A 558,161-nucleotide genomic window follows, 5' to 3' on the forward strand; every position below is an offset into this window, starting at 1 on the left:
CCTGGGGCTCATTTTCTAGCAGAGAGACAGCTATAAACACAACACAATTAACGTTTACTCATTCACGTATGTTAAAAAGTTCTGTGCATGCTGCGTGTGCCTCCCAGGGTCCCCACTGTGGCACCCCGGCTGCTGGGGGTGCGGGTGGCCCACAGCAGTCGCTTGGGTGCCTCTTCTCCAGAGTGCCCTCTGAGAAGAGAGCTGCCCCACCCAAGATCCTTCCCCTCCCTGGGGAGCCCACAACCAATGTCCAGTCCATAGAGGGTCCTAAAGGCCCCAAGGCTCCGTCCTCCACACAGAGCAACTTGGAGAAAGTCATCCCAGCCCTAACCCTTCCCTCTGCCTGGCTCTGTCTCCTGCATTCCCAACAGGTCTTGGTCTGAGAGCCTCCCCAGCAGACTTCCTGCAAGAAAGGCTATGGCGGCGGCTGTTTCCTGTGCACCCAACCCATGGAGGAAGGCCTCTGCTCTGTGGGAGGAAAGAAAAAAAAAAAAAAAAAACCAGAGCTAAGCAAGGGACATAGGGAGGGTGGGAGCTGAAAGTGCAGCATTTTGTTTAATTCCATACAACAGTTACGGTGCTGGCATGAAGAAGCAATAATGGGGCAAAGACTTGAAGAAGGAAAGGGAGCGAGGTCCTCAACTCTTTCCCTGAAAGGAGCAGATTGCTGACATGACTGACTTGAAACCTCCTCCAGCTCCGCGTAGAGAAGGGCAGAAGCAGCAGGCAGGCCGGTTTGGAGGTCCTTTCAGTAAAATAGGTAGAGGGCTTAGTGGACTTAGAGAGGGTGGTGGCCAGGAAGGTGGTGAGAAGTGGTCAGAGTAGGGACGCGCCTCTCAAATCCAGCCAGCTTAACCTGCCGATAGACTGCAGGTAGGAAGTGACACACAGGGAGGAGTCACAAACAATGCCAAGGGGTTTGTGATATTGTGATTTATAATAAGAAATATATGTATTAGGTCTTCGTACCCATTCCTGGCACAGAGCTCCTAAAACCCTTGGAATCTCCTAAGTGTTGACAGCCATTAAGCTGTCCTTTATTATGTCAATGAGGTGACTTTTGGAAAACCCCGGGGTTACCCCAGGTTTGGGGCTGGTTGCCAGGGGAACCAACCCCAGGATTAAGCCGTAGGAACTTTGAATCCCACCCCCAGGGCGGGAAGAGAGGCTAGGGCCTGAATTCAATCACCAATGGCCAATGATTTAATCAATCAATCCTGCCTACGTAATGAAGCCTCCATGGGGGGGGAGGGGAAAGATGAGGTTCAGAAAGCTTCTGTTGGTGAACCTGTGGGGCGTGAGCAGAGGGTGTGGGAGCCCCTCATCCTTTCCCCCTGCGTTGCCCTACGCATCTCTTCCATCTGGCTGTTGCTGAGTTATAACCTTTTATAATAAACTGGTGATCTGGTAAGTAAATTGGTTTCCTGAATTCTGTGAGCTGCTCTAGCAAATTAATCAAAGGGGGGCGAGTGGGAACCTCTGATTTGTAGCTGATTGCTCAGAAGCACGGGTGACACCCGGACGAGTGCTGGGCACCCGTCGTGGAGGCAGGACTGAGCCCTCAGCCCGTAGGGTCTGGCGCTATCTCCAGGGTGACAGTGTCAGCACCGCGCTGAGCCGCAGGACACCAGCTAGTGTCAGAGAATTGCTTGGTGGTGTGGGGAAAACACGAGTCGCAGTGGGCGTGAGAGTCACAGTGTTTCCATCCTGAGCAGTGGGAAGAAAGACTCGCCAAGAGCTGAAGGGGGAAAGAAGGCAGGTGAGGCCTCTCTGGGGAGAGCGGGAGGCCCACCCTGGACTCGCCCACTCCAAGAGCTGCAGAGAGCCAACCCCGGGCCAGCCGGGCTCAAGACACGGTCCAGGGAGGGAGTGGAAATGGGTGGCACATCCGCTCCAAGCTATGACTGCAGCCTGACCTGGGCACGTCAGACACAGCTCCTGACAGAGGAGTCTCCGCGTGACAACGAAGAGTCAAACTGCGTGCGCGTGTGGGGCTGAGATGAGAGTGTCCTTGGGGGTAAGAAAGGGGATCTGTGCAAATAGTGTGTCCCTGGGTATGGAGGTGTTTGTGAGTGTGTGCGAGCGCTTGTGTGTGCTTTTGTAAGTGTGCATGCATGCTCCCGTGTGTGTGTGCATGCGTGCATGCTTCTTGGAGTGTGTGCACGCACATACATGCTTCTACGAGTATGTGCATGTGCATGTATGTGTGTGCTCCTATGAGTGTGTGTACATGTGACAGTGCAGCCCAGGGGCCTGGGCACACCCTGGAGTGCGCACGTGTGTATGTGAATGTCACAGTGGCTGTGGCGGCTGGGCACAGGCTGATAAGGGCGAGCAGAAGATGCCAGCTCGGGGCCTGGCACACCAACGACACCTGTAGTTGTGGGACAGTCTCCATTGGCGTTCAGAACAGAGCCCGTGGGTCACCCAGGGGGCGGGGGTGGAGTGCCCCCTTGGCCGCCCTGCGCCCCACGGGTCCCCTCGAAGCCCTGCAGGTCCCCCCTGTTCTGGGCCCTCCTGCTCCCCGGGGCGGCAATCAGGCTGGGGCTGGGAAAACTGCCGAGGCAGCTCAGGGGAGGGAGGGTGGTTAACTCTCCATTTGCCATTAAACATAATCAGGAAAAAGTCTGTGTGGAGCCCACTGCTCTGGCCCAGAAGTGATTCCCCGGAACAACAGATAAAAGCCTGGCACTAAAGTGCAGCCAGAAACGATGTGTAATTGGGATGAAAGAACCCTTAAATCTGCATGCTGCTTTTAACTTAGGAGGTTTAAATTACAATGAATAGTTCCCTGGAAGTAGGCAGGAGGGGAAACAGAGAATTCCAAGGCTGTGAGCTCAGAGCCCTGGGCTCCATCCTCGCTCTTGAGTGTTTGGGGGGTTCTGGGAGGTAAGGAGGGAGGAGAAACAGGAGGTTTTTCAGTGTCTGGGGGGCCCCCGATGGGTTGCGTCCTTTATAAGCCCCACACTTGCCGATTCCCAAACAAGCTCATCCAGACCCCTGGACCTTTGTCTGCCCCCCCCCCCACACTGCCCTTGGATGTTGCCAATGGCAAATATTATCATCCCCATTCCACAGATGGGGCAACCCTGGAGACATGCCTGTCCTCGGGCTCTGGGGTACAGCTGGTTCACCTGCATCTCCACAACCAGGAGGGGTTGAGAGCTCATCCCTCCTTACGGTTCTCTGGGACACGGGGACCCGCAAATGGGAAGGTATTTGCCCCACATTACTCAGGGCAACCATATGGAACTAGCGCTTGAACCCAGGCCTCCTGACTCCAGTGGACATCCCCTCCTATGCACCCCTGCCCAGTGAGTCTAGGGTTTTCTGAGGAGACCATGGTTCTCTGCACCAGCCATGCGGCCCCTTCCTTACCCCACCTGCTCTGGAGACGTACAGATTGAGCCCCGACTGTACCAACCTGAGGGAGGTTAGCAGTCCCCCCTGCTCAGACCTGGGCCTGGCCCTCCACCTTCGCCAGCCCTGGTCTGGGCTCTCCCCTTTCACCCCAGCACACAAACTTGCCAGGTTTCCCTCTGCCCAAGACTTCCTGCTTTCTGCTCCCACGTCAGGCCCTGGGCTCTTCCTCTGGGGTCCTGCCCTAAGGGACAGTAGGGCTGTGGGCAGGCGTTCAGGTGGGTGCACACCTAGGCACAAATCAGAAGCATGAAGCTGGCTCGCCATCCTCCGGGAACAAGGGTTTGGGTCCCCAGACAACACCCCCAGTCAATCAGAGAGAGCCTTGAGAGCCGGCTGGGCCTTCCCAGTGCTGGCTGAGTGGCTGCCCCTGCCGCTCGGCCAGGAGCACAGACTCCTGTGTTGGTGGGAATTCGAAAGCTCCCTCACATGAGCTCATGAGTGGCTGGGCGCCCAACCCTGCAGTTCATGGCTTTGGAATGTGTTCTCTGGGCTGGCCTGCTTCGGTCCCCCATCTCGCCATAGCAAGTGCTCTTGCCTGCTCTTGGCCCTTCAAAGTCAGGCAAATTCCAAAAGAGCTCTTTTCTAAGCCTGCCAAATTGTGTAACCACATACATGTATGCGTGTGTGTGTGTGTGTGTGTGTGTGAGAGAGAGAGAGAGAGAGAGCGCACCATGCACAGAAGCATCTGCGTGCATGGGTGCACCTGTCTGTGCATGAGTGGGCATACGTGTACATATTTGTGTGCATGTGTGTATATTGTGTGCTTGCGTGCGCACTCACGTGTGTATGTGTGTGTGTGTTCCGTGCATGAGTCGTTTTAAAAGAACGCAGCGGGATCCGCTCGGGGCCCTGTGTAGCTGAGCCTTATTTATAGCTCTCCTCTGTCTGGTTCGTTTCCTCCAACTTCCCCGCAGAATGATATGAATGAAAATGACACTATTGACTATCTTGGTAACCATAAAAGACCTTATAGAAATAAGATTTTTATAGTTTGTGGACTGAGAGAATCAAAAAACTAAGAGTTATAGACCCGGAGGGTAGGGGAGAAGCAAGCCGAGGCGGCAGGAGAGGTCCCCACGGTGGGTCGTCTGTGGGTTTTTTAAAACAAACTCATATAAATAAAGTGATTGTCTTGAAAGAGTTACGAGAGCCCTGAAGCGGGTGGGCAATATCCCTGTGGCCTCTGCAAAGGCGGGAGGGCGGGTGGGCCTCTGCCTGCCCGAGAGGAGGGCCGAGCTCTCGGAGCACCGGCTCCTGGCCTCCCACTGGCCTCCCACTGGCCTCCACTGGCCTCCCCACGGGACCAGCGCCACCTGCTCTTCTCCAGCAGAGACGGCGTCCGTGAACCCTGCGGGGCCTGCATGCGAAGCCCCCTCTGAGCCTGAATGGAAAGACCACCCCCCTTCCGACCGAGGCAGGCTGCGCGTCTAAGTCTTGCTTGGCGGCCCCCGTCAGGGGAGACCCCTCATGAAAAGTCACAGCATCACCCCGTCCCCCCACCCTGCAGAGCGAGCCCCCGCAGCTCCCAGGCCTGGCCCGGCCTGCTCCTCTGCAGCAGAATTCAAAGCCACGTCCACAAGGTTGTGCCAGGGCTCATTCCTCGTTGGTCCTTCAGGGGGCGAACAAGACTTTGTCCTACCCTCAAGGAGGAACCTCTCTGGTTGGGGGGGCGGGGGTGAGTGGTGAAGGGGCGCGTAGGCGGGGGCACAGGCCCACAGACCACACACAGGTATGCGGGTACACCGGTGTGCAGGTACGGAGAGCAGGGCTGAAGCTTGGCTGTGCAACTTCTGCTTTTGCTCAGCCCAGCGAGCGGGGTGCTGGGCCCTGGACACCCAGCGCTGTGGCCCCGAGGGGAGCCCCACACCCAGTGGGCAGAGGGACACTGAGGGGGGCAGGTGCATCACAGATGCTAAGGGTTGAATTGCACAGACTGCCCAGGGGACGGGGACCACCTCTGGCTGGGGTGGGGGTGCAGGGGTGGGGGGTCTCCATGGAGCCTGGAAAGGCAAGGAAGTCACTAGGGGGAGAAGGAAGGGTGAGCCTGCCAGGGGAATGGCCGGGGTGGAGGTGAGAAAGTACAGACCAGTTCGGGAGCTGGATCCCGTGTCCAGAAGGATGGCCAGCTGGGGGCCCAGGGCAGGGGGCGGGGGGTGTTTGAAGGGACTGTTGAGGCTGGATCTAGATTGTTCACCATGGCTCATTTTCTGGGGGAAACAGAGCCACCTGGAAGCACTTTGTGGGGAGGAGGCAAATGTTCCGGTCAGATTCCTGTTTTGGAAAGGTCACGGTGGACGCAGGGAGGTCAGGGCGGAGGGGTGACCCGGCCCAGGCATTCAGCCAGTGGCAGTGACATTGGACAGAGTCGCGTCAGAGGTAGAAAGTCCAGGAAAGGTGGGAGAGGCTCCTCCCCAGCTTTGCATCCGAGGGAAGCTCCCAATCCGGCTAATGGATTTTCAGACAAAGAGCGGGATGCCGCACTTAGCAGCAAAGCAGTCAGCAGCCCAGCTTCCCTGGGGCTTCTCCTTCCCTCTCCTGTCTCCTTCTGGTCCCCCCTGCACCCCCACTTGTTCCCAGCCCTCTGGAGCAATAGCAGGTCCCCGCTCTCTTCCACGTAAAAAGGACAATCCTGAAAGCCAGACAGAAGCCTTTCCACCTGGCCAGGGAGCCCCTTGGAGATATCAGCTGGGCCTGAGAGGCCACCCGGCCGCCAGACCCCTCTTCCTAGGGACCTAGGGACAGGGGGTGAAGGCCAAGGAGCGCCCGTGGCCTTGCCCACAGCCTGACTCCCGGTCTGCAGGCACCACTCGCCCCCCTTCGTGACCTCTCAGGACAGGGGCCCCGTTCCCTGCCAGGGCGGAGCCTGGCCCCCTCGCCTTGGCCAGCGCCCCTCCGGGACGGGGTGCACGCGCCCTGGGGAGCAGCCTGGCCGCTGCTGGCCGGCCTGAGCGTGTCTGAATCGAGGCTGGAAGAGCTGGGCTCGATTCACACCGACTCGAGCCGTAGGCGAGTTTATGGTTCTTGATTACACCCAGCAGGGAGGCCTTCTTAGTGATGAGAGAGAAAATATTCCACAACCTGTCTTTGCAATGTGCTGATCTCTTGGAGAGAGGGAGAGCGGGAGAGCGGGAGGGGTGGGGGAGGGGTGCAGAGAGAGAGGGATTTATGCAATATGAGAGAGGGGTTTGGGGTTTTTTTTTAATCCAGGGTTCCCCAAAACTGCCTCAACATGCCCTCCCTCCCCATCATTTGTTTTTGCCTTCGTGTAACTTTGAAGAAAAAGGACCCCTCCGTGTTTCCAGAAGCAGGTGGAAACCTTAGAAGGACGGGGACCCGAGCGCTCCCGGAGCCCCCCTCTCCCCTACACAGCCTCCCTGCCACCGGCTTTGTACTCCTCGGTGCCCAAGCACAGTGCCCAGCTCACAGTGACCCTAAGACACAAACGAATGCGAAAAGGGCTCCGTGTCTGTCCTCCCTCCCCCGGCCGAGACCTCCCGTGCACCACCCCCCACAGCCCTGGCCAGGACCTTGCATGAAATCAGCCCAGATTATACGTTCTGGAGAAATGGGGAACCCTGCCGGCTTCCGCGTGCCGGCGAAGCTGCCCTTGGCCCTGCACGCTGTTCCTGAAGTTCATTCCGGTTTTAAGTGATACCTCGTATGCCCCCCAGAAAAACGGGGATACTGGGGCGAGATGGGGAGGGTCTTGGTGCTCTTGGGTCTCTTAAGAATCCACAGGAATGAGAATTTCAAATCATTTGATCCGAAAAGCACCTGCCAGGGGGTGGGGGGGCTCTAGTGGGGGAGCAGAGGTGGGGGGGGTTCTCTGTGTCCACAGGAGCACTGAGGTCTTCCTGGCCGAGCCATCAGAGGGAGTCTGGGGGCTGGTGGTGTTCCCTTTCCTCTCTTGTGTCCTCTCAACTCCCAGCAGGTGCCCCTGTGGCCTGGTGAGGACCCTGCCGCCTCCCATTCTGCCTCAGTCCACTTGCTTGAGGGATGGGATCAAGTGCGGGGGGGCACTCAGAAGGAAACCTAAGCAACAGGGTCCTAACCTCCAGTATGTGACCTGGGATCCTCTCTGGGCGGGGGGGGGGGGACAGAGCCCCCAGCGCCAAGGGTGGGGGGATGGCACACTCAACCAGAACAGGGGAAGCCCTCGCCGGCACCAACCCTCCCAGCAAACAAGCTCTTCAAAGCCTCTGGGGAAGTGAGGCACTGGCACCTGGTGGACCCCGAGGCGCCCCGGGTCAGCAATCTGGGCTCTGAGGGGGGGATGTGAGGGGGCCTGCCAGGTGCCCCCAGGTGGGGGGGGCCGTGCCCATCTGCCCTCCTTACCCAGGGTCGGATCCTGAGGCTGCCGAGGACCCGCGTGAGCCAGCCCCTCGCCTCTGGCTCTGCAAACCTTGGTCCCCCCACCCCACAAGGAGGAGGGGGGCGGCGCCACAGGGACGGTGCCCGAGCTCCGAAACTTTACACTGAAAGTTAATCCGCTGAAGCGTAGCCCAAAATAAGCGCGCTGCCTAATGTGCCGGGAACTGGCGGTCGCAAGGCCAGACTGCTAGCGGATGTCTGTGCATCTCCGCCCGGAGCCTGCATTTAGCGCCAGCGAGGGAGTCTGGGCTGGAGCGCTGCTTTCACACCGACTCGAGCCGTGAGTTTATGGATCTTGATTGCACCCAGCAGGGAATCCTTTTTAGTGATGAGAGAAAAAATATTCAACAACCTGTCTTTGCATTGGGTGTGTTGGACACACTTCCCTGCTTCGGAATCAGACATATGCCCGTGGTGGGAGTAAAACTGCTGTCAGCAGGCCAGAAACACTCCTCTCCTCTCCCGTCCCCGCGGTGGGGGCTGCGGCCGGCCCAGCTCCCGGGGAGGGGACGAGGGGAGAGGCGGCCCCCTCCCCAGCCGGCCCTCCCGCCCCCCGCCTGGGCCGCCGCCTCCCTGCCGGCCGCGGGGAGCGCGCCTGGGCAGTCCTCGGGGAGCCGGCTCCCGCGTGGGGCCCGCTGACAGCCAGCCCGGTGGAATATTGTATTAGTTGGTTGTGAGCTGTGTTCTCGTCAGGGTATCTGAGTTTCACAGAACAGACGGGGTGAGAGTTTTTGTGCTATATCCAGATTGGCTTAAAATAATGCCGTTTTTGTAGCTTATTAAACCACAGAAACTACACCAAAGTCATCTACGCTGCTGCCAGCAAACTCTGGGAGTTGGGGTTGGGGTAAGAGCTGAGCTCAGCCCGGGGCTCAGGCCCCCCGCAGCCCAGTTGGGCGAAGCAGGGGGTGCAGAAGCCAGGAGAAAGGGGGTCACCATTTCCTCCCGAGGCCTTCTTTGGGGGCCAGGCTGGGAGTTCTGTGGGCCTCCCCCAGAACCCCTCTGGGACATTGAGAGAGCATGAAGATGGGGGCCTGTTGGCACAGAGGGGGCCTCTGGGGGCTGAGACGCGGTGCTGGGGCAAGAGAAGGTGGACTGAGGAATGGCAGGCCCAGACCCTACGTGGGGAGGCTCCGTCTAGGCGGGGTGATGTGCCCCTGAGTTTCAGCCTCCGTCGGGTTCCAGGACTGCAGGAGAGAGGCAGGGCCTGGACACTGTGAAGGGGAAGAGGCTTGACCAGGGGAGGGTGCCAAGCAGGAAAGGCTCATCGGCAACCTTCCCTGGCCAGGAACGCCTCCCCTTTCTCATACCCCCTCCCAGACCCCAAAGAAGGCTGAGTCCCCTACCTGTGGGAACGGTTGAAATAAGGGGGAAACGGGTCCTACACGAAATGCCAAAACAGCCTTGCCGTATGTCATCCTGCCCGGATCTGGGCAATCACAGCTCGGGCTGCCCTGTAGCACCCAACCGATGCAATCTGCACAACGAGCCCCTAGGATATGTGCTGTAATGATCCCTAATGATCAGAAGAGGAAACAGAGGCTCAGAGAGGTAGAGTGGTTTGCCCAAGAACACACAGCTACAGAGCGGTGACGTTGGAACTTGAACCCCAAATGACCACCGAAGGAGAGCTCTAACCACACCGTACCCCAGTCCTCCAGCACTCGAGACTCCAGAGTGAGTCGTGCACAGCTCTATTTCTTGTATACTCCCATGGGGCGTGTTTAGAAATGGGGGCACCTAAAGAAAATGGAAAGGATGTGAGGTGAAGTCCGCATTCCCCATCTCCCAACGTGTCCACTGGCCGTGCTTCTGACCTCCTGCCCCCCCAGCCTGTAGTGTCCACCAGGAGAGAACACAGGGCCAGTCCGAAGCTCCCCAGGGCCAAGCGATGCCCTGGCCACTCCTCATGGGCTCCCCCCTCGTCTCCCTGCTCGCCCACCCCATCCCAGCCTGGGCCTCACCACCCTTTTACCTGGAGGGTTGCCCCACTCACCTCATCAGCCTCCCTGGCTCCAGTCTCTCTCTGCTCCACACGGTGGCCAGAGTGCGCCATGTAACCGTGCCACCCTCCCGCGGACAACCCTCTTGGGGGGCTCCCACCACCCGCGCTGGAGGCTGGAGGCTGGAGGCCTTCCACCTTCCCCTGGCCTGCAAAGACCCTTCACGAACCACCCTACCCACCTCTCTGCTTCACCTCGGTGCGTTCCCCACACCAACCATGCAGAATAACTGGCCCTCCCAAACCCAAGCTCCTTGGACACCTCCCTGCTTTGGCTCAGTCAGGACCACCTGCCTGATACTCAGGCTTTATAGGGTTAACTTCATATCCCCCCACCCCACCCCACAAAAAGTCCTGCTGAGAACAAAGAACATGACCCAGAGACAGAGAATCGAAATAGTAGTTCCGAGGCTTCCAGAGTGAATCAGAGACCAGTGCCACACCTTCCCAGTCCAGCAAGCAGGACCTCTCAGGGTGGAGCAGGGAGGGCGGTTGTTAAGATTTGGGCCTAATTCCCAGCTCTAGTATTTGGGCACACCATTTAAAAAAAAAAAAAAAAAAAAAACCCTGTGCCTCAGTTTCCCCATCTGTAAAATGGGATGATAATAATACCTAACTCCTAAACTGGTTGTGAGGATTAAAATAAGTGATAAATATTTATTTATTTATTTATTTATTTATTTATTTATTTATTTATTTTTATTTACTTATTTATAAATATAATATATGTTTATATTTAGGATTAAAATAAGTAATAAATATATATAAAAATATATTTATATATATGACTTGGAGCAGGCTTAGCATACAGTAAGCGTCATATAAATGTGAGCTGTCATTATTATTATTATTATTATTATTATCCCCATCCTTGCCATCATCCTCGTCATCTCACACGGCCCATCCAAGCCCCACTTCCTTTGACTTTGTTCTCTGATGATCTCCTAACAAATTCTCTCTCTCACCCCTCCTCTTCCCTGTCTCCCCCTCTTTTTCCGTCATATGCACATCCTCACACGCGTATGGACCCAGACCCATATATTCAGATGCACACAGGCACACGTACACGCACACGCACGCATGTGTGGAAGCAGCCACAAGCTCACACGCCAGCTCCCCCGCCCGCAGAACTCTTCTTGCACACTGAGGTCCCCTGCGGCCCCAGGGCCACCTCTCGATCTATGCCTTGGCCGCTTCGGAATCCTAAGTCAGGAGCTCCCGACAGCCCTGCCCAGGCTCCTGCTGGGGCCCAGGGAACTGGGCACAGCCTGTCCCCAGCCAGGACCTGGCCAGCGGCGCCGCTCCGTGCCCGGGGTGCTGGTGCCTGGTGGACGGGGGAGTGACGCTGGTACAGCGTGATCAGTGGGCACATGGGCAGGTAGGGATGGTCCCCAGAGCGATGGGGAGTGCCTTCCAGAATGATCCCAACTCTGCAGTATTGCCTCCTTTTCCAGCTCCTGCTCCGGTGGGTCCCGCCAGCCCTCTGCATCAGACCCGGGGCGGGCAGGTGCCCTCAGATTTAGAAACGTCTGTTCCCTGGGTGGTCCGTTGGGGTCTCCTCTACACAGTGTTGAGGGCACCGAGGCTCCTCATTCACCGACGCCCCTCGCGACCTCGCAGAAGCTTCCAGACAGGGCCCTTTCACATCAGGAACCTTGCCAGCCGAGGCTCACTTTTATTCACTCACACCTCTGTGTCAGGGTCGGAGGCAGGGGACAGAGAGGGAGGACTTGGAGGGGGACAGAAGTGAGTTCAGATCCATAGCCTGCCTGCTGTGTGACCTCCTGGACGTCACTCCATCTCTCTGAGCCTATTCCCTCCTGGAGACAAGAATCTGTACTTAGGTCTGTTGTGGGGAGTGACACGGAAAATAAATAAGAATGTGCTAGAGAGTTCTGAAGCACCAGACCGTGGAAGGTTGTTCACCATCACCTTGGGGGCTGCGCTCGCCATCCTCCCTTTGCTCCCGGCGCCCAGCCCCGTCTTCTGCCCTGCTCTGTCACCCTGGAGCCTCACCGGCATGACGGGTGTCACCCAGGAGCCCCACCCACTGGCTTCCAGTCCAGTCCAGCTAATGTTCAGCAGCAGTAGGAGATGGGAAGGCCGGAGAAGAGAGAGACTGGGGATGCGTCCCCGTTTCTTCCCAGGTGCTGCATCCGGGCACCTGCCAGGATGGTCCGTGGCCCCAGCTCTGTCTAGTGGCCCCACTCTCTGTCCCTCCTCCTCTTGCTCAGGCCTAAGGGTCACCACGGCTTACCCTCCCAATTACTAACGTGCAGAGGGTTCACTGTCCCTTGTCGTTTCCCTTCTACCTGCGTCTCCCTCTCAAATCAAACTACCCTCAGCCAAGCCACTGGGGTGTTGCCAGTGTCCCCATGCTGATCCCAGTGCCCATCATAACTGGACCTGCCAGCACCTTCCCTGCTCGCTCCAGCTGTTCTGTGTCTTAAAGACACCCTGGGCCCACAGCTCTCTCCCCGCTCCCCACTTGCTGGGCCTCCTGTGGCTTTGGGTCACCGAGGACTCGCAGGAAAAAGTCAGAGAAGGAAGGAAGGGCCTGGAATCATTCTAGGATGGCCGCCCCACCATCCCCTGCAGGGGGAAGGAGCCTCCTGCCCTCCCCATGCTGCCAGTGCTCCCTCCAGGCACAACGGGCAGCCTATCTGGGGGAAGACCTGCCCAGACCCTGCCCCTCAAGGACAGCCCCTGGGAGACCCGTCCACACCTGGAGCTCAGCGCCTGCTTGCCGGTGCGGTGGAAGCTCTGGCTTAATTAAGGATCTTAGGAGAGAATTCTCTCTTGTTATTTTCTGAATAAATTAAGGAAGTAACTTTGATGCAATATCATTTTCATCTAATCAGGAACATTCTGAAATTACCATATTGTTTTCCATTAGAAACCCCATCAGCCCCCAAATCAGATAACCAGCCTGGAGGTTGCCAAGGCCCCTCGGTCCTGGGGCGGTTGCGTGCTGCGGGGACAAAACGGGACTCGCAGCTCCTTGACACGATCCCTTGTTGGGTTCCTGCAACCGCTGGTGGCTCTTGACAAGGCTTCTCAGCCCAGGCCAGGGCTGCGGAGGGGTCCCCCAGGCCAAGGGCAAAGGGGAGGGGCCCAGGGGCCCTGCAGAGCAGGTTGGGTCGGATTAGAACCTGCGGAGGAGCTTCCTGGCAGTTGGGCTGGGAAGGAGGAGAGGTCAGGTTTGTAATCTCGGGGCCCCCACTCCCAGGCCAGGCTGCCTCACAGGGGCAAGAGGAAGGGGGCTGATGGGGTCCCAGCTAGCACCAAGGGCCAAAAGAAGGGGGACCTGGGGATCCAGCTTCTAAGAAAAGGCTGAAGACCGCCCACGCGAAGGGTGTCGAGACCACCACAGCAAGCCAGGGGCCCGTGGAGGGGAGACGGGAGGGTCCCGGGCCGGACTGCCCTACAGCCAACCTCATCACCGCTGTCCCCGGAGCTTCAGCCCTTCCCAGAGGCGTGGGAGCTGGGGCCGGCAGGTGTCCAGGGCTGACCCCAGCCACCTCTGAGCCCCGTTGCTGGGCTACCCCGTGTGTGCAACGTCCCAGCATACACCCAGAGAGACCCACGTCCACCCTGAAGAGGGTGATTTTGTTAGAAGGGCCTGGTGACCAGGTCAGAATGTATTTCAGTGTTGGTCTGTTTGTCCCTCTTTTGCATTTCCCAGTCTCTGTGACATTTTCCTGTTTGTCTCTCTGTCCTGTCTCCCTTCCCTCCTCTCCTCTCTCCCCTCTCCTCCTTCTCATTCTTCCCTGCGTCCATCCCAAGAGCCTTCCCCAGAACACAGTGGGGACACCCCACCATCACCCCCCACCACCACCCCTGCGACCCTCTCAGGTTCATGCCCAGCTCTGCATTGCCCAGAGCACTTTCCAGAGCTGGCAAGTGAGGGAGGGGAGATGCTAGGGAGGAATGGGAGCCTCTCCACCACTCTCCTCATGCTGCCCCACAACCGGAAGGGCACGAGCAAGTGATGTCATGCCAGTGTGAAGGAGGAAAGCAAGAGGGTGCAAGAGAGCAGAGGGAGGAAGAGGGTGGCTGTCAGGTGGCAGACAAAAGGAGGGGGGTGCAGATGGGAGCCAACAGGTTGGGGAGGGCCCAGGGAGGACATAACCCTGGGACGGACAGGGGTCTTGCTAAGCTCCAGATGTTCTTTGAAAGTGGGGAGTTGTTCTCCTTGTCTCTGGGCCCCAGAGCTTCACCAGAGGGCCAGGCCCATGGAAAGCCCGGGAAACATTTGCTGAGCTGAATCAGTAAGAGAACAACGTGCCCGATACAGCCGCGTCCCTTCTCAGCACGTGCAGCAGGGGCGCTCGGGACCGGACGGCAGCTCCCATCCTCAAGGCCGGAGGAGGGCAGCCACCAGGACGCACTGTGGGAAGCCCGGCGGGGGCCTTGGGCACCGGACGGACGCGGTGGGCCCTGCCCGGGTTGGGACTCTGGGCCCAGACACCCGGCCTGCCCGGAAAAGGCAGCAGCTCACAGGCGGGTGCATTGACTCGTTGTGCCCGGGTACCTCAGGGTGGCTGTTTGTGCGGTGCTCCTGGTGAGGTCCACTCGCCTCCCTGAGTGTGGGTGAGGGTGTGGGTGTGGGGTGTGCGTAGAGCTGGTGGACACACGTGCAGGTCGATGGGGAGCGGGTGCGGCCGTAGCCCGAGTGGGGCGATGCGCGTGTGTGGGAAGGACCTGGCCGGCTTGCAGGCCTAAGTGGGAACAGCCAAGGGCCTGGACAGAGGCGGGACCGGGGGAGGGGCCCCCAACGCGGAGCCTCAGGGCGGGCTCCACGGCTGCTCTGCGTTAGCCCAGAGGTGAGGGGGCATTTCCTCCTGGAGACCTTGACTGAGGATGTGGCAGGGCCCCGCGCCCGGGGGAGGAGGGGCCCTCCCTTGCAACCCCACCGGTAAGGACTTGACGTGAGCCGCCCGCTTCACACATGGGCCCAGTCCCAAGTCCCCGCGAGGTGCTGGATACATCTGGCTCCGTGAATACCTCCCACGGTCTCTTCCGGGCTTTCGCGGCTTTGAATTCAGTCAGCTCTCGCCAGCTGCCTGCCCCAGCAGTGGGCGCCCCCTCTGTCCTGCTGCAGGACGGGTCTCTCCCTGATTTTCACCTCCTGCCCAGACCTGAGGCAGGTCTCTAAGCTCCCTTGGCCACCAGGCAGTAACAGCTTCCCTTATTTCTTGACCACAGCTCAGCCCTGAACAGCGCTCCCCAGCCTCAGGCCTCCCTCCCTGCCTCTCCTCTGAAAATGTTGCATCCCCAGGGAGCCGGAGCAGGGTCCCCCACCCCCGCCACAATCCCCTTAGAGCCCACAGTGTAGGCCCCCTAATTCCCTTAGAGACCACAGTGTAGGCCCCCCAATCCCCTTAGAGACCACAGTGATGCCCCCCGTCCCCTTAGGGACCATAGTGTAGGCCCCCCAATCGTCTTAGAGACCACAGTGATGCCCCTCGTCCCCTTAGAAACCACAGTGTAGGACTCCCAAACCCCTTAGAGACCACAGTGTAAGGACCCTCAATCCCCTTAGAGCCCACAGTGTAGGCCCCCCAATCGTCTTAGAGACCACAGCGTCGGCCCCGCCAATCCCCTTAGAGACCACAGCGTACCCCCGCCCAGGCAGCCTACAGAAGGCTCCCAGAGAGGCAGGCGGCCTGAGCCCTGGCTGGGACCCAGCCCAGCGCGTAGGGACGCCCCTGCCGTGGCTGGCTGAAGCTTGTTGTCTAAGCCAGCCTGGGGGCGCTGGGGCGGAGGGCAGCCTGACAGGGCTCGGAGAGCGGGGCACACCCTGGGTGAGGTCATGCCTGCCTCACACCTCTGGTATTCCCGCCGATCGCTATCTCCTCCCCCAGCCCTCGGGTTACTCCGAGGCCTCGGCCCAGCTGCGGCCCAAAGAGGGGCGGAAAGTGCAGAGCCTGCCGCGGGCCAGAGGGAGGGGGGCCTGGCCTGCCGGCCTCACCGCCCCCCCCCCTTGCTCCTGCAGCCCGCAGACCGACGGACAGGGCCGGCTGCCCCGTAGGAGCGACGTCTGCTCCCCAGCACCCACCGGCACCAGGGTAAACCCTGTCCCCTGGCTGGCTGCCCACCCTCCCACTGCTCCCCCAGCCCAGGGAGCCAGGCCTGGCAGTGGCGGGAGCCTGGGGGGCAGGTTCCAGAGGGTTGCCCCTAGGGGACACACACAGTCACCTCCCGCCCGGCCCTCCAGGCCGGCTCACCTCGACCTCAACCAAACTTGAGTCATGCGAGCCGCCTCTACCCATGGGAAACCATAGGGCAAACTTTTGAGAACGAAAGGATGAGAATCCCACGGCTGAGATCAGGCTCGGGGCTCGTCCCAGGCAAACTGGATGCAACTGTTCTGGTGACGGTGCATCCCCGCGGCCTGCTGGAGCCCCAAGAAAGGGCATTTGATGAGCCTCGGCTCTGAGAAAACCTGGTTCTTTGGCCTGGGATTTTCGGGAACAAAGAAGTGTCCCACTCTGGATGCTTTTTTTTTTTTTTAAGTTTTTTAATTAATCTCTACACTCAATACGGGGCTCGAACTCACAACCCCGAGATCGAGTCACATGTGCTACTAATGAGCCAGCCAGGCACCCCTTTCTTTTAAAAGGCTTATTTTTTTAAAGATTTATTTATTTATTTATGATAGACATAGAGAGAGAGAGGCAGAGACACAGGAGGAGGGAGAAGCAGGCTCCATGCCGGGAGCCCGACGTGGGACTCGATCCTGGGACTCCAGGATCGCGCCCTGGGCCAAAGGCAGGCGCCAAACCGCTGAGCCACCCAGGGATCCCCAGGCACCCCTTTTTAAAAATTTTTACTTCAGCCCTGGACCCTTTTCCTTGACAGACTGGTGGGGTAGGGAGGGGGCTCCTTAGGAAACAGAAAGGACAAACGCCAGCAGCTCTCAGGAGACCAGGAGACTTGCTTATGTGCCCTGTTCTCCTCCTTACTGTCCTCATCCCCGGACTAGTCCCTGAGCCAGGGAAATCCAGGACCCAAGATGATGGCAGGCCTCACTTTTGGGGGGGCGGACATGGTCTTCCTGGATGACTGGAGACTTCCCCTTCCTTCCCATCCTCATACCCCCAACACACCTCCCACTCGCTCTCCTTCTGTCTGCCTCCCTCACACACGACAGCAAAGCCGATGGTTCGAGGGTGCTGCATTGGCATCACCTGGGAGCTCCCTAGAACAGCAGATTCTCAGGCCCCACCCCAGACCTACTAAATCAGGAACTCTTAGATCTTCATTAGTTGAGAAGCCCCGCTCTACCCTCCCCAACCTTTCATGTGCAGATCACCTGGGGATGCCATTAAACAGAGATAGTGGAGGGGAGGCAGGGTAGGACAGGACTCAGAAGGTCTGGGAGGGGCCTGACAGTCTGCATTTTTTAGAAGCTCTCAGGTGAGGCAGGTGCTAGTCCATGGACACCTCCCCCCTCCTTGGAATAGCAAGGCTCTCGACACCCCAATTCTCAACCTGGGTTGCACTTTAGAACCACCTGGGGAGCCTTTAAAAATACCACTACCCGAGCTTTGTCTCCAGAGATCCTGGCTTAATTGCTCTGAAGTGAGACTGGGGCATGGGTAGTTCTTTAAATCTCCCCAGGCGATTCTAGTACAATTGGAAGTTCTCAGCCAAGGGTGGTAAGAAGTGCTTGACACACACACACACACACACACACACACACCCTCACCCTCTGGGGTCCTCCTCTCTTCGGTCTCCCGGATCCCCTTCCGCATCTCCTTGCCCACATCCCGCAGACATCTGACACACATGAGCATGAGCACGTGGACACACGGAGAGGTGTAAGGACAGACAGAGACTCTGACGCAGAGGAAGCAGGCGGGAGTCGGCTGGCATCCCCAGGCAAACGCAGACGTGGATAATCCATTTGCACGGTATACGTGTTGTAAACACCCGCAGGTATGGAGAGAGGGACGGACACATGCAGCAGCCGCAGGAGGGTCCCAGACCTCCTCCATCCATCTGTCTCCTTCCGTGGTCCCATCACTGCTCCAGACGAGAGGGCCCCTGTCTGTCCCTAATGCTACCAGCGAATGGAAAGCCCAGGCTTAGGCCCCCTCCTCTCCCTCAGCATCTCCCGCTCAGCACCACTGCAGTACTGTGGCCTGGACAGAGGCTTCCCGGGGAGCCCATGGGTGACTCAGCCCCAGGCCAGGGGCGCAGGGGACGCGCCTGCCCCCAGGGGGCTGATGTATCCTAGGGGCCGTGGGTGCCTTCAGCCCCTCAGCTCAGCCCCGCGCGGCTGCGTGGGGGGCCCCTCTGAGTTTCAAACCCTGCACCCCCCCCCCACCGCCCCGTGTGCTGGGGCTCTCGGCAGACAGGCCTGATTGATGACTCAGGGGGGCTGTGGCTGCCGCAGGCCTATTTTATGATGTCATTAGGCAGCTCCGGCCGCAGGCAGGAATCCCTCCTGACATCATAAAGGACTTGATATTTCGCTAATGTTATCTTGGCGGCGTGTCGCCCTGACATTTTCTCTTTGCAGCGCTGCCCCCCAGGACCGGGAGTTGTCTAACTACAGCCTGGAAAAAAAAATGCAAAACAGACAAATGCACCCTCGGGGGACAGCGGGAGAAAGCTAATAGACCGGTCCCCGGCTCCCCTCCAGCCCCCCCACCCCCCGCCCCGCGGAGTGGTTCAGGTGGGAAGCATGATGTGGTTGTCAAGAGGGACCCAAGGCTGCCTCCCTGCTGCACCCCTCCTGCCCCGGCCTGGCCTGCTCAGCAGCAGGAGGCAGTCCGGCACCGAGGTTCCACAACCCACTCTGCTACCCGGAGGCTATGTGACTCGGGCCAAGGCCCACCCTCAGTTACTCCTTCCACACCACAGGGGGTTGGCCCAGGCAACTTCACACTGTCTGAGGCTCTGGGGAGGGCAAAAGTGTCACACAGGCAAGAAGGAGGGACCACACCCTAGGCTCTGACCTGAAACTCTAGGCAGCTGCAGGGAGGCTGTGGGGTATGGTTTCGGAGCCCCCCACTCCCACGAACGGCCCCGGGGTGCAGACTCAGAATAGCAAGAGGTTTCCTTAGCCCGAATCCCAGCGTCTTCAAAAGACCAGGGCCAGCTGCTGACCCTAAGGAGAGGCTGGGGCGGCCCGGGTACAGATTGCTTGCCTGGGCCCGGTGAGCAGAAGCCAGCAGGCCATGCCCATCCTGTCACCCCAGGGTGGCACGCGTGGTCAGGGCTCCGCAAAGGAGAAAGACCCACCAGCCCCCGGCACCCCTCCTAGGTCCACCTGCAAAAGGACCTCGGGCTAGATCAACCAAAAAATCCTCTCCCACCCGAGCAGCACCCACCCACCACACCCTGACCCCAGAGTCCCTGGCAGACAGGCCTCCAGCCGACCGCCCCAGAGGCCCAGAGGCGGGGAACTCATTCCTTCCCCCAGGCAGCCCCACGTCTCCTTCCCTGTGGCCTCCCTCCCCCACCCCCCAAGGGTCCAGACTCTGCCTTGTGGGCCTGGGGGGAAAGAGCTGCTCCCTCCGCCCCAGGACAGTGGGACAGCCCTGCTGAGTGCGATATGCACACACCCTCCCAGGGTGCAGGGGGAGAAGCCAGGGTTCGTGCTCTTCTCGAAGAACTGGAGAATCTCCAAAGAGACTGGCCATTTAACCTGGGGTCCGTGGTTAGAACTGCAGTTCAGGAGAATGAGTTTCCTCTGTAATCCTGTGTATCTCGTGCGTTTAAAACGCTGTTCGAAAAAATAAAAAAATAAAATAAAATAAAATAAAATAATAAAATAAAATACTGTTTGAGAAGGTTCCACAGGCTTCACCAGCTAAAGAAGTCCATGGCATTTGGGGGAGGAAAAAAAAAAGTTAAAAAAGTCTGTTGCAGACTCCAGACAATTAGCCGTGAACGTGCTGTTTGGAGCGATCTGCTGGCCTGGGTGTGTCTCCCACCCCTGGAGGAGCCCCCACCCCCATCGCCGGCCCTCTTTGAAGAAAGTGCTCTAAAGATGAGCTAGACCAAGACCCACACCCAGGTCTGACCTCCACCGTTGTGTTTTCTGTGCCCTGAGGTGACTACACAGCCAGACTCGTGACTCCGGGACTCCGGGACAAGCCGACCTTGATGGCATTGCCGAGGGCTGAACATAGCCTGGACTCAACCCCGGCTTCAGAAAGTTCCCAGCAGGGGAGCAGGCTCGCTCCAGCCACACCCCGGCACCGGCCTTCCTGAGCACCCCAAGAGCTTCCTGCCCACTGCCCCCTGAGCCTGACGGCCCACCCCGCGCCCTTCTAGTAGCCAACCCCCCCCCCAGCCTTCCAGTGCCCGGCTGGCCCCCCGCTTCAGGCTCGGCCGCAGCTGAGCATGAGCCTCCCAGAGGCGCTACCGTGGGCCTGGATGCACTCGGAGCAGTGGCGCAGGGAGACAAGACAGCGACTGGCCGGGAGCCCTGCCCCCTGGCTGGCCCAGGGGGACGCAGCCTTGGCCCTCAGGCTGCATCAGGAACCAGTGGGCGCTTCCCCCCAAAGCAGGAGGACCACGGGGTAGGGGGTGGCTGAGGAGCCCCCACTGCCTTGCTAAGGAGTCATTCTGAAGCCACGGCCCCTCCGGAGCCGCAGGACAATGATGACTCCTGGTTGCCCGCGCTGGTGGACAGCCACTCGGCACTGCCCAACGATGAGCAGTTCATTCATTCATTCAGCAAAAACGTGTTGAGTGCCCGTTATTTGCCAGGTGATGGAAACAAAGGCAAAAATCCCCGCTCTCAAAGAGCTGACATTCTCAGGGCGCCTGAGTGGCTGGTCACTTGGGCCACCAGCTCTTGATTTCGGCTCAGGACATGATCTCAGGGTCCTGGGATCAAGCCCTGCATCGGGCTCCATGCTCAGCAGGGAGTCTGCTTGGGGATTCTTTCTCTCTCTCTCTCTCCCTCTGCCCTTCCCCCCAACACACACTCATGAGTGTGCGCACACTCGATTGCTTGCTCTCAAATAAATAAATCTTTAAAAAAAAAAAAAAGAGCTTACATTCTCTCGGGAAGGCACGCAACAGAGGAAGCGAATAGGTAAAAAGTCTAGTATGGTGTTCCTGGGTGTCCTAAGAGCCGTAGATAAAACTAAAGAAAGAGAAGGGCGTTGCTCGCAGAGGAGGTAACATTTGAGTACAGACCTGAAGGGGATGGCGAAGGGAGCCGTGAGGAGGTCTGGGGTGAGAGCATTGCAGCAAAGACATAGCACACGCAAAGGTCCTGAGGCAGGAACGCGGCTGGCAGATTTGGGGAGCAAAGAGGGTGGTGTGGTTGGAGGAAAGTGAAAGGGAAGAAACAGACCCTCACAGGTGGGAGATGGAGCACTGGGGCCCTGAGGCTGCGGTGATGACCTCGGCTCTCCTCCCCAGGAGATGGGAAGCAGCAAAGGTCCTGAGCATGCGAGCGACAGGCTAGGACTTGAGTGTCTGTTAACAGGATCAGTGTGGCTGCCACGTGGGGACCAAGCCACCGGGGAGCGGGGAGGACGCCGGTGCGCCGCCCTGTGCTGTGACAGTGGGTGCTAAGTGCGTTCTGCGCGGGGAAAACTGCCCACCTGGCGCCGCTTCCGGCCCTGGCACGCTTTCCGCACAGCGCACCTGGGAAGCAGGTCCTTCGTCCCCCTGGGAGAAAAGGACAGAAAAGGAAGCTCGCGTCCCGAAAGGCCACGCAGCCGGGGAGGGCGTCAAGGCGGCCTTATCCCACCGACGCCCGGGCTCCTCCCTGTCTGCTTGCAGCCAGGAGGACGCAGCCCTCAAACGCCAGCTCACCCTGCTTTCGCTGTGCGGTCAAGCTCACGTGATACCTGTTGGTCTTACGTGCTTTTATTTTCACTCACACCGTTTGCAACTTTTAATCAATTTTTTTATTTTATTTGACATTCCATTCAAAACCATCAGGGAAGGGAAGAGATGGCAAGGGGAGGGGGAGGCATATGGTGATGGCAAGAGAAGAGCGGAGGCCCTGGAATGATCCACCCACCACAGTCCTGGTCCAGGGCCTGGGAGCCCGGGGCAGACAGGGAAGCCCCCCACCCCACCCCCGACCCCGAACCCCGTCCCTGCACAGCCGCCGGCCCGTGCGGGGATCCACATCCCAGTGAAGTGGCCCGGGACTGAGCCAGGGACCTGGGCAGGGCGGTCTCGCCAGGGCAAGAGCGGAGTAGCCCCCAGTCAAATCCCAGGAACGTTCCAGAGATGGCAGAGGGACCGTCGAGACACAGACCGCTGAGCAGGGGCACACGTGCCCTGAAGTCCAAGCCGGCAGCTGTCCCAGCAGGTGGAAAGGCTACCCGCCAGCAGGTAGGAGGGCTGGGAGGGGCGCCACGAGGGGAAGGAGGAGGCGACCCGGGTTCTCGCTGCCGCTGGGGTGAGGACTCACCTGCAGCGGGCGAGGCAACAGCTCGCGTTAAGAAAGCCGGGAGCCTCTGGGGCTCTGGGGCCGAGTCCATGTGGGAGAGGAACGTAGGGAGCCCCCCTCCAGAGGCTGAAGCGGGCTTCCGAGGCTCATCTGTCACCGCCACCGCAGCCTGGGCCGGCTCTGCAAGAGGGAGTTGCAAGAAGGGAAGGAAGGAGGAAAGGAAAGAAGGATGGAGACAGAAAAAGGGAGCTATGTCAGCCACATCTGAGAGTCCATCATGCTCACCTTGATGCAGCCACGCCTGCAGGCGGAGGTAGATCCCAACACCCTCGCAGGTAGAGGTGCACCCCCAGAAATGCACCAGGCGATGGGCACAGCCCCAGAAGCACTCGCTAATGCACGTACGGGGCAGACTTAACAGATACGACATCCAGGGACACCCAGACAGAGGCCCTGGAGAGGACAGACGTGCTGACAGTGATGCGCGCCTCAGTGCCAACAGAAGGGCGTGGAGCCACGTCCATGGATACCGACAGAGGTGGGCAGGCATGCACCCGTGTGGACGCACCAGGAGGCACACGCCGGGACAGAGATTGAAAGGACACCTGTGCATACAGGCAGAAATGCCTAGACACACGCGGGGCACCTGGGTGGCTCGGTAGGTGAGCATCTGGCTTTGGCTCAGGACATGATCTCGGGGTCCCAGGATCGAGTCCCACAAAAGCCTGCTTCTCCCTCTGCCTGTGTCTCTGCCTCTCTGTGTGTCTCTCATGAATAAATAAAATCTTAAAAAAAAAAAAAAAGAAATGCCTAGACACACGTACCTGGATACTGACAGATGTGTGCACCCGAGTTCACCCCCACGCAGATGTGCAGGCACACACCCAGCTATGCACACACGGACAGGTGTGCACGACTACACAGACATGCCTGTTCTTATACCGATATTGATGCACAGCCGCACATTTACCAGAACACACGTTCCCAGAGGAGGCGAATGCACACGCACAAGGGCACACTCGAGGACGTGCTCGGGCACGGCCAATGGCCAGGCACACGTACACAGCTGGGCGCTGTTCCGAGCTCAGGCCTGGGGCTCTCAGCACCCTCAGGCCGGCCAGCTTCAAGCCAGGTGCTCTCCTGACACACCCCTGCCAGCCGCCCAGCCCTGCTTGGCTCCCTGGCACTCGGGCCCTCCCTCCCACCACCTCTAGTCTGCCCTTTGGCCCCGGGCCAGGCCCCGGGCTCCAGGATGGCAATTGCCCCAATTCTCCCAGGTGCCGACTCAGCCAAATTTCACACCCAGCCGTGGAGCCAGGCCAGCGGGGCTTGTTGCAGCGTGCTTGGGGCATCGACGCGGGGGTGGCGGGAGGGAGCCAAGATGCTGCAGGGGCAGAGAGAAGAGCAACCCGTCCGCCGTGCAGGCCTGCCTGGCGAGGCCGATGCCTCTACTACAAGTCATCCACCCCTGCTCCCCACCCCCGAAACGGGGCAACGTACCTGTCCCACCAACTGTGTCACCTAAGTGTACCTATCACCCCCCGGACAAAGGGCAGGTTTCGCCTCACCTTCTCTCGCCTCTTCCCTATGATGACCCGGGTCAGATGGCACCTGTGTCATCCCGACCGGGTGGCAAGCTCAAAAGGGGAAGTCGATTCCTCCAGGGAGCAGCCAGGACGAGAACCCAGGGGCCCGGTCGGTAAGGCTGCACCTGGGGAGAGGCCAGGCTCCCATGGCTTGCCCACAGCAGACATCAGTAATCGATCACAGTCTCTTCTGGGGAATCCAGACTTGGCTTGGAAATCCCTCTCGATGCGCCGCTGCAGGCCGACGTTCAAAACTGGCCAGAGCTGGCAGCCGGGAGGAGACTCGCTGCCATGCCGTCACCACCTCTGATTCATCTAATTCGGGGGGCGGACGGGGCGACTGGATGCTTCGGGAGAACACAGGCGATGTGCCTATCAGAGGAATTTCCCTACTGTTTCCAAAGGCTCCTGACTTCTCAGCCACCCTCTCCCTGCCCCCGGGGTCTTACTACACTGGGCCGGAGGTTTAGGGACAGGTCACTGCCGTTGCTCTATTTCACAGAGGGGGGACGCTGAAGTTCCGGCAAGGGCATCCAGGGTCACACAGCGAAGAGCTGCCGTGGGCCTGGGGTTCGAGCATCGACTCCCATCTCGGCGCTCTTTGACCATCCTGGTCAGACAGGCCAGGCCAGAGTGTGCGGGCCTGGGGGGGGCGGGCAGGGATGGAGGGCGGCAAGAGGGGCCAGTCTCCTCCCAGCAGAAAGGAATCGACCCTACAACTAATTGGTTCAGAGTGCTTCTTTTGACCCTAATTAGCTATTTGTCATGTCTCCATTTGCATACCAGAAAAGATGCAAATTTGCATATTTGTAAATGAGGCTGAGCCTGGATGTGGGTTCTGGAAGCGCTTGGCGGTTGCTGGCAGGCAGGGAGGCAGCTGGCTCTTGCCACTGAAGCATGGGCCGTGGAACGAGGAGATTTGGAAGACAGCTCCTTGGCTTGGGGCTGCAAGGTGCTCTCAGAGGAGGTCAGACAGGATGGCCCGCCTCGCTCCCGCCCTGGGGCTACGCGGTGGGCAGAGGGAATGGGTGAGCCTAACGCTGCTATTTTGATTAGATGAAACAAGGAGGGGGGAATATAAAGTAATTTCAGGACGCTCTGTGCTGGGAAGCCTTCTGTTCCCGTCCTTGGATAGAATCTGTAACACTTGCAAGGGGCGGGGGGACGTCTCCCTCCACCTCGCTAGAGAGGATGAGGTTCGGGAGGGAACGGAGGTCAGGGGGAATGACACTCTCTCTCCAACACACACACACACACACACACACACACACACACACACACACGTGCATGCACACGCACGCTCTCCCAGATGCTCACATGCACACGTACACTTGTACACACATCGACAATTCACTTGCACGTACACACACACACACACCACGCACGCAAGTCTCTGCCCCCCAGGAGCACCCCTACACACAACGCCCCAGACCCACAGAGATACACGCACAACTCTAACGGGAGAGGCACATTCGCACATGCAGACATTCCCAGACTTCCCGCCACATACACATTCACGCCCTTACACATACAGACACACACTCAAACACTTGAACATAGATGTAGGCATACAGACTCACTTAAGCTGTGTGTAAATATTTACATACACACACACACACACACACACACACACACACACGACATACACGAGAACATCCTCGCTAAGGACCAAATTCCCTGGCAAATTCTGGAAATCCTGAGCCCTTTGCCAGAGTTTCTGGTGCCTCCGTGGGAGGAGACAAAAGGAGCTAGGTAGCCATCCTTCCTAGAAAGGGAGCAGGTGTGTCCGCAGGGAACTGGACCCCAAGCAGGGACTGGTTCTCCGAAAAGCAAGGACTAGTAAATGCCCGGTGCCTTCTGGGTTTTTGTCTGGGGCTGGGAGGGGGTCTGGGTGGAGCTGAGCAAGCAGGAGAGCATGGTAGGGGGGTCGGGGGACCCATGATACCTCGTTGGGGCCTGCCATGCATTGAGCGGGAAAGCAGCACGCTTCCTCCGACTTCCACGTCGACCTCAGCGGCCGGTGTGGACCGAGGTGCCACAAGCTGCTGCATCTTCAGGCATGTGGGCACCAAGATGCCAAGCTCAAAGGGAGCTTCCCAGGCCCATAAGGCTTCCCATGATCTGGGCCCCGGGGACCTAGAAGCCCGAGGTCAGGGACCCAGTGCTTCCACCACCTTTCTCCTCACCCCCCCACTAGCATCTCCTCCCCAGGGCTTGCACCCCAAAAGGCAAGCTAAATAGCTCCGTATTTGTAAATTAAATATAGCTGTACTCCAGCTTTCCAAAGAGCTGGGAAGGAGAGGAGAAAGAAAAAGAGAGAGAGGAAGAGAAGAAAAGCTGCCGCCCTCAGGAAAGTCTGGCTGGTACAGATTGCCTGAGTCATGAATATTCATCTGGCGAATGAGGAGAGCGGGAGTCTGCATAACAGCTCCACCCACCCAACTGAAAGAAATGTCACCGCCTTTGCCAATAAAGTGCCAAAGGAAGCCGGTGGAGGCTGCCAGCCAGACGGTGCCAAACTGCTGACTTCCACTCCCAGGCGTGGAGAAAGCACATTGTTTCCGGCCCGAGGAGCTGCCACTCGGGGCTGGGGGAACGGAGCTGGCTGCTCGGAGAGAAGAGAAGTCACACCCGCCACCCACGGGAAGCCTGGTGGGCAGCGCGCCGGGGCCCCAGCACCCCTCCGAAGAGGGGCTCACCCCGACCCCCACCCCGCCCTGCTCCCACGCTTCACACTGCCTTGGAGGAGTCTCGAGAGGGGCTTTGCGACTCCTGGGCGGTGACCAGAGACCAGAGGCTGGGGGAGGGCATACGGGGGGGGGGGTGATGCAGGGGCCAGAGGTCCACGGTCACCTTGGCCCCCATTTAGCAGAAGGAGACACCCCCACCCCACATGCAGGTGACTCCTCTCTCTGGGTCAATCCCACTGGCTCTCACTCCGGGAGGTCTGCTCTGACCTCTTTCTCTGCGACAGAGTCGGGCTCCCCGTGCCACCCACCCTCCCAGTCCTGACAGCCTGCCTTGATGCCAGCTTGTCCTGCCCATAGCTCTTTCCTCCGCACGGCTCTGAGCTCTGGGGGCAGGGGCCGCGGTTGGCTGATTGGCCAACGGACTCAGACAGGGCACCTTGAGCCGTTGGGCAAACAGAAGCATCTCCTTCCATCCACTCCCGTTGCCAGGCCTTCTCCACCACCTTGAACGTGCTTGTCAGGTCCCCAGGGGGTCAGGCGCCCTGTCCCAGCAGCTCAGTCTGGGCCTCCTGTCCCCAGGCCCTGCCCCCCACGAAGAGAGCAGAGGGGTTCAGAGCCCCCCGGCACCCCATCCTCATGGTGCACCCACGAGGGTGGGTGCCCACCTGCCCACCGGTCCCCCACAGCTGGCTCCCTCTGGTAATTACCTACGTGAATGGGATAAGCAGAGCCGGGGAGAAGACGTTCTCTTAGTACAGAAACCCAATTAGGGCTGTGGGCGTCTCCAGCTGCTGCTCTGGTTATGTAAAGTTTGGGATGTGTATTTGGGACTTAATGAGGATATTTATGTGTTCACATCTTACCTTCTCAGACTGCTCATTTCAAGCATCCCAAGTACTCTTGGGCCGAGGACGTAGCAATACAAGCTGGGGGACAGGCTCCGAGGGAGCAGCACCACCTCTGGGTAGCCGCACAGCCCCTCTCTCAGGATTCATGGACCCCCCTCTCCGCCCCAGAAATCAAGGATGACACCCACCTGGAGCCTGGGTCCCTTCTTGCAGCATCTTCAGCAAGTCCACCCTCTGCTCGAGGCCTCCTCCGGGGACGGAAACTCCTTTATTGCCTCCTTCGTGGTTAGAATATCAGCAATCAGTGCACAGTTCTTCCTCGAACGGAGCCAGACTCTGCCTCTTGGCGACATCCCTGAATCGGCCCAGGCGTCGTCCCTGGGACCGCGTGGACACGTCGCCCTGCCTGTCCCAGGTCAGCCACCAGTCCTGCAGAAGGGAAATGGGTGCTGAATTTAAAATGTTGCTGTGGTCAAATAAGTTTGGGAAGATTCTATATCAGTTTCTTTGCTGCAGGACTTCTCTGAGCCTTTCCTGTGCTCACACTTAAACTGAGCTGAGAAGGTGCTTCATTTCAGGCATCTATTTGCTCACAGAAGCCTTTTCTGTAGAGCGACCTCAAGAAACCAGGGTCCTAAAGAGCACATTTTAGGAAACACTGCTTCCAGCATGTTAAAAGCAAATATCTAATTCCTTGGCCTGAGCTCCTTCAACATTTCTCCTCCATTGGTCCTGATGCCTGGGCCTGTCCCCTCTCTGGTCCTCTGCTATAAGTGAAGCTCTGCCGTATGCCTCTGTTTCTCCATTGCTCCATACAAGGTCTGACCACCAATTGTCTGTCCAGAAGAGTCTTTACCTTCACAAATCCAAGACCCCATTTTCCCCAGTTTTGATGTGGTCAAAACACCATCAGGAGGATGGGCAGCTGAATCCCACTGAGCATCTCCTCTGAAAGTACCCCCAACAAGCCACGACTGAGCCTCAGCTCCTCATTCTGCTCTCAGACCCTGCTTTTGGAGCCCGCAGGTAGATGCCCAGAGGTGTTTTGGAGCCCACAGGTAGACGCCCAACCAGGTGTTCCAGACAATGGGTCCCTGCTATGCCTTCCCTGCACAACAAGATGGCAGGCCATGGCAAGCCCCCAAAGTATCAGAGCACCAACCAGGGATTCACACACAGTCGAGGCTGTTGCACAGCATCATGCAAAGCATACATTTGTTCTAGCATCCAGTCCCCGCAGAGTCACAGGGGGAGCACTCCAATCATCCTGAGCTCCAGATCTGGAAGTCTTTTGGGGCCAAGGCCATAGTCCATACCTGCATGAGGGAGCCCTGGCTCTACCTTTAATCACTCCCTCCATGCCTGCCTTCTCATCATCCTTCAAGTATGTGGTCAAGCCCAGGCATGGAAAAGAGGCTCATCTCCCTGGCCCAGTCCAGTAGATTCGAGGGGTTCCCTGGACTGGCTATTGAGAAAAAGGTATCGAAGCTTCCCTGGGTTCTATAGAATGGTTAGCGATGCCAACTAGTGTTGGAGAGTGGGCAGCGTGGCACCCAGGCCTGTTAATACCATCCCCCAACCAAGCTCAGTCCCTTTCCCTCCAAACTACTCCCCCAAGCTACAACACTCCTTTCTCCCAGAACAAACACCCCAACTCTCCCACACATGCCCATGCGTGGCCCCATTCCCCCACCCAAACTGCTCCCTCCAAGGTCACCAACAGACTCTCATTTGTCAAGTCCTGTACCCTCTCCCTGGTGTCAATGCCTTTGCAGCATTAGATATGGTTGACCTTTCTCTGGAAATTCACCCCCACCCCATGGAATTCCGAGACCATCTATGCCCCTGGTGGCTCTTCGCCTTCCTGACCATTCATGCAGTTCTTCTTCCATCTCATAAATGTGGCCACGTTCCAGGGCCCAATCTCCAGCCTTCTCCTGCTCCTCCTGCCCATGCATTCCCTCCCTGTGAGATCTCATCCACAGCTTGGTCTTTGGGAGAAGCCCCCTGTGCCCCTCACGTGCGCCCCTAGGATCAGCCTCCTAAGAGGCAGCACTGTGGCCTACAGGTGGCCGCCACAAGCCAAAGCTCTGAAAACCCAGCACCTCCTCTCTCCTCCAGAATCAGCTCTCATTCTGGGTTTTCCACAATGCATAATCCTCCCAGGCTCCAGGATCAAATTCTTTCTTGGCTTGGCGTCTTGACTCTTGATCCGCATCCATTAAACCACCACGTGCCGAGTCCTCTTATTTAATATTTACCTAATTTCCAAAATAAAAATAGCTGTATTATTTTTTTCTGACTGAAGCACCTCATATATCATCAGTAGATAAAAAAAAAATCAAACCAATACTTAAAAGTATGAAAAAGAAAGTGAAAATCACTCAAAATCCTACCACCCAGATATAACCACTCCAGCATTTTGGTGAACAGCCTTCCAGACATATCTCTATGCATATATACACACAGAGATCTATGTATATAATTTATAGACGAGGGATTGTATTATACATACTGTTCTCACTGACACCTGCTTTTCTCTCTCAACAATATGTCATAGACATCTTTCTATGTCAATAAATAGAGTTCTACAAAATTATTTTAATTACTTCATAGTATTCCATTGTATGTATGTATCATATTTTATTTAGCTGGGTCTCTATTGATCCTTTAGAATGTTGTCAAGATTTTACTCTCATAAACAATACTGTGGTAAATACCCATGTGCATATCTCTTTGCTTATTTTCTGCAATTATCTCCTTAGGATGAAAATCCTATAGACGAAATTGCTGCAATAAAAGGATGCTATTTCCAATTGTGCTGCTCTGCCCTTTTGCAAACGTACAACAATGCACTTCCCATCCACAGTGCCCTAGCACATCTGTCCACACCCTCTCCAGCCCCGGGTTTCAATGTTTGCTGTTTGTTGTCTCAAATCAACAGACAGCAAAAGACACATATTTTTACTGTCATTGTTTAAATTATTAGTGAAAGTAAATGAGTATCTTTTCATGGTTTCTTTCTGGTCATTTGTCATGATTTTCTTTGTGAATTGCCTGTTCATGTCTTTTGCCCATTTTTCTAATGCGCTATTTATCTTTTTCTCAATGAGTGGTAAGGGTTCTTTGCACATTTGAGACCACATTAAATAATTATCTTTCGTATATGCTTTCCCTTTCTTCCTTTTCTTTTAATGGTCTTTCAGGTACTTAAATTTTTAATCTCCATGTATTCAAATGTATCAATCTTTTCTTATGATTTCTGGATATCCCATCATGCTTAGAAGGAACATCCCCACCTTAAGACGACCAAAATAGTCATTCATATGTATTCATTCATATTCATAAAGACTCCATCGTCTTCATGGTTGGTCTTATTGGAGTAAAATAGAAAACCAGCTTGCGCTGTAATGGCTGGCCCATGCCAACACCATTGATAAAACAGCCATATTCTCCCAACATGATAGAAATGCCATTTTGTCATACACAAAATTCCCTTAAATATTTGGATCCTTTCCAGACTCTCTATTCTGTCCCAATGATCTATTCTTACATAAGAAGTTTTAATTATTGTCCCTTAGGATGCCTGGGTGGCTCAGCAGTTGGGCAGTTGCCTTTGGCTCAGGTCATGATCCCAGGATCTGGGATCGAGTCCCACGTCGGGCTCCCTGCATGGAGCCTGCTTCTCCCTTTGCCTGTGGCTCTACCTCTCTCTCTCTCTCTCTCTCTTTCTCTGCATCTCTCATGAATGAATAAATAAATCTTTGAGAAAAATTATTGTCCCTTTGTAAAACATTTTCATATCTGAGAGAATACATATTCATCATTTTTCTTTTTCAAGAATTTCCCTAACTACTCTACTTTTTTACTCTTCTGGGTTAGCTTTATAGTAATTTTTGTCAAATTAAAAAAAATCTTATTGAGGTATTGATTGGATTATCTTAATTTTGTACATTCCCTTAAGGAGCACAGACAGACTTACAGCATTAAATCTCTTCACCCAAGAACTAGGGATATTTATCCAAGTCTCTTTTCTATCCCTCAGGAGGGTTTTCTGGTTTTCTTCATGCAAATTCTACATGTTTCTCAAAAAGTTTATTTCCAGACATTTCGTGTTATTATTTTCTTCTTGATGGTGTGGATGAGGCCTTTTATTTTACCTTCTAGGTAGTCATTTTATAAATAGAAAAGCTATTCATTTTTGTATATTGTTTTGTTACTGGCCGTTTTACTAAAATTTATGGTTTCCGACTGTTTTCAAGAAATGGTCTTGGGTCTTCCAGATAAATAACCATCTCATCTGCAAACTATGATTATTTGCTCTCCTCTTCCAATATGTATCCTTTTTATTTCTTGTCTAATTATAATGCCTAGCACTTTAGGAAAAGTGTTTTTAAAAATACTGATAACAACAGCTGCCATGGTCTAGCTTCTAATTTTAATAAGAATATATCTAGGGTTTCATCAACCTAATGTCTCCTGAGTATCTTGTCTACTCCTGTGACCACTGTTCTGGTCCAGCCCCTATTAAATTGTCATCTGTGTCATCACAAACAGGATGAACCAGGGTACAGGCTTTGAAGTCAGATGACCTGTGTTCCGGTTCCGACTGTCATTTAGCAACCATACAATTTTGTCAAGTTATTCAAGATTATTGAAACTCAAAAAAGGTGGGGGGGGGGCGAGTCTTGTAAGCACTAGGTGAGGTAATCCACACACTATGGGCAGTATCGTAAATGATGATTTTTAGGTCTTAGCCCCCTCAACTCCTCCTTCCAGTCCCACCGATACCCACTCTTAGGTTGACTCTTAGGTTGACCGTCCCCAATACCACTGGGCTCACAGCACTCTACCAAGCCCTCCCCTGCTCACAAGTCTTCAATTATCCCCCACTGCCTACAGAATGAAGGCCCAAATTCTAAACCTGTGTCTGAGATCTTCCACTATTCAACTCCAAACTTTCTCCCAGCCTTACTTCCAGTAGCCCCCTGCCACCCCCGCCCAACACACACTCCCATCCCTTTGCTCCAGCCTAGAAGTCCTCCTCACTGGTAGCTGCCTGACACCAGGTAGGTCCTCACTTTCCACCCAGATCCCTAATACAGATTTTAGTCACAAGGAATGCAAAATTAAAATCTAAATGGGTTTAATAAAGTGGAGTTGGCAGCTCAACTTAATAGAATAGTCGAGATGCAACAGGCGTCAGGCACAGTTTGATCAGGGCTGGGACAACATTTTTCTGTGATGTTTCAGGCTCTTCCCACCTCCATATGTTTACAGTCGTCTCCGGTTGTGTTCCCAGTCACCAGATGCCTGCCAGAAATTAAATCCACAAGCTACCTCATCCAAACCCAGATAGAGAGATTGGATGTCTTTCTCTAGTCATCTAACAAAAATTCTGGCCTTCATCTCACTGGGCCAATCTAAACCAATCCCTGTGACTGGGGAAATGTGTGTGTTGATTGCTTTAGAACCAACCCATGTGCCAAAAATGGGTCTGGGGGAGAAAAGTTATCTTGAATGCCAATCAGGACTCCTCTCCGGAGCCGTACACACCACTGGAGACGGGTCAGGTGTTGACAACCTCAATTGCACTACAACCCCTTCTGAGTCACTCTCCTGGCACTCAGGCTTCCTTGAAGGCCTAAGTCAAGCCCCCAGAGTTCTGATAATGTGCCTGCTCCCTTTTAGCTCCCAGAGTCCTAACTCTCAGCTCAACACATGGTTAGCACTGCCGTGTAGAATTTATTTATATAATCATCTGTCTATTCTTCCTAATTAGTAATCACAGAATTGGTTAATAAACTCTACAGAACACTCTATACAAGGTAGGCCCTTTGATCTCCACAACAATCCTCTGAGCCTCAGAGAGGTTAAGTGACTTGCCCTATGTCACACAGCCAGAGATGATGTTGCCCCAAATGCCACTGCAGTAAGCTCATGAGCTCGCTCTCTCTCTCGTACACGTACACACACCCCACGCTCCCTCCTCCAACCGCCATCCCAGGCCCGACCCCAAGATGCAGAAACCCCCGTGGCATCACCTCCTTCTTCCCACTTCACTTCAATCTCTAGAGCTCTGAGACTTGCTCCAAAAAAGTACAGAGAAAGTTTTCTTGCCAGACAGCAGTTTCTAAGATTTGTGTGACAAGGCCGGGTACAATTCAAATGACTCTGGGTGATTTAATCTGCTTGGGGCTGGGGTGGTAAATCAGTGCGGCCCGGGCTGCCACAGCCGCCCCAGAAACCCACGAGCTGAGCTGCTGGTAGGCGTTTATCTGCAGATCTGCAGGTGAGGGCCCTGGAAGCTGAACCGTGGCCCGGGGAGTTCCCCTCCGCTGCACTCAGAATACATTTGGAGGGTCTACGGCCCACGGCCTCTCCCGCCTGCATGTTCCATGGGGAGAGAGCTCTCCCAAGGCTGCAACCCTGATTCCCCCTCCCACCCCCACCCCCAGTGTCGGAGCAGCACCCCCACCCCACCCCCAGTCCACACTGGACTTCTCAGGGAAGGAGACCGGCGTCCGTCGGGCTCCCACTGAAACTGCCGCCTCGCTGCCAGGTCCCTGCGCACCCACACACACCCATTACCTCATTTCATCTCCACAACAACTTAATGAAGGAGGCATGTCCGTCCTCAGTTTACAGGTGACTTAATTGAGGTTCAGAGCGATTAAATAACTCGCCCAGGGTTATTACACAGTGAGCAGCGGGGGGCAGAGCCAAGATTCAAATCCAGACTCAGAAGGCTCCAAAATCCCCATCCTGTTGAGCCCACCCCTCCGTGGGGGCCAGGGGCAGCTTCCGCCCAAGCCATGTCACTTGAGAAAAGAGAGGGAATGGTCCCTGGCTGAAGGGGAGGTATTGCTCGGAGGGAATGAAGCAATAGTTTTTCCCATACAGGAGGATGTCTACGGAGAAAGTCGCACTTATGAGGCTCCTACTGTACGCCGAGCAGGTGCCATGTGCCAGGTGCTTGACATCCAGCATCCTCGCCGTGAGTCCGTAAGCAGCGGGATGCTGGTAAATGTTTACAAGGAGCAGGCTGGAAGGAAGGAAGAGGCTGGATTTGTAGCATTGGCCCATCCCTGGGGTGTACAGGTCCCCACCGCGGTCACCCTCGAGCCGCCCGGGGGATGTTACAGGCCACAGGCTCAGGAAGCGAGGCCCTCGTGGGTTCCGGGGCCGACAGGAACCCACTCCCACTCCTGCTGCTATAAGACAGGGTTTATTAAACCCACTCAACAGGGTACCTGGGTGGCTCAGTGGTTGAGCATCTGTCTTTGGCTCAGGTCATGGTCCCGGGGTCCTGGGATCAAGTCCCACATTGGGCAACCTGCATGGAGCCTGCTTCTCCCTCTGCCTTTGTCTCTCTCTCTCTCTCTCTCTCTCTGTGTGTCTCTTATTAATAAATAAATAAAATCTTTAAAAAAAAAAACACTCAACAGATGAGACCCCATGAAAAGGCACTCGGGACCCATATCCACTGCCTTACAACTTTCTAAATCCATGTTCTGCCCACAGCCCCAAGTTCCCCAGGCAGAGACAACACGGGGAGCCAGGACTACCGGTCTCTACTCCCCGCAGGTGGACAGACCCCCATGAGGTCCCGAAGGGCAAAAGAAGACCAGGGCGCCCCAGTCCAGCAGGCCGAGGATCCGCACAAGGAAGAACTTTCTGGGCCGTGCACCTCGAAGGCAGCGTCCGCGCGGGGCACGCAGTGAACGCTCAGTAAAGAATGAATGAAGAAATGAGAGTGATCGAATGAATGACGGAGCCATTAGGCTGACTTCAAACTCGCCAAATCCAAGACAGAATTCACCTTCTTTCCCCCAAAAACCCATCCCACCCCAGGGTTTCTCATCTCGGTGAGACCCGCCAGCCCAGATGCCCAGGGCCCTGACCCTCCTTCCCTGCTCCTCACAGGCAAGCAATCAACAAACTGCATCCCCTTCCCGTCCTAGTGCCTCCTGACCAGAGGCACCAGCCACCTACCGTCACCCTCTCCCCCCCGCGCGGACCCGCCGCACCCTACTGCCCCTCTGCCTCGCCCCCAGGCTCGTACCCACTCCAACCTCTTCTGCCAAACGCGTCATCCACGCTGCCCACCTGACCTGTCAAAGCTGCCCCTCTGAGCTCACGTCCCTTGCCTCCCTTCCAGGGCTCCCCACTACCCAGAGGAGGACCAGCGCTTGGTCCTCCAAGGTCTGGCCTCACCTCCCTCTCCCGTTTGATCCCTCACCTCTTTGCTGCATGTTGGTGCTGATTCTGGAACCTCACCAGACTTCTCGGTGTCCTCTACACGGCGTCCAGGCCTTGCTCACCCCACACCCCCACCCGCTCCCACCTCCCCTCCCTTCACCCCGAAAACTTCTTTAAGACTGAACTAAGATGATCCACAAGGTGATTCCTGGGGGCCTTTGAGACTAGTATCTCGTGACGGTTCTAATGCCAAGTACTCACAGTCTACGCCTTCTGGATTTTACAGTCCCCCTCTCCCTTCATGGGACCCTAAAAGGGTCCTTAGGGGCTTTCCAGCTCAAGTGCATCATTTTATGGAAAGAAAATCGAAGGCCCAGAGAGGGAAAGGGATTTGCCCCAGATCACCCATGAGGCCAGCAGAGGCAGAGCCAGGACAAGAACCAGGCACCTGCATCGCAGCCCAGGGCTCCCTCTCGGCATCACACTCCCCACCCTGATCCCCTGATTCCAGCCCAACCACCCTGACTACCCCGACTCACCTCCTCACACCCAAGCTACGTTAGCACCATCCCTGTCTTTGCTCACGTGACAACGAGGCCATTCCATCACCTCCATTCAGCTCCCAGGGTGTCGCACCTCCAGGCAGCCCATCCTGGTTAGCACGTCAAACCCACCCACGCCCCACACCCTCCCCCAAACCCCCTGCATTGGCCAGAACCCAGCAGCGAGGGTTTGGTTCGCTCCCAGCGGTCAGTGTGCTCCTCGGTCTCGCCAGGTAGGACCCCCACTCCTCGGGGCTGGCCAGTGCCTCGTCTTTCTCCTCCTCCTCCTCCTCCTCCTCCTCCTCCTCCTCCTCCTCCAACCTCCAGCTCCCTGCCTAACTGCTCGGGGTAACAACATGGTATCTGGGGTCTCGGGTCTCGCGTGCAGGGTCAGATCCCAGTTCTGTACATGCCTGACCGCTTGCTCTTAATCCATCTGTCCCTCCACCTTCCTTATCTATAAAATGGGTCCTACCTCCCGGGGTCGCCCTGAAACTGAATGATGTCACCCATGGTGGAGGCCCCGAACTCAGTGGGCTCTCGATACATGACAGCACCCTTCCCCACCGCCTTTCTCGCGGACTCCCCAAGACACTCGGAGGAAAAAAGAAGAAAAAAAGCTCCCCTGGGCTGGGAGGTGGGCAGACTCGTGGACATTTTCTCTCGCTCCCGTTTGCAACAGGCTATGAGCAGCCTGTGTGCAGAAACGCGGGGCGTATCCAACCCCCTTCCCCACCCCCAACAATCTGCTTTAACCTTCCTATCTCAAATGCCTTGTTTATTTTAATATCACCCGTTTCACTTTTCTGTTCATGCAAAAAAAAAATTTTTTATAAAAACAGATTTAAAAGGGAAAAGAAGTATTTAATGAGTAAAACTGTCTGCAGCCCTGTTTCTTTCTCAGGAAAAAGTGGCTGTGATTCTGGCATGAGAGAGGGAAGCTCAACAGCTTCACTTCACTGCAGCTGCCAGAAGAAGTGCATTTCAGAGTGGAACAGAACCTCCAAATTAAACAGTATGTCTCCCAGCCAGGCGCTTCCTGTGCCGAATTCAGCTTGGCAGGTGACACCCCAGCTCGAGCAGAGATCCAGCCCCGACATGAGCAACTTGCAAGGCTCTCTGCTCCTGCCCACCTTCCAGCGTGGAAGGACCCGGCCCACCAGGCCTGGGCAAAGCACTGACCTGCAGGATAAGGCTCTGAGAGGGGAAGGAGAGAGCTGGAGAGGCGGTGACTACACCTGGCCGGTGGCCAAGAGAACCCGGACTCCCACCCACCCACCCAGCCACCCAGGGCCTGAACATCCAGGGACCAGCGCTTTCCTCTCCCCAGATGAGGCTAGTTGAGCAGAAAGATCAGATCCAGGACTGGCTGCTCAAATGAAAGTTCAGAAAATCTGCTGCTATCTTCCCATCTTCAGGGTTGTCATTTTGGAGGGCTGCTCCGGATGGAGTGCAAGGGTCCAACCCCAGAGGGTACTGCCCCTCCCCAACACTCCCCTAAAAGATGAAGAACCTGACCTTCAAGTATGTACAACAGAGACTGCCCAGGGGGCAAAAGCTGGCTGGGCCCAGATGGTGGTCCCCCTCCCTTGCCCCAAACCCATACCTTTATTAATGTAGCCTCGTGACTCATACTGAGCTTACTGTCCCTTGAACTCTTAAATAAATCCCTTTCTCATATTGTCTAGTAGTCAGGATGGGCCCCAGCATCCACCTTATCACTCCCACTGTTGAGATCTTTCAGGATCCTGATTTTGCGATCCAGCTTTGCTCTGTCCTTCTTCTCTGTTCCATCACCTCCGGGTGTTACAGGCCAACACCCTTTACATCTCCTTTTGGGTCCCTGGCATATACTGGTCAGAAAAGGGTAGAAAGCAGAGCCCCACAGCTGCCTCTAAAGACCCACAGGAACATTCGGAGGCTGCCATTCAGCCAGAGGGGAGCCCCCTCCAGGCCCCCCACGGCCATCCATCAGGTCCTTGAGAGCCGGAGAGACCCCAGCTGGTGTCTCAGGAGGCGGTGTGAAATGACAGGAATTTCCAGGCTTGAATCCCAGCCCCATCAGTCTTGGGAAAGTCATCTGACCTCCCGGGCCCTCCATGCCTTGTCTGTAACACAGGGATGGTCACCTCCAGGGCCCAACAGGTGAAGAGCAGGATCGTGTGTGACATAACCCGGCTCACGACGGCGCTCAAAGAATAACACCCGAGCCCATTTTCCTCACCCACCTCATGGGGCTGTCGAGAATCCGAAAGATTTGCCGGCTCCTGGTGAACCCATGCTGGCTCTAAGGACCGCTGCCTTCTCCTCTGTAGGTATCACCGGCGTCACCCTCCAAACCAGGCCCAAACCCGAACCCGAGGTCAGCCGAAGCCCTGGGTCTCTTTGATGTGAACTCCTGTCAAGGCAGTCTTCCCTTCCCGGATCTGTGCACTTGTTTGTGGAGTTTGTTGGGGTTTCTTTTTAAAGATTTATTTATTAATTTGAGAAAGAGAGAGAGACAGAGAAAAAAAAATCTCCAGCACACTCCCTGCTGAGCACGGAGCCCAGTGCGGGGCTCGATCCCACGACCCTGAGATCATGACCTGAGCCAAAATCAAGAGTCAGGAACTCACCTGACGGAGCCACCCAGGCGCCCCTGTGCAACTGTTTCCATAAAACAATAACAGTATTAATAACCGCTTAATCCTTCCAATCCCACTATGAAATAAAAAGTATCTCCGTCTTACCTCCAAGGAAACTAAGGTGCAGAGAGGCTAAGTGACCTTCCCAAGGTCACACAGCTGGAGAGTGTGAGCGAAGCACAGCTCGGACTCCGAACACCGCACTCTCAATACTACACAATAGTTCCTAAATGCCGGCCTAAAGGGGGGAGACTTTGTCCCCGGCCCTCTCCCACTTGTCTTTTCTGGCCTCGGCCCTGCGTTCACTCGGTTGGGCACCTTTGGGTCCTGATGGTGTCTGCACAGCGGTGGCCGCGCCTCACCCCCACCTCCCGGCAGCTCTGTGCCCACCAGCGTCACATAAAGAAAAGGACTGAGGCACCAAGCCCATTGCTCCCTGAAGACTGGGACCAGTGGGGTCCTCGTCTTGGCCCCCCGGGGCTAATCTCCACCTGTGCATCCTAAGCTCCGGACTCGCCCACAGCCTAAGCACGGGACCCCTCTGGCCCCCCTTCCCCAGCCTTTCACAGGACCCAGCCACCTGCTGCCCGGCCCTGACACCTCTGAACTGACCACTGCCTCCTGAACCCCCAATGGCCAGGATCCCCACCTGCCCAAGGGGCACCCGAAGGCCCCTCCTCGCAGCTGCGTGTCCAGATGCTGAGTCCAACCAGCCAGCACGGCTATCCTCCGGCCTTCACTACCTGCTCCCCCCTCTGCCGACCCTCAGCCCCAGGGGCAGACTGGCTGCAAGGTGAGGGCATTCCCTAAGTTTGAGGTCCTGTCTGCCCACGGGAAAAAGAGGAAACGGACCCAGGAAGCTGGCAGGGCTGGGGCTGAGGCCCACGGCCACCGAGGGGGCAGCCAGTCAGGAAAAGCCCCTGGAGGTTCCAGGGGAGCCATCGTGGAGCGTTGGCAGACCCCTGACGATGCCAGAACCCGAAGGCTCTATCAGAGAACTGCCCCTCAGGCCTCAGAGAATGGCGCTTTGGAGCAAACCCACAAACATAGTCACCCCACAATCAAAAACACTAGCCCCTCGACACATCCTGCAAACACTTCCATTCACAAAACACACTTGGTGAATCCCCTGGCACAGGAGCCCATCCAATCACTCAGGAAGCACCGACCGAGCACCTGCCACCTGCCAGGCACTCTCCCGGGCAGTGGGGATACCTCAGTAGCCAACCCAAAGGTCCCGCCCCCTGTGAGGTCCCTCGTTCTCACGGGGACACCAACAGTAATAAATAAATAAATAAATAAATAAATAAATAGATAAATAAATAAATAAATAAATAAACAAACAAACAAACAAGTAAATCACTTGGTGTATTCGGAGTGATGAGGACAAGAGAGAAATTAAAACCAGACAAGGGAATCGGGTGCCTAGGAGGAGGAGGAGGAGGAGCAGCAACTTTAAGCAGGGAGGTCAGGGCCTCCTTTGCAGAAGTGACACCTGGGTGGGTGCCCCACAGCCGCAGCAGCAAGGCCAGCGGCTCCCAGGTCAGACAGCACATTCCAGACATTTCCATTAACGTTCCCTCCGACGGTCAGGTAGGTCTTCCTTGCCGGGAATCCCAGAGGACCTAGTGAGGGTACCAAGCCCCACAAACTTGGGCCTTCCCAGCAGGAGGGTGGACAGACGCCACCAAGTTAGTGGGGATGACCCCAGGCCTTGCAGCCCCTTCCAGCCGCCCTCGTCTCCCTCCTCCCCCCTCACCTGCTCCTCACCCTCCTCCCCGATTACCTGAAGTCCGGCCCTCCATGCTCAGAGCTCCTCCGGAACGGCTCCCCGAACGGAAGCAACACCCGGTTCCCCCGAAGCACCGTCTCCCTCCGGCCGGGCCCTCCGCACTCTGTCTGCACCCCGCCAGCACCCGATCTGCACCCGGCCCACACCCTGCCCACACCCCACCCTCACCCCGCCCACACCAGTCCTCACCTGGTCCGCACTCTGCCCACCTCTGGTCCATACCCCGCCAGCACCCCGTCCGCACCCCACCGTTCACCCCACCCACACCCGGTCCGCACCTGGTCCGCACCCGGTCCACACCCTGCCCGCACCCCACCCGCACCCCGTCCGCACCCCACCGTTCACCCCACCCGCACCCCACCTGCACCCGGTCCTCACCTGGTCCACACCCGGTCCGCACCCCGCCCGCACACAGTCCACACCCTGCGCTCCTCCCCGACAGCAGCCGCTACCGGTCAGCGGGCGGTGCTTGAGGATTATTAACCGCGTTTCCAGGAAAAAGGAAAGAAAGGGAGACGCGTCAAGAGGACACTTGAAGCAGGTGACACAGTTGGTTCGTTGGTGTGCTCACTCGGGGAGTGCATGTGGAACGTTCACAAGGCCACGTGTCTGGCGGGAGACGGAGGACACGGCATCAATCGGTGAGCACAGCCGCGATCGGTGTCACAGAGGAGATCGAAGCGGAAGAGGGCTGGCACGGGGTGCAGCCTGCAGCAAGGATGTCGGCGCCCCCCCGGGCTCTGCGCTTGGGCACCTGCCTTGGGCCCAGGGCAGGACCCCGGGGTCCCGGGATCGCGTCCCGCCTCAGGCTCCCCGCGTGGAGCCTGCTCTCCCTCCGCCTGTGTCTCTGCCTCTCTCTCTCTCTCATGAATAAATAAAATCTTTTCTAAAAAGTTTAAAAACAACAAAACAAGGATGTCCCCACTCTCACAAACACTTCTACTAAGCAAAACACACCCACAGATCATTTCTCAAACTCACAGTCACACGCACACGTGCACGTTCCCACCACACATGTTCACACTAGCCTCACACAGACAGACCGAGGCCTGCAGGCGTCCCCTCCACTGTGAAAAACCCACTCACACAAACACACCCCCACACGCATGCACAGACACACAACGCACCCCCACAGGAACATGCATACAAACGCGCTGGGCGCACACACCCCCTCCCCAAGCCCACGCACACCCCAAGGTCACACGGGAAGGCTACAGAGTCAGACCCTGCGTGGCCAGAAGGGACGGAGGACCAGAGAGGGGCACCGGCGTGGCCTAGGCCGGCGGGCCAGGGGCAGCAGGCCGGGTGTGACCCCGGCTCCTCCCAGGACCCCACACTCCCCCTGGGTGCAGGCCACCAACCTCAGCGCACAATGGGCTGGGGGGGGGCATCACCTTTGTCGATATCCACAGAGAAGCCCACGGACTCGCGCACGGGGACACACGTGCAGACACGCACATTCCCACAGAAACGTGAACCTCATGCCCCTCTCCCGGGCAGCAAGGTGGGGTGCGATCTGGACAGCTTCTCGCAGGTGCAGCTCGTCGCCTTCATCCTCACCCTCCCCGCCCACCCTGCACCACCGCCACCGCATTTTCCTCCCGCCCTTACCTGTGGCCGTGGCTTCCCCGGGTGGCATGTGTGTCATACAAATGCATCATATGCGAATGCTGTACACGTGTGGTTTGCAAACGGGGGTGGGCGCCTTTGTAACTCTTCACGCAAGGTGGGGTTGGGGGGTGCCGTGTGCGAGCACCTTTATATGTATGTGCAGGTGCACGTCTATGCACATGCGTGTGCACGCTCCCAGGAAGACAGAGAAATCCATCATCCAAACCTCGCTCCTCCGGGGGATGAAAGCAAAGCAAAGTTCAGGTTTAAATCACACCAGCACGGGCAGGAGGGGTTCCCCTGCCTTACATGATTATCTGCGTGCAGCGTGCGGCGCAACGGGCTGGCAGGCAGGAGGTGGCGAGCAACCCGTCAGCAGGGAGTCATTTGTTGTCTCCAGGCCCTTGGGACCTGCTGTGGCTGCTCCAGGAGCGGGAGACCGGAGTGCAGCGGCCAGGAGCCCCTGCCTGTCCCAGGTGTTGGGGGTGGGGGGGTGGGGGGCTGGCATCCATCCAGCTCAGGCTTCTCCAGGCTACAGAAAAGCAGAGACCAGGCAGGAATCTCCAGGCCTGAGAGAAGCCCGGGCCCTTCTGGGCCTTGGGTGGACGGAGGGTCCAGGCGAAGGGTAGGACTGGCCCCAGGGCAGCCCCCACCCTGCCAACGTCTCCACTGGCCCGGAAAACACTGTCGGGGCTCCGGGAAGTCAGAGCCGGAGGCAGTTTGCCTCATTCTCTCCTCCCTGGGTCGGCACCCCTTCCCCGTCTCCATCTCGACCCCTCGCTCTTTGTTTTTTGCGTGATTGCTCTTTGTTTTTTGCGTGATTGTCTCCTCATCTCTTTGGGTCTGACCGCCCGGGCCTCCCCCTCCATCGGCCCGTCTTGCACCCCTCCAAGCCCTGTGTCGGCTCTGACGTCAAGGCTTCCCTCTGCTGAGCGCTGTCACCCGTGGCCGTGCTTGCGACACATCACACACCTCCCAGAGTGTGTCATCCCATTCGAGCCTCTTGTCCCTTGGGGGACGGGCCGAGCGAGCCGGGACTGGGAATCCCATTGTACAGAAGAGGACACTGAGCCCCCAGAAACTGGAGGCTGGCCCGACACCACACAGCAGGCCTGGAATGAAAACTCCAGGTGTGTTCCCATTGTGTGGCCGGCCTGCCCTAACTCCACACCACCTGGAAGCGTGAGCGGCTCTTCCCCAGTGCCCCAAACCCTAAAGCGAAAAGGATTCAAGAACTCGGTGCCGAAGACGGCTCATCCCCAGACCAAGCACTGAAACTGTCTTCAACTCATGAAGAGTGGTAGAGAACGTAAGAGCGGGGATGGGAGGCATGGGGCCGCTGCGTGTCGTCCCACGGACGCCCCATCACCACCCGCCTCTGCCCCCCACCCCATCTGAAGTGTCTGCAAGCCCCACGTTCCCTGGGCCCACCTGGAATGGATGGGCCTCCTGTTTCCCGAGTCCGTGCCTCGCAAGGTCTCGGTCTTCCCATCTGTGCAATGGGGACCCTGGGTCTTGCTCACACTGCTGAACCAGGCCCCTGCACCTAACACACAGCGGCTCCGCTTCCTCTCCGGGACCCTCTGACTTCAGCCACCAAGAGCCCTGGGTGGGCCGCCTCTGAAGGATCACCGTGCTCCCCCGGGATGGGGGGGGACCCCAAAGTGGCTCTGGCCACGTGGGCAGCCGGGCCGCCACCGTGACACCCCGGGGCAAGGTCCAACAGCCTCCCGAAGCCTCCGCCCCCTGCAGGCCCCCCCACCCCCCCGAGGGGCGTCAGCACCAACGACCCGCCAGGGCCTGCCCATTTTCCTTTCTTTTCATTGCTGGCTCCGCGCACAGTTATAGAACCAGGTCTCCACAGAGTAATTTACTGGCAAAATCTCTCCCAGAATCCAGCTTGAAACCAAGCTGTAAAAACAGCTTCGAGTGTAAATAATTCATGCAGACAATATGACTTTTTTATGTAAATTCGGTGCATTAACCCTCTATTATAATGATGGACGACAGATAGGGCCGACGTTGCCTTGGTAAGAGCTAATGGATGGCCGCCATAAATTCACTGCACATTTTATTGTGTTGCTGGAAATTGTGCCTTCAGGCAATGCTGTTTACTTTTATGTAAAACTCTAGGTTCCCTAAATATTACAAATATTTTACATCCAGCTCCTCAGCATTTGGGCTCTGCCCACAAATCAAGCTTTCTCCATGTGAGTTGTAATTAAAGGTTTGTTGTTTTTTTTTTTCCTGGGACAATTATCTCCAACTATAAAGAGAAATATTTTTCCCCTTTAGATGTTCCGTCATTGACTTATTAACAAACCCTTTGAAGAAGGAGGTGGTAAGCGACTCGCTGTGGTACTTGGCACGAGTGGGTCGGCGAAGAGAAGGGGCGCTGTGGGTACAAGAGCCCGGTGGCTGGCTTTGCATGTCTGGCCGCCACTCTGGTTTATTTACACATATGATATTTGCGGCCTTCCTCCCCCCTCTTCCTTTCTATAATTCATGACCACTTTAGCAGGGTAATTCCTCCAGCCACCTTTGCAGGAGACCGGCCCCTTGCAAGCCCCCTGCCCGCGCCCCTCTGGGGTTGTAGAGGGTGGCGGCCTGCCGCCTGCAAGGGTCAGAAGCAGAGTCTTCCCAGCTGGCCGGCCATACACAAGCTGATTCATCCGGTCTTGCCCCCCCACCCTTCACGTGGCTCAGAGAACCTGGGACGGATGCTCGGGTTTCCTGCGTTGGTTCTCGTCCAATCCAAAGTGTGTAGAGATGCCCTTTTGGCTCAGTCCCTGAAGCCACGGGCATGCCACTGAGTCTTGCACGAGGTCTGGGAAGAGGAAGGCCAAGAACCTCAGAAGCCTCCTAATGAAGGGAGGCAACAGCTGGAGCAGCGGCCCTCTTTAAAAATAATCCTCACTCTTGTTTATTATTGTCATCAATATTAATGGCTACTCCGTTAATATGCACATAGCTGCATCACCATCACCCAGAAGCTCCTGGGATCTCTAAGCACTTCTGATGGCATGTGGCTTCTCCTGCAGGGCCCCCACCTCTCTGCCTGGCCCTCCCCACGAGCCTACCACCCATCAGACACAGGCCCCGAACCACCCTCCTCTCCCCGATCGGCACCTGCTTCTGGAAACCCAGAGCCACGCGGGGTTTGGAGTCATCTCAGAGTCCCGGGGGCTCTGCTATGAGGATGGCACAGAGAGGGGCACAGGAAGGTGCTGACAAAGGCAGCTTTAAGAAGGAAAGATAGTTCATTTCCACCCCCACCCCCCCAAGGGCTCATTTCCTGCAGAGTCAAAAAAAAAAAAAAAAAGACACGAAGGTTAAAAACAAAGATGAGATATCATTTTTCACCCATTAGATTGGCAAAGATAATTACAATAATAATGGCAGCAGCAGCAATCGGCTTGCTTCCTGTGCACGGGCGCTGTGCTCAGCCCCCTGAGCCTGCTCTCACCCCAACACCTTCGGGGGCAGCAAGGTGCAACGGGAGACAGAGACCCTGCTTCCCCTCTGTCCCCGCGATCACATTTTTAATACCTGCACATTAATAGCTGGAACTGCTGCTCCCCGTCACTGAAATCCTCTTGCCGCCCCCCTAGCCCTCCCCCCTTCCCTCCCCTGACCCTGCCTCGTGCCCACTCATCTTTCAACCTCCCTGGCACCTCCTCAGAGAAGCCCTCCCTGACTCCCAAGTCTAGGTTACCCTCTCTTGGCTTAGTCTCTCACAACTGGAACTTTTCATTCATGCTTCGAGCACTTTTTTTTTTCCTTTGTACTCCGCATCACGTGCTGATCAGATCATTATTTGTGTAAGTGCTGAAGACAGAAGCGCATGGCAAAAAAAAAAAAAAATTAAAAAAAAATTAAAAACTGCTGTCTTCCCCGGCTGGCAGGGGCTGGATGTCCCATCTCCTGGCGCTAACTCGTAAAAACTGTGCAAAAGCAAGGACTGACCACGTTGTTTTGCTCGCCCTGTGAATCCCTAGCCCGGGTTGGCGTGGAGCATACCCTCGGTAACATCTGTGGCACGAATGAATGAATGAATGAATGATCACAGGCCCGTAGAAGCTCGTTGCGGGGATATTTATAAGAGCAAAACAGTTGGAAAAACACACATCACCGCCAGCTGGGGCCTGGGTCAGTCAAGGGGGGGTACCCCCACACCCATCACGCAGGCCCTAAAAGCGAGAGGTGGATCCACGCGTATCGATACGAGGATGTCCGTGACATATTGCTGAGTGGGGGGAAGAAACAGGTGACAGAACAGCATGTGTCGTCTGATCTCACCCAGGGTGGAACTGCATACGTGGAATCTATTTGTGTATATTTATGCACAGAGAGAAGTCTGGAAGGACGTTCACCAAAATGTTATGTGGTTATCTCTGGATGGTGAAATCTGAGGTGATTTTTACATTTTTCTTTGAACTTTTCCATATTGTCTGAATTTTTTTTTTTTTTTTTGCAACGAGCATATGCATCCTTTTCTGCAAAACTGATAAAGCTGCTTTTTCGAAAGAAAAAGAGAGTATAGGTACAGGGGGGCAAGGTTGGAGGGGTGGGGAGGCCTCGCGATGGGGGGCTCCATCCGAGGCTGGGTGGACGGGACCAAGGCCCCGGCGAGGGGCCACCTCCCCCCACGCCCCCCCCCCGTGGCGTGGGCTGGGCACACCCCACAGGCCCCCCTGCGGGGGGGACACCACGCCTGTCCAGAGCGGGGTTTCTAAATAGGGATCTCCACATTTGATTCTTCTGACATGCTTTACCGCCTCAGAGCTGTTTTGCAAAATTCATAGCGGTTTTCACAGGCTCCGAGCTTCCTGGGACCAATTCCATTTTGAACAATAGCAGAGTGTCTGCTTGCAGGCGGGGCGGGCCCACCCCTGAGCAGCCCCCCGGCCTCCGCGAGCTGGGACCGAGCTGGGACCGTGGGGCTGAGTGTCGAGGCCACGCCATGAAAATACATGAGCTCGCCCTTGTCTCCGTCCTCACCCTCCTGCCGGGGAGGAGCGGCAAGGAGGACGGAAGGTGGACCCCCCCTCACCTGCCCTCCGGTGCCTGCGGGGGCTCTCCCTCCAGGAGGTGAGCCAGACAAAGCCCTTGCCAACACCCCTCCCTTCCTACCTGGATCACCTCCTGCGGGTCCCCTGACCTGAGAACCACCTAAAGCCCTCAGAAGCTAATTGACTTGGCCAAGTCAAGGTCACAGGGCAAGATAATGGCAGGTGCAGGATGGAAACCAGGGCTCCTGCTGCTCACCCAGTGCCTGCCTTCATGTTTAAAAGGCTTGGTGCCCCGTTCCTAAGATAGCGAGGTCATTACCCCCAAACGAAGCCACGGAAGACCCATTACTGGCTCCCTGTCCTCAGCCCTGCCCTCCCTCAGTCAGTACCCCGGATGATTTCTACAAGATTTACTCACCAGCCATTCCTTTGCTTAATAAGGCCCCTATGGCTCCACGCTGCCTACTGGGGGGCGGGGAGGGGGGGATGGATCTAAGCTCCTTAGCCTGACGCCCAAGATCTTTTGTGATATGGCCTCAGTAGCACTCCAACCACAGCCACCGCCAGCCCTCCCCCTGCACACTGTGCTCCAGCCACACTGAATGACATCGGGTCCCCCCCCACCCCGCCCCTGCACCTGCTGTCCGACCTCCACACCTCCACACCTCACACCTCCATAAATCCTGCTCATCCTCCAGGACTTGGGCGTCACCCCACCTAGGAAGTCTTCTCTAATCCGCCCCTGCTCCCAGGCACAGCCCGTGGGTCCACACCTCCCTCCGCGCCCCAGACACCCCCACACCCCACCCCCGCTGCCGCAGTACTATTTCATCCAACTGACACTTAATTCAACAAATATTCATTACTGACTACCTCCTGCGTACTGGCCCCTCTCGTGGCATCCAGTACACATCGCAGCACATGTTTCTGGAAGTTCCTTACGGGCAGGAACATATTACCAGAGTCCGGCCTCAGCCTATTTTCCAACTGCATGCTAAAGGCACGGAGCATCAGCCCCGCTTCACAAATCCAAAGATGAGGGGGCCCTCAGCAGGCCATGGGTGGGGGCGGGAGGAGAAAAGAAAGTTTCCTAAAATGCAAACCCCCCAACTGTCAGTGCCTCCCCGCCTCCCCAGCCCCCCCCCTCCGCCGGCCCTAAACATCTCACCTGCCCACCCCGCTCACCCACCTACAGGCCCCTGCAAGGACAGGCCCGCTCTCTCCCCTCTGCTGCGTTCTCCTGCCTTCCTAAGCCTTTTATCATTCTTCCCAGACTCCACCTGTCCTCCCGCTGGGCCTGCTGGGCCTGCGTACCTGATTTTACCTCTGCCTACGACCCTCTTCTGTCCTGTTCATCTTGGTCTCTCAAACGCCTGATACCTAGTGAGCGTATGAACAAATGAATTAATGAATGCTGTCTCACAGGCGGTGCAGCCTCAAGACGTCCAAAACTCACCACCCTCCCTCCAGAGAGAACCCCATCCCTCCTCCTTCTGTGACCACCGTCCCGGGAGACACCCTCACCAACCATCCCATCACGGGGGCCACAGACCGGGTGGCACCTCAGCTCCTCCCCTCCGTCCCCTCATTCATCATCCGCTCAGTTTCCACCTACTATTGATTCTGACTCAGCAACTGCCTCTAACCCTTCCCCTCTCCGTCTTCCCCACTGCTTGGGCTCAGGGTCCTCCCTCGCAGCCAGGCACCCATGGCTCCCCTCCAGAACCGCCTCCCGCTCTAGCCCTTTCTCCCTGCAGAAGCCAGAGAGATGCTCTGCTCCCACCCTCTCCTGAAAGGCCCTCCTTGGCTCCCCGGTGCCCTGGCAGGTGCAGCCCTGGATGATCTACTCCAGGCCCCCAGCTCCTGCCAGCTCGCACCTGCTGGTCTCCAGGGTCTCCACTGGGTCAGAAGGGGCTCCGCGTCTGCACTCCCTCAGGCCAGCTAACCCTCTGGGCTTCTTCATCCGCGAACCCCTCCTCATCCTTCAAGATTCACTCAACAATCGCCTCCTCAGAGACCCTTTCCCCACCCCGACCTCCCGTCCCACCCCGGCTCCTGCTCAAGGCTACCTGCAGCGTCCTGTATCACCTATTCAGGGGCTCACCCCCCACCCCCCCACCCCTGGCACTGTGAGCTCCTGTCTGCGGGGAATATTTGTTATTGTTGTTTGGGGCAGGGTGGGTTTCCTTAGTCCCAGCCGGCAGACCAGGAAAGTGAGGGGCAAGCAGGTGGCGTGACTTTGCCAAGGCCTCAGAGCCAGCCAGTGGTGGGGCCTCAGCTTGACCCCAGCTGTTGGCAGCGGGCTGCTCTTCCCAGCAGGCATCTCACATGCACACGCACATGCACACACTTCTACATGGTTAGGAATGCACATGGGTAGATCCAAACACACTCAGAGGTGCACACAGCCCTACTGACACACAGATGCACATACCTGGACCCCCAGGCATGCCTATGACCCACGCACAGGCACCTACACACCAGCGCCCACTGGTGCATACGCACGAACACGAACACACAGACGTGTGCACACACAAGCCACTGTGTGCATAACCCACACGGGTGCACACAGACCCTCACTGACATGTACCCAGACACCGGACAGACAGACGTGCACAGATACATGCATTCACGCACCCATACCTGGTCACAAAAACACCCGCAGACACGGCGCCCAGAGAGGCGCACACATATAAGACCACGCACGTGCAACCAGCACGCAGGCACACTCAGACACGGAGATGCCCTCGGGGGCCACACATGTGCATTCACAGGAGCGCGGGCACGGGGATGTGCCCACACGAGGACGGACATGCACACCCGCAGGCCCTCGTAAGCGGCGCGCACACTGGCCGGTGATCACAGAGACGCGCTAGGGAACGTTCGGGAACCGGCACGGGTCAAATGGAGCTGTCTGCTAGGGGCGGGGGGCCTGTCGGAGGTACCTTGGGGCGCTCACATTTTTGCAGCTCAGGAAGGCAGCTGACATACCAGCCCGGCTGTGATGGTATTTTGCATAAATGCTAATGTATTAATTACCATGTACAGTACACAGAGCTGCCATTTAAAAGAAAAAGTTAAGACTTTTTAATTCAAAAGCCCCATGCGGGGTGGGGGCGGGGGGCCTGCCCCACATGGTGGGTGGAAACACGCGGGGCCCGCGCCCACTGTCCCTGTACTTGGGTCCCCGCCTGTGGGCTTCCAGCCCGGCCTGCCAGGGGCAGCCTGCCAGTCCCCGGCCTCCGGGGGCTTGGTGCTCCTGGGGAAGGGGGGGCCTCTGGAGTCCACAGTCGGGAAGAGGGAGGGGGTGTGGAGGGCAGGGAGCACCTAAGCTGACAGGGGTGCGGTCCTCTGGGGGCAAGAGTCGGAGCCCATCAGGATTCTTTCCTCCTTTCAGCTGGTTCTCTGCAAGACACCTGGAGTAACCTTTTAAACCAGCACATCAGACTATGTCCTGGCCTCGCTCTAATCCTTTCAAAGGCTTCCCGTGGCTCTTGGAGTCAAGGTCACGCTCCCCGGGAGGGCCTGCGGTGCCCACTTCTCTCTACCTCTTGAGGCCCTTGCCTTCCCCCCAGACGCCTCAGCTAGCCAGGCACCCCCTTCTTCTGCCGCCATCCTGGGGATCCCCCGGGACCACCCCACCCGGAGCAGTCCCCTCTCTCCCGTCACCCTCTTTACATCGGCCCCTCTTCGCTGATTTTCTTCGTTCCGTGCTGCCCGCCGCCCCCGCCGTCAAGGGAACCAGGGGAGCCAGGACTTGGCTGCTCCAGTCCCACGGGGCCGCCCCTCAGACACAGTTGGCCACTTAGTGGATGTGCCGTTGACCGTTGGCTAATGAAAGAATGAGCTGGAATGAGTGGGGATGCCCTTTGCAGCCAGCCCCGCTGCACAGGCGGACGCAGGAGCCGTCTCTGCACCTGCCCGGCGGGCCGGGCCTGGCCCTTCTTCCTCCCACCGCAGGCTTACGTGTCCCCGAGCAGCAGGCACATCCAGCGTCCATGACGTCTTGGAGCCCGGCGTCTAGGCCCCCCGAGCCCTCCCTGTCCCCCGTCACATGAAGGGAGCCTCAAGTGATGCCTTCAGCAGCTGCAACAAGTAGCTCCACAGCCTCTCCGTTTGCAGCTTTCACATCCCCTGTCTCACACGAGCCCTGCCCGGGAGGCACCATTCCCCCAATTTCGGAAGAAATTAAGGTTCCGAGACATGGGCGATGCGCCCAGAGAACCACAGCTCTGCCGAAGGAGGCCAGGATTGAAGTCCACATTTGACGCCCACCGCAGTGCTTCCTCCACGGGGCCACTGAGCTCTTCCCCTGCCCCCCCGGGGGTGCTCCCGGCAGCCAGAGCCTGCCAGCGACAGAAGGCCACGCACACCTCACAGACCACTCCTCCCCCCACCCAAGGAGGCAGGAGAGCCTATGGGGTCCCTCCAGGCAGGTGAAGAAGGTACCAGGCCCGAGCTGGCTCGCCTCCAAACACAGGTGGCATCCACATGCCCACACCCACACCCCAGGTGCCACCATTCCAGGTGCCCCCATCTCTTCCGAGCCCTCTTCTCCTCGCACCTAATCCAGGCCGCCGCCTCCACCGTCTCTCATTTATGCTCTTGTGACAGCCTCCAGGCCAGACCCTCAGATCTGCCCTCTGCCCAAAGCGATCTTCCCCAAACTCAGATCCTATATCCCTCTCCAGCGACTTCCCCGCTCCCCACCTGAACCCTCTATCACTGCCCTTAAAGTAGTCAGTAAACGGGTATCGCTGGTAAGAACCCGCACCGAGTCCAAACCCTGGCCCTGCCGCTTCCTAGCTGTGTGGCCTTGAGCGAGTCACCTAATCTCTCTGCGCCTCAACCCGCCTAATCTATGCAAGGGGCATAATCACCATGTCACACCCCCGCGGGTCGCTGTAAAGATGAAATGAGTGGAGATGCATAAGGCACCCCAAAACAGTGCCCAGAATCTGAAAGGCACAGATGTCAGAGCCGGTTCTCGTTAACGATGGGGTTTGGTGGTGATTTGATTTGTGTTGCTCCGCGAGGATGGGGTGGCTCTGCAGAGGCTTCACTGAAGCGACCCAAGGCCCTGTCTGCCTGCAGCCTCCGTGCTATTTTCCCCGTCCTGGCTGAGTGTGGGCCCCGGGGTGCGGGCCCCGGGGTGGGGAGAAGAGGATGCCCTCAGCAGGAGATGCTGTCAGCCTCGAGTTCCAGCCCCGATGGACATGGCAGGCGGCAGCCAGAGAGGACGGCTGCCCGTGGAGGGTGCGGACGGGCTGCACCCTCCAGAGCCCCAAGTTCTCTGGGAGCCCCCACGGGGCCACAGCTCCCTTTGTGCAGAGGTCAGGAGCAGCTGGCCAGCTGCGGGGGAGTTCCGCTGCCCTGCTCCGGCCGGCAGCCCAGATGTGCGTGTTTGCACAGCCGAGTCCAGGCTCAGAAGGAGCCTTGTTGGGCGTCATGAAAGGGGGCTTGTGTGAGGCAGACGGCCTCCGCACCCCGGCCTGCCTGCCTCCAGGACAGCGAGCAGGAATGCAGCCCGCAGGAAGCCCTTCCTACAGGGCCTGCCAAGTGCCCTTCTCCTGCCTGAGAGGTCAGGGCCACTGCCAGGAGCGCGTTTAGTTTGCCAAGTGCAGACTAGATGCCCGGGTCCTGGTCCTTCCTCAGTTTCCTCCTATGGAAGCCAGGGGAGGTCCCAATCTCTCCCTCCACTCGGGGCAGGGGTGGGGACGCGTGGCTAAGAGCTCCGGAGTCAGGAAGACCAGCAAAGAATTTTCACATCTGCGGACCTCAGTTTCTCATCTGCAAATGAGGGTCATACCTACTGCCTCCTGGGTTGTCCTGGGGATGAAATGACATAATAGGAAGGAAGGACGGAGCATGTGCTGATGCATAATAGGTCCTCACTGGCTCTGTGTTCTCCTTGTCTATTCACTGGGCTCCAAAATGAGGGATCTGAGGTTGCCTGTGCTGAGGGTGTGGGCTCCTTCCTCCCACGGTCCCAGAAGGAAAGCTGCTGCCAGAGGCCCCCACACCAGGCACGGTGCCATGCAGCTGGGCAGCCTGTATGCCAGGCATAGGAGTCTTTCCAGGTAGAAAGGTTTCTGCTCCCCATCATGGTCTCTGGGCACAGCGGGCCCTGGACCTCCAGATGCAGACCATCCTCGCGCCCAGTCCAGCCCTGGGCGGGGCCAGTCCCTGGGCTCCGCTGGTTTGCCCGGCAGTGTTGTCCTGAACACAGTCGGTCACAGGGCAATGTTAGTCTCTGGACATAGATGGTCCCTGGACACAGTCTTTGAGCACAGTGAGACCACACACAGTCAGTCCCTGGGCACAGAGATTCTCTGGCGTCATTGGTCCCTGTGCAAGAGTAGCCCATGGGGCCACTCAGCCCTCGGGCAGTCATGGTCGACCAAGTCCATCCCAGGGCAAAGATGAGCCCCAGACAGAGAAAGTCCTCCAACGGTCTGAGAGAGCAGTTGTTCCCCTGAGATCAGTTGTTTCTGGGCTCAGCTGGTCCTAGGGCACTGTGGGTCCCTGGGCATTGTCATTCCGTGGGCAGGGTCAGCCCCCGGATATGGCTGCTTCCAGGGCACAGTCGCCCCCACCGCCCTGCCCCACCCCCCGGGGCACAGCAACCCCGAGGCTTGGACAGCGGTCTGTCTCTGGACACAGTTGTTTCTGGGTTCAGTTGGTCCCTTGGAGACAGTCTTTGACCTTAGGACAAACTGGACCCCGACCAGTCCCTTGAGATCCCCCATTTGATTGACATGCATAGACCCATCCACCCTCTGCTTTGTGGCCCCATCCCTCCTCTTAGGGCTTGAAGATCTGGGACCACAGAGGGGTAGGAAGGATCCTCTGGGGCAGCCCGGGTGGCTCAGCAGTTTAGCACCACCTTCGGCCCAGGTTGTGATCCCAGAGACCCGGGATAAAGTCTCACGTCGGGCTCCCCGCATGGAGCCTGCTCCTCCCTCTGCCTGTGTCTCTGCCTCTCTCTGTCTCGCTCTGTGCCTCTCATGAATAAATAAATAAAGTCTTTTAAAGAGGAGGGCGGGGGAAGGATCCTCTGGGGGTCCGAGAGCCCCAGCATGGCCTGCTTCGTGGCATGTGGATGAGGCAGGATGGGAGGATGGTGAGGAGAGAAGTAGGCCTGGAAAAGCAGAGAACTAGCTCTCTCCAGTAGTTTGCCTCAGTGTGTGTGGGGGGGGTGGGGGTGGAGAACACATGGTAGAAAAGGCGCTGGCCTGGAGCCAGAGACCCTTCTCTCTCTCCCCTGCTCTCTCTGTATCCTCTAGATACACAGAATGGATGCCACGGGCCTGTGGAAGGAGCACGGGCTGGCCTGCTACTGAATGTCCATATGACCATGGGTGTCCCTTCGAGCTCTGAGGAAGCTGTTCCCAGCCGGGTGGCCGTCCCTGTTCACCAACCAGTATACTCACAGCCTTGGGCATGGGACTGACTGGGAAGGGGGAGGTGGCCAATCCAGGGTATTGCCAGCTCTGGGCAACCCGGGTGCTGGTTTTCTGACTCTCCCTGGGTCCCGCAGCTCCATCACTACCCAATCCAGCTGGGAACAGAGCAGCAAGCCCCAGGGTGGGGCTCCAGCCCCCATGGACGCCGTGACCCCAGGCCCGTTCAGGACTCATTCCCTCCAGCCCACGTTATTCTCTGAAGGGGGCATGGTTTCTGCAGGATGATAATGTGACCTGGCATCCCATTAGCCAGCACCTGCCCTTTCTGCCCACCTTCCTCCCCCAGCCCCCACGCACATCAATGTTTAATTGAATTGCCAGTGTAGTGGTGCAAGTCCCATCTGTTTCCGGGTCTGGGAATGAAGCGAGCAACACTCGAGGGTCACCCCTTACAGGGGGCACTACCCACACGCTGAGCCTCGCATTCCCAGACAAGCCCGTGTTCGGAGACCATTCTAGATCAGTGCACTCGGGTTCCCTGGGTTCGTACCCTCAGCAAGAAACTGAGGGCAGAGCCACCTTCCAGAATAGGAAAGGGTGAGGGAAGCGCGTGCAGCAAGAGGATTCGCCGGGGACAGAGAAGGGAGATGGATGACGAGGCGCTCTGATGGAGTTGGCCACGCCAGGGTGCACCGTCTGAGGTCTTCCAGCTGCAGACCCCCCCAGGGGTAAGGCTAAGAACAATCTACTTACACTTGCCCTCTCAGTGGCGTCCCAACCAAAGCCACTGGACCCGGGAGTCATGGAGAAGAACCTCCACAGGGAGCCAAAACCCTGAGGCTGCAGAGACACACAGACGTAAACTAGGTCAATCCAGTTCAGGCTGGTCCCAACTGGCTGCAACTAGATCTAACTGATCCAAGCTGGCTCGACTCAAACCAGACCTGTCGGGGCCAATTCAAAATGCAAAGGCTGGCCAAGACTCAACGAGGTTGAATCAAACCGGTTGTGACCTGCTCACAGCACCCAGAGCCATGGGAAGGCCAGCAATTCAACACCTACTTCTTTTGTGCGGCCCTTTGCGGAGTGGAGCTTTACGTGTCCCTTCCTCTGAACACTGCTCAGATCCTTTTGTGTTCCGGATGATTTGTTTTTATTTTAATTCCAGGATAGTTAACATACAGCGTTATAATGAATGTTTTAATCCAAGCATCACATCACAGTCGGAGGATGTAACACGTACATCTCCCCTGCTATTAAGGTGATTACTTGGGTAAGCGCAGGAGCTGTCAACAACTTGGGTTCAAGTCCCCACTGCAGTTTGCCGGTTGTAAGATCTTGAGCAAGTTATCGACTCCTGCTTCCCCTGTCTCTTGTGTAAAAAATTCAGCTCATTAGAGGACTTGCCTCAGAGAGGACAGTTCTGAAAATTAAGATAATATATAGGGCTGCTGTGCCTGGCATGTAATAACCACTCAATACACAGAACTTATTCGTATCTTATTATTATTCCTTGGCTCTGACCTCACACAGCGCAGCCTCAGATGACCAAGGTTCAGAGTTCCTACACTGCCACCGCCTCCGTACATGTGAACTTGGATAATTCACCCGAGTTCTCCGGAGCCTCAGTTTCCTTAGTTGAAAATGGGAACACTAACACCTGCCTCAAGGGTCATTTTGAGGATCAAATAAAATGAACCAAGCACTTAGCACCGTATCTGGGACACAGGAAACACAGGAAACATCTATATTGGCTATTACTATATTAACGACCAACACGTAAATAATGTTAATTCTGTGCTAAGTGTTCCACGTATGTTAACTCAAGTAATCCTTAAAACAACCCTAAGAAGCAGGTACTAGTATCATCCCCAATTTCAGCAGAGGAAGCTGAGGCTCTACACTTACCACCATGCCTCGTGATTCTGAAATATTGTAGGAAGGAAAGGAAATTGTGTGTTTGTCAAGGCAGAGGGCAGTGGGAGACTGAGCAGAGGACAGGTCTTGGGAGTCAGATGGCGATTAAAAAGCAGGCGGGGGGCAGCCCCGGTGGCTCAGTGGTTTAGCACCGCCTTCAGCTCAGGGCGTGATCCTGGAGACCCGGGATCGAGTCCCGCGTTGGGCTCCCTGCGTGGAGCCTGCTTCTCCCTCTGCCTGTGTCTCTGCCTCTCTCTCCTTCTGTGTCTCTCATGAATAAATAAATAATCTTTCAAAAAATAAATAAATCGCCTTTTTAAAAAATTAAATAAATAAATAAATAAATAAAAAGTAGGCGGGCTTTGAGGTCATGTCCCCAGCTCAAGAAGTTTCTGGGCCTCAGTGTCCTCATCTCTCAGATGGGAATAATAACCCTTATCTCAGAGACCTGCGAGAATCAAATTAGATGCCATCTACAGCTTGCGCATCGTAGGTGCTCAAAAATGGAAGCTCCCTCTCTTCTTTCCTCCCACAGCAACGTTAGCCATTCAACATGGTGCGCGTTTTCTCAGCGACATTTGTCTGGGGTGACCCCCATAGAGCGCACCATCTTCACATGGCATCTGCCCGCGTGTGGTGTCCCTCTCTAACGCGGCGTCTGATCCAAGCTGGCCTGCATCTTACAGCAACACCATCTGGAACACATGGCTTCCAGGTCACCAAGGCAAGGAGAAAGAGCTGGAATGTCACTCGCCGGCTCTCAAATGTCTCACCCCAGAATGTCACAGACAGCTCACAGACCACTGGCCAGATTGGGCACATGGTTCTGTCCGGCCACAAGGAAATTGGGAAACAGGAGGATCACACGAATTCAATAAGAATACATATCCGTGCCGTGAGATGAGGCTATCCATCCCAGTTGGGCCACGTCAACCCGAAGAAGCTGACGGCTCTGAGGACGCTACCTCGGTCAAGCCATATCTAGGGTGCTACTTCCTGTTCTGGGTTGTATGTTCAGAGACACCCCCCCAACTCCAGACACAGGGTGGGGCGGAGAGAGGGGGGAGGAAGGTTTACCAAATCAAAGTCAGGGGCTTGAAATCTAGTCTTGTGAGGAAGAGTTGAAAAGATGTTTGGCCTGGAAGAGAAGAGGCCTCAGCTATCTAGTTTCCCATTCTTTTTTTTTTTTTTTAAGATTCTATTTATTTATTCATTAGAGACAGAGAGAGAGACAGAGAGAGAGGCAGAGACATGGGCTACCCATGGGGAGTCCAATGCGGGACTCGATCCCAGGACCCCCGGGTCACATCCTGAGCCAAAGGCAGACCCTCAACCGCTGAGCCACCCAGACGTCCCTACAGATGGAGGTTAGATGGCAGGGGTAGGGAGCACAGCTCATTCAGACTCTAAGCGTAGTGTCACGAGAAACCAGGAAGGACGCCAGCCCTCCGAGTCCCTGTTCGGATAGGCGAGGCTTTGCTACAAGAACAGCACCAAAATCAAAGCCCAAAATTCCCAGGGTTTAATGAATACCAGCTCATTTCTCGGGGGCAGAGGACGGACTGTCCAGACCTGTTGTCCCCGGACTCCTCCCCACTGCTCTTCTGGTGAGAAGCCGGGCCGTCTGGGTGCCTCCTGCTCTCAGGGACACTTATGAAGGACACCCAACGTGAAAACAAATAAAAGTAAATCACCCCATCAGAGCTATAAGTAATAATCAATAATTCAAAGCCTTGATAAAGTCTTGCTGGAGAGCGCTTCAGAGGGAAGGCACGGGCTGAGTTTCATGGTTAATTCAATGTCAATTAGCTGATTGCTAACTTCCCTCCAGCGAAATCGCATGCAGTGCAGGGGAGAGAAATCAAACGTGCTCTCGCTTTAACAAGCCTGGTGTTTCAATCATTCATCTCTGGCCGCGGGCTCAGAACCAATGCCAACAGACGTTCCTTCACAGTTTTATCAACCATTTCTGCGTGTCACTGTTTTTTCAGCTGCCCTTAATTGTCCCGGGACCATCTCTGGGAACCGGGACTGCTTGAAATCCGAAGTCAGGAGAGCAGCTCTCTGCTTCCTGGAAGGTGTGAGGCCCCATGGCTCCTGAAACTCAGTTTCCCCGGGATAATCTCTTCCTCCGAAAGATACTGTGATCAGTCAGCGCAACAGCGCAGGTAAAGGAAAGAGTAGAGAGAGGCTGGTCCGTAGCAGGTGCTCAATTAGGGCAGTTCTCCTCTGCCCTCACCAATCCCAGGGTGGGTACGTGGCTCACCTGCACACCTCCGGGCCCCTGTAGACGCCATGGTCGCCTTCAGCACCATGGCCAGAGTCTCTGCCCAGAGGCTGGAGAAGGGAGGGGGGACGAGGAGGGGGACGAGGAGGAGGGGGGGCAGGAGGGGGAGGAGGGAGAGGGGGACGAGGAGGAGGAGGAGGAGGAGGAGGAGGAGGAGGAGATGTTGCAGGGCTCTGGGCTGGAGGACCATGGGGAAACCAGTGTGACGGGATCCTGGGCATCACTGAGGCACACTGCTTCCCTCTGCATAGGAGAAAACAGGCCAGAGAGGCTGAGGAACCCGCCCATGACCATAAAGATGCCGCGTCTCCTGGCTCAGCGTCTCTACCTCTCGTGCTGTAAAAGATCAGAATTCTGAGTCCCCTTCTCCTCCTTCCTGGGAATCCCTAGAGGGTAGGACACAGGAGGGGAGTTACTGATGTACAGGGAGACCCAGGAAAGGGTAGCCTGGAGGAACAGATGGCTGCAGAAGACCCGGGCTCTCCCTGGGGGGTTCAGGCCTGGTCTGGAATCCCCCCGAAAGTGTCTCTTTGCTTCTCTCTTCTCCCCACAGTTGTGAGCCGGGCCTTTAATGGGGCCATTGCCCTGCCTAGCGCTGTGCACCACACTGCAAAGGCGGGTAGGAAGGCTCCTGACACACATACAGCACCTCCTCTTGGAAGGCGGACATCAATCTCTCACGTGTGTGTAGCACGTTGGGATGGTCGGTCTTCTGTGTCAGCTTGACTGGGCTAAGGGATGCCCAGAGAGCCGGCGAAACAGTATTTCTAGATGTGTCTCTGAGGGCATTCCCAGAAGAGACCAGCATTTGAATTGGCAGAGAAAAGAAGATCACTATTGGGGGCAGTGGGGTTGAGGGGGCACCACCTAGCCCCAAGGAGGGTCTGAAAGGAACAAAAAGGCAGAGGAAGGGCAAATTTGCTCTGGTGAGCTGAGACACCCATCTTCTCCTGCCCTCAGACATCTGTGCTTCTGATGCTCGGGCCTTCAGACTTGGACTGGGACTTGCATCATCGGCTCTGCTGCTTCTCGGGCTCCTGGGTTTGGACTGGAACGACTCCACAGGTTTCCTGGGCTTCCAGTCTGCAGGTCTTCTCAGCCCCCCTAACTGCGTGAGCCCAGCCTCCTAATAAATCTTTTTTTTCTGTACACCTATGTATATATATCATCTTGTTCTCCTTCTCTGAAGAACCCTGGCGGGTACGCACGTCCATACCTTGTGGACTGTGCCCAGTTGTGTAATGACTACAGATATTTTGTCCTGGGCAAGGCTGCAAATGTTCCTTCTGTGACCCACAGGCCCTCCGGACCCCCTGTCCTTCCCCAGGGGTGCAAGGATGACCTTCTCCAATCTCTCTAACCCGGGCTATCCTTGCGTTTGGATCCTAGCTGTACCGTGTACTAGCTGTGGGATGCTGAAAAGCTGCTGAACCTCTCAGAGCCCCAGATTCTTCACGTAAAGAGTGAGGATAACAATAGTACCGAAATCATCCATTGTTGAGGGCATTAAATGAGATAACTCATGCAAAGTGCTTAGCATAACAGAATCTGTGTTTCATAAATAGTAGTGGTTTGTTTTTTTGTTTTGTTTTGTTTTGTAAAAGTTTCTCTTGGAAAAACTCCAAGCCTTGGAAAATCCCAGGAGTCCATCCATAGCAAAATTAGTATGAAAACAATCAAGGGTCTTCAAAAAAAAAAAAAAGAAAGAAAGAAAAAGAAAACAGTCAAGGGGACTCTGGGCCCCTGGGACCTTGGGACCTCCTGGGCCAGACAGAGTGAGGCTCAGTCAGAGGCTATGCTCAGGGGTGAGCGCTGGGCCAGGTTCAGGGCCAGTGTGAGGTCAGAGTCCAGGCTCAGTGGGGGCCTCATCAGTCGCCCACCGCTGACTCATAACACAGCTTTGCGAAAGCACCTTTCCTATTGGCCTCAGTTCCCTTGCCCATAAAAATGCAACAACAACCCCAGCCGAGCGTGCCTCACGGAGGTGTGAGGAGGGTGCGTGCCATCCAATCTTGCGTGTGAGAAGGGCTCGCGTAAACCCCACAAATTAGCTTCACCGCTCGGTGTTACTTGTATTTCTCTGGACCCCAGACCCACTGGGTAGGAGATTTCTCTCCTTGTTTTCGTGCGTCCGGGGTGGAAGCCATTCCCAGGATCAGAGCACCAGGGCAGGGCACCGGGGTGCGGGGGGGGGGCCCACCCGAGGCTCTGCTGCTCTTCCCAGGAGCTGGGAACAGAAGGCTTAGAATTCTCTGCACACATATTTGCTGACTTCTCTGCACTCTGCCAGCTTCAGGCATTCACTTCCCAGAAGTTTATTTGAGGAGACGCAGATGAGCCGGATTTGGGTTCAGCAGACCTGCCCAGACAAACAGGCTGAGCCCTTTCTCACTCCCTCTCTCACACACATTCCACCTCGCTCAGTTTCTCTTTGTCTGTCTGTCTCTCCTTGACGACCTGCTCCTTGGGCTCTCTCGCTCCTGGTGCTGTTTATTCTCCATTTGATCCCCTGCTCTGGATTCCATCCCTGCCCCTGCCGGCCCCGCTTCACGCCCTGGGAGGCTGACCCCGGCAGGCTGCGTGGCCTGGGCGCCCCTGGGTGGGGTTCAGCTGGCGGGAGGCACTGCCAGAGATCACAGGGAGCGGGAGAGGAGGGCAGGGATTCCTTCCCCGCTCCCTCTCTCCTGGGCAACATTTTTAGCAGCAGCTACGTTTCTCCATGACTACGGTCTGCACCAGGCATCTGTCCTCCCCAGCACCGGCCCTTGCCGGGCTGCGACAGGCCATCTCGCCCACCTTGCGCCATCGGCCCTAAAGGTGGTGAGGGCTTCCGACCACTGCCAGTTTCTGGGGCCTCGCCATCCCCTGTTGCTTCCTGAACTCCGCCCGCACCTTGGAAGTAACCCGCCCGTCACAGCCGCTACGCCTAAACCCTTTGCACTGAATTCCGCTCCCTGCCAGGACCCTAACCCAACACGCCTCAACCCCATCCACACCCTTGGGCATCCTCAACATTCTTCACCTTCTCTCCTTTCAAGTCTCCCCCTGAGCTCAGGGGGTGAAAGACTAAGATTGCTTTGCTTCCGTCATATCCCTGAGTGGAGGCCTCCCCAGGGTGCTCCTGGTCTTACACACACACAGACACGCGCGCGTGCACGCGCGCGCACCCCCCCTGCCCCCCAGAACCAAGAGCCCCTTCTCATCTTCCCAGCGGGTCAAGGAGAACTAGGGACAGCTTGGAACTCAGAGTCAGAAGAGCTGGGTTATAGCACCCCCTTTGCCACAAACCAGCTAAAGCATTTAATAACCTCCACCTCCTCCCATAGAACATAAAGAAACGCACACTTGTCAAGCTGCTAGGAGAGCGGGTGGGCTGACAAACGTGGATGAGGTTTGCAAACTCTAACCACGACACAGCAATGGGAAAATTATTACCGAGTCCCCACAAGGAGCCAACAGGACTGCAGCCTCTCTGAGGAGGGCAAAGGACGGCAGCCTCCAGGACGGCCACCATCTGGTGACCGTGGCTGCTCGCCCAAAGGCTGCTGATCTTGACATTGAGGTTGGAGCTGAACTAAGGTGAAATGCCAGGGTGAGGCCGTGGTTGAAATTCGGGCTGGGATCCGATTTAGGACGGGGCTGAGGTGTGGTGAGTGAGGCTGAGGTCGGGGTTAGATGTGCATTCTAACTGGAGCTGAGATCAGAGTCGGAGGTGGGTGAGGGGCTGTGGCTGGGGCTGGATGTTGAGCTGGGTCTGAGGCTCAAGGAGCTGCAACTGATATGAGTCGAGGCCTGGGCATGAGATTCTAGAACCTTCCCTGCCCATACAGACCTCTGCTGGGCTTTGGGGCTCTAACTGACCTGCATAGTGGACACGTTGGTAGGCTGACATCTCCTTCCCCACCCTGGGCTTTGCTCCTATAAAATTTAATTCATCCATTCAATGAAAAATTCATTACTGATCACCTGTTACCTGCTGAAGACTGAGCCCGATGCTGGAAATGCAGTGGTGAGCCGAGCAGGTGCGGCTCTACCCTCGTGGAGCTTATATTTTTAAAAGGGAAGGGATCCCTGGGTGGCTCAGGGGTTTCGCACCTGCCTTTGGCCCAGGGCGTGATCCTGGAGTCCGGGGATCAAGTCCCACATCAGGCTCCCTGCACAGAGTCTGCTTCTCCCTCTGCCTGTGTCTCTGCCTCTCTCTGTGTGTCTCTCATGAATAAATAAATAAAATCTTTTTAAAAAATAAAAGGGAAGAAAGACAATAACCTGACAAGCGCAGAACTGGACATATAATTATAGGTGAGCCAAGGGCTGTGAGCCAAAAGGCCAAGGAGCACATGAGGGCCATGGAAGGGCCACTGGATATCGATAAAAGCACCCAACGTCTTTCAAAGTTCATACAAAGGAACAGATGATAGAGGGATTTGACTCCAGCTGGCAACCCAGGGATGCTTCCCGGAAGAGGCTGCGCTGTGCTAGTTTCTGTGCGGTGCCCTCCACCCATGAAGCTGGAAGGCAGCGAAGGCCATAGACCCGAAGTCTGTAACCCCGGGCTCAGAGCCAGGCTATCCGGGTACAAACCAGTTGAGCTGCGGAGCCTTGGACAAGTAACTTCCCCTCTCCGAGCCTCCGTCCTATTCTCTAAGTCCACTCTGTGGACTCGTGTGAGGATTCAAGATGACGTGTGTCAAGTTCCCGGCACGCGGCAGGTGCTCAGTTAGTGCAATCTCCTTCCCCCGCACCCCCCCCCCACTTTCCAAGGCCAAGGAGGCGAGCAGGAACACCCCACCAGTGACCACTCGGGGGCCAGATGGTCAGGCTCGAGCTGTCACCCTGACAGGCCCAGGCGTGAGTCCTCCCTGGGGTGCACGCTCCCCAGAGCGCGGGCGTGATTACACAGCCGTCGGGACAACTCCAAGTTGGACTAAAACCTAATGACTGGAAATGAGACGGAGTAGTGAAAATTCCAGGCAGCAGATCTACAGGGGAGGTTGGTTGGGTAGGTCTTACCTACAGTGCGAGCGGAGGGCCCGGGTCACCCCACGGGCATCACCTCCGTCGGCCGCCCTGGACTCCTGGCAAGGCCACCTCGCCGCCTCCCCCGGACCCCCGGCTCCCCACCTCCCGCGGCCTGCCAGCCTCTCCGGACGCCCAGCCTCCCACTATTGCAGCTGTGCCCTCTGGGACAGGCCGTGCCCGGAGGCGGGACCTCAGGGGCCCGGGGGGCAGTGGCTGGGAGGCCCCTGATGAGCCTGATGCTGGACCAAGTGTCCGCTGAGGCCTGCGGCGGCAGGTGCAGTGGGCAGAGCACCCCCGGGAGAAGGACAGTGCCCCTGCAGGCCAGCGGTGGGGCCTTCCCGCGGGGGTCAGGGCACGGCGATCCTGTGCTGCATTTGGGTCTACACGGAGCCAAACCCCCACTCAAGACTGTTTCTGTGGATCCCTGGGTGGCTCAGAGGTTTAGCATCTTCCTTCAGCCCAGGGCGTGATCCTGGAGACCCGGGATCGAGTCCCACGTTGGGCTCACTGCATGGAGCTTGCTTCTCCCTCTGCCTGTGTCTCTGCCTCTCTCTCTCTCTGGGTCTCTCATGAATAAATAAATAAATTTAAAAAAAAAAGACTGTTTTTGAAAGACTCCTAACTCTGGGAAACGAACTAGGGGTGGTGGAAGGGGAGGAGGGCGGGGGGTGGGGGTGACTGGGTGACGGGCACTGAGGTGGGCACTTGACAGGATGAGCACTGGGTGTTATTCTATATGTTGACAAATTGAACACAATAAAAAATAATTTTATTTTTTTTAAAAAAGACTGTTTTTAGCTACAAGAAGCGGAGTCCTCTCCTGCTGTCCCTCCCCTCAGCAGAGGGCAAGGTTGCTGCCCCTCCCAACCCTCTCTGTGCCTCCTCCTCGAAAACTCCCACCAGCCTCTTTCTTTCCTCCACCTACCTCTCTTGGCTCCAGTACTCTGACCTATTTTCCCGTCCATTCACCTTACTCCACGCACAGGGGCCTCCTTGTTGCTTAGGCGTGCCCAGTCAGTTCCTGCCGCAGGACCTTTGCACCGCCTAGAACGCTCTTCCCTCTCCCCCAAGAAACAGCACAGCTCACTCCCTCGCTCCCTTAAACATCACCCTCTCCGAGAAGGCTGACAGGTTCCTGACTCATCAAAATTTTCAACCTCCTCCTAAACACTCCCCATCCCGCTGCCCTGCTTTATTTTGCTCTCCTTAACACGCATCACTAAATGCTCTATATTATACTTATCTTGTTCATTGTATGCTTCCCCCACAAGAACACAAGCTCCAAGAGGACAAAGGTTTTTGTCTGTGACTCTTGGCCCTGAAGCCCGCAGCCCCTAACACAGAGCGAGGCACAGGGAAGGCACCGGTACTAACTTTGCCGGGTGGTTGCGCGTCGCCCCTAACGACTGTAAGTGCCCCATAAGGGAGCGTCCACATGAGTATGTCCAGGGTGCCAAGCGGGATGCCAGAGGTCCCTGTGACCACCTCTGTGAGGGCACCAGATGAATCAGATCCAGGCTCTGGGCTCCCAGGGGATCCCGGTCTGGGGAGTGGGGGGCAGGAGAACCCCAGACTTGGGAAGAGCCGTTTCCATGTGTTCAAAGCCCAACTTCCTGGGTGATGACAGAGGAGGTTACCTGGGGCCGGGGGGGGGGGGGGGGCGGGGGGCGGTCAGGACAGCTGCAAAGACGCCTGCAGGAGGCACCAGGGGAGCTGGTGCATGGGGTTAGCCAGCTCCGGGGCCGCCCACGGCCGTGGGACCTCACGTGCCCTCCACCTTTCCGTAGCTCGGCTGTAAAACGAGGGTGATATCGAGCCTACCCGCTGGATGGCCCCGAAGATGAATCAAAGCAGTAAAGCTCCTTGAACAGACCCAGAACACAATTAATAAGCGCACAATAAATGCTAGCCATCATTGTCACTGCTTTTATTATTGTTAATGAAAACTGACAACATGCAAGAGAAAAGAAGTCTGGGGAGAAGCCGGGCAGAGGTTAAAGGCAGAGCTGCGGGCACGTTCAAGGTTAAAGAGCCTCCCATGGCTGCCTTGGTTTGGTAAAAGTCCACCAATGGGCTCTGGCGGGGGGCAGGAGGGCGGGCGGGGGGCCGGACTGGCAACATTTGTCCCTTTCTGTGGGGTGAAGCTCCCGCCAAGGCCGATTTCAAACTACCCAGTGACATTACTGAACACGAAGTTGGGAGGCGATGCAGGCCCGTGCGGTGACCTCAGCTTGCAGGCTGGAGGTCAGCCTCCACCTGCCCCATCCCACACCGACGGCCCCACCTGCTGTCCTGCCCTTGGCCCTCAAGTCAGGCTCTAGAAGGGGAAAGGATCGGTCTCCGGGGTGGGGGGCAGGGAGAGGGTTATTCAGCTGTGGCCTGAGGGCCATGTGTGGCTGGACCTGAGAGGTCCCTGCTCCAGGGAATCTTGAGAACCAGTGTGTGTGCGTCTGCGTGTCCTCTCTCTGTGTCACACACACACACACACCTCTGAATCCTCAGCCCTGAGCCCCACGCCACCTGGATACCAGCACAGCTGCCTCTGGGGAGGCCAAGGGGATTGGAACCCTTGGAATCCTAAGAGGAGTAAGGGAGGGGGTCTTCCCAGAGGCCCACCTCCCATACAAATTCCCTGCGGAGAGCCCTGGTCTCCCCCTGTGGGCTCAGGTGGGGGAAGCTCTGGAAACCAACTTCAGAGGCTTGGGGCTGGGCCAGCCCCCGCAGAGCAGCTCTACTGAGTGGGGAGGGGCCCTGGAGCTCCGGCTTTGCCACCTTGCTCCCTCCCTCCCACCCACCCTCCCCAGCAGGTTATCAGCGTGAAAACAGGAAGGCTGGCAGTGCTATTAATAATACATGAAGCCAGCTCTGCCCCCGATCAGGCGGGCAGGCAGAGGCGGAGAGGCAGCTCCAGCCCCCAGGGAGGGAGAGCGCCAGGCTGCTGGGTGCTGGGGGCCTGCCCGGCTGGGCCAGGGGGCAGGGGTAGGGGTAGGGGGAGCCTCCCTTCCTTCTCCCGTTTGCTTTGCTTTGTGGCGTCCAGCGCTCAAGGCCAGGTGCTGGCGCTCCCTCCATCGGGCTGTCAACTCCCTCCTCCTCAGAAACACAGCCTGGGTCTGAGTCTTGCAGAAGCTGCAGCCAGCGGAGGAAATTCTTCCTCCGGTCGGGGATACAGAAGACCCAGGTTCTGGGACCTGGGAGGCCGCAGGGGGGTCAGAGGAATAACGTGAGCTCTGGCCTCAAACCGACCTGGATCTGAATCTTGGCCCAAGCCCGCCCACTGTGTGACTTCAGACAAACCGCTTTACCTCTCTGAACCCCTGATTCTTCATCTACAAAATCAGAGACTGCTAAGGACATGGTGAGAATAAACAAAAGGACAGATGCAAACCCGCGGGCACATGGTAGTTGTTCAATACATGGCAGCGGGGCACTAGTGTTCCTAAGACTCTGAACTTGGGCAAGTTTCCTTCTTGCCTGAGCCTTGATCTTCACACCTATAAAATGAGGAGGCTGAAGCGGGTGCTCTCCGAGAGCCCTCCAAGTGCTGGCGGGATTTCAGTGACTACAGGGTGAGAGACCCCAGGCCACAGATGGGGTCTGAGAAGCTCCCCAACCACCCCTACCCCCGACACCACAGCCCTCTGGCAGCCCCCTCTCTGCAAATACCATCCGTGCCCCAGAATGCTCCTGCTCCAAGACCCAGGAGGTCTGCTGTCCGGTCCACCGTGGCCTCAGTCTCCCTGGTTATGATGCTGGGACAGCCACCCTGCCTTAGCCATCTAAGGAAGGGGTGAGAAGAGGGCAGGTCCAGGGGCGGGGGCGAGTGTCCCGGGGAGACAGAAGCAGCCTTGATCCTGAGTCATCATTAGAGAATCACAGAGAGCTCAGGGCTTGGGGCGCCACCGGTCCTTTCCACCTGCACTCACTCCCTCATCCGTTGCACAAATACCTGAGGTTTTGACAGCAGCCCTCTGTCCTGATTCTCCCTTGTTTGTCCCTCCGAGGCTCCTTCAGGAGCTCCTTTTCCTCAACTAGCCCTTTAAATGAAGGGGTCCCCAGGGTTCTGTCCTTGACCCCTTCCTCTCTCCCACTCACTCTCCTGGTACCTTTGCCTGCCTCACAGACACATCTGTCCCGATGCCAACAACCCCAGACCTCCTTCCCCAGATCTGTGGACACAAATGCCCACCGGGCATCTCCAAGTCCATGCCTCACGGGCACCTCAAACTCAGCAAGGCCTGGGCCCAACTCACCATCTGCCCCCAATCCCGTGTCTCTGACCATTTCACCCGCACCCCTCCTCTGAGCCCGACACACACCCTGTGCCACAGCCTCAGGAGCCACTGGGCTCCCTCCTCTGCCTCCCAGCTCCCCTCACAGCTGCCTGCAGACTCGCCCAAATCACGGCCCATAGAGAAGGAAAGGTCGTTTCAGCCCTTGGTCCCATAAAGCAAAGAAAACCCTGGCCTGGGAGTCAGAAGATGAAGGTTCAAGCCCCAGCTCTGCACTGAACCTCACAGGGCCTCCACTTCCTCAAATGGGGACAACAAAACACCTGCCTGGTGGGACGGGGTCGTCGTGAGGATTAAAGGATCTGCCGTGGCGGAAGCATGTAGCAGGTGCCAAGAACACATCAACACATGTCAAGTCTGACGACGGTGGTGCTGGTGGTGCTGGTGACTCGGTCACCCAAGAAACACAGAAACAAATAAAGGCAGACCTCGTCTTCAAGGAGCTTGCAGTCCAGCAGGAGAGGCTGTCATACAAAAATAAAATAACTATAAAGCAAGCGATGAATGCTTTTATGCTCATAGGAACAATGAGCCACTTGGGGGCCCCGGGGGCGGTGGTGGTGGCGGATCTCGCTGTGCCTGAGAGTCGGGGGCTCTGGACAGGAATGGGGCATTTGAGCTGGGACCGGGGGGACAGGGAGGAGTTCCCCAAGCAGAGAAAAGACAGACCAGCATCCCAGGCTCCGAAGTCCTGCTCCTTCTGAGCGAGGCGCCCTCTGCCTGAGGACCCAGAGAGCCCTCTTCCCCCACCGAGTAGAGCAGGAGGGTGGGCACATGGGTCAAAGGCAAACTCCCTACAGCCAGAGCTGCCCCAGGTGCCAGCGGAGACCCTCATGGGGCGGCTCTCGGGGCAGAGGGCTCTGCAACCCTCTCCAGGGTTCGGGGCTCCAGGGATCCCCTCTCCCTTATGCTGTCTCCCCAAATGCAAGGTCCATGAGGTTTGGTCTCCTCGCTCACGGCCACGACCAGCTCCCCGTGCCCCACACCCAGTGCCAGGCACAGTGCTGGTCTCCTTAACCTCCACCCCCACCCCAGGGTCTTCTCTGTGTCTGCAAGTCTGGATGCTCGGGGAGGGGGAATGACCAGCAGGGACGGCTGAGTCCCTGTGCACGCAAGTCTCCAGCACTCAGAAAATCAGAGATGCCAGAAAAACCCATCTGCTGCCTCTGCACCGCCCGCCAGGCCCCCTCTCCCCAGCGCGACAACCGACAACCGTACTTCCTGAGCGACAGGACCCAGGGGGGAGAAAGAGGCTGCAGAGAGTCCTCAGCTAGTCCCAGCTCTGTCCCTGCCTGGCTGCGTGACCTTGGGCACACTTTTATCTCCCTGTGTCCAGTTTTGTCCTTGGTAACTTTCAATCACTCGATCAAGATTCACTGACCGTCTATTTGATTCTGGGTCTAATACTAAGAACAGGGACTATGTTGGTTAAAAAGATACACTAAATCCTGGCTTCATAAGGCTTGCATTCTTTTTTTTCTTTCTTCCAAAGATTTTATTTATTTATTTGAGAGAGAGAAAGAGGGAGCAGAGCACAAACGGGCAGAGGGAGAGGTAGAAGCAGGCATCCCCCCCGCTGAGCAGAGAGCCCGAGGCAGGCCCGGATCCTAAGACCCCACAATCACAACCGGAGCTGAAGCAGTGGCCTAACTGGTTGAGCCACCCAGACACCCCATAAGGCTTAACATTCTAACTGGGAAAACAAACAATCAAAATGTAACAGACTGAATAGGTGACATGATGTTACAGGAGGGTAAATGCTCTACCCAAGGGATTAGAGAGGAACTGGGAGGCGTGTGTTTTAGCCAGGTGGACAGAAAAGGCCACCCTGGGAAGGAGAGGAGAAATCTGAATCAAATGGGGGGGAGTGAGCACGTGAAGAGGTGGGGAAATCACTCTTGGCAGAGGGAACTGTAAGTGCAAAGGCCCTGCGGTGCGAAATGAGCTTAGCAAGTTTAAGGAGTTCCAGGGTAGCCAGAGTGACTGGAGCAAGGGAACAAGGGAGAGGACAGCAGGAGAAAAGACCTGCCGGGAAGCAAGAGGATGGATGGTTCATCCAGGGCCCTGAAAGCCATGCTAAGCACTTAGTTTTCACCCTGTGTGAGATGGGAGCATTTAAAGGTTGCGAGCAGGGGCACCTGGGTGGTTCAGTCAGTTAAGCATCTGTCTTCAGCTCAGGGGATCCCTGGGTGGCGCAGTGGTTTAGCGCCTGCCTTTGGCCCAGGGCGCGATCCTGGAGACCCGGGATCAAATCCCACGTCGGGCTCCCGGGGCATGGAGCCTGCTTCTCCCTCTGCCTATGTCTCTGCCTCTCTCCGTCTCTCTCTATCATAAATAAATAAAAATTAAAAAGAAAAAACAATGTCTTCAGCTCAGGTCATGATCCCAGGATCCTGGGATTGAGCCCCACATCGGGCTCCCCATTCAGTGGAGAGTCTGCTTCTCCCTCTCCCTCTGTGGCTCCCCCTGCTTGTTCTCTTTCTCTCTTTCTTCCTCTCAAATAAATAAAAATCTTTTTAAAATAATAATGAAATACAATATAAAATAAAATAAAATAAAGGTTGCAAGCAGAGGAGGGACATGACCCATCCAAGATTTTAAAAGATCCTTCTGGCTGTTACGGCAACAACAGACCCTGGGGTAGCCCCGTCCGATGGAAATATCACACAAGCACACACGTAACTTAAAGTTTTCTAACTGCCATTTACCAAAAAAAAAAAAAAAAGTAAAGAAACAGGTGAAATTAATTTCAATAATATATTTTATTTCATCTAAAATATTATCTTAACATAGCATCTATATTGAAAAATCATTAGAGATATTTTCTTTTTTTTTTTTCATACCACATGTCTGACATCCAGTGCATACTCTACATTCGCTGCCTATCTCAATTTGGACAAGTCATGTTCCACATGCCCTCCGGGGACATGGGGACACCATGAGGGACAGCGGAGCTCTAGAGGGACGGGAGAGAAAGCAGGGCGGCCAGGTAAAAGGCAACTGCCAGGTACGGAAAGGCGGGGCTTAGAACTGAGCGCTAGCCGTGGAAGGAGCTAGATTACTGGGCAGCAGGCTCAGTGCCAGGGGCTGGTCCTTAGAACCTCAGTGACGGGGACGCCAGGATGGCTCAGCAGTTGAGCATCTCCCTTCGGCCCAGGACGTGATCCTGGGGTCCTGGGATCGAGTCCCGAATCGGGCTCCCTGCATGGGGCCTGCTTCTCCCTCTGCCTGTGTCTCTGCCTCTCTGTGTGTCTCTCATGAATAAATAAATAAAATCTTTTAAAAAAAATTTTAAAAGAACCTCAGTGACCTCTCATCTGATCACTCCCCAACCTGCAGGCTCAGGTGTTGGGTCTCCGAATGACAAACATAATACTGACCATGGAGAACATCCACAGGCCACCTTGCGTCCTAGGTACTTTCATCTCTCTGCTGGCTCCTGTCACCCTTATTACCCAAGGTCACACAGCTTCCCCCGCCGGGGCTGCCTTCTGGCTCCAGACCCTTAACCACCACGCTCTCCTGCCTCTGATCAGAGCACACGGGCACCCAAATCCTCCTCTTCAAAATGGCTCAGCACCTCCCGTGTGCCAGGGGGCACGCGTAGGGCCCTGGACCTTCCGAGCTTACCCACAGGAACCCAGACGCCTGTGATCTTTCTCCTGGGGAGGGGGAGAGAGCTTCTGCCCAGGAGGGAGGGGGCTGCGGGGACGTCCCCTCCAGCCTCTAGGCTCCTGCATCTCCCAGACCTCACGGAATCCAGCCCTGTCTGTTGAGGAAGAGGATTTAGAAAAAACAAGGATGTTGGGGGGGGTGGGGGGGGGTGCTAAGCTGAGCCCAGGCTGGGGGCCCATGGTTAGAATTAGCGCCACGGGTCAGATTCCCTGGAAATGCTCTGAGATTATGAGCTCTGCATGAAGGAGGTTTACTGTCACTGTCACTACACTCGGAACAACAACAGCAAGATGGGGAGGCAGCAGTGGGCAAAGGCGGACACTCACACCAAAGGAGCCAGGCTCCTGGGGAGCTCTGCAGCTGGGGTGGCCCTTCACCAGTGTCCCGAGTTGAAGCAAGGGGACCTGAGCTTTGCACACCCCTCACCAACTGACCAGCCACTGGTTGCAGGCTGCGTCCGGGGAGGGGGCATACTTTGGGCAATGAGCCCCCCACTTTCACCAAATCACCAAAGGCAAGTCCCAGAGCCAGATTCAGCCAGCAGCCGCCAAGGGCCCACAGGACTACAGTCAGGCGGCCAAGGGACAGGAGAAAGAGGAGGGGGATGGGGGGAGAAGGAGAGAGAGAGAGAGAGAGAGAGAGAGAGAGAGAGAGAGACCTCCTGACCTGGACAGCTTCTTCCTTCCTCCCAGACGAGGAGCAATCATGCCACGGGGGCAGGAGCACCAAGCACTAGGCAGCCAAGTCCATAAAGAGCCTGGGCTGAGCACAGCCGGGGGGAGGCTCAGGCACTGGAGGGACCCAGGCCCAGCTGGGGGCTGTGTCTCTAAGTCACTCACCACCCCCTGCCCCGTGGGGCCCCTCCTGGCTGGTCCTCAGGTCCCCAGACCCGTCCCAGCTTGGCAGCTCCCCTCCCCCACGGCGCCCCACAACAGAACACATCCCTGCCCCCATCCAAGTCCTTCTCAGCAGGCTATTGTGAGGTTTGAATGAGCTTAAGCAAGTGGAAAGTTTTGGTCACTGTGGGGGCTACCCACATGGGAGGGGGCTGTTATTAAGCTCCACGCTCCCTGCCCCGCCATTGGAAGAGCTGCCCCCCTGGGCCCGCTTTCTTCCCTTGCCCCGCCCTTCCCTCTCCTGGCCCTTCTCTTCCTAGCCTTCAAATCTCCCTTCTCCCACCTGAGAGTCTCTCTGAACCTCAATCTCTATAGCCCTTTCTGTGTCACCCTCTCCTCCTTTGGGTCTTTGACTATGGCCCTTCCTGCCAGTTTCACCTCCAACCAGGGCAGCTCCGAGCCACCCCGCAGATCTTCCAGATCTTCGCTGCCCACCTCTCCAAGCCAGGTCTGGGAGGGTCAGGCAGGAGGGGGATTGGCCTGAACTCTTGCTTCCATGGCAGCTCCTCAGCTCCAAGCTCACCCTGCCACCTCCCTGACTCCCTGTTCCCCCACCCGGCTCCTGCTCTCACCAACAGGGCAGCCAGGCCCTGACCCCGGTTCCCAGCCTGTTTGTTTACCTACAGTGGTGTGGAGAGGCTCCGCAGCAACACCACTTTACCGCTCCAAAAGCTCGGTGCTGGCAAGGGGCCAGCAGCTCCTGCAGCAGTGCAGGCAGGCCGCCAAGCAGCAAGGCCCCGCCCCGGGGAACAGCACAGCATGCTCTAGGCTGGGCTACGGTGAGGGTCACAAGCCTGGCCCTGCAGGGGTAGGAGCAGCATGCAACATCCCCATTCCCCGGGGCCCCAGGGTGCCCAAGCCTGGCAACTGCTGACAACCCCACAGCCAAGACAGAGCTTTTCCTATTGGCTCAATAAAAATGGGAGCCCCACTTCTCAAGGAGCTTCTCTAAGAACCAGGTGGGGAGAAGAAATAACATAAACAGAAGGGTCACAAATGTATAAACACTGAAAAGCTCTCCAACAACATGCACTCAATAAGTATAACTGAACCAATGACTGTGCATTGTTCAGTCTGCAATGTGTTTGATAGGTGGGTGGGTGGATAGGCGGGTAGATGGGTGGATGGGTGGGTGGGTGGATGGGTGGGTGGATGGATGGGTGAGTGGATGGATGGATGGATGGATAGACAGACAGATGGGTAAGTGGGGGAACAGGTGGATGGATGGATAGATGGGTAGGTGCATAAGTAGGTGGCTGGGTGGATGGGTGAGTAGATGAGTGGATGAATGGATGAGGGGTAGGTGGGTGGGTGGGTGGATGGATGGATGGATGGGTAGGTACATGGGTAGGTGGATGGGTGGTAGATGGGTGGGTAGATGAGTGGATGGGTAGATAGAATGGAGTCATGGTTTGCACGTTAGCAAGCCCATCAGTTATCTGATCTCCCTTTACCTTCATCCCACCCAGAAAACCCCCTTTGCCTTAGGGAGAAGACGTTCTGAGGCAAGCCTGGCTGGATGGGATTAACCCAGGCACCTCATCTTCTCTAGCTTCAATCTGCTGGGCCTCCTCCAGGAAGCCCAGGGCCTGACCCTGAGCTAGGCCCAGCCAGAACACGAGAAACTCTGGAGCAGAGAGGTCCTCAGGACCACCCTGCCTCACCCATGGCAGGGATCCTGGTCTTTCTGGGGTGGTAGACTCTAGGTACCCTAATATGGCTGGGAGATGCGAAGAGACTAGAGGAACCAAAGGGAGCCCAACTGTCTCCCCAGGCTTCCCCAACCCTCGTGTCATTGTAAAGATTTTTTAAAGTAATATATGGGGGGCACCTGGGTGGCTCGGCGGTTGAGCATCTGCCTTCGGCCCACGTCGTGATCCCGGGGTTCTGGGATCGAGTCCTACATCGGGCCCCCCGCAGGGAGCCTGCTTCTCCCTCTGCCTGTGCCTCTGCCTCTCTCTATGTCTATCACGAATAAATAAATAAAATCTTAAAAAAAAAAGAAAGCAGACCTTGAGGGCATTACGCTAAGTAAAACAAGACACACAGAAAACAACAAAAACTATATGGTTTCCCTCATATGTGGAACCTAAAAACACGAAGCAAATGAACACACCAAACTCAGAAATACGGAGAACAGGACAGCAGTTGCCAGGCTGTAGGGGTGTTGGGGGGGGGGGGTTGATGAAATAGGTAAAGGGCGTCAAGAGGTATGAGCTCCCAGCTATGAGATAAATGTCGCCGGGATGTAACGTACAGCACGGTGACCACAGCCAATAAAATCGTGGTGCGTGTTTGAACGTTGTCAAGAGGGTAAATTCTACAAGTTCTCACCACAAGAAAAAAAAATTGTAACTTTGTAGGGTGATGAATGGTAACTAGACTTATCGTGGTGGTCATGGCCCAGGATATGCAAATATTGAGTCATTATGCTCTTCAACACTAATATGTTAATACATCAATTACGTCTCAATATATGCACTATATAGATCTGTATATATATAGACACGCATACACTATACATACACACACATATACGTAAAGGGAATTTTCTAGACTCCATTGCCCCCCAAAAAGTATGAACAAGTGAGTGAATCTTGCTCCCGCTTAGCTACTCTACTTCAAACGCTGGAAGAACAAATCAGTATTATCTCTCTAGCTACCAAGGAAGATGTACGCAGTTAGCTCATTCCAACCCCAGGGCCTTTGCATTGTCCCGTCTGCCAGGAGTCTTTTTCCTCACCTCTTCACACGGTTCACGCCCTCACTTGATTCTAATCTCTGCTGTTGGAAATGAGAAAGGGCTCTGAGCGCTGGTTGCTCGGAGAGCTCCCCTGTCTTGCCAAAGTTGTCTCTCCTTCTCCAGTCAGGGACTCTCACCAAGTACACGCACACACACACGAAGACAATCCTAACTAGACAGTTCCATCACCCCCCACCACCCACCCAGAGCTAGAACTTGAGTCACAGGGTCTCTGACCTGACGGATGATCCCTCCCCCTTCACTGGTGACCATTCACATCCATGCATGACAAGATGACAAGGGCTCACCCAGGCCACAGAGGAGGTCACGCTCTGTCCCCAACCACACCGTCCGTCCCAATCAGCCATGGCCAAAAAAAAAAAAAAAAAAAACACGGTAGCATGCAAACAGGAGAGTCCAATAGCCCGGGATTTAAGAATTCTTGCTCTACCACTTAAGGAAAAAAAAATTATATATATATATATATATATATATATATATATATATATATATAATTAGTGTGCCAGCCTCAATGCTAACCTCCCTATGCACTTGAGCTCTTTTTTTTTTTTTTTAGATTTTATTCATTTATTCATGAGAGACACAGAGAGAGGCAGAGACACAGGCAGAGGGAGAAGCAGGCTCCCTGCGGGGAGCCCGATGCAGGACTCGATCCTGGAACCCCAGGGTCACACCCTGAGCCAAAGGGAGACGCTCCACCGCTGAGCCACCCAGGTGCCCCCACACTTGAGCTCATTTAAGCCCCATGACCGTGAAGCAAGGTAGGTGTTTATCTGTATTTTACTCGTGCCTGAGGCAGAAAACATTGGTGAAGTGCTAGGGCTCTGGACCGAGACAGAGCTGGGCTCGAATCTATGCTCCTCCGCTCAAGTGCTGTGTGGCCTTGGGCAAGTCACTGCAGCTCTCTGAGTCTCTGCTTCCTCCTCGGTAACGAGGAGATAAGACAGTCACTGCCTTTGATCCTGCTGAGGATCAAAGGAGGTTAACAGATGAAAGTGCCACAAGGTGCCAGGCATGCGGCGTTCAATCAAGGTCGGGGCCTGCCCTTCCCTCCTTATCTCGCCTGCTCCTCCGCCAAGGTTTGCAGGCTGAGACTGGTCTTCCCCCCGGTGCCAGGCACAGGGCTGGGCACAGCCAGCACACACAGAATATCCTTGCTGGTTGGCAGATTCGCCCAAGGCCTTGATTGCAGAGAGCACTCCCTCTCCCAGAGCACCCCAGCAGGGGACTCCTGCCTGCCCTGGCCAAGCGCCAAGGGAAGGTTCTGGAAGGGAGGCCCCTTCCTACCTCTGATCGTCTGCTCTGTTTGGAAGCCCTCCACCCACCAGGTGTCCTACCCTCAACCCCAGATCCCGCCCTGGTTCCTCGGGTCTGAGTTCCTGTCTAGAAAGTTTGGCGGGCACCCTGGCTTCTCCAAGACGGAGTCCCACCAAGAGCTCATCGGTCACTCACCCTGGTGCCTGGAGCTCTGACCCTGCCCCAGCCCCTCGGCTAAGCCCTGCCACGGGCTGACAGACACCCGTACTCCTACCAGCACCCCAAATCACCCACTCTGGAGCCCTGGGCCCCAGACTGCCCACAACTCAACCCTGAGGCTGCCATCCACCATCCCATCCACAGCTGTCACCTTCATGCCACCCCACAGCCCACATGCGCACACCCCAGGCCTACAGCCGGTCCCCACGAGCCCTGCCCTCCGTGGGACCCCGAAGCCCGGCAGAAGAATCACTGACGCACTTTGACATTAATCAAAGACACTCATAAATAAATATGTGTAAATCACATGCAAACCCAGGTGGGGATTTACATCTTTCGTTGCTGGGTCAGCATCTCCCAGCACCAGGGAGCTTTGGAACGAGAGCCCTCTCATGGAGGGGTCCACTGAGCAATCCCAGATTCACCAGCTGAGATTCTCGAACTTCCAAGCTGGGAGCATCGAGCAGCATTTACTGCGTGCCTACTGTATGCATTCTCCCAGACGCTAGCTCCCGCAGACGCTGACTGAGACAGTCCGTGAAAGGCTGAGAGCAGCCCCTGGCACCCAGGAAGCACCTGCTACGTTTGACTACGATTACTAACACCATCCTGAAGCCTCCGGTTCTTTTGAGCGCTTTGGTGAGGCTGCGATGTATAAACCCGGGTAGAAGGACTTAGCACAGTTCCTGTGCATAGTAAGCACTCAATAAATCTCAGCTATTTTTATTAAACAGCGTGTGTCTATGCAAACACATTCTGGAAAGACATAGTCGCTAGGAGCAGTTACGAGGGGCGAGGCAGAGAGATTAATGGAGGACTTCTGCTTTCTGTTCCGTGCATTCCTGAGCTAAAGGATTTTTACAAATGAGCCTGTGTTGCTTTTATCATCGGCAAAACCTATAAAGATATTCCTATTTGGTAGAAGAAAAGCTGCCAAGGTGGGAGCACCCACTTCTCAGCTACCTGCCCGCCGTTCTGCACCTCTCTCTACACTCCTGGGAATCCACGTCCCTCTGGACCTGGCAGGTGCCAGGTAGGTTCGGTTTGCTCTGGACACATTTATATTCATGACACCTTACGTGACATTCCCCCCTCCCCGCCCGCCCCGTCTGGCAGGGCCAGCGAACCTAGGAACCCTGGAACTTTTCTGAACATCAGCCAAGCCAGGCCTTGGTTCTTTCTCCCACCTGCCCTCAAGGATTGGGCTTTCGTCAGCTCACCAGGTACGAATGACAAGATAGGTCCTCTTCTCTGAAGCCCACGTCTTCTAAGACTGAAAGCCAGGGTCTACCTCCTTCTGATACTAAAAGCCAGTATTCACCCCTCCAAGCCCCTACACCCACCCACCCATTTAAAAAACAGAAGGAAACGGGGTCACAGTGGCCCGAGCAGGTGCTCATTCAACAGACACTCTTCACCGGATCCACCCCAGACCAGGAACCGGGCTGGGTGCTGGGGAGCCAGTTGCCCCCCACCCCCCCACCCCCAGGAGCTCAGGGCAGGAGAGGTGGATGCGTGAAGGGGAGGGACAGTGCAGGCCTGCAAATGCTAAGGGGGAGGTGGTCTGCACCACAGCAGGTGGAGGCGGGAGAGAGGTCACCATCCAGTCTAGAGCAGGAGCAAGGAGACCTCCCAGAGCACGTGAGCCTTGAACCAGGATGCGACAAACAGCAGGGGGGAGGCAGTCCAAGGAGAGGGAACTGCGTGGGCAAAGGGAGGAGCCGCCAGGGCCCCGTGTGTTCGTTGGAGCAGAAATTCCGTGCTGCTGGATTCAGAGGGTCGGCAGAGGCAGTACCCCGGGGGACTCGGGCCCTTGAACCCAGTGAGGAGCGGTGGAAGGCTTCTCGGGAGGCGAGTGACACGTCCCAATTGCATCTGGGGGGAGCACTCCGACTCGGCTCAGCTCGGGCACTGGGGGGGAAGGGAGACTCGTGACTCTCCTGGAGCCACTGAGGTGTAGGCTATGGCTCTCCCTGGAGGCTCCTAGAGCCAATGGCTCAATGGGCCTACAAACAGGGGTAAACTGAGGCACTCTACCTAAGGGTCCCTGCCTGGTAGAAAGGAGAGCAGGGACGTGAGTCTGACATGCACTCTGTTCTCAGCCGCAAACCAAAGTTGAGACTCGAGGGTGATTTTATCTGCGATGACAAGTCCACCCCCGGGCTCAGACAGGTATTGTTCCAGGCTCGGCAGACATCCCCAAGTCAGACAGATGTCCAGGACTCAAACAGACACTGCCCCCAGGCCAGGAAGATGTTGCACCAGGCCCGGGCAGATGCTGTGCCAGGTTCAGACACATGTCCTGGGCCCAGACGGAAGCTGTCCCGGGGCCAGATAATGTGCGGGGCTCAGCCAGGTGTCCCAGCCTCAAACAGATGTTGTCTCTAACCCAGGCAGATGCTACCCTAAGCTCACACAGATGTCTGCCACCAGACACACATAAAGATGCTAAGAGGTCCCCGGGAAAATATAATTCCTAAATCCTTCTTCGCCACTCCCACCCTCCACCTGCTTCCCTCAAGAAAGCTGAGGAAGGCCAGCCCTGAGCCCGGCCAACTCTCTCCAGGGCCCCCTACCCATCGGAGCCAAGGAGTTGGTCTGTCCCGATCGTTCTGTCCTTCCCTCGGACCCCAGGCTGGTCGGCTGCACAGAAGGAGGGAGGCACATACAGCAAGGCGAGGAATGGGACTCGTGCGTAGGACCCCAGGGCGTCTGGGCCATGGCAGATGGGAAGGCCCAGGCTCCCCAGAGCTGACTAGAGGCGGGGGGGGGGGGGGGGGGGGGAGGGGGGGTTAATGTCAAGGAAGGAGTGGGTTGAAGGAGGGGCCAGACCCACTAAGTCTTACTTCTAACCCACACTCTGAGCTGGGTGGAGGGAAAAGGTCCCGTGACCTCATCCCCATACTCATATCTCTGTCCAACATCCTAAAAACATCATTACCCGCTCATTGGAGGATAATTACCTACTTCTCCAGAGCTGAGCAGCTCTGGGCTAGGGAGCGAGGGGGGGGGGGGGGGTGATAGGAGGCCGGCCCAGGTGGATGTAAAGAGGGAGACTGGCCCATTCATCAGCTTGGCTGGAAGGACGATCCTCCTCCTCCTCCTCCTCCTCCTCCTCCTCCTCCTCCTCCTCCTGCAGCCTTCACAGGGATGCCCCAGATCAGGAAGGAAAGAGACCTTTCCCCTCACAACCTGTGCATCATTCTCAGGGCAGAGCTAAGGACGCGAGGGTTCATGAATATGCAAATTACCTCGAGCCAAGCCCGCAGTTCTCTGCCCCTCAGGAAGGTGAGAAAGGTGTGGTGTGGTCTTGAAAACCACTCTCCAACAGACACACCTCCTGACACAATTATGAACCCTGATGCACACATAGACCAAGCACAAGCACCCTAACACAAGCACACAACACTTTAGGGAGATCTGCAAAGTACTAACACACGAATTCACACAAGCACACCACGCCCCCAACACGCGATTGTCAACACCGCACCACAGTCTAACACGTCCCCCCCCCCCCCGCCGCTGCACCCCCACCCAAGCTGCCCACTCCCCACCTTCAATCAGGGCACAAAGTCAACACCAGGCCCGGGGAGGACACCTCACCCTTCTGATGAAGGTGACAAGGACTTCAATTATCATTCACTGCTCCCACCCCAACCCCGTGGTGGTGAATTTTGCAGCCATCCAGATGAAAAGTGTGTTTAAAAAAAAAAAATTTTTTTTTTTTTAAAGAAAGAAAGAAAGAAACTCAGACCCAGCCCCAGCCTTTCAGAGTGATTAATCCCTGCTAATGATTTACCGATTTGCAGAGAGCGTGTTCTGCATAACCGGATTGTGGGCATTAACACCAGCTCAGAGGCTGCTTTTCTGCCAAAAATGAAAGTAAATTTTAAGAGCAATTGACCACCGCTAATTTCAATATTCTACTGATGCCCTGGGAGGACCCTCACCCCCACCCACAGGCTTAGGGGCTGAAGCAGGGGGGAAAATATGCAAGGGAAGGTTCATCCCTAAGACAGATTTCACCTTCCATCCCTCCTTCCCTTCACCCAGACTGAGCAACGGGGAACCTTAGATTAAACTGGAGAGGCTGCTGCTTCCTCCCCTGCCACAGGCAGCAGCGCCCCTCCCGCCCCTCCACTCCTCTACCCCAGGCTCTGGCCGGCACAGACAGGACAGAGGGGATTAGGACACCTGGAGGGGCCGAGTGTCGAGGGGAAGAGGTGGGGGCTTGACAGCCCGGGACAGGGATCACACAGCCCACGTGGGAGAGCTTCCTGGATGGTGGGGAGCACGGTGAATGTGCCTAGCTGCCACCAACCTGCCTGCAGGCAGCAGACGGACACAGGGACCCCCGCCCTGCCCCAGGTGGGAACCTGTGACAGCAGGACCATGCCAGACTCTTTTGGTCAAAAACAATCCAGCCCAGAAAGAGGGGTGGGGGGAGCACAGGCATGGTCGGTCGCTCCTGCCACCGCTGCTGAGCAAGAACTGGCTGGGGAGCAGGCCGTTCCACTCCTGCTCACACAGCCTTACTCACCCTGGGCAGCCGGGGAGAAAAACCAAGCCACGCTTTCCAAATTTCCGTGGGGGCAGTGATCTCATCTCGCCTTCGCAAGCAACCCACCGGGGACCGCCCTGCCCAGTTTACAGAGGAGGGTACTGGGGCTGAGACTGGTCCAATGTCATCCGGCAGGCCCGAGCCTGAGCCAACCTGGGACCCTTGGCACTCGGAAAATGCAGGATCCAGGGCGTGAGGAGATGACCTGTGAGTGCTGGCCGCGTCCTGTCCCCCCACTGCCAGTCGGGCCTGTCCCCTACCCCCAGAACCTCAAAGCCCACACACACAGACGGTATCCTAAGACACCTGCTCCCCGCTGTAGCCCTCCCCATGGGCCCGGACCTGCCTCTCCTTAGCTTTTCTTGGCACTCATAACTTACAGTAAGAAATCCCGGGGAAGGCCCTGGAGCCTGTCTTCCCCCAGCAGTGCAAGGCCTCGGGTCTGCAGGTGCATCTGCTCTCGGCGCTTCCTGGATTCCAAGTACCCAGTGACCGGATGGCAAGACACAGCGCAGGGACCCAGAGTCTAAAGGGGGAAGCGGCCAGACTCAGCTGCCCCGTCCCCTCCCTCCCCGATCTTACTCAGTGTGCCATTGTGCTGGTTCGCCTGTCTGGGACGTGCGTCTGGAATGTCCCAGGGCATTTGTGGCGGCAGAGGTGCTGGTGGTGAGCGTGGCCGTGTCTGAATCTCTCGGGCGGGAGTGTGAATGCAGATCACAGAGTTGGTGTCTGTGACTCGGGGCTTTGCGGAGAGAACAACACGTGGGGCTGGAGTTCACCCCTGCAGACCCTCCCCAGCTGCCCCGCCTCGGCTGCGCGCTGCGAGACCCCCGACAGTGAGGGCCCCATCTGCTGGAGGCTCGGTGACCTGTGTCAAATGAGCAAGCGCTCGGTCACACTCCAGAGCCTGGAGGAGGCCGCACCACTCTGGGAAAGCCTGGGCAGCTCCTGGCCCCGGGGGCAGGCTGAGCAGGGGCCCCGCTGGGGACGGAGGCCCACGAGCCTCTGAGACTGGCGGCGGCCTGGCTGGGAGCTGCCCTCCACAGACAAGGAAAGTGAAGAAAAAGAAGAAAGAATAGGAAAAGAAAGGGCTTCCCTGCTTCCTTGGGACCAGCACTGCTGCTGAACGGCCCGGGCCAAACTCGGAGCTGGGCGTGTAATCGTGCCACAGGGTGTGGGTGTATTCATCGCAGTCTGTGATGTGTGGGGTTGGCTCCTTGTGCATTCGTGGGGAGACTGTGCCTGTGTGTGCGGGTCCATGTGCATGGACAGCAGGGTGTGATTATTTGTGTGAACTGCCAGGTAAGAGCCTCCACGCTCGTGACCCCAAGGGTCTGCAGGTCTCCTGCATCCGTGTCACTGAAGGAATGCTGGCTTGAGCCTATTTCAGCCTGTGTGCGGGTCCTGCGTCCGTTTTCCTTTTGGACACGCGTCTGTATGTACAACTGTGCGTTGGTTTGTGTGACTGTGAGTTCCAGCCTAATGGGATCCCTCTGTGTGTCCCTACTCTGAATCCCTATGTTTGTCCCTAGGCCAAATTGCATGTTTGTGTCTGCGCGTTGTGTGTGTGAATGCACATCCATTCGCATGCCTGAACCATTCAGCGTCTGCACAGGGCAAGCGGGCATCGACTGCCAGGTCCCAATTCTCCACCCCCTACTCTGTGAGGATGGGGCCCCTGGAGACAGGGGCTGTTTACCTGCAGGCATCTCTGCCAACAGGCATGTCAGAGCCCCAGGCATGTCCCAGACCCTCCAGGAACGAAAGCAAGGAGGATGTCAAGACTTCTGGGGAAAATCTGACTCTCAAATGCAAGAAAATGTTGACTCCAGACTAGATCCACACATGGTAGAGGGTCTCAAACTTCCATAAACAGGGAAAGGAATGTTATCCTTCCCTGGTCTACACTGCCTGCCCCCGGGGGCGGTATCTAACACTAGAGCTTCGGAGCAGTCCTGAGAAGCAGGCATTGCTCTCTCCCTGTTTTAAGATGACAAAACTGAGGCTGCAACAGGCAAAGCAGCTAGCACAGAGAGTCACGGGGCTGCTACTGGGGGTGGGGGGGTGGGGGTTGGATCGTGATGGAGCCTTGCTGGTAACCTAGGAGCCTGGCTTTGCTGCAGACACCCCTCAATTCCGCACATACCTGGGAACTCGGCGTCAGAAGCCCCAGCTGGCCCCCGCCTGTCCGCGGAGAGCTACCAGAGATGGGGCAGTGGGCTCTCTCTGCTGCGACAGCCAAAGCCACTGCCCCCGCAGGCACCCGCCCCCATCCCACAGCAACGGGAACAAGCATGAGGAAGAGTGGGACCTTCGTCGGTTCTGCAGCCTCGGACAAGCTCCGCTTCTTCATCTCTGCCCTGGGGATAATAATCTCAGGGCCCTTCTACAGGGCTGAGAGGTGCAGGGGACATGGGAATGAACGTAAAACACTGCACCCGTGGGGCACTGTCCTTCAAGTCTCGGTGGCAATTCAAAGGCTGGACATCGTTACAACTGACCACTGTCCAGACACTTCCATTCCTCCAACAGGAACCAAGACACTCATTGAATCAGACCACCGCAGCTACAAGGGACTGAGCGGTCAGCTGGTCCAAACCTCCACAACCCCACTCGACGGATAAGGAAACAGATTTGCTTAGACAGAGGAACTAACGTGCCCGTTCGCTGGGCACTCACGATAGAAACCACCAGAGTAAAAGCCCTTCCTGAGAGCCTTCCCTCCCCGCTCCCCTCATTGTCTCAGCCCACCCTCTGCCTGCCCTCAGTGAGGCAGGTGGGCTGCCTACAGTCCTGTTAGTCCCAATTCACAGGGAAGAAAACCAAGAGCTACAGAGATTGACCCGAGTTATTCTTGCCCAGAAAGCTGGTGGCAGGTCCAGGTAGGAAGCCCATGCTTGAGTGTCATGCTGGCCTGGTGAGGGCTGGCGTGAGAAGCACCTTCACTACAGAATTCCCACCTTGGCCCCACCTCTTGGGTCTTGGGGACAGGCCAGCGAGGCAAGTGCTTTATGATCTCATGAAAGAACAGTGACTCAAGGTGATCACTTCTTGGGCCAGAGTCCAGGAAAGCCAAGCATCCCCAGCTGGGTTCCGACACAGAGCTCCGTCACGGCTCTTGCAGCAAGGGTGGCACCCAAGAAGACTGCTCAGGACAGTGGCCAACGGCCAGACAAGGACCCTGCCTTGTCTCACGCCATCCTTTGAGGGCTGGCCAGAGGCTGGTCTGGGGTGCTTAAGGGCCTGGATGAGCGGTCTGTATCCAGGCTGACCCCTGACTCTGCCTCAGGACCATTCCCACTGCAGCTGGCACCTGAGCCCCCATCACCCTTATTCTATTCACTGAGGCTCTGTCCTACGGTCCTAACTTGTCCAGCAGGGTCCAGCTGGGCCGCCAGCTCAGTTCTGTGATCTGAGACCCCAGGGCCCTGGAATCGACAGATCCACTGGAGGTTAAGACCAGACGGCGGGGGGGGGGGGGGGGGGGGGGGGCGGGGGGGGCGGGGGGGGGCGGGGGGGAATGTGAGCTGCCAGCTGGAAGACTCCCTGGGACCCAAGCCCTCTGTGCAGGACAGAGGTGGAGGCCGCAGGTCACTACGCTGGGCCTCCTCCCGTCCAGTGTGGGGCTTAGAGGCACAGACTAGCTGCGCTGACGTCCGAGACCACTCGGGATCTCTCCAGGCGGCCTCAAAGAGCTGGGGAGACAGGAAGATCCCCGAATTGCACGCCGCACCTTTCTAACAAGGCGTCCTCCGTCTCAGCTCCCTGCTCTGCAGGCCCCCAAGGCAAGCCCGCTGAACTCCAGCCCGGACAGCTCCCGGCTCGCGCGCAGGATTCCAGGGGCGCGGCCGCCCTCCCCCAGGTCCCCCCCAGGTCCCCCCAGGTCCCCCCAGGTCCCCGCCACTCCTCACCAGGAGCAAGTTTCGCGTCCGGGCGTGACCCCGTCGTGACCCCGGCCAATGAGCGGGTCACGCAGGGAGGAGGAGCGAGAAGGCGGCAAAGCGTGGGACGGCCCCCCTCCCCCGTGGGCCGGGGATGTCACCACCCCCGCCGGCGGCGCTGCCCCGGAGCCCCGCGCTGCACCTCGAGGTCCTCTGCCGCGGGAAGCCCGGAGCGCGGCCTGGCTCGGGAGGCTCCCGGGTCCCCGCCGCGCCCGCCCCGCGCCCGCCCCGCGCCCGCCCCGCGCCCGCCCCGCGCCGCCCGCGCCGCACTCACCTGGTCCGCGGAGCCCGGGGGGAGGCGAGCCCGCGCCCGCGCCCGCCCGGCGCGCTCTCGGGGCCGCGTGGGTCGGCGGAGCTGCGACGCCGGGTCTGGAAGGGGAGGAGGGAACACGGCTCGGCGCCGGCGGGCAGCCCGGGAGGCGAGGCGGCGGGGAGCAGGCGCGCCCGCACCGCGCCGGCCCGCGCCGCCCCCCGCTCGCAGCCGCCCGGCCCCGCGGGGAGCCCGGCCCGCCGGCAGCGGCGCTGCGCAGCGCGGCGCGCGGGGCTGAGCCGCTCCCCGGAGCCCGAGCGCCTCCCGGAGCCCGCAGTCCCCGCAGTCCCCGCAGTCCCCGCCGCCGCCGCCGCCCGGCCGCCCGGGCGGGAATCCAGTCCGCGCGGAGTGTGGGACCCGCGCGCGCGGAGCCTCCTGGCCGGGGGTACGCGGGGCCCACGCAGGCGGGACGAGAGGGGGCGCGGTCCCGGGGCCGCCCCCGCGCCGCGCCCCACGTGGCGGCCGCGCCCCCGGGGCGTGAGTCCGCGCGGACGGCAGGGGGGCCGGGAGCGGAGCCGCGGCGGCCAATCAGCGGCGGCGGCGCGCGGGACCCCGGGAGCGAGGCCCAATGGCGAGCTCCGGGCGGCCGGGCCGGGCGGCGGGCGGGCGCGGGGGGCGGGGGCCGCGGCCGGGGGGCGGGAGGCGGCTCCGCGGGCAGCCAATGGGCGGCGGGCGGGGTGGGGCTCCGGAGCGCCGAGCGGGTCGGGGCTTTAAGCCGGCGGAGCGCGGCGGCGGGGCCCGCAGACGGAGCGGAGCGGCGGCGGCGGCGGCGGCGGCGCGGCGCAGGGCGCGGGGCGCGGGGCGCGGGCGGCATGGCCACCACCGCGCAGTACCTGCCGCGGGGCCCCGGCGGCGGAGCGGGGGGCACGGGGCCGCTCATGCACCCGGACGCCGCGGCGGCGGCGGCGGCGGCGGCGGCGGCCGAGCGGCTGCACGCGGGGGCCGCGTACCGCGAAGTGCAGAAGCTGATGCACCACGAGTGGCTGGGCGCGGGCGCGGGCCACCCCGTGGGCCTGGCGCACCCCCAGTGGCTGCCCGCGGGCGGCGGCGGCGGCGGCGGCGACTGGGCCGGGGGCCCGCACCTGGAACACGGCAAGGCGGGCGGCGGCGGCACCGGCCGGGCCGACGACGGCGGCGGCGGCGGCGGCGGCGGCGGCGGCGGCTTCCACGCGCGCCTGGTGCACCAGGGGGCGGCCCACGCGGGCGCGGCTTGGGCGCAGGGCGGCACGGCGCACCACCTGGGCCCGGCCATGTCGCCGTCCCCGGGGGCCGGCGGGGGCCACCAGCCGCAGCCGCTCGGGCTGTACGCGCAGGCGGCCTACCCGGGGGGCGGCGGCGGCGGCCTGGCGGGGATGCTGGCCGCGGGGGGCGGCGGCGCGGGGCCCGGCCTGCACCACGCGCTGCACGAGGACGGCCACGAGGCGCAGCTGGAGCCGTCGCCCCCGCCGCACCTGGGCGCCCACGGACACGCACACGGACACGCACACGCGGGCGGCCTGCACGCGGCGGCGGCGCACCTGCACCCGGGCGCGGGCGGCGGCTCGTCGGTGGGCGAGCACTCGGACGAGGACGCGCCCAGCTCGGACGACCTGGAGCAGTTCGCCAAGCAGTTCAAGCAGCGGCGCATCAAGCTGGGCTTCACGCAGGCCGACGTGGGGCTGGCGCTGGGCACGCTGTACGGTAACGTGTTCTCGCAGACCACCATCTGCCGCTTCGAGGCCCTGCAGCTGAGCTTCAAGAACATGTGCAAGCTCAAGCCGCTGCTCAACAAGTGGCTGGAGGAGACCGACTCGTCCAGCGGCAGCCCCACCAACCTGGACAAGATCGCGGCGCAGGGCCGCAAGCGCAAGAAGCGCACGTCCATCGAGGTGGGGGTCAAAGGCGCGCTCGAGAGCCACTTTCTCAAGTGCCCCAAGCCCTCGGCGCACGAGATCACCGGCCTGGCCGACAGCCTGCAGCTGGAGAAGGAGGTGGTGCGCGTCTGGTTCTGCAACCGGCGGCAGAAGGAGAAGCGCATGACCCCGGCGGCCGGCGCCGGCCACCCGCCCATGGACGACGTTTACGCACCGGGCGAGCTGGGGCCGGGCGGGGGCGGCGCATCGCCACCCTCGGCGCCCCCGCCGCCCCCGCCGGCCGCGCTGCACCACCACCACCACCACACACTGCCCGGCTCGGTGCAGTGACCCCGCGGCCCGGGCCCCCGCGGGCGCGTGGCGAGGCGCCGCGCGGCCTGAACTCTTCTTCTTTTTGTTTCTTTTCTTTTTTTTTCTTTTTTTTTTTTTTCTCTCTCTCTCTTTTTGTTCGGTTGCTTTGGATTTTACAAAAAAAAAAAAAAAAAAAAAAAAGCCCAGAAACTTTCGAACCTAAACCAAACACCCGGACGACCCTCTCCGGCGAGCGGCGAAGACGGCCCGACAGGCTGCGTCGCCCGAGCCCCCGGGAGAGAGGAGCGAAGATCCGGGACGCGCCAACTCACCCCGCCGCCTGCTCCCCGCCCCCATCCCCTCGGAGACCCCCGCCTCCCCCTGCACCCCTCCCACCCCCGGGCTGTTCGGGGCCGGATCCCGGCAGCGGCCTCCCCGCAGCGACAGGTAACGCGGTACGGGGTTAGGGACCCCCCGGGAGAGAGGATGGAGACAGGAGGGCCCCCTCTCCCCAGCCTGCGGGTCGAGGGTGAGGGACTGTCGCTTAATCCGCTCCACGCCTCTTCTCTCCCGCAAGGATGCGCCCCATCCCCCTTTTTACCCTTCCTCCGGGCTTGGTTTTGTTGTTTTTGGTTGGTTTTTTGGTTTTTGCTTTTTGTTTTTTTTTACGGTTTTTATTTATTCATGGAGCCTCTCCCCGGCTCCTGGGGTCCTTCTAACTCCGCCCGCGCCCTTAATTTAAATCGCTGTATACTGTATTTATCGGGGCCCCGGAGGGGAGGCCGCGAGAGCCGCGTCTGTGTATAAAAGCAGGAAATAGCCAAAGCTTTAATCTAGCCTAATTTATTTTTCCCCCTTACCTCCCCCTGCCCTTACACCCCACCACCACCATCACCACCACCACCATCGCTCCACCCCCCCCCAAAAAAAGCAAAACAAAAACAAAAAAAAAAAACTAACAAAAAAAAATTCGAGTGTTCATTTTTCGTTTCGTTTTATCCGAGCTGCGATTCGGTTCCCGGCCACGCGGGAGGGGTCTGCGCTCCCCACGCACACCCCCCGGGAAGAGGCTTCTGCCCCACTGCAGACTGACCGCGGCCCAGCAGGGCCCCCCCATCCCACCCCTGCTCCCCGCGGGGCACTGCCCTCCTGGCCACCGACAAACGAAAACTTGAAAAAGTTGGAGGTATTTTTTAACCAGCTGTAGAAATAAGCCGTTCCCTGCGAACCTTCTGCCCTGATTCCCGGCAGCCTTCACCCGCTCCCTCTCCAGCCCGACCTGGGATGCGGGATGCAGGGGGGCGGCCAGGAGAGAAATTCCCCAAGTTTGGGGTGAGGTGGGAACCATGTAAATATGTGAGATATGTACACACTTGGCGGGGAGAAGAAACATTTTTGTGCTTGGTTTTTATTTTTGGTTTTTCCGGGTTGCCCTCCATCCCCATCCGAAAGGATTTTGTACACCGAATAATCCGAAGGGAAAAAAATATTTTAATATGATTTCCAGATTTCTGACCCATCTCTATTTATTTTCTGGATGTGTTTGGAGCTTCCCCCTTCTCCGTTTCTTCCGTTCTGTTTGTTACAGTTTGAATTTAAATTTTGTTATTTTATTTTTATTATTTTTTTGGAACAATGTTTTGGTGCATTCTTTGTATCTTTATTGCAAAAATAATAATAATAATGTAGACTGGGAAGTTCCCTTTATATTTATGTTATAGTAAATATTTTATTACTCACATAAACATGTACCCCAGGGCTGTGTCCTGTCCTTTTTACTACCAGGGTTGGGTCGGTTTGTGGGTAAAGTGTGTGGATACCCTGGCTAACCTCCCCTAAAGTTCTGGCCACACTATCTTGGAAGAAGGTGACCACGCAGACCTTCTTTCAGACCAGCCTGTTAACTTGGGCGACAGTTGAGCCCCTGTCTCAGTGAGTGAGCTTAGGGAAGATGCTGCCTCATGTCCCCTCCCGTACACAGACTATCCTGAGACCAGACCAGGGCCTCCAACACTGCAGACACCACACTGAAATGGGGACAGCCGTTCCTCAGGCACAACGCAACTGCTTCTCAGCCAAGGAAGAAGCCTGCCTCACCTGGGACCACAAGCCTGGCACCTTTGTATCCCCACCCAAGACGCCAGCCCCAGCTTCGGTTTCACTCTGCACTCCACGCGTGAGGGTCCAGGCCAGCTCTACCCTTCCAGGTCATGGGGCCGTTGGAAGCAGGGTCAGGCCACACCAGCCCAGCCCAGCTGGCTCTCCACTCACAAACAAATGGTGCCCAAACCTACCTGGATCCGCTGGGAGTCCCAACAGCTTCGACAGCAGCCCTGCAGGTATTAAGTGGGCCTGGGGAGGGAGTCCTGCCTGTTGGCTTAGGCAAAGCCAGTCCCACCCGTCTGCAAACAAGCCACCTGGCCCAACTTCCCTCGCGGAGGAATGAGCCACCAGAAAGCCCTCCCCTCTCTCCAGGGATGGGTGCCCAAGAACTACCCCCCCCCCAACTCAGGGAGTGATGCGTATGCCCATGGGAAGACTCGGCGGTTGTGCAACCATGACCAGGGTGGGGAAGACACAGTCTCAGACGTCTGCCTTCTCAAGCTTTCAGCAGCGGCGTCTCCCCCTCCCCAGTGTCATGATGGTGGGGGCAGATCGGGGCTCCAGGGCCCAAGCCCAAGGTTGCCCGTGACCCAGTCAAGATCCTCGTTGCCTTTAAAGCAACTTTTAAAGGTATTAACAAAATATAGCTCTTGCTGTTTCCTCCATAGATGCAGTTCTTTTCCCTTCTCAGGAGAAACCACCTGAGGTTTCTGTCACTTTTCATGGACACAAAGCCTGAAGCAGCACAACCACTTGATGGGGGAGAAAGCTGTGTCCCTAGTGAGGGGAGATGGGGGGGCTGCTGGCCAAGCCCAGGCTGGGAGAGGCCTAGGCTCCAGCCGATGGCATCTTGGGCACCCAGAGAGGTGTTCCCAGGCCGTCCGTTTGGTGGTCCCCGGCCAGGCTGAGGCTCTAGGACGATGGTACCATGCTGAGCGTTCCCGGTGACTTTCTGGGCTCTGACCCTCAATCTCGGGAGGAATTGTCTCTGCAAGTACAAAGGCCGCCAAGATTTCCCAAGGCTCAGCCTCTCACTCACCGCTGCTTTCTTTTTCCTCCCTCCTTCAGTCCAGCCCAGTAGGCAGTGAGCCCTGTGACTGGCACCCGTGTCCCGGCCGTTGCACATCCTGGCGGGCCAGGCCAGGCCCCAGGCTTAAGGACGGGGCCGGGGATGCAACGGCCAGGTGACAGCGTGGCCTCCATTTCCTGCTCCACTAAGTACAGAACTTCACATCAGTCCCACACTCCCCCACACTCTCCTTATTTCTCCATTCCTGGATTTGTCCCAGCCTCGGGGCCCTGAAATGGAAGCAAGCGAAGCTCAGAGCTCCCTGCTGCCCGCACCGCCCTGAGCCGCAGCGGGTTTGGAGGTTGGAGAGGCACCAGGGAAGAGGGGGCCTTTCCCTGGCCTCTGCCTGCAGCTGACACCAATTGATTGATTGATTTCCTAATTGTCTGCTTAATCCCATACAAGAGGGTGGATTTATTATTTAAGCAAGTCAACTCAAAAACAGCAAAACAATGTGGCCTCCCAAGAACCTGCGGCAGCTGAGGAGTAGAACAAAACAAACAAACAAACAAAAAATTAAGAAAAAAAAAGTGGAAACGAGGATGGAAGAAAAGCTTCCACTTTGTGAAGATTTTACTTAATGAGACAGCAGCCTGGGACAGGTACTCAGTGACCAAGTGCTTGGTCACAGAAGTCCCCGGGGCTCCTCTCCCCAGTCTCCAGCCCCAGGTGACAGTAGGAACCGCTGCTCATCCGACTGTGTGAGGAGAAACCACAGGGAGAGGGAGATTGTGCCCTGGAGTCTGAGTCCCTGGATAGAATACAGTTTAGGACAGGTGTCTCCGTCCCGTGTGGGTGTGCAGCTACCTGTTCACTTCCGAGAGCCTCACACACGTCCCTTCGCCCAAGAGAGGCAGATGGCCCTAGTATCAGCCTGCAAGGAAACCCAAGTGCCCAGTTGTCGTTGTCGGGTCCCGGACTCTCTCCCCTCCTCACTTGAAGAAAATCATTGTCTGCGATCGTGTGGCCACAGATTGTGCTCGTTAGGAGAGCATCAGTCTGCCCGTGGGAACCTCTGGGGGTTGGTTATGAAGTTGTGTGCGCGCCACTGTGCCTGCAAGTCCAGAGCCACTCCCAGAGGTAAGCAAAGGAAGGCCAAGCTACACCAGTAGCACAGTGGGGGGTGGCCATTGTGGTCACCTGTGGTCACCAAGGCAAGCGCAGCAGGTGCTTCACCCTAAACCTTGAGGACATCTATATTGTCCCCCAACTCCTGCCCCTTGAAGTTGTGCTAGGTTGTACGTTGTACGGCTCGGGTCCTGTGCCATCATCCCTTGACCCCAGGACCCGACTGGGTGCGCACAGGACGAGCTGACTCCCAACCCTAGCTGCCCACCTAGAGCTGTTTGGAATCAAGTCTCCTCCAGAGGGAGGCTCTGGAGCTGCGTGTGGGAGGGTCAAGCTCCCAGCGACGACCCGGGCCCTCAGGCTTTTCCCAGCAGGGCTTGGGCTCCAGAAAGCTCCAGAGGGAGCCCCACCTGAGCAGGAGTAGGAGTGAGAGTAGGTTGGTCATCTGGCCCAGCTGCTCCCCCTAAGCTCAGCGACCAGGAGTCACCCGGGACCTCCAGCTTAGTGACAGAAGCCAGAGGAGCCAGCGATCTGGGCCCTGCCTGGCCTATTAGAAGGCACGGTTTGGCTGGCCCTTCCGGGCTCCATGTGGGAGGACTGCCCTCTATTGGTCCCTGAGCTGGGACCTGGCCGCAGTCCCCAGGACTGACCTCGCAGCTGAGCATTCCCGCCACCGCCCCACACACTGTCCCAAAATCCAGCTTCCAGCTGGCTACTCTTGGGGGGGTGGGCGGTGGCACAAGGCCGAGCAGAGGCAACTGTCCCCTCCCAGAAGGCAATCCTGCTTCACACACACACAGGCTTGCCCACACCCTTCCCGCACCCACCACCCCACCCATTCGCCGTCACACTACCTCCTGTCCCTCTCCCACTCACACGCATCCCCGGGCCTCCTCCCCTCGGCCAGCCAAAACCCCAAGCTCGCCCTGCCAGCTTGCCCCCCACACACGTGCTCACACACTCGAGGTCACACCCGCACCACCGTAACGCGGCCCAGGACCAACCCTGTGGTCTCTGGCACCGAGCTCTCTGGAGCTACCTGGCGCTTGTAAACACCTGACTTAACACACACAACCGTGCCTTGCAGCACTGGATCAGGGCCCTGGGTCTCAGAATTTGCAAGCACTTACCCCACAAACTGCTTTCCAATCCCTGCCCATCATTGTTCCCGGCTCCTCCCAGATCTCTCCTGCTCCCTTCAGATAATTAAAGTTAGGCTGTGTGTTTGTATGTATGTGTGATCTTATTTTTTAAACACACACCCCCACACGTACATATGCGTGTATATATACAAACACACACAGCAATTAGATCTATCCGTTCCTGCCGTCGTCCCTCTTGCGCGGCGAAACCTCCGCTACGCACATGTCCCCACGTTGCCGCGCGATGAGCCATCGCCTGGCCACGGGCTCCGGATGTCACGCACGCACGCACGCACGCATGCACACCAGCACTTTCACACTTCCACCCACCCCGCAGCTCCCTGGTGCTTCTCCAGGGCCGCGACCCACCTCCCACCCACCTTCAGGGCGTCTGAGCGGGCTCCCTTCAGCCGAGCGAGGTACAGGAGGGCTCGGCTTCCATGCCCCCCCACGCACACCCCCAGGGGCCGTGTCTCGAGCGGAGCCTGACCGGGGTGGGCCTGGGTATTATTAGGCTGCAGAGACAGCATGGAGGCATATGGTCTCGTACACAAGAAATAATGTTCATGTTAAATCAGACCTCATGCATAATGCATGGTGCCTGGTCTCACATTATTTTGGGTGTTCGTCAAAATCAGTGTTCTTTCTTGTGAGGAGGGCTCCCGAAGAGAAGGGGGAGAGACGCCGGCTAATTGCACCTGCAGCCCGGACCCGGGGAGCCCGGAGCGCCCCAGGAGCGCCCCGCCTGCCCCGCTTCGCCCACAGGCGGGCCTCAGTCCCCGTCCCCTCCGTCTTTCCCCACGGAAGGAGGGGCTGGCTGGGGCTGGTAGCAGGCATGAGGCCCGTGTTATTTTTATTTCTTCTCTCTCGGCTCTCTGTCCCCGGAGGGTTCTGGGGAATAGCAGTGGCTCCGTCGTTCTCACACCCGATTCATTTGCCGTTTTATGAACTCCCCGTTGATTCATCGCCTCCCTAAGTCAATGATTCACTCCTGATGGCTTTTCAGAAATCCTTCTTCAAAGGCTCCAGATTATTCAGCTCTGAACAGGAGGAGACCTGGACCCAGTCGGCTACTGCTCTCCGTGCCTAGGTGGGCAGCTGTCACCGTCCTTGGCCGTCCCCTGGGGCCGGCCGCCCTGAGACGAGGGAGTGCTCCCTCCGTGCGGAAGCTGCTGGAGTTGACCCCTGCGGCTCATGGGCAGACCCGGCTCTCCAGGCAGGCCCCGTCCAGCCGCTGTGGGTCACCCGCCTTCTCCCATTGTCATCAAAGTCACTAGGGAAGCCCTCCGAGTCTTGCAGGAGGGAGGCAGCAAGCAGAAAGGTGAAGCACAGGATTTACGGGGCCAAACAGACCTGGATACAAATCCTGCCTTCACCTCTTAAGCCGTGTGACTTCAGGCCAGCTACTTACCCTTTCTGTGCCTCGGTTCCCTGATATGTTGACAAGGGCAATTCCTACATCATAGAGCTATTTTGAGAATCAAGTGGGATGATGTACATACAGCGCTTGGCATCAGTCGGTGATGAATGAATGAAAGCTGTTTTATTGTGGGGCCTCTGCAGGGCGTTGTACGAAAACAAGTGAACGGGAAAGAAGACCAAAATGTAATGAACTTTGACCCCCACTCTGTCCAAGGCGTTCTGACCTAATACTTACCCGGCGCTCACTTCGTACTTACTTTCACGGTCTCACATTAATCACTCCTGTTTTGCAGAGGAGCAAACTGGTACCTGGAGAGTTTTAGTGACCTGTCCAAGGCAGCATGACTAGCTGATGATAAAGGCTGGAATAAAACCTATTTCATCTGACACCTGGGTCCATGTTGTATGTTTACACTCCCTGCTGGGGCAAATAGCAGCATCCAGTGCTTGGAGCATGTGCCCAAAGCAGAAGAGGTTCCAGAACTCAAGACTGGGCCAGAGAGAGAGAAGCTTGGGGAAGAAGGGTTGTTGGAGCTTATGGACTAGGACCTCTCTGCCACCTTCTCATCGGGTAAATTCCATGAAGCTCAAGGAAGTTGGATGCCTCGCCTGGGATCACCCAAGAGGTCAGGAGGTCCTCCCCATGCATGCATTCAGGGAGCTGCATACTGACCAACCACACAGAGCGGCAAAGAAGGTGAGCCCTGGTGTCTGCCCAGGCTTTCATTCTGGCTGCACCACCTGCTACCCATGGGACTCTTCAGGCAAGTTACTTATGCTCTCCAAACCTCAGTTTCCTCATCTGTCGAAAGAAAATGATAGTACCCGTGCCTGGCAGGACTGCTGAGAAATTATATACGTAAACACTTAAAACAGTGCCTGACATGTTGTAAGTACACATTAAATGTCAGCTATAAAATTAATTTTATTTTTTTAATTAATTTTATATATACAATATATATTATGATTGCTGGGCTGAGTCAGTGTAGAGAAATCATGCCTAGTGCCTTCCCCTCACCCCCCAGAATTATTGCTCTTTGGTCTCAAACCACTCTGGAAAGACAGGTTCAAGTTCTCCATCCCCACTCCAAATGGAGACCCAAGGATGTCGGGACCTGCCCAAAAAGACCCAGAAAAATAGTAGAAGGTGCGGTCTCCCAATTTATCCCCTACTTCTGCTGCTTTGTGGCAACCCCACATCCCCAAGGATGTGCACTGAACCTCTTCTAAGGCTCTGTGTAGGATCTGGGGGGATAGCACCCACACGGCCAGAGGAAACCTCATAGATGGTGGTACTGTTAATCAAGCAAGGTCATGAAGAATGAATAGGGGTTCATACTGGGCCTCCCTGCTCAGGGCCTGATCCTGAGGAGACAAAAGCACTCAGCCCCAGTGCCCTCAAGACCCCACTCATTGCCCCCTTCCTAAACCTTCATGCTTCTTGCTGCCCTGCCCAGGACCCTTCTACCAATGGGCTTCCACATCCTCCTCTGATCCCAACACAGAAGACTTAACTCAGGATTAAGGCCCCTAGACCCTGTGGAGCACCGACCATGAGACTAAGTCTGACTATAGATTCCTTCAGACCCCAACTCCCGGCTCCAGTGCCTGGAACCTACCCAGAGGTTAACCACCAAACTATGCTACAGGGCATTCTAACATTAAAGGTGAGGCCTAGGTACCTGAGTCCAGGTACTCCAGTGTCCGTCTTTGGTATGACCCAAGTTAGGTCATCCCTGGAGTTCAATATAAGAAGTGGGCATTCCCTTAGGGACCTCTGGGTGGCTCAGTGGTTTGGTGCCTGCCTTCAGCCCAGGGCATGGTCCTGAAGTCCCAGGATCAAGTCCCTCATCAGGCTCCTTGCATGGAGCCTGCTTCTCCCTCTGCCTGTGTCTCTACCTGTGTGTGTGTGTGTGTGTGTGTGTGTGTGTGTGTGTCTCATGAATAAATAAATAAAATCTTAAAAAAAAAAGTGGGCATTCCCTCATTTATCCTTCCATCCATCCATCCATTCATCCATCTTACATCCATCCAGTAGCTCATTCATTCATCAACCCACCCATCCACTCATCCATTCATCCATGCAACCCTCAACCACTTCTTCAACCACCCACTATCCATCCAATCATCCAATTTAACAATCAGGCCCTATGTTGAGCACTGGAAACACAGAGATAAATCAGACCAGTACCCCCGTGCTAAAAACACTCCTGGATTAGGAGTTTCTTCCCCTCCCTACCTCTCAGTCATGTAGGGTGGGCTTGTGAGGGCCCAAGTGAGATCATTGTTTGGGAGGAAACAATGAAGTCTATTGTTACATCTATGCGTCTTGTGTGTCAGAGCACTGGGAGCCTCCATGCCCCATTCATTTCTTCAGGGCCCCACAGAAGATGCAGTCGGGAAGGCTTCTGCATGGCCCTGGGATTCCCCTTAGCTCTGATTTCTCAGTCCATGGGTGCCAAGTGTGGACCTGAACTAGAAGTAGAGGACAGGATGGCGCTTAGGAACATAACTCTGCCAAGGCCAAAGATCGCCACTGGGACTCAGTTTTTCTACCAGAAATGGCAGCAGCATCTCAGCACCAAGGCAACATGGAGAGATGTTCTGGTTCCAGGCCTGTCACCATCTAGCTGTGTGACCTTAAGTCAGTCCCTGCCATTCCCCAGACCTCAATTTCACCACCAGTGTAGTGTGAGTGGTGGTCCAAGGGTCCTCTCAGCTCGGAGGTGGCCCCTCTTAATTCTTGCTTCCCTTCTAGCCTGGGTGGGCCTGCCCCTCTGACAATGGGGCCTCTCTGACCGGCCCACACATGAGGAGGGGTAGGAGATGACGTGGTTGGTGTCCACGGCCTGAAGTCCTCTGACTATTCAACACCCGCCACCCCCCCCCCCAGGCACAAACAACCCTTAGTCGCCTCCCCCTCCACTCCCCAGAATCTGGGCACAGCTGGGGCTTGCTATGCCCTGGCCACCCCATGAATCACCCCTCTATGGTCCTGCGGGGGAGTGGTCCAGGGAGCATCCTACGCCCCCCATGGGGTGAGGGCCAGAATCACAGCCCTCAAGTAGGCAGTGTCCACAGGAACAATGGGGGCCTGTGGCTCACAGCAGGAATGCAGCCATTGTCCTGCCCTGGCCCCCAACCCCAAGGCCTCAGGTCCCCAGGCCGGGCAGGCTGGCGTGGGTCGGTGCGTCAGGCACTCGTGTGCCAGGGTCAGGACACATGGCCTGCCGGTTCCCCTCTCTGGGCAGGCGGGTGGGTGGGCCAAGGGGCCAGACCCCATCTCCACACCCAGCTTCACAAAGGACCCCGTGCACAGGGTGAAGAGAAGCAAGACAGGACCCCGAGAAGTCAAGCCGGCCTCCAGCCCACCCAACCCGGGGGCACTTGGAGCAGACTCAGAGAAGGGGCCTCGCGGCTCTGAGTCCCAAGCTATACATCACAGTGGGGAGGGGGACCACATTAGAATAATGCGGGATTCGAGTGGGGTTGCTATAGCGACGTATTAGGGCAATACATCTAGGGAGCCCCGGCCCCTTGGTGATGTATGACTCTGCTTAGCTGAGGGGAGCAGGGGGAGGGGATCTATCCCGCCCCTCCAAGGGGAGCGCAGACACCAAACATTGGTTTCACTGGGGGAGAACATCTGCCTTGGACTCCGAAAATAGGCTCCTCAGAATCCTGTCAAGTCTGAGAGAGATGCTCCGCCAACCCAATCTCCAACAACCCCACCTTCGTCCATGCTCTACTTGGCTTGGGCCTCAAATCTCGGCCCCACTGTGCCCCGTGCCAACCATAGCCCCAGCCTCCACCCCGGCCCCTCCAAGCTCTGTCCTTTCTGCTTCAGCGCCAAGGGCTACTCTCATACTATCTCCCCAGCACCCTATGGGGTTCACAGAACTGTATTGGGAGGGGGGACGTGGAGAAGGGGGGCATCAAAGGGAACAGAGGACAAGGAGGTGGAGATGTCCAGAAATGCTCCCCAGCCTGACCACTCAAAATTGTCAATTTGGGCCACCTGGTGGCTCAGCTGGTTAAGTGCCTTCGGCTCAGGTCATGATCCTGGGGTCCTGGGATGGAGCCCTGCGTCGGGCTCCCTGCTCAGTGGGGAGTCTGCGTCTTCCTCTGCCTCTGCCCAGCCTCTGGGCTTGTGCTGTCTGTCTGTCTCTCTCTCTTGTTCACTCTCTCAAATAAATAAATAGGGCAGCCCGGGTGGCTCAGCGGTTTAGTGATCACACACAGCCTGGGGTGTGATCCTGGAGACCAGGGATCAAGTCCCACATCGGGCTCCCTGCATGGAGCCTGCTTCTCCCTCTGCCTGTGTCTCTGCCTCTCTCTGTGTGTCTCTCATGAATAAATAAAATCTTTTTAAAAATTAAATAAATAAATAAAATCTTTTTAAAATGCTGTTAATTTAAGGGATGCCTAGAGAATGAGTCTGAGGGCACACATGCTGTCCCCTTCTCACCCACAGCCTCCCCGTGCCAGTATCTGGGCACCCACCCCCATCTAATCCCAGGTCTGGAAATCTCACTTCCCTCCACATAGCACCACGGCCACCGAGGGCGTGCAGCGGGAAACTAGCCCTAGAGAATACAGTCTATGGGGCTCCCCACAAAGGAGAGTGCGTTTAAAAAATCTTTGAGCAACGTGTGTGATGTTATTTTGCCAAAGTCGGGCCATGGACTCCCTTTCAAACTGTTCTATCAAGCATTTGTATTGGCTTCCCCCGGCTCAGAGGCCCGGGCCGCCAACCCCTTGGAGACCTCAGGGTAAGATTCTCCTGACATAGCCCCCTCTGCTGCATCCACCTGAGCATCTTGGTAGGGAAAAGGGCGACAGACAACCCCAGTAAAGAATCAGAGGTGTGGGATGCCCGGGCGGCTCAGCGGTTGAGCACCTACCTTTGGCTCGGGGTGTGGTCCCGATCAGGGGATAGAGTCGCATGTCAGGCTCCTTGCAGGAGAGGGAGCCTCTGCCTGTGTCTCTGCCTCTCTCTGTGTGTCTCTCATGAATAAAAAATAGTAATAAATAAGTAAAAATTTTTAAAAAATATACAACCCAAAAGAAGTCTTCCTTTTTCCTTTTGAAAGTGACACCCTGGCCCTGTGCCAGAGAGGAGGATGTGGCTCCAGCAGGAGGTGGAGGATGCTGACCTGAGAAGTCACCCCCTCTCCCAGCAGACGACATAAGTATTAGGATAAGCCAGGGTAGGAGGCATTGCCCTCTCCATGGGCACACCTGTCCACCTTGCCCATGAACACACGTGCATAGGCACACATGCTTGCACACTCTGGCCCTACTCTGATGTTGTCCCCACAATAGAAGAAACCAGGTCCATCCTTGATTGGAAAGATCCCACGAAGGGTGTTTCTTCTCTCACTGTCCTTCATCCTATGGGTGCCTCCTTGCTCACACTCACACAGATGGACATGCTCGCGTACAATACACACACACCCACTCACACACGAATGGAGCAAAGAGAACGGGAAGAGAGAGACTCAAAGAAGGTAAGTGAAGACAGAGTGTGTGTGCCCAGAGGGCAGTGCCTGGGGCGGGGGTGGCAGGGTGCCCAGGGCACTGAGTGGGCAGGAGAGCCTCATGGCTTCCTCTCTTCCCTAGCCAGCGACCAAAGGTCAGCCCAGGCAGCTCAGCCACGTGCAGTCCATCCACCCCCATCGAGTCATGTGAGACCAGGACCAAATCTTCATCAACATGCCATTGTCCTACAGAGCCCAGCCTTGGGCTGAACCGGACCAGCCCCCTCTGGCCCAAGACTAGTCAGTGCCCCTCCAGAACCTAAGGTCTCTACCTGAAGGGACCATCGGAGGAGGGTCTTTTAGCCCCCACCTTGAGGACAAGCTGGGTGATGCTCCCCAGGATCCTATCCCTCTTTGGGATTTTCCATCCCCTTCTGAGAAATAGGAAGAAGCTGGCTTTCCATTTGCACTGAGAGTGCCTGGGTGGGAGCCTCGAGTAGGGGAGCAAGGGCTTGCCGTCTCAAGTTCCCTCCGAGGGGCACATAACACCATCCCATGTCACCCCTCCCTGCCCGTTCCCCCAAATGCTCTGGAAGGGAAAGAGAGTGAAGCAGAGAGGCTTGAAGAGTTGCCCTGAAGGTCATCTTGCACGTCAGCACTAGGAGGGGCCCCAGAGCCCCTTGCGCCCTGGCTCCCAGCCTGGACCACAACACAGGCCCCATTGACTCCTGGGCACCCTTTTTCCCAAGATGCACGCAAAGCTGTGGGCTTGTGGTTCCTGCCCACGGGCCCCTGGGCCCACAAGGCTCCATGGAGCCTGGCCCCACAGGACCCACCCAGGGAAAGAGGCCAGAGCTGGCGGGCTGGCTGGCCGTGGGTGGACGCAGCTCCCAAAGGGCCAGCCTCCTTCCGGAGAAGGAAGGGACCGACACAAGAATCTCTTGGATCTGGGCTGAAGGCCCTCATGGCCAACGTCCAGACCCCATCCTACCCACCCTGGAGTGGAGCCAAAGATACTGGGGACCTGGCTAGGGCAGGTTCTTCACCAGTACCTGTACCCACCCCTTATTCCTTGCAAAACTGAGGAACCCCCGGCCCCACCATGGAGACTAAACCTGGGGCAAAGCTGCCCTGGCCCACCCTCTGTCTCCTAGAAGGGGGAGTACGGAGAGGAAAGACGGTGTGTCTGGGGGAGGGGGACTGGAGGAAAGCTGGGGCCAGGAAGGGGAGGGCTGTCCCAGCAGGATGACAGAGAGGTGATTAAACCCACAGAGAAGATTGATAAGGGAGCTGAACAGCTGCAGCTCTGCAAGGTGGGCTGGGGACAAATCTCATCTTGTCCTGGCAGCATTCAGAGCACGGGGGGGGGGGGGGGGGGGGGAGGCTGGGCCAGCCCGGATGAGCTCATGACCTCCAAGAGCTCCCAGGGCAGGGATGGGGAGTGGGGGGGCTGCTCCCACCTCTTCCCCTCAAAGCCTCTGAGGGTGGCTTCCAGAATCCAGCCCCCATTCCTGCCACCCCGGAGCTCCCTCCCCACCTGCCCCCCCCCCAAGCGCACCTGGGCAGCGTGCCCCTTCTCACCGGTGCCCCCTTCACCCATAGCATCTCTGCCACAGCTCTCACTCTCGTTATTATTAGATGTGATTTACAGCGGAAACGCTGAGTCAGACAAACCAAGGCTCCCCAGACAGAAGCAGTGGCAGAGGAGAGTCCAGGGCAGGCGGCCCCCTCTGGACACCGTCCTCAGGAGACGGGGAGCTCATCTCCCCCGTTTCTCCTGTCCACTCCAGGCCCAAGATCCTCACCCAGGTCTCTCGGACACCCAGACCCCCTTTTCGGACGCCCACCCAGCCTCCTGGCCGGATCCTGCCGGCCCAGATCTGCCTTGGCAAGTCTGAGAAAACAGCCCAGGGATCCCAAAGTCTCCAAGTCCCGGTGGCTCCCCTGAGCCGTTTCCTCAAACCAGGGCTCGTGGTTCGGAAGGCAGCCCTGATTCCCAGGGATGCAGACAGGCAGGAAAAGTGCACTGCTGGGGTCCCAGCCCCCCACTCTGCAAGCAGGGAACACTGGCACGGTGCGTTCACGTGGGCGTCCAAAGGCACCAGGATGCGTGGGGAGCACACGCTCCTGCTTCCACCTTGCTCAGAAGAGCTCAGTGGGCAGGTCCATCTTCACTCCCTGGGTCTCTGACTCCCTGGCAGGGAGGAACTGGGCATTGTTGCCAAAAATAAACGTTCCCTCTCCCGCTCCCTGGCTCTCAGCTCCCGCTCATTAGGATGCGTGGCGTTTGGCTGCGGTCCCACACCTTGCAGCTCATTATAAATATGCAGTCGCTGCTGGCGCTACCCCAATCATCTCTGCAATCAGAGCTTTTAATTAGGTTAATTAAATTGTATCAAATCTCGCAGGGACGCAGTTCACTGATGCTGATGAGGCAGCCAAAACAGACCCCAGCTCCTCCGCTAATGAAGGCCGCTGCCTGCCTGCGCAGTGAGGGAGCCCGAGCGCATAATAAACGGGCGCGTCCTCTGGGAGGAGCTGCTGCCCAGGCCCGGCTCTGGGGACCTGGCAGGGGGTCCACATCAAGCCCACCAGGCTCCAGCTGCAGCACAGACTCCCACCCCGGGGACCACCCCCTTCACTGGAGAACTAACCGGGGCAGCTTGGGAGCCCGGGCAGGTGGGCAGTGTCGGGGCCCTGAGCACCTGACACTTGCACGCGGGAAACCGGGTGTGGCCCCCAAGATCCACTGATTTCATCTGAGGTTCCCTCCCTACCTCTCTCCCAGAATGGCCCGACAAGGCCAGGGCTCCATCGCCTAAACACACACACACACACACACACACACACACACACACAGCCCTGTCACTGCCCCTCTCAATTGTCTTATTAGCCAGAGAGGCCAGGCTGGGACTGGAAAGCTCACCCAGCCATTGCTCGCCTGGTCTCCATCTGCCATGGAGGCCATCTGCCCCCGTCGGGGGGCAGGCGGGGAGCAGTTCATAATGCTACCAGCCAGTAACGGGGCGGGGGGGGGGTGCGGCCCCCTAGTCTCCATGTGCCAGATGGATCCTGCAGCTTCCCACCTACCACTCCACCTAAAGAGCCCTCTCTGAGCGAGGGACTTGCCCTCGACCTCCTGGGATCAAATTAGCTAGAGATGGGAGGCGGCGTCCCTCCCCAGCCCCTGCGGATCCCGAGCTGACGGGCCAGTCCCTTGGCGATACCGTTGGCTGCTGGAGACCACAGGCTCCAGAGCCAGAGGGCTCTGCAAAGGCTCTCCCCTGCCTTAGAGCAGGAAGGCAAATGCTGCTACCTCCAAAGGGGCTGTCCCCAACCCTCCACTTGCCCTAGCTCCGACCTCTCTTAACCCCTCCGTCACTGGTCTCTGTGGCCGAGCAGCTGAGGAGAGAGGATGGGGAAATTTCCAGTGCTCTCGGGACGTGTTGTTTCTGCTGTAAACGCTGGGGGTTTTTTTGGGTTTGGAAAGGTTTTTTTGTTTTTTGTTTTTTTTCCACTCAGTAATGTAAAAACATGAAACCTGAAACCAACCCCCCACATTTGTCACCTCAAAAGAGAAGCCTTTGGGGTAACTGAGAGAAAGCTGTAAATGAGTCAGGCTGATTCAGGGCGGGGGGCGGGGGAGGAGCCTGCCCAGCTGCCTCCGGGGCACCACAATTTCATTAACACTTATGATCTGAGCAAGGCCATCAGGTGACAGACAGCAGAAGGAAAGGAAAGGAAAGGGCTTCCTTCCCACCCTTAACCCCAAACACAGCAGCTCCCAGATAAACTACTCTTGCCTAGAAATAGCTAGGTCCCGGGCTCTCTTCCGGCCCAAGGTCTACCACCACCAAAAAAAGGGGGCTCAGGACTGTACCTCGGTCCCAGCACCAAGCACCCTGTTCCCCTGACACAAGAGGACACGGCTCTTGTCATTATCAGGGTTAACAAGTGAAGCAGACGAGACTGGACAGAGACAAGTAGGTGAACTTTGGTTACGAGAGATACAGAACCTTCCACATGGAATGATGATGGGTCCGGCGATGAGAACACGGAGATTCCATACAGGGAGTCTGCAGAGGCAGGAGAGATTTTTTTTTTTCTTTCCTCTCTCCGACTAGAGCAGTTTAGGAAAGAACAAGCAGAAGCATGACCCGGGCAGCCTCTTGAGCTTCCAAACTCTAAGGGGTGGACTTGGGAAAACCAGCTCTGCCTCCCGGAGTTTCATAGCTTCTCTCCAATCCTTCCCTGCACTTTCTGCTGAGACAGACCCACGGAGCTGGGTGAGGGCCCCTCCAGCAGGGAGGCCCGATGACCAGCCCCCCACAAGACAGCATGCACCCTCTGACCCCAGGAGGCAGCCGCCCGAACCAAAGAAACCTGCGGGCTCAGCCCTGACAGTATTCCGGGTCCACCCCCAATTCCTCCACTCACCTGGGGCTTTGGGCCAAGACTCCCACCCAAGCTACGGCCCACCCTTGCCCAACACCCTGTGCACGAGGCTGTGAACGGACGCGCTGGGAGAGCTTGAGGAAGGAGGCCAGCACCGCATACCCACTTGCCTCACTGGTTCAAGTCCCAACAGGCCCTGGCCTCACCGGCCTCCACAGGCAGGCAGAGCAAGTCTGCGTCTGCTGGCTGCCTTCCCTGCTGGAGGACGTGCAGCTCTAATTGTTCACCGCCCCACAGCCAGCAGCAGGGGAGAAATAGCGAGCTACACACAAACCCCCACAACCGCACGTGGGGAGACCCCTCCCATTTCCCCGGTGGAACCCCCCTCAATGTGGGACTCAACGACAAGCTTCCTCCATAGGCCTCACTAGAAATACGAGGGGAAAGCCCTTTCCTGCCCCATCTTTGTCTTGGGGACACAATCTCAAAGTAAGGGAGCAGGGGTAGAGAAAATCTTTTTCCCAAGAGCTCTCCCCTATGGCATTAAATCCAGTAAATAAATACGCACTAAGCACCTATGGAGTATAGGACGCTTCCAGCAGAAGCGAAGAGTGCGGAGAGTAGACACCTGCACCCAGAGAAACAACCCCAGTGAAGGGGCAGCAGCTCCACCTACTGGGCCTTTTCCTACCCTGTTGCCAGGCAGCAGTTCCCTCCGGAGTCAAAAAAAAGATTTAATCTGAGAATAAAGCTAGGGCTTGACACTCTCCTGCTTGAGTCAGAAGGGCTCTAAGAAGCGGCAATGGAATGGAACCAAGGCAGGATAGTGGGGTTCTCTTCTGGGGAGACCTGGGTGTTCCACATCAGCTACTGGAGCTGACGCCTTGGAGACCTCGTTTGCACAAGACCTGAACCACACAAGGTCTGACTCACAAAAATGCTTTCCACCTCCGTAGGCTGCCCACATGCCCCTCGGCACAGCCAGAGCAGGCTGCCACCAAGAGCCCAAACCACTGGTTGGGCCTGGAGGCGTGTATCCTAAGGAAACAACAGTCTCTCCCCTTCCCAAGCAAGGGGCCAGGAGTCAGCCATCCCACTGAGCACCAAAGCATAAAGTCCTGGCCTGTTCTCAGGACTCATGAGGCTGGAGCATGTGTCTTGGGTTAATCACAAGCTCTCGTTGGGCCTCAGAAAAGCCCTCGGTGTAACAGCAATTCAGGACACTTAGCTTTATCCCTGTATAATTCTCTCCCTCCAAACTGGCACTTACGGTACTCCAAGAGGATGGACTTTCCTGCTCCATTTGGCCCACGCACACACCTCTTCACACGTGGCTGTGTACCTATAGAACATGCGAGGACCTTGCGTGTAACCTCTGGGCGTGAAACCCTGGTGGCGTGTTCATGTACCCGGTCTACAGGTGTGCGTGCACCTGTGTTTATGAGACCTCAGCCATGCAGATCTTGCATTATCTATTAATTTGAGATCCAATCAAGTGCATGTACCTCTGTGTAAACGTTAAGCTTCAAGAGAACGCATTAGATATACTCCTCACCTCCCACCCAGTAAGGACAAGAGACGGAGTCAGAGGAGCAGTACCAAGTTGCTCTGTGCTAGGAACAGACAGCTGCTCAGTGTACCCACTCCTCTGTCCAATACCCATGGGATAAATCCCTTCCTTGGCTCAGGACTCAAGTCCCCAGACCCCCGTGTCATAAGACCATTAACATTCACTTAGCTCACCACCTCCCCAAGAGGAAGTTCACATACAGACTGGGAAGCACATCCCTTCTTAGGACAAAAGCTGCTAACTTCTATTCCTTGTCCCTTCTTCCTATTTTCTAGGGCTCCCAGATCTAAATCCCACTGGGTACACCCCAAGGAAACAGGCTTTCATTTTAGGCTTTGTACAGGAGCCTAGCAGTCATAGGAACTTATTAAGTTTTAATGATGTGTTTTTTTTTTTTCTCTTTAAAATCCAGGCACAGCTGTTCCCCCTCCAGGGGCTGAGGTGTAAGCAAGCCTCCCAGAACCCTGCTCCTCCCATATTTGCTCCAAGCATGCTCAGTCCTGTCTTGACTGCCTCAGCCTCCCACCCTTATAAGGGCAGGGAAGGGTAAGACTCTGGGAAGAAAGGTGCTGCACATGCCCTGGAGACTATCTCCAGGGCAAAGGCCTGTACCAAGCCATTTATAGCCTTGGAATCATGAGTTGGCCAGAAGAGCAGAGGGCAGGAACAGAGAGCCAGATCTGTCTGATTTCAGCTTCATCAATAAGGAGGTACCACCACTGTGGGTTCCTAGCTCCAAGAGTTTCTATCTGAGCTATAAAGAGTAAGAGAAAAAAATTCCTCCTTAGCTAATTTATGAAGCCATCTGAATATTCAATGAACACAGAAGGAAGGATGGTAAAATCAGTCTAGATAAAACATGCAAACAATAAAAATATTTTAATTTTTACTATGAACATACATTACTTTTTAAAAAATTAGTGACACAGCAAAATCCAAGGGCTAATTTAAGTAGAAAAGATATAAAATTGTTTGCTATAATTACAACTACAAAACAAAAACATAAGCAAAAACCAGTACATACCTTTAGAGAATGGAGGAAATAAACGACAACGTTCACAATACTGTTCACCTCCAACACCCTAGCTCCTAGCACTCATAAGTGCTTGGTATACTTCAGTAAGTATTGGGATTAGAGATGAATTCATTTTTTCCCCAAATTTGCCGTAATGAGATTATATAGCTTTCATTGTGGAAAAAAAAAACATACAAAAATAAGACTGATTTCACACCCCAAAAACAGTAACAGAGGAAGGGGCTTTAATGTTGTTCACAAAAAGGTATCAAATGTCAGACAGATCTATAATAAATTAAGTTTACAAATGGGAAAAACCATGTTGTTCAGAGTAATGGAATGTGAAGTGACGGGGGGGGGGGGGGGGGGGGGGGGGCGGAGAATTCTCTTCTGTGTGGAATGACAGAGCTTGTCTATACCACTTCAACGTTTTCGACGACTCTGAAATTTGTAAATAGCTGGGGAGTTCACTGTTTGTTTCTTCACCTTCACCTTCTGAGTTTTATCCTATAAAAGAGTAAAAAGGTTACCGGTAAATAGTAGGAGAGGGGTCATAAACTACTTATTAGCCCTAATTCAGCCCTTCTCAAAGAGGAGAGACACTACAGTATCCCCAGATGCAATGAATCATCTTCTCCCCTGGGAATCCATAAGGCTACCACCAGTGTGTAGAAGTTCTTGGAAAAACTGAGAGGTACTCAAATCATTTTTTTTTTTTTTTTTTTTTTGTGGGGCACATCCTCACACGGAAGCCTAGTTGAGAAAGGAAGAGCTGAGTGATCTGGAAAACTGAAAGATCTGACATTTAGAGGAACCATAAGAATATGAACGGGACATCGTATAATCCTTAGCTGTGCTATTTAACTACACAATGTTGTCTATTTTTAAACACCCATGAGTGACATGCGCCGTTTTGTTAACCTGTTTAAACGTTACACATAGCTGCTCCTAAGCTATAAAGTTCATATGCAACCCGATCCTACCCTCTGCTGTTCCAAAGCACTGACTAATAAGCCCCTTATTACCCTTCTTAATCAAGGAACATTTCAACACTGTCAGAGTAACAGACACTGGCTCAAACCACTGCCCCTGAGGAGCAGACATTTTCACTGGGGTTGATTTACACACAGCTGAAATCGTTTCAGCTAAGACCTTTACAAGGGGCGGGGGGGGGGAAGGGCCTAAGGTTCTCCTCACCAGAAGATCTTTGCGCGTTTGAATTTTCTGTGCAATAACAAACAATTTCTTCTCGCGTTCAATCCGCTGTGTCAGGCAGTTATACTGCTTTTGCCTTTCTTTAGCTATTCGCTGCGGAAGAAACACACACACATTTTCAATAAAATTAACAAGATAAAAATGAATAAAAAACTGCTTTTTAATCCACTTAAGACCAGATGCATAAATGGTTTCATCAACTCCCTTTTTACTCAGAATCAAGACAAGGGACTATTAAATTGTCCATTTTAGAACACCACATTCTAGGGCTAAACAGAACCCTGGAAACTTGCCCAGGGACACGTGTTTCACCTGGAACAGAGTCAGGACTGTCCTGCGAGTCTCACGGATCCCAGGAATCTTTCCACTACTACACTAAGCCGTTCAACCTCTGTGCGAGCGTCCCGGTTACCTAAGGCAATGCAAGAATGAGCCAGTCCTGGAAACCCTAAACGAAGTGAACAGAGGACAGAAAGGCCACTGGGCAGTGTACTGGTGCCTGAGAACCAGAGAGGACTTTTTTGGCAGAAGTTGACGTGAGAATTCTCACTGCTGAATACCCCTTATAGGCCAGAGGTCTTTAAATTTGGAGGAATCATATATAAACCCCTGAGAAACTGATGAAAGCTTTGGATTTTTTTTGGGGGGGGGGGGGATTTTCACGACATAAACATGTATGTGTTTGTACAAATCTGCACAAACGTATACATCTATTTACACAAAATGTGAGTGCGGAAAGAGTGTTCACAGGCTTCCTTTATAAAAGCCCAACCCCGGACTGCCCACCCCTCCAAGTTACAGATTTAAAATTCCCTTGCAATCCACCCACCAGCAGTTTTAATGAAAATATTTTTGCTCTCAACAAAACAACTAAAAGAAACGATACCACTCGACAAAAATGGCAAGCTCCAAACCTTCCCAATTTCTCAAGAGGCGTGCTGGTGAACTATTCTGTTTGGAGCACTAATCTCTTTAGGGACTACTACAACACTTGAGACGTGTTAGTGACACAGCTAATTGAAAATACAACTAATTGACAAACAGGGTTATCACGAGAACACTAGTCAGCCGGCTCCTCAGCTGGAAGTGTTATCTACAAGAGGGGACTATTACTGGGCTTCAGATTTAAACAATTCACCAATTCTAGCATAGTCTCACAGCAGTGGTTTCAGACAGCTTTTGTTTTCACTTTATTACACAGACTGTCAAATTTATGGGATTACCCAATATAGTCAAACTAATTAGGGGTATTTATATTACTACAGCAAGTTTAGCTGCCTCTGAGCTAGAGAAACTGCTGTGAAATTAAACATTGGAAGCAAAGCTGATGCGGTGTAAATGATTCAAATCAAAACAGAACAGCTGTCTGCTTGAAACACATTGACAGCATTTTTTTAAATGAATCAGTCAGAAGTGAGAGTTCAACTCCAGAAGGCTTTGAGAAAAAGCATGTCTTCTGCACAAACCCAGTTCCAGGAACGGAAAGCACCATAAGGAAAAATAATACAAAATTTTGGTTACAAATGCATAATATGTAAAGGCTTTCTGAAATGTATATTTGCCGCTAAAGGTTCAGTATCAGAGTGTATCAAATCCCTAAATCTTCAGTGTCCCATCCTCTCTCTGCATCAGTCACAAGCCTTAAAAGCTCAAAGCCTAGAGAGGTGGGATTCAAGTGCCAAACTAAAAGCCAGACCTAAGTTGCCAGCCACTTGGCTCCAAGTCCCCCAACGTTAAAAACCAAGGAACCTTCCTCCGCTCCCATCGCCATCATCAAATCTTCCTTCCACTCTTCTAATGGAACTTCATGAGTTTTCCTTAAATTATTGTAGTAAATATAGTGGGGGAAAAAAGAGAAGGGAGCACCTGGGTGGCTCAGGGGTTGGGTGTCTGCTTTTGGCTCAGGTCGGGATCCCAGGGTCCTGGGATCGAGTCCCACATCAGGCTCCCTGCATGGAGCCTGCTTCTCCCTCTGTCTGGGTCTCTGCCTCTCTCTGTCTCTCTCATGAATAAATAAATATTAAAACACACACACACACACACACCCCCCTAGATTCTCCTAAGCTCAGACCCAAAAAAACAACGGAAAAAATTACCTTCAGTCGAATCTGCTGGGTAACCCCCTTCACCTTCTCCTTCTGCAATGTCTCTATTGTGGGTCTGTTAAAGACTCTGTCAACTAGTTCCGGGGCTGTTCTCAGGTGAGTGGCAATATCAAACTGCTCAACTGAAAGTCAAGACAATTCTTAAGGTACCATCTGACACCAAACACAGGCCAACATGCTAAACTGTCTCAGAAACCCTCAAATGTTTCATACCTTCCTTTTTGGTGTCAAAAAAAAACGTATGCTTATTCTTTTGCTTCCCCTGGAAATCCAGCAGATGGAGCTCTGATTTTAGTCTTTCAATTTTCTAGAATACAGAACATGATCTCATCTTATATTAGGTTCTTCCAGGGTATCACACATGAATGTGCATAAGTTTAAACCATTTCACATCATAATCACAAGCCATCAAAAACTGTGCTTCCTTCTTTTAAAGGAAAAGACAACTACAATTTACCAGGCACCAACCACGTGTCAGGTACTGGGCTACACGTTCCAAATACTCATTTAACATTCCTATGAAATAGAAATGAGGAACCAATTTTTCAAGAAGATTAATGTGTCCATAATCATGGGGCTAATAAATGGCAGAGCCAGAATTCAAAACTAAGTCTGTCTCATTTCCATTCCACCATACTGTCCATACTTCTAAATCATCATCATCAACAAAGTGCTTTAAGGCTGTAAATGCCAGAAAAACGTAACTTCTAATTCAAGATCAATGAATTTACATTTCCTTCTTTAAACAACAAAACCACAACAGAACAAAGGGTTTCAGTTGTTACCTTAACTTCCGCAACCCTTTTCATTTCTATGTATTTGACATCCTGGGTTCTCATCAGTTTCAGCTGTTCTGGAGTTACTTCTTCCTTAGTCTCCTTAATAACGTGAACTCCATCCTAAAACCCAAATTTAAAACATACATTTCCTATTAGATTAAAATCATGACTAAACCATTCACATAGCTCATGACTGGAACAAAGACGACGGACTGCCATACAGCAGTCCAATGCACCTAAGCCCCTGAGATGCATGTTCAATTTGGCACCCAGTCATCCATTCTCATCCACTAAGGACAGCTCCAGGCATAAGACAACTCACATTCCGGAGCAGAAATGCATGCTATTCACGAAGGGGCAGTTTGCCTTGGATACTGACCAAGAGCACCTGGACCAACTAGAGAAGGGCTAAATAAAAGCCAAAGATCTTTCCTTTCCATCTCTTCCCCCCTACCCCCATCCTTCTTTTCTTTATTGAGTGGAGCTCAGAATACCAACTGATCCATCAGGCACCCACCTGGAGTTTAACTCGAGTCATTTTATAGTAGAATTCATCTGGATTTTTTTCAAGAGCCTTCTTCCGGAGAGCTCTGAGGTAGTCTTGCTTTTTCCGGTAGTCACTAAAAGGTAGGTTAAGTGAGGTTCACAGCAAAACAAAAAAACAAAAACCAACCACCCACAATGAGCAAACCTTAAAAGCATCTAAAGTTTACACAAAATGAAATCCCAAAAAGCCAAAACAATGATTACATGTGATTCAGACTCCACCGTCACTGATGTTGAGCTCCTGTCTAGGTAGGCTCCTCTCCTATCCCAAAATTCACCTGTAATTAACTGTCCCCATATCCCATGTGTTACTGCCATTTACCTCATTACAGAGAACCACCAAACAAAACACACGTTAAACTTCATTAGGCAAGGTTCTGAAGCAAGCTTGGGCACCAGATGACCAAGTAAGATTCGGAAACTATACAGCGCAGTATAGCCTACTGATTAGAACTGTGGACTCTGGAGCCAGACTATCTGCATGAACACCCCGACTCCACCACTTTGGGCTAAGTAATCCTGAATAAATTAGTTAACCAATCTGTATTACAATTTAATCTGTAAAACGGGTGTGATAATAACAGTGTCCCAGAACATTGTTGGGAGGAATACATAAGTGCAAAAACTGCAAGTCTCCTAGAACTCTGCCTGGGCCAATAATAGCACTCGGTTATCATTATTAATTATTAGCTTTAAAAACTCTGGGACCCAGAGCAATCCACCTAATCCATCACCATCTGTACCAGGAGCACAAAGGACTCCAGCTGACATGCATGGTTAACAAACAATTATATTCTCCAAATAAAGTGCTAAAGAAAAAGAATGGGGTAATTGTTTTATAAAATGTTTTCAGAGTTCATTATCACCCACGCTCAGTCTTATGAATCCATCTTTCACATCTCTTCATTCCACACCACACACGCAGTGATGTAAGAGACTCAACAACTGGAATTTTAGATTATATCTTGCATTTCAAGAAAAGAGAGAAGAAAAAAAAAAAAAAAAGAATCAGCTTTTGGCTCAAACACCAAGGCAGGGGCAAACCAAAGCCACTATGAGAAAACTATCTGGAGCAACATAAAAAAAAAAAAAAAAAAAAAAAAAAAAAAAAAAAAAGTTCACAGTGCAACTACAGATAGATAAATTACACTCTGTCCAAAGAGAAAAGTTTAGGGTCACAGACAAGTATGTGACAGGTTGCCAGAGTTTTGGCCATTTTATCAATGGCAAGAAGCTATTCCCTGTCGGACATTTGGGCAATGTTCAGCTGCAGTGCAGGGAAGCTGTCCACTTTCTTGGCAGCACCCCAACAGAAAACTGAACTTACTCTGCACGAAGCTTGTAATCTTTCTTTTTCTCCAACAGGCCCAGATGTTTTCGAAAGCCAGGCTAGAAGACAAAAGGGGGAAAAAAAAACTGCTTAGTTCCCTCAGCAAACACAACAGGACACCTGGCAGGAACAAGAGTCTCTGGAGTGCTCAGTAAATCCATGTCCTTGGATCCAACTTGCTACCCTGTCCCCTCCCCTCCCCCAAATGGGCTCTGCCCAAGGATGAGAGGTACCATACAGGCGCCAGAGAGGTCACAAGCACTGCCATAGTAGGTTTCCTGGCCTATTAAGGACAGAGAGAGGCAACAATGACTCGGCACTAAGCGAGCAGTTGCCAGCTGTACTAAAATTACTACAGACTTAATCCAAGGGTTTATAAAATACTATGAAGAGAAAACATAATAACAGGGAGGCAACTGTGGCAAGGGCACTAAATTTAGTCTGGAGAATTGGGTTCAAATCCAAGCTTCACTATTTACAACCTGTGACCTTGGGCAAGTCACTTACCTTCTCTGAGCTGCTGTTTCCTAACTACAAAACGAGAATACTACTACCTGCTTCTCAAGGTTATCATGAGGACTAAATGAGCCTCTGCACGTGCTAGTGCCAGCACATGGCCTGGCACACCGCAGGTACCCAGCATATGTTTCCTGTTATGATTATACCTTCGGTAAGAAGTATGAAAGAAAACCAAGTATAGGATCCCTGGGTGGCGCAGCGGTTTGGCGCCTGCCTTTGGCCCGGGGCGCGATCCTGGAGACCCAGGATCGAATCCCACGTCGGGCTCCCGGTGCATGGAGCCTGCTTCTCCCTCTGCCTGTGTCTCTGCCTCTCTCTCTCTCTCTCTCTCTGTGTGATTATCATAAATAAATAAAAATTTAAAAAAAAAAGAAAACCAAGTATGACACAAAATACTTTCTCTGACACGGTACTTGGATAGCATAGAAGGCACAAGGATTCTATCTTGGTATTCTCTCTCCACAAGCTATTTGTTGAGCGATTAATATGTGTCAGTGTCTGTGCTAGATGATTCTGCCTACATCAACTTAACAGGCCACGTTTATTAAGCACTTACTGTTGCAAAGCAATCTTGTTACATACAATCTTATTTAATCCACAAAACAAACACGGGAAGTAGATAAAACACAACTGTTATCCCAACTTTCCAAAAGGAGAGTAAGTTTAGAGAATAGCCTGCCCGAGAACACAAAATAACTGGCAAAGCTAAAACTAGAAACCCCTCTGTGTGGGGCCACCGTCTGTGCTCTGCTCCCACCAAATGAGACCGCATCCTCTTCTGCTCTGAATCATCTCGATTTTTGAAGAAGCACAGACACTTCTCTACGTTTAAACTTGTACAATAATTAAGATGAGATTTTTAAGGCACCTTTCTCGTCTCTTATCCTCGAAGTGATACGACAAATAAGTCAATAATTAAAATAACTAAAATAAAAAAACAACAAACCACGAAAAACAGGTGTTGGGGAGGATACAGAGAAAAAGGAACCTGGGATCCCTGGGTGGCGCAGCGGTTTGGCGCCTGCCTTTGGCCCAAGGCGCAATCCTGGAGACCCAGGATCGAATCCCACATTAGGCTCCAGGTGCATGGAGCCTGCTTCTCCCTCTGCCTGTGTCTCTGCCTCTCTTTCTCTCTATCATAAATAAATAAAAATTAAAAAAAAGAAAAAGGAACCCTCTTGAGCTGTTGCTGGGAGTGCAAACTGGGGCAGTCACTACGGAACACAGTATGGAGGTTCCTCAAAAAGTCAAAAATAGAGCTACCCTACGATCCAGGAATCGCACTACTCGGTATCTGCTCAAAAAATACAAAAACGGGGAACCCTGGGTGGCGCAGCGGTTTGGCGCCTGCCTTTGGCCCAGGGCGCGATCCTGGAGACCCGGGATCGAATCCCACGTCGGGCTCCCGGTGCATGGAGCCTGCTTCTCCCTCTGCCTATGTCTCTGCCTCTCTCTCTCTCTCTCTCTGTGTGACTATCATAAATTAAAAAAAAAAAAAAAAAATACAAAAACAGTAACTCAAAGGGATCTGCGTTATAGGAGACCTGGCATTGCAGATCTGAAATAGCTCACCTAATCACACCTACCCCCTCCATACAAAACATCTTCAGTAGCTGGCCCACCCCCTCGGTGAAAGACCTGAAGGATAAAGTGGATAAAGTCCAAACTTGACCCAAACATGGAGTGCTCTTGTCAACATGTTTACCCGGCACGGCCACCTTTGCACCTCTCCTGCAAAGACCCTTTATTCCTACAGGATGCTTATGGCCAGCCGCAGAAGCCCCCTGTCTTCTATTAATCCAAACCAACTATTTACAACTGTGACTTTGGACGCATCATTCAATTTTGAATATATATATATATATATGTGTATATATATATATATATATATATAAGATTTTATTTATTTATGCATAGGAGACACAGAGAGAGGCAGAGACATGGGCAGAGGGAGAAGCAAGCTCCATGCAGGGAGCCCGATGTGGGACTTGATCCCAGGTCTCCCGGGTCACTCCCGGGGCCGAAGGCAGGTGCTCAACCGCTGAGCCACCCAGGCGTCCCATCATTCAAGCTCTTTAAGCATCAGACTCCTCATTTGGAAAATGAAGACAACATCTACCTCACGGACATGCTGTAGATTTAAATGACATAACTTGCACAGCTGTTGGGCTATACCCTAGCCTACATACAGTCAGTGCTCAAAAAGCTATTATCATTGCCTTCCAAGTCCAGCAAGTTCCATCGTGATGCTTTCCCCCATCATCTCTGCTCTTCCGATCCAAATTCCTCATTTGGCATTTTTCGTGCGCCACCTCTTTATGAAAGTGCCTCTCTATGCATCTTTCAGCGGCCCCTGGGTTCAAAACCTGCGGCCTGATACCTGACTTTGCTGCTTGGCCAGCTACTGCTGTGTGTCTTTGGGCGGGCAATCTAACCTCTCTGAGCCTTAGTGTCCCCATCTGCAAGCATTGAGAAAATGGTCCTACGTCCTTCCACGCAGTGTTGCGAGTTCAATGAGATGATGACGGGAAAGCGTGTTTTGCACTTTGTGGCACACAAGAAACATTTCCATCATTACTTTCACACAGACCCATGAATTAGGTTCAAACCAGGCAGCAAATTACACTACTGCTCCCAGCGCACCGCTGAGCACACAGTAAGTGCACCATAAATATCTGATAAGAGGCCCTAACCCCATCCCACCCATCAGCAATACCAACATTTTGGCCACGTCCTTCTCCCTCTCCGCCCCAACCGCATAATGAAATCGGACCGCAGGTCCCCATTAAGGGCCTTCCTGGATCCGTTACGACGGGCTTTCCAGGCACAGCGGAGCGGATACACTGATTCTTCATACATGCAACTAATTTCTACTCCACCTCCCCAACAGAGACACATGCTCCGTGCGGGTGAGGTCCTATGAGTGTCTATCCACCTGAATCTGATGGTTGCGACTGGGCGAGTCACAGAAGCTGCCTGGACCTCCGTTTCCTCACCTGTACGATAGGGACGGAAAACCTCAACGTTACGGCGTGACACATAAAATGGGTACGCGGCAGGTCTCCGCGGATTCTGCGCCAAGCCCACGCCTGACGGTGCTAACGTTACCATCGCCCATCTCCTGGGTCACAGACCCCCTGTGCAGTGAGCTGGGCGAGCACTCGGGATGGCTCCAGCTCCAGCAAGTGTGCGCTTTGATCTCACCTGTCCCCGCCCCCCCAGAAGGTCAAGCACTTTGCACACAGTGTCTCGCCCAACTCCCTCACTGAAACCTCGCAAGACGTCTCCCCGTGGTGCCCAGGGAACGGGGAGCAGCCAGTGCTCCTCCCGGGGTGCTGGACGCCCCCAGCTCGCCCGCCGCAAGGCTCCGCCCCGGGCACCCGGCGCCCTCCGCAGACACTCGCGTTTATTTACACGCCCCCCCCCCCCCCATGCGCGGCAGGGACCCGGGCCCGTAGAGGGGGAGGGGGAGGGGAGGAGAGGAGGACGGAGGGGAGGGGACCGCAGAGGGAGGGGGGAGGGGAGGGAGAAGGAAGGGGAGGGGGAGGGGAGGGAGCCGCAGGTGGAGAGGAGGAGGAGGAAGGGGAGGAGGAGGGAGCACCCGCGGGCACGGGCCGGCGCTCCTGGGGCCCGTGCCGTCCCACCTGGCTTCGCTCTCGGTGTTCCCGCTGCCGGGACTTCGCCGCCTTCCGAAACGCCGCCGCCATGTCCGCTCGCGCTCCGGAGACAACGCCTGCCCCGCACCGCCTCGGCCGCCGCGTCCGCCGCGTCCGCCGATCCTCCCGGAAGTAGGCCGAGCGCCAGGGGCTTAGAACCGCCCACTTCCTCCGCGCAGCCTATCCGGCGCCTGCCTTTCCGGAACTTCGTCCTCCGGCAGAGGCGTCCAGCCCCGAAGCTGCCTCTGGGAAGTGTAGTTTCCTAGGTCTAATCCCGTGACTCTGCGAGAGTCCGTTCTCATTCGCCAGAGCTTGGGCACGTGTACCGAGATCTCGTTTTCGCGCTCGGCTCCGCGTTGGCACCTGGGAACACGTGGCTGGCACTGCCCTCGGGCTGAGCTGCGCGTGGAGTGTGCGCATGCGCGGGCCCCTGCCGCCCTACTCCCCTTGCTCTATTTGCGCGGTGCGGTTAAAGGTGGAGTCGTGTCAATGTTACCCTGCACCGGAAAGAGCACCCTAGAGTCAGGAGGCCTTAAAAGCCATGTTTGGCTCTGCCACTTACTGGCCGTGTGACTGTAGACAGGTCTCTTTAATGAGCATCATTTTTCTCGGCCATAAAACAAGGATAATGATAGTGTGCTCTGCTTGCATCACAGGGACGGTCAAGAGGCTCACAGTAGAATGGAGGAGTTCTATCCTAGCAGTAGTGATAAAATTGGAGCCCTTCACACCCTCAGGGAAATGGCTAGCTGGGAGGACGAGTGTCAGAGGCAGTACAATATATTAGGGCCAAAAACCATAGAGGTGTGTTCTGATCCTAAACTGCCACCCACCACGACAAAATTAGCTCCAATGCACCTCAGTCTCCCCATCTATAAAACGGTAGTAATAATGCTACACCCACAGAATTGTTGTAAGGGATTAAAGGAACTAATATGTTTAAAGTGCTTAATGCCGTGCTCAGCCCTTAAACAAGTTCACAATCAATGGGAGCAATGGTTGTGGTTGTCATTGCTAAACCTACTGGTAAGGATAGAGGGGCCCGTACAGCGGAGCATTCAGGGGCATCTGGTTTCTTTTCCATCACATGAAGCTAACCCTAAGCGGGTTCTGTGCACCCTGTCATGACAGGTCTCGGCCCTACAGCTGAAGCGCTCTGAGGAAATCCTCTCCTCAGTCCCAGGAGGTGCCATTCCAGTAGATGGGTGGGCATGACAAAGCTGAAAGTAGCTGAGATGTGTCATGTGCAAAGGGTCCCAGACATGAACAAGCGTCTACTTCATTCGTGACGTAACCACTGAAAGACAAGGCCCTTCCTGATTTGGCCCACCACTCCAGCCTCAGCCCGGTTAACGGGACCCAGGAATCAGCCTTGGATTTGAACCGCACATGCACCACTATCAGCTTGGATTTGGGGCCACATTGTCAAATTCCCTGAGTGCCACATCCTACTCTATCATATAGTGGTAATAATATAACCAACCCATATAGCTTCTGTGAGAACCCAAGGAGGCCAAGGCTAGCACTTGGCATAATGGCCCGCATGTAGTCAGCATTTAGCTCTTCCGCTCACCTCCCCTCCCACCCCCACCCCCACCCCCGACCCTGCATACTCTATGGAAGTCGCTTACTTCACCTTCTACACCCATGGAGCATTGCCAGGCTTGGGGTCACGAGAATAGTGTTCCTGGGCAATCTGAAAGAGGGTGTCTGCTAAGCCATGAGTCCTGGCAGGGGCTCCAGGCAGCCCAATGGGTAAGAGCAGGCAATACGCCCAGAGAAGGAAGGAAGTCTTCTCACTGGGGAAAGGAAGGCTTGTGATCACAAGCATCAGGGAGTGATTCAGCACCCAGAGGAAACCATAAGAGGCCTGTCAGTTGTCACCCAGGGCCTCCTTTTAAAAAACGCTTCCAGGTTGAAAGAATAGCCAGGAGACCCTGAGCAAGCTCCCTTCCACCACAAGATAAGGAAAGGTGTATAGGGGCCTCCTGGGTGGTGGAAGGGGAACCCAGAGCCCACTCACCCAAGGCTAGTCATCCAGCAATCAGGCTCTTCTTCCAGCCCCAGCTCGGACACACCTGTTCCCCAGAGGGCGGGGGAGGCCTGATGGGAAACAGGAACAGGGAGTCCATGTGGCTGATCCCTAGACCTCCCTAAGGCATGTAGTCATCCTGGGCCAATGGAAATGTGAACCCACTGGGGAGCTACAAATGGGAAGGGGAAAGGACATAGCCCCTGCCCTATACCAGTGTCCCTCCCCCAGGCTAGGCCAAGCCAGAAATCTAATTTTCTCTAACCTCCAATCCAAGCAGCAGAACCTTAACACTTGACCGTGAAAGGGAATGTATTGGGGCAAAGCAAATCCCACATATTCAATACCTGTTGTATACTCTCCTCCAATATTCGCGAGAATGCTGTGAGTCAGGGAGTCAACCACTCTTAACCGATGAGCAGCCGGAGGGGTAAAGAGGTTGAGTGACTAAAGAGGCTGCAGGTCTGGCCAGTTAAGCTCTTTTTGGCATAAGGAGCTTTGACATTTGACTGTCTGGATTTGAATCCAGGCTTTGCTGTTATTAGCTGTGTTGCCCTTGGCAGGTTACTTACTCTCTCTGTATTTCCTTTTTTTTTCATCTTTAAAATAAGGATAAGAATACACATTTCATACAGTTGTTGGATAGTCAAGTGCATTAGTGTATGCAACGTGCTTAGGCAGGGACTGGTGCAAAGAACTTGGGAAATGCTGGCTCCTATTAAGGCTGTTCAGCAGAGATACAAGCCATGAGGAAACACTAGAGACCCCAACTCTACCTTTGATCCAGCAGCTTCCTTAGTCATACCCCTCCCTCTCTGAAAGCTGCTCATCTTTGCTCTCCCCTCACCTCAGAGCCCTTCCCAAGGCAAGGAGCCTCCTACACCTAGATGACAAAGGCCAGAGAAAGGCTCACCCATGCGCTGGCTGGTCACTCCCTGGACTCCAGGTAGCAGGTACCTGAGGTCCAAACTGGGGTGGGGAGGAGTTGAAACTGAAGCAGCGTCTGTCATTCATTCATTCGTTCAATATTTATTATATGGCAGACATAGGAGTAGGTACTGGGAATGTGGTAGTGAACAAGAAGAACCCAGTCCTGCCCTCATGGCCTCATGGCAATCTAGGCATTAGGAACAATAACCAAGCAAATAGTTTAATTTGGGGAGGAAACCTGGCCTCGACGGTGACTTGGGATCCGGGAAGACAGGAATATGATTTAGAGATGGGAGAGGAAGGTATTCAGGAGGCCTGGCCTGGGAGCAAATGAGTCTCTGTTCTGAGAGCTTGGCTAGACCCAGCCTGGGGGATGGGAGAAGCCCTGTGGCACCTGAGTCTCTACTCTAGATGCTGAGGTTATTTCTAGAGTCAGTTTGTTGTCTCCTGTTTTGCAAACAGTACAGCACAGCCTCCTCCTCCCTTCCCCACCCTTCTAGATCGAGGCTATTTATGCCTAGTGACAAGCCTGAGGATCCCAGGGGGATTGGCCCAAGGACCTGGAGGGGCCTTGTGTCCCTGGCAGGCAGCAGTCCTCCCTCCTGGGGCGCAGGGAGAAAGCCAGAGGATTGGAAACTGTAGAGGTGGGGGAGGAAGGGTTCCCTCCACTTCCCTCCACCAACCCTGCGGTGCCCCATCCGCGCACACTCTTCACACCCCTCCCTGAGAAACCCAAAAACCATGGGGCCAAGGATTAGGGTCTCCCCTGGGCCTCAAAGGTCATAACTATTCCTGGGCACTGTGGAAACCCAAGGCCGAACTTCTCTGTCCCAGGGTGCCTCCGGAGGTGAGGAGGTGGGGGGTACTTCTGTTTTTGCCACTCAAAAGTTGTGAAATCATTGAAGGTCAAGGCCCAGTCTGGGGTCAGGCGGAGGCGGAGGCGGAGGTGGGAGGGTCCCTTCTTCACTCCCTGTTTCCAGAGAACACCTTGGTTCCCATTGATAGGGAGGGCCGTGACAGCAGAGTCAAGCCACCTCACACACACACACTCCCGGGCCTCCAGGCTTGATTAAGGCCCCTTTACAAGCTGGGTCTAGGTGTGACCCTGAGGGGATGAGCTGGAAGGTGGGAGTGGGGGCGCACGAAGAGGCCATGAGTGAGGACCCCAGGGGACTTGGGTGGGCTGGGTGCCGGCCCCCGTGCTGGAGATCGAGTGCAGCAGGCCGTCTCCAGCGGGCTGCTGGGGGGTACAGGGGGTGCAGCAGGGGAGGGGACGGCGGAGGCGAGCAGGGGACGGGGGCGGGGTCCCGGCGCCGGGGAAGGTCGGGCGAGCCAGGTTAGACCCGCGGGCCCGAGGGGGGGTGTGGGCGGGGTCTGGCCCCCGGCCTGGGGGTGCGGGGCGGGGGCGGCCGGGGGCGGGGTCCGGGCGGGGCGGGCCCGGCGCGCACTTCCTCGGGGAGGGGTTGGGGCCGCGCTCCACTCGCCCGCTGGGTCCGTGCGCTCCGGCAGCGCCGCCGGCCGCCCGCTCGCCCCGCTCGCCCCGCTCGCCCCGCTCGCCCCGCCCGCCCCGCCCGGCCCCGCTCGCCCGGCCCGCAGGTACGAGCCGCCGAGGGACGCGCGGCCCGGCCTCCCCGCTCCCGCCGCCCGCTCCGAGGTGAGCTCCCGCCCAGGCCGGCTCCTCGCCCGGGGCCCCCCGACGCCCCGGGGGGCGCGCTTGGAGCGGGGGGCGCCGAGCCCCGGAGGGCGCCCCCCCACCCCCGGGACCGCCCCGATCCCGGCCGCCCGGCGGGGTGGGGGGGGCTGCTCGACACCTGGGGATGGGGGGGGAAGGGGCCAAGTTTGAAACGGAGAAGCCAGAGTCGAGCGCGGGACCTGGAGGGTTGGGGAAACTGAGGCTCCCTGAAAGCCGGGCGGAGCCAGACCAAGACGCGGGCCCGCGCGGCAGGCTTGGACAGGGGGCTGCAGGGGGACCCGAGTCAGGGAGTCAGGGACAGGTTCTGGGGGCGTAGAGTCCCCGAGAGGGAGACCGGAGGCGTCTGGACGGACCTAGGTTTTGTGGGTTGGAGCACTCGAAGGAGAAGCGTCCCCTGACCCCGGTGAACACGGAGCAGCGCCCTTCCCAGGGCTTTGCAGGGTCCCGGGCGGTGAGGGGCCCCGAAGCCTAAGCTTCCTTAGCCCTGTGGCAGATCAGCCTCTGTGAGGCCTATGGAGCCGTCCAGAAACTGCAGACAGGGACGCTCAGGAACAGAGGTGCTCCGAGGAGGAAGCGAAGGGGTCGGGGTGGGAACCCCTTGGAGGCACTCAGTTACGGAGATTTGGGTGTACAGAGGTAGAAATGAGCAGAGGTCACTAGCCCGGGACACAGGTCCCCAAAACACGAAGACAGCTGAGGTATGCAGAGGCTCAGTCGCGCTGCGTGGGGCGCAGCTGGCTTTGCTCGAGGCGCCCTGACAGCTTCCCAGACAGACCCCGAGACACGGAGGCCTGAGAAAGACTGGGAAGCAGGGGTGCGGGGAAACAGAGACTCTGGGCCAGCCAGAGCCCCGTGAGGCAAGGACCTGAGACAGGCACGTCGGAAAGGAGCCCCAGGCACACACCAAGACAGCCCCAACTTATTTTTAAACTCAAATCATGGACATGCTGCTTCAGCCCTGGGGGACCCGGGGTGAATGAACTGTTCCTCTCCTGTCCCCAAGGCAGCTGCTGGATCCCGCTTCCCGCCCTCCTTCCCCTAAACTGCTCTGACTCCCAGGCCCCATGGCGGGGAGGGGTGGGGAGAGGGAGAGTTTGGGGTTGGTGCCTGATACCGGAGGTGGGGGCTGGGGGGGGTTAGGTTTCTCCCCTTAAATCTCCTGTCAGTTCCTGGGAGCTGGGGGGAGGGGTCTGATCTGATCCTGACTCACAGCTGTGAGGCCTGGCCAGGGTCCTCCCCGACAGTGCAGGGTGGATGGGGGCAAAGGAGTTGAACGGTTGGCATGGGCAGTTGGAAAGGCTTCTGGGTGCCTTCCAATGGCAGGGTTAGCAGCTGGGGGAGAAGAGTGAGACTCCTGTGCTAGTGATGTCACCGAGTATCTCCCACACCCCTGCTCTTAAAATGTTGACCACCCCGTTTTGCCACCGCTGCAGCATTTTTAGAGAGAAAAACAGGAAAGGGCTCCAGGCTGGGAAGCAGGGAACCTGGGCTCTCCGAGGCCTGAGTGACCTTGGGCCTGGCTTGTCCCTGTGCTCGACTGTAAGATGGGAATGACATGCTCTTCTGCCTGCCTTTTGGGAGATCTGGTGAAATAGTGGATGGGATTTCTCTTTATGGGAGGCCAAGCAGCATGCAGGTGTGTACACCTGTGTACCTGTGTGAGGGGTCTCAGGAGTTATGCTCATTGGCACCAGGCCGGCCCCACTGATCTCCTCAGGCAGCCCCACGGCCTGGGCTTCTTCACTTCCCCTAGTGGAACTGGGGAGTGGGGGTGGGGGTCCCTCTTTGGTCTATCCCTGAATCTACCCTGAGAATGTCCAGGTCAAAACCCAGGCCAGCTCCCTGAGCCAGGCCTGGCTCAGAAATTTGTCTGACCCCCGTATGAGTGAGGGGCTGATCATAAAAACGCCCACAGCTACCATTCACTGAGGAGTCCCTTTCTGCCAGGTGCTTTCCAAGCACCACCATTTCAGCCTGACGACAACCCCGGGAGAAGGGCGTAGGCGTAGAGGAAAACAGGCCCAGGAACCTTAAGTGACTTGCCCAAGATCACCCAGCTAGTAAGGGAAGAAGTCAGGATGCCCACCCCAAGCCACATTTGGGCCTACTATACACTGTGCCACAGCCATTTATCTAGCCATTCTAACCTCTGGGAGGCTCACTGGAAGGTGCCAGATGTGTGTGTCAGGTGTAGGGGTGGTGTGTGTGTGAGTGTGTGTTTGTGTGTGTGTTGAGGACAAGAGTTGAGAGCCATTTGGCAGACTGAGCAGTCTCCTCCGTAACCCCCCCTCCCCAGGCCATGAGGGAATATAAGACTGGTTCTCTTCAGTTCTCTTGCTGTGCCAGGGAAAGTGGGAGGGAGGGGAGGAAGGGGGATGGGCAGGGACAGGTGGGTCTCCATAGTGCCCTTCACTCTGTCCTCATTAGAGCCCAGCTGGACAAACTAGGGGACTGGGGGATTCTGGGAAAGAAACAGAAGCCATGCCCATACCCTATTTGGGGTGCCCCTGTTTCAGAGTGATGACTGCCTCCCAGAGGGTGGCCCCAGGGCTACCCTGGGCCCGGGAAGGTGATGGCTGCTGTGTGCCAAGCCAGAAAGGAAGGAAAAGATTTGGGGCACTCCCCAACGGACCACGGCCACACACTCCACCTGTGTGGCCCCCTGCTGCCCAGTGGCCCACAGCCCAGGCAACCCTCAGATGTTGGGCCAGAGGAAACCCAGGCCTGATTGGCGGGGAGCGGATGGAGAAAGAGGGCTGCCCTCTACCCCACAGCATAGCCCTGCCCCAGAATCACCTCTCTGAAGACCCCAGCCCCTGGAGGCCTCGTGGCCTGGCCCGGGATCGGAACTCTGTGTTCCCCCCACTCCGTGGTACAGAAGGGCAGCTTGGAGTTCACAAACCATCCCTTCAAGAGCCAGGCCCTCCAGGCTTGGGGCGTTTGCTGGCGCCTGGAGTCTGAACTCCAAGCCAGAGCAACGCTTCTTGGCCAGAATTTCCCACTGGGGGTGGCTGAGAAAAGGAGCACTTTTCCATCAACCCGAGCCTGGGCAGGCTCCGGGGACTGCCAGTTACTGGGGTGTGTGTGTGGGGGGAGGTAGTGAGCTGGTGGGTTCCTTTGTCCTCTCCAGGCTCCTCTGCAGCTGTGAGAACATCCCCTTCCTAGGAGTCTTGGTGGTTCCTCTCCACCCTCCCTGGGATCCCAGCCCTTAGAGAGCAGGCTTCATGACGAAGGAGGCTGGGGGTGGGAGCTCTGAATCTGGGGCCAGAAACTGGAGTCAGGGGCAGCAGAAGGGACTGGGAACCCCACTTCCCTGCCCCCCCCCCCAGTCCCCTTGCTCCTGTTCCAGAGGCAGCTGTGTGGATGACCTCATCCCGCAAACATGCTTTGTTCCTGAGAAAATGGAAAGTGTCTGAGGTTTGGTGGGGGCTGGGTGTCTGCAGCAGCAGCTCGCAGGGCTCCCCCCTGCCTGACTCCCCACTTGAGGGGGCCAGATTGGGGAGAAGATGTCTTCCATGGCTCCCACTCTCTCACCCTCCACTCCCCCCCCTACCCCAAACCCTCAGAAACCGGAAAAGCTGGGGAGAGGCTGTTTCTCCCAGAGGCAGGGGGAGGGAAATAATGACCTAGGGGGTTGCAAAGCTCTGCCAGGAGTGATGGCTGCCTGGAGATGGCAGGGGACACGCTGCATCATCTATGTTTTTAGTTCCCCTCTCCCTCCCCAGGCGTCTCAGGTTCCCTTTTTTTCCTCCCCTGTTGCTGGCCAGACCTGACATCTGGCCATCTGTGCTGCCACAGCTGCTGCAGATGTTGCAGGCCGAGGCTGCCCAGGCTGGTGTGACCAGAGACCCAGCAGGGGCTGGAGGGGGCTGAGGGCAGAGGGTCCAGCTGGGGAAGCTTGGCTGTGTCCAGCTTGCAGGATTTCCTTCCTGCTTAAACCCAGGCTGAGCCTCTGAAGTGCTTGCTCTGGCTGATTCTCCCGGAGGGAGGCCCGAGGTGACGTCCACCTCCACCATTCATGGCCCAGCAGCCCTCCAGCAGTCTGCTGGCTCCTGGACCAGGAGAGGGCGGGCACAGCCCATTCACATCCCTCGAGGTTCCTCTTTGCATATACCTAGGGGCCCCTTCCTGGGAGTCAGGAGAGGGTGGGAGTACTGTTCCTACGGGATACAGAGTGGGGTGGCTCCCTGCCCCTACTCTCGTCCCCATGGGGACAGTAGGGACACTGGAAGCTAAACTCAGACTGGGGCAGGAAATGAGTCACTGACCCAGGAAAAGCCCCCTCCCCCCAGATCTGCCAGGGCCCAGATAAGAAAACAACTTCTGCTTCCTGATTTTTTCCTGACCCCTTCTCCCCCCACCCCACCCCACCCCACCGTTAAATACAGAAATAAACATGCAGGACTCCTGGGTTTCCAGAAGCACCCTGTCCCCATCGCCCCCTGTCCTGACCTGGCATTTCTCAGACCTGGTCTCTTGCTCTTTCTTTCTTTTTTTTTTTTTTTAATCGCAAAGGACTTTTGCAGGGGGCCAAGCCACAGCCCTTCTGGGTGACCCGCACCCTACCTTTTGCCCCTGGCAGGGCTCACTCACAGCCACCATGAGCGAGGCCTTTGACTGTGCAAAATGCAGCGAGTCCCTGTATGGCCGCAAATACATCCAGACGGACGACGGCCCCTACTGTGTGCCCTGCTACGACAGCACCTTCGCCAACACCTGTGCCGAGTGCCAGCAGCTTATCGGGCACGACTCCAGGGTAAGGGCTGGAGCACACTGGGCAAGGAGTGGGTGGAGGCTGGCAGAGGGGCAAAGGTGCCATCGCCCCTGCCGTGCTCCCCGCAGGAGCTGTTCTACGAGGACCGCCACTTCCATGAGGGCTGCTTCCGCTGCTGCCGCTGCCAGCGCTCCCTGGCCGACGAGCCCTTCACGTGCCAGGACAGCGAGCTGCTGTGCAATGACTGCTACTGCAGTGCCTTCTCGTCGCAGTGCTCTGCCTGTGGGGAGACCGTCATGCCCGGTACGTCCCCGGGGCCCCACCATCCGCCTGCCACCCTGGCCTCCGCGCAGGCCTCGTGCACATAACGGGGGACTGGCACGTGCCCGCTACATCCAGGGAGGCTTAGTATTACAAAGGCCTGCACGCGTGGCATCTTTTTGGAAATCTGACATATGTGGGGATCGGTCACGCCTGTACGCTCCTGGGAGATTAGGGTGCGCACAGGCTGGCACACCCAGGTGTACACGTGAAAGCTTAGCACGTAGAGGAACGGACAAGCCCGGTATGTTCCAGAGGGTTTAGCGTGTGCCGGACCTGGTGTGCACCTGTGGGCTTACCGCGATGCGCAGACTGACAAGCTTGAGACCCCCCCTGGGGGTTCTGCATGTGTGAACACCTGCATGTTTGGTACACGGAGGAGTGAGGAGTACAATGAGACCGGCACGCTTGGTGCATCGGGGCTTGGTGTGTGTAGAGATGGAGAAGCAGGGCTTCGGGGTGTGGTAACCTGCATGCCTCCTAGATGGGTGAGGGCTTAGGACACGTGGAGAATGACAGGATTAGGATACACAAAGGCTTTGCTCATACTGAATCTATCACGTCCAGGGCATTAGGGCTTTGCGTGAGCAAAGACTTGCTTGCCTAGTGTATATGTGGGGTCTTTGTGGGTGTGCTAAAACCAGCGGGTCTCGCGTATAAGGGCTGAGCGCGTGCTGAGTCATCATGCTTGTGACCTGGAGGCCTGGTGTGTGCTGACACAGCCATATCTGGTACATGTGGGGACTTCACCTATGCCAAGCCCTCGTGTTATGGGGGCCTAGCATGTGCCCAGCTAGCGTGTGCAGTGTTTGGGGGAGGGTAGCATGTGCCATATTACGCGGCGAGGGTCCCTGCAGCATGTGCATGGATGCCACCCTGCTTAGGCTATGGGAACAGCAGGGACTGTCCTCAGAGGATGGCAGAGAGTGGCACTCAGGAGCTTGGGACACAGCTTCTGAGTGGGACCCCTGTTCCCCACAGGGTCCCGGAAGCTGGAATACGGAGGCCAGACGTGGCATGAGCACTGCTTCCTGTGCAGCGGCTGTGAACAGCCGCTGGGCTCCCGTTCCTTTGTGCCCGACAAGGGTGCCCACTACTGCGTGCCCTGCTATGAGAACAAGTTTGCTCCTCGCTGCGCCCGCTGCAGCAAGGTGGGGGCTGGGCCAGTGGGGTGGGGGTGAGTGAGGCTCTGTTGTGGGGTGGGAGTCGCCACGTCCCCCTGCTGACAGGTGCTGCCCCCCACAGACGCTGACACAGGGTGGCGTGACATACCGCGACCAGCCCTGGCATCGAGAATGCCTGGTCTGCACAGGGTGCCAGACGCCCCTGGCAGGGCAGCAGTTCACCTCCCGGGATGACGATCCCTACTGTGTGGCCTGTTTTGGAGAACTCTTTGCACCCAAGTGCAGCAGCTGCAAGCGCCCCATCACAGGTGGGACAAGGGTCAAAGAACATTGCGGGTAGGGTGCAAGCAAGGGGATGGGATCTGGTATTGGGTGAGGCTGGGCGACAGGACTGCGATCCAGATCCGCAGAGCTAACCTCCAGCCTCCCTCCAGGACTCGGTGGAGGCAAGTATGTGTCCTTTGAAGACCGCCACTGGCACCACAGCTGCTTCTCCTGCGCCCGCTGCTCCACCTCCCTGGTGGGCCAAGGCTTTGTGCCGGACGGAGATCAAGTGGTGTGTCAGGGTTGCAGCCAGGCAGGGCCCTGAGCCAGGACTCCTGGGCCCAGGACCTCCCAAACCAGGGCTCCAGGACTAAGGCTCCTTTTCCAAACCACCTTTGGGACCCAGCCCCTCCCCAAATTGGGGTTCCTCCTGGGCTCCAGGATTCAGCCTCCCTGCTTCAACATCCCCAAACTGGTACTCCCTTGCCCAGGGCCCCCACACCTGGGCCCTTATGGAGCCTCCATGATTCAAAGCCCTTTTGCAAGCCTGGACTCTAGACTTCAGCCCTCTCCCCACAGTCTGCTTCCCAGACCAAGCCCTCTCCCCAAACCAGGGCTCTAGGCCCAATTCTCCAAACCTGGACTTCCGGACCCAGGCCCCCTTCAATCTAGACTTTCCAGAGACTCTAGGTCTTCAATGGGTGCCTGAGAAGTCCTCAAAAGTGGACTCTACTCAGGCTTGACCCTCCCTAACCCCCATCCCACCCTGTCCCCAGGGCTGGGCTCTCTGGGTGGCAGCAAAACAGGAATTCACTGTCTAAGGGGATCCCAGAGCACAGGGTTGCGCCCAGTCCGGGTCTGCCGAGTGTTTCCTCATTTCATATGAGCTCCATTTTGCCCAGAGATGGGCAGAGGGGTGGGATTGGCTCACCCACCTTCCAGATTCTGCAATAAAGCAGTGTGAGGAAGTGAAGGCCTCTCCGTGTGTTTGTCTGGGGGGGGGGGGGGGCGTGAAGGAGGGTGCCCTCGCTGACCGGGAGCCTCAGGCCCTCGCAGCTCCTCTGTGCAGGGCAAAGGAGGAAGCCCCTGGGCCTCGGGGTGGGAAGTCTCTGGAGAACGGGGATCCCCACCGCCGCCAGCCTCCCCGCTGCAGGCCAAGGGTTGTTTCCTCCCGGGTGGGGGCGGGAGGGGTTTAGGGGAGATCCCGATCGGGAGTGGAGCTGGCAAGGGGTTCCCCTGGCCCGTGCAAACCGCGCCCCCCATAGCTCGTCCAAAACCCCGCCGAGCACCCGGGGCGGATCCCCAGTCTGGGCCCAGACCCTCGGCCCCCTTCCCCCTCTTCCCCAGGATTAGCGGAGGCGGCCGGGATCCGCTCGCGGCCGCACGTTTTTTGCCAAAAAAGGCAAGGATGCAGCTGCACGCGCCGCGGGAACATCTGGATCCGATTCCCGGCATGAATGGGTCACGGCCCCGCCCCCCTGCCCCCCCACCATGATTCAGGGGGTGGAGGCGGGAATGAGCGAGGGGGGTTGTCCCCCAAAGTGGGGAGATGGGGCGGAGCGCTGCTCCCCCGGCCCCTGCCCCGCCTTCGGCCCCGACGGCCGGAGGCGCTGTGCGCACTGGCGGGGGCGCTCCGGGGCGCGCCCTGGGGTGGGGCCCGCGCCCATCCCCTGCGGGAGGGGCCCTCGGGTCCAGCAGATTGGGGTCTCTTACTAAAGCCTCCCAGAAATCCTCTGGGCAGCGCATTTTTCCATTTCTCAGAGGTGGAGACTCCACTTGTCCATTCCCCAAAGTCCCCTAGGTAACCACAGGTGGATTCCTGCCCCGCCCCCATTCAATCCTAAACTTTCTGAGGCTGTGGTTGGTTGACATTTTCTTTTTTCTTTTATAGGATTAACTGATGGGATTTGTTTATTTTTATTTATTTTATTTTATTTTTATTTTTTTGATGTTGGAGTTCAATGGTTGACATTTTCTTTTCTTTTTTTTTTTTAAGATTTTATTTATTTATTCATGAGAGACACACACAGAGAGAGGCAGAGACACAGGCAGAGGGAGAAACAGGCTCCACGCAGGGAGCCTGATGTGGGATTCGATCCCGGGTTCCCAGGACCAGGCCCTGGACCGAAGGTGGCGCTAAACTGCTGAGCCACCCAGGCTGCCCCAACGGGTGATATTTTCAACAAAGCTTTACAGACACCCACCGTGTGTGCTTATCGTTCATAATCACACGTTTACACTTTTGTCTCTCTCTCCCACCAGCTTCTACGAGGATGGGGCTCGCGCCTGCCTTGCTCACCCCTGTATTCTCAGCTCCCGGCACTTACTACTTGTTCAATAAATACTTGTTGAGGAAGAGTAGTCCAAGCACAGCGAACAGCTGGTGCAAAGAACTGGAGGCCTGAAAAAAAAAAAAAAATATATATATATATATATGTGGTGCTTTGGGGAAGCAGCGAGTAATTTCATTTGGAGAAAATGCCAAGAGACCGAAATGGCAGGCAGAGGCCAGGTCACGAAAAAAATAAATGCCAAGTTAAACAGACCTCACCCTGCGGGTAAAGCAGCCAGTGGAAATGTGTAAGCAGGGGCATAAGATGATCACTCTGGGTACAGCATGAATAATGGATTGCAGGGGTAAGAGGAGCAGGCTCTGATGGAAGCTGGTGCACTGGTGGAGGAGAGAGAGAAAAGAGGCCAGGGGCGTCGGGGGTGGAAAAGACAGGATTTGGTGACTGGTTTGGGAGACTGGAGGAGGAGGAGAAGGTTTTAGAGGGAGGAAGGGAAATGGTTCTGCTTAAGTGGCCTACCCACCTAGGAGGAAGAGGCATACAGGTACCATGTCCTTGATTTCAAGGCAAACATTTTTCAAATTTAACATCTCACAAACTCAGATGCGACTGTAAAATCAAAGATGTGACATAGTTTGATAATTTTTTGTTTCCTTCTTAGTGGAATATAATATAATGGCGGGATTAACATTTGATGGCATCTCATATTTGATGAAATATGGTAGATTCCAAACTCTACTAAACACACACACACACACACACACACACACACAGAGTCTCTCTGATCTTTTTAAATTTTTTTTTTAACTATAACTTTTTTTTAAGATTTTATTTATTCGGGACGCCTGGGTGGCTCAGCAGTTGAGTGTCTGCCTTTGGCTCAGGGTGTGATCCTGGTCCCGGGATCGAGTCCCACATCAAGCTTCCTGCATGGAGCCCTGCTTCTCCCTCTGCCTGTGTATCACCATCTTTCTCTCTGTGTCTCTCATGAATAAATAAAATATATTTTTTTAAGATTTTATTTATTCATGAGAGGCACAGAGAGAGAAAGAGAGAGAGAGAGGCAGATACACAGGCAGAGGGAGAAGCAGGTTCCATGCAGGGAGCCTGATATGGGACTCGATCCTGGGACTCCAGGGTGAAGGCAGGTGCTAAACCGCTGAGCCACCCAGGGATCCCCAAGTCTCTCCAATCTTGAATGGAGATTTCCCTTCTTGTTTCTAGTGGTGCAGGAAAAGCCTCTAGTGAGGAGTTTTGCCAGGGGTACTCTTCCAAAGGTTGAGATCTTGCTTAAATTTGTAGACATAGGGATCCCTGGGTGGCGCAGCGGTTTGGCGCCTGCCTTTGGCCCAGGGCGCGATCCTGGAGATCCGGGATCGAATCCCACGTCAGGCTCCCGGTACATGGAGCCTGCTTCTCCCTCTGCCTGTGTCTCTGCCTCTCTCTCTCTCTCTCTCTCTCTCTGTGACTATCATAAATAAATAAAAACGTAAAAAAAAAAAATTTAAATTTGTAGACATAAAAATAACCCTCACAACACCCCCATGAGCAGGCACAACAAGAGTCATTATCCCTGTGTTATTTTTCAAACTTAAAAAAAAAAAAAGGCAATGCATTCTTACTGTAGAAAAAAATGGAGACTCACCAAAAAGTAAAAAGAATAGGTAAATCACTAATAATTTCTTGACATAGCCTCCTGGTTCTTTTTTGTTAAGCATGTATGTGCATATACATATTTTTGAGTTTTAGGTTTATTTATTTATTTTTTAAAGATGTTATTTACTTATTCATGACAGACACAGAGACAGAAACACAGGCAGAGGGAGAAGCAAGCTCCACGCAGGGAGCCCAACACGGGACTTGATCCCGGGTCTCCAGGATCACGCCCTGGGCTGAAGGCAGCGCTAAACCGCTAAGCCACCCGGGCTGCCCTTTATGTTTATTTTTTTAAATGAAAAGCTAATTTATGTGTATGTTAAGAAAAAAATCTTTCATGCCGGGTGTACACAAAGAAAAATTTCCCTCCTGTACCAGATCTTTGGAGTTCTCTCCTTTTAAACAACTGCTGTTTACTGTTACTTGGATATCCTAAGAGAAATAATCTCCTTGTGCATCTATTTTTACACACATTATTATGCATCGAGATCCTTTTCACTTTGTGTGACCATCTTTTCACTGAATTCACATAGATTTTTTTCAACAGCTTTATTGAGGAATAAGTTACATACCCCAAAATGCACCCACTTTGAGTGTACAACTCAATTACTTTGAGCAAATTTAATAGAGTTCGTGGAACAAGTATCGGCACAATCCAATTTTAGAACGTTTCTATCACCACCAAATTTGCTGTCACTTCCAATCTCACATGCAGCCACGGAAAACCACTCGTCTACTTTCTGCCTCCATAGATTTGCCTTTCTGGACATTTCATCTCAATATGCCGGATGTCGTTTTTTTTGCATACGGCTTCTTTTGCTTAGCAGGATGTTTTCATGGTTCATCCATATTGTAGCATTCCTTTATTGCTGAACAATATCCCACTGTATGGATACACCACAGTTTATTTAACTGTTCATCAGTTAATGGATGTTGGGCCTGGGACCTGTTTTTGTTGATTGCAAATAACACTATGACTGTTTAAATACATGCACATAGGGGCTCCTGGGTGGCTCAGTGGTTGAGCGTCTGCCTTCAGCCCAGGTCGTGATCCTGGGGTGCTGGGATCAAGTCCCACATCGGGCCCCCTGCATGGAGCCTGTTTCTGCTCCTGCCTACATCTCTGCCTCTCTCTCTGTGTCTCTCATGAACAAATAAATAAAATTTTTTAAAAATGAATACATGCACATGTTTTCATTTCTGCACCTAGAAACTTGCATTCTTTTTTTTTTTTTTTTTTTATTGACTGTGTAGCATTTTGCCGCTTGGATATGCCATTTTTTAATTCAACCAGTCCCCCCTGCTTACGGACAACTAGGCTTTCTCTGCATGCGAATTTCTTAAACAAACAGAAAGGATGGCTGACAAGGACACCGAGGTCTAGGGAAGGGGGAAAATAACGTTGTCGAAGTCACACTGAAAGTTGGGCAGCCCTGGTGGCTCAGCGGGTTAGCGCAGCTTGTGACCCTGGAGACCTAGGATCGAGTCCCGCATCGGGCTCCCTGCATGGAGCCTGCTTCTCCCTCTCTTTCTCTGTCTCATAAATAAATTAAAAAAAAAAAAAAAAAAGTCACGCTGAAAGCTAAGGACTCCCCCAACTCATGTTCTTCATCTACTCCTCGGTCTAGGATGTGCCTGCCCCGCCCCCCAAGCTCAGATTCCTGCATTTCTGCGCGCCCCCTAGGGGCACCTGCAAATCGCGTGGCGTCGCTCCGCCGTCCTCCGGCCGGCAGGGGGCGCGCTGCTGCCACCTCGCTAGCTCGGTCCGCGCGCTCCCAGCGAGGCTCCCCGCGCTTCGGGTCCCCGAGGCGCTTCCGGCGCCCGCGGAACCTTGGTGCCGCCGGACGCTCAGCGTGGGGGGCGAGGGCGCGCAACGCGGCAGGAGTCGCTTCCGGCCGCGTCGGGGGTCCGAACCCGCGGCGGAGGAAACATGGAGACGATCCTGGAGCAGCAGCGGCGGTACCATGAGGAGAAGGAGCGGCTCATGGACGTCATGGCCAAAGAGATGCTCACTAAGAAGTCCACGGTGAGCGGGGCCTGGGCGAAGGCTGCGCCGGGGCCGGGCCCCCTTCCCCTTCCCCCTCCCCCCCTCCCGCCCGAGACCTGGGCTGCAGCGGCTGAGACCCCGGCCCACGGCTCCGGCCTCGGGCGGCCCGTGCAACCTTCAGAACTGCGACTCACGGCGCCCGTGTCCCCGTTTGCTTTCCTCCAGCTCCGGGACCAGATCAATTCCGACCACCGCACACGGGCCATGCAGGATGTGAGTGTCCGGTTGGGTGGGGAGGAGCTGCGGGGGGGGCGGGGTGCCGCGGGGCGGGGCGGCGGGGCTGACCCGCCGCCGTGGACACCGCACTGGACACGGCCTGGCGGCTGCGGAGCCCCCCTACATCACCTCTGCAAACGGGGGACCTCGCATTCCTCCCATCCTGCGCCCCGCGACGTGCAGACCGCAGTTACCGGGACCCAGGCCCCCATCCCTTCGCCCCCCTCCACCTCTGACGCACCACCGGAGTGTTTTCTTCCTCCCCCAGAAGGCCCTTTTTTGAAGTATGTTTAACCCACCAAACTACATTTGCTTCGTAATAGTTCCACCTCTTACTTTTAGGAAATGAATCCGGCAACAGGTTGGTTCTTGCTGCTGACTGATGATCTCCGTTCCTGCTTATATATTTTGTTTTTAAGATTTTAAATTTTTTTTTTTTCATGAGGGACACAGAGAGAGAGAGGGAGGCAGAGACACAGGCAGAGGGAAAAGCAGGCTTCATGCAGGGAGAGCCTGATGCGGGACTAGATCCCAGGACCCCCGGGTCACGCCCTGAGCCCAAGGCAGCCGCTCAGATGCAGGACTGGATCCCAGGACGCCGGCGTCATACCCTGAGCCTAAGGCAGATGCTCAACTGCTGAGCCGCCGCTGAGCATCCCTCTTCCTGCATGTGTTTGAAATCTGTTTAGAAAGGATTGAAAGACCAAAGTTCCTGATTGGCAGGAGATAATTACTATTATTAGGCCCTAGTTCCTTATTTAAATTCCCAAATCCAAAATGCTGTGAAAACAAAGAGTTTCTTTGTGGGTTGAGGGGGCTGGTGGTGGGGTGGTGGTGTAATTACTTGGTGGCAAAATCTGACTTGAAAAAAAAAAATCTCACTTGATCTCATTTGGCAGCAAAACCTGATCTTAACAGATGAGCTGTTTATGGTTTTCATCCCACTTAATAAATAAGGCATAGTTTTTATTGCAGAATTATTAATCTGCGTTCCAGAGTTCAATACATAATGTTCAATACCTTCCCCAATCTAAAAATCCCGAATTCTGAAGCAAATCGGGTCCCGAAAGCTTGCAAAAAGGGACTAGTACCTGTACTACCTTGAGTTTGAATCCATGGTAAGCTGTGAGGTTTTATTTCGCTTGTGCACTCAGTCAAGCTTTTTCAAATAGTGAAAGTCATCTTGGGCTACTCTCCTCTTTGAGAGTCCTGGGTGGGAACTGCTATTTGGCAGGGTGGCTCTCTGAATCTTCTAGGGAAAGTAAGGATCAGTAGTAAATATAGGAACACTCTACCTATCAAAGCACGTCACTTAGGTAGTCTTCATCTTGACCTTTTTAAAAAAATATATTTTTATTGGGGATCCCTGGGTGGCGCAGCGGTTTGGTGCCTGCCTTTGGCCCAGGGCGCGATCCTGGAGACCCGGGATCGAATCCCACATCTGGCTCCCGGTGCATGGAGCCTGCTTCTCCCTCTGCCTATGTCTCTGCCTCTTTCTTTCTCTGTATGACTATCATAAATAAATAATAAAAAAAATTTTTTTAAATATTTTTATTTATTTATTTGAGAGAGAGAGAGAAAAGGAGCCGGGGGGGGGGGGGGAGCAGGCTCCTCGCTGAGTAGGAAGTTCAACATGGGGTTCAGTCTCACGACCCTGAAATTATGACCTGTGCTGGAATCAAGAGGTCAGACACTTAACTGACTGAGCCACCCAGGTGCTCTAGAAAGCACAGGACTTTTTTTTTCTTTAAGATTTTTATTTATTGGGCACCTGGGTGGCTCAGCGGTTGAGCCTCTGTCTTTGGCTCAGGGTGTGATCCTGGAGTCCCAGGATTGAATCGGAGTCCCACGTCAGGCTCCCTGCTTGGAGCCTGCTTCTCCCTCTGCCTGTGTCTCTGCCTCTCTCTCTCTCTCTCATGAATAAATAAATAAAATTTTAAAAAGATTTTATTTATTCACTCACGAGAGACACAGAGAGAGAGGCAGAAACACAGGCAGAGGGAGAAGCAGGCTCCATGCAGGGAGCCTGATGTGGGACTCAATCCCGGGTCTCCAGGATCAGGCCGAGCTGAAGGCAGTGCTAAACTCCTGAGCCACCCAGGCTGCCCAAAAGCACAGGACTTTTAACACCACATCTCTCTCAAGGTTTCCCTGGGCTTTGACTAGTGAAAGCTGTTGGTTGCTTAGCCTATAGTTGTAGAGATTGCTTTGTTCTGATGGGTTTTGTGTTTGCCTTTCAGAGATATATGGAAGTGAGTGGGAACCTGCGGGATTTGTATGATGATAAGGATGGGTAAGTGATAGTCACTTCGAGTCCAGGACTTAGTGCCCCTGAGGAGCCACGATTAGAGGACTGATTTTGTGCACTGTGTTCTTTGGATTTTTCCTGACACTGCAGGTTACGAAAGGAGGAACTCAATGCCATTTCAGGACCCAATGAATTTGCTGAATTTTATAATAGACTCAAGCAAATAAAAGAATTCCATCGGAAACACCCAAATGAGGTATGGTACTCAGAAAGTATTTTTTCCAAACCTGCCTGGAGAGCATACTAAAGGAAAGGTGTAAGGAGAATGGAGACGCACCATTCAGATGTCCCTTCAAAAGAACCTGCCATTTAGCTGACATCCTACAACTCAAGTGCTTTCAGTTTCTGCCTCGTCTTTAGGCCAAGGCCATACTCTTCCTGAGTAGCCCCAGCCAGTGACTGAGCACAAGTGAGGGTACTGTAGACTGACTTTTTCCATCCGGTGCAAGACTCTTGTAATGAGTAGTCTTTGCTCCACAGCTCCCTGTTGGGAGGATAAAGACTTTGTCTAAATCACAGTGTAGGCTCTCCCTGCCCAATCATGCTCTCCTGTTTTTATCTTTCACAAGCATTACCCCTATGAACCCCTTGCACTCCTAACTCTGCCTTGAAATCTACCTAGGAGATCCAACTAACACAAAGACACTTTACTCACTTGCAATGATCATTATACTGTCAGGGTTTAGCTAATAGGCCAACTCTTTCATGAAATATCTTTCCTAGTCTACCCTTCCAATTAATCTTTATGATTTGATTATATTTTTATGACAATGAATATGTGCCTCACTATATTGTAATGGTATAAGAAGCAGAGATTATATCTCAATTATCTAGAAGCCTTTGAACATCTTGAATAGCTGACCAGAGGAGTTCTAGGGGGAAAAGGGAGCAAGGCTATGGCTGTAGCAGATGTGGAGAGGGATGGGCCATAGATTATTCTGAACTTTCATGACTATGTAACTGGAAGGTTACTTGTTCCCTTGGGAGAAATAAAGACGTCATCCATTTGGAGTGGGAATGAATTTTTATTTTTATTCTTTTTAAGATTTTTTTTTTTTTATTTATTTGAAAGAGAGAGAGAGAGGAGAGAAAGTGAGAGGGAGAAGCAGATACCTTGCTAACGGAGAGCCCAACATGGGGCATGATCCCAGGACCCTGAGACCATGACCCAAGCTGAAGGCAGATGCATAACCTACTGAGCCTGGGAATGAGTTTTTATACATGTAGCTTTTCAGGTGCTGTTATATATAGGTGGTAGTATCCTGTGAGTAGTAGAAGTTAGGTGACTCAGGTCAGGCAAGAGATAAAAAAGCTTGAGATTTAGATTTAAGAATTATAGATTTGATGTTGAAGTTATGAATAGTGGAGTTCTGGAAAAGCGAATGCAGAGGTAGACTCGGAGCTTCTCCACATGCCACGCGGGTGTATTGATGACGATAAGGTACTTAAGTGCCAAGGAGCCTGGGAATACTTCTATCACAGAGGTCAAACGACAGCTCTAGGTAATGTCTTACTGAAGCTAAGCAAAACACTGGCATCAGCTGTGGTTGACTGATTAGTGCCAGGATTCCTGCCTCACCGCACTAGTGGGAATGGAAATGTGGTCACAGGGACAAAAGTGGGCCATGAGGAAGCAGAAACCTAGAAGAGGGAATAGGCATTTAAAACACTGGCAGGAAAAAAGGAGAAACAAGAGGATCATAAGGGAGCTAAGGAATATGTACATGTTTAAGGACACAGGTAGAGAAAGGAGACTAGGAATACCAGGAAGAAGACCTTGAAGTTAGGGGAAAGGAGATAAGAGTGCTTTCTCACACAAGCAGGAGTCTTCCCACTGCTTTGAAGCATCGAGTGTGAAGTCTTTTACCAACCGAGAGAGAAGACATGAGTACCATTCTGATGTGTTAACCTTATTCTGGCCTTGATAGGAAGGTGATGGAGGAATAGATGGTTTTAAAAAATGATTGGAAGGATGCCCAAGATAAACTAAGGGAAAAAAAGATGTCTAGTTATGTGAAAAACAAAATAAACACCTTGCATGTGCCTGTATGTGCTTGTACGTGCGTGTATTTACATAGAACAGTGGTTTGCAAATTTTGCTGATTATGTTTGAATCCTCTGGGGATCTTTTTATTTTTTTCCTTTTTTTAATTCTTAAAGATTTATTTCATAGAGACAGTGCTGTGTGCAGGTGGTAGGAACAGAGGGAAAGAGAAACTCAGCAGACTCTGAGGCAGATGGGCTCTATCCCACAACCCATGAGATCACCACCTGAGCCTAAACCAAGAGCTGGCCGTTCAACCAATCCTGCCACCCAGCGCCCCTCCTCTGGGGATGTTTAAAAAGTATTTGCTATCTTCCCCCCCCTTCTTATTTAATTAGTATCGTTGAGATTTTTTAAAACGCTCCCAGGATCCTAATGTTGAACAAAATTTAGAAGCTGGTATAAACAGGTCTCTTAACAGCACTTACCTATTTGCAGCAGAATTAATAAATGGGGACTTTGGTTTTTCATTTTGTGTTTTTGAGTTTTTGTGAGCATGTGTTACTTTAGGAGTTTTTAATCAAACAGTACAAAGAAAGGAAAAGGGAAAAAAAAGCAAGGTAATAATTAGATAATAGTAGTAGGCTCCTAATGAAAAATCAAGTCTAAAATGTCAGAAATCTAAGTATACGGTCCATTTTTGCAACATTGCAACTCTTGTTAAAAATCCACCTGAATTTTTCCTTTTTTCTCAGATCTGTGTGCCAATGTCAGTGGAATTTGAGGAGCTTCTGAAAGCTCGAGAGAATCCAAGTGAAGAGGCACAAAGTAAGTAGCATTCAGTATTTCTCTCTAGTACTAACAAAGTGCAGGTTAATGACAGAGCTCAGATTTTCCCACAGAGCCCCAGAGAAATTCATAGCCAGGTTCTCTTGCTGGTTTTCTCATTGCTGATTTCTGGGGCGGATTAGCATCCTAAATTGGCCTTGGACAAAATACTCGTTTTGTACTACCCTCGCTCAAATTCACTGGCCTGGAAAACTGAGGGCTGTTCATTTCACATCATAGGGAGGACATTTGGAGGAAGGACTGTGTCATGAAACAAAGAATTAGCGCATCCAAGAGAGTGGTCTTTAATGTCTGAATCACTGATATCTTTGATTCTTTCAGACTTGGTGGAGTTCACAGATGAAGAGGGATATGGTCGTTACCTCGACCTCCATGACTGTTACCTCAAATATATTAATCTCAAGGCCTCAGAGGTAGGGCTGGTTGGGGGAGGTGGCAGGGGAGTGGGGAGAGTGGTTCTGATTCTAAGGGTAGGTCAGGACATCAGGCTGGGGTTTCTGCACAGAAAGCAATTAGACTATCTTCCTTGTGTTTTGTAACTGTTATGTAAATATAAAAGACGTAATGGGCTTTCTTGGAATGAAACAGTATACAAAATGAAAGTTTAAAAAAAAAAAAAAAAAAGGACAGCCCGGGTGGCTCGACGGTTTAGTGCTGCCTTCAGCCCAGGGCGTGATCCTGGAGACCTGGGATCGACTCCCACATTGGGCTCCCTGCATGGAGTCGTGTCTTTGTCTCTCTCTGTCTCTCATTCTCATGAATAAATAAAATCTTTAAAAAAAAAAATAATAAGTTTTTTATAGTGAATACAACAGTCCTATTTTTAATTTTTGAGTATTTCTAAAGATTTATTTATTCAGAAAGAGAGCAGTGAGCTCATGTGTGCATGCATGGGGTAGAGGGAGAGGGAGACAATCTCAAGCAGACTCCCGGCTAAGTGCAGAGCCTGTTACAGGGCTCAGTCTTACGGCCCTGAGATCAAGACCTAAGCCAAAACCAAGAGTTGAACGCTCAACCTACTGACCTACCCAGGCGCCCCTATTTATTTTTATTTTTTTAAGTAAACTCTATACCCAACATGGGCCTTAGACTCACAACTCTGAGGGATGCCTGGGTGGCTCAGTGGTTGAGCGTCTGCCTTGGGCTCTGGGTGTGATCCCGGGTTCCTGGGATTGAGTCCCATGTCGGGCTCTCTGCAGGCAGCCTGCTTCTCCCTCTGCCTGTGTCTCTGCCTTTCTCTGTGTCTCTCATGAATAAATAAATAGAGTCTTAAAAAAAGAAAACAGAAAACACAACCCTGAGATCTACCAACTCAGCCAACCAGGTGCCCCAAGCATATGTTTTTAGCGAATTTTATTGATTATTAGTACAAGCATATTTTGCTTTTGTAAACAGGATATTTTTTTTAAAAACTCACAAATACATATTGAACCCCTTTGTTAGGCACACATAGTACTAGATATGTGAAAAATATGAAAAGAAAACAGTATCTGCCAGCAATGGGCTACTTAGTGTCTTTTTTTTTTTTTTTTTTTTTTTTTTTTTTTATTTTATTTATGATAGGCACACAGTGAGAGAGACAGGCAGAGACACAGGCAGAGGAAGAAGCAGGCTCCGTGCACCGGGAGCCTGACGTGGGATTTGATCCCGGGTCTCCAGGATCACGCCCTGGGCCAAAGGCAGGCGCTAAACCGCTGCGCCACCCAGGGATCCCTACTTAGTGTCTTTTATCAAAGGAGTTGCAATTGAATGTGACAATCCCAGAAAGGTCACAGGAGGTGTATGATTAAGTCCCTCACGGAGTTGTGAGGAAATCTCCCAGAAGTTCGGTGATTGTACTTTAAGCTCTATGAGGGCAGGTCCTGTATCTGTTCTCATCCGTATCCATGTACTTAGTCCAAAGATGCTCAGTAAGTGAGGACATGAGTGAACAAATGGCACTTTCAGGACCTTAGTGTAGGATATAGTGGGTGTCAGAGTCTTCAACTAAGTACCTCACATGTAGTTAGTGTTTGACAGGTGTTTCTGTAGTTTACTGTTTATTGATCTTTATTTTGCACAGTTTATTATTAGTCTAATAGTCTACTCAGTGCAGTGGAATTAACACTCCAGGTAGTGTAGGAATTAAATGACAGGCAAGAAAAAGACTAAGATGATCCAGGTCTTGTTACTTTGTTAAAAACAATACTCGATTTTTATCTCATTTATTGGATACTGTAGTTTAACTTGGTGCACACCCCTAACTGAATCTCTTTTCATTTCTCTTTTCAGAAACTGGATTATATTACCTATCTGTCTATCTTCGACCAGTTATTTGACATTCCTAAAGAGAGGAAAAATGCTGAATATAAGAGGTAGGCATTCCTAGCTTCTGGGCCTCTACTGGATTTGCTTAGAAGGTTAATGTAAAGATTTGATGTCAGAGTTCTGAATTTTATTGCCTAAAAGGACACAAATGACTTCCACGTTTTTTGGAGGATATGGATTTTGAATGCCATAGTTTTAAACATTTGTAATACTCTGGCTCTGGAAGAATGTGCGTCTGTTGGTGCATCTGTGATCTTATGCCCATGCTGTCCTTAAACTTGTCTCATCGTATAAGGAAGTCTCATTCAGGGATCTGTGTCTTTGGAGTTTAACAAGAAAAAGATTAGAATTTCTCATTTTGCTTGAAGTGAGTTATGTGTATGTACTCCTGACTTCCTCTCTTTTTCTCATTTTCTTTTTACCTGAAATCTTGTATGTGAGATAATTAAGATTTTAGTATTTGAAATTGTATCATGAGAATAAAATGAGATCAGAAAGTTCAGAAGCAAAATGACATATTAGGCAAAAAGTCAATCGCAAGCTTATTCTAAAAATTAGTATTTTTTTTTTTTTTTTTTTTTTTTAATTTTTTTTTTTTTTATTTATTTATGATAGTCACACAGAGAGAGAGAGAGAGAGAGAGAGAGAGAGAGGCAGAGACACAGGCAGAGGGAGAAGCAGGCTCCATGCACTGGGAGCCCGACGTGGGATTCGATCCTGGGTCTCCAGGATCGCGCCCTGGGCCAAAGGCAGGCGCCAAACCGCTGCGCCACCCAGGGATCCCTAAAAATTAGTATTATTTTAAAAACATATCACTGGGATTATGTTTTACAGGGCATAACAATATATAAAAAACACAAACTCTGTTTTCTCTATATTGCTTGTTCCTCTGTAGATACCTGGAGATGCTGCTTGAGTACCTTCAAGATTACACAGATCGAGTCAAGCCCCTCCAAGATCAGAACGAACTTTTTGGGAAGATTCAGAATGAATTTGAGAAGAAGTGGGAGAATGGTACCTTTCCTGGATGGCCGGTGAGCATCCGTGGAGTTGGGGAGAGGACACGCAGGGGAATTGAATTAAGTATCTTACCTTGATATTGAGCCTCCACCTTAAGGTTATTAGATGCTGATCCCTTGGGATCAATTGTGACAACGAGGTGTCCCCTGCCAAGTATGTCAGGTTTTCTTCCCATGCATACTTTGGAATGAGATTTTTCAGGGCCTCCTTGCCATTCGCTGACCCCGGATTTTCACCAACTGTGTCATTACTGCTGTGTGGTTTCTGTTGATCGAAACTGAAAAGATTATATGCTAGAAATCTCTACCATGTGTTTTCACTCCTGGTGATAAAATTTGAGTTTTCCTGAACTCTCGGGGAGAGAATGAACCATCTTGTCTTTGGCTCTGCTCATAACAGGAATTTGATTCATAGTCACATATGTGTATAAGAAAAAGGCTAGCCACCACCTGGTAATGTAGATAGATGGCTCTCTTGCCTTCATTCTAAACCTGGGTCTTACTGTTCTTGCCAGAAAGAGACAAGCAGTGCCCTGACCCATGCTGGAGCCCATCTTGACCTGTCTGCATTCTCTTCTTGGGAGGTATGTTTTCTTTAGCACCTGTACTGGTCTCACCTGTTCATTCCTCAGAGGAACTAGGCATCTACAAAGAATGTGGAAAGATTAAAAAACAAACAAAAAAAAAAAACAAAACAAAAAACCCCACTACTTTGAAAACTGTAAAGTAATTCAAACTATTTTAAAATATAGTGGAGATAATGACTACCAGTATGATTACATATGAGCTTGACCACAGCGTCAGTTCTTGGAGAGTTTAAGCTTATTGCTAGGTTTTGGCTTTGGAATGTATGGTTTTGCCACAGCTTCAAGAACACCCACACACCAGCCTGCAAAGACCTAAGCTTAAGGCATTTGTTGTTTCTCAAAATCTTAAATGGATGAAATTGTAACTTGGCTATTTTTTATATAGGAGTTGGCCTCCCTGGGTCTGGACAGATTGAAATCTGCACTCTTAGCTCTAGGCTTGAAGTGTGGTGGGTAAGAGACTGCTTTTTCTATCAGAATTGTCCCATTTTGTGATGCGTTCGCACAATAACCGACCCTGATTCCATTCTTTCCATTGCTTCGCAGTGCAGAAATACGCAGGCCTATATGGTAGAGTAACTGAAATCCTTTGCCACTCCTGTCTCCTTAGGACCCTAGAAGAGCGAGCCCAGAGGCTCTTCAGCACCAAAGGAAAGTCCCTGGAGTCACTTGACACCTCCCTGTTTGCCAAAAATCCCAAGTCAAAAGGCACCAAGCGGTGAGTAACTGGGGTGCCACCTTTGTGGACAGTTTTAAGATTTTATTCCCATGCAGAATTCTTACCACAGCAGCCTGTTTTATCGCTGTTACTGATTCAGAGCAATTCACTTTGTCCTTTTTCTCTGCAAATTTAGAGTGTGCCATCATTGTTAGAAACCAAGGACAGTCTGTGCTCCAGTGATTGAGAGCAGATGAAGTCTAATGTTTAAACTGCTCTGGGTACTTGTTCTTATTCAGTAGGTCATGGAGGCTAAATAGATTAAAAAAATATTTTTCTAAGTTTATTTTTACTAATGACAATTGAATCTTTTTTATGATAGTCACACACACACACAGAGAGAGAGAGGCAGAGACACAGGCAGAGGGAGAAGCAGGCTCCATGCACCGGGAGCCCGACGTGGGATTCGATCCCGGGTCTCCAGGATCGCGCCCTGGGCCAAAGGCAGGCGCCAAACCGCTGCGCCACCCAGGGATCCTGAATCTTTTTTTTTTTTTTAATTGAAGTATAGTTGCCACACAATGCTACATTAGTTTGAAGTGTACAATGTAGTGATTTGACAACTCTGTACATTATACTGTGCTCACCACAAGCAGACCTACTATAGATCACCATATAAACCTATTACAGTACCATTGACTATATTGCCTGTGCTGTACCTTTCATCCCTGCAGTTGAATCTGTTGTTGAGCCACATGCTTGTACAAGATATTTTTTTATGTGCTTTTGTAATTCTTTTTTTTTTTTTTTTTTTTTTAAGAATTTATTTATTCATTCATAGAGAGAGAGGCAGAGACACAGGCAAAGGGAGAAGCAGGCTCCACACAGGAGCCCAATGTGGGACTTGATCCCGGGACTCCAGGATCATGCCCCGGGCCGAAAGCAGGCACCAAACCACTGAGCCACCCAGGGACCCCTGAGTGCTTTTGTAATTCTTGCAACAACTCTGAAAAGTAGTTGTTCAAGACTCAGAGAAGTTATGAAATGTGCCCACTATCTCATAATTAACTAAGTAGCAGGGTCAGGATTTGGGCCCAAGTCTGCCTGTCCCAGAGCTTGTCTCCTGTACCACAATTCTTTTGTAGGTTATAATGCTAGAAATGTAAACATCTTGATATATTTTATATCTTCTAGAATGAGGTCAAAGAGGAATTTTCCATGCATTCCAAGAAATAGCCTTAATAATTCCGTCAGTGAGTCCTGAGCTGAATAGAGCATTTGCTTTCACAGCAAGACATTTGTCACATGCTTATAGTTTTTAATGGACTCTTGGAATAAGCATTCCCAGACACAGATAAGGTATTGGATAAAAGAATCCTTGAATGATACAGCTTGTTTCTTGTTTCCAGAGACACTGAGAGGAACAAAGACATTGCCTTCCTAGAAGCCCAAATCTATGAATATGTAGAGATTCTTGGGGTAAGTAATGGACTTTGCTGAGAGCTGTCAATGCTGCAAGGTACGGGAATCAGACGAATGTGAACTTGTGGGTTTGTTTTTTTGTTTTGTTTTTTTTTTCCAGGAATTAAAAGTGGAAGGGTAGGTGTTAAACTAGGTGAGAAGAAAATAAGATTGTCTCAGGGTACTTGACTGTTCAGTGAGGCTGCGTTCTATTCAAAGATGCCTGTTGTCCCAAGGTTGCCCAATTTCCATGAAGCCCAGCATAGAGAATAAACTCCCCTTTCAATGTAGTATCCAGAATGGTGCAGGTTCTGTGCCTGCATTCCAGAATATACCTAGAAGTTCCCAAATATACCTAGGAGATGACCTAGGAAGCAGATATTCAAGGCAAGTAGGAAAGAGTCTACTCACAGCAGGCTTTTCAGGTATAACTTATGAAAAGGCATTACTACTTGGGGATCCCTGGGTGGCTCTGTGGTTGAGCGTCTGCCTTTGGCCCAGGGCATGATCCTGGAGTCCCGGGATCGAGTCCCGCATCGGGCTCCCCGCATGGAGCCTGCTTCTCCCTCTGCCTGTGTCTCTGCCTCTCTCTCTCTCTCTCATGAATAAATAATAAAATAAAAATGTTTTTTTAAAAAAAGAAAGAAAAGCCATTACCTACATATTTAGAAGATAATGAGGAATTTGCTAGGACTAGAGTGTTAGTGGTACAGAGCTGGCTATGAGCTGCTGCGTGAGTATTCTTTCAAGAAAGAGCTGAAGGGTGGGTTGGGAGTGGAAAAAGACCTCACCAGGGGATCCCTGGGTGGCGCAGCGGTTTAGCGCCTGCCTTTGGCCCAGAGCGCGATCCTGGAGACCCGGGATCGAATCCCACATCAGGCTCCTGGTGCATGGAGCCTGCTTCTCCCTCTGCCTGTGTTTCTGCCCCTCTCTCTCTCTCTCTCTCTCTCATAAATAAATTAATTAATTAATTAAAAAATTAAAAAAAAAAAGACCTCACCAGAACAGGATGCTTATCTCAGAGAGAAAGGAGGAGGAGGACAAGGGAAATCACTCTTTCAGGGAAGAGAAGGTAGAAGAGAGGGCACCACCCAGAGAAGACGGTCTACAGAAGACCAGCCTTCAGAGAGTATCTGCTTTGTACCGTTTTCAACTGCTGAGAGCCTTTTCCTTTACAGATGCTCAGATGGCATTTTGAGCAGATGGCTCTGGCTCAGATAGCTTGTTTAAGTGTCTTTGTCAGTTGCCATGGATGTTTGCATTCTGCCCTTGTTTAAGAACCATGCATATAATAGCTATAAACTGCTATTAAACTAGTCACCTGTTGGTTCCCAACTGTTTTCAGTAAAGGGCTTGCTAGATGTTGGACCTTGGGAGCACTGATACTCTCCACAGTGAACCTCAGCTCTACTAGTATGGCAGCAATCTGATTTGCTAGTCCTCTGAGGATGATTGGGAGGTTAATTTGTACCCGTGACATAAGATGGGCCTGCTACTTTCTCCCTCCTTCGAGAGCACTTTGCTATCCCTGCCAGGAGGTGGCACCACTCTAGAATTCTGGCCAGAATGGTTTTCAGAAGTTGCTCTTATTTGTACTGATAGGATTTTTACTATTACCTCATCATTTATCAGTATCTGTTGGTTTCCAGACATTGTGCTAAGTCCTTGGATACAGTAGTGAATATGACCTGCCTCTTGACCTTGAAAAGGCCACTTTGTGGTTGGGGGAGATAAATGACCGCAGCACAATGTGATACGTGCTGCAACACATTGAGACTGAGTTTTCTAAGTAGAAAGAAGGAGAAGGAATGTCCTAGGAAGAGAGAAAACAAGAAGTGTGGAGGTAAAACATCATGGAGAGAAATTAGATATTAGGCAATAATGAGAAGAAAGTCAGTGTGTGTGGAGTGTGCCTTATAATGGAGGGAGTGGTTAGAGAATAATTTGGAGAATTACGTTGGAAATTTTCACTTTGTTCTTTTTTTTTTTAACATTTTATTTATTTATTCATGATAGACACAGAGAGGCAGAGACACAGGCAGAGGGAGAAGCAGGCTTCCACCAAGGAACCCGATGTGAGACTCGATCCCAGGACTCCAGGATCATGCCTTGAGCCAGAGGCAGACGCTCAACCTCTGAGCCACCCAGGCGTTTCTGCACTTTGTTCTTTAAACAGTAGAAAGACAAAGTTTTTTAAGCGTAGTGTACCATTTGATTGGGGTTTGGGGTTTTTTCTTAAGCACTTAAATCTGGGAACAAAAAGTTGGACTGGAATGAGGAGGGACTCAAGACAAGTTAGAAGGTTGTCATGTTGGTGAGGAAGGAGAAGAAAGGACTAGGTAAGGACATACTTAGAAAAGCATTTTGTTCACTGTTCTGCAATAGTCCACGGCCTCAGATGAGTATCTTAGGCAAGTGATATAAAACCTTTGAGTTTTTCCTTCATGATTAAGGAGAGCCTATTGATCAGGGAATTTTGACATGAAGACAGGATTTTCCCTTATTGTACAAGTAAGAGAACCGTGTTCTTGGAAGGGCTTGTAGGAAACTGCCCTTCTTGTTCTGCACTACTTTTCTCTGACTTCCCTTTTCATTTCTGGACCTGACCTAGGAACAGCGGCATCTCACACATGAAAATGTACAACGCAAGCAGGCGAGGACAGGGGAGGAACGAGAAGAAGAAGAGGAAGAGCAGATCAGTGAGAGTGAAAGTGAAGATGAGGAGAATGAGATCATTTACAACCCCAAAAACCTGCCCCTCGGCTGGGATGGCAAAGTACGTTCCAGCACTACCGCCTTCCTTCCCACCGCCCATATCGGAGGGCAGATGCAGACACTAATCTAATGCTGTTTCCTGTCTGATTTCTTTTAGCCTATTCCCTACTGGCTGTACAAGCTTCATGGTCTAAACATCAACTATAACTGTGAGATTTGTGGAAATTACACGTACCGAGGTCCCAAGGCCTTCCAGCGGCACTTTGCTGTAAGGAATTCAGACCCATTTCTCCTGGAAATTGAAGTATGAAACGTGCAACTTTCAGAGAGGATAGGGACAACCCAGGAGGAGCACTGGCATCCAGAGCTTAAGAGAAGCAGGAAGGAGCGGATCTAAAGTCAAGCATGTGGCCTTTGGCACCATGCTAGCAGCGAACGATGCCTGAGATGGTTTCTGGAGGCACTCTGCCCTCTGCTAGCTGAACCATATTTCTGTTTGCTCTTGCTTGTTCTTCTCCCATTTTACCTTTCCGCCAGCTCCTTAGACCATCCTCTGCCTCCTTGGTCGCTCTCTGCCCGCTGCTAGTACGCAGGACCTAACAAAGCCCTGACTGCCTCCTCCTTTGTGTCTTGAAGGGGCCTTTGCCTCTTCCTGTTTGAAAAATAGGAACTCAAAGGGTAACATTTCACAAGCAGTTCTTGAGACCAGGCATTATCTGGGCGCTACTCCAGTAAGTGCATTCACCCTTGTTTTGTTTCTGCCTTTAGTTCTTAGTACTTTTACAGATTGGGAATTTTACAAATGGAAAAGATTCGCTGGACCGAGGATAGAAATCGTATATGAAGTCCTTTCTCAGACATCCGTAGCACTAACTGATCCTGGGCCTCTTCTGTTGAGCCCCTGAGTAGTCTCTGAATTTTTCTCAGTATTCCTTCCAGTGCATTGGGATTGGCATCCACGCTAAAGCCCATGCCCTTTGCCATCCCCGAGCCCAAACTGTCAGTCTCCTTGCTCATATCTGGTATGCATTTGTCTCCTTTACTTCCAGAGGTGATGCTAACCTGCCATCAGTAACACTTAGACTGGTGGTGGGGGCTGCGTGGGAAGTCACCGGTTAATTAAAGTTGTGGTGTTTTTCTGTGGTCTGGACACAGGTTTTGTCTGGACTATTACTGGATCTGGACCTAGAATCTTGGTTTGAGAAACTAGCCCAGTGAGGAAAACTGTGCAGTGCTGCTTTGAAATAACTGCCTCTTATCTATCAGCCGTGGCCAGCTGTTTACGAACGTGAGCCACAGAAAGAATGCTGCTGCCATTAGGTGGAGTCTTTTGTGAAGGGTCAGGTTAAGGTTTATGAATGGAATGGAGTTTGTGCCCTGTATTCAGTTGCTCCCATTTCACCTGGTTTTTTTGCTTCTCTCTCCTCGCAGGAGTGGCGTCATGCCCACGGCATGAGGTGTTTGGGCATCCCAAACACTGCCCACTTCGCTAATGTGACACAGATCGAAGATGCTGTCTCCTGTAAGTATGTTTTATTTACCGTGCCCTAGGCACCAGATCAAGTGGCCACTCCTACAACTCACTGCTCCCAATGCCCTGCTGTACCCAGGTCTAGGGGCAGCAGCTTGTGGATATATAAAAGGGTCTAGTCACACAAGAACTACATTTTTCAGGGCATGGATTGGTCACCCTACTGATTGTTTCCCTATTGAGGAGAGCCCTGTGCTGTATAAAACAGGCCTTTGAGCTGGGCCTTTGAACTCCTCAGTGTGCAGGATTTTGAGTGAATGGATAGATATGTTTTTCTGAATTGCCGTTAACGGTTTAGAACAGCGGCTATTAAAGGGAAAAATAGAAATGATCCCAATAAGCTTACTTCTGAGGTGACAGGGCAGATACACAGAAATGGAGGTAGCAGGATACCTTTTGCTGGAAGAGCGGAGTGTGGAGCATATGTCAGGAAATGTGTTTATTGTTAAAGCACTTGGGGACCTCAGTCACGCTCCTGTCAGCCTGGCTCTCTGGTAGTTCTTCCGGCCATTTGCATCACCTTCGAAGGCTTTCTGTTCTCTCTAGTTTCTTTTCTCTGTCGTGTTTTCAATTCCAGCTGGCTAGACTGAAAAGAAAGGAGTCCTACCCCTCTGCTTTGTGAAATTTCAGGCAGCCCCCCTTGGGTTCATACCACACTACTCAGCTGCTTGGCCAGCTGACTCCATTCCTTAGGCCCCTTCTCCTGGGCTGTTCACGTCCATTGCAGAGCCAAATTAGAAAATTAGAAATGAGCTTCTAAACGGTGGTGACTGCGTTTACTCATGGTGAGCATTGAGTGACAGAATCGTCGAGTCTGTATATTTTATGCCTGAAACTAATAGAATGCTGTATGTCATTATACAGTTACACTGCAGTAGTACCAAAAAAGCCTCCCTGATCCTGATTTAGCCTTTGGATTCTGGGGACTTTTTTATTGAGTTTTTTGTGTGTAGTCAGCTTTGGGAACTTCCCACTTTCTTCTTTCCTTACTCATTTACAAGTCAGGATCGTCTAGTATCTCCAGTCAGAATTACAGTGTGTTTCTTTTTTTTTTTTTTTTTTTTACAGTGTGTTTCCTTATCGATTCATCCAGTTAGTTTCTAATTTACTTTTCATTTTTGCCCTTCACTTTGTTGGGAAAAGAAGATGGTAATGAAATGTCTATAACCATAACAGTGTATTTTGAATGTAGTCTTATTTTAAAATATTTTTTCCAGCTGTGTCCCACCAGTAAGTAGGTCATAGTCCATTTTTTGTGTGTATTATTTTACATCCCGCAATTTGCCTGAGTTAATTTATTACTTCTGATACCTTAGATTGATGTTGACATCATTTTAAGCTTACAGTCATGGCAACTGCTAAAAGAAAAGTGATACTTTTTTGTTCGATGTTTGTTTCATGGTTAGATTCCTAAGTATTGTCCCCAAGTCTTATGTTAAAGTAAATAGAAATAGGCGATAGGTCATCCTTACCTGGTTGCTGTTTTCAAAGGAAATGATGCTTGTGTATCTACATTGATTTTAAGATTGGCTCATGGTTTTACTCTCACATCCCACCAGAGAAAGATTGCGTTTTTACCACTTTTTTTTTTTTTTAATTGAGCATTGGATTAAGCAGCATTTCTGGATTCTTTCATACGGATGGTAGATAATGCTTTTAATGCAGTTATTTATCCTATTAGAATTCTATTCAGAAGTCTTAGGTTTATGTTCGTAAATAAAAGCTGCACTTCTTGTTTACCTTTGAATCACTTGTCAGGTTTAAGGATCAAAACCGTATTTATGACATAAAACAGATGGGATTACATGCTACATTCTTTTCTGTCATTTGAATCTGTTTATATTTAAATAGAGATTACTTCTTTATACAAAGGGACCAGGCTGAAAAGATTCTCCAGTTAATAACCCATACAGTTCCTTGATTTATTATGACAAAGTGGAAGCCAAGTGCTTCATTTCTCTTCTGTTTTATTAAACTTTTCCTGCTAATACTTTCTATAATCTTTTTTAGTCCTTTCTTAAGTGTTTAGATGAAAACATTCTTCTTTTTGTTTCTTTATTATTTTTAATACAGGCATTTAGAACTAGGTATCATTCTTTTAGAAATATATTAAGAATATCCATTATTGGGATGCCTGGGTGGCTCAGTGGTTGAGCATCTGCCTTTGGCTCAGGGCCTGATCCCGGATTCCCAGGATCGAGTCCCACATCGGGCTCCTTGCATGGAACCTGCTTCTCCTCCCTCTGCCTGTGTCTCTGCCTCTCTGTGTGTCTCATGAATAAATAAATAAAATCTTAAAAAAAAAAAAAAAAAAAAAAGAATATCCATTATCAGGGTGCCTGGGTGGCTCAGTCGGTTAAGTGGCTACCTTCGGCTTAGATCATGATCCTGGGATCAAGCCCCATGTCAGGCTCCCTGCTCAGCAGAGAGTCTCCTTCTCCATCTGCTCCTCCCACCTGCTTATGCTCTCTCCCCCTCTGTCTCTCAGATAAATGTTTTTTTGGAAAAAGGAATATCCATTATTGATACGTTATATCTAAAGCTTAATTAAAGATGTTATTTCTGGTTTTGAAGAGATTGAAGAGTACTTTTAATTATAGTTGGTTGAGCATATTTTTTTTAAGATTTTATTTATTCATGAAAGACGGAGTGAGGCAGAGACATAGGCAAAGGGAGAGGTGGGCTCCCTGCAAGGAGCCTGATGGTGGGACTTGATCCCAGAACCCTGAGCTGAAGGCAGACGCTTGACCACTGAGCCACCCAGGTGCCCCTGATTGAGCACCTTTTAACTCTATTTTGTTTATTCCTGGTTGGTTTTTTGGCCCATTAAATACAGACTTTCTACCTTTACAGTATATTGTATTTTTGTGTCCAAGTATATAGCCTAATTGATTAAAGATTTTCTAACACCTAAGGAAAAAAAAAAAAAAAAGTATATATATATATATATATATATAATCTTTTTACAGTGCTCAGGTCCTTAACTTGATACGTATATTGTTTCACATTGTGATAGGGATATGTTGACATTCTTGGTTATAATTAAATTCACCTATTGCATTTCTACCAGGTTTGTATTTATTTTGTGGTGTTTCAGTCATATAAACTCAATATTGTCTTATTGGCTACTCCCATTTTCTTTTTAAAATTCCCTTTATCTGATAGCTTTTCTGTTGTGATGGACTAAGACCATTTCCCCATTATCAAAATTTTGACAGCAACTGTGGGCCACTTTTTGCCCTAGTCATCAATATTCACCATTGTATAGGCCTCTTAAACCTTTTATACTTCATTGTATTTGATTTATTTGTATCTAACTCCTTTGCTGGAAAAGTTACCTTGTTTTTTGTTAGGTCTCTCATTTACATGGATTAAAGAGTAAACTTGTATCTGTTCCTTTTTGGTTGATGTTTTTTCTAAAATTTCTAACTTTGAGGGTTTAACTAATAGTTTATTTCTGTTACTAATTTTTATTAGTTATTAATATATATTATTTGGTCGAATTATGTATAGGAAGTGATCAGCATCTTTTCTCTACTGCCTTTCAAACACCCACACCACATAGATTTTTTTAGAGTTCTCATCGGGGCACCTGGCTGGCTCAGTTGAAAGAGTATGTGGACTCTTAATCTCGAGGTTGTGAGTTTGAGCCCCATGTTGGGTGTAGAGATTACTGAGACTTTAAAAAAAAAATTGCTTTTTTCCAGAACATTGTTGGCAGGTTCATCATTCTTTCATTACCAAATTATTTTCAGAATCTCTCTCTTTTTTCTTTTTCTTTTCTTTCTTTTTATTTATTTACTTACTTACTTACTTATGATAGTCACAGAGAGGGGGAGGGGGGCAGAGACATAGGCAGAGGGAGAAGCAGGCTCCATGCACCGGGAGCCCCACGTGGGATTCGATCCCAGGTCTCCAGGATCCCGCCCTGGGCCAAAGGCAGGCGCTAAACCGCTGCGCCACCCAGGGATCCCTCTTTTTTTTCTTTTCTTTTTCTCTGAGTACAAGCTGGGGGCTGGGAGAGGGGCAGAAGGAGAGAGAATCCTAATCAGACTATGGCCAGCCTGATGCAGGGTTTGATCTCCCAACCCTGAGATCATGACCTCAGCCAAGAAACTCTCTGGTTTCCTTTCAAACTTTCATAGCAGATCAGTGGTTGTATACAAACTGGCTCCCACTAGATTTTGACAGACTTTATCCCAGGTGTCTCACTAGTAGTAAGCAATTAATTACTGAATAGAGGTTAATTCTATTATGGTGTCAAGTTTTTGTAATTTTTCATTTCCTGTTGGTGGTATAATTTTTTTTATTAAACCTGGATTCTCAGGGCAGCCCAGGTGGCTCAGCGGTTTAGTGCTTGCCTTTGGCCCAGGGCATAATCCTGGAGGCCCGGGGATTGAGTCCCACATCGTGCTCCCTGCACGGAGCCTGCTTCTCCCTCTACCTGTGTCTCTGCCTCTCTCTGTGTGCCTCTCATGAACAAATACATAAAATCTTGAATAAAATAAAATAAACCTGGATTCTTCTCTCTCTCTTTTTTTTTTTTTTTTTTTTTAAGATTCTGAGGTAGGGGCACCTGGATGGCTCAGTAGTTGAGTGTCTGCCTTTGGCTCAGGTTGTGATCCTGGGGTCCTAGGATCGAGTCCCTGCAGGGAGCTTGCTTCTCCCTCTGCCTATGTCTCTGCCTCTCTCTGTGTGTCTCATGAATAAATAAATCTGGAAAAAAAAAAAAAAAAAGATTCAGGAGTAGACATCTTAGGAATTTTTGGTTACCAGGAAGAAAGCCTATTAAAATTAACTGTGCATGCTATCCACCCTCATTCCAAGAATATACTTATTCAGTTGTGCTTTTCTCCATACATACACCTTCTCTATTTTCTTGTATCTTTTCACCTGCATTCTCATGAGGGCAGCCCTAGCTCTGCTGTGATGCCCCTCCTCAGTTTTCAGAGCCGACTGTCATCCAGCTCCATCAGTGTCTTAGTGTCCCTGCATGTAGTACTAAGGAGAGGTGGTAGGTAGGTGCAGCTGGGTCCACTGCCATCTGTAGTCACCTGGGTCTCCAGTAGTGTCAGGATAAAGAGTTGCTTGTTAGATACAACTGTTCCTTCCAGAACACCTGGAGAAGATGTGTTCCCTAATAAGGGGGTGGATAGGGAAGTAACCATTGGCATAGCTTTTATGCTGGATTTACTTAGTGGTCTTTGTTTTAGATCTTTTTTTTTTTTTTTTTTTTTTTTTTAAGATTTTATTTATTCTTGAGAGAGAGAGAGAGGCAGAGACATAGGCAGAGCGAAAAGCAGGCTTCGTGCAGGGAGCCTGATGTGGGACTGGATCCCTGGACCCCCGGGATCATGCCCTGGGCCGAAGGCAGATGCTCAACCACTGAGCCACCCAGGCATCCCTGTTTTAGATCGTTCTGTTGAAGTTTTTCTTTTGGGGTTTTTAGCCAGGAGGGAGGGATTCAGTGCTGTCATTTAAACTATAGTTATTTTTTTAACCTAACTTTTAAATTTAATTAATTTATTTATTTTAGAGAGAGAGTGCGTGCAAGTGGGTGCAGTGGGGGCAGAGGAAGAGGGAGAAAGAATCTGAAGGAGGCTCCATATGTGGAGCCTGATGCAGGGCTTGCTCAAAATCCTGAGATCATGACCTGAGCTGAAATCAAGAGCCGGACACCCCTATTTTTGTTTTTCTTAAGTTGAAGAAAAAACAGCTAAGAAAGCCCTGTGAAGTTGCCACCTGAGAACTCCATGATTTAAGTGGGTGGTCACCATTAGCCAGTGTTCACCAGGTATAAATTTAGCTAACTGATAAGCTAATAGCATCAAGTTCAGTTACCACCATGTTGTCTAGAATAATAGCATAAGAAATTTAAACTTTTTTTTTTTTTTTTTAAGATTTTATTTATTTGGGATCCCTGGGTGGTGCAGCGGTTTGGCGCCTGCCTTTGGCCCAGGGCACGATCCTGGAGACCCGGTGCATGGAGCCTGCTTATCCCTCTGCTGTGTCTCTGCCTCTCTGTCTCTCTCTCTCTCTCTCTCTGTGTGACTATCATAAATAAATAAAACTTTTTTAAAAAATTATTTATTCATGAGAGACACAGAAAGAGAGAGAGGCAGAGACACAGGCCAAGGGAGAAGCAGGCTCCATGCAGGAAGCCCGATGTGGGACTTGATGCAGGGACTCCAGGATCACTCCCTGTGCGAAGGCAGGAGCTAAACCTCTGAGCCACCCAGGGATCCCCAAGAAATTTAAACATTGTAACGGACTCTGTGGACATTGCCTGTGAGAGCAGTGGCTTTGCTAAAATATGATATCCTGTGTCTCTGGCTTTTTATTGGATCAGCTAAGCTCATCAAAAACAGGAAATTCAATTCTTCACTTACTCTTAAGGAATCCACATTGGTGCCCAGAGGTGATCCCATTCTTTTCTAATTGTTTTCAGATCCTTCTGAAGAATAATATCCCCCTTACTGCTCCATAGTTGCCTATAACCATTTTTTTCCCTTAAAAAAAAAAGTCAAGACAGCCAAAAGAAAAAGAAAAAAAACAATCACTACAGTGTTTCTAATCTCCAATACTACTCTGGATTGGATTCCTGAGTGACTGGACATAGAACGTGGCAAGACCCTGCTCTGACTCCTTGTAGCACATGATAAATTTTCTATTCGTTGGTGATGTGCATATTGTCTGGGCCTGAAGGCATCAGCTAATTTGAAGCAATCAGCAAGGAAGGAAAAGCCGATGAGACCAGCATCTGTACACCAGGCACAGAGCTAAGCATTTTCTCATATTGTTGTCTCCCCTGTTTCGTCCCTGTTAGGATTCAACTTGCTCTCTATGGAATTTCTTCTGTTCCTGTCAAGGTTTTGTTTTTTTTTTTTTTGTTTTGTTTTTTTATATCAAGTTTTTATTTAAATTTTAGCTCACTAACACAGTGTAAAAGTAGTTTCAGGAGTAGAATTTAGTGGTTCATCTCTTATGTACAACACCTAGTGCTCATCATAATATAATCTTCTCAAGTTTAGAGTTGCTCTATTTAGTGGGAAATATAGATGCATATAGGAATTAGTATTCCCAATGTAGTATTTTATCCTCTGTCCCTCAGTGGACCTATCCTAGCTGTTCTGTGTGGATCTCTGTGCTAAGAGTGTACCTTCCAACGCCAGTGTTACAGAGTTGGGTCTCTTTTCTGGATTAGTGCCTGTCCTGCCTTGTGTTTGTATGCTTGCCCCCTCTGAAGCTGTGGTCATTTCTGGAGGCATCTGCTCCTTTTCATCTTTCCCAGGATACTTTTACTGAACTCTCAGAATTCTTGTTTTAATATCTCCAGTGTTTGCTCAACATCTTATCTTTCAGATTCTTTGGCCATGATATTTCACCTTTTTTTTTTTCCTCTGAAGCTTTTGAAATCTGCACACCAGGCTTTAAATAAACATACTTGACCATGCCTAATGTTCCCCTTCTCTTCTGTATTGAACTTTAAAATCCTAAGGTCACTTTTTTCCATAATTCCCGTAGGTCGAACCAAATTAACTTCTTTCTTTGAGGGTATATCAGTTCTGTAAGAAGTCTTTGGTTATATTTAGTCCAACTTTTCTTTTACAGCAAAGCAAAGATTATGGTAAGTTTTGCCGTGGAAAGCGTTTAGTCTGTAGAACTGAAATCCTAGTCTGGGGCAGGCAAAAGTCTCAAGGGCAGGGTCGTCCGGGGGATCTTAATGGGGACAGGGATGTTGTAACACTTGTTTGCCTGATGGATACGCAAGCCAATCTTGATTGCTGCTCATTTCTCGTCCTGCAGTGTGGGCCAAGCTGAAACTGCAGAAGGCATCAGAGCGATGGCAGCCTGACACCGAGGTGGGTGCTAACGTACTGTTGGGGAGAGTGTCAAGTGACTGCTCCCTCACGCTGTAGAAGGGAGGTGAGAGGTGGTCCCCGGTTCACTGTAGTAGCGAGTATTATGTGCCAACATCTATAAATTGGCTCTTGATGTGTAAGCCAGAATTATTTGTGATATTAAATGTGTCAGACTTTAAATGTGTCTTAACACAGGTTGTATTGAAATTTTGAAGTGGCAAGCAGGACTATCCAATGTCTTACCCTGCCGTGAGGATTCATAGGCTAAGAAGTTGTGAATCCATGTTATAGGTTAGGTCTCCGTTGAGGAAAGCATCTAATGAGGTGATCTTGTCTCTCTCAAGGCAGGGAGGCATCCTTGTTGATCTTGAGATAGATATCTCAAAGGGCAGACTCAGAGATGAGGAATGACATGTATATGAGGGGTGGTAGCTGTTCCTTTTTGTTTTTTTTTTTTTAAGCAGCAAAGCTGTTTACAAACTGTAATATAAAATTTCAGTATATTAAATAAAATAAAGGGGAATTACTACACTGGAAATGAGGAAGCTCAGCCTTCTTGACCTCCCTTTCAACCCCTGAGAGGCCTCTTGGGCAGGAACCTAGGGTTCTTGGGAATCATTTGAGAGCTATTGTCTTCGGTCACACTTTCTCAACCAGCGTTCATCATCTTAGACACAGAGAGTGATTTGAATAGATTCTTTTCTCAGGTATCCCAAGGAGAGGTCATAAATAGTATCATCCTAGATGCCTGGGATGTGTTCGTTCGTGACACACAGGGGTGCCTTAGAGCAGTCGGGTTTGATTCTCTTGCAGAACACCAGTTAAGAAAGGCTGTCTTTAAAAAAAAAGAAAGAAAGAAAGAAAGAAAGGCTGTCTTGTCTGAGATGAATACCATGAAATCAAGCCAGGGTGCGCTCAGGTACCCAGAGGCTGGTTCCAAACATTTTTCCCAGGAGGTATAGCTAATAATGTAACCCTCTCCTTTCAGGAAGAATATGAAGACTCCAGCGGGAACGTGGTGAATAAGAAGACCTATGAGGACCTGAAGAGACAAGGACTGCTCTAGTGTTCAGGGATGTAGCTCAGCTTCTGGGCTTGCCCAGGCTTACCTGAAGTCTCCTTTTTCTATTTCTCCCAACCAAATGCTCCTTAAAGACTTTCCTACTTAGTCTTAAGGTCTAGCGTGCGTCTTGTGAAAACCAAGGCATGCTGGCAGGTTGCAGGGCTGAGATGTGTTTTATCTTTGTTTTATATTAAAAGATTCTGTCAGAAAATAAACCCAGTCCTTCTTCTGAATGTGTCTTGTTCGAAAGCCCAGGATTATGGACTCAGTCCTTTAGTTCTTAACACTTACCCACCTCCTTCTTTTCTTTCTTTCTTTCTTTTTTTTTTTTTAAGATTTATTTATTCATGAGAGACACAGAGAGAGAGGCAGAGACACAGGCAGAGGGAGAAGCAGGCTCCCCCATCGATCCCGGGACCCCAGGGTCACATCCTGAGCCGAAGGCAGGTGCTCAACCACTCAGCCACCCAGGTGCCCCCCCATCTCTTTCTCATCAACTTAAATAGCAGTTAAGGTTTGATGAGCACTGGTTATGTTACATTTATTATGTTAGATCTGACCTGACACCTTTCCCCAGACCTGTTTGCAGCAGTGACCCCAAGTGTGCAGCACCCCAGGATAAGCCCTGCCCTTACTCAAGTCGGCCAGGTATACACGTAGGAGACAAAGATGGGGAGGGCGAGCCGGGGCCTCTGCTGCGGACACGACTATGGCACCAAGATTCGCCTTCATTTGCATAAAGGAAGGAGTTGGGCTGTTCTGCAGCCCAACTGCTCCTGCCCCACACCTCAGCAGCCTGACACACAGTGGCTCTGCAACCAGCTGTGACCTCACCTGCCTGCCCCTTCGGAACAAGTCCTTGGTAATCCTACCTGTCTGCTTCTTCTGCAGGATCCCTACTTGACTAAGAAGTGATTAATCAATATTCTTACGCACTTCAAACTCAGGTGGCCAAGATTTGGGTGGTGTTGAGTAGCCTAGGGGAGCCTAGTAGACCTAGGGGAGCCAAGGAGACAGTGATCTGCCCACAAGGACATCTGAAGGCCAGAGCCTGCTCCAGAATAGGATTTTCCCAGAGGCCTCCTCTGGCCCGCAGCACTCAGACCCTCAGTTTGTCTATAATACATCCTCTTGTCAAAATCTCAACTCCAGAACTGGCACTGTCCCTCACACTCCTCTCTTGCCCCAGTCGTGTCCATGGCAGTCAGGTCTCGCCACCCCTGCCTTTGTGGCACATCACTCTGGGTTGGTGTTTCCCTTCCTGGTTTAACCATCCCTTGGGCCAGCTCTTCACATGTGCTTTGACGACTCCTGCTGCTTAAAGTCCCCTCTCCAGGGACTGAGCTTGTGAAGAACAGTGAGCGAATAATTTTTTTTTTAATAAAAAATAATTGTTTTTATTCCTACTCCACACACACAAAAAAAAACACTAAAAACCACTAAATATATATGTTTATATATTTAGTTTATATAATTTCCTTCTAGAGATATACGCACATTACTGTTGATACTTATATTTTCACATATGTATGTGTATCGATGGACATTGTACATTTATTTAATTACCTCATTTGTTTACGAATTTATTTATGAACATTTAACATGAGATGTACTCCAGTGAGCGGATAATTCAATCTAACTGAGCAACTAGAAACATTGAGTACCAAAAACTGGCCCAGAGTGCAAGGAGACCCTGCCACTTGGGAGGAGAGTTGAACAAAGCCTTGGAAGTGGGAAACGTGGGGAGGGCGTGTCCCTCCAGCCTTCCTGTTGGAGCAGTAGCAGCATTGGGGCTCCGAAGGGATGTACCTGCTGCGTTCCAACTGTCCCATCCCCCAGCGTCCCCTCTTTAGTAGGAGCGGGTACCTGGATTCCAGGCTCAGCCCAACAATGTGTATTTTACTGAGTGGAGGGGAGGTGGGACCGGGTTCTCAGGTTTTGAGGAGTCGTGCACCACAGCAGCCTTGGAGGAACCCTGGGGCTTCCCTGTCATAGCGAAGGATTCTTTTCTTCTGTTATATTCATCCAAATAGGTATTTTTTGGTGCCCTCCATGTCCCAGCTAAGTTCATAAACCTTGAGGATTGGGTGTAGAGGAGATGGTGAGTGGGAGCAGAACCAGAGGTACGGAGGCTCAGTAACAACCCAGATGGGGAGAAACCCCTATGGCCAACCCCACCGGTGAGGGGCCATCGGCGGCGGTAGGGGCAGACTGGTGACCGGTTCCCCCAGAGGGGACTCCTTGAGATCTTGGCTTACAGCAGTAGTCCTCAGTCTTCCCAGGATCCTAAATTCCTTTGGAAATAAAAAGATAAAAATTGTGGACTTTGTCCTCAGGAAAATACCTGTGCATAGATGTATCTGCACCCCATTTTAAGGGTTCGTGAATGCCCAGAAGCCCATTCTTGGCTCATGAGTCTTCTAAGAATCTCTCCCTTAGACGTGGAGTCTGAACCTCCACCTCTTGGTGGAGCCCCGGGCACTTCCTGCTGAGAACAGGTGACTCGGCTGCCTCTCCGAGGAGGAAGGCTACTCATCAGAGAAGGCAGGCCCGGCAGGAAGCTGCCAGGGAGTCACTCCTGGGCTTGGCCTCCAGACTGGTCTTGGGGAACCCAGACGCTGATCCGGGGAGGAAGCTCCCAGAAATGGGGAGTCTCCTCAGTCCCACCTGTAAGAAGAGAGCCCATTGATTTGTGTCCAGCCCCAACTGGCCAACCCTTTCTAACTCTTTCCTTCTGTTCCCCTCCCTGGGGTCAACTTGAGCTAGAAGGCTTCGCGTAGAAGGTACCCTCGATGGAACCAGTGTGTTGGGGGAGTGAGGAGCAGATGGGGGATTTTTCTCCTCCCTCCGCATCATTTATCTTCTCCTTGGGACAGTGGCTACCCCTCATTGTTCAGGTCCTGCCAGCAGACTCACCTCCGAGTTCTCAAGGTGGGAATGCACCTGTAGCCTCTCCCCGTGCACCACCCTTTGTCCTGCCAGCCAGCCAGAGTTCTCCCAATCCAGGTGGGTTCTAGAAGGACCCAGGCCCCCTCCCTCCTGTCACTCCTGAGAGGCCCCTCTACCTGCCAGGTGTGTGACCTACACAAACAGGCACATCCCAGGGGGACCTTAGGATGGAGGTCCTTCAATCTGCCCACGCTGCCACTGGCTTTAATCTCTCCCTCTGGCTACAGTCCCAACGTCCTTTGGCCCTGCAGGAGCAATGTCAGCAGGAATTCCCCAAGCTGACCTACTGATTCCGGGGGCTGCCTCCCGACACATGCTCACATGCACACTCTCCATGGCTTCAGGTGTGCAGGTGGTCTACAGCTGGGAGAGGGGGGGCACGGGACTATTGGGATTATTCTCTCCAGCCATGGAGAGGCTCACACACTAAAGGAGATGGGCAAGGAGCCGGAAGTAATGCAGATTAGGAGGTAACCAGCCAAGTTTTCTGATTCTGCTGACCGTCTGGCCCCCCCACACTCCTGAGCTGCCCCTCCGGCCTCATCTACCCAAACCAGGGAGGAGGAAAAGAGGCTTAGGTGGGGAGGCCCTTCTTTTCTCTCGGCCACAGATGTCTGCAGAGCCTCTAGGCCCTTCTCTTGACCTACTTACCCTTGGAAACAGGTCCCCTTGGAGAGGTGCTGATGGGTGTTGGAGGGGAGGGAGCCACAGAAGGGCTGAAACACCTGGTGGTAAGGAGAGGTGGAGGTAGGGGCGCCTGGCTGGCTCAGTACCTAGAGCATGTGGCTCTCGATCTCAAGGTCCTGAGTTCAAGCCCCAAGTCGGGAGTAGAGATTATTTACAAAAGGAAAATGAAATTAGAAGGGGTGAAGGTAGAGACAGAAGTGGCCCCTACTGCCCTCCGCTGGGTCCTTCCCTCCCTAGCCCCTGCAGCACCTCGACAGAAGACCTCCGTGGCCTGGCCAGTGGTAGCCACTGGGCTGCTCTGCTCCGAGGTCCCTGTCCGCTCAGCCCAGGGACGCCAGCCCCTCCTGGACCCTGCCACCACCCCTAACTCCTGACACTTGCTGGACCCTGGGACCACCCCGTCTTTTCCCTGACCTCATGACCTCTTTCACCTGACCTTTCCTTGACCCTGGTTGCTCCCAGCAGGGGTCTCCTCCTCTCCTCCTCTCCTGCTGGGGTAGCCCAGAACTTGGTGAGGAGTCCACTGCCCCTGCTCCTGTCCAGGCAAAGAGCACAGGAACGGGGGAGGGGGGCCTCTTGACGCTCCCGCCCTAAGGGAATGGAGCCACCCCGTCCAAACCTGCCCCCCAGATACGCCCCAGCTTCTCCTGCTAAGGGGAGATGTGCTCCCGGGAGGCAGAGCACCGGGAGCCCCTCCGCCAGGTGAGGTGCAGGTGGGAGAGAGGCTGAGCCAGGGGGAGCCGAGCCAGTTGGGGGGACTGGGAGCCTGGGCTTGGCCCACCGTTAGGACAGCAGAAAGGCAAGCCCCCCCAGCCCTTGCCTGGGCCCGACAGCCAGCCCGGCCCCCTCCTGCCCACGCATGGGCCCCTCCTCCGGGGAGCTCCGACTCCCACCCCACCGCTCCAGGCCCTGAGCCTTGCTCACCCACTGACCACCAACTCTGAACCCTACTCTTGGTTTTTTGGTTCCTCACCACCCCCATCCCACCCCACTCCCCCTGCAGCACTCCCCTGGGCAGCCCTGTTGTGTTCCCAGGCCTAGGCCCCAACCATCCCAGAGGACAAGCTGCTTCCCACTACCCTCCTGGTGACCGCCACCCTGCCAGCCCTCAGGAGAAACACGTCTCCTTCATATGCGCGGGCTCTGGGAGGCAGACACGAACCGAGTGCACGCAGGGGCTAGGGTAGGGCCACCGGGACCCACACAGGAGGCCCCAGGCTCACTCCTGGCCAGCATTCACTCCCTGTTCAGTCGTTCAGTCTGAACACAGTCCCCCCCACCCTCAGCCTTCCCCCCACTTTCTCTTGCAGGGGAAAATCTGTGTCATCTTCTCCTGCCGACGTGGTGACTGCTTCGAAGGGCAGAAAGCTGTGACCATGCGCCCTGAGGGCTTGGGCTTGGGCGAGGTGAGCCCTTGGAGTGCTCTGAAGACTGAGATGCTGTCCTTCCTCGAAGTGCCCGCCGTTCTCCTCCTGCCTGCCTGCCCGTACAAAGCAGGTCAGCGGCCAAATCTGGCTGGAGCTAGGCCTGCTGGGAGCCAGGCTGCCTGGGGCCAGCATGCTTGACCCTCTCAGCTCTGCACTAGACCAAACCCAGGGCAACAGCTGGGATTTTCCAAGTCTCCATGACATGCTTCCTTGTTTCTGGTCCCCCTGTGTGTTCTCTGGGGACTGGCCAGCTGACCTCATGGGGAGGGAGCTGGGGGTCCAGGGAGGTTTAGCTCAGCCCATGGCCCACTTAACACTTTCTGCCTCGGTGAGTGAGGGGTAGAGACAAGCAGAGTATGAATGTTCCCATCTCTTCCTGCAGCTGAACTGGCCCAGCTCAGGCTATCCTGCGGGCTGCAGCCAGGCCTGCATGGGAGGGACCCCCAGGTGTCACCATCAGGGGCGCTGCCAAGCCTCAGCCTCAGGCAACTGCCTCCAGCTGGATGGGAATTTTCATTAGGAGCCCCCTGCGCTGGGCTATGGCCGGAGCCACTCTGCCCAGCTCCCTTCCCACTCTCCTAGCTGGGCCCAGTAGAACCCAGAGCTGGGGAACAGCAGCTAAGAAGACCCTGTAGGCCCTGCAAGCCCCCAGTCCCCACCCCAGCTCTGATTCCTGCAGCTGCATCTTTAGTGAAAGGCATTTACCAAGTCCACAGCCCAGCTTCCAGGATCCTCACTTCTCCCTCCTGGGCCTGAGCTTGGTGTGCTCCAAGGGGGCAGGGCCTCAGCCCCAATCCCAAGGAGAGGCTGGGGTTCGCCTGGAAAAACAGAACCTCCCTCCTGACCCCCATCAAATGGGAGGACTCCAAAGTCTGTCCCCGTCTACTTCTCCCACACCTTCCTCCCCAGGCTTTGTCATTAAAAGTGGGGCTGGAATTGGGGTTCCCCTGCTTTCCTAGGGACCCTACCATCCTTTATCTCTTCCCACATAACTCTGAAACCAAACTCAAATAAACTTGAGCTCCCTTTGAGCTGCAGATTTCTGGAAGATGGGGAAGAAGGTGCCACCTGTTTCTGGAAGGTGTTCACTCATGTAGAGCTGGACTGGCCCTTGGGGCAGCAACTCCCAGCTTAGTGTAACAGAAGGTGGCACGGGTTTGAGGTCACAGTGGCCACTCCTTCCCCAGCCCTGACACTTTAGTTTGGGTCAAAGCTTGAGAGAAGGTGTATTCATGAAGTCAATTCATTACTTCGCTAATTCAGTAAACACATCCTGAGGGTCGCCTGTGCCAGACGCTGTGCTGGGCCATGTGGAAGAGACACAGCGCTGTCCTCAGGGAGCTTACAGCTCACAGCGACGTAGCCCGTAGGGCAAGAGATGGGTCCTGGACTCCCAGATCCCAGTGGGCCCCTCTTGTCCATCTGGACCCAACTCCTTATCTTAGATGCAGAAATGGAGGCCCCAAAGGAGAAAGTGCACATGCCTGGGTAAATCAGAGGAGGGGGCTTGAAAGCCAAGGGCCCCGCCCCCCCGCCCTCCCAGAGGAGCGAGCAGGACAGGTGCCCCCATCAGGTGCATGTCCTGTGCACACACACGTCACACACACCCGGGGAAGGCAGGAAGGGCGGCGGGTGTGTGGCAAGGGGTCAGTGCTCGGAAGCTGGAGCAGCTGAGTCCCGTTTTGCCACCCGCTAGCTGCAGGGCCTCGGCCTGGTTTTAACCTCTCCGATCCTCAGTTTCTCCACCTGGGAAACCCAGGCGGTGGTTCTTCAAGGTGCTGTTCTCCCTTAAGGTAGTCCTGTGGGGGAGGAAGGGCTCCAGGGGAGGCCAGAGTGGGCCAGCGGGGACCGGAGGTGTTGAGGATGGGATGGAGGAGAAAACGAAAATGCATTCTTTTTCCCCTTAAGGCAGACGTGGCCGTCCACCTTGGGGCGCCGGGCGGGGCGTCCTGGCCCCAGGACTGGGGAGCCGGGGTGGAGGATGGAGCAGTCCTGAAACCCTTCCCGGAACTGAGAGCCCAGGGTCGCCCAGGACCTAAGGAGTTAATGGGGGTGGGGAAGGGCCCCCCCACCCTCCACCAGCGCCCCCTGATTGGTGTGATCGGTGCGGGCATGCTGGGACTTGCAGGCTAGCTGGCCAGCCTGTGGTGCAGGGGCTGCTGGGAAATGTAGTCCCCAGCCGGCCAGGGCGAGGGTGTCCCGTACCCTACCCAGCGGTGACAGCTCAGGAGGTCGGCGGCGGCGGCAGGGGCTGCAGCAGGTGCGCAGCCGGGAAGCCAGGGTGGGGCTGGGGGGAGGGGAGAGGGCGGGCGGAGGGCTGGGAGCCTTGTCCTGCTGCTGTCAAGAGCGGGCACCCCCGGCCCGTGGCTGATGCAACGAGGCCTGCTGGGCGGCGGGGGCCAAGGAGCAATGGGGTGTTGTCTCCTGTCTCCTAGGAAAGAGGAACAGAACTGGGGTCCTTGTGTGGGATGAGACACTTCCCTCCCTGAGAACAGGATGTCTCCCCCCAGACCTGTGCAGACAGAGCACTGACACCTCCCAGAGAGGAGCCAGCAGCACTGCTACTGCTCCCCACCAAGGGAGGCAGAGCCCTATCCCAGGGAAAGCGGGACCGTGTCTGCTTCTCCAGGAGGGGGGCCCCTACATGGACGGGACCCCACTCAGAAAGCGCCCGATGCTCTTCCAAAGGGTGGTACGGTACATCGTACATCCCTCAAGGGGCAAAGGGACGGCCCCCTCCCTCCCATCTAGGGAGGAGGAAGAGGGCCGGGAGGCCTCCGCAGCCTCTCGGGGTACTAGGGCCCTGCCCCCTGCCCTCCACCCTCTCAGGCAGCTCCTGGCTAACTCATTCACCGACGCGGCTCCTCCCTGCCGTCTCCCCAGGGCGCGTCAGCTTCACCCACATGGACCAGTCGGTGGCGATCCAGGAGACCCTCGCTGAGGGGGAGTACTGCGTCCTCATATCCTTCCAGCCCTGGTGGCTGCCCGGGCCCTGGGAAGGGGAATGGATGCGTCTATGCGTCTCTCTGCTCCCCTCCCTCTCTCGGGGCCCATGGCAGAGAAGGAAATCCGTGTTTACTGGCAGAGAAGGAAATCCGTGTTTACGGGCTCAGTATTGGCTTCTGCCCACTGCTCTAAACACTCCACCGTCCTCCGGATCCCCTGTGAAGCTGGACACTACCATCCCCACTTCGCAGACGAGAGGGAGTCAGAGGGGAGAAGTGACCCGCCCAAGGTCACACGGCGAATGCGGGCGAGCAGCCGACGGGCAGGGAGGTGGGCTGGGCTGGCCTGGCCCCAGGTTTTGTTTTGGTTTTCCTTGACCATACGCAGCAGGCGGTACAAGGTGTGCTGTGTGAGGGAGACAGCAGGCAGAGCCGCCTCCTGGGACTCGTGCGCCACCGCCCCCGACACGGTGGCCAGGAACACGCGTGAGTGAGGGCATTGGTCCTTGCCTGTCGGGCCATGGGGTTATTCTTCACTGCACCCTCCAGCTGGGCATCAGCCGCCCCTCTAGGGCAGAGTCTAAGTCTTCTAGATTCAGCATAATAATGATACTTAATATTTTTTGTAAAAGATTGTACTGAGCAGCCCCGGTGGCTCAGTGGTTTAGCACCGCCTTTGGCCCAAGGTGTGATCCTGGAGACCCGGGATCTAGTCCCATATCAGGCTCCCTGCATGGAGCCTGCTTCTCCCTCTGCCTGTGTCTCTCATGAATAAATAAATTTAGAAAAAGATTTTATTTATTCATGAGAGATGCACACAGAGAGAGGCAGAGACCCAAGCAGAGGGAGAAGCAGGCTCCATGCAGGGAGCCCGACGTGGGACTCGATCCCAGGACCCCGGGATCTCGCCCTGGGTCCAAGGCAGACACTCAACCACTGAGCCACCCAGGGATCCCAGATACTTAATATCTTTTGAACATTATATTCTAAGCCCTTCATGTGTATTAGCTCATATAATCCTCAAAATCTGACGAAGAAGCTCCTTACACACCAATGGTTTAATGTCTTTGTTTATTTATTTTTTTAAGATTTTATTTATTCATGAGAGACACACAGAGAGAGAGAGAGAGAGAGAGGCAGAGACACAGGCAGAGGGAGAAGCAGGCTCCACGCAGGGAGCCCAATGCAGGACTCGATCCCGGGACTCCAGGATCAGGCCCTGGGCTGAAGGTGGTGGTACACTGCTGAGCCACTCGGGCTGCCCAATGTCTTTGTCTAGATCTTGAATCAGGTGGCCTGTCTGCCTGGGTTCAAATCCAGGTTTTATTACTTCTGAGCCACATGTTTTTTTGTTTTGTTTTGTTTTGTTTTTAGGGAGAGAGCATGAGAGCGAGCAAGGGGAAGGGGCAGAGGGAGAGAGAGAATCTGAAGCAGGCTCCACGGCATGGAGATCATGACCTAAGACAAAATCAAGAGTCCAATGCTTCACTGACTGAGCCACCCAGGCACCCCCTTAACCACATGATCTTGAACGAGCTGTTTTACTCCTCTGTACTTCAATTTGTCCAGATTCAAGGTTAGAGGGTGTTATTACTTGTAAACGCTGTGAAGGACATAGAAAGTACCCAGTAGGGGTGCCTGCGTGGCCCAGTTGGTTAAGTGTCTCCCTTCGGCTCAGGTCATGATCCCGGGGGCCTGGGACTGAGCCCCACATCGGGCTCCCTCATCAGTGGGGAGTCTGCTTCCCCCTCTCCCTCTGCCGGCCTCTCCCCCTGCTTGTGCTCTCTCTCTATATATATATCAAATAAATGAATAAAATCTTAAAAAAAAAAGTACCCGATAAATGTTGTTAGTAATGCCTACGTATTACACCGAAGCAGAGTGAGGATGAAAACCACTTGTCCAAGTTCTCAGAGACAGAAATTGGGCCTCATGATCTCGGAGCTGGGAGGGAGGGTCATTAGACATTTTCTAATCTACCACCCTCACTTCACAGATAGCAAAACTGTGGTCAGAGAGGGAAGGGAGTGGCTGAGGTTGTGCTGCTGCTGTCACACACAAGGGATTGATCATGCACATGTTTCAGTAGCAAAGCAGGCGCACCCCAAAATGGGACAAGTTCAGCTTCCATGACCCATCTGTAGACTTGCAGTCTCTGATGGGCACCATGGACAGAGAGGGCATGACGATTGTGCATAGCCAGGTACCACCAGAAGGACCCTAGGGGCCAAGGATGGAACATGAGCACCCAAGGCCTCCACGACGGGCCAGGGGGCCCCGTCTTCACTGCTGCTTCCTGCCCTTAGTCTCTTCCTGTACACGCACCGGAGGATGGCCATTACGGGGGACGATGTCTCTTTGGACCAGATAGTGCCTGTCTCGCGGGATTTTACGCTGGAAGAAGGTGCCACGGGGCTGGGTGGTATGAGTCCCTCTCCTCTGGGTCCCCAGGGCATGTTGCCTTTGCAGGGGCTAGGGTGCTCAATGGCTAATGGCCTTTTCATTTCCCTCCCCACAGTGTCCCCAGACGGTGAACTGTACATTCTTGGTGAGTGGTCCTTTCAGCGCCAGTCCCAGTTGGGGCAGGGGGTTAGGGACCCGCAGACAGAAGAATGGTGTGAAGTAGGAGCGCTCTCCTACTTCACACCATTTGGTGTGGCAGGAACGATGATACTACGGGACCAGGCCCGCCAACCTCTCTGGCCCCGGTTCCATCATTCTCCTTGCTGTGCTTAGAATCCTCTGGATTGCTTCCCTCACCTCAAACATGACATGTTCCCACCACCAAACCCCTGCACGTGCTGTTCCCTCTTCCTGAAAGCCCCCACACCTCTTTTCCCTGAGCCAACCCATCCTTCAGAGCTTCGGTTCACACTTTACTTCTTCCAGGAAGCTTTTGTTCAACTCCCTGCAATTGTCTGAGCCTCTCACTGATCCACGTTCCTTTTTCTCATCCTCGCCAGGTCTCTGTCACTCACGTCGATTTAATGATTTGTGGTGATCTATTTAATGCTTGTCTTCTCTGCTAGACTGTAGTAGTAGTAGTAGTAGTAGTAGTAGTAGTAGTAACAACAGAAATGAATATTTAATCACTGTACGAAGAGCTTTACATACATCATTGGCTGCTTTGGGCCCAGCTCGGTGAGGTGATCACTGTTCTCATCCCTATTTTATGGTCGAGGCAACTGAGGCCCAGAGAAATTAAGTTAACTTAGGAAGCAGCAGAACCAGGCTTCGAACCCAGAATCCGGTCTCTGGAACTCAGGCTCTTGATCCCTGTGCCAGATTGCCCCTACTTCACCCACCAGCTCAGCACATCTGTGGGTGTTCACTGTGAGCCTGCAGGATGCTGAGGTTGTGCTACGTGAGCAGCACCATCCACCGTGTGGCTCCCCGGGGACAGGCTGTGCCCCTTGTCTTTGCCCCATGGTATTCCGGGGCCCCAGCTCGTGCCCGGCCCCATCGGGGAGATGGATGGACAGACATCTCCTCTTGTCTGCCTCCATGTGATTTCCTTCCACTCGGGGAGAGACACTGCAGGTCAGAGAACCCCTCTTCCAGCCCATCTGTCTAGCACTCCCGTGGCGAGCCTTCCTGACTAGTAGAGCCCTGGGCCGCCTCCTCCGTGGAGCCAGGACGATGGGAATTTGGAGCTCCCGGTGCAGAGATTTCCTTACAGCCCAGGAGCTGCCTTTGGTGAAACTGCGAAAAGGCCCAGGGAGCTTTGGGATCTTGGGCTGCTGACTGTCCATTCTGGGGTTCTGGAGGCCAGGGGCTCAATTCCCACCTCCTCTGTGCAGGCTCGGATGTGACCGTCCAACTGGACACAGCGGAGCTCAGCCTCGTATTGCAGCTTCCCTTCGGTTCACACACCAGGATGTTCCTCCATGAAGTTGCCAGGGCCTGTCCAGGTGGGTGAGACCCCAGGCTCTGTGGGGTGGGGTGGGGGCGTTGGCTGGGCACTGACCTACTGCTGACTTTCCACCCTTTGGCCTCACGCTCCCGGTTTCTGTGCCCTCTCTCAGCAGCTGGCTTGAGGCCACAGTGCCCTCAGGCCACGAGCCAATCATGTATTTGCATTTGTGGGTTCCCTTTTCCAGACTGGAGTTTTAAGTCCCCGCAGAGCCCTCTTTGTCCTCCTGGTTACTGGGCCGGGCTGCACAGGGCAGGACGCTGTGTTTCTGCTGCAGAATGTTTTACAAGTGAGCAGGGTCAGCAGCTTCTAGAGGCCCACCTTCCCTCTCTCTGGCAACCACAGCTGGAACCAGGAGAAGCCTGGCACATGGGCTCTCCTGCCCTTGAACCCTGCTCTGTCTCCCACTGCAGCCGAGGAAAGAGTCTAGCTTTGGCTTAGCCATGAGAGGTTCAGGGCTTCCAGGGCAGAATTTGTTTAGATCAGGATTTCAGCCAGGCAGGTAAGCGAGAGTTTGCATAGAACAGAGGATTAGCCACAGGACATGCAAATCCGAGCCACCAGGTGCGGGGCTTTTAGGTGTTTACCCAACACTATTAGTTAAATCTTTTCCAACCAATCTCTTGTCTCCATGGGAATGGGGTGGGATGTGAGGGCGCTCCCCTTCCATCATGGTCTCACCATAGAGACTGAACGTCCAGGGGCTCTAACTTAGTTTACCCAGTGTGCCAGGAAGGAGACTGGCTTTGGGTGCAACCTGGGGAAGGAAGTAGAAACAAGATTACAGAGACTTGAATGCCTGGTTAAGGTGCACAAAGTTTACTCTACATGCAGGGGGATATTTGTCTCCAAAGCTTCAATGAATAAGGATAACTCATTTTATGATTATTAGTAGTAGATGTAGGAAGGGTAGTAAGAGTAACCAGCAAAGAGCATGGACCTTGAAGCTACATAGCTCCTTGCCTTTGAACCCTATCTTGGCCCATCCCTAGCTCTGTGTGACTTGGGCCAAACCCCTTACCTCGCTGATTCTTGGTTTGTAGGCTTGTGTATGTAAAGAATATGTTCCTAGTGGAGTTGTGAGAATTAAATGGGATAACATGTGTGAGAACGCCCAGCACACAGTAGGAGCTCAGGAACGGTTTCCTCCTTCTGTACAAGAGGGTCCATAACTCAGCTAACATTCATCCGAGTGTTCGACCCCGTTCTAGGAACTTTTCACACCTTGTCTCATTTTCCTTACCACAGCCTTACAAGCTAAGGCATTTGTAACATCTCCATTTCCCAGAACATGAGGAACCTGAGGCTCAGAGAGGGTAAGGGTCTTGCCTGAGGTCCCAGCTGGTAAACCACGGAGCCAGGATTAGACAGGGCTGGAGAGTTTCCTCCAGAGCTTGAGCTCTTGTGGGTTTTGTTTGCTTCTCTGTTTTACATTATTTATTTATTTGAGAGAGAGAGAGATGCAGAGAGAATACAAGCCAGGGGTACAGGGAGGGGAGGGCCAGAGGGAGAGGGATGAGCCGACTCCCTGATGAGCACGGAGCCTGATGACGGGGCTCGAGCCCACGACCCTGAGGTTGGGACCTGAGCCCAAGTCAGAGGCTTAACCCGCTGAGCCGCCCAGGCCCCTGGAGCTCTTGTGTTTTAGAATATTCTACAAGGGCTTCCCAAGCTCATGCCACCCTATCCCATAGAGAGGGCTCAGCAAATTAAGACTTCATGGAGGAGGTGATATGTAAGCGGAGAGCTGAAAGATGAATGAGGTTTTTTCCGGGCAGGCAACAAGGGGGAAAAGGCTGTTGGAGGGAAGAGCAGGTTGTCGGGTGGGATTGAACATGGGGTAGGAGGGTATGGAGAGAGCTGAGCCAGAGAGGCCAGCAGACAGCTCAGGAAGGGTTTTAAACAACCAACCAAGACCTTGGACTTTGCCCTACAGCTTGTGGGGAGCTGTAGGAGTTTTAAACAGAGGAATGACAAGGTAGGATTTGCATGTAGGAAAAGTTCCTCTGGCAACTGGTGCCAAAGGGGAGAGGCTAGAGGGAGGAAGTCAACGGAAGTGTATTGCAAGGGTTCAGGCCTAAAAACAGGCTTGGATGGGCGCCTGTTGGCTCAGTCAGTTAAGCGTCTGACCCTAGGTTTTGGCTCAGGTCATGGTCTCAGGGTCATAGGATCGAGCCCCAGGTCAGGCTCCATGCTCAGTTCAGAGTCTGGGTGGCTCAGGAGGTTAATTGTCAGCCTTCAGCTCAGATCATGATCTTGGGCTCCTTGATCGAGCCTTGTGTCAGGCCCCCTGCTTGGTGGAGGGTTTGCTTCTCCCTCCTCTGCCCCTCCCCCTGTTCTTGCTCTCTCTCTCTCTGATAAATAAATAAAATCTTAAAAAGAAAAGATTCCCCCTCTTTCTCTGTCCCTCCTCTCCTCTCTAAAATAAATGAATCTTTTTTTAAAGATTTTTTTACTATTATTTATTTATTCATGAAAGACACAGAGAGAGGCAGAGTAAAATAAATGAATCTTTTTTTAAAGATTTTTTTTTACTATTATTTATTTATTCATGAAAGACACACACAGAGAAAGAGAGAGAGGCAGAGACACAGGCAGAGGGAGAAGCAGGCTCCATGCAGGGAGCCCGATGTGGGACTCGACCCCGGGACTCCAGGGTCACACCTTGAACTGAAGGCAGATTCTCAACCACTGAGCCACCCAGACATCCCTAAAATAAAATAAAATAAAATAAAATAAAATAAAAACCTGAGGCTCAGGCTAGGGCCTGGTGGTGGGGATGGGGAGGAGAGAGTATACTGGAGAGATCCAACTGAAGAGAATGAAGGTGCCACAGGGGCAGCGAGCCTGGGTTGTGTCGCAACTTAACCCCAGTGGTTAGAACAGTGCCTGGCACTTAGTAGGTACTTTATGGATATGTGTTGAACGGAAGAACAGAGCTTGGTGCCTGGCTATGAGGATGGAGACAGGGGAGTCAAGGTGAATTCCCTCTTTTAGGCTTAAGTATGTGTCTATTGGTCGTCTTCCCTGCTCTGCCTTCTGGGGCCCACACTTGGGATGACCTGCAGGGACCTGCAGTGAGCAGTTGTCATGATATGGACTTTCTCAGGGAGGGGCCCGGGTAAGAGGGGACTCTCACTGCTGAAGGCTCTTGGTGTCTGTCTACCAGCCCAACCCTTGCACTTTACAGATAAAGGGTCTGGAGTCCAGGATGAGGTGAAAGGTGAAAGGAAATAGGTTTTCTCCACCCAGTCCTTGGTGGATAATGTGCAGCACAAAAGTAATAGTAGAAGTACCTTGGTCAAGAGATCCCAGTTAGAGAAAAGAAGTAGCTAACCTGAAATGAGCACATACTATATCCCAGACATTTTTCTAGACATCTAGACAGTGCACACCAACCATGTTCTCCTGTTCTGTCTTTTGAGCAATACTAAAGAGTAGATACCCTGTTTTATAGATGAGCAAACTGACATAAGGTGAGTAACTTACCCAAGGTCATTCATCAATTGACGTAATATGGAGGTTTGGAACCCCAGGTTCTTTTTTTTTTTTTTTTTTTTTTTTTTAGGATTTATTTATTCATTCATGATAGACATAGAGAGAGAGAGAGAGACAGAGAGAGGCAGAGAGAGAAGCAGTCCCCATGCCGGGAGCCCAATGTGGGACTCGATCCCGGGTCTCCAGGATCAGGCCCTGGGCTGAAGGCAGGCTCCAAACCGCTGAGCCACCCAGGGATCCCCCTGAACCCCAGGTTCTAACTCCTGCCCATGGGGCCCAGAGGCTTCAGTTCAGATCCCAGCTCCGCCACTTCCTAGTTGTAAATGTGAACAATATATTTTATTTCTTTAGGCCTTGGCTTTATCATTTGTACCATGGGGATATGAACCTGCCTTCCTACTCCTTCAAGAGTTTTATGAGGATCAGATGAGGCCCAGAATGGGTTAACAGTATGTTAATGCTGGAAAGAACTTAAAAGCTGTGTTCAGTGAAGCCACACCAGGGCCTGGAACCCAAATTTCTTCATTTAGGATGCCCTTGTGAATCCAGTTCAGTTCGGTCAAGATGGCATAGGAGACCAAAATCATTTGGGGCTCAGACAGACCTGGATTTGAGGGAGAGGCACAACCAATCAAGAATTTCTAGGAAGGAGGGATGCTTGGGTGGCTTAGTGGTTGAGCGTCTGCGTTCAGCTCAGGGAGTGATCCTGGAGTTCCAGGATTGAGTCCCCACATCAGGCCCCTTGCAGGGACCCTGCTTCTCCCTCTGCCTGTGTTTCTGTCTCTCTCCTGAATAAGTCAATAAATCTTAAAAAAAGAAGAAAGAATTTCTAGGAAGGAGTGGCAATCTGGTTAAGAAGTAACCAGAGGACTTGTGTTGAAGGCATATCTCATAGCAAGCACAGTGCTTTTAGAGTGTGTGTTTATTCGGAGTGGTTTACAAGTTGCTGATGGAGATTATGGGCAATGAAAGCACCCAGCGCACTCCCTAGTACGGACAGCTATCTGAGCTTGCACCCTGCTTCTCACCCTGCTGCCATAGGATGATAGTTCCCTAGCTCTTAAAATTCGTTGTGGGGGATCCCTGGGTGGCTCAGCGGTTTGGTGCCTGCCTTTGGCCCAGGGTGCGATCCTGGAGACCCGGGATCGAGTCCCACATCGGGCTCCTGGCATGGAGCCTGCTTCTCTCTCTGTCTGTCTGTCTCTCTCTGTCTATCATAAATAAAAAAAAAAAAAAAAAAGGATTTAAAAAAAAAAGTTCGTTGTGAGCATTCAGGAGTCAGGCAAATATGAAGTACAGACCTTGGCACATAGTTACCACGGAGGAGTGGCGCGGGTCTGGCTCTTGTTTGCATTTTATTTTATTATTTTATTTTATATTTTATTTATTTTTATTTTATTTTATTTTATTTTATTTTATTTTATTTTATTTTATTTTATTATTTTTAAATATTTTATTATTTGCACATTTATTTTTGCATTTGAATGTCAAGCGCGCCCAGGGCGCAGGGCCACAGGCTTTGAGGCTCTCCCGGGAGGCTGAGCGATGTGCTCACCCGCCTGCAGACAGGCAGGGGTGGAACCGGCTCCTTACGGCGCGGCTCAGCATTCCCTCTCTGCTCGCACCGCAGGTTTCGACCCCGCGACCCCGGATCCCGAGTTCCTGTGGCTCTCTCGGTACAGGTGCACCGGGCCGGAGCCCGAGCAGCCGCAGCCACTCGGTTGGGACGCGGCCCCGGAGACCGGGCCGCGGCGCTCCGGCATTGGCGGAGGCAGGTATCCGTCTCGAAAAGGGCGGTGGCGATTGGAGGAGGCGCGGCCGCGGGGGCGGGCTCATGTCTGTTTAGGGGCGGGGCCACGGAGAGGCTCGGCCCCCGATTGGCGGAGGTGGCGCGCGGGGGCGGGGCGCCCTGGGGGCGGGGCGGGGCGATGCGGGGCGGCGCGGGCGGCGGGATGAAGAGCTCCGAGGAGCAGGCAGGGAAATGTCCGCCGCCGCCGGCTCTCGGGAGCGCGACTGTGCAGGTCTGCGGCGGGCTGTGGGCGGCTGGGCCGGGGCTCTAGGGCGGGGGCAGCGGCGGACCCAGGCCGCGGAGCGGGGGAGCGGGCGGGGGGCGCCGGCTGCGGTGTGGCCGGCGATGCCCGGGGCAAAGACCGAGGACCTGGCCCTCCGGAGGCGGGCACCTGGGGCTGAAGTTCCGTGGGGATGCTCTCGGTCGGAGGGGCCGCGCGGAGGGCCCGGCGGATCCGGCGCCCGGGCCTCGTGCGTCCCTGCCCGACCGCTGTGTGCCCCGGGGCCGGTCAGTGCGCCTCTCTGAGCCTCAGTTTCCCCATCCCGCCCCTCCGTGCTTGGCTTGTGTTGGGGGCGGTGCTCGCCACGACAGAGCCTTCCTTGGGCGGGGAGTGCTGCGTGTGTTGGCGCTGCCTCGCCCTCCTGTGGGTCCTCGGCCCGCGTGCTAGAGAGGCTGCGCACAGAGCTGGAGCCTGCAAGATCCCTGTCCGCTTTGGGGCCGGAGGCCGGGGTGAGGTCACAGGTGAAAAGGACATCCCTGTCCACTTTGTTACAGGTGAAAAGGACTACTCCCCGCCCCCCCCGCCCCCTACCCCCCCCCCCCCCCCCCCCCACACACACACCGCCGAGCCCTTAATGGGTAATGTGCAGCACAAAAGGCCAATTGTTGAGCCAGGAGGTTTGTCTTTTGGAAAGCGAGAGGCCCAGGGCTGAAGTTTGCGTCAGTCTGGTGCTCTGAGAGGACCTGCAGACCTGTATTTTCTGTCCAGCTCCTGGATTTTCTGCAAGGACTCTCTGGTATGCTTTCCCCTGGGTGTGCCCATGCGGCTCCAGTTACGTGCGAGCTTTGGCATGACCGCTGGTACCCACGCGCGCCCCCTTTTCTCAGCCATCTGCGAGAGATGAAGAGTCTCAAGTAGCTGCGTAAGTGTGTGGGCCAGCCCTCCACTTGCTCTTATAAGGCTTGGAAACTATGAGGGGCTGGGGCAAGGGAGGGGGATAGCGTGTTGCACGAAGTTTGTAAAATGAGAGGAAATTGGGTGAGCGAAGGACTTCCTCGGGGCTTATGCTTTTCCTTCGTTGCAGCTGCCACAAGATGCAATTGAAGCGCCTGGCGGTGCTGATAGTTTGCATCTTTCTTGGGCTTATCTCAGCTAACTTGAAGTACTGATCTTGAGACAGCTGTTGCTTCAGTCCCCATGACGTCCTGGGCTGTGGTGCTGGGACAGGTGAGAGCCCATGACTGAGAACAGGCCCAGTGGCAATGAAAGAGGTGGGTTGTGTTTCCTGGGCCAGCAGGCCAGAGCCGGCGTGCTGGAGTGCTTCATTCCTTAAGTGGAGCGAGGGCTTCCAGAGAAGTCAGGACAGCTCTGAAGCCACTTAGTTATCTGCCCCAGGGTGATACATGCGCAGGCATCTCCGAATCTTTCCTTTTCTTTCCAAAACCAAAACCTAGTCACATGTTAGTGAGGAATTGTTGTCAAGGTTTTGGTTTTATTTTTAGTTTAAACCCATTTGGCCCCATCATATTACCTACAGTAAGTGGGGTTACGGCATTAATTGCTAAGATGCTCTTGTTAAAATTGCCAAGAGATGGCACCGAGCCCCCAGTGCTGCCTCTCACCTCTGTTTCCAAAGTTACTGTGGCCTTCGAGGAGAATCACTCTTTGGGCCTCCTTTGGGTGTGTTGGATAGTCCAGGCCCCAAGGGAAACAGGTAGTGGATTTAGTTCTTCCTATATGCTTATGATCACAATACCCACTTCCTGATAGCCTGAGGAACCAACCCAGAGGCAGAAGGCTGCTTTAAAATGCCACTCAGGAGAAACAAGGCTCCTCCCTTAAGGAGCTGACAATCTAACAGAGGGGGGGTCTGACAGTCTGCAAGTAGAGGCCAGAGAGTGTAGGGTCAGCCCAGCAGGACGGTGGTCTCGGGGGTAAGAGCACCTCAAAGGCCTAGTATTTTGGGGGCAAGGCGAATCTGGCCTTCACTCCTTGCCTTTGTCTTGGTAGAGAAAGGAAAGATCTCACTTTGTTGAGATGTCCAACAAAGCATGCCCAAATGCTTTGATTTGCCTCTGCTGAATTCAGGGCTGTCAGGCCAAGTTTGGTAGGGACTGTAGATTGGAGTCCACATGTTTGGGTCCAGCTTGGTGTCTTGGAGTTACGTTGTGATGTTGAAAAGAGACAGGCTGCTGGCGGAGTGGCAGCCTGTTTGTCTGATTCTCTTGGGTTCTCCGGCTCAGACATTGCACTGGTCTCAGACAAGTAGCTATTGCAGGTGGGCGGCTTTTCTGCTTCTTATTTGTACTTCTCTATGAAGCTTTTTCTTTCTTTGAAAAGAAATAAGGACAAATGCCTCCTTATTCCTGTCCAGCAAGTGAAGGTGATCTTATCCAGAAAGCCCCTCGGGGGATCCTGCATAGGCCTCCTTACTCACCCCTGTCCTTGTGTATAACTCACCTGCATTTCATCCTGGGCGCAGGCAAAGGCCCAGAGCTGTGTTCTGGAAGATTCTGAGGTATGCACTAGAAAGGGAAAGAACTACTCAGAAGTCCCATTGGGGCTCTTCGGGGCTGATTTAACAAAGTGGTGATAACAAACAAATTTTTGGTCTTTTGAAGTGGCTTTCTTATTTCCACGGTTGATTCAAAGTGAGGCAGCTTTGTAGTAACTCAAATTTCAAATGAGATGTGCTGTGAGTATTTTTTTTCCCCCTGGACCCAGGAAACAAAGCATTAAAGTCTGTCAGGCCTGAGAAAGGAAATGAATGCTATTTATATCTCAGGGCAGCCTAAAGGGTAACCTAGATCACCAGGGTAGAAGCCAGAGAGAATGTAGGAAAAATAGCCCCTGGGATGGTCAGTCCTTCTCTCTCTCTTTCAAGAAGTAAGATATGTGTGACCAACATAGTCTTGTAGCATGGAGAAAAAGGAATTCTAGATGGTTATCCTGCAGGTAGGAATATGGCCCATCCTCTCCCTCTCTCTACCTTTATGGGAAGCTCTGGAGGCTCTTAAGCAAATGAGTTTGAATCACTTTGTTTCTTTAAACAAAAGAGAACTGTGCTCCCTTTTCTTCCTCCTTTTGTTGTTCCCTTCTCCATTTTCCCTCTTTGTCCCATTTAACTTGTGTTTGTTTCTAGAACAGGAGAGCACCCCCCCCCCCCCAAGACTAGTTTGTGTTGGAATTCTACAGTAGGAGTCCAGAGCAGGAGAGGTGACCTACAAACATTCATTTAGAAGTAGAGCTCTGCACAGAAAAATCCTTAGGGACGGAAGGTTCAGGAAGAGAGGCATCAATATTTATTAGAGGGAAGACAGTGTTGGAACATAGAAGCTCACGGACTTGCATGTTTGCTTTGCTGCTTAAAATATACTGTAAAAAAATTTTAAAAAATATACTGTAACAGATTTGTAGACTTTACCACTGATGATGCCTGGGCAAGTTGACACTGATGAGTGATGAGGGTTTGCATAGTGTGTAGCTAAGTGACCTCAATGTTTTTATTTTTATTTTCCTTATTGCAGCTTGGTACAATATGAGATGTGCCTTTTTCCTCTTCTCCATGTATACAACAGGAGTGAATGTTTGCCTCCTAACAGGTCACCTCTGAATTATTTATTTGTGTGTTTATTTAAAGTTTTTTTTTTTTTTAAAGATTATTTATTTATTTATTCACGAGAGACACACGCAGAGAGAGGCAGAGACACAGGCAGAGGGAGAAGCAGGCTCCATGCAGGGAGCCCGACGTGGGACTCGATCCAGGCTGAAGCCCCGGGGTGAAGCCTTGGGCTGAAGGCTGCGCTGAACCACTGAGCCACCCGGGCTGCCCTATTTAAAGATTTTTGAGGGAGAGGAAGAAGCAGACTTCCCACTGAGCTCCATCTCCAGGACCCCGAGATCGTGACTGAGCCAAAGTCAGATGCTTAACCAACTGAGCCGCTCAGGCGCCCCTTTATTTATTTGCTTTCAAAGATTCATTTCATTTGAGGGGAGGGGCAGGGGAGGAGGGGGAGAAAGAACCTCTGAATTATTTAGAGGTGCTTTCTTTTTTTTTTTTCTTTTTTGAAGATTTTATTTATTTACTCATGAGAGACACACAAAGAGAGGCAGAGACACAGGCAGAGGGAGAAGCAGGCTTCATGCCATTCAGGGAGCCCAACGTGGGATTCGATCCTGGGTCTCTAGGATCACGCCCTGGGCCGAAGGGCAGGCGCTAAACCCCTGAGCCACTTAGGGATCCCTAGAGGTGCTTTCTTGTGGGAAATGCATTCCGGAATTGTGTATGCCCCCTCCCCAGGGCTTAGAAACTGGTCCTCCTCTTCGGGGCCTATCCCTGACCAGTTTCTTCCAGGTAACTGTTCATCATCTTCCTTCCACCCTCCCTCCAGTTTCTGTTAATACAGTCACTGAAAACCTCGCTTATCCTGGACTCTTCCCTCTCCTCTCCTAATAACCACATTCTGTACATTTTCTGCAATTTAAAAAATTTTGGACAATGAAAAAAAATTTTTTAAAGTCCCAAAGTTCATATAAGTAGCCTCTTAGCTAAGAGTGAACCCAGTGGCTTCCTTATAAGCCTTCCTAACCTTAAAGCTCCCTCTCTCTAGGCATCTCCTTAGACTCTGACTTTTATCACACCCTGCTGTTTTGTATGTGAACTTGAATGTCTACCACTCCCCGGTGTCCACAGAATTAAGTTCCCGATTCTTTTGCATGGCAGTTCAAGTGCTGCACAGCCTGGCTTCAGCCCTCTTTTATCTTTTCTAGTCTTATCTGCCCCAACTCACCTTCATTTCCTCTTACTTCACACTTGACTGCTTGTAATTTTTGGATAAAGCCCTTTGCTTTTTCATCTTTGTCGACTGCTCATTCAGCTACATTTTTACAAGCTTGAACTTGCTGCTGTTAGCATTTTTGCATCCTCTCTCCCCCCAACCCCCAAATGCCAGCCTGAATGCCTTGCACATCAGTAGGTACTGAAAACATGTCTGTGGCTTTGAGCTGTAGAGGCTCATGCAGTTCATCCCCTGAAGACCTCAGCCATGTGAACAGCTCCTGCCCCCTTCCTCTTTGAGTATGCTGTGAATTCCTCTCCCCTCCCTTCCTGGTTTGCTCTTGCACACTTCTCTTTCAGCGTTATCACCAGACCACAGACAGTTCACAGAAGGTCTAGTGAAGGGAGAGCGCGGAGGGAAGAAACCAAGTCCTCAATCCAAGAGCCTGTCACCACTACAACCTGTTGCTGTGAAGTGGTTTTAAGAAAGGAACAGAGCTGTTTGGGTGGTGGCCAAGCTGAAATAGGAAAAATTGATTCTTTCCATTGTTCATAATGCTAGGTGCCCTGTGTTTTGGGCTTCTCTCCAGAGTTGCCTGCATTGTGCTCTATTTACTTAGCTCCCCCCGCCTTTTTTTTTTTTTTTTTTTAATAGACTCCATGCCCATCATGGGGTTCAAACTCATGACCCTAAGATCAAGAGTTGCCTGCTTTTCCAAGTGACCCAGCCAGGTGCCCCTAGCCCCCCTTTATCATAGTGTAAAATCCAAACTCTTTATGGCATTCAAAGTCTTACATTTTGGCCATATTATTATCACTCTTTATGTATTACTAACAAATCCTTTTTTAAAACAATTTTGTTTATTCATGAGAGACACAGAGAGAGCCAGAAGGAGAAGCAGGCTCCCTGTGGGGAGCCTGATGCAGGACTTGATCCCAGGACCCCTGGATCACGACCTGAGCAGAAGGTAGATGCTCAACCACTGAGCCACCCAGGTGTTCTATAACAAATCCTTTATTTTTTTTATTTTTTATTTTTTAAAGATTTTATTCATTTATTCATGAGAAACACAGAAAGAGAGAGGGAGAGAGAGAGGCAGAAACACAGGCAGAGGGAGAAGCAGGCTCCATGCAGGGAGCCTGACATGGGATTCGATCCCAGGTCTCCAGGATCAGGCCCTGGACTGAAGGCAGCGCTAAACTGCTGAGCCACCCGGGCTGGCCCATAACAAATCCTTTAAAATAAATTTTTTTTAAAGATTTTATTTATTCATTCATGAGAGAGAGAGAGAGAGAGAGAGAGAGGCAGAGACACAGGCAGAGGAAGGAGTGGGCTCCATGCAGGGAGCCTGACATGGGACTCGATCCCGGGTCTCCAGGATCATGCCCTGGACTGAAGGAGGCACTAAACCACTGAGCCACCGGGGCTGCCCCTAAAATAAATTTTTTTAAATAAAAAGTGTTACTGTAAACTATTACTATTATTAGCAGTTACCATTTATTAACTATGGGTTGTGGGGCTCACACTGTGCCATAAAAGTTCTGTAAGAGGATGTCCATTTCTCAGACGGAGAGATTGAGGCTCAGAATAGGTCACATGCCTGTGATCACTCACTGGTCAGTGACAGTTGAGAATAGAACCCAAGTTGTCTGAATCTAATGCTTGAGCCCTGATCCTTTCGCATCCCCTAATGCTTCGCAAACAAAACTTTTCCTTTCTACTTGTTTATGCTACTTACTATTCCTTTTTTCTGAGGATACCGTAGTGCCATGTCTTTGCACTGAAATTGTTTCTTCTGCCAGAAATGCTTTCTGAACTTCACATTTTCCTGATAGTTAATATAGTTTGCTGGTTAAGAGCACAAACTCTGGACATAGATTCCTTGGGTTTGAGTCTTGGCTGTGCCATTTATTATCTGCGTGTTCTTGGGCAAGTTACTTAACCTCTTTGTATTTATCTTCTGGTCTGTAAAGTGCAGATAATAGCACTTACCTGATGGAGTAGTTGTGGAGATTAAGTAAATGTGGAGTGTTATAAAACCATGCCTGGCATGTAGTAAGCCTTCAGTATTTGCTATTCATATGATTCATGGTGGTAGTAGTATCACTGCCGTCATTTACACAGCCTAGGACTTGGATTCTGGGTAGTTGGATCTGAGTCTGTTTATCTCCCCGTGAATTGAGTATATACCTTGCTGGTATGTGTGTTGCCCAGTCTTGGGCTGCAAGAGCCTCTGGCGTGGCCCCCTCTGTGTGCACAGCACAGTGTCACTGAGAAGCATTGAACCAACTCACTCGCTGCTGCCAGTTTGAACCATCAGGTATTTTGCTCGCTTCGTTTTGCTGGTTCTTCCAGTGTGCTGGAAATGGAATGCAAAGGCCAGTGGCTAAGAAGGTAGAGAAAGTCCTCCTAGACCTGTCTAGTAGATGCTCAGCCAGGGCAGGACGTGCTTTCCACCCAGCAATGACAGCCACACAGCCACACACCCTGCGGACACCATGGCAGTACTTTTGCTTTGTTACCCAAACCCAGACTTATAGAGAACTTACCCACGATGAGTTGATAGCTTCATTGAAGATGTTGTGCTCCAGCTTCAGAGGAGAGAGACTGTGGAGTGGAGTCAAGCAGATTTGGGTTTTAATGTCACTTGGGCCGTGTACTGGCTGTGGCTCCATGCAGGTCTGCTCTCTGCTGCGGGCCTCAGTGTCCTTATTTAGAAAATGAAGCCAATATTCAGAAATAACACAGGCAGCACCTAGGAGAATCCCTAGTGACTGGAGGGTACTTGATAAATGGCAGATCTTTATAATCCAAGCAGTGGGGGTTCGGAGTGTGAGAGCTGAGGGAAGACGCAGTGGAGGCCGAAGAACTAACAGGTCCTTCCACATGTCCTGTGTACCAGGCATTGTGTTGGGCTCTTGACCCATTTAGATTTCATTTGGTTATTCTTTTGGCTTCTCTGTAAGTTTGGTGGTGGTATCCGCATTTTACAAATGAGGAAACAAATGAAGTAATTTGCTTGAGGTTTCATACTAGGTAAAGAATGGAGCCAGTAAAAGAGCCAGGCCTATTTTATTCCAAAGCCCAAGGCTTCTTTCCCAAAACATTCTGATTTCTCTTAAAGTGCCGCACAAGTGATAAGGACAAGAAGGCCTTCAGAAGTCAGAGAAATGACGACCGAGGACTAGTGGGGCAGTGGTAGCGGGGCTTCATGAACCAGGGCATAGGAGAAGAGCCTGGGCTTTGCAGAGGAGGAGGCCGGCGAGTAGGAGGGGCTTCCCCTGGAGGCACTAGTGAGGGTGGCACACACACATGTGTCACTGTGAAGCTGTCTGTTTTGATTGGGCTGTTTTTAGGTGGTGAAGGCGTGAACTGGGTGAGGAGGGCCAGTTTGCAAAGGGCCTCATCTGCCAGTTTGACCAGTTTGCATCTTAACCTGCAGGCAGCAGTGCAATGCTGAGAGGTTTAGGGGAAGGAGGAAATCAGAGCTCGGTCTGACCATGTCCAGAGACAGAGTTGGGGACAGAGAAGTGGGAGGATCCCATAGCCCGAGATTCTTGTGGTGACAAGTGAGGAGATGATGGCCTGTGGCTCTGGGGGCCCAGCAAGAGGGGTGAGCAGATGGCATGTTTTGCCATCTAGTCTTATCTGCCGGTGGGTGCAGGTGACAAAGGGAGAGCTCAGGGAGAGGGCCCAGAAGTCAAACCACAGCTTTACCTGGAACGGATAAACACAGAATATCTGGTGGAAATGTAGGTAGTAGGCAGTGGCAGGACTGAGCCCAGGCAGGGATGGCCAGCTCCGTTTGGAGCGGACTGTGATGACCGATGATTCTCGTAGGAGAGAGGGGGCACGGCCTAGATCTGCACTGCTCACTGTGGTAACTGCACGTGGCTGTTTACATTGAATTCAGGTAAATAAAATTCTAAAAATCCAGGTTCTGGTTCGCTCAAGAAACACTTCAAGCATTTCAGTGTGGCCAGTGACTACAGAAAGTTGTTGGACAGCACTGGTCTAGATCTTGGGGAGTACCTACAGACAACTAGGGGACCTGCAGGGAAAATGGAGCAAGAGAGGACAGAGGGAGCAACTGAATTAAGAAATAATGTTGCTGGAAAAAGGGAAAGAAAGAATGTTGCTGCCTCTCGGACAATTCTTCAAAGAAGTAGGGGACTTGGATTTGGGTTTGAATTTACTTTTTTTTTTTTTTTCCTTGTGTGAGGTCATGTTTGAGAAAAAAGCCCCAACCCCAAGTCAGTGATAGGCCTGGTTACAAGATGAGAGCCAGCCTCCTGTCTTTGTTTTGTAGATCTGGGCCTTCAGCAAGTCTCACCTTTTGGCCTTGCAGTGAGGGAGAGGCTCCAGTTCACCATAGGAAAAGAAGATAGCAACCATATAAGGCAGATACACTGTTATCTCTGGAGGAGCCCAAGCTTAGAGAAGTTAGGAAACTTGCCCAAAGTCATAGAACTAGTGAGTAGCAGAGTCAAAAATGGAACCTGGGTCTTTGATTTCGAAGCCTGTGATAGATGTATCCAAATAAAATACACATCGTAGCTAACTTTGAAAGTGCCTATAAGCAAAAAGCAAAAGAAGCCCTCCCACGGAGCAGTGACCACTGTTGACCTTTTGGTTTCTCCCCTTCCAGACTTTGCAATGAGTCTACGAGTGTGTCTATAAAATTGACGTAAGTGGGGCGCCTGGGTGGCTAAGTGGTTGAGCATCTGCCTTCGGCTCAGGGCGTGATCCCGAGGTCCTGGGATCGAGCCCCCTGTCGAGCTCCCCATGGAGAAACTGCTTCTCCCTCTGCCTGTGTGTCTCTGCCTCTTTCTCTGTGTCTCTCATGAATAAATCAATAAATAAAAATATTTTTAAAAAACGTACGTAGGTGTATTTATAAATATGCTATATATGTACCCAGACACGTGCTGTAGTCCTTTCTGATATGTTGCCGTGTCAGGCCATGCCCTTAACTGTCATCATCTTTTTTTTTTTTTTTTAAATATTTTATTTATTATTCATGAGAGACACAGAGAGAAAGAGAGGCAGAGACATAGGCAGAGGGAGAAGTAGGCTCCTCACAGGGAACCCGATGTGGGACTCGATCCTGTGGGACTCGATCCTGGGTCTCTGGGGTCACGCTCTGGGCTGAAGGCGGTGCTAAACCGCTGAGCCTCCCGGGCTGCCCAACTGTCATCTTCAATTCCTCATCAGCAATTCTGAAGTCCTAAAAGCTCTCAAGACTGAAAAAAATTTTTTTTTGTAAGTTTGGCCCAAGCTCAGTTTGGCAGTAAGACTCACTTGAACTGACATGAGGCTATTTATAGGCTTTATTTATCCCACCACATATTACTACTCCTGTGGAAATATTAAAGTATTTGATTCCTTGGTGTCACCTCAGACTCTGCTGGGGGTGTTGTATTACAGACAGCATAGGTAAGCTTTCTGAAATCCCTCCCACCCCCCAATTCTGAATTCCAAAGTACACTTGGCCTCAAGGTTTCAGATCAGGAATTGCTGGATCTGTCTTAGGCTCTCCTGCTGCTTAGGTTAAGGAAGGAGTCTCCCGGGGCAGTGTTGTCTATTTAGCCAGGCATGAGACAGGGGTTTTGCTTCTCTAAGCTGTACAGTGCAGTGCACAGAATTTGCAAGAAGCACAAAACACTTGTGCAGTTCTAGACATCCAGACCAAGCTGTTGTATGGTTGACCAGCTTACGAGGTAGGCTCTTACAGGGACGTAGTTTCACTTGCAGGTGTGAAAGGCCATCTAGAAAGCGCCCAGCAATGACACTGAGCCTGATCTCTGCCCTGTGGTTGTTTGTTCAGTGTGTGTCTACTGGCTGTCTGATGTGTTGTGTAAATTGCGGTAAGTGGAGGGCCACAGAGAAAAAAAAGCATCAGCCCCTGCTCCCAAGAAGCTTGCAGTCTAGCTAAAGAAGAAAGACAAAAAGAGAGTTAAACACAGTTACGGTTCCCATATGATAAATGCCTTGACAGAAGCAAGCTCTGGGTGTGTGAAAAGAGGGCCCCAGGAGACCTTTTAAAGGAGGTGAATCCTGAGCGGAGTCTGCTGGGATGACGGCAGTTCACCACATGAAGGTGGGATTGAGGGGTGCTTAGGGTCAGGGTGTGTGGGGCAGTGAGGAGGCCGCGTCTAAAGAGAGAAATCGTTTTTGCTGTGACTGGGTCAGAGGGGAGGCGAGAGATGGGGCTGGGAAGGGAGTCTGGGCTAATTATCCAGGTCCTTGTGTGTGATACTCAGGTTTGGAGCAGGTTCTTTCATGGGTTGATAGAAGCTATCGTGGGATTTGAAGCTCAGGAATGACGTGCTCAGATTTGTGTTTCCTTCTAGATGGTGGCAGAAGGGCCTGGAGGGGAAGATCAGGGAGGCAGGGAGATCACGAAATGTGCTTTCCAGAAATAGAGCCTAACCTCAGGCATGGCAGTGGGGACAGGGAAGAGGGTTAGGGTGAAAGCATGTGGGAGAGAGGATTTATAGGACTTGGTGGACGAACATGGGAAGAAAGGGAAAACCCAATGTTACCTGTTAGCTTGGGTGATGAAGGAAAGTGGGTCTGAGGCTGGCAAAGGGGAGAGCGGGATCAGGGAAGCAGGAGAGGAGGAAGGACAGGAAGCTGTGGTCAGGACGAAACCATGGGGTGATGGTAAATTTGGTAAAGAGCTGTTGGCAGCCAGCTTCCGTGCTACATTCAGGGGAGAAGAGATTCCGAGAAGACTGCCCTGTGGCTGGAAATCCCCTATGTCATACCTTAAAAGTTTCCATGCCCAGAGCAAGGAATGAAGATGTTCTAGTCCCAGCTGGACTGGGTCCTGAGGCAGAGACGTGGTGATGTGGGTCTGCAGGGTGGTTTTCCCATCCACTCGAGGACAGACAGGGACAGACACCTGTCCCCAGGAGACATCCTTTTGATCTGGCTGTTAGTAGGAACTGCCCCCACCACCCCGCTCCCCACCAAACAAAATCCTTAGCACTGATGCAGGGATAGAGCTCTGGTCCTTAGTCCTTAATTTGCCTTTGCTCGTCGTAAAGCCCATGAGATATTTATACTGAAGTCTCTACTTTGAAGATGAAGAAACTAAGACCCAAAGGGAAGAAGGAGCATGTCATATAGGAGGATAATGGTGCCACTAGGCTTCAGTATAAGTGTCCTGATACTTGCACGCATTTAGCACGTCGAGTACTTGCTGTAAGCCAGGTACTGCTCCGGGTCCCTGGGAAAGAGCATGAAGACAGAGGCCCTGCCGTCCAGGGCTTACGTTTCAGTGGACATAGCCCCCGGGAGCTGAAGAATGCTTGTAAGCTATGATATCAAATGATATTAGTACTAAGATGAAAAATATAACAAGATTATGGTTCGCAGATTGTGTGCTGTGGCTCCCCGGGGCCGTGCAAGGAATTCACTCTGGGACATTTCAAAGCTTGAAATATGGAAACACTTTGCCACCTGCCGAACCCAACTTCTCGGTCGAGGTAGTTCACTGTTTCCACATTAGATGGTGCTGCATTCCTTTTGAGGACATGGTATCTTTGCGAAGATAAGTTCTGGGTTTTGGGTGGTGGTTGTGATAAAAAAACAAGTACCATGCAAAAATTAATGTGGCACCTTTTTTTTTTTAAGGTTTTATGTATTTATTTGACAGAGAGAGAGCCCATAAATAGGCAGAGCTGCAGGCAGAGGGAGAGGGAGAAGCAGGCTCCCTGCTGATGAGGGAACCCGATGCTGGGCTCAATCCCAGGACCCTCAGATGATGACCCAAACCCGAGGCAGATGTTTAACCGACTGAGCCACCCAGGTATCTGAGTGTGGCACATTTTATGTGGTGTCCTGTAGGATTCCAAGGTTTGAGGGGGTGTGCAGTACCCAACAGGCACACACATCTCATTTAGTCGGTAATGATAGTTATTTAAAATGAAATAGAAATAGTATTTTCCCCTTCTGTGTATGTGTATTCCTTTTCAAACTGCTACTTAAGTCGGTAGGACTTATTTACTTCATGATTTATTTTGGTCCTAACTAGGTGGACAGCACTGGTGGGTATTTCCATGGGCCTAGAGGCTCTTTGACAACTGTCACTGAGACAGGAAGGATGCTGTGAACAGAGGAATTTAGAAAGCTCTTTTTTTTTTTTTTTAATTTATTTATTCATAGACACAGAGAGAGAGAGGCAGAGACACAGGCAGAGGGAGAAGCAGGCTCCATGCAGGGAGCCCAATATGGGACTCGATCCCGGGTCTCCAGGATCACACCCCAGGCTGCAGGCGGTGCCAAACCGCTGCGCCACCGGGGCTGCCCTAGAAAGCTCTTGATGGAGTGAGGGGATAGACTGATGTGGGGTGATGGGGGGCTGTTTAGATAGGGTGTCAGAGCCTCTGATGTCTGAGCCGAGGCCTGAATGACGTGGAGTTGAGTAATATGGAGACCTGAAGGAAGAGCGTTCCAGGCAGAGGAGCCAGCAAGAGTGAAGTCCTTGAGTTGGGAATGAGCTTGACATGCTCCAGGAAGAGCAGAAAAGGAAGTGTGGCCAGAGCAGACCGAGGTAGAGGATTGACAGGAGCGTGTAAGTGTGGAAGTCCAGAACAGCTGGAAAGCTGGTGTTGTGATCCGGTGAGAAATTCCAGGTGTATTTCTGAAGGTAGGCCTTGGCTGAATTGCTGATGAATTAGGTGTGGGTGTAAGCGGGAGAAAGAGAAGTCACAAGTGAGTCTCAGGTTTCTATCCTGAGTGGCTGATCCAGTGGCGGTGCTATTTACTGAGTTGAAGAAGCCTAAGCGGGGGGGGGGGGGGGGGGGGGGGAAGCAGCATATAGGAATCTGGAGCTCAGGTGAAAGATTGGAGCATGGGGATTGGGATTAGTCAGCATGGGGTAGGTGGTTTTTAAAACTGTGAGAGCAAGTGAGATCACCTAGCTGGGAAAGAGTGTAGTGGAGAAGCGGCCTAGTGCCAGGCCTTGGCCCAGACTCATTCCTGGGGGTGGGGCATGGGGTGCATGGAGATAAAAAGGAGCCTTCAAGAACTAAGGGAAGCGTTTACAGGGGAAGAGCGTGGTGTCTATAGATCAAGTGTTGCCGAAGAGGTTGGAGTGGACTTAGCTGAAAACCGGGAACTAACTGCTGCATTTGGCAACATGAAGGTGGTCGGTATCCTTAACACACAGCAGTTGCAGTAGAATAATGGGGAGTTAGGCTCCTCATCTTTGGAAATTTGAAATTTGGAAATTGGAAATTTGTCTATTCCATTTTTTTATTCAGTTATTTATAGCAGTATGGATGGATATTTTATCTATCTATCTATCTATCTATCTATCTATTTATTTTAAAGATTTTATTTATTTATTCATGAGAGACACAGAGAGAGCAAGAGGCAGAGACACAGGCAGAGGGAGAAGCAGGCTCCATGCAGGGAGCCCGATGCGGGACTCGATCCCAGGACCTGAGCCCAAGGCAGGCGCTAAACCACTGAGCCACCCAGGGATCCCCAAGGATATTTCTTTTATATTTTGAATTCTAATCCACTATTGCTTTATTTCTTTACTGAAATTGTTACCGCTGTGACCATTGGAGCCTTTTTGGTTGGCTCCTGTGTCCATATGATGTACCCCATCATTGTATTTTTATTTTGGGAGATTTTTTTTTTTTTTTTAGTACTTGTTTTCTGGCGCTAGAAAATACTCCATCTTCTATATTTCCCACCCCAGTCCTAAAATAACCATATCTCAAGGAGCCCTGGTTCTTTTTATTGGAGAATGGTATTGGAAACCAAGATTGGGCATTAATGAGTGGTCCTTGCTACTGGTGTGTCCTTGCTTCTAGGCCCTGTTAGCCTATGGAGCAAGGAGATGTAAGTGTGTCTACTTAAATGTGTGTATCTCTATATTTCTCTATGTAACCGTATGTATCCATATTAAGTAAACATGAACTCATGCTGATATCTCCAACTCTAATCCATTACCACATGGATCATCCTAGCCTCTTCCCCTTGTTTATCTGGAATCTCCCATTCCAACAATGAGAAACCTGGTGCCCACAATCCACTATCCATTTTCTTTAAGTGTTAAATTCCAGGATCCCTATATAGCAGCTTCAGAATTGTTAATCCACATCCCTGTGGTAAGCAGTATTATCAGCTAGAGTATAGTGCTTGCGTACAGTTCATTTTGCCTTTAATCTTGCAGATTCCATGCATTTTCAAATTTCCTTAGGTCAGCACCTTTTTCTTCTATTCCCCCTCAGTGAGGCTGTTTCATACATTTGTAATATAGTTAGATTCTTTTGTCATTTTCTGGATTTCACTGCAGGATCCCCTGACCTCCAAAATGATTTTTTTTTAATTTTTATTTATTTATTTATTTTTTAAAATTTTTATTTATTTATGATAGTTACAGAGAGAGAGGGAGGCAGAGACACAGGCAGAGGGAGAAGCAGGCTCCATGCACCGGGAGCCCGACGTGGGATTCGATCCCGGGTCTCCAGGATCGCGCCCTGGGCCAAAGGCAGGCGCCAAACCGCTGCGCCACCCAGGGATCCCTGATTTTTTTTTTAAATTTATTTGCATGCCTTGCTCTGGGCTATAAAGTTCTATGGGTTTTGAAGACTATAGATAGTGTCATGTATCCACCACTACAGCTTCTCACAGAATAGTTTCACTGCCCTAGTAAGTCCCCTGTGCTTCACTTACTTAATCCTTACCCACCCACTGGACACCTGGCAACCACTGGTCTGTTTACCACCTCTAGAGTTTTGCTTCAACCATAATGTTATATATTCAGAATCCTACAGCATGGAGCCTTTTCATAATGACTTCTTTTACTTAGCAATATGTATTGTTGCTTTCAGTTTTTAATGAGTATTAATAAAGCTGCTGTAGGGGCGCCTGGGTTAGCTGAGTCTGTTAAGCATCTGACTTTAGCTCAGGTCATGATCTCAAGTCCTGGGATCAAGCCCCACATCAGGCTCCGTGCTCAGTTGGGAACCTGCTTGTCCCTCTACCTCTCCTCCTGCTTGTGCTCTCTCTGTCTTTCTGTCTTTTTCTTTTTCTTGCAAATGAATAAATCTTTTTATAAAGAGTTATGTGCAGGTTTTTATATGGATATAAAATTTCAAATCAATAAATATCTAGGAATGTGATTGCTGGATCATATATGCTGGATCATATATGGAAGCTACTATGTTTAGCTTCGTAGGAAACTGCCAAACTGTTTGCAAAGGATCTGTACCATTTTCCATTCTTATAATCAATGAATGAGAGTTAACTTTTGCTCCACATCCTTGCCAGCAGTTGGTATTGTCGGCTTTTTGGATTTTAGCATTCTAACAGGTGTCCCAGTATGCCATTCACTAACTCAGGTATGTTGGTTCTCTAAAGCTTTAGAGTTCAGTGAGAGTAAAACAAGCAATTGGGGATTTGGTTCTTAGAAAGAATTTAGCTAACCACGGGGTTGTAGAATTCTAGAAACAACCTATTCTAGTTCTGCCTTTCTTTCTTTTTCTTTTTTCTTTTTTAAAGATTTTATTTATTTATTCACAAGAGACACAGAGAGAGGCAGAGACACAGGCAGAAGGAGAAACAGGCTCCACGCAGGGAGCCCGACGCAGGACTCGATCCTGGGACTCCAGGATCATGCCCTGGGCCAAAGGCAGGCTCTAAACCACTGAGCCACCCAGGGATCGATCGATCCCTCCCTTCCTTCCTTCCTTCCTTCCTTCCTTCCTTCCTTCCTTCCTTCCTTCTCTTTCTTTTTTAAAGATTTTATTTATTTATTCACAAGAGACACAGAGAGAGGCAGAAACACAGGCAGAAGGAGAAACAGGCTCCACGCAGGGAGCCAGACACAGGACTTGATCCTGGGACTCCAGGATCATGCCCTGGGCCAAAGGCAGGCTCTAAATCACTGAGCCACCCAGGGATCCCTCTTTCTCTTTTTCTTTCTTTCTTTCTTTCTTTCTTTCTTTCTTTCTTTCTTTCTTTCTTTCTTTCTTTCTCTTTTCTTTCTTTCTTTCTTTCTTTCTTTCTTTCTTTCTTTCTTTCTTTCTTCTTTCTTTCTTTCTTTCTTTCTTTCTTTCTTTCTTTCTTTCTTTCTTTCTTTCTTTCTTTCTTTCCTTCCTTCCTTCCTTTTCTCTTTCTCTTTCTCTTTCTCTTTCTTTTTCAAGATTTTATTTATTCATGAGAGACACACAGAGAGAGGCAGAGACACAGGCAGAGAGAGAAGCAGGCTCCATGCAGGGAGCCCGATGTGGGACTCAATCCCAAGACCTCAGGATCACGCTCTGGACTGAAGGCAGACGCTCAACCATTGAGCCACCCAGGCATTCTTAGTTCTGCCTGTCTTATTTCTGTTGTATGCTGAAGATAATGGAAAGATGACCTGCAACATTCCAAAAGAATGTTAACAGGCTTGAGCTTAGATGTTACATATTTATATATGACACATAAGGAATCAGTGTTCATTCAGTATTTTCTGTTGAATTGTTGAGTGATTGAACTGCTTATCATGTGCTGGCTGGTGTGCTGGATGTTGGGGGTGCAATGATGAATAAATCAGACATAGCCTTGCCCTCAGAAAGCTTAGAGTCTAACTGGGGGACAAGCATTACAATACACAGCAATTGAGACTATAATGAGAGACATACAGGGAGCTGTGGGAACACCAGTGGTAGGGCGTCTAACCTGCTCTGGGGGGAGTTAGAGAAGGCATTTTGGAAGAAGTGACCTCTGAGATGGTCTACAGCAGGGCTTGGCTAAGTACAGTCAGTTCATGGGCCAAATCCAGCTCACTGCCTGCTTTTTTATAGCCTGTGAGCTAAGAATAGTTTTTATGGTTTTAAATGTTTGAAAAGAATTAAAAGAGATTCATATTTTGTGACATGTAAAAATGTTGTAATCTTCAGATTTCAATGTCCATAAATAAAGTTTTACTGGAACACAGCCACACTCATGGCTCCTTTGACACTATGACAGTGGAGTCAAATCGCTGTGACGGAGACTGTATGGCCTGCACAGCCTCCGACATTATTGCTTTGGCCCTTTGCAGAAAAGTTTGCTGACCCCTGGCCTTGGGATGGGGAGGAGTTAGCCCTGTAAAGCAAAATGAAAAAGGAGGAAGTGAGTTTCTGATGGGATCACAGTATAGCTTCAGTAACTTTAATATACTTACTATGGCATTTAAGGGAGTGGGGAGACAGAGGCCTGTGGTGAGAGTTGCAGGTGGACACGTGGGGTGGACTGGAGGGAGACTTGACAGCTATACCAGGAGGTTTGGGTTTATTCAATGGGAAGCTTTCGAAAGGTTTTAAGTGATGGGATTAGCCTTCCTTTTTCAAAAAATCCTCCAGCCATAGTGTAGAAATTGGGTCAGAGATGGTGGGGTCAGAAGATTAATTCTGAAAGGAGGCCAGGTGATTAGTTCAGGTTTTCCAAGTCATTCCAAGGAGACGTTGGTAACGTAGGCTAGTAGGGTCACACTGGATGGGATATACTGACTTAAGAGGCATTCAGGGAACAAAATTGAAAGGCCTTGGGTGATTGGTTGGAGGTATCGAAATGAAATTATTTTCATGTATCAGATTAGCGTGTGTGTGTTTTCTGGTTTCTGTGAATGCATGGTTGAAAAATCCATGTTTAGTAATAATCTTCAGGGCAGAATTCTTTCGTGATGGCTCATGCCTCCAGTGCTCCCCGTAACGCGTGCGTTGAAGCAGCCCCTTTCCGTGGCCTCTCCATGCTGTTTTCCGTGGACAAGAGATTTGGCTTTTAAGCAGCAGAGACACTATTGGCAGATTAATTTTCCTTTTCAGGTTTATCTTGGTTTTACAACTGTCCCGAAGTATGTATTTATTTGAAAGTCCTTGGTCTGCTGTTTGGTTTTTGAGGCGATTTGTTGACCATGACAAGCGCTTCCCATTCTCTAGAGCACTTAGACCCTTTCCAGCGTCAGATCTCTGACCCCTGCCTCTTTCTTTCCTCCTTGAACATGAAGTGCCACTTGGAGTAAATGGGAATGAGATCCCTATCTTATATTTCATAATATGCTGTGTGGCTTCCAAAGTGCTTTACTCACATATCAACTATTTGATCCCTGCAATAAACCTGTGAGAAGGGCAAGACAGGTCAAGTCACCAAGATGGAGAAAGGTTGGATGACTCGTCTGGCGTCAGAAGGTCAATAAATAGTAGAGCTGGTGATGGAACTTAGGTCTGCAGAATGCATAGTTTCATTCTTTTTTGCAGTGCACTCTGTCTCTAAGGAAAGGGAGTCAGATCAGCTGGGATGGTTGGGTTTTCAGAAGTAAAGACCTCTGGATGATCGCTTCTCGGCCTTTTGGCTAAGATCAAGTGTAGACCTCTGGATGAAATGCTTGTTTTTTTCTGCCCTCTCTCAGTGCTCTGGGAGCTTCACCCACACACCACCATCAGCCTTTCCTATGCTTTCAAGCACGATGTGCACAACCAGTGATTCCCAGATAACTGGAGAAGCTGTGGTCTGTATGTTAAAGTCTTTGTAAGCATGTTTTCATTCCTTTCCCCTCCCCTTAGGTGTTTCTGACTTTGATGATTCCAGATCGGATAAGAAAGGCCTGCTTGGGGACCCTGCCAGCTCTTGGGGTCAGGATACACCAGACAGTTTGCTCCCAAGGTAATGCAGCCCTCCCTTCATTTGTACTTCTTAGGGCTGAAGTTTTCTTCAGTATAGAGCTGAGACCATTACTGTGCATGATGTAAGTTGCCCCAGGGTAGGTGGTCCAAGAAATGTTGGACACTTACTGAGCATTTGCTGTGTGTTCCAGGTACCATGCTCTTACCTGGATTATCCTTTTTTTTTTTTTTTTTTTTTAAGATTTTATTTTTTTATTCATGATAGACACACACAGAGAGAGGCAGAGACACAGGCAGAGAGAAACAGGCTCCACGCAGTGAGCCTGATGTGGGACTCGAGCTCGATGCGGGACTTGATCCCGGGACCCCAGGACCACACCCTGGGCTGAAGGCAGGCACTAAACCACTAGCCATCCAGGGATCCCCCAGAATTATCTTATTTTAACCTAAGAGATGGGTACCATTATCTTCTCTGGTTTATAGCTACAGAAACAGATAAAGAAGAGACTTTATATGATTTACCCAAGATCCAGAACTAACAGGTAGCCCATTTAGGATTTGAAACTGGCAGTCTAACTCTACCTTAGAAATGTAGAAGATTAGAAACATTTTTATTTCTCCCTTCCATTCTTTTAGGAGCGTCCTAATTCTGAAGATACTTCTTTTTTCTGTTTTTATTTACTCCCACCCCCCCACGTGCTATTATATTTAGTCTGTACACCAGTGCCCCCTACTGCTCATAGCTAGAATCATCTGGTCAAGACAAAAACTTGCTTGTTTGTGTCAATATTTTAATTATGCACTTAAGCAGCAAGGAACAAGCCCTGAACTTTATAGAATTTTTTTTATTTTTATTTTTTTTTATTTATGATAGTCATCACAGAGAGAGAGAGAGAGAGGCAGAGACATAGGCAGAGGGAGAAGCAGGCTCCATGCACCGGGAGCCCGACGTGGGATTCGAGCCCGGGTCTCCAGGACCATGCCCTGGGCCAAAGGCAGGCGCTAAACCGCTGCGCCACCCAGGGATCCCAGCCCTGAACTTTAAATGTAACTAGATCTATGGCTCTCAGTTCACTTCAGCCTTCTTGGTAGACTTAGATACATGTTTACATAGTTGTAATTAGTATGTGCTTGATGATATACTATCAGATACTTATGTGGTCTTTATTCAGTGCCAGAAGTTGTTGCAAGTGCTTTATATATCTTAATTCATTAAGTAACCTTCAACAAAAGTTTCTTGCACTATTATTAAGATTCTGTTAGATAACTGTTGAAATTTTAAATTTTGTTTAAATTTAAATGTTGGCATTTAAATAATTTTTAATTTGACTATTAAAACTACACAAATAATAATGAAATACAAATTTTCATTGCTCTTCTTTTATTTCAGGTTACTCCTGTGGAATAGAGATATAGTAGAGTTGTCAATTCAAAGGATCTGGGTAGTTTATAGTCTCAATACATGAGGCAGTAGAGTCTGAAAAGAGTATTGTCAAATCTATTCTAATCCATACTCTGCCACCATCCAACTGGGTGGATCATTGATGATGTTTGGTCTCATTTTTCTTATTTGGAAAAGGAAGGGATTAGGTCAGAATGTGAGGGTCCCCTCTGATCTGAGATCTCTATCAGAAAAATCTCTGGACCAATGTGCTATACAATCAACAACACAGAAGTTTACTTAATTGCACAAAGAAATAGTGTTTTTTTAGTAAACACATTTGACTTTGGCCTCCGTTAGTCTTCCGTGACTCAGACACTTCTGTTTGGAAACTTCCAGCTTCATGCTCATGTATTTTGTCATGGGGGACTCATCAGAATATGATAAATTTGTATCTGTTTGTTTTTCTAGACAGAATAAATCCAAGTCTGAAATCACCGACATGGTTCGCTCCTCCACTATCACAGTAACAGACAAGGCACATATTTTATCCATGCAGAAGTTCGGGCTACGAGATACAATCGTGAAATCACGTCTAGTGCAGGAAGAAGAGGATTATACGTATATCCAGAACTTCAGGTAGCTAACTGGGCAGACTGTTTTCAAAGCAAAATGATTGTTCAGCTCTCTGAAATATAAGCACTCCCCCTGCATACCCTGGATTTGGAAGCAAATCCTTCTATAGAATCTCTCCTGTCATTCTCTAAATGATCCTTTCATTTCATTTCTTCATGAGCAGCCATTTATTCTGTGCGTTTGCAGGCCAGGCACAGGGGTAGGCATGATATAGTGGGAGTCATACAACTTGCAAATAGTTACAGCAACATCTGAAGAGATATATGGGACAGGAGAAGGAATGATATCCTGGAATTTGTGTATCTCTTAGTCATTCTGGGCCTCTGAAGAAAGTCATTTAAACTGAAGCTAGTGCAATGAAGTTAGTGTTTGGTAATCTTTCCAGACAAGATTACTGGAAGTTAAATGAATAGATGTTACAGGATTCTTCTAGAATCCTTTAATTTTTAAATTATTTTTAAATTATTTAATTAATTTTTTAATTAAAAAATATTTTTTAAAAATTTTTATTTATTTATGATAGTCACAGAGAGAGAGAGAGATAGAGAGGCAGAGACATAGGCAGAGGGAGAAGCAGGCTCCATGCACCGGGAGCCTGATGTGGGATTTGATCCCGGGTCTCCAGGATCGCGCCCTGGGCCAAAGGCAGGCGCCAAACCGCTGCGCCACCCAGGGATCCCTAAAAAATATTTTTTTAAGAGTTTATTTGACACAGAGAGAGTGAGAACAAGCAGGGAGAGCTGCAGGCAGAGGGAGAGAGAGAGAGAGAGAGAGAAGCAGGATCCCCGCTCCCTGGGATCCTGACCTGAGCCAAAGACAGACGCTTAACTGACTGAGCCACCCTGGGACCCCCAGCTAGGTCTTTTTAAATCAGTGACAAAAAATGACATTGCTTTCAGGTATATAAATAGTCAGTTATGGTGAACACTGCTTTTGCTTTGCTTCCAAAGATAATTACTAAGGTACTTCCTATATTTTTCTTTCATTTCCCTAGCACACACAGGGTAAGGAATCATTTTTGGGTGATGGCTCTGTAATGGCTGTCAAAGCTAAGTGGGAATGTTCACAGTAGGCATATGGTGTCTGAAGTTATCACAAAAGCAACAGATATCATGGCAGACTGCAAGTCACCCTTTGGTGCCACAGTCCTCAGTTGAGGCCAGGTGTGACATTTCTTACGTCTTAAAATTCTGCTGCAGGGAGACCGAAACTGGGCAAAGTCGGCACAGGATGCTTTCTTTCCCCTGTCATCCCTGTAGTCCTCCCAAGTGACTGATCAATTCTCTTTGTTGACAGGTTTTTTGTGGGAACATACAATGTGAACGGCCAGTCCCCCAAAGAAGGCCTCCAGCCCTGGCTAAGCCATGGCATCCAGGCCCCAGATGTGTACTGCGTGGGGTGAGTGCTTCTCTCTTCGGTTGCCTCTGCATCTCAGGAAAGTATAGCTGGCGTGGGAAGGATAGGGACATGAATGTATCACTGAGTCTTCACAGCAGGTGAAGGAAGCGAAAACTGAGCATGTGCTTAATAACAGCTGCTTCTCTGTTTGATGCTCTTCCTCATAGTAAACAAATTTCTGGCATGATTAAAGTGATGTGCCTGGCATTTAAATGCTATTATTTCATTTTTAGTGCAACCTTCTGTTAAAATCACTACACCTTGAACTGACTTTTATCACTTAGACATTCAACACTTTGTTGTGTCACAAAGCAAAAATATTTTTGCCAGGGAAGGAAGGCTAGCTTTATTTTATTTTTTTAAATTTATGTAATTGATCTTAAAAGTTATTTATTTATTTAATTTAAAACTATTTATTTTATTTTTTTTAGAGAGAGAGGGAGAGAACATGCACATGCATGAGCAAGGAGGGGCAGAGGGAGAGGGACAGAGAGGACACAAGCAGGCTCCGTGCCCAACATGGGCTTGATCTCAGGATCGCGACCTGAGCCGAAAACAAAGAGTCGTACACTTAATCGACTGAGCCACCTAGGTGCCCCAGGAAGGCTAGATTTAAAAAATAAGTGGTAGGGGCAGCCTGGGTGGCTCAGCGGTTTAGCGCCACCTTCAGCCTGGGGCCTGATCCTGGAGACCCGGGGTTGAGGTCGGGCTCCCTGCTTGGAGCCTGCTTCTCCCTCTGCCTGTGTCTCTGCCTCTCTCTCTGTCTCTCTGTGCCTCTCATGAATAAGTAAATAAAATCTTTTTAAAAAAATTAAAAATAAAGAAAAAAATAAAAAATAAGTGGCGCCTGGGTGGCTCAGTGGTTGAGCGTCTGCCTTTGGCTCAGGGGGTGATCCTGGAGTCCCAGGATCAAGTCCTGCATCAGGCTCCCTGCATGGAGCCGGCTTCTCCCTCTACCTGTGTCTCTGCCTTTCTCTCTCTCTCTGTCTCTCAGGAATAAATAAATAACATCTTTAAAAAAAACAAAACTGACCAGTGGGGCTTTTCTTATTTTTTATTTTATTTATTTTTTAAAAAGATGTTATTTATTCCTCAACCACTGAGACACCCAGGCGTTCCTGTTTTTTTTCTTCCATGCATGTTATCTTCCTACCACTGTGCTGGGCACTATGGGGAGGAGGCAGCCAAGAAGCCTGTGTGGCAAAGTGGGAAGGGCCTAGAATCTGGAATTTATATAGACCTAGGCTTGGTGCCCGGTTTGCCATTTGGTCCTTGTGTGAAGTAGCGGTCCTGGGTGTAAAATGGAGACACTTGTAACTGGTTCGCAGGCTGGTTATGGAGAGGAAGTGGGGGCGGCTCAGGAGAGCGCTGGTAGTTCCTTAGCATTTAGTCGCTCGGTTCCACGTTTTTATTTTTCTGAGTGCCCTGCAGTTTCGCTGGGAAGCTAGACTTGTACACGCACCCAACCCAACCCGAGGACATGGTCTGCACATTACTCTTCTCTACTTTCTGACTGCTTGCTGCTTATTACAGGTTCCAGGAGCTCGATCTGAGCAAAGAAGCCTTTTTCTTCCATGATACCCCCAAGGAGGAAGAGTGGTTTAAAGCTGTATCAGAAGGTCTTCATCCAGACGCCAAGTATGCAAAGGTAAGAGCGCGTTCAGTGACCCTTAATTTTATGCTGCCACACAGGGAAATTCTAAGACCCATGACCTTTATCAGAAGCCAGTTCTAATTATTTCAATTTCAAGTCCTCCAGAAGAGGTGCCTCTGGATCAGAAAGATGCAGGTCTGGGCCCTGGTGGGCTGTTGGGATTATCACGTTGCACGTGTGCGTGGTGAGCTGCACAGGTGACTACCCTGTGTCCTACTGTGGAGAAGGAAACACACTGGCATCCTCAGCCAGCTTCAAGACCACTTTTCCTCTGGGGTGTTTATTCCTGTTTTGGATTTCTATTTAATGCCGTGACCGGAACGTTATGGCTCTGTTGTCTAGGTGAAGCTTATCCGACTGGTGGGGATTATGCTGCTGTTGTATGTCAAACAGGAGCATGCAGCGCACATCTCCGAGGTGGAAGCTGAGACCGTGGGGACAGGAATCATGGGGAGGATGGTGAGTTTCTGGTCGGTATGCTTGATCCCTACAGTTTTGACCCTGCCTCTCAGGATACCGTTATTGCGTGGGTCCCAGAGTGAGGGTGCTGGTGTGACATGGTGAATGGTGCCCTCAAGCAAGGCCAGATTGAGCGGACCACTTAGAAGTCGTGTTTTAGTGAGCTGTTGGCTGACATAGCACATATCCCTGTGTCCACTCCACACCAGAGCCTCTAGTTGATCTGCCCATTTCACCCGTGAAATCAGTTGCAGAAACTGTTGGGAAACCAAGATAAAGAAAGAACGCTGACAATAATAGGTTTGTAATTTCCTCTTCTTGAGGCTCCTAAAGTCCTGCTTTTGGGTCTGACTGCAAGAGCTTAGCTTCCTGTGCAAAAGGGCAAGCATGTGGTTTGCCTGTGATTTAGGGAAAAGTGGACTCGGCTTCGCCACTGACTGGCTAGTCACTCTGCTTTGGATTTGTTTTCTTACCTGTTAAAATACAGACAGTAGGGGCGCCTGGCTGGCTCAGTCCGGTAAGCAGTTGAGTGTCCCACTCTTGATTTCGGCTCAGGTCACGATCTCAGGGAGGTGAGATCCAGCCCTGCGTCGGGCTCCACGCTCAGTGGGGAATCTGCTAGAACTTGTCTCTCTCCCTCTCCCTCTAAAAAAAAAAAAAAAAAAAAAAAATTAAAAAATAAAATAAAATACAGACAATAACACTGCCTCACTTAGCAGTCAGGATTATTTTGAAGAGAAAACATGTTGAAAGTGTGCGGATTTAAATGACTGATGCATTGAAGCGGTGAATTGGATGCTCTTGGGCTCTTTTCTGTAGGGTAACAAAGGAGGAGTGGCCATCAGGTTCCAGTTCCACAACACCAGCATCTGCGTTGTGAACTCTCACTTGGCAGCCCACACGGAGGAGTATGAGAGGAGGAACCAGGACTATAAAGACATTTGTTCTCGAATGCAGTTTTGTCAGGTTGACCCAAGCCTTCCCCCTCTCACCATCAGCAAGCACGAGTGAGTCTGGGCCTGGAGCCCGAGCAGTTGGCTGTTCTTGCCATGCAGATTGGGGCCTCTCTGCTTTGTCAGGGAGGCGACTGGAGGAGGCCTCCCGCTGCCGGAGTGGGAACTCTAGCCCACCCTCGCTTACATGCCGATAGGACGTCCTGTGGAAACGTTCCATTTCCTAACTTAACCATCGGGCAGCCCTCTAGAGTCTCTCTCACACATCATTTGCCTTCAGAAAACGTATAAGATTTATTTTTAATGTGGGCCCACCTTGATAAAACATCACAAGGAAAGCAACCAAAGAGCGAGCTTCTCAAGTCCATGCTTTAGAACTATGTTTTAGGATATTACATGTCTGTTCTTTCCAGAAACATATATCACTGAGGTCCGGACAGAGTAGTCTCCCCTCACTTAGTCTTTTGTACCCCTTTTTTTTAAATTTATTTATGATAGTCATACAGAGAGAGAGAGGCAGAGACACAGGCAGAGGGAGAAGCAGGCTCCATGCACCGGGAGCCTGACGTGGGATTCGATCCCGGGTCTCCAGGATCACGCCCTGGGCCAAAGGCAGGCGCCAAACCGCTGCGCCACCCAGGGATCCCAGTCTTTTGTACCTCTTGATTCAGCATCACAAAGCCGGAATTACAGCTTCTTGGAGCATCTTGTGCTAATCTCTGTTTTCTTTGTTTCGTTTATCTCTAAAACGTTCAGTATGTCTCAATTCAAGGCATATTAGAATTTCAAACTTCACGGTAACACTTGAAGCTTGTGCCACCTCTTTTAGAAAAAGGAAGAAGCCCCTGAGGCCATGGTGTCTGCCAGGGAGTACACAGATGCAAGCCCTCATCCCGCCTGCTGCGGTGGTGGAACTGTCTTGAGCTCGCTGGTGCTCTGGAAGCTGACAGGATGGCTTTCCTTCTCCAGGGAACTTAGCAGGGAGTGTGTCCTCCGTTCTGCTGAACCTCCAGCATCCTAGTTGGGGAGGTTGCCGCTTGCACGTCAGCTTGTCCGCTTTTAGCTTGTGGATGCATTTATGTTGGTGCGTGTGTACTGCTGTGCGGGTTCTCTAAAGACCTGGCTGCTGGCTTCAGACAGAACAGTACTGGAGTCTGTGGGCTGTGCGCTGTCATCTGGGAATGCTCAGTAGCCCTTCTCTGAAAGCAGCAGGTGTGATAAAACACCCGTCACTCTCTGCAAAAAAGAGCCAACCGATGATACAGTGGGGGTGAGGCCCAGTCCACTGTACAGGTTGAGCTTTGTTTCGGAGGAACTCAGCTCGGAAACAAAGGCTGAGAGTGTGTTCTGTGGACTGTCATGTGCATGGAGGCGACATCATGGCATCATCTGGTTTGGGGCCCCCAAGCGATTGACATTATTCCCGATACTTAATCTTTTGTGCCTCTTCCCATGAACGAGGTAAATGGTTGTCTTGCTTTTAGATCTTATTAGACTATCTTTCCAACCACACAAGAGTAAAACAGTCCAGGACAACTCAAGGCTGTTTCTGATGAACCTGGAGCAGAAGGTCACTGAGTAAGCAGCATGTTGGCCGTGACGTGCAATGGGGCGGCCTGAGAAAAGATGTCCCGAACAGCAGAGTCACTTCCCTCTCAGCTCCCGAGAAGCTGAGCCTTGGGGGGCTTCTGTCAGATGAGCGCTGGCGAGGGTGGGTGGAGTGCCTCCTGAACCTGTGACCTCTGTGCTCTCTCCTCACAGTGTGATCTTGTGGCTGGGGGACCTCAACTACAGGATAGAAGAACTGGATGTGGAGACAGTGAAAAAGCTCATCGAGGAGAAGGCCTTTCAGACCCTGTATGCATACGACCAGGTACAGATGGCCGCCTGTGCGTTTGAAGGCAGCTGTCCCCGCACTGTGAGGGCACAGGAAGGCCTGGGGTCCCAGCCTCTTCCTCCTCGGCTGGGTGGGTTTCCCCGAGGAGCGGATGGCCGCCGTTCCTCCTCTCAGCTGCCTTCCCTCGTCCACGGCTGTCCCCCCGCCACCACTGGCTCTTCCCTCGAGGTGCCTCATACCCCTGGGGGACAAGAGCGTGCGTGTTCTCTGTCTCAGTCTCTCTCTCTCTCTCTCACTCCTTATCTCCAGTGCTCATTCATTCATTCATTTCATCCAAGTTGGAGCTGAAAGGGTATGAAGCTTCTCATAAAGGCACTTGGTGTGTTTAAGATGCCTTGCTCCTTGTTTTCTGAGTGAGCCTGCCTCGCCCCCTCCTGCTCTCACCTTAAAGTCCCTTTTCTTTTTACCCTGTAGCCCCCTTCTTATTGTCATCAGTCTGAATGATCCTGCTAACCTTTTTATCCCGCAGTGCACATCAATCAAAGGGGGAAAAAAAATCTCCACTTTCTTATGTCTTTCCTTATGGAATAATCTCTTTTTGTGGCTCATTTTTCTCCCTAGTTCCTTCCCTTGGTAAATTACCTTTTTTTTTTTCTCTTTGATCCCCATTTCAGGATTAAGCCAGGCTGCTCTCTATCCATCTGTTTATTGCATCTGTATTCCAGAGTAAGGCGACCTAACTCCCCTTCCCTGTCATACCCACCTCCTCTTGCCTTCTTTTCTGCTCTGTCTTCAAGTAACAGTAGAGGTTTCGTGTGTTCTCTACTTCTCAGATGCTTTTAAGGTCTACGTATACCAATTTAAGAATCATCCTACAGTAACATCTACATTTTTATTATTTCTGTGGCTTTTTCCTTAATAGTCTTTTTTTTCTTTAGGAATTCATATTTTGGGGAATTTGGCAACTATTGTGCCCTGAGTGGCTGCTCCCTGTCTCCAGGGTTAGCTGACAGTTCTTCATCAGTCCACGCAGGGCAAAGCTTGGTCCCCAGGGAGGAGGCAGGAACACCTGTGGTTGTTCATCTCGCCGCAAGTGTGATCTTAAAGGAACTCCTCAAATGAATGCAGTGGGAAGAATCCTGGCTATTCTCAGAATGTGCCAGGCACCGTTCTAAGTTGACAGTTCTTCCCAGCAGTCTTGAGAGACAGATTCTGTTACAAATACAGTATTTGCCAGTGGGGGAAATCAAGGCACAGAACTTCCCATGGTTCAAATAACTTATTTGACAAACTCCTTATCTATCTATCTATCTATCTATCTATCTATCTATCTATCTATCTATCTATCATCTATTTATTTTTGACAAACTCCTTTAGAAAAGTTGTTGAGGGATGACCGGGTGGCTCAGTGGGCAAGCATCTATCTGCCTTCGGCTCAGGTCGTGATCCCGGGGTCCTGGGATCGAGTCTCGCATCCAGCTCCTCGCAGGCAGCCTGCTTCTCCTTCTGCCTGTGTCTCTGCCTCTCATGAATGAATAAATAAAATCTTGTAAAAAAATTTGTTTAATTCATACTCATTTGGGTATACTTCTAGTATTTACTTTTATATACACGGAAATTCCCCTTGGCTTTTTGGACTGTATCTTTCCAGACCTTCTTCTGTGTAGTTCTCTCTCTGTACATTGAGAACAACTGTGTTACACAGATGAAATATCTGATACTTGGAAGGGAAAAGTCTATGCCTTTCGGTTCGTGACCCTCTGAGGGACATCTCAGTAGGTTGGTACTCAGGCCCCCTGGATGTAGGTAGGCCCTCATAAAAGCCCCGAAAACTGTACAACAGGCCAAGGGATGGTCAACTTGCTCCCCTTCCTAGGATTTAGTTCTCAAGATCTTGCAGGATAGCTTTCTCATGGGCCTTTCTTTTTGGGTTAGGGTTCAGATTCCAGATTGATTTCCTTTCCTCTGCTAATTCCAGGATTGACTTTTTTATTCTGAAGTGAGTTTTTCCCCCTCTTCCATCCTTTTGTATAGCTGAAAACTCAGGTGGCTGCCAAGGCGGTGTTCGAAGGCTTCACCGAAGGCGAGCTCACGTTCCAGCCAACCTATAAGTATGATACTGGCTCCGATGACTGGGATACCAGGTAGGTAGGCGATTGCTTCAGGGAGCTGAGCAAATGGAAACCCTGACATTTAGGGAAGCACTCGTCCCCATGGGCCTAAAGAAGGAGATACGATTCCTGTGACTTCCCGTGTTTTGCACTCTGGTCAAACATTTCCCGTCAGTATCTGCTCATTGATCAGCTCTGCCTTCCTACGTGGTCTCTTTTTTTTATTGCCTTAGCCTTTGTTCTATAATAATTTACTTTTCAGCTATGCTTAGGGTGATAGGATGATTCCAACCCACTTAGCTTGTACTCGGTCATCGCGTAGGAGTTTATCACTTTCATTAATGCTTGTGGTAGGCCTCACGTTATTTCATACACTTTACTTCTGTTACCTCACTAAATCTTCTCAGCAGCCAGCTGAAGGAGGTATGATTTATTTATTTTTTTAAAATTTATTTTTGGAGGTATGATTTATTATCCTCAGTTTTTAGATCGGGGAACTAAGGCACACAAAAATTAAAGAGCCTTCCAAGGGGTACCTGGCTGGCTCAGTAGGTGGACCATGCAACTCTTGACCTTGGGGGTCGTGAGTTCCAAGCACCACATTGAGGGTATAGATTATTTAAAAATAAAAAATCTTAAAAAAAAAAATCAAATTAAAAAAATAAGATAAAGAGCCTCCCAAACAGGCTAGTATAAAACCAAGCTTATAACTGAAGCAGTAGGAATTCAGAGCCTGTTTCAAGCACCATCTTTTAAGGACTGCAGAGTACTTACTCCCAGATTGCCTTTTTCGTCTCATCCCCATAGGAGGGTAAAGAGCAGAGAGTCATTCTGAATGGTGTTTGGCTTGGGGCCCATGCAGCTGTTTTGGGTGATACCCACAGAGCACATGCTATCCCCTGGTGGGCCCAAATTGCTGTGCTTTCTCAGATCCCTGGGGCTGCATAGACTTGAAGGCCCTGCCCTGTCATTCTCCAGCTGAGCCAGGGTGCTGGCCAGGCAGGGGGCTCTGCTATGCCTGTGCAGGCCCCCAGTGTGGACTTTGCATTTCAGCGAGAAGTGTCGTGCTCCTGCCTGGTGTGACCGGGTCCTCTGGAAAGGGAAGAACATCACTCAGCTGAGTTACCAGAGCCACATGGCCCTGAAGACCAGTGACCACAAGCCTGTCAGCTCAGTGTTTGACATCGGGGTAGGTGTGCAGCTGATACCCATCAGGAGCACTCTATGGAGAAAGGGTTCTCATAACCAAGACCACTCTTGTCATTCTTAGCTCCTCCTTCTGACCTGAATATGAGAAAGCTTTTAAAAATTGTTTTTTTTTTAAAGATTTTATTATTTATTCATGAAACACAGAGAGAGAGAAAGAGAGGCAGAGACACAGGCAGAGGGAGAAGCAGGCTCCATGCAGGGAGCCCGACGTGGGACTCAATCCTGGGTCTCCAGGATCAGGCCCTGGGCCCAAGGCAGCGCTAAACCGCTGAGCCATCCGGGCTGCCCTAAAAATTGTTTTTAGGGACACCTGGGTGGCTCAGCGGTTGAGTGTCTGCCTTCCACTCAGGGTGTGATCTCGGGGTCCTAGGGTCAAGTCCCACATCAGGCTCCCTGCAGGGAGCCTGCTTCTCCCTCTGCCTCTGTCTCTGCCTCTATGTCTGTCATGAATAAATAAATAAAATCTTAAAAAAAATTGTTTTTAGGTGGGGCGCCTGAGTGGCTCAGTTGGTTAAATGTCTGCTTTGGCTCAGGTCATGGTCCCAGGGTCCTGGATTGGGCCCTGCATTTGCTGTCCGCTTAGTGGGGAGCCTGCCTCTTCCACTCCTGTCTGCTGCTCCGGCTGCCTGTGCTCTCTCTCTCTTTCTGTCAAATCAGTCTTTAAAAAAAATTGTTTTTAGGGGCACTCAGCTGGCTCAGTCCGTAGAGCATGTGACCCGATCTTAAGGTTGTGAGTTCGAGCCCCACATTGGGCATGGAGGTTTCTTGATAACAAAACAAAAAAGTCGTTTTAACTTAAATTTAATTCATAATTATTTTGGTGTACTTCTATGATATATTTCTGTGTCCTTGGAAGTTCCCCTTTGCTTTTTGGACTGTAACTTTCCAAAACTTTTCCACAACTTTTTCTTTGCATTTACAAACATGTCCGTATTCTGTATACAACATAGAAGATGTTTTCCCTTTTTGTAAAAGATCATGTTATGCATAGTGTTCTGAGAGAACATCTTTTGTTTCCCCCTACTGACTATGTCTTAGGAGATCTTTCCATGTCAGTAAAGATAGAGCTCCCTCCTCTTCCTCCTTCTACCAAATCCATATGAGCTTATTTCCCACACCCTGGCTGATGTTGGATTTTATTAGTCTTAAATTTCTGCCAACCCAATGAGCCAAAAGAAAGAGATCTTGCATTATTTTGGATAACATTTCTCTGCTTGCTAGCGAAGTTAAACATCTTTTTATTATCTCTTCCCCTGTGACTTCTGCTTCTTTATATTATCTATTCTCAAGGGTTCAGGTAGAGAGGCATATCAGAATCCGTGAAGCTGTGGGTAGCTTGACAAAAGCCTGATGTATGTTACAGAGTTTTATTACTTGAAAGTGACAAAAATTGTGTTTATAATTCACAACACATAAGGGAAAGCCTGACAAAAATCTTGGCCAGTGGAGCACAGGTTACAAAACCTCGAGAAATGCCACTTTCAATCAAACCCTAGAGAAGTTTCTCGCTGCAGGCCCGTTGACAGCAGCAAACAAAGTAGATCTTGTCACTGAGCATCATTCTGCCCTAGGTCTGCGATCTGCCACACCTGCCAGCCAGGCTTCCACTCCTGCGTCTTCTCTCTGCAGTTAACCTCATCACAAACTCTGCTTCTGGAGACCCTTCTGGGTCTGTTGTGAACTGGGTTCTTTGTTGACCAATTAAATCCATCTAGTCTTCATTTTCCGTGTTGCCATCAGCTGCTCTTGCCCCGTGCTGTGCATGTCCTCTTTCCTGAAAAGGAGGAAATGGGCAGAAGGCACTCAGGCTCTGCTATTTCCCTGCCAGGTGAAGGTGGTCAACGAAGAACGTTACCGGAAGACTCTGGAAGAGATTGTTCGCTCCCTGGACAAGATGGAAAATGCCAACATTCCTTCTGTGTCCCTTTCTAAGCGAGAGGTAGGAAGGACATGTTAAGGATATCAGCAACAGGCTCTTCTATTTGTAGAACTCAGATCTCATCTGCGAGGCCTCAGAAACCCAGGAGCCACCTGTCTGACCCCTGGACTCCAGGCTTCTTGACAGGCAGCCGCCTCTAGTTACAATGAGGCTGCTGTGTTAGCTGACAGGAGGGGGCTGGTTTGGATTCTGTTCTTCTGATCGTCTGAATCAGAAGCCTTTAACCTGTATGACTCATAGGTTTTACCCACACGTGGGCCATTCATGATTTAAATGATGGCACAGATGAGCCAAAAAGTGCTTTGTTTGATTTTAGTGTAGCTGGTATGTATTTGTCGCAGGGGTTTGTCTTCCTACGGATGTTTTGCTTTGACCAAGATTAAGTTGAGTTAGAATTTTGTGGGTACACAGGTGTTGGTGGGAGGGAAGGTGGTGTAGAAAAGGGATGGGTCACAGGTCGGGGAAGTCTAGTTAAGGCTGACTAGATTTTTTATGGAAGAGCTACAGCGTGGAGCACTTAGAACGGACAGTTCCAAGAAGTCAGAATGGAGATTTCTGGTGAGGGTATTGTTTAATGCCCTAATGTGCTCCATCTTCATGTTTGGGGCTGGAATTTGTAAAGGGTATTTTGGAAGTGGTCTTTGTGTATAGAAGACAGAAAGTTCGAACTTTGAATCCTTCAGGAAATTTATTTATATAACAATGTAAGCTTTTGGATTTCTGGGTTAAACACAGACCACTGGTCTTTAGTGGAGCTGTGGCCTCCCAGGTAAATACGTAAAGCAGAATCATGATTTGAAAGAGATGGTCCTTGATTTTCTTTCTGGAAAGGGCAAAGATTGCCCAGTTGGGGTGGCTGAGCGGGTTGCCGAGTAAGAGGGCACTGGTCTGACTGGTCCCGGGCTTGTTCCCAGTTCTGTTTTCAGAATGTGAAGTACATGCAGTTGCAAGTACAGTCCTTTACTATCCATAATGGACAAGTACCCTGTCAGTTTGAATTCATCAACAAGCCTGATGAAGCGTCTTACTGTAAGAAGTGGCTGAATGCCAACCCCAGCAGAGGTTTCCTCCTGCCAGGTGAGGCCTCTGTTTCCAGGTCCCTGGTTGCTGGTTTGGGGAACGCTCTACCCTGACTGCTTGTTTTCCTAAAAGTAAGCTTTTTTGTTTGACTGTTTGTTGTCTGATTGAAACTTCTAAAAGTCCTCTGGACCAACCGTCCGCAACTAAGATATAACAGGAAAGGGTACGAGTTCAGCTTGAAAAGCTTTCTCAGCCATGTATATGTTCCATAATTTCACAGAAAGAGAAGACGGAAGACCACTGGGAAGCAGGTGCTGCTCTTGAAGGACCCATTTTCACTGTCTGCCTCACTATAATCAGGTCCCCGCATCTGCTCTTATAGGGAAAGATAACGGGGTGGTAATCCAGAGATTATATCTGGCCCTGGAATGTACCATTGGTGTCTTTCCCCTAACTTCTCCTTTGCACTCTGCGTTGTGCTGTGTGGCAGAGGGATGAAGCCTGTTTTGTGGACAATTTATAGGCTGACACTTGCATTATATTTTCTCCTGTATCAGGTGTCTTTATCTGACCTGGCCCAGGGCAAGCTCTTTGATCCCTGCCTTCTGATTGTATTAATAATTGTAACTTGAACTGTGCTCCTTTGTACCTGATTTTCATAGCAGTTGCCTCATCACATGTTTTTGTTTGTTGTTTTCATATCTCCACGTGGACTAGAAACTTGTTCGTGTGTCCTCTGAGTGCTGAGCACATACATATGTGTTGGTTGGCTGACACCTCTGATGCCCTTCCCCAGTCCTTCGTGGCTGCTCCGCGTCCCTGCTGTCCTCTTTCCCTCTTTCCTCTTGGCCTTACAACCAGCCAATGTTAACTTTTAATGTTTTTCTTCAGACTCTGCCATTGAGATAGAATTGGAGCTATTTGTAAATAAGACCACAGCTACAAAGCTCAACTCAGGTGAAGACAAAATTGAAGACATTCTGGTTTTGCACCTGGACAGGGGAAAGGATTACTTTCTGTCTGTGTCTGGGAATTACCTGCCCAGCTGTTTCGGATCTCCCATACATACGTTGTGCTACATGAGGGAGCCGATCTTGGACCTGCCCCTGGAAACAATTAGAGAGCTGGTGAGTTACATGCCACAAGGAAGCTTCTAGAATGGTAGCAGCCGAGCCAGTGAAACAAGATATTCTCAGTCTTTCATACATAGTATATTAGAGAAACTCAGCCATGGATACTAAGATATGAAGTTGCCCTGGCCCGTGATTTTATTCCTTTTTTTTGTTTTAATCATCACGTGGGCATCTGTCATCCTGAACTAAACTTTCTGAGATGTAAAAGACTTCTATAGAGACAATTTGAATACAAGAGGACTACTTTAGAGCAGATTTATTGTAACATGCATTTCTCCCTGTTCCAATGCATTTTTTAATTTGGGGACTCAATTTCAATCCTCTCCATTACATAAGATGAAAACAGAGGCCCAGTAAGGAGTGTGATTAGTCACAGGTCACATGGTAGGTTAACAGTGGACCTGGTGCCTGCATTCAGACTTTTGAACTCCTAAGACTCCCAAGTCTCTGTCCTTACCCCACCAGGCCACACTGTCTCCCTGTTTCTGCTCTTTTCTTTTTTTAATATTTTATTTATTTATTCATCAGAGACATAGGCATATGTCTTCTCCCATAGGGAGAAGCAGGCTCCCTGTGGGGAGCCCGATGTGGGACTCGATCCCAGGGCCCTGGGATCATACCCTGAGCTGAAGGTAGATGCTCAACTGCTGAGCCAGTCTGGCATCCCTCCCTGGTTCTGCTCTTGGCAGGATATTTTTTCAAAGAAGATGATGCATATTTCATCTGATTTATTGAAACTGCTTGCCATAACCCATTCCTCATTCTCAAAAATCACCTTTTGTGCCTTGATTGTGGCACCTGATTTCATTTTTTTGCCTATGGAATGTTTGCTTAGGGGTTTGAAATGCTTCTCTTCCTCCATGGGTTTGCTGCCCCCATTATCATGTATTCTCCTGGAACTAGGCTGTTGGAAGTTCCATCGGTGGACCTTCGTGTTATGCTTTTTATTTTTTAATTTTATTTTTTAAATTAAGATTTTATTTATTTGACATAGAGGGAGAATGAACATGAGCAGAGGGAGCAGCAGGCTCAGAGCTCGATCCCAGGACCCTGAGACCATGACCTGAGCGGAAGGCAGACACTTAACCGGCTGAACCACCCAGGCGCTCCTATCCTTTTTATTGCTTTTCAGACTCTGATGCCACTACAGACGGAAGATGATGGGATCCAGTTGGAGAACCCCTTGGGAATCCCCAAAGAGCTCTGGATGATGGTTGATTACCTGTACCAGAATGCTGTCCAGCAGGTAGGTGGTGATTAAAAGCAGTCAGACCTGATTGAGGCCAGGCTGCCTTGGGAAAGAGCATCAGCCTCACGAACTTTTGGTGTAAGAAGCTTTAACCCCAAGGAATCTATGGAAGTCTATCTCTTCCCTAAGGAGTGAGTTGGGGGTAGGTTCATAGTTTCATAGCCCCATGAGACCTTGCTGGTACATACAGCGCTTGATAGGGAAGCAGCCTTGCAGAGGATGGCCTTCGTGGCACAGCGTGTTCCCTCCCCTGTCCCCTGGGGTCCTCCCAAGTAGAAAGACATCCGGATTCCTCTCAGGATGTCAGCCTGCTATCCTTTTGAGGAGTTCTTGCCAGTTTCTGGGAATGGGAGGGGCTAACTTGTTGATAAGCCAGACTGAGGCCGGAGACCAGATGGAGCCCCCAGGGCATGAGTCAGGCGGCCTGATTTCTAGAGTGATTTGGGCAAGCTCCATGAGATCAGATTGGTCAGCTTCACTGACTCATTCATGTAGGGAGACTAATACAAACTATAGTCCACCACAGCTCTACCACTTGGGAGCAACGTACATTCTTAGGACAGTCTCTTTTTACTAACCCCCCCGCCCCTTTACATATATTACTACAGTGGATCAAACACTATTCTAAGTGTTTAGCAGCATTGCCTCAGTTAGTTCTCACAATAGCCCTCAGATGAAGAAGAACCCGAGGTCCAGAAGGCCAAGTAACTTGGTCACGATCCCAAAGCTGATAAATGGGCAGGATGGGGATTAGAACTCAGGGAGTCTGGCTGTAGAAGTCACATTCTTGTTCAGGGGCCATGCTAATCTTCTCTGTATCGTTCTCACTTTAGTGCATGTGCTACCAAAGTGAGCACAGAGGTCACGTTCTTAGGTACCATGCCATGATCAGCCTTCTCTGTGGAGCTCCTCCCGAGTGTAATGAGCAATACACAGAATATTATTATTCAGTTATGTGGCGTTAAGTCATTTAACAAAACAAATGAATATAAAGCAGGGTAGGACCAAAGGAAATACCTTTAGTGCCGTAACCTTGTTTTCACAAAGCAAGGTGGTGCCTTTTTAACTTTCTCCATCTTATAAATGATGTATTTTCCTCATGCTTTTTTCCTGGTTAATCTCTCCATAACACTGCAGGAAACATAGCTATAAGGTTACCTTATTGTTATGAGCAGTAGGCCCTACCTGTAGCTTTATAATCAGTTTTATCACTTGAAAGACCTGTCGTGGGAGCATGCTTGGGAAGGCCTGCCAGGTGAGTTAGCTGCATCAGCCCTACATCTATCACATCGTTTACCAGGTTGATTCCAAGGCCTCACTACGCTGCTCCCTATTTGCACCTGGGTGGTGATCATATTTCTAGGTCAGGAAATCATGGCTAATTTTCTGAGAATGTAACTATTTGGTAACTTTCTTTCTTTTTGCAGGAAGATCTGTTTCAGCAGCCAGGCCTGAGGTCGGAATTTGAGCATATCAGGGACTGTTTGGATACGGGAATGATTGAAACCCTCTGTATCCTTAGACGTTTGTGCGCATGTGCACGTGTGTGTGTGTGTATGTGTGCACGTGCATGCATATGAATATGATTAAGAGGTGAGAGAAAAGAAAGAATATTTTAAGGCTCAAAATCAGATCTTGTGTCCTCAGCTACCATATTTTTCTTACTTAAAGTTTGCATAGAGAAGACTTTACAACTTTAAGCAGCCACTGTAGCAGGAACTCAGGAGGGCCCAGCTAAGCTGACAAACAGGTTGGCCCCTTCACCATGTCAGGCTGGCATCCTGGCTCTGAGCAGAGGGCACTTCTGGCATGTGCTCGCTCCTGGGCCTTTTCCTAACCACGGCTCGGCATCGCCAGTTCCTTAACGATGGGCCAAAAGCCGCCAGCAATCATTCCGTAGCTGAAGCCTTGCTGCTTTTCCTGGAGAGCCTGCCAGAGCCTGTCATCTGCTATAGCACCTACCATAACTGCTTGGAGTGTTCTGGCAACTACACAGCGAGTAAACAGGTGAGGGGAAGCGTTGAGCATTAATTTACACATGTTGCAGCCTCGGGCCTCGTGGGGCCTGAGGGAACAAAGTGGGCGCAGTCCCTCAAACACAGTGTCCTAGCAACTCCATAGCCTTCCTTCCCGAACCTGTTCTTCCTCTCATGTCCTCTTTTATTTAATGGCTTCATCTTTAATTCCAGTGACTGAACCCAGAAACCTGAATCATTTCTGAGTCGGCCTCTGCTTGCCTCCCACATGCCCAGTTCCCTTGATCTTTCACTCTCCTTCCACTCTCGTCCACTGACCCTGGTTCCAAGCCCCACACTCAGGCTCTCCCTCTGCTCATTTGTTTTGTATACTGCCATCATACCACGTGCCCTAAAGCTCTCGTCTGGTCACTGTTGGTCAAAAGCCACACTCGGCTCTCTATTGCCAATTAATGATTTTCTTAAACAAATATTCAAGACTTTTAACCGTCTGGTCTAGTCGTTCACACATATATAGCAGAATAATCTAGAAAACTTGCAAATAATACAGGTTCCAGAGCCTCCCCGCCCATCCACTGAGTCGGAATCTCTTTTGGAATAGATCTCGTACAAGCTTCCCAAGTGGCAATGATGATATGCAGAGAGCTGGAGTACTTGAATTCTAGCCTGATCGACCCCTCCAGGCTTAGTGCCTGTTCAAACAGTGGTGCTTCTGCTAAAATTGACTTCTCAATCTCTCCCCTTATCTCAGTTTTCCTTCTCTTGCCTTTTTTATACTTTCTTTTTGCTCTGAATACCCTAGTCCTTACTTTGGCAAGTCCAGTCTTGTCTTATATTCAAGACCTGGCTTAAAGTGTCTTCTATTCCCATAAACCTTTTGAGAGCATATGGTTAGAATATTGCCGTCTAAATTCACATAGTGCTTGATCTGTGCTTCTCTTTTGACACTCGTGCCAAGGGGTGAGTGTTCAGGGTTCCCTGTGCACAGTCTTACTCATGCCCTTGGATCATGTACTCAGTTCCTGGAATATAGCAAATGTCTGACAAATGACTGAATGAATGAAAAGACAAATCCCGATTCTCCTTCTTCCAGGTCATTTCTACCCTCCCCACTTTCCACCAAAATGTCTTCAATTACTTGATGGCGTTTTTGCGAGAACTGCTGAAAAAATCAGCAAAAAATCATTTGGATGAGAATATTCTAGGTAAGCAGTCAAGCGTCCGTGGAAAGCATCTCTGCAAACTGAGAGACTCATTATGAGAAATGTGCTTGAAGAAGGTCCCAAGACCACTGAAGTGGAACTAAAATCTGCGGTCCTGGGCCAAATTTACCCTCACATGTTTTTTTTTTTTTTTTTTTTCAAGCAGAAAATAATGCTTTGGGGCACTCCTCCCAACTCAACACAAAAATAAGTAGTGCTGCTTTTGCTGAATCATTTGTCTTCTGTGTTTTTCTTGCAGCCAGCATATTTGGCAGCTTACTGCTTCGAAACCCAGCTGGTCACCAAAAGCTTGACATGGCAGAGAAGAAGAAGGCTCAAGAATTTATTCACCTATTCCTCTGCAACTCACCCTGAGCCATTCTATCTCCTGTCTTGTTTTACTCAAGGCAGCCAATTGCCAGCCCCACCTGTTTAAGATCAAGAACTACCATAAGACGACGTGAGGCCCCTTGGAAGCAAAAGTGGCAGCTGCCTGTTTCCTGAGCCCAGACATCCCCCGCCCCCTGACTGTGGCTGTCACATCCCTGCTACTCTGAGTTGGGAAGCCGTGGGGGAAATCTACCATAATAAAACTGACAGTCAATGTTCAACTTTAGTTATTTAACACAGATCTATTTTTTTTTTAATTTTAAAGATGCTTAAATAAATACTTCCTGTGCTTATTACTCAGCCTGCCTCCAGGGCATAGTCAGTGCCTTCCCTGTAGCCTGGGCTGAGCTCCCCATGACCAGATATTTGAACAAACTTTGGGGCCTTGAAGGGAGAATGAACTGGACAGCAAGAAGATGCAAGAAGAATCTGCTGGATAAACAGGTCACAGCCACCCTAGATGCTTCCAGTGCTCTAAGGACATATATATATGTATATACAAACCCTACCCCCCTGTCCTACTCAGAGGTGGCTCAACAACTCTGGAGCTGGCCACTCAGCCTCAGAGGGTAATACTGTGGCTTGAAAATGAAGGTACTGAGGAAAGTGGTGTTCTGGTGAAACAAGTGGGTTTTTCTGGATCAGCAAATCCTCCGAACTGTATATGATGCATCCCCTCTCTCATATGTGTAATATATTTTAATGATAAATGTATTTTTAACACTGGTTGTTTGCATGTCTTTATGTCTTAAGAGGTGGCAGCTGGACCTTTTGTGGTGTTGGGGCAGCTGGTCAGGGACCGCAGAGGTAGTTGCTTGGCAGTTTGGTGGGTAACAATCACTATTCAGTTTTCTTTTTCTTTTCTATTTTTTTTAAGGTTTTATTTATTTATTCTTGAGAGAGAGAGAGAGTCAGAGACACAAGGCAGAGGGAGAAGCAGCCTCCATGCTGGGAGCCCGACGTGGAACTCGATCCTGGATCTCCAGGATTACGCCCCAGGCTGAAGGCAGGCGCTAAACCGCTGAGCCACCTGGGCTGCCCTTCTTTTTCTTTTAAAAGATTTTATTTATTTATTCATGAGAGACAGAGACACAGGCAGAGGGAGAAGTAGGCTCCATGCAGGGAGCCCGACGTGGGACTCCATCCCCGGTCTCCAGCATCACCTCCTGGGCCAGGAAGGCAGATGCTTAATCGCTGAGCCACCCAGGCGTCCCTATTCAGAGTTTTCAAGCAAGAGATGTATAGGCATGGCCTGAAAGGCCTGACCCTGATGTAGTCTCTGGGAGTTGTCCCACTGGATAGATACTCTTAGGTAGCTTATGGTGGGGCTCATGGTGGGGCTCATGGTGGGGCTCTTGGTGGGGGGGAGGGGTGGCTCAGTCGGTTAGGCCTGTGCCTGCAACTCAGGTCATGATCCTAGGGTCCTGGGATCAAGCCCTACACCCGGCTCCCTGGTCAGTGGGGAGCCTGCCCCTCCCCCTGTTCGTGCCTCTCAAATAAATGCAATCTTTAAAAAATTTATTTATTTTTAAGATTTTATTCATCCATTTATGAAAGAGAGAGAGGCAGAGACACAGGCAGAGGGAGAAGCAGGCTCCATGCAGGGAGCCCGACGGGGGACTCGATCCCGGGTCTCCAGGGTCACGCCCTGGGCTGAAGGCAGATGCTATAAACCCCTGAGCCACCTGGGCTGCCCAATCTTTTTTTTTTTTTTTTTTTTTAACGTAGCTTATGGGAAAATCAGGCAGTAGCTGCTGGAAGGTTCTAACAGATATAACGTATTTTAAAAAGATAGGAGGGGGCGCCCGGGTGGCTCGGTTGGTTGGGCCCCGACTCTTGGTCTCGAGTCTCGGCTCAGGTCATGACCTATAGGGGCTCCCGTCGGGTCGGGTCGGCGCGGAGTCGGCTCCAGATTCTTTCCCTCTGCCCCTCCCCCCGCCGCATTCTCTCAAATCATAAAAAAAAAAAAGAGTAAGGAAAGCGCGCGCGAAGTCGCTTCTCGGGCGCTGGGGCACCGAGCCCCCCCGCGCCCCCCGCGCCCCCGGCAGCCTGGACCGGGACTCGGATGCGGGGCCGCAGGGTGACGGCGCGAACGGTCAGGGGAAGGCAAGTAGGTGGCGCCGACCGGCCGGCGGGAGCCCCGCGGGAGCCCTGCAGGGGGCCGTTGGGGCCGACGGCCCGGGCAGAAGTGCGGGCGAGCGAGCAAGCGCGGGAAGCGGCGGCCCCGGGCGCGGGGAGCGGCCCGCCCTCCGCCTCCGCCTCCGCCCCGCCCGCCGCGGCCGCAGAGCCGGGAAGGTCACAGCCCTGCAGGCTCTCCCTGCAGCGCGGGGCCCGCGCACGGCTAGCGGGCTGCTGCGGCTGCGGCTGCGGCTGCGGCTCCGGCCGCCCCCCCCGCCAGTCGTTGACGGGGGGTGATGGGGAGGGGGGCTCGGCCCCGCGGCCCGCGTCGGGCGCCCCAAACCGACGCCCCGAGTCCCCGCGGGCTGCACCCGCGGCCGCCGCTCCTCCGCGCGGGACGGCCCCGCGGCCCCGCCCCGCCCCGCCCCTCCTGCTCACCGATTGGAGGCTCGAGCTCCGCCCCCTCGCCGCCTGGACCAACCAGGAGCGCCAGGGAAAGGCGGGGCCTGTATCTCCTCCTTCCTCCGGAAAGCGGAAGCGGAAGTGACGTTCGAGGAAGGTGGGGGCAATCATGGTGCCGCTGGGGAGGGGAGAAGCTGCCGCTGCCGCCGTTGCCGGGAGCCGCGGAGGTAAAAGGCGAAACTGGACGCGGCTTGGGCTGGGGGCTTTTCGCGGGGGGCGGGGCGCGGGACTTAGGCTCCCTCCTGAAGCATTTCCCAGGAGAGACCCCAGTCTGGTCACCATAGGGACCCCACCCCTCCTCCGTTTCCATGGGGATGGGTATCCAGCCCCCCTTCCCTGTTTCCATGGAGACCCGGACCCTGCCCCTCTTCGCCCGGCTTGGAGCCCCCCCCAGCCTGTCCGCAGAGGTTTCCGTGTCCCCCCGGGCTGGGCGCTCTCCCAGCGGGTTCCTTCTCCCAGCCTTCTCTCAAGGGTGCTCCGCTTGTGCTCCTCCTGTGCCACCCTCAAGCCTCCTGGTCTTGTTTGTTCCGGACAGTTGGTCTCTGCTTAGCCGCCGGTGGTGCCGGGGAAGCCCTGCGGGGCCCCCGGCGCTCTTACCGCTCCTCAGATGCAGCGAAATGTGCATCTGCCGGGTTGCGTAAGCCAGAGCCAGGGGTCGGGCCGGTTCCTCCCGGATCCCATCCCTCGGCCTGTCTCTCACCGCGGCTGCCTCTCTGGGTGGCCGCCCCACTACGTCCTAACCCAGGGGCAGAAGAGAAAGAAAAGTGCAAAAGCCAGACCGAACGCTAAAAAGTGATGTGTTGATTATTATTATTTTTTTAAGTGCTGTTCTGCCCGCCAGACCCAGATTTTTTGGAACCTGTGTGTTTTGCAGCTAGGGGAAGAAGAACTAATCCAGAACAGGAAAGCTTCAAATTTGGTGCTTTTTATTTTTATTTTGTTTTTATTTTTTTCTTCTTCCCCAAGAGAAAGTTTCTTTGGCAGAGAGTGGATCTTCCCAAGAGGGTGTATTTGCCAGTCTTTTCATTCATTTAGCTGACATCTCCTGAACTCTTGGTGTCATTGTACAGTGCTAGGGGGGCAGGAGAAACAAACCTAAGAGTCACCGTTCCCTCGCGGCAGAGAGCCCACCATACAAGCACAGATTCTTTCTTTCTTTTCTTTTCTTTTCTTTTCTTTTCTTTTCTTTTCTTTTCTTTTCTTTTCTTTTCTCTTTCTTTTCTTTCTTTCTGATTTTATTTATTCATCAGAGAGAGAGAGAGGTAGAGACTCAGGCAGAGGGAGTAACAGGCTCCATGCAGGGGGCCCGACGTGGGATTCGATCCCAGGTCTCCAGGATTATGCCCTGGGCCAAACGCTCAACCTCTGAGCCGCCAGAGCTGCCCCAAGCACAGGTTCTTAGGGGGCACCACGTTGCTTTATAAGAGAAATAGATGAAATTCTCTTCATTGGACACGTCTGAGTGGGGATTAGTGCCCTACCTCCCCACTTCAAGCTGAAATATTTGTTTTAGGAAGGAGGGAATGAATTCACTCTTGTTTTCCCAATTATAATGAGACATTGTGCTTTAATGTACATTATCTCTTTTACTCTGTAACAACTTTTGAGAGAAGGAACTACCAGTCTCCCCTTACCCATAAAAAACAAGAACAAAAACAAAAACGGAGCACAGAAAAGTTACCCAACTATTTAGTGGCAAAGCTGGGATCTGTGTGTAGGTGACCCTGCCTCCAAAATTCTGCTTGCACAGTAGATTACTCTGTCCCATGGTCTAATTTGGGGGATATTTGAGTGGGGTTTTCTTACTTTTATGACTTAAAACAACTTTGATGTTTAAGTTTTAAGACTTTAAAATGACCTTGAAGGAGTTTGCCCTTTTATCCCCTTTATGTGTTGTTTGGTAATAAGGCATATTTGGAAGGTCTTAAGAACGGCTACTTATTTCTTCGGTGTCAGTTTTGTTTTTTGTTTTTAAAAGGTATTGCTTTTAAAATGACTTGATGGTTTCAAAATTAAACTTAAAAAAAAGAAATTATTCCCAGGGAAGAGGATTTTCATTAATTTTGTCCTATCCTTCAGGCGAGGGGGAAAATGAGCCCTGTGGTCGCCGAGGACGTCCCTGAGTTTGGCTCTAACTCTAGCTTTGTCCTGTTGCAGACAGGTCATTACCTTTCCATTTCTCACAATTGGGCTGAGCACGATCGAACCATGGGGGAACACAGTCCAGACAACAACATCATCTACTTTGAGGCAGAGGAAGATGAGCTGAGCCCCGATGACAAGATGCTCAGGTTTGTGGATAAAAACGGACTGGTGCCTTCCTCATCTGGAACTGTTTATGATAGGACCACTGTTCTCATTGAGCAGGACCCCGGCACTTTGGAGGATGAAGATGATGATGGACAGTGTGGAGAACACTTGCCTTTTCTAGTAGGGGGTGAAGAGGCCTTTCACCTAATAGATCATGAAGCAATGTCCCAGGGTTATGTGCAACACATTATCTCACCAGATCAGATTCACTTAACAATAAACCCTGGTTCCACACCCATGCCAAGAAATATCGAAGGTGCAACTCTCACTCTGCAGTCGGAATGTCCAGAAACAAAACGTAAAGAAGTAAGTAAAGCAATGGGTGAGGGCCCAGTTTCGCTTTGGAGAAAAATCCTTGCACAACTCGTGTTGGCAGTTGTAGCTGGGGGATGAAGGATCCCTGGAATGAGGACCTGCAGTGGCTTTGTGTGTCAACAACATGTATGCTTCACGTTTTGTTGTGACTGCTTCCTGGAGCTTTTAGTTTGTATGGCCACATTGAAATTTGGGAAAGATAAATGATAAGGTTTCAAATTTTCCTCCCCAAATCAGAAATAAAATAGAAATGTCACTGAGGTAAGTCCATGTTTCAGATGCTGAAAGAACTAGATTTGGCTTATCTCCGGGGTGTGTATAAATGATTTGTTTTGGAGATGAGTATCTGCTAGAATATGCTTTATTTTTGTGGTGAATATTTGATGAATAATAAGGCTTCGCTTTTGTAAGAAACTCAGGCAAGAGACAGTAAATGAGAGCAGGTTATCTAAAATAAGTTTTCATGCTCATATTAGCTACTGTGAGGAAGGTAATGTATGTCACGATGGTTGGAACACTGTAAAGCATTGTACAAATTGTACTTGTGATGATCGTTAGCAGAATGAAAGATATGGTTTAAAGGTAGTGATAGACATTATCTAGGAACCAATTATAGGTCAATTAGAAAAGACAGATCACTGGTAGTTGCTGTGTCAGGAACTAAACGTAAAAACGTTACCAAACAGACATAGGGTAAATCGTTTAGCAAAATATTTTTCTCTTATGCTGTAATTAAGGGCTTGGAATTGGAGACTTTTATTATTCATTCCATATGGCTTTTCCACTGCTAGCCATAGACTCTCAGAGCTGGAAGCAACCTGAGAGAAACCATCTCGTCCTACCTCTCACTACAGCATCTCTGACATCAGTTCATGTGGTCTCTGCTTGAACACTTGCAAAATGATGAGAGCACAGGGTTTCACCGCTCAGCCTCGTGCATTTGTTGGCCCGCTCCGATTGTTAGAAAGCTTTTTACTTGTATAGAGCCAAAAACCTGCCTTCCTGCAGCTGCTGCCCATCGGCTCTAGTTCTGCTTCCCTGAGCAAGTTAAACCTTCTCACAGGATAGCCCAACAGATATTTAAAGATCACGGCTTTCTCTTTATCTTCTCTTGTATAGGCTAAACATCTTGATTTACATAAGTGTTTCTCTGTGACATTCTTCACCAGTTTCTCATCAGTCTGGCCACCTTGGATTATATGAATTCCAGTTATCCAAAGTCTTCTTAAAATTCACAGTTGAGCACAGTCTCCCAAGTGTGAGGCAGCCAGCACTGAACACTGTGCAACTCTTCTCTCTTAATCTAGACACTATACTACAATTGCCGTATAGTTTGTATTTTATTAGCAGTGACATCATACTTACTCTGAGCTTGTACTTGGAAACCTCTAGAATAGTGATTCTTAACTGGGGGCAGTTTTGTTCCCCATAAGACGGTAATGTATAGAGACATTTTTAGTTGTCACTGGGGAAGTGCTACTGGAATCCAGGGGGTAGAGGCCAGTGAACCTATTAAACATTCAGCAAGGCACAGGACAGCCCCCTGCAACAAAGAATTATCTGGCCCAAAATGTTGACTGGCCGTTTTCCAGTAAAACTTTATTTACAAAACAGGCAATGGGCTAGATTTGACCCACTGGCTGGAGTGTGCCTAGCCCTAGACTAGAACAGAGGGAGCTTAAGGAGTAGTTGAAAATAAGGATGGAAAGGCAGCAGAGATCCAGACGTGAAAGGCAGTGATAATGTGCTAAGGGGTTTGGACTATTTTCTGGAAGTAGTGGGAAACCGTTGAAAGTGTCTAAGCCAAGGAGTGATGTGGTTCGAGTAGCATTTTAGAAATACTGCTCTGGTAGCAGTGGTAGCTTGATTGCCCTTGTAGTTTAGATTTGGGGTTTCATTTGAGTCCAAAAGAAGGATAATGGCCTTGTAAATAGAATCCAGAGCTTTTGTGAAGGTATAAGAGAACTTTGTATATTGCTGGTGTCCTAAGAATGAGCCATGGATTTGGTATGTTTCAAATAATTCACCCATTTTTCCAAGTATGTCGGGTTTCTTCTCTGTCTTCGCTCAGGGGCCACACAGATGATTGATGAAGCTTCAAGACCAGGAAGCATTTTGAGTAGTTAGAGTACACTGTGATGGGTACTTTAACAGAGGCCTGTTCAGGGTGCCCTGTCAGGCTGAGGAGAAAGTGGCGGCCTGCTGTACACCCCACCATTTAGGAACGGTGAGTCCATAAGAGGAATCAGGATGAGGAGAAAGTTTGGTGGGGCAACTGGTGAGCTTGTTTGGAAAATAGTGAATGTGTAGCCCTTGAGGGAAAGTAAAGTAAACAGGTTGAGAAGCCCATTTGGAAATGTGGATCTAAATTCAGTCAAGGAAATGGTTCAGGATTCCTGAAAGGTTCAAACCATGGGCAGTTTACTCAAGGGAGGAGTCAGAGTTGGTCTGAGAATATAAACGCTAAAAAGAGAAAGAAGAACCAAAGATCACATTCAAAGAGATGGGTGGAATGTGATGTTGTGGAAGGCAAGGGAAGTGTGTCAAAAAGCGTGACTGTTCCTCTGTGACCCTGTAGACGGATTGAGGACCCTGAAGGAAGCCATTGGTTCTACTATCTGTGCCATTGATCACACTGTGAGAAGACTTTCTGGAGAGCACTGAGGGCCAAAGCCAGATTTCCAGTGGTGGAGAAGTGAGTGGGTGGTGAGGAAACCAGAGGCAGGAAGTGTCAAGTTGGTTTGTGTGTGTGTTTCTACTATGGTGTTTGGAGGAAGAAGAGTAATGATGTAGTAGCAACTCAAGGGGGTTGAATCATTTCTTTAGCACAGAAAATGTGAATATGGCTTAGAGCCTAAACTTCAGGCCATCTTCAGTTAATGATTACTATGTGAAAGTGTTTTGAAAGCAAATGTTGGGGAAACATTAAGTTGAATGGAGATAGAGGCTTATTACAGAATTTCTCAGAGCTTTTGATGTGCTGATACCTTCGAAGTAAGGAGATGCAGACTTCGCCAAATATTTTAAACTTGGGAAACCATTTTCAGGTCTCATTTCCAGGGTTGGTATTTTGTGGAACACATTTTGGGAAATGCTGATCTAGGCAGGAAAGGAGGAGATGGTAGGGAGGGAATGATTATGCAATCACTTATATGAGGTGTCACTTTGCCACTCTGTGCTCCGGATCTTCCTTGACTCATGATGCGGTTATGTCCTGATAAACCCATTAGAAGTTGAAAACATGGGAAGTACGTCAAAGATCCCTAACCTCCCGATCTCGTAGCTTAGCCTAGCCTGCCTTAAACGTACTCAGAACTCTTACATTAGCCAGTAGTTGGGCAAAATCATCTGACACAAAGCCAGTTTTATAATAAAGTGTTGACCAGCTTATGTAATTGATTGAATATTGTGCTGAAAGTGACAAACAGAATGGCTGTATTGGTACCGAATGGCTGGAAGTGTATCACTTGTTTACCTTCGTGGTGACACGGGGATGCCTGGGAGCTGTGGCTTGCTGCTACTGCCCAGCATCATGAGAAAGTACCCTACCTCATGTTGCCAGCCCAGGGAGAGATCCAAATTCAAAATTTGAAGTCTAGTCTCTCCTGGATGTGTATCACTTCTTTTCTTCACCACCATACAGTTGAACCATCGTAAGTTGGGGACTGTACTTGCAAGCCTGGTTTACTATTCATGTCTTCAGGTCTTTGAACATGTTGCTTAGTGACCAAGCATTCAGGAGACTTGCCTTCCTGAGGCACCATCTTACCTTAGCTTTTGCTTTGACAGTGATTGGGGTGGAGGGAAGCACTTTAATTGGCCTGAAGAGGCCAATGTTTATGACTGTTTGATAATACCTTTCATGATTTCTGTGTCCCCCTTTTTTCCCCTTTAAAAAAAAAAAAAAGTCTTTTTCCTCCATCTCCATGTCCAGGTGTTACTCTTGAGAAATTAAATCATTTGATAACTAGTTAGTCTTCTTGGCTTCCCAAGCAGCTTATTTTCTGAGTCAGATTTTAGCCTGATTTTCCTGTTTACCCTAGATTGTTCTATTGTTTCCTATAGCGTGTAGTTGGCTTACTTATTACTTCACTTTTTTCCTTTGTGCTTGTCTTGCGTAAAAATAAACCAACCAGAACCTTGCTACAGATACTGTCTTCTCCTTCCACAGAGCGACTGGTGATTCTGACTCTAATTTCATGTATCTGATTCTCACACTTGCTGTCTTACCACCATCCAGCTGCTGGTAGCTTTGAGAAATCGCCAGTCAAAATAGGTGCCATTCTTCGCAAGATCAGCACTCTGAAGAGGGTTGCTCCTTTAATGTCCTACTCTGGGTTTCTGAGCAGCTGTGTTTCCTTTAGTCGGTTCACGTAGTCCATGGTTTCCCAAGCTTTCCTGCATCCATACCTTCCTGAGAACCTGCTGGGTCTGTCTAGTTACCTGTCTATCCACCTTTGTACGAACCACACTGGTGAACGTAATGTACCCCCTGTGACTAACTGACCCTGCCACTTCTCTGCTCAGTAGTTGGCCAGGGAGTATGAAGAAAGCCAGGAACCCCATGCCAGATGTGTTCTTCATGATGTGCCATAGTATTCTGGTGCGTGGATTGGAAAAGAATATCTTTTTTTTTTTTTCCACCCAAGAAGCACAGTTATAGAGATGCTTTGTGAATTAGGCAGCTTGCTATATTAGTGACACTCCAAGGGGAGTTTTGTGGGGTTTTTTTCCCCCTTGTGTAACAAATTTGAAGTATAAGAATAAAGGGAAAAATTTGACTCTAGTGTTTTGCAGTACATCCTTTACTTTGGGAGACCTCGTTCCAATTTCGTTCCTCGTTATCAGCCCCTCAGGCAGTGGAATGATCCACTCTCGACAAACCTGGATATTGCTGAGTCTCCCAGAGGGGAACTACTTGCTTTTAGCCTTTGCATACTGTGATTACATTTCTTCCCAGGCTTCCTTCTGAACTCCCACGGAATTGCCATTCAGAACTAGGACTGTTGCTGTTTGAAATTCTAGTGTTGAGGATCCATTCACTCTTTTTCCACAAGCTTTTACTTACCGAGTATCTACTTTTGTAGCTTTCAGAAAGGACAAAGAAATGGTCTCTTCCCTGATGAGCTGGGACTCCAGCAGGGAGACTGCAAGAAGCTGTATGTGCAGGGTCTGTAGGAACCCAGGGCAGGAAGCATTTTCCATTTATCACTGGGAGAAGCCATTTATGCACTTCCCTGCCTGCCTGCATGTGTGTTAGTACCTCTCCGTAGCCGTCAGCACTTCCATCATGAAGGCCCCCTGACCTGGAAAAAGGACAGAGTGGTTTTGTGAACATATTGGTTTTACAGCATGGTACTGCAGGAATAACAGGTCTCAAATTTACATTCTGTATAAGCTGTACCTGTTGGATATTGTTAACATTTTGGTAGTGTGGGATATTGGAGAAAAAGCCCAAATTTTAATGTTTTTCTCTTATTTAAATCAAGCCTATTCTTGAAAATGTTTCTTCTGTGATGTGCAAAGGGATCATTTAAACCTAGGTTCCATCTTTGTTCCGTGTGGCCTTGGGCAAGCTGCTCTGTTTCCTCTTTTGTGAAATTGAAATAAAAAAAAAATATCCCATTGCATTTTGCGAAGATTAAATGAGATTTATTCAGACATAAATATACAACAGTATGTGCATAAAACATTTAGCAGTGTCTGGTTCATCATGGTGGTTCAGTGAATTGCTCATTTCCTTTCTGTCCCTCCTCGGCCCACATGGTTCTTGAAGGAGGTTTGGGGTAATCTGTTTAAGAAGAGGTTAAAATGGCCTTTGTTAGGAACTCTTTGGGAAGCATTTTCTCCTTAGAACACGGTTCTAAATTGTGGTTGGATTCCACGACAGCCTGCAGAAACCCCAGTAACCCCTAGGTAGCTGAGCTGTTGTATTCATATCACTATGGAATGTGAACCACCCATTGTAATCAGGACAACATGTTTGTAGTCCTGTGGAGTTCTGTGAACACCAGCCCTTGCCATGGGTTATCTGCTCCCTTTGACTTCCTTAGCACCTGGCCACTGAAAGTTACTTCCATGGGTGGGCAGCTGGAGCAGCCAGCAAAGCTGAGGGTGCGTTTAAAAAAAACCACCTCTCTTACTGAGAAATAATCAACATGTAGCGTTATATTAGTTTCAGACTTACAACATAATGATTCAGTATTTGTGTACATTGTGAAATGATCACCACAGTAAGTCTAGTTAACATCGTCAAGACACATAGTTGCAGTTTTTTTTTCTTATGATGAGATGTTTTAAGACCTACTCTCTTAGCAGTTTTCAGATATGTAGTATGACACAGTTAACTGTAGTCACCATGCTGAGGCTGCATCCCCATGACTTATTTTAAGAGCTGAGGGCCCTTAGAGCTAAAGAATGAGGACTCCAGATATGCTGAGTGGTGAGAGGGCAAGGCCACTAGCATCTGCTGAGTGCCTGCTGTGTACTTACTGGTCACTGTGTCAAGGGCTTCAATGTAGCTGTGTGTTTAATCTTCGTAACAATCCATGAAATAGGTACTCTTAGCCCTCATTTTACAGATGAAGAAAACAGGCTTAGAAACATACATACAATCAGCACGTAGTAGAAATGAGGTTTGAACCGAGGATGTTCTGGATGCCAAAGCCTATGCTGTTCTAACGTAACATGCCACCTTTGTAAAGACAGAGGGGAGACTCGGCCGGCACGGCCTGTGAGCTGTGGAGAGGGGCAGCGGGACGGCGTCAGTTCTGCGAGGGTAAAAGGCTGAGGTGTGGGTAGCACTGTGTGCCTCCAGCTCTGGTGGTGGGCAGTGGGAGGCCCGATGAAGGAATGAAGTCACGCAGAGCTCTTAAACGTCCACTTTGAGTCCTGTGGTTGCACATTGTAGACTAGAAGTGAGATCCGTGCAAGCCCAGGAACAGAGATGGGATCGGGGAGGAGGTCCCCAGTGTGTTGGGCAGGAATGGGCAGCTCCCACAGCTCTCTTGGCCTGGCCAGTGCATGACTTGTGAGAATGATCGTTCGTGTGCCGGATGCTCAGGACCAGAGACTCTCTTTCCTCACTGAGTATAGGGCCAGTGAGGAGGGTCAAATCTAGTTCTCTTGGTCTCTCATTGTCTTTTTCCTCCAGCAGAAACCCAGCCTTTTCTCTTCCCTGAAATTTTTTTTGAGCTTTTATCTCCTGCAGCCCAGTGTTTAGTTTTCCCATTTTGCTTGTCTCGTTTACCTTTCCTTCTCTGACTCTGTTGGCTTAACCAGGCAGTCATTTTTGTTAACGATTTCTCTACTCTAGAATTACACAGAACACCTTGCAAACCAATAGCAGTCCTCTGAAAGCTCATGCTTCTTGACCATTATAACATTACACTCCATCCTCAGTGAGCCTACCCTGCACCCCCTCCGTGCTCCTTACCCTGGGAATCGACTAGTGTTAGAGGCCACCTATCTGCTGCACAGGAAAGTTAAAGGAATGCGATTCTTCAGCTCTTTTAGAGAAATGCATATTTTATTATCCAGTGGAATTGGCAGTGAATTGTGTTCATATTATACATAACGTTAGTTAGTTAATTTTGAGAGGCGAATTATGTGTCACCTCTTTCGCAGGTTCTTTAGATTCAGCTTGAGCATAACCTCCTTTGAGAAGTCTTTCTCAGTGGTCCCCACATCTAAATTAGATGCTTTTTCCCTGTACTTCTATTCTCACCTCCATTATCAGCACAATTTCTCATTTTGGGTCTTTTCTGTCTCTTTGATTCTCCTCTTCACATTGAGCTTCTTGAGAGCAGGGACTATTTTTTCCCTCTGCCTATCACCTTGGACAATATAATCCCTGCGACATAATTTTTTGAAAGCATAATAAACCTTACTTGTATTTAAATGTACCACGTGTTGCAATACCTCTTCTCTGTAACAATGAAAACTTAATGTGTTTTTTGCAACTTCCTGTTCGGATCCAGTTTGAGGAGGTTTAGTTTTCCCTTTTGTGAAATTTGGTGCTATTTAAAAACGATTCTGAAAGACTCAGAATGATGACTTCCATTTACTGCTTCCCTCTTGATGGGGTGAGAGATTACTCGTCTATTCAGTACATTACTGGGGGGCAGGCATTGACTCTGACAGTCAACCTGTCTCCTCCACCTTTTTAAAACATTAAAAAAAAATCTATTTATTTATTTGAGAGAGACCTCACAAGTGGAGAGGATGGGCAGAGGGAGAGGGAGAAGCCAGCTCCCTGCTGAGCAGGGAGCCTGAATCTGCTGGACCCTAGGACCCTGGAATTATGACCTAAGCTGAAGGCAGACAATCAACCAACTGAGCCATCTAGGCACCCCCACTGTCTCCCCCACCTTTATTTTGTTATTATTTTTCTCCCCCCATTTTAAACACAAATACCTTCCCCAGTTTGTATCCTCTCCTAACTTTCTCTCCTCTCTCCTCTTCTCAGCCAAGTTCCTTGAAAGAGTAGTTATATTCATGGTCTTCAGTTCCTTGCTTTTCTCCAACTTCTCAGCCTGTTACATTCTGGCTTCTGTTCTTACCCTTCCAATGAAGCTAATCTTGCTGGGAGGCTTATGATTTGATGAATCAGGCAAACCCAAGAAATGCTTCAGTAGTCATCTCTGCTACATTTGACCTAATTGACCATCCTTCCTTTGTCACTTGTCACCCTTGTCACTGTGTTCCTCAGCATTAAGTCCTGCTGGCTTGGTTTTGTTTGTACAATCATTCCTTCAGCAAATATGGATGTGGTGCCACTCTTCCATGAGGCTAGCCCCTGAGCTGTGACCAAGACAGACATGGGCCCTGTTCTCATGGAGCCTACAGTCCACCAGGAGAGCAACCATTCATTCATTTAGCTCAAGGAGTATTCATTTAGTGCTTTGTGTTTTCCGGCTACCACTGTGCCTACCAACTAAAGAGGTAATGATATAAAACAGTTCCTCAAGGAAGGAGCTTTTAAATGGAAGCTTGAGTTGGCTAAGTGAAAAACCTGGATGGGGTGGGGGTGGGGTGGGTGGGAGGTGGGGTGGGGTAGGGGTTGGTCAGGCAAGGAGACAGGAAGGGGTAGTTAATGATTGATTGTACTGTTCCTTATAAAGGTATCAACTGCTGTCTCATCTTAAGAATGAGAGTCTGCTCTTATCAGCTGCCATTGTTGAAGCCCTCTGATTGAGACATGCTGCTGCTCTATTGCAGCAGCCACAGTCCCGCTTCTCCTTCCTGGTCAGTGACTGTGTTGAAATCTCTGCCTGCCCGAACCAAAGAGGTTTTCAGTCTTGATGGGAAACCAGGATATATGCACGAGAGGATAATTAACAACATAGGCTAAGTGCCAAATGAGTGGTAGAGTTAAATATTGGAATTCAGAGAAGGGCACTGTCACTTAGATGTGTGTTGATTGTGGAGTGCCTTGGGGAGGTAATGAGGCTTGAGTGGAAGGAAGAGAGAGAGACTCAGAAAAGCAGAGAAGGAATCAGGCATTTCCAGCAGAAAGAATGGAAAGAGCAGAGGCAGGCAAGTAGGGATTCAGTGTGGCGATTAGGGAAGGAGTCCTGTTGCCTGTAGGCTTAGCAGAGCCTGCTCTTGGGCTGGTGATGGAGTAACGGGGTAGAAGGTGGAAGAGGACCTACGGGGGGATCTTGAGTATTAGGCGAAGGGATGTTCGCATCTGAGCATAGAGGTAGCATGTGGAGAACACTGTTTTATTTATTTGCTTGTTTGTTTTTAAAGATTTTATTTGTTTATTCATGAGAAAGGCAGAGACATAGGCAGAGGCGAGACTCAGTCCCAGGACCCTGGGATCACACCCTGAGCCAAAGGCAGACACTCAGCCACTGAGCCACCCAGGTTCCCCTAGAACACTGTTTTAGAACAAATCTGGCAATGATTGGCTTCAGACCTAGGCCCTGAGACATGAGAACGCCTGGACTGATGGGTAGTAATTCAGTGCAGCAGATGTTTACAGAGCACCTCCTGTGTAGCAGTGGGAAGGCTGCGGAATGAACAGTGAGAGAGCACTTGTGCAAGATTGTGCTGGGGGTTGGACAGATGAGACAAGGAGTGGGAGGGGAGATGGGAGGAGTTAGGGCTCCTCCCTTCCCCACACCCACAGGTTTTAGGGTTTGGCAAATTGGGGCCCACAGGTCAAATCCATGCAAATACCTGTATTTGTAGAATGGTTTTTCCATTTTTAAATGATTTGTTTTAAATCAGAAGAATAGTATTTCGTGATACATGAAAATGATATGACATTCAAATCCTCCTGTCCATAAATAGTTTTTCTGGAGCACAGCCTGGCTTATCCGTTTATATATTTGTTGATGGCTACTTTCAGGGTCAAGGGGTTGTAACAGTCTACATGGCCCACAAAGCCTTAAATATGCACTATTTGGCCCGTTATAGAAACCTTGTAGACCCATTCTTACCTCAGTCCCTCTCTGCTCTCATGCTGTCTGTCCCCCTTCCCACCTGAGGCTTTTCCCTCCACCAGCTTTTTAAATATCCTTTATTTTATTTTTTTAAAAGATTTTATTCACTTATTTATGAGAGACACAGAGAAAGAGAGAGAGGCAGAGACACAGGCAGAGGGAGAAGCAAGCTTCATGCAGGGAACCCGACGCGGGACTCGATCCCTGGTCCCCAGGATCAGGCCCTGGACTGCAGGCGGCGCTAAACCGCTGAGCCATCCAGGCTGCCCACCCTTTTCTTTATATTCCTCTTGGAAGGAATCTTTTTTTCTGGGTCCTTTCTCCTTACAAATATGCTCAGGCCCTACCCTACTCAAAAAAGCATCAACTCAGAAGCCCACTCTTGCGCCTGCTGTCCATCTCTCATTTCTGCCTCCACTTCACCTTTGGTTTATTCACCTTCATCCAGACTTCAGGCCCCAGCAGTTCATTCAAACCAGCTTTGCTAAGTAGTTGCCAGCTGCTGGGAATCCAGGAGTCTCCTCAGTCCTGTGTTCCTTATTTTCTTGGACATTTCATATTCTGATCATTCATTTTCCTTAAGATCCTCTTTCTGTTGGCTTCTATACCATCATTCTCTTTGGCTTCTCTTCCTGTTTCCTTAGCCCATTCCCACACTCTCTGGAATTCATCTCTCATAGTTCACTCTCACTTCCCTGTTCAGGTTCTTCTCGTGTCCCTGCTGGACTGTTGTTCCTCTTCTCTTAGTCTCTCTACCCCTTCTTCTGTTCTCTTACCTTTCCAGTCCATCCTCTAGTAGGCTACCTGAAGGATCTCTCCTCAACTGCTGATCTGATATGTTGCTCTCTTGGTTAAAACCCATTGGTGAGTCTCCATTGTCTTATTCCTCTACTCCATAGCTTGAGTAAGGAGGCTTCACCTTATTTTTCTAGATCCTTCTGCATCCAGTCTCTTACATGCTGCAGGTATGTTTGTGGTTCACTGGTTTATCTGAGGAACACATTTTCAGTTTATCCCTAAAACAACAGGCAAGTGAAAAAACGAGAGAGAGAGAGACAGAGAAAGAGACAGAGAGAACCTCAGCTTCTGAGCCTTCACTAGGAGGGTTAGATTTCCCTTTTTTATATCCCCAGGCTCCTGGGGCATGTATGTATTGTCAGGCTCAGCAAAGTTTATAATAATTTGTGCACATCCACCTCCTTAAAATTGGCATTTTTTAAAAGCAGAGATTTTTTTTTAAGGTTTTTAAAATTTATTCATGAGAGACACACAGAGAGAGAGAGGCAGAGACACAGGCAGAGGGAGAAGCAGGCTCCATGCAGGAAGCCCGACGTGGGACTCAATCCCGGGATCACGATCTGAGCCGAAGGCAGATGCTCAACCACTGAGCCACCTGGGTGCCCCCAAAGCAGAGATTTTTGTCTTGTTCACTTGTTTATCTGATACGGTATCTAGCTTGTTGCCTGGGACCTGATAGTTCAGTGACTGTGGAATGAACACTAATAGTGTAGTTGGAGTTGTGGACTGAGGCTTTGGAGCAAGGTCGGGGTCAAAGGATGAAGATGTTCCATGAAAGCTGAAGTAGACAGTACTAGCGCCCTGGTGTGTACAGTATCAGATCATTTACAGTGTATTTTCATGAATGTTTGATCTCATTTTGTTCCACTCTGCAGCACTGAGACAGGCAGGGCAGGCTTTATTAATACTCCTTTGAGAAGTAAAGAACTGAGGTTCAAGAAAGCAAAATGACTTATGGAAGGTCTTGAACATAAATGCCAGAAATTCATTCTCCTCCTGCTATGTCTAAGGCTGCTTCCCCTGCACTGGGGCAGGTAGGGGAGGGGTTGAGAGATGAGAGATAAGTTCCAGAATACACCTACATATCAATTGAAGGGAAAGGAGTAGCTTGGAGAAGAAGATAAAGAGAGCCCTGTGGAATTGCTGTGTTGTAAAGGCCAAGTTTTTTTTTTTTTTTTTTTGGTGGGGGTGGGGGGGTACATCACTGATGAGAGAGTTTTGCAAGTGAAGTCAAATGGAGAAGGATGGAAGGGTTGACCGCCAGGAAATGCAAGAGAATCATTTCCTGCAGTGAAACCCACTTGCCAAGTTGTTAAGGAGTATGTGGGCATCAAAGGAGATGGAGGCACACATATATGCTACCCTCTCAAGAATTTCGGCCGGTGAAAGTGAAACCGAGAGGCTGGCATTTTGGGAACTGTTATACTAGTAAATACTCCAAGAAATTCATGATACAGTATTTTTATTTCATAGACTTGAAACTATGCTAGGGATATACTGCTTGATGACCGAGCATATCAATGTCAGGATGCTTTAGACTCAGTTCAACATTGGCCAGTTCCAGTCAAGGTGGGGTGCCACAAGGCAGGGTGTTTAATCAAGTTTTAAAGCCAACGGATGTCTGGGTGATGTAGTTAGTTAAGCGTCCGACTCTGGGTTTCAGTTCAGGTGGTGATCTCAGGGTCATGAGATCGAGCCTTGCATCAGGCTCTACTCATCACAGAGTCTGCTTAAGACTCTGCGCTCCCAACCCCGCATACACTGTCTGTCTGTCTGTCTCTTTCTTAAATAAATAAGTAAATCTTTAAAAAAAGAAAGAAACCCAAAGCAAGCCAAAATGTTATTTCAGTATGAGAGGCCCACCTTTAGAGGCTAGATGTATACCAGAGTCTGAAAAACCCCTTTTTATATTAATTTAGAATATTCATCTGCGTACAAGCTTATCTCATCCCCATGACTTATTATTTGTTGTTGTGGCATGATTTGATCCATGGGAAGATTTCCCCGCTTTGGTGTTCGAGGTGGTTTTTTGTGTTTATGATACAAACCTCTGTGTGTTGTGCACATTTCCTGGGAGCCAGGCTCTGCAGGGAGTTAGGCCCTCGGCAGCTCTTTTGTCCTATTGATGAGGTGTTCTTTGTCTGCCAGGTAAAGCGGTACCAGTGCACCTTTGAGGGCTGTCCCCGCACCTACAGCACAGCAGGCAACCTGCGCACCCACCAGAAGACTCACCGAGGAGAGTACACCTTTGTCTGTAATCAGGAGGGCTGCGGCAAGGCCTTCCTCACCTCCTACAGCCTCAGGATCCATGTGCGAGTGCACACGAAGGAGAAGCCATTTGAGTGCGACGTGCAGGGCTGTGAGAAGGCGTTCAACACGCTGTACAGGTATGTACAGGCCTCTTCTCCAGCCTCTGACCCTGGCCTTGTGATTGCAGAGCCCTCCCCTTGCCCTGTGCAGATGTGTACTGCCAGGGTTTTAAACGGGACAGCAAGGGGGCGCCTGGGGGGCTCAGTTGCTTGAGCCACTGACTCTTGGTCTCAGAGCCATGAGTTCAAGCCCCCTGCTGGGTTCCACACTGGGCATGGAGCCTATCTAAAAATATAATAAAAAATAATAAAATAAATGAAGAGCACAGCAGTGCTCAACTGTTTAACATTCGCTGGAGAAACTTATTACTTAAATATTGACATAAAAGGGGTTAATTAAAAACGATAATATATTTGTGTTCAAATTTGTATCTCCCAGAGGGACATAACGGCCTGGGGATTTTATTTTATTTTATTTTATTTTATTTTATTTTATTTTATTTTATTTTATTTTATTTTATTTTATTTATTTTATTTTATTTTATTTTATTTTATTTTATATTTTTTATTTATTTTATTTATTTTATTTATTTTATTTTATTTTATTTATTTTATTTTATTATTTTATTTTATTTTTTATTTTATTTTTTATTTTATTTTATTTTATTTTTTTATTTTATTTTATTTTATTTATTTTATTTTTTATTTTATTTATTTTGTTTTATTTTATTTTTATTTATTATTTTATTATATTTTATTTTATTTTTTAATTATTTATTTTATTTTATTTTTTATTTTATTTTATTTTATTTTATTTATTTTATTTTATTTATTTTATTTTTTATTTATTTTATTTTTATTTATTATTTTATTTAATTTTAATTTTAATTTTAATTTTTATTATTTTTTTGACGGTGACCACCGCTTTTATGGGCCTGCAGATTTTAATACTTGGCCTGTTGCCTCCCCTTGGCTCAGGGCCTGTACTGAGGCTTCTGTCAACTTTTGGTCCTTTCTCACTTTGAAGATAACTTTTTTCTACCACTTGTTAGCCAGTTTCCTTTTACACCATTTGTATCAGGAAACCATGTCTTCTTCAGCTTTGGGTCCAAAGTAACAAACACAGCAATAGCTAACACTTAAGAAGCTCTCACTGTGTGTGAAGCACTGTTCATCCTCACAGCAGCTGACAAGTAAGTGGAAGCACAGAAAGGTTTTGTAACTGGCTCAGGGCCCCCCCATCCAGTAGGAAATGGGTCTGGGATTTGAGTCCCAGGCAGTCTGGCTGCAGAGTCACACTCCTACTGTAAGCTACATACTTTTCTGAATTTCTCTTCAAGTAAACAATTTTGGATGCTGCTGTATAATGGATATGGAATTCTTATGCCCTGGATCCCGAAGCACGTTAAGCTGACATGAGTGGGGAGGCTCTGTAGTACATTATGCAAATGACAAAGGGACTTTCTCTGTGGAACATCTTGCAGGCTGAAAGCACATCAGAGGCTTCACACAGGGAAAACGTTTAACTGTGAATCTGAAGGCTGCAGCAAGTACTTCACCACACTCAGTGATCTGAGGAAGCACATTCGAACCCATACAGGAGAAAAGCCATTTCGGTAAGTCTCACAATTTTCCCTTCCCTTTGTCGCTGACCAGGTTGTGGCTGGGTCTCTTCATGTGCCCTGACATTTTTCAGAGCAGAAAGAAAACTGCCCCTGTCAGTTCTTTGGCAGCGTTGGCTCTCCCCAACATAGCTACAACCAACTACTCCACACAGGAGGAGTGATGACAGATTCTAAGAGCATCCTTCTTTTGGACTGTGATGGCCTTTCTGCCGCAGGGTTTCCCCTTTTCAATGAGCATTTGTTGAAACTCAACGTGGGAGGCACTTATCAGGGCTAGAGAAATACTAAGACACGCTCTTCTCTCGGGAATATCGTCTAGTGAGAAAGAACCACAAGTAACCAGACAGTATATGAGACTGAGGTGCCCACACAGCTTTGAGCACAGCAAAAGGGAGAGCAACCTAAAAATCTAGGTGGGGAGTGGAGGAGATGAGAGGGGAAATGAGGGGATAAGAATGCAGGTATTTTGTTGCTTGTTGTTGTCTTGTAATGCGTGTGTATACACACACATATAGGAGCATCCATTTTTGTCTGTATATTTCAGTCTCTATATATGTGTGCACATATGTATATTTAATGTACCCACACATAAATGTGTAACTTTGAAGGAAGGACTTGTATGATCTACCTTCTTCTCTGCTTATAGCATGTGGCATGGTTCTGGGCATTCAGTAGGGGTTCAAAAACAAGTTTGGGATGATTATATGACATTTTCTTTTCTTTTTTAATATGACATTTATTTATTTATTTATTTATTTATTTATTTATTTATTTATTTATTTATTTATTTATTATGACATTTTCTTAATAAGATTATGAGTTGTAAGGATTCCCCCTAAATATAATACAGATGTATTATTAAAAATTGCCCATAAACCTTGTCTCCAAATTGTGGCAGAAGAGACTGCTGTTACATACATGGCATCACATGGGCTACCTTTCCCCTCTCAAGTCTCTCATCTCCTTATCAGGATCCTTTGATGGTGTCCCTGTCTTCAGGGACAGTCCACTCTTAAATACTAATTAAATGGAACGGTGTTCTAAAATTAAAGTTTCATTCCTGAATTGTAATCCCTCTAACAGCAAGAGTATTTACTTACTTAATTAATTAGTAAGTGAGTGAGTGAGCTGTATGCCCAACATGAGGCTTGAATTCACAACCCCGGATTAAGAGTTGCATGCTCCACGGACTGAGCCAGCCAGGCACCCTAAAAGCAAGAGTGTTTAGATTCTAGTTAGTTACTCTCCAGATTCTGTGAAGCTTGGGTTACTTTTTACCCCATAAGGCTGTCGAGGGGACTCTAATTTCTATTCAGTCACATGCATTTTTGTGATGATTAAAACTGCTAATTTTTCTTGAATATTAGATGGGACTTTAGACACAATGATTATGTATTATTAAGGAGTCAAATGCTCCAGAGAAGCTTTCTACTTAAAGAAATAAAATACTTTGGCTTACAAGAAAATGCATTCATTCATATAAATAGTTATTGAAAGCCTGCTATATGCAAGAACAACAAGCCTGCTATGTGCAAGAACTACGGCAGATATAAAGGACTACTTGGACCCTGCCCTTCAGAGTTTATAATCTAGGAGAACAGATAACAAATGTATACACATAGAGATAAAATAATATTGGAAATTACAGGTGCCATAAAAGAAGAACATAGATAAATGGCTCAGGAGTTCTCAGGAGGGAAAGATTTCTTTCAGCTCTGGTTATCAAGAAAGTAAAAGAGAAAGAAGTGGGTCTTGACACTGAAGGTTATAAATAAGTCATTACAACCATTATATATTATATATCATATGGCCAATGTAGTTGGGAGTGATTTTGTTTTGGTGTTATATTTAGGCTTCCTGCCTTTGTGAGAGCCTCTCTACCCACTATTGACATTCCTAGTTTTCCACTGGCAGTAGATTTTCCGTATCAGTTCTGATTGTCAATAGAATTCTGTTAAGTAATTCATCAAAAAGCTCTTATTGTCAGAGCTCTCAACATGTGACTTACTTGTAGGAGAAGAAATATTTATCCTGGACCATCAGTTCCCTCTGTTCCCACTTTTTTCAATGACCTGTCTTCATTTTCCATCTCTAAAACCAATTTCCTCAATCAGATCTCAGTGTTCTGAACATTTGTTTTAGTTTGAGCTTGTATTTATAAGAGATGTTGAAGATAAAGGCCTGTTTACCTAATGACTGCTGTTTCTCTTTGCTTAAACAACTTACTTAGGTGTGATCATGATGGCTGTGGGAAAGCATTTGCAGCAAGCCACCACCTTAAAACTCATGTCCGTACACATACTGGTGAGTTTAAGCTGATTTTTTTTTTAACCTTCATCAAGCTATGTTTCTTTGGAGAACTGTAGAGCTTCATGGAGGGAGCAAGCCTAAATCAGCGTAGCCTTCACCTGTAATATTTGAGTTTCTTTCAGAGGTAAAAGGATGTAAAAGTTGGACTCAGGAATCCAGCCTTAAGAAATGAAGCCAGTGGGGCACCTGGGTGGCTCAGTGGTTGAGAGTCTGCTTTTGGCTTAGGTTGTGATCCTGGAGTCCCGGGATCGAGTCCTACATCAGACTCTCCTCAGGGAGCCTGCTTCTCCCTCTGCCTATGTCTCTGCCTCTCTCTGTGTGTCTCTCATGAATAAATAAATAAAATCTTAAAAAAAAAAAAAAAGAAAGAAAGAAAGAAAGAAAAAAGAAATGAAACCAGTACAGAGATTCTCAAAGAACCTGTGACGGAAAAAAAAAAAAAACTACTCTTGTCTTTAAACTTGCCAGGAGCAGGCCATTTTGCTCTACATTAAGTTTTAGGACGGAGATGGTTAACATGTAATTTTTCCAACGACTATTACCTGAACCCTCGTAGGAATATTTACTTCCCCTGTTAGGGAAGAGTAGAAGTCTGAATCCAGTGAAATAATGTTATGGAAATACTAATACTACTTGTCATTCTTGCAGGTGAAAGACCCTTCTTCTGCCCCAGTAATGGCTGTGAGAAAACATTTAGCACTCAATACAGTCTCAAAAGTCACATGAAAGGTCATGACAACAAAGGACACTCATACAATGCACTTCCAAATCACAATGGATCAGAGGTGCGCAGTGTTTTGTCTCTTGTTTTGATTTAGGCAGCACAGAACAGCAACAGTTGTTTGTATATCAAAATGAAAGGGCAAAATGTCTTCTCTATGTGTCTGTCAGTGAGAGGGAAGAAATCAGGGTCAAGATCTGTATCTTTGTGATGGGGTGGTGCAAGCAGAAATTTCAGCCCGTGCCCTGTGCTTCAGCTTTTGATTCAGCTCTGCCTCTTTCCCATCAGGTATGCCTTGAAACCAGTAAGTGGTTTCAGAGGTCTCACATGTTTCCAGAGGGTCAACCAGATGCTCTAAATGGGTCTCATTTTCTCATTTGTGTTTATGAAATGTACATCTGTGGTTGCATTTGGAACACAGATTAATGTTTTGTCTCACATGTCTGTTTAATCTGTCATTGGAGAACCAGGTAGAGTCTGGAAGGTTTCTTGCCCTTTTGAATTGTCCATAGGCCAGAAGGTTTGAGAGGCACTGGTGGGAAGTGCTGAACCACAGAACATGCCTCTGCAGAGTTTTGGACAGTTTGTTCTTTGCCAAGTCCCTCCACCATATCTCCCTCTCCTCTGCAGCTCTGTTCTGGAGAGATCCTGGGAGAAATTTACTGGTTTTACTTCTGTTGTGGTGGTGGGCACTTATGTATGTCTCTTAAACGTAGGAAGTGAGTATTATTATCTTCCTATTTCAAAGATAAAGAAACTGAAGCTCACTGTCCCCCTTTTGAATCATTAGGTAATACTGATTTCGATTTTGGGAGAGACAGCATATTTAAATTCTGTGGTTTCCAATTTTTAAACAGCAGAAGATCCCTTCCAACAGATTTCTGCCCATATCTTATTAGTAATAATAACTAACACTTACTGAGTGTTTACCTTGTGCCAAATTCGATGTTAAGTGCTTTTATATGGACTGTCTCACTCAGAAGAGCTATGTAAGGTCAGTGCTATTATTAGCCTCATATTACCAATAAAGAAACTTTTGAGATAGGGAGAAATTAAATTACCTGCCTGAGTATCCAGAGTTTGTAATTAGTCTAATTTAGGCAGGCAGTCTGATTCCAGAGCCTGGTTCTTGACCCCTATGTTGTGAGAGGCAAAATAACATGAGCTGTGAAGGCTGTGGCCTCTGGAGCTCCGCTGCCGATCAGATGGATGCCTTTAGGCAAATGGCTTTTTTGCGCCTTGGTTTCTTCTTCTGGAAAGCCAGATAAAAATACTAAGATCTGAGAGTCTTTGCTTACTAAGCTGCATGTATTAAGTCATGATCAGTCTTCTTATTCATGTGACAAGCCAAGGACACTTTAATTGGTGACAGCCCCTTAAGCACTGGGATGCCCAGTGCATGGTGCTCAGGTCTTGTCTTCTCTGGCTCACAACTCAGTCCCCGGTGGTGGGAAGCTTCTCCTGTCTCAGGCTTTCAGTGCCATCTAGATTGCCTCTGAGTCCTAAATAAAGATCTCCAGCCTGGATCTCTTCCTGAACTCTACACTGTACAGACAATCCCCACTTAGAATGATTTGATTTTATGGGTGCGAAAATGATATGCATTCACTAGAAACCATACTTTGAATTTTGATTTGAATCTTTTCCCGGTCTAACAGCAGGTGGTATGATCCTCTCTTCATTTGATCTTAGCCAAAAGGCTGAGATGTGATATGTATGATTCTCTCTTGTGATGCTGGGCAGTGGGAACGAGTCACAACCCCCCCGTCAGCCCTGCAATAACAAGGGTAAACAACTGATACACAACAGACCCATTCAACCGGTCTGTTTTTTCCCCTTTCAGTACAGCGTTCAATCAATTGCACGAGCTAGTCAGCATTTTGTTATAAAATCATCTTTGTGTTAAATCATTTTGCCCAACTATAGGCTAATGTAAGTGTTCTAAGCGCATTTCAGGTAGGTTGGGCTGAGCTGTGAAGTTTGGCTAAGTACGTGTTCGATGTATTTTTTGACTTAGGATGGGTTTATCAGGACATAGCTGCACTGTAAGTTGAGGAAGATAATATATATTCAACCTCCTTTTTCAACCCAGAAATCCTCAGTCTTTTCAAATGTGATATGTCCAAACCTCCTTGGCCTCTGGGTCCCTATCTTAGTAAATGGCACCTCTGTGTCTTCAGTGGCACAGGCCAAAAATCTTGGAGTCATTTTTGATACGTCTTTTTCCCCCCTCATACCCTACGTCTGTCAACAAAGTCTCAGCTCTACCATGAGAATAGATGTGGAATCTGATCACTTCTGATACTTTGTTCAGGCTGGTATCAGCTTTTGTCTGGATTACTGCAGTAACCACTAGGTGGTCTTCCTCGAACCTCCCCCTTCTCCTCACTCCCACCCTGCCCTGACACAGACTGGTCTACATATTTCACCCAGAGCAATCTTTCTAAACCATAAGGCAAATAACTTCTGTCCTCTGTTCATAACTCTCCAGTAGCTTCTTCCGTCACTTACAGCAAAAGTCAGAATCTGTACAGTGGCCCAAAAGGCCCTATAGACTCTAGTCTCTGGCCTCATTTACTTCCTCTCACTTTAGCTGTACTGTCTTCTTTGTGGTGCCTGGAACAAGGGAAGCCAATCCCTGCCCCCGGGCCTTTGTATTTGCTGTGCCCTCTGCTTGGAACATTTTTCCCAGATATGTGCATGACCCATGCCCTCTTCTCTTCAGTATCTGCCCAAATGCCAGCTTATCTAAGAAGCCTTCCCTGGTCTAATAAAAGGGCATCTCCTGCCCCAGCCGTCTCTATTTCCTTTACCCTTCATAGCACTTAGCATCATCTTGTGTTCTTCAGGGATTTTGTCACCCTCTCTCCATCCCCCCCTCACCCCTCCCATGTAAGCTCTGTGGTGGCAGGGACCTTGTTTTGTTCATTATTGTATCCTTGGGCCTAGAACAGTGCCTAATACATAGTAGACGTTCAGCGAATATTTGTTGAACGCATGTATGAATGGGAACATCTGATCCATGAGGTAAGCAGAGTTACCACTTAAAGTGTGTGGTAAATTGCAGCTGGCATCCTAGGAATCCAAAGTCAGAGTTAGTCTGACTAGAGTTAGTTAGTTAGTGGGAAAGTATAAAGCCTCAGTTCTGCTCTGAGTAAGGATCCCTGAGGTGCTGGGGACACAGTGATGCAATGGAAGATGGACTTCTCATCAGAAGCACTGGGTTTGTGTTCTGCTAATTAGCTGTGTGATTTTGGACAGTTTGCTACCAGTCTTAGCATTAACTTTTTCATATTTAAAATGGGAATATAAAATAATACTTCAGGTTTATATGAATAGCAGATGAGATCATGTGAAATTGCTTTGTAAATGGTAAGACTGATTATACAAATATTATTAATTTGCTATTATTACAGCTTTTGTTACTCTGGAGCCTGAGTCATGAGATAATTCTTAAACTCTTTATTAATCATCTTTAAGAAATATGACATTCTTTAAAAAAAATAAGACATTCTTTTAAGAATATCAGGATTTTAAAAATTAAAATAATTCACAGAGCCCTTGCTTTGGATGGTTTTTACCTCTCCAAGTAATAAATCTAGACATTTGGAACTGTAGGGACATTGTGATCAACTGTTTTATTACATGCTATGCTATTATAAATCCTGATTTTTTTTTGTTACTCAATTAGAATTTTTTCTCCTTCACAGGATACAAATCATTCACTTTGTCTGAGTGACTTGAGCCTTCTGTCGACAGATTCTGAACTTCGAGAAAATTCTACAGTAAGTGTACCTCTGATACGGGTGTGAGAAAAATAAGTTCAAGAATTGAGCACTCCCTTTGGTGGGAAAATTGAGGGAGGCCAACCTTTGCAGTCTTCCAGACTTGGTTGTGTCCAGTTACTGACCCGTTAGGGCTATTTTGGTTTTGGTTTTACTTCCTCATAGAGCCTCCATGGGAGAGCTTGTTCTCTCTAACGCCTGATGCCTTTACTCACCTGATAACCTCTGGCCCCAGAAGTTTCATTCTTTTGTTCACCTAGCAAATATTTATTGAGTGCCTAGTCCATTGGGCAGTGTGTTGGTACTGAGCTTGTAGTGTTAAAAAAGTAGGTGTGGTCTGTCCTTGAGCTTAAAATTAGTCTACTATAAGGGGGAGCCAGAATTCACCCAGAATTCCAGTTTGCAGACTTTCTCAAGCCCTGCCAATCTGACTAGAGTCTGTCTTGGAGCTCACTGCATTGGCATCCCAAAGGGAACCTTCTCTATAAGCCTTCTTCTAAAGGACAATCCTACTGTCTCTTGATTGGATGGCTTCAGTTCACTGTCTTTGGAATTTCCCTGCCACTCCTGTGGCTCTATGATGTGCCTTGCAGGCCACTGCATGAAGCCTGAGGTTATACTCCTTCCTGAGGATCCGTGCTTTACTGTGTCACCAACGCTGGTTGTTGTAAATTGTTTGTAGTTTTTCTGTAGTAAATAAATGTAGCTTGAGTTAGATTTTCTATGAGTATGTGCACAAGTAGAAAGGAATCAACGTGGTAGGAAGTATTTGAGCAGAGATGGAAAGACTCAGAAATGCCATGAAATGTGTGCTGTTTCTCAAAGTGTGATCAGTGGAGTCATCTGCAGCACTTCTGGCGACGTAGCTGCTTGGGCCTCATCACAAGCCTGCTTCATCAGTATCCCCTGGGAATGGCTTCTGACACTGTCTTTTTACATAAACACCCCAAGGCTTAGGTTCTTCAGTAATGGCAGAGTTACTGGTATCAGACCAACCCTCCCATAGAAAACAACTACCTATGCTAGGCAAATGATCAAGAACAACTACTTGAAGGCACCAAAGAGCAACCCCCAAACAGGCAGAAGTAAAGCTCAGAAGAATGAGCCATGTGGACAATGTCAAAGGCACTAGATAGGCTTTCAAGTATTACAGCTTGTCAGCCTCGGGGCAAGCCCCAGTTGACACCAAATAAGATGGCTAAAACTCAGTAAACTTTCAGGCACACCGGCTTGAATAACCAGAGGACAGAGTTCAGAGCTACCACAGCAACACCTGGAAAGTGAAGAGCCACATAGTGGGAGCCCCAAGCTCTGTGTATAACTGTTCTCATCTCTAGTTGGCCCTAGAACTGTATGTGTGTGAGACAGGCCCTTAGCAGCCCAGCTGAGGCTGAAGAACTGGACAAAGAGGCAGCTGTTGTCCCCCACAGGGAAGACCGAATTTGCTTGGGGTACAGCCAGACCAACAGACTATTCAAGCAGACAAACGGACACTGTCTCTTCCAGGAAGTATAACAGAATCCAGAGTCTCAACAGCATATCATTTACAATGTCCAGGATGATCCAAAGTTAGTAAACATAAGAAGAAAGAGGAAAACATTAATCCTACTCAAGAGCAATGGTAATCTGTGGAGATGAATCCCAATATGAGTGAGATGTTAGAATTAGCAGACAAGGATTTTTGTTTTTAAGTTTTTTTTTTTTTTTTTTAAGTTTTTTTTTTTTTTAAGGAATCTTTATACCTGGGGCACTTGGGTGGCTCAGTGGTTGAGCATCTGCCTTCAGCTCAGGTCATGATCCCAGGGTCCTGAGATCAAGTTCTGCATTGGGCTCCCCGCAGGGAGCCTGCTTCTCGCTCTGCCTATGTCTCTGCCTCTCTCTGTGTCTCTCATGGATAAATACATAAAATTAAAAAAAAAGCCCCCAACATGGGGCTTAAGCTCATGATCCTGAGATTAAGAACCACTGACTGAGCCAGCCAGGCACTGCAGTAAACAAGGAGTAGCTCTTTTATGCTCAAGGACCTAAAGGAATATGCTTGTAATTGAATAAATATGAAATCTCATCAGAGAAATAGAAACTATAAAAAGTGTACCACATGGAAATTCTGGAACTAAAACTGTATCTGAAGTAAAAAATGTACCGGATGGGTTTAACAGCAGATTGGAAAGGACAGACAAGAGAACCAGTTAAATTGAAGATGGAGGGTAGCCCGGGTGGCTCAGCGGTTTAGCACCACCTTCGGCCCAGGGTGTGATCCTGGAGACTGGGGATCGAGTCCCGCATCTGGCTCCCTGCATGGAGCCTGCTTCTCCCTCTGCCTGTGTCTCTGCCTCTCTCTCTCTCTGTGTCTCTCATTAATAAATAAATAAACTCTTTAAAAAAAAAAATTGAAGATGGAGAACTAGAAATGTACCAAATGAACAAACATTAAATAAGCACCTCATATGATTTTTTATGCCTATTCACGTTTTAGAGCTCATAGTTTAAAGTGAAATTTCTATACTGGATGGCCTCAATGCCCTCTGAGTTATGGAACCTAAGATTTCTGAGTGTAATATCTCTTTAATCTCAGAGGTGTATTAAATGGTTCAAGAGTCCACTCCTGGCCAGGGCCATGACCTAGGACTAAAGAGCTTTCTGGAGCACTCAGGTCATCAGATGAGGAATCCTGGTTTGGAGGGACATTAAGTACTTAAAAAAAAAAAAGAAGAAGAAGAAGGAAAGCCTTTTTTTAAAAAAACAAAACCACAATTTACATCAGCAAGAGAGAGGCTCTGTCCCTTGGGGTCAAATTACATAGTGTACCCTCACCACCCAACAGTTACTCCAGAATTGGCAATACTCTCGTTTTTAGTCTTTCATTCTTAAGGCCACAATTCCTTGAAGTAATAGAATTAATTTTGCTTTGTTCTACTTAAAAAAAAAAAGATGAATTGTTAATATCAAATACATTTTGAGGACATCATCTTTTTCTAGGTTTCTGGGCAGCTGCATATGTATGTGTGTCCTGGAAGTGAGCCTCAGTTTGTTCAGATCTTTCGTTAACAGAGGGTTGGAGCAGCTAGGAACGGGCCTCTGGGCCTCATGGCTCCTGAGCTTCAGGATCCATCCTGGTCCTAGACAACTCCCAGGGTTCTTGGTCTCTCTGCTCCAGGCCCTAGAGGCTCAGCCTGTTCTCGTCTTCTTTACTGTGTGTGGGGAGCCGCTCGAACTTGTTCTGCCTCCAGGTTTGTGCCCTGAAGCCTGGCAGTGACTGAGTCCTAGTCTCCTCAGTATATATATATATATATTTTTTAAAGTTTTGCAGTCCTGTACCTCTTTTTTTTTAATTATTTTATTTTTTTCATTTTTATTTTATTTATGATAGTCACAGAGAGAGAGAGAGAGGCAGAGACACAGGCAGAGGGAGAAGCAGGCTCCATGCACTGGGAGCCCGATGTGGGATTCGATCCCGGGTCTCCGGGATCGCGCCCTGGGCCAAAGGCAGGCGCCAAACCGCTGCGCCACCCAGGGATCCCTATTTTTTTTAGTGTGTAAAATACTTTTTATTGAAGTATAATATACATACAGAAAAGTACACCTATCACAAATATACAGCTTAATGAATGATCACAATTCATCACATCCATGTAACCAGCACCCAAATCAAGAAATAGAACATTCCCAGTATCCCAGAAGCCCTCCACCCTTCATGCCCACTAACAACTATTACCTCTCCTTAGGGATAACCACTATCCCAACTTCTAGCAACGTAAGATGGATTTGCCTGTTCTTGTGCTTTGTGCAATTGGAATCGTGCCAGTTGTACTGGTTTGTGCTGGCTTCTTTCTTGCAACGTCATGTTTAAGAAATTAATCCATTGGGCAGCCCGGGTGGCTCAGGGGTTTAGCGCCACCTTCAGCCCAGGGTGTGATCCTGGAGTCCTGGGATCGAGTCCCACATCGGGCTCCCTGCATGGAGCCTGCTTCTCCCTCTGCCTGTGTCTCTGCCTCTCTCTCTCTCTCTCTCTCTCTCTCTCTCTCTACCTCTCATGAATAAATAAATAAAGTCTTAAAAAAAATGAATCCATATTGTTGCATAGCTGTAGATCATTGGTTCTCCTTGGTGAGTAGTAGTACATTAAGTGAATGTTTCACAATTTGTTCTCTCTACTTCCCTTGGGTATGTGGATAGTTTCTAGTGTGGAGCTCTTAGGATAATGCTGCTGGGAACATTCTCATGGTGATCTCTTGGAGTCACACAGGCTTATTCCTTTTTAACAGTGTTATTGCTGATAATTTGTAAACCGGTAAAACAAAAATAACCACCATGAGGAAGTTGTTGAGCTGACAGTGTAGTGGGGTCGTTAGCTCACTACTTTTCAAACTGAATTATAAAGTAGGGGGTAAGGTTTACATTTTAAGGACATCAGCACAATAGAGAGTATCAGAAGACCTGGCGTGTAGTAAGGAGAAGCCTCGTTTCATAGACTTTTGTTATATAGTACGGATAGTTATGTAATGTGAGGGATGTATGTGTGCACATATAAATTGTTTGTGGATATATGAAAAATGTAATTCTTACTTTGCATCGTGATGAAAAGTTTGAAGTCTGCTATCTTGGCCTGTGATTTTTTTTTATAATATTTTATTTATTCATGAGAGACAGAAAGAGAGGCAGTGACATAGGCAGATGGAGAAGCAGACTCCCTGCAGGGAGCCCGATGCAGGACTCGATCCCAGGACCCTGGGATCACAACCTGAGCCAAAGGCAGACTCTCAACCACTGAGCCACCCAGGCTCTCCTTGCCCTGTGATTCTTAACTCCCTCTGCACTGGAAGCAGAAGTCCTGGTGTAGATTTGTGTCTTCAGCATGTGTCATGCTGGCAATCAGATTCACTCATCTTCCAGTCAGTGGAATCATGCTTAGAATAATTAGCCTCTTTTGATTCAAAGGGGCAGTTTCATTTCAGACCTCTAGGTTGCTGGACAGTTGCACTCACCACACTTGCCCAGGCCCAGAGTGATTCTTTCCCCTCCCAGCAGCAGAGTTGTTGGAAAATGACCTGTAAACACAAGTTGGCACTGATGCAGAATACGGCCTGAAGATGGGTTTTGGTTGGTCTATACAGTGCTTTGTTTTCAGTTACTTGCTTTTAATTACAAATCAGTAGATTTCACATAAAAATCCAAATTTCAGACCATTCTTGAGCTCTGAAGTCCCCACTGTGCATATGACAGGGCTATACTCCTCAGAAGCACTGTAGGTGACTAGAGCTCAGGCCCTCCAGCTTGCCACAGCCTGGGTCCCTGCACCCTTGCTTTACTTCTGTTAGCTGCCTGTATTCCTCGAGGCATGCTCGCCTCTGTCACTCCTGCCCTATGAAATGTGGGGGGAAGGCAGACTGGAGGTAAAAAAAATTGCTGTCCCCTCCCCTTAACCAAAGACAAGCCCATGGTGCCTGGGTGGCTCAGTGGTGAGCATGTGTCTTTGGCTCGGGTCGTTATCCTGGGGTCCTGCGATCGGATCCTGCATCAGGCTTCCCACAGGGAGCGTGCTTCTCCCTCTGCCTGTGTCTCTGCCTCTCTCTGTGTGTCTCTCACGAATAAATAAGTAAAATCTTAAAACAAAAAACAAACAAACAAAAAACAAAGACAAGCCTGGAGATGGCCATTTTATTTGGTGCCTGTCAGGAGTCAGACCCTCAGGCATTGTATTTTTGAGGGTCCCCCCCATTTTATCTTATTTAAAATGCCTCTGACGTTTTTTTTAATTCTTAATAACAAAGAAACTTGCAGTGACAAACAATAGTGAGTATAAGGCAATAACTGTTGCCTCTCATGAAAAGTTTCTTTATATTGTTTGATTTACTACCATGCATCTATGTTAGACTATTGTAGATGCTATGTAATGACATATATATTCACAATATATTATTATTACAGGAGAAAAGCAGGTTTCACAATATATTATTCACAATATATTATTGTGAAGGGTATTCACAATATATTATTATTACAGGAGAAAAGCAGGTTTCAGGTAATGAATATAATATAATCCCATTTTTAGGAAGGATTTGGTCTTCTTTTAGGTCAGGGGTCAGGAAGCTGGTTTTTGTTTGTTTGTTTGTTTGTTTGTTTGTTTTTTGGAAAGGGCCAGATAGTAAATATTTTTGGCTTCGCGGACCGTAGAGTCTCTGACACAACTCAGCTCTGCCGTCAGAGCATAAAAGCAGCATAGACAGTAAATGAATGAGCATGCATCTGTTCCAGTAGAACTTTACTTCCAAAAGCAGGCAGGTTGTCTACAAGTCATAGTTTGCAGGCTCCTGTTTTAGAGTATCTGAGGACCCAAATCTAAAGTGTCCAAGGTTTAGGAAATAGATGTCCCCTTGGAAAGGGAGAGATTAGAAACAAGCATTTTTACATTTATGTGTGAATGTCACCCACTGTGCTATCATTTCAAAATGATCAAAGAAGATCATTTTAGTTCTGCTGCTTTGTGTTCTCTCCCAGTGAAGCATTGCTTCAGGATGACAAGTCTCACGTCTTTGTCTCTGTCAATCACAGGGCCAGGACCTCAGCACAATTTCACCAGCAATCATCTTTGAATCAATGTTCCAGAATGCCGATGATACGGCAATTCCGGAAGATCCTCAACAGACAGGTTTGTGCCACAGACTCTCTTCCTGCTCACATCTCCGCACTGGGCAAGGGCGCTCCCTTTGTTGACACACTGATGCAGACACGGTGAAGTAGCATTTCAGTTCCTTTGAAAGAAGTATGCGTGGTGAGGGGTCCGGCAAGTGCGGGCCTCTTGTTCGATTCTATTTTTTCCTCTCCTTCCCTCAGCGAGAGTCTGTTTGAGGGCCTGTTTTTCCTAGCCCTTCAAAAGAAGAGGGTCTCCTTGAAAAGCATTTGTTGGCTTTCAAAAATGAGAGGAGCTGTGAGCTCTCTCTTCTTCTAATGCGATACCGTGCTTGTGAGTGGGCAGGATCTGCGAACGGCGTTGGATGCATAGATCCTTCTGTGTTTGAATGAAAATCTGTCCCTGAAGCTTCACAGCAGTCAGAAAGTATGTTCACTGGTCATGCCAAAAAAGGATGTCTAGTCTCTTTTCCAGAAAGGCCTTAGAATACCTTTTTTTAAATGGTGAAACCTATGGTAGCTCTTCACGTTTGTAAGGTGGGGTCACTTATGAAGCCTGGTGCTTCAACCAGAGTGGTCGTTAGATGGAAAGCAGAGAGCCAGCCTTCTGGGATGAAGGTATTGGCTCTAACGGTCTTCAGCTGTCTTTGCTATAGCCATGATGACTGTGTTTTGTGGCTCATGTAAGGCTTGGGATATGTATATATATTTCTATTTCTTTTTCTTGCCAGCTGCCTTGATTGAAAGTTTTAATGGTGATGCAGAGTCAGTCAGTGATGTTCCGCCATCCACAGGAAATTCAGCATCTTTATCTCTTCCACTTGTACTGCAGCCTGGCATCTCCGAGCCACCCCAGCCTCTACTACCAGCCTCAGCACCGTCTGCTCCTCCGCCTGCTCCCTCCCTAGGACCTGGTTCCCAGCAAGCTGCATTTGGCAACCCCTCTGCTCTCTTACAACCTCCAGAAGTGCCTGTTCCCCACAGCACACAGTTTGCTGCTAATCATCAAGAGTTTCTTCCGCACCCCCAGGCCCCGCAGCCCATCGTACCAGGACTTTCTGTCGTCACTGGGGCTTCGGCGGCGGCCCCAGCCGCAGCAGCAGCGCCCCAATCACAAAGTACTACTGAGCCCCTGCCAGCCATGGTCCAGACTCTGCCCCTGGGCGCCAACTCTGTCCTGACTCATAATCCCACCATCACCATCACCCCGACGCCCAGCACGGCCATCCTGCAATCCAGCCTAGTCATGGGAGAACAGAACCTACAGTGGATATTAAATGGTGCCACCAGTTCACCACAAAACCAAGAACAAATTGTAAGTATTCTGTCTAAATGGATCCACCAGGGTGAAGTATAATTACGTAGGTGACACGTCCCGAGCTTTGTTTCGTAAAGGAAAATGTTTACCGTATTTGCCCTGAAACCTGTGATTTGGCCTCTTGTCATTGTCCCTGTGATTGAGTGCTAGAAATCCAGGGAATGGTGTGCTGCATACCTATATAAGGAAGCAGTAAAGCAGCCCAGCACCAGCTAGGACAGCAGAGCAGTCCACTAGACTGCGGAGGTTTAAGAACAGTTTAAGAGAGAGGGTTCTTCTCCAAGGCTAGACCATTGTGAGGGCATGGTGGAACCCGACACAGCAGTGGCCACGACAGAGAGAGAGAATCATTGCCCCCAGGGCCACCTCTAGAGTAAGTTTCTATGCAAGTGTTTGGTCTCGATGATGAAGGAAGTGACTTGGTCATTTAATTAAATATATTTTGAGGGTCTGGTGTTCACCAGATGCCATGCATGATATACTCTTGGGGATACAAAAAAGTGGAAACAATGATATCTTTTTCATAAAAACTTACATTCTAGTTAAAGACACTAAAATGCCTCAAAGAAAGTTAACATTACCAGTAGGGAAAGTGCCAAATAACAAAAATGGTAATAAAAAAAAAAATAACAGCAGTGATTTATTGAACCCTTAGTATGTGTAAGGGCTCACTGTGCTGATTAAGCACTTTTTGAACATCATTACCTTTCATACATTATTTTTAGATTACCTTTTTTTTTTTTTTTTAGATTTTTTTTTTTTTTTGAAGGGGTAGTGCAGAGAATTCCATACACTTCCTGGCCACTGCCCCGCCCACCCCACCCCCAGCCAGTTTGCCCTATTAGTAACATCTTGCATTAGTCTGGCAAATTTGTTACAACTGATGAATCAGTATTGATATATTATTACTAACTAAATCCCATAGTTTACATTAGGGCTTACTCTTTGTGTGCACCATTCTGTGGGTTTTGACAAATGAATGATGTCATGTGTCTCCCATTACAGTATTCAGAGTAGATTCACCAACCTAAAAATCCCTATTCTTCACTTATTCATCCTTTCCTCCCTCCCCCTTGCCCTTAGCAACCAGTGATATTTTTACTTTTACATTTATGTGTGAATATCACCCACTGTGCTAACTAAGCACTTTTAAGTGCATTGTTTATTTAATCACAAGAATCCTAGGAGGTGGGTGTGATTTTACCAGTGGAGAGGTGAGGCCCAGAGAAGTTAAGTGACTAGATCAAGGTCACACAGCTCATAGGTGGCAGAGCTGGGATTTGAGCATAGACAGATTGATTGGTCCCAGAGCCTAGGCTGCTGACTGCTACCTCGTATTGCCAGATGAGAGGTGCAGAGTCGAGGCTTGTTGGGTGGCCATACAGGTCAGGTGAGCCTTGAGGTATGAGGATGATATAGGTGGAGAAAAGAACATATTAAGTAGGAGAATGTCTGGGTGAGTGTATGACGCTGTCAAACTGGAAAGTAGTTTAGGGCTAAATAAAGCATTTAGGTTCCATAGATCAGGTGCCAGCCACCTCTGGAGGCCACCTGGTTTCATGTTTAGATAGAGTCACTGGAAAGGCCTTTTTGGTGTTCTAATCCAATCTGCTCTGTGTCATTTTAATAATTGTTTCTTGGACCTGCCCTGGGGAGCTGCATGGAGCAGGTGTCTTTCCTTTTCCATATAATTCATTTTGTGTATTTAAATAGGGGTCTCATTTCTCCACCATTATTTTGTCATGTCAGCTCCTGTAACTTAGCCAGAAGCTTTCATATTCTTTCTACACTCAGCCTAGAGATGACTTTTCTCCCTCTTAAAGGGATAAAAGACAAAGCCTTTTTAAGAAAATACTTGAAGAAAGCAGAAATTCTGTAGCCAGTGTAACAGGAGGTGTTACCACAGTGAAAAAGGATGATCTCTGGGCCTGACGCTACGGTCCACCTCATAATAACATAAATAGGGCAAGAGGCTCACCGCATGCCGCAGGTTCTACAGGCATCCTCTCATCCACCCTCACAGGGGCCCTCTAGGAGGTCCTTTGGTTATCATCCCCGTTTTACCAATGAGGACACTAAAACTCTGAAGAAGTCAAATCATTTGCCTGGCCTTTACAACTAAGAGGTGGCAGGGTGTGGACTTGAGTCCAGGGCCCACCCTGGAGCTACTACCCTGTGTGGCTTAAAGCACACCGCTTGGGGCCTTCACGGGACTCTTGTGCCAGTGAGAGGAAGTCTTAGCCAGTCCTTAGTGTGCCACTGGATCCTTGAAGAGACCGAAAAACTTTCCAGCCTTGTGGAAGTATTGGGGTGTGGCAGCACTGGAGGGCTTTTAGGGAAGCTAGCCCTGGGGATCCCTGGGAGAAGACCACAGCTTGAGCAAGGCAACCTTGGTGGAGCCTTTGAGCAGTCAGAACCTACCGGAATGGGCAGCTGGGAGACAGCCAAGTAGTAGGAGACAAAACTGGCTGCATCGTCAGCACTGAATGTCAAACAGTGCAGTGACCTCATGTCAGAGCACAAACAAAACATCACTCAGTGCAAAAATCCTTGAACACTGAGGGTTTTCTGTCCTCTTGACTAGTACAATCGGGCAGGCTTCAGGTCTTTGGAGATCTGCCATACTTGAGTGGCTATAAATTGTGATTCCTCTTTTTTTCCCCCAGCAGCAAGCATCTAAAGTTGAGAAGGTGTTCTTTACCACTGCAGTACCAGTAGCCAGTAGCACAGGTATGTAATTGTGTGTTGGCCTTCAAAGAAAGTGAACTCTCTGGGCCCCTTAGGGCACAGTTAATGGTTGCTTTGCCCCAGATTTAAAAAACTCTAATTTGTCAGATTGTAATGTTTATTTATTAGAGTATTTCACATCTTCACAACTATTGGAAGTTAGCGTATCTACGGCATAAATGCTATATTTAACATTCCTTAAGGAGCAATGGTTCTTTTCTTCTCAGATATAGCTTTTAAATGTAACCAGAAGAAAGTTTGACTCGCAGTTAATGCCAAAGAGAGCAGCTGTTAATTCTTTGGACTCTTTTCTAACTACAGTAATGAAGAAATAGCATGTGGGTCAGAGACTCATAGAGTGAAATGTGCCTTTTTTTTTTTTTTTCAAACTATTTTATAGATTAAGAAATGGGGCCCTGAAGACTTAAATGACTCGTCCAAAATTGTCAGTGAGTTTGTGGCAGAGACAAAGCACTAGTTCTCAGGTCTCCTGATTCCCACTCTGTTCTTCTGTTCTCCTGTTCTCTGGTCTCTAGCTTTTTTTTGAGACACACAAAGCCTGTCTGATTTCACAGTGGGACTATGCAGAGCACACACACACGCACAGAAGAGCAGGAGAATGTGCATGAGCGCAAGGCTGACCGTGTACAGGGGGATTCCCCCCACCAACCATGTGTCTGAGCCTGGGGATGGGAGCATGAGGCTCTGGAGGAGCTTGGTCTCAGGCAGGCGAGACACAAGCCCCAAGTCCTACCCTGTGTGGAGAGAGGTGCGAAGGGAGGCAGTAGCTCCATGCATATGGTTGGGAAGCTCATGGGCCCATGGGCAGCTCTAGGTGTTAGCCTGCTGGAAGCAGCATCAGGAGAGGAGGGGATGAGCTGGGTCTTCAGAGAAAAGAAGAGGAAGTTCTCCGGAGAAACAGCCCTGTCTGGGGAGTTTAGGCAGAAGCAAGAGCTCATAGGCCCAGAGGTATGAAGAACACATGTCAGGGAAAGGGACACATATGCTGTGGCTGGCATGGAGGGGACAGGGCAGAAAGGCTGGAAACGAAGCTGGAAATACAGGGTCATCTAGATGGTGTGCCTGGCTCTCTAAGGACAAGGGACTTTGGCGTGGAGGGGATGGGGAGTGTCAGGCAACACAAAGCCTGGAGCATGGCATCCTTCCTTGTCACCATTCCTGCCTCCGAGGCACTCGGCACTCCCCTAGTCTGTACCCCCATCCCTCACGCCCCTGCCTGCGGCTACTTGAGGAGCAGTGTCTCTTGCCTCTCTCGCAGGGAGCTCTGTACAGCAGATTGGCCTCAGTGTTCCTGTGATCATCATCAAACAAGAGGAGGCGTGTCAGTGTCAGTGCGCGTGCCGGGACTCTGCCAAGGAGCGGGCAGCAGGCAGGAGGAAGGGCTGTTCTTCCCCACCCCCTGCAGAGCCGGGCCCCCAGCCTCCTGATGGGTCCAGCCTGAAGCTACCACCGCAGACTTTTTCCTCGCCCCCTGGCCCCCTGTCGTCCTCCTCTGCTGTACCCTCTTCCTGTGAGCAAAGCAGACGAGCAGAGACTCCTTCAGACCCTCAGACAGAAACGTTAAGTGCCATGGATGTGTCAGAGTTTTTGTCCCTCCAGAGCCTGGACACCCCGTCCAATCTGATTCCCATTGAAGCACTACTGCAGGGGGAGGAGGAGATGGGCCTGACCAGCTTCTCTAAGTGAAAGGGGGCCGCCTGCGCTCACCTCCAGCAGAGGAGGCCGAGCGGGAAGCAGAAAGTGTGGTGCCTGCCATCAAGGGGGGTCAGCAATTCGAAGGATGAAGAAATCTACTGTTTGAAATCCTCACCTTTCAGACGTATTTTCTTTAGTCATATCCCAGGAGCATCCATTTTAAGGAACTGATCTTTGGAGAAAAAAAAAAAAAACCAACAAAAAAAAAAAACAAAAAAAGCTAAGTTATAAATGAACTGTTTGGCTGCACTGTATGTCACTTTTGCTTATTGTCATGTGAACTTGGAAATTAAGGTTACTCGTATGCATAAACATTCGAAAAGAAAGGGTGTGGATTCCATCAGTCTGATGCTGCCCATCACTTGCACTGGGGTCTTCGTGGTTTGGGCAGCAGAGCTCAGTGGGTCGGCTGTCCCTCTGCCCTGTGCGACTTTTGAGTCTAAGGCTGAGGCGGAAGCGGGCACGGGAGGCCAGACCCTCACTCCACCAGAGGGGGCTGTGGCAAAGGCAGGCCAGACAGCTGTGAGCTGGACAGGGATTGGGTGAGGTGGTTTTGTTGTTTGCTCTTGCTGTCGGTGGAGCTCAGGGGGACTCTGGGACTCTGGCAGGTGTCATCCTGCAGCCAGCTGCAGCACAGTGGGTAGCTGAAAGCCTGGCCTGAGGCTGTGTGGACGATCAGGTTCTGGGGGGGGCGTGGGGGGCCCTAGGCGAGCTGTTGACTGCTGTTGATCCACGCGTGTGCAGAGCAGGCTCTAGCAACATTATCACAGTCTTTGCCTTCCTAAGTTCTTCCTGTCTCTTTCGGTTGGTGGCCAGGGCCGGCAGATTGCAGTGAATTTTTTGGGGGAATGTCCCTGTGTTGTCCTAGAGTGGACATGTGGCTTATGGCCAGTTGCTGGGTGGTGGTCTGCCTGCCTTTAATGGTATTTTCTTCTTCAGAGCAGAAGAGCTGCATTTTGCTTATCAGGAGAAGGTGCAGCTTTAAGGGAGTTTTTTGTTTGTTTGTTTTTCGGGTTTTTTTGTTGTTGTTTTCTTTCTAAGGCGGCATGTAATTGGCAGGCCAGGTGTCCAGGTTCCAGGTTCCAGCCAGGCTTTTGGTTGCCCCTCCCATCCCTGCCTCCCACCCCTCTGGATTTTGCATACAGTCTAGTACAGTGCAAAGAAGGATGTGACTTGCTCAGCTCAGCTTAGTCATGTGATTTCTAAACAAAAACAAAAACAAAAACAAAAAAAAAAACACAAAAAACAAAAACCATAAAAACGATGATCTTCTACTCAGGGTAAAACAAAACAAAACAAAAAAAATCCCCCTTCCACCAAAAAGCCTGAAATGTTGCAATAAGTTATCTCATTTGGAATGTTTCATTAAGTTGTGTTATAGGAAATTTTTTTTTTTTTAATTTGTGTGTAGAATGATATCCATCTGTCTGCCTTTGGCTCCAAGTCATTGCCTCTTTAAAATAAAACCTAAAATACAGTTCACACTAAAATGAAAAGTTTCTCTCAACCGGCTATATTAACATAGTCATGAGTGCTCAGCAGGCTCACGGAGCCCAGAAATGAGGCCTGAGGCCTGGCCCAGGGTGTAGACTAGGCCTCTGCCTCCAAGAACCCCTTCCTTCCCTGCCTTGAGCGAGGAACAGGGGTCCACAGACAGGACTGCTCTTCTGAGTCAGCAGGGTCAGGCAGAAAGCAGCCATAATTTTGCCTTCTTTTTCCATTCCCTAATGTAGAGAGATCTGCATGTGTCACTCTTCTGTTCTCTGAGCTATCACTCAGGGTCAGCCAAGACCATATCCAGAGCTGATCATTTATCTGGGAGCCAGAGGCCCTGCCTTGGACAGAATTTCAGGGACAGAGTTGGACCAGAGGGCAGAGGTAGTAAACGTTGTGCCTGCCACGAGGAGAAAAGGGTTTTCCCCGCAGGCAGCTGGTGGGAGCTTCTCCTTCTGGGAGTCTAGTCAGGAGAGTCCCTTTCTTTTTAGACCTCCTGCACTCCCCTCCCCGAAAGGCTGGTGGCTTTTGGTGCCCACCTGACCACAGCAGAAGTCGATAAGGCGGGAGGAAACTTCTGTTACCCCGGTGGCTTAGTCTTCCTGCACAACCAGTTGCTGAGCGTGGGCTGTCCTTGGCTGTCTCTGGGTCTTGCACCCATGGGAAGCTCTGAGGCAGGAACCTCGCTTAATTTCTAAATTAATTTGAAAGGGCAGAGCAACACGCTGGAGTCCCAGAGGTAGCTCGTAGCGGAGGGTGTGAATGACCTCCCCACATACCCATCCTAGGGGTACCTGGGACTCAGTTTCCTGGGAGCCAAGGTGGGAACAGAAGCCCAGGGCCATTGGACGTGGCGGTGGTTTCATTATCGCTTCTTTCCGGTTAGCCAGGGCTGTGCTCCTGCTGGGCCTTGCTAGGTCAGTGGCTTTTGTGCTCTCCAAAGATTGGCGGTGATGAAGAAGCCTCTTAAAACAGTATTTAGGCTGACAGGTTTTTCTAGTTGAAGTATCTGCCTCTTGAGGGTGACTCAAAATTATAAGGGGGACTATCAGGGCCAATTAGCTTTTGAAAAATCAGGAATGTGCTTAAAATGCTAGCGAGTGGTTGTGAAGAGCAGGTTTTTTTCCACAGGGCAGGCAGTCTTTCCTTCCTCTTCCGGTGCTCTTTCCCTCCCATCAGCTCCTGCAAAGCCTGGCCACTGGTGCCAGGGACGTTAGGGAAGAGCGGGCCACTGGCTAAAGTGGAATGAGCCGTCCCAGAGAGCGCTTTCCCAAGCCCAGGAACGAACCTGTGGTGAGGTTAGGGAAGGGCTGCAGACTTCGGGCAAGGTGAAACCAAGCCTTTTTTCTTCCCATGGTAACCTTAGCCATTTCCACCCGGTAGATGTCTACTTCCAGCTCCCACTGGCATCTCCAGTTCCACACCGCCCCTCTACATGGTGTAGTCAGCACCAGGGACTGGAGTTCACAGACTCAGGAGGGGTAGGGCACGGGCTGGCACCCTCCAACTGCCTTAGCGATTTGGGCCCTTCCCAGCAGGCAGGTGAGACATGGAGGTAGGATGGCCCTGCCTCTCCTGGGGGTGGGGGGGTCTGGCCAGCCTCGTGGGGGCATCACCAGTTTGGTGACAGGTGTTGGTGTCCTTTATTAAATTCCACCCCTTTCCCCTTAGAAGGAGATCATGGTACAAAGCCCAGGAGGGGCCTTAAGGTGTGAAGACCTTTCTGGGTAGAAGCCAGGGACTTCTCTCCACCACCTCTGGGAAAGTCAGTTGATTGGAGTTTTACCTTCAGGGTCAAGGCAGTGAGTGGACTGATGGGGGATCATGGAGGGTGGGTGGGTTTTCCTGAGAGACTTTGTATAACGCTGAATGTGTCCAGAGGGATGAGTTTGCAGAACCTCATATTGGTATATTAAAGAAATAATAAAATAAAAAAGCACTTTAGGTTATTTTATCTTTAACCCAATTGCTGCAATTTCTTTTGTGTGTGTGTGTATATATATATATATATATATATATATACATATATATACATATATATACTTTCCACAAAGTTTTATTTTTGCTCAGAATAAAAAGTTAAATTGAGGTGTGAAAAGAAAAGCACTTACCTTGGTGCAATATGTGTAGCTTGATGGTCGTTGTCCCATGTGGCCCTGGCCTGGCCGCGTTTTTTTCTGCTCAATCAGAGCCCCGTGCTGTGAGGCTGTCTATAGGGAAACACTATTATGCATTCTCAGCAACTGCTCAATCTATGCAAGCCTTCCCTGTGTGCCCGAGGGCGCCCCTCAGGCTCTCTGAAGAACTGCTGCGGGTCCTGTTTTCTTCTGCGGACTGTTGAGGCCCTTTCCCATCACTTCATGGTCCCTTGCCATCTTGCCCCGCCCTCACCATTACAAAGTGATGCCTGGAAGGAAGGGACAGGTTGTTCCTAGGTAGAAACCTGGCACCTTCTAGACTTTTGTATTTGTAATCACGTTCTTTGTCCTTAACATTAGAGACTTCCCCAGAGTCACCCAAACCATTGATTTGTGGAACTGCAACAGTATTGCCAGAGTTTACATTTTCCTCCACCACCAGTCAGAAATGTTTGGGAGACGGTGGTGGTAGGAGGGGAGCGGGCAGCATGAGCCATTTCCCTACTGCTCCCTTCACCACCCGTGTTGGCTCTTTAAGCAAAAAGGTCTCCAGCCTTCATTAAATCCAGTAAACAAAGCTGTTAGTAATCTGCTTTATCAACTTTCTTCCTTCCCCCATACTCCTCTTTTGTCTGGGGTGGGGGGCCCCCTCTCCCCATTCTATCTTCAATTCTCAGGCTACTATAGAATAGAGAAGTTTTGAAATAACACTTCAGCCAAAGCAGAAAAGATTTCCACAGATCAATATGCAAACGGTCCTCCTGCTGTGACATCGATGGGAAATTGTCCATTCCCTAATATTGGGGGTGGGGGTGGGGGGAGGCGACAAAACTGAATTTTGCCTAGCTCTGGTTGGTAGTCAGTTTAGCCTGTTTCCTCTTGCATGTTTTTGGGGGACAGGGAGAGGGTCCCGTGTCTCCTTTCACGCCCTTGGGGTAAGCTGATGATCACTGTTGGGGCATTTCTCACTGTTACCCTGTTCCGGAGGGCTTCTCAGTCTGCACTGAAAAATGCAAATTAAACTGGATCTCATGTCAATGTGTACATAGTACAAGCTTTTTTTACTGGAAGCAAAGTTTAAAACCACACACTGCCCTTTTGGTGGTGTTCCTGCTGGGCCAAAAATTGGGTGATAATGTAGTGTCACTTTCTCAGCTCAATGCAGTTTCTACTCTTTTTCTTATGGGAAAATTTTTCATAAAACTTTTTTTCACCAAAACCCAGGGGTGTTTTTTGCAATATCCTTGTTATCCTCGTAGTGGTGCCAAGTCAGAGGCCTCTCTTGCCCTTCTCCCACGTCCTTAGGCCTCCCCAGGGCGCCTTTGATTCAACAGTCTACTGTTGTGTTTTGGAGAATGTGAGGGTGGAGGGGGGGGTCAGAGTTCAAGGTGGCTGTTACCTTTCCCTGTCAACTCCTCCTAGACCCTTTTGGGGGAAGGTGGCTGGAAACAGGTTTTTGCTGAATTTCTGGCTCACATCTGGCCAGGAAAGGCAAGACCCACAGACAGCCTTCTTTTTTTTTTTTTTTTTTTTTTTTTTTTGACACACACTAGTAGTCATTGGCCGGAGGTCTTGGTGACAGTGTTTTAAAATCTCAAATTGTTTTATTTGGATTATGTAAAAGCCTATCAAGTTTATTTAAGTGTGAAACATGGGAACAACGGACTTCCACTGAGCGATATGAAAACGTTACAGGTTCAGTACTTCCAAAGGAAGAAACCTCCAAACCCAAAAAAAGAGTAAATATGAATTTGTATTTTTGAAGAATGTGAAATAATGGTGTTTGCTTAATTGCTCATTTTGTATAAACTTAATATTGTACTTTAAAATATCTGCTAAGAAGTGAAAAATTTAACTTTTTGGAATTGAAAAAGCAATATTAAATACTAATGAAATCCTAATTAAATGCTTATTTAAATCTGGTAGTATCTGTGGCATTTCTTCCCAAACCCTCCCATGGTTGACAATTTCAACCCACACCCACCCCCGCACCCTCCCCCCCTCCCCCCAGGTGAGTCTTAGGAGACAGAAAGGAAAGGTCCATGACCAGGAGAGTCTGCAGGTTTCCTTTTAATCAAGGCTCTGCTAAAAGTGTTTTGTGGGGCCGGGAGCCCCCAAAGCATGAAATGGACATGTAACACCACTTGGATCCCCCAAAGCAGGCCAGGCCGCTCTGGAGAGCGCTGCTGGTCTGCCCAAACCCGGGTAACCAGCCTGGGTGTTCGCTGGCGACATTCCAAAGCTCAGCACTGCCTTCAGCCAGGATGAAGTGGGAGTGAACCCAGCCGCCAGCAGAGCTGCCACCCCAGGCCGAGAGCCAAGTACCAGCCGCTGCCAGTGAAGACTGGCCCCTTTATTGGAGGGGGTTGTCCGGAGTCCAGCGGCCAGCCCCGGGAGGGAGAGAGAGAGGTCAGGACGCCCGTCAGGGATGGTCAGGGCTCCGCAGCTCCGTCGCCTGCATCCTTTGGAAAGCCACCGCGGGCGGAGACGGCCGGCTGCGGAGGCGCTCCGGGCTTGGCTGACACGCTCTGGTGGGAACAGAAAGGAAAAGTGAGGCTGGGAGGCAAGGCCTCGGCTTAGGCCCCGCCAGGACGCAGGCCACGGGGCCCGGGACGGCACTGAACTTTTTCGCAGGCCGTCGCGCAGATGAAGGGAGGTGGGGGGGGGGGGGAGAGCAGCGGCGGGGGCAGCGGGGGGGGCAGCGGGGGGCGCCCTTCCACCACCCGCCCCCGGGCAGCCCAGCCCCGCGGGGCCCCCGCCTCCCAGGCCCGGCCCGGGTGGGCGCCGACCCCGCCGCCAGCCGGCTCCGGGCGCCGCCGGCCCAGCTGCCGCAGCATCTCCTCGCAGGCGGCGATGGTGTCCAGGAGCTGCCGCTGCCGCTGCTCCACGGCGTCCAGCAGCTGCTGCGCGCGCTCATCCCGGGGCGGCGGCGGGGGCGGCCTCCCGCCGAGCCCCAGCCCCGCCTTCGCGCGGTCCACGCCGGCAGCCTCCCTGCCCGGGAGAGAGCGACACACGCACGGTCAGCGCCGCGCTCGCGCTCGCGCTCGGCCCGGGCCCCGTCCCCCCGCCCCGACGGGCCCGCTCTCACCCCCGCGACCAGTCTGAGCCCGCGCCCCATTCCATCTCCGCCTGCGCGGCCCGACCACCGCCCCCCTCTCGGCCGCCCCCCTCCCCAGCGCCGCGCTCGGGCTCCGCACAGCCGCGCCCCGCCCCGTCCCCACCGGTCTCCTTCAAGCCTCCTGGGGGTCGCGGTCCCTTTAAGCGGCCCGGCGCGGGGGTGGGGCCGGGCCGCCGCGGCCGGAAGCTGGCTGGGCGCGTCACTTCCTCCCGGAAGCGGGCCCGGGCGGATGTCTCCGGCGCGCCGGTGCGGGGCGCTGAGGGCCGCGGTGGCTGCCGGCGCGGGGCTGAGCGAGGGGCCGGCGGGCTCCGCGCGGAGGGGCCGCCTCCTGCGCGCGCCGAGCCGGCTGCTGCGGCTCCCTGGGGGCGGGGCCGTGCGGGCCGCAAGCCCGGAGCGCGCCGGCTGGACCGAGGCGCTGCGGGCCGCCGTGGCCGAGCTGCGCGCCGGCGCCGTGGTGGCCGTGCCCACCGACACGCTGTACGGCCTGGCCTGCGCGGCGAGCTGCTCGGCGGCGCTGGACGCCGTGTACCGCCTCAAGGGCCGCAGCCACGCCAAGCCGCTGGCCGTCTGCCTGGGCCGCGTGGCCGACGTCTACAGGTGAGGCCGCCGCGACCCGGCCCCGCTGGGGGCGGCCCCGCGGGAGGGGCTTCCGGTGACAGGCCCGGGAGACCGAGGCGCGGGGAGCGGGAGGGGCTCGGCCGGGCTCCCCCCGGGGGGGGCGGGGGGGCGGGACCCGGTACCGGAGATGCGCGCCCTCCAGCTCCTCCAGCCCCTCCCGGGGCGCTTCTGCGACCGCGCGCGCGGCGGGGCGGGGCGGGGCGGGGCGGGCTCCCACGGCCTGAGACACGCGCACGCGCACGCACACGCGCACGCACGGCGGAGGATGCAGAGCACGCCCCGGGACTCGGCGGCGCCGCGCAGGACCCCCGCAGCGTGCGACCCGGCCGCCGTGGGAGCCCGCTGACCCCTGGAGCCCCGCCGTGTCAAACCCCCCGGGGAGCTGGAGAGCGGAGACGGGTCCCGCACGGCCCTGGACAAGGACCGGCACTGACCCTTCATCCCCCGATCTGTGTTTTCCAGGTACTGCCGCGTGAGCGTCCCCGAGGGACTCCTGAGAGACCTGCTGCCGGGCCCCGTGACCCTGGTGTTGGAGCGCTCGCAGGAGCTCAATCGGGACCTGAACCCCTGCACTCCTGTGAGTCGCATCTTGAGCTCTTGCATCCCGCCCCCCACGGCTGCCATCGTCCACACGCGACCACATGCATCCACACGCGCCTGCCAGAGCCGTTTCCCCACCCCTTCCCGCCTCTCCTGACCCTCCTGACCCTCTGCGCCGCTCTTGTGTCCCAGCTTGTCGGCGTCCGCATCCCGGACCACGCCTTCATCCAGGATCTGGCCCAGGTGTTCGGGGAACCACTCGCTCTCACCAGCGCCAACCTCAGCTCCCAGGCCAGTTCTCTGACCGTCGAGGTGAGTCACCCGGTCCTCCCCGCCTCCGCCAAAGCATCACCAGGCCACACACACACACACACACACACACACACACAGTTTTCTCTGAACCAGCCGGGTTGATGGTTCACTGGGGTGCCTCGCAGGAGGCTCTACCCATTTGGTCCGACGGTGGGAAGTCTGTACGGTTGGCACAGGGTGGGGGAATCCAAATTGAACTTGGAAAGGTTTCGTTAAAGTGTTTGAGAGGTGACAGGGAGAATTTTTTTTTTCCTACTGCCTTTTTTTTTTAAAAAGATTTTATTTATTTATTCATGAGAGACACAGAGAGAGAGACAGAGACACAGGCAGAGGGAGAAGCAGGCTCCATGCAGGGAGCCCCATGCGGGACTCGATCCCGGGACTCCAGGATCACGCCCTGGGCGGAAGGCAGCACTAAATCGCTGAACCACCCAGGCTGCCCCCTACTGTCTTTTTAATAATTAAAAAAAAAAAAAAAAACTATCATGTTAAGTGTAATTTTTTCCACCCACCCCCCCTTTTGTGGTGGTAGCTGTTTGAAAAAATAGTTAGGCAAGAAGTCTTGACAACAGTGCTGTAAAGAAAGTTCCGGCTCTGAAACGTTAAATCCTTGACCCAGGGACTCCCAACCCCATTGTCTTCCCTGGCTACCAGTCTAGTCAGAGAAAGGATCATCCTAATTCAGTCTTGAACGCATAGCTTGGGGGGGAAAAAAAAAAAAAAACGAGAACACAAAGAAATGTCACCCACCACACATTTTTCTTCTTCCTGAACTTGAATGTAAAATATAGCACAGTGATGGGGTTTTCCATGTCCGGACCTAGAGAGCAGCTTCAGGGGCCTTAGAAAGTGAGAGCCCAGCATCCTATCCTGTCCTGGGCCCGCAGGCTTTACCTGGGCCCCATGGTTATGCCCGAGGCAGTGGGGTTGGGGTGGGGGTGGGGCTGTTCTTGGCTTGTCAGCAAACAGTTGACCTGTCCAACGCAGGAACTGGTGGTTATGATCTTTCATCCCAAATGCCCAGGCCCAGCCACCGCTTCAGGGTTTCCATGAGTGGTGGTGCTGGGGAGAGTGGGCGATGCTCTCACACAATTAACAATTCAGTCCACGGTTTTTGGGGAGGGTATCCTTCCTGTAGCCCAAAGATTGAGTGCTGGTGCCATGCACGTGGTAGAGTCCGTCCTCCGTGTCTTCCTCTCCCTATCCTTATCCAGGGTTCTCGTGAGATCTAGGATCACAGTGTCCTGGATGAAGTAACTTGCATGCAGTGACACAGAAATTTGGGTGAAAGTTCAGGGTAGAGCCTACATCTTTGGACACCCGCCCAGGACTCCGGTCACTGTACTTCTACATCTCCAACAGGAGCCCCATGTGGTTTCCTCTTGGCAGAAGAGAATTTTTGTTAAACTCTAGATAGGTGTTACTTGAGGTAGTAACCTGGGAGGGCTCCAAACCTCATAGGATGCCATGTCCTCGGTGCTCAGGCTGTGTCCTTGGCACAGCTGACCTTAACTGAATGAGGTTCCTTCCCCTGCTTAGAGGGAGATGCCTCCTGATTTAGAAGTGTGCGGCCTCCGTCTTCCTACGAACACCGTGTGTCGTATGACATCACTACGGACACCAGGGGTAGTGTCCATGCTCTTCCTCTTCCTCTTCTCAGGAGTTCCAGGACCTCTGGCCTCAGTTATCCCTGGTCATTGACGGGGGACCCATTGGCGATGGTCAGAGCCCTGAGTATCGTCTGGGCTCAACTGTGGTTGACTTGTCTGTACCTGGAAAGTTTGGCATCATTCGTCCAGGCTGGTAAGTCTCTGCTGTGGCATGGGGATAGAATTTCAGGAAGGTTGGGGCGTGGGGGGTGGAGTGGGGAGGAAAACTTAACAAAATAAAGGTTGGCACTCCTGCCTTGTCTGGAGCGGGGTGGGCAGGTTTGGAGAAGTGGTGGATGGAGGGGACTAAGTTTGCTGGTGTTTGCTGGCTTTTTGAGGATTCAAAGGATTCATCAAGGGTTTGGGGAAGAGAGCATAGTCAAGACCAGAGAATTTAGAGGTCGCTGATCGCCAGACTCTGGTGGGCTCAGGGCTTTGAAAAGTCAGATTTTAACTGCCCTTGGTTTCTTCCTCAGTGCCTTAGAAAGTACTACAGCCATCCTCCGACAGAAGTACGGGCTGCTCCCCTCACACGGATCCGGATCCTGCTCGTGACCTCAGGAAGAGGGAGGGCCGGAGGACTGGTGCTGGACACTATGTGTCTGTCCACTGGGGACTGGCAGGGTCTCATTGACAGAGGCCACTGGGGCTATAATGTTACTAGTCTGACTCTTAAAAGCAACTTCTCTTTCTGAACACTGTAGACCAGGCTCTCACGCCTGGTGGGGGAGGTCATATTTATTATCTTTATCTGTAATTTCCTGTATCAGCCAAAAGCTAACTAGAGACTATATTTGAGAACATTCCTAGGATGGCCTTGTTGTAATAAGTTTCTTTTTTTTGGAAACTTTTTGAAAGATAATTTGAGGCACAGATTCAAAGTCCAGTCAGAGCACCCCCTGGGGGGTGGTGGTGGCTTTTAAGGTCCAAATCCGCCAGAGCACCAGCTGGTGCTGGTAAGAGCCTCCAGTGACCAAAGGCATATGTTTGGGTACCTGAAGCTGGAACCAGAGTAGGATAAAGACTGTTGAGCCGCAGGCCCGACACGATTTCCTCTGAACTGGAGAGGCGGCGGTAAGGCCTGGCGGAAAGAGTCATCGCTTCAGACTACGGGTGGGAAGTGAGCTCAGTTATAACGGTGTGGGGGTGGGGAAGTCCAAATCAAAGAATGCTGGAAAACAAATCTCTACTATTCTTTCCAGCCAGTGGCTTTTTTTCTTATTTATTCATAAAATAAATTAATGAGTTATGCCTGCAACACCTTTATTTGAATCCGGTATGTACTCAGAAGCCTGTATCTCCATTCACATGTGTACCAAGTGTTAAACAGAATGATTCTTGGCTATTTGAGCCTTATTTCTCCTTGATAGAAAATGTTCTGTAAATAGTTTATTTTTCTTCTTTTGAATTATTTCCCTAGAGCAGGATTACAGGGTCAAAGTGTAAGAATGTCTCTATGGCTCTTGCTACAGATTAGCCTTGGAAAGAACTGATCAAGCTGCAGTGAATGAGAATTGCTGTTCCTGGCTCTGAACTTGCCATAAGTTTAGTATTTTTCCAAACCATGTATGTGTGAAATGAAGCCCCAGTGTTTCTCCGTCCTGGAAGGTTCTGCAGGCCACGGTCCAGTGCTGTGCTCCTGCCCCGATCTGCCCTGTCATCGGTGGCATTCAGTGCCTATTACCTAACTAGAGCTGGGGGTCCCGTGGTAATCCGTAGGCCCCGCTTCCTCCCCTCCTGCCTGGCACCCTGGTCCCACAACTAGGATTCAGGCTGGAGCCCTTAAAGTAATGCACATATTTCAAGTAGCTCCTTTTTTTTTTTTTTTTTTCCAAGTAGCTCCTAAATCTTGCCAAGAAGGTATCCCAGGGCCTGTTTCGAGGGCCCCTGCGAGTATATTAGTGTATTTGTAAATAAGCACTGGTTTGTTAAGCCTCCCCTCTAAAAGTCTTGCTTACGCTTCTCATTTCTTAAGCAAACTCACTCTTTGTGTGCTGCCCCTGGCCAGCTCATCTCACGTGTCAGTTTGTCACAGCATTTGAGGGAGAGGAAGGCTTGAAGAGAACAAAAGGAATGCTTACTTGAGAATACCACGTCATATTTAATTAATACAAATCACAGTAGCACTGAAAATGGCTCTACTGAGTGGGCCTCATTCAGTTTAGGCAGCTAAAGGGAGGGAGGATGTCCTAGTCCTCTCCCTGGAGCTAAATGGTCATCTGGGGAAATGTGGGCTCTGGGGCACAGAGGTATTTTCTCAGAGGAACAAGAACTGAACTCCCAGCACTGGGCAAAACTGCGAAGAGGAAAGACTGTGCTCAGGTACTAGCTACAAGGCCACGCCAAATAAGGAAAGCTGGATCCTGTAAGCTTCTGGAAGAAAGGAACCTTCCCAGGTCAAGTTTCTCCCTAGTGCCTAGCACATAGTAAGGTGCTCCGTTAGTATGTGTTTAATGAATGTACGAACGCTCAGGATTATTTCCTGATCATTGTGTTCAGGAGGCTACTGGGAAGGGCTCAGTTTCCCTCTTGGAAGTCTCAGATAACGGTTCCGTCACTTGGAGAAGACGGACGCCAGGGGAAGAAGGCTGACGGAGCAGGGCGCGCGCGAGCCCAGAGCCCTGACCTCCCGAGAGCAGTGACCTGGTGACGGCTACCCAGCGCCCACCTGCTGAGGTCCAAGCTCCAAGGGATTATCTTAAAGTGTTAAGGACAGGATGTGGAGCGGCCCTGGGCTGAGGCCAGTCACCTGCCAGCCTCTGGGACCCCACCTCATTTCCCGTCACTGCAGAGCATCCCAGCGCCCGCTTGCCGAGAAACCAGCTCCGTTCCACACGGGCCCGGGCCTGATGGCCCACCCAGAGGTGCCCTGTCGCTGACCTGGAGACGGTCGAGTGCCTACAGCCTCGGCCGAGCCCCACGCGGTGACCCCTTCCGGCGAGGCCAGGACGTTGGCTCCTCACATCAGCCATTGCTCTTTCTCCTTGATGAAGTGCTCTGCCCAGCGGCGGGTCAGCTCCAGGTACAGGCTGGGCTGGTGAGGCAGGTAGTCCAGATACAGACGTGTCGGCGTCTTCTTGGGAACGGCCTTCTCGATCTGGGTGCCCTCGTGCCATTCGTTGAACGAGGTGATGGAGACGATCTCGGGCCTCACCATCAGGGCCGCCTGCAGGGCCGTCTCATAGTACTTGCCGTTGACCCTGTTCCGAGTATTGTGGTTGTTCCAAGGCCGGATGCTGGTGTCAATGTAGCCAGGCCCCACGCTGGGAATGAACAGGAGGTTGTTGGCATCACAGAAGTTCTTCACGGCTTTCCAGTTCTGGTGGGAGGAGCCGAAGGAGAAACCGTTGGAGGCGAAGTAGGTGTACATGCCGTCAAACCCGGCAGCCAGGATGTCGTGAGTGTGGCCCTCCTCCACCAGCAGCGCGATGAAGACCCCGTCATAGGGGGTGTTGCGGATGGAGTGGGGCCCGTTGGGTGTCAGGAGGTGGGCCCAGGCCTCCGGGGATGTCAGGTATGAGTCGTAGATATAAAAGAGTGGGAGGCTCTTACCCATGCTGTTCTTATAGCGGTAAAACGCACCGTGGGAGCCATACCTGAGGAGCGGGAGGGAGGAGAACATGAGCCGAGGCCTGGTGGGGGTGGGGGCAGCGGGGGCAGTGGGCACAGCTGCCGGACGAGCCCCCAATCAGATCCTTCCCGATGCCCAAGGTGATCCTGGATCCAGCCAGTCCCCGCGTTGGACGACTCCTGCCTCTGAGCTAGAAGCTAGCGCCCACCCTCCTCCCAGCTGCCTTCACTCGAGCGAGCCGCAGCACGCCACCTCCCCCTTCCACTGGGACGCAGCAGCCACCGAATCGGTCTCCAGGCTCCCGTTTCTGGCTCCCTATAATCCACTCTTTCTAAGGCGTGAACCGGGTCCTGAACCGGGTCCGAAGGCTCCCTACCGAGGCCTGCAAGGCCCCTCCTACTTGGTCTGGCCCAGCCCACCCCCATCCCTCCTAGCTCCCCGTCTCCCCACACCAGCTACACTCGCCTTTTGTTCTGCTGCCAAACCTGCCCCATCATGGGCCTTTGGATCGACAGCCCTCGGTCTGGAATTTTCTGCCTGCCCCAGATCAGGCAGAGCTGAGCCTTCCTTCAGGTGTTAGCTCACAGGTCATCTCAGAGATGTCTAGCCCCCATTCTCAGGCGTGCTCTAACAATACCCTGCTCTACTCTTTATTATTACTTTCTCACAGTGTGGGCCAACTATTTGATTTTTCACGTGGAACGACTGCTTCACTGCATCCACACCCTAGAACGCAAACTTGCTAGCCCTCCCCAATCCTGAACGACTGGGGCTTAGGACGGTGCCCGGGCACCTGAGAGCTCTCAGATATTTTTTTTTTTTCAGATATTTTTTGAATGAACGGATGAGAGCTGAGAGCACTGTCCCAGCCCCTTTCACATATATTAACCCGTGGAACTCTCACAAGACTCAGGTTAACAGGCTGGCATCACGTGACAGGTTGGAGACAGCAGACCTGGCATTCACACCCAGGTTGCCGCCTCCAAGCCTCACGCTCTGTTACTATGAAGCAGCTGCTGGGGACACAGGCATTCTGCCCGGGTGTCTCTTGACCTACGCCTCGAAATCTATCCCCGCCCCCTTTTTGATCCCTATCAAAATCCAGGTCCCACAGCAGCCTTACGTGTCAATGATGTACTTGATGTTGTCATGCAGCGTGATGTCATCCCGGCCCTTGTAGGGTTGGATATGGAAGGCCACCTGCCACAAACAGAGGAGGGACCGGTCAGGTGAGTCTCTGCCCAGGGGCCACAACCTATTAAGGCTCATGCTCCACTAGGGTTTTGGGGAGAAGGCCTGGCAATGGTGGGCATAACAGAGATAAAAGCAGCCACTGCCCTCAGGGCCAAAAAAAAATGGGCAAGAAGCCTGGCCACTTCCCACAGGAGGGCATCTGGGAGTCCTTCTGGGATGTCCCTGGGTGGTGAATATGTTTAAGCTTAGGTGCCGGTCCCACATGATTGGCATTAGCTGTCTGAAATGATGGGAAGAGGTGTGCTGAAGCTGTGTTGATGGGCAAAGGTGCCCTGATCTGTTAAACGTGTCGGTGATGGGCTCAGGAACACCAGTGGGGCTCCCCTCTGCTGTTTCTCATCTCCACAGGAGAGGGGAATGAATTATTTGGTTCATTTGGGGAAATTAACTGGACTTGCTTAGCTCAGCTCCATCATTCCTCTTGAATGTGGCCTGTACTCTACTCCTGGAGGCCCAGCGCGGCCTCCCACTGGGGATCCGAGGCTGGAGTTCAGTTTCTGGGCCCATTTGGCCCTTGCCTGCCCTCTAATCTGGACTCAGGGTCTCCAACCTAACCTCTATCACAGTGGTATTTATTCAGTCTCCCATTTCTCCTCTATTTAGTTTCCCCAATTCTCCCCCCCCTCCCCAGAATTCAAGAAAAGAAGAGTGACAGGTGCGACTGGTTAGAACCCCACCCCCAACACCACACCTGCTGCGTATTTGCATACCTGGGCTAAGGTGGAGAGCCAACCTTGTGGGCAGAGGAGGAGAAATCTCCAGAACGGGCCAAAGAGCACGTATGCTGTTGGGGACTCACCTGGATGTTGTACTGATGGGCGGTGTCGAGGATGGCGGGTACCAGGTCGTCTGAGGGCTCCCCGTTATCATCAGCCATGCCAGGCGGGTACCAGGACAGGACCAGGACGCCTGAGACACAACAAAGAGGCTACTTCAGAGACGCACAGTACCCTGTGCGTACCCTGCAACAGAGCTGTGTTTCCTCACAAACCATCTGCACCTGCAAAATGGTTTCTGAGTGAAACCTTGGGCGAGGCTCCTGCCGGGTCCCCCGCCCGCCCTCCCCCCCGCAGGTCGGATCGGAGCCCCGCGTCCCGGAGCTGTCCACGCCTGCGGTGCTGAAGCGCCCCGGGCCGGCAGGGAGCCCGAGGGGGGCCGGCAGGATGGGCCTTCCGCTTGCCTCCGCAAGAAGTAGAACAAAAGGAAAGGAGTGGATGATGCCACACCCATCTGGTCGCCACAGTCCTAGCTCTAGAGAAGAGGGGCCCCGCTGAGGTCCCGCAGGGAGAAGAGCGCCAAGCACAGGTCATGTTTTGCTTCCATTCGGAAATAACCTTCGTCTCAACCATCTGCCTCTTTGGACTGTAAAGGCGGGAGGGACAGATAGCCTCTGTGCTATTCATCTGTGAACACCTCCCACCATTGTCCCTGCCATTCGCCGCCCCCCCCCCCCTTCAGTAGCCAACTCTAGATACCTGGAAATGTGTTCTAACACCCAGCGGAATCCAGGGGCACAGTCGGAAAGGAGTGAGCCTCCCCCCTCCCCTCCGCGGAGCCTGCCTGCACACAGAGGCTCCCAGGGACTTCTTTTCCAGCAGAGAACTTGAAGAAAAGCTCCTGCCCCCCCCCCGCCCCCCATGCCAGCAGCCCGGCCCCGTGCAGGTCCGCCGGGCAGCGGGGGCCAACTTTCCTTTCTGCAGCCAGCAAAGGCAGCAAGGGCTGGGCCCTGCCCCGGGCCTGGAGCGGGGCTGCTCTGGCCCCGCGGCTGCAGGACCAGGGCGCCCAGTCCTCACCGGCCGGGCCCGAAGGCCGAGAGACCATGAAGACTTGCTCTTGCTCCTCCCCCTGCTGTCCCCACTCGGGACAGCTCGGGACAAACGCCTTCTCCCCCGGGCCTCGCGGAGGCCGGGCCCCCGGGGCGGGGGCGGGGGCGGGGCGGGGCGGCGCCGCGTGGGAAGCTGGAAGCCGAGGAGGGGAGCGAGCAGGGCGCCAGGCGCAGGGCTGGGCGGGGGGCGGGGGGCTGGGGCCAGGACCCCGGGCCGGGCCGGCCGGGGCGGGAGGGACTCACCGATGGCGGCTTCCCGGAGCTGGGTCATGTGCTCCCGCAGCACGTCGGGGTCCCGGGAGCTGTAGGGCCCCAGCTCCGGGTAGAAGCTGGAGCCCAAGTCGTCGGGGGGGCTGTGGCGGCCGCGGGGGTAGCTGGCCGAGATCTTGGGGTCCCAGTGCGGCACCATGACGTGGTCCCAGTGCACGTAGCGGCCCTCGCGCCGCGGGCTCCCGTACCACGAGTAGTAGAAGGCGTGCAGGTCCGAGTAGACGCGCGGGCCCGGCCCGGGGGCGGGCGCGGCCTCCGCGGGGGCCGGGCCGGGGGCGCTGGCGGGGCCGGCCGTGCGGGGCGGCGGCGGCGGCGGCGGGGGCGCGGCGGGGGCCCCCTCCGGGCGCCGCTCGAAGGGCGCCAGCTCCAGGCCGGGGCCCAGCGCCGGGAGCCCGTCCGGGGCCTTGAGCGTGCGCAGGCCCATGAGGGTGCCGAAGGCGAACAGCAGCACCAGGAACAGCGCGATGCAGGCGCGGCGCCGCCGCCGGGCCATGGCGGCCCCTGCGCTCCCCCGCCGGCCCTAGCGCCCCGCGCGCCGCGCCATGGCCGCCCGCCCGGCCCCGCGCGCCGCCCCGCCCGCCCGCGTCCCAGGGAGACGGCGGCGCCGAGCGCGCCGAGCGCGGCGTGGGCGGCTCCCGGCCTCTCCCCCGCAGTGCGGGCGGGCTCGGCACACGGGGTGCGGGCGGCGCAGGCCGCGCGGCGCGGGGGGGGGGGGGGAGCGGGGCGCGCGTTCCCGGGCCCGCGGCGCGGGGGCCTGGGGCGGCCGCAGGGCTCGCCGCGCACTGGCCGCCTCCGGGCCCGGGGCCGGGGCGTAGAGGCTCCGGGGGGGCGGGGGGGAGGGGAGGGAATGCCCCCCTTCCGGAGCCCAGGGGGAGTGGGGGGGCCGCAGGGGGCAGGGTGGGGACGAGCGCCAAGGTGTCCAAGGATCCCCTTACCTCCCCCCCTCCGCTGACTTCAGTGTCACCCTCCTACTGATCCCAGGGCCCCCCTTCTTTGCACTTCTTTGCACCCTCCTACTGATCTCGGGGACCCCCTTCTTTGCACCCTCCTACTGATCTCGGGGCCCCCCTTGGCACCCTCCGTACTGCTCCTGGGGTCCCCCTTCTTTGCACTTCTTTGCACCCTCTGTACTGATCTCAGGGGGCCCCCCACCCGGGTCCCTGGGCCCCCTCCCACTCCACATGCCAGGCAGCCTGGGAAAACCCTGGGAATCCGCCACTACGGACGCGGCCTAGAGCGAAGGAGGAGGGAGACCGTGACTTGCACAAAGTCACACGGACCTGGCCCAAACCACAGGGTCAGGACCTGCTCCACAGAGGCCCCTGTCACTGGCCAGACCGCTGGGTCTTGGGCCTGTTGTCCAGAGCTGTTTGTCCTCGGACAAACTCCCAGAATCACTGCGGACTGGATGAGATAGTTAACAAAAGGCACTTGATACAGGGCCTAACAAAGTTAGCACTCAGTCCACGTGCACATTCTTTCTGGACTCCGCTCCAGAGGGCAGGCCCTGGGTCCTGGTCACCCTTCTAGATTCCCAGGTGGGCTGCGACAGCCCCTCCGACACCCCGTTCCAGGGCTGTCTGCCACATGAATGCCAGCCTCTGGTCTCTGGTCTGATATTCTATAGGCAATGCTAGATTTTTTTACTCAACACTGACCAAGTTCCTACTCTGCATATGTATTATTTCATTTATTCAGAAAATAGTTTTATCGTCTGCCTCCTTCAATGGTCCCCGAGAACAGCAGTCTCGTGTCATTAACTGCTTGAACTGCGGTGTCTAAGACAGAGCTTGGCATCATTGTCGGCACTTGACTCTTCTTTCTTAAGTGAAAGAATTGTAGGAAACCCAGGAAGAGGAGGAGCAAAGTTGACAAATGTGGGTAGGTCTGGAGCCCAGGAAAGTGAGTTTGAGAGAATTCATAGTAGTAAGTGTGAATTAAGTAGGATGCCTTCGGCTCGAAGTAGCAGACACCTGATTCAGACTGGCTTATGCAATATGGAAATGTATCATCCCACAATGCAGGAAATCCAATGGTAGGGCTGAGTGAGTAGATTCCCTGGTTCAACGACGTCCTTAGGAACCTGAGTTGTTTCCGTCTCACCGCTCTGCTGGGCCCACCATTGACTTCACCCCAAAGCTGGCTCCCCTCCTATCACAGAATGACTACCAGGGGTAATGGAGCCAGCCCACTCCCTTTTCCCATTCAACAGGCAACAGTAAGACTGATTTCTCTTTCCTAGAAGTCCTAAGCAAGCTTCTCCTTAAATCTCATAAGTCTAATCTGATTAAGGCCTGTTCATCCCAAACAAATTGCTGCCAAGGGGGATGGAACTACCACAACTAGATTAGATTAAATGTTTAGAGAGGATTAAATGTTGAGGGGAAGACCATGACGTCTACCATGGAATTAGATAACTCTGGAAATGAGTAAGAATGGGAAGAGGGGGGGAAAAAAAAGGATGTACCTTTCAGGAACACCAGCATTTATGCATTGGGCTGGGGAAGGAGAACGTGTGAGGGAAGCTGAGAAAGAATCATGAAAGAGGAAGTAATGATGTAGTTTGTTTTGTTTTGTTTTGGAATGTTGTGTGTGTGTTGGTGGGGTCCAGAGCCAGTGGCCAAGAAAGACTGCTTGAGATGTCTTTGATGCCAAATGGTGGTTTTATTAAAGGATGGGGACAGGACCCGTGGGCAGAAAGAGCTGCTGAGCTCCTGCCTGCCTCCCCAGGATTGTGAGGAGCAGCTGATTACATACCTTGGGGTTGGGGGGAAGTGAAGATAAGGGAAAGTCCAGAAGGACTTTCATATGCTAAGGACTCAGGATCCTGGAAGAATTCTATAATCTGTCTATCTCAAGTATTTGTCAATGGGCTGCAGGTTAGAAGGAGATTTAATTTTATCCACATTTTCTTCTGCCTTTGTTTCCCACATCAGTGGGAGAAGTGAGAGTGGACGGTAATGGTTTTAGAAAACTAGTGGATGCTTCCTGCCGCCCCTCCGTCATTCCCCTATTCCTAGGAATGCCCTGCAATCTAACGGTGGCTTTCCCTAGCCACGCCTGGAGTCCCTGACACTACCACACACCCATAATGGTTTGATCCAGGCCTAGAACCCGGACCCACGAGGAACCCATGAGAGTGCCCTGTTTCCCATCGTACCCATCATGGACACCAACCCAAGGTCATCGATTACAATCCTTCCCTGGGATTTTTCTCGCTGGTGCTGAGGGTAGTAGATGCAATCTTTCTCTCTAAAAGTAATTAGAGAAGTTACAAGGAACAGGAGGGAGCTTAGTGGTATTGGATCCCTGGTTTCAGTTTTCCTTGAGGCCTGGTTTTGGTGTGAAACACTGAAATACTCTTCCAGTAAATGAACCGTTCATTCCAAGCAAGATGAGTTCATGGAGTAGACTTTACTGGTTGCCTATCAATGTCAAGCAGAGACTCATAAAGGGACTTGGGAACAGGGAGGCCATTTGGAAGGTAACCTAGGAAGCTAGAGCAAGGAATCGAGGAGTATAGGACAAAAAAAAAAAAAAAAAAAAAAAACGGAAGAAGAGCCAAACTAATGAAAGGTAACATTGCGGAGGTTGCTGCTATAGCTAATGGGGCTTCGAGTCCACCTTCTAAGAAGTGTACAAATGCCTCCCAGAATTAAAAGGCTAAAAGCCAAGGCAATTCTCTCCTGGCCCCCATCATCCACTGGTTGAGTGTTTTCCTAGGGCTGTTCACTTCCTCACCCTTCTGGTCTCCTTTGTGCCAAGTAAGCTCCCCTGGTATCAGAGAAGATCCCGAGGCCGACCTACAGACAGAAGGACACATCGGATGTTTGAAGCGCGATGCTGCCAATGAGAGGTAAGTCTGAAAACTTACTACAGACTTAGCAGCTTAAGGCGGCAGGGAAGTGTACTATCTCACAATTTCTGTAAGTCAGAAGTCCAGGCACGGTGTGACTCAGCTGTTTTTTTTTTTTTTTTTTTTTTTTGCCTAGTCCCACAAGACCAAAATCAAAGTGTTGGCAGGACTCTGCTCCTTTGTGGAGGCTTTAGGAACGGACCCACATCCCAGATGGTTGGCGTAGAACCTCAGTTCTATGTCATTGTAGAACTGAAGCTCCCACTTCCTTGCTGGCTGTCAGGTCGGGGTCTTTCTCACCTTCCAGAGGCTGCCTGCATTTCTTAGTTTGTGGCTCCCTTCCTCCATTTTCAAAGCCAGCGACGTCAGGCCCAGCCCTCACACAGTGAATCTCTCTGCCTTCCTCTTCTACTCTTAAAAGCTCATGTGCTACATTAGGCCCCCATTGGATGTGCCAGGATAATTTCTCTGTTTTAAGGCCAACTGATTAGTAACCTTAATCCCAAATGCCAAGTCCCTTCAAAGCAGGAACTATATTAATATTCGGAGGAATAGCCCAAGGACAAGAATTTCAGAGGCAGAAGCATCTTCAGATTTCTTACTTTGGAGACCATTGCTGGAATCAAAGTGAGTTGTGACTTGCGGCTTCCAAGTTGTCGGCTGCACCCACTCCATCAGTTACAACATGTTCGGCTGTAAATAAGAAGGGAGGTAGTTATTTTTTTTTTAAAGATTTTATTATTTATTTATTTATTTATTTACTTATTTATTTATTTTTAAAGTTTTTTTTTAATTTTTTAATTTTTTTATTCATAGAGACAGAGAGAGAGAGAGAGGCAGAGACACAGGCAGAGGGAGAAGCAGGCTCCATGCAGGGAGCCCAACGTGGGTCCCGGGTCTCCAGGATCACGCCCTGGGCTGCAGGCGGCGCTAAACCGCTGCGCCACCAGGGCTGCCCGGGAGGTAGTTAAATATGGCTAAAAACCATGCTTCTCCAACTTTAACATCATATTTTATTTATTTGTTCGTGAGAGCCAGAGAGAGAGAGAAAGAGAGGCAGAGACATAAGCAGAGGGAGAAGCAGGTTCCCTGCAGGGGACTAGATCCCCACACCAGAGATCATGACCTGAGTCAAAGGCAGATACTCAACCACTGAGCCACCCAGGCATCCCTCTTATTTTTCCTTTTAGGAAAAAAAAAAAAAAAAAGTGACATGCCCCAAGGATGTGGAGTTAGAATAGCACTGGAAGCCAGAAGGCAGGAGGATTACCTCCAAAATTCTAAGGAAAATAACTTTGAGCCTATAACCAGTTTAACAAGCGTGAATGGAGAATAAAGACAGTTTTAGGTATCCAAGGTCTCAGTATCTTTTTTCTATGCCCCCTTTCTTAGGAAGCCACCAAAGGATATAATGAGAAGGTAAATTTAAAAAGGTAAGGAGAAATTTGGGATATGGTAAAAAAAAAAAAAAAAGAAATCTAAAATAGAAGAAAAGCTTTGCGAAGCCCCAGGATAACAGCTGGGCAAGTCCAAAGAGCAGTCTGCCCCAATAGAAGCAGAAAGATACCCGGGAGCAGGTGGTGTCCAGGGAACAACTGAAATTGAGAGACATCCTGGTCCCAACTTTCCTCTTATGTGGCTGTATATTATTTTAGGTTAAATCACTAGGATGGGGGATCCCTGGGTGGCTCAGCAGTTAAATATCTGCCTTTGGCTCAGGGCATGATCCTGGAGTCCTGGGATCGAGTCCCACGTCGGGCTCCCTGCATGGAGCCTGCTTCTCCCTCTGCCTGTGTCTCTGCCTCTCTCTCTCTTTGTGCCTCTCATGAATAAATAAATAAAATCTTAAAAAAATAAATCACTAGGATGCATTATATTCTATAATATTTCCCACTGGTGAGCCAAATGTGAACCATGATTATACTTCCTTTCTTGTAAAATGTTTGTTTCTCCTGGAGTTAATAATTCCCCTTTTCCCTATTATTTGTTTTCTACGTCTTCCTAAACTCTCCAACACAACTATAGAAATAGAAGTTCTCCAAATACCATCTTCTATGCAGTTCCTATAGGAGGATGTCTATCAATCAGTGAATAAAACAGAGGGGTCAGATGATGATAAGCGCAGTAGAGAAAAGCAAGGCCGGATTGACGGAGGAGGGCCAGGGTGGGGAAGGTTTGTGATTTTTGTAGGTTGGTCAGGGAAGACCTCAGTGCAAGAGTGACCCAAAAGGAGAGAGGAGGGAAACCATGCAGACATTTGGAGGAAGAGCGTTCCAGGCAGAGAGAGCAGCAAACTCAAAGTCCTGGTGTAGTTCTCGGTACTGAAGATGTCACAGGGACCGATGCAGGTCAGCTTCATGCCTTCGAGGAGTTTACATATAACGCCAAGGTGACCAGAGCCACTGCCGGGGTAGGTGGAGGCCTCGGGCAAGAAGAGTCACCTCCATTTGCTGCTGCCAGTTTGGTGCAATGGGATGAAATACAAGATATGAATTGGAATGCCTTCTATCTCTCTCTCTCTCTCTCTCTCTCTCTCTCTCTCTCTTTCTCTCTCTTTCTCACACATACACACACACACACACACACACACATGCACACACACCTACTTGCTTAAGTGGCCATTTTGTTCCCCTGATCATGGCTTTTGGACCAGCAACGGACATCTGGCCCAAGCTGGACAATTAGATTCCTTCCCAAGAATTCACCAAAATTAGCTGTGGGGAGGTAAGTTGAAAGGTCACGCGGGCTCAGGGACACAGCAGAAGCCAGACTAGACATGACAAGCCAGGTAGACCCTGAAAAGCCAAAGTCATGGGGAGACCAGAGTTTAAGAGCAGATGCCATGAGTAGGGCTGAGATGAGCGGTCTGTCTACAAAACGGAAAATGCAGCAACTATGTTTTAAGAAGAAGAAACCAGGGACACCCGGGTGGCTCAGTGGTTGGGCAGCTGCCTTCAGGCTCAGGTCGTGATCCCAGGATCTGGGATCGAGTCCTGCATTGGGCTCCTGTGGAGAGCCTGCTTTGCCCTCTGCCTGTGTCTCTGCCTCTCTCTGTGTGTCTCTCATGAATAAATAAATAAATCTTAAAAAAAAAAAAAAAAGAAGAAGAAGAAGAAACCAGAGGTCATTTGACTTCAGGAGGAAAGAGGAAGAGAGAGCAAGCAAGCAAAAGACTTTTTCTTTCTTTCTTTCTTTCTTTCTTTCTTTCTTTCTTTCTTTCTTTCTTTCTTTCTTTCTTTCTTTCTTTCTTTCTTCTTCTTCTTTCTTTCTTTCTTTCTTTCTTTCTTTCTTTCTTTCTCTTTCTTTCTCTCTTTCTCTCTCTTTCTCTTTCTCTCTCTCTTTAGGATAAATCAGTTGCCTTGATAGACATTTCCATCCACCTGCTAAGTCCTTTCTCCTTCACTTGATGGGGTTTAGATATTTCTGTCTGTGGCAGATAGGCCCTGGCATGGTCCCTATGATTCCTGTTCCCTGGTGTGTGTCTCATTCTGAAATCCTCCTCCCACAACCCCAGAGTATGGGTAGGACCTGTGAGTTGCTTCTAACCAGTAGAATATCAAAAGTAAGGAATCCTGTAGATGTAATTAAGGTCCCAGATTAGTTGAGTCTGAGTTAATTAAAAGGGAGGTTATTCTGACTTAATCATGAAAAAGACTCTTCAGAGAAGGACTGGGTACTCCTGAGGTGACAGGTTCTTGTAGGCTTGATGAAGTGAGCAGCCGCTTCGGGAAACTCGTATGGCAAGGAACTGTGGGCAGTCTTCAGCCAACAGCCAGCAAAAAGCCAGCCTCGTCAGTCCTACAGCCATAAGGAAATAAGTTCTGCCCACAAACTGAATGAGCTTGGAAGCAAATTCTTCCCTAGTTGAGGCTTTGATGAGAATGCCGCCTCGCCAACACCTGCATTGCAGGCTGTGAGACCCCGAGCAAAGGACCCAGTTGTGCCCAGAACTGACCCATGGAAAATGTGAGGTTATCATTATGTGCATTCTTTTAAGCTGCCAAGCTTGTGGTAATTTGTTAGTAGACTGTGAAAAGCAACACACTGTCCTTCCAGCCAACGTTGACTAAACAAATAGGCTTGAAAATTTTAACAGGATGCCTAGGTTCTAGTCTAAGCCTTGCAGTGGTTTTCTTGGACCCAAGCCAATGTTTTTCTCTCTCTAGGCCCCAGATCCCTCCTCTGTATTATGGGCAGGTGGGCTGGCGGAGTTCTGATGTCCTTGTAGTTGCGATGTTTTGGATGTTGCCCCTGACCGCTGTCCTATTGTGGAGTAATGTATGTTGACTCCACTTCTCTTCTCATAAGGCTCCAAGACAAAGTGACTGCCCTCATCTGAAGGTGTAAATCCTAACTCATTGTTTGGTCTTCCAGTTTTGCCACAGTCCTTTTGTGGAACCACGCGGCCTCCCACTACTGGCCCTATTAGCATAAACGTTTGGGGGTAAGGAGTGAGGAAGGGCCTGTATTCGAATCGTTGTCTATGGTCTATAGTTGAAACCACGCTATCTGAAAAGATACAGCCGTTTCTTTTAACCCTGGATCGCCATAGGACCTCTTTAAGGAGTGTAGAGTAAGCTAAGGAAGCTTCTCTGCAGGACAGTAGGGAAAGAAGAGAGCAAAGGAGAGAGAGACAGAAACAGACACAGGAAGAGAAATATGGATAGGTTGCTATTTTGTTGGTTTTTTTGGTTGTTGGTTTAAAAAATTTTTAAGTTTTAAAATTATTTTATTTATTTATTTATTCATTTATTTACTTATTTGACACAGAGAGAGACAGACAGATAGATGGACAGCATAATCAGGGAGACTGGTAGGCAGAGGCAGAGGCAGAGGGAGAAACAGGCTCCCCCTGGAGCAGGAAGCCCGATGCGGAGCTCGATCCCAGGACCTTGGGATCATCACCTGAGCCAAAATCCAGAGATGGCCACTTTAACTCACTGAGCCACCCAGGTGCCCCACAATTTCATTTTTAAAAAAGATTTTATTTATTCATTCATGAGAGACACACACACGGAGAGAAGCAGAGACAGAGGCAGAGGGAGAAGCAGGCTCCATGCAGGGAGCCCGACATGGGATTCGATCCCAGGTCTCCAGGATCAGGCCCTGGGCCAAAGGCGGTGCTAAACCGCTGAGCCACCTGGGCTGCCCTCATTTTTTAAAAATAATCTTTACACCCAACATGGGGCTTGAACTCACAACTGCAAGATCAAGGGTCACACAGTCTACTGACTAAGCGAGCCAGGTGCCCCAGATAAATGCTATTTTGAAGATAAAACAACTGAGAGATTACTGGAAAAGTAAAAAAAAAAAAAAAAAAAAGTTTTTTTTACATGATTTTCAAGTAATGTCATATCAATAAAGGACATACAGTTGACTTTTGTACAACATGGTTTGAACTGCACGGGCCTATTTATACACAGATTTTTTTTTTCAATAAGTATACTGGAAAACTTTTTGAAGATTTGTGCCCCTTTGAAAAAACTCACAAACTGTATAGCTTAGATATATCAAGAAAAATTAAAAGTTGGGTATGTCATGTTGCATAAAATATATGTAGATGTGGGCAGCCCAGGTGGCTCAGCAGTTTAGCGCCGCCTGCAGCCCAGGGCGTGATCCTGGAGACCCGGGATCGAGTCCCATGTCGAGCTCTCCGCATGGTCCCTGCTTCTCCCTCCGCCTGTGTCTCTGCCTCTCTCTCTCTCTCTGAATAAATAAAAAAAAAGTTTAAAAAATATATATGTAGATATTAGTGTATTTTATCATTTAATACCATAAGATATCCACACACCTATTACAAAACTTTAAACTTGGGGTGCCTGGATGGCTCAGTTGGATGACTGACTCTTGGTTTCAGCTCGGGTCATGATCTCAGGGTCGAGTCTGCTTGAGATTTTTTTTTAAAGATTTATTTATTTATTTATGATAGAGAGAGAAAGAGAGGCAGAGGTACAGGAGGAGGGAGAAGCAGGCTCCAGGACTCGATCCCAGGACTCCAGGATTGCGCCCTGGGCCAAAGGCAGGTGCCAAACCACTGAGCCACTCAGGGATCTCCTGCTTGAGATTTAAAAAAAATATATTTATTTATTTATTTTACAGAAAGAGAGAGAGTGTGTGTGTGCGCGCAGGTGGGGGAAGGGGCCAAGGGAGAGACTCTCAAGCAGACTCCCCACTGAGCATGGAGCCCATCATGGGGCTTGATCCCAGGGCCCTGAGATCAGGACCAGAGCCAAAATCCAGCGTCGGCCCCTTACTGGACTAAGCCACCCAGGTGCCCCGTCTGCTTGAGATTGTTTCCGCAACCCTCACACACCCCGGCTCCTTCCTCCATTCGTACCCTCAGTCTCTCTCTCTCTCAAATGAGTAAATAAAATCTTTTTAAAAAGTTCAAACTTACCAAAACTCACTCACACAAACACTTCCAGACCATATGTGACACCAGAAAAATGTAAACAAAGGTAAAGATGCAGTAAAAATAATATAACTGCATAAAATTAACCATAGTGCACACTGTACTACCACAATGATTTTATAGCTACCCCCTGTTGCCATTGCAGTGAGTTCGACTGTTGCTTGTATTTGGTTAAAACAGCTTGTGATCAGAGAATAAACTGGTGGTTGCCAGGGGGCCAGGAGGTGTGGGGAGTGGGAGATAGAGGCTTCCAGTCAAGGAATGAATAAGTCAGGGGGGTGAAAGGTTACAGCATAGGGAACAGAGTCAGCGGTGTTGTAATCGCCTTGTATGGTGATGGATATGCCGTCGAATTGCTATGTTGGGGCAGCCCGGGGGGCTCAGCGGTTTAGCGCCTGCCTTCAGCCCAGGGCCTGATCCTGGAGACCCGGGATCGAATCCTGTGTCGGGCTCCCTGAGTGGAGCCGGCTTCTCCCTCTGCCTGTGCCTCTGCTTCTCTCTCTCTCTATGTCTCTCATGAATAAATAAATTAAATAAAAAAAAAAGAATTGCTATGTTGCACACCTGAAACGAATGTAACGCTGTGTGCCAACTATACTTCGATTTTTAAAAAGCAACATGTGATTGATGCTAATCATCTCTGAGCGAGAAGTTGGTCTCCCCAGTAGATTGGGTATCACAGTAAAAAGTGATCTCTCAGGGTTCTTGTGTATTTTTTGTGTTCAGTGCAATACTGTCAACTTTGAATATCACCAGGGGACCCATATAAAATGTCACTAGTGATGCTGGAAGTGCTTCCCAGAAGCAAAGGTAGGACATTACAAGAAAAAGTCGAATTGCTTGATATGTACCATAGATTGAGGTCTGCAGCTACGGTTGCCCTCCATTTCAGGATAAATGAATCCACTGTAAGTACTATTGGGGAAAAAAATGAGAGAGAGAGAAAGAAAAGGAAATTTGTGAAGCAGCTGCTGCAGCTGTGCCAGCAAGCACAAAAGCCTTGGATTTTTTTTTGCAAAGTACCTTTAAAAAAAAGATTTTATTTATTTATTCATGAGAGACACACACAGAGAGAGAGAGAGAGAGGCAGAGACACAGGCAGAGGGAGAAGCAGGCTCCATGCAGGGAGCCCGACGTGGGATTTGATCCCCGGTCTCCAGGATCACGTCCTGGGCTGAAGGCAGGTGCTAAACCACTGAGCCACCCGGGCTGCAACCCCCCCTTTTTTATTTTTATTATCCCCCCCCTTTTTTAAATCTCACATTGAAAATGCAGCTTTTGTGTGGGTGCGGGATTGCTATAACAAAGTTATACCTACAGACTCTAATATGATTTGAGAAAAAGTGAAGTCATTATATGACAACTTAAAGCAAAAGAAGGATCTTAAGTTGGAGAATTTAATGCCAGTAAAGGATGGTTTGATAATTTTAGGAAGAGGTTTGGCTTTAAAAATGTTAAGATCAAAGGAGGAACAGCTTCTGCCAACCAAGAGGCAGGCAGGCAAGTTCTCAGATGCCATTAGGAAAACCATTGAGAAGAAAAGATACCTGTCTGAGCAGGTTTTTAATGTAGATGAAAGTGCCCTATTCTGGGGGGATAAAAATTCCATGAAGGACATTTATTAGTAAGAAAGAGAAGCAAGCACCAGGATTTAAGGCCGAAAGGGAGAGGCCAACTCTACTGTTTTGTGCAAATGCAGTCAGGTTTGTGATCAGGACTGCCCTCCTGTGTAAAGCTGCTAACCCCGAAACCTTGAAGGAAAAAGATAAATGTGAGTTGCTAGTCTTCATTGTACAATAAGAAGGTCTGGACAATGAGGACACTTTTCCTGGAACGCTTTCATTGCTGCATTGTCTCTAAAGTCAGGAAATGTCTTGCCAGCAGGGACTGCCTTTTTTAAAGTTCTTTTGATATTGGACAATGCCCCCGGCCACCCAGAACCTCGTGAGTTCCATGCCAAAGGTGTCCCAGGGGTGCGCTTGCCCCCAAACACAACGTCTCTACTTGAGCCTCTGGATCAGGGGGTCATAAGGACCTTTAAGGCTCATAGCCCATGGTACCCTACAGAAGGGATTGTCAATGCCGTATGGAAGAGAATCCCAGTGAAGAGAAGGTCGCAAAAGTCTGGAAGGATTGCACCACTAACTGTCTCATCACTGTTATTGAAAGGCCATAAAAGCTGTCAATAAACAATAAATTCCTGCTGGAGAAAACTGTGTCCAGATGTTATGCATAATAACTTTACAGGATTTATGAGCGAGCTGGTCAAGGAAATCATGAAAAAGATTGTGACCACTGAGGGGGGCACTTGATGGGATGAGCACTGGGTGATATGCTATATGTTGGCAAATTGAACTCCAATAAAAAATAAATACAAATAAAAGATTGTGACTATGGCAAAAAAAAAAAAAGGTGAGGGGTAAAAGGTTTAAAGATATGGACCTTGGAGAAATTCAAGAGCTAATAGACGCCACACCAGAAGAGGTGACGGACAATGACTTGGTGCCACGAATGCTCCTGAGCTCGTGCCGGACAGTGAGGAAGACCCAGAGGAAGCAGTGAGGAAGCCGTGCCAGGAAAACAGGTGGACATCAGACAGTCTGGCAGAAAAGTTCGATTATTCGAGATCGCTCAGAAGCGATCTTCTGGGATGTGGATCCTTCTATGGCCTAGGCACTGACACTAAAGCAAATGGTGGGAGGAGGATTGGCACCATACAGAAACGCTTTTGGAGAAATGAAAAGGCAAAAGGGTTAGACAGAAATTACTCCATATTCCTGCAAAGTTAAACCGGGTGCACCTGCCTCTCCTGTCTCCCCTCCACCTCTGCTATCCCTGCCACCTCTGAGATGGCCAGGCCCACCCCTCCTCTTCCTCCTCCTCCTGAGCCCACTCGACATAAAGACAATGAGGATGAAGACCTTTATGCTGATCCCCTTCCACTTAATGAGTAACAAATAATCATCATGCTATATGGTTAATAAGCTTACCTGTTGGATGTGTGTGTGTGTGTGTGTGTGTGTGTGTGTGTCTCCGTGTGAACACCTATTAACTTTATGACAGGAGAGAACCTTTTCTCTCCCTCTTGTCATAGACTTTTTGGGATGAAATCATGTGTTGGATTTTGTGTCATTATCGCCATCATCGCCTACGTATTTGTCAAGTCAAACCCTTTGTGCAAGTCTTGTGTGGGAGCCGATGGCCCATCCTTATGCAGGCATATGGCCTGTGATGTTTAATATCAATTAATAATGTGTTAGTTTTCCTCACTGTTTGTTTTAAGATTTTATTTATTTATTCATGATAGACATAGAGAGAGAGGCAGAGGCACAGGCAGAGGGAGAAGCAGGCTCCGTGCAGGGAGCCCGACGTGGGACTCGATCCCAGGACTCCAGGATCACACCCTGGGCCAAAGGCAGATGCTCAACCACTGAGCCATCCAGGCGTCCCTAGTAAAGAGTCTCTTAAGGCTTGTTTCCTTCTCTCCTTTTTTTTTCTTTCCCCCCTTCCCAAATATTCATCTGTTTTCTTTCTTAAATTCCACATATGAGTGTGATCATATGGTATTTGTCTTTCTCTGATTGGCGTATTTACTTGGCATAATACACTCTACCTCCACCCATGTTGTTGCAAATGGCAAGATTTTATTCTTTTTGATGGCTGAGTAGTAGTCCATTGTGTGTGTGTGTGTTGTGTGTGTGGTGTGTGTGTGTGTGTGTGTGTGTGTGTACCCATCTTTACCCACTCATCAGTTGATGGACGTTTGGGCTATTGTTGACAATGCCAAGGGATATCCTTATGCTATGTTCATATCACTGAGTACACTCTGTCTTCCACATTCATTCTTTTAAAAAGATATTATTAATATATCTGAGAGACAGTAAGAGAGAGCAGGGGGAGGGGCAAAGGGAGGGGGAACCTGACACAGCGTTTGATCTCAGGACTCCAGATCATGACCTGAGTCGAAAGCAGGTGCTTAACTGAATGAGCCACTCAGGCGCCCCTCCATGTTCATTCTTTTGCCCAAATTCTCTTTTCTTGGATTTCCAGGAATCTTAGTTTTTACACTGTAGATGTGCAGGTGTGGTTTTATATACTTTAAGGCTATGCTACTAGGTGTATACAAATTTAGAATTGTTATATCTTCCTATTTCATTGACATTTTATTCATTACACAGCATCTAGTAATCCTTCTGGCCTTAAAATTTAACTGGTATAATATTAGTTTTGCTTCACTGTCTTTTAGTTACTGTCTGGATAGCATCTTTTACAACCATTTTATTCACTATGTCCAAATCCTTTTTTAAAAAATTTTTAAAGATTTTATTTATTTATTTATTTATGAGAGACACATTGAGAGAGAGAGAGAGAAAGAGAAAGGCAGAGACACAGGCAGAAGGAGAAGCAGGCTCCATGCAAGGAACCTGATGTGGGACTCGATCCCGAGACCCCAAGATCACGCCCTGGGCCAAAGGCAGCGCTAAACTGCTGAGCCACCCAGGTTGCCCTATCCAAATCCTTATGTATAAGACTTTTCTTTTTAGAGTGGGAGAGACAGGGGGGTATGTAGAGGCAGAGGGAGCAGGAGAGGGAGAGAATCTTAACCCCCACAAGGGGCCCGAAATGAGGCTCAATCTCATGACCCTGAGATCATAACCTAAGACAAAATCAAGAGTCCAATGCCCAATGGACTGAGCTACCCGGGCGCCCCTATGTATATATTTATTTTTAAAGCAGTAAAGAGTTGTCTTCTAAAAACCAAGCTGACAATTTTTGTTCTCTACTAAGGGTATTTCACTTATATTTAATATCTATTTATACATTTGAGTGTCAAGATATCATAGTAATTGTTTTCTACTTCTGCCACATGTTCTATGTTCCTTTTTCCTCTCATCTTTTAAACCTTTTTTTAAAATTGGTTTTATTATTTCATTATTTTCCTACATTAACTTGTTAGTGTATATATATATATATTTACTATCTTTCCATGATTACCATGGTGATTACAGCATGCATTCTTGATTTGTTAAAGTTGAATATAAATTAATTCTTTTGCCCTTTCTTGGACAATGCAAGGATCTTAAAATACTTTAACTCTACTCACCTGCTCCCACAGTGTGTCCTATTTCTGTGGTGTGGTTTAATTTTACATATGCTTAAAATTCTACAAGATGTTATTGCTTTATACAGCCATCGTTCATTTACTTTTACCCATATGTTTATCCTTTCTGTTGCTCTTTATTTCTTCCTGCATATTCATGCTTCCTTTTAGTTTATTTTCATTCCGCTTGCAAAAGTCCCTTTAGTATTTCTTTTAGTGTGGCTCTATGGAGGAAAAATTTTCTCAGGTTTTGATTGTTTGAAAACATGCATTTTTCTTTTGTTTTTGAAGGATATTTTCACTGGGTATAGAATTTTAGATTAACCATATTTTCTTTCAGACTTTAAAGATGCTATTCCATCATTTTCTTGACTTTATCATTTATGTTGGGGAGTTAGTTGTTAGTTTTAATTTTCTTCCTTTGAAGGTAATGTCTTTTTTCTCACTCTAATTGCTTTTAGGTTTTATTTTGTTTTTGGCTTTCAGTAATTTTATTATGAGGTGTGTAGGTGTTGTTTAATTTGAATTAATTCTGCTTGGGATTGATGACACATCTTGAGTATATGTCTTGATGTCTTTCATTGGTTTTAGAAATTTTCCAACTACCCTCTTTTCAAATATTGCTTCTTTCCCATTCTCTCTCTTCTCTCTTTCTAATTCCATACATTTAGGCTTATTCACCATGTCCCATATGTCTCTTACTCTCTTATCTATATTTTCTATTCTTTTCTCTCTCTACACACTTCAATATGGATATTCTATACTGACCTATCTCCCAGTTTATTAATCCTAGAATTAGTTGTGTCTAATCCTATGTTAGATTATCCACCTATTGTGTTACATACAGTTATTGTATTTTTTTGTTCTAGGATTTCAATTCCATTCCTATTTAGGATATACTAAGTTTGGTGATTAGCTTATATTCTACCACAAAATCCCAAAGCTAAACGTTGTTGTTGTATGCAGATCATCCCCATTCAGTTAATTCAATTCAGTTAATAGTGTAAATAAAACTAAATAAAGTATCATTTTTTGTTTAAGCCAGTTTTGGTTAGATTTCCAATTACATACAACTGAAAAAAATTTTTTAAAAGATCTTATTTATTTGTTCATGAGAGACACAGAGAGAGGGGGCAGAGACATAGGCAGAGGAAGAATCAAGGTCCCCACAGGGAGCCTGATGCAGGACTCTATCCCAGGACCTGGGGGTCACGACCTGAGCAGAAGGCAGATGCTCAACCACTGAGCCATGCAGGGGTCCCACAACTGAAAACTCTTAACAAAGTGTTGAGATCTCTCTCTTCATTATGTCAAGATGGCTGCAGCACCTTCAGATGTGGACATGACATACAGAAAAGAAGCAGAATATTGCCTTTTATGCAGTTCTTTTTATTAGAAGAGAAAATCTTTTCTAAAAAAAAAAAAAATAATAAAATAAAATAAAATAAAATAAAATAAAATAAAAAAAAGAAAATCTTTTCTAGAATCCCTAATTCAGAAGGCCAGGGTTGTATCATATACTCATGCTTAAGCTAACCCTGACACATGGAATTGGATGACGATGATTAACCAATAACAATCTTTATTCATCCCTGAACTTGGGGAGAGGGCCATCTTCTCTGAGCAAAGGACTACAGTGGATGTACATCCAAACAAAATTGGGGGTTTCTCAGGAATGAAAAATATGAAAAGTATTGGGAAATCAAAGGTGTTTACCTCACTAAGATATACTCATTTTCTGTAAAAGTTGTGTGTGTGTGTGTGTGTGTGCCTATAGAAAATATCAGGAAGGGTACATATCAACCTGTTAACAGGTTTAAAATGTGAAATGGGATTATATGAGGGTGATATACCTTTATTTTTAGGTATCTTTATGGATATCTTTACTTTTTACTGATAACATTTTTATTCGTTTATATTACTCTGGTCATTTAAATTTAAAAGGGATGCTCCAATCTTAAAATGAGCTCCTCAGAAATGAAATCAGGATTTTTTTTTTAAAGTCAGAGAAGCATATGTTGATAGATCCCATTCCAAGCCCTGGCCCTTAGTACAGTCACTGAGGTGCCACTGGCAGGTTTGTACCCACTGGGAATTTGGAGGCACAAGGCTACCAGAGCCTGATGTCATCAAATATTTAAACCATCCAACTGCCTCCCCTTACACTCTCAAAGCAGCGTTTACATCATAAATTGGCTTCCTGTGCACATTTTCCTACAAGGGAAGAATTTGCTGGACATGGCAATGTGAGAATTCTGGCTCCCTTGGCAGTTCCATTTCTCATTGTGTATTAATTCATCGGTTCTTTGGCTCAGATAAGCAGGATTGGAGCTGAGTTTGTACGATCTACTTTCCAACCCTCCAACACATAGGTTCTTTCTTAGTGCTGTTAAAGTCAAGTTTATGATCCTAGACCATGATTAATTCACTAAGGTAAGTGTCACCTCCAAGGCCACTTGGCAGCTGGCCAAACAGCCTGCCCTGGTGACACTCCTGTCTCTTCAAACACATTGCTTTCAGGCTCTTGTGCTTTCTAGCCACATTCATCTCAACAGACTGTCTCCTTCTTTATCCCTCATTATGTCTTTTCCTCTATGACTGTCTCCCTAATTCTAACCTTCTTTTATCCTTTCCTTTTTTTTCCTTTCTGTTTTTCACCTTAATTAGCCATGAAGTTGAATAATAAAATATACCAGAACTATGTGCCAAGTGCCATGTGCTGGGCCGTACGTACATATAAATTATATTCTGACCTCACAACTCTGAAATGTTTTCATTCTTATTTCACAGAGGAGAAAGCAGAGGATCATAAAATCGAAATAGTTGCATTTGATAATGAAACGTTTTTGCTGCTTACTTTTCAAAGTCAATAAATTAAATGTTTTATATTTCCTTTATCTTAGAAAAATACAATTCAAGCATTTGTATATGAGCTTCATTTTTGCCTGTGAGTTTATTATCCTGGAAAATAATTGACCTTGGGTGTGTTTATTTTTTCTTGAGCTGGGGAGTAGCAGGTAGAATGGAAGAGGAAAGAGACAAATTGGAAATATCACTTTGAGCAGTCGTGCTCACCTGTGCTCTTTGCTTCCTTCTTGTTCTCTTTGCTGAGGATGGGGTTTGGCCCTGATTTGTCTGAAGCAATCTTAGTCTTCTCCATGGAGGAGATCACCTTCTCTGTGCAGTCAGGTCAAATGTACTTTCTGGATCTGTGCAAAAGGAAGAGATTAAAATTTCAGCCCCTAAATTTGTAATTTTCAGTAACTTGGAGATAGAGGTTGCAGTGAAGTTGGACCTGCTCCCTGGAAGATCACTTCTAATTATTTGGACATTGAATTAAGCTGCTCAGCTCCATGTTCTCCCCATCATTCTGCAGATAGTGAGGTAGAAATAGAGAGAAGGATCCTTTCTAAACTACCTCATATGGGGTTTGGGAGGAAGAGAAGAGAAAACAGGAGTTTCCAGATGGGTTCCCGGCCGCTCCACTCCTACTCCATGGAGTAAGCTGCTTGTCTTCTGGAAGGTCAAATCGCTGGATCTAGGTTATAGGCTGGAGGAACAGGCAGCGAGTCCTGGGCTGAGAATTGGAGCCAGAGAGTGGAGAGGTTCCAGGTCCGGTTGAAAATGGAGGGTCCAGGCTTTGACAGGTTTAGCAGCATGGACAACAAATTTTAAAAGACCGAAGCAGGCCTGTGGGGTTCACAGCTCAGCACCAAGCCAGAAATCTACTCTCACCCCACTCCGGTGCTGGTTTTTCCTGGAAAAGATTGAACCTGGCCATTGGTTGACTGGTCCTCAGCACTTAAAGTTCATAGGAAACCATGGCTGAGTTTCCTTCTAAAGCCCTTTTGAATATGTTCACTTAGATGTCTATTCCTCAGTCACTTGGTGGAGTGGAGTCCCCCTTGGAGTAGCTCTTAAGGTCTTGCTGGTTTGCATACATCCTCATACACTGAGACTTCTCTGTTCTGTTTGTTTGTTTGTTTTATAAATGAATCGTTCAGAGGAAGAAAGAAAAGGATTGTTCCAATTTCCCCCCTCTTCTTTCCAATTCTTCTTTTCCCCATTGCTAGGGTCTCTATCTGGCAATTTCCCCAAGGCCCAAGGAGCTTGCACGAATGTGTAGTGGGAGAGGGTGGAATCAGACTCCTGACAGCCTGGGGCTTGTTGGTGCGTCCTCTCGGGCTTTCCCCAGATAGTTTCCCCATCTGCTTGCCTCCTGAATGATCCTTTCGAGGTTCAGAGGGAGTCTGCATTTTGTGTCAGCACACAGGTCGAAACCTCTGGATTGAAGTCCCTGGAGCTCAGGTGAGAAGCCATGACTGGTGCCTAAAGTCTGCATAGGAGGTGGGACCCGGTTTTGAAGAGAAGGGTAGGGGTAGTGGAGTGAGAACTCATTTTGAAATGAAAGGAGTCCTGGATCTCTAAGCAGCTTCTAAAAATACCAACTCCCAACGCTGGGGGTGGGAGTGGGGGAGGGGAAAACCAAGCGTGAGAAGAATGAAGATGGAACGAGGTGCGGATATAGGAGCCCTTCTTCAGGTAGATCTGATTTCAAAGGCCCCGCCTGCATCGAAGAACCTGCGGGAAGCCACAGCTCCTTATGCTTCCTCAGTGGACTTCAGTCTCCTGCGGTGTCGGAGCCCCCAGCGCCCCCCTGGTGACCTTTCTTTCTACCGGCAAAGGAGGCCAACTCCTCCCAGCCACTCCTCCTATTGCTGCTGTCCAGCAAGTATGTGTGTGAGCGAGCAAGTGTGCGTGTACACATCCTAGACGCTCGTGCACACACACACACACACACACACACACAAATGACACATGAAAGCGGCTTGTAAGTGACCAGCATTCTACGATGCCACGAATTTTCATTATTTTTGGTGCCCAAGGAGGTCCGGACTGTGGCAGACACAGATTCACCCAATATTTTCATGCATACTTTTTTTTTTTAAGATTTTATTTATTTATTCATGAGAGACACAGAGAGGCAGAGACACAGGCAGAGGGAGAAGCAGGCTCCACGCAGGGAGCCCGACGTGGGACTTGATCCTTGGACTCCAGGATCATGCCCTGGGCTGAAGGCAGGCGCTACACCGCCGAGCCACCCAGGCTGCCCTCGCTCAGTATTTTCAGCACAGAGCATGGCACTAGGGAGCGTTGGTTCGAAGGGTAAGGAGCACAAAGCTACAAAACGCACAGTCAAGCCACGCAGGTCATGGAGACACAGGACTCACTCGTTTTCAAAGGTTCTCCAGCTACTTTCGCTGCCAAAAGCAGAGGGGTCGGGTCCCCCAAGGAAGGATCTGAAAAGCTACAGGGTGGGTGGAGCCTTCTCTGCTCGAGTTCAGCCCAGATGGTGGCGCTCAATAGCCGCCTCCCGGGTCCTGGAGGGCTTCAGCCCATCCCACCACCAACGCCTTAAACCCTCAGCTTGCACATAAATGACCTTCACGAGATAGAGGTCGTGTTCCTCGTTTCCTTACAGCTTCTCCAGCGCTGGCTTCTCCGCCTCCGTCGCGGGCGCCTGGGCGTCCGGACCGCTGAGCTCCTCACCAGTCCCCCAGGATAGGCGGAGAGGGGTGATCAAAAGCGGTGGGGGTGGGGGGGAACTCCAGGCTCTGGGCAGACTGGGGAGGAGGTAGTCGGTCCGAGCGCTGCCTGCATCCTGGCAGCAAGAGCAAGAACCTAGGGAGCCAATCGTTCACGCCACGTCTACCGGCAAGCGCATCCTGGCGTCCACATGGTTTCCCAACCGCCCAGGCGCAGCTGGCAGGGTGGGATTCCGTCTCCCACTTTGCTCCTCTTTCCCGAGGAGCTCCCGGGGTCGGGCTTAGCCCCCTCCTCCAGCGTGGGCGGGGAGAGCAGGGGGCGGGATCCAGCCGGGAGACCCCGGGAGCCGCGGACGCAAGGAGAGGCCCAGAGCTGGGAGCTGGAGGCGCTCCCCAGAGCGTGGGGTCAGGACGCGAGGCTCCGCCGCCCCTTGCGAGTCCTGGGAGCGGGGGAGCTTCCAGGCTGGCTCCGGGCTGCAGGTGCCGCCGCCTCCCGGCCCTCCCCGAGCTTCACGCGCTCCTTAACCACGCCCACACCGTCTACTTCTCGGGAGCCCGAGGCCCGGCGTCGGCGCTCCGGGCCCTCGCCGCGGGCGCATCCTCCTCCCGGGAGCCAGGCCCTCGCTCGGCGCTGCCCCACCCCCACGCCGGGGGATCGGCGGGACCCCTTCCTTCCCCCCGCGTCTCCGCCTCGCTGCCCCGCCCCCCGGCCCCCGAAACTCCACCCCTTTCCCTCTGCTGGCGGGGGTTGGTGGACGTCCCGCGGCGGCGCCCGGCGATTGGTCCCCGCGGATGACCGTAACCAGCGAGATCCCGCCCCCGGCAGGCGCCGGGGTCTGGGGGCGCAGCTCCGCGGCGCTGGGGCTGGCGCGGCTCGAGCCGCCGCCGCACTGACAGCTCGGGCTGCGGACCATGGACACCGGCGCCGGCGCGCGGCCGCTGCGCCTGCTCGGCTGCCTGATGCCTCTCTGTCTGGCGTTGCTTTTGGGACCGGGGAGGCCCGGGACGGCCGAGGAAGGTGAGGACGCGGGTGGCTGTTCTTGGAGCTTGGGATGCCGGATGATAAGGGGCTGAGAACTGGGGCTCGGCGGGAAGGAGTCGGAGAGAGAGACTGGAGTCCGCATTGGGGTTTGAAGCAAGCGGGCAGCGAAGAGCTCAAGAGACAGAGAAAAAGGTAGCGGAGCAAAGGAAAAGGGGGGAGCATTGGGGAGATGGGGCTGGGGAAGCAGCAGCCCGGGAGCCGGGGGAGCCAGAGGCGGCGGTGCAGGGGCCGGAGAGGCGGACGGGCTGAGCGGCTGCAGGTGGGGGGCGTGGGGGCGGGGGTGAGCGCGGGGGAGCCCGAGCCGTGCAGGTGAGGTCGGAGTGCGGGGCGAGCGGAGGGAGCGGAGCGCGGGCGGGGGCGCGGCGGGGGGCGCGGCGGGGCCGGGAGCTGTCCGCAGTGCTGACTCCGGAGCCGACGCGCTCCCACGCGGCGGCCCCGCTGCCCGCGTCCGGCCTCCGGTCGTGGATTTGGGGGAGCTGCACACTCAGCCGAATCCAGAGGCGTCACTTCCAGGTGCAGAACCCCGAGGAGCCGGGATCTCAGGCGCTGATTGGGGGGGGGGGCGGGGGCGGATCTCTGATGCTCTCCAATATGCAATTGCGATGTGCTATCAGTTATACCCCAGTCGGGAAGCTGTCGGCCGATGCCTCTGGAGCCAAGCCTCTTAGAGACCCTCACCTTGGAGCCCCACCCCCCTCCTTGAAGGCTCCAGCTTTGTAATCTTCCAAGACTTCAGGATAGCCTGGGCTGCTGTCTCTGATCTGCAGCCGGGCCGTCCAGACAGGGACTGCTTTGGGACCCAATACTGACAGCAGAGGAGGGAAGAGATTTTTATTTCACCTGCTGCTGTGCTGGCAGAGTCTCTCCACTCGTTTGCCCGGCCCCTGGGAGTCCAACTAAAGAGGTTCAAGTCTCTTCCATCCCTGGTGACTTCATTTCTTTAAAAGATTTTATTTATTTATTCATGAGACACACACACACACACACACACAGAGGCAGAGACACAGGCAGGGGGAGAAGCAGGCTCCATGCAGGGACCCCAATGCGGGACTCGATCCTGGATCTCCAGGATCACGCCCCGGGCCAAAGGCAGGGCCAAACCGCTAAGCCACCCAGGGATCCCCTCCCTGGTCTTCAGACCTTAGAAGAGCCCCTGGGTATGAACGAATTCAGGATGTATGCAGAAATCCTGTAATACGCTCACGTTTTCCCCTCTTCTTGATGCTCAGTTATAATTTAGGGAGCCTGGGAAAGCAGGAGGGGGACTCACTGACACCACTACCTCCCCCCATCTTAGGGCCAATCTTAGAGTGCTTCCATGAATTCGGTGGCAGGCTGAATAATGACTCCCCAAATATGTCCACATCCTAATCCCCAGAACCTGTGAATGTTATTCTAAATGGCAAAAGACTTTGCAGATGTGGGTAGGGATCCTGAGACAGAGATGATCCTGGGTTATTTGGATAGTCCCGATGTAATCACAACAGTCCCTATAAGAGGGATGCAGGAAGAGTCAGAGCCAGAGGAGAAGGCAACTTGATCACAGAAGGAGATTGGAGAGAAGCACCTTGACGGTGGAGGAGGGGGCCGCAAGCCAAGGAGTCTAGGTGGTTTCTAGAAGCTGAAAAATTCTAATGGAAATAGATTCTCCCCTCTGACACCCCGACTTTAGATCAGTGAAACTGATTTCCAACCTCTTGACCTCCAAACTGTAAGCTACTGTTATTTGAAGCCACTGAATGTATGATAATGTGTTATAGCAGCTACAAGAAACTACTACAGGCTCCTTCCCTAATTCTTGTGGCTGCTTCTCTCTGGACTTGAGCTACTTTGTGCCCCACCCCCTCATGGGAAGGTATGGACTGGGAATAACTTGCCTCTGTCCCCTCAGCAAACTTACAGTAAACTCACACAGGGGTCCCTCCCACCTTCCTGACCTTCTGGCTTTCTGACATCTCTGTCCCTCCTTTCCCTAGTCATCCTCCTGGATTCCAAAGCTTCCCAGGCTGAGCTGGGCTGGACTGCACTGCCAAGTAACGGGGTAAGTGTAGCCTTTCCCGCTCTGTCCCAGGAATCTTCTGGTGGTCTGGGATCCAGATCCTTCGGCTCCTTGTGGTTACAGCAGAACAAAATGCTCCCCAAGGCACATGGTCTGCAGCAGCACTGGCTTCAAGCCAGGGTGGCCTATAAGAAAATGTTGAGTCTTTGGTCAGTCCCAGAAGAAAAGAAAAGAAAAAGATAGCGAGGGGGAACCTGGCTGTGTCTAGCAACAGAAACGTGTCATCTAGATGAGCCAACGCTGGGCAGTGCCTTGCAGTTAGTAGATCCTCCAAGCAGTGTTGACTGATGGACGGATAGAACGAGCAATATTTAAAATCCTAAAAGAGGCTTGAAAACTAGGAGTGGGGGTGGGGAGATGTGGCTATGTGACTGCAGCCCGGTCCCTGAGTGGGCACCTGGTTGAGAGCCAGGAGACTTCAGGCACCATTCCCAGCTCTGCTGCTACCTCGACGTTCATATCCGGTCAAACCACTCTCTCTCTCTCTCTCTCTGGAGCCTCAGTTTACCCAGCTATAAAATTAAGGATTGGACTCGGTTGTCTCCAACGTTCCTCCCAGCTCTGCATCTTATAATTTCAGGGGCGGAGGCTGGGGGGAGGGAGCATGCCAGGTGATGGGGAAGGGGCTTTTCGGCTTTAGTCACCTCCAGGGCCCGGCCTCCTGGGGGCGCCTTGGCTCTGAGTTTCCCACATCTTTGTTCTCCTCCCCAGTGGGAGGAGATCAGCGGCGTGGACGAGCATGACCGTCCCATCCGCACGTATCAGGTGTGCAACGTGCTGGAGCCCAACCAGGACAACTGGTTGCAAACCGGCTGGATCAGCCGCGGCCGCGGGCAGCGCATCTTCGTGGAGCTGCAGTTCACGCTGCGCGACTGCAGCAGCATCCCGGGCGCCGCCGGCACCTGCAAGGAGACTTTCAACGTGTACTACCTGGAGACAGAGGCCGACCTGGGCCGCGGGCGGCCTCGCCCCGGGGGCAGCCGGGCCCGCAAGATCGACACAATCGCGGCGGACGAGAGCTTCACGCAGGGCGACCTGGGCGAGCGCAAGATGAAGCTGAACACCGAGGTGCGCGAGGTCGGTCCGCTCAGCCGGCGGGGTTTCCACTTGGCCTTCCAGGACGTGGGCGCGTGCGTGGCGCTGGTCTCGGTGCGCGTCTACTACAAGCAGTGCCGCGCCACGGTGCGGGGCCTGGCGGCGTTCCCAGCCACCGCGGCCGAGAGCGCCTTCTCCACGCTGGTGGAGGTGACGGGAACGTGCGTGGCGCACTCGGAAGGCGAGCCGGGCAGCCCCCCGCGCATGCACTGTGGCGCCGACGGTGAGTGGCTGGTGCCCGTGGGCCGCTGCAGCTGCAGTGCGGGATTCCAGGAACGTGGTGACATCTGTGAAGGTATTGGGCGGGCTGACGCGCGGGGGGGTGGGGGGCGCCGGAGCCTAGCGTTCAGGTGGCAATCGCGGGGGGGGGGGGCATGGGAGCCTAGCGTTCAGGTGGCAATCGTGGAGGGGGGCGTGGGAGCCTAGCGTGCAGGTGACAATCGCGGGGGGGGCGTGGGAGCCTAGCGTGCAGGTGGCAATCGTGGGGGGGCGTGGGAGCCTAGCGTTCAGGTGGCAATCGCGGGGGGGGGGCGTGGGAGCCTAGCGTGCAGGTGGCAATCGCGGGGGGGGGGCGTGGGAGCCTAGCGTGCAGGTGGCAATGGCGGGGGAGTGCGTGGGAGCCTAGCGTGCACGGTGACAATCGGGCGAGTATGCCCTGGACAAAGGAGGCAGGAGGGGGAGCGGATGGAGGGGCTGCGGGGTGGAGCGGGAGTCCTGACCTCCCGCGGGGCTCTGGGCGAGGAGGGGAATCCAGCTGGGACCACTAGGTGAAGTTCCCAGGAGGTGACTGTGACTCCACCTAAGGGGGCCTTAGGGGCTTGCATTTCGGGCACTGCCATAAGCACCTTACAAAGGATCTCTCATTTATTCTCGGCAATAAAGTCAATCACCTGGATCCCTATTTCACAGGTGAGGAAACTGAGGCTCAGAGACATTAACACCTCACTTGCAAAGTTAGTAAATGGGGAATCAGGGTTTGAATCTGGATTTGCCCAAGTGTCAAGGTCTTTCTATTACATGGCGCCACCTCCTTAGGCGTGAGGAAGAAGGCTAGAGCAGCCCGCCTCCACCGGCTATGGGCAGGTGGGATTGCTCCCCTTATAAACGGTGGGTGCCCTTTCACTGGCAGTATGCGGGTCAGAGGCTGGCAGGGGGGGTCCTTGAGCTGCAGAGTCCAGAGGTTGCACTAGATGACCACTAAGATCCCACCCGACTCTCTGCACCATGAGTCACTGTGTCACCTGAGAGAGACCCCTTAGTGGGGGGTCTATTGGGGTCTAAGTTCTGTGTGGGCACCAGGACCAGACCTCTCCTTCCTCCCACCCCCTATCTGGGGCTCTGAGGACTGAGGGTACAGATGGGGCGTGGATGTGTGCCCTGAATGTAGAAAGACCAAGGGATGCTTCTTCTAAGCTGCATCCTTTTCTAAGTGCCGACAAAAGAAATGAGTCAGGCATAGTCTCAAGTCTTCAGAAGCTCTACAGATGAAAAAATGTAAAAACTTAAAAATCACAACAAGGTGATAAATAATCTCATGGAGGGATTAATAGAGTGGTGGGGAGACAGGGGGAAATGACTAAACTTACTCTTTCCTTTGTTCAATCATCCATTCAATATGAATTGAGAACTTACCAAATGCATTTAGTTTAGGAGGGTTTGTTATATGTATTTAGATGATGTCACCGTCTCCTTCCTTGGGGGAACCTGTGGATTAGTAAGGGACTTGGAGGCATGAACCTTCCTGAACCCTCCAAGTGGGGTTAGGATCCACTTCTGCTCTCCAGCACCCATTGCAACCTCTACTTCTTGCTTTTTTTTTTTTTTTAACTGAGGTGTAGTTGACTGCAACCTCTATTCCTGCACTCACCCCATGGCGTGTAGTGATCTACTTAGGTGTGTTTGTGTTTCCAGCACTGGACTAGGAACTGGCCTCAGGCAATGGTTGTATTGGTCTCAGCAGCCTCACTGTCCAAAACAGGATATGGTAGGTGCCCAGTGGAAGGGTACTGGCTGATCACACACCATAGAGTGTGATCCCTACCAACAGAGAGTTGAGGAAACCTGGAGAAGGGAGAAGCCAACTTTAAGGGTGGAGAGAGATGATGAGAAGGCCTTTCTTCCAGGCAGCTAAAAGCATCCTTACCTAAGAGGTTGTCTACAGAAACATGGAGGCAGGAGAGAATGTAGCATGATTGGGGCTATGGGAGCAGAGGGCATTTGGGGGTGTGAGGAGTGATGGGGCTAGAGAGGGGCAGGTATATACATTGAAGGGCCTTGAACATTAGGATAAAGAGCTTAGACTTTATGCTGTAGACCAGTGTGGAGGATTTGAAGCAGGGATCCGACATGTTAATTTTTTAAAAATTATTTATTTGGGGGAGAAAGAATGAGCATGAGAGAGAGAGCACAAACAGGGGGGTGGGCAGAGGGAGAGAGAGAAGGAGAAGCAGACTCCCCGCTGAGCAGGGAGCCCAATGTGGGACTCAATCCCAAGACCCAAGATCATGACTTGAGCCGAAGGCAGACGCTTAACCGACTGAGCCACCCAGGTGCCCAGGGATCTGAAATGTTCAGATATATATTTTCAAAAGATCACTCGAGGATTAAAGGCCAGAACAAGATGCTACAGTAGTCCAGGAGAAAGAGCACAAGGTCCGAAGGAAGGCAGTAGCAGAGATCATTGAGACATGAGGACGGATGTGATAATGAGGCACATACACAGCACTTGGTGACCATGTGACACGGGAGGACAGAAGAGTCTTTTTTGATTTGTATGCTTCTAGAGGACTGAATGGACAGAGGATCATTCACTGAGGTAGAGGACACGGGACACTGATGGACATGGAACTGATGGTGCGTTCAAGTGGAGGTAGCTGGAAAGGGAGTCTGGAGCGCAGCAGCAGAGAGACAGGTGCTACTTGAAGCTGTGGGTATGGTTGGGACAGGCCAAGGTGAGGTAAGAAGCAAGAGGGCCAATGATGAGGTCCTGCACAACAGCAGGATTTAAGGGGCTGTAGAAGAATGGAAGCCCATAGAAAAGGTCTTTGAGGGAGAATCAGAGGTTGGAGAAGATCCAGGAGACGGTGATTTGGTGGCAGCCCAGGGAGATGGAAGGGTCCAGGAGGGAACAGCTTCCGGTGTTGGTGAGCACCCAGGTGGGGCGAGGTGTGGACCGTGTCTGTTTGGTGGCCCTGTCAAAAGCAGTTTCTGTTGAGTAATGGAGAGAGAGAGACAGAGAGACAGAGAGACCAGGCTGCGTAGGTTGGGGTGAAGGAAGACGTGGAGCTACGGTCAGGGAATGTCCACAGGTCCTGGAGGCTGGGTTTGGAAGGGGAGAAGAGGACGCTGCGTTGAGAGAGGTTTTGACTGCAAGTAGGAGCCTTGTTTATCTGCTGAGGGAAGGAGCCAGTGGGGTACCAAGTGGGGTGCGGTGAGAGCAGCCTGGCCCGAGGGGTGTATTTTATTACTGACATGGTTTAGCCTTGCTGATGCTTGTTGCTGATAAAGATGAGGCCATGTTTTATTGGTTTTCTATACTCTATAGATAATGCCCTTAGTGTCTACACCCTCACCGGGCCGCTTTTCCTGCCCCGCTCCCTTGTTCTGTCCCTGGGAAGAGCTGGTAGAGAAGGAGTGATGTGAGAATGAGGAGCCATATGACTGATGGGACATAGTCTGGGTGGAGGACACGGGGCAGGACCCAGAGTGAAGAGGAGGGGCTGGAGGCCTTCAACGCGAGGTGGCTCATCCCCTCCTCTAGGCCTAGAAGGGAGCAGGAGGGGGAAGGTGGGTGTAGATGGAGGTTTGTGGGTTCGATGGGCTGACCTTGAGGGAATTACCAACTGACAGCCTTTCTTCTCCCGGTGAGGTGGGAGGAGGGCATCTGGCCCAGCGGTGAGTAGGATCCTGATCTGTCTTACAGACTCCAGCTCCAGAGCACCTGGCTCACAGTAGATGCTAAAAAAATCACTCAGTGAATGGATCAGGGTCGGGGTGGGGTGAGGTGGGATACACATTGTGGGTGATCACGCAATCACACACACACAATCACACACACACACACACACACACACACAGGACCCCAGTCCCGCTTCTGATTTAAGCTGAGACTAGACAAAAGCCACTTGTAATGGCAGCGTCAGCTCTGCCGTGGGGAGCACGGAGCCGGGGAGGATGCCAGGGAGGACTTCAAGAGAACAAGAGGAGGAGCATCAGGCATTATAGGGCAAGACCCAGAGTCGAGAGAGGAAAAGCTTAGCGTGGCTATGGGGGGGGGCCTGGGGAGTAGAGGGGGTAGAACGACCGTGGTCTCCCTCTTGTTTCTCTCTTTCGTTTCCGTCTCCCAGGCACATGCAAGACTGGGGGTTTCCCAGGGGGTGGGGTCGGGGAATCAGGGTGTCCAGCGACAAGTGTCTTCACATCGCTGTCGCACTGCCCCGGAGCACAGTGACCCAAGCAGGTGTGCTCTCTAAGCTTCACGGGGCACACAGGATCCCCCGCGACAGCCTCAGAAGAAGGTGGGCTCCCCATTTCTGAGCAAAGACTGTGGCCCCTGCTAGGAAAGCCGCTGGAGGACGGGGCCAGCGGAGTTGACCTAGGTTGACCTTTAGGAAGAGAGAGAGGGGTGGGCTCCAGGAGGCTGCCCCTCGACACAAACCTCTTCTTTTTTGTTTTAAATTTTATTTAAATTCAATGAATGGACATATAATGTATTATTAGTTTCGGAGGTAGAAGTCAGTGATCCCTCAGGCTTGTATAGCACCCAGGGCTCATCCCATCACGGGCCCTCCTTAATGCCCGTCCCCCGGGTACCCCATCCCCACCCCCCTCCCCTCCAGCAACCCTCAGTTTGTTTCCCGTAATGAAGAGTCTCTAATGGTTGGTCTCCCTCTCTGCTTCTGTCTTATTTTTCCCTCTCTTGCCCCACGATCCTCTGTTTTGTGTCTTAAATTCCACGTATAATTGTCTTTCTCTGACTGACCTCTTTCCCTTAGCGCACATGACACCCTCTAGTTCCGGCCACGTCATTGCAAAGGGCAAGATTTCACTTTTTTTAATTTTTAATTTTCATTTTTTTTTATGGCTGACTGGTAGTCCATTGTATATATAGAGAGACCACATCTTTATCCATTTATCTGTCGATGGACATCTGGGCTCTTTCATCCCTTGGCTATTGTGGACACTGCTGCTGTGGACACCGGGGTGCAGGTTCCCCTTCGGATCCCTACATTGGTATTTTTGGGGGTAAATCCCCAGAAGTGCAATTGCTGGCTCGTAGGGTAGCTCTATTTTCAACTTTTTGAGGAACCTCCAAACTCTTGTCCAGGGTGGCCGCCCCAGCTTGCATTCCCACCAGCAGTGCACGAGAGCTCCCCTTTCTCTGCGTCCTCGCCCACACCTGTCCTTTCCTGACTTGTGCATTTTAGCCACTCTGACCGGCGTGAGGTGGCATCTCATTGTGGCTTTGATTCGTACTTCCCGGGCGCCGGGCCATGTGGAGCATCTTTTCATGTGTCTGTTGGCCATTAACACAAACCTCTTCGAAACAGAGCCCATCAAAGTAGAGATAACCGCTGCTGTCTCTGATGGGACGCACAGCTCTGGGACAGCAGGTGTCACAAACGCCCGCAGACAGGGAGCTTCTGGTACCTTTTTCCCCTCTTCAGTGAGATCCCTTGAACAGATCTGACTTGGCAACGGAGGTTGGCGGGCCATGGTTATTGTCCCCACTTGACCGATGGCCTCTTGAGGCCAGAGAGGCATAGGGAGCAGCAGAGCTAACACTGGAGCCCAGGCCACCTGAGTCCCTGCTGCCGCCACCAGACCACAACGGCCATGAGTCCCAGGCTCTGTTCTGAAGGCAGATACTCCCGAGGCCCCCTGGGCTTCAGAGGCCCTGCCCAAAGCTGCCCATCCTCCGCCAGATGGAGCCCCGCAGCCCCCCTCAGCCCACTCCTCCTCCTCGTCTGCTCCGGCTGAGCGCAGCCTGCCTTCCAGAAACTGCTAACCTAGAAAGGAGGTCGGGTGGGCGGGAACAGGGAGCAAGGTGAGGCCACCCCAACTGCCAGAGGAGGGCGGGGAGCCGCTGCCCCACTCCTGCCTGGCCCAGCTGGCGACGACGGTTTTCAAGTGGGTGTTTAGCAGTTTCCACTTCGGGCCTGCGATGGAGGAACAGTAATTACTGCCACTGTTGTGTGCCTGTCGTCTGTGCTGGGCTAAGTGGCTTACACTTTGCTCACTTAATCCCCCAACAACCCTTTTGAGGTGTGAATTCCACACCAGGCTCGGAGAGGTCAACCTCTCTGCCGAGGCCAACGGCAACTAAGTGGTAGGGCTCCGTGGCCAACCCAGGTTGACCAGCTGTCAGAACCTGTGCCCTGGGTGAGGCGGGAGATGCAGAGTCGCCGGGAGGGTGTCAGGGTGTCGAGACCGGAACCCCCTTCTTGCCATTCCCCTGCACCCAGCTGGCTCCACTTCCAAACTGCAGCTGGGTGTGTCAGTTGAGGATGTGCGATGCATGGGGGAGGATGGGCTCTAACAGCAGTGTGTGCGCGTGCAGCTAGAGAGCCTGGGTGTCTGTCCCTAGGGGGCCGGGGGACACCCCCTGCAGGCACCTCTCTTCTGGCCTTACATCAAGACTGGACAGTTTAGCTGATTGTCTCCCAACAGGCATGGGGGCAGCATGGTGTCTGCTCGGGCTGGAACCCCACCGTTTACCGGCGGTGGGACTTTGGGCAAGTCTCCGAGCCTTAATTTCCTCATTTAAAAAATGAGGATAAAGGACATACGTCACAGGCTGTTGTGAGGAGTAAGTGAATTACTAGAGTAAAACAGTGTTCTGCACACAGTAGGTGCTTACTGACTGCTCTGTAGTCCTAGGCTGTGGGTTCCTAGCCTCCCCCCCCCCCCCCCCCCCCGCCCTGCACAGTTCCAGGACAGGAGGCAGGCAGGGAAGTGGGGGACAGGGCCCCTCTCACGTGGCTTCCCCCCCGCAGCCTGTCCCCCAGGCTTCTACAAGCTGTCCTCGCGCCGGCCGCTCTGCTCCCCGTGCCCCGAGCACAGCCGCGCCCTGGAAAACGCCTCCACGTTCTGCGTGTGCCAGGACAGCTACGCGCGCTCGCCCACCGACCCGCCCTCGGCCTCCTGCACCCGTGAGTGTCCCCGACGGCGGGGGGGTGGGGGGGGCAGCCACCCCATGGAGATGGCGGGCTGGGGTGGAGGGAGGGGAGCCTGGGGTGGGGGCTCGGGCCCCGGGGCCTCGGGGTGGAAGAACCAGGATGGACGAGAGTACCCACGACGACGGAGGGATGAGGGCAGGTGGCGGAGTGGGTGGTCCCCTCCCGCCCTGTGCCCCCCGCCAGGAGGGGGGCTCCTGGTGCTCAGCCCTGCATCCCCAAGCTGCTAACCTCCTCCCACCGCCCTGGGCCCCGCCCTCCCTGTGGTCCCCGCCCCTCCCCCCTCGGTGTCCCCACAATGCCCCCTCCCGCCAGACCCCCCACTGACGGTACCCTCCTCCTCCTCCCCCCTCCCCCTCCTCTTCCCTCCCCCTCCTCCTCCTCCCTCCTCTTCGTCCTCCCCCTCCCTCCTCCTCCCCCTCCTCCTCCTCCTCCCCCCTCTCCTCCCCCTCCTCTCCCCTCCCCCTCCTCCTCCCTTCCCTTCTTTCTCCTCCTCCTCCCCCCCTCCTCCCCCTCCTCTCCCCTCCCCCTCCTCCTCCCCCCTCTCCTCCCCCTCCTCATCCCCCCTCTCCTCCCTCCTCCTTTCCCTCCCCTCTCTCCTCCCTGTCCCCCCTTGCCTCCCCCCCTCGTCCCCCTATCCCCCCCCTCCTCCCTCTCCTCCCCCTCGTCCTCCCCTCCCCCCCGCCCCCCCAGGGCCGCCGTCGGCGCCGCGGGACCTGCAGTACAGCCTGAGCCGCTCGCCGCTGGCGCTGAGGCTGCGCTGGCTGCCGCCCGCCGACTCCGGGGGCCGCTCGGACGTCACGTACTCGCTGCTGTGCCTGCGCTGCGGCCGCGAGGGCCCGGGGGGCGCGTGCGAGCCGTGCGGGCCGCGGGTGGCCTTCGTGCCGCGCCAGGCCGGGCTGCGGGAGCGCGCCGCCACGCTGCTCCACCTGCGGCCCGGGGCGCGCTACACCGTGCGGGTGGCGGCGCTCAACGGCGTGTCGGGCCCGGCGGCCGCCGCGGGAGCCACGTACGCGCAGGTCACCGTGTCCACCGGGCCCGGGGGTAAGGCCGCCCCGCGTCTCTCCGGGAGGCGAGGTGCCCCGCAAACACCCCGGAGCGCGGGGCCCCCGTCCCTCCATCCCCCATCCCCCCATCCCCATCCCCCATCCCTCCATCCCCCATCCCTCCATCCCTCCATTCCCCATCCCTCCATCCCTTCATCCCCCATCCCCATCCTCCATCCCCCATCCCCCATCCCTCCATCCCTCCATCCCCCATCCCTCCATCCCTTCATCCCCCATCCCCATCCTCCATCCCCCATCCCCATCCCCCATCCCTCCATCCCCCCCATCCACCCCACGCACCCGGGAGGGACTGAGCACACGAGGGCCTGGGGCGCCTGGGCCGGAGCGGTCGCGGGGGGTCGGGGGGGGTCCCTGTGGGAGCCAGCGGGCACCCCTGCTCCCCAGCCTGCGGGGAGCCCCCTGCCCCGCCCCGCAACCTGTCGCCCGCGCTGTCCAAAAATTTCACCTGGAGGACCAGAATCGTCCCTCCTCGTCCCCTGTCCCAGAACACAGGGCTGGGTCCCGCAGCCTCCATCCCCGCCCAGCGGCCACCCTCTTCTCTGGTCCCGGGGAGAGGGCACAGCAGGGTCACAGTGCAGGGACCGCAGAAGGCACTGGTCACATTTCTGAGTCTGGAATAGGGACCCCAGACTCAGACCTCCACCCTCGGTTAGCGCTCCACCTTCCCCCGTCCCCACACTCGCTTTCCCCCTGTCTTTCCCCAGCTGGGGGGCACCTTCCTGTGCACGAAGAAGTGAGACGCGTGGTTTCTGGGTCTTTTCATCTCTGAGACGGGGTGGCTCTGTGACTCTACTTCCCTGTCTCCAGGCAGCTGGGTGGCAGAGAGGTCAGAGACCAGAGTGATTTTTATTCTTGTGCAAGTAGCGTGCTTGGGCATGTGTGCTTGTGTGATTCTTTCACCTACTAGTGGAAATAAAATGTAACCAATATCGATCTCTTTTCACTGAGTTTGGCTGGTTCGTAGTAAAACTTTCTGATCTGCACACAGCTTTTATTCCTGGAAAAGAACTTTTTTTTTCTTCCAGTTACTGCTTTGACTAGAATTTCTGATAGCTCCAATATCTCTCGAAGAATCTCTCTAAGCCTGAGGTTGTACATCCATTTTCTGATTCTCGAATCTTGTCACACCCTTTATCATTTTTAGCTCTTAATCCATTTTCTCTGCCTTTTGGGAGAGATTTCCAATTGGTCTGGTTTTCTGGAATAACAGTTTTGTTCTGTTTTTTTTTTTTTTTTTTTTTTTTTTTTTTTACCATATCTCTACTGTGACTTAACATTTGCTATTGCATTTACATTTTTTAAAAATTCAATATAGAAAAAGAAAAAAACCACCCATAATCCCATTTCCCAGAGCTATACAACTATTAATATCTTGGGGGTATATCCTTCCATATTTTTTCCTATCTCTGTATCCATATCTAGAAGTGTCTACTATAAAAATCCCTTTTGTATAATATATAAGGTATGGGATTTTTATCTGGTATTTCATATTAACAGTCCTGTTTTGATATAGATGGATTTAAAAATCATGTTGAGGAGATGCTTTTCTATTTTACTAATAAAAAACTAAGCTTCCACTGATTGAGTGCTGCTCTCTGTTGGGCACGGGCACTGTGCAATATGATTTTCTACATTCATTCATTTTTTTTAATTCTTTTTTTTCAGATTTATTTATTTATTCATGATAGAGAGAGAGAGAGAGAGAGGCAGAGACACAGGCAGAGGGAGAAGCCTACATTCATTCATTTTAAATGCAATGATAATCATCTTTCAAATAATGAATTTGAGACCTGAGAGCACAAGCGAATTGTCCAAAGTCACCCAGCTAGTAAGTACGCACCCTATGCTTTTAGCCTCTTGGCCATATAATGCTTTCACTTTTTACTCAACTTTTAAAAAAAATTGGGAATGGATGTTAATTTTATAAAATGCCTCTTAAGCATCTTTCAAGATAAGTGCATGTTTTTTTCTCCTTGGACCTATTGGCATGATGAATCCTACTTGTGGATTTTTCAGTGTGAGCTCTTTTTGCATTCCTAGATTATACCCCACTGGATATGAATGTATTATTCTTTTAATATTTTGCTGAATTAATTTGCTTATATTTTAACATTTTTTCCCATGTGCATTTACAAGAGAGATTAGTTCTTTCTTTCTTTCTTTCTTTCTTTCTTTCTTTCTTTCTTTCTTTCTTTCTTTCTTTCTTTTTCTTTCTTTCTTTCTTCTTCTTTCTTTTATTGTTCTTTGTCAAGTTTTAGCATTTGCCAAGTTTTGCTGGCTTTGGGAAAGGCCTCGGGGGAAAAATCTCTTCTTTTTCTCTGCTCTGTAACAGTTTACATGATATAATGATCATTCTTTGAAGGCATGCAAAACCGCTTTTGGGGCCCTGCATCTTCTCTGGGGGAAAGTTCGATGGTATTCTTAATCTTGTCCATACTTCTTGAGTCAGTATTGTTAATTTGTGTTTTTGTAGCAAATATTTCAATGATCTTTTTCTTATTCAGTAGCCGAGAAACGTACATTTTAAAACTGTCCTCGGTATCTGCAGTGAACTCTGCTTTTCCTTTCTTCGTGTTGTAAGCTTGAGATTTCATTTTAGGTAATTATCCTTGCTGGCAGTTTGTTTTACTGGTTATGACAAAGAATCAGTTCTTAAATTTATTAATTCCAGTGTTTTGTACTTTTTTCATTTATTTTATGGTTTTGCCTTCATTAATATCATTGTCTTGCTTTCCTGAAGTCTTTTTTTAGGAGAGTTTAGTGCTTAGCCTATGAATTTTCCTCTGAGTATAACTTTGGTCACATCCAATGTGTTTTTACACATAATATATTGCATCCTTAGTATTGTCACTTTTTTTGGAGCTAGTCATGTACCCTGCAATTTCACATACCTTTTAAAGTGTACGGTTCAGGGCTTTCTCATATAGTCACATGGTTATGCAACCCATAGCATCTAATTCCGGAACATTCTCGTCATCCCCAAAAGGAACCCATTAATAGGTACTCCCCAGCCCTTCCACCCCTCTGGCACCTCTAGTGACTGCTAATCTACTTTCTGTCTCTATAGGTTTGTCTATTCTGGGCATTTCATAAATATAGATTTAGACAATATGTGGACTTTTGTGTCTGCCCTTTTTTGGTTTGTTTAGCATGTTTTCAAGGTTTATCCATGTTGTAACGTGCATCAGTACATCCTCCCCTTATATGGCTGAGCAATATTCCATTGTATACCAGTTTGTTTATCCAGTCATCAGCATATGGGCAGTTTTTCTACCTTTTGGCTATTATGAATAATGCTGCTATGAATTGCATGTACACGTTTCCGTAGATACATGTTTTCAGTTCTCTTGAGTATATATGTAGGAGTGAAATTGCTAGGTCCTGTGATGTTATAGAGTGAGTTGTGTCTCCTCCAAATTCATAGGTTGAAACCCTAACCCCCAATGTGACTGTATTTGGAGATGGGACTGTTAGGGAAGTAAGGTCAATGAGATGGTAAGGATGGGGCCCTAATCCCATAGGACTGGTGTCCTTACAGAAGAGAAAGAGACACCAGAGCTCCCTTGCTCTCTGTGTGTGTGTACATGAGAGGATAGCCAAGAGAGGACACAGCAAGAAACGGTTGTTTGCAGGTCAGGGGGAAAACCCTTCCCAGGAGACTATGGATATGAATCTGTAGACCTCTTGATCTGCAAGTTCTAGCCTCTAGAACTGTGCAAAAAAAATTCTTTTTTTTGCTTATGCCATGGAGTCTGTAGTGTCTCATTATGGTCGCCTGAGCTGACTAAAACATAGAGTAGCTTTTTTTTTATGTTTTTGGAGTTCAATTTGCCAACATATAGCATATCACCCAGTGCTCATCCCATCAAGTGCCCCTCTCAGCGCCCGTCACCCAGTCACCCCAACCCCCCACCCACCTCTCTTTCCACTACCCCTTAGAGAAGCTTTTTATCTTTTTTTTTTTGAGAAACCGACGAACTTTTTGAGGAATTGCCAAACCATTTTCCAAGGCAGCTGCACCATCTGACATTCCCGCCAGCAACGTGCAAGGGTTCCAGTCTCTCAACATCATCACCGAAACTGGTTTTTGTTTTTGTTGGTTACAGCCATCCTAGTGGGTGTGAAGTGGGATCTCACTGTGGCTTGGATTTGCATTTCTTTTTTTTTTTTTATTTATTTGAGAAAGAGTGCACAAGGAGAGGGAGGGGCAGAGGGAGAGGGAGGGGCAGGCTCCACTGAGCAGGGAGCCCAATAGGGGGTCTTGATCCCAGGACCCTGAGATCATGACCTGAGCTGAAGGCGGAAGGCCGAAGGCCGAAGGCCCAAGGCAGATGCTTCACCGACTGAGCCACCCAGGTGCCCCTAGATTTGCATTTCTTTAATGACTAAGTGATGTTGAACCTCTTTTCATGTACTGGGTTTTCTTTTTTGTCATTGAGTTATGAGCTCTTTTTAAAATATTTATTTTCTGGATATTTGGCCTTTGTATTAGTTTTCTAGGACTGCTGTAACAAAGTACCAAACATTAGATGGCTTAAAGCAAAAGAAATGTATTGTGTCACACTTCTGGAAGCTGGGAACTGAAGTCAGGGTGTCAGCAGGGCCGTGCCCTCTCTGGGTGCTCTAGGGGAGGATCCGTCCTTGCTTCCAGCCTCCGGTGTTTGCTGGCAGTCCTTGCCCTTCCTTGGCGTGCAGATCCATCTTCCAGTCACATGGCCTCCCCTCCCTGTGTGTCTTCATACTGTCTCCCCTCTATGAGTGCCCATCTCTGTGTCCAAATCTCCCCTTTTCAGAAGGACATCATCTTATTGGATTAGGGCCCACTTGAGCGACCTGATTTCAACTTGATTATCGAGAAGACCCGATTTCCAGAGGAAGTCACATTCTAGAGGGGCTGGGACTTCAATCTTCTTTTTTTTTTTTTTTTGGAGGAGGGGGACACAATGCAACAACACATAACCACCCTTGCCAGATACATGCTTTACAAAATCTTTCTCCTACTCTGTGGATTACCAGTCACTTTTTTAAACATTCGAGATATAATTGACATATAATATTCCTTTTGGGTGCAACATAATGATTTGATATTTGTATATGTTGCAAAATGATCACCACGGGACGTCTAGTTAACTTCCATCACCACACGTAGTTACACATTTATTGTGATGAGAACTTTTAGGGTCTACTCTCTTAGCAACTTTCAGATATACAACATGGTATTTTTAAAAAAGATTTATTTATTTGAGAGGGGAAGGGGGAGTACAAGCAGGGCGAGGGAGAAACAGGCTCCTCACTGTGCAGGGAGCCTGAGAAGTGGGGCTCCACCCCAGGACCCCAGGATCATAACCTGAGCCAAAGGCAGATGCTTTGCTGACTGAGCCACCCAGGCGCCCCACAGCATGGTGCCGTTAACTAGAGTCACATACTGTACATTGCACCCCTAGGACTTATTTATTTTATAACTGGACATCTGTACCTTTTGCCCACCTTCCCCCATTCTTGCCTAACCCCCCAGTCATACCTCTGCCAGACACCTGTCTTTCACTTTGAGTAGTGTCTTTATTTTATTTTATTTTTTATTTATTTATGATAGTCACACACACACACACACACAGAGGCAGAGACATAGGCAGAGGGAGAAGCAGGCTCCATGCAGGGAGCCCGATACACGGAATTCGATCCTGGGTCTCCAGGATCACACCCTGAGCCGAAGGCAGGTGCTAAACCACTGAGCCACCTGGGCTGCCCAAGAATGTTCATTTTCTTTTTTTTTTAATTTGTATTTATTTATGATAGTCACACACACAAAGAGAGACAGAGACATAGGCAGAGGGAGAAGCAGGCTCCATGCACCGGGAGCCCGACATGGGATTTGATCCCGGGTCTCCAGGATCGCCCCTGGGCCAAAGGCAGGCGCTAACCTGCTGCGCCACCCAGGGATCCCGAGTAGTGTCTTTTGAACCTCTGAGTTTTACATTTTGATAAAATGTAAGTCTTGAGTCGCCTGTGCCTTTGGTTTCCTATCTCAGAAACCACTGTCTGGTTCAAGGGCATGAAGATTTAGACCTATGTTCTTCTTCTAGTGTTTGCCTGAATTCATTTTAGAGGATGTGTTTTTAATTTCTGGATTATTTTCTTTTATTTTGTTTCGATTTTACTGCTCCACGCTCAAGGGAAAGAGGTTTGTACAGCTTTTCCTTTTTTAAAAGAACCACTGAGTTCCTCTTTGTTGTGCAAGATAGGGTAAATATTTTAATTATTTTATGGCTACTTTAAAGTAATGTATTGTTTTCGTACTGCAGTTTCCCCCCAGCTTTCTGCATGTAGAAGTTAAATATAAACAATCCTCTTGCCTTCTTCTTGTCTACTTGATGTTCTCATCCTGAGTGTGAGTCTGTCAAAATTCCTTCTGTTTACGGTGCATTTTCTTTTAAATGTTTCAGTTTTGCTAATGCACATGTAGCTTCCCCACGGGCCTCTCTCATCCTCTCCACTTTTACCTGACCCCATCCTCTTTTTCCTCTCTCCCTGTTGTCCCTTCATGGCCTTCTGCCCCCACTTCGTGGAACTGGGGTTTCTCTCATCTCCTTGCAGATGCGAGACAGTTGGCTCACTTGTTTCTCCATCACACTAAATCCTTCTGAAGAAGCTGCTCGTCCTGGAGCTTCAGAATAACTTTACTGTTCATTTATTCTGAAAGCTTTTTCTCATGAGCCCGATTTCTTGGTGTTTTCTGTTTCCTTGTTCTTAAACAAGGAGATAGCTGGTGTTTGCCAAAAAAAAGAAAAACAAAAACAAAAAAAAAACAAAAAACAACCAAACAAACAAAACAAAAAAACCCAATGTGTGAATTGTCCTCTGGGTTGGTTTGTAAGGCTTTCAGCTGCAAGTAAAATAAACCTCAATCCAGCTGATGTTTAACTAAAAGTGATTTTTAAAAAAGATTTTTTAAAATTTTATTTATTCATGAGAGAGAGAGACAGAGACACAGGCAGAGGGAGAAGCAGGCTCCATATAGGAGCTGGATGTGGGACTCTATCCCGGGTCCCCAGGATCTACACCCTAGGCTGAAGGCGGTGCTAAACCGCTGAGCCACCTGGGCTGCCCTTTAAGAAAGATTTTATTTATTTATTAAGAGAGAGAGAGCTAGAGAGAGCAAGGGGAGGGGCAGAGGGAGAGGGAGAGAATCCAGGCAGGCTCCATGCTGAGCGCAGAGCCCCACATGGGGCTCAATCTCATGACCCTGAGATCATGACCTGAGCCGAAATCAAGAGTTAGACAGTTGGCTGAGCCACCCAGGCGCTCCTAAAAATTATTTCTTAGCTTACCCAAGGGTGGAGGTAGACCATGGCTACTCCAGCAGCTCCTCAGGGTCCTCAAGGATCCAGGTTCTTTCTGTCTTCCTACTGCACCATCCTTATCACGTTAGCCGGGCTCCTTTAAGGTGGCAAGTTGGATGCAGCAGACATCACATCCTCACCCTCCAGCGCAGAAAAAGAACTGTTTCTTCTCTGTAGGTATTATTTAAAGAGCAAGAAACCTTTCCCAGAATCTGTCCTCCCCTTTGCTGACTTCCCCTTGTGGTTGGCCAGACCTGGGTTACGAGCCCGACCCCAACCATTGGCACAGGACATGAGTGCGCACAGATTATCTTAGGATGATCAGAATGAACTCGAGTTACATCGGGAGGAGACAGTAGACCCCAAATCAAACATTGGGCTCCACAGGCAGGGTGGGGGGACGTGGCTGTTGGATAGTTTTCTGGTAGCGTCTGCTGTGCTCTTGGTCCCTCTTGGGCGCTGGCCGAGTTTCATCATTGACCTGCAGCAGGAGAGCAGGTGCTTGGGCTCGGTTTTCAGCTCCATCCTCAGGATTGATCAGGCTTTCATCTAACGTATCTCTGTGGGGTTGAAATGGAACCTTCTCCTGCCTCTGTACACTGGCCATCTGATGCTTTCAACAGATGCAGTTCCAAAGGAAAATGACGTTCCTAGCCTCTTCCTACCTGGGCTGTCCATCTGTATCTGCAGGGGGCTGTGCCTCCTCCTCGGATGCCTCCTCACTCCTCCCACCTTGGACTCACGTCTTTTCTGAGAGCTACCATCTCCAGGTGGACTTAGGCTTAGAGACCCTCCTAGGGGATAGAGGAAAGACACTTTTCCTCCAGAGCAACCATGCAGGAGAGTGATGGCTGAGCATTGTCCAGTTGACAAAGACCTTGCCTTTTTTTTAAGGGTCAGACAGTGGGAGGAGGGATAAAAGGTCTTTCAAGTTATTTTTAGGATGGGAGGCTGTGTCACTCTGTGGGCAGCATAGCCTGGGGGCTCACTACAATTGCACTTTCAATCTGGTTGCATTGGCTGCACTGGCTTTCTCCTAGGTGGAGACATGCCACTCTACCCCCCCCACCCCCAATTCTGGCAATCAGCTGTCAAGACTAGTTTATGGTGGTGTTCTGGGTTTCCAACTGTTTCTGTACCTTTGTTTTAATCGGAATTTGGGAGAGACTGGAGGTGGAGGCTGCTAGATGGTTACCATTTAAAACTAGAAGCCATAATCATGCACTTTTCAAAGAGTGAGCTGTATATGCCCTGTCTCCACTTCCTTGCCCTGTTGCCACCTGGTATCTGCTTCCCTCAATCCCCTAAAGTCACCAGGAGCCTCCACATTGTTAAACCCAGAGGACACTTTGAATCAGAGTCTTACCCTGTCTCTTCTCAGCATATGACACTGCCAACCATGGGCTTCTCTTGGAAGAGAGCTTGCCAACCTAAGCTCTTCATATACATTACTTCATAAAATTCTCATAGTGAGCCTAGGAAAATCATTATTCTTTCCATTCTACATGTGAGGAAACAGAGACTCTTGCTCATGGACCACTAGCTAATAACCGGAAGAGTCAGAAGGGAACCTTCCTAGATGCTCTCCTCCATGGGCTTCTGTGATCTCATTTGCTCCTGGTTTTCCTGCTACCTCTCTGGCTCCTCATTTTTGAGCTCCTTCTCCTTTACTTGACTCTTAAATTAAATTCTTGTTTCCTAAAAGCTTCTCTTTCTCTGCGTCCTCCTGGGCAGCTTCATCCCATCACCCTGTGATGGCTCTTGGATCTCCATCTCACTCCCAGATGGCTTTTGTGAGCCCCCAAACCACCTATCCAGTATTTTCTCTTGGAAACCCCTCTGCTCAACACACCTAAAAGGAGGCTATGATCTTACCTCCCAGTAACTTGGCAGTCCTTGCCTTAGATCAGGCATTATTACCTTTTTTTAAAGTACTGTCCATCCAACATTATCTAGACTAATGATTCTCAATGCTATCTGCACATCAGAATCACTGAGAAGATTAAAAAGAAAAAGATGCTAATGCGTGAGTCCCCCTCTACAAAGATGATTTAATTGTTTTGGGTTGTGTGACCCAGGCACCAATATTTTTTTTTATTGTTGGGGAAAGAAATATATACAATTTACCAACTTTACCATTTTTAAGTGTATAGTATGCAGTAGTGTTACCTATATGCACATCATTGTGCAACAGACCTCTGAACTCTTTCATCTTGCAAAACTCATACTCTGTACCTGTTGAACAAAAACATCTCTTCGCCCTCTTCCCCCCGGGGCCCCTGGAAACCACCATTCTATTTTCTGTTTCTAAGCTTAATTATTTTATTTTTAAAACATTTTAAAAAGATTTATTTATTTGTGATAGACATAGAGAGAGGCAGAGACACAGGCAGAGGGAGAAGCAGGCTCCATGCAGGGAGCCCGACGTGGGATTCGATCCCGGGTCACCAGGATCGCACCCTGGGCCAAAGGCAGGTGCCAAACTGCTGAGCCACCCAGGGATCCCCTCTAAGCTTAATTACTTTAGATACCTCATATAAGTGGAGTCATGCAGTATTTGTCTTTTTGTGACTGGCTTATTTCATTTGGCTTCATGTCCTCCAAGTTCATTTATGTCCTAGCCTGTGACAGGATTTCCTTCTTTCTTTCTTTCTTTCTTTCTTTTTTTTATTCTTTTTTTTTTGCTGAATGATATTCCGTTGTATGCCTATATCACATTTTCTTTTTTTTCTCCAGCTTTATAGAGATATAATTGACACATAACTTGTTAGTGTTCATGGTGTACCATGTGAGATGATTCAGTATGTGTATATATTGTAGAATAACTACCATGAAACAGTTAACACATCCATCACCTCTTGTAGTTACCGTGTGTGTGTGTGTGTGTGTGTGTGTGGTGAAAGCATTTAAGATCTCTCTTAGCAATTTTCAATTATACAATAGAGTACTGTTGACTCGAGTCACCCTGCTGTACATTATTAGATCCTTAGAACTTACTCATCTTCTAACTGGAAGTTTGTGCCCTTTGACCAATATCTCCCATTTCTCCCAGCCCCTAGCCCTCGGCAGCCACCAATCTACTCTCTGTTTCTATGAGTTTGGTTTTATTTTTAGATTCCACATATAAGTGAAACCGTGCAGTATTTGTCTCTGTCTTTCTTATTTCACTTAGCATAATGCCCTCAAGGTTCATCCATGTTCTTGATGATGGCAGGATTTCTTTCTTTTTTTTTTATGGCTGAATAGCATTTTTTTTTGCACATATCATTTTCTTTTCTTTATACATTCATCCATCAGCAGATACTGAAGTAATTTCCATATCTTGGCTCTTGTGAATGATACTACAATGAACATGAGAGTGAACATATCTCTTTAAGGTAGTGATTTCATTTTCTTGGGATATATACTCAGCAGTGGGACAGAGGGAGGGGGGAAGCAGACTGCCCACTGAGCAGTTTCATGACCTGAGCAGAAATCAGGAGTCAGATGTGTAACTGACTGAGCAATTTAGGTGCCCCATAAATATTTTTTTATTTTATTTTAAGTAGGCTCCAAGTCTGGCCCGGAGCTCAGCACAGGACTTGAACTCATGACCCTGAGATGAAGACCTGAGTTCAAAATTTGGACACAGGGGCACCTGAGTGGCTCAGTCAGTTGAGTGTCCGACTCTTGATTTTGCTTCAGGTCATGATCTCAGGGTTGTGAGACTGAGTCCTGCATCAGGGCTCTGAGCTTAGCAGGGAGTCTGGTTGGGGATTCTCTCTCTCTCTCCTTCTCCCCACCTCACCCTCTGCCTCTCCACTTGCTCTCGCTCTCTCACTCTCCCTCTAAAATAAATAAATAAATCTTAAAAAAAAGTCAGACTCTTAACTGACTGAGTCACCCAGGCACCCCTCTATATTTTCTCCAGGAGATAGATTTATTTATTTATTTATTTATTTATTTATTTATTTATTTATAGATTTTATCTATTCATGAGAGACACACAGAGAGGCAGAGACACAGGTAGAGGGAGAATCAGGCTCCCTGCAGGGAACCCGAGGTGGGACTGGGTCCCAGGACCCCAGGACCACGCCCTAAGCCAAAGGCAGGCACTCAACCACCCAGGCGCCCCTCTCATTTTCTATATGACAAATTTTACTTATTTTCTTGTTCTAGGACTTTTATAGTTACAGGTTGTACATTTAGGTCTATAATTCATTTCATTCTAGATTTTATATGTGGTGTGAGGTAAGGGTCCACTTCATTCTCTTGCATGTGGATAATCAGTTTTCCCAGCATGGTTTCTTAAAAAGAATGTCCTTTCCCCACTGTAGGCTTGGCACTCTTATCAAAAATCATTTGACTGTATATGTGAAGGCTCATTTCTGGGCTCTCTAACCTGTTCAGTTGGTCTGTATTTCTGTTTTAATACACAGTGACAAACTGTTTTGATTATGGTGGCCTTGCAATGTTTTTGAAGTCAAAAAGTGCAAGGCCTCTAGCCTTGTTTTTCTTTCTCAAGATCATAGTGCTATTCATAGTCCTTTGATTTTCTATATGAATTTTAGGATTTCTTTTCTATTTCTGCAGAAAACACCTTTGAGGTTTTGATAGGACCTGAACTGAATTTGTAGGTCATTTTGGGTAACAAGGATATTGTAACAATATTAAGTGTTCCACTCCATAAACACGATGTCTTTCCATTTATTCTTCTTTAATTTCTTTCAGCAATGTTTGCTCATTTTTTGTGTAGTTTATTCCTAAGTATTTTATTCTTTTTGCTGCAATTATAAGCGAGATTTTTTTTTCATTTCCTTTTCAGATCATTCATTGTTAGTGTGTGGAAACACCACTGATTTTTGCGTGTTGGCTTTGTATCCTGCAACTTTGCTGTATTCACTTATTTCTAACAGTGCTTTTGTGGAATTCTTAGGATTTTCTCTACATACAAGATTATGGATTTTCTCTATGTACAAGATTATGTCACCCGCGGACTGAAATAACTTTACTTCTTTCTTTCCAATCTCAGTGCCTTTGGTTTCTTTCTCTTGCCGAAGCTCTCTGGCTAGGACTTCGGTACTATGTTAAATAGAAGTGCAAGCGTGGACATCCTTGCCTCGGTCCTGATCTTCAAGGGAAGGCTTTCAGTTTACCACCTTTGAGCATGTTCATTGTGGCTTTTCATATATGGTCTCTATTATGACGAGGTAGTTTCCTGCGGTCCCTAGTGCGCCCAGTGTATTGCCTCTTGACCAGACTGTTAGAAGAGCTAAGGAGGTTGTTTATCTGCCTCCTGTGCTCTTTAATGTCTCCAAACCACAGAAAGTGTAGAAAGAACCTGGAGAGTTAGAACCAGCCGCCACTAGGGCTGCTGGAGGGCAGGGGGTGGGCAGGCAGCAGGTGGCTTGCCCGCGTCCCCCCCCTCCTCCCAGAAGCAGAAACAGGGCGAGCTGAGAGCTGGGGGGTGAGCAGCCTCCCTTGCCTCCGGTTTCAGGACTGGACAGCGGAGGCCACGCCCCAGGAGCCTCTGGCCCCGCCCACCACACGCACGCCCCGCCCCTCGCGTGCGTACCCCGCCCCTTGGCCCCGCCCCTACCCACACGCTCCGCCCTGGCCCCGCCCCTGCCCGCAGCCCCGCCCCTTGGGCCCGCCCCCTGCCTGCAGCCCCCGCCCCTTGGCCCCGCCCCTGTCCGCAGCCCCGCCCCTTGGCCCCGCCCTTCCAGCCCCCTGCCCCTGCCCCTGCCCCTGCCCCTGCCCCTGTCCCGCGGTGGCATCCAGCGGTGGGATCCCGCGGAGACCCCCCCGCCTTCCTTACTTTCAGCGCCCTGGGAGGAGGATGAGATCCGCAGGGACCGAGTGGAGCCCCAGAGCGTGTCCCTGTCGTGGCGGGAGCCCGTCCCCGCCGGAGCCCCGGGGGCTAACGGCACCGAGTACGAGATCCGATACTACGAGAAGGTGAGGCGGGGTCTGGGGCGGGACCTGGGGCTGCCTTCGGGGGCTGAGGTCGGTCCCCTCGGCGCCTCTGCTTCCTTCCCTACCTTCTCTCTGCAAAAGCCTCCTTACCTTCCGTCGTGAGCAAATCCCCGGCCTCCTAGGTGGCCTCCCGCTGGGTGCAGGGCGCGGCCGCCCACCTGCTGGTCCCCCCTCGCTCCTCACCACTCTGCAACCTCCATCGTCACCGCTTTGCCTGCTGTTTGCAGCCCCCTGAGAACCTTCCCTTGGAGGCCGATGCAGGTCTCCCGTGGCCAGACCCCATACGTGCAATTTTGAAACCCTATTTTATTTTTTATTTTTTGCAACCCTATTTAGAGAAAGAATGCAGAAATACCATATTGTTTCAAAATTCACGAAAATGTATGACCAAGGGGAGGCGTCCCCTAGAACTTGGCGGGTGTGCTGCTGCTGGTGAATGTCTAACACCCTGGCCTCCAGAGCAATGAATGAATGATGAATTCTTATTACAATTTTACTGATACACAGGGTGTGTCATACATCGTTTTACAAATGAGAAGAAAAGATACACGGTGCTCCTTATACAGCCAGTGGGTCCTTATAGAATGCTTTTCCCCATTTCTGCTGACTTCTTGTATCTCTGTTGTCAAATCTGTGGTTGCAGTTCAGCCTCGACTTGACAAATGGAGCTATGTCCCGACCCACTATCTCTTTGCCCCATACATTTATTGTCTCTAAATGTGATATGTAGAGTTAAGAGTTTCTCACCTTGGTGCAAATTTTATTCATCCAAGCGAAACCTTGCTTTCATCTTCAGCATTTCATGTGTCAGAACTTCACTCACCCCTTAGTGACTCCGGGGACTTCTTGGCTGAATCAGATAATAGTTTTTGAATACTGGAAGTCTACTGAGAGCTGTGAGTTGGGGGGTGGGGCGCAAACACGAAGGAGGAGGGACTCCTGAGTCACTGCTGGATGATCTAGGGGGCAAAGGTGCCACCAGCTGAGGAGGAGGAGCAGGTCTGGGTTAAGAGGGTGAGCTTGGGTTGGCCGCGGCAGTGTTGGCACCTCTGGGTGGGCTTTGTGGGTCTGCAGCTCGAGGCAGAGGCCTGTCCTGGGAGAAGGAGAGGTGGGGCCTTTCAGCATAGGGCTGGGAGCTGAACCGACACTGGGGGTGGGGTTGTCAGGGCATAGAGACAGAGTCCCGAAGCTGAGCTGGCTGGGTGCTCCAGGCCCTAAGGGGGTGTGAATTTGAGGGAACAAAAACCCTTGAAAAGAAAAGCAGAGTCTGTACAACAGGAGCTCTGTTTCAAGGGCTGCAGGGGCATCGCCCGGAACCCAGGGACCACAGGTGTCGGAGGCGGCTCCTCACCTGCACTTCTGTGTGCACACCAGTCCTGCGTCCTCTGCCCGGGGGCTTGCTCAGGGCACGTGACAGCTGCCCGGGTTGGCAGCCTTGCCTCTTTGCTCCGCCCACTCCCACCCCCCTCGCCAGTCTCAGAGGTCCCACCTGCAGCCACTGTCTCACTATCTTTCCATGGCCATTCAGATACCTGGAAGGGAGATGCTGATTGGCCCAGTTTCTGCCCCAAGCCTGAATACGGTGGCCACAGAACTGGGCCATGTGATGACAGGGGGCCGTGGGAGTGGCAGGGGCTCTAATAAGGTGGGAGGGCGGCGGGCAGAGACAAAATGATGGCTGCGTCTCCAGGACACAGCATCAGACGCGCCGGCGGCCGTGTGATATAGAGATAGAGCACGCAACCTGAAGGCATCAAGACGGTGTCATTCTGACCCTTCCTTGATGTGACTGTCACCTACCAAAGACGAAAGAATTGCTGTTGCGAGCGCTGTACGTAGCCAGGCCTCTAAAGAGCCTAGCATAGCAGCTGGCAGTGAGCTGACACTCACTCCGTGACAGTTGTCACTGTCCCCACTGTCCAGTGGGGGCCTCAGGCGGGCTCTCTACCTTTCTGTGCCGGATTCCTTGTCTGTGAATTCGTGACTTGCAGGACCTTGTGAAAACCAGATGACAAAGAGAAGGAAAAGCTTTTGTGAGCCGACAGGGGCCGGGCAGGTGTCAGGCCTTTTCTCATTCCTCTGAGGCATCAGGCCCAACTCAGCCTCTGGACCGCCAGTGCCTGATGTCCGTCCCCAAGAAGGGGGTCTAGTGTCTTCTCTAAAGTTTCTCTTACTGCTCTTAGCCTCAGGGACTGTTGACTGCAGGTGGGAGCCTGGATGGAGAGAGGGGTTGGGGAGCCTACGGAAGAAACCTGTGGGGACCCTCCCCAGACTGTGGAGGGTCCTGCTGTGAGCTCAACTAAGGACTAAAGGCACTTCTCCACCCCTCGCCCGCCCCACGCCCCCATCATTCTCCAAGCAGCTCGGGTCTGGCCCTGGATCCAGGCCTCACATCTTGGTCCTTCCTCAGGGTCAGAGTGAACAGACTTACTCCACGGTGAAGACAGGGGCACCTGCGGTCACTGTCACCAACCTGAAGCCGGCTACCCGCTACGTCTTTCAGATCCGGGCGGCTTCCCCGGGACCCTCCTGGGAGACCCAGAGCTTCAATCCCTCCATTGAAGTGCAGACCCCAGGGGAGGGTAAGTGGTGTGCGTGAGTGGGCAGGGTCTGGGCAGGGAAAACTCTTCCCCGGATGGGGCTGGGGTGGGGACACAGCCTGGGGAGGGGGTGGTTATCTGTGCAATTAAGGGAGCCTGCAGAACGGTTTAATGACAGCCTAAATAATTAATGAATTTCGAATCCACCCACTAGGGCCTATTCATGCCGTGAATTAAATGGGGGGCCTGTCCTTGGGGAGCTCACGGAGTAGGGGCTGCAGAAGCCATGTCTCAGCTGTGGTCTCCCAGCCTCTCAGGACCTCCCATGTCTTCTACAAACATCCCGTGCCCTCTCCAAGATTCTTGCTATTTTCTTGGGAGGAGGTTTAGCCTCGTGGTCCCTTCTTGCTCTGACGGCTAGATTCTTTCCCGTTCTGCTTGTCCCTCTCTGCCGTGACATAGACTCAACTGTGGGATGCCACCCCTTTCCCCACTGGGCCTTGGAGTGAGAAGCACACGTCACTGAAGGTTGGGGACACAAAGGGGTTGTGCTACAGCCATAAACAAAACAACACAAAGCGAGGATTGCCTGCGTTCCATGGGGGGAGTTGTATGGTACGCGAATAATTTCTCCAATAGTGCTGTTACCTGGACACATGACAGAACAAAAGCTGAACATCAGATACCCTGTGCTACCTGCTTGGTCCCTTCACCTCCGTCCCCTGGCTCCTATTCTCCCCCAGCCACCCCCAAATCCCCTTTCATGGGGAGAGATGAGCTGCTTAGCTGTGGCTTTGGCGGTTTTGCCTGCTGCTAACCCTGCCCTCAGGGTCTCACCTCTATCTGCCTCGAGCAGTTCATGAAAGTATTTTCCTGGGCAAAGGCAGTTCCCCCTAAGAGGCATTCTGACACCAGCTGTCAAGATAATAATTCTTTCCAACCTGCTACATGAGTCTAATCCAAGATAGGAAGAGCTCTGAGCCCAAAGGGAGGTGGAGATAAAATGTTGAGGGAGTTTGGGTTCTGGGAAGAGAGACAGCACTTCTTGCTCGAACGCCTGTCTGTGCCAGACCTCGGCCAGGTGCGGGCAGGGGGAGATTAGAGCCCCGTCTTGAAGGCTGGGGAGCATTCGACGTGTGGAGGTGGGCAGGGAAAACATTTTGGGTAGAGGAATCCCATGCGAGCAGAGGCGCCCAGGTTTGGCTGGAGTGAGGGAGGTCGAGGCGGGAGCTGGGGGCTGTTAGCTGGAAAGGGCTGAAGATTTCCGTTCACCTGGTGCTTCTCGGTGAGTAGACACTGCTCGGACCCCCGGCCTCCTGTGCTGTGGCCCTGGCTCTGGGGGAATAGGTCTCCCGGTCTGCAGAGCCCTTCCCCCAGTGAGCCGGGACCCTAACGCAGGAGCACGATGAAGGACCGTATCAGCTACCCACTGCTGCATAACGAGTTACCCCAAGGCGAGGGGCTGCAAACCGCAGACATTTGTTCTCTGGTGGTTTTTGCAGGCCAGGCCTCTCTGGGTGCAGCTTAACGGGGCGCCACTGGCTCAGGGCCCCTCGTGCTGTGGTCATCTCAAGGCTCGGGTTCTCACAGGCTGTTTTTTGCTCGATGCACGCAGTTCTCCGCCCCTTGGGCTTCTCCCTAGGGCTCCTCATCACACAGCAACTCGATTCTTTCAGAGACTGCGAGTGAGGGACTGGGGTGGGGGTTTCTTTTTTTTTAATTTTTTTTTTTATTTACTTATGACAGTCACACAGAGAGAGAGAGAGAGAGAGAGTCAGAGACACAGGCAGAGGGAGAAGCAGGCTCCATGCACCGGGAGCCGGACGTGGGATTCGATCCTGGGTCTCCAGGATCGCGCCCTGGGCCAAAGGCAGGCGCCAAACCACTGCGCCACCCAGGGATCCCAAGGGGTGGGGGTTTCTTTTTTTTTTTTTTTTTTTAAAGATTTTATTTATTTATTTGTAGAGACAGAAAGAGAGGGGCGGCGGAGGAGGCAGAGGCACAGCCAGAGGGAGAAGCAGGCTCCATGCAGGGAGCCTGATGTGGGACTCGATCCAGGTCCCCAGGATCACACCCCAGGCTGCAGGCGGCGCTAAACCGCTGCGCCACCTGGGCTGCCCCGGGGTGGGGGTTTCTTAAGCCAAACCACCATCTCTCTTGTCGCCTCATCTTGGAGGTGACATCCTATCCCTTTGGCTGCCTTCTATTCATTAGAAACAAGTCACTATGTCAAACCCACCCTTGAGGGACTGAATACCAAGAGGTGGGGAATCCCTGGGCGCGTCTCAGAGGCCTGTCCCCGTGGACACTGCATCTCAAACAGTTCTTGGCAGCTCCACCCACCTCGGGCCCGGCCAGACCCCGGGTCCCGTCCACACCTCTGCAACCGTGGGCTCTACGATCCCCTCACTGACCTTGGCCTTGTTGGTCTCTGACCCTCCCTTCCTCTTCTGTCCCTTGTCACGTGGCTGTGACATCCTCCTAACAGCCGTGGGGATCTGACCTCATCTCCCAGCTGTGAGCCCCCTCCCCGCCCCCTGTGGCCCAGCCACCCAGCCCCTGCGGATCCTCCCCTAGGAAATACCCCTCCCCTCCCCCTGTTGACCCTCGCTCCCTGGACGCTGCGCTGCACCCGCCCTCCTTGTCCCTGAGCCTGGAGCCCGGAGCTGGCCCGAGTCCTGTGTCCCACGTCTCATCTGGTCTCAATGGAGTCTTCAGGGCTACGCAACATCTTCCCCATCCTCAATAGTTTTCCCAAACCGGGACCCCTCCTGGGCCCCTCCTGCCCATCCTTGCTGCCCACCCACCAGCAGATAGCATCATCCTGTTCCCCTGGGCCAGGAACTCTGTCTGTGGCTCCCTGGCTCCCCGTCACCCTCAGGATGGTGTCCCGGCTCCCTGGCCTGGCATCCCAGGCCCTTCAGATGCTGTCTTGCCCCCCTGGTTCCCTTTCTCCTTCCCCTGTCCAGCCTCACATCTGGCCGCTCTGGGCCCCCACGCAGCCTGTTTTCCCAGCGCCACGGGGAGGCTCTGTGTTTCCCAGACCTAGCGTGGGCGCCCCAGCACCACCAAACCCTTCCGGGCTCCCAGGCCCAGGGCAGATGCCCCACCTTATCTGCGAATCCTTCCTCTCAGGCTTCAGGAAGACACGGGTGAGCCTCTGCTCAGCTCTCTGTGTCTGTTCATTCTGCAGCGAGGACTTTGTCTCCCTCCCTGGTCTGAGCACTCCTCTGGGGCAGGGATTCTGGGCCATTCATCACTGTGTCCCGAGGGCTGGCGCCAGCCTGTCATCCACATGTTGGATGGATGAATAGAGGGATGGAGGGATAGATAGATGGGCTTGAGAGCCTGGGGTCTTCGGGGCCCCTCTCTTGGGGAAATAGTTCACCGTAGAGGCTTTTGGAATCAGGTTCAAGTCTTAGGTTCACCATTTATTAGTCGTGGGGCCTCGGACAAAGCAGGTGACTTATATCAATGTCGGTCAACCCAGCTGTGAAATGGAGACAACACGGCCTGCCTGGCTTGTTGTGACGGTGCAGGTGCGACGGTGCAGGTGCAACGGGATGGTTTAGTTAAGGCCCCGGGGCACAGGACCTTAAATGTTAACTCTTACTGTAACTGCCTGCGGCTGGGAGCTCCGTGAGTGGCCGCTCCCCCTGCAGAGCTACGGTGTCCAACTGAAAGGCGACAAGGGAGGCCCAGGCCTGCCTGTCCGGACCCTGGGGTCCTCTGTCGCACAGCTGGAGCGCAGTGGAGGCGCCCGAGCCTGGGAGAGGAGGAAGCTCCCTGGGCCCCGGGGCGCCCCCAGGAGCCTGGCCCTCTGCCTGCCTCAGCCTCCTGCTTTACCCCCAGCCACCTCCGGGCCCAGGGACCACAACCCTGCGGTCGTTGTCACCGTGGTGACCGTCTCAGCCCTCCTGGTCCTGGGCTCCGTGATGAGCGTGCTGGCCATGTGGAGAAGGTAGGTGGCTGGTCCCCGCGTGCCTGGCTGACTCCCGGTGGGTGGGGTCCCCGTGCCCACGGACGGACGTGTGCTCACGGCCCCGCGGCCTGTACCTGCGTTTGCACACGTGCAGATTTGCACACGCCAGCATGCTGCGGTGCAGATCCAGGCCCCTCCCCCACTCCCTGCTCCTGCGGCAGCCACTGCAGCTTGCTCAGCCTCAGCCGCTCTGGGATGAAGGGGATTTAGCTCCTTAACTCATTAAATGTCAGAAGGCATCACTGAGGATGGAATCCAGCTCCGGCTGCTCCAGTGCGATTAGGATTCTCCAGAGGCGCTCAGAGGCCCCCAGCCCCTGCCCGCAAGGGATCTCGAGGCCCTTGAACACAGGCAGAGGGAAGAAAGGCAGAAATTGTGTGTGTGGGAGGGGGGAGGACAGGAGGGGAACTCATACACCAGCCCCCCACCACCACCCCCTGCAGAAGGAAGCCTGCAGGAGAGTGGGCAGAGAAGGGGGATGGGAGGAGGGGGAAGGGTGGGGAGCTTGAGTTTGGTTCAGAGAAGATTCCAGTCCTTTTGCACGCAGCGGAAACCTCATGGCATGTATACCTGCCTCCTCCCCGGGGCCACACGTGGTCCCGCACAGAGGTGCCCGGCTGGGGCTGAGGTCAGCAGACTTGGGGGCCGGAAGGTCTGCATGTGATGGGCTGGAGCGAGGGCGGGCAGCAGAGGAGAGGATGGCTGCTGGGGAGCCCTCTCCTCCCCTCAGCGTCTCACTGCCTGTGGGTGGGCTGCAGGGGCAGCTTCGCCTCCGGTGAAGCGCTGAAAGTGACCGAGGAGGGGAGCGCCTTGACCGGCGGTGCAGGAGCCCCTCTGCCTGGGGCCAGGACAGTCAGGGGGGCAGGGCAGGAATAGGGAGCTCCTTTCTGGGGCTTAGACACCCGTATTGGGCCTGTTGGAAAAGCAGGAATGGACAGGAGCTGAGAGCCTCTTGTCCTGGCTGGGGGCTCAGGGGCTCAGGGGCTCAGGGGGTGCAGGAGGAGGCTCCTCACACCCCTCCGGGCAGGGACAGTGCAGGACAGCTGCCCACGAGCACCTGGGAGACAGGTGTGCTCAGGCAGATAGCATAAGCCGGGGGTCGGTCTCCACACCTGCTCGAAATCCAATGGCACAGAAATGGGCAGGATCTGCGGGTCAGGTGCTGATGGGCACAGGTGGCGGTCCTGCGCCGCTCGGGCTGACATCTCTGAGTCCCTGCAGTACGGGCTGTGTGCCGGGTGTCCTCCTCTCCGCCTCCCCTCCCTGCTCCACGCTGGCTCATCCCACTTCTCGCCAGAGGGTGCTGTCCAGGGGAAGCTTCTCGGGTCCTCTGCGACTCCTCCATTGGCTCAGCCTTGCCCCCTCCTCCCCACCCGCCTTTCCTGGATGCTCTCCTCCTTCGTGGAGGTCCCGCCACCACTCTGGGGACTTCAGTGGCCCCTAGACGACCCGTCCCACCCCCTGGCTTCTCAGTTCTTTGGCTTCCTCATTCCCAAGGACCTTGTCTTCGTTCCACCTCCACCTTCCTCTCCCATTTCCTGCCACGGACCCGGCCATCACCCCGGGTACTGCGTCTGGCCCATCCGCTTATGCGCCGCAGGTGGCCTGTCCTTTCCACTTGCCCCCTCAGCCATATCTGCTGCACCTGCTCCTTCGCTGCATCATGGGCCGCCTGGCTCCTGGTCCCCAGGTCCGCACACGCAGCTGTCTCTGCGCCCATCCGCTCCCTTTGCTCGAGGGAAAGTGCCTTCCTCTTAGCCCTCCCTGCTGTGTTCTGAAGCCCACCCCTTCTCTCCATCGCAGGCATCCTATGTTCCTTTTTTTTTTTTTTTTAAGATTTTATTTATTTATTCGAGAGAGAGAGGCAGCGAGAACACAGGCAGAGGGAGAAGCAGGCTCCATGTGGGGAGCCTGACGTGGGACTCGATCCCGAGACTCCAGTATCATGCCCTGGGCTGAAGGCAGGTGCTAAACCCCCGAGCCACCCAGGGATCCCCTACTATTTCTAATGTCCCCCTCTGCCCCACATAACAGCGGACACTTATGGAGTGCTTAGTAAGCTCCGCACACCTGTGCTGTGTCAGGCGGGGCTGTCTTTATCCCGATTTTATTAAAGAGAAATCTGAGCCACCCAGTCCTGCAGCTACCGAGTGGGGGGATCTGGGAAGCCTGTCCCTGCGTGAGGCCCCAGAGCCCGTGCTGCTGACCACCATCGTGACCACTTGATCCTAAATGACAGCCTTTGCCCCCTTTCCCATCTGTCTAGAAACATGGCCCTCTCGCCATCTCCCTCCCCTGCTCCACTTTTTCTTTCCTTCGCTCCTGTGACGTCCGTCGCCACCCCTGATTTGCCTTCTGTTTCCCTTCCACTTGTCTGGTGGGTCTTTTGTGACCTCCTCCATGGCCTCTTCCTCCTCTCCACCCGGCCTCTAAACGTCGGGATCCGCAGACTTGTTCACAGTCCCACTTCCCAGGCTCTGTCCTCTTCCTGGACGATGCCCCAGCTCCCGCACTGGAGCTCCAGAGCAGACCTCTCCTCCAGCACCACCCCCCCCCCCCGACCTTCACGTCTAACTCCCTACCCTGCACCCCTCCCTTCTTATTCCGTGGGCTCTGCAGACTCCCATAGGCTGGGCTCGAGTTTTTCCTCTCCCCGTCCCCATAAATGGCCCCACCGCCAACTGTCAGGCAACCCAGAACACCAGAGCCATGCCTACCTTCTCCCTCCCTCCTCCTTTCTGCCTCCTAGCAGGCTCGCAGCCCTGCGGCCCCAGCACCTACGCATCACTTGAGCCCATGCTCACGCTGTAGGCCGACCCACTGCCAGGTCCTGCAGGGACAACAGCTACGCCAGCGTGGTCTTCCTACAGTGCAGATTGAGTCACGGTGCTCACCTGCTCAGCGCCCCCGGGGGCTCTCCTCTGGGCCAGCGAGGCCCTGCTCAGCAGCCCCTGATGCCAGCCGGTGGCTCTGTTGATGGTGACGCAGTCCGTTGGTCCATGGCCACCTCTGCCTCGGAAAGCCATCCTGGATGCTCTGGGACGAGTCAGGCCCATCTGCTATGTGTCCCCCCAGCACATCGCCCTTCTTTTCCACTTGGACCTGTGAGCGGGCTTGCCACTGACCCTCAGGGCCTGTTTCCCTGGCTAGACCGTGGCTGCCCATGAGTGCCAGGGCCGCCCGATTGCTCACCTGTTCTCAGGCAGGCGGCTTGGGTTCAAGGTCAGGGGGTATGGATTCGGGCGCTTCGGGAGTTGCAAGAGTGTGCAATTGTGGCTCTGAGTGCAACTAATTAGGAGTGTTGATGGGGGTGAGGAGTTAGGTCTGGGGCTGGCATTGTCTGTCAACTGCGGGGAGGAGCTTTCAAAATAAGACAAGAAGGTCCCTCCGCGAGGGCACAGACCTTAAGGGTCTTGGAGGGATAAGGCGCTGCCACCCTGGGCGCTGGTGAGAGGGGAAGGGCTGGGGCCGCGTGGCTCAAAGCATGACTCTGCACCTCCCCAGGCCCTGCCCCTACGGCAAAGGAGGTCAGGACGCCCATGACGAGGAGGAGCTGTATTTCCACTGTGAGTTGTCGCCTGGCCCTTTCGTGGCCCTCTTCCTTGCCGCCCTTTATAACCCCTCCCGCCCCCGGCCGACCCCCTTCCTCCAGCCCACCCTTGTCTCTCCCTGCATTCCAGTCAAAGTCCCCACCCGCCGCACGTTCTTAGACCCCCAGAGCTGTGGGGACCCGCTGCAGGCCGTTCATCTGTTCGCCAAGGAGCTGGATGCAAAAACCGTCACACTGGAGAAAAGCCTAGGAGCAGGCAAGCCGGGCAGCCAGGAAGCCTTGTCCATCCCAAGAGCCCCCACCTGCCCCCCGACCCCACCTCTGCCCCCAGGCCCTCCCTCATTGCCTTCACCCCAGTCCCAGCCTGCCCAGGAGGGCCAGCTCCGCACCAAACGGGACCCGCAGCCACCAGGTTACGGGGAAGGGGATGGCGGAGGGGTCTGCGATCCTGCCTTCCTGCCCTCTCCTGGTGCCCCCGTGCCCCTGTCACTCTAGCCCTGTCCCGGCCAGCCTCTGCAGGCTGCCACTGGCAGAGGTGTGGTCCCAGGCCTTTGTGGCTTGGGGAGGAGCATTTGCAAACTTGGGGACCAGACACACCTGAGTGCTAGTCCTGGTCTACACTGCCCAGCTGTGTGACCAAGGGTGCATGCCTCGATGCTCTGAACCCGTTCCTTGTCTGTAAAACGGGCACGACAGCTGCCTCGTGCAGAGCCGAGGTGGCGACTTCGAAGCCCGCGTCACATGGCTGGTACTCAGTTCACTAGGTTTGAACTCGGGGGCTCTGAGCCCCAGGCCACGAACCGCCCGCATGATCCAGAAGCTGCTCGCCCTGCCTGGGTTGGCGGGGCGGCGGGGGGGGGGGGGGGGTGAGTGAGCTCCAGGGGACTGTCTGAGGTGCTCTTTCCCCACAGGGCGCTTCGGGGAGCTGTCCTTCGGCTGCCTGCAGCTCCCCGGCCGCCAGGAGCTGCCCGTGGCCGTGCACACGCTGAGGGACGGCTGCTCCGACTCTCAGAGGCTCAGCTTCCTGGCCGAGGCCCTCACCCTGGGTCAGTTCGACCACAGCCACGTGGTGCGGCTGGAGGGTGTCATCACCCGAGGTAGGACTGCGTGCTCCGGAAGCCTGGGGGTGGCAGGGGGGCCCCTAGGCCCTTTCCCCAGCCCCTAAGCTGCCCAGTGTGCAGACAAGGCTGCAGCTTTCTTTCACTGACTCAGCCCTTCTGACCTTGAACGACCTTTCCGCCCTGCAGTGACGCTGTGGGAATGTGTCGCTTGGACCTCGGGTGACCTTTCCTAGCGGACTTATTGCAGCTCCTCGACCTTGGCCCCTGTCCTCCTCCAGATGTCCCCTCTTCTGTTCTTTGGCCTAGGGGATCCTGGGGCATGTGGGAGGCTGGCCGGTCGCCGGCGGGGAGGGGGGCGGGTAGCGGGGGAGCGGGCAGGTGGGAGGGGTAGGGGGTGGGAGGGTGCATGTGTGCGCGCAGAGGGGAGCAGGCAACTTAGAGTGCGCCTTCCCTATCCCTGGGCACAGGAAGCACCTTGATGATTGTCACCGAGTACATGAGCCATGGGGCCCTGGACGGCTTCCTGCGGGTGAGTGGCCTGGGCCCCAGGGGCGACCGCTGACCCTGTTGTGCTTCGTCCCTCACTTTTCTCCTTGGGGGGACTGGCACTCGGCATCATTCCCCAAAAAGCTGCCCGCTGGCCAGGCCGAGCTGGTGGCCCCGGGGCAGAGCCAGGGAGGGCCAGCTGGCTTCCCGGGGTCACGCAGCCCCAGGGGACTGAATGTGTGGCCCTTCCGCCTGCAGCGGCACGAAGGCCAGCTGGCGGCTGGGCAGCTGTTGGGCCTGCTGCCCGGGCTGGCGTCAGCCATGAAGTATCTGTCGGAAATGGGCTACGTCCACCGGGGCCTGGCAGCCCGCCGGGTGCTGGTCACCAGCGGCCTTATCTGCAAGATCTCCGGCTTTGGACGGGGCCCCCGGGACCGCGCAGAGGCTGTCTACACCACCATGGTGAGGCGTCCCTGCCCCTCCACCCAGTTGGCCCCAAATAAGTGCCAGTGTGGACACCACGGGGTGCCTTCCCTGGAGATGCAGCTGGGAGGGTGGCAGGTGGGGCTGGATCTGGGGCTCCGTGAGGTGGGCCCCTGGGTGTGCGGGCCCGTCCCTTGCTGGCCCTGACTTGCCCCCCGCCCGCAGAGTGGCCGGAGCCCCGCGCTGTGGGCCGCCCCCGAGACGCTTCAGTTTGGACACTTCAGTTCTGCTAGTGACGTGTGGAGCTTTGGTGTCGTCATGTGGGAGGTGATGGCCTTTGGGGAGCGGCCCTACTGGGACATGTCTGGCCAAGACGTGAGTGACCTCAGGGCCCACCCCCCCATCCTCTGCCCCTTGCCCTTTGACCTCTGGGCCCCAGGCCCCTCTTCGCTGTCCATCCACTTGCTTCCGGTCCTGCCCGGTCCCTGCCTGGGCTCCCTCGGATGGGCTGTGTGCCTGTGCTAGAGGGACTTCAAGCTTCCTGTCTGCCCCTCACCTCCACCTCCGCGGCGCAGGTGATCAAGGCAGTGGAGGACGGCTTCCGGCTGCCACCCCCCAGGCACTGCCCCTCCCTGCTACACCGACTGATGCTCGACTGCTGGCAGAAGGACCCGGGCGAGCGGCCCAGGTTCTCCCAGATCCACAGTATCCTGAGCAAGATGGTGCAGGACCCAGAACCCCCAAAGTGTGCCACGGCCACCTCTCCCAGGTACAGCTGAAGCCTCATTTGTCCCAGGTACACTCCCGTCTATCCCCAACCACCAGATACGGCCGACCTCTCACCTCTCCATGGGTGGCCTCCCTGCATGGCCAGGGTACAACCACCCCCTACCCCACCTGGCCTACCCCACTGGTCAACCCCACCTGGCCTACCCCACCTCGTCTACACATCCTATCCCACCTCGTCTACCCCACCTCTCTTATCTCACCTGTCCTACCCTACCTGTCCTATCTCACCTCATCTACCCCACGTGGCCTACCCCACCTACTCTACCCCACCCTGGCCTACCCCATGTGGCCTACCTCACCTGTCCTACCCCAGCTGTCCTACCCCACATGTCCTATCCCACCTCATTTACCCCACCTGTCCTATCCCACCTCGTCTACCTCACCTGGCCTACCCCACCCCAGCCTACCCCACCTGGTCTACCCCACCTGTCCGACCCTACCTCGTCTACCCCACCAGTCCTACCCCACCTCCTACCCCACCCCAGCCTACCACACCTGTCCAGGTATGACTGCTTACCCAGTTGCCCTAGATAAATCTGATATTCTGCTTGCCTCAGACACATGTAAATTTTTATCCTTCTTAGTCACTCTACTTGTCCTGGGTTTTGCCTCACACGTCCCGTACAGTGACCACCGACTATAAAATGAGTGGAATGAGCATTAGTTGTCCCAAATATAACATGGGTCACCTCCCAAAGCATCCTAGGAATGTCCTACCCTACCCAGGCTGGTCCATATACGCCCAGGACCTTTACAGGGCTCAGGTGCAACCTTCTCTCTACCTACCTGCCCAGGTATCTTGCAGCCCTCACCTGCTCTGGTGATGCCTCGCACCCCGTGGAGCCAGGTCTGCCCGGGGGCTCGGTCGCCCATCCTTTCTCAGCTGGCCTCTCCTCAGCAGAGCGACCAAGTCTGGGCACCCATCCTTGCTGCGGACTGACTGCAGCTCCTCTGCTCCCCAGGCCTCCCACCCCACTGGCGGACCGTGCCTTCTCCACCTTTCCCTCCTTCGGTTCCGTGGGCGCGTGGCTGGACGCCCTGGACCTGGGCCGCTACAAGGACAGCTTCGCTGCAGGTGGCTACGGGAGCCTGGAGGCCGTGGCTGCGATGGCTGCCCAGTGAGTCAGGAGCCCGGGGCCCTGCCCCTACCTGCCTGGGAGTCCTTCCCTGTCCTGGCGGTCGGGGGCAGAGAGCAGAGGGGGGTTTCAGCCAGCTGGGTCTGAGCGGCCCTTCTTTCAGGGACCTGCTGAACCTGGGCATCTCGTCGGCGGAACATCGAGAGGCCCTCCTCAGTGGGATCAGCGCCCTGCGGGCACGGGTGCTCCAGCTGCAAGGCCAGGGGGTGCAGGTGTGAACAGTGCGTCCTTGCAGCCAGGACCCCTGCCCTGACTCGGACCCCGGCAGGCTGGGCCCCAGCGGTGTGGAAGTGAGCACGCTCTCCCTGCACTGCGGCCCAGAGCTTGTTCGGGACCACGGTTCCCCTCATTTCACTGCCTAGTCCTCCCATTTGCCCCAGTCTGAACACCTTGGCCAGAAGGGTTAAATCCCTGGGGAGAACCCCTGAGCTACTAGCAGGAGGAGATGCCGGGCCTCAGGGACCAAGGGGGACAGGACGGGGAGGGAAGACGTAGCTTTAAATCACCTGGTTCGTGTTTTTCTGTCTTCCACACCCACTGGGTCCTGGGGCCCACCCCAGGGGGTGCCCCTTTTTCCACACAGACCTCTCAGCCTATTGGCAGCATGGGTCCCTAACATGCTCCCATGAGACCCAGCAGGGACCAGAGCTGCCTGGCGGCCCATCCTGAAGGGCCTGGAGGGGCAAGGTCCTCCGCTCCCTGTGCTTGGGCTTGGCCCTGTCTGCACACTGGTGGTAAGGCCCAGGCCAAGAAGGTGGTGCTGAGCTCAGGGGCTGGACCCCAAAGGCCCTAGACTCAGGAGCTGATTTCTGCTTCCCTTGTCCTTGGGCCGACAGCTCAGGGTGAGGGTGAGGGTCCTGGCTAGGCCATCATGAGGTTCTGGTGCTCCCCTGAGACCCAGCTAGGCCTCCCCTGTGCATTCCTTTTATAAATTCAACTGGTCGGGGTGGGGGGAGGGGGGACATCTGAGAGGAGCATGAGGGGAGATGTTTTCTCCCTGGAGAACCTGTGAGCTTTGCTCTCCAGCCTCAGGGGATGGTGAAGAGACCCTCAGAGGTGGACCTTCTCTCTCTGACAGGCTCCGAGCCACACTGTGCAGATAGGAAAGGGGCAGGGCGGTCAGAACCCATGCCCCCGACTCCCAGTCCGGGCCTGGGCCTGGCTCTGGAGAGAGAGAGAGTCCTTGGTCCTACCTTGTGATGCCAACTCCCTTCCCCGAGGTAGCCCAGGGGTACTCTGAGGTGGCCGCCTCTCGCAAGTTGTCTCCTGGGCACCACTCAGCCTCCTGTGCAGCACCCTCTCCCTCCAGCTTCTGGGGGACTCTGGCAGGAGTGGCCACCCTGGGCTAACCCCAGAGTTCCTGACCCAGAAGGGCTTCCCCGAGGTGGTGGAGATCATGAGGCCAGGGCTCTCATAGGACGGCAGGAAGGCTGCTGGATCTGGCCGGGATTCCAGGGGCTGGGTTGGTCCCAGTCACCCCTGACCTATGCCGACCCTGGACTTGGCTGCGTGTGGGTGGGGGTGGGATGGGTGGGAAGGAGGAGCCACAGGGGGAGAAGTAGGGGGTGAACAGATCATCGAGCTGGCCCGTGGAGGGCTCAGCCTAGGTGGGCGGAGAAGCTCAGGCACTGAGAAGTACGGGGGTGGGGCAAGGGCACCTTCCAGAAGTGCCCCGGCCCCATGGGAGACCTCGGGGTCAGTGGGCCGGTGGGCCCGAGGGCAGATGGACACCCTCGTGATTCGCACACGTGCACCTGTGTCTGGAAAGGCTTCTCGGCTGAGAGGCTGATGCAGAAGTTGAAGGAGGCTTTGGAGGTGGGGGTGGGGGTGTCCCTCCTGAGGGCAGGGTGGAGTTTTGTGCAGGCCGAGAGACGCAGGGCCTAGGACAGGAGGCCTCCAGGCAGAGGGACTAGCATGAGAAGGAGCCTGGGGGCGGGAAGATGCAGCGGATTTTTGGGGAGCGCCCACGGTGGGGGACAGTGCCTCACAGCAGTGCCTTTGGCCTCACCCTGCCAGCAGCAGCTCTTCTCTCCTTGGGGCCCCTCCCTCTGCACCCCCCCTCCAAGCACCTGCCCTAGCCAGTGATGTTGAGGGAATGAGGTGGGAAGGGGGAGCTTGAGATAATGCTTCCACCTTTGATGGGGCTGGAGGGTCCGGTCCCTTTGCCAGCTCCCCTCTGGGCTTGCCCCCTCCCCCCACAAGCTTGGAAAGGACCTGGCGAGAGGACCAGGGGCCCCGCCTTGGGTGGAGGGGGCCTCATCCCCATCTCCAGCTGCAGCAGTCATGCTCTAAAGGTCCAGGGCCCCTCCCCATCCCCTGGCTGTGCTGCGGAGGGGCCCCCTGGCTGTGTTGGCAGGACTTCGGTGTCCAGGGTAGACCTCCCCTCCCCTGAGGAGTGAGGTCCCACAATCCTGAGGGGTCCCAGACCTCTGCCCTGCACAGATGCGGGCTGATGGCTCCCTGGGAGCCCTCAACAGATCTATTTTTATATGGAACTTGTTCACTGGACAGAGGGAGGTGGCCTGCAACCCTCCAGCTCCCCCATCTGAGCCCGTCCAGGGAGGGAAGGGGCTGGTGGCAGCATGGCGGGGAGGGGTGTTTCCTTTAACTCCGGAGATGTTTTTATATTTCGTGGGTTCTATATGCAGGACAAAGTAATAAAAACTTGTCTGTGATAAGGTACCTCTTTCAGTGACAGTTGCTTGACCTTTAAGAGCTTATGTGGGAGGGTTTCTATCGTCCCGACCCGCCCTGCGGTGTCGCCAGAGTGTAGGACTGAGGTCCCTCTGTGGAGAGACGAATTGAATGGCCCTTGCCATGATAGGTCTCTCAGTCTAGGGAGGGTGGCCTGGGAGCGTGGAGAAGGATGTCACCTGGTCTCGGAGTAGTAAAGCCAGGAAGGCTTCCCCCGGCAATACCCGGGTGGGGGCCCTTTTCTGAGATGCACGGGATACACGGGGAGGGGAGCAGGTGGGGAGGCGTCGGGGGCGTGAGGCGGCAAATGACACGCTTGGTTTGGATGTGTTTGGGGTCTTGTGGGTTGTGCAGGTGGGGGTGCCTAGGAGGTGGCTGGGTGCCGGGTCTGGAGCTTGGCACAGACGCGGGCTAGAGGTGGAGCTTTGAGGGCCGTGGTTCCTGGGGGTGGGGGCAAGGGGCAAAGCCAGGGCCTAGCAGGGGGGAGCCGAGGGAGCTCTGGGGAGACAGCCGGGGACAGAGCCCGCGGGGAGCAGTGAGCCATGGAGGGGAGGAGCCGTGAGTGTGATGTGCAGCGTGGAGAAGCCACGTGAGCAGCAGGTGTGGGAGGGCGGTGCTCGTTCCCAGGCCGCAGCCTGCACGACAGAGCTGGTCATCCAGCAGGCCCGGGATTGGGGTGCAGGGCTGGAAGGCCCACATCAAGGTGTCGGCAGGGTGGGCTCTTCCCAAGGACTCGGGAGGACCCGTCCCAGGCCTTTCTGCTTCTCCCTGCGTCTGCACCCCGCCTTCCACGTCCAGATTTCCCCTTTCAGAGGCGCACCAGGGGTCCTAGCCTGGCCCATCCTAGTGACCCCACTCTAACCTGATGACCCTGTAAAGACCTGTCCCTGAATAGTCCCTTTCTGTGGTCCCGGGGTTAGGACTTCCACATACGGATTTTGAGGGGACATAATTCAACCCCTAGTAGTGGCCTTAATTGTGGGGGACAGAGCCGGGTGAGAGGATGGAGGAGGGGGGTTGGGGAATCTTTTGGGGTGTGCCACAAGGGAGGAAGGTGGGATGAGACAGTGATCAGAGCCAAGCGGGGATGCGGGCTGAGTGCTCGCATGTGTGCACACACGCACACGTACCACGTGAGCCCTTGCCTTTTCCGGCTTGCTAGAGCCTCTGCGCTCCCTGGACCGGGCTGTGCGTGTTCCCGGCTTGGAGAAGGTGTCTTATTTTCTTGCCTCGTCAGGCTGCGGGAAGTGCTTCGGGCTGGGGTGCCGGGGTGCTGGGATGGTGGGGTGGTGGGAAATAAGCCCCCTTTCCTCCGTTCCTGTGCTCAGAACCAGTTGAGCGCCACTCGCGGGGGCAGACGGAGCCCAAGGCAGCAGCTCCTTGATAAGGCTGACTGCGGGCTGTTGCTTTACCATGTTTCTTCGAATCTAAGATGCCGTCACCGAGTGTGAGATGTACCACTAGGAAAACATCAGAGCCAATTCGACTGTGTCGTGCCATCTGCTTGGAAGCTGCGTCCCAATTTCGGAGATGTTCAAATGTATAAAACGTACATCTTCGGTGACTGAGTCGTGCTGTATCAGGACAAGGTGCCTTTCCCCGAATTACACCCACCCAGTCCCAGTCCCAGGCTGAGCCAGGAAGCTGCAAGCCTCCTCTGCACGGGCAGCTTTGCCCCTCTCCCCAACTTCCTGCAGGGTGGGGAGACCAGTGTGCACCCTGCTTGTGAACAGGCCGACCTGGGGGACAGGCCAGGTGGCGCCAGCTCAAGCAGCTTAGCTTACTCCATTCAGTTAAGTGGCTTCTTCTCCCCGGGGCAGTGGGGAGGGAGGAGGTGGGGGCGTCAGCAGTGTTGCTCCACTGACAACGTCTGCCTCAGTAGAGGCATGGAGCTGAAGAATGGGGGGACCCCCTCCGACACTTCACACTCCCCGCACACTGTAAGCGCTCACTAAATGTCACTGTTAGCAAGGCGTAAGGCAACGGGTCGACATGCGCATGTGCTTGGGGATCGAAATGCTCATGTCTGGGCAGCAAGGCTGCTGACGCGGCGTGACCAGCTATTGGGTCACTCAGTGAACCCAGCTCCCACGGGGTGGGGGGCAGACACTAGGAAGTTAGGACCTCACTGCCTGATGGGGGAGTGTTAAGTCAAGAGCACGAAAGGCAGAGCAGTAGGGATAAATGCTAGGTGTCCTGGGAGTCCAGTGACCTTCCACCTGACCTCGTCCCTGGAGAGATGCAGGAGGGCCCGGGGAGCGGGGGGGACGCAGGGGGACCATGTAGCGCCTTCACTGCCCTTACAAAACCACAGCTGAATTCTGGACTCGGGTCCTCCCACCTCCCCCTTCACATGGCTCGGGACTCAAGGCCTCCTCGCTGTATGGCGCCTTCTCTTTAAACCTCTTGGTACCTACCCTTGGCCATCTAGACTCCCCCTTCTGCCAGCATCTTGAAACAAACAAACAAACAAACAAACAAACAAACAAACAAACAAACCCTGGCTAATCTCCCCAGGGTGCCTCACAGCCCATTTTAGTAGCCGGGCCCCCTGGGGCCTTGGGGCAGCAGAGAAGAGTCAGAAACGGATTCATAGATGACCTCGTGGTGCCTACCAGCACCTTGTGGGCAGATTATGGTTCTCACGTCTGACTCCAAGGAATGTGCTTTGACTAAGACTGCTTGAGGAGGTTCAAGAGAACTAGGAAACCAAAAGGAGGTTTCCCCACCGCAAGCACCTTACACCCCCTCCCAGATATGTTGTCTCCGGGCCCTTCTCCTCCCTCGCCCACTGCATGCATCCCCAACAGTCGGCTGGGGCACGGTGAAATATTGAGAGACAGGATTTGCAGGGGTGTATCCATGGAGGGTGCCCTCAGCCTCCACCCGATGGCACATGGTGACACATGGCCCTGAAAATCTGCAGACGGGGAGCTGGGCTCTTCCCAGTATCTCAGTGCCAAGGGTTGTGCTATGTTCTCCACCATATGCATCATCTGAGGCATCATCGGAAGATGCCAACTACATAGACCCTGATGTCGTCGAAGGGAAAGACGATGGCAGAGTGTGGAAGGCAAATGAAGGGGGAGGGGCTCGTTTAACCCGAGGGAGGTGCCTCGGCGGGGCAGGCGGGCCTGGGGAAAGGCCTCATCCTGTGAAGGCAGGAGGCACCCGAGCCAGAGCAGACTGGATTCCAGGCTCCCGTGGAGTGCAGAGCCCCGCGTGGGCCCCAGTTCTGAGCAAACGGACCCATTTGAGGCCTCGGGAGGCGCCTACTAGTAAAATCTTCAGCACGTGTCATGCTGCGTCTTAGGTGTGGGTCAACAGCTGGCAGCGTGTGAAGTCGGGAAAACGCGTCCCAGAGCTGGTGCCCATGTGGACGTGGACACACGGTCTTCCGTTGCACGCACACCCCTCGGTGGGAGTGGGCACCGTGGTTCCTTTGAGCGACAAAGCGTGTCTGACGCGGTGAATGGGCGACACGTGAATGAGCGACGCTTGGGGGAGGTCCTACCATGCACATCCCAAGAAGTAGCTCTTCGTAGGAGTAATGGGACCTAACTCTCCAAAAGGCCATACATTTGTTCTTCCAACAGGAATCACAAAGGAGGGCTTCTGGAAATAGCAGGAAGCCTGCAGGGCAAAGAAGGAACCTAGTGTTTACTGGAACTCTAGGTCCTCTTGGCGCTGCCTCCAGTACCCTGGGGAAGGGGAGGACTTGGGGCCCATGCTCCCCTCGAGCCAGCGCAGCTGTGCCTTTATTCGCTTCAACCCCACAGCAGCGGGTACAAGGTAAACTGCCGACCAGGGGGAGGCACGGAACAGAGGGGAGTGATCTAGCAGGGGTTGCTTTGAATGGGGAGAGGATGCTCTAAGGAAAGCTGCTCTCAGCTCCAGCTGGTGGTGTTGCCAAATCTTTTTTTTTTTTTTTTTTGAAGCTAGCAATCATTTTTATGAAATCTCACAATTTTTAAATTGTTAGGAACGAAGCTGGAAGAACAACAACAACAACAAAAAAAAAACAAACAAAAACTAAAATCCAGTGAAAGTCAGTCTGTTTGGTTTGTGGGCTGGCAGTAGGATTTAAATTTCCTTTGTAAAATCCCAAGCTGTGCTTTAAACCCTGGGATGGGGAGCTCATTACCCTCAGTCCGCCCCTGATGCGGGATGAAGGACGGCTCTGTCTTCTTCACGTGACTGGCATCTGTTAGGCACCTGCTCCGCGCCGCACGTTTCCTACCCCTGCGTTCACTCAGCCGGTGGTGCCAGTGGAACGAAATAGGGCGAGGACAGCTCTGGGCCGAGCGTGTTGGGTCCTAAGGGTGTCCTTGGTGCCCGGCTCCTCTGGACACTGCACCAGGTGAAGGAAAAGGTAGATGCCTCGGGTTTGGTGACTGAATTGCTTGAAAGGAGGAACCTTTATTCCAAATGCTGCCGCTGACCACAGGGTCCCTGCCCATCGTGGTCAGAGCCAGGTGGCCGGGCTCGATGACGGCCCGTTCTTCTCTTCTGCCGTCGGGTCCAAGCGGGATGGTTTTCAGTGCAGAACGAGTTCAGGAAGGCACACCTGCCAGGGCCCTGAAACTCTGGGCCTGGAGAAGTGTGGTGGCTGCGTTCCCTGTGCCCCCGCTGTTCCCGTCAACAAGCCTGCGCTCGGGTGAACCGTAGATGGCCGAGGTTTTGTCCTCCCCAGTATGAACTTCTTGCTCACGAACAGGCGTTGGGGGAAGCCTACTGGGGGTGGGTTACCTGCACGTTGGGGAAAGGGCCCCCTTTCCAGGTATCAGATTCTGTCTAAAGGAAAGGTTTCCGTGTCTCCTGAGGAAAACAGCCGCTCAGAGCCTCCCCCCACCCCCCCCCCGCAACAGCTTCGGTCCCCAAACAGCCTCTAGTCCAGGGAGCACCGCTCAGAGACAGGCAGGCTGAATATGGATTAAAAACAAACCAACCCACAATTTATTGAAAACAGATACCTTTCAATAGCCCTAATTACAAGAGTTTAATAAGAGATGCTTGGGAACACGATACGCACAGAAGTATCAGGAAAAGGAGAATAAAACAAGTTGAAGGGGATATGGCTGCAACGGGACTGGACTGCCAGGAGGGTTACCTGGCCGGGTGACGCCGAGTGTGACACAGGGCCGCAGAGGACACAGGGCCCCAGGGCCCGCAGTTTTGGACCACACTGCTGGACTCGTTGGGGCGGGGTGTGGGCTCTGAACACTGAGCCGATGCCCGGAGCACAGGCCAGACATGTGGAGTGAGGCCACCAGGCAGTTCACACCTGCCCCCGACGAACCCCATGACAGGAAGTGCTCTCTGCAGTCTGTGGACCTGGCACGGAGAGCTCAGAGACCACCCCTCTGCAGCTGGTCCCACGAAGCCCTCGACTACGCTAAGCTCTAGAATTCTCTTATCCAAATCCCTACCAAGTAGAGAGGTAGAGGTGCCAGACAAGGAAGCTGCCTCCAAACTAATTTTTGGTCTTCGGTCAAGGGAGAAGTACAAACCACTGTTCCATGGTCAGCTTGGGAAAAACTACTGGGCAGGGCGGGCAGGAGATCCTGAAGGGCCACTTGGGTCCGCCTCGGGAGGAAGCGGGGCCAGGCCGATGCGCCTGCTGCGTCCCTGCTGGACAGGCCTCGCTCTGCTGTACGGCTCCTCCTAGCATCCGATCTTCCTCCCATGGCCCCGGCCCTCACTTCTCTGAGCCTAAAGCTCCCGGCCTCAAGCAACACAGAAACGCCGGGCACGGAGGGTGCTGGGTAAGAGGGAGCAGGAGGTTCCTGCAGGCCACCTCCATGGAAGGAGGCAAGGCAGAGAGGATGTGGTTGCGGGAGGCAGGAGCGGCAGCCCTGAGAGCAGGAAGGAGAATCCTACAGGAAGGACAGGACGTCTCGACTGCATGGAGGCGGGAGGCGGCAGGTGGCAGGCGGCGGGCGGGGAGGCGTGAGGAGCTAAGCTGTATTAACCGATGGGGGAGCAGTGTCCCCGCTTCCCCGGTTCTCCCTGAGGAACACCGCTCCCTGCTCTGGAGCTGCACACTTAAACAAACAATAAGCCTGAAGGGAAGAGGTGGCGTCAGGGTCCCCGACGTGCCCGCTGGAGGTCCGTCCTGTCCAGCGGGGCTTCTTGGAACAGCAACCTCATTTGTGAGTCCGTATGCTGCTGCAGATCTGGGCGAGGCGGCTCTACGGAGGGAAGGAGGCGGGTCAGCGGAGAGCAGGACAGCGGCCCTGCCTGTCACCTCAGGCTGGGGTGGCCAGGTCTCAGTGGATCTCCTCTAGAGGACGGAGGTCCCTTGGGGGAACCTGGCTGGGAAGGCAGCTCCGCCCTCGCCCCTTCCCTGGATGTCCCCCTCACAGGCACCCAGGAAGGGGGCACCTGGGGCAGCCCTGTTTGGGCCGAGAGCTCCCATCCACCCCCGGGGATTGTGCTGACTGGACCCGGAGGCCCGTGTGACCAAAGCTGAACCAACTTAATTTCCCTCCTGAGAATTTAAGGGGAGACAAGAAGCTGGACGGTCAATGCTGAGCATTAGAGCAGCGAAGTCGGAGTTGGGAGCGGGGCTGCCCGAGGCCACACGCAAGCCAGTGTGGAGGGAGAACGGAGGTGGAACCCCGGGCCCCGTGGAGGTCATCTCTCATCTCACGCTGAGTATGCGGGCCAGATGGAGCAGACAATCCTACGTGCAGCTCAACTAAGCCAGCTGCCAGAGGCAGCCCGCGTGCGGACAGTTACAAGACTCACGGAGAGTTTCTTAATGTTTCCCAAGGCCTCTGGGTCCAGCTGTGCGATGTCCATCCTCTGCAAGTCGCTGGCCAGTAATCGCATGCTCTGTGTGGAGAGCAGAGTGGGTTCAGTGGCCACGTCCCTTGGGGCAGGACCCTGCACCCGTGCCCTACTGTGCCCCAGGGGGCCCCCGGATATCCTGCACTTTGGGCAAGGGGAGCGGGAAGGGGGAGGGGCAAGGCCATTAGGAGAGGAGTTTGCCCCCAAGGAGCTGATGACCTTGGCGTTTGACCCTGGACCATGGTTGGCTCACCCGGGGAATAACGGCAAGGACGCCCCGCAGATTCGCCTTCCCTGCTCCCAGGAGCTGAGGCTCTGCTCTACTCAGCCCAGGGCAAGTGGGCTCAGCCCGCTTCAGAACCCCTCAGAGTCGTCCAGTGCGGGAGACCCAGCTCACGTTCCCCTTTCTAGGGCACATAACCCGGATGCTGCCTTCCTCTGTACTCCCTGCAGGATCTCCCCCAACTGCACACGTCCCGTGACACTAGAGGGCACTGGGCACCTATCTCAACTACTGAAGGCTTCTCGAGGGCAGGAATCATGTCCTCTACATCTTGGGCCTACCACCTGGCAGGTGGGCAAATGTCAGCTGATGAACAAACGGAACACGGAGCCGGGCACGGATGCCAGCCCGGCCTCCCCGTGAGACGCTCACCTCGCCACCGCCCACCGGCACCGTGAGGAAAATCTCTCTGCTGTCGGCGAGAGGGCTGCCGTTCACGGAGATGTTGTAGATCCGCTCTCTGGCTGCTGGGGTACGCAGGCCCGGGGTCTTGAAGACCCTGTGAAGTGGGGAGATCTCCGTCAAGATGGCTTGGCACAGAAAGTGACACGAGGTGCCGTGAGCCCTTCCAACCCCCATCTGGCCTCAAGCTGTAGTTTTCAAACCCTGCATTTCTAAGAAGGCGAGTTCTAAATTTAGGGCAAAAAGTCTTTTTAAACAGTAATGACTACACACAGCTGGAGAAGGGAGCTTGTAATGATCAAACCTCCATCTAGCCAAAGTCAGTTCTTATCCACGGAAAGCTTAGGTCCCAGGCTCTGCGTGGACACCAGCCATCCAGCCATCCACAAAGCCAGAAATAAACTATGGTTAATGCACTTCCAAGAGTGGCTAAGTGCTTCTAGCAGGAGGAATTTTCCAGGGTCAGAAGAGGAGGATTCGGAGATTCTAGCATTATACTAATTCCTAAACAAACTTTCTCAAGACAGTTGAAATTCTGTTTTCCTCTAAATGCCCTCTGCTGTATGTGCATGTGAAAAAGCAGTTCAGAAGCGGGAATTCAAAGAAGTCTTCCTCCCTCTCCTCGCCCCAGAGAGCCCCACTTTCAACTCCTCATGCCTTCCAGAAACGTCCTCTGAATATAAACACAAATGGGGCTCATCCAGGGCACCCCGTTGTGCAACATGCTTGGAGACGCCCGTCATCACGACGCTGTTCCTCCAGCACATATGGATCCGCTTCTTTAATGGCTACGGAGCGTCTCCTGACCAGCTGAGCGGCCCCATGGAAGAGATTAGCTTCCCGCCTGGGTCACCTTGGCCTCCCCGGTGTGACGGGATGCCCTCGCACTCTAACCGAGGGTGCGGGAGAGCACCTGCCCATTCAAAGAACACTTTTGTTGATCAGAAACAGAAAAGGCCGAGCAAGAGTCACTAGCGGCCCCCTAGTCCTCAGAGGCAGCGTGTTCTCCTGTCATCAAATAAAGACTCATTTTGACGCTGAAAGCAGGTGAACCAGCTCTCAGGCGAGAGGCAGACGCTCAGAAGCCCGGACAGTTACCCTCTTCCGAGAGGGCGTGCCAGGCTGAGGGGTCAAGTGTTTTCCTGGGGGCTCCCACCCAGATGTAGGCGCTGCCCTCCCCCGTTACTCACCTTGAGTCAAACCTGGGGGTCAGGCCTGGAGTTGGTTTCACCAGAGACAACTCCAGCCGGCTCACAGCTGGGGTGACGGTGCTGTAATGGCTCGACCTGTAATGGCAGGTAAGGGGTGGCCATGAGGTGCATGGGTCACACGCGGAGGGCAGTGACCACGTGGGTACCATCCCCAGTGCCTCCATGCACCGACTGGCGCAGCCCTCCCAACAACCCCGGACGCTGGCTGTCAGCCTCATTTATGGCCACGGGAACCTGAGCGCACTGAGGGGAGCAACGTGGCCAAGATCACAAGCCGGTCAGGGTAGAACCAGACCTCTGAAGCCAAGCCGTCCGTCAGCCTCGAGTCTGGCCCCTCAGTACCTTGCAGGCCCCTCAGCCGGAGTTCCTGTCCTCTGGCCGGGCACCTACCACTGCTCAGGGAGTCTCCTCCTTCACAGACACACGTCCCTGCTGCAATGTGCTAAGCTCCTTAAGAGGTGGCCCCTGTGCCCCGTCCCAAATGTTCAGCAGGGCCCAGCACAATCAGGTCCCCGGCAATTCTTACTAGGACCACGGGGAACATGTCAAGAAGGGTGGTGACAGCCACGTTGTGACCGGCCACGGGGGAGCTCTGCACGGGGACTGTCAGGCACGTGAACATAACGTGCAGTGCCTATTACAGGTTCCCGGGCCTCGCGTTCCCCGACAGCGTTAACACAAAAACGGGGAGAAGAGAGAACGTGGGCAGAACCGTAGAGCGTGCTGGGTCAGATCCTTTCTCCAGGCGCCTCCAGCTTGGAGACCCAAGCTCTCCCTGAGCACAAGCCACGGGAGCCCTTCCCCCATTTCTGCCACGACGGACGGGGCTCGCCAGTAAAACCAAAACACACACCAAGGTTTGGAAAACCCATCACCTTTTCCTTCTGCCTTTTCCTTGTACGGATGGGGCTCTCTTCTTGGACGGAGGACACCTTTTGACCTGGATTCACAATCGAATGACACTGTGGTTATTAAAAGCCCCCAAAAAGGGGGAAGGTGAGGGAGGGTAAGAAAAGGGTAAGAAAAGGAGGGGCGGGAAAGGGGGGTGGATCAGCTCTGGAAAAGGAAACGGAGGCTGAACAGGAGGTCGATGTCCCGAGGGAAGTGGCTTAAGTAACATGGAAGACGACTGATCAACTCAGGACTTTTACTGTCTGGATTTTCAAAGTAGAGGGTTCTGGCCACTATTAAAGGTAAATCTCCTTTACACTCACTGCAGCCTGGCTGGCCCCCCACTCCCCGACGGAATGCTGTGAAGGTCACCGGGGCCGTCCCGGGTGCCCAATCTCCCCCACCCCATCCTCCCCTCAGCGCTGGCTGCCTCCTGAGCTCCTCTTTCTAGCGTCCCTCCAGTACCCGTGCTCAGCCGCCCCCTCCGTGCCCCCCCTGGCACAACCTCGTCGACACCCACACTGGGAGTCAGCATGCCCCTCCATCTCCCACTCCTCCCTGAGCTCCAGGCTGAAATTTCAGAAGAGAATGGAACACCTGATGCATCAAACCACCGGCACAACCGGGTGCTCCCCTTTACCCGAACCCAGCCCTGCTCTTCCCACTCTGTGCCACCTTCCGCTGCCCAAGATAAAGGCTCTTCAAGTCATCCCTGCTTCCTCTCTGCCTCCACCAGTCTTGCTTGGTCAGAACCATCCCTGGTCTCTATATAGGGTCACCGGCTCAGTTTAAGATTTAGAATAGCCTCCCAACTGGTTTCCTTGTCTCCCGTTTTTTCTCTTCCCCCATTTGTCCCAAACATTGTTCTGAAATACCAATCTGGCAGCGTCACTTACCATAACCAACCTGCTGAGATGGGAGCTCCTGAGCTCGGCATACAAGGCCCTTCACTGTCCGGCCCTACTGTACACAGATCACCCACAGCCTACATCCCTGTCAGCCCAAACTGCTTCCAAACTGCTTCCTGTTCCTTAAATGGAACTTGAAGGGACTTTCTCACCTCCTCCCGGGGTTCCCTTCTCTTTCTTCACAGCTAGTGAAATCTCCCTCACTTTTAAAGGCCTGGGTGTATCCTAACTGGGGAGGTAAAACGTGACAGCTTCCTCTTCTGCGTTCTATACACACTTCTATGGTCGCTTCTGTTATGAGCCATTTAAGTGCGTTCTTCTCTGCTACACTGTGAACCCTGGCAGGTGGGGATGGGGCAACGGGATGTTCTGTATTTTTGTTATTTCCCTGTCTCTCGTAGGCTCTCAGCCCCAGACCCGAGTGCCTACTTACTCTGGAAGTTCGAAGATTCTTCTTATTTTCTTCTTCTTCTTCCACTATCATTTCATCCACTTTTATTATCTTTCGTGCTATAAGAAAATAGTTTTAACAAACTGATATGCTCATAGGAATATATTTTCATGCAGTCCTGTTTCTAGAGGAAATAAAACTTATGTAATCTTAGGCTGTAATCAAGAAACAGACTTTGAGGGGCACCTGGGTGGCTCAGTTGGTTAAGCGTCTGCCTCTGGCTCAGGTCATGATCCCAGGGCTCTGGTATCCAGCCTCACATTGGGCTCCCTGCTCAGAGGGAAGTCTGCTTTTCTCCCCCTCCCTCTGCCTGCTGCTCTCCCTGCTTATGCTCTCTGCTAAATAAGATCTTCTTAAAAAAAAAAAAAAAAAAAAAAAGAAAGAAACAGATTTTGAATATAAATAAGGTGGCTTTAAAAAAAAAAAAAAAGGGGGTTTAGACAGAAGAAACTACCCAGACTGGTCAAGAAAGCCCACATGCTGCCCAGCATTCTGGTAAGAGTGCAGACGCTGGACTCAGCCAGGCTTGAGCATGAGGCCGGTCCCAGCACTGCCCAGGTCACGGGGCCCTCGCTGTGCTCCCTCAGCACGTCATCCATAAAGGGGAGTAGTCACCTCACAGGGGTAAGATGAGACCTGGATGTTCTCCACAAGAACAGGGTCTGTTACTTTCGTTCCTGTTTCCCCAAACCCTAGGATTGTGCCGGCTGAATGAATGACGGAAAGGCCTTTGGACAGTACTGGACACATGTCATAGAAGTATTATTTATTACAGCAAAATATTGTTATTTATGCAGGTTAGAAAAAACTTTCTCAGCATCGCAGCGGTCGAGTGATACAAGTTAGTGTCTCATTGCTAAACATGTACAACCACAAGCCACTCTCACTCTCGCTCCACATGGCCCAGGAGTTTGCTCACTATTAGTCCTGCACACTATTAACTCGGTGCAGCGGCCAGAATCACATGATTGGATTCATAAGCCTGAGGACCAGGCATCTGAGGAAGAGGCTCCACGACCGAGGCCTCTGTGAGCAACCAGCCAACCGCCTGGCCTCCATTCTCAGTTCAACGAGGGGTTTCAACAAGTACTCACTTTTGGCAGATTTCAAGGGTGTCTGAATAGCTTCTGCTGTTAGTTTGTTTATTTCTGTGATATCCAGGTCAGCCTGTGATGAATACAGCCAGAAAACACCAGGCATATTTCATCAAATATGGGGAATATTTTAAGACTCAACACGATTAACTTAAAAAACACATTACTTGTTATGGACCAAAGATTGTAACGTATTACTTATAACACGATAGAGTGAACTCTCATAAATATAGCCCAAGAGCTAAAATGTTGCTGATAACTTGCTTCTAACTCTACATTCTTCCCTGGTCTATTTTCTCATTTTCCCCCAGAGGTGCCACCATCATCCCATTTGCTTAAAAGCGTGGTTTTTTGTTTTTGTTTTTTTATAAATATATATGTGCTTACGTAATATTTTACTTGGTTTCACTTCTGACCACTGTTTGTTGTAATTCATCTGTTCTCCCTGCCACGTAACATCGCACTGTGGGACTCTATCACAGTGAGTTTGTCCAATCTCCTGTCATCAGTCTTTTTGCTATTAACCAACACCGCTACTCTGATCCATCTCATAATGTGTCTGATGCATGTGTCCAACTTCTCTCTTGGCTGTATACTAGGGGTGGGGCACGGGACGGTTGTAGCTACACAAATGTTCAGCCTTGATATTATACCGAAACATTTTCCAAAGCGGTTGCACTTGATTACATCCCACTGGCAAACAATACAAGTTCCTAATGACTCACATTCTCTATACTTGGTGCTGTATTTGACTTTTCTCTTTCTCCTCTCTCTCTCTCTCTCTCTCTTTTTTAAGTCTGGAGCGTCCACACGGTTTTCTGTTGCACTTACGGGCCCTTCAAGAAGGCTTCTAATCACTGTCATTCTAATTAAATGTTTTCCCAGTGGTTGACTACTTATGGGAATGAGAATAGCCACGAGCAGGTATGATTCTATGGCTTTCCTTGCACGGCGTGTGGAAGTATCAGAAGAGCTGTTACGGACTAGGGATGGCAAGTTACATCTCCAGATTGGTAGGGACTCCGTGGAGTGCTGAGGAGCATTCTGAGGCTGTCCAATCTTAGCAAGAAATAGTGCTGTAGATTAGTGACGTCTGAAATGGTTGATGGAATAGATAGTGGCCAAATATCTGCCATCTCTAAAAACATCTGGCATGTTATGAAGGTCTCTGTGGTGGCAGGCCACCGAGCAGCTTTAAGCAGAAGAGTTAACAGGCCTAAGACCTGAAAGGCCTGTTTGCACGGCTGGCTGGTGGCTTGTGTAAGAACCCGGATTTCAGGGTTCCCACCATTCCCTGGTTAGAATGGTTCTCTGATCCTAAGCTTTGAATAAACAACATGGCTTATGCCGCATACTGGCTCTCTTCCTGGAAGTCTGAAATTTTGGTACATGCTAGGTACAGAAGATGCCGATGCGACCAGCCCCCAGTAAAAATCCTAGGCATTGAGTCTCAAAAATGTTTTCTGGTAGACAACATTTTACAAGTGATGAATTATGGTGTCCTATGTGACTCCATTAGGAGAGGACTCTTGGGAGCTTGTGCCTGGTTTCCTCTGGACTTTGGCGCACATGTCTCTTCCCTTTGTTGATTTTGCTTTAGATCCTTTCACTGTAAAGAATCATAACCATGAGTATGACCATATCAGAGCCCTGTGAGGTTTCCTAGAAGTGAAAACTTGAGAGATGCCCACATACCTAATTATTATGAACTTCTGTACCAAAGTATCATTCCTTCCCTGAGTTTTAAGTCATATTAACTAAGGCTACAATTCTCTTGACTTGGTGTGAAGACGCTGGCTATTTCATATTACGCTAGAAGCTCCCTGACTTTAGCTCTAGAGTCTGATTAATTAACAAGTGATGTATTAGCTAATGAGTATAATTCATCTCAGAGGTTAAGTCTTTTGAAACATTATATCTGGGTGTGTGGAGGCAAGAACATATTAGAAAGAAAGAGAAAGCCAGAACGAAGAATGTTTTACTAGCTCCTGATTTTATTTTTCAGCTATCCCCTTTCTTCTACAATATTCACCCCCAAACTCTCTAATTAGTTTTTTCCTGACTGAACAACTGGCTCTGAAATATCTTTAACTTCTGAGGCTGCTGTAAACCTGCTATTCAATGCTACTATGCACCGTTTGCAGTCAGATCCCTTCAAAACCTAGGATTCCAAGTAATTCTAATAATGTGTAGTAGGATGTAGACTTTTGGGTTCACTTTGTAAACCTGATGAAGGTTATAATAAACATTCTCCCCAGAAAAATGACAAATGCGTATCTATACACACATTGCTTATGTACGATTTTGTGTACAATGCCTAAGGTCTCCATGAAGACCCATTTATGGACCAGTTCTTGTCACTGTAAAACAGGGCTTTCTGCAACAATAGAAATGCTCTATTTCTGAGCTACCAATATGTAGTCACTAGTCATGTGTGGCTACTGAACATCTGAAAAGTGGCTAGTGTCTCTGAGGGACTGAAGTTTTAATTTTATTAATTTTAATTGATTAAAATAGCTACTTGTGGCTGGTAGCTATTGCACTGGACACTACAGATCTAAGATCTAACCTGTTTATTTTGCTTCCTCATCTTACTCTCTTCCTGATCCTGATGCTAGGATAGAGGAGGTGAGAGGGGATGAGGAATCCTGAGAATCCCAAGTAAGAGTGTAGCTTCTACAGTAGGACATGATAAAACAACAGTCTCGGGACACCTGGGTGGCACAGTCGGTTGAGTGTCCAACTCTTGAATATGTCTTGGGTTGTGATCTTAGGGTTGTGAAGTTAAGCCCCATGTTGGGCTTTGTGCTCAGTGCAGAGTCTGCTTGAGTTTTTTTTCTCCCTCTGCCCCTCTCTCCCTTTCCCTCTCTCTCAAATAAAATTTCTAAAAAAATAAAATAAAATAAAAATAAAACAAGTCTCTTTGGCACTTAGCAGCCCAGGCCATTAGGTAATGACCCAGGGGCTTAGAGGGACTTGGGCTTGAGGCTTCTGCTTTGCCTGAGAGGTCAGGGCAGAGAGTTGCAAAGAACCTGCCCAAAACAGAATGGCCTCCCTCTGTAGAACTTGACGGTATTTGAGCTTCATAGACTCAGCATTTGACAATCGTAATTTTCCAGTTGGCATAAACAGGATACGTCCCCTACAAAACCTCCTCCGTAGTAAGCACCCCCTGGTTGGATTTTGTGACAAGATTAAACTTAAAAACTAAGCACAGTTCCAAAATAGGACAGGTCACTTACTGTGGCTGCCTCTTCCAGGGCCTGTTTGTTTCCTCCAAGGGCTTTAAAAAGAACATTTTATTTAGTTACTAGCAGATCTTAATGATAAACCATCCTCCCTGATATATCCCATTATCTGCCTAAAAATGGGTCAGATTAAACCCTGGCTTCAACATTCAAGGATCTTTACAACCTCGTTTAATTTTTCTCCATATCTGACTGACCCCATTATGCATATTCTAGGTTCCACCACACTGGAAGTCCTTATTTCCCAAATGTGTCGCTGTCTCTCATGACTCCGTGCCTTGGCACGTACGTATTATTCCCTCTATCGGAAATGCTCCTCTGCGCCCAACAAGTTTCTAATTCGTCTTTCAAAACTCAGTTCCAATCCAAGGCTCTTTACTGTTCTATCACAACAGATCCCTGCGAAGTGCTGAGTTAGATGCTCAGCCTCATCATACCCAACAATTACTCAAAGCTGTGTAAATGTTCACCTGAATTCCTAGAAAACAATTTCGGGCGAAAATATGGCATGGGGTAGGTGTATAGCCAATGTGTGCTGAACAAAGAGGTCTGCACAAGATTTAGATGTAAAGTTAGGTTAATCCTTCTTCTAGAAACTCTCATAGAGTCCTGTAGAACTGTTAGAAATTCATGCTTTGAACCAGAATGCCTGGATTTAAATAAGTATACTTTGCTACTAACTAGCCTATGAGACGTTGAGCAAAGTAAACAACCTCTCTGTGCCTTAATTTTGTCATTTATAAAATAGGAGCAATATTAACAATGAACACTTTTGCTATGAAGATAAAATTAGTTAACTTACGTAGTACACTCAATACAATGCCTGCCCACCTAGCACGGGAAGCACTATATAAATGGACCTACCAACCACTACTCTACCCTTTTTCTGATACTTATAATTTTAGCTATATAATCATGTGTGCATTTTTATTTTTTTAAAAGATTTTATTTATTTATTCATGAGAGACACAAAGAAAGAGAGAAAGGCAGAGACACAGGGAGAGGGAGAAGCAGGCTCCATGCAGGGAGCCCGATGTGGGACTCAATCCCAGGTCTCCAGGATCAGGCCCTGGGCTGAAGGTGGTGCTAAACCACTGAGCCACCCGGGCTGCCCATGTGTGCATTTTTAAAACGATCCTCTTCTACTAACTTGTAAGCTCCTGAGGGTAGGGACAACGTCTGTTGTTATTTCCCAAAGCATTTTCACCCCTTAGCACTGGGACAGAGGCACGCTCCATGAGTATTTGTAGAAACGTGCAAGTCAAAAGGGTCATTAAGTAACCACAATTTGAACACAACGTGCTTTTCTATGCAGGACGGAACCTACATAATAGCTAATAATAAAGAAACGAGGAAAAGTAAGGGCACCCCAGAGCAGAAACGAGAGCCTGTCGCATGTCCTTGGGCATTTAACATGGGGGCCAGAGAACAGGCTGCAGTTTTCTGCTGGCCAGAAAAACTTGAGTCCTTGCGCTTCACAATCTGATTTGCCCTTTTTTTTTTTTTAACTGACGGTTTCCATGAGATGCAGAAAGTACGGCTTAGGGTTCTCCAACCATCTGAGCTCTGGTTAACGAACCAAGTTATTCAGGTATCCGTTTTTAAGCGACTGGATAAACTATCCAAAAAAAAAAAAAAAAGAGAGAGAGAGCGAGCAAGTGAGAGAGAGCGTTTTGTGACACAAAAAATGCACACAAATTTCACATTTCTGTGCGTCCCTAAGTAACGTTTTCCTGGAACACATACATGCACCTGTTCAATCCAGCAGTTTTGGGCCTAGAACAGCTTGAATTGAGTAGCTGCAAAGCTTCAAGAATTCAGTATGGGGTCCTTTAGAGGGGATGGATGCCTGCCTGCCTGCCTGCCTGCCTGCCTGCCTGCCTACCTGCGGGGCAGATGACGTCAGAGTCCTGTGCAGACAGGTGAAGCAGGGAAGTGCAATAAGCAGCGCAGGGGGGCGGGGGGCGGGGGTGATCACCGCCGGCCGAGGCCTGGGGACGCGAGCGGCTCTTACCGAAGTAGTCGAGCCAGTTCATCTCGCGCAGCGCCTTGGGGAGCCGCAGGATCTCGATGTTGTACAGGTTGTCCATCTCCTTGAGGAGGTTCTGTGTGTCCGACTGGATCTGCTTGGACCGTATTTGCACTGCGGGCAGGGCACACGGGCGGGTGAACCGGGGCCCGGGGCCCCGCACCCCACCCCGCCCGCACCCCGGCTGCGCCCCCTACCTTCCCGGTCGAAGTCCCGAAGAAAGGAGGCGAGCTTCCGGCTCCGCAAGGAGCTGGTCTTGGCCACCCGACTGCCGCCCTTCCTAGCCGGAGCCATGGCGCTTGGGTGGAGGCTGCGGGCGCCCCCGGGGCGTGGGGGGGGGGGCGGTCAGCGGCCGAGGTCGCGGGAGAGGCCGGGCGGGCGCCCTAAGGGGCGAGCGGGGGGCACAGGCTGCCCCGGGGAGGCCCGAGCTTAAACGAGGCGCGGGGCACGTACATGCGGGTCGCCGAAAGCGTCCAAGAGAACCCCCGCCTCCGCAGCCGCAAGGACGGAGCAGCTCCTTGCAGAACCCGACGTGCAGCCGCCGCCGCCGAATTCAAACCGCCACCGGCTGACGAATCAGAAGTCGCCGTCTTGGGAGGCTCCCGCAACATCCAATCACAAGGACGCTCCGCCCGTAGGACTACAGCCCCCAGAAGGCATCGCGCGTTGCGACCTCCGTTTGCGCCGCGGCTGCCGCGCTGGAGCATGCGCGGAGAGGCGGCGAGGGAGCGCCGGGCGTGGGTGCCCCGGTGGGCGCCCCCGCTTAGCCGCCGCGGGCTTCCAGGGCTCCCGCCGGTTCGGGGAAGGCGACCGGAGCTGCCAGGGGAGGAGACAGAACTCGGGCTCAAGGCCCGGGTTTCGGGACAGCGCTGCGACCTGAAAGCGGGGCCGCCCCCGGGTCGGAGGGGGTACACGGCGCTTGCGCACGGGAACCCTCGCACCTGGGCCGCCTGGCGCTGCCCGCCGGCCTGGGCTTGTCCGGCAGGTGATGGCGCAGGACCAGCCTCTGCTCGCCGTGCGGGAGGCCCTGAGGGGCTGCTTCCCCGCCGTGCAGGAGCAGCAGCGCCGCTGGCGGGGCGCGCTCGGGGACTGCCGGCCCCTGCTGGCCGCGCTCGGCAGCCTGGCGGAGCAGCTGCAGGCGGCTCAGGTCGCGCGGCTGGACGACGCGCCCCCGCTTCGGGCCTTCCCGGGCCTGCGGGAGCGGCTGCGGCGCAAGCAGCTGGAGGCTGGCGACGACGTGTTGGACAAGCTAGGGGAGACGCTGTAAGAAGAGCTCCGCGCGGGAGGGTGGAGACGCGGGGGCTCCCTAAGCAGCTAGGATCAGTCGGAGAGGGGGTTTCCCCTTCCCTGGAAGGGAAGGAGGTGTCGCAGCCTCGCCTCTTCTCCATTTGTTGCAATGGGATTTATTGATTGATTGATTGATTGATTGATTGATTTATGCATGGGACGCAGGCAGAGGGAGATGCAGGCTCCACGCAGGGAGCCCGACGTGGGACTCTATCCTGGGTCTCTAGGGTCACGCCCTGGGCTGCAGGCAGATGCTCACCCGCTGAGCCACCCGGGGGTTCCCCGCAATGGGACCTCTTGTCACAAAGTCGTTTTACAGGGGCACCTGGCTGGCGTGGTCAGTCGGGCTTTGGGCTCTGTGGTTTTGGCTCAGGTCGTGCTCTCAGGTGGTGAGGTCAAGCCCGGCGCTGGGGCTCTGCACTCAGTGTGCAGTCTGCCCTCCTTCCTTCCCTTCCTCCCTTCCTTCCTCCCTTCCCTTCCTTTCCTTCCTCCCTCACTTCCTCCCTTCCCTTCCCTTCCTTCCCTTCCTTCCCTTCCCTTCCTTACTTTCCTTCCTTCCTCCCTTCCCTTCCTTCTTCCCTTCCCTTCCCTTTTAGAGAGAGGGGATAAGTGGGGAAAGGGGCAGAGGGAGAGAGAGCATTTCAAGGAGACTCCCAGCTGGGCGCAGAGCCCCATGCAGGGCTCCCATGTCACGATCCGTCATGACAACATGACCTGAGCCAGAATCGCAAGGGAATGCATCCCTGACAAAGGCACCCCGCGCGGATAGGCCTTTTCTCGACTAGAGCAAAATAAGTGTCCAGTGTATACGGTCTGTGCCCTAGGCTAACGGGAACAGGTCGAGTACAGGGATCTTCTTTGTAGTCATTTGTACAAGAGAGCTGAGCACCTGTAATTAAGCCACGCACAAGGTGGTGGGAATATAGCAATGAACCAGGCTTGGTTTCTTTGTAGATTAGAAGAGAGAGAGTTTTTTTTTTTTAAGATTTTTTTTAAAGATTTATTCATTTATTTATGATAGACATAGAGAAAGAGAGGTAGAGACACAGGCAGAGGGAGAAGCAGGCTCCATGCCGGGAGCCCGACGTGGGACTCGATCCCGGGACTCCAGGGTCACGACCTGGGCCGAAGGCAGGCACTAAACCGCTGAGCCTCCCAGGGATACCCCTTTTTTTAAGATTTTATTTATTTATCCATGAGACACACAAAGAGAGAGGCAGAGACACAGGCGGAGGGAGAAGCAGGCTCCATGCAGGGGGCCTGATGTGGGACTCGATCCCAGGTCTCCAGGATCACGCCCTGGAATAATAAGAATATTATTACTATTATGCTCACTGTGAGCTGGGCACTTCCCTAAGCACTTTATAAGCATTATTGCATTTGATCCTCCCAAGAACCGTTTCACTCCATTCATTCATTGAACAAGTGTTTGTCATTCTACGTGCCAGTCTCAGGGTTGTGAGCACTTAGGGTGTGCAGTGAGCAACACCATTTTTATACATGATTGAGCGTTAAGTAACTTCTCCTATCTGCAGTAGTCTCTCTCTGTGCACCCAGAGCAGTTTTTCCCACTGGGACGTTTGGCAGTGTCTGGAGACCCGATTGATTGTCCTGACGTGGTTTGCTCCTCTCATCTAGCGGGTAGAGGCCGAGGATACTGCTCAGCATCCTAACACGCACAGGACAACAACTCTCCACCACAAGGGACCGTCCAAATTGAAATGTGCATGTGCTGAGGTTGAGGACCCCTGCCTTAGGGTCCTCTCGTGGTATTGCCTAATGTGAGACTTTTCCCCCCAGAGCTACCCTCCTCAAGGTGCGTGACGTTGTCAGCAGGCACGTGGAACAAGTGTTTGAGGTCTATGAGCAGCACGCAGACGCGATTGGCATTGATGCTGTCCAGCGGGCTTCAGCGGTGAGCCCCTCTGTGGCTGACATGTTGGAGTGGTTGCAGGATATTGAGAGACACTATCGAAATGCGTATCCTTTGCGAATATGTTTCAGACAGCATCCAGAGCTGTCTCAGGAAGTTTTTCATTTCAGTTTTCACGAGAGCATACGACTATAGAGTGCAGGTCAGTTCTCATTGTCTTTGAACTTGGGGAAAAATGAAACGGGGCAAGCGAAGGGCGAGGGTGGGGCTGTGATCTTAAACATGGTAGTCAGGAGAGGCCTCACTGAGATAGTGACATTTGAGAAAAGACCTAAGGAAGATGAGGGAGAGAACCAGTTGATACTCGGGGAGAGGGTGTCCCAGGTAGAAGAAATGTCAAGTGCAAAGGCCCTGAGGTAAGAGCAGGCCTGATATGTTCAGAAAGTAGCACGGATGCCAGTGTTGCTAGACTGGAGTGAGGAAGGGGAGCCCGATAGGAGACGGATTCCGAGAGACCGGGCCGGACCTTGCAGAGCCTCGGAGGTCTTTGAAAGGATCTTGGCTTCGACGGGAAGCTATTCAAAGGTTTTGAGAAGAAGGTAACAATCAGCCTGTGTTTTTGATGGAGCCTCAGCCAGCAGTACTGAGCACTGATGACGTGCCAGGTACTGTTCTGAGAAAGTCCACACGACCCCTTGGCAGGTGCTTTGATTCTGTTCCCTGGGCCCTCGTATCTTCCTTCTGTATCTGCACTGCCTCTTCCGTAGTTTCTTGCCTCTCGTGTGGCCCCTGGTCTATGCAGCCTCTTGATAGGTTTCTCCACCTCTGGCTTCTTTCCCTCTAAGCTGGCTCCAGCCGCTGTGACCTCACTTCCTTCTGAAGATGTCTTTGTTCTGCCCGTTGCCAACATTGGAGTTTTGAGCAGCTTCCATTGCTCACGGACCGGAATCCCCATGGTGGTCTTCAGTGCTCTTTATGTTCTGGCTCGACCTGCCTTCTCAGCCACCTTCCCTGCTAATGTTCCTTGCTGGCCAGATGGGAGGATTTACTAGGCCCTGAAACCAGTCCGTGCTTCTCCACTTCTGTGCCTTTGCTTACGCCTTTCCTGCCAGCTGGAATCCTTCTGCTGCCACCCGCCCCGCCATCCCCCCCAGCCAAGGGAGGTTTTCATCCTCGGAACTGCTATACAGTTTCCCCTTTAACGTCACTGAGATTGTATCTTTTCAGTTCCTGGCTTGCTTTTTTTTTTTTTTTATGGTGAGATCCTAGGTTGTTGGGGTAACATTTCATCCCTCTGGCCTTGTAGCTCTGTGAGTGAGGAGGTGCTCGGTAAAGATCGGTAGCGTTGGTGAGTCCTGCCACCTGGTAAATGGAAAGATAGGCCACCCTTTCACTCTTCTGGCTCCCGGTCGCTCTCCCCTGGGCATTTTTCCCCTTCAACATCTTTCTTTTCTTTTCTTTTCTTTTCTTTTCTTTCTTTCTTTCTTTCTTTCTTTCTTTCTTTCTTTCTTTCTTTCTTTCTTTCTTTCTTTCTCCTTCCTTCCTTCCTTCCTTCCTTCCTTCCTTCCTTCCTTCCTTCCTTCCTTCTTTCTTTTTTTAAAGATTTATTTATTTATTTATGATAGAGAGAGAGAGAGAGAGAGAGGGAGGCAGAGACACAGGCAGGGGGAGAAGCAGGCTCCACGCCGGGAGCCTGATGTGGGACTCGATCCCAGGACTCCAGGATCATGCCCTGGGCCAAAGGCAGGTGCCAAACCGCTGAGCCACCCAGGGATCCCTTCCCCTTCAACATATTTCATTTGCTTTTTGGGTAGTCCTTAACTTCCAGGAAGTTACCTGAAGAGAAAGTACCTTCTGTCCTCGATCCAGTGGGGAGACTTGGCAAACATCCAAGCTTTGCCCAAGGCCTGGGACCAAATTTCAGAAGATGAGCACCAAAGCCTTGTACAAGGTGCTGGTTTTCATTTATTACTTCATGTCTGCTCTGTGTGTGTGTGTGTGTGTGTGTGTGTGTGTGTGTGTGTCTCACTTCTTTGGAAGCATTACAGAGATGCCCTTGCAGTGCGTCTGTGTTTCTTATAAATCTGATGTTTTGCATTCTCTGGAGAGGGTGATATGCTACAGTTTTTCTCTCCTCCTATTCCAGATACCCTGTTGAATGTTTCTTTTTTCCTGGAAGAGTAAGAAAGCTGTGTGTTTATCAGCAGACAAGGGGGACGCAGCTGAAGACTGACATTGGTGCTTTCTAGTGTGGTGACCTGACATACTTGAAAAATCAGTGCCTAGGGCAGCCCGAATGGCTCAGCGGTTTAGCAGCACCTTCAGCCCAGGGCGTGATCCTGGAGACCCGGGTTCCAGTCCCACATCGGGCTCCCTGTAGGGAGCCTGCTTCTCCCTCTGCCTGTATCTCTGCCTCTTTCTCTGTGTCTCTCATGAATAAATAAATAAAGCCTTAAAAAAAGAAAAGAAAAATCAGTGCCTAGAGCCTGAGGACAGGCTTCTGATGTTGGGACCTCTCCCTGCGACATCATGGCTGAGGGCACATGGGCCACCGCTTGGCCTTTCATAAGCTTGGGAATGGAAGGAGGCAGAGAGAATGGGGGAAAGCAGTGCAGAACACTGGGGCAGGAGCCGCTGCCACAGAAGCAGTGGGGAGGGAGAGGGGAGGGAGTGTGGCCTCGCCCTCGGCATCATCCAAAGCTCTGAGCTTGGTTGACACCTGGCCCTGTTCCGTGTATTTGGGTCAGTACCTGATTCCTTGATGGAACAGGATTCTTCTTGATTTAAAGAAGTAAAGGTGATATTGATGGAAGACAGTACAGATCTTTCTCGATGGGTTACCTCCTGATAATCCCATCATAAGTTGAAAATATCGGAAGTCAGAAATGCTCTTAATACACCTAACCTACCAAACCGGTGCCCAAGCACTCACACTAGCCTACAGTTGGGCAAAAATCATCTACCACAAACTTACAATGAAATGTTGAATATCTTCTGTAATTGGTTGAAAAACAGAATAGCTGTACGGGCACAGAATGGCTGTAGGTTGTTTGCCCCTGTGATCTCTGGGCTGACTGAGCTGTGGCATGCTGCCGCCGCCCAGCATCACAAGCATGCCGCAAGTTGCCAGCCCAGGGAGAGAGCCACATTCAAAATGTGTAGGACGGTTTCTGGTGGACACGTGTGGCGTTTTGCACCATCCCATCGTAAGAGTCGAAAAACCGCAAGTCAAAGCGTCGTACCTCCCAGAGTGTCCCTGTTCCCTAACTGCTGTAGCTCCTCACTGTCCGGACAGCTCCAGTTTCTAGAGCCACCACCAGGGGGAGGTGGTGCAGCATGAATTATGCTCAGGGCTCCGACTTTGAGGAGTTCTCTTGTCCCCCTGTCCCAGTTAGTAGCTGGGGAGAGCAAGATGGTTACAATGACAGGGGTTTTGACCAAAGCTGGCGCCTGATTCACCACATTGTTTTGATCTGAGAGTAGCTCCACGGTGGGAGAAGACCTCCCCGAATCAGGCCCTGGGGGTTACATTTCTGAAGCCCATTGCCTTCATCTGTAAAATGGTCGGGTATTTCCAGACCTATCAGCTTCGGGGGTTGTGGAAAAATCTGGGTCACTGAATGTAAAGAGGCTTAATAAAGAGTATAGATATTTTTAAAATGAAAATGACTTTTTTCCTTACTACAAAAGTGATATATATATATATTTTTTTTTTTAAATCATAGAAATGAAAAAAAATCATAGAAATGTCAAAAAATTCTTAAGTGTAGAAAAGTACAAATAAAGCTCCATCAGTGATATTTTGATATATAGACCCTTACGGTGTCCATATTCACACACACAAAGAAACCAAACCCAAATATAGCGTCATTGATCTATCTATAGGGTTATTTAATCTTTTTTTTTTTTAGGGTTATTTAATCTTGTTCAAAAAACATAGTTTGCCCATCTTTTCGTATCTGTAAAAATAGCTCAACACAATTACAGTAGATACTATTACACACATCATATACCATTTTGTGAACGTATTAGATTTTCTACTTTTCCAAACCTTCATGTGTTTGTGCCTGTAAAGATCTCACATTCTGGTTGCGAAAAACAGAAATATCACAGAAAGTGAAAACACATGGTGTCTTCTGTTTTTAACAATATGGTAGACATTCCTCCAGGAATTTAAAAAACGTATCACATATGTAATAATTGTAAATAAAACTTAACTCAAAAGACATTTGGGTATCAGGCCATAAGATACACTCTGGGGGCAGATGAAAGAGATCCCTAGAAAGATTTATAGTCCAACCAGGGAAAGCTTGAAACCAGCGTCTCTCAAGGTTTAACGTGTATAGAAATCACTGGGCTCTTGGTAAAATTTAGATTTGGATTCTGCAGGCCTGGGGTGGCAGCGTCCTAGATTCTGTATTTCTCACATGGTCTCAGGTACTATTGAAGCTGACAATCCAGGGACCAGCCTGAATCGAACACACTTAAATTATAAAACAATAATAAAAGCATTTTGGGGGGAGGTTGGAGGATGGACAAAATAGGCGAAGGGGATTAAAGGGTACAAACCTCTAGGTATAAGTAAGTTGTGAGGAAATAAGATAATAAAAGCGGGTATCTGACACAAAAGCAGAAGAGAGGTGATAACCCGCTGCTCACTGGGATACTTGATAGTGACAGTGACATCTGAGTTAGGACTCGGGGATGGAGAGGAGCACGGGGTGTTGCGTGTGGAGGGGGGCAGTCTAATAAGCAAAGGGAGTGTTTGAGAAAGACTGGAATCCAGCACGGATCGAAAGTGCGGTGTGCCAGGCGTTGTGCTTATTGCTTTTACCTCCTAGAACTGGCAAATGGTAGTTCCACAGAGCGAGTCACTAGGGTTCACGGATGGAGGAATGGCCCCGTAAGGGTAGACTGGAGCCCGATTGTGAGGAGCCCTGAAGGCCTGCTTCCAGAGTGTGTGTTTTGTTCTGCAAGTTGGAGTTGTTGTGTGTGTGTGTGTCTGTGTGTGTGTGTGTGTGTGTGTGTGTGTGTGGCACAGAGCTTTTAAAATCCTGGCCATAGGGGCACCTGGGTGGCTCAGCAGTTGAGCATCTGCCTTTGGTTCAGGGCCTGATGCTGGAGACTCAGGATCGAGTCCCACGTCAGGCTCCCTGCATGGAGCCTGCTTTTCCTTCTGCCTATGTCTCTGCCTCTCTTTCTCTGTGTCTCTCATGAATAAATTAAAAAAAAATCCTGGCCATAAATAGATAAGGTGTTTTATGGTGCTTAATAATAACTATGTATCACATAAGTATGACTTTTTATCTTGTTCCTTAGCTTTTTTTTTACGATTAAGATGCTATCTTTTTAATTGTCCTTTTTAAATTTGAAATAAGTTTATCTTTTGAATAAGCGACACATTCACATCATGCAAAATTCAGAGGGTACAAGAGCACATTCAGTGAAAAGTTCTCATCTCCCAGTTACTCACTTCCCTTTCCCTGGAGGCAATGAGCATGAAATGTTTCTGATGTATTCTTCCAAAAACACTCTCTGCCCATATCCGTGCAGTGGTTGGCAGCCTCTTAGATAGCCCTCAAGGGTCCCACCTCCGGTATTCATGTCCTGGTGTATCCTACCCCCCGCCCCCTTCGGTGTGGCTGGGCCTACAGATTTGCTTCTAGGAACGGAACCCTGCAGAAGTGGTGGGAGTTACTGAAACTAACCGATGAAAAAAGCCCGAAGCTTCCCGCATGGGTCTATCGCTTGCTCTCTGATCCCTCGCCCTCGGGGAGGTGAGCTGCAAGGCTCCAGGGCGGCCCCGTGGAGCACTCATGTAAGAGACCGAAGCCTGCCAGCAAGCCCGTGACTGAACTTGGAAGCAGCTGCCCACCCCGCCACCCCGCCCAGTTGAGCCTTCAGTTGAGACCACAGCCCCAGCTAACCGCCCAGCTACAACTTCACGGGGACCAAAGACAACGGCAGCCAGAGAGGCCATGCCCAGGTTCCTGACCCATGGAAACACAATAAATGTTTGTTTTATTTTTATTTATTTATTTTTAAAGATTTTATTTTGTTTACTTATTAGAGACACACACACAGAGGCAGAGGGAGAAGCAGACTCCATGCAGGGAGCCCGACACGGGACTCAATCCCAAGGTCTCCAGGATCGCGCCCTGAGCCAAAGGTGGTGCTAAACCTCTGAGCCACTGGGACTGCCCTAAATGTTTGTTTTAAATCATTAAGTTTTGGGGTACTTTGTCCCACAGCAAAAGATAACTACTACAAGCAAATGTTTTTTCTCCCTAACTGTGAACGAATAATAGCATGCTACATAGGCAGCTTTGCACCTCCCCCCCCCCCAATTACTGTATCTTGGAGACTATTCTATGTGAATCCATAGAGCTTCCTTAACTTTTTCTAAAACAGTGGCATATATTTCCATTGTTTGGGCATACCATAGTTTATTTAGCTCCTTGCTGATGGACATTAGGTTTCCAAAGTCTTAGTGCCTTACCAGTCTCTGCAGCCTTCTTATACTCCCACCCCTGTTCATTATGCCCGTTTTCCCTGGGATTTTTCGGTTAGCTAATCATACCACATACCCCACCCCACCCCCACCACTAACCCCCAATGAAGAAAGGACTCTGTTGGCATTTTTCCTGGGTTCATTTTTAATTTATAAAGTAAGGAGAATCCTCATAGTGGGTATAATTCCAGGGCTCCTTTTTATATTTTTAAGATTTTATTTATTTATTCATGAGAGATACATAGAGAGCGGCAGCCTCCATGCAGCGAGCCCTATGTAGGACTCGATCCCGGGTCTCCGGGATCAGGCCTTGGGCTGATGGCGGTGCTAAACCGCTGAGCCACCCGAGCTGCCCTCCTTTTTTGTTAAAGATTTTGTCAGCAAACAAGCAAGCTAGGGAGAGGCAGGAGAGAATCGCAAGCAGACTCCCTGCTGAGCATGGAGCCTGATGCAGGGCTCCATCTCACCACCCTGAGGTCATGACTTGAGCCTAAATCAAGAGTCGGATGTGCAACCAACTGAGCCACCCAGGCTACCCACCCCCCTCCGCCCCACCATGCTCCCTCTCAAAGCATATCCTAGCTTATGGGTTGAGATAGTAGATGTGAGCTCTTTTCTGTTTTCCCTCAGTTGGGGGGAGTAGACTCTTGATGGTCAGAACCCCTTCCCTGTCGATGAGACAATCTGTTGGGGTGAAATGAAGAACTTAGGTCTCTTTCATTCCTGTCTCTACCCCACGCATGTTTAGAAATTGACCTCAACAGGAACGCCCGGGTGGCTCAGTGGCTGAGCGTCTCCCTTCAGCTCAGGGTGTGATCCTGGGGTCCCGGGATCGAGTCCCCCATTGGGCTCCTGCAGGGATCCTGCTTCTCCCTCTGCCTGTATCTCTGCTTCTCTCTCTGTGTGTCTCATGAATAAAAAAAAAAATCTAAAAAAAAAGAAAAGAAAGAAAAAGAAAGAAAGAAAGAAAGAAAGAAAAGAAAAGAAAGAAAGAACGAACTTGACCTCAACAGTCTCTTGGCAGAGTAGCAGTTTTTCAAAGCCAGCAGGATCCTAGGCTCCTAAGAGGAGGACTTCAGCTGGCCAGAGGAGTCCGGATTGTGCAGTGTCTGACTTGGATCTGGACAACGGGGTGCCAGCTCCAGCTGTTGAGGGATTCAGCTGCCCAGAGTGCCTCCTCTCTGCACACTTGGTGCGGGACGGTGCACGTTTGGAGGAGAAGGGGAAGGAGCTTGGGGAAGCCTGCTGAACTGCAAGTGGCCCAGACCCGAGTTCGCATCTCAGCTCACCGTCTTACCAGCTGAGTGACCTCGGCTAAGCCGTCTTCCCTCTCAGTTCCAGTTTCTTCTTCGGTATGATGGAGCTGACGATCTATTCCTTACACGATTGGAAGGTTTAGCTGAGAGGAGATAGGAAGGGTTGGGATACATTGAGCAACATGGAAGGGGTGGTTGACATTTACTCCGGACTGATTAGCCACCCACTAAGTGGGCAGCTCTGCGGTGCTCTTGAGCATCTCCAACCCTCAACCCCCCGGAGTTTCCTAAGCGCCCACCGCCTGGCAGTGACGTCGCCACAGTCTGCACCAGGGTTTTTTTGGTTCTGATGGAAGGAGTCTTTCCCCTTCACCAGTTTCCTCCCTGCTGCAGAAGGCAGGAGCACCCCCGACACCCACTCAACTGACAGCTGGGTTTCCTGAACACCCAGTCCTACACGGTGCAGGGTTCCTCCGAACACAGAGGCACCCAGGCCTCTCTCAGGGCAGCTGCAACCCTGCTGGTGAGCCTCCCTCGGTCCCAGACTGAGAGGGCTGGACACTTTTGCCCCTTAATGCCTGGGCTGGGAGGAGGTAGCCAGTCCTTAAGGAATGACAGCGGTGCCTCTTCCGGGCACTCTCCCTCCACCTCGTTCCTGGCACCCTCCTCCGTCCCTACAGGGTGCAAAGGAAAGCCATTTTTTCTGAGACGGGTGCCTGGTACAGCATTTGAGGCTCCAGCCTGGACGTCCTGATCTGGCATGTGCAAGGAGGGGCTGGCTACCTGCCTTCTTATCAAGGACCCTCATTCTGTTGCAGCCTCATTCTTTCAGAAAGAGCGTTAATCCTAAAAAACCAAAAACAAACAAACAAACAAACAAAAAACAGTGGCGAGGGAGCTGGGGAGAGTAGCCACAGAGATCCCCCTTCTCTGGGGAAGAAGCTGAGCCTTCCTCACTTCCCGATTGCAACCTGTCTTCCCTGGTGGCTTCAGGGCACCTGCTCGGCCCTCTGCCCTCAACCCCTATGTACCGTTTGGAGCGTAGTAAGTTCCGTAGATGGCACCGTGCAGGCTCCCACATCCGTATTCACTCATTTGGAGGGCTCCCCACGCGCCGCATGCAGAACCGGGGCCGCGGAGACGCATTAGAGACGTCCACGGACACATAAGCCCAGGTTTCGAACCGCTGTCATACAGGATGTGTGGGGTATGCAGGGGATGGGGGCCGACGGGTTCTTCCTGTGGGTTGGGGGGGGGCAGGAAGGGGAATGTAAGAGCAGATCCCCAGCAACGAATTCCATCGAGAATCTTCCCTCTGCCCTCTACTGGAGAAAGGAACGGGGGAGGGGTGCCGTCATGTGAGCAGGGAGGGGAGCAACCCTCAGCGCCCTCAGGCTCTCTGCAGCCCCCCCTCCTTCAGACCTGCGCACTCGTTCTTAATTTGCACAAAGAGCCCAGACTAATAAATCCACCACTCAATTGCGATCCCCACAGCGCGTTTATAGGCAGCAGCTGACTTTTATCAGCTAGTTTGTTCTTTCATATAAGCAGAGTTTTATGAGGGTCTCCTGAGCTGGCTCATAACGTGGTGAAATGTCTACAAAACTCGACCATAAATCCCCAGCACCTGCCAAGCAGAGGACGCGCTTCTCCAGACACATTTAGTCCAGCTGGTGGCTCTGTCCCCTTGCCCGGTTTGCATTTTTGCACTTGTCTCTTTAAACTTGGATTTGTTTTTCAGCTCTCTGTGGCCTCTTTAAAGGCAACTGAAAAATGAGGGGTAGGGAAAAAGAACTAGAAAGTGAAGTCTGTGCTAAAAATTACCCCTGGCTTATGTTGCTCTGAAAACTGGTCCCGATCCCACTGCCGAACCAGGGACATCAGGCTTCCCGGCCACGCGAAGCCCCGGAGAGGGGGGCCTGGAGGGCCAGAGCCGACCAAGCCCGTTGTTAGTACTTTGACCCTTTTCTGGGCCGTCACCCTCTGTACTTGCCATCCTCCGTAGTCAGTTCCGTAAACTAAAGGAACAGCTCCAGATGCCTTTTTCCCAGATGGGCTCCAAGCATGACATCTTTTCCCAGCACTCCGAACTCCCCCAAGACAGGGATGGAAGTTGAACGCCCTCCCTCCTCCAAATAAGGCAGGACGTGGACTCCCTGCGGGTGCTGGTTGGCTGAGATGCACTGGTGACTTGGGGGAGTTACAAATGCCTCGGTGGAGCGCGGAGTCCGGCTAGAAACTGTTGAGCGCGGCCCCTAAACTGTCCATCCCTGTGTTTACAGGGTCTCCTCATTTGGGTCAGGAGACCCCGGGGGCCAGGAGAAGACCCCTGTGGCCGCCCTATTCATGCGACCTCATCCTGTATCCTCTTTCTCTAGGTCCCACTTCAAGGCAGCTTCACGGGCCTGTGACCTGTGCTTAGAAGGGTCAACCCGGCCTGGCTGGTATCACCCCCTTGACATTCTTAATAGTTTTGGAAGCAGAGGGGAGATTTCCATTTTGCACTGGGCCCTGCAAAATGTGTCTCTGGTCCTGCCCAGCTTCCTTCTGGACCTACGGCAAGCAGCTACCCCAGAGCCATGGACAGACCCCCTCTCCTCCCGCCTCCTTGCTGGGGGGTGCGGAATCTGGCCTTGCTCTGCCCCCAAAGGCTCCTGAGACCCAGCCTTCCGGACACAGGCAATCGCTGTCACACGATCATGTTCTCTAAAGGGCCTGAAGAGGTGCCTCCCAGTCCCGACCCGTTATCACCTCTCAGAAAAGACTTGGGGTTAATGCCATCCACCAGGAGGAAGCCGGGGTCTAGGAGCTGGGCCGGGGGGTGGAAGCCAAACCGGGCAGGGACGGACCCCCACCCCAGACAAAGAGCCACGGACCAGGCCAAGCAGAGCATCCTCCCTTCCCCAGCCCCGCCTGGCGTGGGTTTGCAGACCCACCCGGCATTGCCACACCAGCGGAAATGGCGGTTGCCGTCCTAGCCAAACCCTAGGACTGTGGCCACAACCCCGACAGGGCCCAGCCACCACATCAAGGACGCAGCCCCACCCTCCCCTCTGCACCCCCTCCCACCTCGGGCTTCCCCGCCTCTCTCCTCACCGAGAACCCAGGGTGTAACCTCTGCTCCGGGCCAGGGTCTGTCATGGGCCTTTGCCGCTGCTGCTGCTTTGGAGGCGGGGAGGGAGAAGGTTCTAGACTGGGGGGTTGGGACATCTACCATTCACCCCTGTGGGACCTGAGCAGGTGCCTTGGCCTCTCTGGACCCCACTGTCTTCATCAAAAAGCAAAAACAAAGTGGGGTACACGGACGATTCAACTTCTTGGGGCCACCGCAGAAGGCAAATGGGTTGATACGTGTGAAAGGACTTAAAATTGCGTGCAAGTGATTTTCCTCTGGGAAGCGCCAGGCTGTAATGGAAAGAAGGCTTTGGGAACCAATAAGAATGATAATGTAATTAGTATTTATTGAGCAATTTCTCAGCCTCATGCTCACATCTAGAGCTTTTGCATCCATTATGTCAGCCCTGTGAGTCAAGGAGCCGGATGTAGGAGGGTCGCTCGACGTTTCCAGGGTCACACAGCTGTTCTGAGGTTTTAATCCTCAAGAGCTCCGCGTCCCAATCTACTACATAGTCGTCTGAAACAGACCCAGCGAGGTGCCTCTAGTCAAGTCATCGACACCTCTCTGTGCCTCAGTGTCCCCCCTCGTGCAATGGAGAGTGTGATCTCTCTTTGACAACCGCGGCGACAAACTCACTAGCAGCTCCAGCTTCGAGCTGCTCGGGGCCAGGTGGTGGCTGACTCCAGCCCCGAGCAGGGGTGCCCGGCACAGGCCTCAGGGTCCCTGAAGCAGGCGGGGGTCTTGGGGACCGCTCAGCGAGGGGAGCGTTGCTCACCTAGGCCACAGGAGCCTAAAGGTGTGTCATTTCCTGGCTACACGTGGCTGCACTTCAGAGGCGAGGGCGGCGGGTGGGAGACATCCCCAGGCCCAGGGTAATCTGGGGACCTGCCTCATTTCTCCGTCTCCCCGCTGAAGTCACCGTCACACTCCCTGAGTCACCAAAGCACCAGCTGCCCACAGGCTGCATGGGGAGGGACGTGCGCCCACTACAGGGGGCCCTGCGGATGTTTGTGGGCTCACAACATGCGGACCCCATCGCTTTAGTCCAAGGCCCCGGATCGGGTCCGAGGAGGGCCCTCCCCAACCCCTGGAGGGCTCTGGCCTAATAGCTTCCTCCAACCCACTGCCCTGACGCCCGGCTGCCCAGTCCGGAGAGAGACAGGCAAGATGGGGAGCGGCCCTCATAGACCCTGTGTAACTCGGACCCAGGGAGGAAGCCACGGTCTCTCCGTCAGTGACAATTTAAGAATTTAGGCCCATGGTTCGTCTTGGCTGCACACTGGAGTCGCTTGGGGGAGCCTTAGGAAGAAGCACCAATGTCTACATTCGCCCCCGGATGCTGATTTGTATGGTGGGATGCAGGCGTCTTACAACACCCTCCCCTACCCCTACCCCCCCCCACCCCGTCCCGTGACTTCGGTATGCAGCAAAGGCTGGAAAACAACTCAATTATTTAAAAATCTCTCTCTCAAAAAAAATAAAAATAAAAATAAAAATCTCTCTCTCTTTGGGGATCCCTGGGTGGCTCAGCGGTTTAGCACCGCCTTCAGCCCAGGGCGTGATCCTGGAGACCCGGGATCAAGTCCCGTGTCGGGCTCCTTGCATGGAGCCTGCTTCTCCCTCTGCCTGTGTCTCTGCCTCTCTCTCTCTCCCTGTGTGTCTCATAAATAAATAAAATCTTTTAAAAAATAATAAAAATCTTTTTTTTTCTACTTATTTTGAATGTCTCCTGTGTGTCAGGCTGGGCTGCGCCGAGCTGAACAGGAGTCTGGCCCTCGACCTGCACAGGGCTGGCATTGTAGTGCAGAGCCACGAAGGAAGCAAGAAAATGGATAATTTCCGATGGTCACGGTACCAGGGTAGACTGATTTGGGGAGGGAACAAGAGGGGCAGAGAAGGTTTTCCGAGCAGGTGATGTGTGCACCAAGACCGAAATGACGGGAAAGGGACAGATGGGTATTAGGTGGTGCAGCAGTTCTCAGGGTGTCGTCTGGGGATTTGGAGACCCTTCCTTCCCACCCTGCAGGTGGAAACACCGCCAAGACACTACGTGCTCCTTCTACTGGTCGCCTCTCAGGAGCATACGAGGGTTTCCCCCATGACATCATTGCTCCGACTGCTGATTGGACATGTGCTTGTGTAGGCTCAGGTTTTAAAACATTCTTAGATTTAATGTCCATATTGGTAAATACCGATAGATAGAACTCATGGGAACACAAACAGAAGCTCTTTGGGGTCCTTACACATTTTTAAAAAGATTTATTCATTTAGTTTAGACACGTAGGGGAGGGGTGGAAGGAGAGGGAGGGAATCTCAAGCAGACCCCACCCCACCCCACCCCACCCCTGCCGCCGTCGCCACCTAGCAGGGAGCCCGATGCCAGGCTCGATTCCAGGACCCTGAGATCATGACTTGAGCTGATGCCCAACCGACTGAGCCACCCAGGTGCCCCTCAGGGCCTCAATTTTAAGAACCTAATGGGGTCATGAGACCAGAAAGCTTGAGAACTGCTGCTCTGGTGGAAAAGGCTTCCAGAAGGTCCTGAGGTGGCACCAGGAGCAGGAAGGCCAGGTGACCGGATGGAAGAGAGAAAGTGTCAGTGGCCGATGAGGTGGGAGGTGAAGGGGAAGGTCGAAGCCAGGCATGCAGGGACCTGGAGAGAGGACTACCCCAGGCAGAGGAGGACGGAGAGGCTCTCCGGGTATGAGGTCAAAAACCACCCAGGGCTCCAGTGGGGGAGACAGAGGGAAGAGCATTCCAGAGAGATTTGGAAGGCGGGGTCAACCAAACCGGTAATAAATGTAGAGAGAGACTGGCTTCAAGTCGCTAGCCACGCACCAGGGTAGGGGGCGCGGGAGCTGCAGGAGTTCTGGGGTGGCTGCTGGGGGACAGAATAAGAGTAGTGTCGGGGGAGGGGGACATCCAGCCGGTTTCTGGCCAGATGGCTTTGGATGTTGCCCTAGGTGGTCAGCACTGGAGCGATGAAGCTTTGGGAGGATGTGTGCAAAGACCAGAAGAGACATCGGACAGACCTTCTGGGGTCTCTCATCCTGTATGACGTGAACCGGAAGGTCCCGGGGGCCAGGAGCCAAGGAAGGAGGGGGACCAGGAAGACAGGAAGGTCTGGGCCGCTAAGGGTGCGGAGGGGTCACGGAGGGCGAGCAGTGCAGGCTGTGACCTCTGACCTCTGTAAGAGAGGTCCTGGGCCTGTGGGCGAGCTAGCTCACCAGGGCTGAGGGGTGACTGGGGGGCAGGACGCAGGCTTTCAAGAAGGGACGGGAGAAGACAGCTTGAAGGAGATGCAGAGGGTCTTTTAGCGCGGGGGGGTGGGGGTGGGCGGGGGACATGGGAACCGTTTGTGTGGATGGTTGGTGACACGGAGCCCCGGAGCTCAGGACCCGGCCAGGCAGTCACAGGGGTTCGGGGGGAGCACAGGGAGTAGAGGGGGCACCCTCTGGGTGGCAGGTAGGAGCAAGGTGGTGTGCTGTGGGCGATCAGCCCGTGGGGGCTTGAAGAGAGAGGGAGGTGTGGACGGCCACCAAGGAGGCTGGTCTCACGGCAAACCTGGCTGGGGACCTCCCTGCCCCCGCACCCAGAGTGGCCTCTGGAGGGGGGGGAGGTTGCTCAGAAAACACGGCACACTGACTTAAGAAGTGCTTCCCTTCAAAGAGCTTCTAGTACCTTCCCTGAAAGTTTTTCCCAGTTGTCTTGTCCTCACTGGGAGGGAATGGATGGAAGAGGGACTAGGGTGAGAATTAACGTCCCACTTGGTGTGGGGAAATGGATGCTGGGGGAAGGGAAGCCCTCACCCTACTCCTGAACTCCTAAAGCAGCCGTCCGGGCTCCCCAGTGGGGACCGCAGAGGAGGGGGGGTAGGGGGCGCCTTCGGCACAATCCCTCTCCCTCCTCCCCCTCCTCCAGGCTCCAGGTTCACCGCCTGGACTCCTCTTACCTGCTCCCCACTCTGCACCCCCACCCCGCTGCAGCGTGGTCCCAGGGTGGCGGCCCTGTCCACCCCTCACAGATCTGTCTTTCCTTTCCTGCTGTCTCTGCCCCCGGGCTCCGTCCTGCCAGTCCACCCTCTGCCAAGACAGTCGCTCTACAACAGAGCCCTTGGGACGCCCGGGTGGCTCAGCGGTGGAGCGTCTCCCTCTGGCTCAGGGCGTGACCCTGGGGTCCTGGGATCGAGTCCCGCATCGGGGTCCCCGCTGGGAGCCTGCTTCTCCCTCTGCCTGTGTCTTTGCCTCTCTCTGTGTCTCTCATGAGTAAATGGATAAAATCTAAAAAAAAAAAAAAATTTAATTCAAATAAACTAGAGCTCTAACCATGTGGTCCTCCTACCCCTGGCGTCTTTCAGACTCCCAGGGTGTCCAGGTAGAAACCCAAACTCTTGATGAGACCAGCGTGATCTTCATGGCCCCTCATTAGCCTGCTGACCCCCCAACCCCTGTTAATGTCTCAACGCACTCTTGAGGTCCCCCCTCCCCCAGGCCCCTTTGTTCAGGCCTCTCCTGGGCTCTGCTGGGTGGGGGATGGGAGGGTTGGGGGCTTCTGTTGGGAAGTCCTTCTCCCTGTGTCCCCCTGGGGAGGTTCTATTTGCCTCTGTGGCTCAGTTGAAACATCACCTCCTCCCTGAAGCCTCCTTGACCACCAAGCCATGCCGCCTCCCTCATCTCAGTCCCCCCAGTATCACACCCTCCGGGGGAAGAGCCCATCCCGCTCTGCGGCAACCGGCTATTTGTACATCCATCTCCTCTCCTGGGCTGTGAGCTCCTCCGGAACAGGGGCCAGGGCTGAGCCTGTTACGTCCCAGCAAGAGGAACAGAGTCGGGAGCCTCACGGGCACCGGAATGAATGAATCGATCAATCAGTGTTCTCGGGGATCTTGTGTCATCAGCGTGGGAAGTACGGCCATCGCTTGTCTTTACATATAGAAGGGAAAACCCCAAACTGTGTCATCTGGTTTCACACGCTCCAAAAACGCGTAGGGATGCAAAGACCCAGGGAAGGGGCTCTGCAGCACGCGAGGGGGAGGACTGGGCTCCCGGGGCAGGAGGGTGCACACAGCACAGCACCCTGCTTGCAGGTGCCCCTGCAGAACCCTCCACGAGGCCGTCAGCCAGCACCACTGGGGAGTCCCACCCTGCCAGCTAGGCCTTTGGACCCGCAGGCCCAGGGAGTGCCGGTGGGGAGGCCAGGAGGCCCTACGGTCCTCAGCTCAGGCTGGCACCAGTCTGCCCTGCCCGGAGGCAGGGGGCTGCTCGGAATGAACCCTGCTCGAGAGGCCCTGGCTCCCCAGCCTGCGTGACAGCCCAGACAGTTACAATGGTTGTGCACAGTCACATCTGCAGGTAATTTCTGCATCCATCTGCATTGGCACGGATTGCAGTCAATTAATTAGAACAACACCCTCTGTCCCAGCGCCATCTCTGGGCAGGGAGGGGCCCCGCGTCCCCCGGAGAGCACGATGCTCAGGCTCCGCGTCGGAACCGCTGTCTCCCAGCGGGCTCTAATTGCATTAGGGGGAACCATGAGGTCAGCGGGCATGCTCGTCCCGGGCGGCCTGGCCTCCAGCCGCCTGGGTGCGTGCGCAAGGAGCTCCCCGGCCGTGCTGCCTGACATTTGCAATCGTTTAATGGGAACAAGTTCCATCTTTGAGCTCTGCTCAGCCTTTCATACAGCAGCCAAACTGTCCACCCCGGACGGGACATAAATCCTGCTGGCGAGTCACTGTTCCCCTCCCGGAGCGGCTTCGTTCCCAGAGCTCGCCCGGGCAGCTGTTTGCACCCCAGCGCCCCGGTTTGGGGCAGGCCCCGGGGAACACATGGGGTGCAGAGGAGAGAGCGCTGTATCGCCAGCCGAGGAGCAGCATTCCAGGCTGGGTAAGCTACTTGGCTCTCAGAGCTTTGGTTTTCCCGTTTGTAAAGGGGGATGTTCACCTGCTTCTCTTAATTGTCCTAAGAACGAAAGGCCCCAACCAAGTATGCCTGACACCCTGCAAGCGCTAGGCTACAAACGTACAGTTGATAGGGACGTCGATCCAGGTCTGTCACTCAGGTGATCCGGTGACTTTATTTTTCTCTCTGCTGGGCCATCCATTTTTTAAAAAAAAAATCCGCCATGAAAGGGCCAAGATTCCCTGACACCAGCCCAGCTGAGCTTCCGGGTGTATCTCAGCAGGGCGCAGGCACATCGTTTTAGGTTCTTCCTCTGTTTGGGGCCTTCCTTCTTTTTTTCTAGTCCACTCTCTCTTCCTCCAGGAAGTCCTCCCCTTTTCCCTCTCAGCTGGCTCACGTGTTCTGTCATCAGCTACTGATTCCCTGTCACTTACGACACGTATCTCAAAGTCGCCCGGTTCCTTGTCCATGACCTAGGATGGGCAGGCTCCCCGTCTCTCGTTCTCTGCTCTTCTCCAGAACCTGGTGGGTGCCCAGCACAGAGTAGATGCCCCACAGATGCCCTTTGTCAAAGGGGTGAAACGCAGACTTTGGGCCTGTGGGCAGGTGTAGGCTGGGGGCCCCTAAGTGGTAACCTACCTCCGCCTTGGACAGCCCCTCTGCCTGCACCCACACCCAGCCCGCGTGGACTGTCTCCAGGGCCCGTGATCTCACCATCATCCTCTGGCTTCTGTTCCAGTTTTGAAGCCCCCGTTGGTCAGGAAGTTCTTTGCCATGTCTGCCTAAACCTCCAAGAATAACTTAAGCCTGTTGTCCCAGAGCCAGGCAGCATGGAGGCAGGCGGGCGCCCTCCCCAAACACCTCTCCTCACTTCCCCAAGGCAAAGACGGCACCAGGGACCAGGGCAGGATAGCAAGTGGGGGTGGGGGGGCGGGTTGGAAAAGGAACCGACAAATGTCAAGCACATGTTCCTGAGGAAATAGAATGTAGTTGTGGTGAGTGGGGCTTGGCCAGGCAGGGCTGCCTCTGACCAGAGCCTTAAGAGCATCCCTGGGGGAGAGGCATCGGCAAGGGGGGGAGCCCTCAAGCTGCGGCAGCCAGGCCTTCCCAGCGTGGCAGGTGCTTGTGGGTGCACGGTGTGAGGCGGCGGGGTCCCGGGATGCCTGCCGGGGGCCCCAGAGCCTTGGCCTTCCCAGGCTGGCGCTGAAATGAGGGCAGCCTGGCCTGCACGGAACACCCCAGAACCTGGGCCTGGACTGCTCACCCTCCAAAGGCCGGAAGCAGGGGCCTTGGGCAGGAGCGGCCCCCACTACAGCTGGACTGTGGACGGGCCGCCACCAGGCTCCCTATGCCCCCTGTGGTGTCCACTGTCACCCCCTGTGCGCAGGCCTTGGGGTGGCCCAGGGGAAGCAGCAGCTTCGCGGGGTGGGGAGCTGCAAACCATGCTCTCCTTCCCACCTCCTCCCTGCTGGAAGGGACCTTTGTGACCTCTCTGGTTTTCCTGAAGTCATGGTGGCTGCTCTGCCAGGGGGTGGGGGGTGGGACATGGTGAGTGCTCAGGCGGGGGCGGGGTGGGGGGTGGGAAAGCTCCGGACCAGGAGGCAAGGAACTTGCAGTCAGTGAGCCTCCAGGCTGGGTGACCCTGGACAAGTCTCTTCTCCCTGGGCCCTGGGTTATCCCAGTTGCACAGAGTGGGTGACAGCAGGGACCTTGAAGTGCTTTTTGGTTTTTACCGTGGAGGACACTGCAGTATTCCGGGAGAAATGCGAGTCAGAATGTCTGCAAGTCAGAGAGTGACAGGGCGGCAGGGGTCGCAGTGCGGGAGGGCCTGGGGTCACACTGCGCCCTGTGCCTCTGAGCACCTGCCCCACATCACGGCTGGAAGCCCCGGGCTGCCCCCCGCCCCCCGCCCCCCGGCACCTGTTGAGCTCAAGCACCGCGGGGATCCTAAGCAGGTTAGGACCCAAGGTCCAAGAGCAGCGAGCGCCCTCGGCGAGCGCCCTCGGCTGGACCGGCTGGACCGATGTCCACAGCCAGTTGAGGACTGGGGACAGAGGCTGCTGGTGGCTGGCTCGCGAAGAGGACGCGTACCAAGCGGAACCAGGTTCCCGGGGACGGTCCCCAGGAGGAGCAGTGTAACCTGTGCCTGGAGCTGTGCGTGGGGTGGGGGAGACCTGGCCTTCCCTTGGGGGGCTCCGGGGGCACCGTGCCCAGGGGTGGAGCGGCCCAATGGCCTCTGGGGGCCTTCAGGGGGGAGTGGAGGGAAGCTGGGAGCACGAACTCCCCCTGCCTTGGAGCACCCTGAGCCTTCGTGCCCAGCCTGTCTGCTCCGTCGCGGGGGAGCCAAGGTCGAAAGCGCCAGGCCAGCCCCCGCCTCCAGCCTCCAGCCTCCAGCCTCTGCCCTGGAAACCCCCTCATTCCGCACTATCCCCCTAATCCCAGTTAACAGCAGGCTGACCTCCTGCCTCCGTGGCCTCACGTTGAGCCTGCCCCGGTCCACACAGGCCTCCTTCGAAAAATAAATAAATACTTTCTCCATTATCCCATTAGCGGCTTCACAGGTTTTTTTTTTTTTTTTCTGCTATTAGTTCCCAACTCCAGTGAAAGTAGAAACACGTGTCCTGAAGAGTCTCCGTTGCCCGCCGGCCGCCGTGGGGCAGGCGCTGAACTCCAGGTAGGAGCTGCCCCTGGGGGGAGAGGGGTGCCCAACCCACCCGGTGCCCCACGAGTTTTGCCAACACCTGCATACACAGGGGGGGGGGGGGCGGGCCGGGCCTCCACGCCCCAGACCAGGAGCCGGGGCATAGCAGCCTCTGCACGGTGCTCCTTACCCCTTACCTGCTGTGTGACTTCAGGCAACGCTCCTTGCCTCTCTGGGCCTGAGAGTCTTTTTTAAAATGCAAGTTATCATTCCAGTCCTGGAGGATTGGAGGATCGGAATCATCCGAGAGAAGAAGGAAGGGTCTTAAAATTTAGGCACATAGTGCTTTGCCCGGGGGTGGGGTGGATGGGTGTTTGGGAAATATTTTTCTTTTCTGGCTTTTGCTCCTGCAAAATTTTTAAAAAACATTTTATTCATCTTTGAGAGAGAGAGAGAGAGAGAGAGAACGAGCAGGGGGAGGGGCAGAGGGACAAGCAGACTGCCTGCTGGGAACAGAGCTCCCCCGTCCCACGACCCTGAGATCATGACCTGAGCCAAAGCCAGATGCTTAACCGACTGAGCCACCCAGGTGCCCCTGCTCCTGCGGATTTAGAAAAGGAATCAGGGACGCCTGGCGGCTCCATGGTTGAGCATCTGCCTTGGGCCCAGGTCATGACCCTGGGGTCCTGGGATTGAGTCCCATGTCGGGCTCCCTGCATGGAGCCTGCTTCTCCTCTGCCTGTGTCTCTGCCTCTCTCTGTGTCTCTCATGAATAAATAAATAAAATCTTTAAAAAAGAAAAAAGAAAAGGAATCAGCCAGGCCTTCCCTTCGCATGCTGTCTGTCTGACAGCCCAAGGGAGGGGCCGGTGAAGCTCAGATACTCTTTGTTGGCCTGTCTGCCTTGCACTCAGTGCCCACCTCCACTTCTCATGGCCACAGCTCCCTGAGAAGGCTCTAGAATGCCAGATTGTTGGCTCCCTAGGTGGGGCGGGGAGCTGCCCAGCGGCCTCCTCGGTACCCCCGCAGGCTGTGGCACAGCGCAGAGGCAGGCTGGGAGCCGCTGGTGTGCTTGTCTCCCCTTCCATCTCTTGGCCGTTCCTCCCTTCCCCTGCCCGTGGCCCCAGGTGAGGCGCCCAGGTGTGCGGGGGTGAGGGCTGTGGCCAGCTACCCCCCGCCCCCACCCCCCCCCCCGCCCCCAGATGCGATCGGGTGGACAGGCAGCTCTATTAGTCCGAGCAGAGCCTGTCAGCAGCCGGGATCTTTCGACAGAGCCTGTGAGGTCACCGCTCTGCCTTCCAGGTCCTACTGAAGGAGGCCTGAGCCCCAGGGGAAGCCATCCCTGCCACCCTCTTGCACTATCGTGGCTCCCACCCACGTGCCCCTCCCAGCCATTCAGTGCCAAGCTTGAACTGGGACTCTTATTTATTTATTTATTTATTTATTTATTTATTTATTTATCTATCTATTTATTTATTTATTTATTTAGATCTTATGTATTTATTCATGAGAGACACAGGCAGAGGGAGAAGCAGGCTCCATGCAGGGAGCCTGATGTAGGACTCGATCCTAGGACCCCAGGATCATGCCCTGAGCCAAAGGCAGACGCTCAACCACTGAGCCCCCAAGGTGTCTGTTTTTGTTTTTGTTTTTTTTTTAAGATTTTGTTTATTTGATAGCATGAGTGAGAGGCAGAGGGAAGGAGAGGGAGAGAACCTGAAGCAGCCTCTGCACTGAGCACAGAGCCTGACGTGGGGCTTGATCCCACAACTGAGAGATCCACGACCTGAGCCAAAATCAAGAGCCGGGCGCTCAGCCGACTGCGCCACCCAGGCGCCCCGAATTGTCACTCTTCTGGATTGGCTGTGTAACCTTAGGCAAGCCACCTAACTTCTCTGGACCCCCGATTTCCTCATCTTTGAAGAGCAGATAGCGTGTGGCCTTGCCGTGAGAGTCTAGTGAGACCATGTGCTAACGCAGCACCTGGTGCTTGGCGGGCCTCCTGAGGAGAAGCCGGTAGTGTTCTCCACCCCCGGGGCTCAGCAGCAGGAATCGTGGAGTGAGCCAACGACTGTGTGAATACATGCTCAGTCCTGGGGTCCACCCCCCTCTCCGGCCCAGGAGCCCTGGCCGCCCCTTCTTCCGGTTCCTGGGCAGGTGGGAGACGCTGTCAGCTTTGCCAAACTGCGGTTTCCTGATGGACGAAGGGCCACCCAGACACCTGGGAGCAGCAGGATGGTGATGCCGGGGTGGCCTCGGGGCCCCCGGCTGCCCTGGAGCGGGTTCCTGGCTGGCGAGCGGGACGTGCCCACCTGCACCGTCGTTCTGTCTGCTGAATTGGCCTCCTCTTACCCATCCCACGGCTCCTCCACGTTGGCTGCAGGCCCACACCTGGCCTCCCGTACCCTGAGACTGGCCCCGGGGCTGCTTCCCCCTCTGACCTGCTGGGCCGCTTGCCCAGTCACCCTTGGAGGGTGAGGCCTATGACCTTATCTCGCCCATGCTGGTCCTCAAGGGGGCAGAAGCGAGGGTTGAGGCTTCTCCCTCCCAGGATCTCCAGGATCTGGGGCTCTCTGCTGCAGGGGGGTGCCAGGGGGTGCCAGGGCATATGTGGGGAGGGTCTTGGAGTCAGCTGAGCACTTTGGCATGGTGTTCCTGGCAGGCTGGGATGGGGGTGGGTGGGCCCAGCCCCCTCTTGCCAGACATTGGTGGGGGGCTGGGCACAGCTTTGTGGGGAGCTGGCCTGGACATGGCAGGGAGGGGCTGGACCGCCTGACCTCCTGTGAGTCCAGAGGCTACAATTCATGAGTGATTCTCCCCTCTGAGCAGCTCTCCTGGGAAAGCAGGCAGGTCTGGGTCAAGGGGAGGGAGTCTGGTATGGACCATATTCAGGGGCGGATTAGCAGGGGGAACTGCTCCCACCAGCAGGGAGGGGAGAGATAAAGCCTGTGAGCTGGAGAAGGGGGCCCAGCACGGAGACATTCCCTCCCCTGACCCCCGGGCCCGTGCAGAGCTGGTGTCTGCAGTGGGGGAGGGGGGCCGCCCCCTTTCCCAGGGTACTGGCTGGGGGAGCCCAGCACTTTCTCAGGCCCTTTATTAAATTTCTCAGGAGCAAGAGGGGAGGTTATCCCTCCCCTTCTTTCCTGAACTCCCCTCCTTTTGTCTCCCTCCCCAGGAGGGTCGGAAAGGAGCTTTTCTCATTATTGTGGTTATTAAAAAATAAATGAGCCAGAGACACACACACAGAGACAGAGAGAGAGACAGAGGCAAGCAAAGAGAGACAAAGAAAGGCAGATAGAAGAGGGAGCTGGGAAGACAGACGGAAAGAGGTAGACGTAGAGACTTCGAGAGACAGGGAGAAAGAGCTGGGGGGGGAGGCGAGTGGAGGTAGCTTGGCCAAGTGGGAAGTAGGAGGCGGCTTTGGACGTGCACCTGCTTCTGGAGGCCCACCTGGTGAGCGGTCGTGTGGCCTTGTCCAAGCTCCTGCATCCGCTTGAGTCTCTGTTTCCTCATCTGCAAGCTGGAAATGACAGTTCTTACTTCGTGGCATCATCGTGAAATACAGAAATACGTCTGTAGGATACTGCGTGCAAAGCCTGGAATTTGATAGGCGCTCAGAACACGGCTTTAAACGTACAGTATATTGGGTGAAAAATAAATGAATGGATGGTCCATACCGCCTGTGTGGGGGGTGGGGATGGGGGTGGGGGCGGGTGCCTGGGGACCCCTCCACTGCCCCCACCCCGGGGCAGGGAAGGACAGTCTCTGGGGCCCGGTGCCCGCTCCTCGCTCCTCACCTCACCTCCGTGTGTCAATCCTTGACTACTGAGCGGAAAGCAAACGGGACTCAGAACGTCCACCTCAGGTTGTTTGTCTGGTTTGGGGTTTTTTTTGTTTTTTGTTTTAATCTCCCAAATGAAAGGACTTGGATACTGGGCTTTCGAAGTAAATAGACCTGGCAGTGAATTCCAGAAATTGCCTGTGGATTTTTTTTTTTTGAGCACGAAACAGATAATAATGTTCATCTTATAGGTTGTCCTTTAAATGGCTTTGCCGAGGTAGAAAATTCGCTTGTAAACCCCAGTCGCTTTAGGTGTCGGATCCCATGGTCTTCGGTGAATGCACAGAGCTGTGCGACCAGCACCACAGTCCGAATTCAGAATGTTTCCATCAACCCCCAAAATACCCCTCCTACCCATTTGTCGTCCCTCCCTGTTCCCATCCCGAACCCCAGGCAGCTACTCATCTGCTTCCTGTCTCTCTAGACTTGCATTTCTGGAGGATTCCTGTCCGCGGGCACATCCGCTGTGTGGTCTCAGTGGCTGGTGACAGCCCTCCCTGTTTCCCGTGCTGACTACCCTGCCTACAGGTGAACCGTAGGTCTGTCCATCGACCGGCTGACGGACGTTTGGGTTGCCCCTAGGGTATTTTAAGGGTTAAACACCATACGGTATGTAAAGGGATTAGATCAGTAAATATCAGATCATTTTATTATTATTTAGTTTTACTTATTTATTCGTGAGAGACACAGAGAGAGAGGCAGAGGGAGAAGCAGGCTCATCGAGGAGAGCCTAATGCAGGACTCGATCCCAGGACCCCCGGATCCCACCCTGAGCTGAAGGCAGATACTCAACCACTGAACTACTCAGGTGTCGGGATATCAGATAATTTTAAATAGATTAAGCGAGAGAGAGAGAGGAATTTCTTTGCAGGCTTACCCAGGCACCTTCGGGAGCCCTTTATGGTCCTCCTCCCGTCGCCGCTCTGGGAGAGGTAGGACTGTCGTAGCTCTGGGAGAGGTAGGACCCGGATCCTGGCTGCTTTACAGAGGAGGAAATCGTGGCTTGGGGAGGGGACCGGCTGGTCCTGGTCACACCTGGTAAATCACGGAGCAGGGAGTGAGCCTGGGGGGTCTCTCCTCCAGGATCCCCGGTAGGGGGGCCAGCACCTGCCCGCCGCCCTGAGGGAGCCTGGGGGGCACAGCGGGATTTCCCAGAGGCCTCCTGTCTGAGCACCCAGCCCTGGCCTCCACCCGCCGGCCTGCTGCCTCATTAGCTAAAAAGTACCCCCCCCCCCCGCCCCGCCCCGCCCTGACACACACCCTGTGTCTGTCTCTCCCGTGCTCTGCTCCCTGAGGAGTGTCCAAGTGTGAAGCGCCTCCTGCCTCGGGCACCGCTTCATACTTGAGTTAAGGATCTACTTCAATCCTCGGGCAACCCCTGGGCATGGGGGTGTTGGCACGGAGGAGGCTCGGAAGGGTCCGGAAACTTGCCCAAGATCGCACAGCTCATGTGCAAGTGGCGGAGCCCAACTGCAGTGTATACATCTGTTTGCTTCCAAAGGCCCTTCCCCGTCTTGCTCCCTCTGCTCCCCTCCCTCGCGGAGGCCAGAGCTCCACATCTGGCTCCCAAATGACCCCCCAGGAGGGAAGGCGAAGGCCTGGGGACCCTGTTGCGGGGGGAGGGGGTGAGGTAGGGGGTGGAGGGGAAGGGCAGAGGGACTGGCTGGCCTCCCCTTCATCCCTCGGGCTTGGAGGCCCTCCCCAGGGCAGCAGGGTGCGGAGCTGCCCTCTCCTCTCCCTCCAGCTTCCTCTGGGAGACAATGTGCTTCTCATTAGGCTGGCGTTGGGTTTTGCAAACCACACGTCTAATTGTGAAGGTTTGGGGGTGTGAGTAACTGTGCATCTCGTGTGAGGGGAGAGCGGCCAGGCCTCTCCCACTTCCCAGAGCGGCTCTGAGCTGTGCCCCCAGCCCTCGAGGAGGGCCCGCCCGGCCTCTCTGGCCTCCCGAAGCGTGGGGCTGGTGGGGGCTGAGAGCGGGCCACGCTGCCTTCATCCCCGTCCTTTGGGGGGACGGAGGAAACACCCAGCCACAGGCATCTCCCTCCAGTGCCCTCCCTCTGATTAGGGCCCTCCTCCCCCTCCGGGACTGAGGCTCCCTCCCTCAGCCTTTCCCCACACCCTGAAGGAGGACACTGGGTGGGGGGGCAGTGGCTGCAGGACTGGAAGCGGTGGGGGACACCGGCCTCCTGCCCCGCCCCCACAGCGGAGAAGCTGCGTAATGAGCGTGTAACCGAGTTAGGCCCACAGGAGCCTCCGAAGGCTCGGGTTTCTTCCCCACCCGGCGGGTCTGTCTGGGTGACTACAAGGGGCCGGGATGCCGCCTTTTCAAAGGGTCCAAAATCCTCTGAGTCCCAGCCAGGCTCCCGGCAGGGCCGAGGCCACCGCAACAGGGCAGGGTGTGAACGTCGGGCTGCTGGAATTCCTTACCCCTCCCCGCTGCACACGCGCGCGCCCGGTCACAGCCGCGTGGGCACACGGAGACCCATGCAAGCCCCCACTCCTGCTTACGCGCACACGCAGACGTCTGTACTTCGGGTCACACTCACAATGCCGTGTGCTAACAGACGGCCACCCTAGGTGGACACTTCGAGTCACGTACACAAACACGCTCGTGGGGGCACATGCTCAGGCGTGCACACGCAGGCACACTCAGAGACGCTCATGCTGCTGTCACTCGGGCACATCCTCATTCTTAGGCAAGGTCACATGCGAGGAACCCTAGCGCTGGAAGGGACCCTGGAAGTGTGTCACCCAGCCCCTGCCCAGCTGCTGCCGAATCACCCGGGGAGACACCCGCTCTGGGCGCTGGCTCCAAGGCCAAGGACTTCTCATGGCATCTGGCTTTGGTCAGATGGATCTCATTGCTCTGGTCCTTTGGGAACCACCTCCAGTGACTCAAAACCTCAGGTGCGAGAGCCCGAGGCTGGCTTTCAAAGAGATGGGGCTCCGGAGGGGCGGGTAGGAAGATTCACAGGGAGCCCTTGCCAAAGAGAAGCACTGGTTTGGATTAGGGAGGACACCTTGTCCAGTCCAAGCTGAGAACATTCGGCGTATGTGTTTGGTTAAACAAAGTAGGAGGAACGAGAGGCTCGGGCCTCTGTCCCCATGATGGCCATGGCCGATGCCCTCGGCAGACCCGGAAAATGTAGTGGTGAGGACCAAAGCGGGGTGAGTCAGGAAGGCTGAGCAGGATAGCTGATTTGCCACCCTCCCTTACTCTGGGCAGGGGCTCAGCAGGGAGGTGGCAGGGGCCTGGGCTTTCAGGTAGAGGAGAGGACCGACCGAGACCAGGATGAGGGTCTTGTGAAGAGGAGGAGGTGCCCCACCCTGTGGGGCCAAAGGGACCTGAACGAGTGCCTTGAGAATGAGCTGTAATAGGACTTGCCTCTACTGGGCCTAAGGCTCAAGGAGCCAGGTCGCCCAGGCTCCATTCATTCATTCCTGGGGGAGAGTCTTCTAGGGGGGAGGGAAGGGGAATGGCTTCTGGGGCTCAATCACTTATTTACTCATTCTTTTTTTTTTTTTTTAATTTATTCAAGAGACAGAGAGAGAAGCAGAGGGAGAAGCAGGCTCCATGCGGGGAGCCTGATGTGGGACTCGATCCTAGGACCCCGGGATCACGCCCTGGGCCCAAGGCAGACGCTCCACCGTTGAGCCACCTGGGTGTCCCTACTCACTCATTCGCATTAGCTGCCTAATGTGGGTCGTTCGTTATTTCCTCTAAAAGATAGATGGTGAGAGGACCCCCCTCAAGGACCAAGACTGAAGGAGTTACCGTGTGTAAACTCAGCACAGCAGCCGGCACGAAGTTGGTGCCGGCTATCCGTTAGTTTAAAAAGCTTGACAACTGCATGCCCGACCCCGATGGGTGCTGGGGGTGCCCCAGGGAGTAAGGTGGATGCAGTGTTTGCCCTCAGTGAGCTCAGAGTCCCAGGGGCTAGGGAATAGAATGGGGTGTAGTCCTCTATCACCTCATTCCCCTAACGGGCTGCTATGGCGGGTAAAGGCACGGTTCTAGGGGAGCACAGAGCCCAGGGGTCCTAACCTGGGTACTGGCTCGGGGAGGGGTCTCAGGAGGCAGGAATGTTCAAGGTGGGGCCTGCAGGGTGAGTAGGAGCAGCCAGGTGAGGAAAGGACAGAAGGAGCAGCATGTGCAAAGGCCCAGGGGCAGGATGCCTAGGTCACTGTCAGGAGCCTTAGAATAGTCCGGAGCCTGGCCCAGAGTAAAGCCTCGGGCAACGGCTGTTGGATGGAACGCTCATCCTCGCCCGGCAACTAGGGTGGGCGCGCACATCCCATCCTGTAGGGTCTTTGTAGCAAGCCTGTGAGGCAGGGCTGATGTGCCCCTACCTCGCAGAGACACGCCGAGGCCCAGCAACCTCCAGATGTGGTCACGGTCACCCAGCTAGTGGGTGACCGGTGCAGCCAGGACCCTTTACCTTCCCTTGTATTTGGCTTTGGCTGATCAGGGGAACGTTTCTCTGCTGCTACTGTAGAGACCCCCGAACCAGGACCCAGGCTTGCAGTGGGGACCGGCCGCTTGGAGATGCAGCCCCGGGCCTTTCTGGGACGAGTTCCCCAGGGCTGAGATTTCTCAGAGGCCTTTGTCCATCCTCAGCCCGTGGTATGACCTCCTCCCACACGCGGCCTGGGCCCACCTCTACCCGGAATTCCTGGGGGCGGCCTCCAGCTCCTGTCAGGTCGAGGCCTCCGGGCCAGCCTGTTCTCAGGAACGTGTGTCTGCCGCGGTGGCAGACGTGGGCCTGGGGTGAGGCCCGCCAGGACCCCCCGTGGTGGGCACCCGTCTCCAGGCCCCTGCCCCCCCCACCAGCCCCAGCCTCTGCAGCTCTCTCACCAGACCCTTCACACCGATACAGCCGGGGGCACCTCCCTCTGGAGAGCTCAAGTCCGGGAGGAGGCCGCGGGGAGCATCCTAGGGGGTGCAGGAGCCAGGCCCCAGGAGCTCAGGGCCGGGTAGGGGCACAGTGAGGGCATCGAAGTGTCTGCAGGGCTGCTCAGAGCGGCTTACAGCCTGAAGGCACGGAAGCACCACGTGTGGCCAACCGACCCCCTGAGTCCAAGTTAAAAATGTGGGCAGCCCGGGGGGCTCAGCGGTTTAGCATCTGCCTTCAGCTCAGGGCATCATCCTGGGGTCCCGGGATCGAGTTCCGCATCGGGCTGCCTGCATGGAGCCTGCTTCTCGCTCTGCCTGTGTCTCTACCTCTCTCTCTCTGTGTCTCTCATGAATTAAAAAAAAAAAAGAAAAGAAAAGAAAAAAAAGAAAAACAACAACAACAACAAAAAAAAAACAAGCTAAAAATGTCTCTTCCTCAGGGAGCCGGTGTCAGGCCCCAGAGCTAAGAGCGAGCCCACTAGGCAGATAGAAAACCCAAGGCCTGTGGTTGCTCGGAGGGCCTGGGGCAGGTCCGCCTTCCCATCCTCCTGGGACAGCCGTTCCCTCCCGGGAGAGGCCAGCCTGTCTGTCCTTCCAGGCCCATCCTCCGGCTGCTCTCGACTCCCAGCCCCTCTGGGTGCTCCCTGGAGCCTGTCCCCAGCGACCCCCTTCCAGGGAACGTGATGAAAGGTCTATTTATTATCCTTCAGCTCGGACAGTTGTTTCAGATGTTTCCAATTCGTTAGCCTCTCAGACATCTGTTCCTGGTTGAAGTCAGTGAAGAGAGAAGAAAGGAAAACTGGAGCTTCACACACCCTCCGTCAAACACACATGGACTCGCACGTCCCTCTCCTCCCTCCCCCCTCCTCTTCCCTGTCCCGCCGACCCAGACCTTCGGGTGCACCCCCCGACCCTCCCCGCACTCGGGTCTGTTCACTCCCACTCCTCCACGTGCGGGTGTGCACACCTGCCACAGATGGTTGTGAGCCCACCCACGCACGGCCCGGTGTGCACAGCTTCACGCCTGCGGGGTCCCGGCACCTGTCTCCTCTGGGGGCCTTCCATGCACATCGCCCCAGGTCCTCCACTATCTGAGCTCCTCATGCATGTGAGCTCAGCACCCCCGTCCCCCCACAACACACACACACACGGGCACGAGGGAGCGAAACCTCCCACACCCACACTCCTTAACACCCCCCCCAATTATCTACACGCTCATGCACGCCGTAGTGCATGCTTGCACGCTCAGCTCATTCCCACATTCCCACCCAACTCCATTTGCTGGGAGGGCCCAGGTTGGGCCTGGGGGCTAAATGGGTGGGGGGGTGGCTGGGTTCCTAAGCCCAGAGGTGGACTTGCTGGGTTGGGGGCCATGGGAGGAATCAATGGCTCCCCTGCTTCTGCGCAGGCTGGGAACATTACAATAGGGGGACCAGCCCCACCTGCCTCTGGGGGCCCCAGGGCAGGCGGGGTGGGAGATGATAAACATCTCCCCCAATGCCTGGCAGGGCTCACCTGAGTCACACACACACACACACACACGCACACACACATGCACACACATCCCAAGAGAACCCTCCAGAAGCTCCAGGTGAAAGGGAGGCTCTGTGGGGGGAGGGGTGATCCAGTAGGGTGAAAGGTCAGGGTGACGACTCCCCTGCCCCAATAGTCCACGGGTTGGCTCCTCCTGCCCACCAACCTTAGTTCCCAGGTCTGAGCCATGAACTTGGAAACGGGAGTCTCCCCCCACCCCCACTGCCCTCCCACCCACCCCAGTTCCTGCCCAACCACAGGTGGCTTCCATCATGGCTCAGTCAGACCAAACCAGATAGCTCCAGTTGGGGCGCTCCACCAGGCTCCCCAGGCTCCTGGGTGGGCAGGCATCGGCGTCGTGGTGGGCTGCGGTGGGGCTGAGGAGCTCCGAGGACCGGAGAGCAAGGAGCGGGGGTCTCCAGGGCCCACCGGACCCCTCGGCTTCCCCTGAGCTGACCCCGCTCCCCCAGCCCAGACCTCCAAAGCAGGTGGATTTTCCTTGTTAGATCTCTATGGACCCAGAGCCGTGGGGACCCCCTTTCCCAGCAGCGAGCTCAGCACACATGATCGTTGGGGGCCCCAACTTGGAGGCCCTCCCTTCCCTGCTCATACTCTGGGCTTTTAGGCCAACCGAGGCCTCCGCCTTCCCCTCTCCTCTGTCCCTGGAGTTCGAACAGACCCAGGGTCCCATCCTCTCAGCCACTGACTTGCTCTGTGTTATGGGGCCAAACATTCCAACTCTCCTTGCAGGACGGGCATGATATAGGCTTTGTAGAGGGGACCCTCTGAGGACGTGGCCACCCAAGCACCTGCTCCTAAGTAGGTGCTCAGTAAAAGCTTGTTGACTCAATCCTGAAACCAGGTGACCCGAGCCCACTCCAGGGCAGGCTGTGACCTTGGGAATTCTCTGCTTTGGCAACCACTCCCATTTGGGCCTTCTCCTCAGGAGGGCAGCGTCCTGCTTGGGGGAGGAGGGGCAGCATGTCTCTCAAGGAGCCTTTTCTGGCTCTTACGGTTTTCCTGTCGATCCCCTGAACCCTAGGGACCATAGGCCCCTGGGAAAAGAGGGGTGCTGCTGGGTGGCCAGGGGTGCTGGTGATGCTTGGAGCTGCCCAGAGGCCCGTGATGGGGACCTCTCCTCCCGGCCATGGGGGCTGGGGGCAGCCAGGACAGAACCCTTCTCCCACTCCCCACCCCAAGGCCAAGGGCAGCCCCGGCAACCACTGTGCTTTTAACTCCTGCACACCTGCAAGGTCCACAGCCCTTCCCACCCCATTCCTGCCCTTGAAGAAGGCTTCTGCAGGAGTGTGCACTGGAGCCAAGAATGGCCAAGGGAGGAGACAGAGCGAGAGGGGCTCCTGCCTTGCTCCTCACCTCGGAAATAATAGCAGGTCGGAGGAAAGGGCGAGAAGGAAGCGTCTATCGAGTCCCCACTGTGTGCCAGGCATTGCTTCGGGACGATGCACGTGTCACTCTGTACACACTGGAACCTAACCCCACGAGGGCTGAGATTTCTCTCGGGATTTGGTCAGTAACCCCCAGTGCCTATCGCGGTGCCCGGCACATGGCAGGTGCTCGGAAATACACGTGGAATAAACACATTTGGACCTGTGATCGGCTCCTAACTCTGTGAGGTGGGTACAATGACCATCCTCCCCTGAAGCTCAGAGAGGTTACGTGGCTCTCCCGAGGTCACGCAGCAGAGCTGGGCCTGTCTGGCTGCAAAGCCCTTGCTCTGTCCGCTTCACGGTTAAGCAGGCCCAGGGGACCACGGCTATTCTGGGCGGGTTGGGTGCCCCCATCCCGGGTGTGTCAGATGACAGGGCCGTGTCTCACGGACACGCGTAGAAATCCTCACGTGTTCTCGTGCCTCAGTGTCCCTGTGAGGGCTTCCACGTATGCTCTGCATCCAGAAAGCTGGGCCTCTCCCAACCCCAGCTCCAGCTTACCTGGGCACCCGCTGCATATGGGCTGCACGTGGGGTGCCGGCTGCAGGACGCAGGCCGGGGCCTCGGGGGGCACACTGTGACCTGGCTGGTTCTTTCTGTCTCTCTGACCAGCGTCCAGAGGGCATGCATGCATGTGGATATTTGCACTCATGCATGTGTGCACGTGCCTGTGTGTGTGTTGGGTATGTATGTATGTGTGTGTACGTGAGCCTGAGTTGCTTCTGCGTCAAGGCCCAACTCTTTGCAGGCTAAACAGGGTCCTGGGAAGGCTGCACGAAGGAGCCTGGAGGGGTCAGCTTTAGGCCTGGTGCCACCGGGTAGGAGTGCCACACAGAGCGGGCAGCTGGGGCCGGGCACCAGGGCCAGGGAGTGGTGCTTGGGCTGGGACTTAGCAAATCCTAACCCTCGCCCCCACTCCCAGATGAAGAGGGGCGACGTCAGATGTAGAGTTAAGTGAGAGCACGCACGCAGTCAAACATACACAGTCACACACATACACGCACGCTGGTGCAAGCACGGTGCCCATAGCCATTGATTCCCATGTGTATAAACACACACATGTGGTTCCCATGGCAAATGTGCAGGGACACACTGACACAGGTTCACATCCGCACGGCTGCAGTCCTGTCGCAGACATCAGGTGGACACCCCTCCCCAACGCCCCAGCGACAAGCATGCAGATCCAGACATGCATGTCACATCGGACAGGTTCATTCTCCTCGGAGGAGCTCCCCCCAACTCCCACACCTGCCCCATCCAGCCTCTGCCTCCACCAACACCCTTTTCCCCCAAACCTGAGCTTGCTCAGGCCTTGAACTGCCCTGGGGGGGCTTGACTGAACTGAACCGAGGGCTCACTCCGTGGGAGGGTGAGGGGCTGTCTGTGGTCCCCTCTCCAGGGTCCAGGGGCCACAGCATCTGAACCCAATGAGCTGTGTGGCCTGCTCTGGGTGACCCCTGCCAGGAGGAGGGGCAGGCATAAGCCTTCATGCACCCAGACTCGGGCCACCTGCCCGTCCCCCCAGCATCTCTCTCTCTCTCTCTTAAATATTTTATTTATTTATTTGAGACAGAGCACAGGTGGGTGGGAGAAGAGGAGCAGATGGAGAGGGAGAAGCAGGCTCTCCGTGGAGCAGAGAGCCCAACATGGGGCTCAATCCCAGAATCTTGGGATCGTGACCTGAGGCACCCAGGCACCCCTACAGCATCATCTCTTGTTGCTCCCCCTTGGGCGTACGCTCAGGCATCTGCCTCTTGTTGGGGGTCTCTGATGATAACTTACCTTCAGCCCCAGGACCTCCCCCGGGCTCTTGCCCTCGATGTAGACCTTCCCCTTCTACTCTTGGCCTCTCCAGCTTGTGCTCTCTGGTCCCAGCTGAGGGTCACTTTCTTCAGGAACCTCAATGGCTTGTCTACCCTACCTCCGATTCATCCCCAAGGGAGCTTCACTCCCCTGAATTGGACCCGCTACACTACTGGTCCCTCTCCTCCTCCCGATTGCCCTCAAGGGCAGGGACCAAGTCTGTTTTGTTTGCCATTGTTGTCTAGTTTTGTTCGGTTTTAGATCAGAAGTTGGTAGATAGTAAGTGCTTCGTACACACGAGTAGAGTAAATGAAATGAGTGAGAGACGAGTGAGAGCTTTACCCCGGCTCCTTACAGACACCCTGCTTTTGCTTGGAGACGCTGAGTGAGTAGGAGATGGGGGCTCCGGCTCGGGGTTGGGATGCCTGGCCTCCGGTCTGTAAGCTGCAGTGTGACCTTGGGCAAGTCACCTGCTCTTGCTGGGCTCGTTTCCCTCCTCTGTGCAGTGGAGGAGCACTGATGACGAGGTGGTCCTGAGGTTGGTCCAGCTCTGCTACCTCACATGCCCAAGGTCTCAGGCCTCTGGACTGGGGGGCCCTGGGGTCTGGGTGGGGCTGGCCCTTGCTTTCTGGGAGGGGTGGGGACGTGGGTGGAGAATCTGAGCATCCCTTCGTCGACAGGACAAAGTCTGACTCTCTGGTTTGGCATTCCACGATCCATTCTCGGCTCAGTTCTCTTCCTCGCTTCATTCCTTCCCCTCATCCCATGCGCCAAACACACACGCACACACGAGTCATGCACACTGGGAGAAACAACAGAGCTGAAGCTGTGAGTCTAACTTGCAAGAAAAAGGGATTGGGGGGCCCGGACCAGCTGCCAGTTGTTGAAGTTGTTGCTTTGGGCTTTCCAGGAAGCATGGATGTAGGGATGGGCGGCTTGAATTCAGGTCCAGGCCTGGCCACTGACCATCGACACGCTCATGGGCAGGTCACTTAGCCTCTCTGTGCCTCATCAGCGAAATGGAAATGGTAATCCCTTCCCTGGGCGGGGAGCCTTTGATCCAAAGAAGTGAGAGTGTCCACAAAGCACACGGCATGTCATGTGACCCTGAAGAATGATTTATTAGAGACCTGCTTTGTGCTCAGGCTCCTGACAAGGATCTGAGAGGTACAGGAAAAGTTTGAGGTGCAGTTGGTGGCTGCTTTTCGAGACTCACGGCCTAACCAAGCAAAGGGATGCACACGCAGGACCAAAATACCATAATCTGAGGTGAAGGGCCAGTAAGAGGCGGAGGGAAATAGTTGCAATGACTAAGATAAGCAGATAATTGATACTCTTGCCATATAACAGTCTTAAACATACTTAATGGGGCTGGGGGAGGAACCTCTGCAAAGATCCCAGTAGATTAATGGGGAAAGGATACACATACAAAATTCACAGGAGAGAAATAAGAGACTTTCATCAAAGAAATGCAAGTTAAAGCAGTGATAGCATTTCTGACTGTCGAATTGGCTAAGTTTTTTTTTCTTTATTTTTTTCTTTCTTTATTTTTTAAAGATTTTATTTATTTATTCATAAGAGACACACAGAGAGAGAGAGGCAGAGACACAGGCAGAGGGAGAAGCAGGCTCCATGCAGGGAGCCCGACATGGGACTCGATCCCAGGTCTCTAGGATCACACCCTGGGCTGAAGGCGGTGCTAAACCGCTGAGCCACCTGGGCTGCCCGTTTTTTTTCTTTAAAGAGAATACCTAGTGTAGGTGATATGATGAGAAAGACAAACACTTGCCACCTTTTCCTTTGTCAGTTCAGTATGTCCCAGGCACCTGCTATGTGATAGGCACAGCCTGGTGCTGGAAAGTGCGTTGGCAATACGGATGGAGAGCCTTCAAAGCACTCATGCCAGCAATGAAAGAAGAAGAAGGAGAAGGAGAAGGAGAAGGAGAAGGAGAAGGAGAAGGAGAAGGAGAAGGAGAAGGAGAAGGAGGAGGACACGTCTATGGTACTGATAGGGTGGAGCTGGGTGGTCGTCTACACACACACAGTTGCGGATCCAAACCTAGGGTGTGTCATCAGCAGCTGGGGCACCTCCGGGTCGCAGCCGGGATGATCAAACCCAGTTTCCTTGACCTTTCCAGTGAGGATAATAATATCTCCTCCCAGCATTGTCGTGAGCATGAAGGGAATCGCAGGAATAAAACACCCGGCCTCCTGCGGCAGAGCCTGTGGAGTAACCTCTCCGTTGTGCATTATTTGTCACGGGGGCAAAACCCTCCCAAGTGGCTAACAGTGGAAGAGGGGCAAGTATGTGTCGTTACATTCATAGCTTTGCCTACAGATTCTTTTTTTTTTTTTTTTAAGATTTTATTTATTTATGAGAGACACAGAGAGGGAGGGAGACCCAGGCTCCATGCGGGGAGCCCGATGTGGGACTCGATCCCGGGACCCCCAGGATCACATTCTGAGCCGAAGGCAGATGATCAACCGCTGAGCCACCCGGGCGTCCCTCCTACAGACTCTGTTCAAAATGATATTTCAAAGGACCTTTAATGGCCTAGCCCAATACTTGCAAAATGACAATCGATACAAAGTGTATGTTATGAGTGACATAATTGTAGCAAAACAGCACACCCGGAAGGACCAAGTTCTACCACAAAGAGGGGATTAAGGGCCATTCTAATTCTCCTATATGTTTTCTAAATAATCATCATTGCTCTTATAATTGGGACCAGTTAAGTATAACTAATGTTATACAGCATAATGAACGGCTCGTGTATTGCCAGGAGGGCCAGAAGGCACAATTGCATGGACAGATCGGCAGGAAGTCAAAAAGCTATTGTCGTGAGTGACGCAGGAAACTTCAGGTTTCTTAAATCCAGGGACTGCGTCCTACTTATCGTCGTATTCCTGGCACATTGCTAGAATCTAATCAATCACTGAGAAAATACGCATATGCCTGCTTTACGTGAATTGTATCAGTCCTCACAATGACCCTATAAGGCGAGAACTATAATTATTAGCATTTTACGCATAAGGAAACCGAATTTGTCAAGTTTAAGAGACAAAATGGACAAGCAGCGCCGGCACTTGAGCCCGGACCTGTCTGGCTCCAGGGCACCGGGCTTCGCCACTTTGCGCTCCCCAGCCATGGGTCACTGTGGACACTCAGTCTGGGGTGATGAAGACCAGGGGTCAGGAGGAGCCGGCTCTGCGCCTGGGGCTGGGGGCAGGAAGGCAGGCGCTCCTTCCGAGACCCTGAGATGGGCGAAGGGAGATGCAGGGTTTAGAGTCGGGCTGGGTCAGGGACTAGAGAACTGGGGACACGAGCCAGTTTGGGGGGAAGAGGAATGTGGCTTTCTCCAAGCTGAATTTGAAGACAAGGCGGGCAGCTTCTGGTAGTGACGGGAGTGAAGATAAGAGAACCAGGCTGGAGACAGATGTATTAGGAAGCCCGGGAACGATGGGCCCGGCTAATGGAAGGGAGGTGGGAAGGGGAGAGTTCTGGAAGAGGACGCACTGCATGCTGCAATGTGACAGGTGCTCTGCGTCCCGGCAGCTGTGTTTTGGGGGTGCCTGCCTAGTGACGATTCTTCTTTCTTTAGGAGAGGCCATCATCCACAGTCACTCAGCCCAGCCGCAGGACCGCATCATCCCGTCTACAGGTGACGGCACAAGGCCTGATGATGGACTCTCTTCAGGGCAGTCGGATGCCCCCGAATGGCCTGGGGGCCCTGGGAGACAGAACAGGTCCTGGGCAGCTGCTCTGGGAGGCAGCAAGGAGTTGAGGCTGTGTTGTGCTGCGAGTGGCCACATGTACGCAGAAGGAGCTGGTCTTCCAAGAGAAGGCACAGTTGCATGGACAGATCGGTGACGATGGACCAGCGGCCTCATAGAGGGAGCCATGGGGCACGATAGCCTCTTTGGTCCCCGGGAAGCAGCCCGACTCTCTTATTTTTGTTTCTTCTCTTTGGATGCTTGCAGATCATGGGTTGCAGCCTTACGATAAACCTCCTTTTCCCTGAGCTGGCTCGCTGCCGATGGCCTTGAACTAAGACATGCACGTTCTGTGTTATGCGTAAAGTTCCCAGGGCAGGGCTTGACTCATTAGAGGCAGCAAAACGTGGCAGCTACCATTACCCCATTTACTTCTCAAAACAAGGTGACGATGTGGCGCCTGGGTGGCTTAAGAGGTTAAGTGTCCAACTCTTGATTTCAGCTCAGGTCATGATCTCGAGGTGGTGGGATGGAGCCCCACATCAGGCTCTGGGCTCAGCAGGGAGTCTGTTTGAGGATCCTCTCTTCCTCTTCCTCTGCCTCTCTTCTTTCTCTCTTTCAAATAAATAAATAAATAAATAAATAAATAAATAAATAAATAAATAAAATCTTAAAAAAAAGAAGCTGATGAGACTGAAAGTATGATTATTGGGAAAATGAGGAGACCAAGGCTCATGAATACTAGTTGAGTTACAGAGCCAGTGACCCTGGCGCGACAGGGCCCTAGCTGTGAGGATGTCTGCGTTCAAATGGGAGAGATGAACAGCCAACAAATAAATCATCGACAAGAGAACATCAGGCAGAGATTGAGGGCGATGAGGAAAAATAATTCAACATGATGAATTCGAATTCATCTACTTTGGACTAGAGAAAGGCTCTCTGAAGAGATGACATTTGGGCAGAGGCCTGAATGATGAGAGGAGCTGAAGAACATTGCAGGAAGAAGGGAAAGTGTGTCCGGCCCCCACAGGGGACAGTGATGTGGCTGCCACGGCAGAGTAGGTGAGTAAGGGATGGGCCCTGGGAGGGTTTGTGAAGTGCAGGGGTAAGGATGTTCGCCTCTAACTCTACGTGCAGCGAGGACCCATTGGGAGGATTTAGGAGCTGTCCTAGACACCCCCCCAAGATGTCTGTATCTGAATCCCCAAAACCTGCACATATGTTAAGGATCTTGAGAGAGGGACAGTCTCCTGGGGCATCCAGGTGGGCCCGAATAATCACAAGGGTCCTTATACATGGGAGGGGGGAGGATGGAGAGGTGATGACTGGAGCGAAGGTCAAAGGGACGCAAGGAGGACCCACGAGCCCGGCATGTGGGTGGCCTCTGGAAGGTGGAAGAGGCACGCAGCCCCCATAACCCACCTCAGACTTCTGACCTCTAGCACTGTAGGATGAGACATGAGTGTGTCTGGAGCCACTGAGTTGGTGGCGATTCTAACAGCAGCCCTAGAAACTACAGCGAGTGCTATGATTCGATTTAGCATAACACAGATGCCACGGGGAGGATTGGGGGGCAGGAGGGAAGGTGGGAGACAGCACCAGCAGGCGGTGACCTTGGCTGCGGCTGGAGCAGGGTGTTGGCAGAGCACATGGCGCCCAACATGTGCATCCGGGAGACCCTCTGGAGGTGGCAGGGAAGCCGCTTGCTGATGGTTCAGACCTGGGGAGTAAAGGAGATGCCAGCCAAGCCTCTGGGGGTTTACGTGGTACAGTTGGGCAGTTGGAGCTGCTGTTTATTGACATGAGCAAGACGGGGTCTTGGATGGGATCATCCCCCCAGACTCCAGACTAAGACCTGGGTATCTGGACTCTCAGGCCCAACGGGCTTGGACCTATGAGAGTAACCTCGTCCAGGGGAGGAGTTTAGGAGGGTGTTAGTTACATTTAGTTATTGCTTACTGTATTCGAGCTCCCAGAGATAGAACCAGGAGTGTGTGTGTGTAGGACTTGTCTTATGACTGTGGAGGTTTAGCAAGTCCAAAATCTGTAGGGTAGGGTTGGAGATCTGAGGAAGACCTGGGGCTGCAGTAGGAGTCCAAAGGGCATCTGCTGGAAGAATTTTTCATGTTCAGAGGACGTCAGTCTTGGTTCCCTGGTGGCCTTCAACTGATTGGTTGAGGTCCACCCACACCATGGAGGGTCATCTGCTTTACTCAGGGTCCATAGACTCAAAATTTTTTTTTCAAATGTTAATCTCATCTAAAAACTACCTTCCCAGAAGCATCTAGAAGGATGTCTGTAACGGCCTGCCCAAGTTGACGTATAAACTTGACCATCACATTTGCTTCTCTTACTGTTGGCTATTGTGCTTTTTATCTGTATTATGCATGGTTGAAGGGAAGGGCAGAGGGCCAGGAGTAACCGTGCACCTGCTGACGGTTAGGGCCTGGAGGGGAGGTGGGCAGAGGGACAAGGAACTGGAACCAGGATGGTGGAGAGAAACATTCCAAGAAGGGGGGGGATGTCAAGAGTTGCAGAGACCTGGAGAAGAAGGAAGACAAAGGAGTTGCAGAATGTGGCGACTCAGAGCTTGTTGGTGACCTTAGCAGAGGGTCCTGCAGGGCGAGGAGGGTCTATCACACGCAGGCACCGGGTATTTGGAACTCGAGGCTGGGAGGGGAGCCAGCGGGGAGATAATTACCCAACACACTGACCCAACAGAACCGAAAGGAGGCCGTGGTCAGGAAGGACGGGGGAGCTCCTGAGATGGAGAGGTCAGGGTGGCCCTTCCGACAAAGGGATGCTGAAGCTGCCCATCTGAAGAGCTGTGCAAAGGCCCTGAGACGAGGAAGTGGTCAAAGACTTGAAAGAAGCCCAGTGAGGCTGGAGCCGAGAGAGGAGACAGATGAAGCCGGAGGGATGCGGCCTTATAAGGGATGGTGTTTGGATTTGATTCCAAGGACAATGGAAAATCACTGGAAGGTTTAAGCAGGGTTGTGAGTGATGGGATCTGCCTGATAATTTTTAAGATTTTTCTCTGGCTACTGTGCGAAGCCTGGGCTGGTGGGGGAGGTGGGGGGAGCAGAAGCAGGGGAGACAGTTGGGGGTGCTGCCCATCGTCCAGGTAAGCAGCGCAGCGAGGTGAGCAGGACCCCGGATTGGGGATGGTCCAGAGGTAGATCCAACAGGATTTGCCAATGGAGTGGGTGTGGGAGGGGAGAGGGGTGAGCAGGAAAACAAACCCCAGTTTCCTGTTTATCAGGTTCACTGCTGTTTACCACGAAGGGGGAATCTGGGGAGAAAGAGGTTCTGAGCAGGGATCACGAGTTTAGTGTCAGCAGAAGGAAATCGAAGGAGTCCCCTGGCTTGTCCCAGCTGTCTTGATGAGGGAGGGGCCTTGGGGGGCTTTGAGGGGTCAACACCAGTGGCCGAGGCCCAGTGGAGCCTGGCTGTGGATCTGCAGCGACACCACCCCAGGGAGTTGGGGGATTGTCCTGCGGAGCTCCACGGGGAGAGGCAGGGGGTTTGCTACGCTTTTGAGACTCAGGGGCAAGGCCAGCGCCCAAAGTCATTACTGAGTGGGCCAAGTGTCGAGGACCTGAATTAGGAGGAAGGGAGCGAGAGGTCTGGAGCAGAAGGCGGTGGTGGCGGGGGTCTGGGGGTCTTAGAGTCTGTGGTCTCAGCGATGGAGCCGTTGGAGGCCAAGAGGGATCGGCCGTGTGAGTGGGAGGCTGGAGTGGAGTGGGCAAGACCAGTGCTGTCCCCACGGGCCAGGGGGTGAAAGTGGCTCTGACATGGACAAGGAGGCCCCGGGGGTGATGCTATGGAGAGGAGGACCTGGAGCCTGCTGTCCACGTCCTGTGTGAGCGAAGCAGGCCCCACAAGGTGTGCGGCAGGTGCCTTAGGTGAGGAGAGGAGGGAGGTAGAAAGATTGGGGGGCGTTGTGAGGGATGTGGAAGGAAGATCGGGGTGGGGGAGGGAGGCAATGGCATAGGCTCCCCACTCCTCCCGGGGAAGAATGAGTGGTTTTTCCAGGCCCAGCGGGATGGGGGCTGCATGTCCCAGGCGTGTGTGAGGGGAGCCCCATCTCTGCCACACGAGGTGGAGCATCAGAGAAGGTGCGCTTCTGGTGTCCCAGCTCCTGGGGGACATAGGCCGCCCTCTGGAAGGGACGTTGAGGGGGACCGGGGAGCAAAGCAGCCTCATGCTCTTTGCAACGATCCCCTCTCATCCCCCCCTTCAATCTCAGCCCTCACAGAGCTGCCGGGCAGCCCCGAACCTGCCTCTCACGCAGGTCACAAACCCTAGGGCCTGTGCGCTGCCCTCGAGGTAAAGTCCCTGCTCTTTGGCTTGACACACAAGGCTCTTCTGGAAAGATCTCCTGTACTGCCCTGCTCCCACCCCTCTCATCCTAAATCTCTGCACAGCAGAACCACTTGGGGCCTCCAAGGGCACTGCAGCGCATCAAGCCTCTGGGCCCACCCTCCTCGTCCTATACGCCCCGTCTCTCCCCGAGACCTGCAGCTCCTAGGAAGACAGACAATGTGCTGTTCATTTCTCTGCCCTTTGTTCCCAGCCTGGCCCCTGGGATACAGATCATACTCAGTTAATATTTAATGAAGGAAAGGACAAATGTCTAGCTCATTTTAAGAGCCAGCTCGTACTAAGTACTGTGGTCCCCGGCACCGTGTGATGCTCCCTGAATGCCTCGCCCTATGCTATCCCCATGAGAAGGCTGGTGTCGATATTGCTCCTATACCCATTTGACAGATAAAGGAACTGAGCCTCAGGGAGGTAAAGCGATTTTCCCAAGGGCACTGAGCTAGCTGGGAGGTAGAAATGACCTTGGAACTCAGGGCTAACGCCAGTGTCCGTGCCATCAGCCTTTATCCTATATTGCTCCATGGAAGAGTATGACAAGGTCTCAGAGAATAACACAATCAAGGAGACTAGGGTGCAGGGGACTCTGCGATAAACTGACGATAACAAAGTCAGCTTTTTTTTTTTTTTTTTTGAGTGACAGTGATGATCATTCCAAAGCCCACTTTGCCCACCCCAAAGCCCACTTTCCCTTCCTCAGGGCAGCAGAGCCCTGCTTTTATCTCTGAACGCTCTTCCCCGTGTAATTGTGACTGGTGCACACTAATCCTAGCCGCAGCATCCTTCTTGTCTGCAATTGATTCATTCACCACATTCATTCATTCATGTGATGCTGTGAGCTTCTTAAAAAAATTTTTTTTAATTGTGGCAGATATCTATAACAGAATTTAGCACCTTAACCATTTTTAAATGCCAATTAACTCTTTAAAAAAGGAGACTGCCAGACCTGTTCGGTGAAGATGCAGAGCCCAGAGCAGCTGCAGCCACCTTGCGATCGGGAGGGCAGTAGCTGGGAGATTGAGGATGGTAGAATGAGAATATAGGAGAGAATCTGATTTTTTTTTTAAGATTTTATGTATCTATTTATGAGAGATGCATGGAGAGAGAGGCAGAGACACAGGCAGAGGGAGAAGCAGGCTCCATGCAGGGAGCCCGACGTGGGACTCCATCCAGGGCCCCCGGGATCATGCCCTGAGCCAAAGGCAGACGCTCAATTGCTGAGCCACCCAGGTGCCCGAGACTCTGATTCTCGATATGGTTGCTGAGCTGCTGGATCATTCCTATCTCTGCCCTTCCTGGTACGTGAGATAACAAACCACCCTGCCGTCTAAGCTATCTGGAGCTAGTCTCCTACTACTTGTCGCTGGAAGTATACTGGTCAAATGACAACCCAAGTGGGAGAATAGGTCTCACCTGGAAAAGGATGACATACACCATAAGGAATTTAGCTCTTCTCTAGGAACCACTGCGCAGGCTTGGATCCACTGACCTTAGGTCTTCTCATGGTGACCTTGGTTTAGGTAAGGAATGACAATGACCTGTGACATCATCTGAGTGAGCTGATCAGGATCTACAAAAGGTACAGTCACAACCACCTGGGGCTTCAGCTCACCCCACATCAGTTAGGTACGTCCATGGTGCTGGGAATCGCAGGGATGAATCAGACACACTTTTCACCCATGAGAGGCTCGCAGCGCAGCAGGACAGGCAATCACAGGCCAGTGATGAGTGCAGGACAGGTCCACACAAGGTCCAGGGCCCGATGTGCAAGGTGGCCGGGTGAGACTCCCTGTAGGCATTTTGAAGGATGATTGGAGAAGGGTCAGAGAAAAAGGCATTTCTTGGCAGAATGAACAACATATGCAAACTCAGGGCAGCTCAGGCTCTCTCAGGGAAATTACAAGTCATTTAGCATAATGGGAACCGGGCTGGCCACTTACAGGTCATATGTCTCTGAGCAAATTGCTTGATGTTTCTGAGGCTCAGAATTCACATTTATAAGAAAAGGAGAAAAGGAAGACAGTAAAGGGGCTTGCGAAATTAGGCAACAGAACATAGATGCAAAGCCCAGGGCTTGGCATATAGTAGGTGCACAAGAAATGCCCTTTATTATTGTCACATGGTTCTAATTCATTATCTTCCTTGACCCAGGTGGCTTTCTTCCCTTACTCATTCCTCAGCCTAGTGGTGAGGCCCCCCAACTCCCGCAGACTTTTCCTCAGGCAGGAAACCCGAGCCCACGGTCAGGCCAAAGACATCTTCTAGGGCTGGGTGGTTTGTGTGACTCTCTCTCTCTCTCTCTCTCTCTCTCTCTCTCTCTCTCTCTCGTTTCCCCTAAATGCAACAAAATAAAACCAAACAAAAAGCCCAACGCCTGGCGTGGCTTGTCAGGGAGTTATGCAAGTGTGCAAAAAAATAAAATAAAATAAACATTGAGTTTTCGGCATTCGGGGTTGTTTGATTAGGCGCAGAGCGGAGCCAAGGGCCGGTGAGACGTAGGGAGAGCTCAGGGCCTAGGGGAGAGGGGAGCTGCGCTCCAGAGGGAGTTGGGGGTGGGCGCCAAAGCCACTTGGAAGTGGCTGTGATCCTCCTGCACACTTGGCAAGGCTGCGGCTGAATGAACCCAGACACTGGGCATTGGATGCCCAATGGCTCCACACTCTCTGGCCGCTCAGCGTCCCTGTTCCCCGGCCATCAGGACACCCCAGGGGTCACTCCATCTGTCCCCTGTCACTGTAAAGCACCCCGCACCCTTGTCTCAAGAGTTAGGGCTCCCGCCTCCCCTCCTCAGGAGATTCCACAGCCTGTCTTGATTACTCACCACCCCTCTCCGCACCAGCCACCCCCCCCCCCATTGGTATAGCTTTTCTGCTCTAACTTAACTAACTCCTGCGAACTACAGTTTTAGCCCATCTCCCTTTACCCAGATCTGAAATGAAGCTCGAGAACAGCTGTCTGCCGCCCTGGAGAAGGGTCTTCCTCCCTTCCTCAGGCTTGACTTCAACAGCTCCCGCATCACTGCAGGTGTCTGCTTCTGCACACATTCACGGAGCCCCCACCCCCACTCCTCCCCATTTCCCAGGCTGTTGGAAGCTTTCCTTTCCCCCCTGAACCCTCAGAACAGACTGAGGCTCAGAGAGGTTAAGGAACTTAGGTGGGGCCACACAGCTTGCAAGCCGCGGCGGAGCAGGGATTCGAATCTAGGGGCTCATTTCAACATTCCCCTCACCCTTCTGCAGCAGCTCTCCCGGATTCCCAGGAGCCTGCGGCCTTGTATTTCCCTTGAACGGGGAAGATGCTCTGTAGACTTGACCCCCAGAGGAGGAGGGTGTGGCCAGGCCCTGGTGAGCGCGGTGCCTTGGTCACTTTCTAGAGTCTCCGCGGGGAAACTGAGGTTCGGCAGGGCGCTCAGACCCCATTCTGACGCCCGAGCTGCCTGCAGCTGCAGCTGGGGCTGCGTGGGGTCCCCCGGGGTGGGCGCCCAGGGCCCCAGGGCCCCAGGGCGGGAGCGGCTTCTGCAGCCCCGCGCTCCCCGCGCAGCTCCGAGCGCAGCGCCCCGGCTGCGGGCAAGGGCTTGCGGGAGGGGGCTGCGGACTCCGGGGCCTGGCACTCCAGTCCGTTTTTTGCTGCGGATCCCGGCAAGGGGGGCCGGCTCGGGGGGTGGGACTGCAAAGGGAGGGGGGATTCCCTCCCTCGTGCGAGCGCAGCCCTGGCCCCTCTCCGGGCCCGGAGCTCGGGCGAGCGGAGCGCGACGGGGAGCGCGGGCGCGGGGCGCGGAGCGGGGCGCGGACCCCGGGCGCGCGGGGGCCGGAGCGGGCCGCCCCAGAGGACCGATGCGCCGGGTGGGGCGCTGCCCCGGAGGGCGTGAGCCGCCCGCAGATTGAGCAACTTAGGAACGCGCGGGCGGAGCGCGGGCGAGCCGGGCGCCCGGACAGTCCTGCGGCGGCGGGGAGCGGGGAGCGGCGCGCCCAAGCCCCTCCCGGGCCTGCCCCCGCCGCGGCCCGCAGCGCCGAGGTGAGTGCCCCCGAGCCGCCCCGTCCCCCCCAGCGCCCCCTGACCCGGGCCCTCCCGTCGGGGCCCGGCCGAGCCGAGGGCGGGGGGCCTGGGGGGCCGACAGCGAGGGGAAGGGGCCTGGGGCTGCTGCGGGGTCGGAGCGCGCGAGGGCGCACCCGGGAGCCTGTCCGCTGGTCCTGGCCGCCGTCCCCACTCCCATCTGATCTCCGACCCTGAGTGAACTGATGGCAACTGGTGGTTCCGGACTCCCCCAAGCCCATCAGCCCTATCCCCCCCCCCCCTCCCCAACGCGCTCTGGATCCCTGGTGTCATCGCCTCGGATTCCCAGTCCCATGACCCCGGGTCCCTCCCACCGCAGACCCGCAGCCCGGTCAGGTCCGACGTGGCAGGCTGCTGGCACCACGGCCCCCAGTGAGCTGCGAGGTGGCGCGACTCCCTGGCCCAGGTCAGGCGCCCAGAGGGACGATGGTGCCGCTGGGCTGGGCTGGGCTGGGCCGGGCTGGGCTGGGGAGAGCTGGAGGATGTGTCTCCACCACCACCAGCAGCACCACCACCACCAGCACCAGCACCAGCACCAGCACCGCCACCCCGGGGTTCAGAGGACGTCTGAGACCCACTCTGGGTGCGGGCACTTGAGGGAAGGGGCTTAGTGGCCAGACTGGCCTCCTGGACTTGGAGACTTTTCTTGGGTTTGGGAGGGGACAGTCCGAGGGACTTCAGGTCCGCCTCGCCTCCCCCTGCACCTGCCGGGCCTCTCCAGGGTAGTGGGGAGGGAAGAAGAGTTTGGGTGCGTGGGGCAGAGCTGCAGGGACGTGAAGGAGCCTTTCCCGCCGCCGCTGCCAGTTGGTGTTGGAGGGGTGCGGGGGGGGGGGAACCCCAGCACCTGGCTTGGCTCCGGCGACAGGCTAATCCCGACAGGTCGGGCAGGCACGTCCTTGGTCCTACCCCCTCGCCCAGCACAACGTCGGCCCCCGCCCGCTGCCATCCGGAGCCGGTCCCCGGGAGGGTTAATGAGAAATTATCGGGATGGTTTACATTTTTGGGTCTGTATCCGGCCCCGGACGGAGTACCAATTTATCCTGAAAGTGTTACAGGCAAGAGGGTGAAAGTTAACTGCAGCTTTGTGGGGGCACGAATCCCCGCCCTCAGCTCCACCCCCCACCCACCCGCGGGGTTCCTCTTGGCAGCCTGCGTCCCCCCCTTCCCAGACCACCTAGCCTGTGCACGGCCTCTCCCTCAGGTCTCCCACCCCAGCTCTGCCTCTGCTGCCAGTTCCTTCCCCACCTCCGAGGTCAGCTCCCCTCCAGACACCCAGTCCTGAGCAACAAACCCCACTAGGGGATCACTGGACTAGGCGTGTCACCCCGAGACCCTTAACCCCTGGTTGCCCATAGAATGGGAATAATTCTACTTCCTTCCTAGAATTGTACTGAGGCCCTAACACATGGCAGGTGGGATAGGCACCTCATGGATGGGAGCTCTGCACCCCGACCCTGGCAGAGACAAAATGTGCTTCTGTCCCCCACAGATGCCTGAGACCTTGGTGACTGCCAGCTGTTCCCATCGCTGGCTCTGCCTGCCCTGGGCCGCCAAGCCCAGGGTCGCTTGCGTGTGCCCACTGTGCTTGAATGGGGTGGGGGACCGGGTGAGGGGGGCAGGGACTGGCTGGAGGGAGATGGATGCAGGGACCTGTGATCTTCTGGGGCTTGCTACTGCAGCTCTTAGTCTCAGACATGTCCATCTTTTAAAATTGGATTTTCATACAAACTTCTGAGTTTTCAACTTCTCTTTAAAAAAAATCAGAAGATCTGACAATATTAAATCATTATTTCTGCCTATCGACAGTCACCTGGAATTGACTAGCACCTGCTCCCATTAGATGGGATATTTGCCGTCCAGGGCACCCCCTCCAAAGCCAGCTGGTCCCCTATCTGTTGCTCATACCCTGGGCATAATGAACTCTTAGCTCCTTCTCAGAATTGATTCTATACCTACATATGTTTTAAAAGTGCCTGAAGCTCTTCCCATCCAGTGACAGGTGAGGGAAGCCAGAGTCAGCTGCTCCAATAAAATTTAGACCTGGATCCTCCTGTCCATTTCCCAGCTGAGACCAGGGTCCCATAGTGACTGGTGTGGGAGTGGGTCAGGACCGGAAGGACGAGCATGGCAAGAGCCAGGCTGAAAGCAAAGACGTAGGAGGGTGGAATAGAGGGGAAGGCAAGGGGCAGTTGACATTTGTTGAGCACCCAGCCTGGTGTGCCAGGCACCGACCCGGGCCGGTGCAGGAGATGATGCAAAGGTGATCTTTTCCGCCTCTAGGAGCCCATTGATACTGATCACACAGTGAGGCCAAATTCTCATAGACCCGAGATTTAGCACCACGTTTGTCTGGTGCGGCCTCCTCCGCCGGTGTTTGGCCAGCGCGAGGGCTCATGGCACCCTGGGAATGTATCTGCCAAGAGTCTTCAGACCTCAGTTTCACAAATGCCTCAATTAAATGCTAACTCTGCCATATGGAGTGATCGCGCCGGGATAAATGCCAATATGGAAATTGCATAACAGTGCTCGGTATTAAGGCTGGTATCCAGATGATACCAAAGCGAAACAGAACACCTGTATTGCTTTTTAGATAACCATTGGCGTGTAGGCACAAAATTGTGTCTTCTTGGTCGTAAAGGATGCAATTATTAGTGAGTCCCCATGATGGGCCGGGCGCCATCCCAAGCGGTGTCATGTATTAGCTCATTTAAACTATAAAAAACAACCAGGGGATCCCTGGGTGGCGCAGCGGTTTGGCGCCTGCCTTTGGCCCAGGGCGCGATCCTGGAGACCCGGAATCGAATCCCACATCGGGCTCCCGGTGCATGGAGCCTGCTTCTTCCTCTGCCTGTGTCTCTGCCTCTCTCTCTCTCTGTGACTATCATAAATAAATAAAAATTAAAAAAAAAAAACAAAAAAAAAAAACCAACGTCTTGCAGATAAGGAAACTGAGGCTCTGGTCAGCTAAGCATCCAGGCCAGGGTGAGAGTTAGTACGTTAGGGCTGCCAACATGGGAAGGCAAGCACACTGCTCCTGCCCTTAACCATCAGGCTCTCCGGCCGGCCTCTGGCTGCGGACCCCAGTTTGATAAGGTCAGCGAGACCACCGCAGACTGGGGGCGATGGAAGTGTGGGGTGGGGGCTGGGGAGGACGGAAGGCTCGGGCAGTTGGGCAGGGAGGACTGGAGGGGCCTGGAGGGGCTGGCGTTTGGGGGTGGCTGGGGGCATCCCTGCCCTGCTCGGCTGGGCTGCAGCACCAGGTGGGACCCGTCAGCCTCATGTAAACACTTCTCACAGGGCAGCTTAACCACTTGAGTGTGACTGGCCTTCAAAGCTGGTGGGAGAGGCCAGGCAGGGAAGTGCTGAACTCCCTAGAGGGCTAATGATTTATCTCCCGCGCAGGTGGGCTCCCTGGGGCCTCCCCCAGAGGCCAGGGGAAAGGGATTGGGCTGTGGTGGGAGGGGCAGTGCCACTCCAGCATTTCGGATTTCTCATTAGTAAGCCGAAACTCAGCCAACTCTCAGAGCAAAGCCCCTGAAACGGGCATCTTTAGCCCCATTTTATAGATGGAGAGACTGACGTTCAGGGAGGCTGAGGGGCTGGGCCAGAGGCATCCAAGCAGTGGGTGGGAAGGCGAGGCCTCCCTGGCACTACAAGGCCTCCTGAAGCCTGCCTGCCTCCTTCTCTCCCGGGGCGCCCGTGGGGGGGGTCTGCAGCCAAGTGTTGGGGGCGGTGCATGGGTGGCCTCAGCTGGGAGAAGGGGCGGGAGTGCGTGATCCCAGAGTGTGAAGCGGGGCTTTTGGGGCCCGGACTCCCAGATGGGGCTCCAGACACATTTCACCGGGGAGGGACCAGCTCCCCCTGCCCCCATCACCCGGCCAGCGGGTCCAGAGACCTGGCTCTCGCTGGGCTGGGGGATTATCCCCATTCTCTGTGTCTCTGGCCAGGGCGGGCATCGCTGCCTCTTTTATCCTCTCACAAAGGCCAGGCCCGCAGGGCCTGCTGTGTCAGAGTTTCTGTGGCCGGGGGAAGCCTTACTTCCTTTTCTCCCGCCAAGCCCAGAGGGCCACGCAGAGTCTGCCAGCGTGTCGGGGGGCCACTGCCCTAGCTCCACAGGTGAAAGGCACAGGGGTGACTCAGCACTGGGAAGGGAGGGCTGAGGGGTCACTCACAGAAGGGCAGAGAGAGCTCCTCTTCCAGAGACGGGCTGTGACTGCAGCATGAGGTCTGGAGGGTAGATGCAACGAAGGACTTCCAGTTAGAGCTGCCCAGTATTGGGCAGGGGTGGGGCCAGCTGGCTCCCAGTGACCCACAGATTTGATTTTTGTGTCTATCATATTCCAGCTGCTTGGGTAGCCGGCTCCAGTCCCAGGTTAGGGGGGTTCTGCCAAATTCCTGGGAAAAGGAGCAGATTTCTACGGGGGCGTCAGGTGGGTAACTTGTAATACTCACCACTCTGGGTCCTCACGGTCGGTCTTCGGTGTAGGAGGCCCCGTGGGAGGGTAGGAGGCGAACATTGGGGGGACCCCATGGTTCCCCAGAATTAACCTTTCTCTCTCCTCCCCCAACAGGTTGGTTTTTGGAGGTGTCCCTGCTGAAGCGACAAAGAGTTCTCCCATGTGACACCCCGAGGTGCCTTTGGGGAAAGCTCTCTGGACCTCCCTATGGGCTGATGAAGAAGTGGACTCCCCACACCCTCTCTGTCCCCAGCTGAGATTATGGTGGATTTGGGATATGGCCCAGGCCTGGGCCTCCTGCTGCTGACCCAGCCCCGCAGGCGTTAGCAAGAGCCCTGCGCTGTCCACCTCCCCCTCCCCACCCAGAGACCACCCCTCCGACCAGGGGCCTGGAGCTGGCAAGTGACTATGCGGCTTGGGCTGTGTGTGGTGGCCCTGGTTCTGAGCTGGATGCATCTCGCTGCGGGCAGCCGGGGGATCAAGGGGAAGAGGCAGAGGCGGAGTGAGTAATGGAGGGGGGGCTGGACCACCCCTGGCCGTGGGAGCGGGAGGGGGCCGCCTGGGGACCCGAGGGCCATCGGTGGTGGTTTCGTCCCGTGATGACCGTTGCAGATTCTCCTTTGCCCCTGACAGCCGTGCGGATCGCTCAGTAGATTAGCCTGCCTGTGGATGATCCGGTTTGTGGATTAATTTGTTGAGATGACCCACTCTGGAGATTACCCACTTTGTCTGTTTTCCCCTCTGTAGACTCCGCTTTCTAGATTAACCCCTCTCTTGTGAGGATCCAGTTGTGTGGATTATGCCCTTTGACATAACACCAGCTTTGTGCGGTATCCATGGAGATGTGGCCCCTGCTGTGGCCCCGGCCCCAGGGTGCTCGGTCCCCTCCTCACTGCCCCAGGGAGTTCACGGCTCTTTTCTTCAGGGTCTCAGGGATCTCGGGCCAGGAACTCCCCTCAGCTTGGGCAACAGCTTCCCCTGCAGCGGAGTCGGGAGGCTCATGACACTGGCCACTCCCGTCGTTATTATGAACTCTGCGCAGTGGGATTCGGGGGGCTGCACTGGGGGCCGAAGGAGTCTGGCCCCATGGCCCTGGCCAACCAGAATGCCTCGCACTTCCCTGCTTTCCGTAAAATTCCATGTAAGATGTCACTGGAAGGAGGGTTCTCACAGTTAAAAAAAGAAGGAAGGAAGGAAGGAAGGAAGGAAGGAAGGAAGGAAGGAAGGAAGGAAGGAAGGAAAGAAAGAAAGAAAGAAAGAAAGAAAGAAAGAAAGAAAGAAAGAAAGAAAGAAAGAAAGAAAGAAAGAAAGAAAGAGAGATTCTCTTATGGTACAGATAGGCCTAGGGACACCCGGTTGGCCGATCCTGGGACCCAATTCCCACGAACCCCCCGTCTTCCTAAAAACAGAGCTTGATGCAGTTCAGGATTAACCTGCCCCCACAGAATCCCATCCCCCGTGGCCCTGGGGCCTCGGCCTGGCTCCTGCCGTGGGGGATGGGGATGTATGTACCTGCCCAGTGCTCGGCCACTCCCAGGGCCTCTGGGGACCCGAAGGACAGGCTAGTGAGTAGGGAGGAGGCCTACCCTACAGACCCCAAGGCCTCTCTGTCTTTCAACGTCCCCTGTAAGGGATGTCAGTCCCACAGGCCGAGGCTCCTCCACCTCTTGCTTCCCCACCAGGAAAGGTCGCCACGCAGGCGGCCGAGTTCTGTTGGGTCTCCGAGGCCAAGGGCAGACCCGGCCCCGGGGAGAGGAGCTCGGAGAATTGGTGACGCTGAAAATCCCTGGCTTAACAAACAGTTAGGGACAGTTAGGTTTCATCAGCAGCGACGCCTTGATTTTCCTCCCTCCTCATCTGTTGTGGCCCGTATTTTGGACTCCACAGGCCAGATGCGGTTTAGCGGTTTAGAACCAGTCTCCTGTGTTTCCGAGATGAGAGAGAGAGTGAGCAAGAGTGGCCAGTCGTGCTCTTGGGACGCACGCCAGCTCACATGCAGAGCCACACACACCCCCTCCCTAAGCCGGGGGCCTGAGACCTGGGTTCAAGTCTCTTGAGCTGATAAAACCAAAACAGAGTCCTGGCCTGAGCGGCAGAGAGGCCGGGTCCCCGCAACAGGCAGCCAAACGCAGCAGTTAGACGGGTCCACCTTCGACAGAGCCCCCGGCCGCAGCCCCGTCCCTAGTCCCCAGCCGTGTGAGGGTGGCGGGAGGCGTGGGGAGCGACTCAGGGTGCAGCGAGCGTCCACACTGAAGGATCCAGAGAGGGATACGAGGGTAGATGTTGCTAGACGGTGCTCGTGGAACAGAAACCACAGAGCCGCAAGGGCAACTCTAAGGGGATATAGCAAAGCCTACGTGAGGTTTTGTTTGCATGTAGGTGTTGGTTGGGAACCCTTTGTAAAATATCAAGCTCTGTGTAGACATCGGGGTGCACGTTGCTGTTACATGAACAACGAACAACGTGTGGACCTTTTGCTCTTAGGGTTCCCGGGGAGTGGGGAGGGAAGGAAGGGGAGCAAGATGCGGGGTGAGCTTGCAGCCACTGGTGGGGGTGGCAGCGATAGCCAGCGGAGGAGCCGGGGCCTGTGGCCTCTGCGTGCCGCCCGTCCTGTCCGTCCCTGCGTGTCGGGAGGGCTGTCAGAGGACCCCTGGCTGGGCTATGATCAAGAGGCACATGGAAGTCTTGAGTCCAGAAATGGGTGATCCCAGGCCTGGGTGATGGTACCCCCTGCACGGAGAGCGGGGAACTGAGTGAACCAGGCTGCGGGTGTGAGTCATGAACCTGGCGGGGCCACCCCGTCCCCTCCCCGAGCCCCCTCGTCGGCCTCCTGTCTCCTCCCTGGCCTCACCCTCTCCTTGATGCCTTCCGCCCTGGATTTCCCGCCCCTTGTACTACCCACTTTTACTCACTACTCAGTCCCTTTTGCCCACACGCTTCTTCGGTCTGGTTCCTGGGCCCTACTCAGTCCCCTGCCCCCGTGAAGCCCTCATCCCTTCCCTGAGGCCTTACTCCCCTCGGCCCCGACCCCATCTAGACGTGGTGGGCAAGTGAGATCGCCAGGAGACTTCCCAGAGGACTCGACTTTAGTTCTGAGTCTTGAAGGGGTGAGCCAGGCTCGGGAAGGTGGCGGAGAGGGTCCCAGGCAGAAGGACCAACCCGGGCAGAGGCACAGAGGTGTGTGATCGTGCGATGCGCCCAGACCCACAAGCAGAAATAGTTGTACGTGGCTGAGGGTAGTGTTGACAGGCGAGGCGCGCAGGATCGGCTCACGGAGGCCTTTGAGGCTAGGTGGAGAAGTTAGTAAGACCTGATGGGCCTTAGTCCTGCTGGCGATAGGGAGCCACTGTGGATTTTAGGTTTTGGTTTTAGGAACGTCAGTTTGCAAGGATGGGTGAAGGAGCCAGAGAAGCCCCAGGGCACGGAGGGTACCGGCCTTGCCCTCCTGGCCTGGGGAACTGGGCTCCACCGGGGGAGGCAGAGCTGTGTGATGGGGTTTGGGGAAGAGGTTGGGATGCAGGCTCCGGCCCCTCTCCGGGTGCCGTCCACCTCGCCCAGCCCACCCAGCCTCCCCAGCGAGGCTGCAAGCCTCCAAGGCTGCCTCCCCTGCATGCCTCGCCCGGGCATAGGCACAGGAATCTTTCATACGGTGAATGTGGCCTTGCCCTTCCAGGGCCCCTTCCCTGCCGACAGGAGAAAGCCCTGTCTCCCATTCTGTGAATGCACTAGGGTGTTCGGTGCCTCAGAGCCTTTGCACAGGCTGTTCCTCCGATGTGGCCCTCCCCCGTCACCTCGCCGGCTGGTGAGGGAGGGCCTGCCCTTGCTCATCCACTCACGCGGCGCAGGGACTAGCCAGCCCTGGCTTGGGCATCCTGGGTGGGCCTGGGTTTATCCGTCCAAGCCACCAGCTCCCAGCACTTCTGGGCACGTGCTAGGTGTGCAGTGAATGTCTACTGAGTGCATGAGCCTCACTTTTCCCCTGGAATCATTGGACACCCCCCAACGCCCACCGTCTCCCTGGGGCCCCCTTTCCTCCCCCTCCGACACAGAACCGCCCTCCCAGGGCTGTCAGCACCCCACTGCCCATGCATCTGTCTCACCAAGCTGAGAACACCCTTGGTTTCCTGTCCTTGACCAGCATCCCTTTCCTCATTGACCTGACCCCTGCCCATCACCGAGCCCCTCTCCCCCTTCATAGGCTCTCCTCCCCCTCCCTGAGCCCCCACATTTCATGAGGATCAGCTCCCTCTGTCCTTGTCCCTGATCCCCCACCTCGGACCGCAAGGCCACATCCTGGGGTCTTTGGGTCCTCACTCCATCAATTCACTCAGCCTCGGGGTCTCAGGATCCCAGCCCCTGCTCACAGCTGGTCTCCCCTCTCTGCTCTCTGGCTCCCTCCTCCCTTTACCCCCACTTCCACCCCTCCCACTCACTTCCTGTCCCTCTCGAGCCACCACACCGTTCCTGGTGGTGGGGGGTCAGCCAGCCAGCCAGTCACCTCCCGGAGCGCCTGTGGCCCTGGCCTCCCCCAGCTGTCCCTGCCCCCCTCCCCTTTTGAACTTGGTTCCTGGGCCCACTCTCCCTCAGTGAGCCCACCCCCACCCAGGATTCCTTTTCCGCTTCTCTCTGAGCCCCTCACCCTCAGCTCGCCCTGCTGAGTGAGTGTTGCCCCCACCCGCTGCTCAGCCTCTGCCTCGGGATGACTCCCAACTCCCATGACCGGACCACCGATGACCACGGCTTCCATGGATGGATCCCTGGGGTCCTGCCTCTGCTCCACAGCTGATTGCTTGAATGCAGTGGCTCTCCTTCCTCTCCTCCTGGACCACTACCCTCTGCCTCCTGCCCCCACCCGGGGCGCCGACACCTGTACCTTCCTGCCTCCTTACCTGACACCCCGGTGGCATTGGCACGGTGATGCCCCCCTGCCCTGCCCAGTGTCCTCCTCTCTTGGCTTCCATATACGCCATGCTTGTGAGTGGCCTTTCTTTATTTCTGCCCTTCCCTTGAAGTCCTAGTTCCTTTTCTCATCTCTCCACCCGCTGCCCTGACCATCTGGTGGACCCCCATGCCTTTACGACTGTTCTCACGTTAAGGACTCCGCACCCACAGTCTCCAGCCAAAAAGTTTCTCTTGGGTTCCAGACCCACAGGTTCTACTGCCTAATAGGCACCTTCCCCCGGATTCCCACAGAAGCCACAGCCTCAACACATCTAAGAGCTGACCGCTCATCATTTCCCCACCCAAACCTGCTCCTCCTCCTCCTCCTCCTGTGGCCCCAGGGAAGGGCCAAGGGCCACCCTGTCACACCAGCCCTTGGAATCACCTCGGGGTCACCTTCGGCTTGCGCCTTCCCCGTGTCCAGCCCATCCCCTGGGCCTGTTGCTTCTCCCACCTGAGTGTCATCCCTGTGTCCACTCCACGTCTTCTCGGTTCAGCTCCGTGTCTTGCAGCCCCTACAGCCCATTCTCCATATCACGGAGCCATCCTGGCCAGGTCTCTGATTTTAAAGCCTCCAGCAATTCTTCTCTGCCTTTAGGACAATGTCCAAACTCCTTTGGAGAGATTCAAGACCCTTCCTCATCTTGGCCATGCCTCCCTCCCCAGCTTCATGCCCAGCAGCTCCCTCCACACCCTCCAGCACCCCACGCCCGGTGCTGATTTCAGACCCCGAGTGCTCCATGCTTTCTCTTGCTATGTCACTGAGAGATCCAGAGAAATGCGCACAGAGACGTGCTGTTAGTTGGATGGGAGGTGGGCGGCAGGATTCGGAGAAGGCCTTTTGCAAATCTGTCTTTAACAAAAGTGACAAGGATGGGATAAATGAGCACGGGAACAGAGCTAGATGGCCGGTAAATGGGACCCTGGGATCACTTCAGTTACTGAAACCAAGGTAAGAGTAAAAGGAACATTCATTTCAGCAATGAATTCAGTAAAAACCTTGAATGATAGAGGCTACAATATCTCTGAAGCAGAAGCAGTACCTAAAATCCACAGTAACTTATTAATTTGTAATACAGCCAGATAAAGGCCCAAAGTGGAAAAATAAACCCAAGGGCTCCCTCATGACGCCAATGGAACATTTGAGTATCTTTGCTCTTAGAACTAAACGAAGAACAATATTAATTTTTAAATGTATTGATTCAGTAACATCAGCTCTATATACAGATCAGTTCTATATTTACAAAAAAAAAAAAAAATCCATCTCCCTGTACTTCCAGTCTCCGCATCAGCTTGTGGAGTCCTGCCCGTGGCCTTCCTAAATTCCATTCCCTCTGCCTGGAACACCTGCTGGCTGCGAAGCCTCATTCAAGTCATTTAACTTCTCCATGTCCTCCTCTGTTAGGAAAAAAAAAAAAAAAAGGAGGCTTACAAATTAATAATGGCACCTGCTTTGTGGGGTGTAAGGATTGAATAAGTGAATGCTTGATGAGCCCTGGGAGCGGAGTCAGGTGCCACACGGAGGAGCCAGCACCCACTACTGTGGTCACAGCGGTGTTACGTGGTTGTGCTTGTTATTGCCCCTTCCGCTAAGCTTCTTTTTAATTTTTTTTTAATTTTTTTAAATGATTTTATTTATTCATGAGAGACACACATAGAGAGAGAGAGAGAGAGAGGCAGAGACACAGGCAGAGGTAGAAGCAGGTTTCCTGCGAGGAGCCCAATGCAGGACTCAATCCCAGGACCCTGGGGTCACACCCTGAAGGCAGATGCTCAACCCCTGAGCCCCCTGGACGCCCCTTCTGCTCACCTTAACTCTGACACATTCTCTCCTGTTCTGGAATCAGGGTAACCCCCGCGGCAGATGCTCCTCCAAGCAGGCCCCCCCCAGAGTGGACATCCTCACTGTCCGTTTCCAGTGGTGGGAAGGGAGGCACGTGAGACCCTGTGTTTTGCTCCCCTGGGGTCACGGGCTGGGGATTTGGCTCCAGGTCCCCCGACTTGGAAGCCTGAGGTCGGGGCCCACTACGTTGCACCATCTCCTGCCATCTCTTCTGATCCCCCCGCCCCCGGCGCTCTGTCCCCAGCCTGCATCTCCAGCTCCTCTCCGCGTGCTTGCTCCCACGCAGCTCACCACCACTCTGCGTTCCCTTCTCCACGTGCTTCTCTTCCCGTGGGGTGGGCCTCGTTTAGGGACCGGCCCACTGTTCCCCCACATACCCTAGCTCTCAGCCCAGGCTGCTCCCTCCTGCCGGTCACCTCGGCCTCCGGACTTTCACTATATCGCCTACACTTCTCTCAAATCTTTTGCTGTCCATATCCAGCTGCGCAGAATTTTTTGATGACATTCTCATATTTTCCTCCTGGATGATCTAGTTAGCTTTCTTCCTTTCCTTTTTTTTTTTTTTTTAATATTTTGTTTATTTATTTGAGAGAGAGAGAGAACACGAGCAGGGGGAGGGGGAGAGGGAGAGGGAGAAGCAGGCTCCCTGCTGAGCAGGACTCGATCCCAGGATCCTGGGACCATGACCTGAGCCAAAGGCCTGCCTGACCGAGCCACCCGGGCGCCCTGGTCAGCTTCCTTTCAAATGGTCCTTGAGTCTCTGGTCTCCATCCAGGAACCTCCCAATGTGTAAATCAGCTCGGATCCTGCACTGTGCCCATAGCTTCTTCCTACTGTCTAATCAGTTCTGAGAAAAGTTCTGGGGAAAAATCTGCAAAACAGCCGTTCTTTGGTCAAAATGCTTGGAAAATAAAGGTTCCTCCATTCCCCCTCTGAGGGAGTCACTGTGCACAGGAGCATAATAAAGGGTCAAAGAAGCCCTACAGTAAAGAATCTTGTTTAGACCCCTCAGACCCGGTGGTTCGCAGTCTTGCCTGACGCCCTGGCCTGTTCTCTACAGCCTCCAGTGAACATCTAGGGGAGAGCGTGTCCCCCGGAGTGCTCTTTGGGACACGCTGCCTGGCAGGATCGGGTTTGAGTTCCTTAGCATGATTATCTTTCACCACTCCCCGCCACTCCCCTCCTGCACCCAAATCATCTGCAATTTCCTTTGGGTTCTTTCCTACCTCTGTGGTCCTTGCTCCTGGAGGACCCTTATCTCAACTTCCTGATGGACCAATCTCTACTAATTCTTCAAGAGTTGGCCCAAATGGCACCTCCTCTATGACTCCTTCCCTCTCTTTTTTTTTCTTCTTCTTTTAAAGACTTTATTTATTCATAAGAAACACACACACAGAGGCAGAGACCCAGGCTGAGGGAGAAGCAGGCTCCCAGCGGGGAGCCAGATGTGGGACTCAATCCCAGGACCCTGGGGTCACACCCTGAGCCGAAGGCAGATGCTCAACCACTGAGCCCCCCAGGTTCCCGTCCTTCCCTCTTCTTTTTTGGGTTCACTCTCGCTAGGCCTTGCGGTTGTCAACATTTGTTTGCAGGTCTGTCTGCACCACTGAGAGGTCAGCTTGGGGTGGTCAGGCGAGCCTCCCTCCGTGTCCCCAGCACTCACGCGGCACAGGGTACTTGGAGGGGCTCGGGGGGTGTTGCTACAGGAGTAGGTAAGGGAGTGACATCAAAGGTTTGAGAGCTCATGCTGGACTTAGAGATCACACTGCCCCCAGGATGGCCAGCATTTCCCAACCTCAGCATCACTGACATTTTGAACCAGACAACTTGTTGTGGGCACCCCCCCACCTCCCCCTGCGACCCTGGGCCTTGTAGGATGTTTAGTGGCACCCCTGGTGCGTCGCCTACCCCCCTCCCCAGTGTGACAATCAGAAATGTCTCTGGACATCGTCAAACATCCCCTGGGAGCCAAATCATCTCTTGTTGAGGCCACTGTTCTAGACATAAGTTCTTGCATTGTTTTCTAGTCTCTGAGAAGATGACTTATTTTTCAGATCGTTTAACCCATTGTCCTTCTTGACCTTAAAACTTTCTCCAGGTTAAAAAAAAAATCCCCTCCGTCCACATTTGAGGCTGAATTTTTCTTCCTCTGGGGAGGGATGGGGAGGTTCCTGGAAAGAGCAAGCCCGGAGAGTGGGTCTCTGCTGAGCCTGGACCTGGGGAGGCATGGGGATGCATGCGTCAGGCCCCCCTGGCGCTAGTCCCCCTGAGAGATGATGCTGGGAGGTTTGTAAAGCAGCCAGCCTTGCAGGGAGCTGCCATCCTGGCCTGTGCTTTCTGAGAAGCACGTTCACGTTAGTCTTGTAGGAAGAAACTCCAGTCTACCCACTCCCCACCCTGGTGGGAGCCCGGGAAGGACGGAGGGCTCCCCAATAGCCGCCCTCTTACCCCTGTCCCACTCTTGCAGTCAGTGCTGAGGGGAGCCAGGCCTGTGCCAAAGGTTGTGAGCTCTGCTCTGAGGTCAACGGCTGCCTCAAGTGCTCGCCCAAGCTGTTCATCCTGCTGGAGAGGAACGACATTCGCCAGGTGGGCGTCTGCTTGCCTTCCTGCCCGCCTGGATACTTCGATGCCCGCAACCCCGACATGAACAAGTGCATCAGTAAGTGTGTGTGTGCGTGTTGGGGGGACGGGGTGGCAGAGAAGGCTGTGGACACCAGGGGAGAGTGCTTTGACCCATTGGTGGCGGCAAGAAGAGTAGAGGGGACACCGAGGATGGGAGACGAGGCTCCTGATTCAAGTATCCAGCTGCGAGCCAGACAGGCCCGAGAGTCCATCCACCTCTCCACCCCACTGTGGCCGTAGAGGGACCCTACCTCCTCCCTCCAGACCTGCTCCCACCCGCAGTGTCCCGGGCCACCCGGGCCATTGACCTGAGAGCCAGCCTGTCACTCGTGTCATCTCCCACAGCGCACCTGCTGCCTCCTTCCCATCCTCACTTGCCATCGTCTCGCCGGGGCTCCCGGCGCCCCTCTCGGGGACCGTCCCAGTAGGCTGCTTCTCTGTTCAACACTCACGTGGGTCCCTTCCACCCTCCCTCTGCACTGCAGCCAGAAAGATGCTCCCGAGACATGTGTCCTGTCCCATCACACTTCTGCTCGGGGACCGACCGGCTCCACTGACTGCGGGGAACTGTCAGCCCGTCCGCTCCCCACCCCGCGCCCAAGGCTTCTTGCGGCCCGGGCTTCGCACCCCACGACAGCTGCGGTGCCTGTGCCCAGGGCACGCGCAGTCCCACCTCTGTTAGGTTAGGCTCCCTGTGACATTCTGGGGGAACAGACAGGGAACACACTCGGGTGAACAATGCCAGTGCCCCTCCCGTTGGTGCAGAAGCCTTGGAGATGAGATGCATTTCAGTTGAGCCTCCCAATGGCCTTCGGAGGGAGATGGGACCTAAGTGACAGGTGTTCCTTTTTGGGGGGCTAATAACAGGGAGGCCTGCAGGGGAAATGGCTGACCCGCGATCGGCCCTGGGTTCTAATCTCAACTCTGCTTCTTATTCTTTATATAACATTGGGTGGGCGTGTTGCAGCCTCGCACAATATCATCTTTAAAATGAGGGTGCTCGTTTTCACCCCTAGGGCGGTCGCCAGAGGCATATGGAAAGCCCTGAGTGTCCCGCGCTGGACGCACAGTAGTGGCCATTCTTACTGTGTGTCACCTGCAACCAAACCCGGGGATCCAAGCAAGAGAGGAGGGAGTGGAGGAGGCGAAGCCGCAGAGCCCAGGGGGCACAGAGGAGGGGTAGGGTGCAGTGGGGTGGGGAGCTTGTGATGGATGGAGGGGGGACCCTGGGGCTGCCCTCTCGGTCCTCAGGGTATTTGGGGTAGGAGTTCCTGGCTGCACCAGCTCCCGGGAAACTGGCAGCCCAAGCTTCAGGTGCCAGAGCCTGGGAGGAAGTCAGCCCTGCCCACGGTCTGGGAAGGGAGAGGTTGTGAAAGACTCTGCCTGCCTCCAGCCGGGGGCCCTGTGACCCTCCCTCCCCCCACTTCCCCAGAGCGGGGAGAGCTGGCGGGAGGGGCTCAGGGAGGGACCCAGGAGTCCAACCAAGGTGGTTCCTGGAACTGGGCCTTGCAGAGGGTGAGGAATTTGCCCTGGGATTTCTCCTCCCCGCTCGGAGCAGATTCTTTTCACAGGGCAGGAGGGGAACTGGGGTTTGGGGTGTTGCAGATGCCCAGCAATGGGGGAGCAGAAACCACACAGCCTCGAGCGGGGGTCATTGCATCCCTCAGTTCAAATCTGATTAGGTGGCCCTCTGGGGTGCCAGGACGCACTGGGACCCTTCTCTCTCACCCCCATGAATCCCAGAGGGTCCCACCCCCCTCCTCCCCTGAAACCAGCTCCCCGGGGTCTCGCAAGGTGGTTCCAGGGCCTTGACTGGGTTTGGGGAGGAGTGAGCTGACTGTCCCAGCCAGCCCTGAAGTGTGGTCACTCGGGCCTCCTCTACCCAGCCTGTCCTTGTCTCCCTCCCTCCCAGGACTCTTCTGCAGCCATGGCAGGTCCAGGCCATGGTTCTGCCCTCGAGGTCGGGGTGTGTGTGGGGCTGCCCTCTGGGTTGGGGGGCATTGGGGACTGGGATGAGCCAGAGGCCCCCAATCCGGCTCTCTCCTCAGAGTGCAAGATTGAGCACTGTGAGGCCTGCTTCAGCCACAACTTCTGCACCAAGTGCAAGGAGAGCTTGTACCTGCACAAGGGCCGCTGCTATCCGGCCTGTCCCGAGGGCTCCGCAGCGGCCAACGGCACCATGGAGTGCAGCAGTCCTGGTGAGTTTGTGGGGAGCTGCGGGCTGAGGGGGCCGGGGAGGGGCGGGGAGAGCCTGGGCTGGGGGCTGTGCAGGGAAAGCTTAGCCCCCACCCGCTCCCCCTCCCCTGACCACCCTGTGGGGTTTGTCTCCGAGCTTTTCTGCCCCTGGACTGACACTGCCTCCAGCATCAGGCTCAGCCAGAGGGCAGGTGGCAGAGGCCCCCTTGGGGTATTCTGGGGTGCTCAGCTGTGACCCCCTCCTCCCTTTTTCTCTCCCTCCTCCCCCCCTTCCTGCCAGCACAATGTGAAATGAGTGAGTGGTCCCTGTGGGGGCCGTGCTCCAAGAAGAAGAGGCTCTGTGGCTTCCGGAGGGGCTCCGAGGAGCGGACACGCAGGGTGCTCCATGCCCCTGGTGGGGACCACGCTGTCTGCTCCGACACCAAGGAGACCCGCAAGTGCACGGTGCGGAGGACACCCTGTCCCGAGGGTGAGCTGCGGCCTCTGCCTCCCCAGGGCTGGGGGTCAGGGCCAGCCGTGGAGGTCTGACCACTTTTGCCTCCTGCCAGGCTCCCGGGAAAGGGCCACATGGGGACCCTGGCACAGGGTGCCGTGCGGGGGGATCCAGTGCCAGACGCTGGCAGACAACAGCCCCAGGACCCGGTGTGATGGCAGCTGAAGCCTCAGTGTCCATGTCCCAGGGTTTCCCCATGTCTTCTGAACCAGCAGATGTTGGCATTGGGAGGATCCTCAGAAGTCACAGGGGGCCACGGAAGGGGGTGCTGAGACCCAGAGAGGTGTAGCCATGTGACCAAGGTCACACAGCCTGTAGCTGGCAATGATGTGGCTGCTGCCCCCAGAGGCAGTGGAGCGGGGCAGGGGACTTGCTTGTCCTGAGAGCTGCACCGAACATCCTGGCCCATTGGGATCCAAGGTCTGAAGAAGACACGGGAAGAGGAGGGTGTCTGGTTCATCGAGAGACAGAGGGAGAGAGGCTCCTGGGACCCCCGTCTCCATGCCCATGTTGCAGGGTCCTCTGAAGTGGCTGCTGGTCAGAAGAGGCCTGGCAGGGGACCCTGAGACTGTGTAAGGGCAGTGGCTCCAGCCCCCCTCCTGTCCCCCTCCCGGCTTTCTCTCCACCCGCTCCTAGAGCCCTGGGCCATGCCTGGGGCCTCCTCACTAGCTGCAGGACATCCTTTGTTGACTCTTCCTGCTCTTGGGGTTGCAGGGCAGAAGAGGAGGAAAGGGGGCCAGGGCCGCCGTGAGAGCGCCAACAGGAACCCCAGCCGGAAGGAGGGCAAGGAGGCGGGCGCCGGCTCCCGGAGACGCAAGGGCCAGCACCAGCCGCAGCACCAGGGGACAGCGGGGCCGGTCACGCCCGCGGGGCCCACCTAGGGACGTTCGCACCTGCAGGCCCCGCGGAAGGAGTCCAGCGCTGCTCTGTGTGATGGAAGCTTTACGGAACTGGAGCGCTGGGGGTGAAGCGTGCACACACTCTCCATACGTATACGGACACACAGACACACACACACACAGGACCCATGTCCCAACATGCAGCCAACATACAAGCGCGCGTGCACAGACACACAGACACACCATCCAGGCCACGGAAGACGCTTCTATCTCTCGGACATCACCGTGTGAACAGGGTGGGGAGGTGGAGGGGTCACCCTCGCCTGGCCGAGGGCCCAGCGGCACGAGCTTGGGTTGCGATGCTCCCAAGGGACACACCAGAGAGCCTGGTTTCCCAGCGTCCGAGCCCAAATAGAGTGGAGGCTTCTGGAGGAGCTGATAGGATCGGCCCAGAGTGGCTACAGGAACCAAAGCTTGAGGACTGTTCAGCGTTTCCAGCTGTGTGACTTTATCATTGGAGAGTATTGTTACACACCCATGATCCGTATCAGGGCTGCCCCGACTCTGAAAACTGCTTACAGGTTTATTTCAAATTAAAAACAAAACCAAACGACGACAGTAGCCACAGGCACCACATTCCTTTACAGGGGGCGCAGGGATTGGCGGGGTACGCGGGTGCGGGAAGGCACAGGGCTGAGTTGCCAGGGGCCTCCCTCTCCCCGTGGCCTCCTGGACGGAGGGCCTGGCGCGGGAAGGAAACCTCAGGGATACTCTGAGGGTGACTACCAGCTCCTCTACAGCCTCGCTGCTCTGAGTGTGGTCGGTGGCCAGCATCACCGTTATCACCGGGCAGCTTGTTAGGAGGGCGGGTCGTGGGTCCCATCCCAGACCTGATGAGCCCGAGGCTGCATTGTAGCAAAGGTCCCAGGTGACTGACGTGCATGATCCAGTTTAAGAAGCACTGCGGGTGGAACGAAGATCCTGGCCAGCCTGCCACAGGGGGGATCTGGTGGGCTGTAGAGGAGGACGTCCCATCCACGAGAGGCAGACTCCGAATCCTAGAGCTCTATGGTGGTGCCGTAGGGGAACGGGGCACTCAGGCTGTCTGGGATGGTTGGGGGCCACTGGATCCAAAGGCAGGACAACAGATAGCATGACCCTTTGTGCCACATCTGAAGTGTCCACTGGTGGCCACACGTGCACCAGGCCCTGGGCTGCGTGGTTTGCCAGGGGGAGCCAGGCAAAGACCTTGCTGTCGTGGAATTAGAAGTTGGTAGAGGTGACAGGCATGAATCAGGTGATCGTTCCAATAAATGTGTCGCTGCAAACGGGTGGGGGTAGGGGGGGAAGGCCAGGCAACCCCTGGCACATACACAGAGCTATAAAAGTGAACCAAAATAAGGCTTTATCTCAGGGAACCTTTTCAGAGGAGGTGGCACTTGAGCCGAGCTCTGAAGGATGAGTAGGAGTCAAGACAGAGGGAACGATGTTCTAGACAAGTGCTGTCTGATAGAAATACCAGATGAGCCACTTATGTAATTTAAAATTTTTTTCTAGTTACATTTAACAGGTAAGAAGAAACAGGTGAAGTAAATTTTAATTATAGCTTTCATTAAACCACATGTGTGCTAAAATGTTATCTTTTTAACATGCAATCAATATAAAAAATTATTAACAACATCTATTACACTCCTTTTTATTTTTTTCCCTAGCTCTTTAGTTACATTCCAGGTATTTTTATGCTTCAGAGCATATCTTAATTTGGATACGAAATTGTCACCGGAAATGCTCATATTTAGATTTCATACAAACTGAAAAGTTTGCTTTCCACACACTGAATTCCTGCTTCAGGAATAGTTCACAGTTTTCCAACGATTGAATTGACTATGTGTTACATTTTATTTATTTATTTTTAAATATTTTATTTATTTATTTGACAGAGAGAGAGTGAGAGCATGAGCACAAGTAGGCCAAACAGCAGGCAGAGGGAGAGGGAGGAGCAGGTTCTCCTTTGAGCAGAGACCCTGATGCAGATGCAGGACTTGACTCCAGGACCCTGGGATCATGACCTGAGCCGATGGCAGACGCTTCACTGACTGAGCCATCCAGGCACCCCTTAAATTCTAAATTTAATAACTGAAATTAGGTAACATTAACGATTCGGTTCTTCGGTCGTACCAGCTGTGTTTCAAGCACTCACCGGCTACACATGGCTAGTGGTGACTGTGTTGGACAGAAGAGTTCTGTATAGTGAGCATTGCACATGCAAATGTCCTGTGGCAGAAAGGAGCACGGTATTTAAGAAACTGAAAGAAGGCCAATGCAGCTGGAAGGCCTGGAGGGCAAGAGAGGGGAGATGATTCTAGAAAGGTCTCCCGGAGTTGGGTCTTTATTCTCAGAGCCAGGGGAAACTGCTAAAGGCTTTTAAGCAGCAAGCCAACAGGGCCAGATTTGTATCATGCAAAGATCCTGGTGGCTGTTGTGTACAAAACACGTTGGAGAGAAGCTGCATAGGGGGCTGTTGCTGTCATCCAGGTGAGAAGTGTTGGAGACACGGATTGGAGTGAAAACGGAGAGAAGTGGATAAACACAAAAGGCATTCGGAGAATAAAGTTGGCAGAGTTGGGGGATAACCGGGATGTGGAAGATGGGGAGAGAGGGAGAGGAGGCGTCAAGGACAGAGTCCCCCCCCCCCCCCCGTTTCTGGCTGGAACACCTGCAGGGTGATGGTGTAGTGTTCTGAGGCGGGGAGCGGGTGAGGAAGACCAGTCTGGAAGGACAAGGTTTGGTTCATGTGGAGCGCGAGGAGACTTTGGGACGTCCCGGGGACCGTGGCGAGGCGATGGCGCGTCGATGCAGATGCAGAGGTAGCGTGCGCAGGGCAGGTCTGAGCTGGAGCAGGAACTGGGTGTTAGAGAAGGTCGTTAAGGCTGTGGGTTCAGAAGAGAACAGGTTGGGGGGGGGCTCAGGACTCAGCGGGGTGGCCCTGCAGGCATGAAAGGTCGTGTAATGGGGATCAATGGGCAGGGGGTGCAGGACGGCAGCAGACAAGAGGGAGCCAGGGAGCCTCGAAGCAGGAGAGAGGTGATGAGCGAGGACCTGAGGGGCTCCAGCGGGGAGACGCCCGTGGGACTTACAACACCTGTGCCCTGGCAGCCTCGGCAGGAGCCACTCGCAGCCACTCAAGGGGACAGGGATCGGGGCCACAGTTGCTTCGGGAAGTTCAGCTGAGAAAAGCCAAGCAGCCCGATGGCACTGGAAAGAGACAGGGGCCGGAGAGGGCCTTTTTTCTCTTTTCTTCTCTCTCTCTCTAAGGTGGAAAAGGCTTGAAAATGTTTAAGCCCCCCGGGAAGTGTCCAGTTTAGAGAAAGAGGTTGAATCCGAGGGAGAGCAAAGGGGGAGATTAGTGCCGGGAGGTTCCCAGCCCAGGGAAGGGCCCGACGGGAGCCATGCAAGAGAGGCTGGAGCAGGGGAGGGAGGGCTGGGGCGTGGCAGGTGGGGGATCTCAGGTGTGTGCCCCTGACACGCGTGGGGCTCTTCCCACCCATGCCGGAGAGCCCCCTCACCGCCGGCCAGGACTTGGAGCCTGAGCTGGGGCCTGGGATGGGGGGTGGGGGGCTGGGGGGTCCAGCTGCCCCGGGCCTCCCGTCTCTGACCCCGGCGCTGTCTTTGACATCTCTCTGCTTCTCCGTCTTCCGTCTCTGGGTTGGGTCTCTGCCTCTGCCCCTCCCTGCATCTCTGGCTCAGTCCTCTGTCCCCCCTTTGGGTCACCGTGTCTTTCCCTTTTCCTGCCTTGGCCTCTGAGTCTAGGTGGGCACCCCGCTGTTTCTCTCTGCTCCTCTGCCTCTCCCCTGACCTGTCCGTGTCCCAGCTGTCTCCAGCTCAGCTTTGTCCTAATGTCCCAGATCCCCTTGGTCCTCGGCCCTCAGCGTGGGGCCGTGGGTCAGCAACCCCGGAGCCGAAACCTGCGGAATCCCACTCCCCTCCTAGACCTGAAGACTCCGAATCTGCCTTAGATTCCCAGATCACCGCGTGCGCATCCAACATTTGGGGTGCATTGCCTTTAGCTTTCCTGGAAAACAACATAAAAACAAAAATTGGGATCTTAGCAGCATGGAATGGTCTGAACCCTCCTGTATGTCACCTTGGTGTCACCCTGGTGGTGCCCTGAGGCATCCCGCTCCTCTGCATCCCCCCTTGGATGTGGCCTCCCTACAGCTGCTCCTGAAGCTCTCGGCCGCTATGGAAGGGAATATAATGTGGGTGTCCCTGGGTCCTGAGCTTCCACACCTGCAGAATTCCTGGTGGGAGGGAATTCTCCTGATACCAATATGCTGGGTTCTCCCAGGCGGGACCCCAGGTCCTCCTGGATGCCTCTCACACCTGTCTCACTCTTACCCTTTCAAGACTAAGAGTGGTTTTCTGAGCTGGTGGTGGGGTGTGTGGGTTTCACGACGGGGAGCAGTTACCTGCGCATGGCCCTAGGAGCAGCCCACCTGAGGCTGGAGACCGTGAGGACTGGCCAGACGTCCTGACACCTGGTGGCTTTCAGAGCGAGCAGGTGCTGGAGAGAGGAATCCTGGCAAGGTTCCTAACCCTCTCCCGGGTTCAGGCAAAAACAGCGCCTGATTTCCTTGTGGCTGTTAGGTGTGTCCACACTGTCATTTGGGAAGTGTTAGCTCTTCCCTCTACAGGGTCGAGGATGTGCCCAGACTAATACATGTCTGGCCACCTGACCCGGTGCCAGCCCTGGTATGTGTCAGCCCACGTCTCTAGAGAATGGATTTGTTTTCCACTTCAGTATTTTGAGTGATGGAGTTGTTTTCTGTTTTTTTTTTTTTTTTTTTTTTTTTTTAAGTGGTTCTCCTCCTCTCTGGTTTGTTTGGTTTGGTTGGGTTTAGAAGCACTTGAGAGGGAATTTAGGAAAACGGTCAGCTTCCCGGGCCCTGTTTCAAGTCTTTGACCCGGGGCCAGTAATTGAGGTACTGGCTTTTATGCCTTGACGCCTCCAGTTGTAGTCCAGACCAGACTGAAATAGGCAGCAGGTGAAAACCCTAGTGAAAGGTGGTAAGGAAAGGGAAAAGCAACCAGTGAGCGCAAGTTCCATGTTGGAGGACTAAAGAGATCCGTTGCGAAGGGGTTGGAGGAGTACTGTCTGGCCAGGAAAAGTGAGCAGGAGCCAAAGCCTTGTTCTAGGGGGAATAGAGGAGATCTAAAGACTAGTTGCCTCTAGGGTTGCTGAGGCCGAGCATACCAGAGCTGGGTGCACCCGCTTTGGTGTGGTGTACCTCCTGGCTCTCCCAAGGGAAAGAACCCACATGGGGTGAAGAATAAACAGGTTTTGGCTGGAGGGTTGGTTGAAGCTCCTTCAGCATCACAGACACCCTGGACGTGCAGCCGCTGATGGGGATGGCAGGCGAGCCACGAAACCCCTTTCTCTGGCACCCCTAGCCTTCCAGGTTGGTGGTGAGAAGGGTAAGAGACCCGGGCCAGTGGCTAGGGAAGGTGGCTTGGGTCCTATCCTCGAGCCCTTCCAGAACTTAAGTAGGAAATTGCGAAACTGAGCTACATTTTGAAAGAGAAAGTATGTGAAATATGGCTCCTCCCTCGCCTGTTCGCTCTCCCGGAGCTTGGTGCAGGGAGGTGGGTGAGATGGATTCCTGGCCAGACTCGGGCTGGTGTGGGAAAGAGGGTAGAGCCAAGCCCCCTGAGGGCCCCTCAGGCCAGGCCACACCAGCTGCCAGCCTTTGATTATTGATTATGGTGATTGGGGATGTGCTTTTTCCATCTGTTGAGCATCAGCCTGGCCCAAGGAGAAGGCCAGCTCCTTCCTCTGGCCGAAAAGCCTGGCTTCTGAGGGCTCCCTCTGCAACCCAATATGTACCATGGGCTGCTGATTAAATACTTGGAATGTCTTCAGGTCGAGCCAGGCCTATCCATAAAATGGGAGGCATTTTGGCAGTTCCAAGGCCCCTGGCACCCAGTCTTGGCACTAGCCCGGCTGTCTTCTTCAAGGAGCTGGGGTGGGCTCCCCGCCAGCATGCTTCCCTGGGAAACATCGAAGTGAGTTAAAGTCAACAATGAGTTCATCTCCAAAAGGAATAAGCCGGCAGCCTTCAGGGCAGGGGAGCAGGAGGAGGGAGGAACAGGGGTTTGGGGGCAGTGGAGGGGGTTAAGTGATGCTGGAACAGCCAGACCAGATCCAAGCCTGTCAAACAAGCTGGCAGCTCCAGGAACAAAGAAAAGTGCTTTCCCAGGCCAGCCCTGGAAAGCTCACTTGGCAAAGGTGGTCACAAGAAGGATGTCACAATCGCAGGGACCATGGGAAGTGTCCTCTCAAGGACTGGGAGCTGGAGCGAGACACCAATGTAGAAAGAGGCTAGGGCGGCAGGGTTGGTGGATCCCTGGGCTCTGGCTCTGCTTGGCCCCAGGCCTGTCCTGTGGGCACATGGGGATGGACACTTGGGCAGTGGAGACGTTAGAGGATGGAAGCAGGAGGACCTAGGTGCCAAGGCCAAGTGAAGATCCGGCTCATGATTGCTGAACCCAGCATTTTAATCCGAATATCTCTATTACTCCACTTTTTTTTTAAGTAATTTTTTTAAGTGTTTTTTTTTTTTTTTTAAATCTCTGAGGGCTTTGCATTTGGATAGTGGTTCCTGATTTGAGCCATTGGGTCCCTTCTGTGCTCTGTACCTCCGGGGGCTTGAGGAAGCCACACCTTTAATGGCATCAGGCTGTTTCGGGCTCACTTGATCCAGTGGGGCCTGGGACTGGGGAGCCAGTTGGCAGAGCAAAGCCCAAAGTGAGCCACACTCTGGGGCTGGCCTGAAGCCGGAGCCACCTCACTCTGGGCTCTGAGCAGCATCACGGCCTGCCCGGCCACCCCAGAGCTGGGCTACGAGGGGAGGGCGGGAGCAGGGCCTTCTCATTTGGGACACAAAAGCCTGGTGATGGCCCAGCAGCCGCTGCACCAGCTGAGATACTAGAACCCATCCCAGTCAGACCCTGGATCCATCTCAGGGGCTGGGACACTGGCAACCACAGCCTCAAACATATACTCGATTTTTCTCCTGGGGGCAGGACCATGGCCAATAGAGCGATTTCTCTCCTGCCCTCACGCTCGTCCTCACAAGGTACTTTATTGTACGAGGTATTTGCTTACCCCGCATACTTATAATTCTTTTCCTGCCACCAAACCAACAGAACGTCCACAGACATTGCATCTCGATTTCTCACAAGCACATTCTCTTCGCATTCCCATGGATTGCCCTTCTCCTAGTTCCTTCTAAAAAAAAAAAAAAAAAAAAAAGGAATGGGATCCCTGGGTGGCTCAGTGGTTTAGCACCTGCCTTTGGCCCACGGTGTGATCCTAGAGTCCTGGGATCGAGTCCCACTTTGGGTTCCTTGCATGAAGCCTGCTTCTCCCTCTGCCTGTGTTTCTGCCTCTCTGTGTCTCCCATGAATAAATAAATAAAATCTTAAAAAAAATTTAAAAAGGAAGAAAAAAAGAAACAAACCAAACAACCCGCTCATCCATCTGACCCTACTGATTCCTCTCCATGTAGGCCACTCTCCATGTGGGCACCTGTTCTTTCTATGTGCAGCCACGGGTCCTTCCCAGCTGTGGCTCGCCCCGTCCCTATTTCCCCTGTATATTTGTCCTCTGTGATGACAGCCTGGGTGTTTTTTGAATGAATGAATGAAAAAAAAGTGAATGAATGGAAAAGTTCCCCCTTGAGTCAGTTTGTTCTCCTATTATCCCCAGAGATCATCCTTGTTGACAGGGACTACTCTTCTTCTTTTTTTTTTTTTTCCTTCTGGGAGGAAAAATAAGGCAGGCATCCACATTCATTAGGATGCTGAACCAAAAAGCGACCTGACCTTGATCTTTGTCATTTGGCCACCAGCAGTGAGGACAACCCGGTGCTCTAGGTATCTCCAGCTACTCCCATCCCCCAGCTAGTCTACTTGTCCACTCAGAACTGCTCAGCGGTGCCCGAGACTAATGAACTTCCAGACAGTGTCTTTGTCTGCATTGTTCCCTCCCCACTAAAATGTGCTCCCCACCCCCCCATGCCCTTCTCTGTGGATCTTCTGCTTCTACGTCCTACCCAGCCCGAATAATTGTGCGAAGAAGCTCCCCTTACTGCTATCTACTTCCCTCTCTGTATTCCTATGTCTGTGTACCTTTACCATACCCGTGTCTATGTCCCCAGCCATATGCTAGCTCCTGAGAGCAGGGGCTGTGGGATTCATTGTTGCACCCTCTGCTCCTACCCACGTCCCACCAAGGTGTGGGTGCTGTTGGGAAGCATGCTAATAATAACCGTGGCAAATGCATATATAGCCCTTGGCCTTGCATCACCTCACTTAATCCTCAACACAGCCCCGAGAGGTGACTACTGTGTTAATGCCCACTTGGCAGATGAATTGGTGAAGGTATATGACCAAGGGTGCACAGCTAATGAATGGTGGAGCCAGGATTGGAACTTAGGAAGTTTGGCTACACTACCGCCCCCTCCCCAGGAAATTTGAACCTCTGTAGAGAGAACCTGCTAGTCCACTAACAACGTATCAGTTCTACTCAGGGGTACAGCTCACCCCCTCATTCGAATCCCCCAGGGCAGAAAGAAAAACACAATGTACCTCCCTATTGGGATGGACAGTGTTCACTCTCACAGGGCAGAGGCAACTGGCAGCCAGCTAGAGCCAGGTACATGCCTGGTCAGTGTATACAACATACACCAGAGCCCCAGGACCAGAATGGGCAAGCTTTCCCTATAAAGAGCCACAGAGCTACTCATCTCTACCTTTGCAGTGCAAAAGCAAGGCTAGATCACGTGTAAACAAATGGTGGGACCATGTTCCAATAAAACTTTATCAACACTGAAACTTGCATTTCATGTAATCTTCATGTGTCACAAAACATTATTATTACTATTATTAATATCATTATTATTTAAGTAGACTCTATACCCAGCTTGGAGCCCAACATGGGGCTCGAATTCATGACCCTAAGATCAAGACCTGAGCTGAGATCAAGAGTCAGATGCTTAATCGACTGAGCCACCAAGTTGCCCCAACAAAAAAAAATTTTTTTCTTTTCTTTTTTTTAAGATGTTATTTATTTATTGAGGAAGGACAGAGAGAGAGAGAGGCAGAGACACAGGTAGAGGGAGAAGTAGGCTCCCTGGTGGAGCCCAATGTGGGACTTGATCCCAGGACCCGGGATCATGCCCTGAGCCGAAGGCAGATGTTCAACCACTGATCTACACTGGTAACTCCCCCCCCAAATATTCTTATTTTGATTCTTTCAAGCATTTAAAAATATAAAGATCATTCTTAGCTTGTGGGCCACAGGAAAGCAGGCAGCTGGTAGGGTTTGGTGGGCAGGCTGCAGTTTGCTCTTAGAGATGAGCCTACTTGGTTCAGGCCTGGTGCACCAGGTGGGACGGGATGGAGGGGACACAGCAGAAACCTGAGACCCCAGGGCCTGGGCACCATGTCCGGGCATCGTAGGGATTTGCTCAGCCCTGGCTGGAAGCAAAACGGATGACTCTAAAGTCTCCCAAAGAGACCTTTTAAAGGTCTTTAAGCATTCCTGCAACCTGCTTGCGCACTGAGTCCGAAGGATTGCCTCGCCCCAACCCTGCCTCGAGATGAGGGACTGGTAGGCATGTCACTTTCTAATCAAGCCTCTAAAAAGTTATATAAACCGAGATTTTGATCTGTTCTTCTGCTGCTGCTGCTCGAAAAGGTATCCATCTTAACTTTCCTCCACACCTCAGCCTTAGTCTCTACTTCGGGAGGCAGATTTTGTTTCCAGTCTAGACTAGACCAGACAAGGGGGCAGGCGGGATGCACCAGGCCAAGGAGAACCTTAGCATCCTGCTGGGCAGGAGCCGCCTCTAGGGCACCAGTGACCTTCTGACAGACAGAGCGCCCCCCCCCCCCCAAATGCTGGTTTCACGATTCGACTTTTCAGATTCTGTAACGTGACATTATTCTTCTGGAAGCAATCCAAGGGACCTGGTTAACATTTTTAAAAAGTGTTTTCCTAAGGAAAAGGGGGAGGCAGGCAGGAGAAGAGAGGGTAAAGATTACACACAGATTTAGTCTAACGGCTTAGAATCAAAAGGATCACTGGACAGATAGACATCAAGTGTAATAGGAAACACACTGATCCTGGGGAGATGACTTAATATGGACCGTACAGTCTCTTTGGAGCTTAAACAATTACCTACGACTTGGAATTATACTTTAAATTCCCACATCGGTGTGTGTTCTGGATCCATTTTTCAGGACGCGGCCAGCAATCTCGAGTTATCTAAACCAGGCTGAAAATTAGAAGCCATTAATAGCCTCTCATAAAATAGCTTCTCAGATTTTCATAAGCAGAATATGCTGAGGGCCACAGGGATTCAGAGCTAGGAAGGAGCAAACTGCTGCTAGTTATTTTTCTGAAGCTTAATCTAGGGATCTTTTTGAAGAGCTCCTTGCCTGGCGCTAAGATGAATGCCAAGACCAATACAGACCATGTTTTTACACTTAGAAGCAGTGACCAGATACATAGTTCACGTGGAGAAGCCTGTTGAGGTTCCTGGAGGTGAGCCTCTCAGCCACTTTTCATAGCCACTCAGCCCACTGGCTGGCTCTACCCTTGTCCCCAAACTTCCCAGGCATCCTAGTTTGAAAACAGAGGGCAATTTAACCCCACAAAACTCCCAGGTAGCACATCTTTTTTTTTTTTTAAGATTTTATTTATTTATTCATGAGAGACAGACAGACAGACACAGGCAGAGGGAGAAGCAGGTTCCCATGCAGGGAGCCCGATGTGGGACTTGATCCCAGGACTCTAGGATCACACCCTGGGCCAGAGGCCAACGCTCAACCACTGAGCCACCCAGGCGCCCCGGTAACACATCCCTTTTTCTTGTATTCCCTTCTAAACCGTCGAGATTGTACGTCCAAGGGGTCTCCCTTTTGTTTCTGTACCAAGGAAACAGAACAACAAAACCCTGAGAGTCTCTTCCGAGAGCCCCTCTGTTCTTGCAGGGTCAGAGCCTCTGCTCGGGGGCCAGTGACTATTGCACATGGAGCAGCACCAGCCAGGGGCCCAACTCTTGGCCCAGCCGGTGGGGGTCAGTCCATCACGGACTCGCCAGGAGAGAGACACAGGAGACAGAGTAGAGAAGCCTCATCTCTCAGTTCAACTGAGAAGGATAAACCAACAAGCTGGCACTAATTAAGAGCTAATGGCCTGACAATGGAGCGTTGCCAAAGGATAACGACCCTTGGGCTACGGCATAAATATCAAGACATTTGGGGCTGAGCCAAGACATATATTTTCAGAGTACATTAGACACCACCGTAGCCTTTCTCGCCCTTGCTCTGCGAGAAAAGAGGATTTAAGGTAGGTGGGGAAGGAGCCGGTTGTACTTGGGCTGCCCTCTGGTCAGCTGGTCGGAAAGCCTCACGGTGACTTTGGGGAAGGAAATTGCTTTTCAGATCTCTAACTTTTGCACACACCAGAATTACCTGAGGAGCTCATTAAAATTCATATCCTACCCCCGACCCCAGCCCTGCCCCAGTGGGTTTGATTTTCAGTAGCTCTGGGGCAAAGCCCAGGAGTCTGCATTTGTAATCAGTCCCCCCATGTGGTTCTTATGCTGGTGGTCTTCAGACTTTGAAAAATGCTACTGTAGAAGCTGTGGTTACTTACTTGCCCATTAGATCCCAAAGGAAAAAAAGTTTTTTTACAGAACGAAGAAGAACATGAGATCAAGCAAGATTCTCTGCTTCCTGTGAAAACATCCACCCTTTCCTATCAGAACTTGGCATGAGGCTGTTTCAAGCAAGGTGGCATCTCCAGCTGGTTCCTCTTGTGATCTTTCATTCAGACCAACCTGTGGTTAGGGGAGCACGATTCTAGGGACTGCGGATCGAAGCAGGGTTCTAGGGTCTAGAGGAAAAGAGCAAGCAGCCCATCTGTATGGCGTGTAGCATGCCTGCAAATGCTTTCATATACCATAATTCATATGACCACGTTGTAACCTTTCAGGATAGTTAAATAAATACATCTGTTTAAAAGCTGAGGAATGCTAGGCCTGGAGTTGCATCTTGCCTCCTCTGGTCACCATGACAGGAGGAAGGAAGGTGGAAAATAGTGTCTTACAACTGCAGGGAGCAGGGTAGGCAAACCAAACCAGTACCTTTGACCTGACCTTCCTAGATCAAACGTATCATTGGCTGGGTGAACTGAGGTTGGTTGTTGGGATCGGCACATACTTGTAAAAGGGTTGATGGATCAGATTATAAAAATAGACGGAAAGTTCGTACGATAAATGCAGCTGAGTCTGAGAACAGGAGAGAAACAACCTACCATATCATCTGGGAAAATGAAACTCCTTGGCAAGACTTCACAACAGCCGGATTCAAAATTTCATAATGAAATTATGTCTCTGATCAAAGCCTGAATGAGCTCATGGGCTGATTTTTGCCATTCGTGTTTATTCTGGTTCGAACCAAATTGAGGCATCAGAAACACATTATCCTAGTCTTTTCTTCAGGAATAGGCTGTTGTATCTGCGTTTGGGGGGCCAAAGGGACAGTGTGAGGAAGAAGGGGACATCTTTGGACCCTCACTGGGCATGAAGTTGTTTCTGACTGGCTCTCAGAGACTCCCTTGGGACACCGTGTCTGGGTCAGGGCCTTTGTGGCAAAGTTGTGCTTAATATCATGACACTCATCCTTGGGGTGATAAAAGTGAATCTCCAGGAAGAGGTCTTTCCCGCTTTTGTCCATGACACGACCTGCTTTTGCTCCAGAAAGCATGTTTTTTGGTTTGTTTCAGACTCAGAGAAATAGACTCAATCATCACCCCCTACCCCCAACAGTATTCACTTTATACCAAGTTGTTTGTTTTTAGGGAATAAGCCACACCACAGATGGGAATCCACCTTCCTCCTGCCTAACCACCTATTCTCTGGCCTATCCTCAAGGCACAGTGATGGATGGGCACTTCCTGACAACTTGAAGTGCCAAAAAGAGAGGGAGGGCCTCTTGGTTGAAACACAGGCGTCTAGAGACTTTCTGTATCTTGGCTGAAGAAATAGCAACATCTAGGCTTTACCTCATTCACCCTCAGGGCAAGAAGTATTCCCATCTGCTCCTGAATAATGTTTGTGTCCTCCTGAAATTCATCCACTGAAGCTCTAATTCCCAACTTAATGGTGTTTGGCCCGTGGGAGGTAAGTAGGTTTAGTTGTGGGCGTGAGGGTGGACCCCCTGTGGTAGGATTAGTGCCCTTATAAGAAGAGGGAGAGACCAGATTCTCCTTCCTTCTCCAACCTGTGAGGACACAGTGAGAAGACAGCTGTCTGCAAGCTCGAGAGAGAGCTCTAGAAACGCAACTATCGGGCACCCTGCCTTTGGACTTCCCAGCCTCCAGAACTGTGACAAATAAATGTGTGTTGTGGGCAGCCCCGGTGGCTTAGCAGTTTAGTGCTGCCTTCAGCCCAGGACATAATCCTGGAGACCCAGGATCGAGTCCCATGTCAGGCTCCCTGCGTGGAGGCTGCTTCTCCCTCTGCCTGTCTCTCTCTCTCTCTCTAATAAATAAATAAAAAATTTAAAAAATTTTTAAAAATGTGTGTTGTTTAAAGCACTTGGTCCATGGTGTTTTGTTACAACAGACTGAGCTAAAAACTCCATCTATCCATTCCTTCATTCAGTGAATATTTATTGAGTCCTTACTGTGTGTGTCAAGTGCTATTCTAAGATGTGGAGTTACAGTAGTGAACAAACTTACAAGGCCCCTACTTTCAAGAAACGTATATTCTAGCTTTGGAGATGCTCAATAGACCTGTACATAACATAATTGCAGCTAGTGATAAATGCCATGAAGGAAATAAAACAGAATAACTGCAGAAGGGCAGTAGATGACTGATTTGGAAAGATCAGACAGGAAAGTCTTCTCCCAGTAGAAAATATTGCCAGATAAAAATCCCAGATGCCCAGTTAAATTTGCATTTCAGATAAACTATTAGGTTTTTTTTTTTAAGTGAAAGGACCACCCAAATATTGCATGGAACATACTTGCACTAAAAATTATCGTTTACCTGAAATGCAGTGCTCGCTTCGGCAGCACGTATATATGTTTATCTGAAATGCAAATTTAACCAGGTCTCATGTATTTTTATTTACGAAATCTTGCGACCCTACCAGTAGGTGACATCCGAGCTGAGAAGGGAAAGAGCAGAAGGAACCAGCTACGCAAGTGTTCAAGGAAGAGAGACTCAGGTGGAGGGATCTAGTGTAAATGTCAGAATCCGGGGAGGGAGGGAGGTGCAAATGAGGTGAAATAGGCAGGGGCCAGACCCTGCAGAATTCTGTAGGGATGGTAAGGGGTTGTGAGTTTCTTTCAATCTCTCTTTAAGAGGGAGGATGATGATGTGCTGTTGGAGGAGTTTTTTTTGGTGGTTTTTTTTTTTCGCTGTTGGAGTTTTAAGAAAAGTGAGAAGCCCCGACTGCTACTTTGCTGTATGGTCCTCGCCTTGTGTAAGAGTTAGAGGACAACCTCAGAAGACAGTGGAGCACAAGCTCGTGCGGCCGGCCGGCCTGGGCCTGGGCCCCCGGGAGCTCGCGCGGGGCCTGGTACCCAGGCGTCAGCTTGGCGGTTGCTAGGCAGCGAAGGGGGCGGGGTCTCCGCGGGACGGCCGCTAAAGGGGGCGGGGCTCCGCCGGGGCGGGGCCAAGGGCGCGGCGGCGCGCGCCGCGCGTTCGCAGGAAGTCGCGCGGGACGCGAGCGGAAGTGACGTCGCCCGCGCCCACGTGGTCCGGCGTGGTTGTGGAAGGGGGCGCTTCGGCGGGTCCTGCGGCGCTGCGGGCTTAGTTGACCGGTCAGGGCTCCCTCGGCCTAGCGCCCCGGTTCCCGTCGGGTCGGCAAGATGGTGAAGCCCAGGTACAAAGGACGGAGCACCATCAACCCCTCCAAGGCCAGCACCAACCCTGGTACGGGCGGCGGGGGCTCCGGAGGGGGGCTCGGAGGAGGCCGAGAGGGAGGAGGGGCGCCGGGGCCGGGGGATGCTGGGGCCGAGCCGGGACGAGGTGGTGCTTTCCTTTCGGGGGCCCTGACCTCTTGCACGGCTCTCAGGGCAGGGGGGGCGGGGGCAGTGAACGCTCAGGCCTGGCAGCCCTGGGGCATCTCCAGTTGCCCGAGGTCCTGTGTGGGGCATCAGCCTGTCCCCAGTGTATTTCAGCCCCGGAGGACTGCAGCTTTCCAGCCCAGGGAATTGCTAGAAGCAAATTAGATAAAGCCCCATTACAGGGTGGTTGGTGTAGGGCAGACCCGGCTGGCGCACCTGCCTGCCCCTCTGGCTGCCTTTGACCCTTTAAATGAGAAAGGGGGGTGGGGGATTCTACATTTGGCCTTTGGAGGCAAATCCCGCCTGTAAAGGGCACAGAAAACCCTACAGATGGATACCTGGTGATCATTCCAGTAAAGATTTATTTTTTTTATTTTTTTACTTATTTTTTATTTTTTTAAGGTTTTATTTATTTATTTATTCACGAGAGAGACACAGAGAGAGGCAGAGACACAGGCAGAGGGAGAAGCAGGCTCCATGCAGGGAGCCCGACGTGGGACTCCATCCTGGGACCTCAGGATCGCACCCTGAGCCAAAGCAGATGCTCAACCGCTGAGCCACCCAGGCGTCCCAAAGACTTTTTTTTTTTTTTAAGATTTTTATTTACTTATTCATGAGACACAGAGAGAGAGGCAGACACAGAGGCAGAGGGAGAAGCAGGCTCTGTGCAGGGAGCCCGATGGGGGAACTCGATCTCGGGACCCCGGGGTCACGCCCTGGGTTGAAGGTGGATGCTCACTGAGCCACCCAGACATCCCTAAATAAGGGTGTTTTTAGAGATGTTTAGTTCTACTGAGTTCCCACGTGCAGGATGAACAAGGTGGTTTGGGGGGTGGGGGGTAGGGGGGATCCCTTCTATTGGGTTTAGTTAATAAAACTTTGTTTTTAAAAAAAGTTTTTTGAGAACTTTAGTTCACGTCGAATGTTTTTCCTGGATTGCTGATAAATTATCTGATATGCGTAGACTGGAATCTTAGACTGTTAGACCCCGAAAAGGCCTTTTAGAGGTTATGATGTTACAGGGGGAAGAGATGGAGCCAAAATTGGGGAAGTCGCTAATCACCGTTGGTTGGTTGGTTGGTTGGTTGGCGCAGCTCGTGAGCAGCAGAGCGGCCAGTGCTGGGATGTCAGCCTGATTTCTACTCTATCACTTCAGGAGTAGACAGGTGACTTGACGTCATCCCCCAAAAGGAAAGCTGGGCTAGTGTTAGCAATGCTGATTTGTCCTTGTCTTTCTCTCTGAGCCGTAAAGCAAAAACTTCCACTTTCTTTGCTGTTTATCGAACTAAAACAGTAAGAAATGAAGAAACTGGTACGTAAGGAACACTTGAGTATCAAACTTGTAGTCTCCACGATGCCTTGCCTGTAGCAGGCACTCAATCTGTTCCAACTGAGACAGGTAAGAGCCCAGATGGTAATGTAATGCTTTTGTTCAAATTCTGGCTCTGCCACTTAGTAGCTGTGCGATTTGGGCAAGGTGATCTGGCCACCTGTACCTCAGTTTCTTAGCCTGCAGAATGAGGATAGTGTATCTCGTTATAGGATTATCATATGGCTTACACGAGGTGATGCCTGTAATGCGGATCGCACAGTGCCACAGTTAATGCTCAAAATTATTAACTCTTATCAAACGACAGTCATACTGAGGATCAAAGATCAGGTCAGCTTTGTCCTACCACGTAGCTTCCAGTGATAATAATTCCGTTGGAATGATAGAGGGAAAGAGAAAGAGATTTTGCAGCCAGGCCGCAGCTTGCCTACTTTGAGTGAACTAGTTGATGTGTTTGAGGCTCTGACTGTACTTAAGCTTGGTTATCAAATAGTTTGCGGTCGGCTTCTGTCTTTCCTAGATCGAGTGCAGGGAGCAGGGGGCCAAAACATGAGGGACCGGGCCACCATCCGGCGCCTGAATATGTACAGGCAAAAGGAGCGCAGGTGAGCATTACACATTGTCCTCCTCCCCTTTCCTTCATGCCCCGGACTTGTAGCTGAGACCTCGTAACCTTTGATATTCCCACTGCCACTTTCCCCAACTAGGAGTAGTATGTTTTCAAATATCATCTTATATGGGTGGTGTTATGATAAATGGCGGAGTTTTGGTTCAAGACGTGGGCAGCGGGTGGTGAAACAGTGATTGTGTCACAAGACTGTATGACCAGTGGAGGTTTTATTCCTCACAGCTTCAGCCTCCATGGATAGCACATTAAATCTCAAGTTAAATATCCTTCAGATAGAAATCTGGTTTTTCTTTAACAAATTATATAGGACTGTGGTTATGAAAGCAGCCAGAAAACTTGTTTTTTAATGCGGAACTTTAGATCACAACATTGTGGCACTTGGAAACTCATCACGACTGTGAGTTCTGCTGAGGCAGCCTCTACCATGGGGACTTGCTGAGCGTGGCATTTTGCTAGCTGGTCTTAATTTGTTTGGTAATTAGATTCTTCATCCGTTCTGAAAGATGTGTCTAAAACACAAACGTCAATGAACTTAATCTGCCTTAGTCACCTACTCTGCTGTTTGTTTGAGAATTTTGAGTTCCAGCATAAATCACCCTCTACTTAAAATTCATTTAAACCAGTCTTCAAATAATTACCAAAAAAAACTCAAGTATGTGGTTTTTTTTTTTAAGCAAATAAACAGTAAACAGATTTTTAAACATCAGCATTATTTGTTATTCATCCAGCAGAAATCATTACGTGCTCTGTTGCAAGAGGTTAAATGACTTTTGGACAATCTGTTTCAAATGTAGATGTACTTTTGTTTACTGAAGTCTGTATTTCATGATCATTTAAAACCAAAAAAAGAAAAAAGTTCCTTTTGATGGAACGGGTATTCTGGAAACCAAGCTTTGCTCTTGCCTCTCTTCTGTCATCAACCAGAATCTGTTATTTCCTCAATTTAGGAACAGTCGTGGTAAAGTGATTAAGCCTCTGCAGTATCAGTCCACGGTGGCTTCTGGCACGGTGGCGAGAGTGGAGCCAAATATTAAGTGGTTTGGTGAGTATCATCCTCTGTCACTTTGGTGTGCTGTGTGGAAAAGGGGAGGCTTAAAAGGTATATAAAAGGCAGAAGTTTTTGGGTAAATAGAACTGTCAAGGATTATATGAGAAAGGGCTCAGAAGTACCTGTAGTGGGAAAAGTGCTAAGAAAAGTAGTAGTGGTGGTGGATTCCATAGATAAGTTGTTTTTGTAAAGAGCTCATTATTTTTAGTTGTACATAAACCCTTTTAAACAGATAAAGCCATCCTTATTGACCAGCATTCACAGACCTGAGAACTCTCTCTTAATTTCTGGTGGCCTGGAGAGATGGCTATTTGAAAGGTGCCTTGCAGATGTGTTTCTGCCTTTAACTCGAAGTGTAAGTGCATTTACTGGCAGTTGCTTTGAAATCTTTCTTTCTTTTTTTTTTTTTTTTCTTTAAGATTTATTTATTCACGAAAGACAGAGAGAGAGAGGCAGAGACATAGGCAGAGGGAGAAGCAGGCTCCCTGCGGGGAGCCTGATGTGGAACTCGATCCCGGAAATCCAGGATCATGCACCACTGAGCCACCCAGGCATCCCTGAAACGTTTCTTAATGGGGATTTGCGCTTAGTTGCAGCAGAAGGATCTCTCATGGGTCGTTCCCGGGAGTGAATTGATGGGATCAGGGCTTCTTTCTTGGAAACTCCTATCTTTGTTTCAGTCTCAGGGCTTTCTTTCAGCTTTCCCCTTAGTCCCTGCTAGGTGCATGGGCCGATCAGATGGTCAGACCCCACTGTTTGCCTGGTACTTGACCTCTGTGCTTGGCGGCAGATGGCAGCTCCGTTCACTGTCTTATATTTTTCACAGGATACCCTCTAGGAAGCTGCAACTTGGGAAAGTGTCAAAGAAAACTTTTTAGAGGGGTGTCTAGCTTGGTGGCTGTATACTGTGACTCTAGGTCCAGACCATCTGGGTGTGAATCCTAGTCCGGCCATTTCTGTGGCCGTGGGCAAGGTATCACGACTCTCTGTTCGTTCATTTCCTGTCTCTAAAATGAGTATAAAAACAGTCTGTATCTTGTAGGACTGCTCTGAGGATTACGTGGGTGGCCACATGTGCGGTGCCTAGAGTCCTGGGCAGCAGTTGGTGAGCACAGTGTAAACGCTGCCGGTGTCCTCAGCACCGGCTTCATAACCCTAACCATCTTGGGATCTGCGTTTCTGCTGCAACACGCTGTCCCATTGAATGTGTGTTTCAGGCTCCCTCACCTACAAGGTGTTCTCCAGGTAGTGTTATATAGTTTTATTTTGCTCCCTTGCGTGGATTTACTGGCTCATTTCATAGTCCTTTCAAACCCTCATAAACGTAAAAAACGGTAGCTGTGACCCAGTTCTGTGCTTCAGGATTCCTTATGTGTATCGATAGGTCTGCTGTGATTGGCTCCAAATTTCTTTGCCAGATGGAGCAGGAAGTGTAGGACATTTGTCAAATCTCAGTTCCATTCACTGATGTTGATTTTTCAGTTTCATCCAGTCAGGAAATTGGGCTTGGAAAACTCTTGAAACCTTTTGTGTGTCTGGGTTGGTGGATTAGTTCACAGTGTATGAGTGCAGGAGAGGCAGTTTTTTTGTTTTTGTCCGCACCCCCCCCCCCCTTTTAAGTTTGAAAATGGTTCCATGGGATGGATGTATCGGGTGTTTGGGTAAGCCAGAGTAATTCAAAATCTTGCTTTTCCCTGTGTCGATGGGAAGAAGGATGTAGAAGCAAAAAGGAGTTATTTATTATTAAATGGCAGCATTCTTCTGTAAACCAGGAAACACACGCGTGATTAAACAGTCATCATTACAAAAATTTCAAGAGGAAATGGGCGCAGTTATGAAGGATCCATACAAAGTTGTCATGAAGCAAAGCAAGTTACCCATGTCACTTCTCCACGATCGGATCCAGCCTCACGTAAGTTGGAGGATGTCCCTGGCAATGGAATTTCTTAGGCACAGTTCTCACCGACCCCTCTCCACCGTATTCGTTTCTTGTTTTTCTGTAGAGAAGAGTGGCTTTAATGCAGTACCAGTGAGGTTTTCCCTTTGTCAGGGCTCTCACCTTAGTAGGAACCACATTGTGTCAGGAAAGCACAGTATATAGTGGATCAGAGCACAGGCTTGGGAATCAGGCCTGACTTCATCTTTGCTGTGTCCTGGTTAGGTTTCTCCGTGAGCTTTCACTTCCATGGCTGTCAAGTCCAGAAAACTTGCCTCCTTGGGTGATTGGATGCAGATGAAGCATTTGGCACATAACACCTAGGGCGCTGCCTAAATAAGAGCTCAGTGGATCATAGCTATACTAATACCAGTTGTACGTTTTTTTGGTAGGCAAACTAGCTTAAGTGGTAACTGCATCAAACTTTGGGGGAAACGTAGAGTCAGGATTGGGTTAGCAGAAGGAAGCCGTGGGTGCTGTGTACTTTCAGCTTCTGTGAGACCCTTGGAATTCCTTCCAGGGAACGAAAGTGTTCTGGTCACATTGGCTCTAAATCACTGGACTTGAAGGGTAGCAAGGACTGAATCCAGCTTGAAGTGGAATGAGTTTCACACAGAACCAAAGAAATGGCCTAATGTTTGCACGTTTTTCCTTGCATTGAATAATAATTCCCAGAAACGTAGCCAGTACATAAGCCTCAGTTCCAATGTAAGGAGGGGAAGGAAGCATTGACATGCATACATGGATTAAACAGTTCAAAGAAAATTGTTTACTCGCAGAACAAAATAAAAACCAAGGCCTGGTTATTGCCTCAGGTTTTGTCAATTATGCTTTGTTTTATGATGGACTAGAAGAATGGCGCCTATTAGTGGAATGACTGTTTTCTTTCAGGGAAACACATGAGTGTAATTCATGAGCCACAGACAAGTTGCTCATTTCCCTTGTTCTCTTTGTCTGTTCTCCCTAAAGCCATCTTTTAACAAACTATTGAATCCTGTTTATGAGAACAGAGAGGTTTCATTATGGATTTATTGCTTTGTTGCCCATTCCAGTCGTTCAGTGCTTCTAAAATTCAGGCTTACACGGCTGACCTGTAGAGCCAAGGGTCTGTAGCTCCAGCAGTCAGCTAGTATTGCAGGCGGGTGCTCAAGAGTAAGGGATGAGTTTTCTCCCTTGGCCTTGAAAAACCCCGATTTTATTTTATCTACTGCTGGTTGTAAAACTTAATTCTGAGATGGCTGCACCGTGGGGAGTCAGATCAGATATGCTTTAACTCTTAGCGACATGCACATTATAGTGGCTGTAATTCTGTAGCAATACAGCAAAAATACTGTAACTTGTTTGATCTGTGTACTTTATTGCATACTGCCTATAACTGCCTGGTACTTGTTAATGTATAGGTTTTCACGCACACATCCCGGTGTACTGTACTTTATAGGTTATTCATGAGATTTCCAAGGATTAACTTTGATCACAATTTTCCCAGTGACATTAGCACCAAGTTCCCGTGTAAAATTTGACCCTTCTGTTTGGGGATGTTGCCTTGTTGGAGGGTAGCAGGTAAAACTGAACTAAGAGATGAGTTAGAGGATCTGAAAAGGTGACCATAGCTTGAGGATCTTTGGGAATTGGAGGGGGGCTATCAAGGTCAGAAGCCACGGGGGTTGCTCTAGCATCCATGTTTAATGGCTGGTGCCTACAGAGGAGCTTTGTACTGAGGGGCAGAGGGCTTTTTTTTTTTTTTTTTTGAGGGTATGTTCTGCCGGCTGTTCACAGTCTGTTACGTGATAGATCCTAACTCAAACTTTGACTTTTATCCTGCTTCAAAAATTCCTATGCCCGTAACTCCTTTACAGGCACAGCAAGTTCTAGTTAGTATCAGGTTCCTTTTATCACATCTAAAGTATTATTTTGGACTTTTGCTAGATGTTTTTCATCTGAAGACTTTCCATGTGCATTTAATAAAAACGTTACCTAAATTAGGGAAAATGTTATCTGAAACTAAAATGCATCTTACAAAACAAGCAATTCCTTTTAGCCATGAAAGAAATTAACTTCCAAGAAAAAGTTGGCATTTACAGTTGGTTTTAAAAAAACACACAAATTTGAGTATGATTGTCCTTGACAAAATCTGTGAGTTTGGAGAATTTTATGCACTTGTTTGGAAGCTCAAAAAAAAAGGTCAGGAAAGATAAGTTAATGTTCATCATTGTAGCCTTAATTACATTTGACTGAAGTTTATGATAAATGAGATAAAGCAGAGTTTTTGGCAAGTCTCACACAACTATTCATACTTGCTGTGACTATTTGTATTACTTTTATATTTCTCCAAGGAGGCTTACAGAACTTCACAATTAGAGAACAGGGGCTTTTGCCCTTTTAGGTATGTGGATGCAGTAGCTTTTGGTATGGGTTGAGCCTTGGAAAAATGAAAGAAGAAAACCTTTCCCGGGTCGGGTTTTAACTTTTGCTCTTGCTTGGTACCTTCCTTAGCTTCATGCAGGATTCTCTTTTCTTTTTAGAACTCAAAGGTGCACATTCTTGATACTGAAAGCTTTGAAAATACATTTGGCCCAAAGTCACAGAGGAAGCGACCAAACTTACTTGCGAGCGATATGCAGTCTCTTCTAGAAAATGCAGAAATGTCCACTGAGAGCTATGATGAGGGCAAGGATCGTGACCTGGTCACTGAAGACACTGGTGTGAGGTACAGTTTGAATGTTCTTACTGCTCTCATTTGCTCTTCTTCAACAAAACATTGTCTTTACCTTTATTTTACCTACATGGAGCTCAGTGCTTTAACTCCTTTTTTTTTTTTTTTTTAAGATTTTATTTATTTATTTGAGAGAGAGAGAGCACAAGCAGGGGAAGTGGCGGAGGGAGAGGGAGAAGCAGATTCCCCCCCGAACCAGGAGCCTGATGTAGGGCTCGATCCCAGGACCCTGGGGTCATGACCTGAGCTGAAGGTGGTTGCTCAACCCACTGAGCCACCGGGGCGCCCCAGTGCTTTAACTTGTAGATGGGGAGTGCTCTTTTTCCCTTTAACTAGAAAAAGTCATGAAGCTGGGGCCGGACTGAAAATAATTTGAGGTGGCTTGTTTTCTCTAGGTCTCTTTTCATCCCCAAAATAAAAATAAATAAATATTCTTTTCCTTTGTTGTAATAGCAGTAGAGTCTAGGATAGACAATTTAGAATATGTAGTTAAATTAGAACTGCAACACAAAGAAACTAAGAATCCTAATCCCACTGACCATGTCATTAAATTGTTAAAATTGTCAATGTCAGGGCTGCCTTAAACAGAGACTCTGGACCACTGGGGGTTCACAGATGGCCTTTGAGTTTCCTGGGATCCTCTGAAGATAATGTGGAAAGTGTATGTACGTGCATAAAGGTGGTGGTGGTTGTTGGTCTTATATTTGTTTTGGGGAGGGGAAAAGGGTTGATAGCTTTGTCATATTCTCACAAGGGTTTGTACCCAAAAGGTGGTCAAGAATCAGTCACTGTTGTATATATGAGTCTAGATCTTTTTTTACGCTCCGTGTTTGTTTATAAATATAATACCTATGACTGTATTTTAACTTGCCTTTTAATATATTTTTCTAAATGAATATGAATAGATTTCCATGTCAGTACTTAATTGACAATCCCACTGTGGAACATTTATGCTGTTTGTAGTTTTGTCCTGTAGTAAATAAGGCTTGGGTAAAACATCAATGTGACTGAATCCTCTTAACTATTCCCCACGGATGCTTTCTTATGGGGGAAATTACTGTGTCAGAGCACGCGTGTTTGTAGGCAGCTGCCGAGTGCCCTCGGAGGGAGCTGCCCAGTGTTGCCCCTCCCCCTTCGTGAGTGTGCCAGTGCCTTAGCATTGAGGTGCTATTGCTGGCCTGCAGCAAGCAGGGCCGCCCCGGTGCTGTCCATGGCCCGTTTCCAGCTGTGCACCTCCTCGAGATAACATCAGGCCATTTGAGGCCCAGCAAGAGAGGTGGCAAGTTAATTTCTTCCTAGAAGTATTTGGATTTTGTGTGCTTCTGCTGTTGTGAATTTTTTCCTCCTCCAAAAGGTGCAGTAGATAATGGAGGAGAAGACAAGATATTTTTATTTCTGAGACACTAGGTAAATGTCGGTGAGGCTAGTAGATAAACAGATTCTCAGCCTTATCAGAAATCTGTTGCTTCCTTTGGGAGTATAGGTTATGACTCAGGTCCTGCTGATTCATTTTCATGATCTTCTGTGACATGTTGGATACCTATAGTCACACTTTTTTTTTTTTTAAGGTTTATTTGAGATAGAGTGCGCACGTGTGGGGTAGGGGGCAGAGGGAGAGAGAAACTCAGCAGGTTCCTATCCTGGACTTGGGGACTTGACCTCATAACCCTGAAATCATGATCTGAACTGAAACCAAGAGTTGGATGCTTAGTCGACTGTGCCACTCAGGGGCCCCTACCTATAGTCACTTTTAAAAATATTTTGGGCCCCTGGGTGACTCCATCAGTTAAGCATCTACCTTCAGCTCAGGTCATGACCCCATGGTCCTGGGATTGAGTCTTCATTGGGCTCCCTGCTCAGCGGGAATCCCGCTTCTCCCTCTTTCTCTGCCCCTCCCCACTGCTTGTGGTCTCCCTCTCTCAAATAAATAAATAAAATCTTCTTTACAAAATAAAAATATTTATTTTTGGAGATGCCTGACTGGCTTGGTCGGTAGAGTATGTGACCCTTGATTTGGGGGATTATAAGTTTGAGCCCCACATTGGGTATAGAGATTGATTAAAAACAAAATCTTGGGATCCCTGATTTTGTTTGTGGCTCAGTGGTTTAACGCCTGCCTTTGACCCAGGGTGTGATCCTGGAGACCCGGGATGGAGTCCCATGTCAGACTCCCTGGATGGAATCTGCTTCTCCCTCTGCCTGTGTCTCTGCCTCTCTCTCTTTCTCTGTGTCTCTCATGAATAAATATATAAAATCTTGAAAAAAACAAAACAAAATCTTAAAATAGGACTTTGAAAAATAAAATATTGTTATCTTTGAAATTTTCAAGTTTTTTTATGTTTTTAATGTATGATCTACGGCTTAAGTATTTTTAATTTAACATTTTATCAGGGATCCCTGGATGGCGCAGCGGTTTGGCGCCTGCCTTTGGCCCAGGGCGCGATCCTGGAGACCCGGGATCGAATCCCACATCGGGCTCCTGGTGCATGGAGCCTGCTTCTCCCTCTGCCTGTGTCTCTGCCTCTCTCTCTCTCTGTGACTATCATAAATAAATAAATAAATACCTTAAAAAAATTTTAACATTTTATCAATTTATTCATCATGATTACTCTTTAATCCCCATCACCAATTTCACCCATCCCCCCCGCCTCCCCTCTGATAACCATTAGTTTGTTCTTTAAAGGTAAGAGTCTATTTCTAAGGTTTATTTCTCACTCTTTTTTCTTTGCTTGTTTGGTTTCGTAAATTCCATATGTGAGTGAAATTCTATGGCATTTGTCTTTCTCTGACTGACTGACTTCACGAAGCATTATGCTCTCTAGCTCCATTCACGTTGTCGCATATGGCAAGATTTCACTCTTTTTGCTGGCTGAGTAATATCCTATTGTGTCTACATACCACAACTTCTTCATTCATCAATTGATGGCCACTTGGGCTGCCTTCATAATTTGGGTATTATACATAATCCTGCTACAAACATAGGATTGCATATATATCTTTTCAAAATTAGTGTTCTTGTATTCCTTGGGGAGATATCCAGGAGTGCAATTACTGGATCATGTGTTAGTTCTACTTTTAACTTTCTGAGGAAGCTCCATTCTGGTTTCCACAGTGACTGCTCTGGTTTGCATTCCCACCAGCAGCCCACGAGTGTTCTTTCTCCACGTCGTTGCGAACACCTGTTGTTTCTGGAGTTTTTTCTTTTAATCCAATTTTTTTACTGTGGTATTTATCCTTTCAGTCATTTTTAAGCCTGCAATTCAGTGACACTAAGTACATCCACGTGGTTATGCAGCCATCACCGTTCCATGTCCATTTCCAGAACTCTTTCATACCATCTCAAACTGAAAGTCTTTAGTGGATAGTAACTTCCCCCTGCTTGGTGGCCACCATTCTATGTTCTGTCTCTGAGGAGTTTGACTCCTCTTATGAGAGGTACTTGATATTAAGTGCAGTCCTAAGTCTCTTTCCTTTCGTGTCTGGCTTATTTCATGACCAGAATGTCGCTGGGGTCATCCATGTTGTGGCCTGCATCAGTACTTTATTCTTTTTCATTGATGACTAATATTCCCTTGTGTATACAGCACAATTTTCATCCATCCATCCCATGGACATTTGGATATAGTCACTTTTTAAATGATGAAATGTGCTTTTGTCCTGTCTCCAAGTAGCTTTAATGCTCTTTTCCTGTGACATATGGTCAACTTCTCCTTAAACATCCTCTTTATAGGGTTCAGTTGCTCACTTTGTTTTCTTATTTAGAAATGAAGCTCAAGAAGAGATATATAAAAAGGGACAGTCCAAAAGAATATGGGGAGAACTCTATAAGGTAAGACTTTCAGTTCTTTCTTGTTGAGTGCTGTTTTTTTTTTTTTTTTTTTTAATCTTTTATTTATTCATGAGAGACAGAGACATAGACAGAGGGAGAAGCAGGCTCCTCACAGGGAGCCCAATGTGGGACTTGATCCCAGGACCCTGGGATCATGACCTGAGCCACTGAGCCACCCAGGCGTCCCTTGTTGAGTGCTTCTTTTGGCTTTCTTTCTTTCTTTTTCTTTCTTTCTTTCTTTCTTTCTTTCTTTCTTTCTTTCTTTCTTTCTTTCATTTATTTATTTATTTATTTATTTATTATTTTTTTATTTTTTGGTTTTCACGATCTTATATGAGAAAACTGATCTTGATATATGGAAGCTCTGTCAAGCAAGCACACATTCCACTGCCCATTGCATCCTCACTGCCCCTCTTCACCAAAACCAGGATAGATGTGGCTAGGCATGTAACTATTTTGGATAACTACCTTTTTTTTTTTAAATAACACTGACAGCTATGTTACATAGACCTTAGATTTATCATAAGTCATTAGAGCTGCACCTCTCCTTATGGATGAGAACCTGCATCTAGAAAGTTGAATACCTCAGCCAGCTCACCCAGCTGGTTCATGGAGGAGCCTTCATGTGTCCTGAGTCCTGGCCCAGTCCTCTTCAACTGGCTGAGTTTTATGTCCACGTACTAGAGAGAATTTTCGGTGACAGAGGTTTTCAAGGACAGTCCCATAATCCAGCAGTAACATAACAGGAAAGTAGTACCCTGAAGGCAAACTAAATTGTGTAGCTTTTGATAAAATACATAAAACCTGTGATAATAGAAACTTTTAGAAGTCTAAGAAGTAAATGAGTTCATTGAATAATGAACAGTAGTCACGAAGTACGGTGGGTTTCACCTAACAAAGTTTTCCAATTTGAAATTCAGCAAGTTTCTTCTACTCACAGGACAGGAGAAGTTTTGAATTCCAATGACTGGGCATTGAGATTGGCCACAACCTACTTGTGTTTTGAAGTTCTCATTATTATTTTATTTCCCCCAGGTTCCTTTAAATGTCCTTGGCCTCCCACTTCTCATTTATACTAAAGCAAATCATTTTCACTTCTTTGAATCGCAGGTGATAGACTCCTCAGATGTGGTAGTTCAAGTTCTTGATGCTAGAGATCCGATGGGTACCCGTTCCCCTCACATTGAGACTTACTTGAAGAAGGAGAAACCTTGGAAGCACCTTATTTTTGTTCTTAACAAATGTGACCTTGTTCCAACTTGGGCAACAGTAAGTACAGCTGCTTACCCAGAATAGACAGCCAGGCTGCTCAGCTCATTGGAGGCCAAGTTACCTGTAAATAAGTCCATTTCATGGTTTTTAGAATCTGAGACCTTAAAGCACTGGACTCCTTGACATGGTAGTCCTGGAAGCATTCTCGCTGAAAACAGAACTAAAATGTGCTTCACCCACAGGGGGCAGTCACCTTCTATCCTCTGATGGCTGGTGAAGGGACTAGCTGCAGTACCCCACAGGATAAAGGGTGGTGTCCCTTCCCCTGGGGGTAGAAGCTGCCACAGCCATCTGTTACATTAATTGCATTTAGTTGCCACGAAGGCATTTTTGTAATTGTTCCATGTTTGTCAGACAAAAGATAAAGCGTTAGCCGTCATTCTTTAAAACAAATTTTTTAAGAATGACAGCTAACATTTTCCTTAGACAGCTGTATATTTGAGACAGTCTGTAACTCAGGCTCTGAGTCTTCCTGGATTATGAATAAACAAGTATCTTCTCTTCCCCTTTTAGAAACGTTGGGTGGCTGTCCTCTCCCAGGATTATCCAACACTTGCCTTCCATGCAAGTCTTACCAACCCTTTTGGCAAAGGAGCATTTATTCAGCTTCTTCGGCAGTTCGGCAAGGTACTGGGACCTTACATGTCTCCCCTGGAGGGTGTAGGTCTGGGCCTGTGGAAGAATTTCTCTGGCCGGTATGCGTCAAAAGGTTACCCACACTTCCCCCATCTTGGTAATGAGAAGTGTGTTTTCGAGAGAAGACGTAAACACTCCTAGAGCCTCAGGGTCATAAGGGATTTCAGAAAGTACCTTCCAGCTCAGCCATTGTCCCCATGGCCCCCGTCTTTGACAAGCATTACTTCCTTTCTGCTGTTCCCCTGGCACCTGAGGGTCCATCCTCTGCTTGAGGATGGGCCTCCCCATTGCTCTGTATTCCCCATCCTGGCTTTGTAAAGAGGCCTGCCCTGCTGCCTCTGCCCTCAGGCCTATGCAGTTTCTACCCCGTCCTTTCCGATCCCTGATCCAATGTCACTTTCTTGGGGAGGCCCTGCCACCAGGTCGCCCTAGTGGACGTTCACAGAGCTTCATGTTTTGTACCTGCAGCTTGGTGTTTGTGTGTCTCATTCATCCTTCCTGGCTTCTCACAAGGATGCACATCCTCTGTCCCACCATCCCCACTTCCCAGAAGCAGACACTTTCAACTTGTGGCCGTTAGTTACCTCCATTATTTTCTTCCATATTTTTAATACCTGCATACGATTCTATTTCTGATCTCTCCACCCTCCCCACCTCCACCCCGCCACCTGCCATATTAGACATTAGCGAAGTCTCTGCTGTGGAAAATAAGGACTGAGTTTTTTAACAGCCGTCCTTTCCCGGTGCATGCTCCCCCCGCTGTGTTCTCCCTGTGTCATACATCATCTGGCTAGGTTATTATTTCCTTCAGTGTTTACGTTATTATGACTGTAAAATATCAGTCACAGCTGATCCACATAGTGCTATGATTATAATTCCTTTCTAATAGAACCTTCTGTCTTCTCTGGTGTTAATTAGCTCCTTGTCGTTTGTCACTAACGTGTCACCAAATCCTCTGGCAGGGTAGGAGCTTTGAGAATGATGGGCCACCTCGCTCTAGTCAGAACTGTCTGCTCAGAGGCCGGCTGCAGTCTCCTTCCTGGGATCTCCTTCACTGTCATCCTGAGCATTTGCTATGGCTCTTTCCTGGGCTTGAGCCCTTGTGTTCATTGGGATCAAGGGATCAGGACAGGATCTTCTTTCTTGGTTTTTCTTCTTTCCTGGTTTACTCCTTCCCTTTAATGGAACATATTTTCCAAAAACTCCCTGAGAAGCAGTGCTTAGGAGGAGACCTTGCGTTTTGGAAATACCTTTATTCTGTCCTCACACTGTTTCTCCCCAGAACGCTGAGGGCACCACTGCATTGTCTTCTGGTAGCTTCTGATAGGCCATTGAGAAATCTGAGGCCATGCTGACTCCTAATTCTTTGTGGATGGGATCTCTCAAAAAAAAAAAAAAAATTCCCATTTAAAAAATTGACTCACTTTAAAGTGAGTCTTCCACTGTTTATTGAGTTTGACACTGGATGAGACTTTGTCTGATGTTCTGTATTATTTCTTGGAGATGCCCCCACCTTCCACCCAATCATCTCATTCAGGACATGGGTTTTATATCCTGGTTTAATTCTTGAATTTTCTTTTCTTTATTTTAGTGCCTTTGTGATGTTTTGCTCTATTTTATGGAAAGTTTCTCTGACTCAGTCATCTAGCCGTTCTTCAGCAACATGTATTTTACTTTTCACTTGAGAGTTGTCCTGCCCTATTCTTGTTTCACAGATGAATTGTCATCCGTTTCTGAGAATAAGGATAGTGGTTTTTGAAATTGTTTTCTCTCCTTACATTGACTGTTTCCTGCCAGGTTCTTCGTGTTTTTCTGTGTTGAAATGTCTTGGCTCTTCATTCATATTTAAGGGGGAACCGGTAAAAAAAAGCCAATGGAAGTTTTAAGTGGGGGATGGGTGTTTTTGAGCAATAGATTTCACTGTAGGTAACAAGGTAGAAACCCAATATTGTGTTGGAGGGCACCCTAGGTATCAGTGTCTATAGATCTTTGCTCTTGAATCTTTAGTTTCCCCCACAAAGAAGTCTCCCAGTCTCCAGCTCAGAGGTGTATAAGCTTGACTGCCAGGGTTCTGGGAACTCAGTGGAAGTAGGGGCCTGTAGCTTCCCATTTAGGTCTGAAAATGAAAGATTATTTTTGGAGATGCAGGGTTTCCAAAAAATCAGTATCTGGTAAGGCCCTGGGGCAGAGAAGTTGGGTGCCCTTGGGGGAGGGAGGGGTAGCACGGTGTCACTGCTCTGCAGACTTCTCACTAGTCTGGATTTCAGACTCCCTTAGTGGTAGCTGTCCCACCAGTTCCCAAGGGCTTTTGTGATTCTTTGGCAGTATTTTTGCTAGTTTTTTGTTTTTCTACCTTAGCTTTCATCTTGTAGTGGGCCAAATTAGATACTACCTCTTAGCTGCTAGTATTTTGTTAACATCGTATGTTTTTATGGGCTCATTTCCAGCTCATTCCTTGGTTTTATATCCCTGGTTCTCTGGGTTCCTATGTGTTCATTCCCATTGCTGTCATCATAGTGGAGTTTGTGGCGGGAGTGAGGCCAGTGTGAGCCCTTGGTCCACCATCTTTCATTAGAAATCTCAGCTAGTTGTAGAGTGTTGCTGAACTCTGTCTCCTTGACTCACCCAGTGGTCTAACTTCTGAGGTTACTCCTTTTTCTTCTGTCGTTTGTTTTTTGGCAATGAAAACGCAAAATGCATTGTGCAGAGAGAAGGAGGGATGGGTCTTGGGATTGCCAGTTGGTGTATCTGTGGATGGTGTTCTAAACTGATGACTAGCAAGTTCTTTCTTCCTTGGCTACTCGACCTACATACTTTTAACCTTAAAACATTCAAGAACAATAGCACATGGACAACTGAGGAAATGAGTCACCTCTGATTTATTAATAAGTGTGTGTGTGCAGCCCACTAAGATGATGTAGGTGGTGTGTGTCTAGGCTTTAGATCAGATCAAGTTCTAGTGACACTTTTGCCCCATGTTCTTTATTTTACCAGCAAAGTAACACAACCTCTTTTTCCCAAGAGATACTCGTGACTGTGTGTATGTGGTGTATATTCTTTCCTTGAACAGTTGCACACTGACAAGAAGCAGATCAGCGTCGGCTTCATCGGCTATCCAAATGTCGGCAAGAGCTCTGTGATAAACACATTGCGCTCCAAGAAAGTTTGCAATGTGGCCCCCATTGCAGGTGAAACAAAGGTACGTCTGGCTCGAGGGGTCCTTATTTACGTTGCCATATTTTATTTCCATGGAGGGTGGAACACGGAGGTTTCTGGTCTGCTTCTCGTGAATGAAGTCCAGCATGGAGAGTTTGATCTCCATGTGATAGTTTGGAACGTACCAGAGTTGTCTCTGCCCATTTTGGTAAGATTGAGTGTACTTTGTATGGCACTGTGTGCCTTTGGCATGATCTGGGAGGTGCCGTTCATATTTAAGTCTGTTTTAAATTGTCTCTCCAGCCTTATTCTTTGATAAACAAAACTAACCCAAGAATATTTGGTACCTGGGTTATCAAAGAAAATTCAGTGTTACAATAGATTCTGGCAGTTGAGGACGGACCCTGAAACCCAGAGTATTTGGGGAGCAGTGTGGTTCTACTGAAAGGAAGGGGAGCCAGTTGGTATTAAGCTTCCAAGAGTGCTTTGAAAAATTGGGGACCAGTTGATTTGATATTATCTGTCTCATTTTTAAACTCTTTGCTGGTGGGAACTGTAGTTTTAGACTCAGTGGAAGTGCCTCGTGCGTGGCCCAAGTAGAGGAGAGACTTCTAGCTTCGTGACTTGGCAGGTTGCTTGGCTTTGAGCCCTGACCCCTTCCCTTCCTAGCTTCATGAGCATCAGGGGTTTGTGAAATTAGACTCCTAGTGTTTGACCCAGGGGAGTCTCTGTTTTTTTTTTGGACTTCAGGTCTGGCAGTACATCACGTTGATGCGTCGGATATTCCTTATCGACTGTCCAGGTGTGGTTTATCCCTCTGAAGACTCAGAGACGGACATTGTGCTAAAAGGAGTGGTGAGTATTTTGGTTCTCAGAGGCTCTTTGTTTGCCTTTGAGGGGAGCATTCTGTGGAGAACACTGGATATTTTTCTGTTTCACTCATTCAGAAGACAGTTTAGAGTCCGCCCGTCTGACCAGATTTTAGGAACATGGTGCTTAGCAGGGCGGCCCCTCCCTTCCTCTGAAGCCTGCTTGGGGAGTCAGTGGAGCTGTGGGCATATCTGGTCAATGTCATTCCACAAGAGTTTGTAGTTTACACACAGGATCCAGGGGGAAGCAGGGCCTGTTTATGTTTAGTGATCATTCATCTTCGAGGGTTTATGGGCTGAGTCATTTTGGAACTCAGGCGTTTCCTCACTTGTTCCTGAATACGACCAAAACCTTTAAACGGCTCCACTTAACCTTAGCCAGGGCCACTGGCCATACATCCTGTGCACATTCCTTCCCTCTTTCCTTAAACTATCGAATTCTCTTTGTGTCCTGGGATCGGCAGGCTTTTCACCGTTTCTGCAAGTGAGTAGCATGAGACGGTCCAACTTGAGACTGCTTGTGGAACCACAGTTAGTTTGTGGTGAGCAGGGATCAGCGCCGAGTCCTGGGCTCCATGGTGGTGGCCAGCGTGCAGGGACCTTCTAGCCGACCGCGACCAGCCACCTTGGAGACCCTCCCTGCCAGGTCCCACTCGCACCACGGTGTTGAGGTCTGTTTTCAGATATTGTTACAAATGTGAACTTCACTGCTTCCATATAAACTCTGTAAGCCTGAAATTTCCTGCTAACATCTAGGTTCAAGTTGAAAAAATAAAGACTCCTGAAGATCACATTGGTGCTGTACTTGAACGAGCAAAGCCGGAATATATCAGCAAGACATACAAGATTGATTCTTGGGAGAATGCTGAGGACTTCCTTGAGAAGCTGGCTTTCCGGACTGGGAAGTTACTGAAGGTGAGCAAGGTTTTCTGAGAATGTAGACCAGCACACATGGCAGATGGGTGTATGTGGCATGGACCTTTTGTGTTTGGGGTATTTTGTGTGTCTGTTTTATTTATTTTTTCAACTTTTTTTTTTTTTTTTTTTTTAAGATTTTTACTTATTTAGTTGAGAGAGAGTGAGCGCACAAGCAGAGGGAGGGGCAGAGGGAGAGGGAGAAGCAGGCTCCCTGCCAAGCTTGGAGCCTAATATGGGGCTTGATCCTAGGACCCCGGGATCGTGACCTGAGCTGAAGGGGGACAGTAACTGACTGAACCTCCTAGGTGCCTGTTTGTTTGTTTTAAAGGTTTTATTTTTAAGTAGTCTATACCCAACATGGGGCTTGAACTCACAACTCTGAGATCAAGGGGCATGCACTCCACTGACTGAGCCAGCCAGGCGCCCCCTGGACCTTTTTGTTTTTGAATGTGTTGTGTGAGCGGTATGAGACTTGGCAAGCAGATGGTGATGAACAACCGGGGGCAGCTGAAATGCCTCCACACTGGGAGGTGGTTTTGTTCTTGGAGTTTAACGGGGAGTCTTTCTGTGCATTTCAGGGTGGAGAGCCTGACTTTCAGACTGTGGGTAAGATGGTTCTCAATGACTGGCAGAGGGGCCGGATTCCTTTCTTCGTCAAGCCGCCCAATGCGGAGTCCCCTGCAGCCTCCCAGGTGAGAGAACAGGGTGGGCCCGCCTTCTGGAAGGTGTGGGTACTGACTAGGCATGGCACCTTTGATTGCCTTCCTTTATGGAGCACCTTTCTCCTTTGGGGTTTTCCTGCTCCACAATCTCCCATCCCATAGAGCCCTTGCTGTGACCTTGTTGGGGGATGGTATTTGGAGACCAGAGAGTAGATCTGTGGTAGGAGACCCGAGTCTAAATACTAGTCTTTAGGGCCTTGAACAAAGAGGGCTTTAACTGTCAGTGCTTTTTCAATCCTGTGTCTTTCCTTATGCATGAGGAACAGAGGCATTTCCAGGATTGACTTGACGTTCGCCAGGCCCAACCATATGCCAGGCATAGGCCTAGGAATCAATAACATAGCCCTCGCCCTTAAGAAGCTTGTAAAGGTGGAAAAGAGAGAGGTCAGGTGTATAGTCAGGGAAAGAAACCTTAGATTGGGGCGTCTGGGCTGGATTGAGGAGCTTCCCTTCTGTCAAGTTTCCCTCCCACTGGCTGGACTGCCACCAGGCTCCAGCTGTGGCCCTTTGCTTTTCTATTTGTAGGGTCTTCAGAGCTCTGCCAAGCCTTTGGAAGAGATGGCTTTAAGTTCTGCTTCCATACTAATCCTTTGGGTTCAGGTCATTCTGGTTCCTTCTTACCTGAACTCTGTTCCCAGGGCTTCAGTTATCAGCTAGAAGCTTCCAGTTGAATATTTTTTCCAGCATTTCAGAATCAGCATACCTGAAACTGACGTTAGCTTTCTCCCTCTCCCTCTAGAGCCCCCGAACAGCCAACAAAACACCCCCAATCCTCTTGCACGTTCTCTTTTTTTTTTTTTTTTAATATTTATTTATTTATGATAGTCACAGAGAGAGAGAGAGAGGCAGAGACACAGGCAGAGGGAGAAGCAGGCTCCATGCACCGGGAGCCCGATGTGGGATTCGATCCCGGGTCTCTAGGATCGCGCCCTGGGCCAAACGCAGGCGCCAAACCGCTGCACCACCCAGGGATCCCCTCTCGCACGTTCTTTGTGTGTTAGGTCGTTCATTCATTGATTCGTTCATTGAGCACAAGTAGACTGAGGATCTCCTAAGTGCTGGGCACTCTGCTGGGCACCAGAGGTACTGCGGTGAAAGCAGAAGAGTCCTGCCTCTCGCACTTCTGTACATATGGATGCCCGCAGAGCAGTGCCTGGTTTTTCCCCTGATACCAAATAGATTTCGTTTCTCCATAAACAGTTGTGCAATTCTCTGGCACCAGCTGGTGGTCCAGTGGTGCAGTTCAATTCTGACGCTATCCCTGAGGGTTAGCACGGTCCCACAAGATGCCCCCGCTTCGGAGGCTAGCTGCAGATGGGGTTCCCGAGCTCCCTGCGCTTCAGCCCAGCCAGCTACAAGTTCAGAGGTTCTTGGATTTGATAATGTGCTAAAACAACTCCTGGAACTCAGCAGAGTGGCTTAATGAAGGCTCCTTTATTATGGTGGCAATAACTCAGGAACAGCCAACTGGAAGGGATGCATAGGGCCGGGCACGTGCTCTTTCTGGGCATGACGCCCTCCCAGCCCCAGTTCATTCAACCCAGAGGCTCTCCAACCCTGTCCTCCAGGGCTTCTCATGGAGGTTCCGTCACACAGGCCTGCTTGATTAAAGCGTTGGCCACCCGTGCTCACGCTCCACCTGTAGCCGTCTCGTCAGGTGCTTGGGCCTTCTGGTGACCGCAGAGGAGGCCGCAGCCACCCGGAGCGCCTGAGGCAGGAGTGTACCTGTGGGTCTGGGGCGGGGCGGGAGGCCGCTGGGTGTGAGGCAGGAGTCTGTTGTGACCCTGGGTGCACACAGTAGGGTTTTCTTGAGCTCTTGCTCTATGTCTGGCCATTGAGTTTTATTTTTTTATTCTATTATTATTTTTTAAAGATTTTACTTATTTATTCATGAGAAACAGAGAGAGAGAGGCAGAGACCCAGGCAGAGGGAGAAGCAGGCTCCATGCAGGGAGCCCGACATGGGACTCGATCCCAGGACTCCAGCATAATATCCTGGGCTGAAGGCAGCACTAAACTGCTGAGCCACCTGGGCTGCCCTGGTCATTGAGTTTTAGATCATTGGTTCCCCCGGTCTGATTTCCTTCTTTGTCTAGTAGTGGCCGAAACGCTTTCAGAATCCAAAAGCTAAAAACCTTAGCTTAGGGAAAAGGTATAAAAATGTACCTATAAATTTTGTAGGCAATTTCCTGAATTTTCTGGATTCCTCATTTACTGAGCACGTCGTGTAGCTGCTCTTGCCTTTGGAAAATCCCTAAAGTTCTGTGAGTCGCAGTTGCAGGGATGAAAGACTACAGATGTGAGGCGCCAGGATGATGCCTGCCTCACATGTCTTCACCCTTACCCCAGAGAGGCGGGGTGTTTCGAGGTCCCCTACCTCGGCTCCCTTGTGGCCTCACCTCCAGAGCTTTCCTCCAGGGGCCTCCCCCTGGCTTCTGTCCCCTGTTTAGCACTGTGCTTTGGCTCTGGGCAGTTGTGTGCTCTCCCCTGGGGTGTGCCTGTCTCAGGAGCCCCATTCCTTCCCCTTCTTAGGGAGGGAGAGGGAGTCGGCCGCCCTGTGGTGAATGGCGACGGTTTGAGCGGCTCCAGTTGGCTCGTCCTCTAGCACCGCAGCCAGGAGCCTCTGGTCCCCGAGTACCGGCTTCTGGGGGTCATGCGTGTTGGCCTGCGTGTGAGACGATGATGTGACTCTGGTGTGGGGTTTTCAGTTCTCTCCCTTAGTCCCGAGGAGAGGACTGCCTCTTTTGAGAGCAAGGTGTCAGTTCAGAAATGGTTTTTCTTGGGGGATCCCTGGGTGGCGCAGCGGTTTGGCGCCTGCCTTTGGCCCAGGGCGCGATCCTGGAGACCCGGGATCGAATCCCACGTCGGGCTCCCGGTGCATGGAGCCTGCTTCTCCTTCTGCCTATGTCTCTGCCTCTCTCTCTCTCTCTCTCTGTGTGACTATCATAAATAAATAAAAATTTAAAAAAATTAAAAAAAAAAAAAGAAAAAGAAATGGTTTTTCTTGGGCAGCCCCGGTGACGCAGCGGTTTAGCTCCGCCTGCAGCCTGGAGTGTGATCCTAGAGATCCAGGATCGAGTCCCGCATCGGACTCCTTGCATGGAGCCTGCTTCTCCCTCTGCCTGTCTCTCTCTCTCTCTTCTCTCTCTCTCTCTCTCTCTCTCTCTGTGTCTCTCATGAATAAATAAATAAAATCTTAAAAAAAAAAAAGAAATGGTTTTTCTTGTCTGATCCTGTCTTGTCTCCCCCATCTGCACCCCTTTTTGGCCTGGATAGCTCCCATCCTCCGTGTTGTTGGAAGTTGCGACAGACACGAGCCAAAAGAACTCAGAAGAGGAAGCCACAGGACCTATAGGTGAAGCATCAGCGCCTGTCACTGAGAAGGAAAAAGAGAACAGTCTTGGTGACACAGACTCAGAAATGCAGCAGATTCTGGCGCGGGTTCGACAGAACTTTGGCAAAATCAATGTCGTGCCTCAGTTTTCCGGGGACGACCTGGTCCCTTTGGAGATGTCAGATGTTGACGAAGAGCTTGAGAGCTTTTCTGGAGAGGAGGAGGAGCAGCAGGAGGAGGAGGAGGACCAACCAGGAGACAGCGAGGAGGAGTCTTGCCAGGAGTCCCAGGAGGAGCACGCGGGAAATGACACCAAGGCAGTTATTAAAGCCCTGGATGAGAAGATTGCTAAATATCAGAAGTTTCTAAACAAAGCCAAAGCTAAGAAATTTTCAGCAGTCAGGTACTTGTGATCTGCTCGTTCCTTGCGGAGAAACGTGTCGTGAGGACTGGGGCAGTACTTTAGGGAGCTGGAAGGGAGTTGTTGCATTTTTTTTTTTTAAAGTGACCTGTGAATTTCTAAGATGCAGCTCCCTGAAGTAGAGGTGTCACTGCCTTCCCTTGGGCTGGGGGGCAACTCTTCAGCAGCGTGGGCCCAGCCCCTGGGCTGAGGGCAGTGACAGGCGGTTTTGTTACTTTGCTTTTCTGTTGCAGAATATCCAAGGGACTAAGTGAAAAGATTTTTGCAAAATCTGAAGAGCAGAGAGTAGCTGAAGAAGTTGTAGAAGACACAGGTAAGAGTTGAATTAGTCAAACCGCTTAGGTGCGGTTTGCATCTTTAGAACTGTGGGAACTCTGATCTCTAAACCAAGAGATTGTGGGGTCATCCCCCCAGGTCCTTAGCGTAGTCGGCAGATACCCCGTTCACATGCTGTTTGTCGTACTGGTTGGATTATTAGCTTTTCATCCTGCACATTTCTTGGGGTTAATTCAGGAAACCTGTAAAAAGAGTACATTGGGAGCCTTATAATCTAGAGGTGAGTCAGCTAGATTTTTTTGTGGGAGATAGGACGGGTCAGGTATTTATTCCTTACTCCATGGACTCACAGCTTCCATGTGAAAAGTGTGTTTCTGTGACATAAATGCAAACCCTGGCGTGGCCTGTAAGGGCCCTCCTGGCCTCATCCTGCTTTACTCTGCGCTGGCCTTCTTCCTCCAACACATCAAGCTCATCCCCACCTTAGCATTCACGGACACGTTTTGAATAGACAATTCCTCTCTTTTCTGTGTGCTCATGTGTTGTGTTTCCAGCACCTACCAAAAGTGGAAAGAAGAGGAAGGCACAGAGGGAAGAGGACCATTCAAATAAAACTCGCAGGACGCTTACATCTAAGGAAGTACGTGGTTTTGGTCTTAAATATCACCCGGGTATAGAAAGTAGAGAAGAGAAATCCGTTTCCTAATAGACATGCTTTCCCACACTGATGGTCTGGAGCTGAATTCTCAGAACTCAGTCCCAAGTGACCTAGTTGAGATCAGTTGAGTAGGATCAAGAGCTGGCCCACTGGACAAAGGTCCTTGAGTCCCTGATCGCCGTCCTCAAGCATGTGGATTGCCCTCTACAAGGGTCCGCTGGTTTTCACGTGGTGAGCCGAGCTGTTGAGGCAGATGGATCCCCACCCTCTGTGAAGCTCAGGCCTGTACTGGGCTCCTCAGAGCTGGGGTGGGCCCTCTTGCGAAGGGAGGAGCTTGTTATTGGAAGTGTTCACCCCTAGATGGGAGTGCAGTAGGAAGGACTCCAGCGTGCGTGACGCTTGGACCCACGGACAGGCTATGACTTGCAGCTGTCATGAGTCAGGGTGGAGGGGCACCCTGGGGTCTGTGGGGAGCCATTTGTTCCTAGGACTGCCTCCAGTAATTGGGGGAGCAGCATGGGGGTGGAGCATGAGAAACAGAAGGGCTTGCTCTGTGACTTCTCCACAATTGATTGGTTGTTTTGGTCTCTTGGGTTTTTTTGTTTTTGTTTTTTGCCATTTTTTCACAGCGGAGGCGAGCGGCCCGGCAGCAACAGTCCAAGAAAGTTGGTGTACGCTACTATGAAACACACAATGTGAAAAATAGGAACAGGAACAAAAAGAAGACCAATGACTCAGACGGACAGAAACACAAACACAAAAAATTCAAACACAAGCAGTAACATTTCAAAAGTTTATTAAATTATACAAAAATATGCAGTTAGAAACTGTGTTCGTTTTCTTCATGCCCAGTTGGCATTTCTAAGGCCATGATGCATTTGTTCTGAGGTTTAACAGTTGAAACCCTTCACCGGTGCTAGTGAAAATACTCTCTCTGCTCCTCAAGGCGTTTAGTGATGACGGGGTCCACTGACACTCCTGCCCCTTAAATGGGCCCCCTTCGTTCCCGAGCGTAACCAGGCCGTGTAAAGCTCTGGCCCAAACAGAGATGCGGTCTACGGAGCCGAAGGGGCAGTGGTTTTATACTGGCAGTTAGCAGATTGAAACAGAAGTGTGAAAACCAGAAAGTCCAAGCGCGTAGTGCACATGGCCTGGGCTTTAAAACAGACGGGACAGCCAGTAGATGGGTGCGGTTAGGACGCACGCCTTCCTGTCGGGGAGTCCCGGAACTAGCGCATGCGGTGAACAGAGTGCTTTCCCACGAGGAGGACAGCCCCAACAGGTTAGCTTAGTGGAGTCCTGCAATCCCTTGGGATACCTGGACAGGGGCAGAGGCGGCTGTCACATCTGAGGCTAGACGTGCACGGGGCAGGGGAGACCTGGAACACGGCTCTTCCTGTGGGACCACACTTGTTCCAGGGAGTCTTGGAGCCTGAACAGCGGCGATGCCAGCTCCGAGCCCCATTACAGAGGGTCCTAGGCAGCTCCTCGGGGGAATACTGAGCAGCCCGAGGCATCGCACGGACACATCTGTGCCTTCAGGGGCGCTCCTTCCTTCATTCGGACTCCATGACGGAAGTCACTCATATCACCGCGCTGGCCCACCCTGGACAGCCTGCTAGCTTACTCTTTGGGGCCTCGGAACCTGGAGTTTAACTTAGGAATAGTCGGTGCAGTCTACAGGCCGTAGCCCCCTCCAGCAGGGAGAGCTGCACGTGAGGTGGCTCGTTAGACACCCCTGGTTAGAGGGGTGTAGGGCCAGGCTGCGGCCTTCTGCAGGGGAGCATGAGCAAACCACACGGGGCTCCTGAGCATCGGGCAGCTCACAGGGGACCTCGGGACTTGTCTTTCTTCCCGGCAAACATTTACTTTCTCAGAAGCTGTGGCTTCTACTGGGCGGCCTGAGACCCGGGGAGAGGGTGCGGTGGGCTTGGCGGGCAGCGGGGGGACACGACCTCGGATAAACACGCAACTCACGTGAGTCCCTGGAACTGCACTGGGCGAGGGAGGGGAAAGACCTCAAGGGACGCACTGAGGCCGCAGCAGCCCAACGTCAGGTACGGGCGTATGGTGGGCCAGAAACGGGGCAGGGACGAGGCTCATCTGGCTAGAAACGGATGGTACGATGGTATGGAGCCGTGGGGGGAAGGCAGCTGCTTCACCTGCGAGTGGGGAGCGGAAAGCCTCCCTGTCTGAGTTGGCAGGACCCGGGGCTGGCCGCCCACCGCCTTCCGCTGCCCAGCCGGGGGCCTGGCTGCCGGCCGCTGCTCATCCACTGGGGCACCGGGTGACTTCTGACGAACGTGGAGGTGGTGATCGGGGGAGGGCAGGGCTGGTTCACTCAGGAAGCTAGCTATTTTTTTATTACAACGGGCTTAGGATGGGGTAGCAGTGCTTGCTGAGACCCATGTGGAAACGATCACTTCTTTGGTGCAATAATGCCTTCCAGTTGGGCCTGCAAAACAAAAAACAAACTCCGTTAGTATCCGAAGCTTGCAGCCTTCAGCTGAGAGGTGATAAAGTCCCTGGGAGGAAGAATCCCATGCTGCCCCTCCAAGCGTTTCTCCCTTCATTTCCCAGCTCCACATTTCCTAGATGAGCTGGTTTCTGGCTTTGGCATACGGTCCCGCTACATTAGAAGAAACCAGAGCTGTCCTGGTTTCCATACAATAAGGGCCCCACGTATAATACAAAGCAGTGGAAAGGAAATTGAATAAAAGTTGTTGAAATAGTGGTTTCTCATGGCTCAGATTTCAGGCCTGAGATGCTAAGTTAAACATTTGGCTCTCTGGTTCGGGATCCCGGGAGCTCTGCTGGGACGAGAGGTTTGGGAAACAGCAATTTTTCAGCCACCGAGACAACTTGACACCCAATTAGAGAAAATTGCTACCAGTAAGTAGGGAGCTGTCCATCTTGTATGTAAAGCCTAAGACACTCGGGAGTTCTTTACTCCGCTCCTCCGGCAGCTGGTAAAATAATTTACTATCCTGGTGTGTGGACAGATCTTTAAGTAGGTCCATCCTAGGGACCGCAAACACGGCTTTTATTTGCAGTGCAGCTTGGAGCCAATAAAAATAACTCCCTTCTAAAGAGTCCTTCACCCCGGGGATGACAGGGTTGCCTGTAAATGTTATAGGAAGATGCCAAGGCATCCTGTTTTGCCCGCGCCGCCGGTCTTGGAGGAGGACCGGAGGAACTCGGGCTAACGATAAAGGAAAGCGGCAGATAAGGCACGCCGCCGCCCCACAAGCTGCTGAGTAAACACAATCGTGTCTGGCTGCGAAGTTCCTGGCTTCCCTTTGTTGAACTCGGCAACAAGCAAATCTGTCATCCTGCACTCACGCTCAACACGGCCCTTCTTTATCTCAAGTGCGTGTCTCCTTGCTGCAGCCCCGGGAGGCCGGCCAGTCCCAAGAACGTAAGCTTTCTGTGAGGTTAGGGAGGAGAGGGGGCTGACACCCAGGGGCCCCTCTGGCCAGGGCCATGGGAGACCGCCGCTAACCATCAGTGGGTCCTCCATCTAGAACAAGGGCTCTCAAGCCTCACCAAGCACCAGAATCGCCCGTCAGGTGGTTGGGCTCCAACCCCAGCAGTTGACTCAGCAGACCCGGGATGGGCCCAATAATTGGGATTTGTACAAGTTCCTGGGTGATGATGCCCGTCTGGGGCCCCCCGAGAGAGCCTGGAGCCTCAGAGGCCTGGCCCCCCTTCAGCTCAGCTGGATGAAGGTGAGCCGCTGGCGAAGGGACTTGGAGGGAAAACGGCTACAGGTGAGTTCCTCTGACCACACACCTGGGGAAGGCTCCTAAGTTAGGATGCTGCTTCCCTCCCAAAGGGCCTTCCCTGCCCGCCCCAAATGCCGTGCCTCTGAGGGGCTGCAGGTGGGAAGGTGCTCCCGAGTCCGTGAAGAGACCCAGGCCACTCTGGGCTCCCAAACACCAGCGGTCACGGGAGACCAGCTCCACCTGCCGCCACATCCACCTCTCCTGGACGACGGGCAACTTCTTTCCAGGGGGAAAAGCCCATCCACTGGAGAGCACGGCTGAGGTGCTGTGGGGGTGGGGAGCCCCCTCCAGAGCCCCGCGGATGGAGCATCTGCATGGTGGGCCCTCACCCCCCCACACACACACACACATCAGCGTCCTTCACTCCTGGGCAGCGCGTGTGGACAAGCGTCCTGACTCCTCTGTAGGAGACGGAGCCGCCGCCTGGCCCATGTGGCTGGGGGGGCTGGACGGGGACCTGGGGGCGCCTACCTTCAGCTGCTGATTCGTCCGCTTAAGGAACTGAATCTCCTCATTGTGCTTCTTCTCCTCCACCTGTCTCCTCTCGATCTCCCGCTTCTCGGTGGCCTCACACTTGGCCTTCTGCTCGTTCACTTGCCTCTCCAGATCTCTCTTTTCTGTTTCCAGTTCTGCAATCTGAGGACAGAAACCCTGGTGACCCCCGGGATGTCGCCCAGCTGACAGGGTGGTGGGAGTGCCTGGCTGGAGGGGACCTGGGGCACAGCTGTCCAACCTAAGCCCTTGCCAGGGTCTGTGCTGCCACCCAGTGGGAGGTCGGCGACTGGTATGGCACGATGGCCAGTGGCCGCTCGGAACCCAGGGGTCTCCAGGGACCGGATGGCCAGCCCACCCTCGGAGGCCAGCCTCTCGCCTGGAAGGACAACCAGGTGGCCCTGGGATGGCCGGGAGGGTTCGCGGAGGGCCGCGGCCTCATGGTCAAGCCCACTCACTTTCCTCTCCATGTCTGACTTCCCCTGCTCGGCCTGCAGCGCCTTCCTCATGCCAAATGCCACGCTGCTCTCATACAAGGTCTGGTAGGCAGCAATGGTCATGCGGATCTCGTCCCGGACTCGCAGCAACAGCAGTCCCCTCTCGGCACAGTTGATGGTGACCTCCCGGATCAGCTCATCTTCCAAAGCAACACACAGTGGGTTCAGGGGGGCAGGCGGGAGGGGCCTGCACCACGTCCACGGCTAATCACCCTTTCTGCTGTGTCCTCCCCACTGGGAGAGAGGGGCCCCAGGAGCCCGGCCATACAGCCATGGCTCTGAATTGGGCAGCTGGGGGGGCCCTCTTACCCACCCCCAGGTAAAAACCCTAGGGGGCTGGTCACAGACATCTGGCTTGTCAGTCTGAGGATGACGGCTGCTTAGAAGCAGGTGGCAAGTCTCTGTGCCCCTTGGGGTGGACGGGCTTGGGGCTGCAGACAGTAGGAAATAGAGCCTGCCCTCCCATCTCTTCCCTAAATGCTGACCTGGAGCGCCAACCATAATCATCCTCAGACTGAGGGGAGCAATCTGAACATTAGAGTCCACGTGGGCCAGTGAGTACGTGCTGGGGGACAGCCATTTGTCAGTATCGCTTAAATCTTTTGTGACTGTCCATTAGTAGCAAATGATCCTGAAGTATTTTTCTGGGTCAAAGGACTGAATGTTGACCGATGGACATAAATACAGAATGTTAGTCTTTCTGATTAAAAAACTAACATGCTTATTGTTAAAAAAAAAAAAAACAATTTTTTTTTTTAAAGGTTTAGGACGGAAGTTCCCATTTCAAACATATGCTAAGAGGTTAGGAACCAGGTGGTCAGGATGACTGGGGGATGGGGGGAAGTGGATGGATTTAGCAGTTCCTGGGGGACTCGGTGGCAGGGAGGGGGAGACCAGATGACTCCAGGATGGGGTGGGCTCCAGCTCGGGGATACTCAGCTGGGTTTGGGCCCGAGGCGAAGGGCGGGAGGTAGCTGAGGACACTGTACCCCCCACCCCGCCTCCCCCAGCCCCAGCCCGAGCCGCACCGCTCACCGAAACACTGTGAGTAGAGCTCCCTGCGTACGGGGCAGATGCCGGTCTCCCTGGCCTGCCGCTGCTGCAGCTTCAGGTCCAGCTGCTCCTGCAGGTGCACCACATCCATCCTGGTGCTGGGGGTGCTGGACACCTGCTGGATCCATAGCTGGGTGTCCTCCACCCACTCCCTGCGGCACAGACACAGCCAGGCTGAGCAAGGCCATCAACTGGAGGGTCCTCAGGATGTGAGCAGGACGTGAGGGCCCTTTGAGCTCTCGGCCTGAGCAGGAACAAGGTGCCTGGTGCACCGGAATCCTCCATCCCTCTCTCTTCCCTGGGGAGTGTATGGCTCCACAGGGCCTCTGCCTCGGAGCTGGGCCATCTCCAACCTCCTCTGGCTCTCTGAGGAATCATCGCCCATTTTCTAGATCTTACCCTCCTAATGGGTTGAGGACAGATTCATGGGCGTTGTTGCTTGATTGGAGCAGAAGGCCCAGTGAGAACTCCCCGCTGACTTGAGCAGTGAGAGACACAGGGCTCCACAAGCCTCGTGGCAGCCCGAAAGGGGCAGATATGTGCAGCGGGGAGCTTCCTGACGGCGTGCATCTGTGTGGTCCCCTCCCCACCACCAGTAAGCCTTGTGTCAGAAGCAAGGCCAGATTCCCCAGTCACCAGGAAGGGTCGACAAAGCACGCCAGCCAGAGAGCCAGAGAGCAGGGTAAGGGGATGGTGAAGAAGGGAGAAGGCGCTCGCTCTCTTATAAGGATTCTCGAGGAAGGCCCCCTTGAGGAAGTCACGTTTGAGCAAGATCTGAATAAAGAGATGAAGGGAATGAGGTGGACATCGGGGGCAGGGCATCCTTGGCAGTAAGAACCGCAACTGTCAAGGCCCTGAGGTGGAAGGGTGATGGGAGTGTTCCAGAAACAGTGAGCAGAGGCCCCTATGGCACCAGCGCACCAAACAAGAAGAAGAAGGGAACACGAGATCATGGCTATCTGAGGGGCCAGCTCATGCCGGGTCTTCTGGGTCACTGTAACGACTTTGGACTTTAATCAGAGTGACATGGAAGCCATTAGAGAGCTCCTTGCAGAAGACTGGCATGATCTGGCTTAGGATTTCAGGGCTGTTTGGAGACTGGACTGTGGGGGCAAAGGATGGAAGGATGGAAGCAAGGTTTTCAGATCGGAGGCCACCTCACTGGAGGTGACAGTGAAGAGGAAAAAGATGGTGGAAGCAGAGGGGGTGGAAAGCGGTTGGGTCTAGGATACATGTTTGAAGGTAGAGCCACAGTAATTTGACGAAGGAGAGGACATGTGACATGAGAGAGCAAGAGGAATGAAGGGTGGCCTGAGCCAGTGGCAGAAAGGAGAAGCCTGGCGATGAGCAGGTTGGGAGAGGGGGACATCGTGACTTAGCTTGGATGTGTCTGGGATGCCCAGGAGATAGCTTCATGAAGATAATGAGGGAGCAGTAAAATGTATGGGTCTGGAGTTTAGAGGAAAGGATGGGGCTGGAAACACCCATTTGGGAGCCATCAGCACATAGATGGTATTTAAAGCCATGAGCCTGGGCAGCCCAGGTGGCTCAGCGGTTTAGTGACGCCTGCAGCCCAGGGCGTGATCCTGGAGACCCGGGATCGAGTCCTGCGTAGGGCTCCCTGCATGGAGCCTGCTTCTCCCTCTGCCTGTGTCTCTGCCTCTGCCTCTCTCTCTCTGTCTTTCATCAATCAATAAATAAAATCTTAAAAAAAAAAAAAAAAGCCATGAGCCTGGGTTGGAGCCTGCAGAAAACTAGGAGATAGAGAGGTGGTCTCCGCCCTCCCCTCCCAGGATCCAGCTGTCTGGAAGCTCTAGGAATTCGGGGATGCTGGGAGGAAATGGGGATACAGGGTGCCTCTTCCTACATTCCCAAGTTCCGGGGATGCAAAGCCCCAGCCTTCTCCCAGCCACCGCTCCTACATCTTTACCTTGGGGGTAGGATGGAATTCAAGATTTCTTCTGCCTGCTTTGTAGGATCGGGGACCCCAGAAGTGGAGGGGAGCTTGGTCTTTGGTGGCTGTGGGACTGGACCGGAGGGTCCGGGCTGCTGGGGGCTGACCTTCAGTGGCCGTGCCTGAGGAGGAGGGACAAGTTTGGGCAGGAGGTGACGCAGACGGTGACCTGCACACACCCAACCCCCACCCCCACCCCCACCCCCCGGCTTGCTCCAGGTCTTCTAAAGAGCGCTCCCCTCTTCGCAGCTCACTTGCCCCTTCTCTCTTCTCAGCATAAGTTAGGTCTCAGCTGAAGGTGGAGAGAGCCTGCGGTCCCACCCCCGGCCCAAGGTCTGTATCTCCTGGAACCGCTGCTGCAGGCGCAGGTGCTCAGCGGCCTGGGGATGGAGCGAGCGCGACCGGACCAGTGTGCAGGACAGCGAGCCCCATGCACCCCGGGGCTTGCTTCCTCACCCTACACCAGCCCTCCGGGTGCCCCCCGGGTGCCCCCCGCCCCTCGGAGCCTCCGGGCTCCCCCGCCCCCCAGGCCCGCCCTGACCTTGGGGCTCCGCTTCTCCGTGTTCCGGCTCACCAGCACCGGGGTGTCGTACTTGAGCAGAGAGTCCGCAGGGGGGATCATGGCGGCGACGCGGGTTCGAGTCCGGCGGCCGCCCCTCCAGCGTGCTCCTTGTTTGCCGTCACCATGGAAACCCCCCCCGGCCCCCCGCCGCGCCTCGTGGCCTGGGCGGGGCTTCGGATGGGGCGGGGCCAGCAGCGCAGAGTTCCCGCTCAGCCTCGCCAGGAATTCTCCTCCCGCTCGGTTGATCGCGGTTCCTGCCCCGCGGGTCGCCTTGATGCTCCTGGAAAACCACGCCAAACGGGAACGGAGTCCCCACGCTGCGGCTCGCAGGCCATTGCAACGAGGCGCACGGTCACCTTCGCTGGCCGCCAACTTTGTCACCTGCAGAATGGGAGCCCTGTGACTCCTCGGTGGAGGCTTGGGAATCTGCAGATTCCCAGAGGGAGGCACCTGCAGCTCCCCGGTTTCTTTTTTTTTTTTAATTTTATTTATTCATGAGAGAGAGAGAGAGAGGCAGGGACACAGGCAGAGGGAGAAGCAGGCTCCACGCAGGGAGCCCGACGTGGGACTTGATCCGGGGTCTCCAGGGTCACGCCCTGGGTCAAAGGCAGGCGCTAACCGCTGAGCCACCCGGGGATTCCCGGAGCTCCCTGGTTTTCTTTTTAAAAATTAAAAATAATTTTTTTGCTCCCCAGTTTTAAAAAGTATTTGTGTTGGGGCGAGGGGCACCTGGCTGGTTCAGTCAGTAGAGGGTGAGACGTCGATATGGGGGTGGGGAGTTCCAGCCCCACCGCTGGCTCTAGAAAGGACTTGAAAATAAAAAGTAAAAAAAAATAAATAAAAAAAAGTAAAAAAGTAAATAAATTAAGAATTCATTTTTTAAATTAAATGGAGAAGTGACAACATAACACGAAGCTCAGGACTAGCAGGGAAGATAGTAATGACTTGCCCCCACCCCCCCGGGGGGCTGTCAGTGATTGCATTTCCTTCTCTGTTTCCTCTTTTTTTTTAAATATTTTGTTTATTTATGAGAGACACAGGCAGAGGGAGAAGCAGGCTCCACGCAGGGAGCCCGACGTGGGACTCGATCCCGAATCTCCAGGATCCAGCCCCGGGCTGCAGGCGGCGCTAAACAACCGCTGAGCCACCCGGGCTGCCCAGAAGCGTCTCTTTGACGTTTAAAACTCCCGCCACCCGAGCGGCTCCCGACAGCCCCTCCCGCTTGCAGGGTCGTGGTCACGTGCTTCGCTCGCCGCCGCAAGGGTTTCTGGGAGAGCGCGCACCCGGAAGCGGAAGTGCGGGGGGTCAAGCCCGTCGTTTCCTTTAGCGAGAGGAGCGCAACGGATCTCTCTCTCTCTCTTTTTTTTTTTTTGTTTGTTTTGTTTTGTTTCCCTCCCCCGCTTCGCTCTCTGCTCGTATCTCAGCATGAAGGAGGTAAAGAGCGAGCGGGAGCGGGGCACCCGGCGGAGGCACCGCGACGGGGACGTGGTGGCGGCGGCGATGGTGGTGAAGGTGAAGCAGGAGCGCCTGAGCCCGGAAGCCGCGCCGCCCGCCCACCGCCGCCCCGAGTCCTCGGGCGGGAGCGCGTCCCCGCCGGCCGGCGACCCGGGCCGCCCTGGGCACCGCGGGAGCCGAGCCCGAGGAGGCAGCCGGTAAGTGGGGGAGGCGCCCGGGATGGGGACTTGGAGGAGGGGCGGGGCTGGCGTCAGAGCCCCGTTTTGGGAGCCGAGCGCGGCTGCTCGGGTTTCATGTCAAAGGGGGTGGGGGGGGGTGAGCCGGTGGCGCTGTGCGGGAGAGCGTTTACGGCGGCCCCTGCCTGATGCGCAGGATCCCGCCCCCCTCATCCCTGCGCCCCGCATCTGCCCGGACACCGCGCATATGGACCCGAAATAAAGGCTCCTCCGCATCTGCCCGCACATGGGCTGCCGGCCTACTAGGCCTTCCAGACGTCTGCCCCAGAAGCCCTCCGCCTTGGCAGCCCAGGCGATCCACCTGGTAGGCAGTTGGAAGAAAAACCATCTCTTGCTGGACTGCTCCGTGTATTCCTTCGACTTAAGTTGTGAGCGCGTTGCTAAAGGAAGAAAGACAGCCGTCGCTCCTGGGGCCTCGTGCGGCCTTTGCCCCGGCGAAATGGAATGGGTGTGCTCCCGCCTCGAGACAGAGTAACAAGGCCGATAAAATAGTTTCCGTATGTAACAAGTATTAAGAAGCGGCTCCAACCGGAGGTGTGAGAGCGAGCCTTGGAAGGAAGCGAGAGAAGGAAGGCCCCTCTGAAAACGTGCGGTTTGCGTTGAGACCCGAACGATAAGGATTGTCCAGGCTGGGGAAACCCATGTGCGCAAAGAAGCTGAAGCCCGGTTAATGTGATTGTTCTAGAAGTGGGAGTGCGGGGTGGGGGTGGAGAGGGGTCGTTTAGGGATCAACGGAGGGGAGAGAGGCGATCTAGAGCCGGAGGACTGACTCGCTGTCGGATTGACGTGGTTGTTGCCGGAGAGTGTCGGGAGCTATTGCTGGGGAAAGGAAAGGGGAGTCACGGGGGGTTCTCTGGGTTTTTTGGGCTTGAGAAGCAGGGTGGATGGTGATACCCGTTACTGAGATGGCAGAGGCTGAGGGAGGAAAGGGCTTTGAGGGGTTGGGAAGCAAGAGTCAGGCTCTCAGAATGCTCCAGAGGCAGCTCTGTGTGTGTGTGTGTGTGTGGGGGGGGGGTCTGAAGCTCAAGGAGGGTGTCCCGGGCTGGAGAGCGGAGCTCCCCGCCTTCCTTGGTGTGAAAAGCAGAGCCCTTCACTGGATGTGCTGTTTGTATTGTTAGTAAGTAAGCCTGACACTTGACTGTGAGTGTATATGGGGGAAGGGAAATTGAGATAAAATCCTGTGTGTACCCTGCTCCAAAAAGGTCCCCAGCCAAGAGGAAAAACAAGTCCTCAGGGAGAAGAAGCAAGTCTCCTCGGAGTAAGAGAAGCCGAAGCCCTCACCACTCGACAGTCAAAGTGAAGCAGGTAAGCGGACCGAGATGTTTTGATACCAGGTCCAAATCTAGAATCTCTTACCGTCCTGACAAATACATGATCCTAGGTGTTTACCTTTATCCGTAGCGGGTGTTTCTAGAAACTGGGTTGTTGTTGTTTTTCTACTTGTTTTGTGACACCTTTTTAAAAAAATTTTGAGAATTGTTGATTTACACACTCAGCTGTTTTAAAAAATAAAAAATACAGAGGTACGTTCTTCACTGTGTTTTTCCCACTGGTAGCATCTTACAGAATTCCAGTGCAGTATCACCGGGAGGGTATTGACATCGTGACAGTTAAGATGCGAACATTTCCATCCCCACAAGGACCCATTGGGTTGTCCTTGGATAGTCTCACCCGCCTGTCTCTCATCCTTAACCCCTCAAGTCCTGGCAACTTCTAATCTGCTCTCTGTCTCTATAACGGTTGTCACTTCAAGAACATTATGTAAATGGAATCATGTAAATGGAATCATCCGTCTAACCTTTAGGGATTGGCTTTTTTCACTCAGCACATTTCTTTGGAGATTCATTCAGCTTGTCTTTGTCAGTATTTGATTCCTTTTTTATTGCTGAGTGATACTCAGTGGTGTGGTTTTAACCCTTTACCCATTAAAGGACAAGTGAGTTGTTACCAGTTTTTGGTTATTGTGTATATAAGGTTGCTGTGTAACATTTGTATACAGGTTTTTGTGTGAACACGTCTTCAGTTTTCTGGGATAAGTGCCCAGGTGTGCCATTGTTAAATGGCATGGTGATTGCATGCCAGACTGTGTTCCAGGAGGGCTGTGTTGGTTTTCTAGGGCTTCCATAACCAAATACCACAGACTGGATACCTTAAACAACAAAAATTAATTTTCTCACAATTCTGGAGGCTAAAGTCCAAGGTCAAGGTGTTAGGAGGTTTTGTTTCTCCTGACGCCTCTTTCCTTGGTTTTCGAATGGCTACCTTCTTGGCTGGGTCCTCACATGGCCTCTCCTCTGTGGGCTTGCATCCCTGGTGTCTCTTCCTCTTCAGATAAGGACACCAGTCATATTGGATTAGGGCTTTGCTGTCAACTTAATCATGTCTTTAAAGACCTTATCTCAAAAAAAGAAAAAAAAAAAAGAAACCAAAAACGGATGCCTGGCTGTCTCCGTTGGTAGAGCAGTTGGCTCTTAATCCTTAATCAGGGTTGTGAGTTCAAGCCCCACATTGGGCATGGCACCTACTTTAAAAACCAAACGCACCCCCCCCCCCAAATGGTTACATTCTGAGGATGGGAGTTGGAACCTCGACATATGAATGGGGGGAAGGGGCGTGATTCAGTCCATGACAGTGGCTGTACCGTTTTCCATCCCTACCTGTGTTGTGGGTGAACCACTTTCTCTGCATCCTCACCGGCATTTGGTGTTGACATTATTTTTTGTTTTAGCTATTCCAGTAGATGTGTAGTGATATCTCATTGTGATTTTATTTACGTATTTATTTTTAATTTTAAGCAGGCTCCATGTCCAACATGGGGCTTGAAGTCAGGACCCTGAGATCTAGAGTCCCATGCTCTACCAGCTGAGGCAGCCAGGCACGTCTCTCATTGTGATTTTAATTTGCGTTATCCTCCTGAGCATCTTTTCATCTTACTTGCCTGCCCTCTCTGTCTTCTCAGGTGAAATGTTTCTTCATAGTCTTTTGCCTATTTTGTACTTGGCTTTTTTTGTTTTCTTAACTGTTGTGTTTATAGAGTTTTATGTATATTCTAGATACTAGGCCTTTTTGGATATGTGGTTTGCAAATATTTCTCTCTGGTCTGTAGCTTGTCTTTTCCTTCACTCAGCAGCAGCACTTTTATAGAGTAAAAATGTTAAATTGTCATGAAATCCAGCTTATCAGCCCTTTTATGGATTGTGCTTTCAGTGTCATGTCTAAGAACTTTTTGCGTAGCCCTAGATTCCTAAAGATAGGTTTTTTTCCTCAAAGTTTTACATTTAAGTCCGTGACTTATTTTGAGTTTGTTTTTATATAAGGTGTGAGCCTTGGGTTGAGGTTCATTTTTTTGCCTATGAATGTTCACTTGCTGTGGCACCATTTTTTGAAAAAGCTGTCTTTCCTTCCTTGAATTGCTTTTGCTTCTTCACCAAAAATCAGTCGGAAATATGTGTGTGGGTTTATTGCTTCCTCTCTATTTTGTTCCATTGATCTCTGTCATTCCGCCAGTAGCACAGTCTTGATTACTGTTGCTGCATAGTAAGTCTTGAAATTGGGTAGATGGATTCTTGTTTTCTTCTTCTTAAAAATTGTTTAGCTATACTAGTTCCTTTGTCTTTCCGTGTAAATTTTAGAACAATCTTGTCTCAATCTGCAAAAAATATCTTGCTAGGATTTGGATAGAAATTGCAGGAAGTTATGTTTTGGGGAAAATTGGCTTATTATATCGAATCTTCCACTCCATGAACACTGTTCAAGTCATTTATTTAGATTTTGGATTTCTTTCTTCAGTGTTTGTAGTTTTTAGGATTTAAGTTCTCTATATATTTTGTTATATTTACACAAAGTTTTTTTTGGGGGGGGGAGCTGATTATAACTGATATCTTACTTTTTAAAGATTTTGTTAGAGAGTGTGTATGAGCAGAGGGGAGGGGGCAGAGGGAGCTGGACAAACAGACTCCCTCCTGAGCAGGGAGCCTGATGTGGGACATGGGACTCGAAACCAGGACCCCAGGATCATGAGCTGAGCTGAAGGCAGATGCTTAACTGACACTGAGCCACCCAGGTGCCCTATAGGTGATACTTTAAATTTCAATCCACATGTTCATTGCTAATCTGTAGAAATAATAATTGATATTTCTATGTTTTTCTTATATCCTATGACCTCACTGAACTCAGCTTATTTATTCCAGGCGAGTTTTTTATAGATTTCTTGAGATATTTTACATAGACAATCATATCTTCACATAGGGATAGTTTTACTTCTTCCTTTACAGTCTGCATTTTATTTCCTTGTCTTGCCTTATTGTACTGGCTAGGACTCCCGCACTGTGTTGAATGAGAGTAGTGAGAGCAGACAACCCTTGCTTTGCCCTCAATCATTTTTTTTTTTTTTTTTTTTTTTTTTTGCCCTCAATCTTGAGAGACAAGGGTTCAGTCTTTTAAAAGAAACTCTATGTTACAGTGTGCAAAGAGACATTAAGAAAACAGATTTTCCTTTTACTTTGAGAGACTGTGGGCCAGCTTTAAAATATCTCAAAGATAGAAAGCCAGACAGCCTTGGTGGTGTGCAGTGTGAGTTGATCAGGTGCTGCTTCAGCTATCTCAGAATGCAGCCCCCAGAACCACACCACCCAAATGGGGCCTGTCCACCACTAGTGGTGGCTTTAGTTTTTGGGTTTTTGTTTTGTTTTTTGTTTTGTTTTTGGTGTACAACTGGCAGCTCTATATCTGTGGTTTCTAAATGAAAATTTTATAATAAATTCTAGGGCTTTTAGAAGACAATTTGTCTTATTTATTACAGCCTTGATGTCTCTTCATTTGCGTATCTATGCTACTTTCCTCCTGACCTCAAATTATCTCTTTAAAAGCTAATTTCTGTGTGTTAATCAGCTGAAAACTTGGAAATGGCTTTCAAGCAAAAGGGCTTGACAGACAGTTGACAGTAAGTGACTTTCACATGGGCTAATCCTAAGGAGGAATGCACACATCCTCTGACCGGAGCATGACTTGTGCTTGCATACATTCTCTCTCCACACCTGTGCCACCATTTAAAAAATGTTTACTATTATTATTATTTAAAAAATAAGTTTATTGATTGCATGCTCATTGTAATAACAAAGAAGTACATAAAGTGAAAAGTGAGAGTGTGGTGTATGTAGTGCATGGTTACTTCTGTTATACCCCAAAATCACAGCCCCCTCCCCCCAAATCACCTGACTCCCCATCAGCAACCATTTCAGTAGTTTGATATGTATACTTCAAGGCTCTATTATGCTTATGTTCGCTTTTTTTCCTTTATGTTTTAGTTACGCATCTCTGTTTTCCATGCAAAATTTTTAATTAAAAAAAAGGACCATATTATATATGTTATCTTACTGATAATTGAAATCTTAGTTATTTTGTGTTATCCGGTTATATATCTGTCTTTTTTTTTTTTTTTTTTTTTTTTTATGATAGAGAGGGGGCGGGGCAGAGACATAGGCAGAGGGAGAAGCAGGCTCCATGCACCGGGAGCCCGATGTGGGATTTGATCCCAAGTCTCCAGGATCGTGCCCTGGGCCAAAGGCAGGCGCCAAACCGCTGTGCCACCCAGGGATCCCATATATCTGTCTTTTAAAAAAATACTTAATTTATTTATTCATGAGAGACAGCAAGCGAGGCAGAGACATAGCCAGAGGGAGAAGCAGGCTCCCTGTGGGGAGCCCAATTGGGACTTGACCCGGGACCATGACTTGAGCTGAACACAGATGCTCAGCCACGGAGCCATCCAGGCACCCCAGTTTGTCATATTCTTTTCCATAGTTTTCACTGATTTTGCCTGGTCTACACATTTTTTAAATTTATTTTTACTTACTGTTTTGTGAGAGAGAGCACACAAAAGTGTGCGAAGCAGGGCGGAGGCGGGCAGAGAAAGAGAGTCTCCTGCAGACCTCCCCACGGAGGGGGCTCAGTCTCACAACCCTGAGATCATTACCGGAACAGAAATAGAGTGGGACGCTTAACCTACTGAACCAGCCAGGTGCTACATCTTTAAAATGAAGACTGAGAATCAGTTGGTTGTTGGAATAGTGGATGTACAGAGCCTTATGGGGATTAGAATACAAGGGAGTTGAGGGTGATGACCCAGAGTCTGTGGCTTCTTGTAGTGACTCATTTAATCAGGGATAAAGGGAATCATGAGATTAGTCCTGGTCAGTGGTGGTGGCAAACTTGGGAGTATCTTAAGGTCGGAGGAATGAGCATCTGATGCTTGTCTTTGGAGGCTAGGAAGTCTAGAAAACTTGAGTTCTGCTCTGAGCAAGCAGTCCTGCACTTGACACCTGTGTGTAGCAGGGATAAGGCCTTGGGAGCAGGGGAGGCAGTGAGATCTCAATGCTCAGGATTTCCTCTTTACCCTTTCCAGGTGGGGTAGCCTTGCTCATCGTGTGTAGGGCTCCCTCTTGAACTCTGATGCTTTGGTTATCAGTAAGGATTAGCTTATTATGTTCGTGAGTTCTTTAGATATTTATTTCTTAGGAAAATTGTTACTATCCTTGCCAATTTTTTTTCCTGTTGAATTGTCTTTCTTATTGATTTATTTTTTTACTATTAATAGATGTTATTATGTTGCATTTTCTACCAGGCTGATTTTCAATACTGAGTCTTTTTCAAGAAACCATAGTATGTTTATTATTTTTTTCAGATCTATCGGCAAATTTTTATAGGTTTCTTATTACATGTCTTGGATATTTCTTAAGTGTAATACTAGTTATTGAACAATTTCTGTTAATTGTTGCAATGAGATCTTTTAATATCATTACATTTTCATTTTGATTTAAGAGAAAACTAGCTTTTTTTCTTTACATGTTTATCTTGTACATGACTACTTAACTCTGTTATATTTTCTGTATATGCTTCCCTATAAGTGTGCCCCAGCTCCTCTTGTTTCTAGGGCTCTGAACCTGGGCTTGCAGCATTAGAGCTGTAGTCGGGTGACAGCATGGAAATAGTCTATGTAGCCTTGCAAGGGAATATAACTATCACTGCTAACCTTATTTCTGTCGGATATTTTGCTCTAAATGCCAAAGTCCAAGTCCCAAATGGGTTTTTGAACGCAGTTGTTCAGAGTGTGGACTGCCTTATATATACTGGATCTGTTTGGATTTCAGGAACGCGAGGATCATCCCCGGAGAGGACGTGAAGAACGGCCGCACCGGGAACCATCGGGCCAGGAGCACAGGCGGGCTAGGAACAGTGACCGCGACAGACACAGGGGCCATTCCCACCAGAGGAGAAGCTCTAACGAGAGGCCTGGGAGCGGGCAGGCTCAGGGACGGGACCGAGACATTCAGAATCTACAGGCTCAGGATGCAGAGCGGGAGTTTTACGATGCCCGACGACGAGAGAATCGCCAGAAGAATGAAGTTAATGCTGGTGGTAAGGAGTCTCAGGAGTTGGTTCCTCGGCCTGGTGGCAACAGTAAGGACAAAGAGGCACCCGCTAAAGAAAAGCCAAGCTTTGAACTTTCTGGGGCACTTCTTGAGGACACTAACACCTTCCGGGGTGTCGTCATTAAATATAGTGAGCCCCCAGAGGCACGTATCCCCAAAAAACGATGGCGCCTCTACCCCTTTAAAAATGACGAGGTGCTTCCTGTCATGTACATCCACCGGCAGAGCGCCTACCTCCTGGGCCGGCACCGCCGCATAGCGGACATCCCAATTGATCATCCCTCCTGCTCCAAGCAGCATGCAGTCTTTCAGTATCGGTGAGTCTGTTTGCGGGAAAAATCAGAAGCGTGGGCAGAGCTGAGAGTTTCAGGATTACTGACATTTGTGTACATGTATTTGCAGAAGAATCCCATATTCAGATCTAATCTTGGTCTTAAGAGTACCGATCTAACTGCCCTTTGAATAATCACTTCCATTTCTCTGAAAGCGTCGCATTTGGTGTCAGAAATCCAGATTTTGAATCCTGCCATTGCCACTGCCACCTTCCAGGTGTTTGGCCTGGGCAAGCCATTTTCTGGGCCTCAGTTTCTCCCTATCTCATAGGGCTGTTTTTAGGGTTAAATGGAAGTGTACCTGAGAGTGTCTGGCATGTGTGCTTGTTAATCTGTATTTGACAGTTTGTGTAGGACATCTGTTACTGTTTGATCCTCACAACACTCCTATGAGGAGGACAGGTCACTTGTTAATATCCCCATTCGACAAGTAAGAAGACTGAAGCTCAGCAGAGCCTAGTAAATGATCTGGTTCAAAATTAGCTCCCTTGACTCTGAAGTCAAAATCCACTGCTTTATTCTCATTGGGACAGGAGCTAAAATATGTTGAAATACTGGTGAAAGAAGCATTATCTTGGTTGTAAACAACACAAATATGTATTTTCTTAATCGTGGCAAGAGATCTTGGATTCTGATTTTTAAACTTTTGGTCTTCCATGACTTTCCCCTACCCCCTAGCAAGCAGTTCTACTAAGTATATTTACTTACTTACTCCCAATTTCCAAATCCAGGGCCGTACTTGCCCCTTGGTTTCCTAGAGTTTGGACTTGAACTGTATCAAGCCAGATAATTTATATCATCTTGGTTGTGTTAGCGAAATGTTGGATGGTCTGAAATGGGATTTTGCTCACAAGTTTCTCTCTTTTATCTCTGCTAGGCTTGTGGAATATACCCGTGCTGATGGGACAGTTGGCCGAAGGGTGAGGCCCTACATCATTGACCTTGGCTCAGGCAATGGAACGTTCTTGAACAACAAGCGTATTGAGCCACAGAGATACTATGAACTAAAGGAAAAAGATGTACTTAAATTTGGGTTCAGCAGCAGAGAGTATGTCCTGCTTCACGAGTCCTCTGACACCTCTGAAGTAGACAGGAAAGAAGATGAGGATGACGAGGAGGAGGAGGAAGTATCTGACAGCTAGCAAACTAAGAAACAGCCCAAACTCTTGAGACCCTTTCTTTCTTTAAAGGTTTTGGGATTGACTCAGAGCACCATGGTGCTCTCTGTATTGCCTCTTATTGCCTTAAGTCTTTCCTCTGTTGCTGACCATCTTATGTTATAGTATAAGAAAACTGACTTCTATTTGGTTGAACTTTTTTCTGTGGCACATCAGCCCCTTGCCTGTGGGCATTTGTTTTCAGAACAGTGTCACCAACACATCATGTTTCAGTAGAAGCATTGTGGCTTTAGTTGGTGCTTTCAGAACTGCCGCCTAGGAAACTACAAACCCTTGGTTCAAGGGGCATTGTGGCTTGTTCTCTTTGTACAGTTACTTTATTTATATAGTTGTTAAGCTCTGTGGACTGGGTTTGTTTTTGTTTGTGGGGCAAACCCCTGAACAGAGAATCCTATACTAAGCTTTGGTTGTCACCAAAACAGCCTCCAGTATATACCAAAGCTTTGACCTGGTTGAGCTCTTGAGTCACAGAAGTTGATTTTGCACTTCATTTTTGGGGGGGTGGGAATTTACCACATGACCTCATTATTGACTGTTGGACTTAAACAAATGCTTTATGGAAACTGCTTAAGCATACGACTGTACAGGAAGGAAGATCCTGGCTACTGCCAGTGGGTGCTGATTTAACGTCACAAGAGGCCGAAATGGGTCATGGATCTGTTTCCTTGTGAGACAATTCTGATTTTTCCATAGAGCATGTGCATAACAATTTTGATCATCTTATCTGTTCAACTTTGCATTTTTATTCAAACATTATCTCTTTCCTCTTTTCAAAACAGTGGCATCTATGTAGCAGGGTCCTTGTTTTATTCTAACTGCATTGTATATGTGTAAAGGAGGTTGTGTAGTTTACACATTTCATCTTTTTAAGAAATGTTCAGAGAGGTTGTATTTACCTTCCCAAGGCTGGAAAGCAAGGGAGTTGCCCTATTTCCTAATTTCCCATCAGAGGAATATGTGTAAGTAGCAAAGTCGTAACTACTTACATATACTGTGTGTATGTGTGTGTGTGTATACATAAAAGTGTGAGTGAAAGAACTGCATATACTGATTTTCATACGAGAATGTTTTGTGATGTAAATGTAATACTACATTATAGGCAAAGGCCTCCCTGCATTTGAAGAGCAGGTTTTCATTTATATGTATTTTTGGGATAAAAAATAATAAAATTTGTAAATATAGCCCCATTTCAAAGGGTTATCCTTTTCCTGGCAGAGAGGACCATGTGTCTATAGGTTCATTTGCAGCTACAGGAATCTTTGTATCAGTATTTTTGAGGTAAAAATAGGTCATTGCAGAGAGGGTGTGCTGGGGCGAAACCAGGAAATGGGGAAGTAGGGCCAGTGGCAGCTCTAGAAGCCAGACCCTCACACGTCGGTGAGTGCTGGTCCTGTTGAAGCAGAAGCGTTTTCACAATTGGCAGTGAAGAGGTTTTCCTTTCCAGAATAGTCCTTTGGGGCTGGTTCTAATAGCAGGTCTTGCACCACTTGATCCCTGGTCCCTGCAGGGTTGCTCTCTGATGGGGGGGAAGGAATGTTGTGATGCAACTTGGTGCTGCTGCCCCCATTCCTCTTGGTAACTTAAGATGTTGTGAGATTGTCTTTCTTACCATTGGTTTTCCTTTAAGGTCCCCCATGTGGACTCTGGGCTAGGTGCTGAGTAGTGTTTATGCAAAAGAAATGAAAAGATCCCCTTGAAGAGTGAATACTTAATGAGATCAGTTAGATGTAGGGAGGCTCCAACAAGGAAACGGCAGTTAGTACCCCCCCCCCCCGCCCCCACTGTACTCCACACTGGCTACTGTGACTGCTACTTTCCTATCTCCTATCTGCCATTAGACCTCCTACTACATACGAGCATGCCTGAAAGGTAGGTTTTGCTTTTTTTTTTTGGGGGGGGGGTAGGGTAGGTTTTGCTTTGATGGATCCAGACTGATGGCTTTCTCTTGCTCGGATTAGGCACTAACCTGGCCTCCCAGGCCTCCTGTTCATTTTGTGCTCCTACTACTGCTTCCAGATAGCCTTGGGCTTCACTGCTGGGCAGCATGATAGATGACCACTTGGCCTAAGTTCTTCAATAAGAGGTCTGGTTGTGAAGTAAACTTGGTTAAGTGGAGGAATAGTTTCCTGCATTAATAGATTCTTTGTGCCAAACATCTGGAAAGGTGCCCCCCCTCCCACATATGGTGTTTTGTTTTGTTTTTTTGTTTTGTTTTGTTTTGTTTTGTTTTGTTTAAGACCTGTTGGGTTAGGAGCAGCCCGGGTAACTCAGTGGTTTAGCGCCTCCTCGGCCCAAGGTGTGATCCTGGAGACCCGGGATCGAGTCCCACATCGGGCTCCCTGCTTGGAGCTTGCTTCCCCCTCTGCCTGTGTCTCTGCCTCTCTCTCTGTGTCTCTCATGAATAAATAAATAAAATTAAAAAAAAAAAAAAAAAGGGTCAGGGCACCTGGGTGGCTCAGTCGGTTAAGTGTCTGACTTTGGCTCAGGTCACGATCTCAGGGTCCTAGGATGGAGCCCTGCTTCAGGCTCCCTGCTCAGTGCAGTCAGCTTGCCCCTCTCCCTCCACCCCTCCCTCGCTGCCCCCCCTCCCCTCTGTGCACGCACATGCACGCACATTCTCTCTCACTCTCATAAATATGGGGCGAAAAAAAAGAGTCAAAGATAAGACCCATCTCCAAAGCCAGATATCACTAGTGGACTTGTTATTCAAAGTTGACATAATCCTAAAGCTTTCTTCTTGAATTCTTTCCTTGGAAACTCCTGTTCCTCCTAGCCATTTGCAACTTTCTTTTTCTCCACCTGCCCCCTCCACCCCCCCATGGCTACAAATCATTGGTGTAAAACCAAGCTATCTGCAAAACAGCCCTTTGTTTCTGAGCCCCTGCCCCAAATCCTTTGTGGTGGTCTACAATTCTGAAGTCTAGGACAGAATCTTCAGGTTTCCCCATCCAACCTCTTTCTAGTCACCTACTTCTTTCATTTGAACATGGACAAAGACACCTTGTTAAGAGCAACTGGTACTGTAGCTTTCAAATACTTTTATTGTATCCTGGTGATAAGTAAAAGAGTAGTCAATTCAGATAATGAGTTTTTTTTTTTTTTTTAACTTTCGTATTAGTGTATGGAGTATGCCAGTATACAATAAAGCTTGGTTTTAAAAGACTTAGAATTGAAATATATAATTTAGGTTGATAATTATTTGATACAGTTATATTTTTTTTTACTATTCTTCTCTTTGTGGAAATTAGTTGTGGACGTGAGGAATGAGGTGAAGGCATGTTAATGAAAGCCAAAGTCTGATTTGCACACCGTAGCCAGCAACGCCTGCTTATATGATGGCGTTCCGAACCCGTAATGTTGCTGGCTGGGTATGTGCATTTATAAAAGCAGGAAGCCTACTTGATTTAAATGAAAGCTTTGGAATTTAAAGCTTCATCTGGTCTCTTGGGTAAAGTTTCCATTTATCAAGGGGGAAACAATCGAAAAAGACTGTTGATTTGTTCACATTTAAAGTTCAAATGAGTCAATCCAGCAAATGATTGCGTAAGTTTATTGTGCTAACAGTTGAGTTACAGCTGTAAATTAGAAACGGAGCAGTCATCTGGGAGTGGGATGTACTTGTGCAAGAATTGGTATTTGCGACGTGCTTTGGAGAACAGGTTGATTCTGGACCAGTAGAAGAGGGCACTGTTACAGACTGAGCAGTCTGCAGGACAGCAGGACTGGAGTTGGGGGTACGTGGAAAGAGTTCTGTAAAATGAAGCTGTTTACCTGAAGTCCCACATCAAGGCAGGGGTAGAAGCTAGGATGAGAAACCACCTCAGTCCTGGTTCAGTGGTCTTTGCTCTAGACTGTTCCCTCCCAGCTCCCCAGCAGTGCTTAGTGGACAGATTTGAGGGGAAAGATAGCTGCTTGATTGATCACAGTGGATGGGCCTTTCAGGGCCATTCACGTCACCAAGTCAGAACTACTTGGAAATCATGTTGATTCATAAAAATGTATAAACATTCAATATTCACGTGCCTAACAAGTAGCATGAGCGAGACTTTGACAATAAAGCTGGCTAATACTTAGGAGCACTTTCTTAGGTACAGGCACAGTTCTCACAGTTTCACATGAGCATTTATGAGGCTTGTATTATTAGTCTATTTTGCAGATGCAAAAACCGGGGCACAAAGAGATTAAGGGATTCAAACTTGCCCTGGGTCCAGGTGCCATGCTCTTAGCCACTGTGATCTACTGCCTCTTATGTAGTTATGAGATGTATAAGGTCTGGCCCTTGCAGAGCCGTTTAACTAGCAGCTACACACAGTGTTAGATAGGAGAGGCACTGGGGACTATGGAAGCAGAGAGAAATAGGATTTAACAAAGCCTCGTGGGTCAGGGGAGAATGAACAGTTATCCAGAAGAGGTCAGTGGGGTTGGGGAAAAAAAAAAAAAAAAAAAAAAAGGAGTATTTCTAGGCAGAGAGGCTAGCACTTCGAAATGCCTGAGGTGAGAAACTAATGAGGTTTTGGAAGCACTTGAAGTTCAATAGGGGAAACAGTCATGAGACTTCTGGTTTCTGTTAATGATGGACTAAGTTATTTTGTGTGTGTATGTGAATCCTGCAAGAAGCCAAAACTTCTGGATAAAATATAAGCAAAAAAATTTATGAAAGCCTCCAAGAACTGACAAATTAGTAAAAATGTTATCAGGCCTAAAGCGAAGATAAACAAGAATTCAGGGAGAAATGGAGCACAGATGCCTGGAAACCACATTTGATTCTAGCAAATCAGACCTGACCCGACGTTGAATGGGACAGAATCAAAACCCAGAGCCCACGTACAATGAATAGACCGTTAGAAGATGTTTCCCACAAAAAGCTGGCATGCCAAAAGGGCTATCCTTTTCAGAATAAAAGGGGTGACCAGAAATCAAATCCTCCCAGGGATCTGCAGCCTAGGAGCTCAGGAAAATTCAAGCCTTGAACTTGGTTTAAGATGACCCTGTACTATTGATGCCTCCAGGTATATGATAGAAGTAAATGAAACTACTTTTTGGAGGAAGGGACTTTTTAAATCCGCCCCCCCTCGAGTTACTTCCACGTTTCTTTTCCTGCGAAGATACAATTATTTTTTAAAAGCATGCCCTGTAGGTGAAAACCAACAGGAATAACAAACTGAATCTCAAAGACTTCAGATACTTGAATTATACTATAAAACGTTCATGTTACTATTCTCAAGAGAGAAACTTGAAAATGCAAGGAACAAGAAATGGCTTTTAAACATGAAAAATACAACAACTGTAAACCCATCAGTGGGTGGCGTTAACAGAAGCTTGAGGGAGAATTAGTGAACTGGAAGATGGAAATTATCCATGCACATAGATTTAACCAATGAAGTGGGCCAACTTCTCAAAAAAGTAAATTACCAAAATTGACCCGATACAAAATAATCTGAATAGTCCTATAATTATTTAAGAAACTGAATTTGTAATTTAAAAAGCTTCCAGGGGTGCCTGGGTGGTACAGTTAAGGGTCAAACTCTTGGTTTCAGCTCAGGGGGAGGTCTCAGGGTTGTGAGATCAAGCCTCATGTCTTGCTCTGTGCTCAGCACGGAGTCCGATTGAGATTCTCTCTCTCTTCCTCTGCCCCTCCTGCTTCTATTTTCTCTCTAAAACAAATTAACTAAAAATTAAAATAAAAAGCTTCCAAAAAAGAAATATCCAGGCCCAGATGGTGATGGTCTCACTGAAGACACCTACCAAACTTTAAGAAAAATTACCACCATTCTATACCATCTCTGCCAGAAATTAGAATATCAGGCAATACTATTACTTTGATATCAAAGCCAAATAGGACAGTACAAAAAAAGAAAAGAACCAAACTCTACAGACTAATATCCCCAAAACTTTAGCCACAAAAATTCTGGATATTAGCAAATTGAATCCAGCCCATATAAAAAGAATTATACAGGGCAGCCCCGGTGGCCCAGCGGTTTAGCGCCGCCTGCAGCGGGGGGTGTAATCCTGGGGACCTGGGGTCAAGTCCTGTGTTGGGCTCCCTGCATGGAGCCTGCTTCTCCCTCTGCCTGTGTCTCTGCCTCTCTCTCTCTCTCTCTCTGAATAAATAAATCTTAAAAATATATATATAAAGAATTATACACACTGGCCAAGTGAGGTTCAGCCCAGATATGCAAAACTGGTTCATAATGGAAATAAATCTAGATAATCCACTATCCCAAGACACTAGAGAAAAAATGATTGTGTCAATGGCATAGAAAAAAGCATCTGACAAAGTTCAATACCCATTCATGATAAAAACTCTCAATAAGGGATCCCTGGGTGGCCCGGGATCCCTGGGTGGCGCAGCGGTTTGGCGCCTGCCTTTGGCCCAGGGCGCGATCCTGGAGACCCGGGATCGAATCCCACATCGGGCTCCCGGTGCATGGAGCCTGCTTCTCCCATTGCCTGTGTCTCTGCCTCTCTCTCTCTCTGTGTGACTATCATAAATAAATAAAAATTAAAAAAAAAAAACTCTCAATAAGCCAGAAGTAGAGGGGGAACTTTCTCAACTTAATAAAGAGCATCTAGAAAAACAGTATAGCTAACGTACTTAATGGTGAAAGACTGTGACCTCTCTTAATGTAGAACTGGAAGTCCTGGCCAGCACAGTAAGGCAAGAAAAAGAAATAAGCATACAGATTGGAAAGGAAAAAAAAAAAAAAAATCAACCACCTTTATTTGCAAATGAGATCACGTAAAAAAAAAATCAAAGAATCAAAAAATAAAAAATCAAGGAATCTGCAATAAAACCCTCCCAGAATTATAAGGGAGTTCAGCAAGATTTCAGGTTACAAGATCAACACAGGAGAGAAGTTATCCAGAATGCAGCAGAGAGACCAAAAAAAAAAACAAAACAAAACAAAAAAAAAACCAGTGGGTGAAAAACAATAATAAAGGATTATTACATTTGATTTGAGTTCCAGAAGGAGAGGAAAGTGAGGCCCAGGAATACCTAAAGATGAGAATGTCTCCGAAGCAGGGGAAGATCACCGACCCACAGGCTGTAGAAGCCCAGACTTCCAAGCAAGGCGGGGGTGGGGGGTGGGGGGGGATGAAAAATGAAAAAAAAAAAAAAAAAAATCCGGGTCGTGATGGGGACATTGCAGGACCCTGGAAGGTGCCAAGGCGCCGGTAAGCCCTCTTACTACCTGCACTTCGCGGGCCCGGCCTGGACCGCGGGGGAGTCGGCCCCGGCGGGTCGTGACCTCGGCCCTGCGCGCGCTGCCCTCCGAGGGGCCGCGGCGAGGTCTACACCGGGGCGACACCCGGCCGCACCCTCGGGACCCGGCTCCGCGGGGCGGGAGGAGGGCGGAGACCTGGGCGGGGCCCCGGCGGGAGGGGGCGGGGCCGGCGCGCGCCCCGGAGACCCGGAGACCCCGCGCGCAGGCGCAGTGCGGCGCGGGCGCCCCCTGGCGGCGAGGGCGCGCAGGGCCCGCCCCCAGCCCGCCGCCGCCGCCGCCTCAGCCCAACATGGCGATGCACAACAAGGCGGCGCCGCCGCAGATCCCGGACACCCGGCGGGAGCTGGCGGAGCTGGTGAAGCGGAAGCAGGAGCTGGCGGTGAGGCGCCGGCGGCGGGGCGGCCCTCCGGGGCCCGGCGCCCGCCCCCGGCCCCAGGCCCCGGCCCGATCGCGCCGCGGCCGTTACTCCCCCGGCGCCGCGGCCGGGAGCGCGGAGCCCGGAGCCCGGAGCCCGGAGGCCTGGGGGCGGCTGCGCCTTCCGCGGCCCGAGCGGCCCGAGCGGCCCGGCTGGCGGCGGGGGCGGGGGCAGGGCGGGGGCGGCTGTGCGCTGGGCCTCCCGCGGACCCGGGGCTCGGGGGCGGTGCGCTGGGAGGGGGGCTCCGGGGGGCCTGCGATGCTGGGGGGCAGGTGAGGCCGAGGTCCGGGGCTCGGGGGGGCCTGCGATGCTGGGGGGCAGGTGAGGCCGAGGTCCGGGGCTCGGGGGGGCCTGCGATGCTGGGGGGCAGGTGAGGCCGAGGTCCCGGGGCTCGGGGGGGCCTGCGATGCTGGGGGGCAGGTGAGGCCGAGGTCCGGGGCTCGGGGGGGCCTGCGATGCTGGGGGGCAGGTGAGGCCGAGGTCCCGGGGCTCGGGGGGGCCTGCGATGCTGGGGGGCAGGTGAGGCCGAGGTCCCGGGGCTCGGGGGGGCCTGCGATGCTGGGGGGCAGGTGAGGCCGAGGTCCCGGGGCTCGGGGGGGCCTGCGATGTTGGGGGGCAGGTGAGGCCGAGGTCCCGGGGCTCGGGGGGGCCTGCGATGCTGGGGGGCAGGTGAGGCCGAGGTCCCGGGGCTGGGGGGGGGGTGTGCCTCCGATGCTCGGGGGGGGGGGGGGGCAGGTAAGGCCTAGGTCTCAGGGCTCGGCGGGGGGGGGGTGTGCCTCCGATGCTCCGTGGGGGGGGGCAGGTAAGGCCGAGGTCTCGGGGCTGGGGGGGGGTGCCTCCGATGCTCCGGGGGGGGGCAGGTAAGGCCCTAGGTCCCGGGGCTCGGGGGGGGGGGGGTGTGCCTCCGATGCTCCGCGGGGGGGGGCGGCAGGTGAGGCCCGCGACCCGGCCGGCAACTCAGGCTGTGCCCTGGCTCCCCCAGGCTCCGGGCCCCCTCCCCGCGACGCGCGCACCGCCGAGGCGGGCTCACCTGCGGCTGCCCTTGCAGGTTTCCATGACAACTGACAGCCGGGGCTGCGGCTGGGGGGCTGCTCACCCCTTTCGCGCCAGCAGCGGCAGCGCCTTTGTGCGTGGGCGTGGAGGCTGCTCAAGTCCTGCTGACAGCTGGCCTGCCAGGAGCCCTCCGAAGCATATGCAAAATCTTGCACATTTTTTGGGGGGCGGGGAGGGACTCTTTTAAGATTTTTTTATTTTTTTATTTTTTAAATTTGTTTATGAGAGAGGGAGAAGCAGGCTCCATGCAGGGAGCCCATCGCGGGACTCTATCCCGGGACCCCAGGATCGCACCCTCGGCCAATGGCAGGCGCCAAACTGCTGAGCCACCCAGGGATGGGGGGAAACTCTTGACAGCTGCCCTGCCATGAACCCTCTGAAGCATATGCAAAATTTTGCACATTTTGGGGGGGGGGGGGGCAAGACACAGGCTCTCTTCATTCCCTTCTATTCCCAAAGGGCTCCAGCAAGACAGGTCTAAGGTTTGCACAGTGTTAACCTAAAAGTGCCTTCCTCTCCCCACAGCTGGTCTCCCTTCCCCTCCCTGGATGGTCTCTACTATAGGGGACCTCGAAGGTCTCGGGCTAATACTAAGGGTCTGGTCTGGTCGGAATTAACGTTTGCATTTAAAAGGTATTATCCATCCATGTCCTTGTTTTTTCCCCCGTCTCCCAGGAAACACTGGCGAACTTGGAGAGACAGATCTATGCTTTTGAAGGAAGCTACCTGGAAGACACTCAGATGTACGGCAATATCATCCGCGGCTGGGATCGGTACCTGACCAACCAAAAGTGAGTGTCACAGGCCTGTTGGTATTGTGCCCCCAGTCGTTATTTATTTTTCCGATTATCTACGTTCTTGGTAGCAGCTTTGGAGGGAGGCGGCAGTAAAGCGGTGGTGTGAAAAGCCATCTGGGGTCCAACGTGGACTCTGGCTCAGCCTCTGCCTCACTGAGTAATTGTGGACAAATCCTACATCTGGGAAACAGGGGAAGTTGGGCCGGTGGTACAGGGTGGTGTGAGGCATAAACCAAACACAGCGAATGACAGTACCTGACGTATCACTTTTTTAGTGTTTCCCTTTTTTTTTTTTTTAATCAGTCATGAGTTTCACCTTTACAGTATTTGCCACCCCTGTGTGCTGACCATATTACAATTTAGTGATAACTATTTAGAACTGTCTAAACGTTTTAAACATCTTCAGGTTTGACATTGAAATAGTACTGTGCACACTTGATGCCCGTGACCTGCTTTCATCAGTTGTTAACATGTTGCCACATTTGCTTTCTCTCTAATGTATATAAACATACACATATTTATACTTTTTTTTTAAAGATTTTATTTATTTATTCATGAGAGACACAGGCAGAGGGAGAAGCAGGCTCCTTGCAGGGAGCCTGACATGGGACTCGATCCCGAGACCCTGGGGTCATGCCGTGGGCCGAAGGCAGGTGCTCAACCACTGAGCCACCCAGGGATCCCCACATACCCATATCTATACTTAAAATTTTTAGAGGCACCTGTGTGGCTCAGTCAGTTAAGCATCTGGCTCTTGATTTCAGCTCAGGTCATGATCTCAGGGTCATGGGATCAAGCACCATGTCAGGCTCCATGCTGAGCATAGAACCTGCTTAAGATTCTCTTTCTTTCTCTCTCTCCACCCCTCCCCCTCCTCTCTCTCTGTCTTAAAAAAGAAAAAAAGTCAAAAATTTTTGATGTCATTACAGATACATGGGAAGTTGCAGCAATATTACAGAGGTCCCGTGTACCCTTCACCTAGTCTTTCCCGATGGTTGGGCTTTATGTAACTGTAGTAGAATATCAAATCCAGGAAACTGACATTGGTACAATGTGTATGTGTGTGTGTAATTGTCACTGCCGTGTAGACTCCTGCGTGCACCACCTGCGTGCACCACTGCAATCAAGATACAGAAGTATTTCATCACCACAAAGATCTCCCACCTGCTACCCCTTTATAGTTATATCATCCCTTTCCTCCATACTTTTTTTTGTTAACCATTTAAGCAGATAGCACGACACTTTGCTATCTAATTATGTCAGCATTTACCTCCTAAGAATATTTTCTTTTCTTTTTTTTTTTTTTAAGATTTTATTTATTTATTCATGAGAGATACATAGAGAGAGGCAGACACAGGCAGAGGGAGAAGCAGGCTCCATGCAGGGAGCCTGACATGGGACCCGATCCCGGGCCTCCAGGATCACGCCCTGGACCCAAGGCAGGCGCCAAACTGCTGAGCCACCCAGGCTGCCCTTTTTTTTTTTTCTTTTTTTGAAGAAGAATATTTTCTTACCTAACCACAATTAATGCATATAGAAAATTGCATTACATTAATAGTATCATCTACTATAGTCTTTATTCAAATTCCCCTAATTGTCCCCGACATGCTTTGCTACCTTGTTTTGATCCCTTCAGTGTTCATGTATCAATATTTGGCTATTATGTCTCTCTTGTCTCTTCATTTAAGAGAGTTAAGAGAGTCCCCCACCCTTTTTGGCAGTAAAGTTGTTCGTGACACTGTCTTGCAGAATGTTCCAATTCCAGATTTTTCCTTTTGTGATGAGAGATCCTTTAAGGATTTTTGGCGAAAATATTGCATAAATGATTTGTATGCCTGGTGTGTTGTTTACCTCAATTTTATTGGGAGGCACATAGTGTCAGATTGTCCCATTATTGGTACAAAGATGGAGCATATGATTTCTCCGTTGTAAAAATTTATTTGTTCTCTGTAATTTATAGGTAGTTTGGGGGCTGTACTTTTAGGCAGTGTGAATATACCGCTTTTCCAAATTTTTATTCAGTGGTTTTAGTATCCATTGTTGATTTTTACCCGACTCATTTGATGTACTGTGGATTCTGATTTTACTCGTCCTGGTACATGGATCACTGGTATTCAGAAAGAAGAATCTTCCCTTCATATCTTCTCGCCCTTTCGTTCTGTATCTCTGGCCTTCTCTCTTTAGTATCACTAGAGACCAATGGATTTTTTTTTTTTTTAAGATTTTTATTTATTTGACAGAGAGAGAGGGAGAGGGAGTGCGCACAACAGGGGCAGTGGCAGGCAGAGGGAGAGGGAGAAGCAGGCTTCCCACTGAGCAGAGAGCCCCCCAGGCCCCTGGGATCACAACCTGAGCTGAAAGCAGACATGTAACCGACTGAGCCACCCAGGTGCCCCAGGACCAGTGATTAAAAAAAAAAAAAAAATCAGTGTGTGGGAATCTAGTACCGTTACTTTTTTATTGTGGAGGTTTATTTTTTGCTATAAACTTACTGAAATACATGCAGAGAAGCACATACGTCATAAACATACAGTTTGATGACTTTTCACGAAGCAAACACACCCATCATTATCCTTTCCAGTGCTTGATTTGTCCCAAATATGGCCAGAGGAAGCCTCCTTTGTCCTGCTGATGTGACCCTATTAGACTCTGTTAGTCTTCAGGCATTTTGCTGCTTTCTGTCCTAGCAGGGTCTCTTAGCCTCACCTTGCCCTTTTCTTATCCCAGAACTGAGACCAGCCATTTCCTTAAGGAACCCTGGCTTGTTCTTTAAATTTTTTTTAAGTTTTTTTTTCCCTATTCACGAGAGACACAGAGAGGCAGAGACAGGCAGAGGGAGAAGCAGGCTCCCTGCAGGGAGCCCGATGGGAACTCGATCCCAGGACCCTGGGATCACACCCTGAGCCAAAGGCAGATGCTCAACCCCTGAGCCACCCAGGCATCCCTCATTACATTTTTTACATTAAGCTTATCTGACAAAACCATTTCATATCACTAGTCTATGCTAGCCGTTTTTAATAATAAGTATCAAATACATATGAAAATGTTAATGACAGTGACCCAACTGAAGTAATGTCCCACAGTGGAGCACCCCCCTATGCGCTGGAAACCGTTGCTGTCTGGGTGGGCATTTAGCGTTAGGGTCCTGTCGGTCACTCCAGAAGGTGTGGAGGCATTTCTGTCTGAAAGCTCGTAACTTAAAAAAAAAAAAAAAGACAGTGAGAGAGTTCCTTACTGTGCCCTGGGCCATCCTCAACTCGAGCCATAGATTCAGCTTGGTGCTTATGAGTTTCTTGTGTGTGTTTTAGAAACTCCAATAGCAAAAACGACCGAAGGAACCGGAAGTTTAAGGAAGCTGAGCGACTCTTCAGTAAATCCTCAGTTACTTCGGCAGCTGTAAGTGAAGTGGGGGGAATCTTTCTGTGGCCCATTGGGGAGAAACCCCTCAGTTAAATTTCTGCTAGTTCCCTTTCTCCCTGCTGTCCGGGGGCTCTCCGGAGGTCTGTGATAATTTTTCTAGTAACAGGTTTCTTCTTTTTTTTTTCTTTTAGGCAGTAAGTGCATTGGCAGGAGTTCAGGATCAGCTCATTGAAAAGAGTAAGTTTTTTTTTTTTTTTTTAACTTCTTTATTATTTCATTTTTAGGTTTGTCTTTACCTCCTATCCGACTATGTCTCTGAAGACTACATCTCTTATACTCTTGCCTCTTTTTTCTAGAAGTTAGGGAAACCTTTAAGTCTCCTTAATCCTGTCTTTTTGTTGTTGTGGAGGAAGAAACCGTGTCCCTCTAGCCTCTTCTATCATGCAGAGGTTGACTGTAGCTATTCAAAGACACAGAGATATGTCTTCGCTGCTGATAAGTGTTAGGGAGTTTTTTTTGTTTTTTTTTTTTTGTTTTTTTTTTTTTTTTTTAATTTCAGACATATCTGATAACTCTCCATGTCCCCACTTTAATAATTCTTAGGAAAATCTGATCCTGTGAACAGAATGTACCTATGTGTTCTTAAATATAAAACATAGGGTAGATAGTATTTACTTTGTAAAGAAATTGTATCATTCTATGTAAGCCATCCAGTCTAATTCTGTTCTAAGGTCTGGTGATGGAATACAGATCTGTGCATTTATCTTTCTGAGACTCTGGGTAGCTGTATTGGACACTCTTCCTGTACAGTGGGTCACTTTGAAACATAACCTGCTTTTTGTATCATGGCTGTGTACTTCTTTCAGATGGTGTATCTTATGGGGTTCAGTTCTTGTGTTTGCATTGATCCAGTGATTGGAGGAAATAGGATATTGGTAGTTTGGGAATTAGAACTTCTCAGTGACTTTGATTATTATCTCTGTGTTCAGATTTCTAAGTAGAAAAATGTCTTCTAGTTCTTTCCACTCAGATATTCAAGCTCAAACATTTTCTCTAAAACCGAATTGTTCTGTTTCCTTCAAAACTTGTCTGCCCAGTTTTTCTGTTAGTATTTCTGGTTTCCCTCATTCAAGACTTTGTAGGCACCTTTGACTCCTTTCTGCCGGCCTAATCAATTATATAACATTTGATCCCTTTGATTTTTCTTTTGCTACGGTTTAAATAAGTTACATCTTATTTCTCTTCAATCGCTTGCCACTTCTAGGATGTAGAGCTAGTATTATCTGCTTTCTGAGGTCACAAGACTGGACCTCACTCCTGTGAGTTGAGGTGGAATGATGTCTGACTCCTCAGTTTCATGATAGCCTATAATCCTCCTGTTGGCTCAGTGGATAGTTCTGCATCTGTCCACAGAATGGCTGCACCTAGGTACTCGTGAAGAAACGACCCTTAAAGCCACTACTTGCAGAAGCTCAGCTGAGAGACAAGTACTTAGGAATTAAAGGTTTTCTGAAGCATGTGCAGGCCATCTATTCCCCTGAGATCTTCCCCTTGAATTGGGTCACATCCTGGGAATAGGTCACACTGGTGTTTCTTGGTCTTCCCTATAAAGTTTCTTTTGATTTATATTTTGGTCCTGCTAAATGTGCCACTCTTTTATAAGAGAATGTTGTGCATGTTTACTATCATTACTCATTACTATATCTTTTTCTTAAGATTTTATTTATTTATATATTCATGAGAGAGGCAGAGACACAGGCAGAGGGAGAAGCAGGCTCCCTGCAGGGAGCCCGATGTGGAACTGGATCCCAGGACCACGGGATCACAACCTGAGCCAAAGGCAGATACTCAACCACTGAGCCACCTAGGCGTCCCTCATTACTGTGTCTTTTAGGAATAGTTGTTTTCCCTGAGGGGTGCCCAGGTGGCTCAGTTGGTTAAGTCTCCAGCTCTTGGTTTCCCCTCAGGTCATGATCTCAGGGTTGTGAGGTCGAGTCTCCCATCAGGCTCCACACTCAGCTGGGAATCTGATTCTTTTTTTTTTTTTAGTCTTTTTTTGGGAATCTGATTCTTTCCCTGTCCTCTCCTTCTGCCCCCTCCTCCTGTACCTGCTTGCACGTGCACACTATGACTCTTTATCAAGTAAATAAATAAATCTTAAAAAAAAATAGTTGTTTTCCTTGAACAAGTTGATTTTTACTGAATATCTGTTAATGGACTGTTTCTTTGTATAGGTGCTCAAATGGTCAGTGTTTCTCATCTAGAAAGCAAATCTGAATTTATAGCCTATGTTTTGGGAATGAGTCTTAGTACTGCATCCAGCTTATTAAGTCTTCTATTCCTCTTTGTTTTACTTGTCTCATTTTAAATGTATTATATTGGACTTTATTATATGGATCTTGGTAAACTGCTTTGAATTCTTTTTAGAATAGAGAAGTACATAAATACTGGAGTTCATGAATTCAAATGATCAGAGCCCCTTTAAAGTAATTCTGTTGAGTTCTGTCTCAAGACCTGTCATCATTTCCTCCTGCTGGGTTTTTTTTTTTTTTTTCAGAGAAGGGGGAGGGGCAGGGGGAGAGAGAATCTCAAGCCGACTCCCTGGGAGTGCAGAGCCCAACATGGGGCTTGATCTCAGGACCCTGAGATCATGACCTGAACTGAAATCAAGAGTCAGATGCTTAACCCACTGAGCCATCTGGGCACCCCTGTTACTCCTTTTTTTTTCTTTTTCTTTTAAAGATTGTATTTATTTATTCATGAGAGACACACAGAGAGAGAGGCACAGACACAGGCAGAGGGAGAAGCAGGCTCCATGCAGGGAGTCCAATGTGGGACAGCCACCCAGGCTTCCCTGTTACTCCTATTTTTTAAGTTTATATTCATCTTGATTTTCTGCAGTCAACTACAATGTGTCTAAGTATGAATTTCTTTTAAATTATCTGGCTTGGGTTTCATTGGACTCTTTGGCTTAATATTTTTTCATCAGTTCTGTTACCTCTTCAGATACTGCATTTTCTCTGGGCTCTCTCCTGTCTCTCCTACTCTGCTTACATGCATGTTAAACTTTCTTATTATTTCTTTATGTCTGTTATCAGCCCTTGCATGTCTTCTGTCTTTGTCTCTGGGCCACCTGCCAGCTCACCAATTCTTTCAGTTGAGTCTGACTTGCTGTTAAACCTTCCTTGATTTTCAAATTTTTTGTTACTACATTTTTAATTTCCAGAAATTCCACTTATTTATTTCTAAAATCTACTATGTAATTTTTCAGTAGCTTTCTCTGCAATTTTTAAACTTCCTTTTGCTTTTTTTTTTTTTTAATTTTTTTTAATTTATGATAGTCACACAGAGAGAGAGAGAGAGAGAGAGAGAGGCAGAGACATAGGCAGAGGGAGAAGCAGGCTCCATGCACCGGGAGCCCGATGTGGGATTCGATCCCCCGTCTCCAGGATCGCGCCCTGGGCCAAAGGCAGGCGCCAAACCACTGCGCCACCCAGGGATCCCTCCTTTTGCTTCTTTAAGCAGAGTAAACCCAGTTGTTGTATATTCTGTTTTAAATTTCAATCTCTGAAGTCTGTTGTCTGTTGCTTCTGCCGGTTATTACTCATAAAGTTTCATTTTAATTTTCCTGTGTGCCTTGTTATTTTTGACTGTGTACTGCTCATCGTAACTTCAAATATTTTTGGAATAATTTGAGAGTGAGGGTAAAGGTGCCATCTTCCAAAGACTTCATGTTTTCTTCTGCTGGGTGCTTATATCTCTTTAAACCAAGGTGAGGGTCCTTGAAAGACCCAGGTGTTTCAAACCAAGGTTTAATTCCATGAGAGAAATGGTCTACTTCACCTGTTGCTGTTTTTCCTTTGTACAGAATCTCTCCAGTGTTTCAGAATTTCTGCATAACAAATTTGTGGAATGACTCTTGTGTTCTTCATTTTTGATGGTGATGAACTGCACATTCTTTTCTCTTAGAATTTTGAGTTGCACATTTTTAGATCTCAAGGATCTTGGAGTTTGGCATTTTTGGCATTTTATTTTCAAACCATTCTGGAAAATTTTCTTTAAAAATGCATAACTTTCTGCTTCCTTTGGCTTATTTACCCAAACTAGAATGATAGAGAGGATTAGCAGGGTCCCCAAAGGGGATTTTTATGCAAATCAGTGAAGCATTGTATGTTTTTGTAAAAAGAATAAAAGAAAAACAAACAGGCAGATTTTATCCAGTTTTCTTTAAAGGATCAGCATAGTTTCTGCTGTTTGTTTTATCAGACTCCTCTGAAGCTTTCATTAAACTAGATCTTTCCTCAGCATTTACATCATTCCAGTGGATAAGGAAATGGCTGTGTGAAGCACTGTTGGATATCTTTCTTTCCTCCTTTAAAGTTTTTGTGCTGATCAAAGTGCCTTGGCACTATTCAATAGGTATTTTGGTTTTTTTTTCTTTAAATAAGGAGAGTGCCTTGTTTGTAGGTGTATTACACTTCCTCAAAATCTGACATTCTTTACTCTAAAAACAGGGTGCTTACTTATATGTCAACGAGGAATGAACTTAGGTGTATTTTCCTCGTAACAGTGTCATAGGGGACTGACTTGCTGCTGCATTTAGGGGTGTCGTAACGCACCCCTTTTGCTCTCATCCTTCTGCTTCCATGAGCCAAGACAATTATTTTTACTTTGTGGTCGCACTTTATATTTTAACAGTGTTTAATCTCCCTGGCTGCAGTCCCTGTTATAAACCACTTCTAGCCCCATAATCCTAAAACATGGGTTTAGACAGAGAATTCAGGAAACATTCATTGTTGAATGTCACGTCTCTGTTTAGAAATACTTGACGACTTTGCCTTATGTCCTGTTAGCAACTATTTTACAGCAAACTGTCTCCTGTTTAGAATTTGACTTGGCATGTTTGTATATCTCAAGGATATCGAGACTTGAACACTGTGTTCTAGACACATTACACAGACACTTGTATTTATCTCATCTATTCCTTAGAGCAACTTCTTGAGGATAGGTACAGATTATTAGGTTCCTTGAAAGTAAGAGAACGTTGCTGTACCTCCAGTGTCGAGCCCACTGTTTTGTCCATAAGAGATATTCAGGGTAGGGAAAGATTTCCTATTTTACAGATGGCGAAACAGGGTCTGAAAATTGAAGCAACAAGTCCGGTCTTTTAATCATCATCTCACATTGTCTCCCTAAGTCAGATCCTTTAAGGCTCCTTCAGGCCCCTCTTATTTCTCAAGCCTTTTGCTTAAGAGATGTCGTTTGATTCATTTGTCCCAAATGTACCTTGTGTTTTCTCATCTCTGCGCTTTTGCTTGTGCTATTTCTTGTCCTTATTATGGCTTCTCATTTATCCAGTCCAGTTCAGATTCCACCCCTCAGGGAAGCTTTTCTTGCATAATCCACTCTTTCTTCTCTGGCTCCTGTGAAACTTAATATCCATATCAGTCCTTTGGGACATCTGTTACTGCCTGGGATGTTACTTTCTCAGAGAGGTAACACAGGTGGATTCTCCATTCATAGGGCTTTGATTTGATTTGTGCTGTTTTGTATGTGTTTGCACGTGGGTGCTTATAGAACATGACCGCCTCATCCATTTACTCAGTACTCCCATAGCAGCTGGTCCAAAATGAGGAAACAGTTGATTTGGTTCATTAATGTCATTTAATAGAATTGTAGTGCAGGCAAAATTTGCTGTATCTAACTTGCCTTTCTTACTTGTCTCCCACCTTTTTAGCTAATCCTCAGTTCCTGTCCAGTGCCTACTCAGTCCTGTGCCCCTCTCTCGTCTTTTCTATAATCCAGAGCTTTTGTGACCTCATGCTCCATCAGCCTGTTCCCTCCCTAACCAGTGCCTCCACCATTTGCAGTTTTAGAGATGACATTTTTTACCTGCATAAAGATAGGACTGGCTATGGGAGAAGAAGGCTTTCTGGATTGTCCCTTCTCCACCACTTTAGACTCCTCTTTCTATATTTTGTTTGAGGCTTTTTTTTTTTTTTAATTAGAAAAGTAATATATTCTGATTGTACTAAGTAAAACTATTTAGAGGTGAATATGAAATAGGTTAATTACCTTGTAACCAACATCAACAGCTTGGCATTATCCTAACATACACACACACAGATACACAGAGGTGGGGATTTTTTTAACTTGGAATTTTAATTATGCACATAAAAGGGATTTTTTTTTTTTAAGGAAAAAAATTGGATCCAACAATACATATTACCTGCTTTTTCACTGATCACATAGGTTCCTGCAGGTTGAGTGCATAGACTAGCATATAGAATAGTGATGTGTTGTGTGGGCTTTGGAGCCAAACTATCTTTGAGTGAATCCTGACTTTACCTTATTGGCTGTGTGATCTTGGGCAAGTTTCTTAAACTCCAGCCTCTGTTCCTTCTGTCAAATAGTCATCACAGTTGTAGAGGTTTCTGTGAGGGTTATGGCTATGATACATTTAAAGTGTAGAGAACAGTGCCTGGCTTCTAGGAAGGACTCTCTGTTAGCTATTGTTATAACCTCATGTTCTTTTCAAAAGCTAAAAATACCCAGCCGTCTGGTTGTGCCTCCTCTTGGTGAGTATTCACACTGTGTCCATTTTCCCCACTGTAAACAATGTTGCAGGAAAGTTCCTTGTATACTTGGTTGTTTGTAATGGGCTTTTTATTTCTATATGACTGTCCCAGAAGTGGCATTAGTGTGTCAAAGAGTGATTTTCATAAATACAGCACAGTTTCTTTGATTTAATGGAAATATATATTTGACCTTTGTCCCTGGTCTGGCACACAGCTCCTAAAACTGTTGGAGTCTTCTGAGTGGTAAGAATGACTAGCATATACTAGCATACAAAAGAAATTTTTGTACGCTAATGGAGATGACTCATGGCTGGTGGCCCCTAGAGAGCTTCAGGATGGGGGCTTAGAACTTTCAGGCTTACCCCAAACCTCAGAGAGGGGAGAGGGGCCAGAGACTGAATTAATCACCGGTAGACAACGACTTAATATGAATCATGACCGTACAATGAAACTTCTTTAAAAACCCCTGAACTATGGATGGGCTCAGTCAGTTAAGCATCTGACTTTGGCTCAGTTGGTTAAGCTCATAGGTTAAGCCTCCAACTTTGACTCGGATCATGATCTCAGGGTCCTGGGATCAAGCCCCGCATCAGCCTCCCTGCTGAGTGGGGAGTCTCCTTCCCCCTCCCACCTCCCCCCAATTGTGCACACTCGCTCTCTCAAATAAATAAATAAAATTAAAAAAAAAACAAACAACAACCCCTTAAACTGTGGAGCTTTTGAGCTTTTGTTGGTGAACGAGGTAAGGTGCTAGGAGGGTGGTGTGCCCAGAGAAGGCACGATAGCTCCCTGCCCCTCCCCATACCTTGCCCTAGGCATTTGGCTATGTTTGAGTTGTGTCCTTTATAATAGATTGTTAACAGTAGGTAAATTGTATTCCTGAGTTCTTAGGGCTATTGTAACAAACCTGGGACTTGAGACTAATATGTATGTATGTATTTATATTATTTATATTTTATCCATGTACTCATGAGAGACACAGAGAGAGGCAGAGACACACAGGCAGAGGGAGAAGCAGGCTCCCTGCAGGGAGCCTGATGTGGGACTCGATCCCGGGACCCTGGGATCACTCCCTGGGCCGAAGGCAGACACTCAACCACTGAGCCCCCCAGGCGTCCCGAAACTAGTGTTTAAAGTTGGGGTCCCACTTGTGGATTGAGCCCTTAACCTTTGGGTCTACCCTAATTCTGTTAGTAAGTGTCAGAATGGAATCAAATTGTTGGTGTCTGGTGAATCAGGGATTGGTTTTTGGTTTTGGAAAACATCCTAGACTTTCCAAAAAGAGTATCACCATTTATACTAAAAGCCTAGCTTGGGAAGGCCTGTTATAGATATTATCGGGATAATCTACAGGGGGAAAGAAAATGCTTTTTAATTCTTTATTAAAGTGAATTTTTAAAATCTGTGCAAATAAAAAAAAAAAAAAAACATGTGTATCCATCACACTGTCCCAATCTCAGACCATCGTCAGTGCCTTGTCCACGTCTAATCTACACTCTCTTCTACCCCCTGTGTTACATTGAAAATCCTAGACATCATATTTTCTTGAATGCGCGTTTCAGTATGTATCTCCAAATGATAGGCTTTTAAAAATTGTGGTAAGAACACTAAAAACGGGATCCCTGGGTGGCGCAGCGGTTTAGCGCCTGCCTTTGGCCCAGGGCACGATCCTGGAGACCCGGGATCGAATCCCACGTCGGGCTCCCTGCATGGAGCCTGCTTCTCCCTCTGCCTGTGTCTCTGCCTCTCTCTCTCTCTCAGTCTGTGACTATGATGAATAAATAAAATTAAAAAAAAAAAAGATTATTTATAAAAAAAGAAAAAAAAAAAGAACACTAAAAACAAGTTCCATGGTTTTGCTTTTTTTTAAAAGTAGGCTCCACCCCCAGCATGAGCTCGAACTCATGACCTGAGATTAGGAGTTTTGTGCTCTACCGACTGAACCAGCCAGGTGCCCTGACTGCCACAGGTTTTTAAGTGCCTGATATGATGCTGTTAACCACTGGTGCAGTGTTGTACAGCACATCTCTAGAGCCTGTTCATGTTGCGTTACTGAAACTTTCTACTCTCCATTTCTCCCTCCCCCCGGCAGCCACCATGCCTCTGTGAGTTTGACTATTATAGATACTTCACCTAAATAGAATCAGACAGTATTTGTTCTTCTGTGACTAGTTTACTTCATTTAGCATGATCTCCTCCCAGTTCATCTGTGTTGTAGCATATGACAATTTCTTTCTTTCTTTTTTTTTTTAAGGCTTAATTATATATTCCACTATATTTATATACTGTGTATTCTTTATCCATTCATGCATTGGTGGACATTTATGTTTTTTCCACACCTTGGGTAATGTGGATAATGCTTCGGTGGACATAGGAATGCAGGTATCTCTTCAAAATTGTGATTTCAGTTCTTTTGGATAATTACCCACAAGTAGGATTGCTGGGTTGTATGGCACTTCTATAAACGATAGGCTCTTACCACAATAATAACAAAGCATGTATTACTATTACATTTCTTTTTAATGCTGAATAGTACTCCACTGTATGGATATACTACATTTTATTTATGCATTTATCAGTTAGTGCTCGTTTGGCTACCACGTATAGTGCTGCTGTGAATATTCAGGACGAGTTTTGTGTGAACCTGTTTTCATTCTTCTTGGGTTTATACCTAGGAGTAGAATTGCTGGATCATTTGGTAACTGTATCCTTAGCCTTTTTAGCAACTGCCAAACAGTTTCTAAGGTGGCTGCACCCTTTTTTGTTCCCATCAGCAATGTATGAGGTTTCCGTATTTATGTATTCTTTTCTTGTTAGGCTTCCTTTTATGGTCATATCTAAAACTATTTGCCTAATCAATAGGTTCTAAGAGTTTTACGTTTTTGACTCTTCTGTTTAGGCCTGAAATTTTTGAGTTAATTTTTGTGTATAGTGTGATAGGGGTCCAGCTTTGTTCTTTTCTTTGAGGGTGTCCACTTGTCCCAGCATTATTTATCAAAAAGATGATTCATTGGATTGTCTTGTATCCTTGAAAGCCATTTGACCCTTAATGTATGTAAGGATTTGGGCAGCCCCGGTGGCGCAGCGGTTTAGCACCACCTGCAGCCCAGGGCATGATCCTGGAGACCCGGGATTGAGTCCCACGTCGGGCTCCCCCTCTGCCTGTGTCTCTGCCTCTCTGTCTCTCTCTGTGTTGCACATGAATAAATAAATAAAATCTTAAAAAAAAAATGTATGTAAGGATTTGTATCTGGACTTTGAGTTCTATTGATCTGTATGTCTCTTCTTATGCCAGTACTGCACAGTCTTGGTTACTGTAGTTTTGGGTAGTAAGTTTTGAAGTTGGTGAATTTTTATATGAAATTGGTTTTCCTGGGGATCCCTGAGTGGCTCAGTGGTTTAGTGTCTGCCTTTGGCCCCGGGGCGTGATCCTGGAGTCCTGGGATCGAGTCCCGCATTGGGCTCCCTGCACGGAGCCTGCTTCTCCCTCTGCTTGTGTCTCTGCCTTTCTCTCTCTCTCTCTCTCTCTCTCTCTCATGAATAAATAAATAAAATATTAAAAAAAAAAGAAATTGGTTTTCCTGAACCTTAAAGAAGCAGGATTCATAAGCATACTTTTTCTAGCTTCACAGCTGTAGAGCTCCCTCTTCTGTTGCTTTCAAGATATGTTCAAAAGTAGGGTTCCATAATTTCTGAGATTTGGTTCCGTTTCTCTCTTCTGCTTTTTGGGGACCATTTCTTTCTTTTTTTTGGGGGGGGGAACCATTTCTTTACCTCTTTTACCCACGTGCTACTGCATTTGACATCCCTTCCCAGCGCTTTATAATACAGTGAAGATACAAACAGAAGAAAACCGCTCCCTGGTCCTGTTGTCCACCTAACCCCTTCTGACAATTTTTAGAAACAGTAATACAAAAAGGAAAACCCATGTATATTTGGACTCCTCCAATAGTTGAGTAAAGTGAAAGTATTTTTCCATCCTTATCTATTATAGTTTCAAGAAATTCCTTTCAGGAAAAAATAGATATTCATTTACCATGGAACCCAGGCTTCTTGTGTAATTATTAATCCTATTAGTGTATTGGCTGTTTAAATGACCCTTGCGCAGCCAGGAAGAGGTCCTCATGCTCCTGTAGCCCCATCCCCCAGCTGTCCTTAGGGAGATTGCCTCTGGTTACACTGTTTCAGATTACCTGTGTTTCCGGAACTCTGGTAACTTTGATGCTTTGACTGTATATATATCTTCTGTCAGCAAGTATTTTCCTTACAGTTAGAATGTATGGTCCTGGAGGATGGGAAGTAGTGTCTTTTTTTATATATTAGTGCTCAATAACCTCTCTCCTGGCTGACGGACAGACTGCCTGAGGAGTGCTGCTGATGCTTCTGGGACTTGTGTTTATTCCCTCCAGGGGAGCCGGGCAGTGGGACGGAAAGTGATACTTCTCCAGACTTCCACAATCAGGAGAATGAGCCCAGCCAGGAGGACCCTGAGGATCTGGACGGATCTGTGCAGGGCGTGAAGCCTCAGAAGGCTGCTTCTTCTACTTCCTCAGGGAGTCATCACAGCAGCCATAAAAAACGAAAGAATAAAAACCGGCACAGGTCAGTGGCCGGAGACCCGCCCCCCCCACCCCCCACCCCCGCCCCGCTCCCCTGCCCAGAGCTTCCATGACCACTGCTCAGTGAAGGGACTTCTCTAGAGGAAAAATTTGTCAGTATTGGCACCATCTTTCTGTTGCTGATGGGGAGAAATTGCTGTGGTCCAAATGAAGGAGGCACAGTTTTCTCCAGTAGAATTTCTACTTAATTTAATGGTGGGCATTAGAGTAACAGCGAAGGAAGACAGCCTTCTCACCGTATCCAGTGTAGAAGAATTTCATTCCCTAAAAATATTATTTCATATGGTGAATTTGAAGCAGAAAAGGGAAAGTCTGTATAATAGTACTTGGAAAATGGCACTAGGACGTGTTGGGAAGCTGCAAAGTGGGAGAGAGTCTTTTGCTGCATATCCTGATCCCCGCCTATACTTAACTTCCTCGTGGGTGGACCGAGCTGATCTGATATGCCTTTTTTTTTCTTTCTCTTTTTTGATTGCTTATGATTTCTTTGTTTTATGTATCTCTGTAATATGCTGATTGCAGATATCAGAGAGGAATAATGTAAAGTCTGTAAGATATGAGAGTGCCTTTCTAGGTAATATTTGTCCACCATGTGTGTTTTTGTTTTTTTACAGTGCGTAATGAGATAGGAATGACATCAGTGGACAGAGAGGTCAGGTGTCACCCAGAGAGGATTTTAGCATTCACTCTGCCTGGGGTTTGTATGATGATGCCAGGGCCTATTAACTCAGATAATTGGAAATTACACAGCTGCACTCAAAGTGGGTAATGCATAGTTTCTAGGGTGAGCAATCTTGCTCTGATCTCAAACTTCCTTCTGGCAGGCATGAAAACCAGGTATCCCTAGGCTGGCTTTTGTCCTGTTCCTCTTGGGAGCTCGTACTGAGATGAAAGGGCACAAGCAAGAAAGGGGCGGGATTCCGTGTCCCCCAGTGCACTTCTGGGTTAGGTTGCCTTACAGACCTGTGGGATAACCAAGGCATTCATGTTGTTAGCTTCGTGGTTATGGCACGTGGGGATAATATACAATGAACTTGAACTAGTTGAAGCCTCCTATAAGCATCAGCAGATTCTCTAATTCTTTAAAGATTTTTTCTTGTCAATGGCGGTGGTGGTTTTTAGACTGTAGAAATAGTATTTCCTCCAAAGAGTGACTCAAGATCACTGCTTAACGCTTTCCTGCAAACTAAAAGTCACTATGCCAGTCTTGTAACGGCAGTAAGAAATAGCAAAAATTGCACATCTTATTTTGTGTGTAAGGTTATAGGCTGTTTAATCACTGTGGTAGGACTAATGTTAGCTTATCACAAACAATAGCAGGGAACCAAAGTCTTAAAATATTTTTTTCTAAGTGCAGATAATTAAATATCGGGCTCTGTGTCGCTTTTATGAAATTTATTTCAGTGTCATTTTAAAGCAATAATTCTTTTCCTATTTCACAGTGTTTAGAGCAGGGGGACAATTCCTTGAAAGTTTCTGGGACATTTTTTCCATTAGTGATACAATAGAGAGCTACCATTTATTGTAGGTGACGCTTCCCTTTTTTTAATGCCATCATCAGTTGACTGATAAAAGGGAATTAGGCAGGAACTGAACTTCCTCCTGTACGTTTCTAGTAGAGTTCCATAAGAACAGCACTTCTTCCTACCCTTTTTTCTCCTGGCTCCCAGAGCTAACTCCTCCCAGAAAAACAGAAGGATTTCTAAAGATCATGGATGTTCTTTATTGCTTTCACAGATGGTGTTTTCTGTTTGGAAGGCTGGCTCCTTTTGTCATCCTCCTGGTTTACTATCTGGCTGGCCTTCTCCCTTGGCCATAGGCACATACGTGCCCTCAGGGAGCAGAGTGGAGCTGATTTACCTTCTTCCTGTGTAAAAGGCTCTGTGCACCAGAGTGGCGTCTCAGTGGCCAGTTAAGGTTCTACATTCCCACCATCTTCAGTCAGGATCTGTCCAATCCCCTTGCCCCCTCACTCCTATCCTTGTGGTTCTATCAGATTGAGTGAGGGTGGGGCACTTTGTTCATACACATTTGTACATTTGCATCTGGTACAGTACTTGTTTCTGCTCCCAACACGCCACACCCCATATACTCAGATAAAGTCAATAGTGAATTATTTCAACAAATGTTGAAATAGTAGGCTCTGACTACCTACTGCATGCCAGGCACTGTTTAGGGGTGAGTAAAGCAAAGTGGGAATAGATACGGTACTGTAGCAAAAAGGAATAACTTGGATTTGTCCTCCTTAGGAATAGGAACACTTGTCAAATAATTTTTTAGCATTCATAACTGATCACAGTGTCCTAAATTCTTATATTTTACATGATATCTGAATCTTAAGTCCCAGGGCCTTTTTTTTTTTTTTTTTGTCCCAGGGCCTTTAAAGAAAAAAGTTGAAGTAATAACTTATAGCTACTCTTAACAGTAGCTATATACAGGTTTTCCCTAATATACAAAACTCTAGAATTCTTCTAGGTAGTTTGTGATGTTTTCATTAAGTAGGTACAGTCTGATTTGCAAAAGAAACTAAGTTAGGCTGGTGCGCCTGGATGGCTGTCAGTTAAGCAGCTGCCTTTGGCTCAGGTCATGATCTCAAGGTCCTGGGATCGAGCCCCATGTCGGGCCCCCTCGGTGGTGAGGAGTCTGCTTCTCCTCCCTCTGCTCTTCCCCCTGCTTGTGCACTCCCGCTCATGCTCTCTCTTTCTCTCAGATGAATAGATAAAATCTTTTTTAAAAATAAAATGTTTTTAAAAAATTGTTATGCTGAAAGTTAATTTTTAAAATTTAAGTCTTATTTAAGTAATCTCTACTCAACACGGGGCTCAAAGTCAAGACCCCAAGATCGAGAGTCACATAGATGCTCTTCCAGCTGAGCCAGCCAGGCGCCCCTGAGATTTAAATTGATAGTTCCTGGTTTGTACACTGTGTACTCTTCCCCAAGTGACTTAAGTGAGGCAGTTACATAAGAGATTGAAGTTACACTTTGCTTTAGCTTCACTCTTACAAACATGGGCCAGGAGGAAAAGCGAGTATTTTGCATATTGTTTTAGCACCTGCCTACAGTGTGAAAGGTGTTGGAGCCAGCCAAAGAGTGGTATCATGCTCAGGGTTGATGTTTGCTTTGGAGGTCTGCCCAGACCATGGTCTGTCAGCAGCGATGTCCGAAACAGCCTCCTCCCCTGCACTGTTCCCTTCCAGATCCCTGGGTTCAGGTGCTCGTGGATATCAGCTCTCCTTTGTTTTATTTAGTAGGGATGCTGTACATTGGGGTGTTCTTAATACTAGCCCTGACATAAACAGTTACCTGCCTTCACCAGTTCAGGGGCAAAGTGATGTGGCTCTGCAGTTCTCTGGAACAAGACTGTCACCAAAGTTTATTCATTTGACCCTTGGCCAAATGAATAATGAATACTCTAGAAAAAAGAGTACCATGTTCCCTGGGCATTCCTAGAACTTATAACTTTAAGTTGAGTTAAAAGCTGCAAAATGTTTTCTTTGAGAAAAATTTATAATGTTTTGATCTTTTATGTTGGTCAAAGTATATTGTGCTGAATTGTTAGTACTGTCTTCAAAGCACCTTTCATTATATGACTAAACCCCTCTTTCTCTGTTTCTTCTAATGTCCTATTTATATTTTTCACTACAAGTACATATCTTAAAAGTTCTAACTCTGAATCTGGCACCTAATAGACGGCCTGCAGGTCCCTCGTTTTCTAATGAAATAACTTTTCCTTTCATAGTCTGTTCTTCTGATACAAAATCCAGTGAGGGAAGGGACTCTCCCAACCACAGAATCTTTGGTGCTTTGATGTTTGAAACTTTATGGCTTAAGATTCTTAAAGCTGATTTTGTTTCTACGAATCTTGCTAGGGTGGCTAATCGACTAATTTATTCAATTAGTATATTAATTTCTATTGCTTTCTTCCTTTCAAATGCTGCCCCTCAGCCCGTCTGGCATGTTTGATTATGACTTTGAGTAAGTTTGATTTGAATTAGTATTTGTGCTGTGTTGTTTAGTGTGTAGAGACCAATATGCCTTTTTGAGACCTTTCTAACCCATAGTTTATCTGTTTAATTGTAGGTATGTATATTAGGTTAGGCTGGGAAGTTTTTTTTAAAAACAGAAAAACGTGATGGAGGTAACATTTTATTTAATAACTTAAGCAAAATTAAGTAAACTTCACTTTTATGCGTTTTAATTTCTTTAAAAATAGATAACCTTTACTTTAATTCACATTTAAATTGATTTTCTGGCTTTGCTTCATAAGGAGATTAATAGTTTAAGATCTTGATATTTTGCTTTGGAAAGATTTGAAAATTGAAATTTGTTTAATTTCTTTTGTGTTTCATGTCCAGAAATGCAAACTCCTAGTCTCTTTCATGTTCTTAATCATTATGTGTCTCAGTGATTATCAGTGATACAGTTAAAAAGCTAACACATTAACATAGAGCATGCCCTCTTAATCCAATCTCTTTAACACATAGTTTTGAATAGCTTTAAAATTATATGGCTTTTATAACTGCTGTATATTTCTTTTTGTCATCTAAGTTTGCCTTGTGGCGAGAGTATCTGCTTATGTTTTTAAATACTTGCTTAATAATATCTGGGTAAACAACTAAATATGACATAGTCTAATGAAGAATGTGGGTTTTACTTAACCAAATAGTCTTTGTTATAGCTTGTGCCCTATGCAGTAGCTGATTCCTGGCCCCTCTTTCCGTACATTAAAATGCAAATATCTTTTATCTTTTCTATCACAGGATTGATCTGAAGTTAAACAAAAAACCACGAGCTGTAAGTATCAGCCAGACCATTTCAGAGAGGCTGGTGATTTTGTAGATGATTAGAAAAATGTGTTTGTCTTCAGAGCTGAGTGTTCTTAATCTCAGGTTACGCCTTTCCTCTTAAAGGCTGGGGTGTCCGTTTGGATACACTTCAACTTTCAGGTGTTACTTACTTTTTGGTATATTTTGGATAGAGAAAGGGGTCACACAGTTTTACTGAAGAAAAAGTCCCTTTGCTTAAAGAATGAATTGTTAATACCGGTTGCTTTAATTTTTATTTTTGTTTTGTTTTTGATTGGTGAGCTCAAGGGGCCTAACAAGGGCAGAATTGAGGTTTTGGTCCCTCTGTGCTCTTGGAAGACGGGACATTTTCAGATGTGAAATATTGTCTGTTGCATTTGAAGTAGAATTTTTGGCTACAGAACAATCCCCAGCAGGGTTGTAAATGAGTTTTTTTCTTAGGTTCCAACTAATGTTCTGCCGAGAGTAAGTTGGGACTTGTGTTTTTCTCTCTTTAGGACTATTAGAAGACTCATTAGTGCAGAAGCTTCCAGGCTGTAGAGCCCTGCTTCCCTCCTCCAACCTCACAAAGATAAATATCCCTCACCTGAGTGCGCGGCCATCCACCTCTGCTTTCCCAGACCCAGTGCCTGTGACTCTGAATAGTTTGTTCTGAAACGTGGTGACAAGTCATTTCTGTAAGACCACACTGGATCATTTACTGTGTGTCCTGTTTAGTAACAGAACTGCAAGAAGACCAAGACATGGTTATAATTCCAGCAAGTTGCTAACTCTGCATTTCTCCCTTCTTGGAATGAATGTGTATCCCCTACCCCCCCATCCCCAACCCCCGCCCCCAAAACTGGCTGGCACCAGCTTCATCTGTGATACCCATTGAGAAATGTTCTCTGGTTTTGTTTATGCTGAAGGTAGAACATAGGTCACGTTTCAGAGGGAGGCTGTAAATATCTGGCATTTTCTTATTTTGTTTGTGTTTTATTATTTTTCTATTGTTTTTACCATCTTCTTTTCTTTGGGGACTTTTTGTAATGCCGTTGTACAGCTCATACCTTCCTGCCAACATATCTGATAATCTGCTTCATGCAGTTGCCAACATTCTTAACTGAAAATAATCTGGTTTATCATAGAGAAAATGGGGAACTTGGCTCTGTGTTTTTGCAGGGGGAAGGTAGAGAGGGTTTATTTAATAATTACCTATCTTAAATCTTTCTGCGTTGGAAGCAGTTTCGTGTTCAAGGAACAGGAAAAGCTGAAAAAAAACCCTAAGTTTAAATCAATCCTTTTAAAATAGATATTTTTATTCTTTTATATAAATAAAATTTCACAGGTGTTGACTTCTCATGCTTTACTTTTAAACCTGAGATTGTTTTTTCACTTATTTTATTTATTCGTATCATGCCTTATGGAAATTTCTCCCTTTTTCCATTTTTCTCTCTTTGCTGGTATCTGCCTGACTAAACATTGCTCTAAAAATCACTAAGGCATATGGAAGGGCTCAACTTTGCACCCAAAGCTGGTAATGCCTGGACTTCTTGAGCAGAGTGAGAGATAGGATCCGCGAGAGCCAGCAATGCCCAGCAAGACCCCCCCCCTTCCTCCCAGAGCCAGCCGGGCTGGGGAACTTGCAGATTTGTTGAACTCCTGCCTCTTGAGTGGGGCTCTATCTCGGCCGCTCATGACTCACCTGGGAAGCTTACAGACCTACTGATGCCTAGGTCCCCACCCCCAGAGACTCTGACTGGGGTACAGTCTAGTTCCTGGGATTTCCTGCCACAGAGGCCCTGGGGTTCTGATAAGAAGCCAGGTTGAGAACCACTGCATGAGGAGTGTCTGATTGAAATCCTATGTTGCGAATCAGTCTAGGGGATGAGATTTGGGGCCCTGCCTTTCTTTCGATGCTGTCCAGTCCTAGTCCTCGACTTAGGCCCATATCTTTGTTAGAACAAGTATGTTCCATTGTGATAATATTGGTAGAGCTGAATACGGATGGCGTCTGTTAGCAAAACGCGTCTACCTTGTCAGATGTGCAAAAGCTTTCACTCTTGTTCTCAAATAAACTTTTTTTTTTTTGACTCCGTGGCTAATTAGATGTCTTTGGTAGCAGAACTCCAAAGTCAAAGTTTTTAAGAAAATAGCTGCTTATATTTAGATTGTTCCTTAAAAGAAAAAAAAAAAACAGCTATAAAGTTGAAAACTGAGGACTAGAAGATTTCTGTACCCTCCTTTGTCAGTTTTTATCTCTTTTCCCGGGAGAGAGAAGCGGGGCTTCCTGCAGTCTCCGTGACCCAGAGGAAAGCACACAGCAAACCTGAGAATATTTCTCTCATAGTTGGATATTTGCTTGAGATACGGTGGGATTGCTCTTAAAAAACTGTATTATGTGAAGACATGCCTGTGTATATGACTACACACGTGTGCGTATGATCCTGGTTAGAGGCAGGCTGCTTGCTCTATACTCATTTCCTCTGTAAAGTTTTCAATCATTGATGAGGGGACCTCCCGGTTTCCTTGTAAGCTGGCCACAGACTGAAGATACTTAAGAGAGACTGCTTATGTTCTCTAAATTGGGAAGGTTTAAGGAAAAAAAACAAAAACAAAACAGATGCTTACCGTGCTTGTGATATTTGTGACTGGTTATTGGTAACTATGTTATTCTGACAAACTGAGACCTGACCCGTGACCCTGCCAGAAGGGTTGCCAGGACCCCTTCCTTCTAGGCAGGCCTTCACCAGATTATTTGAGTCAGGAATAGTGTTTTACTTTAGGCCTTTAGCCTTCTCATCTCCACACTGGGAAGAGGTTGTCCTTTGCTCCTCTTGGTAGTGATAAGACATTTTTTAAAAAATCCAAGCACTTGGTAATTGTATTTTATGTCTCCTCCTGGGAGGATGGTGTCTGGACAAAGCTCCCAAGGGAGTCTCAATATGCTTGCTCTTCCAGGGGCTTTGAGGAAATAGTTTATTTTGTTGAAACTCAGAATGTTCTGAATAGCACCAGACCCTGCAGGTTGAAGACGGAAAGCAGGGACAACCCACAAAGCCAAGGATGGGCAGCTCTGTAGGGCCACGGGAGGGACTGGGGGAAGTGCCCGGAGTTGGGCAGGGCCGGTGTGCGCTGAGAGCAGGGGCTTTCGAAGCTGCTGTACGCGTCTTAGGGGCCTTCGGATTGCTTTGAGAAATGGAGTCTTTGGGCGCTACAGAATAAGTCTCCTGCTACAGAATAAGTATCCTGCAAAGAGTACCCTTGATCCCTTGACACGTGCAAGTGAATAAGGGAATTGAAACAAGTATTTCAATGGCCTGACTTTGAAAAGAGTGAATACACTGTTTTGAAACACTCTGCAACCTAGTTTTTGCTTTTATTATGACTTCTCTGCCCCTCAGCCTCACTCCAAAGTACTGAGGCATGAATTACTACATTTAAAAACTCAACGTCTGAAGCCCCACGCCAGGGTCACTGCGCTGGTGCCACGTGGAGCAAGAGCACAGGCGTGCGTCCTTGTTCGCATGTACCTCCCCCAGGCTGCTGCCCTGCTCAAGGCCTGGGAAGGTGAGGTGCATGAAGACGCAGAGATGATGCGAAGGAACTGGGGTTCTCCTGTGTTCTCGTAAATGTTACTGTGTCTGGAATTTTCTAAGTGGTAAGCTTCAGGATTGGAAACAGTTTGGGAAAACTCCTTCTGTAGAGTAAACATTTTCACTGCTAAGATGGGCTGTGGTGTTCATTCTGACCTCCCACTTGAGTGCAGGGGCGCCAGTCCCCCGACGGAGGATGGCTCGTGCTGGGGGGAGGTGAGGGGACGACATAGCAGGCCTTGCATTTGCATTTATTTTCTGGCTCAGCCTTTTTGACTTGTCACTTTGTGTTAAATAAACACATAAGCTGGGATCCCTGGGTGGCGCAGCGGTTTGGCGCCTGCCTTTGGCCCAGGGCGCGATCCTGGAGACCCGGGATCGAATCCCACGTCGGGCTCCCGGTGCATGGAGCCTGCTTCTCCCTCTGCCTGGTCTCTGCGCCTCTCTCTCTCTCTCTGTGACTATCATAAATAAATAAAAATTAAAAAAAAAAAAACACATAAGCACTCATCAGTACGTGTGGATAACTGATAAATAAATGTTAGGTTGAACCACAAGCAACTGCTGCTATTCAACCATTTTGATCCTCAAAACGGACAGTGGTCATGATTTACCAATGTGTCGGGGGTGTGTATGCTCAAGGTGCTTACTGTTCGTGTATAAGAAAAACCTTTGGAGGCCCCCTGGCTGAAGTAACCCTCCTCAGATCCCCGCCCGCACCCCCAAAGCTTATTTCTGTACCCTAAGAGGCTTTAAAAGATTGAATTGGAATAAATAATTCGTATGCCAGTGGCATATATTCCAGCAGTACGGGAGAATGGTCAATGAAAAAAGTCCACGTGGCCAGTTGTCCTTCCCAGAGGCTGAGCTTTGCACACACAGGAGTGATATGCACACGTGCATGTGCCTTTTCCCACCTGGTAATACAGCTTAGAAAGCATTCTAGAAATGCAGCTTACAGGCCTCATTTCTGTTGGCCACCGAACATTCCTTTATATGCGTACAGCACACCAAAATTTATGTAACTAGTCCTCTACTGATGGCATTAATGCTGCTTTTCATCTTTTGCCATTTCGGGCAGTGTTGCAAATATGATTCTTAGTGGTGGGATTGCTGCGCCGTGGGGAAATGCGTCAGGGATCTCACTGACTTTATGTCGCCCAGATCACTCTTTTACACGTGAATACTTGTATTTTTTTTTTTTCTCCTTGTCCATTCCTTTTGATTCCTGCAGCTCCTGAGGATTTTTCTGGGGTAATCTGTTCCCCATAACAGTTGGAATATTCTGGAGCTTTCAGCTTTGTAAAAGGCATGACTTTTGCCTCTGGTGTTGCTTTCCAGGGTGGAGCTGCAAATGCCATTAAGAATTCCCCTTGTAGGGGATCCCTGGCTGGCTCAGTCGGTAGAGCATGCGACCCGATGTCAGAGTCCTGAGTTCAAGCTCCACGCTGGGCATAGAGCTCATATTAAAAAAAAACAACAGTAAACAAAAATTCCCATTTTTGCCTTAGCGCTCTCCATATAATTCTCTTTAGAGTCTCGTTTTGGGACCCTGTTGATGATGCTTGTCTCCAGGCGCTTCTGTGAGGCCAGTGCTGCAGGCCCTGGGGGCCCAGCCGCCTCCTGCTGCATAGACGGTCGTACCAGGAGGCGCCAGCAGGTGGCAGGCAAAGCCCCACAAGCGCCACGGCCTCCCGGGGCTCAGATTTGGGGGGGGTGTTGGGGTCATCTTATCCTTTTCCTCCACCTGGTTTTGCGGCCGTTTCGTGAGCGGGTGGCCAGTTTAAGACGGCCAGCAGCTGCCGTGAGATGGGCTTCGAAAGGCCGCATCCCAGCCTGACAGCCTGGGGCCTCCTCCCCATCCAGGAACTAGCTGGAAGGATTTACATACCGTGGCCTGGGATGGCTTGAGTTTCCTTAATTGCAGGGCTCTGCTTCCTGCCTCTTTGAGCCAGATCTCCCACACCCTTCCCATGAACCGGGAGGTCCCCAGAACCGGCTCTTACTCACCGCCCTCGACTCCACCCACCGAGCTACGGTCCTGGGGAAGAAACTGAGCCAGAGGTTTGAGAAGCCCTGGAGCAAAAGTGCTAGGATCCCGGGACTGCCTTATTTGGGGGGCAGGAGCCTCTGGGGACCAGCTGGGCTGAGGGCTTGAGGTGCTGGCTCCATGCCCCCCGCCCCCCAGGTCCTAGATGTTTCCTCCCCAGTTTCTCTGCTGGAGACCCCTCCAGCCCCTCCTTCCGGGCAGGGGTCCTGCCCTTCTGTGTTCGAGAAGAGATGGGGTGGGGAGGGGGGAAGGAAGCGGTCAGGGTGGCCTCTCCCCAGTCACTGCCCCGCACCAGCACCGGGGCTGGGGGTTGGGGGGGCTGGGAGAGCGACTCCCCTGGAGCCCCAGCGCCCTCCTGCTCCTGGTTGAAGTCCCCCAGATGGACCTTGAGGGCCCTCTGGGCTTCCCTCAGGCAGGGAGGTGGGGTGGGGACACCCAAGGGAGGGTTCCAAGTTTCATCCACTGGGGCCCAGTTGCTTCTCTGCCCAGGGAGGCCAAGGTTTCTGTAGTGACCCTGGCCCCTGGGGAGGTTAGCCCGCCTCTGGGTCAGGCCGTGCTGACCAGAGCCTGGGGGTGGGGGGGGGCTGGCGCTCCGGGAGCTCCCCAGGATCATTTCCCAGCAATGCAGGGATTTGCATACTCCCTGGTTTCCCCATCGGCCGCTCAGCCCTGGAGGCAGGAAGGCGGAGGAGGAAAGGGCAGCGGGGCAGCCCTGTGGGCTGGGTCCCCTCGGCACCGGAGCTTGGGGGTCTCTGCGGCCCTCCGGGCCCCAGGAGCCCGCATGAGACGTGCCGCCGCAGCCTGGGGCTCAGTCGGGGAGCCCGGGCCTGGAGGGGAGGGGGCTGCGCAGGCCGCATGGCCAGGCCTTGCCACCCCTCCACCCCGGCGGGCCCCAGCGAGCTGAGGGGTCTCCTGGTCGGCCTGGAGCTGCGCAGGGCCCCCCTGTGGCCCCCCTGTGGGCAGTGGGAGCACCCAGGCCCTGGGAGGGAAGGGGCTGCGGCGGGCGGGAGGCGGGATGGGGAGGCCCGGGCCCGGGGGCCAGGTGGCCCGTGGCTGCAGGTCCTGGGTGCGGTGGCGGCGCCGAGGGGCCCCTGCCTCCTGCCCGGACGCTCCTCACCCCACACCCCACATGCTGCGGCCCTCGGGGCTGGCCCCCGGCTGGTGGGGTGGCAGGGAGCACACGCTGCTTCCAGGCCGCTCCTGAGGCCTCGTGGCCTTCCCGTTCCACGCAGTGCACCGGCGGGCCTGGCGGGTGCTGCTGGGGCGGCCCCTGCTGAGCAGGTGGCTGGGATGGCCCTGCCCCCCTCCCGGGGCAGTAGGGCTTCTGTGGGGGTGCCTCCCTCCCTCCCTCCCCCAGGGCCTGCGAGCCCTTGCAAAGCAAACCAGCAGCGTCTGGAGGCCTTGCTTCCTCAGCTGTGTGGAGCCAGAGACCCCCACCCCAGGGCCTCCTCCAGCCTGCCCTGTCCCTGGGACCTCCGGCCAGGCGCTCGGCCTTGCCTTGCCGGTGGCCTTCCCTGGCCGTGCCAGTGGCTGATAACGAACTGGACAGTCTGGTCTTTTAGCTTCCCGTCCCAAAAAAACAAAGATCCATAAATAGCCTTTTAATCTGGAATACAGTACCTGATTGGAAAAAAAAAAATCTTACAAGGCAATGACATTTCTTCGTGCAGCTAAAACCTTCCGAAGTGGCTGGAAGCAATGGGCATGGGGTGCCCCGAAGAGCACGAGTGGGGGCTGCAAGAGAACCTTTGCTCAGAGCGGTCCCACCTTGCCCCTGGGTTCCCACTTCAAATGCAGGCTTCTACAGAACGGGGGCCTGGGTGGGGGCCTGGGTGGTGCAGTCGGCTGAGCGTCTGACTCTAGATTTCTGCTCTGGTCACGATCCCCAGGTCCTGGGATCAAGCCCCAGGTCAGGCTCCCTGCTCAGTGGGGATCTGCTTCTCCTTCTGCCCCTCTGCACCCCCCACACAACTTGCTCTTTCCCTCTCTCTAAATTAAAAAAAAAAAAAAAGAAAGAAAGAAAAGATGTTCAGGGTGAAGAACGCAGTGGGCGGGGGTGGGGGGCCAGCGCGCAGGGAGATGGCCAGTCTGGCGTTTTCTTCACCAGGCTGTGCAGCTGTTCTGTGGCAAAGCAGTTTCAAGAAAGAAAAGAAAAGAAAAGAAGAGAAAAGAGAAGAGAAGAGAAGAAGAGAAGAGAAAAAATACAGATACTGTAAAAGCTTCACAATAAGTACAGATTAGGTGCGGTGTCCAAATATAGAATGATTAAAACTGTATTTTTTCAAAAAAAACCTATTTTTTCCATTTTCTCCTGCTGATAGTGTTTGTTTTGGGATCATTTGATAATCCAGCTTTTCACTTAAAATATTTAACCTTTAGATCTTATTTATCTGGAAAAAAAAATGTATATCTCTGCCTGGCTTCCTTCCTCCTAGGGGCCACTAAGAGGGTCAGGATGGTGAGGTGAGCACAGCCCGCAGCACTTACTATGTGCCAGGCACTGGGTCATGTGCTCAACACGCATGCTCCCCGCTTCACAGATGAGGAAACTGAGGCCCACCCAGAGAGGGGTAGTCACTTGCCCCGGTGACATAGCTGGTGGCAGGCCAGTTCCTGAGTTGGGGATCAGGACCCCCAACCTCCGAGGTGACGCTGGCATCACCTGCCTGGGAGGAAGGGGCTGGAGCCAAGCACCCAGCCCCCCCACACCCCCACCCCCCCTGTCTCCTCAGCTGTCCTGGAAGCGCTCTTCTCAGCCAGGTGGTTTTCTGTCCTCGGCTCTGGTCGCTGGAGAGAAAGGGGAACAGACCAATCCTGCCCCCAACCCCTGCCACCCCCTCCCCACACCATGGCCTCAGGACTTCAAGCCCTTACCTGCTTCAACTCCGGGACCTCCCCCACCAACCCCCCCACCCCCACCTGTGGGTCCCCCCCCTCCACTCCAGGCCCTGCCCCCAAGGGGCCGAGCACTTTGGGTGGGTGCACATCTGCGGACCCCCCCATTGCCCAAAGGCCCCGGCCACGCCCCAAGCACAACGCAGGGCTCACATTGAACTTTATTGACATGTTAAGAGAGGCAAGGACTTACACTTAGGATAGTGCACGTTACACCTGTACAGGTACATACACGCACCCCACCCCCGCGGGAGGGCGAGAGGACCCCCAGCACAGAGGCCGGGGGGCGGGGGCCAGGACACGGCGAACAGAGCGGGACGGAGGGGGTATTAAGAAGCATCTTGCTTACTGACATGAAGCCGGGTGCCCCGCGAGAGCACCCAAGAGGCCTCATTGGCGTACAGGAGGGGCCCTTGGAGGGCAGGCACACGGTGCCTAACTAGCCAGCCGAGGCCGGCGTCCCAGGGACGGGGCGGAGGGGGGGCCGCGCACAGGGCCCCCAGCCCAGGCCTCTGCTCCCCACCGCCGCCCTCCCCGCCCTCCGAGAAAGGAGGGTTTGGGCTTCAGCCACGACGCCTTAGGGCAGCGTCTCCTTAAACTACAGATACAATGTGCATCAACAGGGTGATCGCTCCTGCCCCGCGACGGCACCGCCAGGCGGGGTCGGACCAATCCTACAGTATCTTTGGTTTGTGGGTTCCCTTCCCTACTTAGACGGCCCCTCCGACCGGCTCACTGGCTGGGGTGCTGGGGCTGGTAAGAGAGGATCTCCGCCGCCAGCCGCTGCGGGTCCAGCAGCCGCGGGAAGCGCCCCATCACGGCCTCTACCAGGTGTGGGGGGAAGACCCCGCACAGCTTGGTGTACACGCTGGCTCGCTCCTTGGCCAGGCTGCCCGGCGCCCCCCACGGGCCCCCCTCGGCTGGCCCCGGGCGCTCGGGCAGGACGGGGGTGGGCGGGGGCAGCGGGTAGGGCTCCGACCAGTACTCCCGGGCCGGGAAGGTAGCCGGCGGGGGCGCGTAGTCCGCGGGGACGCTGAAGTGGCCGCCACCCACGGGCCCTCCGAAGGCCGAGAAGGCCCCCCGAGGGGCCGGGAGCTCCGCCCTGTAGGGGCTGTAACCCGCGTAAGGGCCGCGGGCTGGGCCCGGCTCAGCAGGGCCTCCGCCGCGGACGCCCCACAGTTCCGACATCTGGCTCTCCAGGGAGCCGATGCCCGAGTCCAGACACTCCTGCGACGTGTACGAGACGGAGTCGAGCGTCTGCGGGAACCAGTCTGTGCGCCCACCAGGGCCACCCCCGCCAGGTGGGAGGCTCCTGCCCGCGGGGCCCAAGGGCGCTGGGGGACCCTCTCGCTGCGGCCCCGGGGTCGCCTGCGCTCCCAGCGTCCCGTCCAGGCCGCACGGCTCAGGCTCTGTGGGCACAGAGCCAGGCTGCGACGAGGGTGAAGGCCGCCGGCCGCTTTTGTCCTTGCCCGGGGCCCGCGGGGGCGACAGGAGGGCATTGGCGCGGAGCTCGTCGGCCACCGAGCGCTGGGGGCGGCTGGGCCGCTCGGGGTGGAAGAACCGGCACTTGATCCCGTAGGTGCACTTCCTCCCTGGAAGACAGGACGGGGTGTCAGAGCTGGGGGCTCCCGCTCCGGGCTGGGACAGGGAAGGGGCCCCCGAGGGTCTCTTACCGTAGGGGCACGGCTGCTTCCTGTGCTCGGCCGTCAGCGGCTTCTTACGCAGGAAGTTGTCCAGGCTCGGGCCGTGCCGGCCCAGGGGGTCATCGGGGGGCATGAACCTGGGGAGCAGGCGGGAGGCATGGAGGGGCTTCCCGGGGAGAGGCCAGACCGCGACCCCACCAGGGACAATGGGAGGGAGAGCAGCCCCTATAACTGGTGATCGATCGTCCTGCAGGTCGTCCCTGGCCGCCGGCGTGAATGCCCCAAGGAGGGGGGTGGCCAGGGGGCCCGGCTGGAGGGGCCCTCAGAGCAGCCCTCAAGGGGGGAGATCTTGGGGCAGTAGGGAGGCCGGGCTCCCGGAAGTCTGCACCTAGGGCGGTCGGTCCCCAGGGACCCAGTGCTGGAACCAGTAACCATAGCCCCCCACACCCACTTCTGCTCCGCCCCCCTGCCCGGCCTGGCCCAGCCCGACGCCCCCTTCCACCTGGCACCAGATCCCTCACCCCCAAAGCTGCCCAGATGCGAGGCCGCAGCCCCAGCAGAGCTGCCCCCCCGCAGCAGCTCCCCACGCCCGAGGACGAGTCTGCCTCCCCCCCCGGGGACCCGGGACCCTAGGGCCCGCACGTACTTGTCGTTGACGAAGGAGTACATGAGCAAGCGCTCCTCAATGAAGCGCTTCCACTCCTGCCGCTCACCCTGGAGGTCCCGGTAGGTGTCGTTGGAGACCACGACCCCGTCAGACTCGTAGGCCAGCTTCACGATGAAGCGGTCGTCGTAGCACACCACGCGCTTGCCCCCCACGCGCCGCGACGGGGTGAACACCAGGATCTTCTTCTTCTCCAGCTCCCGCAGGATGTGCTGGTCTGGGAGACGGCGGCACAGGTCAGGGTCGGGCCTGGACCCGAGCGTCCTGGCGGCCAAGGCCCAGGGGCTCAGAGCCGCAGGTACACCAAGGCAGGAAGGGGCTGAGGACGCCGCAAGCTGGGAAAGGAGAAGCTGGTCCCTGCTTGAGGCCTAGGGGTGGCCGGTCACACAGCCTGAGGGTCTTCTCTTGGGCAGAAGCCATGCTGGGGCGGCAAGGCCACCCCAGGTGAGGCGGGACAGGGGTGCCACTCACCTGTAATGGGCACATCGGGCCGAGGCTGCTCCTTCCTCCAGGAGGGCACAAACACTGTGATGTCTGTGTGGCCCCGCTCCAGGAACCAGTTCACTGCCAGGAGGATGCCGCGGCAGGAGAACACCTCCTTGTTCCCGTGGCTGCAGGACCAGGAGGGTCGGGGTCAGCCTGCGAGGCGCGGCCGGCCCACGGGGCCCTGGGCCCTGGCCAGGCGTGTAGACGCGGGGCTCAGCCCACTGCCCTCTGGCCCCAGGCCCGCATTCCCCGCTGGTTCCCACAGCGTCCCGGACAGCCACACCAGGGACTTTCCCTGAGGTTCCATCTCCCGACAGTGAGGAGCCGCCCAGGAATCCGGTGGCACCCGCTCCCCGTGTGGAGGAGGGTCAGGCCGCTTGCAACACACCTGGGGGTGGGGGAAAGGCTTCGGGAGCCTTCTGGTTCCTGCCCCACCCGGGGGGGGGGGGGGGGGGGGGGCGCTGGGACCACGGGGACACAAACGTACACAGGCTCCCTGAGTCATTGCTCCGCCCTCGCCCACTGGGCGGTGCTGGCGGTGGGGGTGGGAAGGGACAAGCTAACCGGAGAGAAACCAGATTGCTCCGGATTAAACGTGGATTAAAGTTCAGTCCCATACAGGCCCCAGGGCCCGGGAGTGAGGACGGCTCAAGGGAAGGAGGCAGGATCCATGGTCCAAACCGGGGCAGGCGGTGACAGTGGGACACGGCTTAGGAGAGTCGCAGCCTGAAAGTGAAAGAGCTTCCTCCCGAGGCTGCCAGTTCCCCCAAATGCCTGTCCCAGGTCCCCTCCTCGCCCCTCAGGAGGGCGTGAGCTGAGGTAGAAAGACCATCTGGAAGCAGCCAGGGGACTGTTAGCAGGAGGGCTGGGAGAGGGGACATCCGCCCTGCACGGTCTGATGGCTGGATGTCACCCCATCCAAACCTGGCTGGATCCAGAAGCCAGCCTGGCAGGCCCGCTGGCTTGCTCTGGCTCAGTTTCCCTATCTGAAAAAACGGGCCTGTCCGTCTGTAGTCTCGTTAGGAAAAGCCCGTGTCCGTGGCCTAACTTTCCTGTTTCCTTGAGGCCAGAGACAGCCCCACAAAGTAGTGGAAGTTCCCACGGGCTTCCTGGGAGGGTAAGAGGGGGCTGGGGGTTCCCGGGGAACACTGGGTGTTGTGGGGCGGGGGGGGGGGGGGGGGGGGGGCTCCAAGCCCCAGCTGCGGCTCCCTCCCCAGCAGCCCCTGCCCTGACGTTCGCGGTTGGCAAATAAAACAGAATGAACGTTACACAAAAGAGGCAAGTCCACGGGCGACCACATCCTGTGGGTGGTGGTAGTTGGAGTCCCAAGAGAAGGCAGAGACGGGGGTGGGGCCGCCGGGGGGCACAGAGGGTGCTGGGTGGGGGGCACAGGCCGGGGCCCCCAGTCTGAAGGTCTCCATAGACCGTCGGGGAGCCAAAGTCCAGCGGGAGTCCAGCGGGAGGCAGCGCCCGGGGCTGCCCCTGCCCACCAGCCTGCTCCCAGGGCACGTTCACACGTACCGGGGGCCGCGAGCAAGGCCCTGACCCAAGAGCTCAGCACGCACCCCTCAGCGAGCCTCCGAGGAGGGTCCCCCTTTCCCCTTCGTTCCCCTGACAAAACTGATCCAGAGCAGAGCACAGCAGGTGCGGCGATGGGGACAGGGGGACAGAGCCTGTGCTCACCTCTGCCCCCGGTGCTGATGCTCAGACAGGTACAAGCACCAGCCCTGGTGGCGGGGCCAGGTGGGCTGAGGGGGTCCCGAGCTCCTACAGGAGGCCACACGAGGCCCACGCCTCCTTGGTCCTTTCGAGGCCACCCTGAAGGAACCTGAGGAGCTGCAACTCATTTTCGGTCCCCCCGCCAGTGGTTAAGAGACAGAGCTTGCATGTCCGGGCCCAGGAGAGAGGGAAGCTCCCAAGTGTGGAGTAGGGGCAGGCAGGGGACAGGGCACAGGGCACAGGGGACGGGAGGCCTTTGGCAAGCTCCTCCTCTTCCTCCAGACCCCGAGCCAAATGGCACTGCCTCCAAGAAGCCTTCCCGGACCTTCCAGGACAGGATCCCCGGTTTCTCTTCACAAAGCCCGGTGCTCCCCCCGCCCCCCATCACATCCGCACTCCCTGGGCCTCTGCGGCCTCCCCAAACCCCCAGCGTGGCTCTCTGGCTCGGCACACGCACCCACCGCGCCTGCTTCCGTACACACGCGTGTACGTGCATATGCCCCCTCCCGGCCAGCATCTGCAAGCCCCGGGACTTTACTGGGACACCCGAGCTTCCAGGACGGCGCCCTGCCTCGGGCATCCAAACCCTGGGCCGGGGACAGGTCTGCTCGCAGCTGCCCTCGCTCCCAGAACACTCGCTAGGCAGGTAGTGAGAGCCTGGCTCTTAGGAGCTGAACCCACGAGGCAGTTCCTCAAGTCGAGCCGGGCCAGGAGTGGCTCCTTACAGGCAACGTGAGTCCCTCTTGCTGCAATGGAGGAAGCTCCACTGGCACAGGAAAACCAGACATCCTCCCCACCCCCGCGCAGTCCGGTTTGCCCAGAAGGTCACCCCTTCCCGCCCCCCCCACACCCGCCCGCCCGCCCCCCGCCTGGCTAACTAGGCTGGCTAAGTTGTGGGAGGTCGAAGGGGACTCGGCTGGGCTGCTCCCACCCCGGGATCCAGGGCAGGGCCCGGCCAGGCCGGCCAGGTGAAGAGATCGGCCTGGGCTGGGCCCAGCGAGAGGAGAAAAATTCCCTTAGAAGGAAACAGAGGTGAATTTCCCCACGATTTGCATACGGTGGGGCCGGCCTGCCCTGGGGGGGGGGCAGCAGGGCAGAACCGCCGCGGAGACAGGAAGTCAGAGGCTGGAATTCCCCTCCTGCTACCGCCGGCTCAGAAACCCCCTCCCTCCGGCCCCCCCTCCTCCCGCCCCGCCCCGCCTTCCCCCCCTCCTCCCGCCGGGATACAAACACACAAAGCACATGGCTGGCCCCGGGGAAGAAGTCTCAGGCCCCAGGGGAGACCCCCTCTCACAGCACCCGCGGTGACCTGCTGCCGCTAGCAAGTGGGAGCCGGCTTTACCCAACCTCCCGCGGCGGCTCAGCCCATTTCAGAGACAGAAGGCCGATCAAGGTGGGGCGGGCAGGGCGGCCTGCACACCGGGGGAGCTGGGCCTGGAGCAGCCTGACCGCTGACTCGGCCCAGCTGGGTTTGGGAGTGGGAAGCGCCCACCTGGAAGGCCCCAGGGGCAGCCGGGGGAGGGGCCCTGCCCAGGCTCACCCACAAGGGTCCGAGGGTCTCCCTGACCCAGGCTACTGGGACTCTTCCTGGTGAAGGATCCACCCGCCCTGACCCAGAGGGCGGGGCCTGGACTGAAGGGAGGTCTGGGCTCCCGAGGGTCGAGGGGTCCGGTCGGCCCTGGGCCCGGCTTCACTTGGCCCCATTCCCTGTGACAGTCCTCTCAGAAAGGGGAGGTTCAGTGGGGTGGACTCCTGGCCCCAGGGGGAAGGGGGTGTGCGGGAGCCCAGGCCCAGTGCAGCCAGGTGGCTGGGCTGTAGCAGGGGCGACCCAAGTCACTGCTGACCTGCCCCCCCACCCCCGCCCCACAATGTAAGCCAGATCCTCGAGGTCACTCTTGGTCACAGCACCCAGTCCTGCCTCCTCGGGGGTCCAGGTCTCGGACAACAAGGCCTCAGAGGCTCCAGACCCTAAGTAACAGTGGCGACAACTCCCGCTTACTGAGCTTGCGTTTCTCTCCAGGCTTCGTGCCTCCGCTCCTCACAGTGTCCCCCGAGCAGGGGGTTCGCTGGGTCTCCCTGACCGAGAGGGAAAGCTCAGAGAGCTGCAGTGACTGGCTCCCACAGGGCGAGCTGGCCCCACAGCCTGATCCCGTACCAGCATACGGCCTTGGGTTGCAGGAGAAGAACCGAGAACGAGTGCTGGTCTTCAGGGAGAGACGAAGAGCCTGTGGTGAACGCCAGGCAGAGAAGGACCCGAGTGCGAATCCCTGCTCTACCACTTCCCGGGCAGCGTGCTCATGAGCGCATCTCTGAGCTCCTATCCTCACTCCAAACGTTCCTAACAAACCATAAACCCACTTCTAAGAAGCCATCAGGATTAAGGGAGAGCCTCAAGCAAGGGCTTTCCCTTCCTCTAGAGCAGCCTGTGAGAACGGGTCAGACCCCTGCAAGCCCCTCTACCAGAGACAGAAGCATATGGCCACCGTTCCTGGCCGCAGGCCCTCGTCTCGCCCCAGAAACGACACGTACCTCATGGCCACGTTGCTCCCGTCGATGACCACAGGTCTCAGGTCACTGCCCTCCTTGTTCTCCTCCGGGGGTGAGGCTCCAGGCTGGGAGCCTTGGGGGTGCCCCCACCCCGGGGGACCAGGGGGCTGGTGCAGGGGTCCAGGGAGCTCTGGCGCTCCCGCTCGGGTGCCGACCCATGTTTGACCAGCTCGCCCAGCACTGTGTTGGTGTCGGCCTGCACCCCCAGTTTCTGCAGGGCACCGTGGATCTCAGCCGACGAGTAGCCCAGCTTGCGGAAGAAATCAACCTTCATCTGCATCTCCGCAGCCGCCCCGTCGTCGTGGGCGCTGGGCTCCCGAGGCGGCCTGGGGGAACCTGGGCAGCTGCGCTCGTCAAGCTCCCACAGACTCATGGTGGGCGGCCTCCTGAGCGGACCTCTCTCCACTGCCAATCACAGCTCAGACGGATGGAAAGACACCTGTCACAGCTCCTGTAGGACCACGGGTGGAGTTAGAGGTGCAGGGCTGGGGGGCCGCTCTCTCCCACCCGGCAGGTCGAGGCCACACTGACCCGGTGGCACCAGGCAAAGCCATCTGCATGTGTCGCCTCTCCTCCCCTCTCAAAAGCCATCCTGGCTGGGAGTTGTCATCCCCACTCTATAAAGGATGAACCCGAGCCACAGACTTTGAAGAACTGGCTTCAGGTCATCCATCCAGCTGTTAGCTGGTGGCGCAAGGGCTTGAACTCGGGCAGCCTGGCTCCACCTCCCACCCCGCCCCCGGCCCCACGGCGCCCCGGGGGACCAGAGGTCCCGGGCGGCCTCGCACGACGTCGCCGCGCCCCCACCGCTGCTGCGGGGCGGGGCCCCGGGATGGAAACCCGGGGAGGGAGGGGGAGGGGGAGGAAGGGGAGGAGGGGGAGGAGGGGAGGAGGAGGGGGAGAGGAGGGGGAGGAGGGGGGAGGAGGGAAGAGGGAGGGGGAGGGAGGAGGGGGAGGAGGGAAGAGGAGGGAAGAGGGAGGGGGAGGAGGAGGGAGGAGGAGGGGAGGAGGGGGAGGAGGGAGGGGGAGGAGGGAGGGGGAGGGGGGGAGGAGGGAGGGGGAGGAGGGGGAGGAGGGAAGAGGAGGGGGAGGAGGGAAGAGGAGGAAGAGGAGGGGGAGGAGGGAGGGGGAGGAGGGGGGCTTCCCCGCCGAGGCCGCCGCCTCCGCTCGCTCGGCGCTCGCAGCCCAGGCCCAGGAGGGGCCCCGCGACCCGACTCCCGGGCCCGACAGAGGGAAGTTTCCCGGGCGACCCACCGGCGGGAAAAGTTGCTGGGAAACTCCGGTTGGGGTGTCCGGAGGCGGCCCCCGAGCGCCGCGCTCCCTCGGCTCCCCGGGACCCTGGGCCTGCCCCCGCCCGGCCGCCCCAACTTGGGCTAAGTCGCAGGAGGGAGGGGCTCCCGAGGACCCGCGGCGAGCCGCCGCGCCCCTCCGCCCGCCCCGCGCCCCGCGCCCCGCGCCCCCGCCTCACCCCGCCGAGCACCTGCCGCGGCCCGCGGCGTCTCCATGGGGCCGAGTCCCGGGGGCGAGGCCGGCGGCGCCTTTATACGGAGCGGGCAGGTGGCGGTCGGCACCGTGACGCGGGAGCCGGCGGGGAGGCGGCCCGCGGCCCGGGAGCAGGGGGCGGAGCGGCCACCGCCCCTTCCTGCTCCGCCCCGGTCACGCCCCGGGCCCCGCCCCGGGATGCCAGGCCCCGCCCCCGACGCTACGAGGCCCCGCCCCGGGTTGCCCGGCCCCGCCCCCGGCCCGGCCCGCCCCCGCAGCCCGAGCGCGCTCGCCGGCGGGGCCCGAGGTCGGGGGCGGGGCAGGGCCGCGGCGGCCGCTACGTGCGCGGGGCGGGAGCGCACCCCCCCGGGGCCCAGCCGGGCGCGCGCGGACTCCCCGGGTGCGCTCGGCGCCGCGCGACCCCTACGCCCCGGCGGCCCCCGCTCGGCCACGGGCGCCTCGAGTGACCCGGGTGCACGGAGGTCGCCCCACCCGCCGCTGGAGGTCGGTCCGCAGCGGCAGACCCGGGCTCCCCCCCCGCCCCCCGCCCCCGACCGAGCCGGGAACACGCAACAGGTGCACCGGGACCGCAGCGGGGACACGGGGGGGCGGTGAGGACACTGGCCGGGATGGACCAGCACAGCCAGGAAGTACCCTCGATGGGGGTGAAAAAGCAGCAGAGAGGTGGCTTACAGCGGTCACCGTGAGTGTGCACACTGTGCTTTGCACACGCATGCACACACACACACCCCCACGGGGAGGACGCTTTCGGGGCCGGGTCAGGCAGTCCTGGGCTCTGAGCGGAGCACAGCGCTTCCCACTACCCACCTCTTGGGCTTAGGTGAGGAAGACAGACAGACTGCTGTGCCCATTGGACCCCCCAGAAGTTCAGAAAGCGCTTAATTGCCCCCATCTGGAAAGGATTGGGACTAGGGCCAGGAGCTCCTCATCCAGGGACCAGCTGCCACCTTTGCCACTTTCGAAACCACCAGTGAGTGACTCTGGGCAGAGGGGAGACTTGTGTGTGACACGATGGGGCCTGACCCCTGCTCTCAAGTGTGTGTTTATTTTTCTTTTTAAGATTTATTTATTTATTTATTTATTTATTTATTGATAGACATAGAGAGAGAGAGAGGCACAGACACAGGAGGAGGGAGAAGCAGGCTCTCCGCCGGGAGCCTGACGTGGGACTCGATCCCAGGACTACAGGATCATACCCTGGGCCAAAGGCAGGCGCTAAACCACTGAGCCACTCAGGGATCCGAAGTGTGTGTGTTTAAAAAGGGAACACAGAGATCCCTGGATGGCTCAGTGGCTAAGCATCTGCCTTAGGCCCCGGTGTAGCCCTGGAGTCCCAGGATCAAGTCCCACATCAGGCTCCCTGCGTGGAGCCTGCTTCTCCCTCTGCCTGTGTCTCTGCCTCTCTCTCTCTCTGTCTCTCTGTCTCTTATGAATAAATAAATAAAATCTTTAAAAAAAAAAAAAAAAGGGAACACAACCCACAAGCTGGAGGACACAGCCTGAGCCGCCCTACCTACACCAGCTCCCTTTGGAGATGGGGAAACAGGTTCAGGGAGCCGGGTCCCTGGGAACAGAGCTGCCTCCCCCACGCCTGGGCCCCATAGGGAATTAGTGGGACAGCCGGAAGCTTCGATGTGAAGACACCATATACGCTGCACGGGGACAGCGGAACGGATGATAGTAACAACAGTAAGATATTCGCATGTCCACTAGCTCATTACAAAATGAGACCCAGGACCTCTGGGGGGCTCAGTAGTTGAGCGTCTGTCTTCAGCTCAGGGGTGATCCCGGGGTCCTGGGATCGGGTCCCGCATGGGCCCCCTGCATGGAGCCTGGTTCTCCCTCTGCCTGTGTCTCTGCCTCTCTCTCTGTGTGTCTCATGAATAAATAAATAAAATCTAATAAATAAATAAATACATACATTTATATAAACAAGACCTATACCAGTACCTTTAAGACCTTCCACTTGCCTCCACTGCAGCCTCCTCCCTCATCCCGAAGGACGACTTTCCTGAATTTTGTTTTAATTATGCTAATCATTTCCTCAATGTGTCTCTTAGTTTTACCAACCTTGGTAGAAATCCCAAGATAACAAGTTGTTTAGTTGGGTTTTGCTTTTTGGGGTGCAAAGGGCATCGTTCTATAGTTATATGACTCCCCTTTTCCACACAGCATTGTTGTTCTTTTTAATTTAAGCTTTTATTTTCAGCTAGTCTCTACACCCTATGTGGAGCTCGAACCCACATCCCCAAGATCAAGAGTCACAGGTTTCACCGACAGAGCCAGCCAGGCAACACCACATTGCTTTTTAAAATACATTTCTGGGGGATCCCTGGGTGGCTCAGCGGTTTAGCACCTGCCTTTGGCTCAGGGCATGATCCCGGGGTCCCGGGATCAAGTCCCACATCAGGCTCCCCGCGGGGAGCCTGCTTCTCCCTCTGCCTGTGTCTCTGCCTCTCTCTGTGTGTCTCTCGTGAATAAATAAATCAGATCTTTAAAAAAAAAAAAAGAAAGAAAATGCCTTTCTATTGCCTGTATACCTATAACTTACTCATTTGGTGATTGAATAACATTCTATTTTAGGAATATACCACTGGTCATTCAGCCATTCTGTTACTGGATGTTATTTCTGGGATTTGTTATTTACTTACCTATGTGGCTATTACCAGGAGTGTGCTTTGGATATCCTCGTACGTAATCTTAACTAGAGTCGCAGAAACAGAGTGAAGTCACTGGCCCAGGGGCCCGGAGCTAGTGGGGCTGGGATTCGCAGAGCTCTGAGGTACCCACCTCCAGTACCTGCCTGTCTCAGGAGGTCACGGAAGACCCAGGGAGGAGGGAACGTGCGTGCATCTCTAGCCAGGCCCTGAAGCTGCTCCTCCGGACTTGCCTGACCCCATGTACCCAAGTCCCTGCTTTGTTACCTACCTTAACTCTAAAGACCCCAAACGGTTCCCTCCTGCGCCCTCCAGGCATAGCAACCCCGGGGGCTGACCCCAAGCCAGGCACAGAGGGCAAACAAAGCCCCCTTTCCGGGGGGGGGGGGGGGGGAGTCACAATGGTCTCAGCTCCTGTTGAGCACCCTGTCTGCTGTGCCCCCATCTTCACGGGAACCCTTTTAACATTAAGCTCAGTGACATTAGGTGTTTACTCGGCCTCATAACTACTTTTAAGATAGTAAAAATATTGAGAAACAAGGCCAGGTTGATCACCGTAATGATGATACGTCAACCCCAGCAAGAATGCCTCACATTTGGGGACTGCTCGCTGGGCCGCAGGCCTCGGGCCAGCGCTCTGCATGTGCCTCGTCCTTGGCTGGGAGTGCCCTCCTCTCCTCCCCTCCCCCGACGGCTGCCTGCCCGGTTCCATTCATCTTTTTTGATGATGTCACCTCCTCCGGGAGGCCCGCCGAGACTCTTCCAGTGCTCCTCTGCTCCCACCGCGCCCGGCCCGTGTCCCTACGTTCTGGATTGTGATCGCCCGCAGGGGACCTCCTCCGGGAGGTCCGGCGCTGCGCCAATTGTAGCCGGCACGACCGGGTGATGAGTCACGAAGCTCCGTCCCCTCCCAAAGCTAGCCGCGCGAGCCAGAGTCTCACTCTCTTCCGGCTCAGGAAGGCGGCTCTTTCCTGAGAAGCTGACTCTTCTGCAGAATCCAGAATCCGGGGAACCCCTGCTCCACTTACAGCTGGATTTTGCAAACCTTGGCCCTGATTCCCGGGAGCATTCTGGATGTGATGATGCCCAGCCCACGCCTGCATCTTGGAGGCTGGGCTTGCCAGCTTCCTTCCCGGAACCTGCCTGCTTTCTTGCCACCTGCCTGCATCTGGCCGGCCTGGGTGAGGTCTTCAGGGGTCCCAGACTGGCCCACCCCCTGGGCGAGGGATGGGGGACCCGGAGAGAGAAAGGTGCTAGGAATTACCTTGGCTTTTGATGGTTCCATTGGGCAGCTCATGGGGGGAGGGTGTTACCTGTTTAGGAAGGGTGGGCAGGCTGCCCTCAAGGCCTTGGCACAGAGGTTAAATTCATCCAGGACTTACAGAAGCAGAGAAAAAAATCAGGTCCCTCCCCTGTTTTTTTGATGTTCCTCATATATTTTTTTATTTTTTTTTCTCATATATTTTTTTAAAGTTATTTTTTAATTTAAAAAAATGTGCGTAATCTCTACATGGGACTGGAACTCACAACCCAAGGATCAAGAGTCACATGCTTCTCTGATGGAGCCAGTCCGGCACCTCATCTCCTAGTATATTTTAAGAAGACATCACAGTAGAGCTACAAAAGGATTGAGGTATGCTTTAAACAGCAGTGGAAAAAAATAAATAAATAAACAGTAGTGGAACGAAGTAACTTTTTTCATCATGTGCTCAGATGCAGTGGGACTACAGTACACGATATATCAGCAGGATCTTTTTTCTTTTTTAGGATTTTATTTATTTATTCATAATAGACATAGAGAGAGAGAGAGAGGCAGAGACACGGGCAGAGGGAGAAGCAGGCTCCATGCAGGGAGTCTGACGTGGGACTCGATTCCAGATCCCAGGACCACACACGCCCTGGACCAAAGGCAGGCGCTAAACCGCTGAGCCACCCAGAGATCCCCAGCAGGATCGGTTTTAAAGAAGATATTGTTTCCTTGGAATAATGGCTGATTGTGGGGCTGGGGCCAGAAAAGGGTGAGCCTGGAGCATCTGGTGGGCCCAGAGTTGGCAAGTGCTCAAAACACAAAAGGATGGGGTGTGTCAAAGGGACCCAGGAGCTAAATCACTCCAGTGGCCAAAGCAGCCACAATTAGAGCCATAAAAGAAATAACAGAATATTAGATGATAACCCGAAGCATAAAATACATATCCATGAGTCCACACTGGTAGAAATAAATATTGAATAGCTCACCGGGAAGGAAGAACTAAATCTTCCTTACCGAAGAATTCAAAATAATCTATGTCGATTGTCCAGGAGACGGAGCTTGATTAACCCACCCACTTCCCCTTCCCTTGACTGCGCACTAGACTTTTTTTTTTTTTTAATATTTATTTATTTGAGAGAGAGAGCACAAGCAGGGTGAACGGGAGAGGGAGAAGCAGGCTCCTCGAGGAGCAGGGAGCCCGATGCGGAACTCGATCCCAGGACCCTGGGATCACACCCTGAGCCGAAGGCAGCTGCTTAACGGCCTGAGCCACCCAGGCGCCCCCCTTGCTTCTGAGCCATAGAGCAGGAGACGGGAAAATAGAAACCTTGCGGTGGAGAATCCTCGTAGACACCACATTGACCAAGTCTCTAAGGTTGACATCGCCTGGAGTGAGCGGAGTGGATCGCGTGCTTCCCGGGGTCGCCTGATGAGAGGCGCTCGTCCCTTCTGTGATTTTCTTCCCCCAAACTCACGACCCTAGAGGACGCCTCTGGCGGATGCCAACCCAAGGACCTTTTACAAAACCCTTGCCCGGGACGCCTCAGAACAGAAAGGATTCTAAAAAGCACGGCTGGGGGGACACCTGGCTGGTGGTGAAGCGTCCGGCTCTTGATTTCAGCTCAGGTCACAATCCAGGGTTGTGAGATCGAGCCCCTCGTCGGGCTCCACGCTCCTCGTCGGTGGTAGGGGGTCTGCTAGAGGTTCTCTCTCTCCCTGTCCCTCTCCCCCTGCTTGCTCTCTCTCTCTCTCTCTCAAAAAAAAAAAAAAAATCATAAAAATAAATAAATAAATAAATAAATAAATAAATAAATAATAAAAAAGCCTGGAAAGACAGACACAGTCACAGCCCCCAGGGGACTCTGGAGAAACCAGCCAAGTGGATGCGACATGGTTCCCTGGGTGGGTTTCTGGATTAGGGAGAGTGCTAAGTCCACAGCAGAGCTGGACTTCAGTGACAGGCTCGCATCGGGGCCGTGTCATTTTAGCTGTCACACGTGGGGCCAAGATGAAGATGTGTGAGATGAAGATGGTAACATTAGGGAACCCGAGCCCGGGTGAGGGCTGTATGGGACCTCGGCACACTCTTTGCGACTCTTCTGTAAATCTAACATCAATTCCCAAAGTGAAAAGGTGATGAAAAAAAACACACCTATCTATCTAGACCTTCATGGGCCTTGAGGGCCGTGTGTTTTGGCAAGGGGCCGACGCCGTCGTCCGTTTCCACGGCTCTGTGTGTATACGTGCTGTGACCGAGTGTGTTTCCATTGGGAGATAAGTGTCCAAAGTCTACACTTGGGGACTTTCTGTTTATGGGGCCCTGGCCAGATGGCCCTCCTGCCTGCCTCCTCTTTTCCCTGGCCAGTCCTCCCTGCCCCCCCAAACTCCGCTACCCCAGCTCCCTCTTTTCTGAACTTTGAATTCTGCTCACATTCTGCGTGGTTAGAGCTGGAAAGCCCCAGAGACTCTACTAGCCGGGAACCTTTGCTGTGTAGATGGGGAGACTGCCAGGGACAGGGACTTGCCCCTGGCCACGCAGCGAGTTAATTTGGGCACAGCTGAGCATGGGACTGGCCGGGCTTTCTCCATCCCAGGCATCCCATGGCCCCGTTTGCTGCAGACCTGAGGTTCAAACCCACGCAAGTGCTCGGAAGTCCTGGTGACTCACTTGGGGACTAGATCAGGTCAGTGCCTAACCCGAACGAATGGTCGCATCGCAGGTGTCTGTCACAGGGGGTGGGTGTGGCAGCTGTTTTCCCCTTGGCCCCACCCCTCCCTTACCTGGTGAGGCCCACCTGTGGGGGCTGAAGGGAGGCGGAAGGGTGAGTCTGCAGGCCCCAGCTCCAGAGCTACCGCACCCAAGGGGAGTTCTGTGAAGCCTTAATGGTGTGCACTGAGGTCGGGTCCTCAATTTGGGGTTGTATGTTTGTTCCCTAATCTATGCTGGGGAACACAACCATGGGGATATCCTTGGAGCTGCCAGAGAGGTCCCTGGGCTTCCCTGGGAACTGGGGAGTGAGGGGCTGGGCCAAGGTGGCCTTGCTGCAGAGCCAGTGTGCTGGGGTGCATGGACCCTGGGAGGAGGAGGGGCCTGGCCTTGCACCTGGGTCCCTGTGCCTCCTACACTGTTCCCATCCTGAACCGTGATGATCTGGGACCCCACTGTCCCCCCACCTGACTATGGCCCCCCAGGACCGGACTGGGCACAGATGTCAGTAGGTACACGGTGACCCGATATGTGAGCGAGCCTGAGGGGCTCTAGGGATGTTTTGCGGTGGGCATCTGTGTTGTACCTTCTTTGCCAAGTGTGGCTCCTAGGTGGCCCCTGGCGTCCTGAGAGGGCCGCCGTGGGCCTGGGAACACGAGAGCTCGAGCCCCCTTCCCCCGGGGGTCTCCCCCTGAGCCCCCTGTGAAGGTTCAGCTGGGAGTGGAGAACTGGGAGGTGGACTTAGATGAGCTCGCATCTAGGCCAGGTCTAACCACAGGGTCAGGAGCTTGCTGCTAGCCGAGCTGACGTCAGCTCACATGGTTAGCGTGCCCGCCCACGCACGGGGGTGTCATCTGGACCGACTCACAAGATCCCAGAGGTCACTAGAGTGGAGCTCCCAAGCCGGTCAGCAGTGATGGGCTGTCTGCGGGCTCGCTGGCTGATGAACACGCGGCAGGAAGCCAGCTGGTGGTCCCCACGGCGCCCCTGCCCGATTCCCCTCCTAACAGTACTGGGAATTTCCCAGCCATGTGATCTGGCCAGAACTGACCCCATTCCAAGGCAGGGCCTAACTGGCTTGAGCAAGTCAGCGTATCTCATTCTCCAGGCTCTAGTAATTGGCCAGGGCAAGGCACATGACCCCACGCAGGCCAATCGGGGTTGATGAGTCCCGGTGCCGGGTTTTTATTTCCAGCTAACTGGGGAGCAAGCTCTCTGGCTTTTGCCAATCGCAGATGAGTAAAGCAAGTAGTGCCAGGAGCTTCTGGAAGCCACCTTGTGACACATCACGGGAGGCAGAGCCAAGAGACTGAAGGAACATAGGTCCTTGGTTACCGCAGCCAGATCGAGCCTTGCCTGAAGCTATCCCTAACTCTAAGCCTTTTGGCTCGGCAAGCACATCAATTTTGTCTCTCACAAGCAAGAATATCCTTGATAATGGTGAACAGCAATTAATGACTATTAAGGATGTGATAATTGCATAAAATACAGCTTTGAGGATAAAATTGTACAAAACCTGAGTTCTGTGGGACTGTTTAGAAATTACTAGGGCAGTCTCTTAGTGGTGAAAAGACCAGCAAACGGCCAAGCTAGTTCAAGGTCTGCTATTTGGCATGTAGTGAGGCCCACAGAGGTCACCAGATTTGCTTGGGTTTTTAAATTTTTATTATTATTATTATTATTAATTTTTTATTTTTGCTTGGGGATTTATAGCTGCTCAGTAGGGCCTCTGGCTCCCAGTCCACTAATTCTTGATGTTTCGTGATTATTGGAATGCTTGAATTTCCCCTAATTCCCTGTGAAATCATCACTACCTGTTTTTTCTCCCCTCTTGCCTCCTTGTTTTTCTCTGAGTAGAGGGTAGGCGCATGGCGGGGTCCCCTCCTGTGGCCTCTCTGCTCAGCTCCCAAGCAATGACTGAGGGCCTTGGGCTGGTCAGGCCAGGGAAGGGATGGTAGGCCCTGGCGGATGGTCCGTCCCCCCAGCCTCAGGAAAACCAAAGCTGGGAGGCTCAGAGAGAGCTCAGGCCAGAGCCCCCACAAGGGAGGCCAACCCAGAGAGGTGGGGAACTGTGTGTGTGAGAATCTGGCCTCACAATCCTTGTGGCCCCAGCTTTGACACCTCCCCTCCCCTACCCAAAAGCCCTCCATGACTCCTGACACTATCAGTAGTCGTGGGATGGATATGCACAGTTGCACAGGTGGGGCACTGCCTACTGCGGAGTACGGTCTGAATGGCACCCCCTGGAGGTGTGCAGTCCACACACCGCTTGCATGACCATACACAGTGAGCCTAGGTTTCATTTCCCAACAAGCTTGAACACTCAGACTGCTTTCACAGCCATAAATGAGCCTGCAAACGCTTTTTTAAATGAAAAAAATATATAATAATTTCAATTTCTTGCAAGATAAATAAGATAAATGGAGAAAATTTATTTTCTTTTACATCTGTCTGATCCCAAAAATTGTACTAAAAAGTTTCTATCAATTACGATTCCTTATGTTTTATTTATTTGTTTTTTTCCTTATGTTTTATTTTATCTTTTTAAATATTTATTCATGAGAGACACAGAGAGAGAGGCAGAGACATAGGCAGGGGGAGGAAAAGCAGGCTCCTCAAGGGGAGCTGGATGCGGTACTCGATCCCGGGACCCCGAAATCACGCCCTGAGCCGAAAGGAGATGCTCAACCGCTGAGCACCCGGGCGTCCCACGATTCCTTATTTTCTAAAGGTGACTTCGGATGCTTTCCTATTTAGTAAGTAATGCCCATTGTTTAACAGAATTTAAGTTAATTTTAGGAGAACAAGTCAGAGTTGTAGATGAATGAATTAAACAAATTTTTCAGGCTTGGTTTGGGGGCTGACTGTATGCTGAAATGATCATTATAGATTGAAGTGTACATGCCGTGAATTAAAAAAAAATAGACTTTGCTTTCACTACATGTGAGTTTAGGATCCTTGCATTCCGTGCTTCATTTCTGTGATTTATTTAGTTATTTTAAAAACAAATTTTGTGCTTTGATTCTAAAAGAAGAGAGAGGAGAGGAGATAGGATCTCCTCAAATAACCCATTTCAGGGACAAATAGCTGTTATTTCCCAAAGATGAAAAGCTAAAATGGCTATATTTTCGCTTTTTTAGTATGGGTTTTTGAAGTATTAGAGCCATTTCGACATTCCGCGTAAGATTTTTTTTTCTTTCTCCCGAACAGGTGATACATAAACAATGTAAAAGGTTCAAAAGGTACAGGTGTGTTTGTAGTAGAACCAAAGCCTCTCCTCCTCCCCAGTCCTTGAAGTGGTTCAGCTCTCCAGGAACCATGGCAGTGAGCAGTTCCTTAAACACCTTTCAAGACAGATTCTGTGCATCTACAAGCAAATCTTTGCACATATACTATTTTGCTGGATCTCCCCTCATTTCTGCACAACCGACCGCACTTGGCTTTGTGTGCTTCATAATAATCGTCATAATTCCAGTCGGTACATGCGATGCTGCCTCATTGCTGGTTATTCACCAAAAAATATCCAGCTGAAAACAATTACATCATAAGGGTGCATCCTAATTTGTTTAGGCCATTTTCGGCTGCTAGACATTTGGGCCTTTCTAATCTTTTTTTTTGGGGGGGGGGGGCCTTTCTAATCTTTAGCTGTTGCAAAGCAATACTTCGGCCTATACTCTGGGGTGCTCGGCGCTCTGCAACTGCGCCCATACACAGCGCATACAGATACGCTACATTCGTCTTGTTGGGTCAAAGGGTGTCTTCGTTTGCAAGGGCTGCTGAAACCAAGCCCCACACACTGGGTGGTTCAACAATGGACACGGATTATTTCACACTTCCGGAGGCCGGGAAGTCCAAGATCAAGGTGTGGGCAGGGTTGGTTCACTCCGAGGGCTGTGAAGGTAAATAGGCCTTCTGGCAGTTTGCTGGCAATTTCTAGTGTTTCTTGGCTTGTGGATGCATCACCCCATCTCCGTGTTGATGTTCGCATTCTCTCGGCACATGTCTGCGGCCAGATTTCCTCCTTTATTTTTATTTATTTATTTATTTATTTTATTTTATTTTATTTAATTTAATTTAATTTTATTTTTTATTTTATTTTTTTTTAGATTTCCTCCTTTAATAAGGACATCAGTCCTCTTGGATTAGGGGCCTCCCCTACTCCGGTATGACCCCGCTTTCACCGGTGACTTCAGGAATGACCCTCTTTCCAAGGAAAGGTACGTTCTGAGGTCCTGGGGGTGAGGACTTCAACATATGAGGTTTAGGGAGGGGGACACAGCTCAGTCCAGAATCACAGGTACCTGAGAGTTTACCTTTAGAGCACTTGTTGCTAAATTGCTCTTCCTACAAACGGTACCTTACATTCCCATCAGCGGTGATGAAAATGACCCAGATGACATTTCTTTGGCAACACAGTGCGTCATCATCAGACATTGTGATCTCAGCCAGTCTGGCAGATGAAAAATGGTAACTAACTCATGGGATGCCTGAGTGGGTGGCTCAGCGGTTGAGCATCTGCTGTTGGCTCAGGGCGTGATCCCGGGGTCCCGGGAACGAGTCCCCACATTGGGCTTCCCTGCAAGGAGCCTGCTTCTCCCTCTGCCTGTGTCTCTGCCTTTCTCTGTGTGTCTCTCATGAATAAATAAATTAAAATCTTTAAAAAACAACAGAAATGGTATCTCATTGTAGCCTCAAAGGGTTCTTTTTTCTTACATTGAAGACCAGCTTACTTTTTTTTTTTTTTTAGATTTTATTTATTTATTCATGAGAAACAGAGAGACAGAGAGGTAGAGACACAGGCAGAGGGAGAAGCAGGCTCCATGCAGGGAGCCCGATGTGGATGGGACTCAGTCCCGGGTCTCCAGGATCATGCCCCAGGCCGAAGGCAGGCGCTAAACTGCTGAGCCACCTGGGCTGCCCCCAGCTTACATTTTTTAAAATGATTTATTTATTTATTTTAGAGAAAGAGAGAGAGCATGAGCAGGAGGGGCAGAGGGAGAGAATCTCAAGCAGACCCCACACTGAGCATGGTGGAGCCTGGACGTGGGGCTCGATCTCATGACCCTTGAGATCACGACCTGAGTCGTCATCCAGCTGGTTACTGACTGAGCCACCCAGTGACTTGCATTTTTTTGGTGGACAATTGTTTACATCCTTTGCCTGTTTCATACTGGATTAGTGGTCTTTTATCCCTGATTTAGGGGAGCTCTGTAAAGATAAGGGAAATGAATGCTTTGTGAGTATTTTACATGTTTTCTTTTCCTATAAGTTGATTGTTATTTGACTTTGTGAGTTTCTTTTTTCTTTACCCAAGGGGGAAAAAACTTCCAAATTAATGTACATGGACAGGTTATTTCTTTTATTTCTTTCATTTTCTTTTATTATTTTCTTTTGGGGGATTCCTGTGATACTTAGGAAGGCCTTCTCCACTCTAAGATTATAGCATGAATTCTCCTATTTTTTTTTTCCTGACACATTTATGGCTTCTTTTTTTTTTTTTTTTTTTTTTAAGATTTTACTTATTTGACAGAGAAAGAGAAGGAGAGAGCACACATGAGCGGGGGCCAGGAGCAGAGGGAGAGGGAGAAGGAAACTCCCTGCTGAGCAGGGAACATGATGCAGGGCGATGCAGGGCTCGATCCCAGGATCCTGGGGTCATGACCTGAGCTGAAATCAGATGCTTAACGATCTGAGCCACCCAGGTGCTCCAATGGTTTCATTTTTTAATGTATATAGTTTAAAAAAATTTGTTGGAGCATAATTTTGGCATAGATGTAAGATAAGGACCCAATCTAGCCATCTTGGTGGATACTTGGTGGTCCCAACAGCATTTATCAAATAATGTGTGAAAACCACCATCAGATGTAAACAGTGTGTCAATATGTGGAATTTGCAACTTTTTCATTAAAAAGTTGTCCTGACTGGGGTGTCAGGTTGGTTCAGTCCATGGGGCGTGTGACTCTTGATCTCGGGGTTGTGGGTTCGAGCCCTATCTTGAGTGTACAGATTAAAGATAAAATCTTAAAAAAAGGGGATCCCTGGGTGGCTCAGCGGATTAGCACCTGCCTTTGGCCCAGGGCGCGATCCCGGAGTCCCGCGTTGGGCTCCTGGCATGGAGCCTGCTTCTCCCTCCTCCTGTGTCTCTGCCTCTCTCTCTCTCTATGTCTATCATAAATAATAAATAAAGGGATCCCTGGGTGGCGCAGCGGTTTGGCGCCTGCCTTTGGCCCAGGGCGCAATCCTGGAGACCCGGGATTGAATCCCACATCGGGATCCCGGTGCATGGAGCCTGCTTCTCCCTCTGCCTGTGTCTCTGCCCCTCTCTCTCTCTCTCTCTGTGTGACTATCATAAATAAAAAATTAAAAAATATATTAAAAAAATAAATAATAAATAAATAAATATTAAAAAAAAGAAAATTAGAAACTCATGGAAAAGAAAAGAGAATTTATATAAAAAAAAAACTTAAAAAAAAAGGTTGGGACGCCTGGGTGGCTCAGCGGTTAAGTGTCTGACATCAGCCCAGGGCATGATCCTGGAGTCCCGGGATCAAGTCCTGAATCGGGATCCCTGTGTGGGGCCTGCTTCTCCCTCTGTCTGTGTCTCTGCCTCTCTCTCTGTGTCTCTCATGAATAAATAAAATCTATTTTTTTATAAAAGGGTTGTCCTGATTGTAGTTTACCATCCTTTTTCTTAAAGAATTTTTGGGGGGCGCCTGGGTGGCTCAATCAGCTAGGCAGCTGGCTCTTGGGTTTGGCTCTGGTCATGATCTCAGCGTCAAGAGATCGAGCCCCGTGTGAGGCTCCATGCTCAGTGAGGAGTCTGCTAGAGCATTCTCTCCCTCCATCTGCCCCTGCCCCTGCTCTCTTTCTCTGAAATAAATATTAAAAAAAAAGAATTTTTGTCTTTTAATAATGATGGATCATGGGTGTCGACTATGAATTTGTTATGGTAATAAAAATAATTCAAAAACAGTTTCAGGGCAGCCCCGGTGGCGCAGCGGTTTAGCGCCGCCTGCAGCCCAGGGCGTGATCCTGGAGACCCGGGATCGAGTCCCACATCAGGCTCTCTGCATGGAGCCTGCTTCTCCCTCTGCCTGTGTCTCTGCCTCTCTCTCTCTCTCTGCATCTCTATGAATAACTAAATAAAATCTTAAAAAAAAAAACAAAACAGTTTCAGAGGCAAAGCTGCCCCCCGGGGCTGGCAGTGTTCAGTCACGACAAAAAGGACTGAGTCACTGCGAATGCCTACTTGGTGAGCACTCAAAAGTTTCTCAAACAGCTCCCTTTTAAGCATTAATAAATATTTATTAATTGATCACAATATAGAAATCGATGAAAATCCTCCTTGGCTCTGTAGATGCATTTTGCAGTCAACAAATATGCAATCCATATTTCCCCATTCTAAGGTGTACTTACTTAAAAAGTGAGTATTACTGAAATTGGGGCTGTCTTACAACCGGTATGTGTATTGAATGCACCCTTTTTTCCTGGAAAGTTGTTATTCAAGCATTTTTGAATCGGCAAAGTGTCCAATGGGGAAGGTTCTTTAACAATCTGTACTTCACCTGACCCTTGACCCGCCCAAATGCATGTCTTGAATTAAAAGAAATCGACCTAAAAAAAAAAAAAAAAAAAAAAAAAGAAATCGACCTAAATAAATCCCATGCTTTAAAAAAAAAAAAAAAATCCGACATTCTCCTAGTGAAGCCATCCTCAATCTATTGACTCCATCACCGGGTGACATTCCGCCTTGTGCCCGGGGCCCTGGCATCTGAAGCAGAATAGAGACAGGCCATTCAGTCGGTTTTAAAAACATTCAGAGCAGCAGGTTCTTGGCTGGGAGAGGGGAGAAAAAAAAAAAAGGTGCCCTTCTCAAGAGATGTGATTCCTTCAACGGAGAACCTACTTCTTCCTAATTGGGAGAGAGCTTTTTTTTTTTTTTTTTTTTTTTTTAAGATTTACATTTATTTATTCATGAGAGAGAGAGAGGCAGAGACACAGGCAGAGGGAGAAGCAGGCTCCATGCAGGGAGCTGGACGCAGGATTCGATCCCGGGATCCCAGGGTCACGCCCCAGGCCTAAGGCAGGTGCCAAACCGCGGGGTCACCCAGGGATCCCCGGGGGACACTTTTTGTGCTGCGGGGACACTACCTGGGTTTGAATAGGTCCATCCTCAAGGAGGGAGGTTTCTCCTAAAGGCCTGAGCGCCCACCGCGCGGAGCGGAGCGCAAGGACCTGGCGCATTTCAGGAGGAGCCCGGAGGGCCCGGGATCCCGCGGGGGGCGGGGCGGGGCTGCCAGCAGGGAGGCCGCAGGAAGCTTGGGAGCCCCCACCCCCCTGGGTCCCGGACCCGCCGCGAGCTCGCCAGGAGGGCCGTGTGCGCGGGAGGAGGCACCTGCGGGCCCGCGGCACCTGCGCCCCGAGCGCGCCCCGGGCGGCTGCATCTGCACCCACGGGCGGCGGGGCTCCCATGTCCCCTCTCCCGGAGCCCCGAGCTGCAACCGAGCCCCTCGGGGGCCTGACCTCACCGATGACGCGTCCTCGCCGGGATGACTCGGCAGGAACGCGGTGCCACGCCCTCTCCCGGGCCGGCGCGCGCGGGCTGAGTCGCCCCCTCCCCGTCCCCTCCCCAACCCCCGGGTGACCCCGCTGCCCCCGCAGCTGACTCTCGTCCCCCTCCGCAGCGCTCCCAGACCCCCCCCCCGCCGCTGCTCCCGGGAACGCGGTCGGGCCGCCCCCTCCCCGCCCCCCTGGGGACCCGGCTGCCCCCGCAGCTGACCCCCGTGCCCACCCCCAGCGCTACCAGGCCCACCCCTCACCCCCCGCTGCTCCGGGGACGCGGCCGGGCCGCCCCCTCCCCGCGCCCCCAGTGACCCGGCTGCCCCCGCAGCTGACCCTCGCCCCCCCCCAGCACTCCCAGGCGCCCCACCCCGCTGCTCCCGGGGACGCGCCCGGTTCGCCCCCTCCCCGCCCCCCTGGGGACCCGGCTGCCCCCGGAGCTGACCCCCGTGCCCCCCGCAGCGCTCCCAGGCCCACCCCTCCCCCCCCGCTGCTTCGGGTACGCGGCCGGGCCGCCCCCTCCCCGCGCCCCCGGTGACCCGGCTGCCCCGGCAGCTGCCCCTCGTGCCCCCCCCAGCGCTCCCAGGCCCCCCCCCCCGCTGCTCCCGGGGACGCCCCCGGGCCGCCCCCTCCCCGCGCCCCCGGTGACCCAGCTGTCCCCGCAGCTGCCCCTCGCCCCCCCCAGCGCTCCCAGGCCCCCCCCGCGCGCTGCTCCTGGGGACGCGCCTGGGTCGCCCTCTCCGCCGAGCGGGCCGTGGGCTGGCCTGGGGCGCCCCCTCCCGGTGGCCGCGGGGAGGCCGCGCGCCCGGGACGCCGAGCTTCGGCTCTGAACCCCGCGACCCCGACCAACCCCTCCCCCCCCGCCCCCCCGCGGCAGCTGCCCGCCCTCCGCCCGCGGGAGGCGGGGCACACGGAGTCCCAGCAGGTGTTCTCCTGCGCGGCCCGAAGACCTGCAGGCCCTAACGGAGGGGGCCGCCTGGGCGGAGTCAGGGTGCCGGCCGAGGGGTCCAGAGCGGCCTCCAGGGAAGGATGGAGCTGAGGGGACACAAATGAGGATGCCCAGGGAGCCTCGGCCCGAAGGATGCTTCTGGCACAAGCCCCGGCTCACTGACTGCGGGGGGGGGGGGGGGGGGGGGGGGGGGGCCTCTCCGCGGGCCTCCAGGGGCAGGTGCTGATCCCGCAAAGGCCCTTCAGTAAGCGGCCGGTCTGCACGACACAGAACACCACACCAGGCAGTGCTTCCCAATTTATTATTATTATTATTTTTAAAGATTTTATTTATTTATTTGAGAGAGGGAGAGAGCACAAGCAGGGGGAGCATTGTGGGGGTGGGGGAGAAACAGACCTCCCCCCACTGAGTAGGGAGCCAGAAGCGGGCTCCATCCCAGGACACCGGGATCCTGACCTGAGCTGAAGGCAGGCGCCCCAGCAGGACTTCTCAATTAGGAGGGATGCGGGACCTCAGAGAAGACAGCCGAGCTGGGACCTTCCCTTGCAGGGGACCCCCAGGGCAAGTCTGGACGAAGGCGGGGAGATGGCCCAGAAGCTCCAGGTCCATCCCGAGAACCTGGACCTGGGCTGTAGTCCTCAGGGTCCCAGGACTGACAGGCCTTCCGTGAGGCGCTCGGCAGCTGTGACCTTTGGGGATGGGATGAACTGGGCCTGCAAGGGCGGGCGGGCGGGAAACCCGGGCCCGGTCCAGACTCACTGCCGGCTCACCCTGCGCCCCTCAGCTGGCCTCCTGTCTGGCCGGCTCCCCGTCCCTCCCAGGAGGTCACCCCGGCCCGCTCCATGTGCCCAGCGCTCCCGTTCTGGACGGCGGCCCCGTGTCTGTGCCCCGTGCCCGACTTAAGCCCTAACCTGGCTCTCTCCCCGGCACCTGGCATACTGCCCGGTGCTCCGGGGATGCTTGGTGACTTCAGTTGACTTGGGAAGGCGTCCCGGGGCTTCTCTGGCTTTAGGAAGGGTTGGGCGGGCAGAGAAGGAGGCAAGCCCCGTGCTTGACTGATGAAGGCCCCAGACAGTCCCGCTCCCTCTGCATCCCTGAGCCCTCCGGCTCTGACCCCCCTAGGTGGGGCGGCCCTTCTGCACATTCAGCCCCTCAGTCTGGGCTGGCCCACCTAGGGACCCCTCCTCGTCCAGCTCAGCCTCTGATTTCCCACCCTGGGCCCCTCTCCCCAGCGTGGCTGCCCCACTTACCCCAGCGGGCCTCTGACACCTGCACCAGGCTGCCCCTCAGCCCATTTGTACCCCAACACTGCAGGCCAGGCTGCCTCTTGGTGACAGATGCTCTCCTCACCCTGTTGGGGCTCTGACACCTGTGCTGGGCCCATCCTCACCTGGCTCTGGCACCCTGCCCTGGTCCTTGCTGCACCCCCTTCCCAAGCAGACGTATCTCTTGCTCTGCTGCACCTGAGGACCTTAGGAGAGACGGGGAGGGAGGGAGGGGGGGAGGGAAGGAAGGAAGGAAGGAAGGACGGAAGGAAGGAAGGGAGGAAGGGAAAGAGGAGGAACAGAGCAGTGCTTTTGAAAAGAATATTCTAACAGTGGAAACTTCTGTGCAATATCTTGGATTATATAAAATAGAGATGCTCGGGATGCCTGGGTGGCTCAGCGGTTGAGCGTGTGCCTTTGGGCTCAGGACGTGATCCCAGAGTCCCGGGATCGAGTCCCCTGTCGGGCTCCCTGCGTGGAGCCTGCTCTCCCTCTGCCTGTGTCTCTGCCTCTCTCTCTCTGTGTCTCATGAATGAGTGAATAAAATCTTAAAAAAAAACAAAACAAAAAGAAATGCTCTGGTTGAAAAGAGAGAGGAGGGAGAGGGAGAGGGAGAGGGAGGGAGCAGGAGAGAGAGGGAGAGACGGAGAGAGGAGGAGGGGGACAGAGAGGGAGCCTGCAGGTCCACCAGGAACCCATGCACTTGGTCCCACTCTCTCAGAACTGTCACTAAGTCCTAGGGCTTCCTCGGTGTACCCTTTGGGGTTACTGGAAAAGAAATCTGCCCAGGAGAAGTGGATGCCGTTCTGCAGCCACTCAGGTGTCCTCTTGAAGCTGTTCTGAGAAGCAGCCCTTGAAGCTGTTGCAGGATGAGTCGGGTGCAGGGTCAGGGTCTGCAGGACACTGGCCGTGAATCCCAGGCTTGCCGGGTGCTGAGGTGTGGGGCAGGCCACCCCTGGCGTCCCCATCTCTGCCTACCTCGCGGGACAGAGCCTGGGACTCTGCTGGCTGGAGCAGCTGTCACAGCCTGGGAGCAACACTCAGGAAACTTTCACATCAGTGTGCTGATTTGGTTTGATCTTGGCAACAATTGATGAGATTTGGTTTATTAACCTACCCCTCCCCCCGCCCCGCTAGGACAGAAGAGGAAGTTAGGGTCAGAGGTGCCTAACTGGCCCTTGGGCAGGCAGAGGAAAGGCCAGGGCTCCCAACAGACCCCAACCCCAGCGTCTTCCCCGTGCCCTGGGTCTTTCCCTGGGCTTCTCCCTTCCTGTGTGAGCCAGGAGTGAGGTTAGGGCCGAGGGTTAGGACCCGGTAGTCAGGCAGAGGGTCAGGACCCTTTCCTGGCACCCCAGGGCGAGCTCTGAGGCCCCTCGCAGAGGTGGGGGATTTGAAATACGAGGACCAGATCATGACTCATCCAGATTAGGGCGCTTTTGAGAATGAAATGGAGTGCCGGTAATAATTACCCTGCGGCAACAGCTAAGAAATGGGAAGTAAGGTCACCCCTATCCTGGAACCGCCTGCCCCCCCTCCTTCTCCACCCCCACAGCCTCAGCCCCCTAGACCGGATGCAGAACAGCAGCTATTCACTGGGCGCCTGGCTGTGCTGGACACTCCGCGGAGCTCGTTTTATTGGGTCCTTCCTGACAATGTGGGGCTGATTCAGGTTTTGTTCCCATTGTACTGATGGAGAGACTGAGGCCCAATGCCTCAAGAACACGCAGCTGGTCATTGGAGCTGGGATCTGAACCCAGGGAGACTGGCGTTCCTTGAAAGGATTATAATATAATTTTAATGAGTTAGTTTGGGCCGCAAGAATTGGATCATGGAATGGGGGCTCCCCGAGCCTCTGCTCAGACCTCCCCCCGCCCCCGCTGATCTCTCTTAGTTGTCTTTAGCTCAGGAACATCATTAAAGGGACAACTCTGCGCAGTGAGGGCATGTGTAGACGAGGGGGCGGGCAGGCAGGTGTGCTCAGCAGAGGGAAACGTGTTAGGAGCGTGGCGTGGAAGGGGAGCAGCAGGACGAGAATAACAAAAGCTGACATTTATTAAGCACTTGCCATATACTGGGTTCTGTTTTAAGTGTTTGCAAGGTATGGACCTGCTTCAGCTCCACAAGAACCCTATAAACCAAGTAACAGTATTATTCCCATTCTGCAGGTGAGAACACTGAGGTCACTGCTCTTGGTTACACAGCTGGTAAGTGAGTCAAGGCCTCACAGTCGGCTTAGCCATGGTGCACTTTGTCCTCAAGGAAGAGGATGCTGCTGGCCCCGGGGTGCGGGGGGGTTGCTGAGTCCCTCCGGGTGGTGGCTGATTTTCAGGGAGCGGGGAGTCCAGGCGCCCGTGGTGTCCCCGCAGGAGAGCAGTCGGTGGAGGTGGGCCCAGGACCCCCTCGCCGCCCTCCGCGGCAGCTCATTTTCCTTCATTGTCTTTAAACGCTTCTCGCTCTCCGTTTTTTAAATCTAATTTTTCAGCTTCTTTTTTATCCTCACTCAAGTTGCTTTAATGAAACGAAAATGTGTCTGTTTCCCTCTGCTGGAGCTGCCCGGGGAATTTCAATATAAAACAAACAAGTTGGCTTTTAAAATTAAAATTTTATGGGTGGCATTTCCTCGTTTAATGGGAGGCACAAAAGGCTGGAGTAAAACCAATTAACACGGGGTTGGGACTCGGTGTTCAGCAAAATTAAACATCAGCAGCGCAGTGTGCAGGGAGCTGTTGGTGCGGGGCCGGGATGGGGGGGGCACCCGGCACCCAGCACCCAGCACCCCGGGGCCTCGGACCCGCTCCAAGGCAGGTAGCTGTGGGGGTGAGCTCACGGGGTGCTCTGAGCTCATGGGGGAGAGGGGGGCTGGCCCCTTCGGATTCCCGGGACACCAGAATTTGGAGAGGCAGCCTGACTCCCTAAGGCTTCGGCAAGGGCCAGATTTCACCCGATTGTCCTCTTCAGGGATGGTACGAGTCCCACCCATCAAGGCGGGTGGCCCGGAGCTCGATCGTGGCTGTGCCCCGGGTCCCAGACTGTCAGGAATGTGCCAGGTGCTCCCCAAATCCCCGATGGCTGAGCGATGACTCCATGGGAGCAAATGCTAGCAATGGAACTCAGGCCTGAGTCACCCCGCACTTCTCAGCCAGCGCAGCATTTTGTTGGGGTTTTTTTTGGGGGGGGGAGAAAAGGTGTCAATGATGCGACGTGAGATCCTAGGAAGGAGGGGCAGGGCTGGTGGGGCCCCTACGGGAGAGCGGCCCCGTGAACCCCACAAGGGTAGAGTGAACGGCACCAGAGACAAAGGCGGCCCAGGTCGGTGTGGGTGGGGGGGTGGGGGGTGCAGGCAGGAGAAAGGTGTGTGGGGGGGGAAGTGCAGTGACTGAATCTGGCCCGGAGGAGGTGTGTGCGTGTGCAAGATGACGAATTGGGAGGGGTCCGTGGGGGCCAGATGGTGACGCACGGGAGGAAGGGCTTCTTTCTACTTGATCTCCCAGGCAGTGGGGATCCTGGGAAGTTCCGGGCAGATCGATCTGGTCAGAGGTGGTCTCTGGAAAAGGGACTCCGGAGCCTGGTGGGAGGGCAGGGAAACGTGAGCTGGGTTAACGGCGGCTTTCGTCCAGGCTGAGCCCCCCAGGACCTATGACTGTTGGGCGAGGGCAGAGAAAGGGCCTGGGCTGCCGCTTCTGATCCCCTCACTGCCCTCCTGCCCCCTGCTGACTCTTTCTGAACCCCACTGGGGCAGCTTTCTCCCCACCTTTTCTGCCCTCTGCCCCCTGACTCTATGGGGAGACCACTCTGGTTACTAGAGTCCCCAGAACAGCACTAAGACGGGGGGAGGCCAACCGCCCCACCTGCTCTGAGTCAGGAAATCGAGCTGCAAGCCGCCAGGAACCTGAGTTGTCCCCAACCAGACCCTTGGACCCATAAAAGCACCTTGGAGCCCTGCAGGCCGCCGCACAGACCTCCAGCAGGAGTGTGGATGGCGGGTGCCAGGTTCTGGCTCTTGGGGAGGGTGCGTTAGAGGGAGTCGAGGTCAGAGGGAGGTCTGCGCTCGGATCCAGGCCTGTTGAAGGGTCCAAGGTCTATCTGAGGATCCAGGTGAGGGTCTCTTTGACACCAATTTGAGAACCTGTCTGAGGTTTATCTGTAAGTCTCTTTGAGGCCTGTTTAAAGGCCCAACACTGGCTGGGTTGGCCTGAGGGCAGGAGCATGAAACCAAAAAAAAAAAATGGTCCGAGGCCAAGGCTGACCCTGACCCTTCTCCCTGCAGACGACAAAGAGGGGAAATCTGGCCAAGCCTGAAGCAGGTTCTTATGGCTGGTATCTTTCCTTTGGTGATGGATGACGTTTACCCCAAACCACACAGCAGTTGGCCAGCAGTCGGCCCCACCGCCCCCTTCCATCCCAACAACCAGCTGGCTTACCTCGACCAATCTGGCAAAGACAACAGTTTTTGAGGACCACATCCCCTTGTCCGCCTCTCTGGGGAGAAAGATATGCGCCTTACCTGAAATGGGCTTTCAGGGATGAATAGGAGTTCGTTCACCTGGTGAACGAGGCAGGGACCAGTGTTGACTGACGCCAGTGAATATGCGGAAACGTCCAACAATCCTCTGTGGGCTGAGAGAACGACCTACAAGTACACCCGTGTTCCTGGAGTTCAGGATTTGCCGGACAAAGAGCCGGACGTACTGGTGCCACACAAAATAGTGGCAAAATAGAGCAAGAGCCTTGCAAACCGTGTGGGGCTGCACAAAGTGAAGCGTGGCTCTTACCAGCCGTGTCTCTTGTTTGTTGTAGGAACCAAGTGAGTCAAGATGTGTGAAGATGCCAACTGGGAAAAGTGTTTATAAAAAAAAAAGAAAAAAAAAGAAAAAAAAAGAAAAAAAAAGAAAAGTGTTTATAGAAACGTTAACTAATATATTTAGGAAGTAGGTACATCAAGTGTGAGGATGTGGAAATGGAGCAGACAATTAAAATATCTGCTAATTTCTCTCTTGGATTCACATTTTCAGAGATGTTTATAAACTGAGAATTCTAATTACTTTTCCGCCCTCACACCTTTTCTCAGATGAATACACTGCAAGAGAGTTAGAGGATCTATTAAAAATATCATCATTTTCCTGGCGTACTGGTCGGGACGCTTTATACGGCGAATTACAGAACGGCCCGGGGCACAGGGGCTTAACCAGGGCAGGAAGGTAGAGGGGTGCCTGGGGGGCTCAGGGGCTGGGCGGCTCAGGGCGTGGGCCCTGGGGTCCTGGGATGCGCCCCGTATCAGGCTCCTTGCCTGCTTCCCCCCCAATCTCTGCCTGCTCCTCCCCCTGCTTGTGCTCACTCGCTCGCTCTCTGCCAAATAAATATATAAAATCTTTTTTTTTAAGGTTTTATTTATTTATTCATGAGAGAGAGAGAGAGAGGCAGAGACACAGGCAGAGGGAGAAGCAGGCTCCATGCAGGGAACCCGACGTGGGACTTGATCCCGGGTCTCCAGGATCATATCCTGGGCCGTAGGCAGCGCTAAACCACTGGGCCACCCGGGCTGCCCAATAAATACAATCTTTAAAAAAAAAAAAAAAATGAGGAAGGCAGAGGTTACGGATTCCGAAAGTGCAAAGGTGAGCCTGAGCCTCGACAGGTCTGATCCAAAGTGAGTTATACCTGGTGCGCAGGTCAGCTTCTCTGTGTTGGGCGCCAGTGGCTTCTAGGCTTTTTCCTTCAAATTCCGGGAGAGAGAGAGAGGGAGAGAGGCTGCCCTTTGGCCAACTATCCAACAGAATTCCTGAGCTTTGCTTCTGATTGGACCAACTTGAGTCATGTGGCGAGGAGGATGAGGGCCTGTTTGGTGGGAGTCTGGATCAAGAGCCCCCTCTACTTTTTTTTTTTAAAGATTTTATTTATTTATTCATGAGAGACAAAGAGAGAGAGGCAGAGACACAGACAGAGAGAGAAGCAGGCTCCATGCAGGGAGCCCGACACGGGACTCGATCTCAAGACCTGTCCTGAGCTGGAGGCAGACGCTCAACTGCTGAGCCCCCCAGGTGCCCCATCACGCGCCCTTTCCTAAAATAATCACTGTGGTACCTAGGAAAGTGGAATGGGTGATGGGTGCCCACTGCACCTGGTCCCTCAGGTGGGCTTCGGGTGTGCAGACCTACAGTTGTGTTCGGTTTCTGCCCTAGTTGCTGATTTATCATCTAAACTTTCTCTTCCCCATGGCTCTTTCCTGGCAGACATACCGGTCCAGGCCTCGTCCCATCTCCCCACACAGTTTACTATGCTCCTTTCTGTTATTTTTTATTTATTTTATTTTTTTGACTTAGTCCCCACCCTCCTTGCTCGCCAATAAATTTCTCTCAATAGCTGTATGCAAAATAGCTCAACACATTTAATCATAGCGAAGCACACGTATTACAGCCGGTGTGAGAAGACAGAAAATACGATTACAAACTTAACTGCGGGAAAATGATCATCATTTGCCAAAGACGCAATTGTATCACTGGAAAACCTAATAAAAAATTAACTCAAAATAATTAATTATGGCCCATAAAAGGGTTTAGAAAGATGCCAATCACAAGATCATTAAAATAAGAAAAAAAGCACTCTTTCTATAGTAATAATCAGTCCTAAGATATTGTAATGGATCATCTGTAGGAGAAAGTCTTTACTTTTTAAATTTTTATTTATTAAAAAATTTTTTTTAAGATTTTTTAAAATTTATTCCTCTACATAGGAAGGCAAACAGCACCCTTTTTGCTAGCAAGAGGCCTCGAGGAAGACCTCTAAGTGCAGGAAGGCCAGCTGAGATGGTGAATATTTGGTTTTGCAACGATCACATTTCAAATAGGACTATGGATGTCACCTGGTTTTATGGACTGGGACTGGGGTAGGAGCCGAGGAGTTCAGGGATTTTCGGATGATTGAGAGGGAGAGAGAGAGAGAGGGAGAGGGAGAAAGAAGGAGAGACAGGGAGAGGGAAGGTGAGGAGGAAAGGAAGGGAGGGGCAGGAGAGGGGAGAAGTAGGAGCACAGAGGTGGCGAGGGGACCAGTAGCCCCAGGACTGGGTCTGGGACGTACGAGCCCCTGTCCAGTTTCCCCAGATGCCCAAGTATAACTCACAAGATGTTAAAAAACGCCATTCTCACGCACTACCTAGGGAGCACGATCAAAATATTGTTCAACTCAATGAGAGAATCTTCCAACAAAACTGTTTCAAAGGAGGATACGGAAACTCATTAGAGAAACAGTGATGGAATCAGATGACCAAGTTAGATAGGAAGAAACTGGTTAACATCCCACACGGCGAACCCCTCGAAAACCTTGGGGTTATTTATGGGATGGCAATCGTCTGCGCCTTATCAGCTTTCCACAAGTGAACGTCTAACTCCACAGAGTGTGGGCCCTAATCAATAGTAATTAGAGCATCAACAAAGCTGTGCGCAGAGCCGGCTGACTCTAGACGGGCTTGTGGGCCAACTCGCCAGATGCGGAGATGGAGAGGACGAGGAGCCTATTATAGGCTTATAATAATTATATTAATTAATTATGTTAATTATAATATATTTCTATATTATATATAGAAATAGAGGAGCTCTATTTCCAAAGTTTTGAAAAAGGGAACTTCATAGAGGAACATAAATTTTGTGCAGTTTGACTTCCAGGAGCTCAGCGTTATTCTAGATGGGCCCCGAAAAGAAATACGAGCCAAACTTGGATCCCAATAAGGTGTGTAGCGTCGCTTGATGCCAGTGGCTTCGAGGGCTCCATGATTGGGGGTGGGGGTGGGGGGAGGATGGCCTGAGCCCACCCCCGTGCCGTGCCTTTGGAACATCTCTCTTTGGACCCAGAGTCACCCCACCCTTGTTATTTTCTGTTTCATTTTTCTGCTTTAAAAAAAAATTAAACATTTTTTTAATTTTATTATTTATTTATTTATTTATTTATTTATTTTTTAATTTTTATTTTTTTATTTATGATAGTCACACAGAGAGAGAGAGAGAGGCAGAGATACAGGCAGAGGGAGAAGCAGGCTCCATGCACCGGGAGCCCGACGTGGGATTCGATCCCGGGTCTCCAGGATCGCGCCCTGGGCCAAAGGCAGGCGCCAAACCGCTGCGCCACCCAGGGATCCCAAACATTTTTTTTTATTGTGGTAAAGTACGCATATCCATAATATGAACATTACCGTTTCAACAAAGTGTACAGATCATGGTGAGCACGTTCATGCTGTTGTGCAGCCACCGTCACTGTCCATGTCCAGAAATTTTTCATCTTCCAGAACCGAGACTCTGTCTCTGTGAAACCACAGCTGCGCACTCCCCCCTTCTCCTACGTCCTGGCACCCACCATTCTGCTTTCTCTGAATCTTTCTTTCTTTTTTTTTTTTTAAATTTTCTCTGAATCTGACTACTTTAGGTCCCTGATAGTAGTGGAACCCATACAGCGTGGGCTGTTTCGTGGCTAGCTTAGTTTTGATTTTGTAAAAAAAAAATATTTTATTTGTGTATTTGAGAGAGGAGCGAGCATGAGTGAGGGGAGCAGCAGAGGGAGAGGGAGAAGCAGCCTCCCCGCTGGGCAGGGAGCCTGACCTGGGGCTTGATCCCGGGGCCCTGAGATCATGACCTGAGCCCAAGGCAGACACTTAACCGACGGAGCCACCCCGGTGCCCCAGTGACTAGCTTGTTTCAACGGGCATCGTGTCTGTGAGGTTGGCCCAGGTTGTGGCGGGAGTCAGGGTGTCATTCCTCTGGAAGCTGAGCAGTATCCCTTCGCATGTATAGACCATATTTTGCTTATTCTTTTTTTTTTTTTATTCTTTTATTCATCGATGGACAGTTGGGCTACTTCTACCTTTTGGCTTCTGTGCATGAAGCCGCTGTGAACACTGGGGCCCAAACAGCTATTTAAATCCCTGCTTTCGATTCTTTGGGGTTCGTCCCTAGACGTGGCATCATAACGGGATTGTAACTATGTTTGAGTTTTCCAGCAACCGCCCTATGGTTTTCCTCCGCAGCTGCTCCCTTTCGCACTCCCGCCGCTAGTGCCCGAAGAGTTCCCATTCCCGCACGTTTTGGCCATGATCTGTTACTCGGTGGTTGTTTTTAAGTAATAGCCATCCGTTAGGATGTCAACTTTGTGTTTTATTTTACTTTATTTTTTTTTAAAGATTTTATTTATTTATTTGTGAGAGACACACAGAGAGAGAGAGGCAGGGACACAGGCAGAGGGAGAAGCAGGCCCCATGCAGGGAGCCCGATGGAGGACTTGATCCGGGACCCCAGGATCACGCCCTGGGCCGAAGGCTGACCTGGGCCACCCAGGCATCCCTGAACTTTGCATTTCAAAATAATGGCCCAGTGTCACTTTATTATTGTTATTATCATTATTTAGATTTTTAAAAATCTATTTGTTTGGGGGAGAGCACAAGCAGGCAGAGAGGCATATGGAGAAACAGTTACTCCTGAGCCGAGAGCCCTGACACGCGGGGCTCGGTCCCAGGCCCCGGAGATCATGACCTGAGTGAAGGCAGATGCTTAACCGGCTGAGCCACCCAGGCGCCCCTCTCAGTGTCACTTTAAAAGAAAGCCCAGTAGGGAAGCTGCCCCGGGCCTCTGGTTTGGCAGGACCCCGGTGGCTGCTGAGGCAATGACATCAATCCACTTCCAGGACCACACCCAGTGCTGCTTCCTCCCGGCTCCCTCCTGGTGTCACCCTGGAACATTTGTCCTGCGCCATCCGGGCACGTCGCTTAGCCACCGCTGCTGACGTCTCTGGTGGCTCACGTCGCCCCATGGGCACGGCTGGATCTTCCAGGGGAAACAATGCCCGTGGCTAAGACCACAGTTCCTCAATTAGATGAGACAAATATTTACTGAGTGCCTTCCTGTGTGCCAGGCGTGGTTCTAGGAAATCATGAGAACAAAACAGACAAGGATCCCTGCCTTTCTGGGTTAGGGTTGACATGGAACAATGACGGCAAGAGACAATAAAATTGCAGAGTGTGTTGGAAGGTGTTGAGCACCCTGGGAGAGCGGAAAAGTGAAACAGGGCAAGGGGACGGGCCGGGCGGTGTGGGTGGTGGCAGGTGGGCGAGCGTCAGCGGGGAGACGGTGGGCAAAGTCCTGAAAGCAACGAGTTGCACCTAGAGGAAGGGGGCCTGGAGGGGGGCCAGCCCTGGGCAGGAGTACGTTGGGCACCTCTGGGGTCAGAGCCAGTGTGGGGGGGTTGGGGGCGGGGGGAGCAGGAGCGGGACGTGGCCTCGAAGACCATTAGAGGGACTTTGGCTTTCCCTCTGAGTGACATGGGGATCCACGCAGGATTCTGAGCAGAGAAGTTGATCTGATTTATGTCTTCATTTTTAAAAATTTAAACCTGTATGACTTTTAGGGAGGGGGGCGGTTTAAAGACTTTAAAGACTTTTTAAAAAATCCATGTTGCAAATAGATTATTTCTTTTTTGGACATAATACTTCCATTAAACAGGTCAAACTTGCAAGCCGGTGCTACAGAATATAGTCTTTTCTGTCACTTTTAGTTATAATTGTTTGCTACGTACAGAAATACAAGAGTCGGGGATCCCTGGGTGGCTCAACTGTTGAGAGCCGCCTTCGGCCCAGGGCGTGACCCTGGGGATCCGGGATCGAGTCCCACATCGGGCTCCCTGCATGGAGCCTGCTTCTCCCTCTGCCTGTGTCTCTGCATCTTTCTGTGTCTCTCATGAATAAATAAATAAATAAATAAATAAATAAATAAATAAATAAATAAATAAATAAATATTAAAAAAAACCAAACTGGGGTTCATTCCTGGACTAATGTGTAAGGACATGTATCCGTCTTTACAGAATCCTACACAGTCTTTTCACTGCCCTAAAAATCCTCTGTGGGCAGACTTCGCCTTTCAAACACTCACTCTGGCTGTGTGTCGAGGATCCGCTGGAAGGGCAGGAGGCAGGGACAAGGCGGGGACACCAGGTAGGATGGCAGGGCCATAAGCCTGGGTCATAGGCACCATGGTTTACAAAATCCTCGCAGCCCAGTAGGGGTTGGCCCCCTCTCCTGCCTCCTCAGCAACTCCTCCCGCCCTCCCCAGCAGTTCCCTTCTCTGGAGGGGATCCCAAGGGGGGCGGTGCTGCCTGGGGCCTACCCTGGGCCAGGTATTGCTGTGGGTGCTTCCTGTGATTGTCTCCAGTGGTCTTCAAAGGCTCCCGAGGAGAGGATTGTTTCACAGACGTTTCAGAGCCCAAGCTAGGGATGCAATGGTGCTCCCCACCCCCGGCTCCCCAAATGCACCTGTTGCAGCCCTAAACCCCCACGTAGTGGTATTTGGAGATGGGGTCTTTGGGAAGTCATGGGGTTTAGCCAAGGACAGGGGGTTGGGGCCCCCGTGATGGGATTGGTGCCCTTAGAGGAAGGGACCCCAGAGCAGAGCTTCCGTCCTCTCCCCGGTTCCCCGTCCCCGCCGCCAGCGCACTAACCCAGGGAAGGTGAGAAGACAGCTCCGGCTCCGGAGGTCGAGGTGCGGAGGGCTCTCACCCGGCGGGGCCGAGCTCCAGCAGCCTGGCCTTGGCCTTCCCAGCCTCCAGGACCTTGACCGGCTGTTGTTTCAGACGCCCCCCCACCCCCCATCTGTGGTGTTTTACAAAACAGCAGCCCAAGCGACCTGACAGCCCGTCCTCCAGACAAGGAGACGGAAACTCTGAGGTTCGGGTAACCCAGACCCTCCGCTGGGGGTGGCGGAGCACTGGGCCTGGCTGTGGTGGGGGATGGCCGCCCAGAGGGTGCAGGGCTGGGGGGTTCCTGCTTGTTGGGGCGGCGGGGAGGGTGCTGGGGAGCACCTGCCTGGGAGTGGCACCCTCTCATGCAGTTTCCCAGGGCCTGGCTCTGGCTTTTCCAGGCACATATGGTATAGGGGGAAGTTGGGGGGCTGGGGGTGCAGGGTGGTTTGGGTAGGGAGAGGTTGCTGGGCTCCCTCAGGCCCTTCCTGTCTTGCTGGGGCTTGGGCTGTCTGGGCTGGTGCTCCTGGAGGTGGCAGGTGGTGGCAGTCGGGGGAGGGGTGTGAGGGGGCTGCAAACCGAGGAGGGGGGGCACCCAGGGTCCAGTCAGGACTCCCGGGGCCTTTTGGCTGCTCGCTCCCAGGGAAGCCGGTGAAGAGGGCAGAGTGTTAATGACAGTAATTGCTTTAATTATTTTTTTTGGTTTGGAGAGTCATAAAATGCGGCTGCGTGCTCAGTGCTAATCATGGTAATTAGCTGGGGCTGGGGCCTGGCCTGGACGCCAGGCAGCAGTCCTTCCCCGGGGGCCGCAGACACCCAGAAATGGGTAATCCGGCCCCCTCCCCGCTGCCGTCCCTCCCTCCCTCCCTGTTCCCCCACCCAGGACCTGGAGGTCCTCATCCTCCACCCGCCCACATCCATCTCCCCTGCCCCAATCCCAACCCCTCTTCCCCCTGCCTCCCCTCTTCCTATCTGCCCCTATCTAGGACCTTGAGCTCCTCATCCCCCACCTGCCCACATCCCTCTCCCTCTGCCCCAATCTCACCCCCTCTCCCCCCTGCCTCTCCTCTTCCTATCTCCCCCCACCCAGGACCTTGGGCTCCTCTTCCCCCACCTGCCCACGTCCCTCTCCCTCTGCCCCGCCCCCTTCTGAGGGTCGCCTGCCTCCCTGATGGTGACACAGTGACTGCAGGGAGGGGCAGGGGCTGGGGCTGGTCTCAGGGACTGGCCTCAGGTCTGGGGACAAGGGGAGAGTTCAGTCTGCGCCTGCTCAGGGCCCCCTCCCCGCCCCCGGGTGGGCAAGGGCTTCGGACCAGGCCGTTGACCCTTACCGATGAGCCAGGAAGGACAGCGGAGCGGCCTCCCCGAGTGAAGCTGGACGAAGCCTCAGGGAACGGACACCGGGGCCCCCCCTGCTCCCCCCCGGCCAGCACCGCAGGCTCAGCCACCCTTCCCCCAGCAGCTACTCTGTGCTGGAGGCTCAGGGGGAGAATCAGGCCCTGCCTCCGTCTGGAGCTCTGGGCAGATGCGGAGTTGGACGGGTGAGCCCGCGGGGCAGCAGAGCTCAGCGCGTGGGCGGAAGGGGCCCACACTTGGAAAGCCAGGAAGGCTTCCTGGAGGAGGTGGCCAGGCCCTGTAGGGGTGCTTCCATGGAAAGCAGTGTTTTCTGGGTCTTGCAAGGCGAGGGGCAGTGTCCGATGTGAGGGACTGGGGGTCCTGGCTGAGGAGGGGGATGGTGGGAGATTCACCCTGGGAGACGGCTCCGAGCTAGAATCCGAGGGACCTCGAAGGTGGCACCATGGGGCTGGAGCTTGGCCTACCCTCTGGGGCCCCGTGCACGTGGGGCTCGGTGAAGGAGTTGGGGAGCTTCTTCTGTGAGGGGTACATGAAGCCACGTGGGTAGAGCACCCGGCACAGAGTGAGCGCTGGGGGGGCGGGTGCTGATGCGGGTGCTGGTGACAGGGTGCTCAGGTGGGGCCAGGGTCCCAGGGCCACAGACACATTCACGCAGGGACCGAGACACACAGTCGCACAATCACACAGATGCACAGACACAAACGCACAGTCACCCCCCCCCCCAACCCTGACACATTGAGACAAACGCGCAAACTCCGATGAACACCTCCCTCCTGGGCACCTGTTCGCCGCACTGGACCCTCAGATGTGCTTCAAAGTTGGGGGGCTTGCGAAGGCCGGGGCTGCGGCCCAGCTCTGGGGGCTCGGGCCGGGACACTCGACAGCTCCGCCAGGACGGGCCCTCGGTGCTGCAGCGGGTCGGCCTGAGGCCGGCTGTCCGAGGGGCCAGCGCCCTGCACTCAGGGCTGCCACCAGCACCCAGGCCCGAGTGGCCGGTGAGGCGGGCACAGCCGGATGGGGCAGGGGAGCTGTTTCACCCACGCTGAGCTCTTCTCTCCCATGGGGGCTAAGGCGGAGGGGTACGCACGGCGTGTAATGCGTCGAGGGTCCTGCAAACAGCTGCTGTGGGTGACAAGAGCCTCGCAGCAGGAGGGACGGTGGTTGGGCCCCCGGGGGGAACCCCCAGATTGCGGGGGGCGTGAGGAACAGCAGGAGTGGCTCGGCGAGGAAGCTGGACTGAGACAGGAGGGGCTTGCTGGCTGCCCGGGATGAACTCAGTGAATCCTTCCAGACCCCAATGTCGCAGGTGTCGCCAGCACCCCGTTTTGAAGATGTGGAACTGAGGACCTCGGGCCATTTGCAGTCCGAAGGCACTGGGGCAGCTGGGCTGTGCAGCCCGTCGAGGCTCTCCTCACACCGAGATCGGATGGCGGGTCACCCCCCGAGGATGATGACAGTGACTGCTTCGTCCTCGTCCAGCAGGCCTGGGTGGGAGGGAGCGAGGGAGGCAGGGGCAGGCCCGCTGGGCACCCACTCCCCACCCGTTGGGAGCCCCCGGCTCCCGCCACCACCCCTGGAGCCGGGGTCTCTGCCGCTCAGCCGCCTCCTTGTCCGACTCCATTGCGTTACCAGACAAACGAGGGGCTGGATCTGCCTTCCCGTTCACACCGACAGGCTGGCCGTCAGCTGCGGTGGCATCTGTTCTTGTCAGAAAAATTAAGAAGGAAGTGAAGGCAGCTGCAGCCCTCGAGCGCAGCGGGGAGGGGCGGTGGGCCTGGCCGGTCGGGGGAGGCCCTCTGCGCGGCCACACCGGGTGCATTCCCTGCCCTTTGGGGAGACTGAGCTCAGGGCGCCCCCGAGCCGCGCCCCGGGCTGGATCCCAGCTCTGGATCCCCGCGGCCCCGCGGGCGTCTGCGCAGGTCACTTAGCCTCTCTGGGCCTGAGCTTTCCCATCTGGGAAATGGGACAGTTAAATGAATTAACGTATGTGAAGCCCTTGGAGCAGAACACACACCTGGCACTTCGGGAAACTGAGGGTTTCCTCGGTGTTAGAGCTGGTTTTGCTCTTTGCCCTGTCCTGGGCACCGCTCCTCCCAGGGAGGGCCCGGCCCCTCTCGGCGGCCCTGGGGCCGGAGCCCGGAGAGCTCCCTGAGGCCTGGGCGGTCCCAGAAGGCAGAGCTGTGCTGACCCCAGGGCCCTGGTCCCTGCCCTGGGGGGACCCTTCTCGTCCAGGCTGCGAGGGAAGCTGATGTGGGGACAGAATGATCTATCGGGGGAAGAGAAGGAAGCACCTAGCAGCAGGGAGGGGTGGAGTGAGGGGGTCAGGGCAGGCTCCCTGGGGGCGCTGGCCTGGGCAGGACAGGAGACAAGTGGCCGTATGAAGAGCGAGTAAGAGTGTGTCAGGCACCCCGGGGTGGGGGGGACCTGGCAGCTGAGCTCAGGAGCCCGGGCGTTACCCTGAGGGCGGTGGGAGGATGCCCCCCGCTTGAGGGAGGCGGCTGGGCCGCTGTAGGAGGGTGGACAGCATGGGGGCAGTGTAGGGGGGCGCCTCCTCCGTGGAGACCCCCCTTTCATCTCCTGGCCCCCCACCCGCCAGGCCAGGCCAAGGCGGCCCGGGGCAGTGGTGTTACTGGGCACTAGGGAGTGGATGGATGAACAGCAGCATCTGTGATCACCCAGGCCCGTGGTGGCTGGGATGTGACAGGCGGCTGGGCCTTGGAAGAGGGGGCAGGGCTGGGCTTTTGCGGGGGCAAGGGGCTCCCCTGGCCCGCAGCTGCGGTGCGCCCTGCAGGGGAGGGGGCACAGGTGTGCGGGAGCCCGCTCGGTCCAGCAGGGGGCAGCAGCAGTGCATGGATGGCCAGGCCCGCCCCTGCGGCGGGGACACTTAGGGACAGATCTGGAGTGGAGGCCGAGGCGTGGAGTATCCAGGGCTTGGGGGGGCGGTGCTGAAGCGCAGGGGGAGGCACACCTGCCTGCCTGCAGCATCTGGTGCATTGAGGCACGGGGACCAGGGGTGCTCGCAGTCCCCTTGGGCCACATGGGTCCCTCCGGTGATTTTTCAGCCCTGGAAGCACATCGGGATCACGTGCGACTGTTACCAACATGCCCAAGCCCCGTGCTGGCCCTGCGTGGGCTGCATCAGAGTCTGTGGGGGCTGGGGCCCAGGCCTCAGGGATCCCGAGGTCTCTTCTGGGGGTGCCCACGCTCCCACCCTGAGTTCCCTGGGTGCAGGGGACACTTGTCTGGGCCCTCCCGGCCCTCCTGTGGGGGGAGGTCTGCAGCATTTGCATCTAGTGACATTGACAGTCACAGGAGTGAGTCCGAAGGGGACATCTGGAAGCCGAGAGAAGGTGGCGCACAGGGCACACACACTCCAAGGAGATGCCGGCCCCAGCCCACCCCCACCTGCCCCCGCCTGCCCCAGGGGCCAGGGGCTCAGAGTGGCTGTATGTGGTGTGTGTCCAGGCACATGAGCGAGCATCTCGGTAGGTGCAGGGAGGCCTATTCTTTATTTTTTTTTTAAGATTTTATTTATTTATTCATGAGAGACACACAGAGAGAGAAGTGGAGACACAGGCCGAGGGAGAAGCAGGCTCCACGCAGGGAGCCCAATGGGGGACTCAATCCCGGGACCCCAGGATCACACCCTGGGCCAAAGGCGGCGCTAACCGTTGAGCCCCTCGGGCTGCCCAGGGAGGCCTATGCTTGTGTGAGGGTTCGTGGAAGTGTGTCTCTCTGGGCAGGTGCAGGTACTCCTGGGTTCTGGGTGCTCCGCCTCTGTGCCACGTGCAGGTGTGGTCCGCGTGAGAGCTGCTCTGTGCTCGCGGCCACCAGCTGCCACTGTGTCTGCACCTGTGTCCCTGTGCGCACGCGTGTCTTCGCGCGCACACACGTTTGTCTCCTTGTCCCTGTGTCTCAAGCGAGGCTGTCTCAAAGCTGGCCTGTGCGCACCTGTTCTTGGGTCTTCAGGAACCAATAATGGATTTGACGCTCTGCCGTTTGAAGGTATTTTTCCTCCCCTTCTCCCTCCATCTGATCGATACGCTGCTCCCTGCAGCCTCCCTGAAGACCACACACGGGCGGGCTGTGTGGACGGAGTCAAGTGTGGGCTTGGAAAAATCCACCACGGCCTCTTCAGGCCTCCCGGGGAGTGGCTGGGCTTGCTGGAGAGAGCCTCCTGGTGCTGATGGGGCCGGCAGTGGGTCCCCGCGCGCCCCCCAGGCATGTCAGCCCCCCACCCCTGTGCCCCCCGGGTATGTCAGCCCCTCCATGTGCCCCCTGGGCATGTCAGCCCCCCACCCCTGTGCCCCCTGGGCATGTCAGCCCCCCCCGGGCATGTCAGCCCCCCAACCCCGTGCCCCCCAGACATGTCAGCCCCCCACCCCGCCTCACCCCACCCGCCGCACCTAGGCACCCCCTCCTTACTGCTACAGGATGAAGTCCAGACTCCCGGCCCAGCTCCCCAGGCCCCTGACACCGGCTGTTGTCTGTCCCTGTCCTCACTCCCTCACCGCCCCCATCCCACCATGCTGAGGGCCATAGAAGCCTCCAGCTGGGCCATTTACACCCCCCACCCCCGGCTGATCTCTCCTCCTCTTCCAGCCTGGCTAAGCTTGCAGCACCCACCTCCCCCGCCCACCGCTGCCCAAGCCTTCTCCGTCCTTCCCATGAGGGGTTGATGGCTCTTCCCTCAGTGGTGGCTCTAGATCACCATCGGGCCTTCTACTGTGCATAGTAACGGTCAGCTGGGGAGGGGGGTGTCCCCGCCAAGCTGTGGCCTCCTTCGGGGCTACTTCAGGGTACTTCAGGGGTGCTCCTGGGCCGCCTGGTACTCAGGACCAGACTCCCGCCTCTAGGAGGCTCACCCTGAGCAGAATTCCAGCCCCCGTCCCACCCCCCCGACCCGTACTCCTGTGGACGGGCCTTTGGAGACAGCGAGGCCTTCTGGCGCTTTCCTCTGTCCTGGCATCAGAGACCCCAGCTTCCTTGCTCCAGGGAGGTTTGTGGCTGGGCGGGCAGAGTGAGACATCTGTGAGACATTTCTCTTTTGGGGTTTCATTCGCCTAAAGCTAGAGGCTCCCTAGGGGATTGAGCTGGGTGTCTTGGGAAGGGAAGGGAGAGGTTATTGGAGAGAGAGAAAGAGAGAGAGAGGAATTCCTCTTGATTGGGGGGCACATCTTGATGAACCCAAGAGATTGAGGGGTGAGCGAAGTCTGGCCTCGGAGGAGGTAGGACGCCCGGGGCGGGGTGGGGGTGCTGTGTGGTTCCCAGCTTTGCCAAGTACACTGGTAAAGGGGTCCTGGGGC

The 558,161-nt window shown here is 52.0% G+C and overlaps 18 protein-coding genes, 6 long non-coding RNA genes and 1 other non-coding gene across 51 annotated transcripts; 15 read left to right on the forward strand and 10 right to left on the reverse strand.

Moving 5' to 3' along the window:
- Window positions 1–21,661: 21,661 nt before the first annotated feature.
- Window positions 21,662–85,774, reverse strand: LOC140602408 (uncharacterized). Of its 6 annotated transcripts, none has more exons than XR_012005380.1 (6): window positions 85,591–85,774; window positions 29,408–29,563; window positions 27,491–27,731; window positions 24,548–24,768; window positions 22,464–24,136; window positions 21,662–22,358 (listed from the first exon to the last, which is right to left on the reverse strand). It is a non-coding gene; the product is annotated as an uncharacterized lncRNA (long non-coding RNA). The 6 variants fall into 6 exon arrangements; XR_012005381.1 differs by lacking the exon at window positions 24,548–24,768 and having other exon boundaries at window positions 22,464–22,963; window positions 23,747–24,136; window positions 85,591–85,772; XR_012005382.1 differs by lacking the exon at window positions 24,548–24,768 and having other exon boundaries at window positions 22,464–22,631; window positions 23,747–24,136; window positions 85,591–85,769.
- A 664-nt stretch (window positions 85,775–86,438) lies between these two features.
- POU3F1 (POU class 3 homeobox 1) lies at window positions 86,439–89,528 on the forward strand. Its single transcript, XM_072771873.1, has one exon. The coding sequence runs from the start codon at window positions 86,439–86,441 to the stop codon at window positions 87,807–87,809; it is 1,371 nt and encodes a 456-aa protein (XP_072627974.1). The 3' UTR covers window positions 87,810–89,528.
- Window positions 89,529–106,879: 17,351 nt separating this feature from the next.
- UTP11 (UTP11 small subunit processome component) lies at window positions 106,880–117,331 on the reverse strand. Its single transcript, XM_072771874.1, has 8 exons — window positions 117,173–117,331; window positions 113,007–113,068; window positions 111,651–111,753; window positions 111,140–111,253; window positions 110,568–110,661; window positions 110,346–110,476; window positions 108,232–108,342; window positions 106,880–107,541 (listed from the first exon to the last, which is right to left on the reverse strand). Exons 1-8 carry the CDS (start codon window positions 117,233–117,235, stop codon window positions 107,458–107,460), a joined length of 762 nt encoding a protein of 253 aa, XP_072627975.1. The 5' UTR covers window positions 117,236–117,331; the 3' UTR covers window positions 106,880–107,457.
- A 4,378-nt stretch (window positions 117,332–121,709) lies between these two features.
- On the forward strand, window positions 121,710–129,235 carry FHL3 (four and a half LIM domains 3). 3 transcript variants are annotated; one of them, XM_072771875.1, is made up of 6 exons: window positions 121,710–121,800; window positions 126,422–126,595; window positions 126,682–126,856; window positions 127,856–128,025; window positions 128,120–128,306; window positions 128,433–129,235. In XM_072771875.1, the coding sequence occupies exons 2-6, from the start codon at window positions 126,440–126,442 to the stop codon at window positions 128,585–128,587; spliced, it is 843 nt and encodes a 280-aa protein (XP_072627976.1). In that variant the 5' UTR covers window positions 121,710–121,800; window positions 126,422–126,439; the 3' UTR covers window positions 128,588–129,235. The 3 variants fall into 3 exon arrangements, with proteins under 3 accessions (XP_072627976.1, XP_072627977.1, XP_072627978.1); XM_072771876.1 differs by having other exon boundaries at window positions 121,711–121,800; window positions 126,355–126,595; XM_072771877.1 differs by having other exon boundaries at window positions 121,725–121,742.
- A 4,795-nt stretch (window positions 129,236–134,030) lies between these two features.
- On the forward strand, window positions 134,031–159,031 carry SF3A3 (splicing factor 3a subunit 3). Its single transcript, XM_072771879.1, has 17 exons — window positions 134,031–134,235; window positions 134,422–134,469; window positions 136,713–136,765; window positions 136,871–136,976; window positions 139,520–139,592; window positions 139,935–140,026; window positions 141,885–141,967; window positions 142,816–142,954; window positions 143,455–143,523; window positions 143,912–143,979; window positions 144,137–144,244; window positions 145,594–145,663; window positions 148,257–148,421; window positions 148,518–148,628; window positions 149,792–149,882; window positions 157,698–157,753; window positions 158,742–159,031. Exons 1-17 carry the CDS (start codon window positions 134,140–134,142, stop codon window positions 158,817–158,819), a joined length of 1,506 nt encoding a protein of 501 aa, XP_072627980.1. The 5' UTR covers window positions 134,031–134,139; the 3' UTR covers window positions 158,820–159,031.
- Window positions 159,032–166,011: 6,980 nt separating this feature from the next.
- Window positions 166,012–216,907, forward strand: INPP5B (inositol polyphosphate-5-phosphatase B). The gene is given in 26 exon segments (XM_072771880.1): window positions 166,012–166,139; window positions 166,709–166,839; window positions 167,216–167,310; window positions 169,131–169,228; window positions 169,343–169,372; window positions 170,625–170,735; window positions 175,866–176,054; window positions 176,057–176,154; window positions 176,157–176,256; window positions 195,575–195,674; window positions 197,487–197,654; window positions 198,948–199,049; window positions 200,583–200,697; window positions 201,046–201,162; window positions 201,982–202,169; window positions 203,877–203,988; window positions 205,987–206,096; window positions 207,117–207,252; window positions 209,101–209,211; window positions 210,126–210,288; window positions 211,123–211,358; window positions 212,497–212,610; window positions 214,041–214,125; window positions 214,493–214,620; window positions 215,683–215,794; window positions 216,051–216,907. Coding segments are annotated over 25 exon segments (2,991 nt in total). The 5' UTR covers window positions 166,012–166,139; window positions 166,709–166,782; the 3' UTR covers window positions 216,167–216,907.
- Window positions 213,363–213,470, reverse strand: LOC140603316 (U6 spliceosomal RNA). Its single transcript, XR_012006313.1, has one exon. It is a non-coding gene; the product is annotated as a U6 spliceosomal RNA (small nuclear RNA).
- Window positions 216,908–218,147: 1,240 nt separating the features above from the next.
- On the forward strand, window positions 218,148–261,326 carry MTF1 (metal regulatory transcription factor 1). Of its 4 annotated transcripts, none has more exons than XM_072771884.1 (11): window positions 218,148–218,291; window positions 220,923–221,377; window positions 234,784–235,022; window positions 236,429–236,560; window positions 238,800–238,873; window positions 239,528–239,664; window positions 243,311–243,385; window positions 249,938–250,034; window positions 250,747–251,330; window positions 254,000–254,063; window positions 255,340–261,326. In XM_072771884.1, exons 2-11 carry the CDS (start codon window positions 220,970–220,972, stop codon window positions 255,765–255,767), a joined length of 2,238 nt encoding a protein of 745 aa, XP_072627985.1. In that variant the 5' UTR covers window positions 218,148–218,291; window positions 220,923–220,969; the 3' UTR covers window positions 255,768–261,326. The 4 variants fall into 4 exon arrangements, with proteins under 4 accessions (XP_072627985.1, XP_072627984.1, XP_072627983.1 ...); XM_072771883.1 differs by having other exon boundaries at window positions 218,172–218,291; window positions 220,919–221,377; XM_072771882.1 differs by lacking the exon at window positions 218,148–218,291 and adding an exon at window positions 218,763–218,928 and having other exon boundaries at window positions 220,919–221,377; window positions 254,003–254,063.
- A 134-nt stretch (window positions 261,327–261,460) lies between these two features.
- Window positions 261,461–262,774, reverse strand: C13H1orf122 (chromosome 13 C1orf122 homolog). 2 transcript variants are annotated; one of them, XM_072771889.1, is made up of 3 exons: window positions 262,630–262,774; window positions 262,198–262,399; window positions 261,461–261,936 (listed from the first exon to the last, which is right to left on the reverse strand). In XM_072771889.1, the coding sequence occupies exons 2-3, from the start codon at window positions 262,243–262,245 to the stop codon at window positions 261,841–261,843; spliced, it is 144 nt and encodes a 47-aa protein (XP_072627990.1). In that variant the 5' UTR covers window positions 262,246–262,399; window positions 262,630–262,774; the 3' UTR covers window positions 261,461–261,840. The 2 variants fall into 2 exon arrangements, with proteins under 2 accessions (XP_072627990.1, XP_072627989.1); XM_072771888.1 differs by lacking the exon at window positions 262,630–262,774 and adding an exon at window positions 262,497–262,609.
- Window positions 262,756–266,903, forward strand: YRDC (yrdC N6-threonylcarbamoyltransferase domain containing). Its single transcript, XM_072771886.1, has 5 exons — window positions 262,756–263,123; window positions 263,607–263,721; window positions 263,877–263,996; window positions 265,657–265,799; window positions 266,122–266,903. The coding sequence occupies exons 1-5, from the start codon at window positions 262,756–262,758 to the stop codon at window positions 266,198–266,200; spliced, it is 825 nt and encodes a 274-aa protein (XP_072627987.1). The 3' UTR covers window positions 266,201–266,903.
- Window positions 266,508–273,073, reverse strand: MANEAL (mannosidase endo-alpha like). The gene is made up of 4 exons (XM_072771885.1): window positions 272,539–273,073; window positions 271,270–271,379; window positions 270,340–270,416; window positions 266,508–269,241 (listed from the first exon to the last, which is right to left on the reverse strand). Exons 1-4 carry the CDS (start codon window positions 273,056–273,058, stop codon window positions 268,605–268,607), a joined length of 1,344 nt encoding a protein of 447 aa, XP_072627986.1. The 5' UTR covers window positions 273,059–273,073; the 3' UTR covers window positions 266,508–268,604.
- A 2,494-nt stretch (window positions 273,074–275,567) lies between these two features.
- Window positions 275,568–294,157, reverse strand: LOC140602418 (uncharacterized). Of its 2 annotated transcripts, XR_012005384.1 has the most exons (4): window positions 293,166–294,157; window positions 291,010–291,143; window positions 277,024–277,114; window positions 275,568–276,368 (listed from the first exon to the last, which is right to left on the reverse strand). It is a non-coding gene; the product is annotated as an uncharacterized lncRNA (long non-coding RNA). The 2 variants fall into 2 exon arrangements; XR_012005383.1 differs by lacking the exons at window positions 275,568–276,368; window positions 277,024–277,114 and adding an exon at window positions 289,024–289,262.
- A 176-nt stretch (window positions 294,158–294,333) lies between these two features.
- Window positions 294,334–335,862, forward strand: EPHA10 (EPH receptor A10). 3 transcript variants are annotated; one of them, XM_072771891.1, is made up of 17 exons: window positions 294,336–294,498; window positions 296,499–296,563; window positions 297,293–297,971; window positions 304,672–304,827; window positions 305,545–305,895; window positions 319,062–319,195; window positions 321,717–321,795; window positions 325,606–325,714; window positions 329,240–329,301; window positions 329,416–329,541; window positions 330,197–330,382; window positions 330,814–330,875; window positions 331,091–331,294; window positions 331,481–331,630; window positions 331,831–332,024; window positions 333,007–333,162; window positions 333,284–335,862. In XM_072771891.1, the coding sequence occupies exons 1-17, from the start codon at window positions 294,393–294,395 to the stop codon at window positions 333,396–333,398; spliced, it is 2,934 nt and encodes a 977-aa protein (XP_072627992.1). In that variant the 5' UTR covers window positions 294,336–294,392; the 3' UTR covers window positions 333,399–335,862. The 3 variants fall into 3 exon arrangements, 2 of the variants coding, with proteins under 2 accessions (XP_072627992.1, XP_072627991.1); XM_072771890.1 differs by having other exon boundaries at window positions 294,337–294,498; window positions 321,624–321,795; XR_012005385.1 differs by lacking the exons at window positions 325,606–325,714; window positions 330,814–330,875; window positions 331,091–331,294; ... (2 more) ...; window positions 333,007–333,162; window positions 333,284–335,862 and having other exon boundaries at window positions 294,334–294,498; window positions 321,624–321,795; window positions 330,197–330,333.
- Window positions 335,863–340,807: 4,945 nt separating this feature from the next.
- CDCA8 (cell division cycle associated 8) lies at window positions 340,808–353,736 on the reverse strand. Its single transcript, XM_072771892.1, has 10 exons — window positions 353,381–353,736; window positions 353,169–353,297; window positions 351,149–351,189; window positions 347,907–347,979; window positions 346,795–346,871; window positions 345,438–345,502; window positions 344,542–344,637; window positions 343,322–343,448; window positions 342,625–342,711; window positions 340,808–342,065 (listed from the first exon to the last, which is right to left on the reverse strand). Exons 1-10 carry the CDS (start codon window positions 353,475–353,477, stop codon window positions 342,021–342,023), a joined length of 837 nt encoding a protein of 278 aa, XP_072627993.1. The 5' UTR covers window positions 353,478–353,736; the 3' UTR covers window positions 340,808–342,020.
- Window positions 353,737–353,877: 141 nt separating this feature from the next.
- Window positions 353,878–358,815, forward strand: AIRIM (AFG2 interacting ribosome maturation factor). The gene is made up of 4 exons (XM_072771893.1): window positions 353,878–354,446; window positions 356,271–356,450; window positions 358,176–358,294; window positions 358,490–358,815. Exons 1-4 carry the CDS (start codon window positions 354,172–354,174, stop codon window positions 358,525–358,527), a joined length of 612 nt encoding a protein of 203 aa, XP_072627994.1. The 5' UTR covers window positions 353,878–354,171; the 3' UTR covers window positions 358,528–358,815.
- On the reverse strand, window positions 355,430–366,226 carry LOC140602422 (uncharacterized). 2 transcript variants are annotated; one of them, XR_012005387.1, is made up of 4 exons: window positions 365,935–366,226; window positions 365,142–365,349; window positions 364,152–364,253; window positions 355,430–355,769 (listed from the first exon to the last, which is right to left on the reverse strand). It is a non-coding gene; the product is annotated as an uncharacterized lncRNA (long non-coding RNA). The 2 variants fall into 2 exon arrangements; XR_012005386.1 differs by lacking the exon at window positions 355,430–355,769 and having other exon boundaries at window positions 362,359–364,253.
- Window positions 366,227–372,799: 6,573 nt separating this feature from the next.
- LOC140602113 (uncharacterized) lies at window positions 372,800–379,740 on the forward strand. Its single transcript, XR_012005114.1, has 3 exons — window positions 372,800–373,110; window positions 375,714–375,799; window positions 377,427–379,740. It is a non-coding gene; the product is annotated as an uncharacterized lncRNA (long non-coding RNA).
- Window positions 379,741–401,297: 21,557 nt separating this feature from the next.
- RSPO1 (R-spondin 1) lies at window positions 401,298–419,436 on the forward strand. Of its 3 annotated transcripts, none has more exons than XM_072771535.1 (6): window positions 401,298–401,392; window positions 406,003–406,390; window positions 415,140–415,331; window positions 417,343–417,492; window positions 417,771–417,959; window positions 418,698–419,436. In XM_072771535.1, the coding sequence occupies exons 2-6, from the start codon at window positions 406,297–406,299 to the stop codon at window positions 418,862–418,864; spliced, it is 792 nt and encodes a 263-aa protein (XP_072627636.1). In that variant the 5' UTR covers window positions 401,298–401,392; window positions 406,003–406,296; the 3' UTR covers window positions 418,865–419,436. The 3 variants fall into 3 exon arrangements, with proteins under 3 accessions (XP_072627636.1, XP_072627638.1, XP_072627637.1); XM_072771537.1 differs by lacking the exon at window positions 401,298–401,392 and adding an exon at window positions 401,752–401,837; XM_072771536.1 differs by lacking the exon at window positions 401,298–401,392 and adding an exon at window positions 405,763–405,861.
- A 14,196-nt stretch (window positions 419,437–433,632) lies between these two features.
- On the forward strand, window positions 433,633–458,542 carry GNL2 (G protein nucleolar 2). Its single transcript, XM_072771895.1, has 16 exons — window positions 433,633–433,836; window positions 435,821–435,905; window positions 436,876–436,970; window positions 438,749–438,888; window positions 441,435–441,619; window positions 445,388–445,454; window positions 446,565–446,723; window positions 447,240–447,353; window positions 450,433–450,561; window positions 451,269–451,373; window positions 452,144–452,302; window positions 452,884–452,997; window positions 456,303–456,763; window positions 457,015–457,094; window positions 457,612–457,697; window positions 458,345–458,542. The coding sequence occupies exons 1-16, from the start codon at window positions 433,773–433,775 to the stop codon at window positions 458,495–458,497; spliced, it is 2,196 nt and encodes a 731-aa protein (XP_072627996.1). The 5' UTR covers window positions 433,633–433,772; the 3' UTR covers window positions 458,498–458,542.
- A 1,514-nt stretch (window positions 458,543–460,056) lies between these two features.
- On the reverse strand, window positions 460,057–466,196 carry DNALI1 (dynein axonemal light intermediate chain 1). 2 transcript variants are annotated; one of them, XM_072771898.1, is made up of 6 exons: window positions 466,038–466,196; window positions 465,473–465,618; window positions 463,525–463,694; window positions 462,451–462,629; window positions 461,972–462,136; window positions 460,057–460,170 (listed from the first exon to the last, which is right to left on the reverse strand). In XM_072771898.1, exons 1-6 carry the CDS (start codon window positions 466,116–466,118, stop codon window positions 460,135–460,137), a joined length of 777 nt encoding a protein of 258 aa, XP_072627999.1. In that variant the 5' UTR covers window positions 466,119–466,196; the 3' UTR covers window positions 460,057–460,134. The 2 variants fall into 2 exon arrangements, with proteins under 2 accessions (XP_072627999.1, XP_072628000.1); XM_072771899.1 differs by having other exon boundaries at window positions 466,071–466,184.
- Window positions 460,874–462,608, forward strand: LOC140602426 (uncharacterized). Its single transcript, XR_012005388.1, has 2 exons — window positions 460,874–461,133; window positions 461,240–462,608. It is a non-coding gene; the product is annotated as an uncharacterized lncRNA (long non-coding RNA).
- Window positions 466,197–467,196: 1,000 nt separating the features above from the next.
- On the forward strand, window positions 467,197–477,870 carry SNIP1 (Smad nuclear interacting protein 1). 2 transcript variants are annotated; one of them, XM_072771896.1, is made up of 4 exons: window positions 467,197–467,710; window positions 468,952–469,054; window positions 474,898–475,496; window positions 476,389–477,870. In XM_072771896.1, the coding sequence occupies exons 1-4, from the start codon at window positions 467,484–467,486 to the stop codon at window positions 476,651–476,653; spliced, it is 1,194 nt and encodes a 397-aa protein (XP_072627997.1). In that variant the 5' UTR covers window positions 467,197–467,483; the 3' UTR covers window positions 476,654–477,870. The 2 variants fall into 2 exon arrangements, with proteins under 2 accessions (XP_072627997.1, XP_072627998.1); XM_072771897.1 differs by lacking the exon at window positions 467,197–467,710 and adding an exon at window positions 467,860–468,392.
- Window positions 477,871–484,136: 6,266 nt separating this feature from the next.
- On the forward strand, window positions 484,137–513,399 carry MEAF6 (MYST/Esa1 associated factor 6). Of its 7 annotated transcripts, none has more exons than XR_012005391.1 (9): window positions 484,137–484,294; window positions 486,059–486,174; window positions 489,489–489,576; window positions 489,732–489,777; window positions 500,528–500,720; window positions 501,352–501,434; window positions 504,819–504,876; window positions 505,499–505,532; window positions 506,041–507,615. XR_012005391.1 is itself a non-coding variant. In XM_072771901.1 (8 exons), the coding sequence occupies exons 1-8, from the start codon at window positions 484,205–484,207 to the stop codon at window positions 506,047–506,049; spliced, it is 606 nt and encodes a 201-aa protein (XP_072628002.1). In that variant the 5' UTR covers window positions 484,137–484,204; the 3' UTR covers window positions 506,050–507,615. The 7 variants fall into 7 exon arrangements, 3 of the variants coding, with proteins under 3 accessions (XP_072628002.1, XP_072628003.1, XP_072628001.1); XR_012005392.1 differs by having other exon boundaries at window positions 501,352–501,389; XR_012005389.1 differs by lacking the exon at window positions 501,352–501,434 and adding an exon at window positions 504,684–504,713.
- Window positions 513,400–514,212: 813 nt separating this feature from the next.
- Window positions 514,213–522,741, reverse strand: ZC3H12A (zinc finger CCCH-type containing 12A). The gene is given in 7 exon segments (XM_072771905.1): window positions 514,213–515,655; window positions 515,737–515,843; window positions 516,353–516,587; window positions 516,842–516,981; window positions 521,105–521,177; window positions 521,180–521,573; window positions 522,603–522,741. Coding segments are annotated over 6 exon segments (1,731 nt in total). The 5' UTR covers window positions 521,496–521,573; window positions 522,603–522,741; the 3' UTR covers window positions 514,213–514,795.
- A 3,012-nt stretch (window positions 522,742–525,753) lies between these two features.
- LOC140602429 (uncharacterized) lies at window positions 525,754–544,885 on the forward strand. Of its 2 annotated transcripts, XR_012005393.1 has the most exons (5): window positions 525,754–526,463; window positions 526,756–526,915; window positions 533,345–533,455; window positions 542,177–542,215; window positions 544,809–544,885. It is a non-coding gene; the product is annotated as an uncharacterized lncRNA (long non-coding RNA). The 2 variants fall into 2 exon arrangements; XR_012005394.1 differs by lacking the exons at window positions 542,177–542,215; window positions 544,809–544,885 and adding an exon at window positions 534,200–535,938.
- The last annotated feature ends 13,276 nt before the right edge of the window (window positions 544,886–558,161 follow it).

The sequence above is a fragment of the Canis lupus genome, chromosome 13 (assembly GCF_048164855.1).
Source record: "Canis lupus baileyi chromosome 13, mCanLup2.hap1, whole genome shotgun sequence".
Classification (NCBI taxonomy): domain Eukaryota; kingdom Metazoa; phylum Chordata; class Mammalia; order Carnivora; family Canidae; genus Canis; species Canis lupus.

Coding starts and splice junctions, on each gene's coding strand:
- DNALI1 (XM_072771898.1), bottom strand. CDS start 466,118: ATGATCCCCCCTGCGGACTCTCTGCTCAAGTACGACACCCCGGTGCTG. Junction 462,137..462,450: donor AGTCAGACATGGAGAGGAAA/GTGAGTGGGCTT, acceptor TTCTGTCCTCAG/ATTGCAGAACTGGAAACAGA. Junction 460,171..461,971: donor GGACGAATCAGCAGCTGAAG/GTAGGCGCCCCC, acceptor TTTGTTTTGCAG/GCCCAACTGGAAGGCATTAT.
- MANEAL (XM_072771885.1), bottom strand. CDS start 273,058: ATGGCCCGGCGGCGGCGCCGCGCCTGCATCGCGCTGTTCCTGGTGCTG. Junction 270,417..271,269: donor CCCATCAGTACAACATCCAG/GTGAGTCCCCAA, acceptor TGTTTGTGGCAG/GTGGCCTTCCATATCCAACC. Junction 269,242..270,339: donor ATCAAGTACATCATTGACAC/GTAAGGCTGCTG, acceptor CCCGCTCCTCAG/GTATGGCTCCCACGGTGCGT.
- AIRIM (XM_072771893.1), top strand. CDS start 354,172: ATGGCGCAGGACCAGCCTCTGCTCGCCGTGCGGGAGGCCCTGAGGGGC. Junction 354,447..356,270: donor GACAAGCTAGGGGAGACGCT/GTAAGAAGAGCT, acceptor TTTTCCCCCCAG/AGCTACCCTCCTCAAGGTGC. Junction 358,295..358,489: donor GCACCAAAGCCTTGTACAAG/GTGCTGGTTTTC, acceptor CTCCTATTCCAG/ATACCCTGTTGAATGTTTCT.
- CDCA8 (XM_072771892.1), bottom strand. CDS start 353,477: ATGGCTCCGGCTAGGAAGGGCGGCAGTCGGGTGGCCAAGACCAGCTCC. Junction 343,449..344,541: donor ACCCCCAGGTTTGACTCAAG/GTGAGTAACGGG, acceptor CCCACTTCACAG/GGTCTTCAAGACCCCGGGCC. Junction 342,712..343,321: donor TGCCGGTGGGCGGTGGCGAG/GTGAGCGTCTCA, acceptor CTCTCCACACAG/AGCATGCGATTACTGGCCAG.
- MEAF6 (XM_072771900.1), top strand. CDS start 484,205: ATGGCGATGCACAACAAGGCGGCGCCGCCGCAGATCCCGGACACCCGG. Junction 489,577..489,731: donor CCTCAGTTACTTCGGCAGCT/GTAAGTGAAGTG, acceptor TTTTTCTTTTAG/GCAGTAAGTGCATTGGCAGG. Junction 500,721..513,275: donor AAGAATAAAAACCGGCACAG/GTCAGTGGCCGG, acceptor TTTCTTCACCAG/GCTGTGCAGCTGTTCTGTGG.
- C13H1orf122 (XM_072771888.1), bottom strand. CDS start 262,531: ATGGAATGGGGCGCGGGCTCAGACTGGTCGCGGGG. Junction 262,400..262,496: donor GGCTCAGACTGGTCGCGGGG/GTGAGAGCGGGC, acceptor TCTCCCGGGCAG/GGAGGCTGCCGGCGTGGACC. Junction 261,937..262,197: donor CGGAGCCGGCTGGCGGCGGG/GTCGGCGCCCAC, acceptor TGTTCCCACCAG/AGCGTGTCAGCCAAGCCCGG.
- FHL3 (XM_072771875.1), top strand. CDS start 126,440: ATGAGCGAGGCCTTTGACTGTGCAAAATGCAGCGAGTCCCTGTATGGC. Junction 126,596..126,681: donor TTATCGGGCACGACTCCAGG/GTAAGGGCTGGA, acceptor TGCTCCCCGCAG/GAGCTGTTCTACGAGGACCG. Junction 128,307..128,432: donor CTGCAAGCGCCCCATCACAG/GTGGGACAAGGG, acceptor GCCTCCCTCCAG/GACTCGGTGGAGGCAAGTAT.
- MTF1 (XM_072771883.1), top strand. CDS start 218,247: ATGCGGGGCCGCAGGGTGACGGCGCGAACGGTCAGGGGAAGGCAA. Junction 251,331..253,999: donor CACAAAACCAAGAACAAATT/GTAAGTATTCTG, acceptor TTTTTCCCCCAG/CAGCAAGCATCTAAAGTTGA. Junction 254,064..255,339: donor ACCAGTAGCCAGTAGCACAG/GTATGTAATTGT, acceptor CCTCTCTCGCAG/GGAGCTCTGTACAGCAGATT.
- SNIP1 (XM_072771896.1), top strand. CDS start 467,484: ATGAAGGAGGTAAAGAGCGAGCGGGAGCGGGGCACCCGGCGGAGGCAC. Junction 469,055..474,897: donor CGACAGTCAAAGTGAAGCAG/GTAAGCGGACCG, acceptor TTTGGATTTCAG/GAACGCGAGGATCATCCCCG. Junction 475,497..476,388: donor CATGCAGTCTTTCAGTATCG/GTGAGTCTGTTT, acceptor TATCTCTGCTAG/GCTTGTGGAATATACCCGTG.
- POU3F1 (XM_072771873.1), top strand. CDS start 86,439: ATGGCCACCACCGCGCAGTACCTGCCGCGGGGCCCCGGCGGCGGAGCG.
- EPHA10 (XM_072771890.1), top strand. CDS start 294,393: ATGGACACCGGCGCCGGCGCGCGGCCGCTGCGCCTGCTCGGCTGCCTG. Junction 325,715..329,239: donor GTGCTGGCCATGTGGAGAAG/GTAGGTGGCTGG, acceptor GCACCTCCCCAG/GCCCTGCCCCTACGGCAAAG. Junction 330,383..330,813: donor GGAGGGTGTCATCACCCGAG/GTAGGACTGCGT, acceptor CCCTGGGCACAG/GAAGCACCTTGATGATTGTC.
- YRDC (XM_072771886.1), top strand. CDS start 262,756: ATGTCTCCGGCGCGCCGGTGCGGGGCGCTGAGGGCCGCGGTGGCTGCC. Junction 263,722..263,876: donor ACCTGAACCCCTGCACTCCT/GTGAGTCGCATC, acceptor CTTGTGTCCCAG/CTTGTCGGCGTCCGCATCCC. Junction 263,997..265,656: donor CCAGTTCTCTGACCGTCGAG/GTGAGTCACCCG, acceptor TCCTCTTCTCAG/GAGTTCCAGGACCTCTGGCC.
- RSPO1 (XM_072771535.1), top strand. CDS start 406,297: ATGCGGCTTGGGCTGTGTGTGGTGGCCCTGGTTCTGAGCTGGATGCAT. Junction 406,391..415,139: donor GGGGAAGAGGCAGAGGCGGA/GTGAGTAATGGA, acceptor CCACTCTTGCAG/TCAGTGCTGAGGGGAGCCAG. Junction 417,960..418,697: donor GAGGACACCCTGTCCCGAGG/GTGAGCTGCGGC, acceptor TTGGGGTTGCAG/GGCAGAAGAGGAGGAAAGGG.
- GNL2 (XM_072771895.1), top strand. CDS start 433,773: ATGGTGAAGCCCAGGTACAAAGGACGGAGCACCATCAACCCCTCCAAG. Junction 447,354..450,432: donor TTCTTCGGCAGTTCGGCAAG/GTACTGGGACCT, acceptor TTCCTTGAACAG/TTGCACACTGACAAGAAGCA. Junction 457,095..457,611: donor AGAAGTTGTAGAAGACACAG/GTAAGAGTTGAA, acceptor TTGTGTTTCCAG/CACCTACCAAAAGTGGAAAG.
- UTP11 (XM_072771874.1), bottom strand. CDS start 117,235: ATGGCGGCGGCGTTTCGGAAGGCGGCGAAGTCCCGGCAGCGGGAACAC. Junction 113,069..117,172: donor AACACCGAGAGCGAAGCCAG/GTGGGACGGCAC, acceptor TTTGTCTTCTAG/CCTGGCTTTCGAAAACATCT. Junction 111,754..113,006: donor GATTACAAGCTTCGTGCAGA/GTAAGTTCAGTT, acceptor CCTACCTTTTAG/TGACTACCGGAAAAAGCAAG.
- SF3A3 (XM_072771879.1), top strand. CDS start 134,140: ATGGAGACGATCCTGGAGCAGCAGCGGCGGTACCATGAGGAGAAGGAG. Junction 134,470..136,712: donor GCACACGGGCCATGCAGGAT/GTGAGTGTCCGG, acceptor TTTGCCTTTCAG/AGATATATGGAAGTGAGTGG. Junction 142,955..143,454: donor GTACCTTTCCTGGATGGCCG/GTGAGCATCCGT, acceptor TGTTCTTGCCAG/AAAGAGACAAGCAGTGCCCT.